General features: G+C 42.5%; 9 protein-coding genes and 5 long non-coding RNA genes across 54 annotated transcripts; 6 read left to right on the forward strand and 8 right to left on the reverse strand.

The window, feature by feature from the left end:
- Positions 1 to 384: 384 nt before the first annotated feature.
- On the reverse strand, positions 385 to 20,707 carry MKRN1 (makorin ring finger protein 1). Of its 4 annotated transcripts, none has more exons than XM_064420836.1 (9): positions 20,495 to 20,705; positions 13,392 to 13,520; positions 8,109 to 8,335; positions 5,337 to 5,477; positions 3,324 to 3,550; positions 2,631 to 2,845; positions 1,817 to 1,927; positions 1,267 to 1,381; positions 385 to 824 (listed from the first exon to the last, which is right to left on the reverse strand). In XM_064420836.1, exons 1-9 carry the CDS (start codon positions 20,662 to 20,664, stop codon positions 612 to 614), a joined length of 1,548 nt encoding a protein of 515 aa, XP_064276906.1. In that variant the 5' UTR covers positions 20,665 to 20,705; the 3' UTR covers positions 385 to 611. The 4 variants fall into 4 exon arrangements, with proteins under 4 accessions (XP_064276906.1, XP_064276905.1, XP_064276908.1 ...); XM_064420835.1 differs by having other exon boundaries at positions 1,243 to 1,381; positions 20,495 to 20,703; XM_064420838.1 differs by lacking the exon at positions 5,337 to 5,477 and having other exon boundaries at positions 20,495 to 20,707.
- Positions 20,708 to 24,691: 3,984 nt separating this feature from the next.
- Positions 24,692 to 59,689, forward strand: LOC135300880 (pseudouridine-5'-phosphate glycosidase-like). Of its 17 annotated transcripts, XM_064420847.1 has the most exons (21): positions 28,334 to 28,431; positions 29,496 to 29,599; positions 29,990 to 30,104; positions 31,398 to 31,572; positions 32,225 to 32,336; positions 33,319 to 33,425; positions 34,191 to 34,317; positions 34,863 to 34,983; positions 35,251 to 35,336; positions 36,402 to 36,526; positions 37,700 to 37,759; positions 41,609 to 41,675; positions 42,830 to 42,924; positions 44,434 to 44,562; positions 46,010 to 46,124; positions 46,884 to 47,021; positions 47,676 to 47,842; positions 48,271 to 48,359; positions 51,312 to 53,412; positions 54,344 to 54,470; positions 55,246 to 59,689. In XM_064420847.1, exons 1-19 carry the CDS (start codon positions 28,349 to 28,351, stop codon positions 51,505 to 51,507), a joined length of 2,211 nt encoding a protein of 736 aa, XP_064276917.1. In that variant the 5' UTR covers positions 28,334 to 28,348; the 3' UTR covers positions 51,508 to 53,412; positions 54,344 to 54,470; positions 55,246 to 59,689. The 17 variants fall into 17 exon arrangements, with proteins under 17 accessions (XP_064276924.1, XP_064276932.1, XP_064276918.1 ...); XM_064420854.1 differs by lacking the exon at positions 28,334 to 28,431 and adding an exon at positions 24,692 to 24,794 and having other exon boundaries at positions 29,990 to 30,139; positions 51,312 to 54,470; XM_064420862.1 differs by lacking the exon at positions 28,334 to 28,431 and adding an exon at positions 24,692 to 24,794 and having other exon boundaries at positions 29,496 to 29,580; positions 51,312 to 54,470.
- DENND2A (DENN domain containing 2A) lies at positions 57,121 to 115,322 on the reverse strand. 4 transcript variants are annotated; one of them, XM_064420845.1, is made up of 20 exons: positions 115,185 to 115,322; positions 91,669 to 91,767; positions 88,828 to 90,039; positions 87,699 to 87,826; positions 84,349 to 84,470; positions 81,807 to 82,004; positions 79,836 to 79,929; positions 78,478 to 78,522; positions 75,408 to 75,595; positions 74,603 to 74,712; positions 74,322 to 74,391; positions 73,626 to 73,703; positions 73,002 to 73,142; positions 70,569 to 70,717; positions 63,342 to 63,519; positions 62,535 to 62,576; positions 60,920 to 61,037; positions 59,507 to 59,746; positions 58,598 to 58,684; positions 57,121 to 57,836 (listed from the first exon to the last, which is right to left on the reverse strand). In XM_064420845.1, the coding sequence occupies exons 2-20, from the start codon at positions 91,737 to 91,739 to the stop codon at positions 57,805 to 57,807; spliced, it is 3,303 nt and encodes a 1,100-aa protein (XP_064276915.1). In that variant the 5' UTR covers positions 91,740 to 91,767; positions 115,185 to 115,322; the 3' UTR covers positions 57,121 to 57,804. The 4 variants fall into 4 exon arrangements, with proteins under 4 accessions (XP_064276915.1, XP_064276912.1, XP_064276913.1 ...); XM_064420842.1 differs by having other exon boundaries at positions 78,478 to 78,528; XM_064420843.1 differs by lacking the exon at positions 115,185 to 115,322 and adding an exon at positions 110,175 to 110,195 and having other exon boundaries at positions 78,478 to 78,528.
- An 861-nt stretch (positions 115,323 to 116,183) lies between these two features.
- Positions 116,184 to 124,996, forward strand: ADCK2 (aarF domain containing kinase 2). Of its 3 annotated transcripts, none has more exons than XR_010362638.1 (9): positions 116,184 to 117,119; positions 117,773 to 117,919; positions 119,460 to 119,588; positions 120,250 to 120,345; positions 122,162 to 122,443; positions 123,273 to 123,401; positions 123,517 to 123,570; positions 123,974 to 124,076; positions 124,201 to 124,337. XR_010362638.1 is itself a non-coding variant. In XM_064420878.1 (9 exons), the coding sequence occupies exons 1-9, from the start codon at positions 116,184 to 116,186 to the stop codon at positions 124,342 to 124,344; spliced, it is 1,869 nt and encodes a 622-aa protein (XP_064276948.1). In that variant the 3' UTR covers positions 124,345 to 124,996. The 3 variants fall into 3 exon arrangements, 2 of the variants coding, with proteins under 2 accessions (XP_064276948.1, XP_064276947.1); XM_064420878.1 differs by lacking the exon at positions 123,974 to 124,076 and having other exon boundaries at positions 122,162 to 122,266; positions 122,315 to 122,443; positions 124,201 to 124,996; XM_064420877.1 differs by lacking the exon at positions 123,974 to 124,076 and having other exon boundaries at positions 124,201 to 124,996.
- LOC135300890 (uncharacterized) lies at positions 117,453 to 122,274 on the reverse strand. Its single transcript, XR_010362642.1, has 2 exons — positions 121,182 to 122,274; positions 117,453 to 119,823 (listed from the first exon to the last, which is right to left on the reverse strand). It is a non-coding gene; the product is annotated as an uncharacterized LOC135300890 (long non-coding RNA).
- A 528-nt stretch (positions 124,997 to 125,524) lies between the features above and the next one.
- Positions 125,525 to 138,020, reverse strand: LOC135300883 (uncharacterized protein C11orf16 homolog). 8 transcript variants are annotated; one of them, XM_064420873.1, is made up of 11 exons: positions 137,912 to 138,020; positions 136,846 to 137,140; positions 135,770 to 135,861; positions 135,410 to 135,587; positions 134,056 to 134,284; positions 132,922 to 133,490; positions 131,888 to 132,020; positions 130,498 to 130,742; positions 128,777 to 128,937; positions 128,091 to 128,337; positions 125,525 to 127,291 (listed from the first exon to the last, which is right to left on the reverse strand). In XM_064420873.1, exons 2-11 carry the CDS (start codon positions 136,918 to 136,920, stop codon positions 127,004 to 127,006), a joined length of 2,217 nt encoding a protein of 738 aa, XP_064276943.1. In that variant the 5' UTR covers positions 136,921 to 137,140; positions 137,912 to 138,020; the 3' UTR covers positions 125,525 to 127,003. The 8 variants fall into 8 exon arrangements, with proteins under 8 accessions (XP_064276943.1, XP_064276938.1, XP_064276942.1 ...); XM_064420868.1 differs by having other exon boundaries at positions 131,879 to 132,020; XM_064420872.1 differs by having other exon boundaries at positions 131,879 to 132,020; positions 136,846 to 137,137; positions 137,912 to 137,993.
- On the forward strand, positions 137,955 to 139,067 carry NDUFB2 (NADH:ubiquinone oxidoreductase subunit B2). Its single transcript, XM_064420888.1, has 4 exons — positions 137,955 to 138,114; positions 138,202 to 138,346; positions 138,423 to 138,507; positions 138,990 to 139,067. The coding sequence occupies exons 1-3, from the start codon at positions 138,041 to 138,043 to the stop codon at positions 138,495 to 138,497; spliced, it is 294 nt and encodes a 97-aa protein (XP_064276958.1). The 5' UTR covers positions 137,955 to 138,040; the 3' UTR covers positions 138,498 to 138,507; positions 138,990 to 139,067.
- A 562-nt stretch (positions 139,068 to 139,629) lies between these two features.
- BRAF (B-Raf proto-oncogene, serine/threonine kinase) lies at positions 139,630 to 222,457 on the reverse strand. Of its 3 annotated transcripts, none has more exons than XM_064420865.1 (19): positions 222,163 to 222,457; positions 206,510 to 206,611; positions 195,334 to 195,597; positions 181,343 to 181,446; positions 180,538 to 180,640; positions 179,096 to 179,244; positions 177,923 to 178,042; positions 169,632 to 169,791; positions 168,064 to 168,100; positions 163,741 to 163,877; positions 162,934 to 163,051; positions 162,121 to 162,205; positions 160,524 to 160,700; positions 159,326 to 159,372; positions 158,641 to 158,759; positions 157,712 to 157,843; positions 154,936 to 155,070; positions 153,934 to 154,087; positions 139,630 to 148,309 (listed from the first exon to the last, which is right to left on the reverse strand). In XM_064420865.1, exons 1-19 carry the CDS (start codon positions 222,292 to 222,294, stop codon positions 148,287 to 148,289), a joined length of 2,298 nt encoding a protein of 765 aa, XP_064276935.1. In that variant the 5' UTR covers positions 222,295 to 222,457; the 3' UTR covers positions 139,630 to 148,286. The 3 variants fall into 3 exon arrangements, with proteins under 3 accessions (XP_064276935.1, XP_064276936.1, XP_064276937.1); XM_064420866.1 differs by lacking the exon at positions 222,163 to 222,457 and adding an exon at positions 221,824 to 221,941; XM_064420867.1 differs by lacking the exons at positions 206,510 to 206,611; positions 222,163 to 222,457 and adding an exon at positions 196,008 to 196,069.
- LOC135301385 (uncharacterized) lies at positions 188,009 to 189,986 on the forward strand. Its single transcript, XR_010363149.1, has 3 exons — positions 188,009 to 188,166; positions 189,494 to 189,534; positions 189,649 to 189,986. It is a non-coding gene; the product is annotated as an uncharacterized LOC135301385 (long non-coding RNA).
- On the forward strand, positions 221,436 to 225,333 carry LOC135300891 (uncharacterized). Its single transcript, XR_010362643.1, has 2 exons — positions 221,436 to 221,740; positions 223,673 to 225,333. It is a non-coding gene; the product is annotated as an uncharacterized LOC135300891 (long non-coding RNA).
- A 687-nt stretch (positions 225,334 to 226,020) lies between these two features.
- Positions 226,021 to 228,521, reverse strand: LOC135300889 (uncharacterized). Its single transcript, XR_010362641.1, has 4 exons — positions 228,435 to 228,521; positions 228,030 to 228,235; positions 226,700 to 226,816; positions 226,021 to 226,295 (listed from the first exon to the last, which is right to left on the reverse strand). It is a non-coding gene; the product is annotated as an uncharacterized LOC135300889 (long non-coding RNA).
- A 6,026-nt stretch (positions 228,522 to 234,547) lies between these two features.
- On the reverse strand, positions 234,548 to 250,289 carry MRPS33 (mitochondrial ribosomal protein S33). Of its 5 annotated transcripts, none has more exons than XM_064420885.1 (3): positions 250,091 to 250,289; positions 236,512 to 236,763; positions 234,548 to 234,886 (listed from the first exon to the last, which is right to left on the reverse strand). In XM_064420885.1, the coding sequence occupies exons 2-3, from the start codon at positions 236,724 to 236,726 to the stop codon at positions 234,781 to 234,783; spliced, it is 321 nt and encodes a 106-aa protein (XP_064276955.1). In that variant the 5' UTR covers positions 236,727 to 236,763; positions 250,091 to 250,289; the 3' UTR covers positions 234,548 to 234,780. The 5 variants fall into 5 exon arrangements, with proteins under 5 accessions (XP_064276955.1, XP_064276953.1, XP_064276956.1 ...); XM_064420883.1 differs by lacking the exon at positions 250,091 to 250,289 and adding an exon at positions 239,149 to 239,306; XM_064420886.1 differs by lacking the exon at positions 250,091 to 250,289 and adding an exon at positions 239,159 to 239,290.
- Positions 250,290 to 252,666: 2,377 nt separating this feature from the next.
- On the forward strand, positions 252,667 to 466,096 carry TMEM178B (transmembrane protein 178B). 3 transcript variants are annotated; one of them, XM_064420881.1, is made up of 5 exons: positions 252,774 to 253,186; positions 253,547 to 255,028; positions 311,126 to 311,239; positions 441,298 to 441,435; positions 459,829 to 466,096. In XM_064420881.1, exons 2-5 carry the CDS (start codon positions 254,647 to 254,649, stop codon positions 460,077 to 460,079), a joined length of 885 nt encoding a protein of 294 aa, XP_064276951.1. In that variant the 5' UTR covers positions 252,774 to 253,186; positions 253,547 to 254,646; the 3' UTR covers positions 460,080 to 466,096. The 3 variants fall into 3 exon arrangements, with proteins under 3 accessions (XP_064276952.1, XP_064276951.1, XP_064276949.1); XM_064420879.1 differs by having other exon boundaries at positions 252,774 to 255,028; XM_064420882.1 differs by lacking the exons at positions 441,298 to 441,435; positions 459,829 to 466,096 and adding an exon at positions 355,355 to 355,887 and having other exon boundaries at positions 252,667 to 255,028.
- On the reverse strand, positions 259,907 to 287,064 carry LOC135300888 (uncharacterized). 2 transcript variants are annotated; one of them, XR_010362640.1, is made up of 3 exons: positions 285,214 to 287,064; positions 270,312 to 270,423; positions 259,907 to 264,354 (listed from the first exon to the last, which is right to left on the reverse strand). It is a non-coding gene; the product is annotated as an uncharacterized LOC135300888 (long non-coding RNA). The 2 variants fall into 2 exon arrangements; XR_010362639.1 differs by lacking the exon at positions 285,214 to 287,064 and adding an exon at positions 278,336 to 278,745.
- Positions 466,097 to 481,908: the final 15,812 nt, after the last annotated feature.

Genomic DNA, 481,908 nt, shown 5'->3' on the forward strand with positions numbered 1-481,908 from the left:
TCATGCTAAACACAGTAAAAATCCAGAACGTTCACACCTGGTTCTGGTTACACAGTAGTTATAGTAATGTGCAAGTAAACAGAGACCAAAAGTCACAAATGAAGATGTGTACATGAGGGGGCTGGAACGGAACTGATTCCAGAAAGAATATTTGTATCTGGCCTGAAATCAGAAATATTGGTACAAAGACAGAATAAAGGCCATCAGCCAATTTACATCCCCACTGCATGGCCACTGCTCATTTTTGTATCTGGGCTCTTCAAAATGAGTGTGGAAGTCCTGTAAACACTTTAACCCTGGAACTGGGTGAACTCTGTTGGGTACACAGATGAAGCAACAAACCTAAGCTAACTGTCTGACAGTTAAATTCATTTTTACAAAAACTAACATTTTAAAGATTTATTTATTGTTATTTGTTGAAACAGAGGAAAAACAACACTCCTGGGGTGGGAAAGGAGGGGAAGGGAAGAGACAGACCCTGGGTAAAAGTTATTACAACAGCACCTGGAATTGATCGGCCTGCCTAGGAGAAACACAGGCACTGCCACAACACCACAGGTAATAGCTACTGCCTGAAGCCAAGACAACAGTCCACACTCCACTGACAGGTGCTATAGATCCAAATCATAATAATCTTCCAGCTCATCATGAAATAAGTCCCACTCATCCTCGGAATCCGTTAGCTCATCATCACCTCCGGCTGCCAACAGCATAAGCAACATCTCACCAAGCTCAAAGGTCACCACCTCATCCTCGTCGGTTTCAAAGGGATCACCATTCTCTCGCTCCTCAATGAATTCCCAGAACCGGTTCCTCCGCTGGGCCTGCAAATGGAACACAAGGATTTCCCCACGTGACCCAGTGGTACAAAGCAGGAGCCTTTCCAGAGGCTGACATGCCCCTGCTGTACTTTCTGACATGCAAGAAATCACATTTCTCTTTCAGGGAGATACTGACCTCCAGCAGAATTAACCCTTACACACACCCCTATTACTGCTACCCAACATTTTTACTTCAGTATGTTGTAAGAAAGTTTTTTAAATTTAGTCTTTCCATCTTGGCCTCCAGCATTCACAAACTTTAGCGCACCGCTTCCTTCAAATTCACCATTACAGAGGTCTATCAGAAGTGGAAAAAAGAAAAGTCAGTATTTCCCTATCATCTTCTCAAGGCAGAAGACATAATGCACACCCCTCTTGTACTCTCTGTCTATTGGAAGGACAATTAATCAGCAGCACTAACCCGGTATCTACTTGAGGTTCCTACTTTGGGTCTTTGCGGCTCCTCTTGGCGGCCATCAGGATATTCGTGCTTGTAAAAACAGTTCCCTCCAAATGGACAGCTCCCACGGCCTTCATCAAAATACCTGCATGGCTTGTTGCTGGAAAGGAAAATATCGCAACCCTTACTGACAGCACACCCCAATCAGACTTCAGAACTGCGTTTACCTGCAGTCCACAAGGATCTCAGGTACCAGGAGCAGAAGGCATTTTGTGAGTGAAAGACCTACATACAGAAATGATTTATTACACTATGTGTGGACTGATGCATGCAGAGGTACACTAATGGTGTGCAGTGCACGAGCCTGGTCTGCCTTATGGCTACACTATCAGTGCTTTGTGTAGAGAAGGGGAAGACTGAGGTGAAAGAACACAGGAATAGCTTTGGGACCGTGTGCAAGCATCTGTGGGCAGACGGGCAAAGACGTGGTGCTGGAAAGGAGGTGTGAAAAGGGGCTTTACATTAACACCCTTCTTCTCCATGTGTGCCTTTATCTCTGCAGTCTCAATTTGATAAAAGGCTGCATTGCTCATACCTCATTGCCTCCTTGTATTTCTGAATGAGTTTCTGCTTCTCTTCCTTCTCCTCCACCCAGTACTCACTTGGAATGACAAAGTTAGACGTGATCCGGCATTCTGGGCAGGACCTGGGAAATGAACAGACTGTGCTGCAAAATTCCACATTACAGGGTGCTCTCTCCCCTATATAACAAGCCATGGCACATATCCATCTTTAAAGAGGTACTGTACTCACATACTTGCTGTACAACCTTTTCAATCTAGACTCTCTTATAAGTGAAGATAACCTAAATTCTCTTCAAGAACTCAATGGCAATGGCAGCTGATCAGCTTGTCTCAGAAAAGCTTGAAAAAACACTTCACACAGACTCCTTTTTCTTTAGAATTAAATAAATTTATTTTGGTATTTTTCCTGTATTTATTTGATTGGAACTTTGTATTTTCTAGAACAGCCTTAAACGGAGAAATATTTTGCCAACTGAGTAATGCTCTAAGGCAGCAATGAATTAAGCAGCATACATTCTGAACTGGTTAATCTGTTTCCAGATTCCTGCCTGGGTGTCCAAGACATAAACAGTAACCATTGGACAACATGCTACTAAATAAACAACAGTTATTTACTACCATTGAGTTTTGCAAACTTAACCCCGTATTAACCAAATCAGAGTGTAAATGTTATCCCTAACAATTATTTCACTCCTAAACTGAAAGTTAGTATGCATTAAATGCAGCCTCTGTGCAGTCTGCATCTGGAAGTCTGTTGCAAGTTGTCACAAGTTACTAAGTTCTTCCACAGTAACAAAGCACAATCGAAATGGGAAAGTGCCTCACTTTATAATCTTGCTCTCAAATTGTTTAGCACTCCTCCACTTGCGGATGCACTTGAGACAGTAAGTGTGGCTGCAGTTGGAGAGGATCCCAAAGCGGCGCTCGCTAGGATTAGCCTTCTCATACACCACCTCCATGCAGATCCCGCACACCATGTCTTTACTACGCTGGACGGCAAAGGAAAGCTCCATGTCCTTCTCGTGAGCTTCAATGCAAGACTGAAAAGGAGACACAAAGAAAACAACAACAGAGATGACTGTCATCTGGTGAGGTCTAAGCAGGTTTTTTAACTCAATTTGCTTCTTTGCATAATGCATGAACTGTGATTAAGCCGAAAAAAATCTTCATCCTCAAAAAAAATTTAAGTACTGGAGAACAATCAATTCAGAGTTCAAATTCCTTCCTTCAGACACTGCTTTTAAAACTGAAAAGGCAATCCAAAAGACCATCCACTTTGACTAGGCAAAGAACAAAGCTCCAGTATCTTTAAGCAGACTGCTTTCCCAACACAGATAAGGAAATCCAGCTGCTTTTGAGTATAGCCCTGGCAGGAAACAGTCTAGTTTACAGCCGGAATTTCATTCACTGCCTGACCTGCACACACCTTCAAATAAAAGGGAATTAGTAACAAGTGATTGAGGGAAGCTAGGAAGCAATAACTTACAGCTATTAAACAGCAGACAGTTGTTTGCTTACCTTTATGTGCTGAGATCTCTGAGCAGCATCAATGGGATGCAAGACCTGCAGGCCACACATATCACACACGTCCCCATGGATATACACACAGTTTTCTCCATAACGACATTCTCCTAATGCAGCATAGGGGCACAGCTCCTTCTTCATCTCCACATCTGCCTGCTGCTTCTCGTATTCTTCTTCAATCACCATTTCCTGCAAGGGTGCTTCAGCACAGAAAGGAGCAGCTGGGAATAAAATTAAGAACAGTAAGCAGCACATTCAGATTTTGAGCACTGCGAGTAAGAACACTCAGAGTTACCCAAACAGAATAACAGAAACAACCTAGGTTCATTTCAGTCCAAGTTCACACACTCTCAATCTGAACTAAATTATTTTCCCCACTCAATTAATTTCAAGACAAATTTTTTCATTCTTCAACCCAGGACAAGATTAAAGCTATCAAAGTTTCAGTGGTCAGGGAAGATCCATTTACAGGCTAAGTCCACCTAGAAAAACTGCAGTAGTCATCAGCAGCTTAATACAGACTCTGCTTCAGCAACCATTAAATAAGGCCACAAATCTCTCACTCCTTTTAGAATAAATTTCACTTTACTTAAAATTTTCACATCAGCTAAAGTTAACAGTTTTTCCCCAGAAATTACACAGCTGAAATAATAAAGGTGTATCCAGCACAAAAAAATGCTAGTATGGCAACACCACATTAGCAATTCCTTATGTGCAGGCTAATTAGCACACTGTTCTTTAGCCTCAACAAACTTTCATTTCTGGACTCCCATGCATCTCTAGGATTGATAGAAAAGTGGTGTCCACATCTCCCAAACTAACTCCACCCTACATATTTGCAAAAAAACCCTGTCCTAAACAGGTATTTGGTCAATTAGCCAGACACACGAAACTGAAATTCAGGCTATTACCACTGCATTCTAAGATGGCTATCAGTTTTGTAAAATCCTAACTAAATTCCCTCACCTAAACTTAAACTGAACTGAAATCTGTATCTTTGCTCTTCCCCCTTTAGAAAGCTACTGCTGAACACTCCTCCCTGTACCTCAAACACATGCTTGCCTGCCTCACCACAAGTCAGCCTTGTGAGATTGTTATATAAGTAGGATGATGAATGGATTGGAAGACAAAAGCAGTCAGTGAGAAACTGAAGGTGTAATAAACATAAAGCACTACTATATCCAGAGTAAACACCAGGAAGAACAGCAGCTGGAGCTCATTTACATAAGCAGAAACTGTTACAAGAGTAGCAAGTGAACTATGCTTTAAGAAAGTGTAACTTTTAGAAGATGTTCAAGCACTACATTTGGAGAAGCAAGCAGAAACTACCAAAGGCATACTTTGATCAGTTAAAGTGAAGGACAGACTCCTCAAAATGAATCAGAGGCGGCAAACTTGCACAGTTTTCATCCCCATGGAGCAAAGACATAACAACAGGCATGTATCATTCTGTTAGTTTAAGAAAAAGAAAAAGCATGTCCCTGCAACTTAAGTTTTGAGGAATAAACAAATACTGAAGTTCAGTGTAGAAAAATATTAGCTCTCAAGATCAAGTCTCCTTCTTGAACCATCTCAGACTGTAGTAATCACTCAATGATCCTGGAGAAGTCTGTTTGTTAGAAACATACTTTTCAAAGCAAGAGAATCACTGAGTAACAAGTCATCTAGCAACCTGTTCATTTTCAGTCCGAGATTTCCCAAGTTATGTTCATTAGTTCTTCTTCTCCATGAGTTTTAGCGAACTAGCACCAAGAAAAGTGACAAGAAACCATGTACTAGGCTCTACATTCCTTCCTGAGTAGCTCAGCAGAACATAAATGTATGTACAAATATGTATGTACAAATATGTACTTACTTACTGAAATCCCACTTGCCCCCCATTTGAAATCCATGGTCTCCACTTCCATAAGAAATAACAAAAATCACAACTACCATTCAGTTTTTAGTCCCTCAACTGTCGCACTTGCCATTGTTTGTTCAAGTTAATGTTGTCACAGATTTTTTTACCTAGCTGAGGGCCATGAAGATGGTTAGAGGGATGGAACACCTCCCCTATGAGGAAAGGCTCAGAGAGTTCGGGTTGTTCGGCCTGGAGAAGAGAAGGCTCCGGGGTGACCTTACTGCAGCCTTCCAGGACCTGAAGGGGGCCTACAAGAAAGATGGAGAGGTACTTTTTACAAAGGCATGAAGTAATAAGACAAGGGGTAATGGTTTCAATCTAAAATTCAACCTGAAAAAGAGTGGGTTTAGATTAGACATTAAGAAGAAACTCTTTACTGTGAGGCTGGAACAGCATGTGCATTTTCTGTATCTTCTGCACTGTAACAGCTACAGTTTTACTTCCTCTTTGAAACCACAATTAGAAAAATTCAGAAGACTTCACTGCCTCAGCAGTTACAAATCCAACATCCCTCAGAGTAACATTTGTTCTCTGTGATTGATTGCTGTTTCCAAATCTCTGCTTACCAGTAGGTGGACTCAATCCCCACCTTCTCATTGCCCATCTCCCAGTCAATAGGGTTAAATTCATATTAGTGGAAAAACCGGTTTGTTAACTTTAATCCACACACCACCTTGCTTGCACTTAGAACACAATTCGTAACAGTAAACACATTAATCTTTCAGTAACAGGAAACAGACACCCAATTTACTGCTTCTTGTATTTCTGCCTTTCTACTCCTCAATTACTGCAGAACAAGTACGGAAATGTGGCACATCTGTACAGCTAACAAGTGAATATCTGAAGAATCATCACTATTTTCTCTGCTAGGTCCTGAAGTCATCTTCAAGATACCAGGTTTAGTTCCGAATCAGAGAATCGTGGTAAAAGGTGAGCATTACAGTCCCAGCTATGCATGGTTAAACTGCCTCCCTTGAATCTTTATCATTTTTAAGAAAATTTTAAACACACAGGCTTCTAGGGAACCTTGAGAAATAGATTTCATTTTGAAGTTTCCAAGTATCTGTACATTTCTCCAGCAATTTGACAACAATAATCTGCTTTAAGGCACACACTACAGAACACACTGCACACATTTTTATTTCTGTAGCTTAATAAAGACAGTTGCTTCAGAAAAGTGAAGTTTTTTTAATAAAGTCACCATGGGAATTAGCATCATGTAGCACTGTTCAGAACAGAAACAGATGAGTATGTTTACCTCAAGTTTCAAAAGCTATAAAACACTTGCAACAAGATTCACAGAAGAGAATGCTTTTTAACTTAATCTTGCACAAGTTTGCATGAAAAGTATGCTTAACCCCTAGAAAAAAAAAATTGCTTTTAGTAATTAACTAAGTCACTACATTGTTAACTAAGTTAACAGTATAGTGACTTAGACTTCAGGAGGAAGCACCAGCTCTTCTGTAATGACTGTGTGTATTTAAAAAATCTCTGGCTGTCCAAACTAGCAATGAATTGATTCCAGTGGAGGGCCAGACAGTCATTAATGGGGCTGACTCCCAAGAAGAGAGACTGACTCTTCTCAGATGTGCAAATGACAAGAGACAGAAGACAAGCTGAGGCAGGGAAAAATCCAATTACATACTAGGAAAGAGGCTTTCTTTGTGAAAGAAGCTGAACACCACAAAGAATACCCAGAGGTTATAAGCCCTTTGAACATCTATGAGGATGGAGATCCAACTAAACAAAGCTCCTGGTAACCTTTAAGCAGAAAATTAACTATATGAAATCCAGAGGTTCCTTTCAATCTAAATATTATATTCTGATTAAAATATTTTTTAAAAATATTTTTAAATATTCTGTCTCAACAGGCACAGAAGCTCTATATTTCACGACAGTAAGGTGGCGGTCAAGTTTTCACACTCAAGTTCACAGATCTGTTACGCAATTCCATAATCAAACTTCTCAACAACATTAGCAAACAGTTTGTGTCACTTGACCATTCCTCTTCACCCTCCTCAAACTGGATGGCAGGAGGCTCCAAGCAGCACCCTGTAACACTGAGACGGTCATTCTCTTTCCAAATGTGAGAATCTAAGCAGTGCCGTGGAGACAAAGCAGTATAATCTGAACACTCTGTATCTTCAAATTCTTCTAGATGCAAGGTGTCCATTTTGAATTCAAACATTTAAGTACTGATAGCGTCCTCATGCCTTAGAGAGACAAGTATAGAAATTATCTTAAAGTGAACACCTTCAGCCTACTTTTCCCTTTAATTTGAAGACTGTTACATTTTGGCAGGAAAAACGGATGAGAAGTATGCTACTCAAATAGTGTGGTCCCATTTGATGAGTTTCTTCAGTCTCATTCTCATTGTGAGCTGTCACAGTATTAGAAGTTGAGTTTCAGAAAGCTAGGCAGAAAATATAATTTTCAGCCTCTGGCCATGGGAGTCACAAAAGCAAGCATTAGGCTTCAATTCCTTCTACAGGACTCCATATCTTCACCAAAAAACCTCTGAAAGACTGCAAAACCACCCCAACACAAAATACAAAGGCAGATTATCTCTCCAGAGTAGTAATATCAATTTTATCACCAGTAATTTCCTCTTCCATCCCATATGCAAACTAAACTTCAAAGGACATTCTGAAGTCATTCAGAAACATAGCAAGAGAAAGCCAGTCATGCAGAGACTGACCTGAAATATACCTGGTTTCAGAATGAAACAGTCAGTCTGACTACTCACATTGGAAAACCCAAGCTCACTTGAACTAATCAATAAGTATGAATAGCTGTACTCAAATGCATGAAAATAAATGCACTACACAGAAACTGTTGAGCCATGATGGAAATTCACTGTTATCTCATTATCAGCTTACCACGTCCACAGTACGGCTGCCCAGGGACAAACTCCACTGCATTCACCCAGTCTTCAGCCCCTACTGCTGCTACTGCCAGATCTGTATTTTCATCTTCTATCTCAGCAATAAATTCTTCAACTGTTTCAGGGAGCGATGCAAACTCTGAGGACACTGATGGATAGATTTCTGCCTCTGGGTTAACATCAGTCACTTCCTCCTGTATTAGTGGCTTGGTATGTTCATACCTAAAAAGTTAAAACACATCATGTCAACTTTCCACAAAAAAGTACCTCCAGACAGCAGCCCCATGTACTGAAAACAAACTAAAGATGTGAACATGCTGTTTGGAAGGAAGACCCAGAAATGGCTAGAATAAGAAAGTCACTGATGACCCTTTAGAGAAAAATGTTTCCACTTGTGCAATCTGTCAGCCATTGTTCAAGAAAATACAAGGTACTCCAAGATTTTGGAGAAAAAAGCGCACAATTCTTACACAATCTTCAAATATGTCCCAAAGAGGTCAGTTACCTATTACACGTGTAGTATTGCTGAATGAGAAAAATGAGTTTGTCCAGCTTTATGTATATGAGCCAGTTTATCCAGCTCAGGACAGACACTGCTGTCTCCAACTACCTCACAGGAACAGGAGCCACAGGAACGATCAGCCAGAGTCTTCTAACAGGTGCAGTAATAGGATGACAGTCAGTAGACACCAGTCCAAACTGGGAAGTTACAGTTATGAAAATTAGGAAAAAAAATTTGCTCTAAGAGTACTTAAACATTAGAATGGCTGCACAATCTTCATGCTTGCAGAAGCTGGACAATGCACTGGGCAACCTGGCCTCAGCTGGCACAGATTCAGATATTGCCCACCAACAAAAATTATTCTTTTCCTCTGTCTCAGCATCTTACCTCATGCAGATTTTACACTGTATTTGAGTGCTTATTCCTATTTCAGCTTATTGTGGAAAATGATAATCAGAACCCTTTTAACCCTACCATCCACAATAAACAGGAAGGCACCATTTCCTTGAAAAATCTGTCTTCCAGCAACTAGGGAACTACATGGGGAAAATAAATGACAGATACACTATTGTAGTCTTAGATATTTGCTGACTAATTTCAAGGACAACAGGAAGGAATTTTCTGAGATCATACAGAAGTTTGAAGTGACTGTGATTCACTTAGCTTGTGTCAGATTAAAAACAAAGAAGTGTCACAATTGTTGCATATTGAAGATGTGCTCCTAACCAAACGTCAGCTTGGAAATCCTACTCCTACAAAATACAAATTTAAAATTCTAGCCTTCAGATTTCTACATCTGTGGCCTCCAAAGAGTGTGCATACTAGGTGCCCAAAGCAACCCAATGGGGTGCAGGAAGAAAATACTAGAACTTAGTGGTTTTTTTCCATCTTTAAAATACAATAAATTACTACTATTACTATTAAGATACATGTTGATGGCAGTGTTCCCACAGTCCATATGTCAGAGAGCCCACATGTGGTACGTGTGAGGTGCCCTGAAGGAGGTGTTCCATCACCCAGTGGGTTGACAGTAGCACCCCCTTGTCTGCTCACTTTCAGCACAATGTGACATATTGAACTTTGCTAGTGCCCCTTAATGGATCAACAGATTATCTGATCTTGTTTTACCTAAACCAGCCCTAAGTGAACAAGTGTCTTGAAAAGATCAACTGTGAGCTGAGGACAGCACTGATAATGCCAGCAAAAGCCAACAAGAAAATGTCAGAGCTAACAGTTCTACTACCAGCTCCTCATCAGCCACACTATGAGGTGTGAGAATGCCAACCTAATCAGCTCTTGAACTCAGGGGGAGGGGACCCACAGAAGAGATCAAGATTACCAAGAAGGCAATCTGAAATATGGATTTACACTGACTATTATTAATGAAGAACCATGCCCTCAGTGTATGCTGTACCTTGAGATATTAGCTACTGAAAGGATGAAGCCATCTCAATTAGCAAGGCATTGAAAATCAGAACATCCGGAATACAAAGACAAACCTCCACAATTTTTTTCCAAGATGTTTCAAGTGATGTGCTACTGAATCCAGTACTTTGCAGAACTTTACAGTAAGGGTTTCAAAACCTCTTTTGAGGCTTGTTATATAACAATGAAAGACAAAAAGCCATATACCACTGGACCACTTTGTCTTCCTACTATGGTAAAAATGACTGAAATAACTCATGGAAAACAATATGGTGACAAAGTAAAATGCATTCCTTTGTCAGCAAATACTGTTGGGAAACGCATAGAAAACACTGCTAGAGTATGAAGAAACAAGCAGTAGAATAAATTGTGCAGAGTGAGAAGTTTGTATGGCAGAAGGAAAAGTACATATGTTTTTCACATCTCAGCTTATGACACTTGCTAGATTCTCTTTCAATATGAACTACTTTTTGTGAGACACCAAAGAAAAGATGTACCAGTAGAGAAACATTCTCAACAAATTACTTCTTTAACAAAGGCAAAAAGATTCACTGGACGAGATATCTTCTCAATTACTTTATTGAGTATACAATTACTTTAATAAAAACAATGCTTTATGGAAAAAAACTGTGCAAGTAAAACCACTGAAGCAGCAGCCACTCTGACCACAATAAGAGATTGCAGGGTAAGGATACAGGGATAGCACCCCACCAGAAATTCATCACTGCATCATTCACAGGCAAGATATTGTAGCAATGATGGATCCAGAAGCAGACAAGTGACACTAGAAAATGTCATCAATATAGACCTTTAAATAGTCAAATGCTCACTGCAGTTATGAGATGGAGAGCTACCATTAAAATCTTCTGTACTACACAGATGTTTGCTGATTATCTCATGGCAAAGCACTTAAAAATTGTCATGGATGAGTTATGCATGTTTATTTCACAAAGACAAGAGCTGCAAATTTGCTACCCTTTTCTGTGATGACAAGTCAGTGCCAGCAGTATGCTGCTGAGATATTAAAAAAAAACAAAACAAACCAACAAACCCAAATCAACCAAACCCAACCACATTCCAACTGTCTCTCCAAGACAAAGTCATTCTACGAACAGATAATGGCTTTTTGAAGGAAGTTTGTTGTTGTAGTGTGTGTTGTATGCTTTAGCACTGTTAAGTTGTAAATTGGTTTGTTCCATGTAACGCCCTTGTTTGTAGTGGTTCTGCCCTGGTTATCTCTTCCCTCGTTCGCCCTGCCAGTCCAGTTTTCTCCTCCCTGTTCCCCTTGGCAACCTATGTATCTGTTCCTTAGTCCCTCCCGGGTGCCCTGCCCATCACTAGGCGACCCATCCTTTCCAGGGCGTCGAGTGATTAGCTCAGGGGCCAGGGCTCCTCCCCAGGCTTTTCCCTATTGGTTATTCTGCTGTATCAGTCACCCTCACCCCCCTCCCACCTTTTCTCCGATTAGTTGAAGACCAGACTCCACCTCTGTATCCTCCCCTCCATAAAAGTGGGTGTCAGGCTCCCATTCGGGGCCTTCAACTGTCAATGCCCTTGGAGCCAGCAAACCCGGAATTCGCTACAGCTGGAGTCAGTCTCTATCTCCTGCTGGGTAGCAGCCCTTTCCTCACTGACCCTCATCCCTTAGGCGCCCTCCTGACCGCAGCAAGGAACGGGAGAGTGCTCCAGTGCTGCTGGTGGTGCTGGCCACAGCTAGCAGGGACGTCCCGAAGCAGCAACTGCTTTTTCCTTTGAGGCCAGCCGCCGCTGTAATTTGTGGTATGGAGACAACACTTTGAAAACAAAGTACTTCCATCATTATGTGATTTTATTGCCAAAAACTTACCCAAGTGTGTCAACTACCAACAACCCTTTCATATCTTGCACACTTGAAAAACTTGGCAAGTGGTTTCTCTAACATGTTTAAAAATCTTTCAAAATCAGAATTCCAGTGTATGTTAGACCCATTTGCTAAAAATATAAAAATGCAACACCTTCCAGTTAATCTGCGCTAACGGCTGATTGACACAAGGGAAGGTAGAAACTTGCCAGCTAAATTTATTACACCTTAGTCATGCACCCAACAATACACTTCCTTTTGGATGTGCAAATCTTTGTGAAAGATCTTTTTCAGCTACGACTGCCATTAAAACCAAGGACTGAAATAGACTGAACTTCAAACGAGAGCTTTGAATAACCGTATCACAAAATGCTACACTGAGATTTTAAATAGTAAAAAAGCCCACTGAATCAACATTACTGTCAGTAAAAAAATACTACTACAAATCAGGCTTTTAGTGACAATAAAAATTGCTTTGGACTGTTGATAAAATATTTCTTAAATATTTTTAATTTCACTTTTAATACACCGTTTTAAAAATTCAGGTTCTGGGTTATGTTTTATAATGTACATAACATCAGTACAGTAGTAGATCTAGATACATATATATAAATTATAAATAAATGTGTATGTCAGTGGGAGCTCAAAAATATTGAGCTGATGGGGTGCATGATCCAAAATTGGAAGACCACTGATCTATAGAATCAAAAAAACAACACTGGCAGATAGGAGACTACAGAGAAGCATTCTCTGTTATCTTTCCTACACATAGTAACCCTTTATGAAACATGAAAGCAAAGCTAACTATGAGCTACCATATAAAATAATGATGCAAATGTTTAATCGCTAATTACAGCTGCAGTAAGACAATGTTAAAACTTCTGGTAAGTTTTAATAAAATTAATTACGAAACATTCCTAAGCCCTTGTAAAGCTTTGCTCCACTAGAAAAGTATCTGCTTTTCTTCTTCACAATTTCTTTTTTATTGTAATTTCAGGGGTATAGATCAATTCATAGTACATTTTCATAAAGCTGTTTTGTACAGGCAACATCTTAGAACTTATAAGACAAACTCTAGTTACCTGCCCAAAATGGTAGTTCCAGTGTCAGTGTACAATTCCTCAAGAAACAACACAAAATAAATTCTTCCCTGTTCAGGCTTTTATGATCACTTAAAGAGTGTAACTCATTTTCATCCTTTCAGCTAGCTTGAATGCAATCTCAGATTTCAATTAATCTAATAATGTTATTGTTAAAAAATAAAAAAACTCCCTATACTGACAACTATCACTTTCATGAAAACCAGTTATCACCTTGCCTTTGCTCATTTTTTTGCATAGCAAACACCGGTATTTAGCAAGACATAAGAGTCAGTGAAAAGCTATTTTTAAAAATATCTGAATTTGCAACGGAAAAGGAAAGCACTAAGATTTACTGTCTTTCCCTGAGCTCTCTATTCAAGGATTCAGAGTGCAAAGCTTTCTGCAGGATTGCATGGGGCATTTCTTTACCTGCAATGATCTCCATAAGCACAGCATCCTCGCTGGTAATACCTGCACACCATGGCAGACTGACTGGTGGAGAGATCATGGGAGTAGCGGCAGTTGTCTCCTTCCTTGCAGACTCCATGCATGAAGTATCTGTGAGAGAAGATAATGGTGTTAAGGAGAAGTACTGAAACTGCAAAAATATTTTGATGACCTTATTATTCTACAAATCAAGGTATGCTGTATTAACAACAGCACTAAAGACTCATGGGACCCTGCCCCAGTATAACCATAAAAATAAGAACATTTGAGGAAAGATGAAGCCTCAGCTACTCCAGTGAACTGTGCTGCACATTTAGGGAATTGCTCTTACGAAAGCCTGGAGAAAAAACACAAACCTGTAAAAGCAGAGTTATCCTGGGCTGTGACACTAAGAGGAAAGAGTCTTGGACCACGTAGATTGGCAAAAAGTTTTACTTGGAGCCCCTGTGTCCGGACACAAGCAAAAACCTTACAGAAACCCAGCAATGGATTTAAGACTCAAATCCAGACACACCCTAAATCACCCAAGGTTTTAAATCTATTCTGGATTCATAAATAATTCAATCAAATGTGATTTCCTCTCCAAGAACAAAAAACATGTTTGTGATGGATAATTACATCTGACAGAACACACGCATTAGTTCCTGCGATAGGAGCCAAATAAATCAAAGAACCCTGCTTCAATATTGTGCTGCTCGTCTTGAAAACTTGGACAGTTTTAAAGCTTTTGAGGACAGTTTGATCAATTTTAGCATGTCAAGTAGCACCTTCAATTCAGCATCTTCAATTCAGTTATTCAAGAGAACTGTAGAGAGGTTTCCAAGAATTTTTCAATTTTAACGTAGAAGAACAAGCCTCTCGAAATTCAATGCACCGTAACTGTTCAGATTCAGTATGTTCAAAACTACAACTGAAAAGTTCAAGTACACCTTTCCCAATCCACATGAAAGTATTCGCCAAGGAAAAAAGGAAAAATGAAAAAAAAACACCTGGGTAAAAACTGAGTCCATAAATGTTTACCAACACTTCAGGTTAGAAAGAAGCCGCACTGCCTCCAGATAACAAGCTGCAAACTCTGAACCCACTGGAAATAGGAAGAGCTAGTAAACAAGAACATTTGTGAGGATTTAGGTCTCATACAAAACACTACCACTGAGAAGCAGAGAATACCAGTCTAAGCCCACGCTGCTGCTGAATGGGGCAGTCCTGCCCCTCCTCCTGTTGCACACTTCAGCACTTTGCAGAGCCAGCAGAACCAGGCCCTCCAAGCAGCTGAGTGCAGCCTCCCAAGCCAGCACAAGAGACAGGGATCATCTTTCAGCAGCCACAACTAAGATTAGGACAGCTCTTCCAGAACAGTACACTCAAGCTGATATTCCTAACTAGGAAAGGTGATAAGATGTTGAACTGCATACACTTCTACACAAATATTTAGTTTACTGTATTTTTAAGAAGTCAGATAAAGCCAGTGAACAATGCACTAAATGACATAAATAGAGCTACATCTGCAATCCAGTTTTAGGGAAATACTAAAATCTGAGGCTGAGTGTTTAGAGAGCTGATAATCCTCCATATGCAATAGCAGTGGTGTATTCAACAGACCAAGAATAAAAAGAAAATCTCAACTAGCTTAATAGAATGCAATCTGACACTTGCCATCAGGCTGCAATTCACACTCCAAGCCACCTGTCTGTACCCTGTAGACAAATTAACCAGGTAAGAAAAGTGATCCTACATAAAAAACAAGCAGTAGAAGACCCAGATGAGGTCTTCAGCATCAGGTGGAGGCACAAACAGCTAAGCCAGCAGGAATAGAGTGTTACAAAAACAGAACAAGGCCCATCCCTGCTATACAACCAGCAATCTCCACTGTGAACAAAAAACACACAAAACCCCCCTAAAAGTCACGCTCACCCACCCAACAGCAAAAACCACCAATGAAGACCCAAGTCAAAAGGAAAAAACCAACACACAACCAAAAAAACCCACCCGTACTTAACACCCCCTCTTCCCCAAACAAACAAAAAAAGCCCCCCAAACAAAACCAAAAACAAACCTAACCACCCATGAAGTCATAGAACTAGAATATAACTGGAATTTCTGGCTTGACTGCTTTTAAGAAATGGGACACACACTGAAAGGGTAAAAAAAATATTTCAGATTGCTTAAGGTTTGTTCTTTAACAAGTGTTACATCCACCTTTTGCACATTTCCACACAGCACCGCTTCCCCAGGTGCTGGGGCAGCAACTCCACAGCCACTGGCTGGCACAGACCAGGAAATGGCTGCAATGGAACCTGACATTCCTTTTGCTGCCTCCATGGTTATTTTTAATCTGGATCAGATCACTGCCCAACCACTCTGCTCCTTGAGCCAGCCAAGTGTTGAGACACCACTACAGCTGAAATAAATGACTGACAGAAAGGCTCCTGCCTGAAGTGAGGACATCTGATAGAAACTATTCGTCCAACATGACTTATGATAAGCCCCAAAATTAGACTCTCCCTGCGTGATAGGGAAAATGAAGCTCCAAACCCCTTTCCTTCCTTCCCAGTTTACATCAGAAAATCCTCAGCAAATCCAGATTCTATGTAATTCTGAAAGTTGTCACAATTAATTATATTGAAGTGGTAGGGTATAAAGGGCAAAAAATAAACATGAAACACTCCAAGCTCTAATTTATACATCACTCTTAAAGGCCTTCAATCCTATGCAGCAAACTCAGCATTATTTGAACAAGAAGGCTGGAGTGGGAGGGGAAAAAAATATATTTCTCTTAGGATTATTACACCCCAACTTCTTCCACATCCCTCTCCCTCACCAAGAGGCAAGATTTTTACTTAAGGCCACAAAGAATGTAACACTTTACATATCACATTGCAGTGTTTGGCTAAAACACTTTGGCCAAGTCAAAAAAATGAGGAGAGTGCATTATTTTTAGGGTAAGACAATGAAATTTATCTTGGAGAGCATCTTTACTTACACAGAATATTCAATTTAACCCTACTCAACAGCAATACCAGCCTCTTCATTCTGGTTATAGGGAAAAAGCACCCTTAAAACTGAGAAATGTATGAGTTATCTGCCTTACAGACATGTAGAAGGACATATGAAATTTACATTTGGTCCAAGTAATCAGAGAACACATGTAATTTCATCTGAAAAGATAAAACTAGATCAAGACAAGTATATAATTGGATTTTCTCTGAGGGTCTGTGATGCTGTCATCGAAAAAAGCACTTGCTGTGGCAGTGCTCACTGTCCTTCCAATTCAAATATACAAGTATAATTTGGTTAAGCTGCTTGAGGAGCCAGATTAGAGAAGTCATCACAGTCCAAGCCCAGATGATTTCTCCAGTTCAGTTCACTGCATGATTGCAGAAAACATGAGTGACACCAACACACAGAACAACCAGACAAAATGAATAACTGCCTGCACTGGCATTTTATCACTGCAAAAGGTTCAACACATGTCTAGTTATGAATGCCTTGATCTAAAGAGTATATCCTGATTTTCACAGGTATTTCTCAATAGGCAAAACTTCTTTCTACAGCTGCAGAAACTTGCAATGCATTTCCTTATTCAGATGTATTCTGTTCTTTACTTCAGGTTTCTGCTTTCAGGTAATGCTAATTTCTTTTGTCAAACTACTGGTTCAGCTAAATTAGAATGTAACAGCCAACATCAAACCTCCTTCAAAACCCAAGACACTGCTATGACTGGCAGATGGGGAAGCTCAGGATAACATCTATCTGCAGCCATTAGCTTCTTCAGGTGCCATACAGAGACTGAGAATTCCCGTGAAGAAGGCAGCAGGAAAGAGGCTAAGCATGCTGCTCTAGCACAGCTCCTGGGTGTTCAGCCACATTACCTGCCAATGAAATTCTGCTGGAGTTAGTAAAAGGAGGAAAAAAAGAAAAAGTTGATCTTTACAACACTTAGTTCATTGTCCCTTCTCCATAACCTCCTTCAGAAGTTACCAGGGGATGCAGACCAGAGCAGCCATGAAAGGGGCAGTCCAGGGAGGCTGTCAGGAGGTTTGTGTCCTGCATGGAGTTAAGGAGGCCTGACTTTACTGATGCACATTCTTCACATGAAAAGAAAAAAACACCTCACCCAGGTTTTCAGGAAGAACAGCTAAGGTACAAAGACATAGACAGATCTCAAAGTACAGCACTTAGCTGCTATGGGTTTTATTTACATTCAGTTCTAAAACAAACAAGAAATGCAATTTGTTTACATCAACTTGATGACTTTTAACATCGCATGACATCTGGAAAACACGAGCACGGAACAAACTGTGTCAAGCCTTTGGAAAAAAAAGATTGGCTAGAGCACTGCTCAATAAACCCATGTAGCCATCTGAACTGGAAGGACTGAGGAACTTGGTAAGGACATCCATTCTTTTTTTATTTCAATAAGAAAAAGATCATAATAATAAACAAGTTCTGAATTAGCTTTGTTCCCCTGCCATTTATTCCAGATTAAAATACTATAAATTTTTACAAAAGACAAGCCTTGAAAACTGCTAAACCACAAAAGTAAAAAAAAAAAACAAACCAAAACCTTTTTCGTTGTCTCTTAGGGAACATAATTTCCCATATTTCACCCTGAGACTTCTAAACTTCAGCTGCAAGAAAAACAGAAGGGTAGCATCAGCAAAACTGTATGCATAGGAGAAACCAAAGTCCTTCTTAGTAATTGTGTCTCTCACTGAGATATTAATCATTCATCCCAAGGATATCACACTGGTAATATTAAAACTCATTAACCAACCTATTTATCATATCAGATATTCAAAGGAACAGTAAGAACCTATGGTACCAATTTTAAGCCTTCCAGTTTCCATAAAACAGCAGCATTTCTGCACCAGCCATCATGTGCTAGCTCCTTATACTGAAGGGACTGTCTCCCAGAAGTTTTTCAGGCAGCATTTACTGTCACCCCTATGATGATTCAACTAAAAATCCCTGTGAACAAAAAAAAAATTGCACAGTGTTACTCAAACAGAAACTGCTCTACCTCCTACACTAAAAACCTGCATTTTGAAATTTAACTTCTTCATCTCACTGTTAAATCCTCCAGCTCACTCATAAAGGTAATCCAAAATTTAATAGTAAGAAACATATCTTCCTAAATATGAATATATCCTATCACAACCGAACACAGAAATCCAAAACTTTTATCATACGTTCTTAGAAGGGCAAGTAGAAATTGCTAATTTCACTTTAAAGCCCAAGTAAAGCTATTCTCCCTCCAACTTGAATGGTCCCATAAAAATTAATAAAGCAAGCAATGGGATAACTAGCAGGATTAGGCAAAGAGAACAAAGAATGGAGATGTTCATTAGATCCAAGGCCAAGATCCCATTGTTTAATCTCAAATTAAAGCACATTAACCATTACAAAAGAGTAGCTTTAGCTTCTCACTCAGCCTGAGTGTTTAAATATAAACATATTCCCTCGACTCTCTGCACAGCAGGACACTGATGAACTTGACTGCTTCTGTGCTACGCAGTCGCTGTCTTCAATAAATCGATCCTGCGTCTATGCCTATTCCATTGCTGTCTCACAAATCCAATCTGCCTAATTGAGCTCTTCGATCTTCAGAAATTATGAGGCAAACTTAAATAGAGGGAGCACTGACCTTGCGTCTCACTTAAAGCTGAGCTAAGCACGGTTCCCGGTCATTTCCTCATTACCGGCATCAAACATTAACCCGGGGATTCGCAGGCAAAACGCTCTGCCCGCAGCAGCCCCGAGAGCGCTGCTGAACGGAGCTTCCCGAAGGGAGCAGTTAGCTGGGCACCAGCCAAAACTGGTGTGCAGCAGCAGCGAGCAGGGACGCTTCAAACACCGCGGGGCACGCCAAACACACAGGGGCAGCGAGCTCCCTGCGAAGGCCGAGCAGCGGCTCCTCACGCTGCTGCTGCAATCTGCCGGTGAAACAAATGGGGAAAAGCAAGCAGAAAGAAGAGATACAAAAGAACCCAATCACGACCTGGAGCCTCTTCTCTCCTAACAAAAGGATGTTCCTTTTTGCTTCCCAGTGACTTAAAATTTATTTGTCCACAAACATGTTAAATGTAATTTATTAAATAAATAAATTTTAAAAGATCAGAAGACGCTCATCGATTTTAATCTTGGATTACCACTTGCTTTTATATTAACTAATATATGTCTACGTTCACAAAACTGTTTTAACTTCCTTTTTGCCTGCCAACCGACCAGCACTGTAGGTTTAAAAATAGTCCATCTGGCAAGCTTAAAAACACGCAGGACGGCTTGCATAACCCCAAAGAGAAGATTTATCAGAAATATAGTTTAAAGGAAAACACGGATAGGAAATGACGCAGCACACAGAACCTCTATGTGACACGGGCAGGGCCACTTCGCACATTCTGCAACATGTCACAACCCATTCCTGTTTTCGGCTTTAATATAACTTTCTCTACATCAATCAAGAGCTAATCACCAGTTTTAAATTTCGACTGAAACGCACAACAATTTAAATTACGTCGCGTTTCCTGCTTTGTCGCGCTTTGCGGAACGCGGCTGCAGGACTTCCTTTCACACGGCGTTCTTCGCGCTGAGCACTGCGGGCCTGCTCCCGCACAATAACGAGCGGCCGCGGCTCCCGGTGCGGCGGCGGGACCGCTCCCGGCGCCCGGCCCGGCGCGGCCGCCGCGGGCGCTAGGCCGCAGGGAGCACCCTCGCACGAGGCCGCGGCTGGAGGCAGGCCGCGGCCCGCACCGCCCCCACCGGCGGGCCCGGCTGCCGGCGCCGCGGCCGCGCCACCTCCGCCGGCAGCGCCGCCCGGGGCCGGTCCCGCCCGGGGCCGTTCGCCACCCGCGGGCACGCGCGCGGGGCGGGGCCGGCGCGCGCCGCGGGCGGGCGGGCGCGCGCGGCGCGTACGTGACCGTGGGGGGAGGGGCGGGGGGGCGGCGGCGGCGGTGAGGGAAAAGGCCCCGGGGCAGGGGGGGCAGTGCGGGGAGAAGGGAAGGGAAAGGAAAAGAAGGACAAGGAAGGGCGGCCGCGCCCGCCCGCTTCCCTCCCCCTCCCCACCCGCCGCGGACGGCGCGTACCTGCAGGTGACCTGCTTGGTCCAACCGCCTCCCCCAGGCCCCGCGGATGGCGGCGGCACGGCCGCGAAGTCGAAGGCGACGGCCGCCGCTCCCGCTGCCGCCGCGGGTGACCCCAGGGCCGCGCCCGCCGCGCCCGCCGTTGTCTCCAGCGCCGCCACCGCCTCCGCCATTACTGTTTATCCCGCAAAGCGGCGGCAGCGCCGGAACTTCCGGGAGCGGATCCTTCCGGCCGCGCGGGGCGGGGCGCGGCCGCGGCACCGCCCTCCCGGCCGAGCGGCGGCTCCCGTTGGCCGAGCGGGACGGGCGCGCGCGGACGCGCCGGGGGCGGGGCGGGGGCGGGGCCGCGCCGGTGCTGCCCTCGCGCGGCCGCAGGGACCGCGCGGCCCGTGCGCGTCCCCGCGGCGCCGCCGGGAGCGCGCCCGGCGCAGCCCCGCGCCCGGGCATGGAGCCCGGCTCGCCCCGGCGGGATCAGCCGGCGGCGGGAAAGGGCCTTTTCCAGGAGGGAACGGCACGGAACGGCGACGTGGCGCCGGCGGGGGGCGGGGAGCGGATCGGGACAGTGGCGCCGCAAAGGCCCAGCCCAAAATTTGGCACTGAGCCACCCGGTGCTGCAGTAACGGGGCGAGAAACATCGCGTCCTTCTGCTGTAGTATCTCCTTCATTGGAGATACTCCAGAATATGCCGTGTGACCTAGGACGGCCCTGCTTGAACAGGGAGGTTGGGCCGGGTGATTGTCCCGGCAACCCGACCTATTCTGTGATTCTGTAATAAATCCTGGTTGTGAAACCACTGTTTGCCTGATCCACATGGTGCCCTTGGCTTCCCTCTGCCAAGAGCCTTAAACCAAGCACTAAACACATTCCAAAAAGATAGTGACAAGCTGGGGCGCAGGGGCAAGGTGAAGGGAGAACCATGTCACTGCAGTGTTAGTGATATTTTGCCTCTCTTCTTGAAAATATGTTAATAAAGCAAACATATCCAGGCTATCAGTTGCTCCAGAAAATACTGAAATGAAGCCTTTACTCTAAACATGGGCACTAGGACAGTACCCAAAGATGCTGGACTTTAGGAAGAACACAAGAGAGAAGAGGTAGATCTGTTCTCAGGTTTCCTTGAAACAATTACTTTAGTGACCTTAAACTACCTAAGGAATAAGTCAATGGGAATGCTTGCTGGCATTTTCTGGAATATGCAGAATCCAGACCTGGGCAAACAGAGCTTTGAATTAAAAGGAGGTGAAATATACATATCAATTTTAACAAGCTTCAAAACAAGGCACAAGTATGTGTAAAACACAAAAAAGGCTAGTTCTTGGAATGAACTATGAACTCCAACAATCTTGGAATGAATAACTTCTTTGAATGATTGTTTAAGACCAACTTTCATCCAGAACAAGGAGCACCAAGTAAAGACCTTGATCCAGGCTCTCTATGCAGCAGACTCCCTCATGATATTATCAGCACAGTGATCAATGCCAAATAGCTCACAAATTCAGTTCAACAAATCCCTGTTATTAGAAAGCCTGGATGTTCAATGGAAAACTGTCCCATGAGAATTGGGAATACCTTTTTCATATTTAAAAGAAGAAACTTAGTTACTACACCTGATTCCATCACAGAGCATTTTTCATGCAATGTTCAGCACTGAAATAAAAGTTCAAAAAGTGCACCAGGTGTGTATGTTCAGTCTTGCATTCTGTTAGAAACAGCTGGAGGAAAAAATACTACATATTAGAAAAAAAATCAAATACTTTTAAGCCATTAAGATAATCTGGGAAGGTATTTTGGATCCGTTAGAATGACAATGAAAATCTGCTGGTGAAAGTAGAAGGATGTCAAGACAGTTAGAGGTTAAGTCACAAAAGAGCGACTTTGTCAGACCTTCTTATTGGTGAGATTGTTGCCCTGACACGACAGACAGTTCCAGGCACCATAGTTCTCACTAAGGTAAAATAAGCGAATGGTTAAATGTCTTCTGTATGATTCTGCATGTCCCTAGGAGGTCTCCTGGATATTGGCAGCCTAGAAACAAGCTTCAAAAACAGAGAAACACAAATGAGCAAATCCCAGCCTAACAACTGTAAATAGACTCTTAGAAACCAGGTGCACAGGGAAAGGAAAATAGTGTCCCATGGTGGACATGACAGAGTGACAAAAGTAATGTGGAGTTTCCCATTTCCTTTACGTCTCCAGCAGTGACACCCCTGAGAGAGGAAAGGTTTCAGGGGAGATGTAAACTCTAGGAATCACTCAGAAAGAAAAATGCCAGGGTGGCCATAGGGCCCAGCTCCCAATGAGCAGTGGGAATTTGCCATGGCAATTTCTTTCTTCCCAGCCGCTCCCATTTTACTCAGGAACCTGTTTAATATTAACTTCTACTTCTGAGGCCCGGAGGGGGAGGTAGCAGCAGCCAGCTGTGGGTCAGGGGCAGGCAGACAGGACTGGAAAGGCAGCTAACACTGCAGCAGGCAGGGACTGAGTTAAACACTGCCCCACACTTTCACACAAACCTGTCTCCAGCTCTTCTCCAGGGCTTTCCCTCCTGCCAGTCCCCTACTCGCTGTTTCCAAACCCCATCATCGCTATTGTCAACCATATCTCACACTGCAGAAGCCTGCTGGGAGCAATTCCAGAGCTGAGATAGGCACAAGACTGCAGCAGTGCCCTCAGAGGCTTGTTTGACCTGCCCCATTTTGTCTCAGAGACTCACAGGTTCATGTTGGAAAGCTGAGCTAAAAATCCAACAGGCTGATTTTCTACTGGATTTAAGGAAAAAAAAGGACAAATCAAGCAGAATATCCTTACCTCTGATTTACCTAATATGACAGGCTGGACTTGGGTGTCCACTGCATAAGATCACCTTGAGGTGATGTTGAGAATTGGAAACTGAGTGGCCAGTTTGGTTACTAAGCCATCTTGCCTGAGAGTATGTCAAAAACATGACGGTCCAGATAGATTCCTATAATACTGCAGTCTTGCCAAACATATTTAATTGAAAATAAAATTATGTCATTGTAATTTGTGTGTATTTTTTAGATGTTATTTTACCTACACATTTTCTTTCCAATACATCTGGCCACCCATCTTCCCAGGAAAAACATATTGTTCACAAAATCTTCCACATCCATTTATGGTATCTGAGGATGCAATCTATCATTCCTGCAATTAAATTCCCTCCAGACTGGGTAGCAGAAGTCAGAGGCAGATTGTCTTTGTAAGTCAGCAAGTTCTGTTTGAAGTTTCCTTGGATGTGTTTGGTTGAAGAGACTGGAAGGATGTAGAAAGTAAGACGCAATTTGTTACTGCTGGGTTAAACAGAAGTTGTGAAAAATTTGTTTTGAAGGGGACAAGTGTCAAGTGCAAATACTGCTTTAACAACCTACGTTTTACAATTTCCAGATTAATGGATTGCAGTAAAATCAGTTCCCTGACACTGATTACTTTAGCAATACATTAATAATTACTTAGTTTTATGTTGTGCATGGAAGCTGCACAGAATCATGTCTGTGTTTTAACTTGTAAATCAGTTCCTTCATGGTCGTCTAAATCTCAGCTCCGGTATTTTCTGCAGAATATAAAACTGAAACATGTACAATAGTATTGCATTAGATATCAAAGTATAATTTTTTTTTAGGAGGGGACAAACATTAATTTCACAGTCCTTGTTCAAAGCTGCCCTGGAACTACTAGAATGGATTGTCATTATAGGAGGAAACTATGGTAGTTTTTCCTGCGAACTCAACTCATGTTCTGGGTGTAGCCAGATATCTGCATCGTATAAAATGTGGCCACAGCTGTCTTTAGACCTATGGCTTTCCTTGCTGGAGAGGCCAAGAGCTGGGCAGAGCTCTCACTCTGGGAAGAAAGGGCTTTAACAGCTGCATTAGGCAAAGTTGTGGGGGAGGCATGAATGTGATTCCTCTGCTTTTTAGGAATAAGCACAATGGGGCTCAGTCTGCAAAGGCATTGTTTTATTGAGCAAGGAATTCACCGATTTTAAAAAAATCAAAGAGGAAAGGAATCTGAAAAATGAGAAAAGTCTTTTAAAGAGCAAGGGGAAAATCTGGCTCTGCGTGAACAAAAATAATCACTGAAGCTTTCCTGGCCCTGCCATGAAGTGGCCCCCTGCACCCTGGGCAGGGAGCAGTTGTGGAGCTCAGCTGTGCCTGTGGTTAATAATAAATAGATTCCCTTGGCCAGGAGTTCTGGCCAGCGCACCCCCTCCTCTGCCTCCTCCCAGGGCTCCCCAGGCACCGCTCCAGTACCCACCCAGCCTCCTTCCACGAGACAGACACCAGAGGTAAGAGACACCAGGCCATTGCTCCATGAGCTCAGATACGCAGCGTGGGTCACAGGGGAGGCGGGAGGAGAGCAGGTCCGTGCTCCAGCTGCCTGAAACGTGCACTAGGAATGCGCAAAGTTTGGTTACAAGGCAAAAGGTTGTATGGGTCTTGCAGCAAAACTTGCCAAGCTTCAAAACTCTTTGAGGCAGCTCAGGCTGGATGTTGGCCAAGCTTCCTGTGAATATCAGCGCAGCCCTGTTGGGTTTCAGGTGGTGACCAGCTGGTTTATATCCACTGCCAGTACAGCTTAGGCACTCCTTGGTGTTGTGCTTCTGAGTTTCGCGAGTTGTTAAAATTCAGAGCACAACTCGAGCAGCTCAACCGATCCCTGGCATAACCCTGTTGGCTTAATGAATTTATTCTGAAGCTGACTTTGCCCCAGAGAGTGAGCGGTGTGTAGGCACACATACAGCCATACCAGAACATTTGCATGAACCCATGATAGCTCAAGCTGCTGAGCTTAGCACGAGAAGGATTTGGAAAGTGGAAAATCTTAGTGTTTCAGTGGGGCGTGTATTATGTCTAGTTGATCCAGTCCCACATTTCTTAAATAGCACAGCCCAAGCTGTCCTGTATACTTGAAATCTTTAGATTTGGGCAAATATACTCTCCCTGGGTATAAGAATTTTCCATATAGCTAAAGTGCCACACACTGTACTGAGAGCAGAGCCATGTTCTGCTAACTGTAACATGAACACAGTACTGTTTTTTAATTAATTTGCCATCTGAATTAACAATAGGCACAAAGGACTGAAGAAGGGAATCCTTTCCTCGTAGTGAAGGGGTGAGGAACAGGGAGACTGGAGGGATATGGCCAAAAGCCCAGGGAAAGTATGTGAAGCAGCCAGGCATTGAGTGAAACTGCCTTGAGGCCCCGACCAGACCACTCTCTTAACATTTACAGCTCTCTCCCTCTCTTTCTCTGTTTGGGAATGAATTTAATTAGAGTGAAAAGGAGTTGCTAAGAGACCAGAGGAGTTCTGGAGTTTGTTGCTGGGGCTGAATTGCCACTCTGCTTCCAAGGCACTGTGCTAAAAAGGATGATGTAACATGAGCCTGCATAAAGCACTCCCAGCTCTAGGGAAAGCTGCTCTCTCCTCCTCGCAGCTCCAGTCTGGTTTGTCAGTTCTCAGCTCCTTTTTGAGCTCCTTATTTCCTCCTAGACACTGGCAAAAAACAGGTTCCTGTCCCTATAGCACTACTCTGCCTTGTAGATTGCTCCTTTGTTGCAGTTGGTTTGAGGGAAGAGGGCTCCCCGGGGTGTCCCCGGAGGGTCCCCTAGGCTGTGAGTTGGCTGGCAGCAGCAGCAGGCAAGGAGACCCCACACGGCTTCTGAGGGTGCTGATTAAATGAGTTTATTGGGGGTCCCACCCCCGGGAACAGCACGGTTACTGAGGGAAAAGGGGGGAAGGGGAAGGAGGGGGAGCCGAGGGGAGGGAAAGGACAAGAGAAGAGAAGGGCCAAGAGAGGGTCTGGTTTACCTCGCACGGTTTAAGAGGGAGATTGAAAGTGTGCGCGGAATCAGACTTGTGCCAATGGGATTACAGATACAGGATGGTTCAGGGCAGGACCGCAGGCTTGGAATAAACCGTACATTTTGGAGGGGTGAGACTGAGCATACCATTTAAATAAAATGTAACAACACACATCACCCTTTTTTCATTAGAAAGAAAAGATAAAGAGAAATATGACAATTAACAATTTAAAAAATGAAACAGTTATTATACAGTTTGGTAGCATACAAATTGTATACAAATACCATTGCAGTGAGGATTATGTTTTAAATAGTCCATTTGATTTGATGTTTGCTTTAGGTGGTAGGCAGCAAAGATAAAATGAGCATTTAATTGTAATAAATGGGTAATGTGGGTCCATGTTGCAGATTTTAAGCAAATTTAAAGCATGGGCAAGTGCTTAAGGGCTTCAGCCTTTAGCACTAAGGTCATATGAGAATTTTGGGATTGGCCTTTTCAGCGTGACTGGCCCAATGGTGTCTAACCTTTTCCAACCGGCTTTTCGGACCACCACAGCCCCCAGCTTATGCTGAGGTGCCAATTTTGTTCCCTCTCTCAGGGCTTTCACTTTCCAACTGGTTTAACCCAGAAGACACCCGGTTTTAGGTCATTAAAAGAAAAACAAAAAGAAAAAAAAAGAAATTTGGCTTCAGCTACTACCTATACTTAGGGAGCATTCACCACAAAAACCATCAAAATACTTTCCCAGACACCATTTTAGGTTATCAGTCACCCTCAGAACCCACTGAGGACAGCATAGACCCAACAGCGATTTTGATTCAGCAGTCTAATACTGTCTCAACCCTTGCTATTAAAGAAACAATCAAAAACTGCTTCTTGTTGGATCTACTCTTGTGACCTGACAGGCCCCTGCTTTCTAAAACTGAAAACAGGACAATCTGCAATATGAGCACACACAAACTAGAAAAGCGTAATTGTAAAAACTACTTCATGGGGATAGGAAGGAGTGGAGAGAGGACAGGTATTGGATAAGAATGATAAAAACGTTAGAGGCTTTTAGGATAAAAGTTCTAGCTTCTAGTTTCAGCTAGAACAAGTGGATGGGGATTGGGAACTGGAGGGATTTCGGGGAGCCAGGGACTCTGCGAAGGAAAAACCTTTTTGGGGTACCCTGTGCCTTCAAGCGGTTTGCTCCTGGTGAACTACCCAGAATAAGGAAAAAAGGGGTATGGATTGCAGAGAAGGATATTATCCTGCTCTTGGAATAACAGGGAAAAGAGATCATAAGGTAGAATTTTCAATTCAGTGAAATGTTGAAGCTTAGCCATGTGGCTGCAGTGCTGGGTTTAGAAGGATGGAGTGTGTTATAAATTTTAAAATGCAAATTAGCCAATTTTAATAAAAATATGAAAAATAAAATTTATTTTGTGACCGTAAAAACAGTCTCGACAGCCACCACCAAAACGGACAGTGTATCACCCCCGGCTGGTGATACGGGTGAATGTGAGGAAAGGACCCACTGGTGCCTGACCTCCCCGTCCACACCAACTGCTTCGAGGCAGCAGTTCTTATACAGTTTATTTGGCCTGCGGCAGAAAGTCTTTGTTTCCTTCTGAGTTCTTCATATTCAAGGTGGTTTCTTTCTCTGGCTTGGGCTGCACAAAGCCTCCGTCCGGGAATAGGATGATCCACTTCCCTAGTTCCCGGAATCTGGCATTCATATTCAAGGGGTTGATGGTCCTGGTCTCTTCAGATAGGCATCTTGTCTGGGCCATCAGCACCTGGCGTCTTTGGGCATAGGTGCTGTTGAACGCTCATCCCTGGTGCAGCTGGAGTCCCCTTCGGATGCAAATGTCGTGATGTCTTTGTGGTTGCCTAGATTTCCCAACCTGAAGGAAAAGGGATTCTCCCCCCCCCCCCGCCCAGTTTATTTCATACACATATATTTTTATACAACATTTATTTCCACGAATTACTAACTATATTCCTAACAGAGTGGATTCCCGAGGGTTTGTTAAGAGGAAGGTGGGTTAGGGATGGAGTTAGGGAGAAGGAGCAGCGAGAGGAGAGAAAGACCGAGGAAGGAGGTCACAGAACTGAGGAAAACAGTTTTGGGGAGGTGCGGGGCTCGGACAAAGCTGAAAACTGCATTTTGGTGGTCTGGTGGCTCCCCCGCAGAAACGGGTGTGCTTGGGTTCCTTCTTTCGCCGCTGCTGTGGTCCAGGGCGCATCGGCTGCTGGGGCCCGGCCATCCACACGGCTCTGCGGCCCGCCCTGCCCCGGCCACCTCCGGGCCGGGAGCGGGGGCTCGGCCCGGCCGCGGCGGAATGGCGGCGCGGTGTCTCGCGGGCCTCTGCGCCGGGGTGGAGGGGCCGAGGGCGGCGGGGAAGCGGGGTTCTGCGGGGTTCTGCGGGGTTCTGCGGGGTTCTGCGCTGTGCCGCAGCCGTCGTGTGTCGTCTCAGGGCTGTCGGTGCTCTTGCCGAGCGTTGGCTGCTATTTGTAGCAGTTCGTTTTGGGGGTGTCCCCAGAGGGCCCCCCAGGCTGTGAGTTCACTGGCAGCAGCAGCAGGCAAGGAGACTCCACACGGCTTCTGAGGGTGCTGATTAGAAGAGGGTTTATTGGGGGTCCCATCCCCGGGAGTATGGTGGTTACTGAGGGAGAAGGGGAAAGGGGGAGAGGCAGAGGGCCTAGGGGAGGGAAGGGCCAAGAGGGGAGGAGAAGGGCCAAGAGAGGGTCTGGTTTCTTGCTAAACCTGGCACAGCAGCCACATCACTAAGTCTCAACATTTCATTGGAATAAACCACGCTCCTTGTAACCTTTCACATTGGAGGTGGCAGTGGCTGGGTCTGTCATCTATCATGAGCAGGTTACTTTGGAATTGAAAAGGTTTTCTGCTTCAGAATTCTCCCTAGTTTGTTACTCCTCATCCCTTCCTCTGCTCCACCACGCTTTCAGCCCAGCATTAATGGGCCAGGTGACCCCTTCCAACTCCATTTCTGCAGCTTAACATTTTGTTTTGCCACTCTGGCTCATGCTTGAAACACCAGGAGATTCTAAGCCACCTCTTAAGCAAAGGGCTGTCTACCTTCCAAGGTCAAGGCAAGAACTGATATGTTTAGCTTCTTACAGTCACATCATTGCTAAATTACATCTTTCCTTTTCACCTGACCCCTGTTACCTCAGGACCATCCATACACACAAGATGATTAGGAAGATAACTCTCAGCCTGGGAAGACACGTGTCCTCCATGGCATGTGGGGCCACGCAGGTGAGAAGACTTCTGCATGGTGAGTAGTGCACTGAGTTCCTGTGGTGTCCTTGGTGCTTCCACTCTTCTAAAACATATTTCCATCTTTAGGTGTGATTGCAGGGCTCAGTTTGTTCACAATAATGTTCAAGTGGAATAACAATACAACTGCAGAAATGGTGGCAGAGGATCCTTCAGTGATGGTGATGAGGATTATAATTCACATTAACAGTAGAGATGTTTTGCACACATTTCACTTACATAAAACACAGCTCTAGTCTTCTTGAAGTTATTTGTAAATTCACCCCAAAGAACAGCTGAAGAGGGGGATAAATTTGTTGTGATGACGACAATTTGCTTTTTATAAAACAGCTCAGTAGTTACTGCAAATACTCACACAAATAACTCACTCTTCTGTGTTTATCCCCAGGTGGTTATGTCAGGATTCATCCCTCTGTACAGGAAGCTCTGGTGGAGGGGAGGCCCGTCGTAGCCTTGGAAAGCACCATCATTACACATGGCATGGCCTATCCTCTGAATTTGAGGTGGTGGATGTTGATGTTCCTCATTCGGTGAAGTTGTAAGAATGAAGCACATAACTTACTGGATTGGTATCAGTATTCTTGGTCAAGCCAGAGCCGTTGCAAGAACAAATGGAAATGTCAGGTTGTTAGGCATGCAGGCTGTGACCTCAAGTGTAAAACAATTGTATTTGGACTTTTAAGGTCAGATACAGGGAGCTTAGTTATCTCCTTATCCAACACCTTAAATTTCTGGCTTCCTTTAAAATAGAGCAGCAGATAGTGTCACCACTTTCTTTAAAAGAGAGCTATCAACTTTTTCGACTGCATAGTTTGAAGACATTGAAAACACTCTGCAGTTTCTTTTCCTGTATCTTTTGTAATGCAAAAAGGATTGAAACATAATAATGAAATCTGTTCCTTAGCCCACTCAGAGCAACTACTGTGAGAGCTCCTGGTCCCTTCTCACTGTCTTCTGTACCCTGCATGGAATCCCCCACCTCTACTCTTTGTTTATCAATTTTCAGTAGACTTGTGTTTCATTGAGTTACAGTGCCAGAAATTGTTCCACTCTCCCCTCCATCCTTGCTTCCAGAAAGCACAGAAGGGTTTTGGTATTGATTTTCCATCTTGCTTTTTACCTGGCCATTATTCTGTCTGACATTCTCTCTTAAAATGAAGCTCTGAAAACTCGATTTTTGGGAAGAGGTAGTTTCAATAGTTAAAGATTGCCAAGCATATGTCCAGATAGCTCAGAAAGGGAGAAGAAGCTGCTCCTAAAAAGGATAGTGTATGAACGACCAAGTACAAAATCTGCTAAACTTAAGCTTAGTCTGCAGCCCTGAAGTACCCTAAGGCAGCAGATTTTTGGCACTGTTTTTAACTCTGCATCTCACTGACTGTATTATGAAAAATATATCCTGTTCATTTTACGAGGACTTGAACTACCTGGGGTTTCTGTGAAGGTCTATTATGTCAGAGAAATAACAGGTAAAAGAAAAAGAAAAGTCCTATTTTGAGAAGATCCATATTTTCAGTAGTATATTGTACAACCAGATTTGCTTGTAAACCAAATGGTTTTTCTCAGAAATGAAGCACAGAGCTTGGATATTGCCATCCTTGAAAATGGGAGCTCTTTGCTTCTGCAAGTTCAAGGGCAAAGATTTCTGCCATGAGGCAGATACAAGAAGAACAGGATGTAGCTGAAACCACAAGAACTGTAGAATTGTGAATGATGGCCATCAAACATGACAGTTTTCTTGCCTGATTGTTTCCGTCCATAATTTTGTGATTATTGTCTTGTTTGTCTTATTTCAGCATGGCCAGAGAGGTGGAAGAAATTGTAAGAATAAATGGAGCAGTGCCAGCCACTGTAGGTATTTTAAGGGGCCAAATCCATGTGGGACTCACAGATGAGGAACTCGAGTTCTTGGCAAGCAGTAAGAATGCAGTTAAAGTGTCTCGCAGAGATTTTCCTTTCGTCCTCAGCCAGGTATGGTGTGCAAACTTTCTAGTCTAGTCTGTCCTAGTAAAGTATTGCTGCTTTTCTAGCAACAGTATAGTGCTGTCCAGCTTCATGCCAGGTGGCTTTTAATCTTCTCAAAAATATAATGGAAAGTGGTATCCTATGGTGAGCACAAAAGTGGCCCTAACTAGACTCATAATACAGGAGGATAAGGGAATGACATACATTAAATAGGGCTTCTGAAAAGTCATTCTGGTTGTGCTGGCAAGCCATGGGCACTTGGCTAAGAATATTCTTATTGGCATGATAGGACATTCTCTCATTGCATGTAAACTATGTGACACTTAGGCCATCCCAGGCTTAAAGTGGCAGCTAAAGGTGCCTCTAGCTGCCTGTGGAACACCCTGGAGAGCAAAGGCCTCTGCTATGAGGGCAAGAACAGCTTATATAGCAGGGACGACAGATGATTCACAGAATCACAGAATAGTCTGAGTTGGAAGGGACCCACAAGGATTATAGAGTCCAGCTTCTAAGTGAATTCCTCTGCCTTTTGGCTAAAAGAGTATTTGTGTTAGAATTTCACTGCTCAGCTGCTCACAGTGCAGTGTGGCAGACCACAGCTGTAGCTGCTCCTCCATGTCACCCTGGGTGCTGACTGTGGCTGGTTGTTCCCTGCCAGGGCTTGTCCGGTGGCACGACCGTGTCTGGAACAATGATCACGGCACACAAAGCAGGAATTCCTGTGTTTGTGACAGGTGGCATAGGAGGTGTCCATCGGGATGGGGAGAACAGTAAGAACATCAATGCATTCTACTTTTCACTCTGTTGCTACAGTTTCATTCAATTCCTTCTTTTCCTTTTTTCCCAACCTGTCCTACAGTAACTGTCTGTTCAGAAGAATAAAGTTAACATTCTTCTTGATCAAACTAGGGTTGCTTTCTCCCTTATGTCCCCTTTCTAAAAGTTTCCAAATATTCCTCTTGAGCCCTGGACAGTTGTTAAGGGAGTGGAAGTTTCTCTTTATCCCCTGCTTATACGGGGTTATATTGATGTTGTTTGGTGCAACAGGAGCTGACTGCACTTCTGCCTCTTTGTAATGTCTGGATAACCTGATACTGGCTGCCAAGCACAGTGTTGTTATCAGCTCTCTCAGCTGAAGAGAAGAGCCTTGCCACAGAACAGTGTGCTCTGTGTTAGAGGTGTGTTGTCCTCTCTGGAAGATGGCTTGGTCTTGGCTGCACAGTTTGTGGCTTTTAGGTGCTTTCTCTCTTCTCAGCCATATATATTTCCATCACAACCTAAGTGCAGTGCCCTGTTGTATGCCATCCCTTTCAGATGTGATACAAATTCCAGACCAGGGAGTTTCCTGAAGTTCTCCTGTGGTACTTTCTTTTTTTTGCAAGCATTGTCATTTCCAAACTCAAAATCTACTTCAATGGTATTGCATCTCCTTGAACCTCATCCTTGCTCTACAACACCTTTTTCTTTCTTTCTTTCCTACCAAATTTTTGCATGCTCTTTGTCAATGTGATCAAAGAGCCAAGAGATAAGACTGCACCTCTGCCCTTAGCCATTTGACTTCTTTTTGTCAATACCTCTTTCAATCTCAACACCTAAAGTCATGATCTAAACCTTTAATATTTGCTTGTGGATCGAAGCAGTTTTAAAGCCAGGCAGTGGCATCCTGGGCCTATGTAGCTTTTTAGGAGGTCAGAGCTCACCAGCTTGGAGTACAACGCAATCACCAACTCAGTGCTCCTTGTCCCTTGGCAGCTCTGGATGTGAGTGCTGACTTGACAGAGCTAGGACGAACACCGGTGGCTGTTGTATCTGCAGGAGCCAAGTCTATCCTTGATATTGGCAGGACACTGGAATATCTGGTAGGTAGCATGAGCTGTGGTGTCAAAGCAGATAATGTTCTTTGTGCACAGAGCGCCCAGCGGCTTTGGGATGGGTCCTAAGCCAAAGATTTTCAGAAATTGCTACTGAGAGGATGTGAAGCCATATTTACAGTTCTGTAGTCCTGGGGCTGTACAAGCACTTGGCTGCTCCCTAATATAAAGCTATCCATGTCCAGGGGCTGTTCCAGCAGCTGCTCCAACTGATGTCAAAGGTAGTGCTATCCATGTCCTTTTTCTTTGGCGTTAGATTTGCTTTTCCAGGATGATGCTCCCAGAAACCGATGGATCAGGAAAGCTAGATCTGTCGAACACTAAAATAAAATCAGAATTAAAAAGGGAATCAGTTGATTTTCAGCAGTCACCTTTTAAAGTCTGAGATGTTGGCTCAGGGCCAGCACTTTAGATGACAGCTAACACTGATATTTCTCAATCGCAAGCAGAACTCATTTTTATCCTGTCAGTTCATGGCATGTCTTCAGATCCCAGGCTGTTATCTTGGACTCATGATGGTGCCAATGACAGCTGCATGGCTTTGGATCAGCCCCATCACCCACAAAGGATGCCCATACCTCCTCTGCCTCAGTGAGCCAGATCTGATCTAGCCACTTACCATGTCTGGCTCTTGGTGAGAGGATAGAACAGAATGGGATGTACAAAAATAACCACAACTTGTGCCAAAGGAAGGCAGTATCTTTTTAGTTTCCCTCCATTAATCACCTGCTTGTCTCACCTCCACTGCTGCAGGAGACTCAGGGTGTGTGCGTGGCTGCCTTTGGAGAATCAAGAGAGTTCCCAGCCTTCTTCTCACGCCAGAGTGGCTTCCAAGCACCATACCATGTCCGGGATGAAGAGGAGGCAGCTAAACTCATTGGTGTGTTTCAGATGGCAAAGGCCCATGTAAAGTCCTGGGAAGGAGGGACACAAGAATTACTCTGGATGAGGCACTTTCTTCAAATCTGCAGAAAAATTTGCTCTGAAAAACTGTTGCCATCCCACCTCCCCCATTCCTGCATCAAAAGTGCTTTGAAAATACAGCAGCAGAGAAGTCCAGTCTTTACAGCAAGTGAAACTGCAAGCCAGCTGCAGCCAGCTTGGCATGCTCATTCATGTTTTATTCCATCTGGTGAAGTGAAGGCAGCAATAATATGTGGACAAAAACAGCTTCTGGGGCCTTAGAATCAGTTTTTAAAAAAGAGAAGAAAAAGCCTTTGCCCCTTTTACTGTGCAGACAGACTCAAAATAATTAGGCAGATGTAAATTGGTTGGGTAGCTGGAAAAGATCCTAATCTTGGGTCAGCTAAGAACTGGAGCTTGAGCTCTGAGGCTTCCTACACCTTGTGCCCACTCTCCTCTGTCCTTTTCCTTCAGCACCTGACTTCTCCAAGGAGTGCTAACAATATTCCCATCCTCTCCCAGACAGTGCTCTGGGGCTGGGCCTGAGCAGCGGGGTGCTGATAGCAGTGCCCTGTCCCCAGGAGCGAGCTGCCGAGGGCCAGGCCATCGAAAAGGCCATCCAGCAAGCTCTCAGCCAAGCCAGGTGAGAAGCAACCTAAGCCTTTGCCTTTGCTCAGCCCATGGTCTTGGGGGAGTAAACAAATCCAGGGACACTGCTGCAGGAGCTGTAGCACAGCTTAACCTTGGGAATGGGTGAGCCCAGAACTCATTTTCAACTTTATCTAACCTAAAGCTTGTTTACAGGACTTGTTATGGTATGTGGTTATGGCGATAAAGTATCTGCTGGCAACAGTGCTTCTCCTCTGATGCCATTTCAGCTCATCTGTGAGTATTTTCTTTATACTTGCAGGTCCAAAGGAATCACAGGCAAAGAAGTGACCCCGTTTTTGTTACAGAAGCTCACAGAATTAACTGATGGGAAATCGTTGGACTCTAGTATCCTCTTACTAAATGGGAGGGGCTGGGGGGAAAGAAAGTACTCCAGTGTATTTTCTATCTCTTCTGATAATGCCTGGTAGGAAACACTGCCACTTTATTGATGGTCTAGCAAGGAGCAAACAGATGAGAGTTTAGCACCTGCATCCTGATTTTTCAGGCACATCCTTACTGCCTTCATCCCCTTTTACATTAAAAACTGGAGGGCAGCACAGATGGCAGCTAGTCCAGAACCCAAAAAAATCCTTCATATCTGCCCCTGGGGCTTGCCTGCTCTGTGATGGAATCTCTAGATGCTGTTGTCTGTGCTGGGGTTGGACACTGCTAGGTCCCTGGGCTTCCCAGAGCACTGTGCTGTACATCACACTGCCTTATCCAGCCTTCCCTGGGGGTGCAGAGAAGGAGAGATTTGGAGGACAAACACCCCTGGGTGAGCAGGAATCCTACGGCACAGCCAGGAGAAAGCAGAGGTACTGGCTGGGATGGCAGTGTAGGATCTGGGAGAGCCAGATTCACATCCAGGCTCTGCTGCCATCCCTGTAGAAGACCTGACCAATCAGGGCAGAATGGCAAAGGCATTTTTGGATGTAAAAGCTATATGCAGCCACAAAGTAGGGCTTTCAAAGACTCTGATACTCTGCTCCCAGTGCAATTTGCTAAAAAAAATTGCTTATAGTTACTTGGCAAAATCTCTGTAGGTATCTCTCTCTGGAAAAGCTGACTAAGATCCTCTAAGGTTTTTAGGCTCTCTGCTGTAATTTAAGTACTTCACCTTCTCTTTTCTCTGTGAAGTCTTTGCTTTTATTCCCCACCCATCAAAGTCAGGCTTCCTCTCTGTGGTGAAGGAAGGTGAATTAAAAAAAAAAAAAGAAAAGAAAAATCTGAGTTTTCATTCAGCATTGTAACCCACTATACTTGTCCCCAAAGGATTATGTTATGGGGGATCAAACCTATCAACTCCCAGCATGTATTTCCTGCTTTCTCCCTCCAAACAGTTTCTACATAAGTTTCTAACAGGTCAGACTTGCTGGTATTTTTAATTTTCCTCAAAGAAATGCTCAACAGACCTTGCACTGATCCAGAACAATGCCAGAGTGGGCAGCTGCATTGCAGTGGCCCTCAGCAAACTGCAGAAAGCCAGAAGGAAGGGGAGCCAGCCTGGGCGAAAGGACATGACTGCACCCCAACCAGTGAGTCCTCTGCTGGCCTCCATATGATGCCAGTCTGCTGACAGCACAAGATAAATTTATATCTGTTCCCAAAAGTAAAAGATGACTCAGCCAGAGACCAATCATTCTCCTTCATGCTGTCAGACATTCTCCCTTTAGTTTCCCTTGTTATTCTTGAAAGATAAGTGTCTTCTCCTCCTCCCCTTATCCACATTTACAAGGAATAAACACTGACAGTGGCCTAATCTCATTAAGTCTTAGACCATCAAGGCCATTAAAACTTTAATAACGTTTTCACCTTTTACTGAGCCCTTATGATGTACAGCTTCTCTCTATCGCTCTTTAGTACCAGGCAACTTGTGACTACAGGAATAGACCTGGAAGAGGGTGGGGAGAGATATTTTGAGCTGAGCTGCTGAGCCATAAATATCTCTTTTTGTTGGCCTCCTGCTCATGACTGACAAAATCATAAGAGTTATAGCACATCCCAAACAAGATCTACTATAACTCTAATACTCTATTCACTGTCTTGGATTTTGTCTGTGACATGTAATTTGCAGGAAATCTCTTTTAGGTGGTCTTTAGAGGTTTTCTAAAACCCATTTGCAATAAGGTTTATCAGCATAAAAGAGAGCAGTGACTCCAGAGGCAATAGCCCAGCATTTGATGAGAAAAAACATCTGTATGTCCCCAAAGAATCCAGAAACTTCCTGTTTGTGGAGCTAAACTGCTTATTCTGGCTTTGTAGGACAATAAAATAAGTGATCTGTAAAGTGTCACTGGGTATGGCAATTTCTCCTGGGAGCTTGCAAGAAATTACTGCATTTTCCTGCCCACTTTTTCCCATTTTCTTCGCTTTTTTACACACCAGTGCTTGAATGTTTCTGAGGCCTGGTATATCACACAGAGAAACCATCAGCATCCCTGTGTGTCAACTGCAACATCCCACCTGACACACTGGGCCTGGCTGTCAGCAGGCATAATTCAGAAAGCAACAAAGAGAAGAGACTTTGATTCTTTCTGATTGGGATTGTACAAACCTGCATGTAACTATTCAAAAGAAGCACTGGCCCTTACACTGTAAATGAGAGAGCTTTCAAGAGGATGGGAAAAGTGACCAGGCAAAGCAAAGAAGATTTGGAAACTTCCTGAAGTACTTCCAGCCACTTTTTACCTCTTTCTTTCCTGTTAAAGGTGGTGATTGGCGGTATCAACGTGGACTTTATAGCCAAGGCACAGAATGCTGAGATCCTGGTACTGTACCTGTAGCAGTTTTTTCAGCACCAATGTATTTCCAGCTGCTTTTACAGGAGTGCCAAGCCAAAGGGGTTAGGGGGAAGGTGTTATCCCTGGATGATATCCACATGTGTGCATGCACACACTTGGGAATGCTGCACACTTGATGTGTTGTTTAGATGGATAATGGAGTGATGTATACTGACCTACTCTGTCCCCAAAGTGAAAATCACCATCCCTGAAACTGAAGAGAGGGACAAAGCATTGTATCATTCATACATCCTCCCCATAGTGGGGAAACCCCAGGTAACCTATGTGTCTGAGACTGTCTTAACTATGGGAAGCAGCACAAATAGGAGCAAGAATCTCTGTGCAGAGTACTCATGAAGGATTTGAGCCTCTTACACACACAAGAAAAAAACCAACAAAAAAAGGAAAAAAACCACCCCAAAAATGGCTTTAAAAATTAGAACATTTTAAATGTTACCAGACTCCCTTTGTCTCAGTTTGGGTTGAACAAGAAGCAAACAAGAAGGTAAAGTGGACCAAACCTGGGAGCCCCCATGCAGATGACAGCTGTTTGCATGGCCTGTACAATTTTTGTCGAGCTGTACGGAGTACTGCAGATTGAGGTGGTGAAGCTTGCTCAAAAATTCTTTGGTGTCTCAAATTACTCTGTGATGATAGCCAAGGCAGGAAGCTTCTGCCATCAGATGGGACAGCCTGTGAAGACCTCAGTCAGATAGGGAAAATGTGCTGGGGAAGCTGTCTGTAAGGAATTTGGCTATTAAATGAAGCAGGGGCCAAACAATGTTACAATGGTCAAGGGTGAAATATCCTGTCATATCAGTTATGAAAGCTTGCAAAAGCAAAAGTTCAGCTGCTTCAGCTGTGATGTAACCAATACCATACAAGACCTACACTCAGCCATCAGGACAAGGAGCTGAGCTGTCTCCAAGGAAAGACAGGCATTCCCTGGCATGTCAGACATGAGTGCAGATTTCTGGACCACCTATAGCATGGTGAGGGGGCCAAGGACCAGTGTAGGTCCTGTGGGAACAGCTGACAAGGGGAAAAGGGGGCTTTCAATGTTGCATTAAAAGGTGAGGTGTTAGCCGCCCTTCTGACTTCAGTGAGCCCTCGAGCTCATGGTGCATGGTGGCTGGTACCCATGTGCTAAGCCTCAGGAGGATTTGCAAACTGCCAGACAGAAAGCTCCTGCCGACAGCTGCTGTGGTTAGGCACACAGGAAAGGCCCCTCTCAATATCACTGTTTTGGCTTTTTAAAGACACATTTTTTTCAAAGGACTCCACACCCAGCAGATCCCACCTTTATGCCTGCTGGATTTGTTGCAGAGCATTGGGTAGCACTCTCTCCTCATGCTATCTCAGCAGGAAAGCAGCTGTGTTCTGACCTGGTTGTAATTCCCACATGGCTTTCAAGGCTACCCAGAAGCTAAATGCTTAATATGTAACTATCTGACCTGCTGAGAAGGATGAACAATTTTGCTCAGAGAAAGTTGCTGGGAAAACCATTATGGTTATCATTCTCTCAGGATACCCAGAAGCTGAGCAGAGTCTCATTTTCACATTAAGAATTCAAACCTCTTAGGACATGGGAGAAGATTCCAGAGACTTCCTCAATTCTCTGATACTTTGCCAGAAAGCATCAGCCCAGCCTCATTTCAGATTATTTTTAGCAAGCCCATTTTCACCTAAATTCTTTAATCTGGGCCAGCCCTACCCAAACCCATGAAGAGATATTTGGATACCACTCCAAGTTACAACTGAGTTGGCAAGGTGTGAAGAGAGCCACTCATTTATTTTTCTTTAAGAGCCAGCTGCTGGTTTCTCTCTCACTGTACACACCTGGTACTTTAAAGAGAGATTTAGCATCTTCATTTTTTTTAGCCCCTGTGGGGTTCTACAACAGGAGAGGTCACCCATAACTGGATCCCTGAGCAGGAAGGAGGCTGCTACATCTGCTCTTAGGGCAAGGTTTGGCATAAAAAAGTCACCCAGAAGCTCTGCCTCTGGGCTATATGGGGAACTAAGAGAGAGGATCAGCATGCCAGGCAGAAAAATGAGCCAATGAGTATTTTCACCATTCCTGCAGGCATCAGTTTTAAAACACAGATAATGGAATTACATAAACCACAGCTTGTGCTTATTGCTGATGGTAGCTAGCACCCTCTTTAAAGACTGAAATGGACCAATTTTCAAAGCCATGTTGTTTGACTCGCCTAAAAAACCACCCTTGCTTTGTATTTTGGGGTGTTGGGGTTTGGTTTTTTTCCCCTTGGCTGCCTATATTACAGAGAGTGAGCTTCAGAATTAAAATAGCCAAACTCACTTTGCTTTTGAAATCTGCAACTCTCAGCAGGATACAGTTGCAGGTGGAAATATCCTCATTCCCAACAGTACCAGTGGCAATTCCCAGGGAGCGCAAGCAAAGGCAAGGGAGGGGCATTTGACAAGGAATGACATTTGCATTTGATGAGGAGTCACAAGCAGTGCAAAGATGAACAAGGGCCATCGGTCGGTTGCTTATATAGAGGCAGTTCTGCTCAGGTGGCCTAAACAGTTTAGGGCTTGGAGAATTGCCAAGTAAAGGTATCAAAAATTAGCACCAGGTGTTACAGACTACAGAACTGGGGAGAGTCAGAGCTAAGAAAAAGAGCCTGAAGGTCAGATGAGAGAAACAGAACATCATATTTAGATGGGAGAGCAGCTCTCACAGGGCTGAATGCAGGAGAAAGCATTGTGTGCAAGGAACAGATGCACGCAGCTTCACACAGGGGAAGAAGAATCCTTGAGGAGCTTCAGAATGAATTTTGAGAATGCCCAAGCACAGGGATTGTTGGGAGCAGAATATTCCTTATGGTGAGATGGCAAGACATGTTCTTGGTTAGAATAGATAGTGATGTTTACAAGCAAGGAAAATGTTATGTGCAGGGGTGTTCTTGTGCACCTAGGTTGGTGTAGGGCAGAGGGACTGGGCCAGGAGCTTCTGCGTACAGGCATTAGGACTGCCAGTGGCAAGTTGATTTCAGAGGTGGAAAATAGTTTTCAGGATTTTACGAAACAAGAGGTCTAAAACCTATCTGACTATTTGATAGTCAGATGAAGCCCAAATTGATCTGAGTACTGACATAATTCTTCTGGCAGAAGAATGAGAATGAGATGGGTGAGCAACTGCCTGTGTTCTGACAATTAGTCTGTGACAGAAAGGCAGATGGACAGATGAGTGGAAGGCAGAGGCAAGAGAAAAGAATTTGGTAGCTGTACATGTGGAAAAGAAGGGTATTTTTAATGAGGGAGATGTTTGGGAAACAATGGGTCAGTGAAAAACTCTTCAGTCTCTGAAACAGATCTTTCCATGAATAAAGTACAGAGACAGTACAGGCAAAGATAACAAATCTCATTTTACCTTTAAAGAGGGAAATAAATAAATAAATAAATAACTCACACAAACTACTTAAGGTGGGAGCTAAGTGGCCTGGAAGGCAGAGCCCCAGCGACTTTGGAGGTGCGGTTGTTGTGGGCAGGTGAATTCAGAGGGCTGCTCACACTGACTGAAACACTCATTAGCCATTCTAGGAGGTCTTAGCAAGTAAGACCAAACTAGCAATTCATGGGGAGATCAAATGGGTCTCCCCTCCTTGAAAGCAGGCCTTTGTCATCAAACAGAAGTCCATAGATGGCTCTAGAAGTTTGTATTGCCCTCAGTCTGTGAGCTGGATTCCCTGTGCTCCCTCTGACTGCTGATCTATGTTTCAACAATATCACCTTCAGATGATAATGGAGACGTAGCAACTATGCCAAGCAGCCCTCCCAGTTTTGCCAATGAACTGTTCTTTCTTCCAGGGCGGTGGGCAAACAAATGCTGGAAGAGTGAGACGAACCTTTGGCGGTGTTGGAAGGAACTTGGCAGGTGCCTGGTGCTTGGGTTTGCCTGCTGGTGCATGCCAGCTGTGAGCTGTCCTTTACTATTCCTTCAACAGCAGGAGAGGGTGAATGTTGACAAGATTTGGACACATTAGGCAATATACTAGTGGGCAGACTGCCTAGAAAAGGCAGAGCCCTTTCCAAGACATAAGAGTGGAGGGAGTTGAGATCAGGAAAAGGAAGGTCCACAAATATGAAGTTAACTAGCACATGGTGCAGTAACCCTGAATCAAAGTAAATAAGCATCAGTATCTCCAACTACTACTGAGCAGCCTCAGATTTAATTCATGCTAGGATATAGACACAGTAGAAGTATGCTTACAGCGAGAACATGAAAGGAATAATCACAGTTCCAAACTGATGTTTCACAGTCCCACATACCATAGCAAAAGGAACTGGGGTACAGGAGTTGCTGTAGAAGAAGAAAGGCTACAGTCCTATCCATGGGAAACAAGCACATAGTACCTGTGTCTCCATCACAAGCAGCAGCAGACCAGTATTCTTGTACTGAAGTTAACAGGGACAGAATACAAAAAGATTTTAGGATTATTCCAGCTTTTAGACATTTCCCAATCTCCTATCACATATCTACTGTCACTTCAGATCACTAATGAGGAAGCTTGAGTGGAAAAAATCCCCCAAAATACCCATGCCACCTACGGAGGTACAATGTGTGGTAACCTGAAAGGAGAGGAGGAAGGGTTTCCCATGAACACATTCAGATTCAGTGGTTCTAGTAAGATATCATGGAGGGAACAGCAGTGTGGGAGGGCCAGCACCAGAAAATGCTGTGCTCAGAAGCAGCGTGGGGAAAACCCACATGCCTGGGATGGTAAAGGACATGATGCCAGAAAAGAGCAGAGTTTGCTTCCCCCTCTTTTCCTCTACTCCCAGATATTCCAAATCCTAAATTTCAGGGTGCTGGTTCAGCTCTCTGTAGGACTTCATTCAGCCCTAAGCAGTCATTTACTGCAGCTATAGCTCAATTTCATCCTGAACATCCTTCTAGGCAAGTACTGATGAGCATTAAGTTTTTCAGGAGAGGGCTTTCCTAGAGACACCCATGCTGCACCAGCTGTCACTGTGCTCACAGTACTCTGGTGGATTTGTTAACAGCTTTTGTTTCCATTTGCTCTTTAGACTGTTTAAGCCGTCTTGGACAAGCTCCTCTCCTTTTATCAGCCGTGGGGAAGGATGAGCATTTAGAGTCTGTCCTGCACTACTGCCATCACATGGTACGTGTCACAGAAGTAGCACCTCAGAAACTTGGAAGAGATGACTCACACAGAGGGAAAATTCTTCCCAACCCTAGCAGACATCAGAGCCACCTTCCATCAGGCTAAGAGTAGGAATAATTCAATGCTTCTTTAGCTGCAGACAATTAGAAGGCAAGGCTAGGTGTGTTTTAGAGTCTGAACCATGGGCTCTGAATTCAGCACCAGAAAGTAGTGCTTGGAGGAGGTAGAGGTAAATCAGGAGCAACCACATACAGTTCTAGTGAAGGCTAAGCATAGCGAGAAATATGCAAACCTTGAACCTGAGGACACACAAAGCATTGCCAAAACCAGCCTGGTTTAGTTAAAGCCCAAGACAGAGAAAATGTGACACTGGAATTGCAGGTTGGACACTTCCCCAGCTCAGAGGATGGGATCTTTGACAGAGCTGCATGCACCACTTACCTGTGCATAGAGGAGTCCTTGACTTTAGCAGCAGCTTGTCCACAGGTCAGGGAGCTGGAGCAGCAGGAGCTCCCCAGGACAGCAAGGCAGAGTATCATCACCCCAGCAGGCAGCAAAAAAAGCCAGGAGGGCAGCTCTAACCTAGGCCATCGGGCAACTCCATGGAGAAAAGGCAGGACTAAAGGCAAGGCAGGGTGTGAGTGCAGCCCCCAGGTGAGACTGGTCAGGGTCACTGACTATTATTAGTGCCCTCATGACCCTGGGATCCAAACAGAGCCCATGGGGCCTTGGTTCTGGCTGCCTGAGCGACTTGGCAAATGAAGAAATGAGAATATAAACTCTATTTTGGCTTCACCATGGCTGGTCTATAATCTCTTCTCTGCACAGCAGTTTGTGCCATCCAAGTGAGCAGTGGTGGACTTGCTGGTCAGCCGCCAAGCAATCCTTCCTTTCCTGTAATAAAATACATTCCCACCAGTGCTGGAGAGGAACCTTTCCCTAAAAACTCCAGCTTCACTGTCAGTTTCTGAGATAGATACATTTCTCCATCCACATGTTCTTTCCAAGATATGCCCTGTGTTCTCTAAGCAGATCATTGCCAGGAGCCACAAGGAAGGACACCCCACAGCTCTCTGCCCCACTGCTGTAGAAATGGCTCCAGGGTGTGCTCAGAATCAGGCTGGGCAGTCAGTGATACAAGTCACTGCTGTCTGCAGAGTGCCACTAAGAGATGCCATCCCACACAAGCTGTGAGAATAGGTGAATGGAGCAGGCAGGGCTGCAGACCACTCTTCTCTTACAGGAGACACAACCTGTGGAACTGCATGGCAGAGACCTGTCACTAATTTACTAAAGGATTGCTTTAACCTGCAGCATTTGTTGCATTGCAAATATTAACAAATAGCCATGTGCCAGTATTGTCTAGACTGAGATACCCCTGCCAGGCTGCTTATCCCAAGGGAGAGCAGTGAGCTGGGCTGGAGACCAGGTGGGCACTGAAAGAGTGAGCTGAGCATGGCAGGGAAGAGGAATGTGCTCAGTGTGTAACTGTCCTCCCTGTTTCAGGACATGAGCGCCGTCCTTCAGCTGGAGGGGAAGAGCACAGCCACTTACTGTGCCGTGATCACGAGTGCTGGGGAGCTCAGCATGGGCTTGGGAGACATGGACATCCACCACCAGATAACAGAGCAATATGTATGCATTCCCTCAGAGTTATGAGTTTTTTCTTATGAGAAGGAGCGTGGGCCTGTGAGAAAATGCCACTGGTGATATTTGTACCAGGAGGGAATGGGTGTGCAGAGGGCATGGGAGATGCTGAGGTTAACCCCGGACACGGACACTGGCACAGCAGCCACCAGAGCCCTCTATTACTGCTGACCCAGATGGAATTTCTATCTGTTTCTGGTTTACAAATATCACTACTACCATCATCCATGATATGTAGGCCAGAATCCTCTTCATTAACTTGTCCAAGCTAACTTACAATTTTGCATCTTAAGGCCAGCAAGAAATCAACCTGATTATAACCGTAACCCTAACCCATATTTCTTCCTTTAGGGAAAAGCAGAAAAAAAATGGACAGAACACTGGTTAAAGCAAATTTTCCTGTTCCATCCCCTCCCTGCCATCCCTGTTGTTTCTACACACTGAGTTGTATCAACAGAAACTGTTGCTCAGCACATCCAAACATTCAAAAACATCAGGGAAGCATAATGGCAGCAGTGATTAAAGAGTGATTCAGTGAAAGCCCCATCACTGCGCCCTCCTTCTTTTATTGACAGAACAAAAGCTTGTGCTTCATGACTGACAGCAACATGGAAGTTAAGTGCAATTTACTCACCAGTGGCATCTTCATGAGGTGGAGCTTTCCTAGGGAAAAATCTGGTTATTACTCCCACTTCCATCCTCACCCTGCCTCCCCAAAGCCTTGGCACAGAAAACCATTACATGAGGGATTAATTCTCCTGAGCTTTACAAAGCAGCTGTGATCAGTGGAAATTCTGAATCAGTCTTGTGCTGCAAAGTGCATTTTGGCAGCCCCTCTTCCCACCAGGACTGGCAGAGACACGGGGGGGATGCTGCTCGAGTGCCCATAGCACTGGCCTGGCATCCCAGCAAGTGGCTGTGCAACCTCAGTGAGCCAAAGGAGAGAACAGCAGCTCTGTTCTCCACTGCTCCACTGCACCCCATCCATGTGGGATTCAGGGGGACCCAGGAGTCAAACACTCTGCTGAACAACCTGTCCTAGGAGACACTGTGCAGAGAGGACATCCAAATGGCACGCAGAGAGCAAAGGTGCAGTCAAGCCAGGCATGGCCCAGGGAATCCTTCAGTGGCATTAAACAGCAGCATTCCATTTCCCTGTAGTGGTCCAGTCAGGACCAGCAATTACCTTTCTCTGCTGGTAGGGCTCTGCCAGTTTAGTCCAGCCCTTAATGATCAGGAGCAGGGAAAGCAGAAGGGGAGGAGATGAGGCAAATGGAAAAATCCATTTTCCTTAGGGAATCATTCTTTTGGGTTCATGGCTGCACCTAAAGGCTGGGATGCAAGTCAAAATGCTACATGAAGTCTGACTAGCAATGATTTTTTCCCTCTGCAATGACTCAGGCTGTCTTTCCTGTGTGTCCTGGATTTTAACTAGGTGTCCCAGTTCAAGGAGAACCTGTGTCAGGCCCCACTTGTTTGCATTGATGGAAATTTGCCTCTCTCCACTATTCAGTACGTCTGCCAACTAGCTAGAGAGCACCAGCTAGCAGGTAAGGAGAACTTGCCCTGACAGCATGTGTGCCAAGACAGTCCAGGCATATCCCTGCTGCTTGCTGGAGATAACCACTTACTGTTTGACATGCTGGGTTATTCAGCACCTCTTTCTGTACTCTGCCACTCTGCTTCAGATGTGAAAACCATTTCCGTTTTCTTTGCAGTTTTCCTCTTTCTGCAGCTCAGCCACATTTCTTGAGGCATAGTTGGTAAAGCCCTTGAGCATTGCCAGAAGGCCAGGGAATGCTGCTCTCTGAGCCTTTTAATTTCAGTGCAAGTGGCAATTTGAGCACTTCTGCCAGTTTGAGCAGCAATATAGTTTGCTTCTCAGAAACAGCACTAAAACATCTTCTGAGAGGAATTGTGTTCCATTCCCATAAAATAAATGCCCCCCTCCACTGGTATGCGGGGACCTTTCACAAGGCTTCCTAAACTTTTAGAGTTACACCTTTCTTTTTAAAAGCAGATCCCAAAGAAGGACACAGTGATCTAAAAACCTGGCAGAGATTCCAAAACCAGATAACTGGAGGAACAAAATTGGGGTCTGATTATATCATCCAGATCCAGAAGCAGCTGTCTCATTGCTGGACACTGAGAAGGAAACCTTGGGAGAGGTTTGAGAGACTGTGTCATAATTTAAAGATGTAACTCTTGTTATGCAGATTATACTAAGTGTCTGTACTACATCCTGCTCTGACACAGAGAAGAACCACTAATTAATTAATTAACTAACCAATTGCATTGTTGTTTTGAAGTGTGCTATGAGCCAACAGATGAGAACAAGGCCTCTAAGCCATTCCTCTCAGACAGCTGGAAAGCACTCACATACATTTCCCCCAACCTGCAAGAGCTGAGAGCAATAAATCGGACCCTCGGGAACCCTCTGCCAGCAGGTATTGAATACTCAGAAGGGTCAGTCAGACTTTTAGATAACCTAGATCCTGGAGAAGAGCATTTTCTGCTTCAGCCTCTAATACAGGCAAATTAGGTTATAACATAAGTGCTCATGGTATCTTGCATTTTAGTGCCATCTCTGTCTGGGCTGTGTGGACTGATGACCCATCAGAGACCACAGTAGGCCTGGCATGGATCCTTGCCCAAAGTCAGAAGTCCCATTTGCCTCACTTCATCACCTAAACAGGAGTAATATCTGGTTTGTCAACTTGTCCCTGAAGCATGGTGCTCAGAGGGCACCCGTCCCAGAAGTACCAGCATTTGCAGAAATAACACACCCCACCAAATGCAGATGGAAATCCATCAGCATTGAAATAAGGAAGCCATGCTTCAAGTCAGCTTTTTGATCTCTATAGACACATGCTTAGTCCCTTGAGAACTGAGTTCCTCAGCATAGAAGTACAGTGTGGAAGTCTAACTCTGGAGAATTCCATGTTTCCCCTAATATAAAGAAAAAAAATGTTACCAACCACATTTCAGAAGTGCCTATAAATAGCAGTAGAAGTGCCCATAAATAGGCTGTCAGCCCACAGACAGGCTGGTTGAGGACCTTTTCAGATGGAGCACATTTTTTCCCTCCCCTCTCTCTGAAGAGCTGCCGTCCAGGTTGGAAGAGGTTGTCCAGGCTGCAGTGGCCCTGGCCTGCCCTTTGCTGGCCCATCTGCACTGTGTGGTGGTGACCCTCGGTGCTCACGGCGTCCTCCTGTGCGGCAAGAGCCTGGGAGGGAGCATCTCCCTTTATCCAGGAGCTCACAAACAGGTAAGGGCATGGAAAACTAACTCTGAGCTCTCAGTTGCTTCTTTCTTGGACCATATGGCACTGTTGCTATTTCTGGTGTCATGGCAGCAGTCCTGGGAAACATGGCATCACTGCTGGAAAATGTATGTGTTTTGGGGGGGTGGAATACACAGCTCTGAAAGAAAATCGAGTTGTCTGTCCGTGTACTGCTGGCTCCTAGCAGCAGTGTTTAGAGTCAGCTAGAATTAAATGTGCTATGTGAATATTCATGAGTGCGAGCTTCATTTGCAGGAAGCTTCATTTAAATGATCAAAGTGTGAAAAAAGATTATTGCCTTTTTTTCAGCCTTTTCTTTTTTTGCCATCTCTGCAGATCTGGCATCAGGCGCATCAGGCCTTACCAGCTTGGGCAATTCCCACTAACTTCCCTTCCCTCCCCTCCCTCCACAGGCCGCTGCTGCCAGGCTCTGTGCTGCCCACTACCCTGCCATCCCCATCAGCAGGGAGGAGATAGTCAACGTCTCAGGAGCTGGTGACAGGTATATCCTCGCTGCTTTGTCCTCTCCAGCTGCATGTGAAAGGCCCATAATCGGATTCATTTGAAATTCTACTGGAAAAGCAACTGCTGCTTGAGGAAGAGACATTAAGGATTAGACCAGGGCTGGTTACAGTGATTCCTTGCAAAGCCTGCTAAAATTGTCCCCCGGAGCATCTTGGAAGCCAGGCTTGCCATTATTAGTTTTGCTTTTCTTCAAGATCCAAGCCTTTACTCGCAATCTAAGAATTCTGAATTACTCTGGGCTGAGCTGCTAAAAGCAAAGTAAACCACCTTACATCAAAGCTGTCTTACTAACTAACTGCCTTACTTCCACACTTCTCCAATGGAAGTGTAACTGCCACTCAAGAGCTAAAATGGCCCTGTAAAAGCATTTCATCAGGTTCTGCATTTGCCTCTGGCAATTTTGAAGCCCTTGCTTCAAAAGAGTCTGCTGTATAATTTGCCTGACTGTTCACACAATGCCATACATAGAAGTGGGAAATGACAGCTATTATTCCTAGCCCCAGTGATCAATTCTCAGTCTGTCAGAGTAATATTTTATTATGCTCCTTGTTAACTTGACAAACTATATGTAGCAGTCAGGTTGTTATTTCTTCTTGCTTCACATGTTGCAATAGTTGATTCTGTCCTTTCATTGCCTTGGGCTAGACCAAAAGTCTGTATGTGGCAGATATTTCCTTTTCCCTTTCTACTCTTACCTAGCAATAACTCAACACAGCAACACTTTTTTCTCTGATCAGTGTCCAGAATGAAAGGGTTTTTGTGGTTTGGGTTTTTTTTAAACATAGACAGTCCTCAATATTTTACTTAAAATCAGTCAATAACTTCTTGCCAAGCTGGTGCCACTTAACACCAGGACGTGCTGTTTGTGTCCCAGATCACCTCTGAGGGGAGCTGACTCAGCTGCAAGCTGGCCTTCTCCAGAGAAGACCACATGGTTGTTTGGAGCAATAGGTGTAATAACAGCAGAGGAATGGGGGCTGGAGGAGTGTCATGGGGTCAGCCTGACCTAAGGGAAGCTCAGCTTCGCTCATTACCTTGGGCAGGTGTCCTCAGCCAGCCCCTGCAGGGACACAGCCTCTCCTCTGCACCATCTGCTCAAAACACAAGTATTCCATACTGCAGGACAAGGCTCTTTCTAGAGGCTAATGTAATGAAACCTTCTTCTTAAGGGTTCCTTTTCCATTTTAAAATTCAAGGGAAGACTGAAGGGGAGATAAAATGCACCACTGCCAACCACCTCCACTGAGTTACACTAGGGAACAAGGAAGATTGTTTTTCCTTCCAAACCTATCTGAAAGCTTGGGGCCCATTACTGCTCCCATTCCTGAAGTAACACTGGTCTGGAAATTCCTCTCCAGAGTCCCCAAGGCCATGTGGGGGAATTTTTATAGCCCCCTTGTTCATCCAGGGTTTTTCTTCCTAATAACCCCAACTGCTCCCCTGAACTCTGAAAATCCCTGCTCTACAGAGTAAGAGTGCCAAAACAGACTGGAAATGCCAGGACACTGCAATGCCATACAAGCCATCTCCACTGGTTACGTGTGCCAAGCCCAGCTTCGTGGCACTTTGAAAGGACTGTTGTAGAAACACAGAATGGTTTGGGTTGGAAGGGACCTTTAGTGGTCATCTAGTTTGAACCCTTCTGCAATGAGCAGGGACAGCTGCAGGTTGATCAGGTTGCTTGGAGCCTCATCCAACCAGGGATGGGGCATCCAACACCTCTCTGTTCATGTTTCACCATTCTCATTGTAAAGAGTTTTTTCCTAATATCTAAAATGTAACACTTTCTCAGCTTAGACCTCATGAACCGTCACACTTTAGAAGCACTGGTCAGGGGATAATGCAACCCAGAAACAGTGACCCAGGGCATTTCATGCCTCTCCTCCACCCTATGGCTCTTCTGCAGCTCCAGAGATCTGCCCATGAGCTGAGCATGTGTGCAGTGTCTGTTTGCTCCTTGCCCCCAGCTGCCATGACAACCTAACACCACATGCCCATACGTGACATTGCTAGGGGATGCTCCCTCAAATATTTACTCTCAACTCCTGGAGCTGTTGAGAGATTGAACACTTTGTGGAAGTCATAGTCTTCTGTGCCTTTGTTATAGATAAGAAGATGTTGATGTAATTAGGTGGAGTGCAAAATAAGGGCTCTTTTTACCTTGCCCATAGATTTAATTATTAATCTTCCCTGCCATCGCATTTTCCTGTCCTTGTTTCTTCCTCTAAAATATGATTGTCTTGTCAGTTCTCTTTCCCTTTTCTGTCCTCTCTTAGCTTCTGAACATTTTTACAGTAGTTGCTGTGAATAGAGTAGTTGCTCCCAATCTATCCCAAACACTGCACTAACATCACTTTTACTGGGAAGTCTCAAATGAAAAACCATAGCAAATGTTTCCCAAAAATCTGGCTTTTCAATGTAATTTCAGCTTTGGATTTCTTTTTCCAGCTGTGCCTGTTGTCCCTCTCATGTAGATACAGAAACTTTGTCTCTTACCCCATCCAACCCTTTGGGAAAAGGAGGCACCAATATAATGAGGACATCATAAGGCACCAACAAAGAGCAGATTAGTGACAAAATAACTAGAGAGCAGGGGAAAATTAGATTCTTCCCTTTTTAGGCTATTTTCTTTTCTCCTGTCTCACCTGGAAAACTGAGGAGAATAGAAAACATGGTACAAGAGGAAGTACCTCAACTTCTCAGATGAGAAGAGCAAAAAATGCAAATAAATGACACTATTTGGTACTCTAAAATAGATACAGAAAAAGCAAAACCCATTCATTGTAACCTCAGCGTTCCTGTGTGACGTATTCTGCTGCTGTAAGTGCTGGTTGGGATCCATATGAAAGCTCTCACAAATGAACAGCCACATTCTTGGGTTCAAAGCTCTTCTCTCCTTGTTCAAAACCATCTTTCTTTCCCTTCACAGCTTAATGGCAGGAATCCTTGCGGGGGTGCTTGCTAAACACGACACAGGCACTTGCGTCCGGATGGGTCTGCTGGCTGCCAGCTTGTCTCTCCGTTCCTATGAGCCCATTTCCCCAGAAATCAGCACTTCCAGTGTCAACCAAGAGCAAGTCAAGAGCAGGAGCTGGCCAGAGGCGAAGATATGGAAGATGGACTAGAACACTGTGGCTTTCTCATCTATCACCTCATTGCACTTGCAGCAATCCTGTTTTCAGGAACTGGACTGTGTTTTGAGCTTCGAGAACATTTATCTGCTTTGGTCCTGAGTAAACCCTCAAGAAAAGAGGCCCCTACCCAGGGAACTTCTGCGGAATGGAAAGCTGATTTCTGGTCTTTCAGACCTCCTGGTTTACTGACCTCCAGGCCTTCCAGATTTTCTATTGAGGGAATTTTCTCTTCATTCACCTTGTGTCACTGTTGTCTATTGTCACGGTAACTCCTCTGTCTTTGACTCCTGGATCTTCAGGACCATGTGTCTTCAGCTGAGCCCAGCAGCAACATCTGCTCTTGATGCTTATTCTTTCCTATCCAAGAGTTCCCATGGATCACAACCTGTGGCAGGGTGTAGCTGGCAGGAACATGACACTGTAGGATAACCTTATCCATTTTCCCAAGCCAGCCAGCACACACCATACCTTCTTGCTCTGAAGTCCAATGCCCCTGGAGAAAGTAGGCAAGACAAAATAAAGAAAAGTGTCCAGGGACCAGCTGGTGGCCTTTAAAAGATGACAGTCCCTTGTTCTATGTGCCTTCCTTTTTGGCTTGGGGCTTCCTTCCTCCTTCTTTAGTCCTGAGTATCAAGTCTGAAGCAAAAGAGATCAGAGGGAACCAAGGCATCTCCCATGGAAGCCATGAGGAAGAGTCACTTTCTCTAAGCCTGTAATGTGCACAGGATGCAACTGCGGGTGCCAACAGATTAGTGAACACTGAAACTCATTAAAACTGATTTCTAGCAAAGGTGGGTCTTGGTGCTGGCTGGTTCCTAAACGTGACTGATAGTAAATCTGGAGAACAGACCACCTTCCGTTTCATCCAGAGACCATGGTCAGACCCCTTGGCTGAGGAGCAGCTCGCTGGTGCCTGACTCAGCACTGAGGTCAACCAAAGCTTGATCAGGGCGGCTCTAACACCACTCTCCTGGGTAGGCTCTGCTGTTTAACCAGTGAGCTCCCACTGGAATGGATGGAGGCATTAACTGGGTGCCTTTCCTCCACCTGGGGCTACTTCCACCAGGCTCACAGCAACTCCTTCCCATTGAGCCCACCACCTTTCCATCAGACACACAAACATTTACCATCAGCTCTCCTTTACTAAAACCTTGTTTGCAACTGCGGTTCAGCTGATTCTGTGCTTAGATGCCATGCACCCATGTGTGTACCCCAAGCAGGGACAGGATGGCTGTGGCAGAAGGGTGCTGGGATGTTTGGGAACACAAGGGAGGGGGATTGGGGCCCACGTAAGCAGCTGGGTTTGCTTGCAGGCTGGGAGGTGGGACACAGCAGGGGCGGGGGAAAAGGGCTGTGCCCCCGAGGTATGTCTCTGCACTATAAAAATTACTTTGGCTGGATCCAGAGTCAGGGGAAAAAAGCACCTTCCACCTCTGCTACTGACTCCCAACAGCCTTGTCCAGGTGGGAGGACCCTGAGCAGAGGCAGGACCTGAGGATGAATGTCCAGGCACTGGCAGTCACCACGCTCCTCCTGATGCTGCTCTGCTCAGTCCCAGCACTGTCTGGGATACTGGGGAGCCAGGCTGGCAACCTGGAGAGGCAGGCAGAGGCTGGGTTCCCTGAAGAAGCCCCTTGGCCACCTGGAGATGGAGGGGACAAGCTGCCTGGGCAGGGCTCAGAGAGGACCCACCCTCTGGCCAATGCATGGAAAGTGATGAGAGAGGCACACCCCATCTCCAGTTCCCTCAGCAAGGCCACGGCCAAAGCTCTCCTGGGCAGTGGGGAGCAGGTTGCCCCCGGCAAGCCCTGGAGGCTCCCACTGCAGCCCTCCCACAGCAGGATCACAAGGCTGAGCCACCACCTGAAGGACCACGGGAAGTTCAACAGCGACGTGGTAAGCACAGCGAGGGAGAGGGCTTGTGCTGAGGGGTTGCAGGGTGAGCGGGATACCAGTCAGGATCAGACAGGACAGCAGGAGCAGGACATGCTGAGCATGCCATGATCCTGTAAACACCAGGTAGAAAAGATGTTTTCGAGGCCATTCCTCTTAAGATGCATGTATGGTGTCAGTCACAATGTGGCCTCTCAACACAGTGTGGGTCTGGGTGCTGAGAAGGGAGTGGGGCAGGGACACCCCCAGATCCCCAGCTGGTACAGAGGAGCTTAGAAGCAGAAGAAGGCTTAGAGCAGGGCTGATGGCTGTGAGCAGCTCAGGAGGAGAGTGCAGGTCTGGCTGCAGTTGTTCCCATGTGCTGCCCTCAGAGCTGCAGGGACAGTCCTGCTCCAGCCCCAGCCGGGTTCAGGAACAGGAGGGAAACACTCCCCTCAGTGCTAACAAAGCTCTCCAAGCTCTGCAATGCAGACACCTTGCCCTGATGGGCACAGCTCCTCTCAGCACTGCCCTGAGAGAGGCACAGCCTTTCTCTGCCCATGCGAAATCTGCTCCACAGGCTCAGCACAGCATCCCACAAATAACCAACTTCTCCTTTATCAAACCCAAACCACACTTTGGTGGCACATAAGTAGACCTTGCCTTAACCACAAAGTGCTGGGTGACGCCATGCCAGATGCCACTCAGCTGGGGTGGGTGCCACCACTGCAAAAGAGCAGAGGCACTGGAGGGGTGTGTTGTGGCTGTGGTGGTCAACTTAGAGTTGTTCCAGCAAAGGCAGTAATGAATTGCCCCTGGAAGCACTTCCTTGCGCCTCAGCTTCTCCAGCTCCTTGCAGTGAAGCTGCTGCAACTGCAGAACGATGATGCAGCTGTGACTGGGCTGGTCCTGGCTGCCACGGGCATTGCAGACACCACTTCCCTTCTCCCTGCAGCACTCCTGCCACAGCATCCAGTCGCGGCCCTGCCAGAAGCCCTCTGACTGTGGTGGCTGCCTGGGGCTCTACACCTGCAAACTGCCTGCTGGCACCTGCAACCTGAAATCTGTCTCCAGGCAGAGAGGTGAGTGCTAAGTCTCCTGGCAACTGGCACCCTACATGCGGCAAAGTGCAAACACACCCCCTTGGCTGCAACACTCCAAGCCCAAGTCTGCCCCATGCAGGGCTGGGTCTGGTCTCTTGACTGCCCAGGGCTGTCTGTCTTGCCAGCAGTAGCTACAGAATCAACAACTGCATGGTGGATGGGACATTCCTAAGTTTCAGGGAGGACTGGGATTTCACAGGTGTCCTGAGCTGTTGCAGGACACCAACAGCCTGTGCTGGAAAACCAAAGAAGGGTACAGAGCTTGGGATTTAGCTTAGGAGTCAGCAAGTGCAGTCCCGCACATCACGGGCCCTGCAGAGCTGCTCACATTGGTGTGTGAGAGCTGTTTAATTAGGCAGGAACTGTTAGGGAGCAGAGATCACAGCTTTTAATGTTTAACCAGTGTCCTCATTCTCAAGCACCCTTTGGTAAATCCATACTGCCCCCAGATTGGCTTCTTGCCCCAGCACGTTTGCCTACACCCATGTACACGTGGTCATGGAGTAGCAGCTCATCCAAGGCTACTAAACACAGAGACCCAGCTCTGGTGCAGGAAACCCCTGGCACGCTGAGTAGGCAAGTTTAATGTTTGTGTACAGTACAGTGTGTGTGGGTGTGTATAGCATTTAGGGTATCCCCAGTGTATGTGCTCTGTTCATGGTCTTTGGTCACCTGCTGCTGGCAGCCTCCTTAGCAGGACACACAGACCCATGGTCACACCCAGCACAGATGGTCTTATGGCTTTTCCTTACAGGTGGCTTCCTCCAAAGCATACAGAGCCCTTAGGTGGAGAGTCAAGCTCATCTCGGAGCAGCACAAACTAAAGTTGAAGAGGTTGTCCTGCAGCTGGAGATCAACACTTCCTTTCCAAGTTTAATTTCAAATCCTTAATGACACAATTGTAAATGTTTCTTTCATTGTACTTCTCTTGCTACTGCTTTTTAACACTCCTTTGGATTTTGTACACTATGTAGGCTTGATTCCCACTTTCCTGAGAGCAGCCAATAAATGCACTGAGTGGTCATGGAGCTCTGTGCTGGCAGAGCCCCCTTGGAGCTCCCCAATGAGGCAAACAGGGCTATTTCACAACCCTTTTTCATTTGAGCCATTAGGATATTGCAGTAAAAGCTGCCAGGATCTCAGCATGGTCACACACCAATTCAAGCTGAGCTAAGCGTTGGGCAACCTGGGATCCCTCCCTGCTCCTTATACAGTTCCTGCCAAGGAAGGCCACGTCCCAGGCCGTTGAAAACATCACTTAAGGAGAGGAATGTGGAGTCCTCAGGAGCAGGCTTGGCAGTGTGGAACCATGCAGGAGACCTGCTTCTGAAGGCTGGAGCTGAGCCACAGATCAGCTTTATTTAGCATCCCACAGAGCTTTGCAGGCATCCTGGCCACCTTTACACACATGGGGGTGACCCCAGCTTTAGAAAGCTTCATAATATTTCTATTAGAAACCCTTCTAAAATGAGAACCAAAGCACAGCATTTGATTCACCTTGAACCCCACTGCAGTTCCCTTCAATGAGCCACCACCAGCTCCTGTGAAGTGACACCAATTTTGTTCAGTACACCCAAGGGACAGCACCCCCCTCCACCTGGTCACCTCTGAGGGAGGGTGGGGGTGGGGAGTAAATGCTGCTGGCTTCTCTGAGCCCCTCCATTGTTGCTTCCTCTGTCCCTGCACAGAAGTTTGTGCCTCCTGCCTGGTGTGACACCATGGCTGTCCAGCATTTTCTGTGCTCACCACAGAACCACAGGGAGGCTGAGGTGGGAAGGGAGCTGACCTGTGCAGGTCACCTGCTCAAGCAGGGCCACCTAGAGTCATTTGTCCAGCCACCTGGCTGCATGGCTTCAAAAGCTTCACAGAGCAGCACTGGACCCACTGCTCTGCTCTGGTGTGGAGGAATGGAGATGAGGTCTTCTGAACCCCACTGCTGGTCAGAAATGTCTTCTCACCTGGAATGGCCCATGGACCACAGGCATAGTTTTTAAAACCTCTGGGAGTCCGATGCAGCCCAGCATAGCACAGCTGCAGCAAAGGTACCCATATGCAGCTTTCACCCTGCAACCCCACAGCAGCTGGGAAAGAGACTCTCCTCCCAAAAGCAGACTCAAGGATCCTCCAGGTGCTTTTGCCCTCACAAGCAGTGCAAGAGTAAGAGCCTCCACACCAGCTGGAAGAAAGCCTTCACCCTGCCTCAACCTCCCCTCAACTGCCCTGACACCTCCTCCCCGAAGGAGGTCACCACAGACAGAGGAGAGCTGAGCAGGAGGCCCCACTTCCTCTCCAGGCAGGAGCACAGAAGGCAGCAGCAGACACTCTGCCCTTGCCTGTTCCCTACTGTGCTTCCCAGCAGCAACACCCACGACAGCAGAGAGCCCATCTGACCTTTGGGAAGCAGGCCTCCCAGACAAGATCCTGCAGGTGAGCTCCACCTTGGGCACTCCCAGCAAACTGCCAGGTGAGGCATTGAGCCACCCATCCTCTGAGTCTCACAGGGAAGCTGAGGGCCTGGCCAAGTCAAGAGTCCAGCTGCTTGATGTCCTCTCTGGCTTATGCTTGGCACTAGGTGGGACAGTGGGAGCACACAGCTCATCCCTTTTCACGAAAACACCATGGATCCACATGCCTTTTACTCAACTCGCTTTTAATTATACTGCATGAGGAAAGGCCCTTCCTTGTGCCAAGACTCCCTGGTACAGCCACCCAGGGAGCTGGCTGGCCCATGAAGTCCTCAGTAGGTTTAGTGGTTCCCCCTCACCCTTTTCCCTTGCTTGGAAGCTCCTCCTGGTCAGTCCACATCATCCCTGCAGCCCTCAGTGTCCTTGCTTTGCAGAGACCTACTTTCACACATCTCTGCTCTTCCCCTCCATGCCTTCTTTCCCTGCTCAGTCCCATGGGAATCCTGCTTCGGCCTCTGGCAGCACCAGGCAGAGAGGAGGCAGGGCAAGAGTCATTGGTTAATAACTGTTCTAACCTCAATATAAATAGAAAAATACAACCAAATAAAGAATTGACTAGCTAAGAGATCCAATCCGCCGGGATGCCTGCAACGTTCTAGTGCAGAGTTCAGAGAGAGTGCTTGGTCCAGTGCTTGCTACTGTAGAGATCCAGAAGCCTGTCCCGGCAGCCCCAGCCATCCCATCTTCCTGCAGCACATCGGCTCTGTGCAGCGCGTCCTGGCCGTGGCCAGCATGCCCAAGGCTGCTGTTCCTGGGAGCAGGCTCAGTGGGAATGGTTGATGAGTCTGATTTATTGCCGCTAAGTGGTAAAGCCATTCTCTTCTGTGGAATGAGGATGTGCTTCGCTCTTATTTTTTGTGGAGGAATTTCATTTTGCTGCCTGAAGAGACAGAGATAAGAAAATGGACTCCCCACAGCAACAGGCAAAACAAGTGTCATTTCCCACCATCTTTGTCCTGTGCAGTGTACTGGCCCTGCTGCTGTCTCTGGCTGCTTGTCCACAGCCAGCTGCTCTGCCTACTCCCTGGGAGCAGTGCTGCAGGCTGAGACCTTGCAAGCTCCCAGGCACACCCTCCAGAGCCCATTTGTCCAGGGCACACCAGCCCCTCAGGCACCGCTGCTCTTAAATGGCCAAGAACAGACAAGAGGACCAGGGATGTGATCTTAACACCTGATCAAACTCAGCCACGGTGTCCAATGACTTTTCAAAGACTTCCAACCTCAGTCTGGAGCTCTTGGCTAGTTCCCCTTATAGCGGAAAATAGATTGAATCTTAGAATACACCTGGGCAGTTCCCCCTGCTGATCCCCAAGGGCAAACCTGAAGGCAATGAAAACTGTCAATCCCCTCATCAGGACCTGCATCCACCATCCCCAAGTCACTGGCTGCTCCATTCCCTCCTCAGACCCACCTGTCTCCTTTAGAAGACACAGATACAGCTCATGGCCCAGCCTTTGGTCCTCCACCAGCCTCCAGACAGTGATTGACCAGAGCCAGAGCCAGCACAGGGATACATGGCCAGACACTGGATGCCAACATAGTCACTAGCCCTGTCACCCTTGGGCAGCTTCTGTGCTGCCCAACCTGAAGGCAACAAGAAGCCCAGCCCTTGGGAAGCCAAGGCTTTTGCTGGTTCCTTACCTAGGCCTTTGAGGAACCTATTGACTCCACTCTGCTCCCCACTAGGAAGTGTTTCCAGGTACTCCTGAGCCCGTACCTCAAACAGACCTGCAGAAAGACAGAAATCAACAGCTTTTATTCTGTGTCTCTATAAATCCAAGTAGGAATGCCCACCTGAAAATGTACTGTCGCAGCTTACCCACACATCATTGCTCAGGAGAGAGAACAACTCACCCCACCTCCTCCATCAGCTGAGGCCAGATTTGGCACAGAAGCTTTGGTCTGCCCCCTCCCTCCCCACTGCAAGGCTGACTGAGCTGCTGTACCTCACTCAGGGTACAGAATGTACCTCCCTTGATTCTCCTACGAACACAGCTAAACCCAGGGAGTGACATCATCTGGGGAATCATCACGCAGAATTTACCTCTTTTACTCAGCCACCTATTCAAGCATTCCCTGCTTAGTAATGCTCATCAGGAAGCTGCTAAGCCAGCACCAGTAGCAGCAGGGATAAGAAATTTCAGCTGCCAGTAGAGCCCTTGGGACTGTGGGATAACAGGAGTGAAACTGCAACAGCAGCTCTGGGAAGGAGATGAGCATCCAAGCTTTCTACTAGACAAAAGAACCATGACCAATCATTTTTCCTCTAGACACATGAAGAAGACATGAGGGACTGCGAGAATAAATGTCATTCCAGCAGTGGAATTCAATGTGGAATGGAAGAGACACACGTGGAGGATACTGCAAGAGTGAAAGATGCCTGCAATCCCAACCCCATCAAGGAACCAGCAGATTCCCTTCTGCTGCTCCTGTACAGACACTGCAGCCTCCAGCCGCGGAACTGGGGATGGAGGTGGTGGGAGCATCTCCCTGCTCTCGTAGGAGTAACAGCAGCTTCCAGCACAGCAGAGCCCAGTTGGAGCCCCTCACCTCTGACCCCCTGCTTCCGCAGCTCCCGCTCCTGAATGAAGCCCCCGAACATCTGTGTCTCCATGAAGACCTCCAGGAAGCGTCGGAGGCTCTTGGAAGAGACGGATTTGCGGAAAGCCTCACGCTGCAGGGTCCGCTCCTCTCGCTCCGTGGGGGTCAGGAAGAGGGAATAGTGGCCCACAATCTCCACAAAGAAACGGACAAAGGCCTCAGACACCACCTCGTTCAAAGGACTGGTTTCTAAAGAAAAAATAAAGAGGCAGTGCTCAGGACAGTGCTGTAAGAATGTGCTAGGAAAATCTATAGGTAAAAATTCCCCGTTTTTTTTTCAGATGCAGCCTGAGAAGAAAAAGCTGCTCAAGAGAGAGAGCATCCTAGGAAGCGCTTGTCATAGAAGTAGACCAAATTGCTACTACTTTGAAAGACACCAAGCTTTATTTTGGTGCTCACTTTTCTCTGGTGGGATGGGGGAGAGAATCAGAAAAGTAAAAGTGACAAAACTTATGGGTTAAGATAAAGAGAGTTTAATAGATGAATATAAAACTGTGCATGCAAGCAAAAGCAAAATAATTGTTTTATTCAGCAGCTCCCATGGGCAGGCAGGTGTTCAGCCCTGCCCAAGAAAGCAGGGCTCCAGTACACACACATTGGGAAGACAAAATATCCTATTTCCAAATGTCTCCCCACTTCCTTCTTCTTCCTGCAGCTTTATATGCTGAGCATGACTCCATGTGGAACCCATTGTTTTTTTGGGGTCAGCTGGCTCTGTCCCCTCCCCACTCCTTGTGCACCCTTAGCCCACTCACTGGTGGGGTGGGATGGGAGGCAGAAAGGTGTTAGCTCAGTATGAGCTCTGCTCAGCAACAGCTAAAACATCCCTGTATTATCAACACCAGTTCTAGCACAAATCAAAAACACAGCCCCATACCAGCTATGGAGAAAATTAACTCTGTCCTAGCCAAAACCAGCACATTCTCCAGGCTGCTCTGCACCAAGGAGATGCCCATACTGTTTCCCAAGAATGCTGTCCCAGCCCAGTCACCATAAGCCACAAAGTCATCGCTGAGTTTGCAGCTCTGCAGGTGACCGTCCCCTGGAGGAGCCTGCATCACTCATGGCCAGCAGCAGAGTGGAATGAAAGGCTATGAAACCCCTCTGAAACGGAGTACAGGTGCTCACGGTAATTGTAAGGGGAGCATGGCCAGAGCTGGGAAGAGATAAGTACTGTTGCTCTTCACACAGAGAACTGCCCCCATGCGCTGGAATACTTCATACAGCTTAACCAAAATCCCGATCTACCTCCAATACCTGTGGTGTGAAATTCAGTACAAGCCTAGTTCTCCTCTAGGAAGTGACAGACAAGAAAGGGGAAGGAAAAGACACGGTTTTAAGCTGAATGGCACTGTGCTTTACCCTGCTTGCCATTGACAGGGCCCTCCTCCTTGTCACTGGCCAGCTCATTCCTCTGCTCCAAAATGTGCTCTAGGGCGGCCTGCAGCTTGCGGGGCAGGATGGAGTCCTCATCTTCCATCTGTAAGACAGAGCCACTTCCTCAGGGACTGGGGCTGGGACAAAAACATCTCCTACCTGTCCCCAGCACAGCAGGGGGGAGCACTAGAAATGAACCATGAGGAGAGGGAAAAGGCTTAACTGTAATAGGTTTGGCACGTTCCCAGCACCACTCAGCACAGTTCTATCAAGAAGCACAAGAGGAAGGAGAAAGGGGGTGTTTTTTCCTAAATATTCCCCTGTTCTGGAGGAATTTTACATGTCTGACCCGAGAGGCTACTGGGCAGGGCTCATCCGTGGCCTCACCATCTGCCCAGGAGCACTGGCCGGCTGCAAAGAGGAGGTGTGTGAACAATGCTGGCACGTGGCCAGGTGAGCAGAGCCTCTGCTCAGCCATCAAGCTTCTTACACAGGCATAAGGAATTCCCAGGGAGCATCAGAGCCAAGGAACTGCCAGTGACTGTGCAGAGCTCCTACCAGCCCTGGCTGAGCCGGCTGATTCAGCTGAAGCCTTCAGAAGAGAAGTGCAAGGTAAAGCATTACCCCAGAGCTAAGGCAGCTGGCAAGTCAGGACTGTGGGAGGGCTTGGCCTTCGCCCACAGCTGCTCCCTGCAGCAGGAGGAGCACTCATCCCATCTTAGTCACGGGCTGAGCCTCAGCAGAGACCCATGCTGCCAGCGCTGCTCAGCCATCTGCCAAAAAGCTCTTGGCAAAAAAGAGCCTCCCGGGCCAGGAGTATGTTTGCTCATTTATCCTCTTCCCTTCCTCCTCCCCTTCCCACTCCTCCTCTCCACAACAAAGGGAAGTGAAAATCAGCAGGCAATATTGCTTGCAGAGCAACACACAGGCTCCCATGTACCCTCCTGCCTCTGACCCATCCAGTGCAAGGACTGGATTGAGGAACCACAAGCTCCTGAGGCAGTAAGAATTTCAAAAAACCATCAAGGCTCCCCTCCCACTTAGGGCAGAGTATGTGATGGGAGATGAACTGACAGACACAGGCTGGAAGAACCCACACTGCTTCCCAGCAGACAGTGCTGAGCCAAAGCTTTCCAGCCCTGTCCTCTGCCTTACAGGATGGCACTTGAGGACCTATAGTGCCCAAGTGCCACCATTTCCCCCTCAAAAAAGAAAAAAACAAAACAAAACAAAACAAAAAAAAACCCCAAAAACCCACCACAACAACAACAACAACAACAAAAACCACAAAAACCCCCCAAAACAAAACAAAAAACCACAAAACAAAATAAAAACAAACAAACAAAACAACAAAAAACAAAAAACAAACCAAAACAAAAAAAAGGCAATTCCCAATGATTTAGTCCTCCACAGCTGTGGTTTGGGATGCTGATGTTACATATATACACAGCAACCCCTATAACACTGCCCACTGCAAGCCCTGCCTCAGTTTTTGAGTGGGGAAAAAGTGATCCATCCAGCCAGGCAGGTCAGCAAACACAGATGGAGGTAAATTATAGAGGAAAAAGGGGAGAAAAGGATGTGAATTAGCTCGGCTCACCTGTCTCAGAAACCGATTATTTACAAGGTCAACGACGAGGACCTAAGAATGAAAGAGCAAGAATCAAAAGGGGAAGTAATTATTTCCACCATCAGAGTTTATCTTAATCTGGAACTGCTCTGGAGGAAACACTTTCCTGCCCTCCTACCCTCCACTGCAGCTGGAGGAGGCACCCAGCATGACCCAGGAGCACAGCCCATGTTGTGGCTTTCTAGGGATGCCACTGCAAACCACAGCTCAGCTTGTTCAGCAGGAGGCTGTGCTCCAGGCCTGGCCCTCTGCTCCTTTACCATCCAGCAGGGTCAGAGCTTCATCCTTTCTCCCAATGTGCTGCACTGCTGTCCCCTGGGAGGCAGGCAGGGAAATCCCTCCCTCAGCATGTTCAGCATTGCTGTGCTCACCCTTGTGCCTCAGGAATCCAATTTTTGATTGTTTATTGCTATTGTGAGGCTCCTGTGTTAGCCCGAGGGGCAGCTGTCCTGGCCAGGCTGTAGCAATCACACTTAAGAGTGACAGGATTTGCATGCAGCCTCTAGACAGCACCATGCAGAAACCAGAATAAACTGCAATAAAACCATCTCCACAGCAGCCCCACAGTGGGAGATTCCAGTCCCCTGCCCTCCCAAGCTGTGGTCAAGGCAGAGCACAGACCTTTGTCTGCCTGGGGAACACCTACCTCTGCCTTTACCCACGCTCACAGCAGCCAGAGGATGAGAGCTCTGCTCCCTGGCACTGCCAGCTGACACAAAACAGCTCAGCCCACAGGGAGCAGCCTGGAGTACAGCACGGTGTGGATGCAGGACTCACCTCCTCCACGGGCAGCTCCTTCAGGCGGGGCAGGGAGCTGGAGAGGAGGCCGATCAGGAACGGGGTGGGCGAGCACACGATGTCGATCATGGACGGCGGCAGCACGGGGATGTAGGTGTGCTGCCAGGTGAAGGGGTACAGTAGGGCCACCGTGGCATGGCAACACTTGGAGAGAGTGCTGGAAGACAAAACACAACAAAGGGCAACGGCTGGTCAGTCAGGGAATGAGAGGTGCTTCCTAGAAATCAACTGCTCCCTGATTGATCTAATTACTAGGGGCTTTCCCACATTTCTGACCCCATTTTTCAGCTTCAGAAGCAATGATTTCTGAAAGATGACCCCAGTCCACGCTCTTATGACAAGAGATGGGTTCCACTGAATCAGAGATCTGCTGCTCCAGTGTCCTGATAGAAAATATCAGACAAACACTCCATCTTCTAGGCCACTGCCTCCCAGAGAAATGAGTTCATTCTCCCACAGCTCTCTGGTAGGAGTCAGGCAGGATATCCAGTTAGCCACTGCAGGGCATCAGTTATTCATCTCTTCTGGGTCTGGAAGCATTTTTATATGTCAAGAGAGGGGGAAGGCTAGCTGCTATAAATCCTGTATATATAACATCATTTGGTTTTACCAGCATCCAGGAAAGGAGAGGAAGGAGAGGAAGGAGGCTGGTGCAGCATGCAGGAGTCACATGGATTGAGAAGCACGCCCAGCTGGCTCCCATTAGACTCCATGGGAGAATTTATATTCAGCAAGCTGGGTTTATTGCTGGCTTGAGAGGGAAGGAGTTTGATGGGTGTGGACTTGAGCTTGCTCTGAAAAGTGAAGCCTGCTTTCCCTCCCCTCCCCACTCCGTTAAGTTTGGTGGATGTGCATCCCTGTGCTGTGTCACTAGGGCACGCTGAGCAGAGTGGCGTGGCTGGGGGACAGCTGGCTGGCTTCCATCCCGCAAGCTCAGGTTAGCAGAACAAAACTGCAGTTGCTGGGACAACAGTGTGACTGTAAGTAATCAGGCAACAACATTGTTAAACACATGACACTTTTTGGAAATGAGGAGATCCCAGGGGAGAGGCTGGAATCTGCTTAACCTGAAAATCTGGGACTGCAATAGGTAGGGAACTGGCACTTGGGAAAGATGTGTGTTCTGAGAAAGTCTCTTCACAAAATGGGGACAGTTTCCTCTCCCTTCACTCCCAGAGGATTGTCTTTTTTAAGGGGATACTCTGTAAAAACAGAGGAAGACCGTCCAAAGGCTCTGTTACAGACTGGTAGCTTTAAATGGGAAAAAAACTTCAGTTCCACATCGTTGTTTGGGAAGGTGTGAGTGTATCCCCCTCCCTGCACTGACTCTCCAGGCTGCCTCTCTGTTGCTGCTCTCCAGCTGTGCCTGCCATCATCAGCTGGGCCACACCTTGCTATGTCTATCAAAAATGCAAGGGAGATAATGAATCTGAGAGAAGCAAAATTAAAATAATGAGAAAATATGGAGCTAGCAAGAAACAGAAACATTAAAAAAAAAAAAAACCACCCAGAAAAAATGTGGGAATAATATCAAAGTAGATGATTTTTGTTGTATCTTTCATACAAGCTAATCTTGAAAGGAACTGCAACAAAAGTGAATGTGTCATCTTAGAAGTGCACTCCAAGCTAATGAAATCCTTTAAAAACCATCTCCTTCAAAGCTGTGCTACTCATACATTTCAGGTTACGTTAGCAGATACAAAAGCAGGGGCTTTTCTTCCTCTCCATTACTGCAGAGCATATTTTCCACTCCTCGATTTCTGACTGATAATAGACCTGGTAGTAGCAGCAGCAGCATAGTGAAAGCTGAAAGAACTGCACCTTTCATCACTTGTGCACAGCAGTGGGGCATTATCACCACCCACTGTTCCTCTTTGAGCAGAGGGTGAATGTTGAAGTGTTAGAAGTTTTACATTTGTCACCAATCCTCTATTTTGAAGGTGTATCCAGTTTTGTGCCTAAACATGGGACCTGAATTTATAGACAGCATGCAAAAAACCCATGGAAAACATCTCTGAGTCCAGGTAGTTCCACAGAGGAACAGTGAGCAGCTGAACTATGTGGTTATTTATGGCATGGTGAGATATTATGGCAAGCTGTCTCCTACTATATTTATGGTGGCTTGTTCTTCCCTCAGCCCAGCTCTCGAGCCCCAGCGAGTACACATGGTACATGAGAGATCGAGTGGGAGGAGAGATGGCCGAGCTCCAGCAAGTGCAAGTCAAAGGCAGAGCTGTGTTAAGTCTGAAATTGTACACACCAGGCAGTGGGAAGTAAAGATAACTTCCCCTTCCACCCTTCCATCTGTGCATGATTCAACGCCTCCACGGTGAAACCCAGTGATCTCTGCTCCCAAACATTTCTCACTGTGGAAGACCTTTCCAGGGAACAATACTGGTAGGGTTGAGGTCTGTGAGCCTCCTTTGTAAGCAGAGCAGTTCGGGGATGGACACAAGAGGAGGTATCACTGAAGTACCTTTTCCACACGTCAGACTTGCTCTGCAGGCAGTCTCAGGGAGCTGCAGGTTGCCAGGAGCCCAGGAGAACTGTGGCCATCTAGTGACTCAAGCCTAAGATCTCTGTTTCTCTTGCATTTGGCACTGCAACAAGCACTAAGGGACTGCTGATTCACATCAGGCTGATGAGCCTTGCAAAAGAATCCAGCTTGATAAATCCCTTTTATGCCATCTGTGTGACTCTTCAGCCAGCAGCCACGTGACTGCAGTGTGCTCTGGGAAGTGTCAGGAGCCACCCTCAGGCCACACAGGTTCAGTCCAGCTGTTCAAATGGGACACAGGCACCACTTTCTAAGGCCTTTGGTTTCATGAGTAAACTTTAAAATGCTGCAGGTCTTTGAAGAACGCTTTCAAGATGCTGAGCACATTTTCAGAGTCCATTCAGCCTTCTGCAGGGAACACGGTTGAGCTGCATGTTGCTCACAGTTGAGACTGAGATGTCAAGGTTAGTACAGAGGCTAAAAGGTACTGAGTACACAAGAACCCTCAGACCCCTCCCTAAAGGGCTGATTTGGGTAGGGACTGACACACAGATCTCTCTGGGTAAGCATTCCCCTGGTCAGAACAATGATACTGCAGCAACCTGTGACACTTGTCTGCTTGAACAGTAGGACTTCCCACCACCCTGTGCACAAACCCACCACACAGCACCCTGTGAAGCTGCTGCTTCTTGGTAGCCACCTTGAACACAGGTAGCCAATACAGACATATAGTAACCCTTCTTCCTCTCCTGGGAAAATTGCTCCAAGACTAGCTTGATTTGCTCTAAAAGACACCTTGACAAGTTGCAACAGCTTCTATGGAGAGACACTGGCTGTTCAGCCTGGTTGCTTTCCACTCCAAAGGCAAGCATATGTGATAAAAAGCTTCCAAAGCTGACTCCCTCTTTGGGTTTAGGATCTGCATGATTTCTGAAAAACACTATTGAATCAAACATCCTGCTGTAGTTTAATGCCAGGAAGTCCTGTGGTCCCTGCACTAACCAAAATGCTCAAAATATGCTGGCATTTGGCAATTTAAGACTATTTGAATATGTATCTTTAATTTTTTTTTTTTTATAAGCTCTGCCACGGTAGGATTTGTTTTACAAACACCTTCAGATTTCTGACACTGTGTCACATCTGGAGCTACTTATGATGGATTACAGTTCTGGTTTATAACATTTAGCAGGCACAGGAGCTTCCAAGCATTGTCCCATGACTTCACACAGCACTGCTGCAAATCCCACCAGGAGGATGCCAAGTTTCACCAGCTCTCTGGGGACCCTCACTGACTCCCACCAACGTGGCAGGTTTGTGCAGGTGAAGAAATGAGTATTAAGATGATCCGAAGAGACAACACTATTATCAAACTTCAACCTTGGGTTTCTTCTTCTCCCTAATCACAGGGCAAAAAGGGAAAAACCTGCGAGGCTGATATTCGCAGTCCCAGATTTGTTTTCGTAGCACATGGTAGAGAGTTCTTCCTGATGATTAATTACTTTTTGCTGGGAATGACCACATTTAAAGTGTCTACTCTAATTCTTTCAGATCTGCCTTTGATAACAATGACCACTTTGTGTTGTTGATACAGCTGTGGTTTCTGGCAGAGACAGAGGCAATTGCTTGAGTTGGTCAGACCCACAACAAGCTTTTGAGATCTGGAAAAAGGAGGCTTTGATTTTAAGCCTGTGCAAGCTTTTCTTCTTAAAAAGCCTTCTGAATCACAAGATCTCTTGCTCAGGCCATTAAAAACTGCCCAGCTTGAGGTACCTTGTGACATCAGGTGATTTTAGCTGAAAGATGCCTTCTAAAAGGTTGTTTGGCAGTGCCTGGAGCTGCATGCCAGGCAACATCCCTTTGAAACAAAAGCAGCTCTCATGTTGCAGTGTCTAACCCACACCACTGTCTCCACTGCCCCAGGACTAAAGTTAACATTGCAGGAATGAACAAAAGCTGGGGGAAGACTACACAGACCAATACAGTTTTAACAAAGTCATTTTCCTGGGTTGTGAGGCAGTGTATACTCCAGTATCCATAGCAACAGAGAAAAAACCCACCCAAAAACTAATAAACCAAATTCTTTCCTTTTCCGCTGCCAAGCTGTGGATTGACAGGTATTTAAACACTCAATGCTCATTCTAAAGATGGAAAAGACAAAGTATTTCACTTGCTGTACACTTGTTAGATGCATTTTTTGGCTCAGTTTGAAAACATTTTACAGTTCATGCAGTATTTGGCAGGAGACCTTTCAGCTTTCTTTTCCCACTGATTGATTTCATAACAATTAAAGGATATAAACAAATTGTACACATCATTTCTCTGTCCCTCACACCCAGACACACCTTTTCAAACATGGACAGGTAGTTATTCATAGTACCCACACGAAGAACCGCAAAGATTAATGATAAATGTAATTTATTGTACATCTTTCACTGTGTCACCTGCACTCTTCCCATTAATCCATCTCAGCTGGATTATTTCTAGCATTCCTAACCTCTGAGCAGTTTCCAACAGCTGCTTTTATAGTTTTTTTCCTTCTCTTCAGCTATTTCCAAAAAGTATTTCTTATCTTTCCTCTCAAATTGGCATTTTCACTCCTAGAGTGAATGCTACTTAATACTCATTGAGTTCAATGTGTTCCTGTCCTAGGAAAAATATCATTTGGACAGAAGATCCTGTATCTACAATAGCATCAGCCTTCAACACATGGAAGGTCCACTTATGAGTAGAAGAGACTGTTCCCCTTAGGAAAGGCTCACAATGCCAGTCCATTCAAGTCACTGAACTGGATTAAAATACAGCAGTTACTTAATTTTGAGGGATATTTTCTTTGTTTTCTTCATTTCACATCTTTAGTCCTTTGGGATAACTTCCAAGCTTTTGCTCCACAAAAATAAGCCAGAGAAAGTTCCTATTTTGTAAAAGGAAAAGAAAAAGGCTTTCCTGAAATTGCTCAGAGCAAGGTCTTCTCAGAAACATCAAATATTAAAAGTCTCATAGAGAGCTGGCAAATCTATGGTAAATATTTGAATCTGAGCCCTGTGGTCTAACAGACCCTGGATCTTTTAAACATGACAATTCCTTTTTCACAGGGAAAAAAAAAAAGCTGTTTATGAGATATTTAGAGATTGTAGAAACTATGATTCTATAGCTCTCTCCCACTCTCTTTACAGGCCTGTGCAGCTGGATTAACTCCTAAGGACCCTACATATCCTGACAAAAGGTACAGGGGTGGGAAATGAACACTAAAACCTATCAAGGTGCTTTCAATTACAGATATCACACCTCATGCTCAGAATACACAGCGCTGTGCTGTCATGTAAAGATGTGATAGGAAAATATTTGTTAAACAAATGTTCATTCTAAAGTGATATCTCAACCCCACCATCAAAAAGTTCCCTGCCATTTCCTGATACCACTCAGCTCTCATGTAGAGATTACAATGTCAATCTGTGTCCTTAAAAATTTTTCTCAGAATGTAAAATTTATCCTACAGAAGAAGAGAAAAATATTTGAGAGCCTGTCATCATAGATTATGTCATAAATCATATATGTTACATAGACATTTAGTGTTTGGATTAATTCTCTCACTTTCAATACAAATCTAAATGCCCTGCATGAAATGTGTGGTTTAAGTATCCAGAATACCAAGTTTCTACACGCACAACATATCAGTATTTAAAAAGAGGCAAATTTTCCCCTTTCTGAACCAAGACATCTGCAAGCAGACAGTGCTACAGCTTCCCTCTCCCCAACCTTTCTATCCCTGTGATGAGACTGCCCGAGCTCTGCCCACAGAGAGCCCCAGATCCATGTAGAATGAATTTTTCCACTTCATTTTCCTCTAGAAGGGGCCTCTCCATTCTCTGCCCCAGTGCTCAGTCCCAGAGCTGCAGGCTGCTGCCTGGAAGTTGTGAAAACAGACAGCTTAGGGGCATTGTACACTCCTGAAACCTGAGCATGCTCCTCAGTGTCATTACTCATCCAGGCAGCTTTTCTTTCCCCAGCCTTGGCGAACTTTCCTCCCCGAATCCTCAAGTGCTTCAAGGGCTGGAGAGCTGCCAGCCACCAGCTGCACAAGATCTTAAAGAAACCTGGACCCATTTTCATGATTTAGGAGAGCAAACAAATACATTTAAAAAAAATCAAATTGAGCAGATTCAAAATAGAAGGGAGAAGTCCTCTGTCTCATTTCCCCATCTCATTTCCCCTCCCTCATTTCCCCATTTTGCCGCATCCTTGACTTTCATCCCCATAGGAAAAAAGAAGCCTTTAGAAACCAATATGAAAATACAAGCAGAAAAATAAGGAAGATTTTGTAACATCAGAGAAAAACTCAGAAGGGACTGTGATCTCTGCACAAGGCTTGATCCCTGCAAACCCAAGCACAGCTCAGGAGGGAACAGTACAGCACAGTGGAGCAAAAGGAGGGGTTTTGCTTCCTTAGCACCAGGGATCTGCTCTGAAATTATCTGGAGGAAGTGAATTTGGTTCCCCTTGGGGACGAGAAGCAGCACTTTTTGCAAGCTGCAAAATGAAATTATGGTTCATGGCCTAAGTTCCCAGTTCCTGGGAAAAACAGCCCTATTCACATCGTTACAAGGTTGAAAAGGGCAGAGAAGAAAATAATAAAGCAGAGATCTGCCACTGCAGCCTTCCCAGCCTCCCTTCCTTGCCAGCATTTTCTTTAGGGGAATGCAAGAGGGTACCTGAGCTTATCTGCAATAAAGATCACCCTCCTTTCCAGCAGCAAGGAGGCAAAGACTCTGCTCAGGTGCCGCACGCTGAGGGAGGTGAACAAGGACTCGAAGTCAACGTGCTCCAGCCTGGAGTCGAGGGGCCGCCGCAGCTCGATGACCTGTTGGGGACACAAAGAGCACAGGTGAGCTCCTGGTGCCTACCCAGAGTGTGCCAAGCAAGGACCCAGCAGGTATTTTCACAGCTAGCAGCCCTCACTGACTGCTGGGAGCAGCACACAGCAGTAAGTCCTCAAACACAGTTCTTCCAAAGGCCTCCCATAAATCCTTCCAGATGAAGATGATCCAGAGTCCACTCCAGTAGGCACAGCATGAGATCAACCACAAGTTCTTCCCACTGGACTGAGGACAGTGAGCTCTTCATAAGGAGAAAAACTAGTTTGTGTCCAGCTGGGAGTGGTTTTCAGGCTTTCTGGTATTCAGGCAGCATAATGTCATGGAGCCTTTCAAATCTGCACTCTGACTTTTACCATTATGATTTATTTATTTTTTACTGCAAGAATCTGGATGCCTAACCTCCTGACCATAAACTTTTTATATCAGTTACAGACAAGAGCAGCCCGTGGGTATTTTTCTTTGTTCATATCTACTTAAATAATACCTGTCATAGCACCTTAGCACTTCATACTCCTTATCTTAGACAGATGCTATCTAAATTGTTTTTGAAAGCCTCCAACACCACACATTTCATAAATCCCACAAGAAAATTACTCTAGTTCTGAACTACCCTCACCAACACCAAGCCTGCAGCTGAAACATGTCAGTGGCAAATTACTTCAATTACTTGTTGTCTTACTCTCAGTATACACTGAGAGCAACTGGTCACATTCCTCTCTGCAGGAAACTTCTTGAGTATTGAAAGGTTATCATGTGTCTCGCTTTGTCTTTTGTTTTCTATATTAAGTAAACAATTTTCTCAAGCTTTGCCTATATTTTCTAGACCACTTAGTATACAGAACTACCCTTCTGTGGCTTTCTCCTAGTGGGTGCATGTTTTGGAAAACAATACTCTAAAGAAAATTCCATCAACACTGGAAAGCAGAAAATTTGCTTTCCTTTATTATTCATCCTTTCACAATGAAGGATTTTGTCTAAATAATACCATACTGTTACTTTTGCTCACTTTATGGCCCACTGTATCATCAGATCCTTCTCTGAAGTACTGTTGCTCACTCAGTTACTTTCATGTTGTATTAGACTACTCCTTTCTTCCTCCCAGCATTTTGGTCTCGTCCATATTGATTTTCTCACCAGATGTTCCATTTACAGAATCATGGAATCATTTAGACTGGAAAAGATCTCTAAGATCATTGAGTCCAGCTGATCAACACCATGACAACTAGACCACAGTGCCACATCCAGTCATTTCCTGAACACTTGAACATGTTTCTTGAATTCAGGGCACTGGGGCACTTTGACTTTTAAACCCTTACTCTCCAAAGTGCCTGCCCCCATCCCAATGCTGTACTGTGTAAATGTGGAGTTTATGCCATCAATCAGATAATTAATGAACAGAATCCCAGACACAAACCAGCCACAACATTCTTACAGCACACCACAGGGCCTTTCCTCCTCCAGCACACATTTTTAACCAGCTTTGCATGTTCTCTGCAGTAATGTCATTTACTTGGGACTGTTTCCAGTTGGGTTGAGGAGAATGTCATCATGTAGCGCTCTGCTGAAAGCCTGCAGACACAACTTTATCAACTTGCTCTCCTTCCTCCCTCTCACATTCAAGGCATACCAGGCCCTGCACCAAGTATGGCCAAAACTACCTTTAATTTGTCTCCCTCTATCCCCCCACAGTCCTTCAATGCCATGCCCTAAAGCTCTGCACTCTTAAACCCCCACTGTTGCCCTCACACCACATCGTGTGAGATGCAACACAGATCCTCACCTCCACACTGTGAAAATGCCATTCTCAAAGGCTGCAACATTAGCCTGGTGTAGTTTCAAGATTTTTTTTACCTGATCCACACAAACAGAGGTTCTGTATTAAGGGTGCTGGAGGACATTGTTCAAACCTGTCATTAGGAAGTTAAGTGTGGTGTCCTTGAGCAGATCCAAGGTCATATGCTGGGCAGCACAGGACCTGCTGCCTGTGCCTCCTGGCCTCAAGGCCAATGTCCCGTTTCCTTTTGCTATATTAGGCTGTGTGCTTACATTCATTTTTACCACAGGATTTCCATTTTGATTCTGAGTCACTGAAGTCTCCATACCATCCCCTCTGGTCCCCTGTTTTACTCCCCAGCTTCCCCCCACAGCTGACAGATCATCTGTTCTTGTGACGTGCTATGTTCAGTGCTATGCCATGGTCCCAACTTTCACTTGCTAGTCCTGCACCATTTGCTGGCCTGTCTCACTCTCTCTAGGAAGTGTCTTTACCTCTGTTCCTGAGCCTGGCAAGAAGTTCTTGACTGTAATCGTCCTGCCCAGAGCTGGGAAAGGTGCCTCCATGACACTCCTCATGAGAGGCTGCACCAGGGCTGGGGAAATACCCCGTCTCTTCTCAACCTCATCCAAGATCTGAAATAAAGGCAGGAAGACATAAAACCATGCAAATCAGAAGGGAGATAACACCAGGAATGAAGTGCACCAGTATCTATGTCCTCTTAATCCAGTATTGACATGGTGTATCAAAAGAAAGAAGGCAAAAGGTGCAACTGAAGACCCTTGAGTTCTTTTATCAGGAGAAAACACAGCTCCAGTGAGGTCACTGTAAAGCTGAAAATTTGCAAACTCCCCACTACACTCAAGAGTCAGGACCCCACCTTTTAACCTCTCTTGCATTCTGGAAGTTGTGCTGAAGGAAGAAGGCAAGAGCTGACTATCTAGTTTTCCTATTACCTGTGCTTTTGCTAGTTTCTGGAATTAGCACGTAGTTGCCTCACAAGATCTTTCAGATCCTTTCTTCAGCTATCGGCTTCCCTGATCCCCATTCATTCACGTGCTGGCTTCACTCTTAGGTCCCTCTTCACCCACAAACTCCCTCTCTTTCTCCCCCCTCACCTTAGAGAAGAGATTGAAGCATCCAAGGCGACTCACAATGCAATAAACTTCTGGGAGACGCTTCCCTTTTCCACTGGGCTTTCAAGACAAACACAAACACACACACAAAAACCCAAGGAAACGTCAGAGTTGTAACTACTGCAAAAACAGAGTGACTTGTCTCTTAGTTGTGCATCTCACTGGCTGGCTCAGAAACTGGCAGGCATTTAACAGTATGGTGATGATGACAACCTGGCTCAAACCCTGGTACACCAGAAACAGGGAGAAGAAATGGGCACATCCACAATGTGGTTCCAGCTTACCTAAATCAAGTGACAAATGCAGAGCAGACTGATCTACAGAGACAACTCTGAACCTACTGGACCAGCACAGGTTTAGACAACTGTTTAATAGGTACCCAAACCTAAAGAGGATAAACCCTGTCTTCAGCTTCAGGGGTGAAACAACAGTTCATGGCCATGGCAAAGTGCTGGTGAAGGAAAATGCAAGAGAGTTATGTCTGGAGTGGAGGATGGGACATGGAGAGGGACTTAAGCGCTGAACAGAAGAGAGTAAACCTGCTCTGTTGCCACTCTTTTCATTCCACACTGAAAGAGAAGAGCAGCAGCCTTCCACTTTCCAGAATGGGTGCCAGTAACACCAACCCCACATAAAGCTGCACCACTAGGAAAAGGAAAAAAACTCAGGGATAATTACCAGCAGTCTCCTACAATACCCAAATCTCCTGCTTCCATCTTCTCCCGTCAGGACAAATGAGAATGTCTCACTGCAGAAAGAGAAACCAGAATGACAAGATACCCATCAGCCTCATTGCCAGTCCCAGACATACAAATCCAATAAACATCCAGTATATCTGAATTTCCTATACACCCCTCTCAGAGTTCTGCCCAATCTTCTACCATAACAGCTCTTGTATTTAATTAGTTTGATATAGAAATCTGTTTCTCATGAGTCAGGATACAAAGTACAGTACTTACCTGGCAAATTGATGGATGGGGGCCCAGTCCTTTGCATCAGGGAAGCAAAACTGGGGAATAGCTTTCAACTGATCTTCTGCCTCACGCATGAATTTGAATGAGCGCTCAAGCTAGCAGAATAGAGAGAAGGAATGTTTCCAATTAGTCATGTGGGGATGGAATGACTTCAAATATTTTTCCTGTGACAAATGAAGAGGTGATGACAGAGGCTAAGCTTCTGGCTGGAAGATATTAAAATTTCTGTGATTCTGGCTCACCTAATCTTTAGATATCTCAAGGTAACTCTGTGCCCCCAATTCCACCAAGGCCCGTCTTTGCAGCACCTGTCTCTGCTATATTGTGCCTCTAATCTGGGACACACCTTCCAGCAAGGGGAAAGAGAACTGAAGTCAGAGGGGAACTCTGATCACATCCCATTTACAAACACTCTGTAACAATGGCTCTGTGTTTCTCCCATTCCTCCTTCCCCATTTTGAGCTAGGCTATGACTGACAGCTGTTCCTTCCCTTTCAGAACATGTATCTTCTCCCAGCCATCAGGTATCTTTAAAGAGGAAAGAGGGAGAAAGGGAATAGCTACATAAAAATCATAGCCAAGGGCAGCAAATATCTAAATCGGCTGCTCTTTCAGGAGTGAGCAATAACATGACAATTCTCAGGCAGTGACTGAAGCCCTCCCACTATCTTCAGTCTCTCCTAATGCTGACACGGCAGAGGGTCACTGACACAACACGTGGTCAACAGAGAAGCTGCAGCTCCTCCAGCTGTCCAAGTGCCCCACACAATCCAAGACAGGTCAGGCAGACCTTCAGTGGGAACTGCTGGGTGACCTCAGGGATGTAGGCAGCCCCAGCCTGCTTCTTGTGCAGTGACACCACCACGAAGTACTCGAAGAGCTGCCTCTCCTGGTACTCGATCAGGTCCCGCTCCAAGGTCTGGTACCGCGGCGTTTGCTTCAGCCGCGACTTCACGTGCACCAGGCGCTGGCTGTGAGCTGCAAAAACATGGAGAGAGTCTGGCTTAGTCTGGCTCTGCACAGAGCATCAACAGTGCTCTGCAGAGACTGAGGGATAAACCTGAAATCACCTCACTGCAGTGGCTTTCTCGGTGGCTGACTAAGAGGTGGGAAGCATTTGGAAGCTGCACTGTAAATATTGAGAGAGATGGGCCATAATCTCGTGCCATCACCCTGAAGAGCTTTGGCAGCAGAAGCATTTCATGGATAGCTTTTACAGCCCAAGCTGAGATCCATGTAGGACATGATGAAACAGATGATGTCCAGCCATTCATCCTAGCATTCATTTTTGCACTTTTCAAAGCCAGCACAGTGAGGTGATTAATCCCCTTTGTTCAGGAGACTGTGGGCAGCAAACCCCCCAGTTTTACAAGACCAGCACCTGAGTCAGGCCAGGGCTGTGCTGTCTGAGTAATGCTGGGGACTCCCAGCTCCAGAACACAGGCTGAGCTGTAGGCCAACAACAGAAAACATGAGAAAAGAGGTGCCAGTGAAAAATGCTGGCTCATGCCTGTTCTTCCTGTGCCTAAAACTAATCTCTCAGTGCCATGCTTCTACAAGTTCACCAAGACAATGGGAAAACAAGCAAGCTGTAACTGCAACACACACATGAGCTATGGGACAATAAACATTCCAGCATGGAAAGTAATGAAAAGTTGCCTGCTGAGAAGAGACCAGATGAGATTCCCTGAGACCACCCCCCTGCTTCGTTTTACAGTTGCATCCCAAATTAAATCTCCATGATGTCTCCCTTATCCCTGCTACAAAAGAAAGAAAGAATTAACTACAAGAAGACACTACAGCACATTATCACAGCTTTGCTTTTTGGGAAGGTGGGTGGCAATGCAACTTTTTGATGGAAACAACCACCACAAAGACACTACAGGAGCTCCAACACATAAGATATCTGCTTGGGAGACAGGACTTCCTGAGAAATGGTATATACTTGTTGATCTTTTGTCTGGTAAAGCTGTACCACTCACGGACTATTCCAGACAATGTAATTTAAGGCAATCTTGAGGTGCCTCTCAAATCAGAAAGTGTAACAAACCCTGGGCAGTTAAGGCCCTGGAAAGATGGCTTAGAGTCCTTTTTCTTGTTACCTACTATGTTATTTGCTCTAGGGCTGTAAAGCTTTCAGAAGTGCTTTCTGTTTCACCAGGGACTTCAAAAGGAGCAGTGTCACAGCAATGCAGAGTGCTTCTGAAAAGCTTGCTCAAGATCTGCACTGTTTATATTCTAAAGACACCAGAATTTTACCACTGTCATCATGGCAGTTTGTCTTCCAAGATTTTTCCTTTCCAAGGGTCAGCACTTCCAGCTCTGCCATCCAATCTTATGATTTACTGTCTCAGATGATGTATAGTGACTTGCATGCAGAGGTACCTGGCTGGTGTGGTTGATGTGTTACACAAAATGTACCCAAATGTACCCAAATACAAGAGACTTGCTAAATCATCTCACTTTCCTATTTAAAAATAGGGAAGTCAACAGTTCAACAAGGCATAAAGCAGAATACAATTGTAGTTAGAGCAAACAGCAAGTGCCAGAGCTCCTGTTCACACTTATGCAGACTTGCATAGTCACTCAGACCAAGGTCTGGATCTGGATATTGTCCAGAGACAAGTGCTGTTGGATTTGAGGTGACTTCATATGATCTCCCTCATCCTCTCTCCAGGGAGTTCTCAGCTGCAGTTACAGAGAAACACAGGATGATGCACATGATTCACTATGGCAACCAGCAGCAGACAAGAGTTCAAGTCTTCCTGGCCACATTTACACTGCCTTTCTCAGCTAAACCTGAACATGGTCTCTATTTTCACAACATTTCAGGAGGGTTGTGAATGTATTTTTTGCACTAGCCTGGTGCAAATCCTCTTTCCTGTCTCTGGCCTAGCCTTAGAACCTGTCAAAAGTAAGGCACTGGCAGCAATTTTCAGCTTGCTCTTGCTAACACAGTAATACAGATAAAAGATTCAATGCAGATGAAAGCAAGAGCATGCAGTAGTTCTTGAGTGGGAAGCTGTGCTGACAAGAGGGAACTCAGTCTGAGCTTTCACTTCTAAAAATCTGGAAGAGGGTGAGAATGAGCACTCCCACTCACAATGCACGGTGGCTGACACAGTTCATGCCTGTCTTTTCAGCTTGGAACTGAACTGACCTGCTATCCAGATCTGATGTGCATGTGAGTCAGGAAACTTTGGAATGTGAGGAAGTTTCCATCTTGCATTCTAACTCTGCCAGGATTTTAAATATGCTGTACAAATTCCCAAAAGACAGCAATGTCCCTAGAATGTGCAGGGGCTAATTACCAGTACAAAGTTTCAGGAGAGTATTTTGGAGACCACTACATCAAATAATCCTACAAGAGTGAGAAAGAAATGCAGTGCTCTATCCCAACCCAGCAGTGCAGGAGAGTTTAAGCAGCAATAAATCACATAGTGCAACTCTGTTTTCTTAGCTAGCCAGTCTGGCTGGTGGCTTTTCTCCCACAGTAAGCATGTGGTGAGGTGTCTGGACATCCAGTGCCATGCAACACTGCTTCTGCCAGTCTGGTCACACATTTCTGACTGGGCACTTAGAGAAATCTCACTGTATTTCCTCAGTGGCCAATACTCCTCCTGGGAAAGTCAGTCAACAAGGAGCTTTGAAGGAAGCTGGAAGAGATGTTTGTTTTGGGCTCCTGTAGCCCTCTGCCCATGGATTTTCTCCCGCAGCATTGAGATCTCCATCTTCTCACTGTGTTCCATTCAGAAACAAAGTCCTTCTCCAAAGGTAGAACACAGAGAAGAGATCTTGTCCTAGGAGCTCAGAGCAGAATTTATCGGGAGCCATTTACTCTCTCCACACATTTGCCTTACCTTTCAGCTTCTCTTCAGTGTCACTGTCTGATTCACTGTTTTCATCTGTAACTAGGAAAAAAAAAAAAAGAAAGAAAGGGGAAGATGAATTAAGTAAAGTCTATTTATGGCTGTGCATTTCTTATCACTGGCATGAGAAAGCTGGGACTGGCAACTTCAGGGGGAAGCAGTTTAGGTCCCAAGAGCCTTGTTCTTTTCAAGGGTGCACATAGCCACAGATATTCAGCTTACCCTGGTATCTTCCCATTCATCCAGGGATAAAACACCCAAAGCAACAACAAAATCAATTTTGCACAGCCAGAAGAGTTGCATAAAGAATAAAATGCCCGAACAGTATTTTATCCAAGTCTGTACAAACACAATACCAAGGTAAAATACTCATTAATATGCAGTAGTTTCTGGGACATGGGATAAAACCAAGAAAAGAAAGAAACAAACAAAAAAATTGTCAGACTGAATCAGATTCAAGGTCTATATGGTCCAATGATCTATTTCTCTGAATGATGCTATAGGGAGGAGTATAAAAAGTCTGGGATTCTTCCCCTGAAAGTTCATATACACACACTCATCCACCCTGTGGCTGTCTATGCTTTATGAAATAGGATAAACAGTAACAAATAATTGTAGGAAACAAATAGAGGTGGTCACCTTCTGCTGGATATTAAAGTGTTTTGGAAAAATATCCTCTGTTGGAAAGACACAATCTTAATTTTATCGAGATGAGATGCTTAAAAATAATTGCTCTGAAGTGTCTGAATGCTTTAGACAAGTTGTTAATGGACAGTGGGAGGCTGAAAGTCTCAATCCTGCTATGATGGAGATGGTCCTACAGTCAGTTGCAGAAACCCTGATTCCCAACTGAGGCTATTTGTTTATTGGGATGGTGAAAGAACCAGGGCTGTTCCAAAATCTCCTGTCTTCCATTGGACAGTTCACTGAAGTGACACATTCCCACAACATATTTTGATCTCAACAAATCAAAGTTTTTGGACAGAACATTCCTCTGCATAGCTTCCAGCATGTTCCAGAAATAAACATCAAAAAGAGGGGACATGTTTGGGGTCACCTATAAGGTTATCATCCAAAGCCATGGACTGAAAATGAAGCAAGAAAAACAGAAAACTTCCATTATAACCAAAGTCCTTGGGGAGGACAGAGGAATAGACCTCATCTTACCAAAAAAAACGAGTGGAAACCCAAACTCAACCTTAGTCTGGACTGGAAGAAGTGCTAGAGAATAGCACATACTAGTAGAACATAAGTAGCACATTAGTAGAACATAAACCACTAAGGCAGTCTAAAGTCGAGGGCAGGTCCTCAGAAAGTCTTAGAGGAATGATGATTTGAAGCTCCTTTACCTTTCCCTGAATTGCTCTCAGTAGACTGTGACAGTCTCTTGACACGTTTCTTTCCCCTCCGGGCCTCGTAAATGGCATTGATTTTCAACACCAGCTGCTCAGCAAACACACAAACAAACAAGGTTAATTTCTTCCCCAGGCAAGAAACTGAGTTAGAATCTTTTGCAAAGTGCTCTTTATCCCAGCCTTGGCCACACTGAAACCCTTCCCTTGGTGCTGCAGGAGGCACCATTCCCAGGAACTATGCTGTAGTGCCCGTGCTCACTCTGGTACAGCAGAGCCCAGGGTAACAAACCCTGATGAAAGGCCACACCTTAATGCACTTCCACACTGTGCAGCTGTATTAGCTACACAGAGTCCACCACTCGGCAACCTGTCCTGGTCTGCAGGTTTGGAAGCAGAAAACTGGCTGGAGGATGACTGAAGAAATTGAGAAGGGTGGAGGCCAGTGATACTGAAATATTTTATACCAGTGGTTTCCTTTGCAAATCCTGTAATCCCTGTGCTCCAAGATGGCCAAGAGAGATGACATTTCAGTGCTGGGCAGTGCTGGGCTTAGTGGCTCACTCAGTGCCTCTGGTCTCCCTGTCCATTCCTGAAGGGGAGTGGAATTGCAGCAGAGCCGTGCCAGGCTTCCTGCCTGAGCAGACCTGCATCCTTCTCAAGGTCCCAGGCAGGAGCAGTGGAACACAGCCACAGTATTCAGACTTATTCCATAAATAACTAGAATAAATTCAGATTCCAGATTTACATCCACACATGTCTTGTGAGCTCAAGGTAAGACAGGCCCAACTACTTGGTCAGGCAACTCTGAACACAAATATTTAAGTGGGAGGCAGGATGCTCTGATTTGGAAGTGCAGCCTTCACCCAGATGCCCAACTGAAGCCTCAGGTGATGCTGCCCTTGACAAGCAAACCTCAGTTCTGACCTGGCCTTGCAAGACTGCTCAGTGGCACTGTGGGGTAAATAAACACTTGGAATCCTCTCTTCAACTGACATAAAGGTTACGTGTGAACACACTGACAGAGCTCAAGCTCATGCACAGATGTGAAGACATTCTGGGAAAGAAACCTTAAACATTTGCAGTCTTTGTCTCATTTCTGAAAGGCTGAGACACAGAGAGAGGGCATTCAAAAATCTGATATGCAAACATGAACACAGATCTGACAACCAGGAAACAAAGAAGATACACAAACACATCCCTTTTTCCCCAAATGCAAACTGTAGGTTTGGAAAAAAATCACCACAGACTGTCCCTGGTAGCTTCTGCTTGTCCTGCAAAGACTGGGATAAGCAACTGTGTTTTTATAACTGTGTTTTTGAAACATTCAATAGATAGACTGCTGCCAAACCTCATTTGGATTGAATACACATCCTGTCAGATCCGAAAGAAAATAAAATTTAAATGGAGTAATGCTGTATCCAAGTAAGAAACAGGAAATGTTGCTGCAGAAAATGCTCATAACTGCAGACAAGTCCTTTTGTCACCCAATTGTCATCATGTTCATTGCTCACCTACAGTCACACCTTACATTATAAACAGCCAGGGCATTAATCAGAACAAGCAAAGAACAGATTTCCAGGAGGAAACAAACACACAACACAGACAATTTCTGACTGTCCCATCCAGGAAGCACAGAAGGAAGTATGATGGGGTACATCTTCTGCGAAATATGAACTGCTTCTTTCCTCTCTGACATACTTCAATTTCTATCCCAAAATTACAACGCTTTTTTTTTTTTTGTATTATGAAATCTCAGAGGGAAAAATAACTTCTTTGAAAGGTGCAGACATGTTTGTGTGTCTTCTTCTTCAGGCAGAAAGGGGGTTAAGCACATGTCAAGTCAACAGCCAGGACAGCAGCTACCTTGCAGGGATGCCACACACTGGAAACTAAAGAAAACCTGGTCTCATACTCCCATTCCTGCCTGGAAGAAGCCAAACAAAAAAGACAAAGCCCTAGATTTACCTTGGGAATCTTCCTTCTCCTCTTGCCATTCTGAGAGTCTCCCAAGGAGAAGAAGGTGTCATCTGGACTGCTGGGGGTTGAGGGAGGGCTGACTTTGGATGGTGACCCAGTCCCATCCCGGCTCAGTTTCCGGATGTCTGGCAGTTTGAAACTCCGCCGCTCTGAGTTTTGCCGGAAAAACATGGGCTTGGAAAGCAACTGGAAATGAAGGAGAAGGAATGAATGACCACAGAAGCTCTGTGTCTTTACTCCATTGTTTACACTGTCGTATCAGTAAATCCAGCAGGGCAGCCACAGCATTCAGTTGTCAAAGCAGCCTGAGAGTGCCCACGGGTTTCTGCACATGCAAGAAACCCATGCAGCTGCCAGGCTACATCTTGGCCAGCAATTTAACCAGCCCATTTTCATTCCAGAACAGAACACAAGCTCAGGGGTTGGCCAAGAAGGTCTTGCTCCAGTGTGGAAAAAAATCTCCCAGGATTTGGGTAATCCAGAGGCTGGGACTGTAAACAAGACAAGACTAACCAGCCAACCACAGGCATTTGGGATAAGGAGCAGCTAGCCAGGAGGGACAGAGAAGCAGTGAGAGTAGGCAAAAAGAACTGTCAGTATGGCTGCCTTTGACAGGAGCCAGAATCAGGTATTTCAAAGGGTACAAGAGATGCTGTTAGACAATTATGGAGACTGCGTTCCTCCTAAACTCATTAGCAAGTTTGGTGGGAGTACAACAGAAGATGTTTAAGTAGCAAAGTGAAGTTCCTACAGTCTCTGACCAAAAATAGCATCAGAGAAGTAGAAAGCTAAGCTCTAGATAAAGAGGGGCAAACTATTTCTCACCAGAAAGATGCTCAATAAGAACAGTTTTTATCTTCTCCTACAGAATTTCCCAGTAGTTCTGACAAGATAAATTGCACCTTTTGTGGGAAGAGTATCTGCACTGCCAGAGGATGTATCTGGCACTATGAAGTGTGGGGGAGAGTTATCCAGCCTATCTCTGAACAATTCACCATGACTGTAGCTGAGGCAGCACCACCCCCTGCCTCCACCAGCAGACATGCTCAGCAGTTATTGGTCACACCAATGAATCCATTCAGGTTAGCTCAGGTGTCTCTGGATTTGGCAGAAGATGCTCAGGTCACAAAAACGTTTGCCACCTACAGAAGAAGTCATGTAAAAATGAGGCTGTAAGGAGGCTTTGCACTGAAGAATCCCATTCTGCACCAGGGATATGAGCTGCTACATCTATAGTAGTCCTGAAAGTCTGTCCAGACCCATTCCCCAACACTGCAGCCTGGCCAGGAGGATGAATGCTGCAGCTGCAAACCCATGAGCTGCCAAGAGAGCTGCAGCATTTCTTTTCTGACTGATGCAAATCAGGGCTTTCAGACACCAAAGCACAGTAGAGTTAAATAATGATTCCTGTTCAGCTCTCCTGCTGGGAACAGTATCTCTGGTGAAAGGCATTCCTGTGCAGCACTGCAGCCCCCTTTCCACAGCACACGTGGGAAATCTGGGTGCACGGGTGCCTGCAAATCTCTCTGAAGGAGATCAGCCTCATCCCAACACTCATACACATGGCCCCTTGCTGCTCTAGACCTAACTAGCAACAAGGAGAATGGATTGAGAACCACAGAAGAATTTTCACTGCATTATCCAAAGACACCTTAGTTGCTGATTAAGCTGGTTGGAAAAGAGCAGCATGTCAAGGAACGCTGCACATAAAACTTCTGAAAATGTTGGATAACGGCTCTAATAATAGCTGTTACTTGGAAAGCCAAAGCACCCTTTGGCCAGGAAAGCTGTGTTTAGATCCCTGCTATCCACTCTGAACCTATTTATTGCCAAGATGACTTTGGCTGTCATGTTGTCCCTGCTGTCCTAGCTTGGATTATCTAAACAGGCAACATGAATCAACCAAAGCAGCCTGGGAGGCTGAGAGAGCAGGGCTGCCCTTGGTAAACCCTGAGCTCTGAGCAAGAGGTGCCAATCAAAGCTTTACCTCTTCTTTTGGTTCCATGGACAAGGAGGAAAAAGGCCCCAAGCTGTGAGCTGGGCTATGGTGGGGACACCCTCCTAGCACTAGCTCTCCACCCAGGGGACTGGCACTGCCTTACTTACCAGCAAATGGTCTCATGGAAAGAGCAAAAAAAGGCTCCTGAGGGGTGGGGGGTGCGCTGCAGAGGCACCTGGGCACCAGCATGGGCAGACTGCGCTGCCCAAGACACTGAGACAAGGCTACTGCAGGCCTTGATTACCCAAATACTTCCATGCCCTCTTTGAGGGGAGGAAGGTCTTCCCACACCACCAGGGAAGGCAATCCTGAAGTGAAAAAAAAGTGAAAGCAAACAAATAATTTATGTAATGGAATGCTGATTTGTTTTTTACCCCATTGAAGGGCAGAAAATCCCCTCTTATCACAATGTATTCTGTGGCAAAAGACATAAAGGAAAAATCCCTAACAGTGTCCACTTTTTCCACACAGCACCTGGATTTCACTCAAAAACTTTCTGGAGCAGAAGTGGTGCCACTAGAATCAAAGTACCTTTGTGGGAGTCCCAGGTACGGAAGAGGTGGGGGATGCTGGGAAGGTCAGGACACATTTCTTCCCCAAACAGCGGCTGTTGGTCTCGATGTCTTCATAAGGGTTTTCCTTTGAGGGTGGATCTGCAGCAAAAAGCCAAAAGCAAAAGATTCTAAGTGCAGAAAATCTCTGAGGTTTGCCATAAAAATCCTTTTAGGGATCTGCCAGTCTTCTTCCACCTCCCACATCAGACATAAAGACCTGTTCTCAAGCATTCCTGAAATTGCTTCATTCTCTCCATAGCCCTAGAAGTCCAGCTGCTTGCTGGACAGTGTCCAAACCCTGACACAGACAAATGCAGCCATAGAAACATATCATAGATACTACAGATGGAAAAGACCCTGTGAGCCCTCAAGTTCATTTTCCTGCGTCCAGAAGAGCTGTGATGTTCTCATGAACATTAGTTCATAACTACATTTCCTTCTTTCTAGTCCTCTGCTTGGAGTTGTTCAATGAAATTGTGAGCTGAAGCCTGGCATGAAGGTCTTCTCTCTGTTTAAGCCCCACATTTAGGGGCATGACATCTGGTCACCACTTACTTGGGGTTGAAGTGATGCCCTGCTCTTGGGGTGACTGCAGAAAGATTTAATCCACACTCTGAACATGAATATCTATCACACAATCCAGGATTTCAAACACGTCTACCAATGACGGAGACCTCAATCTCACATGCTGTACTTTAGAAAGGAGGAAGGATTAAGCCATTCAAAGTCAGGATGCTCCTCCCCTGGAGAAGGATGGGAGTGAGGGCATGTGGCACACAAGGCACACTCTGAAGCAGATGTAGGTTCCTTTCTTCCCAGTAATTCTGGAGATGAGGCACACAACTAATTTGAGTTTTAAACACCCAAAATCATATGTAATGAACTTCTTATATCCCACTCTTCAGCAGTACTAGGGAATATAAACCTAAGTGTGTTCACAAAGAGCACAACTCTGACAAAGCAGGTTGTGACATCTCCACCCAAGCATCTAAGAAACCACTGACAAAGGCCCAGCCCAAGCACCTGCACAGGCAAATGATATGTTATGAGCCTTTTCTCTGCTCTCATACCACGCCATATCCCAGTGGACAGCTGGGACCTGAAGCAACTGCCTTTCTCTTACTGGCACATAATGCTTGGCTGAGAGTGAAGCCTGGAAGCCAGGGGTGCTGCATGCCCCTGCAGCAGGATCAGTAATGGCTGTGGGATCTCTCTGACTCGTGCACTCCCACCTGCTGCCCATCTGGGGCAGGAGTGCAGCTCAACTCTTCAGACAAGGACAGAAACCCAAATCTTTCCCAGCACTGTCCTCTCCAGTAGCTGGTGACATCCAGCGCTCCAGCAGGGAATCCAAATTCACCATGGAGAAGGCAAGTGGGTGTGACACTAGGAAAGCAAGGCTGCACTAACACTTGGTCAGCAAACATTCTCCTGTCCCTGAAACTGGCTCTACTTTCTAATTTCAATGGCCTCTTTCAGTATTGAAAATGTACTTCAGCTGTCATGCAACTGGGAAGATTGGAGAAAAAAAGAACAAGCTTGGATCCTTCTGCTTGTCCCATCCTCAAACTGTTAAACAAGTCAAATTAGCTTCAGCCTAGAAGAAGGAACACAATTTCCCTCTTTTTTACAAATCAACACTGTCATCCATCGGCCAGCTTCCAGTATTCCAGATAAGCAATGGTGAACAGGGGAAAAGAGAGTGCATGAAGGAAATCTGTGTGACTTGCTAGGAATTGGAACCATTATCCCATCAGCAGCTGAACCCCCACTAAGTCACACATATGAGTGTGTGCTTGCACATGCTGATGGGCACGTGTGATTGTCTGTGGGCCAGCAGCAGTGTCCTGCAGCTGAAGTCTTGCTTCCCCCTCCACTGGTGAGGTTTTCACATGATTGTCTTATGGATTAAACTTGTCTGTGGTCTCGTGAAAAACAAAACTGCAGCTCTTTATTTTGAGTTATCCCTGTCCACCCCTCTTCCCAAGCTTCCATGGTAACACCACCAGGATGCAGGAACCAATTAAAGATCACGGACTCCAGGCAAAGCCTTAACATGCAGCAAGAAAACAAAAAACAAACATGCTCCATTAGCTGACAATTACCTATAACTTTGTTTTCTTCTAATCTTTGCAAGTAAAAGCTGGACGGGAGAGGAACTTCAGGCTGATATTTGAGTTCCCTGCACACTTGGGACATGGGGTTGTGCTTGTGTTTGAATAGATGGATTTGCCTTCACAGCCACTCTGTAATGCTATCCATGTTATTCCAGCTGACAAGGTGACCCTTACTCAGTGGTTTCTGAGACCTCCCATCATGCCCCAACACAAAAACCCCACAGCAGCTGCCTAGACACTCCCTGTTCCTTTGGCCCCCCAAGAGAAGAGAAGAAAAAAAGCAAACACAAGGCTCTTAGCTCCACAAATGAGGCCGACAGCTTAAAAAATGTCAGAAAGGATGGATTAGAATTGCCTTGTCTGCCATTAGCCCCAAAGGAACATGATTCCTTTCAGAGTCCTTTCTCATTAAGTATTATCAGATTTTATTCATACCAAAATAATAATGCCTGGCCTGCTCCTGAGAAAGTGCAGCTCCTCCTGTGCTGAACAACCACAGAGCACCTTTGTAGGATTACAGCAGCCTGGCAAGAGCTGATGCAGCTATTCCCTTCCTTATCTGCTGACCTCTGCAAAGAGATTTATACAGCACCAGCCTACAGCTACTAAAATTCATTAAGGCTTTTTCAAGGGGGACACTTCTATGTCCTGTCAAAGACCACATAAGTCACAATATTAAAAATCACTACATAAAAATGGAGAGGGTTAGAGGAAATAGTCTTTAAAATGGCATTGATCTGACACTGAAGTTAGAGAACTAAATAAAACTCAATTTCAAAGAGTGTGGGACCCAGTTTCTTAATTGCAATGGTACCTGAAGCCATACACAGTCCTATTCCTGAGCTGTGGAACTGACTTCAAGGCTATGCTTTCAGACTCTGCATTATCTCAGCAGTGACAAAATCACCACAATGGACAGATCTGAGCCGTGAGAACTAATCTACAGGACAAAAGGAAGGCAGAGAAGATACGCCAGCAGAAAATAAAAGCTGCTTTCCATATGCCTCAGGTTTATCTTTGAAGCTGATGAGCTTTGAAGTACCCCATCCATTTTTCTTATTATTTGCCAATAATATACGCAAAATGTGTCCTGGTTTACCTTTGGATAATAAACTCACTTTATTCAGCACCTCTGCTGGACACCTGCTGACCATGAGTCCCTGCTACTCAGGACTAGCAGCCAGCTCCCTCCCCCCAGCAGGGTTCCTACCCAGGATGTCTTCATAGACGTTCTCCTCAGATAAAGTGCGTGTGAGGGCCAGCTTGGTCTGCGCGTACCAATCCACCCGGCCGTGCTCGGATGACGACTGCAGCAAGTCTTCAAACTCATACGATTTCCTGCACGGGGAGAGGGGCAGAGAGGAGAGCGATGCAGTTAACCAGCATTTATAACCAAACTATAGCTAATTCCCTTCTCCAAAGTGCGACACAGCTGGCAAAATAAATCACTGAGAATGTTTCGCTGCCTCGTGCCATATAAAGCACGAAAAAGCAATACTGAGATTGGCTGTTTTTATCAGCCACACCAATAAAGGCATTTGGGGGTGCCATAGGTAATCTGGGTTGTTATGGCAATAGCACACTGTGAAGATGCAAGTGTGAAATGGCACATCCTGGAACACTGCACAGAACCTTAGGACATCAGAGGTCCCATTTACAGCAGAGATCCCACCCCCAAAAAGTGTAAGAGAGCCCCAAAATCAGCTCTCTGAGCAGCAGAGAAAAACTTGCTTGCAGAATGGTAGGATGGGTAAAACTGTGCCCTCCATGAGCAAACCTAGCAACTTTTGATTTCTTTTCTGCAACAGAGCCAGGAACTTTTAAGAGACAATTTATCCAGAGGGCACTAGAAAAGCTGTATATTTTACGTTCTCCACCCCAAAAATGTGTGACAATCATGTGGGAGGGGATAAAAGGCAAGCAAGCACTCCACAAGAATATATACACATCAGATTCACTGAGGTTTACTGTGGACAGTGAAAATGCTGCAGTAGAGACTAGAGATTATCATTCCAAACACTGTTCCAGACCAGCTGTGGTAATTTTGTAATTAAGTAGAGTTTCTCCTAAGAAAACCAAAACAAAACCCCAAATCCCTCAATTTTGGGTTTGAAGGTTAAGCCATGTAATATAGTGACCTTAAATCTGCCATGATTTATCCCTCCACAGTTACCCTGTGGAGTAGTGCTGGCCACTCATACATTCTCGGAGACACGACTGAGTGCTGATTATGCTGGAGATTCTGAGCAAAAAGGGAAGATTTGTCTCTCTCAGAGAAAGATGGGAAGGTGGGACTCCACCATGAAGACCAACAGCTCCATGAAACACAGCCCCAGTACCTGTGGTCAGCGTTGTTCTTGTGCTTCCCGCTCCAGAGCCTCCTGCTGACAGCTGATGGGGGAGGAGAGGAGGGCAGAGGAGGGGGAGGAATGGATGGCAGAGGGGGTAAGTTTCTTTTACTCCTAACTGCTGGCACCCAGTCCTCTTCCCCCTCATGTTTGAAAGTCCGCCGAGGCTTGGGCAGTGGGTTGATGAAGGGCTTCTTCTCTGGCACCCCCGGCTCTGTGTACACATTCTCCACCGTGCAGTGCTTAGGTTTCACATGAGAAGTTCTTATCTCTTCTAGAGTCCCAAAAATCGGCTCACTGATTTCAGAGTCCACTCCAAGAAGCCTTTTGTTGAGCTCAGCCCCGCATATGCCCTCATGGCCCTCAGGAGCAGTGTGCCCTTGTGCTGCCTTCTCCTGCAAGCACTGTGGGGAATAGTAAGTACCAGGCAACTGTGGCTGCAGCTCTGCTGAGCCATCTTTCAAAGCCTGCTCTAGCTTCTTGACCTGACTAAGCACTGAAAGATTCTCCTTCTGGACCTCCCACTTCCCACCTTTCACTTCCTTGCATTTTCCAGGGCTGAACTCCATTTCCTCATCCTTCTGTGCTTCCTCTTTTCGCTCTGCTGCTTGCCCTGTGCCTTTCTGAGCTCCTGCTTTCCGCTCATTCTCTCTGCCTGCCCCTTTGCATTCCAGTTCCCAGCTCATAAGTCTCTTGGTCTCTGTTTTCCGAGTCACCAGTGCTTCCCCACTCATCTTCTCAGTTACACAAGGCATCTTGTGCTCCTCTTTAACTCCTGCCTCCTCCTCCCTGTGAGGAGCAGACTGTGTTTCCTTTTTCCCTTCCCATTCTGAAATTTTGTCCTTGATACTGAAGGACTTATTCCTCAAGCCAATTTTTCCAGGTGACCGTGTATTCTGCGTGCCTCCTATCTGTCTCCTGATGATTTTACTGTTTTCTTTGACATTCAGATCCACAGATGGGTCACTGATGATCATTTTAGGACTAAGCATGTTCTGCTGAAAGCAGTCGAGCCTTGGATCCAGCATCAAGTTCTCCAAGGCTCCCAGTGGGTTCTTCACCACAGATGAAACTGGTTCAGCTTCAGGTGTTGAACCCAGGGCAACGGAGGAATCTTCAGAACATTTCTCACTCAAAAATCCACACAGAGGTTTTTCTAATTCCGTCACAGCTGCTGTATTGTTTTTATCTGCAAGCTTGATCCTGCATATCAAAGGCAAAAATGAAAGATATATTCACTGCCATTGCTCATCCTTGGTTTAGTTCATCAGCTCCTCAAGCTTTACCCATAAAGGTGATGGCAGAGGATGCTCAAACCAAGCACTTGATATGGGCTTAAAGGGAAGGATGCTCAGGGAAAGGCCCTTCTAGCCAGAACATACTGCCCTTCTCTCATTAAAATGAAGATGAGGTTGGAAATGGAGCCTTTCTCTATGGAAGAAGTAAGCTGCAGGTTAGAGAGGTATTTTTTGGTACTTCAGACATGCTGATACCAATGAGAGCTTCATCAATGTGCATGAATGTGTGTGTGTACAGAAGTGCAGCAGAGCTTTGGACATCATCAGGCATTAAGAAAAAGAACGCAAAATGAACCACCTGCAAACAACAGCAAAATTACTGCTGTTACACAGAGGAGAAAGCATATGGTACAGCTGACATTCCTGCAGTGCCTGCTCAGAGGATCTCTCTCAGTCCATCATAATATTCCCCAAATGCATATTGATGCCCAAAGACTGCACTTTTATTATTCCATTCTATGGGCTCTACTGTCCCAGTCCACACATGCACTTAGCTCCCCCCAGGCACTCAGGCACACTCCCACAGCACCCAGCAACCAGATTCAACATTCTCAGATTAAACATCTTCACTGTTTGGGTCCAAAGTGCAACAAAAATTCCAAATACACTTAGTCTAGAGATTTACAAGTATGTGATTCCACAGTATCAATATTTTGTCAATATCCTGCTGAACAGGCAGTTATTCCAACACAAAGTGTTTCTGAACTGAAGCACTTTGCTACATCTTTGAGGTTTGCCTGGGCTTGGGAAAGAGCACCAAGACAACAAAAGGTAATTACTGGGATGCAAACCCATAAAAATAGTCCCATTTAATCACAATCCCTACATTAAGATTCAACTTGGGAAATCGCCCCATTAACTTAAATGTGTCAATTGTGCCTCTTCCAGAACTTAGCAGTCTTGTAAGAGCATCCCTGGGGATACCCTGTGTGCTGTGAGGCCTGGAGCTTTGTCCTGCAGCTAAGCAGTGCTGGCAGCCACTGCAGATTTGGTTGTGGTGCAAACTGAGTCTGGGACAGGTTTCTGAGAGGAACCAGATCTGGGCCACACCTGCTCTTCCTCAGCCTCACAGATACTTAACTCCTGGCTGGGCAGTGACACTGCTTTGGTTAAGAGCTGCTGCTGTGAACACGACCAGCTTTCCCCAGTCGGGCATCACAGTGCCGTGGTGGCTGGACCTCAGAGCAGAAGCCACCCTGCAATGGGTGGGGACAGTGGGGCTCCTCTGAGGAGTCTCCAGGCTTAAAGAAGTCTTTAAGCAGGGCAGGGCAAACATTGACAGAGATATCATCAGCACAAGTGGTCTTGCTTTGGGGCAGACCTTTTCCAGCACTGCGAGTCGGGAATCTTAGAAGTCTGACTGGGTGATTTAACACATAGAATCACAAGATGGGACCTATGGGGTGTGTTTCAATGTGGGAGGAGAGAGGGACACTGCCCAGCAGAGAGAAGGTTTCCTTCCTTTGGTTTTCTTTGTGTTGGGGATAATAAAGACAAGCAAAGCCACTGGCACTGGAACATGGAAAGCTCTCACCTCTCACCAGACTTGCAGACAGCACCCCCAAACTTGCTGCTCACATCGGCCGCCTTGCTTGCTGTCATCATGTCAGCACACAGCAGGGCAGCAGGTCACCTGCAGACAGACACAAGGAAGAAGCATTGCTCTCTGCTCAGCATCCTTCTCTTTTCCTTCTACACACACACACATACACACGTTTCTCCTTGAAATCCAGGAGAGGAGCTGAAGCAAGACATGACAGCTGTCTGAGGACAGCCCAGGCTTCCTCCCCTGCAAAACAGGAACAGGGGTGACAGCAACACCCCTCAGAAGCCCAGTGAGGAGTTGACAGTTTTTGAGGACAAAAATTGTCTTTGGCTCAGCATCAATTGCTGCACCTTGAATTAAATATGGAGAACATTTCAAGAAGGATTTTACTGCTGTCAAAATCTCATCAGATTTAGATTTTTTTCCCCTTGCAGAAGACTGAACCAAAAACAATTTTATAACAACCCGTGTTAAGGCCACAAGCCTGAAGTCCCTGCTGAACATACAACACTGTTACAACATTTGAAGCTTGGGATAAACAACTTAGCCTGAAGAAAAACTTGGGAAAACATTTTAGCCTGAAGAGACACTGCACTGCAGTCTTTTCTCTGGTGGGCCATGTTAGCCTGCTACTGATCTCATTTCAGAGGACAACTCCGTGTGGGGATAAGATAAATCATTCACAAAAATGAGTCATTCTGTTTGCCTCATGATTTCTAGCACTCTTGGAATGACTGTCCCTCTCTTTGAGTGCCACTGCTACCCAGTCAATGCAACAGACTCCATCTCCATTTTATTGTGCTGCAATGCTCTTTTTGATAAATAGAAAATGGAAGAATTACTCTGTTACTCTGCAGCATCATCTCTGCTCAATCATCAGGGTGGTCTGCCTGCTCTAAAGCATTGCAATGACAACAGGCTCACCATCTTGTAGGCAATACTTGGAAAAGTCTCTCAGATATCTTCACCAGTTGCTCTGCCAGAGGCTGCCCTGCCATGCCTGGCATTTGACAAGATCAAATGCCTCTTGTCATTAAAAAAACATATAGCCCACCACACCAGAAAGAGGAAAGAATAAAAGGATCTCTTGTTTCCACTGTTTAAGTTTTTGGGCAGAGAAAGGAAAAAGTGAGGTGGGGGAGGGGGGTGGCAGGGAAATCAGTTTTGTTTGTTCACAGTTTTCTCTCCCTCCTTTTATTCCATACTGGCAATGTTCCTGAGGCGAGGAGTGAACTCTGGGTCAACTCAATGTGTACACACTCGGGGCAGCTCATTGCTAACCATTTAACAGACTCTCTCTTCCAGACAATAAACCCCCTTGGCTTCTCTCCCTCATTAGTAACTGGAACAAGCACCCACTTCACTTCTAGACACAGAGCAGCCTTGCAATACTGTCAAGAAAATTTACCAGCCCAAGGACCAAAATCTATTCATCCATCCGTTAACTGTTATGGATTGAAAATAATGAAAAACTAACCACGCTTGTGGCCTTGGCCAAAGAATGACTCACCCAGGCAGCCAAAGCAGATTCCTGCAAAACTACAACAGAGTCTGCTCTGCACTTGGTTTACAACATCCCTAGAGCAGGAACAGTCTCTTCACTCAGCACTCACTTGGTGCCTTGCAGCTCCTCATCACTGCCTTTAGCAGTGAGAAATACATTTTTTGTGTCCACACAGACAATCCCCATGGCTCTGCTGAAACATTGCATGTTCACTGGGGATGCACTCCTCTGTCTTCATGAGATCACCCAGTTTCCCCGTCAGGAAACTCCATCTCCCAGCCTTTTCCAACAGGCTGCAAGCAAACCCTGTTTGAAAACGCACATCTGGGTACCACAGATGTGTGCTGGTGCTCGGCACAGTCAGCTCCCTGGCAGGCCTCCTGTGGGACAGGCCAAAAGCAGATGATACAGACTAAGAGGTGCACTTGTTTCTTCCTCTGTGGTGGATGGCACAGACTCCACAGCCCTGATTTGCAGAAGTGAGCCACAAAGCAGCTGCAGAGTGCTGCAAGAGTCTCCCGGGAAAGGAGCACCACTGTGAGCAGCAGATGAGCATGACTTGGAACCAAGGGCAGAGGGACGCCTGTCCCTTCCAGACACAAGTGTGGCTAGAGTAACCAAAGCAACACACTCACACTAGGCAGATGAAAGGGTGATCAAGGAGCTCCCAAAGCTGTGACAACAGCCAGGTACCTACTGACACCCCCAGTGACAACACACACTGCTTAGGGAGTGAAGTCATCCCTAAGAGATACATGGGCAGCTGTGCCTTCTCTCTGAGCAGCAGGGCACACATGGTGCTCTCAGCATCACCCAGAGGATCACTGCAGCACGTTAGCTGGTTCTGCTCAAAAGAGTAAATATTTATCCAAACATGTCAGAAGACAATGAGGGGAAAAAGAGGCACCTCTGGAATAAAACAGCAGAAAATAATAAGGTACCTCTCAATAAGTCCAACAATCAAATAATTTCCTGGGGCCAAGCACAATCCCAGATGAGCTTCAGAGGTGATATGATCATCTGATCCAAGAAGATCACTAGAAATAACTCTCAGGCCTGACCCACAGGCATTGCCAACACCCGAGCAGAGGAATTGTGATGGCAATGATGGAAAATTGCCTCCAGCAGACAGAGAATATCTACTTTTGTTTTCCAAGTTTTGGCTCCACAAGACACCCAGAGCTAACACAACAGCTCATTGTGAAGGGCAAAGGGAACTCTTGCCCCTCCTGACTGCCCACATCTCTCCTACAATCAACTACACGCTGCCCTATGTGTTGGCTCAGGCCCTCTGGAGCATCTCTGTGACCTGCTAGAGCTCACTGAGAGTTTCTGACAAAGCAGCACATGGAAGGGGCCCAACACAAACCCAATATGCTACAAGGGAGGTAATGAGGTTGTGTGCACAGGAGAGCAGAGGGGAGAGAGCACAAAAGAGCATGCATAAGGCTGGGGAAGGGAGACCTGCCAGAGGCTGAGAAGTGTTATCTGAAATCTTTGCTTTCCTGCCTCAGGAGCAACGTGACCAGGGCCCTACAAACTGCCTAGAAGAAACAAGCAGGGCTGAGTTCCATTAGCAGGAGACCCAAGAAGGACATACACACACCCATCAAGCTGGTACTTCTTGACAGATTGCTGCTTTCTCTAAAAACCACACAAGAACTTTCTACCAGCAATGGCAGGCACAGCACTGCAGAACCAGAGCCTGAGGCCACTGCATCTGGCATGTCCATCCTGGAGCAGGACATCAAGGCCATGAAAGGGGAGAGAAGATACTGAGCTCCGTTTGGAGAACCTTGTCACTGCAATTTATTCCCTGCCATTGTTTGGGGGAACAAAGCAGTCATCTGATAGTGTTTCAAAATTAAACTGGGAAAGGAAGGACAGGGGAGGAGGCAGGAGGAAAGAGGGAGGGGAGGGAGCTCTCAAACCTGTTGGCTGGGCCCTGGGAAGGATATGAAGTCTCCCAGCAGATACCTCTCGGCGTATCTCCCACATGCACCCGGCCTCACAATTCCCAGGGCCATGTGATAGGGGCTTCCTGCTACCAAGTGAAGGGAGACCTACCCCGACCTCTCTCTTCCAAACACAGTTCCTGCCTGCTTTGTGTTCGCACAGAGGCGTTTGTTTACTGATCTATCATTGGCATGCAGGAAACAGCCTTGACATGAGCTGTAATCATCTGTCTCCAGCAATAGCTGTTTGGCTTTCTTCTAATTTAAGTTTTCCTCCCGCCCCCCTTCCCCAGTGCCCTCTTCCCCACTTCCGATGCAAACGCTTTTGGAGTACACACATCTGGTTCAGGGCACGGGATACTATGCGATGTTTCCAGAGCAACCAGTGAATAAAAAAGAGGCACACTCCCACCCTCAAAGGGCAGAGAAGGCTTCCAGAGGAACACTTCCAGGGAGAGGAAGACACCAGCTTTGCCCACTGCACCTGGTGCAGCCACCAGACGACGACAAAAGCCGGGGGAGCACAAAGGCACTGCAGTCCCTACTACTGGAAATGCACACAGCCAGCACACAGGTCACACACGGCGAGCCTTGTCTCTGAGAAGGTCAGGCAGTGACAGCAGCAAACCTCCCAGGCCTCCCTTCTTTGCAGTTTTGTTCATGGGGAATAAACCAAGGATAGCTCCAAGGTGGTTTTGGGTATTACCCCTGCTGCATGCTGGAGGCCATATCTCATGGTTTTCTTTGCTCTGTTTACTCTGCTCCTCCCAAAAATTTCAGCCATGTCCATGTATGCTGCTGATGCATATGAACAGCACATATGCTGGTACATATGAACAGCTAGGCTCCACAGCAACAAGAACAACCTGCAGCTGGTCCAACTCTCCTCCATGAAGAAAAAAAGACATGTGTTTCTCCTTGGTGCTCACAACTTGAGTCGTTTTGAGCAGCCAAAGCCTACAAGTCACATCTTCCTGCTCCAGTGCTTTACACAACAAAGGGTGCAGCACAAAGACAGCAACAAGGAGGCAACAATATATAACATATATACACATATAAAGAACAGGAAGGATGCCAAGAAGACAAAACACTAACAGGAAAAACATGAGTAAGGGGAAACCAACAGTTAAAGCCTTCAAGGCTCCCTCCCCCAGCCCTTGCTCTGTTTGGAGCCTGTTTTCCTCTGGGGGAAGAAGCAGGCATGAGGATGCGTGCCTGTGCTCACACACACAGCCACAGCACAGGCCCAGCCATGCACAGCCCCAGCACCAGGCAGTGTGCACATCCCCAGCATGAACACGCTGCCTTCCTGAGGCCACTGGCAGAGTGTAACCTCAGGGAGCAAGCCCCTGCTCAGCAGGGAGGACACGAGCCAAGCAGGGATGCAGCCAGAGCTGAGACGGGCACCAGGACCCAGGAGAGGTGAAACAAGATGCCTACAGTAGAGGAATCCCTGACTGGAGGTGCCCAACACCAACCCAGCAGCAAGGCATGGTTTTCCTCAAACTTGAGCTCCACAACACGTGCCAATGAGCCTTCCCTAGCTGGCAGCTCGAACTGCTTCTCCTCAGACAACTTACACAAAGTCCACTTCTTTCCTCTCCTGGTCAGTCCTGCAGATGGACCACCTCCACAGCAGCAGGGCTTCTTACAAAGGATCAATCAGCTCACTCATGAAGAAAAACCTTTTTTACCAAGAGGTTGACCAAGACTAGAGAGATGGTGGAGGCCCTGCCCTTGGAGATACCCAGTACCCAACTGGACAATGTCCCAAACAAGCTGCTCTACATGACCACACTCATAGCATGGGGCTGTACTTGCCACCTCCAGAGGTGCCTTCCCACCTCAGCTACTCTGCCATCCGGTGCTGGGCACAGTCAGCTTAGGGCAAGGTGACCTCTTTGCAGACACTGATTGTCCTGGCTGCATGAATCTCGTGAAGACTGAGGACACCAACAGCAGAATTGCTCAGTTTGTCACACTCGTAATGAGATCCTAATTGTAGATAATTCTAGATAATCAGGGCCAAGTCACTTGTTAAAGAGAAAAAAGCAGGATAAACTTACGCAAAATATATTGATAAAGGACCAATGACTGGGAAGTGACATGCTTCTACAGTATCTTTTAGAGCCAGATCCCACACAGCCTCCTATTCCCCTCACCCCTCTTCATCCTAACTTTTCCCTTTGATCTATCATATCTTACACCACAGGGCTTACAAGGGGGTCAGGAGAATCCCATGTGTCAAAACAAACTGTATTTTCAAAAACCCCCAATGAAACTGACGTACCACAACCTCTGCCTTTGTGCAACACCCCACGTCAGGGGAACAAGGCTGCAATGCCAGGAATGCAGGAACTGGCCGTGTCCAGCAAAGCTGTGCTGGGTGTTAGGACATGTCTTTAATTTTATGATATAATTTGGTCTCGTGACCTTCTCCCTCTCTAAGCACACAGAACAAACTCTGCCTGCTTATATGCCTTTAACCTGACTGAAAGGATTACCATGGTTCAGGGGCCTGCCCTGCTCCTCCCCTGGCTGCCAGCAAGGTGGTCCCATCCCTGCCCTTGGTAAAAGACATGCCTCATCACATCTGATGGTTGCCACTGACTAAGGATGTGCCTACTTTTTTCCTCCCTTCTTGCTTTTGCTTTGTATAAGCTCCCATGCTTGTAAAGCCCTCTCAAGCTAGGATGGGCTCACAAGCTGCGTGGTTCAATGCCCTAAACCAGCAAAGAAATAAAAGGGGGGAAGCACAAAGTTTTCTGCTCAGATAGCAACATCAGTCACCTGTCTGGGAAAACCTAATGAGCACTAAAACACATGGAAGGAATCATAGAATGATTTGAGCTGGAAGGGGCCTTGAAAATCATTGAATTCCAATCCCCCTTGCCAGGGCTGGCAACAAGACTCTGCTTGTAAAGAAGTTAACCCTCAGCAATGAGAAGAGGGAGCCAGCAGGACCTGCTGTGAGCAGTATCAGGGGGTTACCCCAGGTCTCAACTTCATCCTGAGACTATCCTTATTCTGCAGTAAAGCAGATGGACCCTTGAGAAACTACTCTCACCTCTTATCCATCATTCCCTCCACCAAACATTTGCTGAAAGTTGTAGGTCAAACTCCACAGGGATATCCCCAGCACCCACCTGCCTGACACTGGGAGCTGGAAGGACAGGACATCTGGTAACAAGGTAGCTCTAAAAACCTCTGCTGACCATGTGCCAGCCGAAACTTTCTTCCCACAGAGCCCTGGAAAAGTTAGGGTAGAGATCACTCAGGAATGGGAAAGGACAAATTCCTGATCCAAACAGCACTTCTGTTTCAAAGCAGAAGATAAGTTTTCACAAAAGAAAAGCCTGAGTTTCTTTTCAAACACAGGGGAAGCAGCAACAATTTTCTCCCCAGGCTCCACACTAAAACAGCTGAACCATTTTGGCTGAAGCCTTTCAAAAGTAATTCAGCCAGAGGCAATGCTCAGCATGGAAAAGTGCAGACTGAAACAAAAATAAAATCTTGACCTGAAGACAGTAATCAAAAACAGGGTCTCACAATATGAATTGTCTTCTGTTAAAGGTGGGGCTCGTTGCACCCACTATTATTAAGCTTGTCCCACATTTCCCATTGTTTTATTTTCTCTTTGTTCCTCCTTCTAAACACACAACAAACAGAAAAAAAAAAACCAACTCAGAGGGTATTCAACATTTCTTCAGTTTCCTTCAAGCAGACACACCCTCAGCTGAAAAACACAGCATTTTCAGGGTTAGTGGTGGGATGTTTCATGACCTTGTCAAAAAACCCAGAAACACTCTTTTTCTAACTCACTGCCCCAGTCACAGATTTAGTGCTGCATGCATAGAAGATAAACACTGCTTTTCATCCTGGTGGCAAGGATGGTTTGTATGACTGCTTAGAGACATGATGAGTCTTAACTCCTGCAGGTAGGTTAACAAATAGTAAGAAAAAATTCGCATGGAAAGGAAGAGAATGATTCAGTATTTTCCAATCTGGCAGCTAAAACGACTGCAATGCTTAATGGAATTATGTGTTTCAGGCTATGCTTTCTACAAGGAAGTAATGAAGAAAAGATTGAAAATAACCTGTAATTCCAGATGAGGAGACCAAGACCCTGGGAAGTGAGGACACCCCTTCTGGGACAGTTCCTGGCATTACTAGATCATCTCCCTGTGTTTAAGGTCTCATGTGAGCATTTGTGTGTACACAGTGGGGTTACTCATCCCCTTTGAAGAGGTGATAATATTTGCTTTTGCTTTGCAGACTAATAAATGAAAATTCAGTTACTTGAAGTCAAGGCTGAAGAAGACACTGGTGGTGTGTCCTTGCCTGCAGATTACATCAGTGGAGATGGTGATCAATACCTGGTATGATTGGCTTTGGAAGTACTCACAGAGATGACGACTGTGGTCAGTACAGAATAAAACAAAAGAAATATGGACCAGATTCACACAAGCACACATCTGACAGCAGCACACAGACAGACAGGATTAAATCAGATGCAGCGGAACTGGCTTCAGGTCCCAACAAAGTCAAAAAGAAACTGGCAAATACTCATTTCTACCAGTGCAGCTAATTATTGTAGGTGCTTTTTCCTCCTTTAATTGGAGTGCTGTGTTACAAACATACCAGTCCTGCTACACAAGTAAATCACTTCCAGTGTAAAAGAACTGGAAAGAATTCAGGGTTAGTATGCTTATAAGAAACCCAAACATTTGACAGCATAGGAAACAACCTGTCACTAAAAAATAGTGTTCAGCTCATGAACCACACTGGAATTAATTTTTGATGTGGTGAGATAATCTCTGCTATTCTAACATAAATGGGACCCAAAGAGGTCCCTTCGAGGAGAAGCTCTGCAAAGTGTTTCCTGGCAGGAAGACAAATTGTCTCACACTCAGAAAGGAAATGAGAGCATTAAAAAGAAGAACCTCAACTTCTTCCAAAATAAGTTATCATCAGGGAGACAAATGGAGCCTCAGCAAATCTCTCCTTCGGTGGCCTTCACCCTGCAGGATGCTGACTCGTCCCTCCTGATGTGGATTTAGCACACAGCTTCCTGAAGTGTCCATCACCACAGCTTTGGGGCACCATCTGCATGCTCCATGAGACCTTCCTGTACCCACCCCAAGTCCATGACCTCCCACTACAGTCTGTCTCCATCAAGCATCACCTTCTGAGCTCAAGCAAAGAGTCACCCACAGATTGCTTTGGGTTCAGGAGATCCCGCTTCCCTCTGTCTCCTACAAGCTCCTCTTTGCTCCTACCCTCACTCTCCCACCTATCTTGGCCATCACAAAGGCAGAACCTGTTTATGGCAGACCTTATTCTTTATGGAAACCTTCCAGCCACAGCACAGCACATCATCCCCTCGCCCAGCCTTCCTGAGCAGAGAGCAGGGCCAGGCAGCACGTGAGCTGCCCAAGATTTGGCCATCACAAGGAGGAAGCTCACACAGCTCCAAGGAGGAATAAACCTCTGCAAAGAGGGCCTGCATTTATTTATTTTTCCAGAAAGAAAGCCGCTCTCGGGGGGTGTGTGCGTGCGTGTGTGCGTGTGTTTGTGTTGGGACAATGGGAAAAAGGACAGTGGAGCGGAGCTGCCAGGAAACAGTCGGCCATCTGCCCGTGCAGAGAGCAGTTTTCCCTTTCCTTTTGTCCTGAGAGGAATGGAGCTGAGAGCCGCCATCCGCCCGTGCTGGGAGGAAATCTGAGCGACTTTGCCTTGCCACGGAGAGGAAGCGTGGGGGAGGGAGCCGGCCGGTCCCTGTGGTTAGGCGGTCATTGCACTCACGGCCAATAAAAGCGGGAGAAAAGCCCTAGCAAAACCCCAAATCCCAGGGAAAAGTCGCTCTTCCTCCTCCACCCTTTCACGTGCGGTTTGATACCTTCTCCCCGGCAGGGGATCCCGGGCACAGGAGGGGGCTCGGGGGCGGTGGAAACCAGCACAAGGGTTTCCCAGTACGGGCAGCCCGGACAAGAAAGCGGCACAGAGAGAAAATCAACCCAGGTCACTGTGTTGCTTGTCCACCCACACTCTCTCCGTAACCAGGAATTTGGCAACCTGAGCACAAAACAATGCCAGGAACGACCCTTTGCTCTTCCAAGGTTCCCCAGCCCCAGCAGAAGCCCAGCAAAGGGCAGAGCACAAGGAGGAGCGTGCTGCAGGTCCACACATTCTGCCCCAGGGGCTCCAGTACAGCTTCTGATCGTAAAACTTTGTAAGAGGGGGCAAAACCTGATCTCCTGGTACTGACAGGCAAAAATGCTGGTAAAACATCATGATGACTTGGTGGCACATTCTTCTGCCACTTTCTGTGGTACAAAAGCCCCAGGAAAGAAAGAAATAAAATAGAGAAGGGCAAAATTTTCATAAGTGATGACATGACTTTGAAGTTTAAGACCCATTTTCACAACCGAGGATCAGATTTTTTTTTTAACAAACATTTCTACTAGACTTGCACTTACACTTGCAATTCCATCTCCTTATTTTAACTCCCAAATAAGTCCCACCTTTGACTGAATCAGCTCCACATTGTGTTCATGTGGCTCTCAGGGACATGGTGTGGTGGCCGACTTGGCAGCTTTAGGTTAATGGTTGGATTCCATGATCTTGGAGGTCTCTGCCAATCTAAATGATTCTGTGACTGTAGAAGTAGCTAACATGTTCAAAGAACTGTAAACACACATTCCTTTTTTGCTGACTGCAATAGGAGACAGGTCTAGGTATGGCTGGGAAAATCAAGAGCACATTTTCCTGCACCTTTGTGCACCTACACAAACTCTGCTGCTCATCACGTGCCAGGTCCAGCTCCACAGAGCTGGCAGAGCTTGCTAATGTGGGAGATGTCTCAGATAACAGATCACAGCCCTGGAAAGGGAACTTGCAGAAGAAATAATTACGCTCCATATGTCTAAAGAGCTTTTTCACATCTGGCAGCTTGGAGGACAGACTGACACAGTGATGCTGTAAACCTAAGCATGTTCAGGTCAGATCTGAACTGACACCTGTGTCCCATCCCTTTCAGAGACATGACACAGGTTTCCACATTCTGTTGTGACCTTTTTTTTTTTCCTCATAAAAACAAAACCATTCACAGTGTGTGACCTGAAGCAAATTGCTTGGCTGTTTTTCTCTTGGTGGGATGAGAGACAAGATGAGAGGGAATATACAGACTTGATATAAAGAAAAATCTTTTTTTTACTATAGGGATAAAAAAGTTCTTTTCACCATGAGGAAAACAGACCTCTGGAGCAGCCCTGCTGTCTCCATTACTGAAGGTTTTCAAGACCCAACCAAAGCCCTCAGCAATCTGACCTCAGTCCTGAACCTATTTAAGAAGGAGGCTGGAGTACAGTCCTCCTGTAATCCCTCCAAATCTGGATTATCCTCTGATAACAGATAATGAATTACCGTAAAAGTGAGTAATCACTCTCATTTTCTCTACAGAAAATAACAACAAAAATATCTTTCAAATCATGATTACTAGACATTTTCCTCCCCAAGTGATACCTTTTTACCTTCCTCTAAATGATCAGCAAGGAAGCAGTAAAAAATAGCTGCCAAAACAAGATATATAATTATGCTATGCCTAACACATTTCTACTGTCTTTTGTCCCTAGTCATTCTGCAGTGCCTAACAAACTTCAACAGCTCCATGGAAGCCATGAATCCACCAATAAATCCACCAATGAATCCATCAATGAACCCACCTTGTCAAATACTGCTGAGTGCTGTAAACTTTCACTATCAGAAAAGGAAAATATTTTCTTCCCAAGTTCATTCCACTTTCAGAGATCAGGGTACAATTTTTTGAAAAGCTTAAACTTATTTCATGACTAAATAAAAAACTAACCAACCAACCAATTACTGAAGAAAAGTGAGAAATACTGAAAGCATTTATTTGGGAGATTTTTTTTTTCCTTTGCTGAAGTGTTATTTTGGGCTTCTTGCAGCAGAAAACCTAGAAACTGGAGAGTTATCAAACAGGCACATATTGTTCACTACTCTTTTCCAAGAGATGTGCTAAAGCCAATACATACATAAAGGACTTCAATTTCCATTGTTTACTTTCTTTCACATTCACCTCACTGCTGGATAATGGAGCAAAAGCAGAGCACGCATGTACAATTGTCTGCATCAGCCCTTATCTCAAAACTGAAGCAGAGCTATTTGTACATAAGCTTCCAACCCAGAGAATGTGCATCCAAGTTTTGTATTCCAGGGTAACCACTAGGGCATACTCCACCCAAGATGTTTGGATGTTGTGCTGGACTGGGCCCTGATACTGTTTATCGTGCACAGGAAAAGCTCATTACTACAAAGCACTGACTGCATTTCACAAGGGCACATTTTACAGGACCCAGAACAAAATATCAAAGTAGGAATCTTCTGGAGTTAAACCCTTTGCAGAAGCCCTGTCCCCTGAACTATTCAATAAACATCATCCCCTTTCATCTTAAATGCTCATAAAGATGCCATTTCCAGTCCAATGCAAGGGGAAATCCCAGCTGCACTGAAGGTGACTGCAGTGATTATGGTGTGGCTTCCATTTCACCCTCCACCTCATTTCTGCTCAGCCCCAACACAGAGGTACCTACAGAAACACAAGCAGAGCCGCCCTCTGCTCAAGTCCATAAAACCTTTTTGGATGGCATGGGCTAAGTCTTACAGGTTCTCATGTGATGGTTAAAGAATAGAAAGGTTTCCTGCAGGGCAAGAGATGAGGTCTCCTCCAGTAAAAGGCCAGCACTAGAGTGATCCACCTGGTATAACACCCTGATGATTTGCAAGTTCCTCTGTGAAATTCCCATCCCCACTATCCCAAAAGCATCAGCTTTGCACACTCAGCTTTGAAGATCTGGCTCAGGGAAGAGGTCTGTCTGTAAATGGCTTTTTCTCCTCTGTAGAAGACGGGGATTGCAGCAAATGCACATTTTCCATAGATTAAATACTCTATGAACAGGTCAGTTAGACCACAGAAGGCTTTGGGTTGGAAGGAACCTTAAGGATCATCTGGTTCCAGTCCCCCAGCCATGGACAGGGACAACTTTCACTAGATCAGGCTGCTTGAAGCCCCGTCCAGACTAGCCTTGAACATTTCCAGGGATGGGGCATCCACAACATCCAGAGGCAGGGCATCCTCTTGCAGTGTCTCACCAGCCTCACAATAAGGAATTTCCTCCTAACATGTAATCTACATCTCCCCTCTTTTGGATCATATTTTTTTTGATATTCCTCACCAGAACCATGTTCTTTATACAAAGGTAGAAGCTGTCCAATGCTGCTTCAGTTATCTGCAGTTGAATACAATGGATATTTGATAACAACTCTATTTTCTTTACCGAAAAGAGAATGCCTGCAGACTTAACTGGAAAACTAAACCTAAACTTGATCTTTTAGGGGGAAATTCCCCGAACATTTTCTTCTATTAGAAGAGGAACATGAAGAATTGCTTAAGTAATGCTATACTTGATTTGCTTCTTGGTTGGTAAGAAAAATGTTTGACATTCAAGTAGGCATTCTTCTTCCCATCTCTTCAGTAATAACTCAAATGTTCAGACTGCATAGCATCTACTTAATAAAAATCTCCTAAGTGGGTTCACTGCATTCATATTAAAATGATAAGTAAGACACAGGAGAAATTTCAGCCCTGAAAATAGGTTAGCAAGAAGTTATCTTTGCTTATATGCCTTCCCAAGCAAAAAAATATTAGAAATGCACAGTGTGTGCAAATATAATTATAATTTAAACTAAGAATACTCCCAAGAGGTGATTTGTGCTCTAAAAGTACTCTCTCCTCCTGAAGTAGCATCTCACAAACTCTGAACCGCAGTGTAAAAGTGCCTGTTTCTCTTGCCTGATCAGAAATGCTCCAGAAAATAACTTATCTGGTCAAGATGCACTCACATACTTGAAATGCAGCTGCATGGTCTCAGCAATTCAATTTGCATGAATCACAAACAGATTTAAGTGCTGCTGGATGAGTAAATTACTTATGGTTTCTGACTAACTTAAATAATTTTTGCCAAGTTTGATCTAAATTCAGTATGCCCCCAAAAACCCCAAACCCAACAGAGAGAAACTTTCAAGAAAACAGCTGAGGTAATCTGAAGGAAGCTTACAAGAGTCAGGTTCTTTACTGTGAAATGACATTACTTACCAAAATTTAGCTAAATTGAGGGGGTGTGTGTTAAACCCTCCCTTTACAAGGAGCTGAAATACTATTTAGGCTTTCTCTCCTTCCTATTTATTTTACTGAAGGGAAAAAATGAGGGAAGAAAATAGATGGGGCTACCCTGCCACCTTTCTCCAAGTAGTTAGTTATAATTTTCTTTCATTCAATCCTGAAACTGAAAAACCAATACCACAAAATTTCTTCCAAAGCATAAAAAAACTCCTAACCTCACTTTGAGGTCATTGTTCAGCTTCAGTTACTGGAGCAATGAAGTGGCATCACCTTGTTCTCCTGGGTGACCTCATCCACACACCTCTCACTGTGCTTCATCACTGCATCACCAAGTCATGCTGGCTTTGTGAAACTGCTGCTTAAGAAAAGGTGCATTTTACGTTGTTCTGCTTAATTCTGCATTCAAGCATTTCACAGCAAATCACACCAAAAATCTCCTACATTAAAAATATCCCACTGTTTACATGTTTAAGAAAAAAAAAAGTTACATGTGCAACAGAGACAGTGAACAGCTGATCTGCTGAAGTGTGCCAGGAAAAAAGAATGGGTTGGTGATTACCTGTTTCCAGGGAGAGAGGGAGAGAGAAAGAGAGAGAGAGAAAGAGAGAGAGAAAGCAAGAGAGATGAAGAGAGGAAGAGAAGAAGAGGGAAAGATGGAGGGAGAAGGAGGGAGAAGGAGGGAGAAGGAGGGAGAAGGAGGGAGAAGGAGGGAGAAGGAGGGAGAAGGAGGGAGAAGGAGGGAGAAGGAGGGAGAAGGAGGGAGAAGGAGGGAGAAGGAGGGAGAAGGAGGGAGAAGGAGGGAGAAGGAGGGAGAAGGAGGGAGAAGGAGGGAGAAGGAGGGAGAAGGAGGGAGAAGGAGGGAGAAGGAGGGAGAAGGAGGGAGAAGGAGAGAAAGAAAGAGAGAAAGAAAGAGAGAAAGAAAGAGAGAGAAAGAAAGAGAGAAAGAAAAGAAAGAGAGAAAGAAAGAGAGAAAGAGAGAGAGAAAAGAAGAAAGAGAGAGAAAGAGAGAGAAAGAGAGAGAAAGAGAGAGAAAGAGAGAGAAAGAGAGAGAAAGAGAGGAGAAAGAGAGAGAAAGAGAGAGAAAGAGAGAGAAAGAGAGAGAGAAGAGAGAGAAAGAAGAGAGAGAAGAGAGAGAAAGAGGAGAGAAAGAGAGAGAAAGAGAGAGAAAGAGGAGAGAAAGAGAGAGAAAGAGAGAGAAAGAGAGAGAGAGAGAGAAAGAGAGAAAGAGAAAGAGAGAGAGAGAAAGAAACTGAGTGAGAAAGAACTGAGTGAGAAAGAAACTGAGTGAGAAAGAAACTGAGTGAGAAAGAAACTGAGTGAGAAAGAAACTGAGTGAGAAAGAAACTGAGTGAGAAAGAAACTGAGTGAGAAAGAAACTGAGTGAGAAAGAAACAGAGAAAGAGAAGTGAGTAAAAGAAGTGAGAAAGAGGCAGAGAGAGAAAGAAGAAAACAAACTCAATGGTCAGACTTGATTTTTCAAGATGCAGATCTCGATCAGGAGCCTGAGGTAAAAATAAAACACCTGTCATTGCTCTCTGCAGCTCCTGAGGAGGGGAGATGCAGAGGGAGATGCTCAGCCCTTCTCCCTGCTACCCAGTGATAGTACACATGGGAATGGTTCAAAACTGCAGCAGGGGAGGTTCAGACAGGACATTTGGAGGCATTTCTTTACCAAGAGGGTGGCCAAACATTGGAACAGATTTCCTAGAGGTGGACAGTGTTCCTTCCATGTCTGTCAGTGTGTAAAAGGCATTTGGTCAATGGCCTTAACAACATACTTTAACTTTTGCCCTGAAGTGGTCAGGCACCTTGGCAAGATGATCCCTGTGGGTCCCTTCCAAACTCAGTCTAGTCTTGTTTATTCTATTAATAATAAAATAACAGTAATGATAATAAAATTAATAATGATGATAAAATTCTAATGAAACACTGCCATATGAAATTCATAAGCATAGCAAGAGGGACTGGGTTAGACAGCTGGGAGCACTGGCTTGAAGGATAGAAAAAAGACAGAATTTGTATTCCTGCAGTGGTTGCTGGTCAGCTGAAGTCCTTCACTGCTCTAAAATGCCAAGTTTCTGTTTCTGATAATGTTTCCAGATTGCTTTGGATGAGAAAAATGATTTTACCCCATGCAAACAAACATTAAGCAATTTAACTGAAGCAATATATTACATGTCAGAATAACTTATTAAAAAACCCCAAACAACCAAAAAACCACCTAATCAAATTCTGACAACATTTTATGCAATTTGTGCCTTTTAGAAGTGATCCTAATTTTCCTTGAAACATACCCAAAATTGTCTTTGACTAGTGGAGGAATTTATGAATTTAAACAGGGGAAAACCCTTGCTTTCCACTGAATTTGAGTAAGCGAAATCATTCTATAAGGAAAGTTTTCTACTGTGCAAACAAGAGGATACTGATGGGGCAAAGTTTAGCACAGACTATGCAGCAATAGCTGTCAGTATCCCTCACCACCACAAGTACAGGACTGTTATGTGAGAGGTGACACCGTGGCAAAGCCTCTACGTGGAGTCACTCACAGCAATCTCAGGGGACAGAGACAGAAATCTGATGCAAAAACAGTTACCATGTGTTGGCTCCCAGAAGGGAAACCTCTCAGGCTTCTCTCAGAGTTGACAAAGCTGAGAAACAAAAGCCAGATAGATCAGGGCTTTCTGACATCATCTGGAAAAAGCTCAATATCTTACACATTTCTTTACAGTAACAAATTGTCTCGTAGAATTTGACTAGGGATTGCTGTACATGCAGCCTAGCATGTCAAGTCAGGGAAAACCAGATTCTCAGTTACTTAATCCCAAACTCCCCGAATTAAAGGAAAAAGCTCTCGTGGACCAGTAGATTGTGGAGGATGCTTCAGGGTCTGGTTTTGGCCAGATGTTGACTTTTGAAGATCTACATGTGCTGATGCAGAGACTTTCTTCTCAGTTTTAGTAAGGGGCATTTATTTCCCTTTGCTAGTAAGCTACTCTGAGCTCTGGATAACCCAAGACTCAAACTCTTACCCAAAAGCCTTGGAAGCCTTTGGGATCACAGCATCCTTTGCAGCTGAAGCACATTTTATTTTTGTATGTAGAAAACACACATCTTCTGCAGGGGCTTAATGTTTTTAAAGAGAAATCTCCAATAGTCTGAAAAGTCTCTGGAAGCTCTTTCCTTTTTAATTTAGAAAGGTGGCTTTTGGCTGACACTGGCAAGCAAACTCATATATATGAAGTGCCCTCTCAGTGTCCCGTGAAATTTGCCATTTCCCTCCATGACAATCAGCACTATCTATCACGAGAACGTAATCCCCTGGGACAGGAGACCCGAGCCCTGTGCTGCTCTCCTCTGCAAACAGATGTGTGCACGTTCCCAGCTCGGAAAGTCACGGCCGTCTTTTGGCAGAGAGCTACAGCAGCTGCACATCTGCAGAGGGGAAAAGCTTTCAGCAAAAACTAGAGGGGGATCTCATCCTCCCCCCAGCCTGCCGAGCAAGCTCAGCATTTGTTCCTCTCCAGATGACACCCCGATGGGTTGATTTAATCATTCACACATGCATGCCTATCCACAATGCTTCCAAAATACCAGGCCTGTGACTGCATCTCACCTGAACTGCTCACATTAACTGGGCTTATCAGCAAGCACTTGGCAAGAGGCCTTGCAGGGTAAGAAGAGAAATTCCACGTTCAAGGGCGCTGCTAATATAAAATGATTCTACAGAATACCGTGGGTGAGTGAGAGACCATTTGTGATGAGGAGAACACGCTTGATTTTAAGTCTATGCTCAAAGCATATCCCTGTCTTCAAGCAGACTGTGTGAAGCCCAGTTCCAAACTTCCCAGAGCAGGAATGATGTACTGCCCTGGGAGCCAAAGCACTCGGATGGGTGGATTGAAGCATGCGCCTTGACCTACATGTCTGCCTAAACGATTTGCCAGACTGGGGGCACAGCACAGAACATTTAATTGTAGCAGGATCACAGAAACACTTCACCACTTTTATTCCCAAAGGGAAATCTAATTAAAACACAGAGCATCTAGCCATTTAAAGTTATTCTGCTTACAAAGAAACAGCAAGTCTTGCTCCCTGAAACAGACTCTCCAATGGGTTGCCAGAGTCCCCAGGAAGTTTCTGGAAACACAACTTAGGTGCCTGAACTTGGCCAGGAGCCATCTGCTCTCTGGGATCTGTAGGATCAGGAGTCTCAAGGTCTGGCAGGGTCTCATCCAGAACTCTTTCAACCACTTCCAAGTGAGGTGGCACCTTTCCCCACTCAAGCTGCCCCTAACCATCATCAGCTCTTGACATTTTAAGCATCTGGGCCAGATTTTCAAATGAGCTCAGAGGAAAGCTTTTGTGAGTGCTTCTCCAAGACCAGCTTTTCTGCCAGGCTCAGTCTCCTGCACAGATATCCTACCAAGGCAAAGCCTTTCCAAGCAAGGTCAGCACCCCACATGCTGAATTGTTCAGCCAATCTGATTACTTACCATGATGCCTGATGAGGAGATGGGCATTGGAAATTACAGCTGCCAACACCTCCTGGCAGAATCTATCTTAACACTAGGCTCCATTCAGATCAACAGCTCTCTGCTGTACATATTCTAGAGGAATGAGAGCAGTGGAACAAACCTCCATCTGCATTTACAATGCTGTTTTACAGAGGAGGCAAGACTGGGCACAGTTAAAGGATGTCACACTTGAAAACAAAGCAGTGCTCCTACAATGGCTCACATGGCAGCACCTGCCTTATTAGTGGCACAGCACCAGTAGCAGCAAGTCTCAGAGTCCCCTTCAGGCATCACACATGGCTGAACCACAGCTGGCTTACCTGTCTAGCTTCCTTCCTTTTGCCTTTTACTCGGATCTTCCATCACACATCCCAAAATGGTCCAGGCCCCTTACTCATGCTTCTAGATGAGATCTTGTCAGCACTGCACGTGGAGCCAACTGCATGAAGAACCCAAGGGATGGCCAGGGCCATCTGTTACAGACTTTTTTCTCTGTGAGTTGGTGTTTTTCTTTTAATTCCCTCTGCTTCTGGGCCCCTCTTCAGTTCTCGCTCCTCCCACCTCCCTCTGTCTGCTCATGAGGACAGAGTTTCCATCCTGGCCCTGGGCCAGCACATGTATGGGCAAAGGCAGAGCTCAGGAAAAGCTATCTTCTGCTCCCTTTCAGCACGTAAACACTGCCAGTTCCCAGCCCAGGAGCACAGGGCTGAGCCAGAGCTCTGCCTGCAGTGCAGGGGGACTGAGCACCAGCAAGTCCTGCATGGGCTGGACACAGCAGCTTGGCTGCAGTGCAAACATCTCCCCTCCCAGCCCTCCTGCTCCAGTGAGCAGCCCTAGCCTTTACCCCAGCCAGGTATTGCTTGTTAGAAGGCAGACACAGACACATCTCACATTCAGCAAAGGTCATGTGTAACAAACAGCACATGCAGGTAACAGTCAAGCCAAATTCTTGTTTGTGCCAGCCATTAAAAACAAGGAAACCAGAAGATCCCAAGCAAACCTGACTGGCAGTGCCCCAACACTGGGATAACAATCTTGCCCCAGAAAGGCCTCGGAGATGTGCTAGCTCCTAACAAGTTTAGTCAGTAAAAGCTGACCTTAAATCACCGCTAACTCTTGCATCTATTTTGCTAAATCCTTGAAAGTAACAGTGTGCCAGCTGCAGCTGGTTTCCCTAACCTGGGGAGGGGAAAAAGCACTGAAGCAAAGAATGAAGATTATACCAGCACTCACAGCATTCATTCCAGCAGGACATTACTCTTTCAAGCCTCTGCCCTTCCAACCGTGCCTGACTTCCTTCAGCTTTACCATGGGATAGTACTGTTTCCAAAAAAAGACAGAAATTATGTCCTCAATACATGTTATCTGCATTAAAGAAAGGAGTCACAGTGTTTCAAACTCCTTGCAAGGAAGATTTCCCATGAACCCCCATTTGGGGTTTTTGTTGCACACACAGAGCATACCACATGTGCCCAGCAAATGTTTAGGCAATGTATTTATGAGCAGCACAAACTCAGAGGGTTTCAGCACAGGATCACCCCAGCCATCACGCCAGGATTATCCCAAGAGCACAGCCCCTGTGAGCAGCTCCAAGATGACAGACTGGAACCACATCATGGGTTCAGAGCTGCTCAGAGCTGTCTCAGCACAGCAGAGACTGGACCATCATGATGGCAGAGCCCCCAAGGTGTCTTGCTGCCATGAGTTCCCAGCTCACTGAAAGACATAAACTGGCGAAGACTCACATGGCAGGTAAGAATCCACTGCTTTCATCAGGAAAGGCCTGGGGAATTATGACTTTCACCTCCTCAGTCCCATGTCCACAGACACAGAGCACCTTGACCCAATTGGGTGGTGAACCATGTAAAGGCTGGGAGAGATCTTGAACAGGATCAGCCTATAGGACCTTAAGTATTTATTTTTGTAAGACAGTGCTGATGCCTTTTAGTGCTTTATTTCAACCTTGAACTGACCCTCAGCCTGCTCTGTGCTAAGCTTCCACCAAAGGACACAGACCTCAGTTGAAATCCCAGGACGCAGAGGTCAGAGATTCCAGGGACTCTAGACTGTCTTAGGCACACACTTCACGGTCACCCAAGAGCCCCGCAGAAACCACATTTCAATGTAGCACAGCCATTTCAACAACATTTCAAAAGCACAGCCTTCATGAAGCTGGGAGTTCAGTCATATGGTCATCTTCACTAAAACTTGGGCTGAAGCCACCCCCAAACACCATTAACGTCCTCACATTTCAGCCTTTGCTTCAGTTTCCAGGAGCTGATAAAGCATCTCCAGGGTGAAGACCAGAAAAAAAAAAATCCCATAAGCAAGATCAATGTGGTATTGCCCTTTCCTTAGTATGTGCCCTTACTGCACTTCACAGCTACAGTCGAGCTACAGTCAAGAAAATACTGTTTCTTTTCCTGCTTCCTGCTGTAAAACAGTGCTCACAGATACCTCAGACACAATGTTATTTGAGCTGTATCTAAGCAAAGCCAGGATCACTCATTTACTGTCAGGACTTGAATGAAACAAGAAATTTCTTTCCAGCTCCATCCCACTCCCTCCTTCCCTCGGGAGAGTCTTCTCAGCCTGAAAGGAACTGCTATGCAAGTGCATTAAAAGTCCTATTTCAGCATTTCTTTCATAGTAGAGGCCTCTTCCAGCCAGCTCTTGGGATCCTGCCAACAGACATATCAGCCACTAGTACTTAAATCCTTCCGCTAAAAAACACTTCCCTAAAGAGCTTGCACCCCAGTTCTGAAGGCCTAAGATCACCACAGTGAACCAGCTTCATCAAGGGTTTCAGACTGGTTCTTCCCCACTCTCATGGGTTTACTGGTGCACTACACAGCCTTTTCTCCCCTTGGTCTGGCCTCTGCTTAGGAAGGAGCAGCTTCCACACAGTTCCAGTCAGGAAATAAATGTCAGGTGTTACAAAAGGAAGGGAGGACCAGCTGCTTTGAATGATGCATGCAGGGGATCCAAAAGAACATGGCACTTATCAGACACCTCTGAAATGCCCGGCATCTCTCCATCCTTAAGACTGGCTCTGCCCTTGTGATGATTTCATCGGCAAATTTCTTAAACTTGGGGAAAGATTGAGCTTGCTTCTGTGCTCCCAAAGTGCTCAGCAAAACAGAGATTTTAAGTCCTGTCTGTGTGAATTAGTTGTCACAGCTGATATTAAGAATAACTTCTTGGAAAAGGTACTCCTGGATTAAGATCATCTCTGAAAAACACAGCTTACGGGGTCTTTGTTTATTATCTCCTTGTCAAAATGAACATTTCTAACATGTAAATACAACAGGCATGGGGGAAAGACAAGTCTATTGTAAGTGTCTGACAAAGGATCTAAATGCTCTTCTTGTTTCTGGAGAACAGAAAGCACACACAGAAATTGTCTTTGCAGACAAAATGTCCTAAAAGCTTTCCCAAGGCAGCGAGCTGGGGGCAGCACTGAAAGCAGCACTTTGGGACACTCCACATGCACTTGTGCTCCACAAGGAATGCTGCACTTTGGATCCTGATGAACAGGGAGTATCTTCTGCGTGGACTGCTAGGATATGGACGTGCCAAAAGCCAACCCAGGCTTCAGCACACAACCTTCTCACCCACGCAGGCAGAGTGGTCCCAGCAGAGCCATAAATCTTTACTCTGCTTTTTGCATCCCTGGCCACTCCAGCGTCCTTTGTTTTCAGTGCTTTCTCTTCCATTTCTCAAAAAGGCGCCTTATTACCCTGGGAAATCCTGTGGCTTTCGCCTCATTTCCATACTTAGCATTTTCAGTTGCTTCCAAGCCTGACCCAGCATAGTAGTTATCCATTTTCACAGGCTGAAACACTGCCTGGATTATTTTAAAAACCCAAACAACAACCAAACAAAACCCCTCAAATCCAAAATGCACCAAACCCCACAAACACTACCCCAATGTCAACAATTCAGAGCACAACACAAGGGAGGAGGAAATGCATTCCTTTCCTCTGCCAGGATGCAACAACAACTCCCTTTTTGGTGGTTCAGAAAACAGGGCCAGTACACGTTATTGGACCTCACTACCACACACCAAGAACCAGCGGTCAGTAAGGTGGCAGCCAACACAGAAAACAGCTTTTTAATCCACCACCAACCAGCAGCTCCCCTCACAGTAGCAAATAAAAGCCTCATGGAAATCCCTTTGGTCATCTTTATCCTCCCAGCTGAGCTCCAGGCTGGAGATGCTCTTCTCCAAAAGCAACAAACTTAAACAACTACTGAAATGGCAAGAGCAAAGGTGGCTGGGAATAACTCAGGGTCAGGAACAACTTGCTGACCTGTCTTGGAAACAAGATGTGTTCTTGTAAAGAGCAGAATTAGGGGCCCATGCTCAGCACTTAGTCCCTGCACCTGTGAGGAGGCTCCAGTGCCGATCCAAGCCATCACAAAGCCTCAATCCTCCATGTCCATCACTTTTCCAGCACCAAGCATCAAGAGAGATGCTTATTAGACACTCAAAAAGCCAAAACCTCTAAAAGTGTCCCAAATACACCTGGCATGGTTTTACCTCCCAGTTTGCATTTGACACCTTGGGACCACAGCAGCAGCCAGCTGTAACTTCTTCCTTGTTCCCTTCTACCAACTCCCTGTCCATCAGCGCCCATCATCCTTGGGTACAACAGCGGGAAGGCAAGAAAGTGTTTTTCTCCCCAGGATAGGTGAATACTCCCACCCATCCGCACCGGCAGTCAGAAGTGCCACCCTGATAAACCACAGGCTGCACACAACTGCAGGCGCTCCTTCCAGCCGAAGGCAAACCGAGAGGAAAGCAGGCTATCCCACCCAGAGCAGAGAGAGAAAAGTGCGGGGCTAATACCGCACGGGGATTCAGGGTTTTGCCGAACCGAGAACTCTAAATGTTTGCTCCGCCAGGGCCCGGGCTTTCCCCAAAGATTGTGCTTAGCGTTTCCTCCTGTTTTGTGCTGGAGCCCGAGGCAGGGCTGAGTTCACTCAGGGGCCCCTTGCTGGGCGGCGGGGCTGCCGCTGCTCCTCCGCCCCACCGCTCCCGAGCCGCTCGGGTCGGCTTTTCAGCGGCTGCCCGGGTCCCCTCGGCCCCGAGCCCCCCGGCCGAGCCCCCCGCGCCCGGCGGGAGCAGCAGCCGCCCCGTCCCGGCGGGAAAGCGGCGGCGCCCGGGAGCGCGGGGGGATTCGGCTGGCGGGCCCCGCTTTCCCTCTCTGCAGCCGCGATGAAGAAAAGCCAGATGGGGCGCGGAAGGGAAGAGGGAATTAGGGATTTTTTTGGAGGGGCACCTCTGCCCGCTCTGCCGCGTTAGTGTCCCCCCGGCGCCTCCCTACCTTCCTCGGCGGCGGCGGCGGAGCGGGGGGGCCGTGTCCCGGCATGACGGCGGCGGCGCCGGGCTGGCGGCTGCGGACCCGCGGCTGGGGGCTCCCGCCCGCCCCCCGCCGCCACCGGCCCCGGCCCCGGCCCCGGCCGCCCTCCGGCGGGAGCGCCGCCCCGTCCCGTCCCGTCCCGCCCCGCCCCGCCGCCGCGCCCGCCCCTCGCTGCGGGCACGGAGCGTCCTGTGCCGCCCGCCCGGGGGCAGGGGCTGCCGGTGTCCGGGCCAGCAGGGCAAACGGGAGCTGAGGGAAAAGCCGCCGTTCTGGTTGCAGAAGGAAAGATTTCCGGGCAAACGTAGAAAGTCCTGACTTGCTATCAACCCGGTACCTGGCACCGGCAGTGGCTTCCCGAGGCTGATGGGGTCACAGACCCAGCGCGGGAGAGCACCTGGCCAGGAATGCCTCAAACCTGAAACACGATTTCTGTCCCTTGGTCTGAGACTGGGTATTGGGGAAAGGTGCTTCACCCAGGGGGTGGTCAGACACTGGAACAGGATGCCCAGGGCAGTGGGCACAGCACCAAGCCCGACAGAGCTCCGGAAGCGCTGGGACAACGCGCTCACGGTGTGACTCTTGCGGGGTCCTGTGCAGGGCCGGGAGGGGACTCCACGATCCCGATGGGGCCCTTCCAGCTCAGGACATTCAGTGCTGCTACGATTCAGAACTGATGGAGGGGTGAAGGTCCCGGAACCAAGCGCGGTCCCTTCCCGCCCGTCCCCGTCCCGTACAGCCCGATCCCGAGGGGCGCTCCCGGTGCGGAGGGAACAGCTCGGGCACGCGCCTCCCTCACGGCACTCGGCTTCCCGCCAGGCTCTCGCGACTGGCCCTTTAAGGGGCGGGGCGCCGCCGCGCTCCGGGGCGCTGATTGGCCGGGCGCGCCCCCCCTCCCGCCTCCTGCCCCCGGCGGGGCGGGCACGGGCGGCGGGAGCGCGCGCGGCGGCGGCGGGAGCGCGCGCGATGGTGGCCGGCGGGGCCGCGCGGCTGCTCCCGCTCCCGCTGCTCGCGCGCGCCGCCGCGGCCAGGGCCAGGGCCAGGCCGGCGCTGCCCGGGCGGGCGGGCGCGGGGCGCTGCGGGCTGCGCGCCGGCCCCTGGGGCGCCCTGGCCTTGGCCGTGCCCGCCGCCGTGCCCGCCGGGACCGGCTGGAAGGAGAGGCCGGGGCAGCGCGGCCCGGCGTGGGCGGCGGAGCGCGGGGCCGCGCGGCCGCCGCGGGGGCTGCTGCGGCGCTTGGGGCTGGTGCTGCGGCTCGGTGTTCGCGCCTGCGGGCTCCTGCTGCGCTTCGGGCCGCTGCTGCTGCTCTACCCGCTGGGCCGCCTGTGGCCCGGCATGGGCGCCCGCTGGCTGCGGCTGCTGCGCAGGGCGGCCGAGGCCGCCGGCCCCACGTGTGTCAAGCTGGGCCAGTGGGCCAGCACCCGCAGGGACCTCTTCTCGGAGGCCTTCTGTGATGAGTTTTCCAAGCTGCACGTCGAGGTGAGCCCGCACCCGTGGGGCCACACCGACGAGCTCTTGAGGAAGGCCTTCGGGGAGGACTGGATGGGCATCCTCAAGTTCCCGAGCCGGGAGCCGGTGGGCTCGGGCTGCGTTGCCCAGGTGTATAAAGCCTATGCTGACCTCGCTGCCATCGGCGGCTCCCGGGCGAAGGAGCTGGAGCAGCGCTCGGAGCTCAGGTCTGCCTTTGAAGCGTGGGAAGTGTCAGGCTTTAGAGGCCTCCTCGGGTGGCTGAGAAGGAGGAAGAGCAAGGAGATACGGGATGAGAGGAGCAGGGAGGAACTGAGTTCTGCAGACTGCTCCCAGGGAAGTTCCGGGAGTAGGATGTCCCTAATGGAACAGAGGGCCAAGCCACCCCCGAGCGCAAATCCGTCATCAGCCAGACACCTCGTGCCTGTAGCCATTAAAGTAAGTCATGTGCCGAAATGGCAGAGGTATGAAAATGGGGTGTGCTGGACGAGGTCCGTCAAATTTTAGCTCCCATGGAGAGAGGTAGCTGGCCAGGGCCAGGTGGAACAAGAAGGGGTGCTGTCTCTCCAGGTGTCCTTTCTCAGGGCTTTTGTTCCAGCCAGCCACAATCCCCAGCTTTTACCAAACTGAGAGCTCAAGATTTGATGTGGCATGTAGGTACTAGGAATGCCTCCAAGGGCCCAATTTACATTAAAAGAATTAGTATTAAGGTTGCTTGCACCTTCCAGACAGCAAACCTCCTTCTCTGCTTGCATGAAGAAATTTGGAACATAGAAGTGCGTTCCAGCAAAGTTTATTTAAAGAAACCTCATATTTGAGCAGCTTCAAATACTAACAAGGGATGGAGCAAGACTGAAAGTAGTGCAAAATGTCTTTGGGTGAAACTGTAGTCTCCAGCACTGATACACTGAATTTGACAATGATAAAATGTTTCTCAATGGCAAAATGGGAATTCTTCTGAGGGCTAGCCAAAGAAGCTGGTTGCCTCCCATCCTAATAAGCTGGGTTCTGTATATTTGAAATGTATTACTTGAGGTCATTGCAATGGAGTGTCTGGGGGGTTGATGCTGCCACTGCTCGTTCTTGTGCAGGTCCTGCACCCTGGGCTGGTCCACCAAGTCCAGATGGATCTGTTTCTCATGAAGATGGGCAGCCGCATCATTGGGCTTCTCCCTGGGTTCAAGTGGCTCAGTTTGACAGAAATAGTGGAGGAGTTTGAGAAGCTTATGATGCAGCAGGTATGTGCCAGGCCATGGTCCCCAGCTAAACAAAACTGCCCTTTATCTTGCTCTGGCTGGCTCTAACTCTGTTCACACCACTACATTTAAAATGGGTAGATAAAGGCTAGCTTGTTCTTTACTTCTGTTCTTTAGTCTAATCAAATCACATAACATTACTGTAGGAAAGCTTATACGCTCACAAAGTAGCAAAGCAATGAAAAAACAGTCTTTATTAGATCTAAAATTATTTTTTGGACTTTGAAAATAATGTTTAGACTTTGAATGTGTTTTCTAGTGGGCAGCCTGAACAGCTAGCTAGCCATAGTCAGAGTCCTTTTTGCAGCATTGTGGAAGGTGAACACTGGTGAGACTCCTCTCTTTAGGAAAGAATCTCTCCAAGCAAGTACTCAGGCATGTGGGCTTTTTCTATAATTCTATATATATGTTTGCAGTCTGTACTCACTAGTCATGTTTGTTAGAACTTACATATATATATATATATATATATGCATAAATAATGTTTTCACAGAAGTTAATAACACATTCTACTCTGTATTATCATCAGACTCACAGTGTCAGTAAAATTTTGCAAACATCTGAAAACATCTTGATTTACTAATGTCTTCTAAAGACACAGTCCTGGAATATTGCTACTATCAAACTTACAAAGATCTCACTGCAGGCTTAATTAGGCTTATGTTTCTATAAAATGAGCCATTATCTGCTAATTTCATTTTTGTGTCTAGATTGCAGAGTCTGAAGTCTGCAACAAGCTTTTGAAAACCTTAATTATTCTCTACAATTCCAAAACCTCTGCAAAGTAAATCCATGCTGGGAGCTGTTACTATGGTCAGATGTGACTTGAGGTCATTCGTGCCAGTTTGGCAGAGCTTGGGTGGATTTGCAGAAGACTGAGAGTTAGGAGAACGTCTGATAGGCTCATTGTAGCCTTTTCCCTTTGAATGAACAAGGAAGTATTCCTGGGATATTCCCCCACTGCCAGACAAATGAGGTGAGGCAAGGTTATCCTGCCTCCTTGAGCAGTAGCAGACAGCAGGAGAGATGCCCTTGTGTCAAGACACTGGATCACTGAAGAACCAGGGCCTGGACTTGCCATAGTGGATTATTTTGTATGAATTACATTAAATTTCTTCCTGCTACAGCTGCCTCTCTGTGAAGTGAGGCTGTGGCTGCAGTTCTTCTATCCTGTCTGCCTGCCTTGCTGTTTGGACAGCAAGCTTCCATTCAGGATAGGATTCAGTTTAGGATCTTATTGTATTTTTGAATGTAACATGGTCCTGGTCTATTTTGAGACACCATGCCTCTAGTAAGGCACCCATATTTCAAAGACTGGGACCTGGCTGTGCACCATCCATTGTCCAGTCTGCTCCTCTTCCATCAGGGAGGCTATGAGCGTGTAAAAAGCACCACCCTTTGTTTCCATTCTGGCTTTCTGACTAGTTTTGTTGGTATTGAGTATTGCAGCTCACACAGGATCCTGAAGATCTAATCCTAGGTGATTCTGATTTCCAACCTGCTTTTCCATTTGTCCCTTGAGATTGACTTACGCTATGAAGCCAGAAATCTGGAGCGCTTCCGACAGAATTTCCTAGATGTCGATTTTGTGAAGTTTCCAACTCCCCTTTGGCCCTTGGTAACGGCAGATGTTCTAGTGGAAACATTTGAGGTAAGAATTGCAGGGTGTGGGTGCGATGGTAGCAGTGAGAAAGTCCCAGGGAGACCATGGCAAGGAGGTGTTTCTTTTTGAGAAGGAGGAACCAAAGGCAGAAGAATGCTTTTTTTCCTTTTTGCTTAAGGAGATTGATGTCCTTCCTTAGTGTCTCTTCCACTCTTTTGGTTTGAAAGCAGTGCATCCCTGAAGACAGGTAGCAGACAACTCTGTACAGAAGTGAGCACTTGGCCTGAAAGCAAGCAGACCAGCAGTGGGTGCAGCCACCCTGTGCTTGCCTGTGCTTTGCAAACCAACACCATGCTTCACCTCTCCTCTGTGCTGGGTCAAAGCAAGGAGCTCAGCAATCTCACACTTTCTGATCCTTGCCTCACTTCCCTTGAGGATGTTTGAGTCACAGACCAAAGCTACTCTCAGGCTTAGTTTTCCTGCATGTGACCCTGGCAAGGGTGTTTCTGTCCCTGGAATACTATCTGTCTTTCCAAGGAAAAAACCCTTGGTTCTCTCACGTTTTCCGTCACATTTGGTACAGGCTCTTTCTGCCAAGTCCTTTGTAGGGTATTATCATCACCTTCCCCCAACTTGTGGCACCCAGGAAAAGGCGTGTTTGAAGGTGGGATGCAGGGGGTATTTGACTCCAGCTCTGGCTCTGTTTCAGGAGAGTGAGCCCATTTCACGCTACCTGCACGTGGGGATTGGCACGGAGCTGCGGCAGAGACTGGCCAGGATGGGCATGGACATGCTGCTAAAGATGGTAGGTGCTTGGCTGGGGCTGCAAGAGAAGGTTGTTTTCCTGCAGAAACTATTCAGTTTGGATAATAAGACAATGAGGCTGAAGAGGGAACCCATTTGCTTCCTACCTGTACCTGGTCTGGGTAAAGCCTGGGCTGGACTCGGCCCTGCTGAGGCTCTGACAAGGAGCTCAGCCACTGCAGAGGGACCATCTGCCTGCACACAGTAGGACTGGCCTGTGCACCTTGGTCAGCCTTTGCTTAGGACACCCACCAATCCATTCAATGAATATTCACCTATTACCCAAGTACCTTAAAGTGCAACGTTATTAGCAAATGTCATGTGCTGTGCAGAGATTGTGGATGTGACTCAGAGAGAAAACAATGAACTGATTTCTTAATTTATCCAGTCCTCTAAAACTGCCTTTTTGTTAGGGAGAACTAAATCTCGAGTAAAGACAACAAACCTGGCCAGGTTCAGCTTCTGGCTATCTAGTTCTTCTGTGGCTGAAATAATCCCAAAAAGTCTGGAAAGGAGTGTTGAGAGGGTGGTACAAGTGTCTTGTGAGGGGCTGTGAGAACCAGCAGGGAAGAGTTGCAAAAGCTCCTGACAGTTCTGAGTGTGTGGGCAGTGCGTGTCAGATGAAATGCTGCTGCTAACTGCAGTATTGTGCTAGGGCAATAGTGAACCTCTACTTCTGGCTCCAGGTAGTATGACAGGCTCTGAAATAGCTTTTACCACTCAGAAAACAATGCTGGAACCAGAATAGCTTTATGCTACAATTGGTTTCAAATTTTAGGAGTAGAAAAGAATTAAAGGGCAAAGAAACAACTTTATGTCTGTAAGTAAAACAAATACCTCTTTCTTGAGTACTCTGTAGTTGATGCCCAGGAACCTCCATTGCAAGGGCTGTAATAGAACTAGAAGAAGTGCAGAGGAAGGCAGATAGGATGATTATTCATGTGGAATGGCTTCCATACCAGAATGGTGAAATAATTTGGACTCTTAACTCTGGAAAGCAGAAAGATGAGTAGCTTATGACAAAGATTATGCAGTCATGAGTGCACGAGAATGAATATGGATCTGTTGTGTAGGGTTTCTCAATAAGGAGGACATAAAATTAGCAGAAGTAATTTTTTTCGGGCAACACCAAAACCATATTTTTTCACACAGCTCTAATTATTTACATGGCAGTTGAAAAAATTCATAGGAGAAATCCATTAAATGCAAAGATAATCTCTTTGGGGCAGGAAGTCCTACAGTCCCAGGTTACCAGGAGGGTAGTGGCAGGGGGGTGGGGGGCTGGAAGTACTGTTTGGTTCTTGTCCTCTTGCCAGTCCTTTTTGGTGCTAACTACTAGCAGAGTCAGAGAAGGGCTACACAGATTTATTTCCTCTTCTCTTGTTTTCCTTACTTTTCAATAGAGTTATTATGTGGGTTGGTGTCCTGCACTAGACAAACGTAACCAGTCACAGTAACCTTTGTCACTGAATGGCAAACAGCCTATTCTTACTGCATTACTCTTTGCTAAGGCCCACCACTGTGCCCCATTTTAGAGCTGATTGCCAAAGGGCACTGCCATTCCCTGCTGGGACTCCTGGCTGTCCTACCTGACCTCTAGCAAACACTGGGTTGCTTCACACAGCTCTGCTGACTTCCTGAGTACCCGAGCTGGTCTCCAGCAGAAGCCACCTGCTGTGGTGCTGCCCAGGGTGATGCCCCATCACTGGTAATGACAGAGAACAGACCACAAACAACCCTCTGCCGTTTGCCTGGGGGCTTTTGGTGTCACCAGGTTTGATTGGAACGAGCTGCTCTCACACTTACCTGTCCTCCAGATCTTCGTTGACAACTTTGTCCATGCCGACCTGCACCCCGGGAACATCCTAGTTCAAGGCACGGCGCGGCCGGGCAGCACCCGCCCGGAGCTGTGTGACAGCCAGGTGCCAGAGCTGTGTGACAGCCAGGTGCCAGAGCTGTGTGACAGCCAGGTGCCAGCGGTGCAGCCAGCCCCGCGGCAGCTGCGCCTGGTGCTGCTGGACGCAGGGATCGTGGCAGAGCTGCAGAGCGCCGACATGCAGAACTTCCGCGCCGTGTTCACAGCTGTGGTCCAGGGACAGGTGAGGCCCCTCTCCGGCATGGGGCTGGCTGGGGAAGGGAGATGGCTGCGGAACCCGATGGCCAAAGTGAGAGTTTTCTATTTCCCCTTGAAATGCCAAGAGGGGTAAGGAGCCTTGCTAGCTTATCCCCAAACACAGGGATAAGTTGTTCAGCTGTAGCAAGGAGGCTGCCAGAGTGGAGCAATTTCTGGGCCCCTGGAACTAGAAGGTGCTAAATGGGAAGTATTGGCTGCCCCTTCCTGGTTAGGAGTACTTCTGCTGCAAGTTAGGACTGCCTGGGCACCACTGTTGCAGAATCTGTCAGGTTTTGCTACAGAAGAGGAGGGAATGGGTTAACATCTTGATCTGCCCCACATGTTCCCTCTGCAGCCTTGCTGCTGGAAGGCCCATAGGCCTTCCTCCATTTTGCTGTTGTGCCAGCATCTATAGAGGGGAAGGAAAACAGGTGTGTGTGGAGGGGTCTGCCTCTGCTAGGCTCCTCCATGTGAGGGGAACTACATTATCCTCCTCCCCCTTGAAACTCACTGTCAGATGGACTAGAGAACCCAGTGCTGGAGTCTCCTGTTCATTCTGGGAACAAGCATTGTGCTCCTACTTGCCTGTTGCTGTCTCTCAGCTGCAGGGTGAAGGGCTCACTAACACAGCTCAAGAGGGACACATTTTGCCTTGGTCTGCTGAAGCATGCCAAAGAATCCATGCCAATCCTGTATCCAGGCCCATCCTGTGCTGCCAGGGGCACTTCTCAGCTACTAAAAGCAAGAACTGCAAGCATCTGATTGCAAGTCACCAGTGATCAGGTTCTGTTTGTGCTGTTCAACTTGTTTCTCAGGGGGAGAGGGTGGCAGAGCTGATCCTCCACCACGCCCGTGCCAACCAGTGCCAGGACATCGAGCGCTTCAAGGCTGAGATGGCAGAGCTTGTGACCAAGGTCCGGGGGAACACCATTGCCTTGGGCAAGGCAAGTGCACCGTGTCACTGTCCCACTTACCTGCAATTCAGTGCAACTTGGCACTGAAAACTGAAACAAAAAGATTTTTTTGGTCAGCTGTTAAAATTCTCCTTGTGTATTCCAGCTTCAGGTGGGAAATCTCCTTTCGAGTGTCTTCAAACTATTGATGACCCATAAGGTGAGGTCCTGTCCCTGTCTGCTTTTAATAGCTGCAAGTTCATCTGGGGAGGGAGTACTGGGAACATGAGGGGCTAACAAGGAGGGGGACTGACTTCTGAAACAAACTGCTAGGAGAGGAACTGCAGGAATGCATCCAAGTGTTGCAGGCATGCTGTTTCTCAGGTCTTACACACACTCTGCCAAGCCTAATTCTGTTTTGGGTTTGGGTTTTTTTGAGGGGGTAGGGTTTGTTTTGTTTTGGGTTTGGTTTTTTTTTGTGTCTTAATACTTCATTTAATGGTTGATATTGTCTACTAAAAGGAGTACTTTTTGTAACACATAGTTTTTGCTGCCTTTTTTATAGTCCCTTAGACTATAGATACCTCCTTATAACTGATTATTTGGGGGACAAATTTCCACAGATGCAAGCAACTTTGGAAATCAAAAGACCTGTGGTGGCTTGAACTGGGGTTGTCAGCCACAAGGCTGCACAGTCCAACTAGTGGAGTTGCATTATAGTTTCAGGTGTGCAAATGCTCTCCCCAGCCTCTTCCCTTCCCTCCCAGCTTAGGCAGAGCTGGTGCCTTGGTTGAAGGGGTACAGAAGAAAGTAATATCCACTGAGTCCATTCAGTCTGTTGTGGTTCTAGGTGAAGCTCGAGAGCAATTTTGCTTCCATCATCTTTGCCATCATGGTTCTGGAAGGACTGGGACGTTCACTGGACCCTGAACTGGACATCCTGGAGGCAGCTAAGCCACTGCTCATCAAAACTGCAGCTTCTGCCCTCAAATAGACTCTTGTGGCTGCTGCCCTCTCGCTGTGGGGGGTTACCTGTGCTGCCTGTGAGCTGACACAGAGGAAGCTGCAGGTGAGGAGTCACAGGTACCCCAGGGATGTGGTGTGCAGTAGTTGCACTAATGCTGCCTTCAGTCATTTCAGCCAAGCACCAGGCATGGGATGATCAGAAGGTCTATTCCAGAAAGCAGGAAGAATTTGCACCATTGGACATTTCCCACTCATTGCACAGTTCCGAGAGCTAACGTGCTCTGGTATTTTTTAAAAACATCTTCAGAAAGATGTTAATTGATCAAGTCTGTTTTAAAATATATCAGGTTAAATATTTAATTTACTGACTTACCTGCACTATGGTATGAGAAATTATGTTCTAGCATCACCTAAGCAATACATTCAGGCTGAAAAAAGACAATAAATGTGTTTGTCTTTTGTACTTTTAACTTCTACTTTTATTGTAGAAGTGTCATAACATCCTGCATCTAGTGGTCTGCTCTTAGTCATTCTGGATGACAAAACCAGACCATTGAAATATTTTTTCAAACTTCTGTACTCTAGTACATTATGATAGGAGTTTGGATTATAAACAGCATAATAAAATACTTACCTAGGCAGAAAAACTTAATTCCATAATAAAAAACAACTTCTGGGAATATTTGTCCTGGTCTTAATTTTTCTGTTTCTGAAACTTAAGAGGTTTCTTTTCTTCTTCTTCTTTGTGTGATTTTCTCTACTACCCTCCTTGGTGCTCCCCTGGTTCCACTGTACTCAAAACCTTAACTGATATGCAGATACTTAGAGTTTTTTTCCCAGCAGGTTTCAAACCAGAGTCCAAGCCTTTTCCTGATGAATCAAAACCACACTGCAAATGTTTAAAATAAAATAAAGCTAGCAGAAGAGCTGGATTACACGTGGCATTTACAGTCAATTATTTTAATAGCGGTATTAAAATGATTTTATGGCTGCATTTTAATACAGAAATAGTCTATGAATGATTGGAAATAATGTGGTACTGAATATATTCCCAGACCTACCCTGTGTGAAATAGCAGTAGAGCAGGGTCTCTGCAGTGGTCTGTTCTCAGTGGTTAAGCAATGAAGAGAAAGTGCATAAGCAGACAATCTCCTGTTTGATGGTGATTATAAAGCAATGATTAATAGCATATAAATGAAGTCTCAAAATAAGTTTAGATTCAGCTCAGTATATTTAATGTACTTTCCTTTAATCATTGCATATTCCATTTCCAAGTGCGTAAGAATAAAAGCAGGAGTAGAGTTTAGCACCTTGTAAGTTTGAGGCTTGTTTCTTTAAGTCTAGTTAGAGTCAGAAGCAGGCAGAGCATCGTCCTAACCAGCACAAGAGTTTATGTAAGAAAACTCAAACAAGAAGAGAAGCAACCCCTGCAAACATTACCCTGAAGAAAAGCTCCATGTGCCCCCAGCACCCATGTTCCCTCAGCAGGGTGTGTGCCAGGTCTGGGCACAACCATCCATGTTCTTGCTGAGCAAATTCCAGCCAACTTTTCCAGACACTCAACTGAGTGGAAACTGTTCCAAATGATGGGATTTCATGTCTAAAATGCAAAACGGTACCTCACACGTAGTTTCCATAAGCTGAGGCAAGTTACAGTTTTTTCAGACCTTAACTCTGACATTTTGTTTGTTAAAGCCTTCACCTTCTATTTAAGTTCATCTTTCCTTTTCCCCTTTTTTTTTCTTTAAGCAAAAATCTCAGGATGGGTCATGCACTTACATTACGGATCCTGAAGTTTAAAAATGCCCATTTTAGCTATTGAGGGCTCAGTAGTTTGTAAACAGCTGGATGAGAGACTTAACTTTGTCTTTTTAGGGAAAAGCTGAAGGCATAGCCTCTCTATTATCCCTGGAGGAATGCATTCTGACACTTACTGCTTGGAAACTGCTGGCCATTCAGATTTGGCAGGATTTCAAAGGAGCTCCCTTTTACAAGTTTTCTTAATTTTACTTTTTTCTTTGTGTGTTTTTTTTTTAAGAAACTGCTATTATCACTGTTGCTGTATTCTAGAAGGAGGCATAAATTTTTATAATGTGCCAGAAAATGTGTATCATGTTTCCAAGTGTATACAGAATGTCAGGCCAAATTGAAATTTTGTATCTAGTTTGTCTCTAGGCATTACTTGAAACAAGGTATCACATATATTGTATTCATTTTAGCATAATTCTGCGTAAAATAAAGATATTTCCATATAGCCCTGGCTGTTTCAGCAAATAAATTGTGCCACATCCATTCTCCTTTCCTCAATACCTGACTGAAATTTCTGGCTACCCAGAACTGATCAGTGCATTTCCTGTGGCACATCCACAGGGAATTTTGTACCTCAGATGATAAGAGGAAGAGGGAGCACTTCAGGATGTGACATGCTTAACCTCCTCCTCCTCTCCTTTGGCACCTCCACTCACCACAGTGCAATGCACTAAAAACCCCTCCTTTCTGATGCAGAAAAGTGCCTCTAGATGTGCCCTGCTGCTCCCTCTCAGGGGAGGGGGAAGCCAGTGACCCCAGGAAGAAAGGCAGGTGAAGGACAGAGCAGTGGAACTGCACTCTGGCTGCAGTGACAGGGAGATTAGAGACCTCTCCAGGAATCCAAATGCCACCTGTCACGACTGCTGTGGCACACTGACTCACAGCTGACAGGACACAGCAGGTCTGTGAACTGCTCCAGGCCCTGCTGACCCACTGTGCAGCTTCCTTAGGTGAGCATGGATGCCTGGAGCAGCAGGAGCTTCTGTTCCCTGAAGTACTGCTGCAGGGCACGGAGTTTCTGGCCTTTTTCCATCTTCAGATGAGAACTCTCTCCTCTGGAACACTCTCACTTTGGCAGCCTGGTGCTGCTTTTGCTGTTTGTCCTGCTCCTGGGATTCTTGTTCCAGCACTTCCTGCCATGACTGCATTCTGCTCCTCAGCAACTCCTACATAAAGACATTCAAAACTTTGGATGTCTTTACAGTCAGCCTTCATGCCAAATTTCATCTTCACTTTTCATCTCTGTCCAGCTCTGGGGCCCCCAGCATGGACATGGATCCGCTGGAGTGAGTCCAGAGGAGGATCACACAGATGTTCAGAGGGCTGGAGCACCTCTGCTATGAGACCTGGGGTTGTTCAGCCTGGAGAAGGGAAGGCTCTGTGGAGATTTTAGAGCACCTTCCATTGCCTAAAGGGGCTACAAGAGATGGAGAGGGACTTTTTACAAGGGTGTGGAGTGATGGGACACGGGAGAATGGCTTTAAACTGAAAAGAGTAGGTTTAGATTAGATATTAGGAATAGATTCTTTCCGGTGGGAGTGGAGAGGCACTGGCACAGGTTGCCCAGAGAAGCTGTGGATGCCCCATCCCTGGCAGGTTGGACAGGGGCCTCTGAGCAGTCTGGTCTAGTGGAATGTGTCCCTGCCCATGGCAGGGGAGTCGGGACTAGATGAACACAATCCAAATCATCCTACATTACTAAGATTCTCACTAGTCAGAAATAGATATAATCTATGGAAATTCGTTTCTTGCACGCAGAAAGACTTCTTTTGGTGAGAGATGAGGAATTTTACTTTCCACTTTTCATATTTATACACATGTCAAAAAAAGGTTACCCTTTTTATCTCTAAATGATACAGTTATACGGGATGTAAAACAGGTGAAATATACAAATACTCCAGATATTTGTATATGTACTTCCACTGCTGGAAACATGGCAGAAAAAAAATCTAGAACTGCCCTTACCAGCCTTTCTTTCTCTTGTTCACAGCTCCTTTTGTTGCTTTCTGTCTGCAACTCCTCTCTCTGCAAATGCCGTGTCTTTAAGAACTGAAGCCTCTGCTTTGCCTTCCTCTCCTCCCGCTGAAAGTAGGATTCCTTCCTGCTCCTCTCAGCCCCAGCAGCCTGGAGCAGTGCCATGTGCTGCAAAGCTCTCTCTTTGTGTTCCAGCTGTTTCTCCAGCCCTTGCAATATTCTCTGACGCAATCGCCGCCTGTTTCCAAAACAAAATTTCTCAAATTTCTCATAAAGAAAGAGCAATAAAAAATAAAGACAGTGCATAAGACACAAAGCAGATATTTTGGCAATCTGTGTTCAGTTAACGTTCCAGGACTTTTTGTTAAGTTATGAGGATTAAACCTATGTCCAGAACAGAGGTAGCAAAAGCTCCAAACAGGCTGGTGCCTGATGTCAGCGGTTTTGGTCTGAGAACAGGACTGAAGGGAATTTGCCCTTGGAGAAAATGCTGTGCACCCACTCCCTCCCACCTCCAGCACCAATTTTATTCCCACTAGGGAACCACTATGACACCTCTGCAGAGCCCAGAAAAAAGCACAAGATGGGATGTGCAGCGACTGAAGGAGAGCAGCAGGGAGCAGATGTTGCCGACCTTCCAACATTTAGCACCAAAAGCAGCCAGTTCCCAGCATCACCTCTGGCTGTCCCTGTGCAGCTGGTGTCGGGTGCCATCTGCCTCTTGCTGCTGCTCCCTCTTCAGCTGCCTCTGTTCTTGCCACTTTTTGTGCTCAATCTTGGCTCTGCTGAAGTCCAGCTCCTTCCACTTCTTCTGAGACACACCACTAAGGGATGATTTCTAGGAGAAAAAAAGCAAACTGAACCCTTAATCCCAACAGTATATTTTTCTAATGCACACTGTAAGCACACAAAACCAGAACAGCCCAGTTTTAATGTCACTCCTGAGGCCTAGAAGCTACAAAGGCTCACAAATATTCTAGTGTTGATTCCCATCCATGAAAATACTGAGGATGATACTAAAACCTGTAGAAAACATTAGGCTTAATCAACAGAGAGGTGCCTGAACACCCAGTCTTCAGAATTCTCCATAGGTCAGTAAGCTGTGCTGTTCTGGTGTTGAGCCAATGCTTAAAACTCCCCAGTTTTTGGGTCAGCTTCTGGACTGGATAGAAAATCCACGTTCTGACCATAAAACAGATTTTATTAGCAAGAGAAACACCTGCCCCATCTGGCCAAACCCAAAACATTCCCGAGTTCTCTGCAGGTATTCCAACTCTTCACCTTTTGCTGTCTGAGATTTCTACCCATGCTCCAGCAGTCTTTGTGCTTTCTTCAGCACTAGCTTCATTTCAATGCTGTAGTGCTGCTGATTTGTATTTTTAAATGCCTGTGCCATGTACAGAGATGAAGGAGCACCTACAAGGCCTCTTCACAGCCATAGTGAAATTTTATTTGTTTTTGTACTTCTTACAGTGGCCTTTATGAGGCAAGTGCAAGTAAACACCACCAAACCTTTAGACTGTATTCCAGTTTACATTGCTAGAGCTGTGTGGAGCTGGAACAGAGTTCCCCCAGAATATTTTCCTCTGTCAAATGCATCCTCCTTCCTCCTATTCCCAAGAGCAGTTAGCAGGCTCCTGCTATCAGCTGCTCCTCTGCAAACAGAATGTCTCCTTCCAGTGCTTTCCTGGGGACAACTCGAATACCAAAAGCTGGAAAACACTACAGGACTTTTCAAATCATGTTCCTGCCAGTCTTACACAGCATTGTGACTGGTTTCTCTTAACACATTGATCTGTATGGCTTCCCAGGGGCTGTAAACAGCTTTGCTCTCCAGTGCATTGCTATTCTTAGCAAAAAAATGTACCTTGTGGGTGTGTTTAATGACACACACAAGGAGAGATCAAAGAAAGAATCAAAGGTGTTTGGTAGGTGGGAGGTGAACAAATGATGTTTTCCAGCAGGGAAAGTACCAGCCTAAGGATCAGGAGACTCCTAGTTCCACCCCTGCCCTAACATGCACTCTTTGCTGTGGGCTTCAGATGACTGCCTAAACTTTCTCTTTTTGGCTTTCAGTACCTGTAAAAGAGGAATTTTTTTTTGTTTGTTTGTTTTTTGCTATCTAGTAGAGCTGGCTGAGAAGCTTATTTAGAAGAGATTAGATCTAACATACAAAAACATTCTGTCAAAAGTGCTGAGAAAAATACCACAAGTGCCCTGTTCTACACAACGTGGGCTCCCAAGTGGAGTCCTTAAGTTTCTATTTATGCATAACCATTATTCTACACAGGCATAATTTCTGTTGCAGCAAAAACCTTTGTGAAAGATCAAAGGAGAGAACATTCTCACATGACATAAACAGATCTCCTCATCCTAAGAACTAAACTTAAATACTCACTGTGATGCTTTTGTCTTTTAGAAGGTTTGGGAGATGTGTGGATCTGCCAGCCTGCAGGTGGGTAGTACTGTGGGGTCTCTGCACACGAAGGGCTGATCTGATGGTCAGGCTGTCTTTCTCCAGTGATTGATTCACCTGGGCAAAGAAGCTCTGGCACCTGAAAGGAACCAAAGCACTGCTTCCCAGGGAAGGGCTCCTCTGGGAATGCTGGACTGGAGCTTCTGCCACTCTGGACTCAAAAAGGCCTTTCAAATAAATTAGGGCAAGGACATATGAGAATATAGGAAGCTTATAAAAACAAAGCAAATTAAAAGAACAAAAGCTCTGCTCACATGAAATATATTCAAGCAAGGATTTTATAACACTTTCCTATGAGGAAGTGGGACAGTTTTTAGCCTCCACAAAAGAGGTTCCAGCTTTTCAGAAACAAGTTTGCCATTGCATTTAGGCTAGAGTTTGGCCTGGGAAACTGAGTTTTGCCTGGCACTTCTTACAGCTACTCAGGCTAAAGGATTGTTTACATGGTATCTCACAGACTGGCACGAACTGCTCTGAGTAAAAATGATAAATCTTTTGATAGGGCAATGCCTGAGCTCCCCATCCTGCTGAGAGACAGGAAACATTAATGTGGGCACAACCCTGTTAACACAGCATTTGGCTAACTGAGAACAGGAGCAGAGTTTGCTCACACCTTTCTGCTAAGGATAGGGCAGACCTGAGTGGCAGCTGTGGCATGGAATGATGCTGGAACACCAGCTGGGAGGAAATGTGCACTCCTATTTGACTTTCCATTCTCCCTCTTCCAGCAGTGTCACAAAGAAATAACAAAGAAAGCTACAGGTTTTCAGAAGTCTCTCTTAGATGTCTGCAATTGCCACAAAGCTGAGAACAGCAACAAATTGATCAAAATCATGATCCAGCCCCTTTTAGCTGTTCAGGGAACAAAATTCTACTCAGTGACATTATAAAGCAGTGATTTCCAGCACAGATAAGAGTATTGTTTTGCAGAAAAGTCCTGGTTAAATCTTGTTGCTATACACAGTCACTGTTAATGTTAAATATTAATTTTTGAAGTAAAGAAATTTTTATTTATACTGAGCTCTACAATATAGGTTAAAAACCCCCAAAGGCTGCTACTGCAGTAGATGAGCTGTAAAAGCCAAAAAATCTCAAGTACCATCTGAAAATTCTTTCACTTTGAGAGAAGATTAATAACTTCCCAAGCCATAGCACCATTAATACCTATATATAAAGATGGCATTATGGCATTTTCTTGTAAAGCACCAAGAATTATGGTGGCAGATCTTATACATGATGCCACCCTGCACTGATATTATGTGCTAAGTCTTATATTTGGGTAAAAGAGTTATAGTTCCAATACCATGCTCACGTTCAAAATTAGCTTCAGTTTCAGCATCCTGCTGTCTGCTCTCTGCTTCTTCCTTGTGATCTGTCTCCATTAACCAGCTGTCTGTGTTGACAGCAGCATCAACCACAGCATGAGCCATCTCCCTCTGAGGGCCCTAGAAATAACAAGAAATGCAACCATAATCCAGACATGATAAGGAAAAGAATAGGTTTATTTAATGAGTTTACAGCATAAGATCTTAAATTGTAACTGAAGTTCAAGAGAGAATGGAAAAAACCAAATTCTGGGAGAGTTCTTTACTAAAGAAACAACCCATAGGTAATTTCTGATAACTTCCTGAGTTTCCCTATGTCTCCAAATGACACAAAGTACTTTTGCCTGAAAGGGTCCAAACTGGTACAAAAGAGATCAGGCCAGAGGAGCTCTGACTGAAAGACAGCCCTGCTTCTGGCATGTGCCAGAATTCGGATTTTAACCCTTTAACAGCAATGGAGATAAGTGTGGCAGTAGCTGGTGCACATGAACCTCCTCCTTGCTGATCCTCACCCAGTGCCCTGCTCACAAGCACCAAATCAGCTGCTGAGGACTACGTAAGTCTCTTGTGGTCCTTGACTGGGAGAGGGGACACCTCTAACAGGGTGGAGAAGTATGTTAAAATAATCATGCAAAATTCTGCCTTGGTATGGAACAATATCTACTGTAATCCTTATCCAGTGCAAATTCTTCTGACACTTTTTCCTTTTTTTTGCCATCACCTCCTTTATTCATAATGTAGAGGGACTGGGCTATGCAACACTTCTCATATTGTGCATCCATGGAAGAGGTTCTAGAAACCTGCTCCAGCCAGGGACAATGACAGATTACTGACAATATCCTTACCCCAGTCAAAGAAAGGCAGTGCAAAGTCTCCACATTCTTTAGCAGGAAGGCATAAGGAGCAGCCCTTCAACGTCTAGCTTGGTACCAAGGGTAGTAAATTTGCAGTAACAAAGCTGATATATACACAAATAGCAGACCACTTATTAACAGAAGAGCCAGGGTGAACTACTTTTTACCTTCTCAGTTTCTATAACCTCATGGTCCTCTTCCAAACAAGACCTAACATCTTCTGGAACGTTTTCTGTCTCTAATCTCTTCTCTTCCTTATTCTCTTCCTCTCTGGAAACGCTTTCTGGAGAAGCAATCCTCAATTCAGACAGTTCCTGTTCTATTTTCTTGCTGAGCTTTTCTTCAGTCAGGCTTGCTCTTGGGATGAAGGCATTTTCCTGCTGCACTTTGCACTCTGCAGGCCGTGTGGGCTCCCAGGCTCCCAGGCAGCACTGGGGAAGCAAGGTACACCTGCAGCTGCACGTGGCACAGGGATGAGTGGAATACAGAGCCTCTGGGCAGCAATCCAGGCCCAGGTGACCCTGTCTGTAGTGTCCTGAGGCTCTATAACCTGGTGCCACAAGGTATGGGTAATCCAAGCTTGAATCTACCACCATCTGCCTGGCTGCTAAAGGCATCTGCAGCTCCAGGATGATGCGTTCACTTAGGGGCAGAGGAATCCGCAGAGCTTGGGCAGAAGAGACCTCCTTAGTCTGCCCATTCCAGAAATTCACAAGCACTCCCCTTTCATTGTGTGCTGTGCATATTGGGGGAAAAAAAAAGGCAAATAATGTAATATGAATGTCAGTCGGTGTGATTTATCTCATAGAGAGCAGGAGGTAAAAGTAATGACTTGTGTTTCAGACAATTCTGTAACAACTTCCATTATTTTATTCTTTAGAGGTTTAAAATTTTACTTTCTCCTGAAATTCCTGCAAGGAGACAGCAGATGTAAAAAAATCTCACTTGCCACAGCAGGTGGGATTTTACCCTGAAATAGCTGGTAAGCAGACTAACAGATAATCAGGTGATCCTCAGGAAGATCAGGAACGGTTTTTGACTTGTGCTGGGAGAATGATATCCCCAGCCCCTAACGTTTTAGGAAGTTTTCACCCACAGAACAAAGCAAAGGCAAATTCTGTGAGCTGCATTAATTCTGACCCTGAAAAGGTGGCTTAGTGCCAACAATAAAAACACGATGAAGAGAACCCAAGCAGCAGGAGGTGAATTCTCTGTGCTGGAGCCTGTTCTCTTCCCTGCAGTGACCAGCTCCTGTGGCAAGTGCAGTGCTGTTAAGAAAACCAAAGACCCAAAAAAGGTACCTAAAGGTTCCTCTGTGCTCTCCACAACCCTTAGCACAGTGCCAGGGCCAAAACGTTTGGCTGGAGCCTCCCATGGTGCCAAGACCTTGTCCCCTGGAGCAAGAGGCTGTCGCCGGGCGTCTTCATAGTGCAGAATGTCATAGAGAGGTGTTTCCTGCCAGCCAGGCTTGACCTTGCCCTTCAGAGCACGACTTTGGTCAAACTCAACTAAAAAGCCTTCCCTGGAGCCCTGCAAGAGTAAAACATGTGGTTTGCAAGGCAATTTGCAAGGTCCAGTTAACAGCAAAGTTTAAAGGCTAAGAGGGAAGTGGCAGAAATCCCAGAAAGTGGAATGTGATCTGGGAATGCAGCTTTTCTCTTCTACCAGGGTTTCACTGTACTGTGTCATACCCCTTTAAAAGAAAATAAAAAGCTGGGGCTTAAGGGGCTGACAGGCTTTTTCCTCCTTTCACTATGGAATTAGATATTTGTAAGAATACAATCAGCAGGCTAAGGCAGAACTCTACCAGGAAAACCTCCCACAAGAAAAAGAGCTGCAAAAATAAACTGTATTATGCAGTTCACCACAATCAGAAGGATAAAAAACATTCCTTCAGCAATCAGAGGGGTAACAAAGCAATAAAAAGTCACAACAGTCATAAATTTAAATACTTTAACTGAAACCTTCAGCAGCAAGTGAGGGCAAGATCTACTGCCAGAATCTCAGCCTTCTCTACAGATCTCTGAGTGCACTTACACAAATAATACTGTCAGCTCCTACTCCAGCTGATGTCACTTGTGCCTACAGCTGTACCAATCTGTTCTACCCCACACTGAAGCTTACAGACATCCTCACCTATACCAGCAAATTTATTTAACTAACCTGCAAAATGAACTGGATTTTAAAAGAAAACCTGCAGGGGGGATTTTCTGTCTGGCATCCAAAATCATTTCACAATTCCCAGAAATACAGATGGAGAAGAATAAGGAAAGCTCTCAGTTCAGTAAAGAGGAAGTGGACCCTGGAGACAAACATTTTGGATTACTAGCTGCTGTTTAGCTAACTAACTCTGCTGCTAGGCTGGGCAAAAGTAGACAACAGGGATAAGGAACCTGTTTTGTCTGTCTCTGAATAAAAACTCATTTTAACTACAAAAACAGATGGGTCTGCAGGCTGTTCTTACTTGCAGGACTCCTCACAGCAAGCAGCCAGACAGCACCAGGTAACAGATGAAAACAGGGTGTGGGGAGGCAACAGTGGCTAGGAAATGCACTGTAACACTGGAGAGCCACCCCACAGCAAGGGCTTGGGACTGGTGAGTATGGGAAGAACAGAGAAAAAGCTCTTACAGCCATGTTCCCAATAAATAGTTACCTTCACCTCCTGGACAATGTGGCCCAGGTAGTAGTAGCCATCAGTTTCTCTCCTTGCCAACACACGAGCCCCCCTCAGGACATGGGAAGCCTCCAGGGATGAACCAATGAAATTTCTTTTGGCTGAGAGTATCAAGGGCAAGCAGAAGGGACCTGGATTCCAGGCACAAACACGACAGCTGTGGAAAACAAAAATACAAGAGGTAATGGAAAGCCCGGCAACAGATAATCTGCAACTTGCTGCAGTGCAAACCAACTAAATCAACATGGGACAAAACCCCCACCCTGCAATAACTGTCTTTGTTTCCCAGCTTTTTCTTCTCTGCTTTTCCAGTGACCCACCTAAAGATTATGAGCTTACTGTGTTACTGGACATCTTGGCAGCACAGAGCTACAGGAATCTTTATTGGCTGTGTGGCAGCACTGGACATGTGAGATGGATGTGGAGCTCACCTGGAAGGAGGAGACGGAAGCAGAAAATGAGCATGATTTTTGAACATTTAAATCCTTAAACAGGAATATTGTCTACAAAGTTGAAATTTACTTTCAGTTTATTACTTCTCTCCATAATTCTTCCACCATATCTTGTAGTACTATGCTGCTTATCTGTAAATTCATCACAAATGGTTTTGATTTTGAGAAATACATTTTGGAGAGAAGAAACATGAAAAAAAACCAAAATGTAAGAACTATATGATAAACCCCCCTTGCACCTGGTTTCTATTCAGCTGCTAGGTGTGTAGCAGGGGTGGGCAGTCAGTGGCCACATGTGCACTGCTGCTGCTGCTGCTTACACAGCTTCCGAGCTCCCCTGGCAAGCAAAGCTGAAAGGTCAATGAAAGGACCTGAAGTCAAGGAAGAGTGAAGAAAGTGGGGGTTCAGTCTAGTGGGACAAAGTTGCTTCTGCAGGTCAAAGCCAGCAGTGGAGACATCCAGCCTGAGCAAGATGGAAAACGTGGGATGCTTGAGAACAAGGACACAGGGAACAGAATGCCAGGGACTGCAAGAAGGCAGAAAGACAAAATATGAGGCAGTTGGAAAGCAGAGCTGGCAATAAAACTATGAACTTTGTATCAAAGAATTCAGCTTTTATGGAAAAACATAAACTCGGTATGGAGCACATTGCAGGGGTTGCAACACATTGCACATGGTAAGTAAAAACTGGTTGAAAAGTTTGCTGCTATTCCCCATAAACTGCTGCTGAAAATGGCTCAGATGAGCAGGGAAACGAAAATTTCTTAACTACAACTATCCACTGCTGCTTCAGCCAAGGATGTTAGATTTTTGTGGTCTTAACAAATGGAGAAGGTATTATTGCTTATTTAAAATACCTTCAGGAGGGCCATAGAAACTCATCTCCAGTTCTTTGTGGAGTGTTATCCAATAAAGATTCAGGAGGAACTACAAGTGTGGATTAATCTGACATTGGCATCATACCTCGTCAGGAGGAGTAGGGGAGTGTTGGATTCCTTGAAAGGACCCTCCTGGCAGTCTGGGTACTTTCTCCATCATTTTTTGCTTGCTTCCTTTGTGATCACCTCCATGTCCCAGAAGGCATACCAATATACATTACTGGATGCAACTGGCTGTCCACAAGAAGCTGGCAGAATTCCTCCAACCCTTGCTCTGGCATATACCGGTGAACAGATCCACCCCCCGGCAGGCTGGGTTTTCCATCCTCCTCAAAGTGTCGGGACTGAAACCAGGCTGCAGCCTGGCTCCAGGAACACTGCTGAGCGAGCAACAAACAGGGAAAACGGGAGTGAAAAAACAAAACTCTCTCAGATGCTCAGGTAGGAATTCTCTACTGGCTATTTCTATGCCGAGGCGTCGCCCCTGCGTTCTCGCTCCGGCTGCCGGCCCAGAGAGCGGGAAGAGGCTCCGCACCAGCTGCTTCCTCCGCGACAGCCCGGCCCGAGGGCGAGCCCCGCATCCCGGCCCGAGGGCGAGCCCCGCATCCCGGCCCCAGTGCGAGCCCCGCATCCCGGCCCCAGTGCGAGCTCCGCATCCCGGCCCGAGGGCGAGCCCCGCATCCCGGCCCCAGTGCGAGCCCCGCATCCCGGCCCCGCTAGGGCGGGAGGCGCCGCCGGGACACCGCCCGTGCCCCGCTGCTCCGCAACCGGACTGCTTGGGCTGGACTGCCGGGCTGCCCGGGCTTGGACAGAGGGACGCGCTGCTGCTTCCGCCCTTTCCTCAAACACCACCAGCGGGAGCCGCCTTCTCCCCCCGCCCCTCCAAAAAGCAGCGGCTGGGCTGGGGAGCTCGCCCCGCTCTGCGCCCCGCGTGGGCGATGCCAACTTTTGGCAGAACTCACGGAGAGCCCGCCCCTGGTGCCGCCCCGGCGCTCCCGAGCGCTGTGGGGAGTGAGGGGCAGATGTCCGGGGGCAGTGCGCGCTGTCCCCGAGCCAAGACACTGCCGTGCCCCGAGCCGTCCCCGTGCCCCGGACTGCCTCCCTTTCCCGGGATACTCTGAGCCGCGCGCTCTCTCCGTTTCCCGGGATACCTCGGTGCCGCGGGCTGTTTCCCTTTCCCGGGATACTCCGAGCCCCGGGCTGTCTCCGCCCCGGAAGGCGGCGGCCGCGCCAATCGCCGGGGCTGTTGCTGGGCGGTGCGGGTGACATTGGGCACGGCCATGGTGGTGGCGGCGCTGGGCCGGGCGGCGGGCCGGCTGCTGCGGGCCGGGGCCGCCGTGCCCGGGCGGCGGCGGTGAGCGGGGCGGGCCGGGCCGCGGGGCTGGCGGGCGGGCCGGGGCCGGCGGGGCCCGGAGTGAGGCGCGGCCGTGCTGTGTTGCAGCGCGGGCGGCGGGGTGCACATCCCGCCGCGGTACCGGCAGTTCCCGGAGCTGACGCGGGCGCAGGTGATCCGAGGCGAGCTGCTCAGCGGCTTCATGTGGTTCTGGATCCTCTGGCAGTTCTGGCACAACTCGGACATGGTGCTGGTGAGGCCGGCGCGGCGGCCGAGGGCGGGGGGTGCGGGCCGGGCCCCGGCCGCGCTCTGACGGGCCTCTCTCCCAGGGACACTTCCCGTATCCCGACGCTTCGGCCTGGACGGACGAGGAGCTCGGCATCCCTCCGGACGATGAGGAATAGCAGCACACCGGTACGGCTCCCGTCGCCTCTCCCCGCTCGGCCCTGCGGGGCTGGTACCGCAGCCTCTGCGGCACAGGAGGCAGTGTCTGCACTGCTCAGTGCCTTCACACACGGCTGCCCGAGACCAGATAGCCCAGTTTTAGCAATATAAGCCCGCACTGTAACAACCGACTTTGTTAGGAGTTGCAGCTTACTTGGTAATGGCTCTAGATTACTTTATTCATGCTGTTGTGTAGACCCAGCATCATCTAACTTCAAAGACATGCTCTGTTTCTAGACGTCTGTCCAGATGTCCCCTTAAACGTTTGAGGCTTGTATTCGTTTCCAGTTCTTTAATTACTGAGTCTTTTTTAAGCTCTTGGGTCACACATTACAGCTCTAAACCAAAGGTTCAGCTACTGCTGAAGGCAGCAGTGAGGAGGTCCTTCTGCTCTGCGTGGTGGGAAAATGATGAGCAAAAAGGTTCTCAGGCTTTTCTTCTGTTATTTTCAGGTTCCTGGAACTAACTGAGACTCCCGAAACCAAACCTTGGTCTCCTGGGTCCTTTTGTGAATAAATCTGTAAACAAAGTCTAAGGTGAACTGTATTTTTTTTTCTATTTTAAATAGAATTCTTGAAAAATTACCATGACAACTTTAAAGTTGTAGTACTTGAGTACACATGAGCTTTTGTAATGCCTGCTTGATAGAGAATGTGTTTGCCCCAAGAAATAGGGTACATGAGTGCATGGCAGTTAACAGTCTTGTCAGTAAAGGCTCTGCCAAATAACCAATGAAGAGGTGAGGGGAAATTGCCATAGAAGCAGGATAATTTACCCAGAAGAGAACCCAGACCAGTTGGTGCCAGGCTTTTCCCAGGATGAAGAAAGACACCCCTTGGGTATATAAAAGTTCAGAACAGTAAAGGTAAAAACGCCTTAGGGCTCAGCACAGCAGTCACGGAGGCAGTGATCCGGCTTAAGAAGATGAAGGGAGGGGGGTTACACTGCAGGAGTCCTTGATTTTATTTTTTTCTTCTCCCCTTTCAGAGTTATATCCTAAAGTAACCTTTTCATTCCCCTTAACCACCTGAGTTGCACCCCTCCAACTTTGTGGAGAGGAGTCATGCATGACACAATAAACAATCTCCTTCAGACTTTTCCATGCAGTCAATCTTTATTATAGCAGTATTCTCATATTCACATCAAGTACATAGAACTTTTTGCCTTTCATATAATACAGAGTTCTTTAAATAACTTTACACTGAAATAGTTTTCTTCAATCTGAATTCAGCTATCAAATTTTAATATGTTTTAAGTCTCCATGCTCTCTAACCAAACTGGACAATATTTCCCATTGTACAAATTTACATGAGAAAAACTCCAAAGTACAAATGAAGGGACAACAAAAGTAAAGGGAGAAGGAACAAACAAGAAAAATAAGTTGTATTGGCAATTACAGGGGAAACTTGAGAAGGAACAAAGGGGAGTTGCCATGACCTACCTAACAGGAAACCAAAAATAAACATTTTGTTATGAATTAAAAAATAAATACAAGTTTCGAAACAATTACTCCATTGTAGATTTTGAAAAGCAGCTATGGAAATCTATTAACACAATGGGTTGTTTTTTTTTTTTAAGTAACCAGACTGGACCTTCTACTTTGCAGTCACAAGCCCCTTGCAAACCTCTGGTGGTCAATAAAAAAAAAAAAAAGGAATACAGCTGATAGGAATGTGTTAGCACAGAGTTTAAAGTGGTGGGACATACATTTCATTGCACTAAGGAACAAACAAACAAAAGAAATCAAATCTGTATATAAATTTCCCTTTCCTCTCCTTACTATGTACTTTGCCTCTCATAAACAAGCCTCTGTATTATGAGGTAATGCCATTGTCTTGACTATATATAAAAATAATAAAGTTTAAAGGATATAGATCTGGGTATCTATAAACTTTAAATAAGCCAGTCCTCTCTTACTCCCCCAGAGGGTCCAGCCAGTGAGTACTACCCCTTCTGTCACTGCTCAATGCATGGCGCTCTCCTGGGAATCCCAGGAGACCTGTGCCCCTTTCCTGACCTAGGAAAAGCAGCCTGTGCTCAAGTAAGAAAGAGAAAGTGCAAGTAATGCACAACAGGTTACACACACCTACACCTGCTCCTGCAAAACAAGGCAGAGTCACAGAAGGCAACAGTGGCCAGCCTGCATGTGTGTGTGGGGGCAAGGAAAGGGGATCCCATCAGGCAGCTGATGGCTGATTCCTTTTTCCATTGCTCGAGAACAATGTCACTGCCCAGCCCAGGAGAGCCTTCACTGCACCCACAGGGAGGGCGGGAGGAGGGTTCCACCTGGAGAATGCAGGGCCAGGAGGAACGCTGCATTTGGAGTCAGGATGACACAGAGCAGATGGGCTGGCTCCTGCATCCCAGGTAGTGACAGATCCTGCTCTAGAGGCACAGGGCAGTACTGGAGCCCAAGAAGATTTCAAGAGTGGAAGAGAAGTAGGGGGCAGGACTTTCCCCAATCCCATCAATGAGATCAGAACAGCAATGTTAATTTGGGTTGCCAACACATGCAAGTTGGCCACTGTCAGGTTTCTGTCCGTTGAGAACTGTGGAGAGGGAGAGGAAGGGGAGGCAGGTAGGACACAAGGCTCATGAAAGAATGATGTGCTTTTTTTTTTTGGTTGACTTTTTTGTTTTTGTTTTTTTTTTCCTAAAGGTTCACAGCTTTGAATAAAAAAGCACATTTATTGCACTTACACTTTATTTTAGACAGAATTAATTTAAATTATGCCCTCACAACCCCCCACCATCCCCAAATAACCCAACACCCAAGTTTGGTCCATTTTCCCCCCTAGATCCAACATCCATGCCCAGATGATGGGCTTCATTTCTTCTCCTAATATTCCACTGAACTCTCAAACACACAGATGGATTTTCTCTTCAGCAAGGGTGAATAGACAAATGCAACACAGAATGACACTTATCAAAACAAAACCTGACCATCTTCCAAACCCAAATAAACAAAAAAAGAAAACAAACTTATTTTTGTGGTTTACTTGCTCAAAAGTAAATATCACACAAGGCTTATTCTAAAGTACAACTGCTGCAAATATGACGAACTAGACAAAATGACTGGACAGGCCACTGTTGGCTCTGGAGGAGGCTGGGTGAGCTAAACACACTGCTGCTGGATGCTGTGAAGCAAATATTAGGTAGTTTAGAAGTTCCAAAAGCAAAACCCAAAAAATCCACAACTCCCCCCCCTCCCAAAACCTAAAACCACACCTCTCCCTGCCACCCAAAAAAAAAAAAAAAAAAAAAGGAGAGACAAAATAATCATCACATGTACTTTTAGTGCAGAATTTGGGGTAGGTAGAAGGATTTCAGATAGCTCCTGGAACATAAGTAAAACATTTTTACACTTTGTTTTCTAGAAGGAACAAACCCAAATTAAAACTGGTTTGATAGCTCATAAGAACTGTGCATTTAGACAACTTTGTAAGTTACAATTATGCCAAAAGTCCTACCCCAAGGAAGAAAAGGAAAATATCTGAAAAAGCATTAATAGCCAAACCCATTATTTTGTCCTTCATGGACAAGTAGGTTAAATATGACACTGACACGTAGGTACTGCCAGAAGTCTACGTAACCAGTTTGAAAGCTGAAAAAATCAAATTCACACCTACTGGCTGTCCCTCAGCTGACAAGACACCTACATTTCCCACAGTTCATGTGCAATAACAGGATGTGAGCACTGGACAGCAACTGCAAGAGGCCCAGGGGAAGCAGTGAGGAAACCTGCTGACATTCTAGAAACAAAACTTACTGCATTTTCTGGGACAAGGAACTAATTGTATGGTCTGATACATGTGAACCTTGATTACATGAATGCTAACCACCAGTTTCTCCTCATCTAGCTCTCATTCTCCATCTACCATCTCATTCCAAGGTGATAGAAGAGTGTAGCTTCGGGCCTCTTTGGAGCTTTCTTTAACAAGATCTGTGTGTCTTTGGAAGGGAAGGAGGGCTTACTTGTTTTTAAGTTAAATGAGCCTCACTACCTGTTGATAGTGCAGATTTCCAGCAGCAGGATTACTGTAACTAAATTCGGTATCCTTCAATTCTTAGCTTTGAAATGCTAACAGGTGTTTTGGGGAATGCTCTCTGCCCTCCTTGCTCCTTTACAGGAGCTGACCAACTCCAAACTACCTACCTACAGGGATAGCTATATACAAAACTACTGCAGCAGATGTAAACCAAAGACACTGCTCTAGTTACAAAGCACCCAGCTTACATTCTGTTGTACTTCTTAAGGTTGCAAAGGCACATGATCATTTGGCAAACTACAAAAACTGTTTTTGGGGATCCCTATGTAAACCATCGAACAGAGGGTCTTGGTAGCTCTCTTTTCTAAAAAGAGAGAAGTTAAGTTTGCATCTGAATTCACTCTTAGTAGCTTCTGTGTTAGCATCCTTGAAACTCAAATGCAAACTTTTTCATTTTAACAATCTGGCTCTGCTCTTCTGATAATTTATAAGGTAAGAACCACAGTGTCATAGAATATGCTGAGTTGGAAGGGACCCACAAGGATCATCAAAGTCCAACTCCTGGCCCTGCACAGGATACCCCAAGAATCACCACATGTGCCTGAGAGCATTGTCCAAATGCTTCTTGAACTCTGTCAGGCTTGGTGCTGTGACCGCTGCCCTGTTCCAGTGTCTGACCACCTCCTGGATGACAAACCTTTTCCTGATATTCAACCTAAACATCCCCTCATGCAACTTCAGGCCATTCCCTTGGGTCCTGTCATTGGTCACCACAGAAAAGAGATCAGTGCCTGCCCCTCCTCCTCCCCTCATGAGGAAGCTGTAACTGCAGTGAGTTTCCCCTCAGTCTCCTGCAGGCTAAGCACACCAAGAGACCTCAGTTGCTCCTCATATGGCTTCCCCTCCACCATCCTCATGGCCCTCCTCTGGACACTCTCTAACAGTTCATTAGTAATAGTCTAATAGGAATAGTCTTTCTTACACTGTGGCATCCCAGCACTCGAGGTGAGGCCGAGGTCCCAGCCCAGAGCAGGACTATCTCCTCCCTTGCCCACCTGGCCATGCTGTGCCTGTGCCCCCAGGACAGGTTGGCCCTCCTGGCTGCCAGGGCACTGCTGGCTTGTGTTCAACTTGCCATCAACCAGGACTCCCAGGTCCCTTTGTGCTCTCCAGCCTCTCATCCCCCAGTCTATACACACAGCCAGGGTTATCCACCTCAGGTGCAGAATCCAGTACTTGCCCTGGCTAAACATCATATGGTGGGTATGAAGTTGGTATGAAGTAATGAAACAGTGAAGACAAGTCTTTCAAATGCATGCCAAAACAAACATCAAGTGCAAATGCACAGTAACAAGGCTGCAGTAAACAAAGTTTGTTTCATAAACTTCTACGTAAAATGCATCACAGAAAACCAGAACACTCAGCACCTTCAGAGTGATGCCCAAGAGGCCACTCATGCAGCTGCCTTTTAACTTGACTGTACTTAGAAGCTTTGCCTGTCCCACTGTGCTACTGGTGATACATTTTATCAACAGAGGACGTGTCTACAGTACTATGAAGAATTTGTGCTACAAATGCTGCACTCACAGTCAAGAAGGGAATGAATTCTAGAGGCTGCAGAAGCGTGAAATGTCTACATGCTTCTTCCCTAATTTAGTCCCTGCAGATATCAAAGCTTCAATCCGTACTTGTTTGTGAGGTATCTGGGGATCTGGCTTCCCTCAGCCTTCTGTAGAATGCTGGATACATTTACACCCACAGGCAAACACAGAAGAAAAACTATTTATGTGTGATCTCTGGGGTACTTTTCCCCCAGTCTGGGCATTTATGGAAAGACATGGTATTTATCAACAATCACAATTTCACTCATTTTATGTTACAAAGGCCAAATTCTGCCTCCAAGGAGCACATACTAACCCAAGTGATGCTAAGACACCATAGTAAAATGAAGTATTTGTTCTCAAACATTCTGCATCATTATCAGCTGCTAGAGCATTCAAGTACAAGAAAAGATGATTTTGGGTAAGCATAAAAAGCAGAAGTGGATTCATCTAATGACCTGCATGAGTTTAGGAAAAAAAAAAAGAAATGACTGGGCTAATTGTATCTGGGGCTATGTAGGGCTTAATTGACACAGCAATTACTTTCAAAGTAACCTGGCTTCTATATCCCTGCCATTTGGTTTGAGCTCCACCACAATGCTGCAGTTCTGGCAAATATGCCAGGGGAAACAATCACATACTCAGCAGGAAGGTTTAGCAGGTAACAGACCTCTGTCACCTGTATGGAAAAGGAAAGGCGGAGGGGAAGGTCTGTGCCTGGTTGAAAAAGATATGAATAGCTGGGACTGGATACTGGTACTTTTGCAAATGATTAGGAATACAAGATACTATAGAGCTAAAAGAAGCAGAATGACTCTCTAGGTGTTTGTCCCAACATGTGCACATGAAGGGTGTACTCACATTTCCATACTATGGCATGTGCCCGTGGCTGGGACACCACGAAGGAGCTTAAGGAGTTTAGGGTAACATGCATGAATGTATTGGTCATTTCAGCTTACTTCCTTCATCCCACTGCTACAGAGAGCACTCCTTTCTCATCTATTCTTGAGTCCCCATTCACTAAATAGCTACAGGGCATCTTTAAGACTGGCTCTGATGGCATGCAAGACATCCAGAAAAACTCCTAAAGTAAAAGATAAAACCAAAAATAATCCCAATTATTTACAAACTACATTTCTTTCAAAGTTTTGCATGAGCATTACCTGGGAACTCTTACAGACAAACACACATTACTACAGCTATCTGGAGGGAAACAAACAAGAAAACCAGTAGAAATGCATCCTGAAAGGACTTCTCTAAACAGCAGCCAAACAACTTGCACATTCCTCAGGGAAAAAACCAACCAAAACCAGAAACAAAAAAAGAAAAACAAAACTACAAACAAACCCCAGTAAAAAAAAAACCCAAGAGATCATGTGTTACTTATAAAGTGCTTTGCATGGACAAGGATAGCAATTTTCCTTGTGCTTTTCCTATGGGCTCAAGAAGCATATTGTAGACTAATGGGTAATGAATCTTCACCAAAGTAAGTTCTTTTTAAGCAAAGATAGAATGAAGTTCCTAACAGAGAATTTTCTGCCAGCATGACTTTATGGAAGGAAACGAGAGATTTTAACAAGCTCTGTGAAACAAATGAGTGTTGAACCACCTGTCCATACTTGCTCTGTTAACAGCTTCTTTTGAGAGAACCTTGACCTCAGTATCCCTGACATGTACAAATAGGGCCACAGCCCATAAAGGGGCTGGAGCCAATCACAGGGTGAAAGGAGAAGCAGGGACTCCTTTCCCCCTGGGAGCCTGTATCTGGTAAGTGCTCTCACCTGCCTGCTGCCACCATGGCCCCAGGCTCCCTCCACCTCTCAGGTACTGGCCTCAGATGATCACCAGGGAGCACTCCATCTGCTACCACTGCTCTGCATCAGCTTCTCCACACTGGAAAGTGGCTATTGCTACTTTTTAAATTTCTGCTAACCTCATTAAGGTAAAAACCTTACAGCATCTGAAGACCCACAGCAGACAAGAAAAAAATTTGTGCTTTTTTTTCCTTCGTTTTTAAAATGTGTCCCATACACAAAATCAATTCTGTTCATGTTTCAACATGAATCACTTCATTCTTGTAGTGACTATTAAGTCATTTACTATTGCTATCTTGCTAATGTTTGTGGAATTAATATGAATACACAGTATTTCAGTTTTAATTCCCACTTCAGATCAGTCCGGTCCCTATAGCCCCAGTAAATATTTACTGACAAACGTAACAGACTACCAGCAACACAGCAAAATTGCAGGTTATTAAAAACACCTTCTACTTCCAATGTGCTTCTCTCCCTTCATCTGGGAGCAACCTTCTGCAGGCAGGAACAGTCCCCTTTCCCTAGGGAGGGAAGGACAGCACCCTCACTCGGTATATCCACGTTTAGCATGGACACCACATTCACACACATTTAACTCCTTCATTTATTTGTCATGATTTTGTTAAAAACTCCCCACCTCCTCCCAGCAAGAACCTCTCTGCTAGAGAGGGGTCAGTTCTCCTGCCTCCTCTGGAGTGGCACAGGGCTGATATGAATCAAATTCTGGAAACTTCTGTCTGAGCTTGAGTTTCTTTCCAATGTGGTCTGCCTTGCCTTTGTACAAACAATTTACAGGTAATACCACATACCAGAGAACTCTGCAAGCAGATCACATCGCGACATATACTGCTAGAGGTAAATGATGTGCAGAATTCTACGAGTTGTTGTTTTCCCTGACTGGGTAACTTTTCAAAAAGCTACTAACCATTTGAAAACCAGGACTGGAGGACAGGAAAACAAAGCACTCTAATGGAGACACCGCCACCTTTGTCCTAGTTTGCAAAGTGTACAGAAGGGAAAGACAAGCAGAAGGGAAGAGATGACAGGGAGGAAAGCAATGAGAGGAGGAGTAGTCAGCGTGGATCCAGCAAGTACCGTTTTGTTTTGATCTAACAACTTGCCATTAGGACAAGATGCTCCACATTTACACACACACTTATCAGAGGACGTTTAGTTAACAGGATAAAAATCCTTTAAAAAAAGCTCTTGAAAGTACCAAAACATAATTTTTGGAATGTCTAATTCTAGGGGGGGATTGTATTTGAATTCAATTCAACCTGAGAACTTTTTTCCTCATTTATGAAAACATTACATATTGGTAAGGTACCTGGCATTAACCTGCACCCTCGTTTAAAATAAAACTTTTAAAGTAGGTACATACACCATTCACAGTCTGTATCAGGATTTCTACAGACTTTAGATGCTGCAGTAGCATCTTTGATAAATACATTGTATCACATGATACAAAAAAAAAAATAAAAGAGGACAATCTTGCTACATTTTTTTTAAACTTCAGTTTGTTGCTGGACCAACAAAAAAAGGATCAACCTAATCCTTCAAAAAGATGTTGTGTATGCACACACCAAGAAAATACTCGAAAAGGAAAAAGGTTAAAGATGGTGGTTGTTGTTTGTTCTTTTTAAGATGTGGTAAAGTAAATCTGAAAAAAAGGTGTGGCAGCATCCCCTTTTCCTTCAGATGAACCTCTCTGCCTTCAGAATAACATCTCCAGCTCCCACTGCCCCACACTTTTAATTTTAAAGGAATAAACCCCAGCAATACAGACAGATTGAGGTGTTTGACACCGTAATACAGCGAAAAGGGGATACTGCTTTGTCTGTAAATCAGTAAGTACACCAGGAAAAAAAAAGGATCAGAATGGAAAATGATTCTTTGAAATTAGCACTCATCAGACGTTCAGCCTCTGATGGTTACGCTGTTAGAGGGAGAAAGGCGGCCGGCAGCCCATCCAAAGCAAGTCTCCTAAGGTCAGCAGCAGCAGCAGCAGCTCCGTCCCCTCGCGCCCGAGCACCACAGGCACACCATGAGCCCTCTCCTCTCTGCTGGGAGTGATGCCAACGGCACAGGCAGCCACTGCAGATCTCCGAATGCACGTGGTGGTTTGTGTTGAAGGAGAAACACTGGCAGCAGAGGACTCTGGTTCCCAAAAAGGTACTTTTTCCCATTGTGTTGGACTGGTGGTTCCATTCTGCTCCACTTTTAAGCTTATGGATATCTTTTCTAAATTACTTTAGGTTTTGCGGAGCAGAATGGAGCTCTGATGTTAAGAAACTGTAGGAACACAAGACTTAAATAACAGAGTGGGTGCTGCCATGGTGCTGTGGCTACTTGAACGCTGCAAATTCTCCTGTAGAGGGAGGACAAGAGCTTGGTTTAAAAAGGTGATTTCAGTTACGAAAGTAGTTGAACATCAGGTTGAATATAAAAGATGTTAAAAAATGCAAACTGTTAAAATTAAAGCACAAGAGAATACATGGTGAAAGAACATTCAATATAGACCTAGCATATTTAACCAACAAAGGATTTCTTGAAAGCAAGCTGTACCCATTCTTCCCAAGAAGGTGAAAGTTCAAGCAAAGTCTAATTCATCATGCATTTGAAAATTAAATATGTCAGCTTAATTCTACTTTAAAATTCCTTATTGCACATATGTCCTCCTGAGAAGCACCAGTTTCAATAAATGCATCCAACTGCAAACCAGTTCTGCTCTGTAGTAAAACTAATTTAATAACAAAGAACTTTATGAGACATCCATTACCCTTTAAAGACTATATACAGTAAAGTGCCTGAATGGAAAACCAGTGTTATAGAGTGCTAGGATTTGGTTTAGAGACCAACATAGCAACCCACTGACAGAAATATAAGAATGGAGAGATTGTCTACTCAATCCCAGACTGGAAATTTGGTCTCACTATGAGGAAGCATAATAAATAAAGCAACTCCATGCTTCCTTCAGAATTACTGAATAAAGAATAATTATATGCAGTGCTTTCACATGTGATGATGTCCTGAAATCCTACATAATTTATTTAGTGTCACTGTGCTGTGAGACAGACTCGTAGTCCCACTTCTGAGGAGATGCAACTATGGCACAGAGTAAAATTGCTGACTGAAGTCTTTCAGGAGTTTGACAAACAACTGAATAGAAGCGGAATCTAAGATATTAATTCTCTTAATCCTATACTCTTGCAAAAAGAAAAAAATTCCCTGCCACCCACAAAGAAATTGTATTCTACAGGATTTTTAGTGAGAGGTGTCTAACTAAGCATAATCAAAAGGACTCAGAAGAGAGAAGAAACATACTTATAACTTCCCCATGTTGGATTTCATATGCATTTTGGGTTAGTTTATGCCACTTTCTTGACAGCACTTCTCAGAGCTTCCCTAATACTGAAGGAGTGATAAGCAGGCACAAGAGAGCCTTTGTTCTGTTCAACAGAAGGGTTTTGAATGCCATTACATTCAAACAACTGCTCCCTATCTGGTGTCCTTCCATCTTTTCAAGAGTGATTGTATTGTTTGCTTTGTTTTTTCTCAAGATTCTTATTCTGAATACTGGAAACAAAACAGAAACATCTCTGCAAACAAAATTACAGGCTTAAAGTGTTAATTCTGTGGAATGTCTTGCTCTACAAAGAGTAGAACCAAGAAGAGTAGTCAGCTGTCTGCACTAGGAGAAGGAAGAAAAGGCATCTAAAAGGCCTGTGAGGAACAGCTGACCCAGTTCTAAGGCAGCTTGAAGAAAGCAGGAAAAGGGCTCGGTGCCTTATGAGAAATGAGAAGGGAGTACACCTGAAGTGCAAAGTAGGAGTGGCACAGGGAGTTGTGACAGGCCTCAGGCTCTGTGTGTCTTTACAGACTGTGGTGGCAGGCTTAAGTTACAACAATAGAATAAAAGCTTCATGATGGATCTAATTGCCTAATTTACTAGTTCTACCACCAGATGAAACTCTTGCTCTAAATACTCTAAATATTGGATAATTTTTCTTGCCTTTTTTTTTGTTACATTTCACTGACTTCCCAACTCTCTTCACAGTATTTTCTAGAAACACCTCAAGTTTTGTACATATTTTCTTTTAAGAGAGGACAAAAAGTGACCAAATATTGCCTGTGAGGTCAATTATTAAGTGACATTTATGCTTAGCTACACTTACAAAACATGCTCTATTTAATTTATTTTTCAGTCTGCCTTTCTAAACTGGTGATTAAAGATAAATTTATAAAAAAGAGATTGCTCCCTCATTACTCACCTTGTCTTTCTGCCTACTTCTGGTAATAATTCAGATTTTAAGAGTCATATAGGGACTTCCAAGGAAAAAAAAAAGAACCTTTAGTTGGGAAAGAACAATAGAAAAACAGGACCAGAAGTAAAGACTTCTTTGAGACAGAATGATAGCTTTAAAAAGGTAATTTTCAGACTTTCCTGCCATTTAAACAAAACCTTAGCAACCATATTTTCTTTGACAAGCTAATGCTAAATCTCCCCTTTCAAAATTCCAGTGTTAATCTGATTTCAAATCAATAGGAGACCAAAATAGGTAACATGGTCATCTAATAAGGGGATTATGTTGGCTGAACATGTGTAAAATGAAATTGCCAGTAACAGCTTTCCCTAGGTGAGGTATGTACATGGCTATACCTATCCCCACCAAGCTATGAAGCCACATGCCTAGCAACTTCCTATCAGAAAGATCCCCAGATATTTATATTCATTGTGAGCCAGACATCTGAGGTGTATTTTATCAAGCAGAACTGCAGATATTTGCTTTGACTGGTAGCAAAGCAATTTCTTTCCAAAGGATGGATAGCATCTGAAAATATATACTTCTTACAAACCCCTTTCAAATCAACTACTACAGTCTTTTCATGCTTGTCTCATGCAGAGTAAGTGGAAACTATTTTAAATGCACACTTTCAAAAAATCTGTACTAAAAAGATGGTCAAGGTCTTTCATGTTGCCTCCAAACAATGTATTACAAGAGTTCACTCATGTTCTGAGTGAACCTGCTGCCCCCAGTTCCTGGAAGGATTTAAGATGCAGCCACCATTCTGTACTCTCACAAATTTGTAAGCTACCTGAATTCATGGGGTTACTAAGGTGTACACACGTCATCTTAACTGTACTCCTTATCCTGGGGTAGATGCCATATTTCTCAGAAGAATCATAAGGAGAACAATGGTTCCCTTCCAGGCTGTGCCAGCCTTACCTACTGAACTAGAGACTGACTGATTTATCATAGGCAAACACCAGATTCCAACACCATGTCTGGTTTATACTCACAGACACATTAAAAAAAAAAAAAGGAGGTAGTTTTCTGTTGGATCTTGTGCTGATCTTTTGTATGGATACTACCCACTGGGTAAGTAAAAATTTGGAACATGTTGAAGGTACCAAGACAGATTTTGTTTCTGTATTGATATGTAAGGAAGTAAAATAAAAAGGAATCTCACCTAGTATAAATTACTTCTCCAGAAAAACCTAGGATCCTACAGGCATGTTTTCTGAACCAACAGATAGATATCTGTTTCTAAACAATATAGCTGAGTTACACCTTTGAGAACTCTGACCCAAATCCACAAGTGTAGTTAGGCACCTTCATCCCACAGATACTCCCAAATCTCATTGAAGCATCAATTAGAACTTAGAGAAATGAGACCTCTAAATACCTCTCTGTCAGATAGAGTTAATGATCCACAAAACAGCCTCCTTTTAGGCTTCATAAAATGTTTAGTGAGAAGCTAAAATCACATTATGGCCATGGAACCCAAAATGCTCAGTAAGAACAGGTGACACAGGAAGAATGCACTGACCATACAGCAGGAAATGGGGCCGAATGTGTCTAAGGAGGGCAGCATTTCCCTCCCATAACTGCAGCTCTGATAGCACAGATGAACAGTCTTAACAACAAGAAGGATAACACTACTCCAAGGAATAAGTGGTTTGAACTGATCTGGCAGACCTGAACAAGAATAAGCCTGGGCAGGGCAATGGGGATGGTTCTGCACTCTCTGCAACTCCCTGTGTGGGATGCCCCATTTCTAGATTCTGCAGGAGACCCAGGAGCATCCTCTTGCTTTGTCCTGAATACACCCCACAGCTTTGGAAACATTGCTCATCAGTGCTAAAACAGATACATTAAATAAAGAATGAAAGAGGAAAACAACACTTCAGTCGCGTATTCACTTTAAGATAAGCCTGCCAAAATGAGGTGAAGCTACCAGGAAGATGGGAAACAGATTTTCTAAAACAGTAACAATTTTGTCCTCTGTAACTATTTCCATAGAGAGAGATTTCAACAGCTAAATTTTCTTGACAAAGAAAAGGAGAAAAGTTAGTTCTCAAACTATTCCAACAGCAGAAGCCAAAAAGACCATTATAATCCATCCAGAAAATATAAAAATTGCCTATATCTCTTCAAGCTCCCTAAATCTGCTTCCCATTTTAAAAGGCTCAGTTGCCAGACAGCAGTAAACCAAAACATTTTGGAATTCCTGATCTATTTCAAAAATGTATTGCTAGCCACAGGAAACCTTCTCCATGAGTATACAGATCAGAAGCCACTAGGAACACCCCTGGCCCTTGAAGTCATAACAAGAGCAGTGGCAGCATGTTTCCAATGCAAAGTAATCTGTGAAAATTAACAGTTCAGCAGTTTAAACCAAGTAAAACCACATAACTCATCTCAAAACATACAAGAACACTGTCTGTACATATTTTTTTCATATCTGACATTAAAGATTGATATAACCTAAACCCACTACTCTGATGCACTTGTTCTAGAGCAACGCTCTAGAGAAAACCACAGTCTCTAAAGTGAGAAGGATTTTGGTAAGGTGTCTAACTTTCTCAGTTAGATATCTATTCCAACTGATTCATTTCTGCCTAGTCAAACTAGCAGCTTTTCCATGAAAGTGAAAAAATCAATTTGTCACTGAAGTGAAGCATGTTCAGTGTATTCTTAACAATATTAAAGTAATTAACACTTTTCATCTTAACAAAATTTGTAGTACAACACTGATTTGCATGAACAAAACTGCTTTTTCAAATCTTCTTTTCCTATTATGGGTGTTAGCAGCATTTGTCCTCTTAAAGCACTTGGTCATGCTTGAGATTTAAAATGTTTTTATAAATGCTGAAATCCATACTAATTGAAGGATACAGGCACCATTACCAGTAATTGCCTTGCAGCTTGGCAAAAGCACATTCAGAATTTCTTCTGTGTTGCATTGTAACAGACCACTTGGAGATGGTGTAAACTATATCAGGTCAGAATATTTAGAGAAAAATGTAACAAAAAAACCCATTCGCCATTCTTCTGTAGGAGAAATTTTCCCTAAACAGTACTAATTTAAACTTCCACTTTCAAGATAAGAGTCACATGTTATTCAGGGCTTTCTTTGGATTCTGTGCTATATCTGCTCACTTCTGCTGACCACAATAAAGTTTTGACTGTGCTCAGCCTTGAAGCTAAGTTTATCTTTCCAAGTGTTTCCCACATGAATAGCCTAACTAAATGAAGAATCTAAAGCTTCTTGCTCAAATATAAAGACCTTAAATGAAGTAAAAAAACCCACAAAACCCCCAAAACAACAGACAACCACAGCTTGAGTAGATTCAAATCAAATGTACTCCTGAGTAACTAATTCCAATCAATAAACTAGGCAAAAATGACACCCAATGACCTTAAGAAGATTTTTGCTTGTTTTGAAGTTGCTTTTCCCACATCTCTTATGTGACATTACACTTGTTGTGCCAGCTGTTCCCAGGGCACTAGTTAGCAACACAGACTCTGTGTTGGGAACGGAACACTCAATGCCAGTGTTAGGAAGTGAGTCTTTGTTCCCTCAGTAAACCTTACGATTGGAGCTGGTAGGAACTGAGAACAAACACCTTGCACTCACAGGACACACCAGCACACAGACACACAGACACATGCTTTCACATTTTGGCTCAGTGCACTGGAAACCCACCGTATCCCCCTGCTTGGATGGGTGTTTTTGGAGAAGCACAAGCATATAGACTAAAATCCTCTGTCTGGAAGCCAGCCCGGTTCAATGAGGGCTCAGATGCACTGCGGTGAATTTTTGGCAATGACCGGGCCAGAAGCTCAATGGAGGCAAGAATCTAAAACATAGAAAATACTTGGTCAAACCTCCTGTTCCAAAGCTGTGACTCTCAAAACTAAAGGCTCAATATCAATTAACTACAGAAAAATATTTAAACACATATTAAAAGAAGGATTTTTAAAATATAGTTTACTGCACTGCACTCTTAATTTTTATATCCTAAGGAAGCTGAAAAATGACAGTTGGAGAATTTTCCCCTTTTTAAAGGCACACTGATTGCCTCTATGCACAGTGAAAACACTTGCTTTTTATTGGACTCTGTGTCTATGCCCTAGTACCTGTCATTGCTGCAAACAAACCCAGCTCTGCCAGTGTTTTCCTTAATAACATTTACCAAAAAGTCAGCAGGGGGAGCTCCTTATCCTTTGAAAATGATTTGGTTATATTCAAAACAGGAAAAAAAAAATTACATTTTTGCCTTCCTCCCCCTCAAGCTTTTTGAACCCAAACCTTCCTCAGCAGGCACGATAAAAATCAAGCTCTGTGGCAAAACTGTCTGTTTCCCGTCATGAAGCTTGGGGGAGAGCAAGGAGGGCAGTGTAAACATTTCTAAGTACATATACCAAGTACTAATTTGTGTGTCTAACTGTAACTATTACTTTCATTATCTCCCAGCTGAAACTTTCTCCAGTATGTAAATACTTTTCCAAATACACAGGTAATTTTAATACCTGCGTTTTGAAATTAAAATGAGCATTTCTAACTAAACAGAACTAACCAGGTGCTGAACCAGGTCTCTTATGAAACCCTGCCATAGCACTAATCAAAAAAAAATTGGAACTGACCAGTGAGTTTACAGCTTTTAATTGTAAAGTCTGTTGAGAGCTAAAGAGAAGCATTTCTCACCTGTGGAAAAAGGGGTCTCTCATCTCTTTTCTTCTTTAAGCATTCTGCCATTAGTCTCTTCATAGCTTTGGGACAGTTGCTCCGTACTTTGCTAAGGTCTGGAGATAGGTATCCTCGTCCCACCATGAAAATTATCTTTATTTAAGGGGAAAAAAGATGAAAGAGGAAGAAGCTGAATTGATAAAATAAACAGTCACAAAAGGTGAACATTTTGCTAGACTATTTTGGTTGCAGCAACAAGATATCTGCTCCCAGGAAACATTATCTGGTATTAAAATTGACATATTTCATAGAGCAAAGCTTGCTAACCTATTCAGTATAGAGAAAAAATTAGATCTTTCCTCCTCCTCAGAGATTTCTGTGGAACTTGAACACTAGTAAATGGTTACCATTTATAGCAATAACCATCTAAGGAACAGTTCTTCAGTGTCAAAAACTGACAAAAACAAGAACAAGCAACTCTGTGGCAGGAACAGAATGTCTAAAAATAAATATTCTGCAAAAAGAAATATTCTGTTTTATATTACAAATCAACAACAACTTCACATTGAAAGGTATTTTAAGAAACACATGGACTTTGGATATTAAAACCCTTTACCTTCTGAGAATTGACTCCGTCACATACTTTTCCAACACATAAGCTTATTCTTGACATCTGACCACCTCCCCCACTCTCACAAAAAAAAAAAGAAAAAAAAGAAAAAAAAAAGCACCTCAAAAGAAAAACTCTGTCTTCTCTGTAGAAGAGGAGACAGGTTTGGTATTTTTACAGTAATTCTTTCAACATAGGAGGCTTATATTTCCCCTAAGGATAAAAGTTCAGCATAAAACCAAGTAAACTGATAGGAAGCAGGAAAACAAAAGATAAATATTGTTAATCATCTCTTGTATATATAAAAAACCATCAAACATCATCATGTCAAGCCAAGGTCATTTGCAACGTGTTTGAGTACTGCAGTAGCGCTAACACTAAAAAGCACTTCCAAACCAGCTAATCAAAGATCCATTCATGCTGCAGCAATAATCACTGAGAATTTTCTGAGAACTCAGACAACCCAGCAGGTTAATCACACCTTCTCTCTAATGAAGTGTAACTATTTCATGTCTCGACACTGGGGCGGGGGGAACACAACAGAAAACCCTCACATCTCAAGGATGCTATACATGTTATTTATACTAACACAGTCCTAGTCTCTTTTTAACTCTGCTTCAGTCACATCTGTGTTGGCATCACAGAAGAACAGAAAACTCCCATATGGTTCCTTTAGAAATCCGCATGTGCCAAGCAGGATTTTGTAGTAGACACTTGTGTAATGCATCCCTTACCTCTGCTGCAATCAGACTTCCCATTATCTAGCAGTTGGTATTTTCTAAATAATGGCACAAGTTGCAATTATTCAAAATTCATTACTCTTTTTGTTTCAAATAGTTTCTTTACAAATAATATAGGGGCTAATCTTTCATTTTAGACTAGAGAAAAGAGAGTATCACTACAAGAACAGTCTAGAAAAATCTGTTGAAGTGAGAGAAACACTCTGAGGTATAACAATTACACTTTGTTCACTAAGAATCTTGGTTGTGTCATAGTAGCTGACGTAAATGCACCAGAGAGTGAGGAATATTTGCAACTTTTCATACAATAGACAAGGAGTGACAAAACTCAAAACATCAGATCACATACATTGGCTTCACCTGCATTTTAAAATTTGTTTCAGCATTTCATTGTAAGCACCCACATCACTGGGTTCATCTTTCAAATCTCAAAAGGTAAAAGCTAAACAAGGCCAAATACTGTTTTTAGAAGGCTGGATCCATCTGGCCAGGAATCCAGACATTAAAGGCAAAACCAAAATTATAAAAAAGAAAAAGAAAACTAAAAAGGAGTCACTCCAAATTTGATGAATTGGGATGAAGTGTTCTGGCAGATAGGGAAGCAGCCTTATAAAATGGCATTCACAGATGAGCGTTGCTATGGTTTCAATTCTCAAGTACTGACAGTGAAAAAACAAGGGATGAGGACACAGAAGCAACAAATACATCACTGCTCAGACAGAGAATAGTTTACACCGCAGATCTTGGTGCACAGACGCTATTTTCAGGTTAGACAGAAATAATGAATCAGGTATGCCTTCCCAAATGTGCCTATCCCGTGGAGATGTATTATGGCGTGTGGGATCATTAAGACTTGTGGAATATTTGTTCACAATTAAGTAATCTTCTTATAGGATCCCCAGACTCCAGGAAGTTATATTGTCCAAGAAGCAGGACTTGAGAAATGATGATATCCTGCAATTCAGTTAGATGGTGCATGCTCTCTCAAAGTTGAAATGAATATAAAACAAATAAAAATATTAATGACTGCTCTTCTGTTTTGTCAGTCCTGTAGCTGCACTATTTGTTATTCACTGCAAGTGGAGGAGTGGGGAGAATGAGAAGAATAACTGAACACACATATGGGGGATCATTCTGCCTTTGCAGAACTATTCTAAACTAGATTACTATTAAGTAATATGCTCTCTCCATAATAAGTATCCTGGCAACCAGTCAGGAAGCTGAAAATCTATATTTAAAATAAAAAGAACACAAAAAATACCTCAAGACAATTAAGTAAATTGTGGCTATGTGGCTGAGGCAGTTCTAGAAAATGCAGAAATGTCATCTCACAGCATGAGAATCAGAAACATGAAACACACAGAACATCAGAAAGTTGACCACCCAAGTCTGAACCAATCTCTGCTTTAGACCACACTTGACTGAAGTCAGTGCTTCCCCTTACCTGGTCCCTGTTGTTGATGTTGGAGTACGGCAATTGTCCAGTCATCAATTCATAGAGAACAATCCCAAATGCATACACATCCGACTGAAAACTATATGGGTTTTTATCTTGCATCCGAATAACTTCTGGTGCCTGTATCAGAAAAGGCAAGAATTAGCTTTTATTTCTCTCCACTGTGCTGCACCTCACCTACCAGGAACAAAACATGCACTCATCCAGGGTACAGGTGTAAGGTCCACTCTTGCCTTCAGATGTTAATGGGTCCTAATATAGAGTGGATGCTGACATGAATCTCAAAATGCATTGCTTCATTTCAGCTTGGTGATCCCTTTTATTCCTCTATGATACTGTAAAATTACCTTGGCCAGGCTGAGAACATATTTGGAAACTAAAATTCTAATGATACTGAAAATAATGCCAGCTAACAGAGCTTTAAGTTTTTCCAGGGAGAAAAAGAGAAAGTGGAGCTGCACAGGAGATTGCAGTATGAAGCAACTCTTCTTGAATCCTTAAAGCTTAAAAGCATCTTACTTTTTGCTGAGCTAGTTCCTCTACTCTTTGGCAGGATGTTTTGCAAGGCTTTTCTCACCTTCTCCTCAACTCTAGATTAATGATACATAATTAATTAATGATAATAATTCATTAATGACTCATTTTCCTTAACCACTACTTTCACTTCAGTATAAACCTCAAATAGAAGATGGAGACACTAAAGTTTTTCTGCTGACTACTGGAAAACACATGCTTAAAGAAGAATTGAAAAACATTCATTTACTACTTCGTATTACTGCTTGTCTTTTCCAGCTTAAGCCAACTTTTATGTTATTATGTTATGCTTATGTCAGTGTGCCAGAGGGAGAGAAGCAGGAAGTTTGGCCAAAGGTAAATAAAATTTGTTGAAACAAGCTCACCACTTCCCCCTTGCTTACCATCCATAAAATGGAACCAGACAACTGTTCAAACTGTTGGGATCCACTCCATCGTGATTTCACTGTTGCTAGACCAAAATCACCTATTTTTACTGTGAGGTCTTCATGAAGAAAAATATCTAAGGGGGGCAATGTTAAGGGAAAACAGGCAAGCAGTGCTGGCCCTGTCCTAAAAGAACAATGAACAGCTACAAATTTACAAGATGAACATGACAGTTTTAACCATTCAGCATCACTGAAGAAGGTTTCCACATGACGTAGGTTTTAAGCAGCCAGCATGGTGAATTACGGTATCTAAGGGTTATGTAAGTAATGACTGGGCCAGTGCTGAACAGACCATGGCCAGGTGGCTTTCATGAACCGCCAAGTATGAGAAAAGCTGAAAATGTTCTGTGAGCCAACTCACAAAATCTTTCATTACAGGAAGAAACCAAAAGATGTAAAAAGATCTTTGTGATACCAACTAAAACTCCCTATGTTATTGCAACTGAATCAAAAGACACAGTAAGCATCTCCTATTTTGTTATTAATGATATTACCCCTTCTCAGTGAAACTTCTGTTTGGCAAATATTCACACATTAACAGCCTTTCACATCAGTAAGTTAATTTCTGGCAGTAAAAAAAACAAAACAAAAAAGCAGGAATGCTTTCACTTTCCAAAACTGCATCTCTGGGAAAGGATACTATTACTCTTGAGGTCTCTGTGGATGATTGACTTGGCATGCAAATAACTGAAAAGCAATATCACAGATTAGGTAGGTTAGATAATACTTCATCAATCAACAACTCAAAATTCACTGTACTATTGAAACAAATACTGTTGACATTCAAACTGCACATTTATGCAGGCAGTAAAACTTCAGTTACCCATGACAGTTTCTGCAACATTCACAGGAAAAAATAAAATAAAGCTTGGACTTCCAGCTCAAATCTGATGCTACTGCTGAATAACAATTATGCTCCAAATTCCGCTTTTCAATTCTAACTCAATATTCACAGTAAAAAGAACTTTACTTATTTTTTTCATGCAATTCTCTGCTGAAATTTCTGCCTCCCAGCCTTAATGGGGACTGTCAAGACTTTGTGAGCTAGTCACAACTTTAGATAAGGTGTTTCTAAATTGCAGGAGCTAAATGTGCTTCCCAGTCTGAATGTGTACTTGGGTACATTGACTGCTTTTTAGTAGAGGAGTGGAAAAAAGATCCCCTGATTGCAGCCTGGATAAACAGATGGCAGGGAACACAGAGGAAAGTACTTGCCCCACAGCAGATACAGCCTGAATTAGTCTCCCATGGCTCTTTGTTTAGTCAATGAGATTGGCACAAAACTGCTGGAAGAGCCCCAATTTGTGTCTCTGCTTTGAATCGTGTTCACAAAACAGCTTCTGCATCTCCCCTACCTACAGATGGAACCTGGGGAGATGCACAGGCTAACAGAAGGCTAAGGCTGGTTGCCACAAACACCTCCACACCTCTTGACTGAAAATGTAATGGAATACTGAGTAGAAAAATGGCACAATGAACTGCAATCATCATAGTGGTTTTTCAGCTGAAGTGCAATTTCTTTGTTCTTACAGCAGTGTTCTGATTTTGACATACAATATTTGGCTGGTTTTGGTCAATTCTAACTCAATGGCCCTCTATGGGAGTAAGGATTATTTACAATCCTTAGAACAAAATAGGGATGTTCTCTTCAGATGTTGAAACGTGTTATTCAGAGAGCTTGGATACTTTCACCAAATGCCTTAATGACTGAGACAGGACCCTGGGCTCAGCAAAGTGAGCAGAGAGCTGGCCTTATTTGCCAATGTCAGCCAAAGTGTGAAGGAGATAAGTAAACATTGCCCCACCGCTCATTTGCAGACAAGTAATTCAATACTTACTCCATGCCTTGTGCAGTCTGTCGTGCAATATCAATTAGCTTGATCATTTCAAATTTGGTCTCAATGATGTGTAGATGGTGATACAAACTGGACCCTTCACACCATTGTGTAACAATAGCCAACTGGGGTTTTGTTGAATAACCCATGAAAAGCAAGATATTCACATGTCGTGTTTTCCTGTTTACAAAAACATAAGAATCAGGAGGAAGTCAGATCAAGAAATCAGGAAAACCCAGGCAGATCTATCACAGTCTACATATATATTTCCAAACAGAAGGTGTTGGGTCAATCTCAACTTTTCCTATGATAACCTCTTGCTAGATTAATTTAATGAATTATTCTTGAAGTTAGCCTTGCTTATCATACTAACATGGAATAACTACTTTGGGATAACTGAAAAATGTCAGAGCTCTTTTATGTTTTCTTTTATTACAAAATTAACATGGGATGCCAGCATGTGAGACTTTGTCCTTGCAGCAATGTAGACTAGGACAGTTCTGTGCTATGTGACTGTGCCTTTTTCAGGTTCAAGAATTTATCAAGTGATGCTGAGAGTAACTGCTGAAGAAACAAAAAACAAGCAGTTTCTTGCAAATCCTACCACAAAGCTAAGTAATGATGAATCCTAATGGAGAAAGCACAACTATAGGTAAATCTGCCTTGTCTGGTCAAAGGATAGAACAAGTGATTTTGTATCAAAAAGGTTGGGCTTCATTGAAGTGACTACCAGCAGAAAGCTGGACCAAGATGTTTGATTTCATTCAGTTCTATCAAAATTCTGTTAAGAAAATTAAGAGATACCCAAAATAGCACACCCCAGAAAGACTCTACTTTCACAACTATGAGCTTAGAGTTTTTGGAATTAACATTTTCCTAGGGTAAAAGGCTGACCATTCCCTTTCTCCTCATTGCTTATTTGGGATGTTTCCACAGCACAGGTTCGCAGCTCAACCCATCAGGTTTCCAGGGACAAAAACCTTCTTGCTATTTTGTTTCTTAAAACACAATTATGCTCAACACTGCTCCAGATTGTATTTTGATGTAATGTTTCTTCAAAGCATATAGTCTATCATGTCATGCTGATGGATCTTTGTTCAAGAGCTGAACTCAAAACAAATACCTCCTCTGAGATACCAGAAGCAGTAGACATGAGAAAAGGAAATTATGAAATTACTTTATAAGAATTACATTAAAAAAAAACCTCAGAGAAATTAATGTTACTGAACAGAAACTATTAAACAACAGATAATATGGGCAGGACTATAGCTGAAAACCCAACCATCAGTCATGTTCTCCTTCAATTGGAAAATGTGAATAGAGGAAAGAAAGGCCTACAGCTCACACTTAGGCTTGTCTGTGCCCTGGGGACAGTACATTGGCAAAAACTAGTTTTTGGACATATATGTATTGACAACATAGGTGTGCAAACAAACACATACAGTGGATATAAAGAAATATTTTAAAATGGTTATTTTCTCTGCCTGAAGTATCATCACGTAGGAGTGAAACCAATGTGTTCCAATGGAGATCTAAAAATTCAGTGATTAATGAAGCACAAATCTACACACATTATTTCATGCCATTAAACTATTCTTACCTGAGCACTCCTACTTCATTTTTGAAAGCCTGTAACTGTTGAGGTGTGGGTGCCGTAACATTCAACATTTTCACTGCCACATCACCTTTAAAACAGCAATTTTTAGTAAGTGCCATTGATACATATTCCTCTCTTGAGAGAATGTTGCACAGGGCAGCAGAAATTTTGGGATACACTTTTTTTAGCTTACATGAAGTAAATCATACAATTTTAAAGTAAGTCAATATTCAGAAAAATGTAGAAATACTATTCTTACTTTACTCTGAGAAGTCATAGCCAGGCCAAAGCTATTAAAAATACACATTTCAAATCCTCATTCATCAAGATGCATATTTCTGCCTTTTTAATGTTTCATCTTTACCCTAATAATTTCTCAGTTCAGAACAACATGCAAGAGTTGAGTTTCTAAGCAATATGAAGTTCTTACATTAGTTATTTAGCACACTACTTATTAATTTAAAACTCTTTATTTACTGCCCTTCACTGCAGTCTCCTCATTATGTCCACATATCTCTTGCTGTGAGACGACCAGAACTGGACCCAGCATTCCAGGTGTGGCATTACCAGTGCTGAGGAGAAGGATTGCGTCCCTTAACCTTTAACCCCTAACCCTTGCCTCCCTTAACCAGCTGGCAATGCTTAGTGCAGCCCAGGAGGTCATCTCCCTCTCTGTGGCATAGGGACACTGCTGGCTCAGTCTGGTGCCCACCAGAATCCCAGGTGTGTTTCTGGGAAGCTGCTGTCCAGCTGGGTGTGCCCTGGCAGGCACTGTGACCTCCTCAAGAACAGCTGTTAGACATCATGGACACATACCATGCCACTTTCCTTTGTAGACTGTTCCAAATGATCCAGACCCTATCCTTTGTCCAACTGTGATCTGTCCATCTGGTATCTCCCAATCATCACTTGAATCCCGTCGACCAAGAGTTTTCTTTATATATGTGCAAAAACAATAAAAAGGAAGAAAACAAGTGCATTAATGTCTCTGAAAACAGCTCCTTTGTTACAAATTTCTCACCATCAATAACGTCCTGAAAAAAATGTTCTTTTTCACATGTTGATTTTTGACTTCTAAACTTAGCCCTACACAAAACCTCAGGACACAGGTATGCCAAATTATTACCTGGCATGAAACATTTGCAACAGCTTTGTGCCAGTGTTAAAACCAGAAAACATTAAGAAAGGCTCACCAAAAAGAAAGTAGTACTTGATTTTAAATTGTTAGTCATAATACTAAACTGTGAATTTTTTAAAAAGTGGATGTTTTTATGTTTTCATGTATTGTTACATAAAAATTTGTTACACACATTTGTTACTTTCAAAGTTTATGAATCATAGTGGGAAAAGTTAAGCTGTTACATGAAGGGAAAGTAGAATTACAATATGAGTCACACTAGTAAAAGTGAGTTTAGTGAATTATTTAAATTATTTATATATCAGTCCCACAATTATTTATGGTTTTAAAGTGGGTTATCCCACTCTATTATTTATCAGTTTCAAGTCCTTGATCATTGCCATATTCATCTTCAAAATAATTTATAGAACTTGGATGAAAGAAAAGTGAGAGGAAGGTGGTTGTGTAATATTTCTACAAAAGAAAACAGCTGATCTTTCCCTTACCATTCGATTTCTGTCTTCTGAGGATGAGGATGACTTCCTTTCCCGCTGGGGTCCTGGTGATTTCTGTAACGCTTTCACATTGGTTAGTGACCCGGGCAAAGAAGCGGGAGGTGTTGCAGACAAGCCTGCAGCTGAGCCTAAATTTCAGAAACAGGATAGTTTTATCTGTAAGAATCCACCTTACAAGAATGTATTGACATTAGGTGCAAGAACTGTGTTTAAGATGCAGTATCTCTAAACATCAATGTGAATGTTAAGAGAGAACAAACATACACAGGAATATTGTCCTAGTATTACATTAGTGCTCATGTCTCAGGAAGAGACCAATCTATACCAAGATTTCAGGAAGAGACAAATCTATAGCAAACATCCATGTATAGACAGTCTCCAGTCTCTTATTCATGAATTAACAAAAGGACAGTGTCTTTTTACATAAGAAAAAATACTTTAAGATGTATTTTTAAAATGCCATCACTTTCTTTGAGAAGAACAGTAGCATTTTAGTTAGCACCATATACCTCTGATATTTCTTGTAGCTAAGCTTTTAGGAACCCAACAAATAGCTGAACTCTTGTACTTTGGAATCAAAATCGACTAAATACAAATAATTGAAATGTTTTCTGGTTGAGTCTCCAAGTGCCACCTGAAAATCATTTGGCTGTTTTAAAGCTATCTGTTAGCAGAGAACTATTATTTAAAAATAAATATTAGACTTTAGAAAGGATTAAAAAAGCACAAGTACTTTAGTTAGCTATTTGAAGCATACTCTAGGAAACATAGAAAGAACAGTATGTCGGTAGCCTGTAGGTTATCTAAACAAATCTATGCAGGAAAATGTTACTAAGAGAGCTGTTTCAGAGCCCCAGTGGCCCTCTTCAAATAGAGCACTTCACCTAGACACTGCTTTTTAAAATACATCACAATTATTCCTAACAAGGTTATGCTGACCCTTCCAATGCAAAGGATATAAAATAGGGTCAACTGTTAATTAAATTCAAGCTACTTTGCTAAACAATGTATGTCATTGAATAAGATCTCTAACATTCCACTGCCTTCTCTCACATCAGTGCTCTGGGAAGTGGTGGAAGACAATACTCCTCATATTCTCTTAGAAGCTCCCCTCTTAAGCAAAAAGTGTCTCCTAATGGCAACTAGGACTTGGTGACTTTTTAAACTGCTGCTTAAGTTCAGTCACTCAGTGCATGCTAATTTATCAGACTATATGTATCCATCACTGGACTCACAAACTAAAATCTATACGCTTGGAGCGGATACACAAAGTCACATACCAACAGATACAGATGCTGTGTAAACTGCCTCTGTAAACTGTCCCACATATTAAAGCAACAATAATGATGTATATTGTGCATCCTAACTATCTTTATAAGTAGCTGGAAGCCAGTGACCTGAAGGATGGACTTATGTTCATGCTACGGCCACAACATTGTCATTTATTTATTATACGATTCATCTGAAATCAAACATACATAGAATCAAATGTATGATGTTCCCAGAACATGAGCAACTTTCTAAAAGTTTACTGGGTTACAGATTTCTTCTGCAATAGTAAAGATCTGGGATGCATTTTCTTTGAGGTAACCAAAATCTCCTATTTAAATTTTAATACCACAATATGGGAACACTAGCACAATATTCACCCTTCACCAAAAGTGCTTCCAGCACATGGCAGAACACTGTAGTTAATCTGTTCATAATAATACCAGATGGCCTGTTTTCAAGTTATTAGAGAAGAATACTTCAGATAATGCTGGATTTAAGTCAATAGCTTGGACTCTGAAGCAGTACGTAACATATTTCATTCTGCAGCCAGTTTGCTTGTTGGGAACACCAGTCTTCTTGCAAAGACTTCTGGAAGATCTTTACAAGTTCAAAAGATGAACTGTTCTTGATATATTCTGAAACAAGAGTCTTTGAAACAGCCAAGATGGTAGCATTTGAAAACCACACTACATGCACTGAACTAACCATTTCTACATGTATTATGTAGAGACAAAGTATGAACATTTCATGCTATTACTCAGTAGTTGGTTTCTCCAGCATACGAAATCCCACAGAGTTTTTTTGGGATTTTGTGCAATACAACAGATCCATTGACAGCTCAAGGCCTAAATTACCCCCACGGCCAATGACATGAAAATCTAGAGTGTCTTATTTTACATAGTATGGGACAAAAATAATGTTTCAGTCAAATTTACTAACTAAATAAAAACTACTAAAACCATCCAGAGCCCCAATGTGGTGTCACTAGCACACTGTCAAAATGAAGTATTTGTTGAAAGCTGACATGACACATTACTTGAAAAGCTTGAGACCTAACAAGATATCAATGGAAATGTTTGTAATTCACATTTGATTTCCTACATCATTTTTCAAAACAGAGAATTTTAAATACAGAAAACTGTTATAGCACTGAACTGACTTAAACTGAACAGTCAAGGAAATTCTAAGTTAAGGACATAATTTTATATTTAAAATCACTGCAATGCAATCCAGTTTCATTGGTTTAGAAATATTAGGTTAAGGTTCACAGAAAAACCTCAACTATGAAATTCCTTGCTTTTGGAGATTTAAGTCAGACTTCATTTATAATCATTTTCAAGCGTGTAAAGGTGAAAGTGAGTATGTGTGAAAAGCACATTCAAAGCATTCCAGCCAGGCCAAGCAAAAAACAGAGGTGTTTTGATAAACTCACACACTTACATACACACGGTGTGAGGGTGAGGCACAAACAGCATCTGTGGTTTTACTTATTTTGTTTGGGTGAAAACAAGAAAGAAGAGCCCAACTACCTCTGAACACTGGGCCAGGCTCAAAATCAAACACTATTTCACTGGGGACAGAATGAAGGAGGGGACTGGGAGTCCGGGATTGGTATTTCCGAAGACAGCGCATCAGCTGGTTCAAAGGGGCTGTTAGAGAGAAAGAGACGGGCAGGCAGAGACAGAAAGACAGACACATAGAAGAAATGAAAGAAGTCATGGGAAATAACTAGGATGCTTTGACTCCTAATTATAGATTTCTTCCGTACTTCGAAGGAAAAAAAGTCAATTCCCAAGACCACTCTTTCAGGACTGGAAATAGTCAATTGTTTTCAGATGCCAAGCAGACGGTTTATGATCAAAAGTTAAAACCAACATGATCGCACAACATTTAAATGTTGGACAAAATGGGCAAAACTCTGGAGAGCCATACCTATCGACACATACAAAAACAGCTAAAACTGGCAATTTGCAATTAGTAGCTTGCAGGGCTAAAGGAAATTTCTTTCTTTAAAGTGCCTGTTGCTGGCATTATTAAAGTCAGCTCCATCAAACACAACACATCCTACCAAATACCAGATTTGCATGGGAGAAACAAAGTGAGTGAAAGTCTAGAGTACAAAACCTTTAAGATCAGGAAAGGGTGCACTATGGTAATTCAGACCCATACTTATGGCTGAAGCAAGTAATAATCAGTTGAAGACAATTGTGTTACTGATTTGGTGTTGGAAAAACTGTCATATGTCCACCCTACTTAGTATTTCTCTGTTCTCAATATGTCTGCTTTATTCTTATATTCATAGGAATAAATACAGCACATAAGAAACCGTTTTCAGGACCTTGACAACCAGTGGGAGAAGTGACTTAAGAGGCCCGTGCACAACACCTGAAGAAAAATAAACCCTCTGGCACTAATTCTGATTTAACTGTGAATTAAGGCAGTGAGTTACTGAAGGAAACATAAAAAGGCCTGGCTTTAGTGTAAGATCCTAATAATCTGCTTCCAAGAGTAGCACAGGCATGCAGTACAGCAAAGCAGCAACTTCAGCAGGGGTAGAGGGGGAGAAGAACCGGAGTATTTCAAGCTGCTTTAGGATGCAGCAGTTCCTATGGAAGGCCCATCTACCACAATGGTTTTAATTCAAAATCCCTGTTGTTTCCATGTGTGAAAAGGTAACAACAGGCATAAAAATCTTTGGGAAGTTGTAGTGTATCTGTGTGCAGCCATGTGAGTGAATAAGTGTGTGTGTGGGTGGGTGGGTGAGAGAAAGAGTAAAAAAGTAATTTTAAAACTAAAAAAAACTAGATACTACTTCAAAACTTTTTCTCCTTCCGTCTCCCCCACTCCCAGAATGACCAGCAAATGACTCAAATCTTCGTGAAACAAATACTAAGTTCATGGACAAGCAAATGTAAATTCACTTTTTTGTTCTAGTCATATTTTGCATTGTGGCTGTGTTTTGTAGAAGGAAGTAGGGTAATGGGAAGGGACAAAACAGTTGTGTAATTAAAAGTAACAGTAGTTAGTTTAAATGCTACTTACCTGCCTCTCCTCGTAAACTCTGGTCTCTAATCAAGTCCTATAAAAAAATTTAAAAGCTGTGCTTAATTTAGGTATTAACACTTACATTCTGGAATCAATTGAGACTGATAAGTTTGTGAATTCATAGTGTCATATGTTGCCCACGAAATAAAAGTGGTTTCCTACCCTGACTTACTAATAGCAATGACTCAACTACTACACTTCTCAAAATTAAGTTGCTTTAAAACAGCATCTCTTTGCAGTAAAGTGAAATGTACACTACCCAAAAGAGATGCTGACAAGAAAATATTGATTTAAAAACACAGCTATCAGTAGCAGAAATGGTTCGAATCGTCATATCAGAACCTGGGACATCAATTTTCTGTACTGAAGTACATGAGTCAAATGACTCCTGCTTTGTTTCTTCTCGTAACAATACACGTGATTTGCATAGCCAAGCACACTGCTCTTCTCAGAAATGACTAACTGCAGAAGGCTTTCTTCACTTGCAATCCTCTGTGAGCTGAAACTATCTTTTGCAACATGTCCAGACTAAAACCAAACTACACTCACGATTTTATAAACAGAAGGAGAAAATTCTAGCAGTTTGCTTCTGAATGTCCATTTTTATAATAAAGCTTTTTTTTATTCCCTTCTTGTTCCATAATTATATTTGTTTCCTTACACACCTGTGCTTTGCCAAAAGTACTAGCTATGCCGCAGCTGTACCACTGCCACATACCACATACCAATATCTACATAGCCACACTCTTAAAATTAACATTTCACTTTTCCCTCAGCTCACATGCAAAACTGATTTTGTGCCTCAGTATCCAGGCAGATTTCAAGACTGCTCACCCAACAAATGACTAATTTCTAGACAGCAGATTTAAGGATAAAATATGAACTGTGTATGTTAGCAAAGTTAGCAAAAGGCAACATCTTGAAAGGTCCTAACTGTCCTTATGCTAATACCAACCATCATTATTAGTTATATTAGTTACACCACCCAGAGATTTCAAAATTGTGGAAAAAAACCTTAATGTAGCAGTTTCTGAACATTCTAAAGGAATGCTCAGAACAACAAAAACCAGGCTCTTAAACTCTTAAGGAACTATCAGAATACGGGAACTCAGCTTAATTTAATTATTTAGTTTCCTTCAATGGCAAAATTATTACATGGAATACAAATACTAAAAAGCCTTTATCTTGCATAACAATGTGTTTAACACAGAATGGTTTGCAAGAGTGGTTACTGGCTGCAGCTAACAGCATAAGCTGTGCAACTGAAGGCAGAAAAAAAGGCAGTTTTTTGGAGCAGAATGTTTCTTTGAAAAATTAAAAGGACAGAACTGTCAAAAGGCAGTTCTGATTTCAGAGAATGGATTATATTCCTACAGCTTTCAATGGCAAAAAGAATCTATTAAAAAAAAAAAGAAAAATGAATGATCTTTGAAGATTCTGGCAGATCACTGAATATTATCTTAGAAACATAGTGTACATTGTGTACACAATGAACTCAACACATTGGCATTCACAAGGAACACATCACATCTACTATTCCTGATCTAATGGTCAGTAATACTCACATCAATATTGACTGGCTCGATTGTATTGATGTGAACGTTGGGAGCTGAAGAGGATCGGTCGCGTTGCCCAAATTGATTCCGATGGTCTTCATCTGCTGGTCGGAGGGGCTGTGGGATTGGAATGGATTTTGAAGGAGAAGGACTAGGGAGAATTGGTGGTCTGAGAAACAAAGTCAAGGAAAAAGAGGATTTAGGTCTACAAATGGCTTCAAACACTGCATAGTGGGTGTGGTAAGTCCTTTTCAACTATAATAATACATAACAAAAAAAACTGATCTAAAGCCCTGAATAAAAACAATTAATAATGAACAGTCTCTACTCCCTTATGATCAATTCCAACAACTCTGTTGCATCAACTACCTGATCACATGGCTGTGAAGTGTTCCGAGTTAAAACAATGAAAACTCTACCCTACAATGCCAAACTAGTAATAATAAATTCTGATCTGAAAAAGTCCTGCTGCCCAACATGCATTGCAGATAGCAAGATACTCTGCAGTTTCCTCACCTCTGAGTCAATGCAATACACTCATTTTAATAGTAACCAACTGAGAACTAAAAATGCTTAACATCTCATATTAATGTTACAGTCAGAAAATGTCATAAAACAAAATGTACGGATGGGATTATTTTTCACCAAAGAAAAAGTAAAAATTACATCTGGTCATTCAACCTAATTGATTAATAATTATGTATTATTGATACTAAAAACAACATGGCCAATGTATCATTGATACTAAAAATAAACACATCACCCTTTAACCTCAGCCTTTAAGAAACAATTTGAATAGCACATTTCAAGTGTTATTTACAGCGCCACAATGCAATAAGTTTGACTGAAAAGGTAAGTCTTCAGAATACACAAACAAGCTTCCTGAAGAAATGCAAATACTGTCAGTCATAAAGGTAGATAAAGCCTTTAATTATGTCATAATGAGTTGGATATTCAAAAGACAAAACAACTAAATACTTGGGTTTTTTGTTTGTAAAAAGGCAGAAAGTAACTTCTTTGGTTATCCATTAATTTTGTTAAAGTGCAATAAACTGGCCATTATCTCTTACCCTAGTCAAGGTCAGTCACTGCTAAGCCTAATGATTCAATCTAATGGATGTAAGGCAAAAGGCTAATGAAAACATTTGCCACCTCTGTCAAAGAAAACTTTATGGTAAAACATACATGGTATCTGACAACAAGGTTTTTAAGAGTTGGTTTCTTTTTCTAAGTTATAACTTTTTCTAAGTTATATAAAGGAGTGGAGTCCTCCAGCTGTTCAATGACTCATGGATTAATTATCAAGCCCACAAAGGCAACGTCCACAGGGAGAAGCCTCAGAAACAAAATCTACAGTAGCATATAGCAGCCATAGGTCCTGATGCCACCTCTTGTAAGCAATGCTCCTTGGCCTCTTCAAAAACCTTTGGGGAAACAAACATTTTCAACAGGACATCTTGGCATTTTTTCAGAAAGAGGTCTGTTTTATAGCCTACTATCCTACCTTTCATTGAAAAATTTATCCAGTTTGGCACTGATCCCAGAAATCAGTGCTATTTGTATCCTAAGTACCTGTCATCTTTTCCTTCCTGGCCAACAATCTCACAATTGAAAATGGCAAAACAAAGCACTCATGAATTAATTCAAGTAACAGTCCAGTAGGTCTTCCAGTGAAATACCAGAATGTGTTGGGGAAGTGGGGCAGGAGAGAAGAGGCAGGGGGTTTAACCCTGCATAACTTGAAAAAAAAAAAAAAAAAAGCAGCTACCTACTGTCACATGACAGGATACAAATACTGGGAAGATACTGGGAAGCAATGAATTAAAACTACCAATAGTCAAATCTCTGAGAAAGGGCCTTGAAAAACCCAGCATTTCAGTAGTTGTTCATAATTTCAGAACTATTTTTTTAAATGCAGTTGTTGTACTTTTTTTATGTACACATATGTTTTTTATGTACACATATGCTGAAGTTTTCATTCACTGCTATGCAAGTACCTACAGGTAAAGTATTGCAGATGAGGAAGTTTTGAACTCCTGAATGTGTTTGTAAGTAAATCATGTGACTAGAACACACATCAGGAGATGGGACACTGCACAGATCCTAATGCAGGATTTGACTGACATTCAAAGGCACTCCATTTTCATCTTAAGCCAAGTGTGTCAAACGCTAAACAAAAAATAGTACCAGAAGAAAAGTCCAAAAGTTGTCTAAAAGGCCACCACTGTCACTGCTGGGATAGCTAACTCCTGCTTAAACTTCCTGAGAGTTCTCAAGTAATAAGGAAATTAAGGGAAATATATCACAACACCCACCAGAACATTGCACCAGGACTGACTGTGACAAGCCATCTGAGCTCTGCCACATGACAAAGCCAGAAGCAGTCAGATATTCTGTGATCATGAGTAAGCCAAGGGAGAGAAAACCAGATTGAGGCAATATTGTTTCAATTACATCCTCCTTTGAGTGATAAATGGTCATCTGCTGCTTCTGTATTTCTGGTCACAGGTCATCATGTCCATCATGTTGATAACACAGATAGTGTGCTACATCATACCATGTTTGAAAACAACTTGAACAGCTTTTTCTACTCATTCAGTTCTTACTAGGGAAAGTCCAGATCTTTAGAAAAATAGGCTGATAAAGAATTTTTTTTTTGTCTCTAAACTATTACTTGGAGGATCTCTGGGCTTTAGACAACAAAGAATCCAGAGATGGGAACCTTATAAGCAGTTAGCCACGTGCTCCATCATGATTTTATTAATGGGTGTCCTTGAGACACTTTGAAAAAATGTAGGTTATTTCTGCTAAATGGAATTTTTTCTTGAAAAAGATAACTAGTGAAGTAAAAGAGACAAAGGGTTTGCTAGTTAAGACAGCCTACTGAGATCACAAGCTCAGAAAAATATTACCATCAGCTTCTCCCTGTGTGTGGCAAAAGCTGGATCTTGTTCTATCAAAATCACATCACCGCAAAGAACACAGTGATCCTCTGAGCTACCAAAAGGCTGTTCCTACAGTATTCCTACAATGAAATTACTTGAGAAGAGTAGAAGTGATACTGCAGCTAAAAGGTCCAGATATCATCATTTGGAAAAGGGTGACATGGTCTATTCCAGGCCAGTTCCAAAACTAGTTCTTAGGCTATGGAAGAATAGTGCTGACAAAACACACTGCAAAAAAACAACAAAAAAAAGCCCCAAAAAACAAACAAACAAAAAAACTCCAAACAAACCAAACACACACAAAAATTTAAACAGAAAACCAACCCCCACCCTGAAAAAAATAACTGGCTGAGGCTTAAAGGAACATGCAGTTTGAATATCAGGATCTGAGTTTCTGTTGCTCCTGTGGCCTTTGTGAACAGTTTACAGCCACCTTGCAAAAGGAGACCTTCTACAAATAAGCAGATAATCACTTTCTCCCAGCCTCCGAGATATGGGCATCCTTTCAACAAATGAGTCTCAGCTTCTGAGGCAACAAGCTGATACTGTCAAATCTCAATCTAATATGTTATAACCCATATTTTGGGATTAGGAATACATTGTTCCCTCCCTTTATGTCAGGCAAAACAGAAAGATGTTTTATCAGGAAACAAGAATAACTTATACCATTTTACCAAGCATAGCAAGTGCCCATGTGTTCACAGATTTACTATCCCACAAAATCGGGTCCACAAGAAAGAGTACGGTAACTCAGAAAAGTGTCTGCACATGTTTTGCTATATATAAAGAAACAATTTTATAAAACCATATACAGTATGTCTATTGGATTTGAGAACTTGCAATGATTTAAATAAGTTCAATTTACAAATGCAAAAGAAAATTTTAATACAGATTTTCCTTAATGTCCTTTACTCACTAAGGAGATGTTTCATAAGTGTTTAAGAGCTGGTCTACACAGGAAAGATTTTTCTTGAAATTTTTCTTATGATAAGTCTATTTGGGCTCCAAATTTTTGTTTGTATTTTTATTTTGCTGTACTTGAGCAAATGCTTGAAAATTCACATTCACCCAGCTTCAATTATAAGGTGTCCAACCATTCCTCCTTAAAATGACAGCATCTCTCCTAGACTGAGATTTTCTTTCTCCTCCTCACACCCTGAACAAATCCATCTCAGTTTAGCCACTGGGCTCAGTGCTGCACATCCGTAAGGCAGCACACTCATACCCATATCAAACCTAAGCTAAAATGCATATCAAGGCTTTTTTGGATTGTTTTTGTTTACAGCAGAGTGTTAACACCAGACTGGATTTGGTTGTTGTTACTGCCCTTAATGAAGAAAACAGTACACTTGCACTTCCAAGCAGTTTCTTAGGAGTGTGAAGGATCTGGGACACAGAAATTAAAAAGTTTGGTTTTCTGGCAATGTCTATGGAGTACTACAATAATTAAATCAGAACCTGTTTGGCCTCCACAATTTAAGTTTACCTGCTTGCTACTATAGCTGAGATACCACTTTCCCTATCCCTGCAGCCCAGATATACTCAATCCCAAATCAAATTGCCAATTTGGAGAAAAGGACAACAGTACCAGTTTGTAACTACAAGCCAAATATCCTTCTTGCAGCACCCTCTGAAGTCAGTCTAGAAGCATCATGGAACAGACCTGTAAGTCATTATCCCACACAAATTAGTTCAGTTTTTTATACCATGACAACTTGTTTTCATCCATGTTGGCTTGTAGGTGAAAAACAACTGCCAGGAGTATCACAATGGTGTGCACTCATTTATAATGGCCTTTGGGCCCAAATCAAAGCTGATGAGCCTAAAATTCCCCATAGCTTCACATACCAGGCGTTATCAAGAGAACCACACTGTCTGTCACTGTTAGTCCTCCAAACCAGGTCCAGTTCACTAGGCAGGTTTTTGCAAATAAAGTTTTGGAGAGCAAGAGGTTTCCCTCACTTGTTGTATGGACTGAGAGTTTTCTGATTCTGATACCAAACCTTCTCTGCAAAGCAAGAATGCATATCAACTCAACTTGTATATTGTAGGAACATTGGGAACCTATTCATGGAGAAACCTGGAAAAGGCCTGGTGCCAGAACTTTAAGGGGGCAAGTTCACTGTTTTATGAATTAAAACACAAAGCTTTTGCTCACTTACATACCACAGGACCTAAATAGCATTGTAGCATAAAATGTAATATTTTAAGACTGTATCTTTGCTTCCTTGGCTTTTCAGAAGCTTTTCTAGACATTCAAGATAGCAGAATGATCAGTGAACAGTTGGAAACAGAAAGGAAAGCAGAGGTGTTTAATCACAAGCTGGAGCCTGCTCAAAGGCAAGGACTGGCAAGCTTCCAAGAACAGTGCACCAGACATTCCCTTTTTCTTCCTCCAGCTTAGAAGGTGAAGCATATTGGGAAATGCTGTTTTTCAAAGAGCCAAGATGTTGCAAAATTGCTTAATTCTCTTTTTCATGTATCTGAGATTGAGGGAACCGGGTTCACAGGAATTCTGTACTCATATTTTAAGAGCCAAGATGGAGAAGAAATTTCATGACAGTGCAATGAACAAAACAAATAAAATGTCTGATATACAGTTTCCTTACTTCAATTTTATTACAAATGGCTCTTAGCAGGGAGACCTTAATTTTTCTTTCGATTTAACTGCAATTGTAACTAAAATGGTTGTTCTGGCACAACAGGATAATGCAAATGGAAAGAACTAAAATAGGACACAAAACCTAATTGCTGGACACAATTTTATAAGGGGTTCAGAAATGTGAAATAGGACCATATGTGCTCCCACACCTTGGGGGGACAGCCTATGGCTCACAGTTGGAAGAATGAAAGGCTCCAGGCCTGGATTGCTTTAGGATGTTGTACATGAGCGCAGTGAAACAGTTCTCCAACATGTCTAGCAGCTTTTGCATCATGTCCAAAGGTATTTGTGTCCCTTTCTCTTCCAAACTTTTCCATCTGCTCCAATTGCACATTTTCACTCTTGAACTTGTCTTACAACACAAACTTCCTTCTTTTGGGCACTTGGCCTGCTGCTGCGATCCTTTCACAAGGCTAGAGATGAAGAAGGATGTTTGCCTTCTCTTTCCTCAGGTTTACCAAACGATTAATAACATCCCTTTCTCAGTGAGCTGTTCCATGCAAGATGCTAGAACAGAGAAATTAAAAGAATAATTATTAATTTAGGAAGTGTTAATAAAGCACTAGTTCCTCATATTTTCCATCCCATTGCTCAGCTCTCAAATATCAATCCATATTCTCCTTCCAGACAAGATAAGCTCATATATCAGCCTTTCTTTTTCATTCCAGTTGAGCTGGTGTCCTAATTTGTAACAGTCCTCTTTAATAAAACCACAGATGAGTACATGTTTTTATAGAAAAGGCCAGCTTTTTAAAGTCAGCTAGATTAATATTTTCAAAATTATGTTCTTAAAAAGCAGAAAAGTATGATTAAAGAAAGGCATGAAAGATAACTGGAAAAAGGTTGCGAACAGATCTATATGCTCATCCAGTAACATCTGAGCTACTTCTGGAAAGGAAATGCTACACACACAGATGCTAGGGGAACACTGTATGACTAACATGCATATTATGTATGAACACCAGCTGATAATTATATACCATTTCCAAAATGAACAGAATTTTGCAGGCATGATGTATGCCTTTGTTTTGTTTATCAATAAAGTGGACAACAAAGCAAAAAAAGCAGAAAGGAGAAAGCTAGAAACCTCTTACATCTTCTGCAATTACATATATTTATAGATGCAACACTTGAGAAGAGCTCCTAAACAGCAACTAGCAAATGTATTTAAATGTTAACATTTTTATGTATGTGAAGTTAAAGATCTCAAGGCATTCACCAGCTTTTGTCTCAAATTTTTTCCTTCTGTTTTCACTTGGCAAAACTAAGACTGCTTGAAGTAGTGTATGTATCAAGATTATCCATACTACTGTAACCTCACAACCTGGTAAGAATAGACCTATGTGATGCAAAGGCAATTGAAAAGTAGAACAATTTAGAATGTTGAGATTAGGGCTATATAGTGTCTTTGACATCCACTAGTGTTTAACACAATTGGTATGAAGAAGTTGCTTCATGAATTAACAGCTCCAGCTCAGTTACAATTTCGGCTGTAGCATGACAAATACTTGACAGGCAGCCTTGCCCACAACCTGCTGTACTAATATCCACAGGATCTAAAGGCAACATTCACTACCTTGAAGACGTACTTTTGAATTCACTTGAATCTGCACAAAATAGAACAAGTAACAACATAATTTCCGTACTTACCAAATGAGGTTCCTTCCTGCAGAGGACTGGCAATCTGTTTTCCTGCGAGGCATTTTATTTGGTCTTCCATAAAACATTTTTGGCTGTCCAGAAAATTTATCTTCCAGTTAAAGAGTCCAGAGGTGCCTGTGCAGCTTCCAGTGTGTTTCTACTTTGGTTTAGGCACAGTTCTCACTCATCCAAGAGAGCCTCTCTGCCACATTCAGCTCAACTCCACACAGCACATGTGTCCTGGGAATGGTTTCCTGAAGGCTTCTGTATTTGGTGTTCATAATAAATATGCACCAAATTTCTTGAGCGTGACATACATCCCTGAATTACTCTTCCCTGGACATTTGTTCAAACTACCTAATGGTGGATGGTGTCACTGATCTCTTTGCTACTGGGAACATAACATAAATATGGGCTCTTATCTCTTCATGGAGAAAGGGTCCAGAATCTCTGTTGGAAATGGGGAGTTTTAGAGGTCTACTTTTACAAAACCTGGAGCTGCAGCAACAGTTGCTATTGGTATATCCCAACATGAACAGGAAGAGGACAGCTGGTCTGGAGGATACTAAAGCAGTGTATGTGGAAAAGCTACTAAAACAGTATTATGAACCTGGAACTGGCACCTGTTCATATCAGCCTTATAGTAATGCGGTTTATTCTCTAACTAACATACGTCACTTCAAAGCATATAAATTATAATTTAATAACCAACTAAAAGAATTTGTGAGGATATAATTTTGGTTTACATTAATTTTAAGTATAAAATCTTTCCAGTTTAGACCAGGTCTAAGTTAATATGTAGAAGAAATCAGTAAGAAACAGGTAATACCTCAATTCTACAGACAGTTACACACACATTTAACCTAGGCTCATTACTAACTTATAGAATTTGTGTGAATGAAAACATTCACTTCTTTGAAGTTAAGCATAGGTGGGCATATTTGCACGAGAAGCCAGATTACTACAATGCAGAGCTGCAAAGCATTACTTCGAGTTTTTCTTAGCACAGTACTGAAAAGTTATATTATTAAACAGCAGGAATAAGTTCATACCCAACAGAATCTGAGGGGGGCACTGAGGGGTATGATCCAGATGCTGGGGTGGTCTCTCCTAAGGAGGCCTCCTCCGGTGGTATGGGGTGATGTTCAAAGAACTTGGAGACAAACAGCAAACTGTGAGGCAAGAACAGAACAAAAACAACCTAACTTGTGCAAAACCCAGAAGTTTCACAATATAATACTCAAAAACTACAAAAAAGATCCCAAACACCAAAACCTCATTGATTAAATTCTAAATTTAAAAATAAAGATCACACACATTAAATCTGCAAGATATGTTAAAAGTATTATTTACTTCACAGATGATCAAAAGATCATGCCTTAAATACAAACTCTGTGGAAATTAATTTTCTAATATTTTAGATGGAATTGTAAACATCTGGTTCTTCAAGAATGCACAACTTATATCTATCAGTACATAAACTTACACCCTGAGCACAAACTCCAGAGATGCCAATGGAAACAGTTACAAATACCAAAATAAACTAAAATTAAATTAATTCTTCGTGAGAAAAATAGCATTTTAAATTATTTCTTATACAAAAATCTATTTAAAAGACTTAATAGCCTCTGCTGAAACTAATCAAATAGAACAGACCCAGTTTACACCAGATCCTAAATCTACATCAAAGACTTGTTTGAACAAATAGTTCAGTAACTCAATCCAAGAACACTGGACTGCTTGGATCATTCTCTTTTATGGTTCTTACCTAGGCATTAATCTTGCTAGCAGATTTATTTTCAATTATTGTAAAACCAACAGCAATTTCACTATAATCAACTACTGTCTCTTAACATTTTTTCAGGTTGAAGAGAATAAACCCACAGCTAAATTTTAAACAAGGCCCTAGCCATCCCACAATAAAGAACCAGTTTTGATTAATAACAACAACTGTGAACAATGAGTTGTCTGTCCGATACAGTGCTCAGCAACCCTATTCATACTTCAAAAAAAAGCACTTCATAGACCAGCAAAGAAATATGAACTGGTTGTCTGAGCTAGCACAGAAAGAGTGTGAATTAAGCAGTCTCACAAGAACAGCTAACTCCTATTTTTTTTTCAGCCACCTCTTCTGACTTCCTGAATTACAGATTTAACACAAGAAATCACTGACAGCTGTACACTTGTTACAAGGCTCAACTTGAAAATCAATTGTGATTACTTACTCAAGTTGGTCATAATTAACACACATCAGTGGCACTTCTGTGCTACAGCGCTGGTGAAATTTGTAGCCACAAGTCTGGCAGCGGAACCCCTGGAAAAGCAGCTTCCGACAGAAATCGCAGAACGCCAACGTGAAGAACGTTTTGCGTACCTACATTGGAAAAAATAGTCACAATTACCTGGAGTCCTTCTGTAAGCCCAATATAGGCTATTTGCTTTTCCCTCCCTCAAGCGTACTTAAAAGGCTCTCTTGTGATGCTGGAGCTACAGTTTTATGTATCAAACAGATTTACACGAAAGATCATCATCTCCTTTTTGAAACAGCTTTCATGCACTACAACATTCTTTCAACTGTTTCTTGGAATTAATGGTTCACTTCACTAGCAGTAAGAACGAGAGCAAAAAACCTGAAGCAAAACTTTACTATTATCATGCTAGACACAAACATTGAGAATATTTTTGGATACAACCTATAAAACCAAAAGCTGCTGAAATATTTCATATTTTAACTTTTCCAGAAGCCAAAGAATATTTCCATATAATACTCACAGGACTGGAAATACACAGGCATACATATATATAGGGCTTCAATGTATGGTTACAGATAGAGTTGTAATTTTGACTACTGAAACTCAGAAACATTCAAAATCACAGAAGGATGAGCATGCAGTCTCCCCAGATTACAGGGGGGAATTTATTTATTTAATTTTCAAATTCAGCAATACCTAGAGTAAAAAGACATTCTTAGTTCTATTATTACATGCAATAATCAGAATTTCAGTGGGATATAAAAAACGTAAGCCTACTAGAGTTCACCTAACTAGCCATAACCCAAACAGCCAGTTTGAGCTAAATAGGTTGAAACAGCTTGCACATAGAATTTTGCTATGTTTCAAGCTGAAATAGAAGGTCTTTCTTCCCAATGTGACACACATTATTTCCAGGATTTTGTATGTAGCTGGAAGCATTTAGACAGATTCTGTTTAGCAGCTTCCATTTACTTGGTGCCTTATCAGGTCAAAACATATTTGTGCACTGCATCATTGATGATGTCAGCACTGCTCTGGGAATAGTTAGTTCATTAGTTAATTGCTGCTGCAGAGCCAGCAGGGAGGCCCAGAATACATTTTATAGATACAGCAATACAAAAATAGTAGATTATTACAGCTCTGCAATGCAGTACTGATATAAACCACTTACATTTATAGATTTTTAGAGGGTGTATTCCAACAAAACGTGAAAGTTTTAAGGGTGATCAAATACTCTAGCATCACTTATTTCAAATACAATTCTATCTAATTCACTTAAGCTACTGTGATTAAAAACTTCTTTTGCAACTCCTACCACATCCCACAGATGCAAAATATTCCAAGTTGGTAATTTGAATTTGAAAGTATGAAGTTGATGTAACCCCACTCAGCATCTCACAAAACCCAGTACATACGAAATTGTGTGTTGTGAGTGGCACATTCTCCAAAACTTCCACATGCAACTCCTCTCCTGTGAGCCAGGAAATGTCTGTGTCCCAGCCAATTGGCTTCTTCTCTCTAAAGTGCAAATAAGCCTGTCATTAGCATCAGCACACAAGCCCTTACATGTCTCCTGCCAAAGTTGTGAGATCAGCAAAAAAGTTACACTGTGGGGGGTTGCTACCCAGTCTAATTGCAGGAAACTTTAGAACATGACCCTAGGCTCAGTACATAATACACAAAGCACACCTTCCCTGGCAAACTGCAGGAAGGAAATGCACTTTTTCTATCAGCTCCAGTAGTGGCCAGTTCCTTGTTTCCTACATGGCAGATGGCTTTTTGATCAAATAAAGTGTTTGTGAAAGTACCTGTTGTGTAAGAGTTCCACAGAGATAGCTAATTGTGCACATGAATATACAAATTTTTAGGGCTGAAAACTCTTTTTTTTCCTCCCAAGGGAACTCTGTCTTTCGTTAAGAATGCATTATAGCCAAATGAAATAAAACCAAGAAGTTAACACAGCCTATTTAATACTTGTTTGGTTAGCATGAGTTTAATTAAATGAGTGGTTTACCATAATTTCATATTACTGAATATTATGCCTGAGCCTTTTCCTAGGAGTTAGACATTCTTTTCAACATGTCTGCAATGTGCAAATTGCTTAGCGCAAAGTACCATAAAATTCTGAACTTTGTAAACAACCTCAGGATAGAACTGGCCATCCTGGGTAGCTCCAATAATTGATTCTAAGAGCAAAAAAGCATCCCACAGAAACCATACCCATCTTGTATTCTGTAAACAGCACAGCATTCTGGAATAAGACCTCTCATCATCAGCGCTTTTTTTAGGCTGTCTCGGACTGTCACTCCACATCTTGCTGGAACCTAGAGGTCAAATACAAAATTAGTTAAAACAACTTCCAATTTATCCCCCAAAATGGATGCAAGCATTTTGACCCTCAAGTGCTAAAACCCACTTTTTAGGTTGCTTTACAGAACTGTAGGTCAGAGTCATCCAAAACCTCTTTCGTACTGAGAAAAATTTTATTGCTGAATAGTCTATGAGAAAAAACGCTCAGCTAGAAGAGTCAGCAAGCTCTACACATCTATTAACATTCAGAACAGAATCTTCACTGAACTCCAAAAGTGAATTTCCAACTTTCTCAACTGGAAGAAATTGGAAGAACAGCACACAGATAGCTAGTAACTACATACAGCTTTAACTTCACAGGCTGGCCTGAACATAAGTGGGGAAACATGCCAAGTGAAATTAAGTGAAGGAACTAACTTGGACTGCACTCAAAAAAACATTACTATAAAATGTAAATATTTTATTTTCTATTTCTAAAACAGAAGATAAGCATGCAAACAAGTGAAACAAAACAGTCATCTGACTCAGGCAGACCATCACCCCTCACTTTAACCTATAGCTGTAACTCTACAGATACATCTTATATGAAAATATATTGCTTTCTTCTGTTTCCTGGCTTGAAAAGTTTGGATAACTAACAGGATAGGAAGAATGGAGGAGCACATTAAAACTAGCCAAATCAAGAACTCCATACTATGTATTTTCCTCACTTCTCTTCTAATTGTAGGCATATCTTATATGAGTAAGTAGATCATCTCTAGGTATACCTGTGCTTTAACAGCATATAGTGTCAAGCATAAAAAAGAATACATGATCTGGTGATTAAGTGTAGTTAAGGTATTGAATATTATGCACTAACTATTTTTAGAACTCAGTAGTGAAAATATGTAAGCCTTCAGGCACTGTACACATTGGGATATCACCTATAATCACAGACAGTACCTTGAACACAAATCAGAAGAAAAACCTACAAAATTAACAAACCTGACAAGTCTGTCTGAACACCTGAAACTCAAATCTAGCTTGCAAGTGGCTTAAGCCAGAGCACTCAGTAGCCAAAAGCAGTCTTTTAATCAGCTTCAGCTGGCTTTGGATATGAGCCTAGTTTTTGTTCCCTGCATTTAAATTTCCATGGGTATTTAGGGGCTCTATGTCCTACTTAAGCATGATAGTGCAAAGTAGCAGCCTGTTTCAAGTAGCTTTGTGAACACTACTTGAGGTTACACTAAACAGCATTTCTGGGACTCAAACATATGCACTTTCAGAAGACACAAAGGAATATTTTGCTTCATCATTTTCCTCCCATTAACATGAGAGGGCCTCTTTCGAGGATATTTGTGCATTTCGTCTGGTCAACACAAGCATTTAAAAAAAGATTATTTTTATGAATTCCTTGAAGAAACCATCCTATAGCACACTACAGTCTTGACATTCAGCCTTAGGTGACTTTGGTTTACACATTGTATTATTTTTTAATACATCTTTTTATTACTCTAAGTAACTCCTTAGAAAGGAACTCCTTTCTCCAAGGATGGAGGGTGTGACTCAAATTATTTTATACAAATGTTGAGTCTAAATTATGACTGTTGTATTGATACAGCAAAATATCTATTAAAGATTTGTCTTGACCTGCAAAGGTGATTAGAAATTATAAGTGAAGGTGTATTATAAATTCTGTATTATGTTACTTATAAATTACACAACATTGATTCTGCTTGTAGAACTCACTGCCATTCAAATAATACATTCTGTGCTATGCTAATCATAATATCTTGCTAAGAAAATAACTCTTTAATTGTCCCTATGATTTAATGCTACCATCATTCTGCTAAAGACCCCTAAAAGAACCTGTCTGTCCTCTCAGTGTCCTTCTCCGTGCCTCTAACATAAATATTTACAAATAGAGAGAGTAAAATAAATAGAGAGTAAAATATTTTTAAGAATCAGACTGAAGTCTCTGAGCATTTCAGGTGTGCTCCAACCTCCCCCACACATTAGATCTGCTCACAAGCCATTTTGATGGATGAAGCAAGTGTTTTTTGGCTCAAGGCTATTTTTCCTACAAGTATAGCTACTGCTGGATCGAGGTTGAGTCCCCACAGACAATTCAGGACTACCTTCCCAGCAACCTCAGTCACTTCGCCACTGATATCCACAGTGGCAGAAGAAACTGAAATACTGCAAAGGTGGCAGGCAGAAGATGGAGACATAAAGGGGAATGAAAAGAACAGGAAAGAGGTAGGGCATGAAGAAGAAATGGGAAAAGAGGGTCAGGACAAACTTCAAGAACTGAACATGCAGGGAAAGCATGTGCATAGTGGGAGAGGGAGTTGTGATCAACAGGTTGGTGGGAATCAAACAAGCAAGACAGAGGGAGGACAGACTAAAGAGCTGAGGCTGAGGGCAGGAAAAAATGACATGATGAACCACCTTGCAGGGAGAACTGTTTGCCAAGTACATCCTGAATAGGAAGCTTTTAAGCTGTGATTGGGAGAACAGGTGGCTTGTTTTGGACAAGGACTATCAGGGGGAAGGAGATGCCTAAGAGCAGCAATAGAACCCAGCACAGAGTAGGAGGAGGTTCTAGCTTAGGCAGAAGACTCCAACTGGGTTGAGTATTAAAAGAAACCAGGTTAGTAAAATCTTGACATGTGTGAGGGAATGGAACAGGACAAGGAGGAAAAGTCAAGCAGTAGGAAGATTACTAACATTAAAGAAGAGATAAACAGTCTTGCGGTCTTTGGAAAACATTTTCTTCCTCCAGCACTGATCCTCCATAAATGATGACAACATACTACAGTAACTCATGAAGCAAGGAAATGGTTGGAACCTGAAATCAGAAACCTCAAAGTTCCAATGCTATTAATTAATTAATTACACCGGTGTAATTTTTTTCCTTTTAATTTTTGTCAACAACAAGATTTATGAAGTTACAGGATTCCTTTTAAGAGATCAATAAAGTTGGAAATATAAACGCAAAATCTGGGAAGTGTCAGAATGAAGGTTGCCTACAGCAACAAAACTGCAATAGGACTACGAAAAATGTGCATTAAACATCCTGCTCACTAATCATTTGCTATTCCTCAGTATTATTATCCCAAGTTCCCTTCGTTAAAATCCAAGCCATATTTATGCAACTTTCAATTAGAAACATGGGTAGAACATTTGTTCTCTTCACTGCCATTTGCATCACGATCTAGCTAAAATCCAAAGAATTGCTTTTATTACTTTCAAAAACCATCATGATCCTGAATCAGCATCACATTTAGAACATTCTCTTACAGAACTCCCGAGCAGAGAAACATAAGGCCAAATTAAAAGAACTTAGGTGCTAGAATAAGTCCCTGTAGTATTGATTAATCATTTTCCCAGACGGGTACAGCATGGTCTATCACCATCTGTGCATGTAGCCCTTCAGCCCCCTCCTTCAGTCCCTACTAGCACCTGCTGTAAAGCAGAAATCTTACCCTGCAAAGCATTCCCTCTAAAACCTCTTTTTGTCCCCAGCTTTTCACCTCCAAATTATGGCAAAGTTAAACAAAAAGCTGGTTCCAACAAAGCGATTTGCAAACCAACTCAGTCTTTAGAAAAACAAAACCCCAAACCAGTTCTTTTTTCCTGACTAACAGACTCCTGCTGACTCCAAAGCAGGAGTTTTGGAACAGCTTCTTTCTCAGCCCCAGGCAGAGGGAGGGTGTGTGCCCCCCCCAGGCTGGGAGGGGAGCAGAGGGCAGGAGCCCCACACGGTTCGGCCCCCAAGTGCCTGCCAGGATCCAGCAGCTCCAGCACGGCAGGAAGGCACCAAGGAGGGTTTATCAATTCCATCAAGAGTTCTGCCAAGATTCCCACAGAGCATTTTAACTGAATCACATCAGCATTTTTTAACAAAATCAGTTCCCCAGGAGAAAATTTCTCATCTACTCCAAAATACACAGAACTCTTATGCCTGCAACCCAATACACTGAACAAAGTTGGCATTTTATTGAAACATAGAATGTTTGATATTATTTAAAATCCACTTTGTTTGCACTGATCCATTAACTCTTGATCCCTTTGTTTTATAACTAAGGGAATCCAAATGTATCACAATGGTTACCACCTAGAAACTCATGTTACTGAGCTAGGGGATGTACTTCTAAATTGTGATTGTTAAGGGCTTTCTTTGTTAAGGTTACTTATAAACATAAGATTTGTAGATCAGAAAAGGCTTAGGTTTTTATAGCAATTAGTAAGCTGATTCAGCAAGCAACTTTCAAAAGTGAAGAATATGAAAGTGTGGGCCATGTAGCACTAAGAAACAGTACAGAAGCCACTAACACAGACTGCAAGATGTCTTCAGTGTGTAGATTAATAATATACCAGAGAAGATAATTTACTTGAGCATCCTAAACTGGGTAAGTAGCAATTCAGGGCAACACCAAAACACATACTTAAGTTTGCAAATGTTAAGCCCCAAGGAAAAAAAATTGAAAATTATTCCAGATTGCAGAAATTCTCAAAGCAGTTGTTACTACCTAGACAGATTAAACAGAACTATAGCCCTTAATATCCTCATTTCTTTTATTCACCTTAACTATTTCTGGGGACAGTAAGTATTTGCAACAACATTATTGATATATATTTAGTACTGCAGCCACAAGTATTTAAGCAATGCATAATAAATCATTTATTTCTGTAAATCAGGTCATTCCCAATTCAGTAAGAAATTCAGGGCTACGTCCCTAAATAACTCTTACATCACTTTTCTAGCATCAGACTAGAAACTGGCAGAGTCTCAGTAAGCTAAAAATGCTTCCTTACACCACTCTAGTTTCCAATGTTTTAGAGCAATAAATAGACTGAGAATCACTCCCAAAAAAGCAATGCAAAGGTATTCTCTGGAAGTAGAAAGGCTAGTCAGCCCTGAATATCTGGTATTATACATCTCAAAACTAGTTAGCTGGCTTTATTTTTCCCTCAGCCTAACACTGTCATTCAGCTCATTTTGGCAAAGTGTAACATATGTACAGTATGTAAGGCATGTGTAACATAGCTTAGAGCTTCAGAGCAATTCCAAACAATCAAGCAGACTACTGGGTACAATAGTGGAAATATGCCAAGTAGAATGGATTTGAAATATCACTTTGAAGTATAATCTTTCAGGTATCTTACATACCTAAAAGATCATACTTTTTTCCTCCCCATACCTGATATCCAGGACTAAAAAATTTCAGCCATGTGTTCACAGAATTCAATGTGTTGGAAGAAAATCAGGCTAAACTACACTTTTTCCAGATAATTAGTTTGGCCTTCTAACATGGAAGGTTTTCTGGAAAAATCCAAACATTAGATCCACATTTAATTTCTCATCTTATTTATGGAGGACAAATATTTCACCAAATCAGTCAGCTACTTTTTACAGCACTAACAGATGAAATTACCCTCATTTGTGGCAAAAAGGACATAAGATGGCACTGAACATCACATCCTCCAGAAAAGAACACAGCTTTCAGAAACAGCTGTTCTGGATATCAGGACATGAAGCTCTGTCGAGCTTCCAGGAGAAAGCAGCAAGAAAATACATTCTTAATGAAGCATATTAGTGAGACAAATGAGAGGTAGTTTCATTGCATTAAATCTTGTTTCCAAGGGAAATTGAACAGAATTTACCCATTTTACAAAGCTGTTACCTTTCAATCAAATGCATTCCATTTAACTTGCAAAGACATGGGTTACTAGCATCCACTGGCACTTCCAATGCAATTAAATGTAGAACACTACAGATTGATTTATGTCAGTGCAGGAAATATTTTCTCAAGAATACAACATCACTCAACCACACTGGATGAAACCTATTGTGCCTAATGAATGGCCTCCACAGATAATTTTTCAAACTTTTGAGAGACAGTTTCAAACTGTGTTCAGAAGAGCATTGGTCATTTTAAAGGGGACAGTAGAGAGCAGATCATCCTCAAAATTTCGTTAGGTGGCAGAAACTGTGAAGGCTGACAATGACCTACTAGTAAAATAAAGTTTGGAAAATATGGCTTCAGACTTGTGAGAAATGCTCATCTAGAAAAATATCTGTAGCCACTATATGGGCATGAAACCCCAGGACCTTGTGGTTTCTGTTCAAAAGACAAAAAAGTCAGCTGGCTGTTCTCCAAACCAAAACCCACATGCATTAGAAATTTAAGGTACAAAACAGTTTAAACAAATCTTTGTAATAGAGTTTACTTTTGTAGAGTCCTGTCTCAGCTGATCACACTCCAAGTGCTTTAAAGCAGCATGGGGGCAAGAAACTACAGTAGAAGGGCTAAACTTCACATCCTTCTCTAAGCTTACAACTGATTCACATCCTTCTCTAAGCTTGCAACTGATCCTAAAACCAAATGGATACTTCCATCTTCAGGTAGTATACACATTCTCTAGAAATATTAAAACTCCCATTGGCTAGTTTGCTTAAACAACACAAGCACAAATTTAAGTATGACTTAATAGACATGGAATTAAAACATTTATTATGATCATTTTCAGGTTTGTGACTTGCATTCCATTTCACTGAGTGCCTGCCTAGCACATTATGAGGTAAAGGAAGCATGCTCCAAACAGTATTTTTTTTCCTAGCATTCACTACTTTCTACAGCCATACTTTCCATCTCATAAGGAATCACTAAACACTCCTTACTTGAGTAAAAACCAACAATCAATGTTGCACATGGCATTCCAGATGACAAGTCATCAGTTTTCTAATGGCAAGTTTTCAATATTGTTTCACTTTGCAATCTAAGACAGCGTGTCAATAAAACTGTAATAGATTAAATTATTCTCTTTTCAACACATATGCCTTTGAATTTATGTAGCATTTGAGGGTAGTTTGTGTTGAATTATCTCTGGCAGGCAGCTAAGCACCACCCAGCTGGTTGCTCACTCCCTCTTCAGTGGGAGGGGAGAAGAGAATTGGAAGAACAAAAAAACTCTCAAGGAAAGAGAAAAGACCGTTTAATAAGTGACAGAATAAATTTTCCTAGTGATACAGTAGTATCAAGGGACGTTTACTTGAAAGTAAACTACCATTTATTTTACATCACCAGACTGTTAATAACATTCATAAAATTCCAAAGTATTCGGATATATTCAGCAACCAACCATTGACACAGGCTAAAAATAAACTCAATTTCTCCTGCACGTTTGATACAACATGGGAGGTTTTAATTGCATTTTTGATTAGAAAAGCCTAATCATGTCAAACCAGGTGTGCAATTAAAAGCAAGAAACTGGTTTATTCAGCTGCCTGAACACCCCTTCTCTGAATTTTCCTTATACTTGACAGGTGAAACTGGTAGGGCAGCTCAAATGCCTACAGAAATCCAGTGCTTACTACTCAGAAAGCTTGAGGCACAAACTCACAGCATAAACTACAGCAAGCAAGATGCAAATCTGAACTTAAAATAAATGAATCAAGTACCAGATTTAAAAACAGAAGATTTGAAGGATCCCAGTTGTGCATGCATGATGAATTAATTTATGCTAAGAATTTACATAGAATAAAAATAGCTTATTCTTCTAGTCTTCATGACTGCAGAGAACATCACATGATTGCTTGCCTAATTAAAAGGTAGATGTACTAATAAACCAAGGTGTGACAAGAGCGAGACACTTAAGAACTGTCCCCATGCACAGCATTCTCAGTCCTGTTTAGTTTCTTTAACGCTTAAACATACAAATTGTCACTTTTAAAAACTCAGTCTCACATTCACATTTTGAGAACTTCCATGAACTTTCCAATATATGTTTAACTATGAGAAGCATATGAAGCATACCAACACAAAACCAAGTGAAAAAGCTTTACTGGCCCAGATTTATGCTGAGTTTTTACACAAAGCACCTCTAATTACTCTTAAACTTCAAAATAAAGCAAAACAAAGAACAACCAAAACCCACACAATAGTCTATAGTTTAACATAGAAAAAAGGTTAACTTTTTTGTTACCTGACGTATTACTTTTGGTTTAGAAGCTACCATGGAAATTTTTTGACCTTGTGATGGGTGATAACACTAATGATTTGATCCTATCTGCAGACAACTGAAGTGTTTGGAGGCCACCAAGCTTTCCCAAACAGGTACATCACCTGGTGTTTTTTGTTTCTCCTTGCTTCACTGTCCCCATTCAGACCACTATAGACAGGTATAGAATTCAAACTGACCAAATCCACTCCTTGCTCATGCTGACAGAGAGATGGCATTGGAGCTGGGAGAGGATCCTTTATAAATGCAGCTGGGGAGAGCAGAGGAGATTCCTTACCACCCTCACTCCACTAAGAAAGCGAGAAGAACCTTTCCTTTGGAACCTAGTAATGTGCAGAAGGCAGCAACAATCCACAGAGATGAAGAACAAGACCTGATGCCTTTCAAATGCCCATCACTTCTTACACTTAAACACTTTTCCTGTAACTCTCCATGCTCCATATTATCATTTAGGAGAGCTGATTAACTTTCAGTCTGTTTTTTTCCCCCACTCTAAGTACTTGCCCAGAAAGCATTTCCTGGGTAATCAAAATCATTCAGGCTGCTACTCCTCAAGTTGTATGATCTTGTTCATAAAGTACTTGAGTTAGAAGCCCTCTTGGTGCAGTCTCTTCTTTCCTAGAATCCTCTCATTCTTTTTACTAGGACTTAACTACAACACCAAAAACATCCTAATATTGTTCCTCTGCAGAGTCATAACCAGTTTTAGCTACTTGTTTTTATACCAGGCCTCATGTTAAATGCCTTTTCTCAAAAGCCCCTATTTCACTTAGAATAAAGTAGCATGTGGCAAATTTAAAAACCAACACAGAACATGATTACTCATGCTCCACATAAACACATCCAAGGAATTCTAACCACAAGACATATTTCCAGTATTCAGAGCATACATTTAATGGAAGCTGAATAGAGGGCTTCCAAACAGAAAACATTTAAACTCATAAAATTCCTGAGTGACAAATAGCTCAAATTTGGAAGACAACCCATGGAAAATATCATACATGCCTGACCTATTCTTGTGCTCTTTCATTGTGACAGAGAGATACTCCAGATATGTCCACAAAATGTTTACTCCATTACATGTTTCAGAAGGCTTTCCTCCAAGAGAGGAAACCAGCCTCACCTGATTGGCCATGGGAGAACTGTCTAAAAAGTCTTCCTACTGCCTTAAGGTCTACAGTGAGCAAGCAATCTAATTGGAGAAATCTCTAAATAATTTTAACTATTTTGTCAGCTTTCACAGAGCAAAAATCATAACTGTTCTTGCAATTGGAAATGGAGGATTTTTCCTTATCCCAAACCTACCAGTTAAAATTGATGTGCAAAAGATACTTCACCCACGTCCTCAAAAATCATTACCCCACCCCTCAAAGAAAAAAATTAGGGGAAAAAACAAAAATCATACAACTCGAAAAAATCACACAAAATGCTTAAATCTTGACCTACATGCAAATACCATATTCCTGTATTTTTATGCTAATTGCCCAAACTCCTTCAGTTAATTTTAAACTTTTTCAGTGTCCTCTTCCTCTTACATAAACCCGAAGTTATCATATTTGTCCCGTACCTCTGCATCAGTTGTCAATCACCATTCTCCTTGAATTACTGTCCCGTCTCAACAACCAGGTACATGTCTACTTCTGTTCATCTGCACAAGCACTGTCTTATGTCCCTTTTTTGACTCTGCATGCACATTCAACCATACAATTTGGAAAAAAAAAATCCTAATCCGCACCACAGCTAAGAATGCTCAAGGCTGTGTTCCCTGTTGGCTCCATGCATTCTCTCAGAAATCTCACCAGTAAATATCAATTACTTCCATTCAAGACTACCTCCCTTCCACCAAAACCAAATCTTAGCATGTAACATAATTTGTCAGACTTCTGGCAACCAGCAGGAGATCAGAGTTTTTATACTTTCCTTCCACCTCCAGAAGCTCTCCCTTAATTAGCAGATTTGTTACTAGGCACACCACAGACGTTTAGATTCCTATCCCAAACAAGCTTGAAACTAGTATTTCCCAAAATTCTGCCACTGCTTGGATAAGCCTCATCAACTTGTTCTACAAAACAGTTTTTCATCTCAGGTAGACTTGCACCATCTTCTATTTTTATGACTTCAGCATCCTTCTCTCTGGCCTAGAACAAAATGAACAAACCCACCTGCAGACTTGTCTGAGCGACATTTGTGTGGAATGCTTCTCCAAAGGATGTGTGACTTGCCAGCTGAACAAAGCCAATAAGAAAAGAAGTACACATGTTTCTCTCTCTGCATTATAGGGGATAAAATTACCCCAGTACAGAGAAGGAAAAACAATCTGTTGTTTCTTCTAGGAGGTTGTTCACAGAAAGAAACTTCTCTTCATCCCTTTCCAGGACCAGGAAAAGGAAAACAATTTTTTATTTCTGACACTACTTATTCATTGATTCTTCCCCTCCAGCTAACCAAGCCAACTGTTTGGTTTTGCTTTAAAAAAAAGTTACTTTTGAACCCTGTCCTGTAGCCAGCTGCATCAAAATGCTGACTTCAAATGGTCAGCAGCAGTAGGCTCTGACACAGACCTGTCAGGCTTTCAAACAAGTACCTTCACACCTGAGGAAAGGGTTTGTCCAACCTCTGCCTTATCATGACACACAAAGAAACTTCCCCTCAGCACCACAATTATTTACACTGAACACCATGGTCTCATTTCTTTCTACTCCACCAGTTTCCTTAAACTATATTTTGAACTGGAGTCAGCTCCAACAGATGTATTTGCTTGATCCTACACAAACAATAACACGTAGAGAACTCTCAACTAACAAGGCAGCTGCTAGTCAAAAATGTAAGATATGCAAGCAACTCCCCCCCCATTTCCTGCATTTTTAGCAGCTCTAAACAAATAGCAGAAAGCTGTTGTAGTACTTGGGGCTACTTCAGAGTGATCAAAGAAAAATAACAAGGTTGGCTCTCCATTACCTACTCAATTCCATTCATTTTAAGTCAGTTTAAGAAATGTCATGGCATTCCCAGACAAAAATAGAGTCCTTAGGATTTGACAACATTTCTCCCCTCCTGAAGTGAATTAGAAATAGAGACTGAAATTATTGTTATGATATTAACAAGATTTTCTTTCAGAAGTAGATATTAATTGAAAGCAATTTAGGTTGAGGTGGGGAGGAGATTGCTGTGACACTGCAACTTTTAACACTATCTCTCCCAGCCACCTCCTCAATTGTAGAACACATGAGCCTTGCTTTAACAGCCATATGAAATGGGAACTAGGGCAAGGGGAAGGCTCTAATGGCAGGTACCACATATTTTCACAAGGAAGCTCCTTCCTGCTTCAACCCATCACAAGCCAACCTGTATACCTTAGCACCCTGAACCAACATCCCAGCTACATAAGCAAATGGCTGTTAATGGGCACAAGTGAGACACAACCACTCTGCTTTAAAAGCCAAAGGTTATAAAGGAACACAAACATGTGCAACACTTCTCAATCCACTGAGAGAATAAAGGAAGCAGTCTCAGTGTTCACTGAAAAATGTTGGATGCTTTTTTAGGTTAGTAACCCATCATCTGACTGCTGGCTATTGAAACTGCACTGTGGATCACAGAATCTTATATTGTGGCACCCAGAACTGCACACAGTTCTCAAGGTGGGGCCACACTTGAGTAGAGGAGGAGAATCAACTCTTCCAACTAATTAGTGATGCTGTGCTTGATGCACCCTAGGATTCAGTAAGCTGCTGCAGTTCCTTCTGGATTGTGATTACTCCTGGCATTTCCTTAGTTTCCAACAGATACATGTAAGATCAATAAATACTGAAAACAAAGGAATTACATTAAGAGTCGCCATACAAGAAATTCCTGACTTTCTCAATAAAACGTTCACTGGTTCAAGTTTCAGAGAAATGAACTTCAGCTAACAAGGCCAATAACCCCTACACTCAAGAACTTCTACAAGCACCATTTCTCAACTCTAAACCAGAGATACTCTACTAGTATATATACAAAAAGAAAATAAGAAAACAAAGTTCAACTTAGTAACACAACTTGATCCAAGCTGTGTGTAAAACTGAAATAAAAAGAACCAAAGCTGGAAACTAGCTGCAAAGCCGGACCTGTAAGGCAAATAGTGTTAATCCTTCACTAGAAAGCTGGGGACAGAAGCAAGAGCCTCTCCCTGACTACACCCAAGTTAAACCACGTTTGCCTCCCATAACCCAGAAAGAGCATCTAGTTGCTACCAGCATCCTAGCATCCAGGACTGAGGAGGAGATAAAAAGGGAGAGACAAAGAAGCAGAACAAGAGTATGGCAGATGAGGGGGAAGAATAAGAGTAGAATTACACTATGTGGGTCAGAGGACAGGAGAACACATAGGAGAGACAAAATAGGTAATGCACAGACAGTGCAGGAAGCGATGTGCTGTGATCCTCTACAGCAAAGAAACAAAACCAACTTATGAGCCCCATGAGAAGGGCTGCAAATAGCCAGACAGGGTGGGACAGAACACATGAAGAAACCAGACTTCCTCCAAAATCCAGGACTTTCTCTCCAGACTTCACTCTGTGGGCAGACCTGTGTGCTTAGACTTTCCTCAACAGGCAGACAACAGAATCACCTGGCTTTACACTGCACATTCTGCACAGTGGTCACAGGCTACATTAAACTCCCACTCTCTAAGTCAAAACCCAAATATTACTTTCCATCTTCAGCAATATCTTGAACAATTAAGCAATAAAAAAAAAAAAAAAAAGTCAGGTGAAAACAACTGCCCTCCAATGTTGTTCTCACCTCAAGTCTTTTACTCAGTGAGGCAGGGAAAGGATGAAAGGAAAGTGGTAGGGAAAGGGTGAGGACATGGTCCAACACCCAGAACTACTCAGTTGATGTTTTCTTCTTTTTACCAGCAACTCGAATTCAACAGATAGTAACAATCCAGAGATAGCTGACACCTGACTTGACTGCTGTAAAATGTCCTGGTTTGACATGGACAATTCTTGTCCATTCATTTCCCACCTTCTCTGGAAACACTGCTCCCCTGCTAAATTTGGATTATGTACCACCTTGCAAAACAGAGCCTAAACTATGGCTTATCAATAATTTCATGTACGACAGTTTGGAGTGTATTGTTCTAAAGGACATATCAAGGCTCTTCAGTTGGCAGCTCTTAACGGATCAAAAAAATCCCTTCTCTAGCAGCAAAAAGTGAACTACTCTTCCATGACATCAGAAATCACTGTAATACTGATAAACACCAGGTTTCAAGCAGTTTGTGGGCAACACTTCTTGAGCCCTCTAATTGCATCTATGTCCCTCCCTTCATCAGTTCACTACACAAGATCTGAAAAGATCACCATGGTCTCCACACAAATGCTCACCACCGTGAGTAGGCAGGAAAAAATAGAAGAAAAAAAAAACCAAGAAATTCTGCATAGCCTAAGCTGCAAGAGGCTGGTTCTTGCTCTAAAGAATTCAATACTTCTAGTAACTCTGATAATACAGAAAATACTTCCTCCATCTTGTCCTGTTAAACTAATCAATAGTTTTGTATAAGACAAGAAATAGAGCTTATTGCCCCTTTATAACTATTGTAAAATGGTAAAATACTATTTATCCAATAAAACTGACTTGAGAACATCCTTATTGAGGTATCTTCATAGTTACAAAACTCCTGAAAGTTCTGTATTCTATATTATTGCTATAATGAACTTTTTTGAGTTAATCCTGTCAAAAACATTCAACAGATCAAAACAACGGAGTGCAGCAGAGCACTGTGATCATGACACTTCTGACCTCCACCCTCCACCCAGGTATATTTCAGCTCTGAAATTAACTTTTGTATACAGAGGGAGAGAGACACAGGAAATATTGAGGTTACAAGTATGTGAATAGAAACTGACTCACCACAGTCCTTTGCTTGTTGGGCAGGAAGACTCTAACAATGGGCTTCTGTGGAGACTTAGGGTTATTCCGTGACATATCAGCAGGGTTTTGATACACTGAAAGGGATGAAGGTGCTACAGAGAGGCTAGAGGAGGAAGATGATGCAACTGTGTCTGTTGAAGCTGAACTGGAGACAGAGAAATCAGTTCCATTCCCCATGGATTCCAGTAACTGCTGTTCTCTCTGCTGTAGAGCATCAAGCTTGCTGGTGTACTCTTCATAGGCCTGTGAAGGAACAGCAGCTGCTTTATTCATGCAGTAGCCTCAGACAAAACCAGAAATATAAATTCTGATGAAATGTGAAACAAAACACTTCCTAAACAAATATAAATTTCCAAAGAATATGAAGAAAGTGGTCAGGTCAAATTTTCAGCATACAATGAAAAACATCATATTAAACCTTCTGAACCGACAAGTAATATTTTAACATATTAAATGAAGAAAAGGATAGAAGAAATCCTAAGTTACTGTTTCAAAGCACTGTACTGAAGATTCTAATTCACAACCACTTAAAAAAAGACAGAAGTCTTTAACCAATGTTGTCAGCTACAATGCTGAATTACTGAGCTCCAGAATCATTCTGTTAGAATGACAGTTAAATACTTCTAATGCAATAATTAAGAGAAAGCTCAAACCTGCTTCTTATGACCTGTATCTGATTCCTCACTGTTCACTATCCTTCATCACTGGCACTATCCTTTCATAACAAAGTACAAAAAATGCTTTTCTGTTAGAAGACAACAAAGTTTGCCCATCTCAAAGCCATCCATAAACATATAAAAGTGATACTTGGAAAGTTTTTTAACATCTTTTCAGCATGTTTACACAAAACCCACTTACACAGATCAAGTTTCTTAAGCAAACAAAAACACCAATAATATTAAATTTGCCCGTTAAGTCTTTATGAAATGTAGTTAAACTAAACATTACTGCCAAGGTCTATAAAACACATATATAATCGGTATATATTTTTCTTTAAAGTTTGTTATGCACAACTTTGCAACAAGAAAATTTTGATTGATATAAAATACTAGAACCATTTCTTCAGTATATAAATTACCAGAATATCGTCAAAAACCTGAATCAGTTAAGCAACATGTGTTTCACACTACAGAAGCATGTCGGTGTTAACGGACATATTTAGACCTTGTTTAGACCTTTACAGAAAAGAATAAACAAAGATCTTCGAAACCTGACATGTAAGCAGTAGGGAATAGAATTTCCTACTTTTCTCTATAGCAAGAGCAAGATCCATACCAACATGCATAGATTCTTCAGTGATATTTTCCAGTACATTTACACAAAAGAAAAATACTTTCTAGTTCTGGGTTTTTGGTTTTTTTTAATCGCTTATTTTACTTGCTTTCCTACTTTCTTGTTTGTAACTGTTGCTAATTAAAGTTACAGGAGAACTGGACTGACCAAATAGTCTGCAGCAACTAAATGTGGAAAAAGATAAATAAAAAACAACCAACATTTAGTAGTGCAGCCACAAGTACTATGTTTTATTAGGAATTTATTTCTCCAGGTTATATGTGCAGGCTCACCTAATCCAAACTGCTCTTGCTGTGTAAACAGTGGTTCATCCCTCCCTTTTTAAGAAAGCTTCTCATCCTCCCAGGATGGAGGTGAACATCACAGTTGCAAATTCTAAATGTTATGGGTTCCACTTCTGATAAACATATGTTAGTTGCAAGAAACTGAGAATTATTTAATATTTCTTTTAAAAACTGAAGATGTCTAGCATTTCACAAATAGACCCTCAACTCTGAGACTTAAAGCCAAAACATCTTCACTCTAACCCAACTGTATTGTCAAAAGTAAATTGAAAGATTACCCAACCATAAATAATGGCATTTTTTGGCTGTACAATAACACATGTGCCTCTCCTACTTCCAGGATCAACTTTGTGTGGAAACTTGAGTAAAAGCTTCATGTGTCAAGAATTATTTTCAGTAAACAAAAATTAGGAAACATAAACTGTTACCATTTCACCAATACTGTTCTAAATACTTACTTCCCTTTCTCATGAACATTGCAAAATATTATTCAAACACAGACAACATTACATTGCTTCCGGACACTCGTGGGTTTAGTTCCTTCGCAAAATTACACACAACTTTCAAAATACTCAATCCTACAATGTTTACATTGGCAGCTTAATCTGTCACTAATGCAAACCAAAGTCAAATGATTTATCTTAAGAGAATAAACAATGAGTATGGAAGGCTGGGGACTGCAGCTGGCTTTGGGTTCTATACCACTGATTTCTGCAAAAAGCTCTGTATTTTTTCTGAGAACAAAAGCTCTCAAGTACCACACAGTTATTCGGTGTCACAGCAGAAGACCCCACAGTAAAACATAAAGGAACTAGAAATGCATTGCTACACTTTAAAAAGATTTTTCTCTTTTAAAAAAATTCTTCTTCTACAAAAGGGGCTATAGTACATGCAGAAACAGAATATCTCCAATAAATTTCATTTCACAAAGGTTAATACTTAGGGGAAACAAAGTTTCATCTGATGATTAACACAAATAGACCTTACAAAGACAACAGCATCAAATCTAGACAGAATTATTCTACAGAGTTAAATTCAAAGACAGTTACATCAGCAAAGCTGACCTATAGCAGGTATTTCCAGCTGAAAGAAAGATCATGTTGCAGCTTTGCCTATCAGCCACTAAACTGACCTGCAGCAGCACAGTCACTTTAGCAGACAAGCATCCACAGCTACACAAACCTTCAAGTCTGTCAAGGGTCACTGTGTCAACTATGAGGTTGGTTTCTGACCATGTTTTTGAAAAACAAACAAAAAAGATTAAGTCTGTAAGGAATCAATAACATGAAAAATATTAAGACGAAGATTCAAACAGATCATTAAATCAAGGATTCTAAAGGCATTTCAGAAGGAAGAGTACAGGAAATCTAGACTGCAATCCAATCAATTTCCATATTCCCATTAAGTGAGTTATGTTCTACATAAAACTTAAATCTTGCTTGATACAGAACAAGAAGAGAGAAAAAAGGGTAAGAACATATCTGCAGAAGTGATCTAGTCTTAACACATATTTAGCACAGAAATAATTTTCAAGTTCAATGAGGTTGCTCAGGGCCTTGCCAAAGCAAGCTTTGCAAGTTTTGGAAAGATGAAGAGCCCACAACCTCTGGGCAGCCAGTTCCAGAGCTCAAACCCCACACTCACGATGAAGAATTGTCTCTTCTGAAATGAACTGGATGCTCACTATCTGCAACACTGCCCCTTCCCCATTTGCTGTGCAGGTCTGGGAAGAGTCCGAGTCTCTCTTTATGTTGAAAGAGCCTGCAGATTTCTCCTGAAGCTTCTCTTCCCTGTGCTGAACACCACCCCAAAGCAGCCACACAATTAATGACTGGATGGGTGCCTCCTCATTTGCTGCTGCAGCCCAGTGTGCAGTTTGCTGCTGGTGGTATGAGCGTGGGTCACTGACAGCTCAGACTGCTCCCAACTTGGTGTGAATTTACAAAGTTTAGTTTCACAAAGTATATATTTGAAAAGTTGAACATTAGATTAAAATCTGCACAACTTGTCTATCTACATATAATCCTATGCTATCAAAAACAGAAAAGTGAATTTTAATTATATTGCATATCAGTATATTTTCACATCATATAATAGTCTCATATGTGTGAGAACACCCCTGATACTTCAACTAAGTAAAATGCAACATGGCCTGATAAGCTGCAAAGTCCAACTAAAGCATTACAAGATGGCATGTTTATATTCAATGTGCACACATGCCAAAACACAACTGCTCTCTTATTCTGCTGTATATATCTGCAGTTTTAACTGTATATACTCAGGAGCAGCAGCCTTAATGTTACTTCTTAAAAGTTTCAACCTACTGACAAAATAAAAACTGACTTCAGAATTCAACAGAATCTGAGAGATGTTACGCAGATGTGCCAAAAGAGTTCTGTTGATGAGGACAAAGGATTGTCTCAAAAATATGCACTTCTTTTTTTACATATAATTTATATTATATTTGAAATTTGTTTTCTTGGGCCATGACTAGGCTATACATTCTAGTGAAATCATCGAAGGAAATAAAAAGCAACTAACCAATTTTTCTTTTAAATTAATCTGTGAGAAACCAAGCGGCAAGATATGATTTCTTCTTCTCTCTGCCCCCTACTACATCTGGGTAGAACACCAGTCCAAACTCAAGCAGGTAACTGTTTTTGCCATGCCCTCTCTCTTCCTCAATTAAGTTTAGGCAATATACACATATTGCAAGACTCAAAAGCCTAGTAGACTACAGGTTCCTGGTCTTTGAAACTGAGATTGTGTTTCTATTTAAAAGATGTCTGACCTTTTAGGCTGTTGATCAAACGCAAATCCCACTAAGTTAAATGGGAGCTGAAGATAGACAGTAACGTACGTCAACGATTTCTTCATTTAGTAAGACTCCTAAATCTGTACTTAGTCTAACTTTAGACACTCCAGATTTGGTCCAACATATTTGAACAGCATCTGTTAGGAGCCTGGTAAAAGCCAATCTGAAATTCCCCAGAGGGCCACCAGGTTTCCCAGTGTCTATATGCAGTGTTAGCGTTTTCCTGGAATCCCACAGTCTGGAACAACCTGAGATTCATCACCAAGATCTATTTTAGACTGTATCTGCATGCTGTTGCAATAAGCATACTTCAGATCAGCAAAGATGTAATGTTCTTTAATAAACTAATTTGACCTCCTGCATGGATTCTTCAGATATACAGGAATAAGAAATTAAATACTCTCCTGATGTTCAATAGCCAAACTCTCAGTTCTGAGAACAGCAATGCCCCTGAATAAAACACATTCAGGCAAAGAGAAAGCCAAGAAAAAAATAAAAATCACAGTAGCTGGGGGCAAACATACCTCTACCCCCACAATTCTCATTTTAAATTGCTTCCAAGAGTAGGAGTAAGAAAGAGAATGATTCCTTCAAGACAGTATTAGAAAGCTGACCGAGTTCTAAAACTTATTTTGATACCACTGTAATTCTATACATTTGCATACTGCTTCATTTTGTGTGGAGTCGAAATTCAAAAAACCAAAGAAATCCCTATAGACCAGGCAGCTCAGTCTTGGACCAAAGTAACCAACAGGTCCAGAATGCAACCCCATCCCAGACAACAATTTACACACAAATGGGCCAATACTGCTTCAGCTCTTACAGGTAAGTAAGGTAGGTAATACTGTACACATGACTATGGGGCAAAAAGGACATACAAGAGTTGGGAAGTTTAAATAGGTAAGGTCTCCCTGAACAGTCATTAAGAGTCTACAAAAGCTAACAAATCTGATTAACTCATTTAAGCACGATCCCTCCCTTCTAAGTTTGAGCTGAGTGCTTTTGGCCAGCCTGGGCCTGTGCAACCCATTCCATTTTGTACACAGCATTTGTTACCAATATACAGACCTTTACTCTCCTTAATTCAGCTTATCCTTTTTAGCAGTACTTTGTTGGTAGAGAAAAAAGAAATATAAATTTTTATGCATGTTCTAAAGAATACACAACTGCATATTTTAACCATTTTTGCTAAGTGAATCCCAGGTTTTTCCAGTATCACAAGAGCAGCCTTCTTTGCAGTAAATATTTCCAATATTTACAATGCTTAGACAAACCCTTAGGAAAAGGGTTTTTCCATGGTGAGTCACAAACTATGTATTTTGGGAAACAGCACTTCAAGGACTGATATAACGCAGTAAGAAATTATGTGGGAAGACAAAAATCATTGATGTTTTCAGCTACTGAGATACAGAGTGCTTCCAAAAAGTGTGGTAAAACCTACTGAGAAGCTCCTGCAGCCTCTTTTCCAGGAGAAAATAAAAATAAAATTCGTGTGTCTATATCTACTGAGACAAGCAGTAATTTAAAATATTTGGAGCACCTCTCTTATGAAGACAGGACGAGAGAATTGGGGTTCTTCAGCTTGGAGAAGACTCCAGGGAGACCTTATAGCACCTAAAGGGGCCCTACAGTAAAACTGGAGGGGGGCTTTTTACATGGGCATGTAGTGACAGAACAAGGGGGAATGGCTTTAAATTGAAAGAGGGTGTGTTGAGATTAGATATTAGGAGGAAATTGTGAGGAATTGTTCTATTGCATGGAACAGGTTGCCCAGAGAAACTGAGGACACCCCATCCCTGTTCTAGGTCAGGCTAGATGGGGCTTTGAGCAGGTTGGTCTACTGAAAAGTTCCCAGCCCATGGCAGGGGGTTGGAACCTGATGATCTTAAGAGTCACTTCCAACCCAAACCATTCTGTGGCTTGAGAGTGATTTCCAGGAGTCTGTTTGAGCTGAGGTCACACACAGCAAATGGGAAAAGTTAAAAGCCAAGATTATATAAGAAGGAAATTTGGCGAAAAGCCATTTTTAGATTTTACTACTGTCATTGCTTACTAGGTTTATTCTTTCTTCCAGACAGAATAAACAGAAAGGCTTTTCTTACCATCACATTAGAGAATATTGACAAGATTCCCAAAGCTATTACTAATTATAATGATTAGAAGAAAATTCCATGGTTCATGACAAATGTTCTTTTCTTTCTTCTGTACATTTTGTTTCCTGCCCCTGTATCTTAGACACAGAAGTCGCTCTGCTTTGGTCTCCCTCCTGAGCCCCAGTTTTCCTGCCCAGGGAGGACCAGGGCAAGCAACTTGCTGCCCTCCAGCTTCACACTATATTTTCCACCCAGGCTTCCACGCTCTGCTCTATTCCCCCTGCTGCACACTCACCTTCATAAGACTATCACTAAGGAGTGATGGATCAAGGCAGGGAGATACCCCTAAATTTGAGTATCCCGTCTTGCAGGAATAATTAAATATATCCTGAATTCAACACAGCACAAGTCAATCACTTTCAATATTTCAAGAAAAGCATTTTCTTTCGTAGTCAGTTGATGAAACCTGAAATGATGGCTGCAACAACAGCTGTCAAATTTAAAGTTCTTTTGACGTAAAATGCATTGACACCCTCTCCTGAATTTGGGAAAAAAATTAAATCTGAGAAGGGTGAAAATTTTGTCTTCACTCTCAGATGAATACAGAAACAAAAGCTTCTATTTCTTGAGCAACAGTAACTAAGGCATAAATTCCTTTTTGTTTTTACATGAGATGTATGTTTTATATTCAATGCACAAATAATTTTATTATAACCTTTGAATGCTCCATTTTCAGATTAATTTCCTTGTTGAATTCTTCATTTTCTCACAAGCCTCTGCTCCCCCCAACCCCTCCTTTCACCTTTAATTGAAAAGGCAATGTTGTCACCAGGTTCAACCACAACTTCACTTGACAGGTCTTCAGAGGCAGCTCCAACACAGGCCAGGAGCCAGTGTACAGGGTGCTGCAATTTCTGTGAACACAAGCAGGTAGTGGGTAGTGTAGTAAATTAAAGATGTAAAGCCAGGGAGGAGTACAAAAGAACCAAACAATCTACGATACTGAAAATCTACACACTGGAAGATGGATGGATTGCTGTCAAACTTATCAGAAGAATAAAAATAGCCATGGTTTTGCAGGAAGCATTACAATAAAACTAGATGTTTACATCTAGTGAAAGGCAATATGGGTGTAAGAAAAGCATTCATTTGCAGATGCTTACCTCACATTTAGTTTTGGCTAATTTAGACTTTTGCTAAAAGAAGACAACATGCTTGCTGATAGCAACCTCAAGAGATGATCAAGAGACACAATCTACTCTCTTAAGAAGTCTTTAAGAGTCACTCACATTTTATGGAAGATGCAAAGAGGTCAGAGCAGGAGAAGAGTTTTAATCAATACAGGCTGAGGGATGAAGGGATTGAGAGCAACCCTGCAGAACAGGTACTGGTGAATGGAAAGTTAACAGGAGCTGGCACTCACTACCCAGAAAGCCAACCATATCTTGGGCTGCATCAAAAGCAGCGTGGCCAGCAGTTCAAGGGAGGTGATTCTGCCCCTCTTGTGACACCCCACTCAAGTGCTGCATCCAGCTGTGGGCTCCCAGTATAAGAGGACATAGACCTGTTGGAGAGGGTACAAAGGAAGGTGACAGAGATGATGAGAGGGCTGGAGCACCTCTCCTATGAAGACACACAGAGAGCTGGCATTGTTCAGCCTGTAATAGTTAAAGAACCTTTTGATATTTAAAGTGATCTATCAGAAAGATGGGGACAGACTTTTTAGTAGGGCCTGCTGTTACAGGACAAGGGCTGATGGTTTTTAACTCAAAGAGGGTAGATCCAGACTAGACACAAGAAAGAAAACTTTTATGATGAAGGTGGTAAACACTGGCACAGGTTGCCCAGAGAGGTGGTGGATGCCCCATCCCTGGAAACATTCAAGGCCAAGTTGGATGGGGCTCTGAGCAACCTGCAGGTGGGGTTAAACTGGAAAAACTTTAAAGACCCTTTCCAACCCAACCCATTCTATGAATCTAAAGCAACAAAGGGAAGGGTGATGCAGTTCAAGTAACATACTACCAAAATTCTTCATACAGATTCTGGGTAAAAGCAGGACTATATTACAGCCAGAAATGAGTCTTTGACAAAGCAATAAAAATAGATCAGAAGATGATGGATGGAATCTAAGTTCCATTACCTTCCCACCCAAGCTTTTTGGTGAGACTACACAGACCACATCCAGACCTACTCACAGACTGCAGGTAAGAAAGAGCTTAAGGGGAAAGAAGAGCCCTCCACAGAAGACAGCGATGACACCCACGTCCAGAACTTGAGCCCCAGACCCAATATCACATGTTAACTCTGTACATGGCAAGTTTGCCATTTCTAACACATCAGACAGACATCTTCCTATTTGTATCAAAACCACTATGTTTTCTTGGTTCTGCATTTCCTAGAGGCAAACATGCTCTTTCACACTTTACCACACTACATTCAAAACTTTTTACATATAGCTTTATTCTTCTGTACTGCAACCAGAGTTTTTCTGGCCCTTTCTCTGACAGGTGATGGAATACAGGAAGTCAAAACATGAGCTCTAGCAGTGACAGGTTACTGCTAAATAACAGATAAATTGTTGCCAAGTAATTCTGAGAATAGAAAGCAAGCCCCATCTCGACCAAGCCAAAAGGTGGGAAACGCACAGAAAGGACACACTAGACAACTGCTGCTGGACTGAAATTAACAGTCAAAGGTAAAGAGTAATTCTTGCTTCTAACTGTAGCTGGCATTCAGCAATACATTGCTTCTTTTTTTTTTTCCCTTTCACGCTCTAGTTCTACCACAGGAAGTCTACACACTAAACAAATTACAGGTTTGCAGCATTTAATCCTGTTCACCTTGATAAATGCATCTGAGGATGATCTAATCTATGCTAGTGACCACTCAAATAAGTTCCTTTCCTCTCTCATCCCATCTTCTAGCTCTTGGCTCGTGGCTGCAAAGTCTTTCCCTTCCCTAATCTTAACCACAGCTTTGCAGCTCACTGACTTCTTCATGATGAGGTTTAAACTACTACCTGGATGGTAAAGTAATCCAACAAAACCAGGGTATTTTCCGTACAGGTTAGTGACTGGTAGCTCAGTCACTGTCAGTACAGCAAGTACCCAAACAAAGGAAGCTGAGGAACTGCATAGCAAAGAGCTGGGAAGAACAAACTTTTCATTTCAACCATGGTGGGCCCTTTCCACAGGACTGCCCTATGGGATAAGAGCTGCAAAAGCACAATGTCAGCCCCTTTCACCTTCTACCCAATGGCTTGTGGCTCCCTAGTCAGAACCAGCAAGACTTATGCCAAGACGTGCTCATGATCCAGTGGAACTCACTACAGCAGAGGAACACCCTGCTCTGCCTCATGGGGCTGCCCTATCACACTGATGAGCCAGAGCTGCAGCTTCCTCTCAGTGGCACATGGATCCATTTAAGTTGCAAATCTGCTTTCAGATTCATGATTTGTGGTCACCAGCTATTTCAGACTTACTCCTCATGCTGTCATAATAATTTCCCAGTACCTATTTATGACTGAAAATGCTCTTTTCTCTATCAATGACCTACAAAACAAACACAGAGCTTCCAGTAATGTATCTTGGTTTTAGTTTCAATAAAAGCAAGTGACAAATAGCTAAATTAACAACTTCCCTACCTTAAATCCAGACTTATAGATGTATATGCACAGACTAAGTTCATTATTGTTGCAGTTTGATACACAATCTAACAAAACCCACTTGTATGTAGCAATAATAAATCCAAACATATGGAATGAACCAGTCCTTGTGGAAACAGAGGTGTGCTTCAATGTAGCAGAGTGGATAAAACAGTGATAGCACTGATTCAATACTCCTATTTCACATTAGCAATAAGTAAAGCAACTACCAAGGGCCTCATTTGACCTTAACTGTTCAGGACGTAATGTCAACATTTGTATAATCAACCTAGTGCCCTGCTCTAACATATTAAGATAAAAGCTAGAAGTACCTAAAATAATGAGATCTTTATTTTTAATTATCCAGTACCTTTAGGCAGCAATTGCAAATAAAAGGACTAGAAAAGAAATCTGGTTGACCTCCAGTTATTTCAATACTTGAGGGAAGCACAAAAAGGGCAAGTTTGAAGCAAATGATGCCCCTTCAGTTCCTAACAGAGGTAACTTTTGCATGCAGCTCTTAATGGTTCTATGTCAACGCAACTCTATAAATGTGGAGTGATGTAAAAATTTTAATCCACCACACAATTTGATCTATTTCTGTAAGAAGTCCCCTTCTACTAATGCAATTCTTTGGATTATACATGACCATTTTTCAAAGACAAAAAAGGGAAGTCAACTGCTTTAAAGGCAAAGTTAGTCTTAGAAAATGTTTCATGTATACATTGGCTTTAACACAGCATGACTTTTTTCCATTATAAACACAATCTTCTCTCCCCTGCCCCCTATGAAGGGCCTTGACACTTCTATTGCACCAACATTGTTATTATACCATGCCACTGATCTTCCCCTACTGAATCCCAGGAATGCCATACAGTTCTTTTCCATCTCTTAGAATAGAGCTCAGTTTGTAATGCACAAGGAGAACATAACCTTTTAATACAGGTATTCTCAGTTTTAACCTCAGATACTTCACATAAGATAACACAACACTAATCTAAACACATTTGTTTGAATGTAAACTTACCTCTAGATATATTGAAGGTGGGTTATGCTCTCCTCCAAATTTGTCTAGCAGTGCTTCTATATGCTCTTGTGTCAATTTAATCATCTGTTTGATGTTCCACACCTAGAACAGAAAATTAAAATTTTTAATCAAAGGAAGCCTACAGAATCTGTCCTAGAACAAAATAAGAACCCCTCAATATTTAGAAAGACAAGTCTACAATAAAATTTTTAATTATCAATAAACAAGTGCAAAAGGCTATCCTGTTCATCCAGTGTCAGTAATAGTTTGCTTCTGAAATAAACAGAAAGAACTTATATTTGGTCTTAAAATTCTGGACCCATTGAATAAACAACTTCTAAGAATGATTAACAAGAAAAGCAAACCAATCATATGAAGTATTTTCCTTGCCAGACTTTGCAAACCAATTTCTAGAGTATTACAAAATTTAGTGAAGGAGTTTTTCTATTAAACCTTAGCAATGTGTGCTAACAACACTCACAAACCCATACCTACAGCTCTATTTACATGGCAATAGGATCTCTTCATTTTAAAGAGCATCTTCTATGTCTCAACTTCCATATTCAGTCTACCCTGCAAGCTACAGACCTTGGACATGACCTAAAAAAGACATTTACCTCCTGTGCACAGAGACAACCTACAGCATTGTACTGTGAAACCACTCATGTTGCTACTCCTTCTTCACAACTGGAAAGAGATCACTTTAGGACCTGGACACCACTGCAGGTGAACAGTATCATGAATCTGAATTTATACCTAAAAAAAGTCAGCAAAGCACAAAAACAGACCTTTAAAGCAATAATGCTACACTAATGTAAGAAGCAAGTCCAAGCAAAAATCACAAATTGATAGCAGAGGATGAGGGAGGAAGAGAGGAGAATTGCTCCTTCATACATACTGTTATTCTGACTACTTATCAGAAAAAAATTATTCAATGAAACTTTTAGAGCCAGGATGGTCTAAAAAGCATCCCCAGGGTGCTTCTCCCCAAGACAGTTAAAAGATTCCTGTTACCTTTTCCAGTCGGTCTCTTTTCTACTTCATGGATTGTAATATATAATACATAGTCTCAAGATCAGGTCTCAATGTAGAAATTGTGACAACCTACCTCTGCAAAAAAACCATGCAAATAATTTCATATTCTAAAGTAGGCACCAATAATAGGATGCAATCTAAGATGGATCAAAACAAGTTTTAATATGTAAATTGAGAGGCTCACAAACAAACAAACTCTAAAATACTGAACATGCAGTTTGCACATCACCTTATTTACCCATTCTATTTCTAGATATCGAGTTATCTGCCAGCAATTTCCTGAAGTAAACTAATGATTGATTCACTTCTAGCCCAATTTTTTGAACAGACACCAGAACAAAGACTTCATCAAGATGCTGCAGTTGAGCAAAAAGTTTCCTCAGGAACAAGTAAACCAAACTACAAAGATTGAGAATGGAGGGATACCAAAGAATGTGCTACTCAAGTATTCTGTACGTAAATTCTCTTGAGGCAATGGTGGGAGTCAACTTGCATACATTTATCAGTGAACCTAGGACTGCCAACCAGCAGCAAAGAGATGGTTTTCTGTATTTGGTTAGTTTTTCCCAAGGTGACAAGAACTAGTTGTATGCTTGGTGAAAAGAACAAGCATGAATGAACACCATAAGAATTAACCTGTTCAATATAAGGCTTAGAACATTTGCTTACCATGTAATTTGTAACATGCTGTTAACCTGGACTGCATGTACTGAGAATTCCTAGCAATCTTAGCAATTATCTCAGGATTACCTCCAGAAATAGGTTCACTAGTACTTAAGGAAATGTCTATTATTTGGTTATTCTGGCAATTTTACCCAGCAAAGATTTTCCTCATCTAAATGAACAATTTACTAGACTTAACTGCCTGGCAAGGAGGAAGATGAAGAGGAAAGATTTTTGGCTGACCAAGCAAGACAGAATTGCAGGAGAATTTGAGGTTGGAAGGGAACTCTTTAGGTCATCTGATCCACGCTCCTTTTCAAGCAGGATGCCAAAGACCATGTCCAATAGTTTTTGAGTATTTCCAAGGATGGACAGTCCACAGCATCTGTGCCAGTGCTCAGTCACCTTCACAGTAAAAACGTTGCCTGATGTTCAGAAGGAACCCCCTGTATTTCATTTTTTATCCACTCCCTGTGGTCCTGTCACCAAGGACTGCTGAAGACAGCCTGGCACCATCTTCCATTTGCCCATCATCTTTGTGGCCCTTCATTGGACAGTTTAGTCAGCACAGCTCTTCCCTTCTGGGGAGCCCTAAACAGGCCACAGCACTTCAGGTGAGGCCTCACCAGTGCCAAGAAGAAGTAGCCCCTGCCACATGAGTTTCCAAATACTTTTTTTTCAATATCAATAATGAGTAATTTCCCTGCTCATACTATTTTCTATTTTCTGTCCATAACCAGAACTTTGTTTCTCTCTCCCCTTACAGTAAAGACACCAAATAACAAATGTAACACCACCAGCAATATGCATAACGGAAACATGTAATTTTGGAAATGTTGACAAGAGAATCAAATAGCCTCCAAGGGCAGAGATCTTCCTCCGAAGTTAGTATCATAGCAAGTGGAACCCAACTAATTTAGGCTGCCTAGCAAAATTGTGGCTGCTCCATACCTGACAAGGTTCAAGGCCCAGTCAGAAAGGGCTTTGAGCAACCTGGTCTAGTGGAAGGTTCCCTGTCCATGACAGAGCAGTTTAAGCAAGATGATCTTTAAGGTCCCTTCCAACTCAAACCATTCTGTGATTCTAAGATTGATTAAAAAAATTTAAACTTGCTACCAGCCTACAATATAAATATCTTCACCCGAAGAAGCTGAAATTACAGTCTAATGGAAGACAAAATTTCTCAGAGGAACCAAAATCATTGCCCTGAATTACCTAGTGTATATCTGTGCAGGAAACCAAGAGCCATTCCACAAGGGAGCCCTACAGGCAAACTTAATATGGATTCTATAATCTTAGAAAGGCTCTTCATACATTTAAAAGTAAACTGAAGGGAGAAGGAAATATATCAAAGTCAGCCATAGCAACAAATAATTACTTGTTGCTCACAGAAATGTAAAAGCTATTTTGTATGCCATATTCATCAAGTCTTCTGACAAGATGAGAACTTTCACAAATCTAGTATTGACTAGCATATTCTAGCCCAAGAACACATATTCTAGCCCAAGAACACATATGCCATAACAAATTTCCAAGCTTCACAATTTCCTTTTAAGTGGCAATTTGTACTGCTATTTACTTAGAGCAAATTTACCTTCTGGCTTTCTGCATCTGTGAATATACTAAGACAGAATTTTTTGTGGTCCAGAGCAATCCTTAAGTATCTGGCTTGAGAATGAACCCCTGTGCTGGCACTCTGCATCCTACTATGCAGGATCGATTGCTACTTCAATTCAATTGAAGGAACTCAAGACTTTTCCTCACAGGAACCCAGAACAAGTGACCTCATGTGACTCACAAAAGCCTGCTGGTGCCCAGCACAGCATCCACAGCTTTTGTCTCACAAAAACTCCACCACCCCTGTTGTCTTTTCACAGCCAGTAGAGCCAGCAACTTCAACCCATCTTTCCTCCTTGCAGACTTGCTTGTTCAGAAAACTCAGCTTAATTTGTGTCATGAGCACAGCCCAGTGAATTACATCTCTGGAGTTCAGCAGCACTCACAGATACATATGTTTCTTTAAACTGTCCAAATAAAACCCAAATGTGCAAAAATGAGTAAAGGTCTCACTGCCCATAAGTACATACATTCCAAGACAAGAGCAAAGAACTGCCTAACAACAAAGACACCAAAACCATGGCATATGGAATCCTTTTATCAATCAGTTCCGGACCAAAGAGCTTGTTCCTACATCACAAAATAAACCCAAGTTTTTAAAGATTAAAGTAATCCCTTTATCCCCTCTTTTTTCACACTTTTTTAATAAAATTAAAAGAAAACTAGAATTAAAGAAGTAAAAGAAAAGTAATAGAAGTAAAGAAGAAAACTGCCTGAAAGTTACTAAGAAAGAACAGACATATTTTTTCTTATTCTCATGAACACTCCACTATATTTATGAAACCCACACCTGTAGGAAAACATAAAACCACAATTGTCAAGTATCTTATAGAAATTGATGCCAGCCTCAGAGACAGTTGCTGGAAATGTAAATGCATTTTGAAGGAAACCTGCAATGCATCCAGTACTGCCCACATGCAAGTCTGGTCCCTTTCCAGAGGAAACAGAATGGGAATTTGAGACACTTTTAAACTGTAGTTCCATGAAAAAGTAATGAATCCTTTACAGCTTGGATAACCATATCATTTTTCCAAAAAAAGCATCAAATAAATGTTTCTGGCCCATCTTGTAGCATTAGGTTAAGGTTATTCTCTATCACAAGAGATTAGATTTGATTCTCCTTTTAGTGTTGCTGACACAAGGAAGCTGACGCAGGCTAACATAGACATAGGCAGCCAGACAACTGGAAATATTCCAGATATACTGGAATATATCAACTTGAATCTGCCTATTGTAAGTAACTGTGCATTAATTTTGCAAATAAGCACTGCCTTACAATACAATAAAGATGATGACCTATTTCAAGCCAGAGGCAAGTCAGATACAGTAGAAGCCTAAACTCATTCCGTTCAGGGAAGACTATGGCTGCACAGACCACAGAATATGTTGAGTTGGAAGGTACCCACAAGGATCATTGAGTCCAACTGCATAGGATCATCTCTAGGAGTCACACCAGGAGCCTGTTCCAGTGGCCCCCAAGGAAGGAATTAGAGCACCAAGTCTGAGAGAGCTCAAGAACCTTTGGACAATAATTTCAGGTACACGCAAGGTTAAGCCACAAAGTTATTTTTGCATCCTTCGGTGCTTGTCAAAATGTGCAGTGCCTGAGACATCACAAAGCAAACCTATCTTCGTACTTTCTGCACCTGGCATCACTACTCAAGTCTTGCAGAGCATCCAAACTCTAAGCTGTATGATTCATACTTGGTAGAAGACACTGAAAGTTCAAATCTATTCTGTAAGAAAAAACTGCATTGTTTGTCCAGGAACAGTACATCCTGCATTTGGATTATCACACTTGATAATCTATCAGAATACTGATAGAACTAACAGTGAATTAAAGAATAAACCAATCAAGAAATTAAGCATTTCATTTGGAAACCGCTTTATGAAGAGGACAAAATCATCAATACCCATCTAATACTACTCCAATCAATCCTTTCAGGCTTCTTTCTTACACCATCACTTCAATTGTTTGGTCCCCTGAGCAAGGATCCACTTTGTCAGAAAACACTATAGTTGTGTATGAGATTGTCTTTAGCTGGACTACCATACCAACTAATTTGAAAGTGAGATGCTTGGGATAGGCAAGAGGACATAGGAATGGGGTTAATAACAGGGCAGACCACAAAACCATTTGCATATGTGGGTTTGAGTTTCTATGCTGACAATCACTGTTACCCCTTTCTTGCACTTTGGTACCTCCTTCAGGTACTTCCCCCTCTCACTCAGCCCCAGTTCTCCTCTTAACTCTTACTAAGCTTGCTTCTCATTTCCTGCAGGCATGTGCTGGAACAAGCATGGACAGCAGTATGGAGAGTCCTTGCCTTCTTCCAATACACCAGGCTATAGCTCCTCTCCATTTTTCTGTGGAAGCTTCTCGCAAATTCGCTGTGTTAATTTTTCCATTTTTCCTACTCTCTTGGCTCTTCACGCGTATCACATTTTCAACAGTGCAGTTAAAGTTCGTATTAAACAAGTGTGACCAACAGCTGAAAAACTTCACTGAATTGAAAACTAGCCTGTAATGGCTTTCACATGAGAGTTTACACAAGTGACATGAAGGTCAACAACAAGCTTGTCTTTCCTAGTTCATATTGCCCAACTTTTTAAAATCTCAATGAATCATTTTTATATTTTTTATTTATAGGTCCTTTAAAATGTCTGAGATAGGCAACAATGGAACACCGTCAAAGTCTGTATGTAGGCAGTTCAAAATGAGTCAGTAAAATTTACAACCACAGACTAATAAATAAGTTACAGACAACAATATCTACAGAAGTACCTGTAGATACTGAGGAAAAGGACCCATTATCTCTTTTTCCACAAAAGCTTATGAATGTATCTTTCTAGACTCATGACAAACGGCCTTAGGGAACATGTACAAGACTACATTTAGGAAGGAAAATCCTCAAGAAGAGGTACATTTTCAGTACCACCCTGTCTGACAACTAGGATCATAACTAGGTCAATTAATACAGGAATGCGATCAGTGAGCATCTGCTGTAAGCACAGCAGTTCATTAAATATTAAAAAGGCTTCAAGATGAAAATCTATTTTTCATTTAACAGGTAGCAATTTTTATGAAGGAAAGACTAACTTGTAACTAGGAGTGCAGGTTCCAGCTGCATCTGACACTGCTCTTATTGAACAAAACCATCTCAACCAAAACCAAACACCAAGTAACTTCCACTCCTCTCCAAAAAACGAGGCAACATCTAAGTTAACACTAAAGTATCCAAGTATCATCTTTGAAGAGTTCACAGCAGAAACTATCTCCCATTTCTTTGCAAAACATCAATTGCAACTGAAAGTAATCTATGTTTTTTGCTTTCATTAGTTCTAAATACAAACTCAATTGCTCATACTCTTAAAGCCAAATAAACAGTCTTTCAGTCTGACAGGCCCTTGCCCCTTAAGTTGCCTCCTCTTTAACAAAGGAATTCAGACTTCAAATGCTCCTTATATCTTGCAAATGTTGAAAAATATTTTTTAAAATAAATCCAAAACCTGTAAAGCATAAAGCTCAGTGAAGTCTATTCTTGTAACATAACCAAGCAGTTTCTCTGTAAAAATGAAGCTACCCAAGAACCTTAGGCACTGACTGCTTTGCAGCTCACACAGCCAAGATGGTGGGTGCAATTAGCACATTGTTCTTGGCTACTTACCCCTGCACTCTTCTTTACTCTTTCTCCATAACTTAAACCTTTGGCTAAACCCTTTCAGTACACTAAACAAGTGAAAAAATTGTTCTCTCCGTCAAGGTTAGCTTTCTGCCAGTCTACTGTGCTTAAAACAGCTTGGCAAAGGACCCAGTGATCAACTCAGAAGGTGAAAAAGTCACCTTTCCTCTCTATAGCTCACACTTAAATGGATTCAGGCTACCATGAAGCAGCAACCTTCCTGTTTAGGTTTCAATTCTCTTTCATTCTCCCACTTTTTCCATCACCTGCCATCTTTACTGCTTGCTGCTAAGTAGAATTTGCCTCCAAGCGCTATAAAAAGGAAAGTTAACAAATGCTCTCTACCACAGCGAAACTGCAGTGTGTGGAAAAATAAGAGCTGCCTGTATCCTTCATTTAAATCATTAACCACCAGTTGCACAGCTAAATTTTTAATTCCATATTTTTCATGGCTTTTGTGTTGCAGTACTACTAGTCCCTCTTATTCACTTTGATACTAATTCAGTAGTCACAAGGATCACACACAGACCGAGCTCAGGAACAATTCACTGTATTTACATTCATGAATTCAACAACTTCTCTCTAGACAGTAACAGGTTCAAAAAAAAAAAAAAAGGAAATAAACTATCTAGATTTTCTAACCCACTTAAGAATGCAATTTTGATTTAGCCTGGTAACTACCACAGAATCTCAACAACACTAAATCCATGCATCAGAGACATTTAAGAAAGATTATCATGAAGACACCAGACTATTCCTCTGCACACCTAAAGCTGAAAAGTCACATTTGTGATGGAAAGCAAGCAGCCAGCCAGCTAATTACAATAATTGCCTATAAGAAGCAAACGCTCATCCAGTAGAGCTCTTACACAGCTTTGGTCATATTAATTAAAATGACAAAACAAACTCAGTTTCAGCTGAACTACAGAACTTAATTCTTCTTTCTCCTTGCCAGAGTACACAATTAATTACACTAGGCAGAAAAGATAATCAGCACCTATTTAAAAGTTCATATCATCAATCCATAAAATAATTTGTCATAAACTTTGCAATATTCCACCACTAAACTGTTTATACATAGTGACTACTGTGCACAGTTTCCTACCAACTGATTAGAAAATGTGAAAGACAGCTGGAATTGTTGGATGAGTACAAATATAGTCTGCTTGTTTAGAAATATTTGTGATCCAATAAAGAAGTTAAGGTATCCTATTTTTATCACAAACAGATCTCAAAAGCTGAAATAGAGCAAATGTACTTGTTTTTTTCTTTTTATTTTTAAAACACAAGTAATGTGCTCCTAGTCAAAGGAAATAGTCAAATAGGAACTGCCACAGAAACCACGTTCTCCTAAACAGCATTCTATCTTCTACTCAGCAGACCACCCTGCCTTAGCAACTCCAGTGCCACCTTGGAAAATGAAATAATTTAAAAGGCAGAAATGGCTCCTTGCCATACATTGTAGAATTAGGAAAATAAAAAAAAAAATTACACGAACTACTTAACCTAGAATCTGGAAAAAATTACATCAATTTTCAATGATTTACATAGGCTCAGAAATGACACAAGAGATAGCACAAACTATATTCTAGAAGAATTATAGAACACTTAAAGAAATCTTTTCTGAAAGCTACCTCAGATGATACTAAAGACTCACATTTAAATCTACATTACTTAAACCTATTACAGAGAAGTTTGACCTATCAAGTTTAATGAATGAATTTTCGAAACCAGATCAAAGACTGAGGCACCAATATACAACCATCCAGCTCCAAACATCAAGATACTACCAACTTCTTAGTTATAATGATGTGTTTCATTTCAGGTTGATTTTATAGTGCTTTTCAAACATCATTAGTGAATACCTTCTACTAGAGAGACAAAAACTAGACGCACTATTCTGACTCCAAAAATGTCTACCTTCAAAACAAACACTTTGTCTGAGATAAAGAGGAGAAAAAAAATTAAGTTACTATGTCTGTGCTCCAAGTGTCAGAAAATGTTGCCTAAACACAATGTAACTCAATTTGGAGAGGTTTATTACTTACTGCTGCATTTAACAACAAATTTACTAATAATTATACTGTTTGAGAGGCCTCATTATGTAATAAAGCAAGGCATTAGAGCTGGTATCCCCTTTCATAAGATCAAAAAAGAAAAAAAAAAATTCCTAGCCACTTAGTTATGCAACACATTTTTAAACTAAGTTCAATTTTTAAACTAAGTTCAGTCCTTCAATACAAGCCTTTTCTGCTGTCTCCCAGAAAAAAGATTTTAAAAAAATCGGTTTCACGTAGAAATTGAATTGCCCCTTCATGCTAAGCTTTGTGCAGGTATACTGGGAGAACCCACAGAACTATTTCATTTGATCAGAACCTTAGAAAAATAAAAGTGCCCTTCAGTGCGCCACACTCATATGATCTCCTGAATTTAATACTGATAGTGTGGAAAATTCATTTGATATTGAGCACTATATCTGGCACTGCACAACAAGCTCCATTTTGGACAGAAGTTCTGTTTTCTGATTTCAAATGCTCATGTTGGTTGGGGAGTGTCATGGTGGGATTATAACTGGCAGCACTTCTCCCTCAAAACTCCTGCCTGAACTGGCAGCACCTTCAGTCAAAGAGAAGGGCTATGAATTAGACTTTTGCATGTTTTACTCTTTTTTGCTAGGGTTCACATTCCTAAAATGTAATTAGAAACAGAATAAAGAAAGACACTGTTGCTGCTCCTCCAAAACTCACAAACGCTAAAAAGGTGCAACAGTTGCAGGAAGGGGCTTAAGGAGAAAAAAAAAAAAAGAAATGGCATGTAGTTCTGCATCAACCAGCCCTCTATAGCACTGGCCACAGAAGGGAGAGTCAGTTGAATGAAGACATATTTCAGTGTCTTGGAAAGAAGCTGTGCACAGGAGGGAGGATTAGGAGGATTCCATTGTACACCCCAAAAGCTCAAGAGCAACTGGAATAAAAAAGCTGAAGCAAGAGAACCCGTATATTGCATGCTGACTTCTGTATCCTGCACTAGCTGTGAGAAAGTAGCTGTGTTCACACACAGATGTGTGAACAGTTGAAAATGATGAAAACCATCTCACACTTCACAAAACGAAATACTGTACTCAGAACTCTCACATGGTTGAAGCTGTTGGAAACGTACCCTTGCTACACAAGAAGCTCACAGACACCTTCGTATCCCTGGCAGAGCTATGGCATGCAATCCTACTTCTGTGAAAGGCATGTTCAGAAGGGCTTCAGAGAGACCAAGGAAGATTGTTACAACCTGGGAGGGGGAGCTCGAGACCATAAAGTCTGAGGTGCCAGGACATAAAGCTGACAAGTCCAGCTAAGGAAGTCTCATCTGAGCACAACTTCTCATTCAAATATAAAAAATTCAGGCTCCAATTGAGTTTTATGGGTCAAAGATTATTTATAATAACCAAACAGAAAAGGGAACACACACACCATACTACCACTACTCCCCCTAACTATATTACTTTAGTGTCTCACTCCACAAGCGTTTTAGAACTCACTAGGTGCTCCTCATGTTGAGGAGATTCCACTCACTAAGTTTGCAGAAAACGACTGCAGCAAAAGCAGCGCTGATTTTCTTCACTACCAGTGAGTGGAGTCAAGTCAGGACAGGACGTGTGTGGCACCAAGCAGGCACAAGGCAGTAGGTCTGGCTGAGAGGTGTGACGTGGGCACAGCAAAGGGCAAAACCTGCAGCTCTGGGTGTCAGAGCACCATTTGACTGACTTAGCTCAAACTGCAGGGACAGGGAGCAGCAGACACCACAGGGACTACAATTATGACAGGGCATTTCTGATACATTGTACATTTCACCACCCTTCAAAAGGCAGCGGTTCAAACTGAAAATAAGACTTGCACTTGCCCAAAACTGTGTTTCAGAAAGCCCCCTCCATTAAACCTGAAACACCTTCCTTGGAAGGCTAGACTGGAAGAATTAGTAAATCCATGATCAATCAAAACCTCCTTTTGTTTCCCTTGTAAGTACAAATAAAATTTGATTTCTTTCTAAACCAAATTCTCTCCAAAATATTTCATGCATTCATATAACAATTAATTAAAGAGAACTACAGATTTGTTACAAAGTGGAATATTGCAGCCTTAAGAAAACTTGGGGGTTATCAGTTTGTGTTAAAAGATAGCTGCCATCAAAAGATATCTGCATTAAAAAAAACCCAACCAAACTAAAAACAGACCCAAAGCCCAAAATGCATTTGGTCTACAATATTTTTAACTTCATGCAACAAAAGAGCTGCCATTCCCAGCTAAACAAGTGTCAAGAAGGGTATTATTAGAACAGCTTTAAAAATAAGAGGCCATTGAGTTTAATAACTACAACAAAATATAAATGGGAATTAAGAAGAAAGCCTGTAAGACAAGGGAAAAAAAATCAGTACTAAACATTTTGTTCCCAAGCAGTTTGTGGATATCCACAGAGATAAGAAACAAGCTTCCCAAGACATCACAACTTTCCAAAAGGAGCCACCACACTATTAAGCAAGTTTTGTGTAATCAAACAAGCTACCACAGGACAGAGCTGTTAATCCTATTCCCTTTTGGGGAAAACACCTTAAGTAGAAATCTCTACTATCCTCAGTAAACCTAAGTATTTCAAAGTTGTGTTCTAATGTTCGATCCACCTTGCCAGAAATAAATCATAAAAACCCTAAGGAAAAAAAAAGATGAGAGGTTACCAAAGGAATTGACTTCTTTTACACCTGGATCAGCTTTCCTCCATCACTCCTGATATATGTTTGCCTGTTGAGGTGACAGTCTCTTAATGAACAGCTTATTTAGAAGTTCAGAAAGTCTATTTTCATGCTTCATTATTCCTAGCCATAAAGAACAACATCTCATAGTAACATGGAACCATCTCCCCTGCTACCACTTAAACTCATTACTTCTGGCAGTATTTGACAATTTCCATTTCTTTTTTCAGCTTCAGATTTCACTGAGTCTTTCTTCAAAGCTCTGACCTTCCAGACTTCATATCACTGCTAGTATTCTGCTCTAGACTCCCCTCAGCCAGACCATGTGTTTCTCAAAGCTGTGACCCAAAGTCAGATAGTATTAACCATGGCCTTTCCCATGCTATGTAAAAGAAACAACTATTTAACTTCTCTTTTGAGATATACTACTGCAGAATTTAACTTGTCCTCATGATTAAAAAGGACGTCATTCACAGACTATGAAGTTAGTTCAGTCACTGAATACTAATGCACAAAAACATAATTGAGATTGAACATAAAACGTATTCCCAAAACTACAAAAGCAATGAAGTAAAAAACCACTCATATGGTTTCAAGTTTCCAAATACGTAGCAAGTTTACTATTAAACTCTTTAGAGAAACAGACACTCTAACACCCAGCATCATAGGTTCCCTAAATGTTACTGCAACAAAATCAAACCCACTTTTACTTTACGTACCTACATTACATTAGGAGAACCCATCACTTACTTCATATTGGGAGGTTAGAGGTGCCTTTTCATTCTATCTTCATTTTATATATCTTTTCATCCACTCTCCATTTTACTCTTAAATCTGTTTCATAGGATTAAGGTTTCTAAATTTATAACTAATATTCATGCAGGATAAATTCCAGCATTGCTGCCTAGAAAACAACCATCCAGCAGCTCAGGCCCTCACTTCACAGCCTTCAAAGTAATTTTTGTCTTACAAAGAGCAGTTTCGGGTACAAAGCTCCAAGTACAGAAAATCCCATTTGAATTATTTAATATTGGTGTAAATAATCTCTAGCAACAAGAGCAGAACCTTTCCTCCCAGCTGTCACACACTCCTTACTATATCAACAACCCTGTAATGCTCTGAAAACCTTCCATCCAAACAATCTCTTGTCCTGAGAATTCACGCTGGGGAAGAAGCCAACCTCTGCGCCTGCGGACGCCAGCTCGCATCTGAGGCCTCCCAGCACCAGCAACCAAACAGGGAGTGCAAGAGGAACAGATTTCTTCAAAATGCACTTGCACTTTTAATCCTCCTGTCTCCAAGAAGTAACCATTTTCTGTATTTTTTTATGACTGCATGGACAACTACCCTAACCAACCCTGAATTTTAATATAGGGGAAAAAAGATTTAGCAATTATTACGCTATTTATTAGAAGAGTTATAATACTCATTATTAGAAGATTTTTAGTAACAGCACTTAGGCTACCAAAGCAACTTTTAAAGGTAAAAATTCACTATTTGGTTAAGAACTGGTCATGAGTTGAACAATATGGCTTAAATGTTGCTTTTCAAAGCCCCAGCCCTTGAGAATTTATAAGGGACAGTGATGTAGCTGTAACCAACACAGGGCACTCGATTACCATCTCAATACAGAACACCTCATTTACCAGAGGGCTTCAACATACAAATAAGTTGTATAAGATGACTTCAACATCTGTCAGAAATTCTTGTCTGCTCCCCTTTTAAAAGCAGAAACTGAGTGCAGGACTGAAGGTCTGCCTTCTGGAAATCAGAACTGCATTTCCCTAAAGACTGTAGGAGCTGAAACCTTTTCAGGTATTGCCTTAAATAAGTAAGGTCATGCTCCTTGACAGGCTTCCACATTAAGGTTACTTTTAAAGCCCAGGTTAACCTTGTCTTGAAACAATGAAACAAAACACTAGAACATCTACTTACATTACAGCCATGAGTCAGTTACAAGCACTTCAGTATTGCTCTGACTTACGCCACTTTGAACTTGCCACTTTAGGTTGGTTTGTTTTAGTATTAAGGACAGTTTCCATTTTAACTGCGTCAGCAATTTTTTGGGCTGGAACTTCATTAAGGTACAGGTTTGGGTGAAGTAATAGGTGTACTTATACAGTAAACAAAACATAATTACCTACAACTCAAGGAAGAACTAATTAACTACAGAACAAAACCACATCAGAAAATAAAAACTCTACAACCAGCTCTGCCTTGAGACCCATGTGTTTCAGTATTTCCAACGTAGAAGTAGTTTGCTTTCAAATAATACAAGACTATCCTAAATTCTTACACCTGTACCGACAACCCACCAGCCCTCCTGCTCAGCAGGTGCTCCCCACACTGGGCACTTATCTCTGCCTCATCCAGGATGGAAGCAGAAGCAGCCACACAATGTAATTCACCATTTGGAATCAAATCTAATGACTGACAGAGCCTCAAACATTTTTGAAGTTCAAGTGACTTACAGCAGTTTCACAAACACTCCCCTTAGTATAAAAATTGTTTTAAAAAAATAAAATTCTTGCCTCCTGCCACTTTTCTCTCCCTTCTCTCCTATACTTCAGTTTAAGCAGGTCAGCTGTATTGTGTTACTGTTTCAAGGCCACAATATAAACCAGTTATTGGATTAATTCTTTTTTTTTTTTTTAATGACAGAAATAACTGAGAAATTCAGAAGCTTTTTAGCCTCACTTTGCTGCTAAAAGTGTGCGTTTGTTAAAGCCCACTCTTCTGGTGTTTGGGTTTCTCAACCACCTGAGAGCTTCTCCTTACTCAGGAAAGTTCAGACTGGACTGGCATTACTCAAGGTGTGTAATCACCATGCTGGGTAGGTGTAAAATAGATGTGTACTGCTGAATTTTGCCTACCTTCAGAAAGCAAGCAAGTCTGGAACTCCTTGACATGAGGGAATCAACCTCACATCTTGCAAACATCCATAGGAATGGACTCTTGCCCTACTTCTCCTTTCTGGCCATCTACCCAGCATGAGCCCTAGCACTTCTCAAACTTCTCAACCCACTATAGTGCAGTATGCTATTAATAAATAAAATGGATAAATAAATTTTCCCCCCAGTCTTTGAGGAGTCGGGAATCAAACTGGACCCCCCTGAGAGCAGCTGGTCCAAGGCAGCTCATTTTCCCTGCTGGAGGCCGGAAAGGAGAGGTTTCCCAGGTGGGCTGGGCCTCTCGCAGGGCCACAAGGCTGCTCAGAGACGAGAGGTTTCGTACCAACAGCACAGACACTCCAGGGAAAGCTGAGCTGAAGCACTCTCCAGCCAGTAACGCTGAGAACAAAACAGCAGAGCTTCTGGCATCTGTATTTACCTCCAGAACAGACTCGAGGCATGGCATCTGGCAGGTTGGTCTGCCTTGGATGCCTGCAGTGCTTGAATCTGCGAGGCACCTTGTGTTGTTACCGCACAGTTTATTCCCCCTCCCGAAAACATTTCAGAAGCGTTCGCAACTCGCACTTCAGCCCCAGCAAAACAGGTAGTACCGCTCGCTCCCCGTGGGATTGGGAAGTTAAGTAATAAGCCCCAAAAACACAGGAAGTATGTAAGAAAGACACCAACCAGAGGCCTGACATCCTCACTGCCTGCACGGTGCCCTGTCCGTTAACATTTCCTAAGACGCTTTGTGCAAAAAACGTCCACAAAAGGCACGTCCGCAAAGCGAACCCAACCCAGCCTCGCCTTTAAAACGCATCCCGAATGTTTCAAAACAGGCGGGGGGAACGGACGGCAAACCCGCACCCACAGCACCTTCGCGGGACGCGGCGCCCGCGGAGGCTCCGAGCGCGGCTTCCTCGCAGCCCGGCCGGGACCCGCGCCCCGCTCCCGGCCCCGCTCCCTGCCGCCCCCGGCACGGCCGGGCCCGAGCCCCGGGGGCGGGCGCCCGCCGCGTGGCCTCACCTCCTCCGGGATGGCCGGCTCGCCGCTGCCGCCCCCCGCGTAGCCGGCGCCGAGCGCGGGCGGCTCGGGCTCCATGTCCCCGTTGAAGAGCGAGGCCCCCTCGGCGCTGCCGCCGCTGCTCAGCGCCGCCATCTTGGGCCGGAGCGGCGGGGCGAGGGCGGGGCCGGGGGCGGCCGCGTCCCCGCCACCGGGGCGGCCCCAGCCGCGACCCGTAGTGCGAGGGGCGGGCGGCGAGCGCGGTCCCGGCCCGCTCCCAGCGCCGCCGGCGCGTCACGCCCGGCCTCGTGACGTCACACAGAATCGCCGCGGCCACGGCGCATGGGCCCGCCTGACGTCACCGGGAAGCACCGTGACGTCACGGCGCGACCGCCCCGTCGCCCTGGGAACTCGGACGTGGGCTCGGGCCCCGCCCCCTCCGCGCGCCCCGCCCGCCGCCGCAGCGCCCCCTGGCGGCGCTGGGGCGCAATGGCGGCGCCGCCCCCGCCGGGAAGCGGGAACCGGGAATGCCGGGAATGCCGGGGCAGGAGGAGCCCCGCGCACAGCCGGTTGCGGGATCGTGTTGAACAGCACTGCCGGGGGGTCTGCGGGTCCTTCCCGGCGGCGGGGAAACACGGGGTGCCGGCAGAATCCAAACGAGGAACGAGCGGGATGCCGGGCACCCCTGGGCACGCAGCAGCGCTGCGGCTTTGGGGCGAATCCTCACCAACACAGCCCTGCGGCAGCGACGGGCCCGCTTCCAGCGCTGCCGTGTTCGCCTGCTGGCTGTAACTCCGGTGCTAACTGGAGCAATCGATCGCCGGGATCGATACCACGCCGTGTTTTTCCCGCTGACAGCCCTGCAGGCCTTGGCTGCCCCGGCTGTGTCCGCGCAGGGCGCTCCAAGCCGGGGAAGGGTCTGGCTCCGCAGACATCGGGACCCCTCTGATCGTCGGGAGCAGCACTGCTGACCCCAAAACCGCTCCCCGCCTTCTGCCCAGTGCCATTGTCCCCAGACTGGCCGAATGTTCCCGTCTGAAGTACAACCTTGGGCTATGTCTGATCCCTGTCTGCCACACCCATTGAAATGCTGCTTACATGCATACAGCACCTGCTAAATCAGGGGGTTTAAGCTGCTTCCTTGCAGAAAAGGTCTTAATTATAAATTTTAAAATGGCAATTGTATTTGAGTGCGTTGCAAAGAAAAGCTGATGGACCAGAACAGCAGCAGGACTTCAGAGAAAGGCTGTTCTAACACAGCCTGATTATTAAATGGTGGCAGCTAAAATACATTAGGCTGAAACCTTTAAGTGAAAGATCCTTATCTTTGTTTCACTTCAGTTGTGAACATGTAACCGCACAACCTCTGAACGTGCTGGTGAGAGAACTGAGGTTTATACTTCACCTTTCACACCGCGGGCCATCGCTGTGGGAAAGCATTTCAAACGCAGTTCAATACTGGCAGTGTTGCAACTGGTAAATAAATGCAACTTCAATTTAATATTTCAATGGATTTTAATTGATTTTATTACAGGCCACGCTTGCTAAGAGAGGAGTCTGGGGTTTCCTGTGACTGGAGCCCTGCAGTGCAGTCAACAGAAAGGCTACACAAGTATGTAAGAATCAAATGTACAGACTAAGCAGTTGGCCAAGTTTAGAAATTTCTCTCTAATAGCCACATTAATGAAGAGGATAATTATCATCAATTCCTGCTACATGGCAGGAATGTGTAATGGTAGTGGAAAATAGCTCACAAACTCTGAAAAATAACACCCATGCTGAGGACTGAACACTGGGACAAATCTCTCTGATTTCTGAAGGAAAAGGCAGCAGAGGTAATTGGAGATGGCTCTCCCAGCACATAGCCTGTTGTGGAAAAGCCAACAGAGTAATAGAGGATAACTAACAGAGTAAGTCCATTCATTTCCATGAAGTTGTTACCAAGGGATAGTTAATCTCAATGTACAGAATGTAGTCAAAGTCTTTTTTTATTCCCCAAGCAATTTATGTCCAGAGCATAACCCTAGCAGTGGAATTAGTAGACCACTATCAATCTGTAACCTGCAATACCTTTCCCGTTGCTTTTACTGGTGTTGGGTCTCTTTCTTCTGAGGTTCTGATTGTTTCCAGTAGATTTGCATTCACTTTGAATTCTGCTAGACTTTCTAATCACATTTGATGTTCCACTGAAGAGCTGCAGTTCTAATACTGAGAAGTCATGTCTAGTGCTGGAAACAGCAGAATTGCCTCCAGAAATACATGAGAAAAAACCAAACAAAAAAGCCCCAACATCTAAGAACTACTTTAAAAGATTGTTGTGTAGGAAGGAGACAAAAATCTACTACTCATACTATGCTTTCCTTTTGATTGGGAGAATCCACACCTAGTGACAAATGGAATTTTCTGCTCCTTCACATTGTGGCTACTTGGTTTCTCTGCTTGATCCATCATGATGAAAGATAAATAGTTAATAACTGTAGCTATTTCTTGCTGATATGAAATCCTATCTACTGATAATTGATATCATCATCACCACCTTTTGCAGAGACTAGCTTTCATGATCAGCATAGGTCAAAATCTAATTACAACTTAGATGTGAAACCTCAGGTTTCTGCTATCAAATCTGTGGGCCACTGGCTGGTTAACTCCTGCAATGCAGCACAGCCAGTTAATCTGGTATTGCAGCAGGTAATACAGACTTGTAAATGTAAACCTGCCACCTCCCACCAAACTCCTGGTTATGCACTGAGGTTTGAGTCTCCTCAGAATTTTTTTAATTAATTTGAATTTGGATGAGAAAAAAAATTCAGCTGCGAAAAGACCAAGACTCTCCACCTAGGTTGTCCACCACCAGAACATTTGTCTGATCTAATCAACCTGCACTTTCAGAGAGCAATGTTTTAACAGTCAGTAAGAAAATGTATATGATTACCTGAGAGCAGCTGTCTCATTGTGAGCATTTGGACACTTCATCACTTCTCAAAAAAAAACCCAACAACCAAACAACCAAAAACCAAACCAACCAACCAATCGAAAACACCAAAGAACAAACAACAAAAAAAACCCAAATCCCAAACAATCAACCCAAAAAAACCTGCAACAGCTCACCAAAACTTTATGAGATCTTTATAAGATGCTTCAAAATGTGACTATCCCAAAGAGATATTAGATGAAATTAAATCTTATTCTCCTTTATTATATACTCTCAAGAGAAGACAGTATCTCAAAAAAACTCCAGCCTTCCACTATCTTAATCAAAACAATTACAAGATTTGCACATTGGTGTGATAATTGATATGATTTTTTAAAGTGGTGTGAAAATTTGATACACCTTCCTCTCAGGATGTCTGAAATGCCCTTAAAATTTATCCAAATTTCCAAAACTGCTTAGCCTTTTCATGCACTGAAAAGACAGTATTTGTCCTGTAAATTGTAGCATTTGTGTTTGGCCCATGCACATTTGAACATCCTTGTTTAAATTCTCAGTCATAACAGCAGAAATACAGGTCTGGATAATTTGTAAAAACACAGATTCTAATGACACCAGTTGTGTTCTCTGTTACCTTGGACAGAAAAGGTGAAACAGAACAAAAATTAGGCTGTTGTCCAGAGTTCAGTCACTTTTTGATTACCAGTCAGAATAATACACACTTAAGAAAATTACTTTGCTCTCCAGGAAAAGAATGTAGGAGATATTTTTAACGATATAACCCAGATAATTTTTTTCTTTTGCAGCTCTTCAGCACCTATAGCAGTTTATTATGTCTCCCACCCTAAGATATACTATACATGTTTTAATTTTTCTAGGAATTGCTGTCTGATTAATCCATTTTGAGGTAATGGAAAAAAACAAGGCTGCTTTTTCAGTTTTTTTTTTTTTTTTTTCCTTGTCCTTTACTTTAAACTATTCCAGTACAGAGCATATGTATTGTTTCCTTTGGAACTTCCTGTGAACTAGTTCAGGACATTTATCATTCTGTGACACGGCTAAACCTGAAATGTTCATACCTTCAGTGTGAAATTAGATAATATTCAGATGGTGATTTGAACTTTGCTGCTGAACAGTCTTATCTGTGTTTTTTTCAGCTGATGGAGATTTCATAGTTCTTTTCCTCTGAGTTAAATACATGAGTAGAAGCAATGAGGATGGGTGGAGACTGCCAGTAAAACAGGAGTAGGGAAAACAAGGAAAAAAAAGTGAATCCACCAGATTCTTAACTCAGTTTTCATTCTACCATTAAAAGCAATGTTGACCTAACAAGCTTTATTTTATATAAAAATAATAGCCTGTTCTAGATTTTCTTGTCATAATCTTTAGACTATTTACATAGCTTTCATTTGATTCAAGCATAATTTATTTCAGGAATTATTTATAAAACTGCTGCTCTTCTCTCCCTAGACCCCAGCCCAAACCTTCAGAAAGTAAAAAGCAAAACGTTTTCTTCTGGAGACATATGGAAGGCAGGAAAGGTGATGGGAACTGGGACATGGGAGTGACTTTGCCTATAGGCCCCTTCCATACCCTGCACACTATTTGGTGTCACCAGAACCCAGTGCTGACCTGTTCCCTCCCACATGTGAATGCTGATTTTGGGGTCCATCATGCGAGTGCTGCCTCACAGTGCTCTGCTGCTCTCCGTGCTGCTTCCTGCCTTCACTCATTTCCCTACAGGGGAAACTGAAAAAAAAACCAATATTTATTCAAAAGCAATATAAATACCCACCTATGTGGCATTTGAGGGACCCTCAAGTGATAGCACGAGCCCTGAAACCACTATGAAGGGAATAGAAGTGGCAGCCAGCAGAAAAGGAAGGGGAGGAATGGGATACAAGATTAGATGGAGGGAGAATGCAGTCTAAGTAGACACTGGAGAAGAAGATGCAACTCTCCTAGTAAACAAGAAGCAGCTGAAAACAGGGAAACAAAGGAACAAGGAACACTGGTTTTGCTGCCTGATGTACTTTGCTAAAACTGGGACCACATCCTATCTTTGCAAAGATTGGTCCAGAGCCTCCTGTTCCCATAGCACCCCTGGTCACTGCTTTAACACATTCAGCTTGTTCAGATATCTGATTTCTGAGTCCTCTGTGTTGGACAGTGATAAGTTGATCAGCTTTAAGGACTAAACAGTGTTATATGCCTCATATTATTATTCCAGTGTGAATAATCACATTTTACAACTCAAAACTGTCCCATTTAGGCAGAAAACCCCTCACTAATGTGATTGTGTTCCAAGAAAGAGCAGGAAAGGATACCACCACAATCAAATAATTTTACTGTTCAGAAAATGACTGTTCCAATTATGTTTCAGTCTTAGGATTTTCCTTCATAATACCCAGTGTAGCTGAGCTTCCCAGGCCTGACTACCTGCTGTTATTTGATTCTCTAGCACTTCACAGACATGTTGGTGACTATCAACATCTCTGATCTAATAAAAGTTTACATACTAACTTGCACCTTTCAGTTTCTAGCCTCTTCTCAGAGCAGAAGAAGTTTGTTAGGGTTGGTATTGGCCTGAAGAAAGGATATTTCAAGAGTTTAAAGAAAACTAAATCAATAACAGGAATCAAATACAGAAACTGCAGCTTTGATGTGGGAGAGTGAGAACATGGTGACATGTCAGGTTTCTCAGGGCAATATTCCACGTTGCTGGAGTTTTAAGAGTTACTGTTCTTCAGGGAAAGGTCAGATAGCATGGATAACCTCTGTAAATGAATGAATTTATTGTAATACACATATGCATGTCTTACATGTTAAAATACCAGTGTCTTTTGCTGAGAGAGTCAGTATCACCATTTATAATCCGTCCTTGTCTATTAATCCTCACCACCACAAAGACAACACAAGCCTCACAGACATTTAGTCTCTCATGTAAAAGAAAGCTGCTCACCAAACAAGTGGAAATTAGGACAGTCTCCTAACCATGTTGCTCTATCCTCATTCCTGTGAGTATGCCCTTGGCCAAAGGCAAAATTTCTGGTGCAGTGGCCAATGGCCTCTCAATGCTTTTGATGCTGTGGATTGCTTGAAGTTTGCAATTATGCTGAAGGCTCTTGGATGTGGTTATTCCTTTTGGATATAAGGAGACTTCTTTCTCTGGAAGACACATTTGTTTTGGTAAATGAACACAAATTCTGTTACCCCCCTCTGGGGTATTCTACATAACTGTGTTGGATTTGGCTAGGGGAGGATTAATTTTCTTCACAGTGGCTGGTATGTGGCTGTGTTTTGGATTTGTGATGAACACAGGGTTGATAATGTAGAGATGGTTTTGTTATTGCTGAGCAGGGCTTACACAGAGCCAAGGCCTTTTCTGCTTTTTGTGAGGCTGGTGAGGAAGCTGAGGGTGACTGGGAAGTTGTGAGGAGACACACCCAGGACAGGTGACCCCAACTGAAGAAAGAGATGTTCCAGACCATATGACATCATGCTCAGTATATAAAGGTGGGGCAAAGAAGGAAGTAGGGGGGAGGAGGAAGGAGAAAAAGAAAGGATCACGTTTGGAGTGATGGCCTTTCTCTTCCCAAGTCACTGTTACATGTGATGGGGCCCTGCTCTCCTGGAGATGGCTGAACTCCTGCCTGCCCATGGGAAGCAGGGAATTAATTCCTTGTTTTTCTTTTCTTGTGTGTGCAACTTTTTGCTTTCTCTATTAAACTGTCTTTATTCCAGCCCACGAGTTTTCTGCCTTTTATCCTTCCAGTTCTCTCCATGATCCCACTGGGGTGGGTGTGAGTGAGCGGCTGTGTGGGGCTCAGCTGCCAGCTCGGGTGAAACCATGACAATGACTCCAGCTTAGATCTTCATTTCATCTGATTTTTAGGTGGTTTGCATTCCGAGTCAATACTTTAGTATGTGTCCTCAGAGGGCAATAATTATTAATTAACTTGAAGATGCTATCAAACAACTTGAGTTTGAAAATACAGAGACAGATCACACCATTGGCTTTATTGGTGTCAGGCAACAGAGCAGTATTTTGGCAAACATCGTAGCATATAAGCAGAAATAAGTGCACAAGAAGAAAAATAAGGAGGCTACAGGGTTATTTTCTAGTTGCCAGTAACAACCCTGACATTCTGTAGCCTAATTCTCGCTTTTCAGTTTATGCTGTTGACTCAGAAAGCATTTGTGAGGTTTAGAGCTCATGAACAATACCTACCTGCACATAATTTAAAAAAATGCAATGAATTTCCTGTTAATCAGCCAGTTCAATACTGGCTGAATGCAATACCCTGATTGCTTGTTGCTCTTCAGAAACACTCTGAGCAGTAGCTTGATGCTGCCTGTTGCACACAGGCTCCTTTGCATGCAAGTATAGAATTAGAAATGTCTCACCTTGTCCATAGTGGTGGCTGGTTGTAAATAAATCACCATCACCCAGGTGCCAGCACAGTCTCTCATGGATGAGGCTCTCCTAAAGCCACTGAAGCTCTCTTCTCTGCAAAAACCAATGCATGACACCCAGAGAGCCTTACACAACTTTGATCCACACTGAATCACAGTATGCTGAGCTGGAAGGAACCTGCAAGGATCATCGGGTCCAGCTGGGGAATATCACTGGGGAAGCACCTTTGGCATGCACAGACATGACAGTGTCTCTGGAGACATGAGGCTTCTGTCTTGAAGAGACCACTATCAGCCAAAACCTAGCACTGGATTTACCTGTTACACAGAGGTAAATCCCATTGATACCAGTTGGAGATACTCAGTATTTATGCAGTTTCTAAACTGAGGCCACTTCTGGAGATGTTTTAACTTGGAATCACATTTTAGAGATCTGGTTTTGAAAGGTGGGAGGCAAGTGACCCCACTCCCTTTTATCCAGGCAAGACTGTAGTGGAAACAGAGGAATGTGATGCATTCACAATTGCCTATCTGCAGCAACACACCACTGTGTATGGCAGTAGTATGGCTTTTAGAATTTCTGGACCTCAGGTGCTTTTTGCTCCTAAAACCATTAAAAGCCTATGTACTGAAGCAGCCCATGAGGCAAACATCAGACACACAGAAACAACAACTGAAGTGAGAGAGACCCTCTGAACTCTATGAAATATTTACAGACAGCTTTAGGAGCCCTGGGATGAAGTGAAGTACTTTCAAGCAGAGACAGAAAACCTAATGGATATAAAAATCCTTTTTTAGCTCTTGGTGAGATTTGTTTTCAGAGACCTAGCTACGATATGAGAAAATGTATTAGGTCATCCAGTCTGCCTGCTCCTGCTCCAGGAGAGAAGTGGTCTCAGTGCTATATTTTATAACATTTGGCTCAGCCCAGCTCTGCCTGACTCAGACAACATAAACCAAACCCTCTTCTTAGGAATCTTCTCAGTTTTTCTAAATATTTCACTTTGTGGAATTTGCCCCAGTATTCCACCCAGAACAATTCAACACAGCATGTATAAAGACACTTTGATGTCATGATCATCATGCTGTTGACTTCATATTTATCCCCCTAGACAACCCTAAATAACTTCCCAGCCAGTGTGGTGGTGATGGCCCTTCTAACATCTGTCTAGAGTTATGCTCCTCCCCATTTGAACACATTATTGCTGTGCTCTGCTGTGACTGAGCCTTCACAAGAAATTCTTTCAGATTTTTTCCTGTCTGTTCCTTCCTCTTTGTACTCAAAATATTATTATTATTATTAATATTACACTTGAGGAAAAGGACAAGGAAAAGAAAGAAGAAAGAAGTGAAAAGACAAACCCACCTTTTTTCATGCTACCCCAGCTGTGCAGGCACAGAAAGATCCATTCTAAATAGCTGACCTACACACATAATTCAAGTTTTGCCTCTAGGATTTATGATAAGGGTATTGTTTTCATTTCTGCTTTCTCTTACTTGCCTCATATAATCTTTTCTCCTCTTAAATTTTTATTAGAACTTTTGAGTTTTCCATTGTTTGGACACTTTAGAGAAATGATGCTGCACCTACAGGAGGCTAACCAGGAAGAGTTTCTGCTCTTACACAACTCAGTATCAAGATGATGAACAGAGAATGTCCCCTTGAAGGATTTTCTTTTCAGAATCTACTGTCAAGGGACTGTACAAGAAGTTCCACAACCAGTTACAGAGGAGATCTGAGTTTAAGGAAATTGATCTGAGAAAACCATAGCATTTGTTTTCCTTGCAAATTATCCTTTCTGCTTTAAAAGAAAGAACACAAAACACAGTTATTCTCTCATCAAAGCAGCTTTTCAAATTTGTGAAACTTTTCAAAAACATAAAATCATAAAACATTAAATTTGTGAATATTTTCAGTCTTTGTTGATTGTTTTTTTAAATTATCCTAAAATAGTCTTCAACTCAAAGTGGTAGAGGAAGATGTACACGTAAACTTCAAATTTTCAAAAATATTTATAGTTTAAGAAATAACTCTGATTTTTGTTATTTTTACTTTCTGACCAAATTAAGATTTTTTTCAGCATTTGACATTTTAAACATCTAAAGTAGAACAGCAAACAAAGTAACATACAACACCTTAAGTGTTAAAAATGTCCTCAGCTGTTGCATACAACCATCTCTGAAACAAGAGAGCTACATGTCCTACCACAGGAGCCAGACTAATCTGCCCATGACAGGGCTCTCCTGGGATGAACTCCCAGCCTCGAAGCAGCTTAACCTCATGATGTTGTTCACTAAGTGATCATTATTCTAATTTTACTCTTGGGGAAGCAAAGGCAAGCAAGACAAAGCATTTATCTAAAACCTTCAAGAAATTCAGGTGCATTTCACTCTGAGCTGTGTAAACTCAGCATGCTGTTTTAATAAGTAGAACAGATTCTTTCCACATTAGGAGAAACTTTGTTCAAGTTATTACTCTTCTGAGCAGAGCACAGGTATTTTAACACACTGGTAGCGCTGCCAGAAAGCAAGACTGAGGGTTTTTTTCTTTCCACCATTACAAAGTACAGTCACATGCAAGTGAGCTTCTGCCTGTATGCAGGGCTTGCAATAGTAAGAGGTTCTGGCAAAAGCTGCACTGCCTATAGGATATATACAGCAACTGGGTCAGCCTGTTTACAAAATAGCTTGTGATTATCACAGCAGTGCTCAGCAGCTATGAGTACATCATACCAGAGTCTAATTAAAGACAAGCATAGCTAAAGCACTGCGAAGTAAAGAAACAGTGGCATTTAATAAAGCTGCTCAGGGTTGGGAAGAGGTTAGTTTTTATTCTCAGTTAGCCCCTTAGAGGTCAGCTAACCAGGTTTATTCTGATCAAGAATTAAAACATACATTTTCTGAGGGCAGTCAGTTCATATCCTCAGGAAAAGAGCAGATTTTGTTACAAGACACTGCAGTTTCAATGGTGAAAAAAATAATTTTAAGGGGAAAACTGAAAATAAAGATCTAGTGAAACTTGGTAATTTGTACATAAAATGGACATACATAAAACACCATTATACCAATAGCTGTATAAAGCATAAGTGTTCCTATCCTTACCCTTCAGAACGTGGCCAGAACTCTCCTTCCTCCCCTAAATACACCTACTGCATTATACCAAGCGTGATGCTTCAGGATTGACTCCCAATCTCTCTAGTACCTATGATTAATGAAATGCAGTCTTCTTCAGGCCATGCCTGTTACTAAATGACAGAGCACAGGTTAGAAGCGAGGTAGGAAATTGCTTATGGAAAGGCTGTACTTTCTGGAACAAAATAGTTACGCTAATGCTCCCAGGAAGCAATGGATTATACTAACACTAGGATATGCTCCAATACTGGCTGAGTCATCATTATTTTAGGGTGAAAACTTAGGGGAAGGGAAACAACCATTTTTGAAAAGACCAAGTTCTAGCAAATAACTATTACAGAAGAAAAATAATGAAAAATTAGGTAGGGCAACCCTCTTGTACTTTTTCAGAAAGAGGTTGTTTTTTTCCCTCCATCCATTTGCTTTTGTAAATGCTGCACAGAAAAAGGTGTAAATCAATTATTCAGTCCATTTGTCTCACATCTCCTACTTCACAGGCACTGTTTCATCATGTTGCACAAGTATTTTATATATTGCTATGTTACTCATAACCAAGTGTGCCCCCACACACAAAGTTTAAGGCCATTCATACTTCCTTTACAGAACCACAATTCCCCTTTTGATGCATGCACACTTTTTGGTCCCTTGTGTGTTTATATTGTGAAAGCTTTAAGAGTTTTGCAGCACCAGAAGAGATGATTTTTCATCTTAAATAGCGGAGAAAACATTTTTATTTATCTTGGATTTAATTTTGAGCTGCTGCAGTAGCTCTGCTGAGAATGGTTCTCTCTCTTCACCAAAGCAAGCAACATAAAAACCTCACCCCTCACACTCCTAGCCAGAAAGTGTCAGGCAGCAGCAACCTTTCTACTTTGATAATTCTCTTTCCTGCCCAGTATGTGAGTCCCTGCTGCCCTTCTTCCCAAAGGTGAGTTTAAGGGAACCAGACCCTTCCCCTCAGCTGCATGCTCATGTCCCAGGAACCATGAACTTCTTGGCAGGCCCACCACAGGCTTCAGGTACTTCAGTACCAGAAGGTCACAACCCACAGACAACACATGGAACACAAAAATGGCTTAAGCACATTACAGATGAGCAAAAGTTCTAAGTTACTAATAGGATTTTAAATTAGAATAAGAGAGAAACTTACCACTGCAGTACAGAGCAGTGAATATAAAATATTAACTTCTACAGCATTTGTTTGACTGTGGTAAAAACTCCTACAACACTGCAGACTTCCTAAAATCGGCTTCTTTTAGAGCTTAGAAAAGCAGGTAACATGAAATAAAGACACAAGAACTACACAGCTCACCAGAAACACCTTTTAACACAATCAGCACCTCTTCAATTAATAACCTTGGTGAGGTAGAGCTGCTGAGCTGCTACAAATTTATGTAGATCCACCAATGATTAATATTAGCAACAAAAGGAGCTTAGTGATAAAAGCCCTAATGAATGCTAATAAAAATGTCCATTATCTTAGGTAGTGTTTCATACATGTCTTCCAGGCAATCAGAATAAGTTTACTGTAAAAAATATTTTAAATTTCATTATTGCATATAATAGTTCCATTATTATATAGATTTAGCTAATATTTCAGCCTCTTCTGTTGTAGTATCTAGAAGTTTAGGGTACAATGAGAGTGCTGTGGGCAGGCAGTGGTTTGGGAAGTATTGTCCAATGAAAAGAACAGAACAACAGAGTGTAACAGCAACTTAAAAAAATTTTAAAAAACTTTAAAAAAATAGCACTAGAGCTACCTGAAATGAAACTAATTATAACAGGTAAGATTGACAAGCAGCTGCAGAAGCAGGAATCCTTGTTTTTTTGTGGCCACATGTAAAACAGTGTTGATATTAATACAAGAATGTAAAACAGACAATGAAAAGCAAACAACTTCCACATCAAGAAAAACTGAAACAGGTACAGGTGTTTCAAGAAAAACACTGAGCACTTTTTCTTTTATTACTGTGCTGCAATATAGAGTACATTTGAAGTACAGAAATTCAAAACCAGTAAAACTTCAAAGACCCAAGTGCATTCCCAAGGTGGTGTCCACAATTTCACAGCATGTTTCTTGTGCCCCACATGCAGCCCACACGCCAAGACTTCTCCAGCCATTCCCCAGCATTTCCAGAGCAGTCAGTTACACTGTTCAAGCAGCACTACTTCTTCTTGAGAGCTCTCTTTCCTTCCCCCTTCTTTGGTTTTTCTTTCCCACGGAGCTTTTTCAATCGCCTCATCTCCTCCTTGAAGTCCTGATGCTCATCCCTAGGTGGGGAAGAAGGAATAAAGTTTACTCTTTTTCTTGGAATGTGGAGATACCAGTAGTTCTTTGAACTATATGCTAATGAAAAAAAAAAAATCAAAACTTTTCTAACCATCAAGTCCATACTGAAGCTTGCTGCAATGTATTCCATGTTACTGCCGGCAGTATCACTGAATAAGAACATGAGAGATTTCCTCTGATACTTTCAGAACTAACAGGGTGTCCTTTTCAGTAACAATGGGTGTGTGCACATATGTGTTATTCCAATTGCATTTTTTGATCCCCTTTGCTTAAATGAGCAGTAAAATGCAAAATTTAGCAAGAGACAAAAAGATTTTCCCCCTTGTTATCCAGCTCAGTAGTGCAGCCAGAGCACATTGTGTTCCTGTGTTCAGGTCATTAGCTCCTAGGGAAACAGGGCCATGCTGAGCAGTAATTACAGCACATGGCACTGCTCTCAGGTGACTTCAGGAATGAGTTATGAAGATGGCATCAATACTGGGAGAATCTTAATAAGAGAGTAAAATAGGTAGGAGGATGAAGGGGCAGGGATAATTAATCCTCAATCACTTTCTAATAAATTCTATTAATCCGTCCCTGTATTTTTTAGTCCAAAGTGATTTTCCAAAGTCATAACTGCATCCTATGTGGCCTAAGATTACTGCATTGCTATTTTTAAACACAACTTCTCTAAACAGAAACAAAAAGCTTGTGATTTATTACCGGCCCCATTAGTCTATGATTCTTCATTACACATTTTTTTTTTCTTCTACCAACTCTCTGTATACAGCTAGAAAAGGAACTTAATAGAGGAAGGAGAAGAGTAAAAAACATTAGCATCACATTGAGGCTTTCTGTGTAAACAAACAGCCAGTCTAGAACGTGTTGGCACACCTACCTAAAGCAAGAGCATCCTGGATGCAATCCTTGATGGTTAGTATTGTCACACTAGCAACAAGTAATCTGTTTTGACTATACAGGGTTTGCAGCCTCACTTTCAAAGACTTTTTTAGTGCTACCTGATTGAAATGAAAGAACTGCATTTGACTCCTCCTGATGTTCTTCAGCAGTACAATTCTCCCTGATACACACTGTGAGAGTTAATTTAGAAATGAGACAACTGGTTTGGATGAAGCAGGAATTAACAAGACTATTTAAATCACATTTGAATTTAATTTAATTTATTTTGCAGAATAAAAGGCCTTCTGGCCTAAAAGAGACTTTCTGTCTCTTCTAAATTTCACTTATTAGCTGTCGAATGACAGAAATATATGCTAAGTATGGTGTGAACATCACCTCCTTGTAGCACATTCATTTGCCATATTCAGAACTACAGACCCATCTCCTGTCTATCAGAAAGCTTTCTTTTCTTCCCCACAAAGCAAAAGCAGGAACTATTTCTTAGGTAACTGCTTGCCCACAACTAAACCTCCAGTCTTTCTCACAAAAGGTTCCAATTATGATAAAAGTTAGACAGCAGTCACTTTTACTCTTCTTGCCCTCAGTGCCAACAATCAAGTGCCTATTTCCATATGCACCATATTCAGAACTAAACACTTCCCTAGAGGAAAACAACTGCAAGGAGACTCCCAGCCACCCCTTTCCCATCGCCAAGCACAGGAAGCACCTGTAGAGCCCGAAGTAGCGGAGTTTCTTCATGAGGGCGTAGTAGGTGTTGTGAGGGGGGTACCAGTTGTGCACCTCCTCCCGCTTGGCCAGGGGCTGCTCGCTGAACAGCTTCACCACCTTCATGGATTTGGAGTCTGTGGGCCTGACCACGTCGCCGAATATCTGGGCACTCAGCCGGGCCATGCGGAGGGCGTAGCTGGAAACATTGGACATCTCCCCAGGAGCAGTGGGCACACACAGATGGACCCTGCTGCAAAAGCAAACAGAAGAGCCACAGCTCTTCACCCAACTCAAGAGCAGAACCAGCTATCCCAGAATTAGGGCAAACAAAGGAATGTATCATACACTGATCATTCATCTGACATCACACATTCCTTGCATAAAATCAGTCTCATACTTTAGCACGTAATCCTGCTGATGAAGAACATCTACATGAATTCAGGGACAACTTCCAGCCTACAGACAGCAATACCAACTATGGAAGTCCACTGCACCACAATTTACCATGGCTAGCAAGGTTTATTAGCAGAACTCACTCAGCTTGCTCAAGACAACCCTTAAACTCCATCCACAGGAACAATTACAGTGTGAGCTCTGCGAAAAATTGCACCCGTGTGATACCACCGACTGCTACACAAGCACAAGGTAAGGCACCACTTGAACATATAGAGAAAATGACCTGGGAAGCTTTTCCTCATCAAAGTTTCTCACCCTACTTAAAACACTGTTATAACCCATGTAACAATGGGCTATAAACAAATCATGTTTCTCTATATGAATCACACAAATCTTTCCCATCTCAATTCCCTTCCCTTGTTCATCTCCATCAGCTTTTTCTCCATTCTCTTTTCAGTCTCTCATATACTTATTCTTTTTGAGAGGGAAACAGTAGTTTTCCCATGCCAGATTCTTTTTTCCAAGAAAATCAATCAGCAGCTTCCCATTCTCTTTTAGTGATCTCTCATCTAAAAACCTTTGCAACAAAAAATGCTCCAAAGACAAAACCATTGATATTAGACCACCAGACAACATTTATTCTGCTAAAGTAGCATGAGAAGGGTTTTTTTTCTCCCAGCTTTCCTAACCCTCCCCATTTTAAGTCTTCTTTACTCTTTGCAGAACTGGTTGCAGTAGACAAGAATAGCAATCCCATAATCCTGTATTTGAAGTAGTATCTCGTCTGCACTTTGCCTTTTTGAATGAGTGATAACATTTGTCTGAAGACAAATTAAGCAGGTTCCTTCAAGAGCATGACACTGAGGTTAGTTTAACATTTTTGTTTTAAAAAATATTGCACAGCTGATTCCAGAACATGAGCATAACAAATTAAAGATCATGGATAAGAGTAATCATCAGGTCAGTGCTAAGTCCACTTCAGTATGATTACACAGAGTCTGTTGTTTAGTAACACAAATCTGGAGTATTCATAACCTCATGTACATACATCTGCTCATTGGAGGACCTGCTTTGACTTACTTCTGTTAGCAAAGCACTCTAAAGGAAGCGGGGGAAAAAAATCAGTCATGAAAATAATACAAGTAATTTGAGAAGAGAGAATAATGGTGAAAGTAACATAAAGGGAAGGCAAAGCATCAGAGACCTCGAGCTAAGGCAGTAGGCCTAGTGTGAGAACACAGAAGCTCTTAAATGATTGCAGGGCAGCACTTCAACATGAGCATCTATTACAGGGTGAAATAACCACTAAGTTTTACTTAATCATCTCTTTCAAAACAGCCAGTTCTAGTTCCTGCATTCGTAGACAAAGCAACAAGTTGTCCCCCAAACTCTTCATCACAGGACTCCAAAAGTGTGTGTTTATCACCGGACTCAAACACACAACTTGCTTATCTACTTACTGCAGCCTTCAAATGAAAATACCTTTAGCTCCTGAACAATGCAAAGCTGTGGTCTGAGTAACCCGATTTTCACTTCTGACTCGCTAAAAGAATTGTAACAACCCAAGCTGAGGCTGGAGACCTCCACTAATCCTTGCCCGACTAAGAACGCTTGAGAGAGAAGCAAAGCAAAGGCTGCAGACTCCCAGATCTATCCAAAGCCTGTTCAGGGCTGATTCTGTGACATGTTACGTCTGTGAGACGAAGGAGTACTTTCGTTATTGTCACTTCCAGCAATGACATGCTCAGGGCGGCTCACTCCGAGTTAGCGCACCTAAACCAAACCCAGCGCTCCGCGCTGCCGCTCCACCTGCTCCCGGCTCCCTACTCCCGCCCTGGCCTGCCCTATCCTTTACTCCCCACCCACCCGCTGATTTCGGACCGCTCCCTTCTCCCTCGGAACACGCCAGGAGAACGCTCTTTCCCCCGCGTTACTTCCGCATTTCCCAGCAGCACAGGGGGAAGACCAGGCCGCCACGGAGCTCAACCCGCGCCCGCGCGGCTCCGCCTCAGGCGGGCCGGCCCCGCTTCCCTGCGGCACGGGAGCGCCGGGACGCGCCCGACGGCTGCGGCTCCCGGAGCCCGGCACCCCGGAGCCCGGCACCCCGGAGCCCGGCACCCCGTTCGGGCCCGGCACCCCGGAGCCCGGCACCCCGTTCGGGCCCGGCACCCCGGAGCCCGGCACCCCGTTCGGGCCCGGCACCCCGTTCGGGCCCGGCACCCCGTTCGGGCCCGCTCACCCGCGCTGACCCGGCCAGGAGAGCGGCGGCGCTGCCGGAGGGAGGCGGCGCGCACGGGTGACGCGAGGGGCGGCACGGGCGGCCGAGGGAGGGATCGTCCTCCTCCCCTTTCTCCCTCTGCGGTTCGTCTTCCTTCCCCGCCCTCAGTGGGGTCGTGGGGCGTTGTGCCCGCGGTCGTGGAGCCACGGAATCGCGGAATATCCTGAGCTGGAAGTGACCCACAGGGGTCACACCACACGAGGGTCACACCCTCTTGCGTCAAGAACAAAACGTTTTCGTGGTGACTCCCTTTCTTTCGTTTGTTTCCCTCCCTATTGTAAGCAGATTTGGAGTTATATGCTTAAATCTAATAACACAGTGGGAAAAGTAGTTATCCTCATTAAAAGGATGATAAGTCTACATAGAGCCTTATTCTTTGGTTTTGCCAGGGAGGGGTGGTGTGAGATTGTCCCCACTGATGCATCCAGCCAGCAGCCTCGCTCCATAAGAACATGTGCTCAGGTTAATAAAACCAAGCTGACTTTACTCTTGGGAGAAGGCATGAGTTCACATAAAGAGCTGAAAGCTGAGTGTCTTCACTCTTGACCAGGCTGCAAACTGGGACAAATGTCAAAATCTAGTTTTACTGAAAAGAGATGAAAGGGAGAGTTTGGGAGCCACAAATGTTTGTCATTCACTGTGTTTCCAAACCCCTTTGAGAGATTGTTTGTCCAGATTCAGGGCTCCTGTGCTCATTGCCAGTCCTTGCTCTCGTTACTTTTGCTTCTGTCCTACTGCTTGTTTTCGAAGATGGTTATTCAGCTGCATAAATATATCTCCCTTGGCAAATTCACCAATTTGGTGAATCTCAGTCTTTCAGCACAAGTGTCCTCTTGGTCTCTTGCTACTGGTGAAGGTGGTGAGCTGCTCACTCACCTTCGTGCCCCAAACCTGGAGTGGGGTGTGTGCCCAGGGGACCCCCCGAGGTGTGGGCATGGGCACCTGACCCTGCTACGCTTCCCCTGGCGCCTCTTTGGCCACTGCCAATCCCACTAGAAATGAGCTTTCCCAGTGCTTGATTTATGCTAATTTTTAATCAGTGCCAGGAGGTGCTAAATCAGACTCTGTGCAAACATCTGAGTAAATGACAATTATGTGATTGCATTTATATGCCAAACGTGTAATGCCATCGAAGGAGCAAATTGGGTTTGTCTGGCTTGCCCTGTTTTCTAGAAGAGTAGATTCTGCCAAGCATTGAATAAATTGTTATTCTGTCATCCTTCCTTAATTAATTTTCTGTCATCTTTTCCATGCTTGTCACAGCAGAGCAGCCTCATGGCCTGGGCAACCCAGCCCCCTTTCTTGTCCTTTTTGAATATTGGCATGATCCTCTAATTTTCTTTATATTCCAGATCTAGTGGAAGGTGTCCCTCCCCATGGCAGGGAGGCATTGGAACTAGATGAAATTTAAGGTCCCTTCTGACCCAAGCCTTTGTATGATTCTGTGATTATTAGGAATTAACCTTCATGGAATTTCTTTAGCCAGTTATTCAAACACTGTCATATAAAAGTTCTGTAGATATTCTAATTTTAAAATGTTTGCTCTAGTAGATCTTGCCTAACATTTTCATTACCGACTAATGGATGGAAAAGTGCTTCTTTTTTCATTTTTTTTCCTGCAAGGAAAGAAAAGTGTCTCTTCCTTAATATTTCTAAGGAGGAAATAGAGGTTTTTATAATTTCTGCTACTCCTGTGCTATTTCACCATCTCTAGACATACATCAGCATTACCGCACCCCTCATTTTACTGTCTATAGTCGCACCATTTATGCTTTTTCTGTAGTCTTCATTTTTTGTATTAACAGAACATTTTCTCCCATCATTTTGCATTTCTACGTTGTTCTATACCATGCTTTTAACTTCTGAGTGTTTCCTTCACCCTGCTGCTGAGACAAAGTTGTCCTTCAGCCAAAATTGGCCATTTTGTTAATTAAGCAATCATGACTTTATGGAGTAAGATCATAAGTATTCTCATTTACATATCTATCTCTATTTTTGAATCGCAATTTTCTCGTCATTTCTCCCATCTTGATGGAGGAGGTCTCTCTGAAGCGTCTGTGTGTATATGTGAGAGAGAGGGAGGGTGGTGAGGGGAGAAAAAGGGAAAATTTCCCTGACTGGGACTGTCCTTTGTCCTTTTTATAACAACTGTCCTTGCTATAATCAAATTATGATTGCTGGCTCCTAAACAAACACCCCCTTTTTGTTCCCTGATTAAATTGTTTAAACATGAGTTCAGAAATACTTCTTCCATGCAGACTGGATTAACTTCTGTCACAGAAAAGAAGTTTTTGCAATGTGTAATGAGGCTTTTTCCTCACTCAGCTTCAAACTGAGCACACTTCTGGTTCATTGGAGGGATAAGCAGCCTGATTCTCTGCAGCCAGCCCCACTTCATTTCACCCCTTCTCAACAGGGTTAGTTGGAACAAGTTACTGTCTCTGCATCTCTAAAATAATGATGGTTGTTTCTTATGCACTCTTATCTTCTCAATCTTCGAATTTCTTTATTTATGTTAAAGGATTGGGGCAAAGTAATTTAATATTGCATTTTGGTAAATCATCCTGCCTGATTCAGTAGTTACATCAGTTCAATCTCATTCTTCCTCATCAATGACAATATTTTATTTACATGTTACCCACACTCTGAAAACTGACATATAGACCACTGGAAGATATCTTCCTCTTTCCCTCAAAATACTGTTGCTGCCTATACTTGCAGTCTCCAGCTCCAGGCTCCAAACAGACCTGTTTGGTGTGGTGGAAGCACAAATATAAAAAGGTCTACATTAGTTAAATATTTCTGCCTCTTTGCTCAGCTGTTTCTCCTGTCAACCATTACTGTTATTATTATTAAATCAAAGTAAAATGTGCACTTACAAGGGCCTATTTATGTCACTGTAGCGCTGTTGTTGCTGTGGTTATGAGAATTGCTTGCAGAGCACCCAGCCAGGGTTAGCGTGCCAGTAAGGCAGCATACAGACACTCAGGATGGAAAATCAGGGTCACATCAGTCAACAAAACAACAGCTCAACACATCTGCAAATTTGCAGAGACAGAGAATGATCTGGTTTGCAATCCATGGACCCAAAAAGTCTTGCTCACCTTATCTGGGACTCTGTGTCTCCCTGTATTCTGCCAGGGAGTGTAAACTCAACATCCCCACGGCAAGGTCTTCCCAGTCTGAATGAGACTTGGCATGCTGAGGGAATGGAAGGATGCAGCAGAGACTGACTACAGGAATGGATGGGTTTGTGATGAGCTGAATTTGATGGACATGCTGTTAGATCCTCCTAAGCTTTTTGTTGCAAGCAGAGCAAAGTGTTTGGACTTGTTAGTAATTATTAACAATAAAATTGGTGGGAGATGGGTGAGTGAAAAAGCTGAAAACCCTAGAAAGGAATTAAAGGAGAGTGACATGGGGTAGAAGACAACATGGGCATTCTCTGTACAGACACTGCTGTGGAGGAAAGAAATGAAGGGAGTGGAGTGACATTCATGGAACACGTGCAAAGCAGCCGAAAAAAAAAAAAAGAGGAAGAGACCACATGATAAAGTACAATAAAGACCTTTTTACAAATAGTTGGCAGTAATTTTGTCTGGAGTTATATTTTTTGATCAATAGGGATCTGTTTATCTAGTTAATTCATCTTGTATATGTATTTTATTTATAACTGAATGATAGCTTTAAGGCAAAATTTTGACAAAATGCAACACTTGATGCATTGTTTGTTATGAGAAGGCAAATGCATACCCAGAAAGAAAAAAAGATCATGGTGACAGTTTGCTCATCGGTGCTTGTTTATTGACATTAGAGGAAAGCAGAGTCTGAACTTGTAGCATTTGATCTTGGAAATGAGGCATTTGAGCAGTACCTGTATGACAAAGTGATCACCTTCACTCCCAAGTCTTATGCTTAGAACTACTGTGCTGTGACATGATCTCTAACATTTTCTTGCTATAAATACTGACATAAGGGAACAAAATCATCTGGGTAAGTAGAAGGACCCTCTGAGCATTTGGTAGAACTGCATTGGCTGCATGCGTGTTTAGAAATTATTTGTTATTCCTTATGTGTTCATGATTAATTGGCAAACTTCAACTGTATTTTGTTGCCCAGTGATTCGTGCTGAGCCATGGAGACATCTGAATTGCAAATCCCTCCAGAGAGGATGTGTAGTGTTAAGAGACTGACAGACTTTGGGTGGGTATTTGAAGGATATTTTGACTTTAAGGTAACTCATCAAACTAATGCCAGAGTGGAATCCACAAAGATGTCACTATTAAGTACTGCTGCTCCAGCTATCTAACACTGGGAACACTTGGGAGGGAGATGCAGTATAAGAGAAAAACAGAAATTATTCTTCAAAGCCAGTTGGCATTTTGAGTTTATTGCTTTCCCCAACAGCCAGGCTGTTGAGGCAGCCTTCCCCCCTCCTGGGGAAAGAGAGCCAGTGCCATTTGTCTCTTGTGCAGTGCCCTCGGAGCAATGCCTGGAATGATATTGGCAGTTCTGCAGGAGAACTGTAACACATCCATTTGTAATGGGAGATGAGCTGTCCAGCATAACAGGCGCTGCACAAAGCTGAACAGGCAAAGAATGCTGTGGGTCTCCACACACTTCCATGTTTGTTATTCAGACTGACTAATTTGGAATTCAACAATATGTCAGAATAAATGGTCAGTGATAGATTTCAATGAAGTACTTAAAACTGAAGAGAAGGGATATTTCTTACTGGTTAGGTGAAGGGTTTGGGAATGGGAATTGTTAAATCTTAGGTTTTTGTTGCAGCTTGATTGCTAACTCACTGAATGACCTTGAGCAAGTTAATTAACCTATCTGCCATTTCATCCCTCTGTAAACTGGGGAAAATAATGTCTGCTTCAGAAATGGGTTGTGAAGATTAATTGATTCTTAGAAAATGCTTCAGCTTCCCCTTGTGGAAAACATACTACAGAAATTTTGTTGTTCCTTTACTAACAATATGCACATATAACTTTTAAAGGCAACAGTAACAAAGACACATTTTTTGGCTAGAACAGAGGATTGCAGAGAGAAGAAGAAAAAAGGAAAAAGTATTGAAATTACAGAATCAGCAAAAGAGAAGAAATAATGGAGACATCTGGCTCACTGCTGATAAAAGCTCTTGTAGTTTCTCTTCCATCATTCATTGCAACACTCATCTGAAAGGGCATCCACCAAGGCTTTCAAATGGGCATGAAAAGCTGTTAATCTCTAATTCTGTTTGACCAAGTGTGAAAACAGAGTGAATAAAAATGTTCCAGCAATAGAATTTTCAGGAATAAATCAATCTCTTAAACATAAAATCCGAGGAGATTAGTTGGGTTTGTTTGAGTTCACATTTCTGTTTCTTCAAGCTGAACTCTTTTCAAGATACTGTTTTGGATCTAGACCTCTTGGGTTTATGAGCTGGTGGTTCCCCTGAGTTTCAGCAGACTTTGATTTTGTACATCCCTATATATGGTTTGTATAACTATGTATTTTGTATATAGTTGACCTCTGTGGTGCATTTCAATGCAGATTTCTCTCCATGTTTTCCTGGTTTAGGTCCCTTCTTGCCTTAGGATATCTTGACCAGTGCTGATCACAGGATACATTGTTAGGTCTTTGAGAGCACTCTGGATAGCCACTCTGGCTGCCTTGATTTCTAAGTCAGCAGATTTTTTCCAAGATCTGGCTGGACTCTCAGGTATCCAATCTTTTCAGTAGTGCTCTTTGTAGACCTAAACATCATTGATCCACCTTTCTCCCCCACAGAGTCTTTTGAAGGCAGAGTTATGGAAACAGATAATAGTTTTCACTTTAGTTTGGAGTTCTTTGCTGCGGCCCTGGTGGGTGACATGAGGCTGCTGTTAGTTTTGTAACCAGAGCTACTCTCAGATGCTTCAGCTTGTAAGAAGCATTCTACAGAGGCTTTTTTTTGGTTCAGTTCTTTCTCTCTGACCTTGCTAGTACCCAGGCTGAGTAAGTCACGCTCCTACACATGTTTTCTGGACATTTGTTCCCTTTTTCTTGAGAAAAATTCCTTCTTCAGATTTCATTTCTGTGAGTCCCAAATTTCAGGGTTTTTTTGTTTGTTTGTTTGTTTGTTTGTTTGGGTTTTTTTTTTTTGTTTGTGGGGTTTTTTTTGGGGTTTTTTTTGTTGGTGTTGGATTTTTTTTTTTCTTGTCCTTGGGAAATTTTGTTTCTTAGTCCTGGAAACATTACTTCTCTGGAAAAAAGTAAATTCTTGCAGGCCAGTTTCTTTATCATAGACAATCAGAGTATGGCCACTGAAGCTTGGTACTCCCCATGGTTTCTCGTTTGGTGGGTACTTACTGGAGGCCATCGCAGCAAAGGGAACTAAATGCCTGCCTTTCATGGCCCAGCAGTTCTCACTGGAACAACTTCAGAGTACGAGGTGTAATTGTGAGATCACAGTTCTGAAGCATGAGGTAGGGAAATGAACTGCACAAATAGATGAACTCTAAAGAACCAACTGCTTTATTTTGATGCAAATTTACTTGGTGATAATAAATGAAGAGAGGTAAATGCAAAATCGTTGAAGATGGCAGTGTGCTTGTGTCTAAAATAGAGAGTTTATCATCCTAGATGTCAGCTGCTTTTACAGCCGCACACAATGTATTTTATATACCTTAAAAAAAATATTTAAATGAATATACTCTGATGGGACTTCACAGCCAAATAGAATAGATGAAGACTGAATCTTACTTCTGAGTCTTGTTCCAAAATGAAGGAGTGCCTTTAGAGAATATAATTTTTCCAGGCAGGTGCTGGTTTGCTGGTTTTCTCTCCAGTTGCTTCTGTGATGTCTTCTTATGGTCTATGAATTCTGATTTTTAATTAATCATTTTTCTTCTTTTGTGACTAAAAGAAGCAATGAATTTAATTAATAGCTGAGAGCCAATCACATATGTGATACACTCACTATGAAACACCACATTGTCCATCTACAATGGCTGTGGCACTGTCTTTCACTGCATTAGCTCACAAAACACTGCTGGTAGAAACCATGTCCAAAAGTCTCACTGGGAATGAACAATGTGTTCTGAAATCTGTCAGAAGTTTAGGGAAGGTTGTACAGTGTGGCTTGCCAGGTCAAGCAAACTAACGCTACTGCAGATGCACCTTTATATTAGGCTGCCTATATGAACTATATATTGATGCAGTACAGAAAAAAAACCAGAATTAATCAGGCTTTAATATATTGAAGATCAAAGTGTTAGATGTAACTTTAAGAATAAAAGCGCTTCTTACCAAATATGCTTATTTTTGGCAGACAGAGGTCTGAGCTTTTGCTCTCAGTCAGTACTCTTTGGCTCTAATATCTCATCTCTGCCATCCTGGATTCTTCTTGCTATTTCTATAAAGTCACAAGATCTATGAATTTTAATGAAGTGATATCTCCTGTTTTCAGCTGAGCCCAATGGTCGTGATGTTGAGAGCCATCTTGCTTTCGTGGCTGGCTTTAGGCAGCAAGTGACCTTGCTGTACAACTCCTGCATTCAGAGCAATGTCACCTTCCTCATTGCAGCAGGCAATGGGTTTTTCCTGTAGCAGGATTTTGGGTAGGAGGCTGAGCTTGATGTATCCCAAAGGTAAACAGGGGGAAGCAGAGATGGGCTTGAAGGAAGCAGCAGTCCTCATAGCAAGGCTTTTGGTGAAACAAGTCTGTTGCTGTGGAAGCATGTCCAGCTCAGAGGAGAAGGAGCTGTAGAATATGAAGATGTTGACTGCAAAGCTGTCAAGACAGTAAGCAGGACACAGAGAGGCTGCAGTGATCTCAGACAGCAGCAGATTGGAGCTGAATCTCTGCTTGTGAAACCTGGGAGGGGCTAAGATCTGTTTTCTGTTATAGGGAGATGAATTTGAAAGAGCCTTGAAGGCTAAATATTGCCCTTGTGCTTTAGCTGAGTTGTCTCCCAGCAGAATTTTCTCTTTCAATAGAGGCTTAAACCTGTGCAGCTTAGGCCTTTTCTTTTTCTTTAAACCTTTCTTGTTTCTCCTCTGTTAATGGGAACACTTGAGTGTTTACCCAGGACTCAAAAGACCTGCATGGCTTTCCCAAGTATTTTACTTTAGAACTCAACATGTTAAACACGGCATGGTCTGCATTAAATCCTACCACCTGGCTGAAAACACTAAAGCTTTTGGCAATGCCTTCAGAGGTGAAGCAGTATCTCCCAAGTCCTTCTGCAGTTTAGCACAGTGGCCACAGACACTTGGGCTGTGTGGAGGGAGTGCAGAGGTTCAGGGATAATGTTTTCATTAGGCTGAGTTTGGCTACGTGGCCTTGTTTATAGCTCTGCTAAATGCCAGCTGCTTGGGCTGATATTTTCCAAGCATGATGTCCATGCTGGGCAGTCTGGGGAAAAGTTTTGTTTGAAATAGTTCATCCTTGTTTTGCCTGAGCTTATAAGCATTCCTGGAGTTGTTCTCATGAGGAGCAGTGATTATCATACATAGCCATGTCCACAGTGCAGCCTCAGGTTGTTAACAGTGATGTGGTTTTGACAGTTGACAGCTAAATAATGAAGAGTAAGTTTTAACAGGAGAAAGCAATTTTACTGGAAAGCCAACAGCCTTTCGTTTTGTTTTGTCTTTGGAAAAACATTATGCTGTGATTCTTTCTACCTGTGCACTGTCTTTTACTGGTCCCTGTGTGAGACCATTTAGTGTTGGCCATTCCCTCTGCTTTATTGAAAAATATGATATAGGACTTCTCACCTACCTGTCCTCTTGCCTTTTGCCCAGCAATTCATTTTGCTTCCTCCAAAACCAAATCTGTTCTTTTGATGGTACACTCCATTCAGCTCCTGACCCCATATCCATTCTGCCTCAGCTCCTGTGTGCTTCCCCTGTTCATCACAACTTCAGGTCAGTAAAGGAAGACTCTAAGAAAACACTAGAATAAATATTGCCCGTGGGCTGCACTTGTGACTTGTGGTCATGAGGTAAAATACATGATCACATCATGTTTTCATTCGTGGTAGATGTCAGAGGAGCCAGGACTCTGCAGTCTTGAGATGGTGGCTGTTTGGTGGACAGTTTGGAGGCTGAGTAGTGAGCCTAGCAGATGAGGACAGGCAGGGAAAATCATGGTCACAGGCATTTGAATTGAAATTGAAAAGTGGATTTTGTTTCACCCTTTGTGAAATGTGCTGTTATGAAGCTTGGTGACTCAAAAAAATGACATTCTTCCCAACTTCTGTCCATGTGGTCCCCATTTTCTGTGTGTCCAGTTTCAGTCACCCATGACAATTTGTGGAAATACTGCCCACTGTGCTTAGAGCAAAAGGGGCTGTGAGCTGTTCTCTGAGGAAGGAAGGTGCTAAGTACTCTGGAAATTTAGGTTCTAAGTTCCTTTAATAGAGTACCCAAAATACACTGACATGTTTGAAAATACTGCCTTTTATCTCTGTCCCTCAGCAGGGAGCTGTGAAGATAAGTTCCTTGATGTTTGTAAAAAACCCCCCAGCCCTCCAATACTACAATTAGAACACCACCATAGAAAAGCCCATGAGGAAATTAATCATTCTGTATGCAATGCAGGATTTGGATGCTCTGCAATAAATAGTACATGCACCACACATTGGATGATAAGGATAGGAGAAAATTTGAATAGTGTTCATTAAGTGAGGAACATTTGTCCTTTGCAGTGTAAAAAATGGGAGAGTCATGGAAACAAAAATCATATTATTAAAGATTGTATCATAGTGTGTTTGTATGCTTGTATGCAGGGCAAATTAATGCTCCATGAGTGATCTTAAATCTGGCATTCACTAACTTTCTTGACTTTGCTCTTTGCTATCCACATGCTTTTTTTTTTTTGAAAGAAAAACTAATCTCATGGGTGAGTTGCCAGTGGGGAAGGCAGAGGACATCCAGCTAAGTGCTGTTGTGTGCAGCTAGATATCAGCGTTTGCACAGCTACATGAGTGTGTAGACAGCTGTGTGCCTATTCTCTGTGCCTCTGTGTGTGTGTGTGGCTAGCCCCTGTTTATGCAGCTGGCTGACGCTTCCCTTTGAAAAACTCTTTTTCTATTAAAAAAAAAAGAAATAGAAGGGACATTGACAACTGGTTAATGTCTGGGGTTTAGATTACAAACTTTTATATGGTGTTCTGTGGTTCAGATCTTCCTTTACAGAGCCTCTGTTTGGTTCTGAGTCACCTAAACACCCCAGATCTGTTTGAATGATGGGTCGAGTGTTTGTGGGAGTTATCATAAGATGTTTTTATGGTAGCATCTTTTATGGCTGTGTTATTAGAAGGGCTGACATGCTGAGGATTCAAAGAGACCAGTATTCAAGGTGCACTGGAATGATAAAAAATATTAGTAGACATAATTTGTTATATCTATGTTTGGTTTGATTACTGTCTTGTTTGAAATCCTGTAATTAGGACAGCAAACTGCCTCCAGAGCCAGTACTGCTTCAGGTAATGTAACACTAGGATGAGTTCCTTTGACTTCAGTAGGTGATTCTTTACAAAGAATAAAGGCTGGAGCCCATGTAAATTAAACATCACCTCTGGGCAGCTGAAGATCGCCGAGAGAGCAGGGAAATACTGGGGGTCATCTCTCCCTGTTGAATAACTGAATTAAAAGTATAGATCCCTGGGAATGGGCAGCGCCTTGACTTGCTCGATCCCCTCCCCCACTAGATGGCACTGAATTCTTTTTCTTTAAACGGAAAAAAAAAAAGAGACGAACGAAGAAAAATATGGTGGAGGTCATTTTGATGTAGAAAATACCCCCAAAAACCAAACCAAAAGACCCCCTCAAAAAGCCGACGAAGAAAAACAAATTGCAATTGGTTGTGCATTTACTCAGTCCATTTACTCTGCCTTTCCCCCTGCCAGCCCCAGACCCCACCTGGGTACCTTTGTACAGGCGCTCGCTTTGTTTTTGTGTCTGGAGCTCTCTGGAGAGGCGCTGGTCGCCGGAGGATGCTCGGGAGGGCGGAGACGATGCTGGGCGGGATGGAGAGGAGAGCGGCCCTGGCTGTGGGACCCGTCCGCAGGGAGCTCTGGCACAAGGAATCGCCTCTGAACGGGCTCACCGGGCTGCGCTGCTCTGTCCCGTGCCTTCTGACATGTTTTCCTGTGCTCTCTGGCTTTCTCCGTGGATCACTGAAATCGTAACCCGCAGAAAAGAAAGCCTCAGCTTTCATTCCGTCGCTGAAACTGCATTTTCACCCCCTGATTCATTTAAGAGCCATGAATTAGCTCCCTGTGCTGAGATGTCCTTAATTCACTGTCGGGAGCGGTTTCCATGTCGTGTGCCCAAGTGTGTGTGGAGGGATTTTGTTTTTTTTTTAATTTATTTTTTAAAATGTCTTTCTCCCAGCTTACATTCGTTGGAAGATCAACAAGGATTGGTTTTTTTCCCCCTGTGGTGAGGTGGAGCTGGGATGGGAGAAAGAAAATTTAATAATTATCTGTTTGTGCTGAGAAGGGGCTGTCTGTAACAATCCTGGTTAGAGACATAGGGAAGGTTCCTAATGCCTGCAGCAAGGAATATTCTCCCCTCCTGAAAAAAGGGAATAGTGATGATGATGAAGGGGAAAAATATTTAATTCTAAGAGTTAAAGAGGGGCTAAATTCCAACAATTTCTTTTACAGTTATATGTTTAAGGTGACTTGCAGAAAGATACAGACTGCGTCTGATAAAGCTACAAATGCAAGCCAAAAAAAAAAAAAAAAAGCATAGAAACTGCCAGTAAAATGCCTTTTCAGAGAAAAAGATAAAATCTGGAACTGAATGTCAATTTCTGGCTTTCAAACCCAGGCTTAAGAATGAGAAGAGGGAACAAATCTGGCTTCTCCAGGTACAAAAGCCCTCCGGCCCCAAACTGTCTTGCTGTCTTGGAGTGTGATGGAAAAACCTGGCACCTGGACCTCTCTGGGTCCAACCAAATCTTGGCTCTGTGGACTGTAATCCTAATGTTTAACAAGAAGGAAATGTACACGTGATTCCATTATATGATTTTTCCATATATCCATTTTTCCTTTTACATATCTTTGGCCAGCATCATGAAAAAAAACCAGTTCTAGTAGCTGGGTCCTCCATTCTGCTCTTAGTCCCAGGCTTCCAGTTCTGTCTAAACTGGAGGTTTAGACAAAAACCAGTTTTGTTTTCCAATTCAATCTAAATAGAGAATAAACATAGCAGGCTCTTGTGCTTGAACAGAAAAGCCAACAATCAGCCAAAAAATATGGTTGGTAAAATTAGGCCTGTTCCCTGTTCTCATCATTCAGCTTGGGACTTGATGCTAAAAATTGACAAAGAAATACAGGTGCATTTCCATCTCTGTGTGGGTGTGATACAAGAAACCTCGATGTTCGTCATCTTCTTATAGGAGCCAACAGATTTTCGGCCACAAAACTCTAAATTTTATCTCTGAACAGACAACAAGTATGGCTGCTCCAGACCCACTGTAACATCTAATTCTTTTTATCTACTGACATGTAGTTACTTGAAAAATCCAGTTATAGAAGTGGATCCATCTGTGCTGAACTATTTAAAAAAAACCTGAGATCCTTAAATATTGCCTGTTATTATTAACAACAAAGGGAAGTTACTGCTAAAAAATTAAACTAGTCCCTTTTTCCAGTAAAACACTTAAATTTACCTAGACCTTTCCAAATACAGTGAATATTCATAGCATAACACTAAAATTTTGCAATACACCTGGTTCAGTAGATGCAGATGATTATAACCTTTATGGTTTGGATGATTGATTTTTCTTTGCCAGTTTCATAATCCTGCAGGGTGGTTAGAGAATACAGTACATTTCACACCAAAAATGGTTTAATGACACAGATACTCTTCCATAGCTGCAATCCCAGTTGATATGGACTCTGATTTTGCCAGGTAAAATGGGAGATACTTTGATTTTTTCTGTTTGGTTTGGTGCCAAAAATTGTTATGATCCAGCCGTATGGGTTAATTTTTTCCTGGTGCAGCTGTATTCCACAAAACAATCCAGGTATGTATTTCTGATACAAAAAGAGCTACCACATCTTCTCTCCCCACTGGAGCAAGTATAATTTGTGTGGCTAGGGTTACAAGCTAGCAACATCCCAGGCTCCTCTCTTGGGGCCAAGAGCAGTCACCAGCCCCAGAAAGGCTGTGTTTATTTTCAATTCAGATGACACAACTTGGGATTCAGGGGCCAAAAGCTGGTAGGATCCAGCATGGATGTAGATTTTTGCAGCATACATCTGTGGGGAGGCATTGGGCTGTGGACTTTTTGGTGCAGTAGGAGCAACTGCACTGTTTGCCTTTCATGCTGTGGAGTCAGTGAGAGTCAAATGTTGATTGGAGCTAACTTGGTTCCTCTGTCACCTGCAGGATGCTGTGGTACTCACAGGTCAGGATGTGACGGCACCCAGCCCTTTTTGGAGCAAGGGAAATGACCATGTGTATTTCTTTTTAAAACAGTGCACTTCTGAGTCTGGAGGCCTCAGCTTTCTGGATCACACAGAAGGTCTATAATCCAGGATTTCTTTCAAGCTCATTCTCTCTACTGTGTAGCAGGTTGGCATTTTTTTTTTTTGGTGCAGTGAGAAACAGCTCCACTTGTTTTAGATTTGGTTGACATAATGTAAGGGCTTGTGATCAAGAATGATCAGGATCCAGTTAAATCCAGGTTTTACATTTTCCCCTCTTAAGAGAGTAAGGCTTCGACATTTCCTGCCTGGGAAGTGGTGCAGTTTATCTTTAAGGAGGATAGAGAAATAAGAAATGAGTCTCACGTTGCATGGGTGACATCACTGGCTTTTGGCTCAGCGTTCTGTATGCTCGGTCTGTAGGCTTCGGCCAAGGCTGCAGGGCTCGGTGTTTGAACAAGGAAAGATTCCCAGGTGTACAGAAGATTGGATTTGCTATTATTTGGGTTTAAAACGGTGAAATGAGATTTCTAAAGCTTGGGGTCTCCAGCTCGCCTTCTGTTGCACTTGATCTCTACAAGATGGGTGAGTTATTCCCATTAAAGAGAAAGGGAGTGAAAATTTAAGGAGAAAAAAAAATTATGTCTGAATATATAACTACTGATGCCGGGGATACGATTCGTACGAAGCTGCTGAGCTAAAAAATCTCATCTCCGACGAGGAGATCGGGCCATATGGCAGAGAAATGGTGCAGCCCGAAAGCTGTTGACAACAGTTAGGGGCTGCTTTCCTCTCCCCGTGTAAGGTGTGTAGCTCCCCCCCACCTCCGCCCCTCCGCCCCTCCGCCCCGGTTTGTTTTGGTTCGGTTTCCCCCGACCTCCCTCCCCTCCCCGTTCCTCGGCATCCTCTCCGCCAGCCGTAGCCCTGCCTGCCTTCATCTTGCAGATGGCTAACGTGCCGCCGTGTTAGGAAAACTGTGCACAACACATCCCAGCGCCGGGGACGGAGGAAGCTTTTCAGCTGCCGGCGGAAGGGGGGGCAGCACAGCGGGTGTGTGTGTGGAAGAAGGATGCCGGGGCCGAGGGCAGCCCCCCGCGCTGCCTAGCGGGCTGCGGCTGCTCCCGCCGGAGCCTCTGCCCGGCCCGGAGCCGGGGCTGCCGGGGCGCTGCCCGGGCGCGCCGGGGAAGGAAGGCAGCGCGGCGTTCGGCTGCCTGGATGACAGCGCCCACGACAAAAGCGGGAGAGTGAATGGCAAGGCTGGCGGAGGGAAGCCGAGGTGTCTCCGGAGCCAAGATGCCAGTGGCTGTCAGCGCAGTCTGCTGAGGGAGAGAGCCGTGCGTGCCCGCCTTCCCAGAGCCAGCCGCGGAGGGGATGTTTTAACCACGATTGCAAGCGGCAGCAGCAGCGGCGGCAGCAGCAACAACAACAACAGATGCTCCCCCCCTCTCGCTCCCTCCCTTTCGACCCCGCTTTAAACCCAAGCAAGTGACCGACCGTCCAGACGATGATGCTCTTGCTGAGCCACTGACAAAGAAAAAGCAAGTCACCCATTCCTGACGTCGGGACAACTGGCTGCTTGCAAGTGGGAGATGCCAGGCTGTTGAACTTTTCTGTCCTGTGATGATGCTGTAGTGAGCTTGCTGATCTGAAAGCCATCTCTTCTGCATTTCTGAGTGGGCCAGATTGAAAGAGATTAATGGACTGATCAGCCATCAGGTCTCTGCAGGGGGATTCATCTCTTCAGCCCCTGTCCCTCGGGTGCTCGCGGTGAGGGGGTCACTGGTGAAAGGCTGTGTTTCTCCTCACCACGTCTCCTCTGCAGAGGAGAAGAGGCAGATGAGACTCCAAGACTGCCTCCAGGGCAGAACTTTGTAGTGCTCTCAGCATCCCTCTGCAGCGTGGATGTGAGCCACGGGAGTTGGGGATGTTTGAGGCAGTCTGTGCCAAGTGACACCTAGCAGTGCTCCGGTGGTTTTCGCGTGGTCTCACCCCCAACGGCTTTGCCTGTTGTGAAGATGTCCATGGTGTTTCTGTGAAGCTGAGGCATGGCTGCTGGAAGGTTACTGCTCTATGCTGGCCTCTCTTTAGCTCTGTGTGCCCTTGGCATGCTGGCTGTGGCAATCTGCTCTGACCATTGGTATGAAACTGATGCTAGGAAGCACAGAGAGAGGTGCAAGAGCATCACCACTAAGAGAAATGATCCTGGCTTCATTTATAACTCCAACAACAACCTGCCTCTCAGGGCCAGCAGGTCTAGGTTGGACCGCTGGGAAGGGAAACTCCTCTTGGCAAGAAACAGGAGGCAGATCTTTGCTATGAGCGCAGTCGACGAGTGCAACAGACAGTACAACTCCACCAATATGGGGCTCTGGAGGAAATGCCACCGACAAGGATTCGACCAGGAGCTGGAGGAGCTGATTGCCAAAGGTAAGGGCTGTTTTTCTTTCTACCAGATGAATGTGCCAAGCTCTCCTGAGATGAGCAGGGGCTGACAGAGCCATTTGGGCTCACAGATGGGAGCTGGCGTCTCTAGCCAAATACCTCTCCTTGCAATGGGTGAACTGGCCCGGCTGGGCATTGCTTCCAGAAGCACTGCCAGGGCAATTTGCCACAGGATCTCTACTCCTGAGACATGAGGTTTGGGAGCAAGAAGGCACTGAGGGTGAGAACACACATGCCCCAGAATATCTTTTTCATGTCTCTCTCTCTAGTCTGGATATAGTCTTCTCATCACCATGGTATCAGATTATTTCCACACACTAATAAGAAGCATTCATAAAGGAGATACTGGATTTTTAATTTTTTTTTCCCCGTTTGTTTGACCCTGGTAGCTTGGGCAAGGTACATAATATTTTATTGGAGGCTACACATGTCTGTGTTTCATCACTGCCTTTCTGAATGCCCCATCCATCCTGAAATACACCATTTGCAGTGCTCACATGTAGGCTTTTTCTATCCTCAAATGGAGAGTAAACAAAGAGAAATGCTAAAGAGCAGGAGGAGACCCAGCTTGCTGTTTACACTGAGCTATGCTTTGGAATATTTTCAATATCTACAAAACATTACATGAATTTATTAGAAAGGAATAATTTTCTCTTGGGGTGGAGATGCATCTGTTCGCCTGTAGCATTTTTGTGCTGTTTTTTTTTCCTACTCCTTTGGTCCTTTGTCTTAATTTTTCTCCCAGGGTAGTGATTCAAGATGATGGTCATTTTGCCCCAAATGTTTCTTTGGTATAAAGTACAGGAAGGGGCCACATGCATAAACCCCTACCTAAACCGAAGATGCATGTTTTTGCAGGATGATGAGGGTTTCAGTAAAGGATGATGGCATCTTTGCTACCCACAGCATGGTTACTCTGTACTACAAAATAACATTTCCCTCCCATGGTTCTTCTGTTGCAATCAGAAGATTCCCCATTGGTTTATTTCTATTGTAGTGAAATCATTGCTTCTCACACAGTGCCATCTTCCAAAATACTTGTCTTCCAAGAGTGTTCTCTATCCCAAACTCTTTTGATAGCCTTCATTAATTCCCTCCTCAGACATTACAAGTGGAATTATTGCTTAAAGCTACTTTTTCAGGAGGGGTGTTCTCCCATGTTTGTCCATGTACACGTTTTATGAGCGAGCACTGGATGTGAGTAGCATGGTAGAAACTTGTACCAAACCAGTCCAACCTGGATCACTGCTTGGGATCCTGCCTGTGTTTCTAGGGACCCTTCATATCTAGCTGCTATTTAACAACTCCTAGGAAATAGATTGGTGTCTTCAGCCCCATTTGTAAAGGGCAGGTGGACATGTGAAAAGCCTGTCAGCACCCAGACACCCTGCTGCTGGTTTCAGTGCCAAGGGAGTGATTCCTATTCTCCATCTAGGTGAGGATGTATGTGCTGGGCTGGCTGTGGTGAGCTGGATTGCTCTGCCACGTGTGCTCGCTGTGCTCGGGGCATAAACAAATTCAACCTTGACAGCGGGCAAACATGTCAACAGAGCTCACCTTTGCAAATGCAGTTGTGGTTATTAGAGAGGATTTTCAGCCTGAAATAAGTGAGACTCTTTCCTCTTTCTCTACCTGCCTTGTCCTGGGAGCAGGAATGTCCATTTCTCCTGCCAGAAACAGCTGAAATTGCATGGCGCAGGGTTATGTGTAATGGCAGCTCTGCTAAGTGTTACCCGTAGGGAGAATGTGACAAAGCAAGATGAGGTGGTTACATGCAGGAGAAGGTGGTGTTCGGAAGATCTTGCTGTAGTCTGCTTGTGTTCATGTGTGTGGGAATGAGTGTGTGTGAGTGTGTGGAGTAAACTAAGCACACAGCACCCAGCTGGTAGCCAGGGATTCCCTGGGCCCAGGTGCAGTGATGTCCCTGCACAGGCACTCCTGCATAGGTGTGTCTGCAGATGGCCAGGGAGCCACTTGGCAAAGTCACTGCCCCAGGGCAGGTGTGCAACTTGTGCACATAAAGGAGCTGTGTGCAAATATCTGGGTGTGTCACTCCTGGTCTGCTCTAAATGTTTTCTGATACACTTCTAACAAACTTCATTGTAGGATGAGAGAAGTGTTCAAGGAGGGAGACTTGGAGACTTGTAACATCAAACAGCAGCATTTTAGTTCATTTGATGGCCTTTCTGGTGTGAGGATCTGTCTGTGCTATAGCTCTCAGACGTGAGGAAGAGGAGAAAGAGTCACCCATAAATGCTATAGAGGTATAGCATATATATAGATATATATGCTTTGGCACCTCTAGACTGAAACACAGAAGAAGCAAATATAGTGGCAATTCAATAAAATAAAGTGTTTGACTTGCTCAGAAATAAAAATGGAGATGTTTCCTTTTTGACCCCCACTTATATGATGAAAGTGAAGTAAGTGTCACTGCTGTCCAATGTTGAGAAAAGCTGTGAGCTCAAAACAAGGCAGGTATTCCAGGCACATCCCAACAGGCTATATCATGAAGGTAAAAACTAAAAGCAGCTCTCACTTCTATGACATACTTTTTTGGGAGTTAGGAGTTGCAGGGAAGGGTGTGTGGACAGTGTATGTCATGTGCAGGTGTGAGGGGCTGCAGATATTCCCTGTGTGTAGTGTTCAAATAACCTGATTGGGGCACATATCCTTGCACACATGAAATCACTCTCTATGAGATCCAGGGCAAATACCTTATAAAAGAGGATGTGCATACAGCTTTAACTCTTATTCCTCTCTTAATGTAATGTAATGTAATGTAATGTAATGTAATTTAATGTATTGTTAATGTAATTTAATGTAATACACCTCTTCCAGAAGTGGATAAACTAATGCAGGTTCTGGCCCCAAATATGGTGTGCAATGTTATATATAATTGAATGTAAATTTTATTAAATGTTTTGATTTTTTGTTTGTTTGCTTTTAAAGCTGGACAGGACCTGTGATCCATTTAGTTTAAAAGAGATCCTACATTTTTCCCTAGGCAAAACTTCCAGTATTGAGAATGGTCTATTGAGATTTGTCTATCAAAGTATAACAAAAAATGGTCATTAAGAGCCTAACTAGCTTTGCAAATACCCTGCAGTTATTCTGCTTATGAACTCTGCTGAAATTAATACAAGCTATAGGCAATGGCTTGTGGCAGGATCAGGAGCTGTGGTACTTGGCAATATTCTGATACCAGTGATTTTAAAAACCAGTTCTGTTCCTGAATAGGTTGAGTCACTTCTATAATTCTATTTTGTATTTATTAATTTTTTACTTTCTGGGAAATAAATCAAGACATTTATGTTGGATTTTGCTAGAAAAACTGGAGATGTGTTGCTTCAGGTTTCTTATATATAGGTATAATTGATAGCAATACATATACAAAATAGCTGATCCTATTTTTATTTCTCCTATACTTTTTTTTTTGTATTTTCATAGAATCCATGTGCATATTTCAAAATAATACAAATAGGTAAATAAGCAGTGAATTAAAAGAGATTGTTACAAGTAAGAATACTCAGGGAGAGGCAGACTAGCATGAGACCAAAGACTTGAGGAGTATTCTAAAGATGCAACAAAATTAGGCAGTTCATTTCTTCTCTTTGACATCATGAAAAAAAAGTCAAATCAGAAACAACAGAAATTACAATCAGTAAATAAATTATTGGAGTTGAACACGCAAACTGAGGTCTCAGTCTTGCTAACTTTTGCTCTGCTGAATAATCTATATTTCTGCTTGGACCAAGGGAAAGCAGTCTGACACAGAGGGACCAGTGGGAAAAAAAAGAGCTAACAGAGCTGTTCCTCTGCTTCTGCTTTCACATCTGATTGAGCCTTTTAGCATCTCGGGACTAGACTTTCACTCCTGATCCTTAAAGCCTTGCAGAGTCAGGAAATGCTGGCTCTGGGGTTGTTCAGCACAATATTCTAAAACCCTTCCAATTTTCAGGTGTTTGTCCAGTCTCCTTCACAAACTGAATAGCCTTGCTGCTGGAGGCCCCTTTGAGCATTGAGCTCACCCTGTCCTATCAGATACACTGTTTGCCTGTTTACCAGGGAGTTTCTAGCAAAAGCAGCAATCCCTCACCCGAGCAACAACTCTGAGTGAGCCAACCAACTCCAGGACTAAGCAAGCAGAGGGCTGGAATGCAGGTGAGTGTCTGGGAGAAGGCAGAGTTATGTCCTGCTTTGGCAACCAGCAGCTCACAACTCCTTGTATACAACTTGTAGTGAGCCAGAAGAAAAATGGGGAGCCACAGAGTCTGCCTGCATCCTATGGCAATGCTGCTCAGATGCTTTCCTGCAGTAGTTGAGAGGAAAACAAGAAAGGAAAAAAGGGAATTACATCATTTAATTATAAAGGTACAATAAAGTAGATGAAGAAGTTGCACAATAACCAGAGTCTGTTCCATTTAGACAATTACTACTCAGAGGACCTTTCATTTTGCCTTTGGAAGGCTGCCAGTTAAACCTGACTGTATGGGGCTCTGCTGCCTGCCATTGGAATCCAATTTTTGTTTAAAAACCCCCAGAATTTACATTGACCTTATTATTTCAATCCTCCTTTTGCCCTATTTATTTTTTTCTTTGGAAGTCATAGTAAATCCTATTTTTAAAACATTTTATTGTGAGTATGCTTAGCCCATGCCACCACTGAAAAAAAAAGAAATCCAAACCCTAAGTAATGCATGTGCAGCCTACCTCCATCTGAAATAATATGCAAGATTTCTGGGATGAAAGCATTCTCTGGTTTGGTTTGTCAGATGCAGGGCATAACTGAGGAGAAAAGTCTTAACAGGACTACTCCAGCCGTCACTAGGGATTATTTATACACAAATGGAAAAAGGCTACTGAGAGAGGCTACTTGCAGCTATATCTAGCTGCAAAGAGCAAATTTTTATTTATTTTTGTAAAAATTCTTTCAATACCTTGCAATGCTCTAGATTTTACTTTTAAAGTGCAATGGTTTTGACAGGTAAATTAGGACAGCCATTTTTTTCATGTATCCTTTATACATTAAAGACTCAAATCCTTTGTTTAAAATATGTGCTTGAAATCCCAGCTGTTTTCCAAATGGACTCATTAAAAAAGGGACTTTATTGAAGTTTGGATTCTTATCCTAGAGAAGTCAATAGTAAATGTTTTATTGAATATGGTGATGCAGCAAGTTCAGGCCTTTAGTGTTTCCTTTGAGGTTAAACTTGTCCCTGGGTAGAAAGGCCAGTGCAAGGTCTGTGCTCCCTCCTGTCACAGCTGGAGTTCTGCTGGAGGCATCCACTGAAATTCAGGCAATAGACAGCACTGGAGTTGAATCTTAGGTCATCCAGGTACTCAGTATTGCAGTTTTCGATGCTGAAATTATTCTTAGTCAGTTGATGTAAGACTGAAGTCAAACAACTGAGATACAGCAAACCTATCCTCTTGTTCAGGGATTTTCTAAAATCCTTTACTGGATGAAAGCACTGGTTCATGCGTATGTGTTCCAGGAGGATTTGGCCCATCATATTTTGAATAAGCAATTTAATATTTTAATTGCATCAAATTTAAATAGCAATTCATTAAAAAGTTTATTTGCCACAAGTAATAAGAACCTGACACACTCCTCTGACACATCTGAGATAATTAGTTCGATAATATATATCTGCTAAAAATACTAAGAACATACATGTAATTTAACAGAACAGCACCTGATTTTGATTATGACTTTTTAAAGGGCAAATTGCAATCAAACTGTTGGCTTTCAAACAAATTTGCCAGTGAAGACAAATGGAAATTTTGCCTGAGTAAAAATGACAGGATCATGCCCTTCTCAAGAGAAACTGATATTTGCAGAGCTGCCTGCAGGACTGCATGCTTAATTCCTGTTCATTTAATTGAACATCCAAATCCTTTTGAGAAATCTCAGCATTTTTATCCTTTCTGCCTACTGCTAAAAATTTACAAAAGCTGTGGAGGAAAGATTTAATATGAGTGTAGTTGTGTTCTATTCACTGTAAAAATAAAAATTTGAAAGATAATTTTACTTTAATAGAGATGAAATGGTCTGGACTATTTTGTCATCTCCTGCAATAAAAATCCATATTAATATGCTTTTTCTCATTGAAAAAGTATTTCTGTGCATTTAGAAAAGCTTCAAGAAGGGACTGAGTTCATTAACTATTGCAGAACCAGTAGGGGAAATGAGTTCATTAACTATTGCAGAACCTTTATAGATAAGAAGCTTTCTTTTTTGTAGGTTTAGCAAAAAGAATGACAGTAACTCATAATGTGAGTTACTTAATGGCTCATTGCTCACAAACTGCTGCTGGAACTCTTAACTACACATTTACCTCTTTAGGACCAAAAGAAAGAAATGAGATGTTTTTTCTTAGTTTTTAAGGAGTGAATAAATAAATAATGTGGATTCTGGAATCCAAGTTCCCTTTACAGGTCATTTGGAATAGAATCCACTTAAAAGAAAAGAATATAAACTAACACATTTTCCCTACAGGAGAGAAATCAGAGAAAAAAAAAAAAAATTGAAATGTATCCATTTGCTTTCTCATTAGGCCTACATTCTTTTATAAATAAATAGTCAGAACTGCCCAGCTGAGCCAGCTGAAATCATAATCCTGTGTAGATAAGTACCAAAATAGATGAAAGAAAGGTAGTACTGCAGTTAGGGCAGGGGCTTACAAAGCCAGAAATCAGTCCAAGCTCTGCCATTGTCCTTCTTCATGACCTGAGGCAAGGGGCTAAATCTCTCATACCTCAGCTCAGTAGCAGTATAATAGGGATTTCGTTCACTATTATTAATGCCAGTTTGCATTCTACCCTCAGATTTACGAGCCTTAATCATGGATCAGAAATCATGGATCAGAGAAATGTCCCTGCCCTTTTGACATGTGGCTGCACTTTAAATATTGGCAGTGAACGCAGCCTTATGAGATAGTACAAGGAGACTACAAAGTAATTATGTTCAGTGTGAGCGGTAGTGGCTTTAGAACACCAGGAAGCAAACCACATTCCTGTGAGTGCTACAAAATGTGGCATTCCTACACAGGTACAGTTGCAAAGAAGGATAATGAATAAAAAGTGCGGATGTTTATGGGATGGTCTTCCAAAGACTGAGGGATGGCACCAGAAAAATCATGGGTCATGTCTGCTTGAAATATTAGTAAGTAGGTGATGGGGATTGACCTCTTTGGTTGGCTGTAGGAAGAAGTTGACATTTCCTTAATGAAGACAAATATATTACACTAATGAGATAGATATGGGGACAGCAGTCTACAGCTGCTAAGAGAAATGACGTGGTCAGAGTGATGTGTTAGGAAAATTATATTTCCAGCAACATCCTAAATGGATACGTGGAGGGCAAGTTCACATTTGTAAAGGTCAGAAAAAGAAATATGGTGGTAATAAAGGTAGGGGTGGTGAGAGCCTGGATAGTGAAAGGATATGCAAACCTTAGACATCCCCTGGATCTATATACATGGTGAGAGATATGAGATGAAAATGTTGCTCTGGTTCTGGATGAGAACAATGAGAAAAGTAATAGCATTGTCTGTGATGATCTAGAGGGGAATTACTGAAGAGAGCATACAGTAAAGAAGGAAGAAGACAATTAGGAACTCTGTTTTAACTACTATAAGCCGAGTTTCTTATATGTGTGTCCATGAAGAAATATTAGAGATACTGTGAGTATGGACCTAGGAAGACAAGTCTGTGTTAGAGGAGTGAGCTTGGAAATTGCTACATGGAGATCAGAGCGGAATCTATGTTTGCACTTGAAATTATCAAGGAGTGAAATACAAAAAAAGAGAAAAGCCCCATGAACCCCAGCAGATCCGGGAGAATAAAAGTGTCTTCTGGAGGGCATGCAAAAGGAGCAGATTCAAAGGTGGTGCAGTAGAAGTCAGTAACACCATGGTAGCTGAAGAGAGACACTGCTTCAAGTTTAAACAGCACAAGAGACTACTGCAGGTAGCCAGTGTGCTGCAGCAGGTGAGAACAGAGTATTCAGACTGTGCTGAAGATTACCCAGTACATAAAGTAAAATTTTAGCTGTGGTTGCAAAGGAGAGGAAGCAGCAGTGAACTAGTGGGGAGGACTCCAGGCAACGTCTGTAAATGGCATATTCACAGAGGTTGGTGAGAGAGGGAGGAGAAGAGAAGACATGGTATTTATAGGGGAAAATAAATGTTTTAAGATAAAAGAATGTTTTAAGATGAGAATATTTTGAGAGGAAAGAGATGGAATGGTATTTGTGCTATGAGAGTAAAGAGGCAGAGGGGTGTCAGAGGTCAAGGCACAGAGAGAGCAAGAGGGCAAGAGCAGCTGTAAGGAAAGGCAGGAGGTAGAGTAAGACTGGCTCAGTGGCAAATAAAAGAAAGGAAGAGAGCCACATAGGAAGTTTTTCATAAGTAGAAGAGAAGAATGGGGAAGGAGTTGTAGGAGGGCAAGAGGAAACAGAAGGCAAAGCTGGTAGAAGAGGAAGATCATGGTTTGTCATTTTCTTATGGAAGAACTGGGTGAAATCCTGTATGACAGCTGAAGTGGGGGCTGGAGGAGGCAGAAGGGTCTGAGGAATGAGCCAAATGTGGCAAAGAGGTGATTGTGACTGAGTCTGAGATTTAACTGTGCAGAGCTGGAGTAGTAAGTCTAGGAAACGAGCAGAACTAAATGGGAAACAATGCATTTATAGAGGAGAAAGTTAACCAGGTAGGAGGGTTCCCATTAGAGCTGCCCTGCTGTGTGAGACATAGCAAAGAGCAGCTGGTGTGGATCAGCTGGGATTTGGGGTACAGGGCAGGAATAGCTAGAGGAATGCAAGGCAAAAGATCTGTGAATGAGAGTGCAGCATGGATAACATCTACAGGTAGAGAAAGGCAAGGAAAGATAAAGAGGGTGATAAAAGAATAAGGGCAGGCAGAAAGTCCTTGATGCTGATGATCTGAGCTGACAGAAAGGCCAAGGAAGCTTAGTGTGAAGAGGTGGCTGGTGCTTGTTGAAAGAGTCTGGGGGATTGTCCAAGTGGTGGAGGAGAAAGTTGGGGGGAAATCATAGGGTTCAGGATGAAGCCCTGCCTTTTTGGTGACTGACTGGATCAGAGAGTTATACACTGAACAGAAGATGCGCTAAAACATACGGCTTAAAGGGCAGAGAAGTCACTACCACTGACTCTTCTACAACTTGCTCTGCCTTCCTGCTGTGAGTTTATCCTGTGTAACCTTACAGAGGTGTGAGCATGGCTCTCCCCAACAGAGCTCAGCAAATTTGTCCAGTGCTTGTATCAGCCATGTTCCAGTCTCAGCTTGAACCTAAAAGAAGATAAATAAATATCAAGTATTAATTCAGGATATTTTCCACAAAGTGGGGTGTGTATGTGTGGGTGTGTGTGTGTGTGGGTGTGTGGAGAATGGTATTTGCATATCTGGGGGCTTTTAAGGAAAAGGAGTTCCAGGATGTCCTGTGTACACAGCAGTGTGGATCCTGTTAAGATATCCCACCAGATCGAGTGAAAGACATGGGGTGTCTCATTGTAGCCCTTACTTAATTCTGAGAACTTCTGTGGGTTTTGAGTTTTAACAGCAGACATTTGAAAAAAGCTTCCTAAATGTATTTCTAGACTTTCTAATAGGATGAAACTGTCATACTAATTTTATTGGATAACAAAAGTTATTTGAAAAGGTCTTTCTGCCTCAATATGAATGTATGATTCTTGTCTCTGTCTCTATTAATCAGTGCCTATCTTTGAATATGAAAAAGAGCCTTTGTAGTGTAGATACTTTTCTTTCTGCCTAATGGTCATTTAAAGACAGAAATATTATAACAGAAACAAACACAAACAAAGAAACAGAAACTTTTTCAGATGTTACAGGTGTAGATTAGGGTCACTAGAGTGATTTTGAAGAGGTGATGATTTATGGTAGCTGATGATCCAATTATATTGCTTTGTCTTACATATTTGAGTGGCCCTGATTAAGAGAGTATCCAAATACTGTTCTTGATTTTTAAACATAAAGGAATTTGAAGACTAGAATGGCACATGTTTTGCACACAGGACAGTTGCTCAACAATGCAAAAGTTCTGCAGGACAACCATTTGCATTGGAAAGAAATTTGTAATTGTTGATCCCTAATTACAAATTTTATGTTAAATTTTATCCCCTTTCTATTTACCAGTTCCCAAGACTGTCCAGTTTTGTTCATATCATATTCTGTAATGGTTAAAGAGAAAGGGAGGAGTGTTATGGTGATCAGAGAGACAGAGGAGACAGCCAACAGGAACAGGGGAAATGGAAAAAGTCAAATAACTTAATGGGCTCAAATTGGGAAGTTGGACAATTTCCATCTCAGTCTTTTGAAAGATGTGACATTGCAAGTCCAGTAAAAAGGATTTTCAATAAATCTGTCTAATTAGGGTGGTACATTAGAAATAAAAAGTAGCAAATCTATATTTAAAAAAAGGAGCAAAATTTGTCTGGGCCACAGTGGACCTTTTAGTTTGATCATAATAATATCAAGCAGTGTTTAAAGTAAGTTCTAAAGTAGAGATTAGTTAAATGCACAGGGGAAAATGAAATAAACATGCAAGGTATGTTTTCCTATTTGAAGTGTGCCAAACTACCCTGATATATTTTGCTAGGAAGATAACTGGGGTTTAAGATAAGGAAATGCTTTAGACCTAAATTATCAGGATTTTTTCAAACGATTTTATATTCTGCCCCTAAGGAAATGGTTTGTTGCAATGTTAAGGCAATTAGTACAAAATTTACAGGGGGTTTAAGGAATTGACTGAGGGAGGGCAAAACGTGCTGAGAGGGGAAGTGTCAAGATGAAGTCAACAGTAGAATTCCTGAAGTAGGCGACAAGTAGCACCTTTGCACAGAAGTTAGTAGGGCTCATTGAAAGAACTTTGAGCTAGATTTGAATGGAGAAAGAGATAAAGCCAGGCTTGTTGATGATAAGCCTGAGGATGCCACGCCAATGTTTTAGGGACAGTGTGCTAGCAAAGTCCTTTGGTTTGCTGTTGCAGTGGAGGTAGAGGATGGAGATTCATATGGCAGTAAAGACTCAAGAGTCAGCGGTGTGTTGGAAGGAGAGACTGTGACCTTTGGAGAAAGAGGCAGGTAGCTCAGGAGGACTACAAGGATGTAATAAGGTTATGCAGAAAGGAAATTGGAAGGGCCAAAGCACAACTAGAATGATTTGATGATCTTAAAGGCCTTTTCTAACCCAAATGTTTATGTGATTCTGTGATGAATTGCCTACTATGCAAGAAAAATGAAGAGTCCTTTCCAGTACTGTGTGCTTGTGAAATATCCATAGGACTCTGAAGGATTATTTTGCTATTATTGCTAGTTCCTCTTTTTTTCTTTTTATTTTCTTTTCCTGTGAAAGACCATATTCAGCTCTGTATCAAGCAGGACCTGATGGAAGGAATGTTTGTCTCTGGGCTGCCTGACGCCAGCTACAGGTGTCTGGTGAGAGGGAAGGGACATAAGGCAAATCCAGCTGCACTATCCCAGCTGCTTTGTCTCTCACTTAGATCTGAGCCACACTTTGTTTCATTCCTGTGACACTCCACATATCCAGGAAAGACTAGAGAGGAGGACTCTGAGCACTTAATGCATACTTCACCTTTCATTGAAATGATGTTTTTAGTTGGGTCTTTGTTTCCTGGCTCCCTCATCTGCTTTCATTTCAGGTTGCCTTAGCTCAACAACAAAGGCCTGTTAGATTCTCAGCTATTTATATTCATAAGGCAGGAGAATGCAGAGCCTTCAGCTTCTTCATTAAAACAGTTTATATAAAATAAAAGAGAATTTCCGTACTATATTTAAATGTTCAGAATGGCTGGCAGCAGCGGAATTAAACTCTTCTTCGCTCATATTTAAATTATCATGAGACGTGTATTTCAGTTCACAAAATGTTCAACCCTTTGGCTGGTGATGTTGGGTGAGTTTTCTTATATTGGGATTGATTTTGGCACAGGATCCACCCCCTTATGAGGAATAAATGACCCACTGTGGACCTTGTTCACTTGTGTGTGAAGCAGCAGACTACAGTCCTCAAAGAAGTTTTTGGGAAAGGTCTTACAGAAAGCATAAAGGCTCCACAACACTAAAGGTAGGAAAACATCTAGGATAGTGTTTCAGGGCTGTAGTTCAGCTCCAGGAAATGTGGAAGCACAATGACGTCAGTATGGAGCAAGACAAGCACGGATGCTGTTCCTGTCTGGAAGTTCAGAGAACGTTGTGTGACACTCCCAGTAGCAAAGCTGCCTTCTGCATTACTGAGAATGGTTGCCCAGCCCTCTGCCTGAGCACCTGTAGAAGCAGGGCTGTATCTAAGGTGGGTTAGAGAAGGGATTTCTGTTCTCTATTTCCACTGAAGAATGACTGCACTCTGATGAATAGGCCCCATTCTGCTTTGAGTGACCTGGAAAGGGTGGTGCCAGGGACCAAGAGAGGGGAGGCTGAAGGTTGATGGCATTGCCTCTACAGTCATGCCACATATGTGGGAGCAGCTGGATGTGAGGTCCTGTGCCTGTGTGCTGAGCTGTGCTGTCAGCTATACATATGTGCCTGTGAGCTATTCTAAGCCGCTATACATCACTGAGAGTATGGAACAAGGGCAGAGGTAAGTGGTTTTCTTGGCTCATTTGTGTAGATTTAAGCCATCCTTTTTCCATTAAATAATATTTCATGTCCAAGAGGAAAGAGGAATCCTTTCTACTCGGTGTCTTGAGGGAGGAGCCTCCGATTTTCAAACGCTATTCCTTCTAACTCATTGATCCTGGTGGGAAAGGTAGTCACAGACTCTCAGGGCATCAACTTTGTGGGGATGGGAGCAGGACCAAATCTCATTGACCACTCCATTGACCAAGGTCCATGTTTATCAGTGATGAAGTGGCTGAGAATGGGTCTGTAGTGTATTGGCCTCTGGACCTGGAAAATTCCATTTGTAGAAAGCACAAGGACTGGTTTCAAACAATTTTTTAAAAAGAAGGTGTCATTGGGAAGAGTATGGCAATTTAAGTGTCTTCCAGGGAAGTAGGGAGAGGCTACTTGATTGGTTGGAAGGAGGAAAGATGTATGTCAGTGTAAAGTCTCCCTCACACTTACAGTGATGGCACTACAGAGACAGCCTCTGCTTCTCCCCCACTCTTTCCTTCTTGTCCCCTGTGCTGTTCTTTCCAGTGTCCCCTGCATTCTGTGCCACACCAGAACTTGTGGCACATCTGCCCCCTCTTGTTCATCAGTTATTATCAGCATCCAGCCTGTGACACAGCAACTAATTGTCAATGCCTTCAAATGAAGAAGCAATAGGAGCAGGAGTAGATGAACTCTTCAGCACCAAAGTCCTCTTTGCCCATGTGTGACTAAGAATACAAGTTCAAAGGGAGAGAAAGGGGAAAGAAGCAGGACTTCCTTTAGTGGAAAGCTGCCCACAATGCTGAGGTATGGGCAAATCTTCAAACTCAAGCTCTGTTTCACCTGCTGCCAGCCTTGCTTCCATCTGAGGGGTCTTGGTGTCCATTTGGTTGTGTTACCAGGGTGTAGCTTTTGGCTGGTGGCATTAGGATGACTGGAATTTCACAGCTTCTTTAAAGATTCTCTTTCTTTTGAATACAATTAATGGCATTTTGGGAGCTCCTATACCTGAAATTTGAGGTGACCTGCACTTGATTGCTATGGTTGGATGACACATTTTACCCGTCACCTAGAAAATTAAGTTGTTTGAATGATCATCTTGGGCACATGAATTAGGCACTGAAATACCTCCTCTGAGGACTAAGGCTCTTCAGGTTGCTTGGGATAATGTTTCATTGAATGTCTTTAGGATCCATGTTTTGAAATGAGATCCAACTGTTTAGCTCTCAGAAGGCACAAATTGCCCCAGTTATATCTATCCTGGTGGCAATTTACATCAGGGTAGGACTTGGTTCTAATACTTGGGGATCAAATATGAACATTTCTCCATTCATTTCAATGCTTTCTTTCCAGGGTTTTGGTCTGTGCTAAAATGCACAGGGTCAGTGCTCCTGAGTTTAAGTTTTCATTTGAGTAATTTTCACCCTCCATCAGAGCTATCGCAATCTTCAAAGCTGATATCATGGTTTAGGCATCTGGTGCACACATACTTAAACCAAAAGACACAGGCAACATTTATAAACTGGATATGAGTGGAAGAAATAGGTCAGGAGTTCTCTCTGTTGTCTTTAACAGTTTCTTTTACCATCAGGCTGTGCCTTTCCAAAGGTAATATATTAATTATTTTTCCTTTGTTTCTAAGGGCCTGGGAGAAGTGACTCCTCTGACATTTTGGTATATTGCTGTAAAAAATATGGAGAAAAAATTTCACATGAAACATATAAGAGCCAAAGTTTACCCATCACAGATGCTAATCTGGTTTCAAAGGATTTAACAAGGCCTATTGTCTACCATGCTGGGTTTTTGTTTGATATTTTTCTGTTGATACATTGTCTTTGTGGCTTTTTCATCTGCTTATTGATGTATGGCTGTATATACTGGTCCTTCAGCTGTGTTCCAGTTTTATATTAGAAGAACTACTTTGTTTTTTGTGATTCTTATGGTTCTATTTAAAGGTTTAGGAAGATAAGTCTAAAATAAATTTGTAGCTCTCATTGATTAAAGTAACTTCATTAAAGTGAACCAAGGGAAAACAGAGATGCAGTGGGTGCCTGAGCCCTCAGGCAGCCTGGAAGATTTACTTAGCAAGGTGATCACAGTCATTTCACTGGAGCATCATGTTTCAAGCTGGAAGATGAAAATTCAAATTCACTGATGAAGGGGAGGTCAGAGTAAGAATGAAACCACCAGGACTGAAAGCTTGGAGTTGTGTTCAAAAGAAAATGGTGGCAAAGTTAGGAGAAACATATGGAAAGAGAGACGAGGAAGAGTGTAAGAGAATGGAAGCACTGGTAAGGAGAGACGGCAGTGGCTGCAAGGGGAGCAGACCTTTTGTTGAGCATGAAGGCCAGGATCTGTCCTTGAAAAAATATTGAAGTGCATAAACAAGGTACATAAACACCATGTTTCCCCTTTGGCTGTTAGCAAACTGTTGGCATGTTTGTGGAATGTGTGGGAAGAGCCTGAACTCAAATGCTGCCTGTGACCCAGACTCATGATGAGATTTTTCTGACAAAAAAAGATTTTTCTGGGTCCTTACTATAGTAGAGGCAGGACAAGAGCAAACCTGTGACCAGCCTTTTTCATCTCATTCATTACCAATTCAAAGGGTAACTTCACCTGCCATTTCTGTCCTTGTGGAGCCTCCTTAGGAGCAAGTCTTCCAGCAGTGCACTTCTGATCAAGTTTTCCTCCAGAAACTGAAGCAGGAGCCAGAGTCCTTTGGAAAGCCCTGCATATAAATATCTTGTTTAGTTAGTCTAATAAAGGTATTACTAACAGTGCTGCTTGCAGGATTTATTGGGGGATTTCACTAAGACAGTGTTAGCAGTGGAATTATAGTCATTCTCTTGTAAGACCTTGTCAATGCGAGAGAAAATAACATTGATCCAATCAGAGATATTTTACAGGATCAATGTAATATTCTTTTGCATAATCACAACCAAAGGATTATGGGCCTGTGCTGGGAGTGATGAAGGATCACTTGACAGATCACAGCCTCATTTGCTCTCATCCTTTTAACTGGTGAAGTACAGGCAGTTTTTAAAAGTCTGCGTCTATGTCCCTGTATCTTAAATACATCAGGGCTTGTTTGGGTCACAGGCATTATATATTCAGTCTATTGCTTTTAAACAATATTTTTGGCTACATACATTTTTCATAGCTGAGCCATACTGAAGCATCTTGGTATGACCTTGAGACAATTCCCTCTGCAATCCAGGAAACCAATGTACACAAAATGGGAAATGAGGCCCTGAGGTGAGCAGGGAGGAGGAGAAGATAAATCAATATACAGCATGAGCCTTATAACCCAAACATCTTAAGGGATTCCGAATAAGTTTGCGTAATTGAGCTTTTGGGTAGTGCAGCAATTCCTCCAAGGGGATACGAGATTGCACATGGCAGTGAATTCAGGAGGCCTAAGAGTATCCTGTGGTATGCTGGGAATAACTTATTATCAAACAAGTCCCCCTCATTGTTTACACTATTGTCTTTGCATTTTTTCCAAGATCCCAGGTCTGCTCTATTGCTTTAATGACAGTTTTGTCATGCCTTGTGAAAGCCCTAAATCCCTCTGCTGGCTGCAGTTTCCTAGATAGTCCCTTGGCTATAGGCAGGCTTGTTCTACTGTGGAAGAGAAGTCGTGTGTTTGATAGCTTCACCAGATTTGATGGAATGGTTCCTTTGGATTTGCACGTCTATCTCAGTAAAGGATGGAAAGGGAAACTGGTGGCTGAGATGCAGAGCAACGGCTCGGCTCACTGATAATATCAGGGACCATTCAAACTCCAATCCTGTGGTTTCAGATGACTACAACTGCAGGGCTGCAAAAGTTATTTGGGGAAGAAAAGCCAGCTATTACAAGTGACATTTAAAATTAGATGGGACATAGCTCTCGTGAAATACAGCAGGCATCAGCTTGTTTCCATCAGGACTAGGACAGATGACCGAACATGTCCCTTTTTCAGTCATGGGCAGAGTCTAGCCTGAATCAGAGCACACAGTTTTGCTAGGAAGCAGTGACTAACATGAAGCATGTGTACAGAGGAGCATGTGAGAGGATGCAGGAGCCTTTGGAATTAACCTTTTAAACAAGTTCAGGCTGGGGACAAAATCTCCAGGAGTTTGTGATCTCTGCAGCTTTACCTTGCACCAAGAGGCATGTGAGGGGGAAGAGGAGAGAGGGTCACAGGTCATAGATGGGTCATAGCCTCTAGGCAGCAATAACCATGGCAAAGTCCCCTAGCTGGCCTTGCCCTGCAGGCTCATGTTTGGCAATGCAGGTGTTCCACAGCCATCACTGTGGGGTGATTTGTGGAGGAAGTCTGGTTTGACAGCTCCCCTTTGCATGGCCCATTACCTCCTGTGCCCAGTGGCATGTGGCACACAGCCCCTCCTTGTGCAGACTCTGACCCCCAGCAGTGCTACACCTGTGTGGGCTCCTGCTGCCCACGGGGAACTGCTCCTGCTTTGCTGATGGCTGTTTCCATGGGACCTGGATAACTCTGTCCTGCCTGTAAGCCCTGGGACGTTGCCATGGGTCTGGTGCTGTGGGTAGCACCAACATGGCAAAACAAACTCAGGTTGCCAGAATCATTAAGTGAGAGTAATTGTGGTGCCACTTTAATTTTTTCCTTGCTACCTCGAATAATCAGTGATCAGATTGCTTCTGCAAAATACAGTGCCAAGAAGTAATCGGTGATAGCAATCATTCACTGTATCAGCTCTGGCCACAGAGCTTCGGCCTTTGGACAGTTTTTATATCCTTGCAATTCACGGGTGCCTGTCATTTGTTCTGTCAGTGAGTCTGCAGAAAATCCATACTAAAATGAGGTTGGGGTTCAGATTTAAACCCAGAAAAGCATGAAAAATCAGAGCAAATCCATGCTGATAGACTGTATTTTGTTGTGTAAGTTCAGGATGGACCCTTATATGGGATTTTCACTCTTAACTCACACCATCCTGGTGCTGAGAGTGAAGTTAGATCATGGATATTTCTGGATTGTGCGTACTTTCATGTTAGTGGATCCATAGGCATATGATGAGCAAGCCAGTGTAATTTGCATTTTAAAGTAGTCTTAAATAAGTTCTCATGTCTGCAGCTGGGCTTTGAGAAGATTGTGTTCCCTGGAGTTAGCCCAGGGCAACGTGCTGAAGATCACACATAGCTTTTACTCTGTTCTTGCTCAAGCAAAACTGCTTTTAAGTCCAGGGGAGCTAAGTCAGCCTTGCTGAAGTTAGAAGCAAGCATGTCTTTGACTTCAGTGGGACATAGATTTTGCTCAGCATTAATTTTTGCTTGTGAAAAGTTTTCAAGAAAAAAATGGAGAAAGGCCTTATAAACCAAACCTCCCAGGGACTTACTAATAACTCCTTCTTGCATAAGTTCACTGCCATGTGAGTCCCCTGAAATATTACCTTGAGTGGAGCAGGAGGTTTGCCTAGAGAAAATTACCTGTATGCAAGGCAAGTGCCATGAAACACTTGCAGTTAACATTTTATTTGTTAGTATAATAAAAGCATGTCAACAATTCAGTGTTGCCAAATTCCATTTGCCTGTTTGGCTGGGATATGTAGTATTTTTCCTGAGGAGAGAGTAAAATTATGTTCATTTGTTTCTTTACTATGTTGCTCCTGGCAAAGAAGAAGATTTTGTGCCAGGGCCGATAAATATTTGAGTGAATTTTTTGAGGTTGTTACTCTGAACCACTGCCCAAAAAAAGTTAAAGGAAAAATAATCCAAGGCTTCATATCAATTCATATAACTAACCTTACAAATAAAAATGTTAGGTCTTTAGTTGAATAAACCAGTGCACCTCTGACATTATGATCTTTTGTAGAAGTAATTTCTTCTGTGAAAGCTGCAAATGTAAATGTTCCTTTTCAACCAGTCTCACTCACAAATGGATAACTCTGATCTTCCTTGATGCACATTGTGTTGACCAAACAATTTCCATTGTCTTAGGCTTGTTACTTTTTCATTTTTCCCAGAGGGATTTGCAATCATTACGAGTCACTTTCCATTTTGACTTGTAGCCCAAGCAATTGAACACGAGTGTGAGGCTTCGATAAAAGCTGCTCACTGCAGATAAGAGTGACCCCCATTTACAAGCAGGTAAGGTCAGGCCTTTCCATCATAAACTTTTAGGGGGGATGCTGATCTTTCAGGCTCTTACACAGGCTAGAGAAGCATACCATGATGTCCATGTCACTGAGATTTTTATACCATCCCATCACAGTAGCATCTAAATACTGACATCACAACTCTGCAAGGAAATACAGCTCAGAAACTGTCTGGAGTAGATATGCCATGTATTATTAATTACCCAGCTGAAGCATCTGTAGTAATATTTGTACTATGGGCTCTGCAGTTATATTCCCCCCATCCTTTTGAGCACTTATTTGAATATTGTTATTTATTTTAAGCTGCCTGGTGATGCCCAAGCTTGAGGAGTTTAATTGTGCTGTAGGCAGGGGAAGTTGGGCACTTGTGTGTGTGCGGTCTCTGCTGTCAGGCGGGCTTATTCAGCAAAATGGCCGATGCGGGCACAAGATGTGTAAATCAGTGACTGCTGCAAGAAGAGCACTTAATTGAAGCTTTATCAAGTGCCTGCAGAGCTGACCTCCGAGCAGCAGCTGAACCACAGCTGGGATGGGAGCAAGCCAGCAGCTTTCACTGATGACTAAGCCTGTGTGCTGGGAAAAGGATTTGCTTAGAAAATTTGCCTGCTTTACCCATGGGTGGCAGAGCACTGCATAACTTGGGATGATTTAAATCATTCTGCCTAACTCACATAAGTTGTTCCTTTCAGCACAGACTCGGAGCTTTCAGGACACTTTGATGACTCTGTAGTTGTGTACAGGGGATCTCAGCTAAAGCCAGGCTGCTGACAGTCGGGGTCAGCACGGCGCTAATGGCACAGGGGGTGTCAGGCTGTATGGTGACATGATGGCACATTCAGGCCTGTGAAGTCTTTCTATGCTGGTCTGGCATTGGAAGGGTGGGTCCAGAATGTTTTCTATCCCTTCTGCATGAGCATTTTCCTGCTCTGCATGTCTGCAGCTGTGTATGCAGAGACAGGTAAGTATCCAAGAGTTGTAGATATTTGCCTGTTGAGAAATGGATCCCACTGAGCTGCACAAGCGTACTAAACAAAATAAAGCCCTGAAGGCTGATAGCAAAAGGAAAAAGAACTGTGTAAAATTTCACAAAGCTGAAAATAATGCAGGACCAAATTAATTTGGAGATAAAATCTAAACAATCTTGACAGGTAATTGGAAACTTATTGACAACATTCTACTGCATGTCTGCAAAAAAACTGTAGTGCTATATTTGAGAAAGAAGACAGTACTGTTTAAAACTACAATAGCTTTGCTATGAGGGGAAGTAAAAATAGCAGGAAATAAAAATTGTGAATGGGCCTTTTCTCACATACAGGAAGAAGAAAGGGCAACATACTGAAATATCTGGAAATTAAAACCTTGGAACAATAACAGTCAGGTAGGAGAAGAAGTACAAGAAGGAAGGCTATGGGTAGCTGTGTTGATACAGGAAGCAAAGCTCCAAAAGCTATCAAAACCCAGACACTTCAAGTAAATTATTATTATATGCTCTGTAATAGCAAAGCATATTAATGATAGAAATGCTAACAATAGTATTTGCCTTTTTCTAAAAGGAAATGATTAAGAAAACCTGTGGAAGTCAATAATATTTTTAATAATTTTAAATTAATAATAATTTTTATTTCTCATTTGGGAAAATTCTAGATAAGATATTCTTGCCATAGGATGACAGGAAAATACTTTCTTTTCCAGCAGTAGTTTAGACGGACAGAACAGTTAATAAATTCAGTCATTTTAATTTAATTGATCTGAATAATTTGATTCCAAGCATTTTAAAAGACCTAGCTAAGGAAATGTCCAGACTTAATTAATATAAATGGAGATTTCTAGAATTTGCCGGGATACTGGTGAAAGAGCAAAGACCTAGAAGAAAGCTGATATTATTCAAAACTCTTGAAAAGTGTAAATATAAAAATGCTAGGAAAAGTAATTCAGCAGCTAATGTAATTAATGAATAAATTAATAAAGAATTAAATACAGATATGCTACCTAATGCTAATCAAAATGGATTTATAACAATAGATCTCATTAAAATAATTTTTGTTGAAAAAGGTGCTAGTGTTGATTGAATATTCCTTCTCTTTTTTTAGGCACTTGAGAGGGTACCAGATGACATTTTTATTAATAAACCAGAGAAATCAACATGATGCAAATTAAATGGATTAAAGAGCTGGGTAAATTAATGGAGTTTAAAATGAAATTTTCTATAGACTTAAAACAGGTTTCACAGGATGTTGCAGGTATCAGCTTTTTGCATTAGGCTAACTATCATTTGTATTAAAGGACTAGGGAAAAACATGACAAAGTAATCCATAAAGCAACTTATAATAGTTTGGGGAGTGCTAAATGATAATGCAAACCAGGTAGCTCTGTGGAAGTGGTTGAGGAGAGCACGCTTGGTAATGCAAGGCTTATGGAGCTCAACCAGCCAAGCTTAACAAAGAGAGGACTGAGGGATGGCTTCACCATAGGCTATAAAGCTGCATATGGAAAGAGAACCTGCTGAGAGAGGACTTTGTGTCTAGCAGACAGATCCGTCACAGGTGAAGGGCTGAGGTTAAACCAGCTGAATTCAGATGAGATATAAGGCCAGTTAGTGGTGAAGGTATTAACCCAAGGAACAGCCATCTCTTGGAGGTGCCAAATTCTCCATTGCAAACACCTTGAAAACTTAGATTGTATTTTTCAAACAGAAATGAATTCTGGACAGTCCCATGGCCTCTGTTGGGCATCTGAGTGAATGATCACAGAGCTGCCTTCTGCACTCATAATTTATAACTGAGCATTACATGGAATTTGTGGCTCTGGAAAATGAGTGCCTGACACCAAGAGTTCAGATTTTGCCTGTCAGTCAAAGGGTTCTCTGGCTTTCCTGAATGTAGAGCAAGACTAGGAGTATTTTATGTGTGTAAGTACACAAAGCCATAGATGCACCCACTTCAAAGCTTTGTGTAACTGGGTGGACTAGTGCCACAGCAATGCAGCCTAGGAATGCTCTTAATGCAGGGCCACGTTCTGCTGCTGCTCCAAGATCTAGCTGAAAGGATTTTATCAACATCATCAGCATTTTACTGTAACATAACTCAGAACTGCGTTTACCCTGGCAAGTCAGCATGGCCAGCTGTCCCACAAGAGGGGATGTGGAGGGTGATGACAGGAACAGGCAGTAAAAAAGGGAAAGAATAGAAGGGAAAGTTAGAGAGGAGGGACAGATGCAGTAAAACCATCAGCAGCACAAGAGAGGCTAGAAAACAGAGAAATGTGAAAGCTGCATTTTAAGCCATAATTTTGTGTACATAAGGAAAAGAAGGGAGAGAAGTATTGCACAAAACCAGGAAAATTTGGGAGCAAAGAGAAAGAGTATATACATAAAAGATGGGTAGAGAGAAAAGGAGAAGAAACAGAAATGTTTGTTAGTCTTTGTGACCTTCTGTTACACTTACTGAATTATTTATTCTGATATTTGCTGGTATCTTCCTGCCAGCCATTTTTTGTCACGATATAAATAAGAGCAGAACTCTGTTACTGCTATTCCTGGAGGGATTTTGATGTTGAATGGCAGCAGGCACCTTCCCCCTCCCCCTGGCATCAGGCGATTATGAATTATGCCAAGTGCCTCTAATAACTAAAGGGAAAGGACTGCTCAGCACATTTGGAATGTAAATCTCATTTTTTTCTCTTTTGTAGGTCATGAAATGCAGCCCTTTTCTAAACCCCTGTGCTCAGATCACAAGCTACTGCTGCACACAAATTCCTCAGCCTATCCTCTGTAAGGGTGACATTTTGCCCAATGCTGAACCCCTCAGCATCCTGAGGGCTTGAGATAAGATTGTTATTATTGTTGTTTTAAACACAAGCATGCTGCATCATGCCACTTTAAAAGTGCTGCATAGATGTTATACCACATGGGAAAACAGACTGTTTAAAAACCAGAGATTTGCTGTATTCCAATTAAAAGGCAAGAACTTAATTTATATTTTTTTCCATAGCCTGCAGGTACTTATGGGGTACAATTTGCAGGGAATCTGCACTTACTGGCCAAAACTTTGGAAGTGTTCACTGCCCAGTCCCTTTCAAGCAACCCATTTAAGAGAACAAGCACTTTTGGGACCCTTATTTAGTTCCTGAGCTCTTACATCTCCTGCCCTTGGCACCTTCTTTGCAGGAGGAGGTTCTGTACTACAGCTTGAGGAGCTCATGGCCTCTGGAGAAGATGCACAATTTTGCTTTGCAAGAAATGAAAGGGAGGGAAAAATCCCTTAAACATTGATGAGCTGAACTTTCTGATTTATGATTGGAGTAATTTAGTTATGATGCAGGTCATGGATGGTCAGTTTTTGTTTCCCACTTGTCCTGGATTAGGGCAAATCTGGGAGAAAATCTCCAAAGGGGTCCCCCCAGAAAGCAAACCCACATGGCCCCTTCCCCCCACTGGTTTGGGAAGGATTCCTCAGAGAGAAGTGGAAAGAACCTGTTTATTTAACAGGCAAAGCACCCCCAGCACACAAAATGAACCATACCAGATGACAACACTTGCACCAATCTGAAAAGGATGACAAATTCAGAATGTCTTTCCTGGGAGTTGTCTCTGCTCTGTTGTCGCTCCCTCCGGCGCTGGGGATGGCTGCTGCAGGCCACAAGATGCAAATTTTCGGGGTTTCCCAGGTCTCAGTCCAGAGCAGCTTTGAATGGTTCCAAAAAGGGAAAGGAAAAACAGTCCAGGGAAAAATCTGGACTGCTTAGCTAAACTAACCAACAAGCAGAAGCAAAAAGCAAAAGCAAAGCAGGAGCACAGCAGAAGCAATAGCAAAGCAAGAGCAAGAGCAAAGCAAAAAGCAAAAGCCGCACTATGTACTGCCCCATCTCTGTGTCCCGCCAGCTGTGGGGGAGCAGGCTGATAACAAAACCAAAACAAACCTTGCTCTTCAGAGCCAGTCTTGAAGGCACAGTACATAATATCCAGCATTAACAGAACACACGATTAGGGATACAAGCATCATAACCTCACCCTAGGACACCACTGTACCGGCATTGTGCAACATGCAGTTCAGACCTTGTTTCATTTTGGAAGAGTGAGCAAATTATGTAAATAGTTAAAAGGAGGGATGCAGGTAAAAGGGAAAAACGAAATTAAAATTACTTAATGCTTATTTTGCTTTTGGATAGACAGTTTCTGTCTTGGGGAGAAATTAACTTTTCTACACAACTTAAATCTCTCTTAAATTCTTAAAATAGTGCTCTGGGAGTGACATGGCACTGAGGACTTGCTGCTGGCCAGTTTCACCTTATCATATTCTCTCAGAATATTTCCAGCCCAGCAGAGTAACTTTGCTGACAGCCCTGCACGAGCTCCAAGATATTTTCTTGCTTACAAATTAAGTTTTCCCAGCAATCCACCCTGATACTTCAGTTATCATCACTGGAGAATGGATGTCCTCAGGGACTCAAAAAGGACTATGTGGTCTCTCACCCATGGGTTTTAACTTGGCCTTGCTCACATCACTAGTGACCAAAAGTCATTACCATAAGTGGCTTATGTGAAATGTATTGGTCTCAGTCAATTATAAGCAGACAGTTGTCTGCATGACTAAACCACCATCCCAAATGGTGCTTTTTTTGGGAAGTCCTAAGCACAGGCAGGGTCAGTACAGATGGACTGAAACCTCAGCAAAAGCACAAGGAGAACAGACTTTAAGTTTTGTGCTTATTCACTTTCAATAGAATGAAAATAACACAAGCTGTAAAATAGCTGTGAAAGGTATTTATTTCAGGTCTGTGTACATTAGAGAAGTGTCTGGAGTTGCTCTGACTTACATTAGGGACAGTCATACTCCCCAGAAGTTACCAAGGTGGCAGAAAGTCTTTCTGGCAGCCTTTGCCCCCACCTCTGCTGAGGCAGAGCAGAGACCATCAGCCCAGACTGTGCCCAGCACATCAGTTTTTACCCAGTGTGCCAATACAACAAGCTCAGCCTTGCTCTGCACAGAATATCACACTGTGGACAAATAGGGAGGCTGTCTGCCAGACCTTTTTGAGCCACAGAGAACCATCAGACTTGCTGTGACTACCCAGAGGCACTCAGCTTTGTTGGGTTACAGATGGGGTGAGATGCAGAGCCAGAGCCATGGCCCAGGAGGAGAGAGAACAGTTGGTCCATTTTGCTTTAAGCTACAGGCAGCAGATTTTCAATCTGGGAAAGGCTTGCAAGAACTGATCTGGAAATTCAAAATAGCGGATTTTTCTCAGAGCTGGAGCACCAAAGTAGACATTTAGTTTGAGTCAGCTGAAAGCCCCTGATTTAATAACTGAGCTATTTAATTTTGATTTTGCTTTATTTATTCATTTATCTTGGTTAACATGTGTTGACTACTGCCTGCTACTAAACCCCCACAGCTTCCTCTGTTCCACCACTCTCCTCTCCCCAAGCTGTGGCAGTTGAACAGTGCAATGTCTCTCTGCACAGCTACAGGGAAACAGCACTGGAGGCCCACTCTTTGTTGTGACCTAGTCATGTCTTCCTGGCTTTCCCTACAGTGGGGGAAAGCTTTACTCTGTGTGTGCACTCAGGCTTCTTCTGCAGCTCTGTGTAGTCCTGCAGTCGTAGTACATGAAAATTCACCTCAAAACATTAAAACTGAACTTCAGGATGAGATTTTTACCAAGGGGCCCAGCAGAAGGCCTGGTCTTTGATTAAGGACTGTGTATCTGGTTTGACTACTGTCCTGAGGAAAAAGATTGCCTCAAAGCATAAAATCTAAACAGTGAAAGAATTATTGAGATATTCCCTTTTCATTTTTTTTTTGCCAAGAAACTCAGGTGCCTTGTCTGCAATCTCACAAAAATTTGAGCTAGAGCTGGAAGTGTGTCCAAAACTCTTGACCCCTAGTCTTATGCCTCAGCTGTAAAAGCATCCTTTCTTCCTGAATAGCTGTAGTAATGATCTGCCAAGGGAATGAAGAGAAATGGAGACTCTTGTCTCCAGTATTATGATTCTGAATAAAGCCTCAGGTCAATGTGATCAGACATACAGAAAAGAGAAGGATGATGTCTCTATGACATGGTTGAATTACTGGCATTGCAGAGCTGGTCCATTTTTTTTCATAAATGGTAAACTTATCAATGTGGGGGAGAATCAAAGGGTTTTGTGAATTTTTGTCAAGCACAGTGACAAAATAATCACTATAATGTCAGAAGGCAAGGAAGGATTGAGGGAAACAAGGTAGTGAAAAAGTAAGTTTTTTCAGCATGACAGATATAATTGTGGAAATGATAACAATTTCTAATATTCTAAAAATAGACTTCCATTTTTTAGGGACTATTTCTCAAGGAAAAACTTATCCAGTTAAAAATCAAAGCATTTCATTATTGTTTTGCCAAAACACACTGGGTTGACCTAAAAGGATTTTTTTGTCTTAACTTTTCACTGAAAAGCTTCAAAAATTTTATTCTGCTTGAGTAAAAACTTTTTTTCTGATTTTTCTCATTTTCCCATCTGTTTCTAATGGATCTTTCTTTACTAAAACAGCAACTTAACTTTTGCTAGTTTGATCTTGCACACTTGAATGTGAAAAAAGGCAAAAATAAATTGAAAATTAAATGCATTAAATTTTCATAATGTGTAACTTTAGTATGAATATGTAAATATTTCATCCCTCTTTGGTTCCTTTAAAACATCCTCCAGCCCATTGACTCTAGTAATGGGCCAGGTAAACATCTTGACCTTTATCTACTCAACTTAAAATCCCTATAAATAACTTTTATTGGTTTCTTTCCTCTGCAGCTATATGTAGTGTCACAGCTAAGAATGTCATTGCCCCAAACTGACAATTATGTTTTCAATTTTTTGGTCTTTTGCTTTCTTTTTCTTCTTACATTGTTTATAAAGCAAGAATACAAATACAAGAAAAGTCAAAAGAAAGGTCTTTGTTCAAACAAAGGTAAAATTCTGCTGCAGACAGAAAAGTGACTTTGGAGAAAAAATGATATCATCAGATTCTGTATTTATTCTCTTCAGTGGCATCCAGATCAAATTTACTTGGTTTTCAAGGTGATGTTTCTAACCAGCCAGCCCTTAAACTCAAATTGGGATCTGAAAGTCAAGCTGTGTCCTTTCTGACTCATGCATAATCATCCTTAATAAAGTTTCTATAGACAGGATTTAGCTGACAAGTTGGTGTTTATCATACACAAGACAAAAGAGATTAATCCAAGCCATTCATCCTTAGCTAGGCTGACTCTTCTTCATTAGGTGGTTAATGTATGCTATCTGTAAAGCAAGACAGAACAGGATGATCCAAGGAGCAGATCTCCTAATATGGAGTTGGTTTTATGCAATGCTTTTCTCGACCACAAATGCATTTCATTTTAACAAAGTATTTCCCAGACAAATCCCGTGGTGAGCCCCTGTGATAGCAGGCCTGGGAAAAATCCCTTTTGCCTTCCTTCCCCTCACCATTGTGCTCATCTTCCAAAGCAAAATGCATGTATGGGATTAAAAAGGGGAGAGTGGGGATGATGGGACAAGGTAGGAACATCTGGGGCTCTGCTCTGCAAAGAGATCAGCTGGTCCATGGAAGAAGAAGTCAGATTTGGGGTTTCCAGACCCATAGTTCTCCTTGTTGAGCATGGTACCTCATGGAGTATGGCACATGATACTGAACATGCTCTTGAGCTCACTGACATTTGTGTATTTAATGTACATGTGTGGCAGCCTGACACCCACTGTGACAGAAACCACCAGCAGATGCAGCAAGCTACCATCTCCCATCTCTTTAGGTTGAGGTGATGATGCAGTTTGAGCTTGCTTTGAGATCTCCCCTCTTTTTATTGAGTGTTATGTCTTGTCTTAACTGTTATTTTAATCCGCTTGTCATGCACTTAGCATGCGGAGTAGTCAGGCAAGGAGCTGACTGGGTGCAGGGTAAGTGAGGTATCTCTGTGCTTGGGAGAGCTCTGGTCCTTCCCTTTAAGCACATCTACCTCATGTATGATGATGAATGTTAAAGGGAAGGCTGGATATCACCTGGCTTTTTTCATATCACCAGGGTGCTTGCAAGAAACCAGAGGAAGCGTAATCAGTTTGAAGAAGTGGTGTCCTTTAAGCAGAGAGAGAAAGAGATCATGCTTATAGGAGGCATTTCTTTGCAAGTAGCACAGTGGAGCAGAGGAGAAGTGGCCAGTTTCCATTTTCTGATCTGTGCTAGACCAGCTTAGGAAGCAACTTCACCCCCTGCACCTCAGCCATCTGACCTGTTAGTGACAATGGAGATCACTCCTTTATAAGGCATTTGAAATATGTTAGTAAGGAGTGTGCTATTAGGGAAAGGAATGTTACTATTTACTATTAGTATTACTACTTTTACTATCACAATGCTAATAGAATCACTCAGTTTCTGTCTGGACAAATATGAGATCTTTGTTGGCTTCTGGAACAGATGTGTGGCCAGGTTTTGTGTCATCAGAAATGGCTGTTTGGCTATTGTCTTCAAACACCATCTCACCTACTAGTGGCTCCGTCTGGGGCCCTGTTGTGTGTTTGAAATGCAGAGGTTGTCCCGTTGGAAGCTGCCAGGACTTCCTTTGGATCATATTTGTGTGTGACATGAAATCGTGCTCTTAATGGCTGGATGCACTCTTCCACCCAGGGGGGCAGTCTGGTGTAACAGTCTGGGGGTGTCACAATGTTTCTTCTCAGCCTCCATGCTGTCATTCCTCCTGCTCCTTTGATCCTTGCTCTTCTCTGCTCCCTTTCTTTCTGTCCCTTTCCTTAGTCCCATTTTGTTATTATTAGTCTTGTCCTTTCAAGTTGCCCTGTTATTTCTAGTCTTCATCTCCTGCCTTTTTTGCATAGACCCAGTGTCTTCCCATGCAAATTGTGTAACTCATAATGTTCCCTATCTTGGAAGAGGCAGAGGTGGCCAGCATGCAGCAATCATGGCCTCTCACAGCAGGAGCACACAGGTAACTGGTTTTTAGGGAGCCTCAATGCAGTGAGTGGGCAGCAATCAGTCCAGGCAAGAGAGGAGACTTACACCTTATCAACAAGGCTAGGATGGGCCTCTTAAAGAGGTCTGGGGGATCCTCCTCTGTGTACTTGTTCATTTGTCCCATGTATGAGTTGAGTGACTTTAACTTCCTTTCTGTTTCTTCCTTTACTTGTTCTTCCTTTACTGTTTCCTCACTGTCTTCTGAGAATCTCCTGTCCATCTGTCAGGAAGACTGTAACACATATCTTCTTGTGATTCTGTCACTGAACTTCCTTCACCATGTGAATGCAGCTACACATAATCTAAGGCTATAAGAGTGGTATATAGTGATGGATGATGCTCTGCAGTGGAGTCAGGATTGTGTGATTATGGGATTTGGTGGTCCTTTGCTGTCCCAGCAGTAATCACTGTATACACAGCGACTAAACAAGAATTCAGCCAAACAATATTTTCTTTAGGGCAAAATGTCATGGAGACTTTGAAAAATACATTGAAGCCTTCTTTTCTGATTATTATACTGTATTCTGATGCTCCTTCTATCAAGATTTTTCAGAACCCATGTCTCTTCTAATGGAAAAAACAAGATACAAAAATAATCTGGAATTTATGACTCTCAAAAAGAATCAAAAGCCTGGAGATCAGCTCAGAAACTCAGGACAGGACATTCCATATTAATCTGCAAAGCAGGAGCATTATATTGCAGTTCAAGGTGGTAATAGATTAATTCTATACACTTCTGATGCATATACATCTAAAATTATCACATCAAGCCTTGAACAAAGCTTTGATAGCAGTGTCTCAACAAACTGAGAGGAGTTAAAAGAAAAGCAACAAAAATTATCAGGATGGCTTCAGGATTGATTTAGGTTGAAAGATTAGGTGTGCTTAATGTGGGAAAGAGATGATGAAGGTGGGCACGCACTAAAAGACTACAAATATTTTGTGGGTGTTAATGCTAAGAGGAGAAGAATTAATTTGTGTCATAAGAAATCACACAGAGGGAAGTGACAAAATAGTCTAAAAACTACAAAGAACCTTCTGCTGTCAAAACATATAGTACTGTGTTGTCAGTGAAGTATCTACAGAGGTAGGTAACAGGCCCCGGAGGCAAAACTTGGGAGGCTGTGCTGTGTGGAGTCAGCCTGCTCTAGAAGAGAGGCCTGAGATAGCTTTCCTCTACCACACATTTTGTTTCTTCCAAAACAATCTTTGTGAATGATCCAATCATTCAAATGACCTCTTCTAACTCAACACATTGAATCTGTGTATTAGTTTATTACTATATGGTTATGACTTCCTTATTATGTTCCCAGTGAGTGTACAAGTTTCATGAACATTGTTAATTTGGCCCACTCTTTCAAATATATTATCTTAATATCTTGTCTAAACCCATGAAAATCTGGTGAGCTTACCCATCAGGTACCTTGCCACACTGGTAAGAAGAACAAAGGCTGTTTTTTTGTTCTTCCGTTGTGCTGATTCACAAATTTCTTTAATGCCACAGACACAGCTTCTCTTCTGAGTGTAGGCCATAGCAGGAGCCCCCACACACTCAGAGATGAGATCTGTGTTAGTGTTCATGTTGGTTTCTTCCCCAGGTAAACTTCAGACTGCTTTAATTTTGTTCATCTGCAGCACAGTGGATTGTTTACATCCAAAGATGGAGTCTCTGCATCAGACCTTTGGTCCTTGTTTACTAAATATTTCCAGAGGTCATTTTTGGCAGGCAAGACACCTGCCTGGGCACTGCCTCAGGACTGTGGGAGGGGGTGCAGAAAAAAATCCAAGACATGAGCAGAAGGATGCTCATGCCAGGGGTGTCTGGAAGAGTGAGGCAAGTAAAAGACAGAAGCACAAGTGTCATCCAAGCACTTGTGCAGGGGTGAAAATTTTGAGGACTTTTCTCATGTTCTTTTCTTGACAACTCATTTATTTCAGTGGCTGATTACTGCTGTAAGGGAAGACATGTAAGGCCCCTAGCTATTTATCTCTTCTTCCAAAAGAACATTGTAAATAATCCTAGGAAAATTTACACTGGAATTTGTTTGCCTTTTATCAGCTAGAAGTTTTCTTGAGAGAAAAGGAAACATCACACTTCACTCCAGCCCGGCCATCACAGGGCCCGATCCTGACTGGACGCCATTTGCAATAGCTGCAATCCCTCAGCGCGGTGACCTGCACTGTGATGGGGAGCTCCTCTCTGGGCATAGCTCCTCCATGTCCCTGTGGGGAAAACAAGCCCCTCATGCCACATGGTTCTGGCGGCGGGTGCATCTGCCCCTCAACAGAGGTGGTGGCAGCTGGAGGCAATCAGGGGCCCTCACGGCCCTAATTGGCTCTACCTGGGCCCCCCACCCCCATCCTGGGGCTATTTCAGCTCAGCCTGAAGGTGCTGGTTCTTTCCTAAGCTCTGCTGTGAGATGGTGGCTTACAAGTTGGGGTAAGCAGCCATGGTCTTGGCTTGCTCATTGCTGGATGGATGGACCATCATTGTGGTGATGGACCCCATTACCAGCCTTTGTGCTTCATCTTGTGGGTTCATGCCCCTTGTGAGGCTCTTCCTGCCATTTGAACCAGGTATGTGCATGGCTGGGTACCGGTAGGGCCTGGTTTTGTGCACCTGGTCTCTCCTGAGGCTGCTTGGAGCTGGTGCTGGGGTGTCCCTGTGGGTTGGGGACCAAGGTGCTGTGGCCCAAACCAGCAGGGTAGGCTTTGGTGGTCTCCTGGACTGGGTACAGCTCTTCTTGCAGGCAGACTGTGTGAGCAAAAGCAGCAGCTGGCTGAGGCCCCTTGTGTGTCCTTGAGCATAGCTCCATGGTACAGAAGTGGCATCTCCCTCAGTTGGGGGCCTTCCCTGGTCTCGGAGGTGACAGGGGACCTGCTGCTGGTTCTGCAGGTACCTTCCCCATGTCTTCCTGGCTTGTGCAGCATGATGAAACAAAGACCACATTAGTTGTGGGATGACATATCATCTTTTTCTTTCCTGGCTCTTTCCTTGGCCTGGGGAGACTTGGCTGCTGGTTTGGGAGTTTATCACCTCTTAGGAGGAGCTGTGGGGTTTTCTTCCCTGAGCCACCTAAGGTAGTGACATCCACCTGGGTAGTGCCAGTGCTAGGGGTGGGTGATGCAGGTTTGGCTTGTAGAACAGCTGTGTGTGATCCTGTGTGACAAAGCTGTGCAGGCTGGAGGTCCAGCTTCTTTGTTTTCAATCGAGGGAGGCTGTAGCTTGGGGTCTGCATGGGCCTGAGAGCTTCCCCTGAAGCTGTTGCAGCCCTGGTAGGACACAGGGGCTCCATGCTGTCCTGGTTGACTGTATGATGCTTTTATCCCAAATCGTCTTGTTCTGTTTATACTGACTAACAAGTTTTACACCGTTAAGACTCTCTTCCAGAGAGTGAAGAGGGGAGGGAAGAAGTGTTCAGTTTGTTTTCAGACTGCACTCACTCCTCTGCATTCCTGCTCCTGGACTGTGTTGTCTGTGGATGGACAGACAGCAGGACAGAGCTCTTTTTTGCTTTTAGTTAGTTTTAGCTAGCTGAGGCAAAGAAGTTCCCTGGACTGTGGTTTTTCTTTTTCTTGGACCTGTTCAAACCTGCTCTGGACTGAATACCCAGAAGAGCACCGGCAGCTCCACCTGTAGCCCACTGGGCCGGTCCTGGGCCATGGCATTCCCAGCACTGGAGGGACTGATCAGAGACTGAGTGAGCCGAGCTGCAACCCAGGGAGGGGACTGTTGGGAGTTTGTCATCTCTTTTTGGAGCAGCAAGAGGTTTAATTGTTTAATATTATTTGGGTCCTATTGTTTAATAAACAGGTTTCTTTCCGCTTTTCTCCAAGGAGATATTTTCTCCCGAACTGGCTGGGGGAGGGCCCAATTGAATCTGCTTTTTGTACAGGAGCCCCTTTGGGGATTATCTCCCAAATTTGCCCTGAACCAGGACACATGCTCATGGGTCTGAAGGGGATCAGGACGTGGTGTGACTGGGCCTGTGGAGTTGGTGAATGAGCAGTAAGGGAAAAGTGATTCATGTATGTTTGGTCTATGTTTACTTAAGAGTAAATGAAAAATAGATTTAAACAACAAAGAATTTTTCAACACTTTCCCACAAAAGGTTCAGGGGCCAAAGGGATCAGGAAAAATGAGTTCAACTGGGTTAATAGAACTCTTCCTGTTCTTTGGTGTTGTGTTTTCAGTTTGGGGTTTTTGAGTGTGTGGGTTTGGTCATTTGCAAGAGAGGATGGCAGTTGAAAACTCTCAGACTACAACCTTAAGCCACTACCCAGTGCATAGTGCTGTGTGCAGTTCGTGTGTAGTTTGCTGTCTTGCACTGACTCTGCTTACTGGAGCAGCTCCTCACAGTCCTTGTGTGCTGGCACAGAGCCTTGGACTGGCCAGCCCCAGGAGTTTGTGCTTTGCTGCAGAGTGTGTAATTATTCACCTTATGACTCAGTCAGCAGTACTGTGAGTGTCAGCATGTAATTCTTCTCTGCCCTAAAGTAATGGTCTTCGACCAATGGTCCAGCAACTATTTATATGGGTTTGTGAAAGATAATGAGAAAAGTGAGGCTATTGTCATTAGGCTTAAATTCATTATTCAGAGATCCATACCTCCATCTGAGATGCTTTATAGGTCCATGAGTTTCAGTAGGATGAAACCAGTGGCTCTGACGGCTTTCTTACCTTCTGATGGTCCCTTTCATAGTGCAGTATCACCACTTTTTTCCCCTCTAGAGTAACAAATAGGAGGAGTACTAGGTCACACTTCTGTAGAGCAAACTATTACCAGGAAGTTATAATGGTGGTAGTCTAATTGAATTGGCATTTTATGTATTATAAGTGATTATATTAAATGAATTTTATTGTGATATGCATCACATTGCCTGAGATTTTAGGGGAAAACTGCTACTTTGTGCCAGATATTGCTGAGAGGAATATTATAGATGGCAAAAGTATTATTAAGGCTGTCTTGTTCATGCAGGATTTATGTCTAAGGTCTAAATTTTAATACTCTCATTGATATTTGAATTTTATTCTGTGTGTTGTTTGGCAACAACCATTCCAAATGTGTGAAAAAAAATCAATCTAGCTCTAAGAAAACTTAAGATTTATGAAACATATGTGATTGACAAATATTGGCCTAATTTTAATTTTCTTCTTGTTATTGATCAATACCCAGATATTCAGGGTATGTTTTCAGCTGTCCTCCATGAGTTTAATTGCTATGTTATTGGACCTGAGTCTTAAAAGACAAAATACTACGAGAAGTGTTGGTAAAATACAAAAGGCTACTGCTCTGCAGTTGGCTCATAATGCAGAATTTGATGCTACTCTTTGTAGTGCTGTAGTGTTGCCTAAAAGATCATTTGCCTGGGATATACTGCTAGAGTTGGGGTTGGTGGGAACGCCATCTGTACTGTGAGTGTTTTCTTCAGAAAAAAGTCTAATAAATCCTCCTCTGAAGAACTGCAATAACTGCTTTTGGATTTCATATCTCTGTGACTCTTGTATATCCAAAAGATATGAGGCCCATGTGCCTTTTCAGCTTTATTTTGTGTGTTTACATTCATCTTAAGTGGCACAGGCACAGTGATGGCAGATTGCACAGGGGTGTTTTTATTAGGAAAGCCCAGTAATATGAATAGTTGTAAAATGTGTCTAGACAGAAGAATAGACTAAAATAGCTGTGGAACATGGGCAGGAAGGTAAGAAATACAAGTGTGTGTGTTGATGGGAGGAGTACACAGGACTGTTTCTACCTCCAGGGCAAGTCATCAGGAACACGTTACCACTGGTAAAGGAAAATCTTGTGGACAGACGGAGTCCCAGGGGTGAGAGCTGTCTGAAAAATGAGAACATAGTTGTGGAAAGAGAGTACCAGACTTTTTAGATAGGGGTTTTTGTAGTTCAAGATGGGCTCATTTTTTCGGTCTTTCTTCCCTTACATTTCAGTGACATCTTTAAAATATTTCAAGTTGTAATAATGAAATTATTTTCTAATTGTTGTATTTAAATTTTTAGTATTATTTTTAGTAATAATAAATTTTAAATAATATAATAATAATAATTTTTAGTAATAGTTCTATAAAAGTACAGTAATGGAAGTTGGCAGAAATAAAGAAAAAACCCAAACAACATGTAGGACCTGGATTATTTGGTTATGAAAAGTGATTTTTTTAAATTTAAAGTCACTGTCCTGGGATCCAGTTCACCACTGCCTTATACTCATTGTCAAGAAATATTTCACAGATGTAGTGCCAATGCCCTTATGGAAGGGCCTTACTGTTTCATGACTGGGATCTTTTAAAGCTCTTGTTGCTGTTGGGCAGAGTCCTGTCTAGGAATAGATCCTTTTAGTGAAAAATAGGAGTTGTAACCTGTGTGAGAATAGATATTAAACTGGCATGATTTTAAAGTGTGTTATAAGTGGGGCAAAGCATCAGAGTACTCCAGAACTGTTGATAGCTATTGCCTGGCAGCACAGAAATATTTCATTTTTCTATCAGAGTAGTACTGGGGGAAATCAAAGAACACTGAAAACTGGGACACTGGGATGATTGGCTTAGGAGTTAATTTTTTTTTTTCAAAGCTAAATCAGTAGGGTCAGATTTCAGAGCCTTATTCATGTTCAGTACTAGCCCCATTAAAGTCACCTTCCTTCTTCTGACTTTACACACAATTTAAAGGTTTCTAAGAGCCCTATTAATAGTATTGAAATCTGGCTTGTACCTTGGCACAAAAACTGGGGGGAAAGATCTCCTGATCATCAAATTCTCTGTGGCTCTAGTAAGAGCAAATTATGGAGAAACATACAGAAAGAAGTGATTAATAATGAACTGAAATGTAAAATTTTAGTTCAGTACAAGACAATTGAGTGTGGTGATAAACTGTGGAATTGGATTCTGAGACAAATGGTAAGCTCAGGCTGCCTGAAGCTTTTAATTTGTTTGAGGAACTGCTTTAAGCAATCTGCTGCAGTGTAGTTTCATCTATTTGGTTTTTAACTCCTGGGAGTGGAGTGCAGCATTGGGAAGAGAGCAGGGGAGCACATGGCCTGTGTAGGTGTGACCCTTGATGCAGAGTTTATGGGCACACTTTATGGTATTAGGAAGAATGAAGTAGCTTCCTGGTAAATGTCCATTTTCCAAATCTTGTATTGTTGGAGAAGATAGAATAAATTGTCATTTTCTGAAATTTAAAAAAATCATGTTTAAATTGGAAGCTTTTTTGTACTACTACTACAACAGCATACGTGGGAAAGCATTTATAGCTTGAACTTGCCTACTTCATTTGGTGTGGGCAGATAAAGTGAGTTTCAAAGCATGTTCTCAAGCAAAAGATTTGATATTTGTATCCTAAATCACATGGCACTGTATGTTTCCTGGGAGGGTGATTCCTCTAACAACCCAACTGTTAACTGGGAGTGTGCAATTAAAAATGTATGCTGTGTTTGTCAGCTCTTTAAACTGTTCAAGCTGGTTACATAAGGTGAAGAAATTCATTACATAAGTTACACCGTGAATTGCAAATTGTTTACTTAGTTGTGACAGCCATAGCTTAAGATATTTGTAGGCTGAGAGTTAGTCAGGGAAGACATTTATGAATCATTTTGAATAATGAATAAATTTCAGATTTTATTTGCAGCCTGTTAGCAGACAATTAACAAAGAAAAAAGGATAAAACTTGTCAGAGTTGTATTTATATGTCTGTCTGCTCCAGATTAGTGACTTAAGCTGGGTTGCTGAATTTGTACTGTTGACTAAATTTGGCATTTCATATCTTGCTGTCAAACTCCTGAGTCATCTAGGCTTTTGAATGTTTTTTTTCTGCATAACTGTATAATTATAGAGAGAAAATAGACTAAGTACATTAATAAGGCTTAATTAAAACATGCATATGTACAAATACTCATGTATACAAATGAAAGCATCCAAACTTCTGTGTTCTGATTGAGCATCAGACACAGCACTACTCTGCAGCACAAATTCCCTGTAAACTGTGTTTCAAGTATTTACTTCTACGTGGGTAATAAAATTCAAACAGCCTACTGATGTGTTAGAAATTTCTCTAGTTGTAAAAATTGTTGGTGTCTGAGTTTTCTTATTTCAGCTCCAACTTTCCCAATAGAATTGCTTGTTCCTGTTCTGGAACAAAAATAAGCTATATTAGTATCAAGTGGATTGCTTGTAACACAGAGTGCTGGATTCTCTGCTAGGATGATTTTTCAGGAAAAATCTTACTTGTATTGCAAAAATAATGTCAAAAAACTTATTTCAATACAGACCACCCCTTGAGTGTGTGTACTGGGGTTCTGTTAACTCCAGCCAAGTCTTATGCTTTGGGCTGTTCACTGAGAGCCTTTTGTGTCAGGTGTGGGTAGTGAGAGCCATCTGCTGCCATGGCAAAGGTTTCTGTCATCCTTTCCTGAGGTGTGGGTGACTCAACTAGCTGAGCTGTAAATCTGTGATCCCATGGCCTGTGGGAAAACGTGGGATCTGACTGTGCCCTTCCTTCTTCCCCCCAGCCCATGAGCTTTCCCTAGAGGTGCCTGAAGGTCACTTGTTCTGACAATCTGTGGTGTGGCTCAGCTGCTAAGTTAGTTGAGGATTATCAGTTCATGGATGCCTAGACTGGCCTCTGCTTCTCTCGGCCAAAGCTTTTGGGATGACTGACAAATGCAGGGGTGCTGTTGGCCAAAGTGTTTTCTTGCAAGAAAGGTAATTCTGGGGCTGGAATAGCTCACAGCAAGTTGGCTGTGTGTCAGCAGAGCAGCATGAAGTTGACCTAATATAGAATGGCCTCTAACTCTGTGATCACCTATTTGATGTAGTTTTCATGTAGTTTTGTGGTGATTAATGAATATTTATAATTCTGGAGATCTTCCAGTGGAAAACATTTTAATAAGTACACAAGAATGTTATTGAAATGCACTTCATTGCATAGCAGGAAAACATGTATTTAATTGTCTCTGTAATTGCTGGTGACTGGATGCCAGCTTGGCAGGCCAAGGGCATCAGAACCTGACCCATGTAAAGGCTTTTGGTGCTGGTGTGTGTGTGCAAGCAATACCTGCTTTGAGAGGTAGAATTGACCTCTGCTTCACTCTGAGTTCAGAGCCAATGAACCAAGTTACTCTGTGAAGGAGGCAAAAGAAATTTTGAAAAATAAAATAGTTGTTGGTTTTTTTTGGTGTTTTTTTTTTTTTTTTTTTTTTTCTTCTGGGGTTGTTCCCACCCATCTTGAATAACTTATTTTAGCAGGGTAAGTGAAAACTTCATTTCCCTTAAGATTGACATTCCCTTCTCCATTGTTTTTGCAATATTATTTTTTTTGTAGCTGTCATCATGATAGAAGCAAACCTGTAAAACAAAACAACAAAAAATTAAACTAAGGAAAGTACATGAAGCAGGAATCAGTTTCAGTTCTCCAATAGTGTGAAAGATGCAGTTTGTTACCAGGCAAAGTAATTTCAGAATAATTTTTTATGCTTCAGAAGAAAACACTAAAGTATTCCCTGCTGCACAAGGCAGCATAGCTCTGATGCTGTTCAGAGGACATTGAATGGCTGTGCTGAGCAAGTCTTATGGGTGGGTAATGGTGGCTAAAGTGGAATAGTGGAATGGAGGCTAGAGGTGGTTTATTCTTAATAAAAATGTTAGCTGAGTAGAGAGTACTTCAAATAATGTAGTGAGGTCATAGTGGCAGAACTTAGAGAGGAGAATTAAAATATTTAATTACTCTTGTGTTTTTTCCCCGTTCATGTCCATGAAATACAGATAATTTTTACTGTCTTCTTCTGACACCTCTGTGCAGGACGAGGGAGAGCTGCTGAATCAGTGCAGTCTTCTGCTATTGCAAGAAACTGCTAGGTATAATCCTAGCCCCAAACATCTTAAGATACATATGAAGAAGTAAAATTTAGGCCCTTTTTTCTTGGGTGACTCCAAAATGTGGGACTGTACCTTTGAAGCTTTTTTTAGGTTTGGCTTCAGTCTTAATCTCTGCCTTCTCATAGCTGATAGTCTGGCTCTATTGATGTGAGTCTGTTGCAGCTCTTGCCATCAGCATGAGGTTTTTTTCACTGATTTTCCACCTCATCTCAAAACTGAAAAGAGAATGTGGCCTTTGTCAGTTAACTCCCTCCCATACCTCCTGTTATATGTCTCTACAGGGTATTTTGGGATTTGGCAGGGACAGTGTCCTAGAGCCAAGTGAAGTCATGTTTGGCTACAGCTGCTGGAGTAGATTCTGCTTTGCTCCTAAAGAGCAAAGAGAAGCAGTGGCTGTACTTTAGGTCTTGAATTGTCCATTCCTTTCAGGCATAAATCTAGTGCTAATTTGGATGTTAATATTAACAAATCTCATGAATATATTTCCCATGGCTTTCACAGGTGTTTTTGCTAACATCCCACATTTGGAGTGTGTTGTAGTGAATTTGCCTGCTTTGAGATTGGGGTAGACTCCTTAGTTCAATTTGGTTATTACAGTGGGATTTGCAATTGGTACAGAGAAACTCTGGTGAGGCCAAGCCTTGAGACAGAGCCTGTGTACCTCTCCTACCCTGCCTGTGTGGAAGGCAAAACACTCAGATGATGACTGGGCACAAATCACAAAAGCCAAAATAGTTTGTTCCCCAGACATTTGCTCCAGTCTAGACTGCTGATTTGGAGTGTTTTGAGTGACCTGGCAGAATGTGTGTGAGTTTCTGGGGCAGTCAGAATTCTTTCAATATGTAATTTCACCCTTCTTGATGCTCCTTCTCTATTGTCACAACTTGCTTACTGCTTAGATGCCTCCAGCTGCAGCTCACTGGCATGGATCAACAAAGTTGGGTGGTTTATAAGCTGAGAAAAATATAAGCATCACACTTGCACACTGATATTTGACAAGGAAGAGGGCTGAGAGACTTGGTAGTGTTGCTTGGAAATGTATGAAAAAACAGGCAGCCACCTTGAACAGACATTTGTCATCTTGCCAGGGAGCCACAGGAAGAGAAACCAGCACAAGCTGCGTTCAGTCACCTGAACATCATTCAGCCATACTCAGTTGTGGGTTAGCTTTGTAATACAACATTTCAGTTGCCTGTGGTCTCTGAACCATTCTATTTAGAACTTTAATTCCCAGAAGATGGAATTTTTGTTTTGACTTTATGGTTGATGATTACGTAAATACAGAGAGTTATGCTTGGGAAAGAATACTAGTTGTGCCAGAGACTAGGTATTGGAAACAGAGTAATGTAGAGGGGGAAAACCTTAGTGGTACTGCATTTTTCTTTTTTCCTTAAACAGAATACTTTGATCTCCAGATGAAGCAACTAGCACAACAGTTCATGTTAATTGATACCACTCAATCATCAATCCATTCGGCTTCTGCAAAGAACATTAGTTCAGCAGCACTGGCAGAGCATCAATGGAAGTTAATTTTAATGGTAATTTGGAGCCTGGCTTATTTCTCTTTTAAAAGGTTTTTATACATGAAATAAATTTTTATTGCTAATTCATTTCATTATCATCTGGTTTGGGTTCATGCTAAATAGTGCAGTTCACTCTTCCTTTTCTGGAATAGGGTGAAGCTACTGTCTGTCCCTAAATACTCATGAGTTGTGATTGTTTGTAGTTCAGAGAGGTGAAATTCAGGGTTAAGGGATCAGAGGTTAAACCAATGAAAGGGTATTTTTTTTTAATATTGAAACAAGCTGCTGTTCTTCCAACCAGGTAATTCATGACACAGGAGTCTGGGCCTGCTTGCCAAGACATGTTATGGACTCTGGCAAGACAGTGCTTCCACTTTTCTTCTGTCTGATGGGAGCAGCATAGCCACAAGCCTAATGAAAGATACTGTCAGAACCTTCCATCATGCTTTTTAGTGATATGACAGAGCACTGCAGCTCATAATGACTGACTGCATCCCTGATGCAGCACAGCTGCAAGCGTACACAGCGCTGCAGGTATGAGGGTACCCACCTCCAGCAAGGCACTTGAGTGATGATCCTCGTTCTTTCTGACTCTGGGCTGAGGACCCAGCAGGCACCAGCATCCTCCAGGCAGAGATAAGTAACTGGCTATATCTAGCATAGCTTAAAAATTATTTTAAATTCTCCTCATAAATATTCTCCTAGTAGGAGTATCTGTGGTGTTATGAGTCTGCTTTTCTCCTGTTAGAAGTGAGACTGGCATCCTTCAACTACTGTGCACAATGGCCACATTGTATTTCTCAGATTCACTTTATAGGATTAGGAGTAATAGCTGAGGGGAAATCATGCTCAGCTTCATGGCCAGGTCAGCGTATTTGGAGAAATTGCAGAGCTGTCCAGTGCTGAAGTGATTCAAGTGTTGTATTATTGCCATGGGTCATGTGCAACTGTTTGAAGTAAACCTCTTTACTGTTTTTGTACTTCATGGTGTGGAATCAGGCTCCAGAATGATCAAAGCCTCAGGCTTAAGTTATCCTAATTGGGCAAAATCAGAGAAGCTGATGAGTTGAGGCTTAAAGGTTGCTACGGAGGCAATATGCAGCTTACACTACTATGTCCTACTTCCTCGTGGGACTTCAAGAGTATACATGTTTTTACTTCCTTTTGGAGTACAAAATTCTGAGTATTTTAAACAACCAGGGTTATTTCAGACTGTCTTTTTGCCCTGGTATAATATGAATAATAACATTGCAGGCTTGGCCTTAAATAACAACTCTTGTGGGTGAGGTGTACATTAGAGAGAGCATCATTAGATCATTACACTTGGTTATGTCTTTTCTTGGATTTTGAATATTAGTAGTATATCTAGCTATGATTTTTTATTGTTCCAGTACAACTCTCTACCCAGTACAAAATCAGCTTATGTGTAAGATTGCAGAAGCATTAGAAATTTTCATCAAATGGTGGATAAATTTGGTCTGGAATACTGTTAGTTTCACAATCACACAGTGCCTGGACTCATGGGAGACTGGTCCAAGACTGAAGTTCCTAGTCATTGTCACAGCACTGCTGGACTATGATAAATGTCACCAAGTCTGTAGGAAATCTAAACAGGGAAACAAGGTATTTTCTTCTGCTCCCTCCTTTTAAAGACAACCTAAGTGTTCTTAAATATCATGGTCTATGTGTCAAGAGTACTTTATATTCTTCTTTAAAGTAAGTTATCGTCATGCAATTTCAGACTAAAATGTTTTATTCCATACTTGAAAGTCTATAGAGTAACAGATGAATATTGGTATTTTTCATTTCTTAGGATAACTTGGCTACTTTCCAGTAGGAAAATTTTTTCCTGGAATGGGGAAATAATAGGTGGAATTGTTTTCTTCCATTCTCTATAATTCTAGACCACTTGTTCTCATTTTGGAAAGATGTTTATTAAATCTCAGGAAAATATTAAAGCTTTGGAACATGATGAATTTGAAGACAGGTTGGATGTGGCTTTCAGCAACTTGATCCTAGTGAAGGGTGTCCCTGCATGTAGCAAGGGGTTTAGAATTGGGTGGTCTTTAGGGTCCTTTCCAACCCAACCTATTCTATGACTCTGTATTTCCCAAGTAGTTTTTCTTTAGTCCACTATGAAGTGTCAAGATCCAGTATTGCCTTTGTTTGTGCTCCTGGCAAAGGCTTCTTTTGTGTGGATGAAGTCGAATTCCTGCACATTTGAAAGCTATTCACTTACTGTTATTCCAGGATTGGAGTATTACTTGAACTGTGTCCATGTACTAAGGATGGTTCTCCATATATCCTGCATCTGCTGTGGATACATTCAGAAAAGCTGTTTAATGCTTAAAGTGTAAAATCTACTGCATTTGCAAATGTGTTATACAAACATATATGATAATGGTGTCAATTTTAGAAACTGGGCTATTTTTTGGGGCTATTTTATTTCTCACTCCTTTTAGAGCTCTCTGCTGCCAGCTCTTTTTTTTTTTGTTTTATGCTTGTTGCCCACTTGTATAGCTACAAGCAAAAACTCTGTAACCTCTTCTGTTAACCAAGTAAACTTAGCTGCTCTTTTCTCTAGGCATGATAAGGCTGGTCAGTTGCCTGAGCAGGACACAAGTGTCATCTTTAGCTGATTCCAGTAAGGTCCAGTGGCAGACTCGGGTGTTCAGTTTGGGGTATTGACTGTGCTGCCAGTGTGTCTGACACTTGTCCCTTACTGTATTTCTACTGCAATATGAGATGGGCATTTTGCTTCTCCTTCCTAAGTCTCCTGGTCCTGGGTGTGCCTCCTGAATCTCAGCCTTGTGCATGCCACCTTAATATCTTGTTCCCTTTAAGGTAGGCTGTACTTAGAAATATTTTTGATTAAACTGATTTGCATGTACAACTCACTGAGCTTGTACTGCAGTGTCTCCCTGGTGCTGCATTTGCTTCTTACCCTGGTGGGTGGAATCTCTGGGCAATATCAGCTTGCAGCTATATCTCTTTGCTATGATTTTTGTCACAATTGCTGTAATCGAACCTGGTATAGCAGAACTCTAGGAGATAAGAATAATAAGCTACTGGCATATTTTCTTAAAGGTTTAGATGTTTTCCAATTAATGTTTTCTGTTAGGTTGGCATGTTGTCTCCATCCTTTTCATCAGTGTGGCTGATGATCCAGTGGAGGCATGTCTAGAATCATCCTGGATCTCCTTCACCTCATCCTGTACTCAGTGAACTGAAACCTCATGCCCTTTTGGGAAGGGACTAGTACATAAATTAATGCTGGACAGCAATACTGTCTTTTATTAAATAGTTTCAGATATTGTAGACAAATAGACTGTGCAAGGTAGTTGTAGAGTAGTAACTAAAATAGGGAGTGAAGCATTCATAGAATACAACATTTATAATAACACTTGGATTTAGAATTAATTGCACAGATAAAAACGTGTCTAGAAGCACATAGGATGCTGAATCATGGAGTTTTTAATTTTTAAAATCAAGCCTTGCAGTTCAAGTCTTATCTTTAGATATTATACAAAATTATCTGTATGAATAGGGGAGGTACTAAAAAAATCAGCAAAAGTCTTTCAGATTCTGTTCACTGTGATTGTACACAGCATTTGTCCCATTGGGTGTTATCAGAGGCTACTGAGACACAAGCCTTTATTAAAGTTCAGACTAGGAGTATAGAGTAAAAAACTAAATCCTGAGCTGGCAGTGTCTGAATAAATGCCTGTTTCCATAACCACTTCTCTCTAAATCTGAATTTCAGCAGTGTGGTGTTAAAGGCCTGTTCTGCACCTTCCAAGTGGTGCTTGGAAGAGAGCTCCTCTTTGCTCCCATGTATGCTGATGGATTTTTGGGATATGGTTGCCTCCTCCTCTGTCAGAACAAGGATCATAAAGCAAGTGCTTGAGTTGTAAAGGGCTGAATAACACTTCAGGCTATAAACCCCAGTGGGATTCTGCTGCTCTTTCAGGCACAGGGATGGTGGGCTGCATTGAGTGATGAAAAAGGTGTTCAGATGTGCAGTGTTCACCTTTCAGACAATGCTTATTGCTGCCATCCATGAAGTTCTATTATCTAATGCTGCTCAGTGCACTTGGAATTGTGTCTTTCCTTCTACACAACTTTCTTGACAGGCAGCAGAAATATTTAGTCCAGCTTGTCCTGGTCAGAACATTGCAGTGAGTGGGAGACCTTCATACTGTAAGCCTCTGATTTGATTTGACATTTCAGATGGGAAGGTGCAAGAAGTGGTAGATGACATTTATTGGAAGACAAGAGGATGTTACAGGCAAGGGAACATCATGTCACAATACCCTCCCAAAGCAAATTCCAATGTGTGCTGACCCAGCAGTAGATGGGATGAGAAATTCTCATCCCACACCTTAATACATTTAAATATACACCAGCTCTGGGCCTAAGCTAGGGTCACATGATTTTGTAGCAATCTAAATTTATTTGGTGTGTGAAATAATAGATGCTTTTAGACCTATGGGGGTTTTCCCTACTCTGTTCTTCTGCCCTGTTCCATAAGCTGGGCTGGCTTCTGCTATTTTTAATTTCTGCATTAAAGTACATCATATGTATATCTTAAGAGAAATACAATGAATCTTAGCTAAAGTGCTTGGATACTAAATATCTTTGAGACTTGACTAGAATAACTTAATTCCTTGTTCAAGATCATACTGGCAACAGGTCATCTCACTGCTAGTTTTCCAACAGCTGGAGCTATTGGCATACTCTGATCCTTCCAGATGTGTACTGGGAATAAGCAAAGGGAAGGCTGAGACTGGGAATAGGCAAAGGGAAGGCTGGGACTTGAGAGAAGTTGGTCCCTTCTCAGTTTTTGGTTCCCTCTATCCTCTTGCAAGGGCATTTATCCTTCCAGTATTTTTATCTGCTCTGATATGTGTTGTTTGGTACAGAGCATCTGCAACCATGTTGAGATTCTAGCCCAAAGTTGTTGACTGAAGTACATTTGAGTGCAGCAAGACCTTGATGCACCAGAAATGAATTACTGTAGCATTTGTGGAGAGGTGCTCAATGCCCAAGCCTTCTGTACACAAGGGCATATGATGGTATTGCAAAACTCATCACTGGATTAGTAAGAGCACAGTCCAGTCAATTGGAACAATATTTTTTGATCACATCCACCAACTTTTCCTATTTCAAATACTTCTTCAAGAATAATTTCCTTCTGGCAGGAGAAACCACTTATGATTTCAGACATCTGTGGAGAGATTAACAATATCTGTGATTTGTAGGCTTTAGAATGACCAAATTGTCCTTTTGCTCATATTGGATTTCACAGTACAGTTGTCTGATCTTCTTATCACCATCTTTATTTTTCTTTTCCTTCTAGTTGTCTTTCAATTTGACTATTCAAGGACATCTTTTAAATATTTACATAATGTTGAATTTCTCAAGGCCTTTACTTGATTGAAGCCCTCATCTACAATAGTAAGTCCAGTTACAATAGTGCAGCAAACAGCCTTGTGAGGGAAGGGCAGTGAGCTGTGCAGTCTTTTGTCCCTCTGAATGTGTACTCCTTTACAAAGGAAGATGGAGTATCTTTGCAATTTAGTCATGGTAGCTCACCAGTTAATAATTTGAACAAGGGCAATCTAGGGAATGACTTCACAGGGAAAAGAGCATGGCCAAACATGAAGCTGTTCCTCACTTTAGAAAGACCTTATATAAATGCCTGTATAATTTAATGGTCTCTACTCACCAGGAAAAAAATCTCAATGTTTATTTCAAAGTAGTTTCTTTGTAGCTTTTGTCATCAGGCTATATGATCCAAGTAGTTATTCAGTTGGTAGAGTTTGAGGCAAGAGACATTATGGACTTGCTGGGAGAAACTCTGCTCACTTAGGGATGATATAATCTTTTAGCTTTACTCTGCACTTACATTTAATAACTGCAGGGGATCTTTGTCTCAGAAATACTTTATGTATGAAGTGATGTCTTGAAAATATCTTTACTCCAATTACAGTACCCTAATTTTTTTTCTTGAAATAACTAGAATAGGGACAGCATAAAAAAAATTAATCTTAGAGAATCTAGAATATAAGGATGTATTTAAAAATGGTCTCTACCAAAGAAAGAATATGTTGAAAGTCTTCTGTTTACACAGTTTTGAAGTCTCAACAGAGTCCTTGATGAATGGATGTAGTCTGTCTCATCAGCACAGGATGTAGGGAGAACAGTTTATGGGAATAGCAGGATGTCTTTCTGGTCTATCCATGCTGTAATCTGCTCATAGGGGAAAAAGCCCAGCCTGGTTGCAAAGCTGATGTTGGATTTCTTCCTCACTTACTTCTTTGATAGGCTAGATTTCTGTTGGTATTTCTGCTTTTGGAACTGAGAATTCAAATGCTGTGGTTTCTCCTAGTTACCTTTAATTTAAAATGTGCAAAATGGGATCTATGCTAACAGGGGTGCACTTCCCTAATTTAAGGCGAGCCAAATCATCTTTTATATATAACATGTGAGTTAGAAAAATGCATCTTAATTTCAACTTATAAGCAAAATGCTTTTTGACTAAAAGGGAAAAAACTATCTCCTTAGTTTAATTCTATAAATCCATGCCGTATGACTCCTGCCACAAACTTTATTCTTCCTTCTCATTTCTCTTCATCGCAATTTATGTTCTAGTTAATGTTGTGAAACTCTGCCTGCCACCCCCACACTTAGTTGCAGGACAAAACCTACATGAAAATGATAAAAGATGTTGCATGGCTCATATAAGTCCTTTTTTTTTTTTAAGAGACTGCTGTGTGCAAACTTAAGATCCCCTGTAAGTGGGTTCTTCTGGGAGGTGTGTCTTGGTTAGGTCTTAGCCTTATTTCCTCAATGTTGCATGCAAGCATCTGAATGATTCTGTCATGTTGCGATTTCTGCTGTTTAAACATGAGGTTGAAGTGCTACAAGAAAGCTAAATCCTTTCTCCAGCTCAGCTATTTGTGGTGCTTGCTGTAAACTAACAGGAGATACAAAGAAGAGCTTCTGTTCCCTTCACTTTAAGAAGGGGACTGAATGTGTAGAAAGCCACATTTACATTGCAAAGCAACGTGTAAAAGAGCTTTCCAAGGCAGAGAGATAGGCGCCTCAGACTTCACTGCATGTGATCACAGATACTCAGCAGGATGAGTGATATCAGTGGATCCATCCTTATTTTCTTGGCAATCTGGCACCCTGCTTCTTAGACATCCATTTGAAATAGGTTTTGAAGCTGGTTAATGAAACACCAAGCTCCATGGGAGCATCTTACTATGAGAATCATAGGGTGTACATTGAAGAAACCTGTCCATGGAATAGCCTTTGCTGTGCTTTTTCTTTGGCTTGACAGCAGTACTGAGATATTGCTTTGTTCCATGAGCTATTGGGTCATCAGTGAGTTTTTACTGGTAATTGCTGTCTCACTGACTTTTTATTGATCATTTAATTTCTGCCTCCAAACATGTGGGAGCAAATATTTTTCAGTCCTTTTAACCTCCTTAACTTTTCATTTGTGCTCTGCTTCCCTCTCCCCTGTGGCCAGCCCAAAGCAAATAGGTGGACAAAAAGATTAATAGAAGCAAGGAGATGCCTTCCTCCTCTCAAGTGCCCTGTGGCTTGGAGGCTGTTATTAATAGCTGAAGTAAAAAAGTGTTTCATAACCCTCTTCTTGCTCCTGCATCCTTGCCAGCCCCCTTTCCTTGGTCCCTGGAGAGAAAGTGTGAGCTCATCACTTTCCAATGCAAATTCAGCTTTTGGTCTCATACTTGGATTCTTTTCTTATCATGGGTGGAATATTTATCTTCTGCCAGCTGGTGGCTTTAAGCAAGCTGCTATTTGCTGGACTATCCAGAGAGCATGTGAGGAACAGGCCTGGCAAAAGCTGCTCAAGCACTTTATTTTTTCTCTACTCTGAAAATGTCGCTGTCTGCTTAGTACACGTGCACATGTCTTCTGCACCTCTGTCTTTGCTCACACAGTGGTTGAAAAGAAAATTTAGACATTTTCATGTGGAATCAGAAATTGAAATGTAGATGTAACTACTGAAATCTGTGGAAGTTGTGCTGGTCACATAAAGCCCACACACAACAAAGCTGTTGTGTGTCTGGAGATTCATTATTTTCAGGGATGGCTTCCTTTTCATGTGTGCACTGTATCTGATTTTTTTCTATATCTCTAGAGATCTAGTGGGTCAGTACTGAAAGGGAGCTGGAAGAGCTTATCAGATGACCTGTTAAAAATGAGAATGGCACACTGTTGTCTATTACCCCATTTCTGTATGTATAGTACAGTATGGTGGATCCTTTCAATCACCCCCCCTGCTAAATTTTTACAAGACTGCTTTACCAGCTGAGCATTACCTAACAAGTTTGACTAAGCTACAGGCTCTGAGAGAGTCTTTATTTGGAAGTTAGTGAGATGAGCTGTAGAAGAAAAATGGAAGGAAAAAAGAGCATCGTGGTTCTGCTTCTCACTCTGAAAAAAAATGTTTGCTCTCTTTCCTAGTGAAAATCTTTAAGCTGTTCATTTTGTTAATGTATTTTCTGGGTATGTGCCATTTTGTGGACAAAATATTTATTTTATGTCTGATCCTTACAGTTGCTCTCTACTCAGTGGATACAGGCAAGCTTTTCCTTCAGGTAAAACAGACGATGCTGCAATTGTCTGAGTATGTTTTCCTGAAGTTCTGTGTTCATTGCATTTTTGGTGGTCAGTAAAGACATCTACATGTAAAAAGCAAGTTTAAGTAAGATTGTATATTGAAATATCCATTTAATAGCCACTGGCAGCCTAAGAGGCTGCAGACTTTCTGCATTTTATCCCACAGGGAGTCTATAGGTATGTTATGTGCTTAAAAGTGCATTTATAGTTACACTTAAGTACAGTTATGAAATTGTTTATTTTTGTATGTGGAAAATTGTTTCTGAAGCAAAAAGCATGCAAGGGGACATAACCATTTGTGAAACTTAATCTAATGCTGCTAGTGGTTTCAGTTGAAAAAAATCTATGAAATTTGGAAAAATGCTGTAAAATTTTCAGAGTAGATTTTTCAGACTTTCAGTTGAAATATAGTTTTTAAATTATTCTTTAAAGGCATCAAAATAAGTTACAGATTAATACAGTTTTGTGGCTGTACAAAACTTTTCTGGTGACCTGAAGTTTGGTCAGTTTTTTTCCCTTGTGTGATATGGTGGGGTTGAATATAAAAGAAACAATTTGTGCTTAGGACCTTATGTTCACCTTGTGTTTTCAAGGAGGGGATGTTACTTCAAACTGGCTCTGCTTTTGTACCATTAGTTGAATTTCCATTAGCACACCTTCTGATTTAACTTAATTTGTGAAGAATCAAATGGGCATCATCTCATAGCACATTGTGTTCTGAACCAAAGGACGGTAACTAGATATGATCAGGTGGTCATTTCCAAAAGTGCTCTCCTGATGCCTGTCACGTGTTCCCTTAGACACGCTCATTGTGTCTCCCAATATGTGACCCTTGGGTCTGTCTGTGAATGGGAAAGGGCACTGGATCAGATCCCTCTTTGATTTTACTCAGGTATCCAGAAGGTGAGTAGAACCTGACTGTGCACCTCTACCCATGTGCAGGGGAGGCAGCTAGGGGCTAGCAACTGAGTCTTAAACACCACAAACAGAAACTCCATCAACTAGCTCATCAACTGCAGGGAGGCATCAGCCCAATTCCTTGACAGCTCACTGCAAGCAGCAATGAGCCTCAGGAGTTGTTTTGCTTTATGTAGGACAAGTAGCAAGACCAAGCTGAACCTCCGTGCAGCATGATGCTAGAGCCAGCTAGGAAGAAACATCTCTTGTTCTAATAGTTCGGCCCATGCTGCAACTGAAAATCTATGTTGAGCTTCATTAATTAGAACATTGGCTTTTATTTATGCATATAAGTTAATGAATATTCACCAAACATGTTGATTAAGGTGGTGATTCTTGCATATTCTTCCTAGATTTTTAGTCCTTTACTTTGAGGTGTTCTATTATTCAAAATATTAATGCAACACCAAGGGAATTTCTGATTAAGTAATAGGGGTGTTCAGACATTGGAAGAGGTGCTCAAGGATGTGCACCTCCATTCTTGGAGGTATTTAAAATTGATTGGACAAGGCCCTGAGCAACATGAGCTATCTTTGGATCTGATTTTAACTCTGAAGTTGTGCTTCTTTTGAGTAGGGCATTGGGCTGGTTGACATCTAGAGAACACTTTTAACATAAATAATTCTGCAGTTAATGCAGAGGAATAATGTTCCTACATTTTTGGTATTAATCTATTTATAGAGCTGGAAAAAATTGTAATCAGTAATTTCATGTTAGTATTACTCAAGAAATAACAAAATCCTGTTAAAGGTGTTGCAATATTTTCTAATAAGTATTTGATTTCATTTAAAAAAGTCGTCTGGAGTTCATTAGCTAGTCAGCATATCTGATTGCATGATTGCAATCTCTGATTGCAGTTATGTCATAGCAGCTGGTCAAAGTAGAACTCAATTTCTCCTTCTATCCTCCTCCAAGGTTTAATTTGACCAGTTAATTCACACTGAAGCTGCAAGTCTTGCCTATATTAAGGTACCTCCAGATGAATTTTGATGACTCATAAGAAACGATTAAAGTAACTGAGGGCAGAAAATACATCCGAGGGTGATAATTCTGAAATGGCACCTGCCTGAATTGCCAGTGCTAGTTTGAAGGATGCAAAAATGCTAACACAAATAAACAATGAACTTTTCCAGGTGAAAGAAGACTTTTAAGACAATAGTAGATACATATGCCACATGGAATTGCTTTTTGTAACCCATTCTTGGTCCTGTGATTGTAGCCTCTGGAAACTGAAAATGTTTTGCTAAGAAAAACAACACACTGTGAAGTTCTTCTGCTCTACAGATTTTCTGAAGATAATGTGAAATACTTAGAGGCTAAATGGCCAATCTACATCTCTTTGTTTGCTATGGAGATAGTTACCCACTGAGGGATCAGTAACCAAACCATGGAATTAAGGCAATCTTTCATACTGATGGCAGTTTCTCATAATGAAGAGCAAATATATGTAGTGAGTGCAGTTTGCAAGCCAGAGGCTAAGATTTCTTTTGCTAGGAAATGTTTGTGTAATTCTCAAATAGATTTGTGAAAATTAGAGCTAGAACAACGGGTGCATTTTGTGGATTTTTTTTTTTGCTACAAACAGTTCATCCAGGGGTATCTGCAACACAGAAGAAGGAAAAGCTGCCTGGGGCTCAGAATATCCACACCAGTCTTTTCAGAGAAGTTCATAATATCAAAAGCTTTGACAGGAAATGTAGTAAAGCAAATACTAGTTTTACAGCTGGATCATTCTTAGAAACCAATATGCATACTGTAAGAGAAGAATGGGTACCCCCTGGATCAGATCTCTGCATGTTACAGAATGCAAGGTGACTCTTAGTCCTAGCCTGTGGAGTCTGGAATGGCTACACCACAGCTCATCCAGAGTGAGTGACCTGCTGCTCTCGCCCTGCATCTGAGATTCCTGATTGCTCTAACCCAGGGACTGCTGCAAAGAATCTTATCATGGGAGACATTTTTATCTGTATTTGGAAGTCCTCTAGCTACTGAAGGTAACTTATTCACAGGCATTGGGTTAATCTGCAGTTGAACCTTTAAGGATGGTTCCACAACCTGCAGCCCTGAGAGCTGAGGCAGGGGAGAAGTGTGAAATATTCTAGTCCTCAAGACAGAAGAGGAGTACTCAAATAACCCATGCAAGTAACTCTGTGCCGTCTTGGACTTAATCTGACGTGATATTTCTGTCACCCAACTGCTCTCACAGGTTACCAGTTTGATGAAAGATGCCAAGGACTGCTTTCTGTTACCAGCTCTCAAATGGGTTGGTCTGTATAATGCAGAATACGAAACCATACGATCACACTGACACTGTAAATTCATGAAACTTGGCAACCACCTTTGCAGAAGTCAAACTGACCAGGGCAAATGCCTCTAGGTTCTTCTGAGATCCAAAATTTAGGACAGAAATAACCAATACCTTGGTGACATTTTGAATTGCCATTCTATTTTTGAAATTAACTGTGTTAAAAACTGTTGTTTGGAGTAGTTTGAAAGAGTTTAAATGTTATATTTAGGGGAGTGGTGGGGGCACAATGGTGAGGAAGAAATACTGGTCGAAAAGTTCTGAAAAAGTTGTGTTGACCTACCAGACAAAGACAGTCTGGACACCAGCATTATGACCTTAATTGATCTCAACCCTCTTCTGTTTAGAATGGCATGTTCAGTCATTCCCTGTATTACCAAACAGTTTGAAGCCTCTGCTGGGATGGTGTTTACAGCTCTAGTGGTAGATGAGTTTCTCTAGCAGCTGAACTAACATAAGGATGTTAGTTGGTAGGCTTCTGAAAATTGAATAGAGAAACATCAGTGTTTTCAGGTGGTATTTCTCCTGTGCCCTAGGTTAAAAGTTTGTATTGTAATGGAGAGAAGGGGAAATAGTATGTGCTAAAGTGATAGTATGGAGCAATGGTAGCAGATATGGGAAGGAAACTGAGCAGCTAAGTGAGTCAGTAAGAGGAGGTGCATGTTTGATGCTGTGAATACTTAGCTGCTCAGGGTGAAGCTATTTCTAGTTTCCTTATCTCCAGTTTGTTTGTCATCCAGCCTTTGCAGGAACAGGGGGTTGCCAGCCACATCTGACAGCTGCTGAATCCCCTGAGCATCTGTGCTTGTGTTGATGGTATGGCAGAGGTTTGCTCTGCATGGTTCTAGCTGTATCCTTCTGCTGATCCTTTTCTTAGCACACTATTGGAAGATGTCAGCTACTTTTCTTTAGGATTTTCAGCAAGCATTTCCTTTTGGTCAGAGAAATATAGGATACATTGCATCTGTCCCTGGAGCAACTTTGTGGTGGTTTTTGTGTTTCTTGTGGCCAGCTATAACTCTTGCAATGGTGGCTTACAGCTAAAAAAAGCCCCACTCACTGCTTTGCTCTATAAATACCATTCCCAGTTATTGGGGCAAAGTGCAGAACAAAGCTGCAGTTGCATTTGGTTTAAGTTTGTGCTGAAGGCTGGAAATGCTCCATAAATTGTAGTTACCCTATTGAGTGCATGGAAGAGAAAGCTTGATTTTCTTCCTATTTCAAAGACTGGACTGAGCATAGCTAGTAATTCTTCTGACGGTAAGGATTTTGTAGCATTTTTCTGAGAAGGCTTTCCAGCAGAAGAGTAGTTCTGATTCTTGCTGCTCTTGATGCTTTTGCTCTCATAGGAACCTCCAGGACTTGGATCTTTGGCGTCTTGAACATTGTTCTCTTCTCTGTGAAACAACTAGGGAAACATCAGAAGTATGAAATCATCACTGCCTATAAACTCACCCTTTTCCTAATTTTTATTGCCAAGTCCAGGCAATTGAAGGCCTTTTTCTTAAGTTCAAAAGCTGACTGTCACCTCTAGTTAGGTATGTGCTGATGTAGTTGCATTGACTGAGCATAGTCATTCTCCTACACTTGTGAGAGTGGGTTTAAATAAGTGGTTCATGTTTAAATGCCAAGCAATCGCAAGCATTGTGATTTTGGGCCATTAAATTCTTGAGTTTCTCAGTAAGATACTGCCTTCCTCTGCTAAGTGGACATCATTGCTCCCTGGTAGAGCTGGAAGGCCTTCAGTGCCCTCTATGAACTGCCATGCCAAGTGCTGTACCATGCCCTATTTGCCAACCATGGTTGATAGTGGTCCCAAAACTATTTTTGTGTGCTTAAGTCCCATTAGAGCCATGGGGAAGTAAACATAAGCCCAAAATTATGGAAATGGTCAAGTGATGACCTGAATTCAGACAATAATCTCTGCTTTAGGCTTTGGTGATAAAAGTAATATTGAGCAGCTTGCTGCATTACCACCAAAAATCTTTGCAGAATTAGAAATCTGATAGACCTTCCTAGAAATTAGCCTTTTTGGTTCCAGAAAAGCCACAAATAGAACAGGAGTTTTTCTCTCTTCCTTCTGTAAGCTTTTACTTTGTATCTTGGCTCTGTGTCCCTTTCTACTATTCTATATAAATCTCTTATTTGGGCAGGTATCTGATAACTTCAAGATTAATTTCTGGCAAATAAGCATTTGTTGTTTTCTTGCTGATGCTTCTAATCTATAAAAGCAACCTAGCAAAAAGGGATAGGAAAACCTTATAAGAAGGCAAGGTTGTGATTTGGGGATTTTTTTAAAGCTCTTTGCACACTAGCTGTCTTTTTATTTAAATACTATTCTTGGTTTGAAACTTTAATTCTGGGAGTACATTTGGTGCCCAGATGGTGCAGACTCACACAGAAGCCCATCACGCTGTCAGGGCAGGCGGATACATATGTAAATATTTTGCCTTTTCCCCCTATAATATTTGGCTTTGTCTAATCTAATTGCTGTCAAAGGCAGAATGTGAAGAATACTTACAAGAAGCAAACAATGAGGACCTCAAATGTTTATACTGCCTAACTCTGGAAGATGCTGGTAGGCTGTGATGTAATTAATAACTTGTTTCATGGGTTTTCTTCATGCTGTGAATTCATGGTCTACAATCTAAGTTCATGCCAAGTAGTATCTTACAACCCTTAGTAGAAACCTGTATTTGTCGTGGTTTAAAAGCATTTTTTTACCTTGTGGAACTGTCAATATAAGGCTAATGGGTCTGCCTTTTCAATTCAGACTGGCAGTAAGAGTCCTCTACCTGCCTCCTTGTGTATAGTGCTCTTTATTATTTATATAATTCATTGCTTCATTTAATTTATTCTATTGAGTGCTCATCTTAATGTATTTTTAATACATAAAAGCATTTCCAGCATGGCTGCTTCTCTGACTAGTGATAGCTAGTAACAAACAGCACGGCCAACCACATTAAGGATACCGATGTAGTTATCAAAGGCCTGAGCCAAAATAACATAATGTTAGTGGGAAAATTACTTCCATGAGCTTTGACTCTGACAGCTTAGTGAGAAGGTCTAATAAAGCCAGTGTTAGCTGAGAATGCTGGCAAAAGCAATGTAGAAAACCAGACTGGCTTTCATCAATACAAGAACAGTTACACAGTTACAGGTATCAGATAAGATGTGAAATTTGACTAGGCTATAATTCATGGAAGGCATCAGACTACACCAGACTTTCTTCTAGGGACACAAACTATGCAGAGAGATGCCAGGAGATCAGATCCTGGAGGAGCAATTATTGTACAGGAAGGAAAGTATTTGTAAAAGGAGATGTAATGATGTGACCAGAACATATCAGAAGCAGCACATGGTGCTTTTTTCCATGGAACAGAGTGAAATCCTGAGGAAAATACAGAGGGGAAAAACTTGTCCATTTCAACTACTGATATTGCCATCTGAGCCTCATTGTTTAGAGGTGCCAATGAATTGGCAGTGTAATGTGTCCCCCTTCTGTGGGGTGGAAAGGGTTAGGAAGTTGTTTGCTATCTATATGTATAATTTCTCTGTGTTGCTTTTTATTTAAGGAAAGATCAAAGGTATTTGCTTTGCGTATTTCCCAAAGTATGAGCATTCAATCATGACCATGACTGCACAGAAAGTTAAGGCATTAATTTATATCTTCTATACATTAACTGCATGGCAGTTGCTAGCTCACAGTTCAGGGAAGAATTTGCCACACAAAGATCTCATCGTGAAAGCAGGCACTAGCAGCTACTCCAGGCCCAGTCTGGAAGGTCCCTGGAATGTGTGAAAGACAAACTTCCTGTATCATAAGTTTCGATCGGAGCTTACATGTCATGGGCCAGAGAGCGTGCTGGTTGTCACAGTGGGCAGGGACAGTAGGGATTGCTTTGCTCCTAGGCTTCACTTTTGGTTGGCCTATATCTGGCAGGACATGTTACATTCATTTAACCACACTTTTCTGCGTTTTGCCTTTCCCAGGAGCAATTGAGCGGTGCTCGTACATCAAGTACCACTACTCCTCAGCCACCATCCCCAAGAACCTTACGTACAACATCACCAAGACAATCCGCCAGGATGAGTGGCATGCCTTGCGTAAGTGTTGCTGCCGTTCTTCACCTTCTCCTTGTGTGCAGGCGGGAGGTGCTCCCTGATAAATGAGAGCAGAGGCTTTGAGTGACAGCCCACTCAGAGCCCTCATCTCACATACAGTTTGTCTTTGTAGCAGACAGATCGATTTGTTCTTAGGATCTACATCTCTGTTTCTGCTGCTGACTGGAAATTCTGCTGAGGCATGGGAATGCGGCAGTGGGGAAAAGGCATTTGTATGCAGAGATTAATACTGAGTTAAATACAAAAATGAATAACAAAATCAATGCCCTATTTTTAATTCAGTGGAATGCTCTGTACGTGAGCCCATTCTCATGCCATTACTGCTGAGTTTCCTGCTTCCAGGACAGTTCATTTCTGGTTTTTATTGTAGAATATGTCCCACCGCCAGCAGCTCCTGTGTGAGTGTGGCATCACTCTCCTCTGAAGATCTTGAAAAAGAATTGCTGCACCCTTTAAGGCACAAGGAAGGAGCTTAGCCCTCCTTCAGTGATAATTGTAGCCAGTGGTCACCAACTTGTAAAGCTTGCTGAAGTGACAAGATCTGACAGGGATGGAATTGCCTTGGGATGAATTGGCTGACCTTAAATCTTGTCTCTTTGTCATCGTGGAGATGGAAAAGGTTTTTCAGTGATAATATGCATGAAGTAGAATTTCACAAGGGAGGATACCACTGCGACTGCCCTTGTTACTACGTAGTTGTGGGGACTAATGAATATCCTGAGCAGCTCTGTTTTGGTGGAAGCAGCTAAATCTCCTTGGAGGTGGCAGTGGTTGAGGCAATACTGGTTCTGATTGAGAACCTTGAAAGGTGATAGTGAGCTTCTACTCTGTGAGTTTGAGAACTGCCAGACCTCTGGTATTCCCGTGGCTTTCAGTATGTTTCACTCCTCCCTTGTGTGGCTCTTACTTTGAGAGGGTCCTTTTAAGCTCAGAGGAGGAGAAGGTGCAATGCTATAGTTTATTTCCTGCATAGGTGAGATTCATTGATGCTTGTAGGCCTTCCTGGTACACTCCGGTCAAGAGATAAGAACATTTCCAGAGGGTCTTGCTAAATGCCTGCTGTTTTTCTTTTTTTTGTGTCTATCTGAATAAATACCTATTTTTATTGTGATATGACAAAAAAAAGGAATAATTGATATGCCTCTGCGCAGGTTATAAGCGGCTGGACTTGCAAAACACTGTGTTATGCTAATTTGTCCCTGAAATCAGAAGATCAGAAGCTTCAGTTCACTTCAGGTTTTCTCTTACCACTTGTCTTCTCTGCTGGTGTTAGTTTCATGTCGATGTAAAATGTAACAGTGATTATCTATAAGCAAAAAAAGAAGCGCACCCACCACCCAAGACATTTTCTGTTAGGGCTTATAGGGCAGTAGGAAGGGGCTTTTGTTTATGTTTTGTGTATGTGTGGTTTTGCCACTGTTGTGAGTAACAATGACTTTTCTGCAACCATCTGCTGGGAATCTCACTGTTCAAAAATTATTTTCTGAAATTAATCTTTATCCCAGCAATGGCTCAGATAAAAGGTTATACACCTGGTCATCTAAGGCTATGTGCATCCTTTGGTAGGATCAGCAAGTTCCCGAACTTTGAGTGTTGGTAGGGCATTTGTCAGTCTCCAAAGGTGCAGTCTAGACATTGCTCACATATTTATGTATCTGGTGTGGTCTGAGGCACTCTCAGGGTGTGAGGCTGCTTGTCTCTTCCCTGTAGAGGGTACACTGAGTGTACCTCATATTTCTGACCCAAATTTTCTTGCCAGTTTCAGGAGTCAGATAAGTGTAGAGAGATGTAGATAGAACTGACATTTGCATCTACCTATCTGAAGGCAGAGGAGTAGAGAAATACTTTCCTGAGGATCTCTTCTCCTGAGTAGTTGGTGCAATACAGTGCTTTGATATATGTGGTAATCCCACTGGTGGTTCTGGGTGTCACTGCATTTAAGAATGAACTGAATCTATATGACTAGTTCCAGTGTAGAAACAGTAACCTGTTTTAAAAGACAAGGCTAATACCCATCTCTCAAACTGTGGTTTGGTTGAGGGGATTTTTCTCTCTTTGCATTGCAGTAGACCAAGTAGGATAAGTCTCTTCAGAAAGTTCCTGTGATTTTAGCCCCTGCCTTAGCTGCTGATCCTGCTCTATGCCTCTGGACTAGTTTCATCCAGGACACAGCTACTTTATCTCAACACTGGTTAGTCTGATATTTCCAAGTCAACATGGCCATTATTTTCCTCTGAATATTTTCCTGTCCATATCAGTGACTGCTGTGACAAACAGCAAAAGAACCAGGGCCCAGGCCTGGCTATCTTCTTTCTCTTGCCATGGGTTATTTTTCAGATCCGTAGCATGAGATAGGGGGGAAAAAATGTATTTCCTGAAGAAACACGGGGACAAAATGGTATCTTGGAGAACTTCAGACGAACTGGAAAGGTGAAAGCAAAATATTTGGTCATCCTAGTAAACAAAAATGTAAAAATGTCTCTTGCAGGCTGAAGTCACTGTTACCATTTGCTGTATTTGTAGTTGAGTAATGTATTTATTTTTCTTGTGTATGGACAGCCAACTGTGGTGCCTGTGAAAGAAATCCATTGTTTTGCATGTACAGTGGGTTGGGAATCAGAGCAGAGAGGGCTGCCACCATGGACAGCAAACTGCCTTTTTTTGACTGGTGGAGCAGGACTGATGCTCCAGCAGTTTTTCTTAAATTGCAGGAGTGGGTGTGGGGACAATTCATTTGAGGCTGAGGACTCCATGGCACCGTTCAGCACACAAAGCAGATATTCCTGTAGCTGTTAGCTAAGCTGGAAGAACCTGAGAGAGCAGTTGGTCCTAGAGGAATGGTTGGAGCTGACTTCACCATTTTTGATTCTATCTTTTTTTCATTCTGTTTGACATTTTCAAGATGGAACCTTTGCTCCAAATTGATTGCCTATGGCAGTATGAGCTGGGGAAATAGGACTTGTCTTCACTGCAATCACTTCATCTCAACTATCTCTGGTTAAACAGGGATAGAGGGAAAGATGATTGTAGTATTGTCAGCTCTTGCCTGTCAGGAGATAAATGTTGATCTAATTAGACAAAACAAGTCTCTAAATGAACTGAGAGGGGAAGAGAGAAGCACAGGAGAGCTGCATCTGACAACTTTGAGCACAACTAACTGTCTTTATGGAAGATGTTGACATAGTGATATGACTGAGTCACTATTAGGCATTTACCTTGTCACACTTTGGCCCTGGCATTGAGTGCAAAACCTGATCCATAGTTGTGTTTTCTGAAAAATGAGACCAGCGTCATTGATGCTCTTGGAAATGGAGGTGTATTATTGCAGTAGAAAGCCAAGAAAATATGAACAGGTCTATATTTATTCACACATTGTTCCATATGTTTTATACTGTTCCTGTGGGCTCACTTTCATTATGCTACATATGTGTTCATAAAACATGGGAATGTGCTCATGGCAAGGGTTTGAGCTGTAGAATGTGGTGCAAGCATTGGGAAGGGTGAGAAGGGTTTTCAGGTGATAGAATCAGCGTGTCAACTGGATGCTTGTGCTTTAAGGAAGCTGACAATAAAAGGGAGCATATGTTGATGTTAATTCTTCTTTTTCTTGTCCCCAAACCTTCAGGAAACCATTATCTGGTATATTATGCCAAAGCAGTTGAAAGGCTATGTTTGTAATGAAAATGGTAGTGCCTCCAAAGCAACGAGGGGACGTACTATATTCAGTTAAGCATCTTCCAGGAGCCAACAAAGCTGTTCTTTAAAGCAACTGTAGTAAGGTCATTTTGCTTTCATTCCTGTTTGGCTTTGTGTGGGTGTGTTTGTTTTGTTCTATTTTTTTAGTAGGCTGTAGGCAACCAAGGCTCTATATTAATTTTATGCTGCACTCTGAGAATTAACAGTTTCGCGTAAAAGAGCCATCTTCTCTCTAAGGCAGCTGTAGAAACTACTGTGGCTTTAAAGTGCTGCAAACAAGCAAGTTGCTGATGTACGCTCTTAAATAATGATATTTGCTTTTTTCTTAGAGACCAAGTGCAAAGACTCCCCTTTTTCCTGCCTTGGTAGCTGAAAATGGGACAATTGCTGTGTGGCACTAGGAGCTTTTGGCAGAGATCCCAGTGGCCTGTGTTATAGTGCATGAAAGTCTCTGCATCAGAAGAGAGATAACAAAATTCTTCATTTTCTCCAAAAGCTCTTGTTTTTAGCTTTTTGTGTGAGGTAGATAGCTGGGTCTAGCAGCCTTTTATTTTTCCTTCCTCCCTATGTCATAAACTTGATTTTCTACATTGGATGTTACACTGCCACAAAAGAGGGGATCTGACTGTCTCTTCTTCTCCTGCTTGCCATTGCCTCCTCAGACTGTCTTCTACAGCAGCTGTGTTTTGTGTCCAGGAATGTGAAGAGTGCTGCATCTGGGCAGGAAGTGGCTGGAATTGCTATGGAAACTGATTTTTCCAGCACAGCTTAGAAATTGTGTCACCAGACTGCTTCAGAGTGAACCAGTTCATAAACAGGTAGCTGATGCTTCCTAAGTGATCTGAATTTCCTGGGCTTTTTGAAAATACTGCTTGCCTGGAACTGTGGGATCTCCTTTACCTGTCTTTTACCCCCATGTTTCTACTGCAGGCCTACAGGACATGGGCTCTGAATCTAAAGTATCAGTGAGGAGAGCTGCATTGTCGGAACAACAATCCTAATGCTTTGTATTGGAATGATAACATTCATCTGCACTCTGGAACTGCAGCACTCCTGTGTTTGTGGTGGTCTAAAAGCCAGTTGCATAAAAAATGAATTCTAAAGTCAAAAGTAATAGCCTGGCACATTCTGTGAAGAGCAAGTATTGGAGGAAATGAATAATTTCTACAGGGTGTACAGAGTAGTAATATTTTAATTAATACACCATCTATGCTGATAGTTGAGTGGATTTTATTGGTGTTAATTCTCTGAATTTTGCAGGAGCCTACAAAGCACTCAAATACTTCCTTATAACCAGTAAAACTACTGGAAAAATATCCAGCAACAATTAACACTCAGGAAAATGTCCAGACTTCTAATTTCTACAGACTTCCCAAGCCTTCTCATTCTGTGGAACATGAAGTCAAGATTTTCACAGAAGCTCAGTTGACAGCTTCACAATGCCTTGGTAACACTTAGCAGGCTTATGGACTTGGCCCCATCTGCTATTATAAGCAACAATATAAACTTAATTGTTGCATTTTTAATAAGGGCTGACCCCAGAAAATTTTGCTTCTGTTTTTTTTTTATGGATATTACTGAAAACTGTTTGAAATAAATAGGCAAGATCTCACTTTTGCTCCTTTCTTTCACTCTCTCCCTTGTATGCCTCTACAAAAAAATCCTGTTTCATTTTTAATTAGCTACCTGGGCCCCCAGATGGAAGTACACCCTGATGTATGGCCCCATCCTGCTGGTCAGTGCCATTTGGTATGATGTCACTCCTTAGTGCATTGGTTATGACTACAGACAGGGCAGCCATCCCAGAGGTTAGTCAGGCAGCAGGTGCTCACATGCCTGGAGGTCTTGTGTTGTTGGATTTTCATTGCATTCATTGTTCCCACAGCTAATGACCAGGTGGTACTAACAGACCTTCTTATTTCCCCCCTCTCTCTCTGCTGTAGGGTTTTCTTCATATCTTGCTATTTCAAGCTGAGATTTTATTTTTGGCAGTGAAGTCTAAGACCTACTTTGAAATCTGTAAGGGATTTTATTGCTTTCTGCTAAGTTTCATCTTAGGATCTGCTAATATGGCTGTGACCTTAATACCTACATTGATGAATAACTTCCCCAACTGCATACTATTTTTTATTTGCTTCTTAGAGGCAGAAGAGCAGGGATGGAGTAAGGGAGGAGGTCAGTAGACCCTCCAGACCTGAGCTGAGAGGGATGCATGAATAGCAAATATGGACAAGATTTGGGAAGGGAGAAAATGAGGGCAAGGAAATGGGTAAAACTGTGCTGAGAGTTGGAAGAGATAAGATGAGGGATTACTAAGCATTGCAATTGGGAAAAAGGTTGGAGTGGTCCTTGGAACAATTTTGGAGAGAAGGTGCAAAAATGGTCAAACTGTTGTTTGTGTTGGAGTGAAGTGGGGAACAAACAGGAAAGTATAGGACCCCCTCCAAAGTCCTGTTCAAAGTGTGCAAGTCAGAGGTCTTACTGTTCATCTACTGCTAATGCAGCTGTGAAACGCTGGCAGAGGGGAGGTCTCATCCTGCTCCCTCAGCCAGCAGGTTCTTGCCCAGCTCATGTAGTGGGGCTCACAGGTGAATCAGGATAGCCTTACTTTGCTTATGACCCTCTTGCCACTCTTCTGAATCAGTAAGAAACCCCACACTAGAATTTCTGGGTTTGCAGTTTGTTGTTTCCTTAAAGTTCACTTGAAATCAAATGAGCATTTTTAAGGTTGCAAATACAAGCATGTAAAGTTAGGATATGACCCAGTTTGGGCTACATACTTAGCCTTATCTCCTCTAAGCACACTCATTATTGAGTCTTTAATAACTGTAATCACATACTCTTGCCTTGTTTCATCTATTTGGGATATTCTGTTTCCATTCAATGATGCCTTTGGTTGGTTTATTTTTCATTGCTGAATGTATGGTTGTTGGCCTTTTTAATTGCAGATTACACAACTCCTGATCCTATGATGGAGATAACAACTTCATGGATTTTGTCATGTTTCTAGTCATTGAATTGAAGAAGGGAGTGTAAATATAGTAATATCTAATAACCATTTGTGGTTGGCTATAATTTTCATTTTAGGCCTGACAATCAAAGATAACTCGTTTGGGTTTTTTGAGTGTCCAGTTGGATATGAAGAAAGCTCAAGTTTTACATATTTCCAGAGCATAGCTCCCATTGACTTTCAGAGTAACTATAAAAGCTCTACACTGTATCAAACTTCAAATGGCCACCCAACTCACACTGGGTCTGAGTAAATGAGGAAAACACAGCTAGGGACCACATCTTAAGAAATTTCTTGGACTGACTTATCACCAAGGAGTTTGAGGGTAAGTGAAGAGCAAAGGGCTTGTGTGAGAGGGAGGAGGAGGTGTGGCCAACTGACAGATCTCTGCTCTGATTGCTCTTTGCCGAAGAGTATCTTGTTTTCTTCCTTTTAATGATGACCCTTTCAAAGGGTCCCATTCCTGTATTTCCTAGCTTTGGCATGCTTGGCTTGGTAACCTTCATGTTGATAGGTTTTGGGTTTTTTGGTTTTGTTTTGTTTGTTTATATTTGTGAGCACCAGCACTTTGATTCACTGTGGCTTAGGTGATGTTTTGCAGTGTCTTACACTATTATACAAGAGAAAATATGTTTTTGTCTTCATTGTTGAAGAGAGTCTTAAGGTATTTACAGAGCTGTTCTGAGTGCAGGAAAATTGAAAGCAAACCCCCTCCAGTCTCACTAGTGATTTTTTGCAAAGAAGTATTAGACACTTTTTGCCTGTTGCAGTGTGGAGATGTTGACAGGTAAAACATACCATTGCTAATAATTTCTAGTCATTCAGCCAGTCAAAATATAGCTTTATTAATATGCATACAGAGCTCTTTGTTTCCCTTCTCTCCCTCTTGAGAGACAGAGGGGGGGAGATGGGTGTTCTTCCGTCTCTTGGCTAATCAAGAATGATGTCTTGTGCATTCTTAGGGTGAGAAAAGAGGAAAGAACAAACAGGAGGCTCTAATGGGTTTCATCCATCTGACTTCTATAATTTTTGATTTATATACCAATTTAATGCCTGGTTTATGATGATTTATGTCCCAGTTTGCTTATACCCCAGTCTGATGCCCCACCCCACAATGTTAGTGAGATGAAATCCCAGCAGTTAAATATTTCAAGGTGATTATATGCCACATACAGAGTTACTAATGAAGAGTGAAGTGCTTCCTTACTTCAGTGCAAGAGTGGAAGATTTTGGAAATGAGTTTAGTGTGATTTGTTCACAAAGCCATGCACCATCCACAAGGAAACATAACAGCCAGCATGAGAGAGAGGGCAAGAGACTTTGAATCAAACAACCTGGCCTTGACCTGACAGAATTTGCAGGCTGAAACATGGTGGGTTTTATATGGCAATAGCTACTAGGTAGTGGTTGCCATTTTAATTACTGTTTTGCAGTGATACCCTTTGGACACTGAATTACAGAATAAAACCAAACCTCATGTACAGTCAGGACATCTTCCTGCTTTGAAACAATATAAAATGTGTCAATATTAATGTGCAGAAGCCATAATGCAGCTTTACTTCCTCAGATTGTTAGTGTTAACTGGGTCATTGTGATTTTGGTCCTGTTGTCAGAGCCAAATGTAGTTCTGGTCCATGAAGATCAGATGAAGCTGAAGGATTTGTCTAGGGGCCCATCCCAAGACTCCTTAATTGGCTGGGTGAATCACAGTTTAGCTGTTCAGTTATTCCCTACACACCTACAGGAACTGATTGCACAGTTAGTGGGGGAATAAGAAATCAGGAATATAAATCAACTGCAGGTATCTCCTGCGGGAATTCAGAGTTCAGTCTGGCAAATCTCATCTGGCTGCTCTGGATGTAGGTTATACTTAATGGAGCTTGAGTCTGCATGTCCCTCTGCATCACTGGAATTATGACAGCTAATTTGAATCTGTCTGCCACTGGTATGTGCAATTGATCAATATCTCTTTCATAAATACACACTCTCCCTCATCTCTGCCTTCACCAGCTTTGTCTTTTCTGGCTTGCCCTTTGCATCTGTGTATATTTTGTGGTTCTTTCCCCCCCAAACTTGATCCTCACCTAGATGTTCTCAGAGAAGAAAATCAATGGAGGACTATCAGTTGCTCACCTAAGAAGGGGCTTCTTTGCCATACATAACTAAGGTTATAAATAATTCAGTAGGGTCCCTGTCTTTTCTTTCCTCCCATAAGATTGGGTTTATTAAAATTTTATGGGAGAGGACATGGAGGTAGCTGAATTACTGGCTTAATCTGATACAATCTTCAGCAATGCATTAGGTCAGTACCAGCTGCTCTTTATTCATCATCACAGACACACACTAAATCAGTCTTCCTTGTAGAATCCATTTTGCATCATGTTATAATCATGTATTTGAGCATGATGTAATGTCATTCCTTATAACTTGCTCTCAAGCCTGATGGTGTTGCCAAGGGAAGAAAAGTGTTAAACTGCCAAGGCAAGGCTTTAATCCTTCTTTCACAGAGGAATTCAGTAGAGGCATGAATCCATATAGAGAAAGGTCCTAATAAGAAGGGAGCTCTAGGCTGGGGGCTAAGAGTTTGGTTTGGCTTATATTCATACAAAAATAATTCTACTGAAACAAGAACAGACATTCTAAGATGAAAATGGTGCGAGATCAACATCTGTGTACTAAATACTCAAGAGATATCAGGAAAAGAAAACAATGTTTTGGCATTTCAATAAAAATGGACAGATCCCACAATTAAACTTTTCTGTTAATGCTGCTGGTGTATAGTGCACCTTCCATCCTAGCATCTTGAAACATTCAGGAAATGGTTTTCACTCAGTATCCTTTGGGTTTAAACTGGGTGCCAAAGGAGGAATACAACCTAAGCACATCCATTTCACAGAAGGAGTTAGAGAAGTGAATTGACTTGCTAAAAGTCATGTGAAGAGTGAGTGGGAGAACCAGAAACAGAACTCAGGACTTTGGACTCCTACTGCTGGAAGTGCTAGACAATGCTGTGTCCGGTAGTGCCGGGGATTATGCAGTCTATCTCCTAGAAAAGCCTTGCAAAACCAAACATCAAGAATGTTTTTCCTAAGGACAGTAAAAGAAAAAAAAAAAAGAACGAAAGCTCACTGGTCAAAACCAGAATCCAAATGGATATATACATTTTTGCCTAGAAAATAGCAAAACCACCTTCAAAAGTTGCTAGCAGATTAGATATAACAAAGTGGGGATTCCTCAGAACCAGTTAAAACCCAGGTCCTTGGAAATGCGAGGGTGAGGAACAAAGATCAAAGGTTGTCTCTTACAGTATGTGTAGGTGCTGTGAATTTTCTGCCATGTATGTGTTGCATTCTACACCAGTGTCCTTGCTGATTTTATGACAACTGATACAGCACAAACTGGTACTTGGTTTTACCTGCAAGTAATCTTAACCATAATTTAATTTGAAAAATAATTGCATTAGTGCATTTTGAGAAACAATAATTATCAGTCCAATTACAGAGTCATAAAATCTGAAAGCAATACATGCTGAAACGATAACTGCAGGCATATTATGAAAAAATGGCCTTTCTGGTATGGCTTGGGCCGAACCTGTTATGGGTGACAAATCCTCTTTGGCTGGTAGATTGGCCACAGTCAGCTCTGCTCCTCTTCCCAAAATGGCATGGGTCAGGAAATTATTAATTGACAAGGATAGTCCTGACCATGATTACTGGCTGTGAACCATCTGCTGCCAGAGGGTGCATTAGATTTTATGTGATTTATTTCAAATAAACCTAGGCTGAACTAGTCTTTGGCTTGATTCAGGACTATCTCCATCCTTCATGAAACCCAGGGTACCAGGACCTATGTGTTGATTAGTTATCCTGTTTTTTCATTGAAGTTTAGGTCTTTACATTAAAACAGGATTTTTATTCTGTAGATAAGCCTTGGCTCTGACAACGTTTTCCTGTGGCACCATTCCTCTGTACTGACTTTAGCTGATGAAGTAGTAAAGTCCATGGTGTCATCCCTTCCACAGAGGACCAGATATTTCATGTGGAAGTAATTGAGAATGAAAAGCTTTTGTAACAAGAAACCAGTCAGAGAAATGCAAGAAAACCCCCCTTGATATAGCAATAGGATTAGTATTTCAGACTGTCTGCCCAGTTTTCCAGGAGGAATCAGTGGTTCTCTGAAAAGCTGAATTGACAGCTCTGCTAGGTGAAGCTTTTTGACAAGATAAAGGGTTGCACAGGCAGAAGCACTTTGAAAATCTGTGTGATGCATGGATGGATTAGATCATTTGATGTATCTCTTTGGCTTTCTAGTTCATAGGATTTCCTGATTAACAGTTCTGGCATTGGCTTTCAAAGGGAACCAATCCTCTATGCAAGTAAGAGCAGAGTTCCAGAGGTAAATGAATCCCCTCTTTTTGGCAGTCAGATGACAAGTGCAGGGTAAGGATATTTGTGGCTTTTATCACAACTGGGGGAGCTTCAGCATTTTACAATCCAGAGAAGAGAGGCCATTTGTCACTGGCTTGTTGAATTTATGATGAGTGTTTTGCTGTCCTTTCCTCATAGAGAGGGTGAGTTGATCTGTTACTGTACCAAAGCAGTGCTTACAGAAGGCATAGTAAATATTGTTGTAGGGCTAAGACCTGGTAGGAAGGTCTAGGAGGCTCCTAAACCTGCTGGTGCAGTCTTCAGAAGATGCTTTAGCTGAGAGAGGGACCATGGAGAGCCAATCTCCAGGCAGTGGGGATTGACCTGTAGGAATTGCACACCTGTCTGAGAAGTTGGCAGAAGGAATATCAGTCAGGGAGGACATGGATAGGATGATCATGTGGCCCCAAATTATCTGCAGAGGGCTCTGGTCCATCCAATAATCTCATTTTGGTGGGATTGAGGGGAGCTAGTTTGGGACAGAAAGCCATCTGCTTCAACAGCTCTCTTCATTTTGATGTTCATAGAAAGGGAAAAACATTTGGTGGTGGCTGTTTAGTGGTACGGTTGGCAGTTGGAAGGATACTGCTGCTTTCCAAGTCTTTTATTCCTGTGAGGTAGGCATGAGTAGAGAAAACATTATCTGGTGTAGAAGCAGGAGTCTTACAGCCTTGGGGAGTGGTGAGTGCAGAGAGGAACTCTCTGTATGCCTGGGAGGCCCTGTGTGTTTTTTGGTTTGTTTTTCCAAGAGCTGAGAATACAGCTGGATGATCTTTTAGTGGTGCCTTTAAGAATATGAATAAGGGAGCTAAGGTGATGTGTGTAAACACCTGGGGAGAAGCTAAAAGAGAGAACAGCATAATGGAAAAGCTGCTGTGGGAAATAAAAATGTGGTGCCTAAATGCTCTTCTGTGTATAGAGAGAACTTTTCTCCTCTGTTTATTATTCAGTGATGTGGATGCATTAGATTTATGTGAAAATCAAACAAATTCCTGACATTGCTGGCAGAGACAATAACCAGAAGCTGTTGCCTCTGTCACTTTCCTTTTACAGCGAAGTCTGATGGTGAATGAGACTGTCATGAGTTTGCCATTGCTCGCTTATTACTTTTTGGAATTTACTTCTGTTTGTGTTTGTGTGTGTCAAGTTCTTGGCACAACTCCGATAAGCAACGGAAAGATGGAGCTCTTCCATAGATCAATAGAGATCAATCTCTTAATTTTGACTGAATGACAAAACAAAACCAGCTATTAAAAGTGTGTTTTTACTTTTTTGTTTAACACCTGCTAGCTGATAGCTAGCAGGCAGCTCCCAAAACTAAAGTACCAAGGCTCATAGAAGAGAGCTCCTGCCTGCACTTTATTTATACTGACCCTATCAGAGATATAGGGTCTGTATGTACAGACCTGAGGATTACACAACAGGTAAATGTGCCTTGAGGCACAAGTGTGGAAAATTCCAATTGTTTGGCTTGGGCTAGGTTTATTATTCTGTTATTGACTGGTCCATGACACTGGCTGCAATGCCACAGAGCTTTGGGCATTTATATGTCTGAGGCCACAGCACCCAGGGCAGAGTTGCCCGTGATGTGAAGATGGGGCTATACTTGGTGTTAGTCAACATCCGTGGGGCTTATTGGTACCAGATCACAGGTAGCTGTCCAGTAATACATCACATCTGGTTCTCTGACTTACAGAGAAGGCTGGGAAGTGGGATGATGGTTCATTTGGGTGTCATTAGAATGTTCAATCAGCCATGTGGGATATTGTCACACCAGTGCATTTGCCCCAACAAGTCTTCCAGGAATGGTTTGAGGGCAGTCTGAGCAGGCCGTGAGTGAGATTCACTGCACTTGTTTCTGACTGCGTGCTGTGTAATGAAAATCTTGCCCACTGTTGCATTCAAGTATCAAAACAGAGGTCTTGGTGAAGTATTTTTAAAGTGTCTGTTACTACACAGAATGGTGTAATAAGAAATTAGTTGTTTTGATAGTTGTTCTGACTACTTAGAGCACCAAATTATAAAAACATTATTGTACACCCTGCTGAATATACCCATCTTATACCCACCCGAATGTGAATGTCAGCAACAAATGGCACAGGATAGTAAGTAGTGGGAAATATTGCTGCTAGTAAATATCAATAGCTGACAGTTGAATCCCTGTGGGGTTTTTTAGGAAGGAGCGGAAGACAGATATTTCAGTTGTCCTGAATTCACTGTGGTTTTGTTTCTCTTCCTACAATGCTGGCCTCATCAGTAAAAGTAAGTGAGATGTTTTAGGACATGGCTGCTCTGTTGGGCCTCTGGTGTGAAGGAACAGGCAGAAGGAACAGAACATTGCCTCCTGCAATGAGTTTTCTTTTTACTTGGGGGTGTGTGTGGAGAAAGGCTGAAAAGATGTATTGCTCATGAAAGCAAGAGACCTGAGAGCACCAGCTAAAACCCAGGCACACTGCAGGCAATTACTGGGCACATTTCCTACTTACTTCCCTGCCACTGGGCTTAATCACCTTGTACAAACTGTTGCTCTAGCAAGAGCTGATCCCTTGTTGGTACAGAGCTCTCTCTTGACTTCAGACAGCTTTGCTGCTGTGTCTCAAGTCTTCTCCTGCAGTATTGTCCTGCCATTCCCAAAATGAAGCACTCTGGCAGTTGCAGCCATGCAGTTTGGCTCCCAGGGCTGTCCTCAGGTCAGAATGTGTCTTGCTTCAGTGCCATGCTTTGCTGGAGGAGTTCGGCATTGGTAAGTAAGGTATGAGTTCTACTCATGACCCACTTCTTCACATTATCAGCTTTGGCTGGCTACTGGTTTGGTGGCAGAGAGTCTGTGTGATGCATTTATATGCTTCTCATCTTAGAGCGGTCTAGAAGCAGTTTGGCCCCTAATGCAAACATGCTGTAATTGGGCTGATGGAGATGGTTCCAAGAACTTGTTGCATCAGTAGATTTTACGGGAGAGCAAGAGCTTTGTGGAGGAGGTCTTGTTCAGTTTTGTGGAGGAAGAAATGGAGTTAGCATAGAGTCACTGATTTTGGCTTTCTGTGAGCTGAAGTCCAAGCAGTGGGCTGAAAGCACAGCCACAGTGGTGTGGAGGGGTCTTGGGCCTTTCTCCAGCCCCTGGGATGAGAAGGATGAAATTTGAGGGCCGGCTGCATCCCTATACTCTCCTTTTCCCTGATGGTGCCTCTGTGTGGGTCATTTCGGGGGTTTTACCCAACCAGAAGCCTGTGTGAGGGAGATGTACTGCTGCTGAGAGGAGACCAGAAGAGTTGCAGAAAGGGGAGGTCTGAAAGCTTCAGGAGCAGCATCACATGGAAACTGTGAAAGAGGTGGATATTTGTCACTGTAGCATGAAGTGAGATGAAATCCCAGCACCTCAGGCAAACAATAACAAGACCCGAGCTGACGGAGCCGCTCTCCTGTGAAGCCTTATCCATTGTGGCTGTCCTGCTCTGCCAAAGCTGCTCTGAGGCTGCTCAGAGATTATTGCCTTTCCTCTCTCTTTAGGGAAATTATAAGGGGTGGGCTGTGGAAAAAGTGCCAGCAAGTATAGAAGGGAAGAGAAAATAGAGAAAATTTGATGTTGAATGTATTCATCACCATCTATTTTAGGGTCAGTTACTGCCTTTTTTCTGTGTTATATGAGGTGCTATTTTTAGATTGCCAAATCCATACATGGAAATTATTCTCAAGTGTTCCAGCTTTTATCCTGTATTAAAAAATCCCAGTCTTATCTTGATTGTGTATTTACTGCATTAATTCTATGTGATTTCTTTTATCCTTTTTCTCCCTGCTCAAAAAAAATTATCCCTGCTTGCTCCCATACCTTGGCTAACATTACTGGAAATGCAGCAAGAGAGCTATTTAATGCTCTCACTTGTTGCTTTAGTGTTTTGTTGGAGTTATGGGGGAAGCACTGGTGGGTTAAATGGCTTAGCTGGCAGCCCACCCACTTCCTTGTGATTTTTCTTCAAAGAAGAGTCTGACAGAGGAAAGTTGTTCTGTTGCAGATTTGCTGAGTTCAAAGCAAGTGCCCTACAGATACAACTTTGCGATTAATCCTCAGAACTGGCACATAAAGCTTATGCTATGCCACTGCTACTAATGTTAATGGAAGTCAGGCAGCTTACTCACAGTGCACTGCTTTAAAGAGTAATAATTTACCCAGAAAAGTCCTGAGGCAATAAAAGTGATAGTAATTTATTAATTCTTTTGTAAATCCTTTTGTCTGTGGCAGTGGCATTGCTTTCCAACCATTTCCAAGTCATTATGTTTTGGTGAGCCCTGGGCCCTGAAGTGGGAAGAGAGCAGGATGCTATTTTCCCCATGTCCTTGAGCTCTTCAGCACCAAGAGCTAGTGCATTACTGTGATTCCAGGCTACATTTACAAAGAAGAGACCTCATAAACATATTTTGTACCCTCTGTTGCACATGCAGAATTAGTAGCTGTAGAGAAGTATATGACCTTTAGGCAGCCATTGAAAAACAAACAGAGAAAGCTGTGCTTCTCAGCTTTGATAGAAAGCTGTTCTGTCTGAGCATAGCTGGGCTATCAGTGAGATAGTTATTTAAAAAAGCATGGGCTTTTTCAGAGGGAAATGAATTGGGGTACCTGATTTTGAGGTATCTGACATTAAGTATGCTTGAAAGGGCTTGATGGCCAGTGGGAAGTGCTCAGCATTCCTCAGGAGACTGAGTAAGGTTGTCATCATATGGCTGTGGTTGTGTGCAGCATTACCTCCTGGTCCAGGCAGTTATCCAGCAAAGGTGTCTCTTTTGCAGATTTGGCTGTATTTGTTATTTCTGTGCTAGTTAGGGATTTCTAGTGAAGATGCTGCTTTCTCAGTGCAGGAAAGAATTTTGACTGGGAGCCAACTCATGGAGAAAAGGCTGTCTGCAAAATTAAAACATAGTACTGGATATATACTGGGTATTTTTTGCTATGTGTGGAAAGCTTTCTCCACACATAGAGTGAATACTGGTGTTCTAAAAGCAAGAGAGCTATAAATCTGAAATAAATTACCATACTGTGTTGTTTTCTAAAAGCAATTGAGCTACTTGGGAATCCTCAATGATCTCAAAAGCTACAAGAGACTCTTGAAAATTCTGTATTTTGTTCCCAGAGCAATGAACCAGCACAAAACATGATGGATGCAAACTTTCTGGACAATTTCAGTGGTGGAACTAGCTTGTGGCAAACGGCAGCATAAGTCCAGGGCCCTTCTGAATGATAAGTTTGCCTGGAGATGAGTAGTTGTAATTACAACTATATATGTGTGTTGCATTGAGTCCTTCAGGAATGTTATTTGAAATAATGATCTTGCAGCATGAGCCTGAGTATCAGTCTGGGAGAGTGGGTCATTCATTAGTTAGAATTCCCTTTCCCTCCCACCTTTCAAAAAATATTTTGAATCTTTTCTTCACCTTTCCTGCTTTTATCCTCCCCCATACTTCCCAAATTCTTGAATATTTTATTCTTTCTAACTTTAAATTATTGAGATATGCATATCCCTGTTCTTCCTCTATGTGGGATCATTTCCCAGCTGATTTTTTTGGGACTTATTTTATATATTTTTTTTGTAGCTATGAGGCTGGTGCCAGATACCTCTACATGAGAGAATTTTTAGCCATTTAAACACTGCTATGTTAGACTGAGGGTTGATTTCCTTGCGTTTGCCTGTGATGACTGAAAACAGAGAAGCAATTGAGATTCCTTTGATCTGAGTGGGATGAGAGGTGGCAAAGATGACTTGTCACTGAGCTGAATGGGCAAAGAGCTCAACATAATTCTTGGTACAAACCATTTAAACTGACAGCTGGAGCTGGGCAGACAGTGTTCAACCAGAAGCACATACTCTTCTGTATTTGCTTGCTAGTGTGTCTCACAGAGAGGTCTGAACTATTGCATCCAGCTCCAGGTTCCTCTGCACAGGAAGGACCCATTGGAGGAGTCCAGAGGGCCGCAAACATGATTAAAGACATGGAACGTCTTTTCTGCAAAGACAGGCTGAGATAGCTGGAGTTGTTCAGCCAGGAGAGGAAAAGGCTTTGGAGAGACCTTATTGCAGTCTTTCAGTACTTAAAGGGGGCTTATAAGGAAGGGGACAACATTTTAGCAGGTTCTGTTGTGGTGGCACAAGGGATAACAGTTTTAAACTACAAGAGTGTCAATTTAGACTAGATATAGATGTAAAGAAGATTTTTACAGTGAGGGTGGTAAAACACTGGCACAGATTTGCCCAGAGATGTGGTGGTGCCTCATCCTTGGAAACTTTCAAGACTGGGCTGGACAGGGCTCTGATCAACCTGATGTAGTGGAAGGGGAATTTGATTAAATGGCCTTCAAAGATAGTTTCAGCCCCAACTGTTCTATGATTATAAGAATCTGCAGTACTATGGTGGCCCATAGAGGGGCTTCTGGGGAGGCTGGGAGCAACACTTGGTGGCGACAGTTACTGCTGGAGGGTGTGACTGCTATCCAGATAGCAGCCTCCCTGGTGTCAGCTCTTAGCCAGGACTCAGTACTTTTCATTGGAAAATATAGTTTTGTCCCCTTTCCCCATTTTCAGTCCTGAAACAGTCTCTTTCAGAACGCCACAATTACTAGCAGAGGCCTGTTTCAAACTGAGTAATATAAAAATGGAACGTGATTGTACTGCAGGCAAAGCCTTGTTTATTCAGGCAACGTAGACTTTGCTGGTTTGAGTTTGTATGGATGCTTATGTGCCCAGCAAAATGTTTGACAGTGTCATCATCGAGTCACACCATTGTACAAAAATGTTTTTCTTGAGTTTCATTTCTTTGAGAGCCTGTTAGAGAAATCTGGGATAATCCAGAATTTTTAGAAAAAGATGACTGCTTATTTTCAGAACTCCCTGTAGAGCAAACACAGGAAAAACAGCTTGTCTTTCACAAGAAGATTGAAGATTGTAATTACACAAAATAGCATATACTTCCAATGAGCTGAATTTTCAAATTTATACATTTACAAGGAAATCATATTCATCTATTATAGTCTTTTCTCCAAGCTCTAGTGTGAAATGGTACTCAGTTTGTTTTTTTCTATTATTGACTTCTAATCCATAGCAATTAAAGAAACAAACAAATTCCTCTATAACTCCTTAATAGGATTTAGAAGTTACCATGCAAAAGTCACAGCAGCCAAACTATTAAATCCTCCCCTTAAAAAGTAATTTTGGATGCTTCCTATAAGAGACTATATGGTTATTAAATTCTCACACTGCTTCCGGACTTCCCTGTTCCTGTGCTTTCATTGGCTTTATCACCCCACTGCTGTTGAGTATTGGGTATTTATCCATCCGATAAGGATATTGTTCAACTGAAGGAAGTCTCTCCTTAGGGAGTCAGGGCCAGCAATTGGCTATTAGAAATAGTAATATGGCAGTTCTTTTGAACTACTGTTATGTGGATAAAACATGTCTGAACACCTCATCTTTGCTCTGTTTCCCTCCTGTCCTCTCTCCACGTCCATTTCTGCTGTAGAAGTGCAGACTACACCTTGCTAATAACACCTGCAGCATGTGGGCTGGGGCATTTTTTAGGAGATTGTCAATGCAATTTGCCCATCGTGAGCTCCTGATTTCTCTTGGAGGGAACAGGATCTATTTGGTCACTTGGGGTCAGCTGTCCTATTTGTGTGCCCTTCCCAGCTTCTTGTGCACCCTCCGCCCACTCACTGGTGAGGTGTAGTGAGGAATAAAAAAGGAGTTGTTTAAGCACTGCAGTAGCTAAAACATCTTTGTGTTATCAATGCTGTTTCCAACACAAATCCAAAAAAACAAAGCACCATAATAGCTACTATGGAGAAAATGAACTCAATCCCAGCCAAAATCAGCAGACTTTGACTTGTGGGTTTTTTTTAACAGCTGAGCTCCTGTGGCAGGTTTGTTCTTCAACAATTTGATTAGTTATCATTCAAAAAGTCTCTTGTAATTTTGCACACGATGGAATGCCAGCCCCATCCCTTGCCGTCAGGCTCAGGATCCCGTGGGCAGCAGTTGCTCTGTCCTCACTCCTGCCTGGGGCTGCTCAGGTGCTTTCTGTGCTGCTTTGGCAACTCTCAGACTCTGACTGCACAACTCTATCTTTAGAGCTGCAGAAACTCCACTACTGCAGTGTCACAACAGGGCAGCTGGTACAGTAAGCCAGGGTTTGAATTTTAATTCAGTTCAAATTATTTCTTAGTTAGGAAAACTTGTCTGAGTTCATGAACCTCCGTTTTAGAGGTGTGTTAACTGTAGAGAGCTTTTGAATTGTGCTTGCTGCAAAACCTAGCAATGAGGGGGCTATATGCATTATGGAATTACTTTTGTAATCTTTTGATGTCATTTCCTTAACCTTGTGCTAGTTTTATCACAGGGATATCTTTTGTTGCATTCTTTTTACAAAAGAGAAGAAAATAACTAGTTACTTATTATTCTAGCTGAATCACAGAATAAAATTCAGACACAGCTGTCACACAGTTATACTATCTGAGGAATATCAGCATTATGAGCTGAATGCTATTAGCATATTTATTAACAGTGCATAGAATTTATTTATTAATAGTAATGCACAGATATTTACTCATTATGTGCTTGCACTACTGTTTTGATGCAGTTAATATTGAAAAAAGCTTGTATTTTTCAGTTTACATTAAAAATATTGATGAGAAAGATTGAGTTAGTTTGCTGTTACTGTGTCATGTGTCAGCTCACACTCCCTCAGGGACAAATTTAAGGCTTCACTTTCTCAACATTCTTTAAGTATATGGCAAGGTGGATGTTGTCAGCTAGTATTGATTATTGATGTTGATTCTTGCAAATTTCAAAATCCCTGTAGTATAAACATTTGGTGTAAAATTTAAATTAACTTGCAAATGATGAATTCAGCTACAAATTTTTCACCTTCATGTTTTCAATAACAAACATGCACTCCCTAGTGAAAAACAAATAGCATGTACTGTGCTTCATAAATGTGCATCACAAGCCCAAATTATTTTCATAATCACTGTGGATGCTTTTTACTGCCAGCATTATGACATAATGGCACAAGCTTTGCAAATGCCCCTGGTTCCAGCTGTGGCTGCTCACAAATAAACCAGACTATTTTGGGCTGTAGCAGAACCCAACGGATGGGTGAATGTGCTGATGCAGTATGTCTTTGGGAAGCCCTCAGCAGCAGTGAGCCATGGATCTCTGGTTGGAAAAAAACCCCTGTGTTTCCTTCTCCAGGGACAGAAGCAGCTGCCCTCCTCCTCTGGGACTGCATCTGCTCTGTGCTAAATAGGCTGATATATTTGACTGGCAATGTGATTGCTTAGGATGGAGCACAATTCCCTTAACCATTGACCAAGAACATCTTGGTGATGTTATTCACTAAGTGTTGTGCTCTGTTCTTGTCAGGGATGTCTCTTCAGCATGGATGTGACTTTTAGAAGCTCTGTTTCCCAATTTATGACATGCCTTTAACAAGAGTCAGAACAAGACAGATTATTTATCATCTGAAGAGTGCAGGAGAAGTTTCTGTAGCTGCTCTGGCCTTGTGGTTATTGCCACCTCAAGGTCTCAACTGGCATTTTAACTTACAGAAAGAGAAGGGATGCTCTTCTTGGTTAGAAAAAACAGTGACTATTGGAGAGAGCCTGTCCCAGCAGTTTTACCTTTTTGGAATTCTGGAAAGAAATTTTTTGTCAGAGAGGTTGGGAGGATTTTGAAAGCTGTTCTAGGTCCTCTCCTGACCTCACATGTAACTTCTAATTTTTTGGGACAAGTATGCATTGGGATCCTTTAAAACACCTAAAAACACCTAAAGTCTTGCTTTCTAACCACTTGTTGCTGTTGTCTGTAGCCCTGGAGAAAGCAGGAAAATCAGAAGGGAGTTGGCCCATTTTATGTAATGTGGTATCTGGCACAAGGAGCTGGAGGGTGGAAGGAGAGAGATGGGGCAGTGCACAAACACATTTGTGCCTGCCACAGCCCTGCAGGCAGGGAAATGGAAGTTTTCTTGCCTGATCCATTATCCTGGAGGAGAAAAGGAATTGATGTGTACTAGACTTGGCACTAGGGAGCTCCTTAGCTGACTGCTGCTAATTTAATTATTGGGATTTTTATTAACCCTTTGGTAAATGAAGACAGATCTTGTTTTATATTAACATTCCATGAAGAATGCATAAGCATAAAAACCAACAGCTCGTAGCCAGGGAGTGCCCAAGGGATTAATCTTGTAGTCAGAGGTTTCTTCAGGACACTTGATTTAAACAGACTGCTTGCACAAAATATGAAGGTGTTTTATTTGGAATTAGTCAAGTGGCTGGAGATAAATTTAGAAGTATAGCTCCTTATCCACACATATCAGTTCAATTTTGGAAGTGTATGTGGGGGTTGAGTGTTCTTAAAAAACAGTCTGGCTGAGGCATTTCTGGTCTATTCAGGCAGAAATTTTTAGCTACAATTTCAGGGGTTCTGGGCACAGACTGTTGGTGCCACTCTCACAGTGACAAGAGCCTTAAAATCTCTGGATAAACCCTTCTCCAGTTCCCAGTGATCTCCTTATGCTGTAGTTGTCTACCTTTTCCTATGCCATAAATATTCAGAAGGAGAACTATTTTTTACATTTATTTTTATTCTTCAGTACTCCCTTTTCATCCTACAAGTATTTTCATAAGGTTCTCACAGGGCAGTGAGAGCAGAACCATGCTGATATCTAAGAATTTTAACTTGGGTTTTTCTCCTCATAATTCATGTACCATCTTCCAGCTTAGGGTATTGTTTTTCCCACTGAGTTTACTTAAACTATTCCATGCAGAATGAGACTGCCTCTCTTCTTGCACTTCTGCTGTAGCAGATCCTCTTGAGTCCTAAATCCCCTCTAGTTTGAGGGATGAGAGTCATACCAAGAGTATTCTTGATGTTTGGTCCTCACTGCTCTGCTCATTACAGGACTGCATTGCTGTTATTCTGTTGCTTCAAGCAAGAACTCAAAGGCACCAACTTTTTCCTTCCATGTGGTGTGATTGCCCAAGTTGAAGGGTAGACAACAAATGCTCCCCCTGCTCCAAGGACTACAGTCTTGTGTTTTCATTCCTGATATTACTTTCTCTTTGCAGTGACCCTTGCTTATTGTCTCCCTTAAATCTGTAGCACACACACTCGTATATATATATAAATGGGATTGAGGGCAAAACCATGTTGCCTGTAAGTCGTATGTATGCAAGAAGTGAAGATAAACATTTGGTTGTTAATAATGCTAACTATAAACACTGTTTTCTGCACTGTGAACTTGGGAACTCAATAAATGGATATTCTGAGAGTTGGGTGGTAACTGTAACTTTAATCACATGTTGACACATTGCACTGTTTCTCTATGCCTGCTCAAGTTGTAGTGCCCTTAATGGGTGTCTTAAGATTGACATAGAAATGCTGTTGGTAAAAACACATCTGAGTTTTACCCTGTGCTCCGAGAGGAAGGAGCAAGTGCCTCATTATGGAGAGATGGGCGCTCTCCCTGCTCTTTCTGTGAGTTTCACAACTGTTTCACACAGCTACCTATGCACCTGGCACCTTGTAGCAGTCTGCGAAGAAAGGTCAAGAGCTGAATCAATCAGGAGACTGTGCTGGTTTCAGTCTGGCAAGTAAGCTCCCTCCTGGTCACAGCTGAGATGAGTTCTTGTTCATTTTAACTGTGCTTGCAAGCTGCTGCCCCAGGAGCTCTTTCTGCTGTGTAAATAAACTGGAGACTTCAGTACAGCAAATTTTCACCCACGCTAAACTACACTACCCAACAATAGTTACTTGGCAATGTTTTTCATCATCATCCTGTACTTTTTGCAAGCATTCTCCCTGCTGGGAGAGGTTTTCTGGATTCCACTGGCTTGTGAAAGTGGAAGAGTTTTAGTAGAGAGAGAGAGGGGAGTAGGCTTGGGATAACCCCCAGCAACGGGTTCTGAAGAGGGTTCCTGTACCTTTTCTTGAAATGTAAAGAGGAGGCTTGAGCTGAATTTTTATATAATGCTGCAGCTTTAGCCCTCTCATCGGCAGATTTCAGGAGGGAGGCATGACCTTATGTAGTGTTTTTTAGCGAGCTGGGAAAAAGACCTGGTAATAAAACTGTACCACCTGAGTGGCAGGTATGAGGCACCCACCATATGTGGGTGTATTAAAAATGTTAAATGAAAAGCATATTTATTTTCCCTTCCTGTTGTTTTTAAAATCTCATAAAATACAGTTTTGCTGGTGGAAACATGCAAGTCATGCCTATGCCATGCATATTGGATTTGGTTCATGAGTACTTGGGTGCAGGATCCTGGAATGGCTGCACTTTTTGAGGCTTTTAAATTATGAGTCAGCAGTACTGGAGGAGCTACTTAAGGAATAAAAGTGTCATGTCCTGAAGGGCACCATCCATCTTTTCACTTGTTTGAAACTAGAAAGCATCTCATCTGTCTGAAAGTTTTGGGCAGTTGCTCTGGTTAGTGCTGTTGAAAAAGACATGTTCACAGAATTACTTTAAAACATGAAATGATGTGCCTCATTCAAGCCTATTCATTGTAAACTGTTTCTGGGCCTTTATGACATGAGAGATCTTTCTGGCTTTTCACCACTCTTCAAAAACTCACAGCTTACCAAGGAGGGGAGGAGAGCAGCACAGTACGGTCTTGTGCTGCTCTGTAATCCCTGCCTCACTCCCTGACAGCTTGCTGGGTACAAGTTGTCTCGCAGAAGGCAGAAAGGCCTTGGATTTTCATCATGGTAAAGATGAGGGTGTTTGTTGCTGACATGATCTTTGTAGAGAAGGTGCCTCCAGTTTTGACACCCATATTCTTTGAAGGAAGGTACCAGTTTCTGGTGTGTTATCACTTTCCTATTAATTTCTTTATTGTGAATATTTATTTTCAGATAGGCTTTTTTAAACACAGAACTGCATTCTTTGCTTCTACATTTCAATGTTTCTTGCTGTGATTTCACAGCCAAGCTAAGTTTATAATTATTGAATGTCAGTATATGTATATAAAAGAGAGCAGATAAGTGTGGAATGCTGGATGAGCAAGGTGGTAGTTTTGGTCTGAGGACTGATAGAAGTGAATATCTTCTAATGAAGGTTGTCTTTGTTGTCAACTGCAGACGATGCTACTAATGCTTAAGAATTCTTACAGAGAAACTTAGGTTCTTAGACAACCATACTATTTTTTCTGCTTTTTAAAGGTGTGTGCACCAGAAAGAGCAGTAGGGTATCTTCTTTTTCCTGTGTACACCTCTTTTGTACAAAAAACCTCAGCAACTCGGGAACTGCCAACAGCTTTGGAATTTGTGAAGGGTGGAAGACTGCTGCTTCTATGTTTGTAGGGGAAGTTGAGTCTTGAGGTAAATCAGGTCAAAAATTAATGAAAAGCCTTTACAATGTGATGGCTCTTTAAAGATTTGACATGCAAATATAGCTCATAAGAGGGAGATGTCTATAGCACAATTAAGCAGAGCAAATCTTTGCTAGCAGCTGAGCACGGAAAACTGGCACCAGTGAATCTGCACAAACTCCAGTGCATTCTTGGCTGAGATGTGTGTGTGGGAAAGTGTTTGCTTCAATGACTATTTGTGACCTATTTAATGAATAAATAGGACTTGTGCCTCTGGAGCTTGCAATCTGGCAATTTCCAGAAGCACTACATTAGCAAGGAGAAGAAAACAATTATTAATAAATACACTTCAATAGAAAAATTTTCCTGCCCCAGCTTTCTAAATTCCATATTTAAGCTGATTGTGTGTGAAATGCACCTCTAAGATTACCTTTTTTTAAACAAACCCTTATTATTCATAAAAAATGTGATACCAGGGTTTTGTTCTTCACTGCCACACGGGTTGTTAGCAGTGAGATAAGGGATGAAAGAGCTGTAAAGAGAGACTCTATAGACAGAAGCGTATCTGTGGAAAGAGCAGTCGTGTTCTCTACCTGCTTAGGTTCTCCAATTGAATTTACTTAAAATACAATCAAATTGCAAAATCCTTTAAATCAAACTTTTATTCTGGAATACAAGGTGGGTGCTTTTTGCAGGAAGATATGAAGGAAAGTTATCAGAAATAGATTAGCTCATAGTTGCTTTGATGTGCAAAGCAGAATTCAGTTTATTCATTTTTGTGTTAGTGTAGTAGAACAGAACTTGTTTGCATGAATAAATCAAGTGGGTAGTATAACATCACGTAAGAGAGAAAGCATGAACTGGAGCTGCTTGTTTAAATGAATCAAGTTATGACTGCTCCAGCTGTGAATAATAAGAGTAATTAGAGAATGTTTTTTCACTAAAACCCTAACCAAAAAAGGAGCTTGTTGGCGTCTCCCACCAATACTTTTGTAGTGTTCAGGCAAAACTCTTTTGTGTCTTGCTCTTTTATAATTACAGATTCTCAAAACCTCCCAAACTTCAGATACATACTGAAAAGTCTTCAGCTTTTTTTTTCTCCAACAAAAACTTTTTTTCCTCAAGGAAAGAGCGAATGCTTTCCACATCTTTTTGTCAAAAATCTAATTATCTATTTAAATAGATGTTTCAACACATTTTTTTTATAATTTGTGTAATGTTGAGTTAAAAGGCTCCCCACTCTAAAACATAGTAATTTTTTCACATACTTTCTAGCAAGTTGTAATAGCATGTATAAATGACCAGATGCTCTGAAGAGCTGACAGGGGATGCAGAGATTTTGTTTCAGATTTATTTTTGTACCTTTTTCTGGGGTTTTGTTCTGAGGCTGTCAAGATAATACAGCACTATCCTGAATCCAGAATGATGTGGTTATTGTATGGTGGGGTACAGTGTGGGATCCCCTGAACAACACAAATTCTATTCATGCCACATGGTACAGCCCAGTGGAAGCCCCACCTTGCACCTGGGGCAGCAGAAGTGCCTCCCTGAGGGGCTGTGCCAGCACTGAGGAGCTCCCAAACCGGGAGCTGAGCAGGTCTGTCCCCTGCTGCCTCCGCCACCTCTGTGTGATGCTCCAGTGTTTCTATTTCTGAGTTTAATGGTGAGTTTTAGCTTCTCCCTATCCCTGGCATGGATTTACCCTTAAGCCTTCTTCTCCAATTAGCCTGTTTCTAGATTGCCATATATCAGGCCTGTCTGAGCCTTTAAATCCCTCTTCTAGGTCACCTTCCTGCCTTTCCCCAGGGTAGTATAGCAAACCATACCTCCCACTGAGCTTTCCTACACATATGCTAATAAGATGCTATTAGTGCCACCTTCTTCCCCAGAGAGTAGGATGCAATAATGATTTTGGGAAATAGGTGTTTCTGGCTTCTTCCCTGGCTCTGACTTTCCTTTTCTTGTGGTTTTTACCAGCTCAATTGCTATTTCTGGGTGTCTGTAATGCTGAAATTGAAATGATAACACTTGCCTACCTGACAGGCTGGAGGCGAGAAGTGGTTGTAAGGATTAGTTACCTAAGGGCTATAGCATGCCAAATGTTATTAATAATGCAAAGCAAGAAATGTTCTGAAAGAGAAATGGAATTCTTGCTTTTTGCTTCAAAGGAGAGGTTTACCAGAACACCGCAAAGACCCTGATTTCTAGTCAGGTGGATTAGCTGATGTCCTACAGTATTACAGATGTACATGAAATAGGGGGAGAGCGGCAGGCCTTGAAGTGTCTCCCACATCTGCATCACTCTGCAGTGTTCAGCACATTACTGAATGAGAGGAGGTGACTCCTGCCCAAGAGGTGCACCTGCCGAAAGGGTCCTAGGTGTTTTCTTCATTTGCTCAGATAAATACATACATCCTTCTTTTGTGAAAGTGTCTCCTAGAAGGGCCAGTAGAAATGTGAGAGAAGAAAAGACTTGAACTTCTGTGCAGCATAGGGGTAAAGCAGAGGTAAGAGGAGAGAAGGATGGCAAAGGACAGAAAAGGAGCCAGTGACTACGTAGAGTGAGATAGAGGGGGGAAAGGACAGTGCAAAAAAGAGAAGGAAGGACAGATTCAGTAGCACAAGCTAAAAATAATCAGTGAAGGGAGTGAAAATTGGTTGCAAAAGATGGAGTGTCAAAGTGCAGGAGACAGCAAGGAAGAGTGAGTCAGGGAATAAAGAGGAGAAGAAGAAAATGTGTTTATTATCTCTTTTTATCTGACAGTACTGGAAGTGGTGTAAAACAGCAATTACCCTGCTTCATGCAAGTCTCTGCCTAAAAAGTGGTAAGGAAATGAATATGATTTCTGATGAGAGATAGTCTTCTGTCCTGCCATGGCTTGTGTGCTGGAGCAGTCTGTTCTTCTCTGCTGGTTCTTCTCTCTCACAGCTGAGCTGCTAGTATGCCCATCACCTCCCTGCTAGTATCATGCAATGTTTAGAGGGCGCCTTATCCATGCCAAAAAGGGCAGCACAGCAAGCACTGGAAGTATACCTAGGAAGCACCTAGGAGAGGGTTCTTGATTAATTGTATCTATTCATTAAAAAACCCAAATACCTACATGCTGCATATTACATCTCTGTTTAGGGAACATGTGGCAGCATAGGGGATTGGGTTCATGCCTCTGAGCTACTTCCTTCAGCACTGGCACCTGTGGACCTTGGGGGATTTCTTTGGACAAAATTTCGTTTTGCTGTGCTGCAGCCCCGTTCCATGTCACACTCATTAACACTCTGCAAGAGGTACCGTGCACTGCCACATCCCTGTTGGAGCTGTCACAGCCATCTGGTCCTTGTGTTTGCTGCTGCTGAAAGGCAGTGCAATGCCAGCAACCAACTTCACTCCTACCAAAATCACTGGTGAATTGGAAGAAGTGCAGCACACAAGCTCCAACCAGCAAATAGCAGGGAAAAAATATTTGGTAGCCTGGCAGGAGTTAGAGTAGTCCTAGGAGCTGCTCTGGGGTTATTTTCACCCAAGGAGCCACTTCTAGTGCAACTCCTTGTGTCCCTGGCCCATTCCTTATGAAGGGGATTAGAGAGGGTTGACTGCTCTGCCAACTCACTGTTTTAGCACTGGGAAGTCAGTCTCTGACTCCTTCGTTCCTCTGCCATCACTCCAGCAAACCAGTGCAGCATTCTGAATGTGGGGCCCTGTTCCTTCTTTTTCAGTTGGATAGGCTTTGACCTTTGTTGAATGGAGATAGTGATGTAGTAGAAATATGGTGTTTGCTATAGGGTCCAGCTGCTGATTCCATAATTTATTTAATTTTCAGGGATGAGGAACTTTAGCTTATGTTCAGCCCTGAGGTAACAGGTGTCAATCACTACCACCTGATAAACTGGACAGATATTGTTGCTATCAGATCCACTCGTTTTAAACCATGCTGATAACATACCTTGCTGACTATCAGGATACCAGGGAACCAGGAACATAAAAAAAAATTACCTTCCTAGAAATGAGCTGGAGGGAGAGGCAGTGTGCAGGCTTGATTTTAGCCTCAATTCCAGATTTCATCACTGATGCCTGCTGATGTGGCTGTGTGCAATCCATGTAACTGCAGCACCTCAGCTGTTTTCTGTACAATCGGGATAAATGCTGCTTCCCTGATTGATGTTATTACAAGGTACTTAAATACTATGTAAATGAAGGACCTGTAAATAATGCAGAAGTGTAGATGAACATAACTGAGGAAGGATGAGTAGAATGAAAACAAGTTCAACCTGAAGCAGAATTCCAGTCTGCTGAGTGAATATATATGGGAAAGTCCATAAACTGTAGTTATTTTCTGAGTGGAACTAGTTGATTAGACATAAATCTCTAGCACTAAATAATATGAAATATTTATCAAGTTAGTTCAGTTTAATTTTCTGACATTTGAGTTATTACTAAAGAAATCTGTGTCTATGATCATGCCTTAGTTCAAACCCTGTATCTTAACCCTGTGTTTTGATCTAGGGCTTCTGGATAGTAGGGACTGAATTCTGCTGTCAGGTAAATAAGCAGAGCTTTCTAGGATGTTGGTCAGAACTGGAGCTGAAGAGCTAAATTTGCTTTAAATAGTGAAATATCTAAGTATCTAAACAATTTGCTCTAAATTTGCTTAATATCTTTTCACAGTGGCAGACTTGGAAAAATATAATTTAAAAAGTCTGTTCTTATTTTGTTAAATAGAAATAGTATTTGGTGATAATGCACTTTTTTTTTTCTGCTGAGGGAACTCAAAAACTGAAGAATTTCAATATTCTGTAGTTTCCAGGACTGCACTAACTTCAAGTTGAAGTTGTAGCTGTGCTTATGAAATGGGTGGGTGGTGTGATGAGCCTTGTGCTGTGTGTAGGGGGAGCTCTATGGTCTCAGAGCCTGCCAGGACGTGGCAGAAAGCTGCAGCTGTTCAGTGTATTGCAGCAGAGCCCAGGTATGACCCTGTGGGAAACAAACACAGCCCATCATGTAGAGGCAGTGCATGAAGCGTGACAGTGTGAAGCATCCTCTATGAAGGCTTCCAGTGGTACTCCAAGAAGAGATCCAAGTTTTACTGCTTTCATGTTTTGCTGCAGGAACTGACATTTTATTGAAAGCTTCCTTAAGGGAAGCTTGAAAAAATCTAGCTGTGAATATGAAGGCAAAAGCAAGTGCTTAACCATAGGTAGTCCCATGTGAGCGTGATCTGAGTATAATCTATGAACAGCACCCAAGTACTCTTGATACTGTTATTTTAGGCATGATAGTTTCAGGATAGAATTCCATCAACTCTTCCAAGAAGATAGGATGTTTTTAGGAAGAGGTCACGTGTTTTCCTTGTGTGTCTGACTGCATCTTGGTGTTTCTATCAGTTGCTCTAACAAAAATCTGTGTTTTTCCATCCAAGTTCTCGTTGTTGTTCTACTGTCACAGGTACTTCAGAAAGTCTGAGGAACAGACAGCCAGGTAGTAATACTTATGTATGGACATAGCAGAAACCAAACTGGAAATACACTGGCAGTTAAGGCTTTGGAAGAACAGGGAAATAGAGCTGTGCTTATCAACTGTTCAGAGGAGGAAAAACAAAGAGGCAGCAGTGCTGGTTTATTTTTCCCCACAAGTAACACTGTCTTGAAAGAACAAAATAAGAATGAGTTTAATCTCTGTGGTAAACTGCTACCATGTTCTTCAGTCTGATTTCTTACCTAGAACAATGTAATACACACTGGTGGTAAAAAAGAAGCACTTGAGGCTGAATTTTGTATTACAGCTGGGCAGCTGGAGAGAAAAGCTCTAAAGAGCAGCTTTGTGACCCTAGTGAAATTCTGGCTTTTGGTTGTAAAGGGAACTTTGAAACACCTGTATAAATGACTGTGAAAGAGCTAATAAGTGGAGTCAGATTTTTGGCATGAAAAGTAAGATTTCACTTTGCGTTTTGGCTTTTTAATATTTTCTGATATTTGTCAACTTTCTTGAGGGATATAAATAACATTCCCATCCTTTGCCATTACGCCATGAAGTATATGTGGGGTGAAGACACATTTTATGACTGTCATTTAAAATGTTTTTCCATAATTCTTTGTTTGAAATAGGTGTAAAATTAACCTGGCTTTAACACCTTATTTGAAACACCTGCACAATGTTGGATGATATCTCCTCTGCCTTGGGAATTGGTTTGGGTGGGTTGTTTTTTTTTTTTTTTTTTTTTTTTTCAGTTAGCAGATGCTCCCTCTGCTTGTTTTGGAGCTGGAAAAGATAACACAATATAGGACCTACATAAACAGAGAAAATTACTCTTTCAGTGTTTCTTGGCAGCAGTTGTAGATTAGATGCACATGAATGTCCCCTCACAGATGTAGAGGTGATATTAAACTGAGAAGTCATGTGATACCAATTAAATACATGTGTCAGCTGGCTTCTGTTCAGTAATTTATTTTTTTCTGAGGGTATTCCAGCATCTTAAAAAAATTAAATACTGACACTAAATAAAAAATAATCAGCTTGGCAGAGTAATCCTTCCTTTCCTACCATAATTTTTTTTTTTTTTTTTTGCGAAGTAGTTAACATGGCCTAGAATGATCATCATTTTGTGCTTTATCCTTTGGACAAAATGATAGGATATGGTGAAAGGTCACTTGCAGCCATGCAAAGCTTGAGATGGGAGTTGTGTGTGGGAAGTCACTCTCTTTTTCCTGTTGGGAAAACTCTCTCCTACAGCTTTCAGAAGGTCTGAGATAAGACTTAAGATATTTTTAGATATGAGAGCTATTTTTATGTCCCCTTTTTTATTTTGTTCCCCCCCCCCCCATTTTAACAGCTCCCTCTCAGCCCTCTGTGGTTGGGGTGGTTGTAAGGCACCTGGTGCTTGTGCTGAAAAAATGAGTAATACAGTCCTAGCAGCACTTTTGAAAGCTCTTTGTATTGTTCTAAAAAGACCTTTTTTTATCGTGGAGCACATAGAGAATATGTGATAGTATAAAGTTTTGGAAGTAGGCTATGAAGTCTACTTCATATGGAACAGAGACACTGTGCAGTTCGTGATGTTGTCACTTGAAGTCTGTGATGTGCATCTTTCTATCCGTAGTGTGCTGTTTCCTGCCACTTCTCCTTCCTCTCTGCCAGCTCCCCACTGCTGCCAGACCAAACCTTGGGTGCCTGTACAGTCACCTGAATCAGGCAGCAGATTCCCCTTAATAAGGACCTAGAGACGGGGAAAAAAATCCTTATTTTTCTTCTCAGTTTCTCAGCCCAAGTTATTGGAGAGTCCCACAGCCCATGTGATGTGCAACGGGGCAGTGGTGTGAGAGCCGGGGAAGTGGTTTTGCTGTGTCAAGGCAGGGCTGCTCGTACACGTGGGTCTCTGAATTGGTGTTGTTTTGCCACCCCTGCACACAGGTTTTCACTGGGATATCTAATCAGAGGAACAAGTCAAAAGGCATAAAGACCTGCACCTGAATGTGACAGTTTTAAATTAAATGAAATGTTGCGCCCACATGATGGAACCACTTTCAGTAAAGGATTACAGCCACTTACTCCCCCTAAACCAAGACATTTACTTTCATGCCTATGAGCCAGTAGGACACAAAAAAAATCAGTTTAGCTTTCTGTGTAACCAGTGCCAGGCAGAAAAATTAAGTTAATCTTCTCCTTGAAGCTATGTCTGTTCCGCACTTTCCTTTCTGACTATTAAATATGAAGGGACATGTTTACTTGAGGTGTTTTTCAGTCTATATTCTCCAACCTTCACAAGGGGCAAAGCCACAGAGCCCTCACTCCAGCATCACGTCCTTCCTCTGTGCCTCGAGCAAAAGGCTGTTGAAGGTTGCAGAACAGGAACTCCACCCTGTAGATCTTGCACGTCTGGGTTGTTAGTGGCTAATCTGTGTCTTGTAGGTGACCAGGAGACTTGGTCCATAAATGTGAGTTGTGCTTAGGATAAACTCCTGACAAAATATGTAGATATTCCATACTGCCTGTTTTCTATTGGGAGTCATCTGAAGTATTTTTGTCTGGTAAGCGATATTGAAACAAGCTCTACCTGATTTAACTTCATTGTATTCTTGCTGTCTACAGTGTTTCTCACTAAAGCTTTGAAATAATGTCAGCATTATGTATATGTGTGTCTATTAAACCTTTGTGTATATATATATATTTGTATTTGTTAATATGGCATATGTGTATGCAAATGTTAAGTGGAGAGACAATGTGGAATAAAAGATCAGATTGTGCATCTAGAAGAGGATTTCCTCTGTATTCTGTACGTTATTGCGCTCTATAGATTTTTAAGCTATTGTTGAGAGGTGCTAGAGCCCTGAGCCTGATTTAGGCACCTTCTAAAACTGCTGTAAGCTTTGGCAATCTTTGCCACCATCCTCACCCTCCCTTTGGCTTTCTTTTTATAGCTTTGAGTAAGGAGGAGAATAACTGTAATAAAAGTCATTACAGCTTCCTCTTCTCCCTCCTCTGGCTGCAAACCTGTTGAGGCTCAGAGGCTGTATGGATATTTTTCTATCCTGTTGCTGATTGTTTGCACCCTTGAGGTACATGAGGATTTGCATCTCTTTCCAGCATAATTCCCACAAAATATAGGGAATCCTTACCCTACAAGTCTATTGTATGTGAGAGGTGGTGTAGGATTTTCTGTCTGGTAAGCTCAAGATCATGTGGAGATCCCTCAGACAGTGTGTATGGGGGTGCAGTTGAGTTCATGCATGCACTGAGGGAACTTGGTCAATTGCATTCCTCCATTCATTTTCAGATTCTTGCTCTTTCTCTTGTCTCTGCCTCTGTTATAAAAGAGACAAAAACATTAATGCTTCTTTAAAAGGTCCTTTAAAATATTAGTTTAGGATTTTCCTTTTTAAGCATACACCTGTGCCATGTGTTATTTCATGTTTATTGTCTTTTTGAGGTTTTTCAAACCTGAGTTACACAGCTTTTTTGACTGACTGTTTTAGTGGCATGTGGATATTTGACATTGAAACAATAACTATATCGGTATATTAATAAGAAAGTTAAGACTGAAGAATGTGTATGAAGGGGTGAAGAGAAAACCAATGCATCTTTACAGCCTGTTGTAGAGTCAAGTGGGCTCATGCTTCCTATCCCTAAAGCTTGCTTGGAGCCATGTTTGGGCTGAGCATGGGGCAGGGGTGGAAAGTAGCATCTACCTAGGAAAGATTATTTAGACATATGCAGGAAAAGGAGGAAATGTAGGGACAGAGTTTGTCTGGTTTTTTTTGTTTTGTGTAGAATTAATAACCAAGTCACAGCTGACCAAAGAAAACTTTATCTGCTTTTGAGACTTGGCTTTTGATGTTCACTGACCACAGGACTGGAGTTAATGTTACCTTTGCTCTCTGGTAGGGAGGTCTCCTGGCCCACAGGACGGTAGAGGCTAGAAGGGTTGGTGCTGAGCGGGCAGGTGTGTTTTCACAGCACCTTAGGGGCAGCAATGAGCTCCATTTGCTAATTGTGAGTCAGAATTCAGGTTTCTGTATGGAGGGGAAATGGAGTCTCTAAGCCATATTAATTTGGGATTTAGTACTATTCCAGTAGCTTCAAATAACAGAGCATAACCAAAGCATATGAGCACCCATTCATCCAGTGATGATCTTGAGGAGGAAAAGTAGTTCTGCAAAATCTTTGGCACCATAATTGTATCCTACATCTATTTTGGCTGGAAGAAATTTATTAAGATTTACAAGTCTGCTTCCTTTTGCTTTTGCATAGCTGTCTTTCTATGTACTGATGAGCTATTTATACACAAGGTCTTTGTTCCCTGTTTGCTGCTGGTTTATATTAGCTCCCTGGATCTTCACCATCTCAGATGAGGAGAGTGCTGGCCTTAAGAAAAAGGCTTCTCCACAGTATGTGCACAGTTCTAGGGCTTTGGATTGTGCATGTGATCCTGGGCTTTAATTAGAACTGAATAGAGATGCCTTTAATGCTGTGCCACACTGCAGCACCAGGTTTTATGGTAGGTGGGCAGTGAGAAGAGCATCGCTTGCTACCTGGGGTAAACACAGCCTGCCCTATATTGTCAGCTATTTCCACTTCATGTTGCTGCCCAGATTCGTGTCATTTGTCCTGGTCCCTGTGGGATCTCTGTGTGAAATGGGAGCTGTGTTAGCTTGGGTGCATGTCTGGTGAATTGTCTGAAGGGGAGAAATAAGATCTTTTTGAAACCAATATATTTTCTGGAGCCTCGAGCTTATGGGAAAGGCAGGGATTGTGCTACTCTTCACCCACGTTGGCATTTTGCTCACGGGTGTGGCTGCTCGGGCCCCAGCACAAATACACTGTGATGAGTCCCATTTGTTGATTATCCTGGCTTTTTACCTGCGTGAGTCATTCCAAAGCACCACGAGATGGCAGTGCACTTGCTCTGCTGCAGGCAACGCGCGAAACCTCTTCCGAAGGGAAAATCGGTGCCCTTCACCCATGGGGACTGCCTGTGTACCCCATAGCCACAGTACTGCTATTTCCCAGTCAAGTGAAAACCTGTCATCGTGCTTGTCCTGAAAGCTGGGAGTGGATCTGCCCTTGGCAGGGCTTGTTCTGCTCTGTTATTCTGCTGCGGTACAGGTAGAGAAGAGGGGAGGGTTTGCAGAGGTAAACTGAGAAGTGGCAAAACTTGCTTTGAATATTAGTTTCTTATACTGCCGGGCCACTGCCTGGCTAGAAAGGAGGTGCTCCCTCCCTTCAGTACTGTTGTCTCCAGGGCTGCCCCAGCAACTTACAGATCATGTCTTCTCAACAGATGTGCTTGCATTGTCTGCAGTCTTCTTTTGAAGGGGCTTTGTCCTCCTTTCTTTGTGTTCTTGCAACCTTTTATTGATGGCTTAAGTTGTTTTTTCCTTCTCTGCCCCTTTCTGACAGGCATTTTTAATAGCTCCTTGTTTCTTTGCTGCTTCTGGTATTAATTGATTTCACTTTACAGTCCCTTTAGCAGGAGCCATAACAAGGAGCCCCAGGGTGGCCTTTGAGATGTGTTATTTTGCATGCCAAGTACAAGGCTTCAGTGTTTGTCCTATTCCCAGGTAAAGATGACTTTGCCAGTGGAGCAAACTGGGGCCAATGCCCATTGCTGAATACAGCTTTGAAGCACCACAAGTTTAACAGCAGAGCAGGGAGATGACCAAGTGGTGCCTTGCTGCTCTGCCATGTGTGTGCTCTGCCATGCCATCTGTTAGCACTACCTAGGGCTAATCTGTTTAATTTTCAGGCCATCTAATGGTATGACCGTATTAAGTTTGGGTAAAGTAGGTCCCTTGATTTTTAGTACAGGTCAACTCATTTTTGCTGTTCTGAAACAAGTTTGAAGCCAAGAACTGGCCTCTGGGTTCCTGGGAAACAAAAAGTTGAATTTGGACTCACTAATCCCTTATGAAGATAACGAGATTTTCTCCATTTCTTGCAAGGGATGCAAAGGTTGAGGTACAAAAGTTATGTGATTAGCTCAGGGGCATCCAGAGAACTAGTACTGAAACTATGAATCCTTTTTGTCTTGTGCTCGATCCTTTAAGAGAGGTATCCCTTCAAGGGGAATACCATCCATATTACAAATGACCTGCACACACTTCACAGATGCTCATGGTAAATGCACTGACATGAAGTAGGATGGCCATACTCTTCCTTCAGTTCAGGAGATAACTCCCCCTTCTCTGTTCCTTTTTTTTTTTTTTTTTTCCCTTATCCTATGTTTCATCTCCTAATTTCTTTATGGTTCTTTTGTCTTTCAATATCTGTCTTAAGTCTTCTCTTCATCTTTGGTTTCCTTCTCCTCTTCTGCTACTTATGTTCTTCCTTCATGAAGATGGTCACCCAGTGAGCAGTAGGAAGTTCTCCCAGACTGGATCACTTTGAGACCATCTGCTTTCTCTCATTTTTTCCACCCTCTTCTCCTGTTTTGGCAATAGCAGCATGAACAGAAGTCTGAACCTTCACCAGAGGGTAGCAGTTAGGGCTTAGCCTGTCACATGTATTCATGGGGTAAAGCTGGGGGAGCGGGTTAGAGAGTGACACAAATTCAAAGTCCCAGTGAAGATAAACAACTGCTGTATTGTGGAGCTAAGGGAATTCAGTCCCATATAGTTTAGACATTTCACGCAATCTCATAAAACAAATCAGTTGTAGAGCTGGAAGGAGCAGTTAAAAGCTAATGTGACAGCATGGCTGGAGCCAGCTACTCTGTGATAAGATGGGAGTTGATCCCTAGCCCCCAGTTCTGGAATATAGCACTTGATATTTTCTCTCTACACACACAAACTTGGAAGAGCTGCTGGAAATGCTACCTATCTCCTTTTTACCCTTTCTTGCCTTTTCATTCCTCACAGCAAGCTCTGTTTGCATATTTTTTTCTCAGGCAGGGTTTGCTTCACAGCATTGGCCGGGCTCAATCAGAACAGTAAATAGCTGTTTTCCAATGGGTTCCTTGTAGTTCAGCTGCAGTTTGTTGGATTTATTCTGTTTCAGTATGTTGTCCATTTACCTCCTGTGCTGTGTAGTCCCCATTGTGGAGGTGCCTCTAGTTTGGCATTCTTCCAGAATATGTTACTTCCTGAGCCCTGTGGTTGGAATTTACCTGACAACCTCTGCTTGGCATTAGGCCCACCTAGCACCATGGGGTGCTTGGCAGAAGCAGCATTTCCCTCAAAGCCAGAATGTTATTAATCCATAGTGAACCAGGCTGTCCAGAGGTGACCTGGCTGAGATGGCAGCTGGCCTGATTTTCTTGAGAATTAGTGAGAAGCTCTTCCATCCTGCCCCGTCTCTGCTTTGCAATGCCTTCTAGGAGCTCCTCCTGGCTCTGTACTTCCAGCCCCTGCCTTGCCATACTTTATTCCAGTGACATCTTGTAGCCCTCTGTGACCAGGCTGGTCCCCTTCCTGGCAGTCTCCTCCAGCAGACCCTTTGCTCTAAGAGACCACCACGTAAGCAGAGCTGTGCTGGTTCAGGCAGACTGTCTGGGAAGCCTGGCAAGGGACAGTGGGAGTTGGGATGACAACTGTTCTGTTGTGTCTCATAGTAGCAGAAAATCACAGCACTCACCTCTGTTCCTGCTCCACTCCTGGCATGAGTGGAGCAGAATCCCTGCCCTCTGGAGGCTCTGCCTCTCCTGATCATGTCCTTTCTCTGCCCTACAGGCAAGAGAGGAGTGATTGCCAGCGCTGTCCTTCCTCCACTCATGGGCAGCCCTGCCCTTTACTCTTGTCAAGCCCTTTCTAGCAGGAGAGAGTGAAAAGAGATTGGGGGGGGGGGGGGGGGGGGAGGTTGAAGGAGGAGACATTGTGGTAGAAGTAGGTTGGAAGCAGAAGGATAAGGGATCTCAGGTTAAACAAAAAAAAGAGTGCTGTGTACCAGGGGATGGGGATGGGGGGAGAGTGCCAAGGGGAAGAGCAGAATGTATACAAATAAAGGGATTTCTTAAAACTCTTTTCTCTCTTGGCCCTTTTTTTCACCATATCCAAAGAGCTTTCATCTCATTCCTAGCCTTCTTCACCCCTCTGGTATCCACTGCTTCTCACACCCCAACCCCAAACTTTCTTGGTTGCTGCTCAAATGTATATTTTACCTACAAAGCCAAAAAGCCTTGAAGAAGCTCTGTCCTGTTGTATATCCCAACATCATTCTTTCTATTCTGTGCTGCCTGTCTGTGGTTCATCACAGAGATGTGATTTTTAGAGACTTGTACTCATGGACTTGCTTCCTCTACTAAATGCTGAGCTGTCTTTGGTGGGGAAAGCAAGGTCATTAGCATACTGCAGTTCAGAAAAGATATAGTTTATTTAAACTTGCACCTTGCAAATTCCCAAGTTTGTAATGCTAGGTAATCAAGACAGATCCAAACCAAAAAGCTTCTTTCAATTGGTTTAAGGCTTGAGAAAGTGCTTCCTGCATTGCAGACTAAATGCAGGCATTCATGAAGAAGCAATTATAAAGATTTTGGGAAGTAATAATAGCCTAAATCCTATGTTGCAGCATAGATACTACTTTTTTACTTTACTGGTCAAGTTTTGCATCAGAAAATGTATCTCTTATCTTGAGTGGTATTAGCGTTTTGGCATGTCTTGATGTTGGCAATATCATGTCCTTCCTGTGCAGTGTTGCATTTTGACTGTCCTACAAACCTTTTGGGTCTACTGTCAATAGAATATTCAAACTTGCCTGTGATAGTTCAAAGTAGTTCTGAAAAGATGAGAAATGTAACTTCTGATCTTCTTGAATGACATTGGTGCATGTCCAGAGTTCAGCCTGTGATCCTGAGATCAAGTACATGACCCAGTGGGCCAGCAGCAGGTTATAACTGATTTATACAGCTGAAGATGCAGAATCTTTAAAAATGGGTTACTCTCCTTCAAATGCTGATATTAGAAAGTAAGAAAATTAAGCAATCAGCTTTCTTCACACAGCTGAACTCACACATCCTAGCTACAGCTGCCTAATTCCCCAAACTTTTTTATAGCCTGATTGCAATCCCATTTACTAATGACTCTTAGGGTTTCCCTGGCTTTAGACTTATAATACATGTACCTTTCACACTTTCTCAAGTCATTATAACATCTTCCAGAAAATACCCAGACTTCACATGTAAGAAATCATCAGGAAAAGACCTTGTAAAATGTAAATGCATTAAAAAAATACATAGTTCATGCAACAATAGAAAACAGAACTCAAAACTGAGGTTGATAGCCCTTTACATGTCACCTTCAGGGTTCTGAGCTGTGATGAAAAATAGTTTTTCCCTCTTAATAAGAATGTGTTTATTTCATGGGTAGAATGGAGTTTATGAACTTAGATATTTATTTCCTGGGGCCTGAATTGAACCAGATCGTATTTGTTCTCCAGTTTCACACCCTTGATTTTTTTCAAAGGAAGTTACTTTTCTTCCTATCTGGAATGAAAATTATGAAAATGAGTCATCAGTTTCCACCTAAGTCTGAAGGCAGCCATGAAACCATAGCTTGTGGACATGTCAGGAGGTGTCTTGGTGATGTGCAGTTCTGAGGGCTGGTTACTAAGGTTTCATTGGTAACATCATGGGTCTCTACACTGCTGGTCAGCAGGTGCTGCTCTAAAGGGGTGAACATATAGATGCTTTTTTGTCTTTTTTTTTTTTTTCCTCTTCAATGAGGAGTGGAAGTTGCTTGTTTCAACTGGTATACCAGAATCACCTGGCACTCCAGGGAGGAGTTTTCCACGCACAGGCCAGCTTTAAATATTCCTTAATTTTGGTCCTGTTTCTGAAACTGTGCCATGTGATGCCTGACAGAACAAGGATGAAAACAGTTATAAGAGTTGCAAAATTTGTGGGTGATGCTTTGCTTTGTTGCATCTAGTACATCAATACTTAGTTCCAAGTTAGATTAGTATTTTACTTTGTGACTGATGCCTGAGAAAATATCACTGCTTGTTTGTCCCAAGATGTTAGCCATATTTTACGGATGAATAATTACTTTGTTGTCACTTAGCAATGTAAACCACTGCTTAAGTCAAAATGTCTTCCTTGTGTGATTTTACAAGCCTTTGAATATTTTATAAGGCATTTAATTTTGTTTTTGTTGATATACAAATAAAGAGAGAGATTAAAAAAAATTAAATAATGATTCAGTTTAAAAATTGAGCCTTTCAGTCTAGACTAGTAATTTCTGTAAGGGACTTTGCACCTGTAATGTCTTTGAAATTGTCACAAGAAAACCTTTCAGTGAAAAGTGTATTTTATAAAAGATCCATTAGCTCAGAATTTTTGCCTTGGTCAAAAGAAGGGATTGAGTGATAATAGCTCTCAAAAGTATCTGCCTTTTTTTACATCAGGTTCTGTTTTAGGGAATTAGGTTTTCAGATACTGGCAATTTGCTGAACATTTTGATGTTCCTTGTCTTTGAAAAGTGCCTGTTACACACTAGCAGGTGTCAAAATCTGTAGATTCTATTTATTGCCCTTTACAAAGCACTTATTACTATGATATTCGAAGACTGCATGTGGAGTAAAATAACATCAGGGATGCTTTCTTGGAGGGGCTGGTGTCACTTGTTATGCTGACATTTTGTAGTGTAAAGTGCTGTATAACGTGGGAAATGGACAGAGGTTAAAAAAAAAAAATCTTTGCAGGAAAATGTAAAATATAGCCATTTAAATCTGAGCAACCCAGGGCTGTAACTGTACCAGATGTTGCTGGGGCAATACCCATGCTGTGACTTGGAGCTGCATCCTATGGCTTAATTTCCTCTGGCCACAGTTCATGTGTCCCTGGCAGGTAGCCCCACCTGTTTTGCAGAGATGAGCATGCTAATACTGGATCCTCTTCCCCCTGTGATACTTCTCCTTGGAGTGAAAGAAGTACTGGTATTGTCTCCACCATGGAGGGACAGGGTTTGTTTTGTTTCCTGGGGGAATAGCTGCCTGGTTGGGCCATGTTCCTCCTCCTGTTGGGTGGCTGGATGCTCTGAGTGAGCACCCAGGTGGATAAACACACCGTGCAATGGGTGAGCAATGGCTCATGAGTCAGGCACCAAGGCTTGCTGTGAATGGGGTGACATCAGGCTGGGGACCTGTCACCAGTGAGGCTCTGCAGGGCTCTGTGCTCTGCCATTTGTTCTTCAGCATCTTCATTAATGACTTGGCTGCAGGACTGGAAGGGATACTGAGGAAGCTTGCAAGAAATAGGAAACTGGGAGGAGTTGTTGATTCCCTGGAGAGCAGGGAGACCCTGCAGAAAGATGTTGACAAATTAGGAGACTGGGCACTCACCAATCAGATGAAGTTCAAGAAGGAAAAATGCCAGATTCTGCTAATTCCTTAGACAAAGTACTTCCCTCTGATGGCTGCCTCATGCAAAGGCTTTATGGACTGGCAACAACTTTCCAGTAACTAAAGATGCTGCTTCTGCCCATACCACAGCATCCTGCAGCTTATTTAAGAAAAAAACTCAAAAAAATGAAATACAAAAAACCCCCAGACAAACCCTCCTCCCCCTCAACTCCCCCAAACCACCTCTATAAACAGATAAGCAAATTAAACAAGTTTAATAGCATCATATGTTAGTGGAAACTCCTGTAAGCCTTACTTTATAAATTAAAGGGGTTTGTTTTCCTTTCCCCCCCTACATAAATATTGAAGAAAACTTAATTTCTAGATGAAAACTTCCTTTTAAAACTTTATATCTATTTTTGGAATTATTTTAAGGGTTGTTGTTAAGAGTTATTAGTAAAATTAAAAATCAGCTTCCTCTAGTTCTAACACTGATTTCTGTGTACATATTTAAGTTTTTAACACAGAGAGTATCACATGTTGACCCTTCTTAAACTTGAATCTAGTGCTTGAAGTTCTTTCTAATTTAATATTCCCAAGATGAAAATAATCTTGACATTGATGTTATCTGGATGGGTAGGATATTAAATATTAGATTATCTTTTAGCTTGCCAAACTTTCTATTTTATTCCCACAGCAGAATCGTAGTCCAGTCTGCTGTAGAAATACCAGTAGTGATATAATCCCAGTACAGTGGAAGGGTCCCCCGAAATAATGTATATTTGACGTTGTTCCCTCCTTCCCGTTGAGAGCAGGTGGATGCTTAGACCCCATGATCCTGGGTGGAATTGTCTTTGATGATGAAGTGGACCTTCATTCTGTATTGAAGGCTGATGCTAATTCCTCTTCCCCATTAAGAAACTGCCACCAAAGAGCAAACTTATTTCCTTGTGTTTTGACAGAAGATGAACAATGGCATTTGCAGAAGCAATTTGGGAGAGTGTCAAAGCTGTCAGCAAAACCAGAGGTGTCTTTCACTGTGTGTGTTCATGTACAGAAGCTTTGTATTTTGAAGGTATCAGCTTTTTTCTTCCCAAGTATATCCATGTGATCTGGTAGACGTGAAAGGATGGACATGTACAGGAATGCAAATTGCTGTCACGATTCTTTTTTTTTTTTTTTTTGGTAGCTTTAGCGTTGAGAGGGATTTTCAGCATCTGAAAGCACAATTATCTTCAGGGAAAATGGCTGGGAGATAGATCCTAATCCTTTTTTGCCTTGTACCATCTCTGGTCCTGTACATCACTGCAAAAGGGACTTCACAGTGCCACCATTTTGATCTGGTGGCATTCTGCAGGGCCCAGTGAATGGCTCTGCATGGTGCCAGTCTGGTTTTCTTTTTAAATAAATTGCTTTAGTATGGTGCTGTGCAAGAAAGAGCTTCACCAGGATTGCTGGGCCATCAGTTCAGCTTGGTGTCCCTTTTGATGCATGGCACAGGACATCTTTGTTGAGAGGCCAGAGGTGATTCCTGTCCCTCTCTTTGCTGCAGGTGATGGTGGAGCTGTTTGGGTCACTCACTTGTCCTAGGGAAGTTCTCAGCAAGAGTTTGTGCACAAGGGAGGGTGGATGTGTTGTGTTTGTTTCGAGGTGTGTCTCCAAGATGAGCTGTGCTTGCTCTTGAGCTGGCATATTTGTGGCAGCAGACAGGGCTGGGGATTGTTATTGACTTAGGCTAAACACATGGAGGATGAGGGAGTAGGTCCTATTTTTTTATGGCTCTGTGAGTCAGGCTTCTTGGATGCAACTCCTAATCCCGCAACTGTCCTTTGTAACCACAGCCTTGCTTGCACAACATCTTCATGCTGACAAAAAAAGATGGCACCTTTTTTTGCTGTATTGTAATGATGATAATAAAAGTCAAAATTATTTTGAGATTGTGAGCTGAAAGCATCTCTGTAAAATAGATTGTTATTTTGATTAAATTATTTAAATTATTTTGATTAAATTATTTAAATTAATTTTTGTTTTGTTGAAAACAAAAACAAAAAATTCAATTTTTTTTTCAAATTTTCAAAACGATCTTCAAAACAATTTTCAAAGAAATAGTTTTTAATTGTACATTGTTTGAGCAATCAGTTTCTTGCAGGAATACAGGTCAAGATCACAGCTTTTTATATAATTTAAAAAAGCATTTGGTAGCAGTCTAACAGCACATACCTTAGAAAATTCAAGCACAGTAATCTCCACAGAAAATACTTCAGATTTTGCCCTTTTATCTTTCTTTTTCAATTCAGAGTTTCTTCCTGGCATACCCTGCAGATAATATTCCTGCCTGAAGACATGCCGCCCTTCTCAATACCCAAATTTTCATTTTCTCACATCAGTGGCTGTATATTAAGGAGTGGGTGGTAGAGGGAAGGATATTATTTGACAGCTAATATTGTAAATTCTGTCTAATATGGTTTGTATATGGAAACAGTAATAGCTACTGCTGCTGTGGTTTTGTTGCTGCGGGGAAAATGCAATAAATAGGACTTTCAGAGGAAGATCTGGCAATGAAGAAAAGCTTTAGGATTTCATTTGTTCCCCTTGTGCTACCACTAAATCTCCCTTCTCATGTTGCTGAAATAAAACATAGATCTAAACAGATCCTGGCATGCCATGGATGTACCACATGAAGACAAAGTACATGGATGCTTTTTCCCATTCAAATTCATCTGTAGGGTCCTTTGTGGAAAGCAATGACATGGTGTTTTATAATACCTTCCATTTCAAGTTCTCAAAGCACTCTCCAAAGACATGAGATTGCTCATCTTTATTCTTTCCTGTTGGCATTTTTGTTCTCCTTTAACAGGTGAAGGAGATGGGATGCTCCATAACCATAACTTGAAGCCAGTAGCAAAATGGAGAAGAATGTTACATTTCTACCCCTCTTTGCCAATCAGGCTGTACTTCTGCCTTGCAACCTTAGCAGTGTCTGCTACTGCGCATGATTTATTGGTTCTGTTGCTCACAGCTCCATGGTTTCCTTCTTTGCTCTTTGCTTTCACCAAGGCACTCAAGCATGTCAAAGACTGCAGAACACATATTAAGGAACAGGACTGTAAAGGAATAAGATGCAGCTTTATGGCTTATTGAAATAAAGGCTTGCATTTTTTGTGTGCCGTGGCAGTAAAAGAAGGAAACAAAATGGTGCTCTTGCTCTCCTTCCTTTCCATATGTAGGCTGTGTTTCTTGAGATCCTTGGAGGAAGCTGCTTCCTGACTTCTAAAGCTGCTTGAATACACGGTGTGGTAACAGAACAAAAATTCTGTGTTTTATTACAACACTTTTTCCAGAATCACTGAGGAATATTTGATTAGCCAGAAAGTCCTATGACATAGCCTGGAGATGTGATGAGTGTGTTCATGAGCTGGTTGGTTTGCTTCTCTCTGTCCATTGCTGCATGTCTGAAGGCAGGCAGAAAGAGGGCAATGGGCTCTCTCAGCTGGTTCAGAGTTCTTTGTGTTTATCATGTGTTTCATTTTCCACAGGGATGATGGTGTTTTTTGTGCAGTGCCAAGGTGCTTTTCAGTGAAGCATTTTTGAAGGCTCAGCTAAGGGGTGTTCCTTAAGCCTTAAAACTTTTTTGGTTCAGGCAGGGCTTAACAGGTGTTTTTCTTGACTGAGCTGGCCTATCACTGCTGGAATGAACTGCAGTATCTGCACATCTAAGGCCAATTCACATCACAGATTGGACTCTCTAGAGTTTTATGCCAGAACTTAATCTTTCTCCCCTCAATCCTGAGTGTTACCTGTCTATTGTTTAGTCTTTCCATAGTCTGTTAATATGACCAATGTCATATCCTTAGTTGTGAATCTCTGCATAATCTAAGATGTACAATTTCTCCGTCTTCTCCCCTTTCTGTAATCCAGTAATTGGGAAAATCTCACCAAATGCATTTGTTTTAGTAAACAAATCTTTCAGCACATCTGATCTCTCTAGCTGGGGTTTTCCTGATGACCATCTCTATTAGCTGGGTGATGATATGGTGCTCCTTTTGTGGCTACATGAAGCTGGGCCCTTCAGGATTTTTGAGGATTGGGAGTCAGTAAAATAAAATAAATAGAGTGATTATATGCAGTAACCTAATTTCTGCCCAAGATAATTAAACCAAATTTTATTTTTCTGACTACAGTGAAACAAAATGCAGCAAGGATTTTAAAAGTGTCTTCAGAAGCTTCAAAGGTGCTTTTTCTTCTGATGATCTCTGATTCTGATTTTCTTCTGTTGGTCCAAGGAGGCCCATTTGGTGCCTTCACTCAGAGTTTTTCTTGTAAGGACTTCTGCTTTCTATCTGCAGTGCACCATATAGACACTGGCTCCTCTCCTGACTTGCAACATTTGAACCTGGGGAATCCTTCAGTAGAGGCAGCTGTGATCTGGCCAATCCCCAGCTCTTGCTGACAGGGGGTCACTTTTACTGGTTTTTAAAATTTTCCTCTTTGGAAAGGGTTGACTGACAAATCTGAAAGATCACAACCATTGTTTGTAGTGTTGTGGCTGATCATTTTCACATGGTACCCTGTCCATCCTTGGATCATTTGCTCCTTCCCATGGCTGGATTGAAGAGTATCTAATTCAGCCTGGTGGTGCTGAGTGTGCCTGTGTAAGGCTCTACAGCTGCACCCCTTGTGCCTACTCCAAATTTTTGTCCATCCTAGTGTGTAACTTCTCTGTGTGTCACTGGTTGCAGAAGGGTTAACTAGATGTAGGCTTAGTCTATTCATACATGAGATTCAGAGGCCCAGATGGTGTGCTTAATTACTCTGGCCAGCTCTGGCACCATCCCACTCCTGAGGGAATTAAATGAGGAATGGTGTGTCAGACACTGTTCCTTTCTTTTCTCCCCAGAGCACTTTGGTATTACAAGCTCCACAGCACATTAGGCCTAGCTCAAACATCCCCGAGACAAAGTGGCTTTGGGGTGCTGGCTGGCCCTTAGGTTCCCAGCTGGGGTTTTACACACTCTGTGTGCCATCAGGCTGCTCTGGGAGTGCCTCATTACAAGTGACTCCAGGACACCATTTTCTTTGCAGGAGCAGTCAAATTCCAATCCATGAGCATGGCTGTAATGCTCACAGCTCACAGAGCCTCAAAAACATGATCAGTGCTTGCTCTGCAAGGTTTATTTTTAATCCTGTCTCCCTGTCCCTTGGTATCACATGCATGGAAACACCCTATCTTGGTGGCTTGCCTGGCAACATACCTGCCTTTGGCCAGAACTTAGAGGGCTGATCCCCATTTGCTGTCAGGAGGGAAAACTCAAACCATATTCACAGGATGTACGGTCTCTATTTTTGTTTCTTGCATGTGCGTCTCTGCAGAGCGAGGCTGAACATCAGAGAAATGCAGATGCCCCCATGGCAGGGTATGAGCCAGCTCCAGATGGTGCAACTCAGCCTTTCCCAAGGAGTTATGGCCTGGCTGCAGTGGTTGAGTCCCGAGCTGGGCTCTTGCTTGCAGTGCCAGGTCTGTTAGCAGCTGTTAGGAGGAAGCTGGCTGTTCTTCTCTTAGCAGAGCAATGACCAACACACATCTGCCTTGATGTACTTCCCACATTCACTCTTCCCATATCCACTGGGAGTTTTAAGTGACAGAAATTCTGGAGAATGAATATTTTTAGCTGGGACTGCTGCAGTTAATATTGCATTAAAGATTATCAAAGTACTTCAAATTTTGAAATCCTGTTTTCAACTGAGCCTGGGAGGCATTCTGCATTTGGCAAAGATTTGTCATACTTGCTTTCTGGTCTGAAATAAAGCTTTTTAATTTTTTCTTTCCTATCACATCCTTTCAAATAAGAACAAAGTTAGTTATTTATTCCTGGGAAAAATAAAAGAGGAGGGTATGTCTTTTAGGTGGTGATGGTTTTCTTAAGCTGCTTTTCAGTGGTAATAGCAGATGTTTGAAAGTTGTGATTTAAGGCAGTAATGCTCCTCACTGGAGAATGATGTGTGGCCTTTTTTCAAAGGAAATTGGGTTTGATTTTACCACACTATTAGCACTGAAAATCACATACTGAGCCTGTACTGTGGAGTGTTTTTCCTGGGCTTAAGTGTGCATCTCAGAAATGAGGCACTGTACGTGAGTGAATGAACTTCACTCTGCAGTCAACTGGGTGGGCCTCAAAAGACCTTTAAAAGCACAGGCTGTTTTTCATGTGGTTTGAAAAACTTAAGGTAAGAAAAGTGTGTCCCACAGTGCCTGCTATTCCACCAGTCAAAATGCCCTTGTTGCCTGGGGAAATGCACTCAGCTCTAAAAGTCAAGAGGTCATGAATCCTATTTCCAGGTCTGTACTTCACAACTCCTATTTAGTGTGTCTGGTGCTGAACAAGCTGGAGTTTGAGAGATGAGGTTGTTATGGAAATAGTTGCCACTGGGGAACAGCACAGGGCCTTGATCCAAGGGCAACTAATTTTTATTTGACCACTTTAAGGGGTTTTGAAAATCCCATGCTGAATGTGTAGTGCAGAGATTTTAGGAGGAGAATTAACACAGCCCCTGAGGATGGCTGTTCTCCACAACAGTGCCTCAACTGAGGTTACATGTGACTCTAGTCCCCAGTCTCCTCAGAAGCTGCCATTGAGGAGTCTGCACACTTCTCAAACAAAATTTGGTGAGAGCACCATTCTGGTCTTTAGCCAACTAGTTTCTATTTTTGGATACTTTATGTCCCTGTGGCTTCAAGTGTATCTCTTTAGATACTCTGCTTCTTTCTCATTAAGTGACCAGATATAGTCACTGTAAAAAAGTAAATGGAGAAACCCATATTGCATTTGAGTGTGAATGTCAGTGTTGTCTTGAGCCATGCATGCACTCATGTCTTTGGTCCATGCCTGCCCTGGAGGTCTCCTGGTTTTCTGCAAGGACACAAGAGAGGGATGCTTTTCAATGGGATTGTCTGAACTGTAGGACACAATTGCAGGGCATTGGGTGTCAGTGGAGAAGGGGGATGCGTGTCACTTCAGGCACAGGTTTCTGGCTTTGCCCTCTGCAGGCTGGTCAACTGGATATGCAGCTGGCCCCTGAGTGGGACAGACAGGGTGGCTGTGAGGGGCATGTGAAAGCCAGCAGCTTCCTTTCCTGTCTCACAGAGCCTGGGAGCCTTTTGCAGCCAGCCTGGAAGGCGATAATCATGAGAGGGATAATGGCTTGTTTTGGGTTAATAGATCTTGACAGCCTAATTTCCCCTGGTGAAAATAAAAGGGAATAAATCTTACAAATACTGTAAAATCAATAGCTTGCAGTGAAGGGGATGACAACAGAACCTTACATCTACAGCACATTTTTTTGGTGAATTGTTCATTTCACTTTCATGTGGATAGGTTCCCTGTGGCTTTGCTAGAGCCATGTAATCCTCCATTCTTCTTTCTGTCATGCCTATCTCTTCAGTGCTTTTGTTTTACTTGCCTCTAAGTAAGGAATCTTAAGCCTTGAGCTTGTTGGAGGGGAGTGCTGCCTTGCTGGGAAAGATCTACAGTGCTCTCACATCTTGGAGGCTGCGCTTCCTTCTTCTCTTTGGCATGCACAGCTAACCTGGTTACAGGTCTTTATCTGTAAATAGGTAACCTTATCCTGAACCTCCAAAGTAACACAGCCGTGGGAGCCTTTGCTCGCCGCTCTCCAGAAGACCAAAACCTCTGTAATGTTATTGACCTGAAATATTGACAGTCACCATTGGATTTTTTTGCAAGGTCAGTGTTTAGGATTTGTGCACTGAGCAGCCAGAAGCTTCTCCAGATAAATTTGCAAATCCACTAAGGATAGGCTGCAATGAGTTGGGATTGGGAGCATTACAAAAATAGAAGATCATGAAATAGGAAGCAGTAAAACAGAGCGATGGGATCCTTGCTGGTACACACTTCATCAGCCAAGGCACAAGTGTCCCTCTGCACAGAGCAAGCTTGAGGAGGACCTTAAGCTCTAACCTTGAGGAACTTTTGGCTCCATGGACTGAGCAATCCTCCCATAGTAATCTTGAGGAATAAGATTGGGATAAGGTGTTTTCTTGCTATTTGATTCCTTGTGAATGAAGATTAGTGGGATGAACGGTCTCTATTCTGAGCTCTTGTGGACCCTACTTTAAAGCCAAGGTGAAGGAACTACCTGTTTTCCAATTTTCAAATATTACAGATTATTTAGGTCACTAAAACCTGTGGAAAAAAGTTACTGTACTCTCAGAGATAGAGAATCACACAACAAGGATTTAAGAGAAGCCTGTGTGAGTGGTTAATCCAACCTCTCAATTATAGGGCTTTGGCTCTTTCCTGTCAAAGTATTTACTCTTGAGTTTTGCTTAAAGTTATGGCTTTCCTTAAAAGGAAAGAAAATTCCCACTTTCTTTTCCTTCTAAATGCAGACATTTTTGGGCAAAGTCAGGTGAACTCTTTTCCTCAGCCTGTTCCAGTTTCCCACTTCTTCACTGCTGAAGGACACTGAGAGGCAAAGAGCTTCTCTTATGTCAGGGTGCTGTCCAAGTGAGGGCACTGCCTTGATCTGAAACTCCTGCCTCTGAAACAGTCTTCCTCTGTGATGTTGAACTTGTTCTCTCTTAACTCCAGTATTTCTTCTGTCAGATGGCTTTTTCCTTCTGTTTCCCTTTTCTGTGTCTTCATCACATAGTTTTAGACGGCTCAGACTCACTGTCATCACTATGTACAGTGCCCATTCAGTGATATCCTCTACTTTGTTGGCATTTCTATTATTACATGTAGAAAAAAAGCACTGGTGGGAGAAGCCTTGTGAGGGGTTTTCCACTGACAGTTGATGTTTCCTTTGAGATTTTCTTCCTCTGCCACCTGTTCTGTGTTCTGTTATCCCTGCTCTTCCCCTGTGTATTTTCCGTTTATAGTCTTGATGATTTGATGCTATGTGTTTTCCTCTCTTGTTACCATCCAGGGGCTGTGGGGACACTTTGCATAAAGTAACTTAAACTGAAGTGTGTTTTAAAGAAGCAGAAGTATCACTCTTGGTGTTGCACCCAGAGACTAAAATTGCTTTCAGAAAGGGCTGGTCTTTTGCTGCTTCCTCCCCTTAGAACAAGACAGAATCTCTATTGCCCCTCTACATTAGGGCAATGGAGATTAGAATTCTGCTGATTTCAAGTGGTACCAAGTGAAGAGCAACATTAATGAATTTATGCACAGAAGTTAATTTAAATTATACAGGTAGTTAGTTATGTTTCCTCATAGCACTTTTTTGGTGCAAAAAAAAAATAAATCAAGAAATAGAGTCCTTAGAATTCTGCCTCTCAGTTGTGAAAGGTAAACAAAAATCAATATGCTGTAGGCAGTCTTTGTTTTCAGAAAGGAGTGAGATATCAGGCTGGGCAGAGAATCCCCTAGTGACTCCTAGTCATAGTACAAATTTTCCTCTGGTGGAGTAACTGATGAAATAATCATAATATTTAACAGTAATGATAATAGGTGGTTCACAAGTAGATTCTTTTCAGTCAGAGATTACAGTACTCCCTTCTTACAGATATGTTCTGATATAGGTGTTAGAAGATACATAAGCCCTCGACAGTAAAATACTTTGCAAATTTCCTTCAGCAAGTAATCAGTGCCAGCCATTGGAAATGGGATCATTAGTGATGTACTTCAGTGGTTACAGAGAGGGTTTGGTGCAGGAAGGATCTACTCGGTGGGAAAATGAATCTGTAGTTATGAAGGTATGAAAGCACTTTCTGTCCTTGGGAGAGATGGAGCCTCTTTTTTCTGTGCAGGCCATGGAAAATGAAAATGTTATCCTTGTGCCAGAAGATTGTTTATGTCAGTGGAAGTGGCAGAAGGAAAAATAGAGGTACACAATTGGAAGTGACCTCTTAACTTTCCACATATCTGTGAGATGTATGCAGGTGAACACTGTGTGTGCACTGCTGATGATAGTCCATGAGTTGTGTTCCAGGAATAAAGCCTCCCTGGATGTATCTGGCTTTAATTCATGGAGAGAGAACTGAACTAGGTGCTTTTGATAAAGCTGACTTGTAGGACTGAAGCTTCCCTTCTGCTTTGGGCTTCTGCACCCCAGGCACAGCAGGCTACCATGTCAGGAGGTGGCTGCTAAGCTGTAACTTGTATAAGCTATCACGAGGAACAACAGAGGTCATGACGGTGCTGCAAATGTGTGGGAAGCTGGGGCTGTGAAGGGGCAGCTTGGGGGAAAATGGAATAATATGAGTCTCACACTTGCTCTCTGAAACTTGGCAGATATGTGAAAGTCATTTGTCTTGAGTCATTCATCAGGTCAGTGACAGAGCCAGAAATAGCATCCAGGTTTTCTGATTGCTAGAGCTACCATCATATCTCCAAAACCATATTGCCTCTCAAAAGTTACTTCAAAAGTAAGAAAGGGATCTTTCACTTTCCTACCCATACAGCTCTTTGATGTGGCCAGGCAGGTGCTCTTGAATCGTGGCTGTATATTCAAAATCTGTGGCAGGTCCATTTTGAATAAGAGTTAAAAATTATTTTTTCATGTGGTGAGGATCTTTTGCTATGGCAGGCAGAGGCAGAACCGTGATACTAGAGATAAAATGAGTTATCTCTTTGCACTGCAGCTTTCAAGGTGACCTTTGTGTTAAAAAAACTACCTTGAATGTAAATCAGGAAATCTTATGTACTTGTTTATGACTTAGGAAATGCAGTTTAAACATATGCTTTTACAGACACCTAAGAGAGAACCTCTAGGAGCCTTCTGCAGGTATTGTGACTCATACACTATTCAGCATAACGATGTAAAATCATGCAGACCTCACTGGTATGGAAATCAAGCCTTGGGAGGATTAGTTAAGCAAGAACCTGAGCCTAAGTCCTCTGAATTCAATCCTCTGGGGTTTCAGTCAGACCTTGTGTGCCTTTTTCCTGCTCCTCACCCTGATCTAGTGTTCCAGGTGCAGCTGTGACCTGTGACTTGGTGTGGACCTCCAGCAATTTGTTCAGGTTGTGCGCTAACTGTACTTCTTTTCTGAGAAGTCTGCCTTCATAGAATGTTTTTTCTCTGGCATGACACTTCTCTATACAGCATCTTTCCCTTTTAGGCCTTGCATAGATTCTCAATGAAACCTGGCTGCAGGCGAGTGCTAGGTAAGGCATGAATAATCATAGTTGTAATTTAAAGGGTCTTGTAGCTTTGCCATATTGACGAGTGCAGCACTGGAAAGCAGGCACCATGAGCATGCCTCTACAGGCAAAGCAATACAGAAAGTGTTGATTTTTCTTTCAGCAATGAATATTGTGCTCAGCAACATTTTCACATCAGCTGTGGGGTGTTCAGTGTTGCCTGGTATTGACTGCGTCCATTGCAAGGTAGCAGAGACTAAGCTTAACCTGCAGGCACCCTCCTGCCATGCCACACCATATCTGGGGCTGGTAGGGGTGGGGCAAAACCTGTCCTGAACCTGTCCAGCACAGACCCTGTGCTTCCATGAAACACCGGGCATTTAAAGATTTTAAAGGCTTGAGATGATATGACTTCTATGATATTCCTAAATCCCGTCAGGTCTTAGGGGCCAGGGGGGGAGGTGGAAATGCATTTTGTATGTGTGCTATTCTATTACTATTTTATTTCCTAAAAGAAGGTAAATTTGGAATTGGGATTGCAATCAAAACAAAAACAATAAAGAAATCCTAAAATGCCAACAGAAGTTGAAAGAGTCTTTCTGGGATGGGACATCTGTTCTGGTGCTGTCATGCCTGTGCCCTCCCCTGAGTGGGATCTCATGTCTCATTGGCTTTTGCTGACTTGAAATCTGTCTTTCTATTTACATCTTAAATGAGTATTTGTCTTGATTTGGCATTTATTGACTGTTTAATATTTAAACACACTTAATAATTCCTGAAATGAAACCATTTTCATGTAAATATGGACTTCTAGTCTCAGCAAGGTCAGGCATCAGCAGTAAAAAGATAAAAAGCCCAAAGTAGAGACAGCGTTAGTATAAAAACCACAGTTCCCTGTCTCAGTAAACGTGTTGTGAACTTGTCTCTGCACTGGTAGCAGCAGGGCAAAGACTCCTCTGGGAATGCAGTGCTTCACTCAGCTCTGGTGTGAGAGGGCTGGTTACAGTCCTGACACCACCCCCTTGACTATGGCAGCGAGGAGGGCAGGCAGCAAATGGCTCACTCTCACTCTGTCCCTGGGGACGTTGGGTGCCATCACTGCCCGGGCACCAGTGGTGCCCCGTCTGCAGGGGGTGGTAGATGGTGATGATGACATGGCCTCTGGCATGGCAGCTTTTGTCACTTCACAATCTCCTCACAGATTTCACTTTCTGACCTGACATTGTTTCCTTCAACTCCATTTTCAGGAGCCAGCTCTCTGCTCTGGCTCCATTTGGGTAGAGGTTTTTCTGAAGGCAAATTCCTTGAGCCCCCCCACCCCTGGGTGTCCCTGCCACTGCAGGTGCTTCCTGCGTGAAATTTCTAGCCTCTCACCCTGCAAACCTGCTGTCCAGAGAACTGTTTTATGCAGAAGTTCCCCTTCAGTCTAGTTGGAGTAATCCTGAGAAGGTTTAAAACAAAACAACAAGCACGCAAAAAATATTCTGTAGAACAATTCTGCCTGTGCTAAGTTAGTTCTGCATCATGCAAATTTACTTAGTGGGGCATGAGAGATTCTCAAATTCAGTGTAAGTACCAGAGAACTCCTCTGTATAAATAAAGGCATGGAAATAGCTTTCCATCAGGAAGCAGCTCTGATCTGTATCGCCACAGAGTACCCTAATGCCTGGTCATCACCTTTATTTTCCACTTATGTTTTCCAATGTACTCAGTGAAATCAAGTGGTTGCGAATCTTAGGAATCAAGATGTGCAGTTTGGCCACTTTCAGGCCTTTGGGGTGCAGACAAAGAGCTCAATATAAAAATAATAGGATATGGTCTCATTCTTCATGGCCATTTGTAGTGAATTTGTTGGTGTTGCAACTGTCTGTCAGGGTAGGGCTTGAGCAGATGTCATTTCCAAACTTGTTGCTGTTTCCTTGGAGAGTAAACCCAGGCAGATGGGAATGACAGGGTTGCAGTGGTTTCCCCACTTATGTGGACCCCAGGACTTAGAGGTGTGCTGCAAAATGCACCTTCCCTTCAGTGAAGCCAAAGAACTAATTCAATTGTGGTTTTCTACCTTTTTCTATAGCTACTGGGAAGTATTTTAAGAGCAGTGTGTGTCCTTGCTCAAATCCAGTGACGAGTATTTTCCACCTGCTGAATGCTTTCACTTCATGAATCTATTGCTCCTCTTGGCTATTCGGTGGAGCCTAATAAGGCCTATCCTGAGAGCTATTTATCTATGTCCTGATGCTGGGAACACTGACAGTCAGACTGGAGAGTGTGTGCTCTGCATGCTGAGCCATGTGCTAAAACAGCACGCTGCAAAATATACATCCTGTCATCTGTGCAGGCACACAGTGAGCCTACATAAAAGGAAGGATAGGGAAAAGCCCACAGGATAATAATCAATTGTTTAGCAGCCAACACTCAAGAAACTCTGTGGCTTTTCTAAGAGCAAAGAGTGAGAAACCCTCCCTGCTCTGAGAGAAACTGCGGTTGTGATAGTAGAAATGTTATTGGTGGTTAATGTTTCAGACTATTCAGAGCAACAAGGATACTTCTATCAGTTTTGAAGTTCATATGACTAAATACAAACCTTAAAATAAATTGAAAAAACCCTTGGAGGTTTTAGAGAAGTTTAGATTATGAATTTGAAGCTAAACTTTAGAGTTTCAAATCCCTGTGCATTTGGAAGGGTTTGAAACTTGAACTGAACCTTGTAGCTTTGAAGCACCTTACACATTTGTTTTTTTTCCTGTTCCTCCTCCATTTTTCACTCCCTGTGTTCCATCAGTGATCTCCAAAGTCTAATCCTGTATCCATTGGAGGCAATCTAAATTTCTAGTGATGTCAAGTATCACTGGCTAATCTTGTTAATGATTGCTGTGGAATTTCTGTGTTTTTCCATTGTTATGAAGAACCTGTCCCGTACCCTCAGTGTCTTGTATTAAATAGGGAATAGACCAGTTGTGATGGTCTCTGTTGCATACATAGACTTTGTAAGCCTTAATATTGTTACAAGGAATAGAATTGTTATATTTGTAGCTTGTGCCATACAAAATTCTTTAACTTTAAAAAAAAAGCTGATTTCTTTATCAGTCTGATAGGTTATAACTGAGATATCTGGATAGCGACATACTTAACTTGTAGTATCACAGGTGTTGCAGTTGGCACATGTGTGTTTTTCACTCAAACCTACCAGGACTGGGGAATCTCTGGTGTGCACACTAAAGAGTGATTTGCATGCCAAATCTCTTTTGGGCATGGAAGGGCTGGACATGCAGGGAAAGAAGAAAAAAAAGGAGCAAGGCTGGATTTTAGCATTCTTTGTCACTTGTGCCGCTAGGGCTTTGTGGCTGCTTCTTTTGTGGTGGAATGTGCCAACACAACACCAATGAGTGGCACCTCTTGGTCCCACTCTCCTCTCTGGCAGATATGAGAGCCTGTGTGGAGGCCAGTGGAGCTCCCTTCCCAAGCATGGGATTCAGCCCTGGACCAGAGGCTCCCCACATGTGCCTTATTCGTGTTGTGGACTGGCACTGAGGAAGGAGACAAAGGGACTGGTAGCAACAGCTTTGGCAGCGTTAGCAAACCTAGTGGGCTGGGAGAGCTGTGAAAATCTTTACACCTTAATTAATGTGAGTTGGTTCTCTCACAGGCCTGAACTGCCTTGTGAACTGTCCCACCTGCCTTTGCTCAGTTTCCATTGGCTGAGCTGATGTGATTTCAAACCTGTTCCTCTGCATAGATTTCTGTACTGTCCCTTCCTTTGACTCCTCCGGCACATAATCACTTCCAAAAGTCCTAGGTGTTCAGGGCCAGTTCTGATCCTCACAAAATACGCCATGTAAACCCATCCTTTCCCAAGTCTTCAGCTTTATGATTGCTCCAGCTAAAGGCTTAGTACCCTGGGACATTTGAAATACTTAATGTGCTGTCTGAGGGGCTCCAAGTCAGTCATCCTTCAGCTCACACATCACCAGACATGTGACAAAATCAATAAAGTACTAAAAACATTTCTTTGCTTCAGCTTTTTCATTCTGATGGCATGCTCCTTGTATTTGGGGTTCTCTTGTAAGACCAGGATCCTGCCTGTTTTTCTGTACATGACCTCTCCTCTTACAGTGGAATATCTGTGGCATCTTCTAAGAGGGTGATGAGTAAAATTTGGCTTTAAAACTTGCTGTCCTACTTGACAGTAACATCTTGGCCAGCATGGTTGACTGATCACACTGCCTCAACAGCCTCTATTTAATTACCAGCTTATCAAAGTGAATGCTTTTTTTCCTGATCTGACTGTCATTTTGGCTTAAATTGTTTCTTCTAGCAGAAAATTATCAAGGTTTAATGGTTCTTTTTTTTTCAGTCCAGTCCTGCCAGCCTTACAATTTCATTTAAAGACAGACATCTAAGAAGAAAAGAGGCAAGCAAGCTTCTTACACAAAAGCTGTTTGGAGTTTGAAAGCAAGTCTCCAATATCAAGCAGAGTTCTGAGACAGAGGAAGCAGATATCACTGTTGCTGTTAATAAGATAAAAAACCCAATTCAGAATGGCCACAGCAGTCAGAATTAGTCTGGAGGCCTAGGGGGAGTTGCTGTATGAGATATTTTTGCTTTTTTACGGTCAACTACAATGTGGGTTATGTTAGGATCGTGACAGATTAGTATGCCTTCCAGCATTATTCTCCTATCCTATTTTTATTGGAATTTTAGTCAGTGATGGCTAATGAAATTAAGTTCTGGCCTTCTTCTTTGCAGCAGTCCAGCTGAGCATACAGTGGTTAATTTGATGGGATGCAACGGGAGAAATAAATTCCCTGAATTTTGCTGATGGCTGCCAGAGTGCCCCAAGCACCTCGAACCCAGTGTGTGGCTGGGTGCTCTGATTTCTTCAGGGACAGCTGTCTTCATTCATTGGCTGTTTTGTATCTGATGAAAGAAAGAGGTTCTCAAAGAATGCACCTCAAATAGGCCATGAGATTAGAGGCAATTTTTTTGCTTCAGGGCCTTCTTTGGGCCACAAGGATTCAAAAAATAACAGTGAGCAGGGTTAGTAGAACAGCTAACCTTTGTGCTACATTTTTAGGTGCATAAAGAAGGTCATTACCCTTAACCTTATCTCCCATTCCTAGCCAGGGTTTTTTGTTAACTCTTAGCATTTTCACTGTGCATTTGCCACAGCATTATCTTTCTCATGCTGCTTTTTCCTCAGAGCCAGTGAAATAAAAGAGAAAAAAGATGTTTTAATTCCTAGCTAGAGGGGAAAGTGTTATCTCTAAGATGAGTGTGGAGACTATAAAAATGTGAAATGAGTTAGCTTTGTAGGGGTGCTGGCTGCTCACAGATTACTCTTTTTGGTTCTGGTGCTCTCTGACACATAAAGAGCTTTACCCTAGAACTGTGTCCATCCATCTTAATGCTAAGTCATCAGAACCTGATGTTACAGGGAAGCATTTTCCTCCTTGGACTGCAGCTGTGGAAGGAACAAGCAGATAATCTCTTTTGCTGGTACCCTGCATTTTCATAATTTCTTCTCCTGTTGTGTGGTGGATTTACTATGGGCTTTACATTCCCAGACACTGAGTCCTGTGCTTTACTTCTGAATGAGGACATCAAAGGCAACAGAAATGCATATTTCTGCCTCCCACCAGCGCACCTGAATACTTACCTAGGAGATAGAAGGTGAGAAGTTGGTAGTTTGGTTCTCAGACCTGGTTTTGTTATTGTGTGGTAATGTTGGTACCACATGAGTGCACTGTTTTCTGTTTATGTGTTGCATTATTTATTTTCTGTGACATTTCAGTCTGTTGTGAAACTGCTAACTCCTTTTTCATAGTTGACCAAAAAGTCATAAAAGGGAACAACTTTCATTTTACTTTCATTTTGTGTTGAGTTGATTTGGATTGTTGCTGGTGACCCCAAATGAAAGGCTTACTGTCCCATTGCCACTGACCTGACCCATGCAGCTGCTCATTCTTATGTCACCTTTGTGGCTACATAAAGGTTCTCTGGGTGAAAGGTGATGCTGCAGAACAGTTAGAGCGAAAACACTGAAGGGGTGCTCACTTGACGTGGTGCATAACACAGGAAAGAGGCAAGTCAAAAAACACTGTAGAGACTATAAACTGAAAAAATGGGAATGAACATGAAAACCTGCAAATGGGCTTCAGGTAGTCCAGATCTTTCTGGGACTTTGAACAGATTTTTCTATGGACTTTTCTCTAGTGAATTGTAAGGAATAAGCATTAATATCAGGATAACTGCAAGTATAAAGGACTTGACAGCCACAAAGGATGTATGTTTGGAGTTCTGGAGACTGAACTTTTTCCTCTTTACCTTGTAGTATGCTTTCATACTGATTAAGTTCAGGGCAGTGTGTGTATAAAATGCCCTTAATCAGCATCCCCTATTTCTCCACTGCAGGCATTTTACACCTGCCCTTGATTTGCACTCACAGTGTGTGAGTGCAAATCACTATACAAGGCAATCAAGCCTGCATGCTTGAGAATTACTTTGGTAATTCACAGTTTATTTCAGTTGCATTCATGGAAGTGTACTGGTTTTTACTTAACACCTTAAGATCCTCTAATCAGAATGTGCAACTGCCTGGATGAATTGCCTGACTTTAACCTCCAGAGGCTGTGAGTTCACAGCCTTCTTTGGGGGTGTCTTTCAGCAAGAAAATGCCACAAAGTCTGCCTTCCCCTGTGAGAAATGAAGGACTAAATTCCCCACACACTGTTTTTCTTATCAGCCGCAAACATGCTGCATAGGACTACTGCAGTTCAGTGGCACTTAGTAGTACTGAGGAATAAAAACATGCAAAGTCAAGCCTGATTTTCCATAAATGGTGCATGCATGAAGAGAGCTTTGCTCCACATGAAGGAAAGGAATGCACTTTCAACTCTCTATCCCTTTGCTTGTAGAGCACTCATCCCCTCATACTGCTGCTCCTCTGTGCTTCTGTGCAGAACTTTTAAGCAGCTGTTGTGCTGCTTAAATGGAATGAGGGGATTTGCTGGTGTGTCTGCAGCAGTTCAGAAGGTGCTGAGCACGGTGTGCACAGTGTGCAACTCTTAGAAAGGAAGCAGTTAATTAGCCTTTTTTATGTCGATATGCTTCTCTTATAGTCATGGGTCCGTGTGGATACCCTCAGGTGGCTAATTTACATGGAATTTCTAGTGTGCATTGAGCTTTAAACAACATCCCAGGTAGCCCAGTGAAAAAGATTGTTGATGGCTTTTATACAAAAGATTGGAAATTCAGCCCCTGTTGGGACTGTGCTTTCAGCCACAGCAGAGAAATATTAATACCTGTCTTTCTTTCCCTGTTCATAAACAAATTCTTATCACTGTTTTAAACGTCTAAACAAAAGAAATGGTCCAAAACTTTTACGACATGCAAAGCCAAGATGTGATATTTATAAAAAGAGCCAAGACAGATAAAAAAATGATTTATGATACTCATAGAGCACCTTTCAGCCAGCTAGGTCACATGGCATTTATAAACTGATTGTATACACTCTGAGTGTCTATGTGTGTTGTGAGATAAATGAAAGAAGTTTAGCTTTTTCCAGAAGTAAGTAAAAGTAATGTACATTACTACAACAACAGCTTAATAAATCTGCACATTACTTTCAAGGAGACAGAGAACAACCGAACAGCAGGAAAGATAAATGTACTGTAGCTGGGTGGGTCTTGAAGCAGCACTAAAACCTTTACTTCTGTGAGCAGTGATGTGTTATGTCAGTAATGATGAATGTCTGGCACTTTGGGTGTACCCTGTACTGAGTTTTGGCACCTAGAAATCAGGAGAGCTGCACCGATTTATGCTGACCTAAGCATCTGGCCAATTCTGCATTAAGTTTATTCAGACTGAATGAATTCCTGAAAAACATAATATATCACTGTTTTGGCAGGAGTAGGAGAGTTTTATTGGAGAGGATTCCCTTGTTGTCCTTTCTGTTCTCTGTTCATAGGACAACTTCCCTAGAAATGAACCACATTACTTTAACTCTTTCCTGTGGTGTCTTGTCTCCTGATCTTAGTGTCATGATGTGATCCCAATTTAAAAGATCAGCAGTTTCTGTTGTAAGGATCCTTATCATTGAATGTTTTCACTTGAAACATGGTAAGCCTCTTTTACCAGGGATCCTCCACTCTGAATGGGGTGGTTAGAAATCCAAATATGATGAATGGACCTGCCATCACTTCTCATGTTTCAATTTTCTTCTGGCACTGGAGAAGTGCCAGCCTTTGCTCCAAGCACTTTTCTTTCACTGTGAATCAAGGATCATATATCACTGTCTGTGATAACAGCTCCTGCTGCTTTGATCCCTTGCCCTCTGCAGATCCTCCAGTTTCCTGACTCTGTGAGCTTCCTGAGAGCATGATTTTCCTTTGGAAAGGGGTCTTCAAATTGTCCTTTTTGCTTTGTCATCCCTATGTTGCTGTTTTCCAGAGTTAGGACCGTTTATAGGTACAGTCAACTGCAGGAGCTTTGACTTTTCTGTGCCATGGGCAACATGTGTGGGCTGCACTCTGTCTCTCCCTCCTCCTTTGGGTGAGATGGCAGTACAGGTAACCTCTCATCTGCCTGAAGTTGGAAGGATCAATGCCTTCAGCTCTTGCAAGACCCTTGTTCAATTTCTCCTGTAAGCCAGACACGAGGCTTTCACATGCAGCTTCACTGATGCTGGTTAGCAATGCCTGACATGCCTAGTGCTACAGCACATCCACTCTATAAGTGATTGGGACACAGCAAGGCTAGATAGTTTTTCCAAGTTCAAGGGCAAAGAGTTGCATAAAAAAGAGGAGGACCTGAGAATCTAGACTCTGTTCCTGTAACTGCTGGACTGACTTTTATTTGGAGTGATGTGAGGTAATTTAGGAAGCACCAGTGTTTGATGATTGCTTCCTGGTCAAATAATCTAGCTAAAGAATTCAGCTTACCAGAGGGCCTACCATAAAAAGCAAGGAAACATAGGTTGGGCATCATTCAGAGACTTAACTGTGGCTTTATTCAAATCCTTGGTGTTGCATTATAGCAAACAATGCAAATGCATCTATTTCTATGCAGCAACTGTATGCTGCTAGAAATTAAAATATGCAGAAGACAAGAAGAAGCTTACAAGGATCCTGTGATTATTAATACTGATATAGTCCAGAGAAACAGCTGATACATCTGCTGTTTTGTAAGGTGTTTGAAAGAACTGTCTTTTGTCTTAAGAGATATAATCCTGAAAGAATTAAAGGTGACAGATGATCAGTTGAGCTATTGATCTGTTGATTGATCAAGCTATCACATGAATACTTAATATGTCCTCATACACCAAGTGTGTGAGCTTTTGCTAAGGCATTAAGAGTGAAATAATATTATTAATAATTTTTCTCATTCTACAGCCTGTGCATGTACATGTGTATGTATCTGGTGTATTGGAGCAGGTGAAAGCATGACTTGCAATTCCACAGAAAGACAGGCAGTAATAGGGATATGGTTTGTGTTCAGCTCTAAATGTGGGCAGACCTGCACTTCTAACAAATATGTGAGTGATGGCTCTGGTGTGCAGGAGTTGCATCCTGTGAGCCTCCTGCTGCTACTCAGTGGTTGTAATTGTGTAGGTGTGGTGCTGTTATCTTGGAGATTACAATGAGGTTCCTTGAGTAACTGCTGTCAGTACTGTGAAAAAAAAAATTTAGCAGAGAACAGAGACATTGAAATGGTCTCAAACTTAATGAGGAGTCTCCAGTGTATACAATGACCTGATATAGCTACTAATAAGTAAGCAGGTTCATTTTACATGCACTGAAGCTTATTCTAATTATGAGGCTGGATAACTAAACACCACTAATTGTCACAGCCTTGCTGGTTTTGGCTGGGGTAGAGTTAATTTTCTTCCCAGTGGTTGGTATGGGACTGTGTTTTAGATTTGTGCTGCAGGGTTGATAATACAGAGACGTTTTGGGTATTGCTGAGCAGTACTTAGGCAGATCCCAGGCCTTTTCTGCTTTTTATAGGGTCACACTGGTGAGGAAGTTGGAGGCTGGGAGGAACAGGTGACCTAAACTGACTAAAGGGATATTCCATACTGCATGGCATCTTGCTAAATGTATAAAGAGGGGGGGCGAATGTTTGGAGTGATGGTGTTTGTCTTCCCAAGTCACCATTACTTGACGGAGCCCTGCTCTCCTGGAGATGGCTGAACTCCTGCCTGCCCATGGGAAGCAAAGCAAGGAACTAATTCCTTGTTTTGCTTTATTTGTGTGTGTGGCTTGTGCTTTTTCTATTAAAATGTTTTTATCTTAACCTATGTGTTCTCCAGCTTTTATCCTTCCAATTCTCTTCCCAGTCCCACTGGTGGAGGGTTTGGCTGCTGGCTGGGTTTAAACCATGGCATAAGCAAATCTTGACATCATGGATAATGGCACCAAAATAGTCAGGTATGTCTGATAAGATAGAATGTAGTCCATACAGCACCAAATGGATATAGGTACCATTCTTTCTGACTACATTATTTTGGTATTTGGTGATTTTAAGATATAGTAAATGCATGTGGGTTTGGTTCTCAGTCTTCTGCCATCAGGGAGAGGACAATGAAGGGGATGGATGGCTGGGGAAGGCAAGGGTGCCTGTTATGGCAGTGGATTGAGAAATCATGTGGGATTAACATGTTGGTAGAAGACTTGCTGTGTTAGTGGGAGGTCTCTGATATGTTTCTTTCCTTCTGCAAGCCTTTGTTCAAAGGGAACAATGCTATTTATTTTGGTTATAGGGAAGACAATACTTATTGCAGTCATCTGCATGCTGTATGGTCTTATCACTAACACCAACAGCCTGGGTAGGGGACGAATGGACCCACGCAGTCTGTGGAGATTGAAGAAAAAAATTAACCTCTCAGACTAAAGAGGAAGGACCCTGGGACAGAGAATTTCTGTAGTTATGATTGTCTAAAATACATAAGCAGGGCTAAGTTTTTTAGGGAGAGAATATCTTCTATTAGCTCAACTGGCATAGCTGGAAAGCAAAAAAAAAAAGGTTTTTCAAGCTCAAAGCCGGTCTCTCTGTTTCTTCTAACTCCATCAGTTAGCCTAAATAAAAGATATTGTCACTATATATAAACCCTGCTTCAAGGATATCCCTGTACACACCACTGCAACCTTGCAACCGTCCAGGGCAGTGAAAACCAGAAGAACAGATATACACTATGGCCATCCCTCCTCCCAGTGAGCAGCAGGTGTGGTCTTCATGCTGTGCATTGGTCCAAAGGGCACCAAGGAGCGTCCAGCACCCTGCCATGAGTCTGGGTTTGTGCCAGATTCTTTGCTGACTTGCTTTGAAGAGGGAAGCTGGTGGCTTGAGAGGTCACCAGTGTGGGCTGTGATTTCTGTGCTACCCAACTGTCTAATGGTTAATGTGAGGTTCTTCACTTCCCAAGTCATGTATCCATTATCTCTGCTGGGAGGAATCTCTGCTACAGTCCCCATGCCTGTCCAGTTAGGAGAAGTCACAGATGGTGGCTGTGGTTAGCCACTCTCTTCTGCTCTGCTCTGTGAAGCCCTTCCAGTGCTGTGACCCTCTTCATGAAGTACAAGAGCTACTGGCTCTTTCCAGATTCTGGAGCTGAAAGGTGTCAGGTCAGGTTGATAAAAGGGTTTTCCATTAAGAAGCTACATAGGGAAATGCTTCTCCTGCACTTTTGTCTGGATGTCACAGAGTTCTAAAGGAGCTAATGGGAACAGTCTCTGATAAAGTTAGGAAGTTCTCAAAGGAAATTCAGACATCTCTTTGGGGAGTACCTTTGATACATCATCTAGAAAGCTGTAATAGAAACTTTTGACCTTAGCTTTTCCACAGACAATTTCTGGATCTCCAAAAACTTTTTCTTGAATTTTGTCCTGGAGCAAACCCCTCAAAATGCATAGAATTTCAGAATAAAGATGGAAAGGGGTTCTGTCAAAACAGGGGTGGAATTTCCTTATAAACAGAGAAGTTAGAGGAGTCTGATCAGGGAAAAATCATGGGGCAGTTATTATACCACAGAGCTGTTACAGCAAATAATTTGCCTCTGTATTTAAAAGTAGTAATTAAACAAATGTACTTACTTTGGTACTTAAAATAAGCTTAGTAGATTAAACCTGAAGATTAAAATGATAGCTTTCTTTTGTCAGTATTCATATTTTTGACCACTATGCAACTTTTCTCTGTTAATGAGGTGTTAGAAGTTTTCATTTTTGCCTATATAGTAATTTTCTGCACAGTTTCAATTTTAGATTTTATGCCCCAATACAGAGATGCAATCACGAGAGCATACTGTTAGTTTATATTTAAAATTCCTCTACTGTTCTGTTTCTTTTTAAAATTAACATGTAGCCTTATGGAAACAATTCTGTTAGGCTTGAGCATTGTAAAAATCCTTCAGAAATTAAATTGTAGCAGTGTGACATCCAGTATTCCATTAATCTGGGAAATAATTTGTTTCCTAATAAACTCCAGTACTGTCAGGACACAAAACTCCAAAGTTGTACACTGCAAGTCTAAATGCAGTCTGAAGTTTCTCTGTGTATGTTGAAAATTTACAAAGCATCCATTTGAATAAATTTAACAAAGCTTTTACTTTTATTGAAGGCATTAAAAGGTTCTGCGCAGTGTTGAGATCCATACAGAAAATTGCACGAGTCCTTGAGAAGCCACCACTGCTTGCAGCTAGGTGTCAGAGGGGGCAGACTGGAATCAAGAGCCTAGAAGTGACTAATAGCCTTCAACTTTACTTGACCCCAAATATTTCCAGGCATTGGGAACAATACTTTATGAATGACCTCTAGTTTAGACCATGTGTATGTATTTCAGAATCCATTAATGACTTAAGTACATTTTGCAGTATTGCAGTATTGAGTGTAGTGTAACAGCTGTGAGCTCTGAATGCCAAATCTCTCCCAATTCATACTGAAGCAAAGGTTGTTGCTTATTCCTCTCATCTTGGCAAAAAGTTGTATGTTAGACAGATAAGTGATATAATCTGATTAGTAGGATTGCACTGGCTTTCAGGAGTGATGAATATGTGGAAAAAATATCTCTTGTGTATGAGAATAAGTGCAGAATGAAAACCTAGTTGCCTTTCTGTTGGAGTAAATTAAAAATAGCTGCACGGATATCACAGGAGTCTCATGCTTATTATCTTAATGCAAGACAAAGATAAAATTAATTGTTTCAAACACAAAAAAAAATACATTTAGCAAATACCATGTACTAGAGGAAGTTTTAAAGAAAGAAGGAACATTTTCTACTGCAAGAAGGACAATTCTGGTTCTCCCATACAGGCTTCTATGAGATTTTTCAGCGTATATATCTTGCCAATCCATTGCACATTTAACAACAGGAAGCTAAAATGGGTTGATCCATACTTAATTCTAGAATATCTATTAACTCTCTACTCTTTGCTAAAAATCTCCAGAATTAATGTGGCTTACATGTACAGGTAAGGATAAGAGGTCAAAAGCTGTTAAAATTTGTGACAAGGTATAGACATTGATAATTTGGAAACAATCAAGCCTGAAAGATTTACAAACAGAAGGTGTGAACAGTAGTGTACATGGCTGTAGATGTTTCTAGCTGCTTTAGAAGCTACCCCTGGAAAGTGCTAAAAAAATGTACCATTTTATCCCTATTCAAATTATATGCATCAGATATGCCATTTTTATCCCAAAATGGCATATCTGATGCATAACATTTTGGGTAGAGATAGGTAGAAAATTACCTATCATGAGTTTTTTTTGATGTGAAATTTAGTTTTGGCCTAAACTATCTTTTGTTCTTGTTTTCAGCATTTTCTTACAAGAATATATCTCTGTTTACAAATCATTAGCCAAATCCTAGAACATGTAGACAAGCATTTGATCCAAACCTAAATTTTTAAAATTTTATTTTCACATAGAAGTTTGCATTACTTGTAGAAGTTTTTGATAAGAAGAACATAAATTGTTTGTAGTTAGAAGCATCCATAGGAAAGAAACCCAAGCAAACAGTGTTTCAGCCTCCTGAAAGGTTGAAGAGCTTGGAGGATAAAGAAGTCAGTGAGAAGCTTTGCCTTGACCTCAGCAATGTGTCTGTCTTTTGGGAGCTTCTGAAGGCTTGGTGTATGGAGGAGCTGCCCAGGCTGTGTCAGTAGACTGTGTGCATGTGCTGCTGGGCTCTGAAAAAGATCCGTGTTTTCTCAAGCTGCCATTTCAAACCTTCTGCATCACTGACATGCCAATCTAGGCAGCAGTCTCTGCAGAAATGTGCATAAACATTCCCACTTGGACTTCATCATGGTGACCAAGACACTGAAAGACACCAAGAGAAGATGCCATGTTCTTTGTCCCCTTTGCTGTCTTCCTTTTTTGCTTTTTTTCATAGAACAGAATTGGTAGGACTAACCAACAGTGTGAGGCCAGGATATGGGGATTTTATATTGTTGCTATCAAGGGGCTTGTTTGAGAGCCTCCCAGCTCAGCACATTCTCAAATTTAAAAGTCTGGAATCAGACCCAACTAAGACTTATTTTCGAAGCTCAGGATACAGAGGCTCTTAATAGTGTTAAATGTTCTCTCTGATCCTTAGAGCTTGCAAGGACATAGCTGGGCATACAGAGCTCCTGTTACCCTCATCCTTCCTCAGGTTGTGAGGATCAAGACTGCTTGGGAGGCAGAGAAGGGATGGTTGGAGCCTTCATATCCCAAGATCTTAAACTTCAGCCCAAGAGAATGTTCTCTGTATCAATTAGGTAGTCTTGATGAATGTGTCTAAGTGTTATTCTTTAAGATTTTGCAAAACTTTGTTTTTGCAGGACCATTTCTCGATTGAGTGTGCAGCAGAGAGCAGCAGAGAGGACAAGACACTGCAGTTACTATCATAACCCTCTCTGTGTGCTGTGGTTTGAATTTAGGTACATTTCTGGATCTCGTGGTGGTACATGGAGTGTGTTTCCTGAATGCACACTTCTCTGACACTGTGGGTTCTGTGGACCTGTGCAGGAACTCAGAGTTTCATGTCTGGTTTGATGTGTTTGCAGTTTCTGCCAGCAGTCTGCGGTGAACTTGACAGTGCTGTGAATAAATCCAGCACACAGAGGGCCTGTCCACTCCTACATCCATTGCTTTCTGCCTTCCAATATGCTGATGGCTGCCTGGCATCATGCCTAGGTGAAGGGAGTCCTCCTGTAACTTGTGGCATTCAGGGACTGTACCAGATTGAGAAAGTCCAGCTGTAGAGCTGCTTGCTGGTGTTAGCCTACTGCTTCAGACAAGCAGGCTGGTATGGTTCCAGGCAACTCTAACCTGCTTGGAGTAGTAAATCATTGCTAATGATAGGCAAATGTAGTAAGGGTTGATAGGCCTTGATCCCCCTAAGTTTTTACATGCCTGTAGATGTCCAGGCCCATTCCCATCAGTTTTCTCACCAGAACTGTCACAGAGTAACAAAGGCTGACAATGAATTATCCTGCTGTTAGAAGTCAGCCATGCTGCCCAAGGGCACAGACACAAGCCATGTTGGTGAAGCCTTCCCAGACTGCCTCTGGTTTGAGGATGAAGAAAGTAATCCTGCCAACTGCTGAACATCTTTCAGGAAAGTTCAGCTCTCATCTTCTGTTCTGACTCTGAGAGGGCCCAAGTGTTTTCAGGAGGCACTCAGCAGCTTGTAGAATGAGGCACAGAAGAAAGCTGTCTGTCAATCTTTATCCTCAAGCAACAAAATAGTTTAAAAACTATACACTGTGTCTGATTTTTTTTTGTTTCTATTTGTAGATATAAATATATGTATGTTCAAATGATTTTATGAGTCTGATTGTGAGTGGTGGATGAGAAACTCTCAAATGCCTGGATTTTAATACTGTTACTTGATCAGGAGAGTGAAAGAGGTAATGAAGCCTGTTAAAAGGGAATATCTTGCCTGCTTATTTTGCTTCATAAATATTCATGAACACCCCCTCTCCTTTCTTTGCCCTTTGACTGTTTCTATTAACTGGGAACCATTAGCTGTGGATGAGGCTTGAACCTCATAAAACATTTTGTGGTCATCAGACGCATTATTGCAAGAATTTGCAGACACAGATACTCTTGACATTCACATCTGTTCCATCTAATTATTCCTAAATTGAAATTGTAAGCCTGTCTTTGTGACAATGCAATATATTTCTGTGGAGTTGATTGCATTAATAGAAGCAGTGGTTTACAGCTTCAGCCAGGGAATGAGTGACACACAGATGAATTTTCAGTTTTCCTTTACAATATTCCTAGCAATATTAAAAAAGCTTGAGAAAGCCTGTATGATGTACATGCAAGCCTATGTATCATGTAAAAACACATTCTTTTTTATATGAACGTTTTATTTAGAAGGTCAGAAGGCAGCAGTAGAGAGCTTACTCATTGATTGACTAGGGGTGAATACTCCAATAGAAAGTATTGGTAGTAGAAAGTATTCTTCTGTCAAGACTGAGTATGCGCTGTTGGGAAGGTCTAGGTTTTGAAGTAGCTCCATGCTTAGAGGGTCCCAAAGTGGTCTGCCAGACAGTGCAGTCTTAACTTCCAGCCCAGAAGCCTTCTCAGAGGAGACTGCACCAGTGTCCAGGACTCCATGATCTGAGTGGCCAGGTGGTCATGAGAAGGGTAGGGACTCATGCATAAGAATTTAAGCTATGTGGATCTTTGGTGGTAAAAGCAATAATTTGAACCACTAGATCTGTTTTTTCCCTTTTTTCCTCTCTCCCACTACCCCTGCTTTCACCCCTTTCAGTGTGGGTTTTTTTTATAGCTTCTTTTTTTTTTTTTTATTTTGGCATGTCTCTATGGCCTGATAAGTAATACCCACTGTAAAGATTGCTTTTGTAAGGTAAATGCCTGTCCAAAGGGAACCAGATGAAATCAAAAGCACATTTCACAAAGGAAAAGCCAGCTAGATGACTGGTAAATGCTAACAAATTTTGATCAGCTCTTGACTAGAGAAGAAACTCCAAATTGGAGGTGAATGTTTTCTTAAGTGTCACATTATGTTACTGTGGTCTCACTTTCTTTTCATCCATTCTTTGCTTCACCCCCAGACTGTGGGATGGACCTCCAAAATGGGACATGTCATCCCATAATGTTGAGAACAGGTGGAAACTGGTGGTTTTCTTTGTTATGGCAGATTGGTTTGGGGTTTTAAGGATGAAGGAATAAAATGACCAGCTGCTTGCCTGAAAGGAAGATGCAGTCCCTGTCTCATTAACAAAAAAATTAAAAATTTGTTTATTTATTGCAATTATTTACAGACTGCCAATTCACTGCCAGTTTTAATTTTTATTCTCTACTCACACAGCCGCCCACCCCACAAATATGTTATAGAAAGGCTGCAAATTACAGGATGTCTAATTAGAAAGCTTTGAGGGAAAGATGACAAAGAATCATTCACCATGGAGACAGAACTTGCTTGCTGGTTTATAGCCAGCTTAACAATGCCGGAGACTCTGATAAGCTATTCCTGGGGAGAGTAGGAGTTAGCCTGTGTGAAAAGCAGGGAGCTGGTATTCAGCATGTTATGGAAGAGCAAAGCTCTCTTCTTTTCTAGAGAGACCAGAGACAAGGATACATGAATACAGAGCAGTAAATACACTGACTGCATCTTAAATCTGTTTCATAAGCTGATGTAGTGCCTGATTCAGACCTCTTAATACAGCAAAACCCCCTACTCTGCTTTCAGTCACTGTTGTTAGGTCATAAGCAAAACAGATCTGTGTTTTCTCTTCAGAACTGGTCATTAGAAGTGATCTGGAGACTACAGGTCTGAACGTAGCTTATAAGAGTACCAGATTTATACAATGCACAGATTAGGAGGATTTTTGACTTCAGCTGCAAAATCCAAATATTTGTTCTTAATTTGTATTCTCTCAGCCCTGTGGAATTGGCCAGAAAAAAAGATATTTGGTTCAGGGCTATTTTTACATGTGAGATGTTTGTCACTAGCAGCAAATTTGGCATGATAGGCAGCCTCTGCATAAGGCTGTCTGGGGACAAGAATAGCAGAAAGTGCAGTAGATGAAGACTGAGGTGCACTGTCAAGAGTGATCTGTCATTACACGTAGAGAAATTGCATGGTGCATGACTGGATTGAGCATGTAACATAAGCTTCTCTCCACTCCACATATATGCTAGTCTGAAGGTCTCAGACTGTTTTTAGAAGAAGAGCTTCCAAATTCTTTCATATTCTCTGTATTTCAAGAGCTACGGAGTGACTCCTGTTCACAGCTCTGTGAGCTGTGGGCATGGATGTTGTCATCACCATAGGATGTCACGTGTGACAGCATTACACCCAGCACAGCATCACATCAGCTCTGCACATGAGGTGTCAGACCCACCACAGCACAGTGCCAGACCACTCTGCTTTCCTCAAAGGCAAGGGAGGCAGGGACACTTCTACTTCCAGTTTGGTTTAGGCCATGTTCAAGCTAATGATCAATCTAACCAACCAAGCCAAACCCCTTAATCAACCAACCAAAAAAAAAACCAAACCAAAAAAACCCCTCAAACTTTGTTGGGGATATACATGCATTATTGAGAGAGAGAGAGCGAATTTGTCAGCAAATCTGACAAAGTTCCTACTGTGAAAACATTTGGGGTCTAAATTTATACCTTTCTGCTCAAAGTACATGTCTGCTGCTTTAGAAATATGTTTTGATTTGCATTTGGAAGTGATCACCAAGCTTTAACTGAGATCAGAAGTCACTGAGGGTTAGTTCAAAGTATTCCTTTGAGAACAAGATGAAATTTGGGTTCTGTTTCTAATAAGGGATTGTGGTGGATTAGCACCAGCCGGAAATTAAACTCCAAATAAGTCACTCCTCTTCCCCCCACCTCCTTGGGCAAGAGAGGGACAAAGGCAGACTATAGGGTGAGATAACAATTTACTGAAAGACAGCAGCATTAATAAGAATTAGGAATAAGAAACACTTAGTAGCAACAGCAATATTAATAACAAAAGTATATGTAAAGAGAAGCTACTTTGACTACACCTCGATCACTTGGATCTCCTCATGAAAATGTGAGAGAAGTGGAAGGTACCTATTTCCCAAGAAAACTTTGTTAACATGTATCGTGCAGGAAAAAAAGGACATCTTCTCTTAACATAGTAAGACAAAGTTGACTTTGCTTCTGGCTTTTGATGCAGAGCCTTTTGACCCTGGTTATCAAAGGGAAGCAGTTAGCACAGGTTGCTAGGAACTTCTCAGCAGCATAAACAAAATGGGATATTTTTATTCCCATATAAGTGAATGTGAGATAATTTATATCTGTGTGCACTGCTGAGTTTTCTTAAGTTTTGGAGCTTTTGGATGTTCAGAATTCAACATCTACAAAAGTATGTGTGAGCTGTATTTGTTGAAGCTCCTACAAATGTTTTCACCTTCTCTTCCCCCTGTATTCAGCAGTCCATACCTGGTTCCCACCATGTCTTCAGAGCATGATTCACCTGAGATTATGCAATTTAGAGCAGGCACCAGGGGATAAGTGATCAAAGAACCTGACCTTGAAATTAAAGCTCCCCAGCTGGGTTGCTTGTTCAAAAGGAGACTGAAGAAGGGCTAAACCGAAGCCATATTTGCTGGTGGTAGTCTCTAGGTTTGCATCTTGGGTGGGAGGGAGGCATTGCATTTGACAAGGATGCCATGTTTGACAAATGGCAGTGTGTACATGCTGAGATGGAAGATAAAAACAAAAGGAAAATGAGGATTTAAATATAAAAAACATGTTTTCAAGTAGAACTACAGTCTAAAATTTCTGAGGAAAAAATGGTGGATTTCTTCTGTGCGATTAGGCTGGCCCATCAACGGGGGTCCTGGATATTTGAAACTACAAAGCAGTAGTGGGTGATACACAACTCTGCCAGTGCTTTTTGGTTAAGAAGTTCCTCCAGGATAAGTGGTCAAATCAATATCAACCATGATCTGCTGAGCTGATTAAGAGATGAGCTTTCTTTTCACCACCTCTTCTGCTCTTCCCTTCCTGAAAATGCTTCAGTTGTTGGCAAAGCAAAGCCTTTTCCAGCTGTGTGGGCACGATTCTGCTCCCTCCTTGGCCAAACCAAACTCACCCTAGGAGGGGTGGACACTGTCAGAGGAGAGTCTTTAGGCTGAAGTTTCTCCCTCCCTAAGCTCACCACAGATTAAAAATTTGCTGTGTTTGTCCATGTTCCTGGCTGGGTGTACAGTGTTCTCTAGAAGAAAAACACTTGAGCCAGTAATTAAACATGTCAGCTCTTTATCCAGGAGAGTATTATATTAAATTATGTACAGTAAATATTTTTGGAGGGTAGAATTCTAAAGAGAACTTATTGATTCATGGCAAAGGGCCAAGTTGCTGATGGGTTTGGCAGACGTGTTCAGCATCCAGGGCCAGCCTGGGGATGGTGTGTGCTCGGGAGATGCAGGGAGCCAGGCATATTGGCACAGAGGGAGGCAGCTCTGCACTCTGCAACTCTCCCTCCTTCTCACAAGTACACAGACAAACTGTGAGCACCCCCTGTTTCTGTACACCTGTTGAATCGATAATGGCGATTAAGGAATGCTTTATCAGCACTACTGTCTCAGCTGTTCTTCTAAATGGCAACATTAGCAGGACTACCCAGCCATAGCAGCAAGGGTGGCAGTGAGGTGAGGGCGGAGGAAAGTGTCAGCAATATGGATGGCCTTGCCAGTACTGTCAAGGACTGAGGTGATAAACAGGCAGCTAGAGATGTCATTTCAGCTCCCCAGGGAGACCAGGGTCAGACATTCATCATATCTCTTTCTGGGGGGAAATGCTTTATGTGAGACAATACATGGTGTACTTCTGTATGTTGCCTTCTGTAAAGACTGATATGTGCACTTGGCTTTTTTGATGTGTTCGGGCCCTCAGTGCTCCTCAGAAATGTTTTGCATTTCTCTGTGCAGTCAGAGCTGCCTTTGTCATCTACAATGTAAATAGGAAGTGTTCTCGAGGGAGTTATGCTATACTAGCAGAGACTGGGTTAGGTCACCTGAAGAGATTTCTTATTTGTAATGCCTTTCTTTGATTCCCTGGGGATTATTTGCACATGCATGTTTTAGCAAAGGGTGCAGGACCCTTGCATGGCATTATAGGAATGTAATGTAATGTTCCATCTGCACGTGGCTGTGGCTCACACAGCATGATGCTAACTTACAGCTATGGGATCACAACAGTGTGTTACAGGTGTGTGTGGGGGCGAATAGGCAGCAGTAAAAATGTATTACTGAATAAGCATGGTGAACACTTGCCATCATTATTTACTGCTTGTTAAAGTAAGGTGTATGTTTCAGAAGTGGGGATGCATGTTAGATATACCCAAGTCTTTGCTTGTAGATGCCCAAGTTATAGGTAAAAATTTGTGTTTGAAATTTGCATGTCTACACTGTGCTTTGTGTGTCTTTGTGTATTCTCATTTTTCAAATATAAGAATATTATGGATTTATTGAAGAAATTATGCATATAGATGTCTTTTTATTATAAAATATAGAGAAATATAAGTGTAGTTTCCTAAGGTAATTTTCTTTTCTGCTGGGAAGTTGATAATGTTTGTGATAGTTCCTCAAAGGAAGAGAAAGATCCGGTGTAGTGCAGGGTATGGCATTATGTTCTCTGCAGGGAGCCATCAGTTCATTAGTTAAAGACAGCTCTTCATTTTTCAGTATAAGGTCATTCCACATCTAAGTGATGCAAGTCCATTTCGCTCATAAAAATTTTAATTTAAAGTGTCCAGTTCCTCTCCTCCCCTGGAAAAGAGCTATCACTGGATCTTTCTGCAGCTATCATAAGAAAAAAAATCTAACCAGGGCAAGCAAAGTGTTTTATATGCTGCCCTTTTGTGGTTATCATGTGTGTCCAAAGGTGCTCTTCACCTGAAATGTTCAAGATGTGGTGCAACATCCTGCTGTTTTTTGCAATGTTTTTAAATTTTGCCATAACTAAGGTGAAGTTTCACAAAGACAATGCTTTTGAAGAGTTGGTTAGTATTGCCTGCTTGTGGTTGAAAAGAAAAAAAACCAAAACAATAGCAAACTAAGCTTGAAAGGTAATGAATGCAAATTTGTAGCATGTTTCACTTACACAAATAAATGATAGTTGATTATGCAATCAATCTAAAGTTTGGATGCCCAAGTTCCAGTCTGCAGCAGCAAAGAAACATGCATGAAAATTCTGTAGTTTGGAGCATAGCATGAAATTTTCATCTCATAATATTTGAGCTGTTGCCTTGCAGAGCATGTCCTCTTCTTCCATCTTACAGCATAATAGTGTATGTCTTACCAAGCATCTTTTCCCAAAATAATTGCTGAAATCCTTTCTGCGGTTTGATTGAACATTCTTGGATGCTGCCAAACAACCCAGATAAGATTTACATTTCCACTTTTTCACAACACAGTAGGAGAATGAGTCTTGAGGTTGTATTTAATCTGCTGACTTCATTGGAGTCATGCCAGGTTAGGTCAGCTGTGAAAATTTGGCCCCAGGTCATTAATGAGAGCTCTATCTCTGGAGCTCCAAACTTGCAGTGGTCTTCTGGACACTGCTGGCACTTCTCTAATGCAAAAAACCATAAGAAATATTTTCATTATCATGCAGTTAAACCCTCTTTAATTTGAAAGCGATTATAATCAGTGGAGAAAATCCTGTTAATTAGGCAAGTAGGTACTCCTCTTCCAGTCTCTCTCTTTCTTCACTCTCCACCTTGTTTTCTACTTTGCAAATCAGAAGAACAGACATATTATTCTTGCTGTCTAATTCTAAATTCATCTCCTGAGTCAACCGCATTCCAGTCAGTGCACCTACCCCTTCAGCAGCAGGATGATTTAAAACCTCCACATACCACTGTGATTATTTAAAAGCAAGAGGTGATGGAATTTGTGTTTGCGTGCATTCCTGTCTTTCAGTACACCCTCTCAGGATATCTCAAGTGTCTCTTACAATAAAACCTCCCAAGGTAAATTGACATCTGTTTCCATTAAAGTGTGAGGATGTCTAGGAGTGAAAGCTTTACTGACCAAACATCCAAGGCTTTTCTGTTCTGGAGGTTATTAACTGGTGTGCTGGATGTCAGTCAAAATCCACAGATGTGAAAAGCTGTACCTTGGTGTAGCTGTATTGGGAAAGAATTAGGTCCTGTCAGCTCATCACTGTCCTTCTTTGTGCTACTTTTCGTCCCACCTTGGCTTTGTTTGATATTGGTTATCTTGAGGAAACAAAGCTATGTTTTACTTTCTCTGGCAGCACCATAGTGTTCCCCCAAACCTGAAAACCCATGCTAGCTCTGGGGTTGTCTGTCTTTGACGCTGTAAAGGTAACCCTAGGGCTTCCTGCAATGGTGACCTCTGGGCTGAGGAAATATTAGCTTTTTAAAAGCTTTTTCAAAACATTCTTACAGTCTCTGCCATGAGGATTGCTTGTGAAACAGAGACCAGATGGGTAATCAAAATTAGTAGTTATGATTTTTAGGCCGTCAGGGGAGTACTGAAGGGGAGATAGATGGAAGTTTATCATGAACATAAATAGGTGCAAGTTTGGGAAGAGAGAAGGGAAGGGAGTGGGGGACGTCTGCAATAGCTCAGCATTAAGGCTGTCAACTCTTCCCCATGCCAGAAGTGGAATGACGCACAGAAGTGGAACAGGAGTAGGTCGAGTGAGTGGAGATGGAAAGGAAGCAAGGGGGAGGAAAGTGGAAACTGAGGAAGACTACATGGGACCTGTGGAAGTAGAGTAGGAGTGGTTGTGACATGTGAAAACAAGTTTGGGAGCGGGTGGAATGCATGGGAATGGAGCAAGAGTGGGAAGGGCCCACAGCCACCTAAAGACCACATTTGTACTTCGGACAGTTTTCTTCTCTTTCTGTATTGAAGAGCAGCGTCCTCTCTGAGGTACATCTGAAGGTAATGAGAGGATGGAGAGAGGCAGCTGGTGGCACCTCCCAGCCTGGAGAGAGGACAGAAGGCATTTCAGAAGCATTTAAATGCTTTGTTCTCCTGCAAGGAATGTGACCCCAGGATATGGTCAGATACCACACTTCTTGGCAGCAGAGCCTCACACGGCATCACGTGTGGTGACAGTGTTAAAAATGCTCGTCTCACAGGTTTTAGTCTCCTGCTGCACAAGGGTGGTTTCCCATCATGCAGATGAGTGACACTTTGCTGGCCTGAAGTGCTTCTGACTCTGTGCAGCAACGCCAGCTCCTCCAGCCCACCCCTGCAACGGAAGCAAGGATTGAGGGTGGGACGGCAAACAGCTTGGCATTGGAGCCAAGGCGGACCTAAACATATCTCCTGGTGCTAGCCTTGTCTAAAATTTGCCAGAGGCTGTGGTAGGGATTGAGAGGGCTGGTGAGTTTGTAAAAGACAAAGTGAGAAGGAAGGAGTAGAGAAGCAAGGATGCAGTTTAGCCACCCTCCTCTATTCCAGGACTCTTTCAGATTAAGCAAGATGTTGAACACCACTCAGCACAGGGTGATATATTTTGCATGTAGGACTAATGTTGTTCCCTTGTATTTAAATTCATGAGTGCCCTGTGGTAACAGATATGTTCAGAAAATAATAAACCATTTAACAATTTATCTTTATGTCTCTGTAGTCTTACACAAATTTTGTTGTCAAACCCAAAGAAATCAGAAAAATAATTGGGAGAATTTTTAGTTCCAGTAAAATATTCAGTGAAAATGGTTCAGTTCTGTCTGCAGACTGGTTCTGATTTTGGCTAATGCTTTCCTTCTGAGCATTGTCCAAGTAGTGTGGGACTTTTTGCTCAATGAAGGTCTCTGGTCTCTGCTGCACAACTGACTTGTCCATGGAGTAGGTTTTCCTGTGGTGCTTTTACTCTTTAACCAGGTATCTGAAACATTTTAAGCAGAAGAAATGCAGAGGGAGAGTAGAGAGTAACAAATTTCTCTTGTCAATTTAGATGATGTCAGTTGAGCTTCCTGGGTTTTCAAACAAGATATTTAAGGAACACAGCAACAAACAACAACGCAGCAATTATTAAAATGCCTCAGCAGTGCAGCCCTGCTTTTATTCATTGACCCAGTATGGAGACCTCTTGAGCAGCCCTCCCACAGCATGTCTCATGACATGTGTGTCCAACCATCTGGGCTGGAGGCCTCTATCCCAGCCTGGCTTTCTGCTGTGTCCCGAGCATCCCGACCCACATGCAATATGGCCCACCAGGCTGTCTGGAGAGACGACTGAAAAGAAAACACAGTTTTCTTTCAGTTCTTTTCTGAGGAAAAACAAGTGTGACAGGTTAGCCCCCGCCCCAGTGCCCAAAAGAGAAAAAAACAAAAGAGGCTGGCAGTGGAAGGAAGGAAGACAGCACATTTTCTTGCTCCCTTGAAAGCCGGGCTGCTTTTGACCCCTGGTTGAATTCATCTGTATTGCAGTCGGCAGGAGAACGATGCTTCTGCTGGGCTGCTGTTGCCATGGAGACCAGCAGAGACAAGAGGGGCAAAAGACTGCCGGAGACGACTTCTGAATTAAAAACACAGTATTCCTGCTCTTCGCGCTCCCATATCCCAATTCCCGCTGGTTTCTGCTCTTCATGGGCTGTGGGTGTAGTAGCTTTGATGGAAGGGGGGAAGCAGCTCTTTACTTATCTCACAGAATGGTTATTTTCATGCCTTTCACAACTCAACAAAGCAAATACAGCTCTTTTTTTTTAAATGTCTCACACTTTGTCCAAAAAAAAAAAGGGAAAGAAAAAGAAAAAAAAAAGTAAAAATAATGAAAAGACTATGTAAAATTGCTCTTCCCACCCCTAAAACTCTCCACTCCCTGGGAGACTAAAAGGGAAGTATCATCATTTATTTTGAACTATCATTTTCAGCTCCAGTGGGTGGGTGGAGGTGGGTGAGAACTGAATTTCTAATTTCTCTCCATCAAAAATGAGTGTGTGGAGCAGGAACTGACAATGTCTGTTACCTGTGTCTTCTTGTCGAATGTGTTTGGGGAAAGAAGAGGGAGGGAGGTGGAAGAGGTTCATCCTTTTCTCTAGATTTATATCTAGAAATTTTCTAGAAGTGTTCAGTTTGTTTTGGGTTGTTGAGGTTTTTTAATCATATGTATTTTTCATGTGTACTTCTATTTTGTGCTGTCAGGGTTAGGAGGAGCTAAGAGTTGCAAAAACAACACAAAAAAAGGGCAAAGTGACTTTCCAGTTTTCTGTAAAAAGGTGGGTTTTTATTTTTCCATTTAGGCTCCTCTACTGTTAGAGCTTTCTATGTTTACTCTTTTGCCATAGAATCTTCCATGTTTGCTCTTGGTGCTTGAATGCCAGTGATGGGTGCAGAGACCCAGTTACTGACTTGTGACCAGGGTCCCTTCAACTACCACACTCTGCCATCATTTCTTCAGAATGCAGCATCCCGCAGAAAATGATTTCTAGTCTCAGCCTTCAGCCCTCCTGAAGATTTGTCACCACTTTGCTGACAGCCAGGTCAGGCTCCACACACACTGCTTCAGCCAGATCCTTCCCCCATACCTGCTTCTCCTGTTTTGGTCTCCACAGTTGCACATCTGTGAGAGAATATTTCAATAGCTCATTGATAAGCACACAGCATGACTGTTGCATTAATACACATTGTTTAAAACTGTCTGTAGGTCCTAGCTCTAAAAGACCAAGGAGAGAAGAAAATGGCTGTACAAGAAGGTGAAATATAGAAGAAAAAGAAAAAAAAGACAGTCTTTGAGGAAAAAGAAGTCTTCAAAGTTTTGCTCTTTTTGCCATTCCCTCAAGTCACTCTAATTTTCGTCTTTCACCAGTTTTGATGGGACTGGCTCCAGCCCTAACAAAATTTGGGTTGAGGAAAGATTTCCTTGATCTGTTTGAAATCTTCATTTTTACATTCCCATTCAGTCTTTTCCTACCCACCCCCGGGAATCCCAGTCCCAGCCTTCTCTGAGAAGCTCTCTGTGGCAGTTGGTGGTGGAGAGATAATCAGGACTAGTGACATTTGGTGTCTAATCCTCTCCAAGGCCTTCCTTGGAGCTCCACTGTCCAGTAGCAGTAGAGAACATTTGTTATCTCCCAGGCTTGGGGACCAAGCAGGAAAGAAGTAATTTTTAAGAGACAGACATGAATTTGTTGTTGACATCTGTTCTTGTTTTAATGAGGAGAATTAGAAAGAAGGAAGACTGGTTTGTGATGGAATTAAATTTACCTTTTCTTCAGCAGGAGACCCCATTACAAGTCCTTCCAAAGACACCCATGCCTTTAGTAAAGTAAAAGGAAATTATTGATACATCAATAAAAATCCAAAGAGCAGTTAAACACTAGTCCCCTTGCCACCCTAATCTCCTGCCTTTCCTTCTGCCTAGGTTAGTCAGTAATTCCTCCTGACTGAAATGAGCAGTTTTCTTCTCTGGTGAATCACAGATATAATTTTTCTCCCTTGACTCACTCTCTTCTTTGAAATGCAGGTGTTTCTCTGGCTTCTTCACAGAGGTCCTTCTATAACTGTTTCTATGTAATAAAGGCTGACCGAGGAGCGAGATTGATGTCTGATGTGAAAATTCAATCACTGGCTTTGATGATCTATTAAATCAGCCTGTGATGTCTCCTGATCTGCCTCTTGCTGGAAAGAGCCCTTGCAGCAGTGGAATTGCTTGCTGCCTCCATTAGTTTGTAAATAACCTGTACATTTGGAGGTCAGTTTGGCATGATGGTCTCTGGCTCAGCAGGTGTCCTGCACTGTTAAGCCCATTTGAGTTTTGAAGGCTCTAAGTCAGAAAGAATAATTGATAAAAGACTTTAAAATAAAGTTTCTCTCCACTTTTTTGTCCTTCCAAATTGGAAGTGTGGCAGTGAAACAGAGAGCCTGTTCTATCCTTGCACCTTCACTTGCCTTTTTTAATGTTTCTCTTGCTCATTTTCTTTCTCTAGAATGAGGCTTTTTTTTATGCAAAAAATTGTCATCCAGAGATAGGTTACTGAGTTTTACTCAGAAATGTGAGATAAATGACTTTGGGTAGTAACTATGGAACAGATACCTTTCTGGTGCTGATGAACTTGACAGCAAGAAACGTGTTGTTCTGTGCTGTTTTTCCCCTTTCCACAAGATAAATTCCTCCTTTACTTCAGTGTCACATTTACTCCAGTCTTCCACCTCTAAGAGAAGTTTGGACTTGCAGTTGGTGAGTGTCATTTGGGGTCTGTCAGCATAGATAGAGCAGTTTGGGAAGGCTCCCATTTCACCTTGAGAGTTCAGCGGCTGAGAGAGCCTTGCCTTGCCTTTGTTGCCACATGATGCAGAGAGAGCAGGTATGAAGGTGTTTCCTGGCTTGCTGGTTATCCACGGTTTGGATGTAGGGGCAGCCTGAACCCAGAAGAGTTATTCAGTGAGGGACAATGCTGTGTGTGTGGGCCACCTCACCTCCACCAGGAGTGCAGCCACTTGGGTCTCTGAGATATTCTTGTGCATGGGGAGAGGGCAATGTTAGGAGAGTTATTCTGCATGGAAAAGTTGTGGATCCAGCTGGTTTTAGAAACTTCAGACCCACTGAGGCTCCACACACAGCCAACACTTGGAGGCATGAAGAATCTGTCTGGCATAACTCAACCTGTCTCTCATTATTTCTAATTGTAGAACATGGATTATAGTTCAATTTCCATGAGGGTTCATAGACATTGAGTGCCCTTGTCACCAGTTAGGGAGGCAAGGTTTTTCTTCTATGGCAATCATGACTGTATTTAGCTCTCATTAAATTAGCATGGCAACTAGGTAAAGTATATAATATCAACAGAGGTGATATCACTGATATGCTGCCATGTGGTAGACAGATGAAAAGCCCTATTGCCAATACATTAAATCCTCCAAGCAATTTTACTTGCAGTAACTGCTTCTGTGCTCCACTCCTGGATCTTGAGGAGAAGTTGCCATTCACATTGGATAAGGATATGTGTTTGTGAAATGTATTGGAGTTTTTTTGGCTGAGAATTAAATTAGTAAACTTATTGTGCTCAGTTCAAGTGTGAATTCAGGTTCCCAGAGGCCAGTGTCCTGATTCACAGGGCCATCTCTTTTCTGTAAATAGCTGTTGATGAAAATTCCACACTAAAATCTGTCTTCAAAGGAATATAGTTCTCAACTTGTATTGATACATTTAGCGTGTCAAGTAAATAGGTTGTATTGAATAAAAAATAGTTAGAGGCTGTTTTTTAATGGCTGTGTTGTACCATAAGAAATAACTTCCTTTCTGCTAGTGATGTTTCCTGAAAAACTACTAGAAATATGGAGACCCCCATGATATTAATCCTGAAGATCTGAAAATGGCTGTACTGCAAAAGGAAAATGGTAAACTTTTAGGATTCTCCATGTGGTTCAAAAAGCCCTTTGCCTATACAGTATCAGGTTTATTTAGTCTTTCTGAACACAACATTGATAAGATTAATTTTTAAACTACGCATTATGGATTTGCATCAGTGCATATAGGTCAGAATTTGCTCTGCTATTTCTCCCACCCCCCTGCTTTCACTAGGTTGCCAATTAGGGCTAATTATAAGGGGCTGACTCACTGCTCCATTATGGCTCAGGTTTGTGCCACTATAGCTGCCATTGGAATGAATCAGTCTGTGTGGCTGCCTCAGCCTTGCCCTTTTCCTCCTGCCTCCTACCCAGCTATTTTTTCTTCATTTTTAGATGCCACATGCCTTCCTTCACTCCTTCTACCTGAGTCACCTGCTACAGGTAGTGTGGCTCACCACAGCTCTCCACCCATGGTCTTCTCTGTTTGGCTTCTTTTTGCAAGTCCCTTTTCCCAGTTAATGCTGCCCACGACACTTTGCGGGAATTCAGAATTTCACTGCTTCATCTGAGTTGCACTTGTTTGTCATTATTTCTGTGAGGCTATCATAAAGATCATTGTTCAGGCTCTAGGAGAGAGCTGTGTAGGTGATAGGATGGAAATTACCCAGCTTGGGTCAGTCCCTACTGGGCCCCCATCAGAGGGTAAAACAGAGAAGTCTCACAGTGGGAAGATGAAAACTTTTCTTATTTCATCCTCAGTCTTTCAGCATATTTTCAAAGAACCCTGCCATGCATAGCATCCTCTCATGTTTCCTTTTGATATTCTCACTTCCCACCTCATATTTTATTCTACCTTCATATCAAGGCTGTGTGTGGTGTCAGCTCATTCTGACTGTCATCACGGTAGTTGGAGAGCTGACACCACGGGCCAGTATTTGCTGGTTTGATTGTGGATTTTAGGTTACAGAGGTATGTTAACTGTATTGTGTAGTAGGCCTGCTGCTATTCTGAGGTGTAGAACCTTAAGGAAACCTCTCAGGTGGGATCAGGGTCTCTTCAGTATGGCAAAAGAAAGGGGCAGGACATATTGCCTCTGCCTTGGCTCTTCTGGGGGCTGATTCTTAGGGTTGCAAGATGAGCATGCGAAGTGGAGCTGCTCATGGTTTCTTTAGAACAGCCAAAACAGGAAAACATTTTATTTTAGTTGTATAAACGCAGGGCAAGAGGAGAGCACAGAAAGCAGCATGAAAGTGACTTTGTATCATCCACCTACCACCATAGAAAGCATCCAGTGTTATATTCTCCTCCAGACACTCACATTAGAGTGGAAATGGCATTCAGCCTCTTGTAACGCACATCCTGTTGTGGCCTGCTTCAGCTGGACCACTGGAGGACTTGTTATTCATCTTGGATGAGGTGTAATTTATAACATCAACCCCTTCTCAGGTACTGCACAACAGGTCTTTTCAGTCTCCTTCACAACTGCAAGCCATATATTTTAATACAAAAAGAGTTGCTGGTCTCCTTCCAATTTTCCATCTTGCACAAATGTCCCCAGATGTTGAAAAACACATTATTTCCCTGTGATAGCAGTGGCATCTGCCTACTGAGGAAAAAAATAATTTTAAGAGGGCATGTAATGCATTTTTAGGTGGGGAACTATGATCAGGCAGCTCTTTGCAGACAAACAGCTGATGCTTAGCAAGATACACATGGTCTGTGGCATGCCTCTGGAGAATCTGTGTGCTGGAGTTTGCCACCCTGTACAGTAGCGTCACAGCTGGAATTCAGTGGTTTTGGGATACTCACTGAAAAGCCAGAAACAGAAGCAATATTCACTCCAGCACTGAGAAGTGGAGCACTGCAGTGCAAAGGGAGTCCCCAGGCCAGAGTTAGAAATGCAATGACTGCTATTCTTAACCACTTAAACTCAGCAAGATCCAAGGACCAGACTTCAAGGGAAATCCCTGCACTGTTGGGTCTGATTCTCTTTTGTATTGGTCTGGCCTGAAAAAGAACCAGCTGTTTTCAGCTGGATGCAGCTAAAATAGTAATGAGAAGAGTACTGAAAAATCTTGCTCTTCTAGTTGCACTGATGTATCAATGCTGACTGTATACTGAAAATTCCCTGATACTTTATTTAACCATAATTCCAGGTATGGAAAATTACAGACTCTATTAGTTTCCAATCTCAAAAGCAAACCTGCTACAGAACTAGCTCAGGTGATTTGACCAAGCTTGTTGGTCTGTCCTCCCCAGTACCTGTTGCTCAGGGATGAGCCAGTACTTAGAGCTGCACAGACCCAGCAAAACAGGAAGGGTACTTGATGGATATCCTACCCCTGGGCAGGCTTCCAGGAACAGCTGGGCGGAAAGAGTGGCCTAGAAAGGGCATTGTGGGTCTTTGGAAGGCAGTTAAGACTGGTCTCATCCAGCAGGATGAACTTCTGTGCTTAAACATTTCTTGGCTGCTCCTTCAGCAGGCAGGTGTTCTGCATGGAAAAGGAGGGTCCTCTACACAACTGATACAGCAGTGGAAACCCTGCTTTGAGCTGTGTAGGTAACAAATGGATGATGAGCACACACACAGATTCTTGGTCTGGAAGTAGGACGGTGTGTTTGAGTCATGGCTACCCCTCCTGCCTGGATCTACAGAGGCCAGACAGGGCTATCTCTGCGCATCACATCTCTGTGCTGTTGTCTGCTTTATTCACAAACCACGCAATCTACTTGCAGGTAATTAAAGGGTACCAGAAGGAGGAGGGTCTGGAACTCCTGCCCCAGTTGTATGGTGCAGTTAGGGCATTTCCATAACATTGGCTCCTTCTGTAAGAAGGGAACACTGGGTACCAGGGATCCTGACATTCATGCATGAAGGTGAGGGAGTTCCTATTCTTTACAAAAAATTAATGATGGCATGTGTAGGCATAATATAAGGCTATTCAGCAACTGAAAAATTGCTGATTTATAACTTACTCTTTTACAGTTGTGTACAAGAATAATTTCAATTTCAATTTTAGGCAGTTTACAAAGTGCAGGACCAACCACTTATATAATGTCTTTTTCCCTGAGCAAGTCACTGTAACTAACCAGATTATCATTTAGTGATAAAATGTATTTACATAACTGGAAAACCAAGGTAGCTGTAAATGTGTTAATGTTTTATGAGAGCTAGGACATGCTGGATCTTTTCAGAATTATCTGAAGGAAATCACAGATGTGGTCTTTGGAGTTGGGTCATCCTAATAAGGTACAGCAGGATGACTGCAATGAGACTTTTGAGAGCAATTTCACAATCAGACGCTTCAATCTCTGAAGACCTCAACTGAAATGATAAAAGTAATTGTTTTAATGCCCCCACAGGGTGTGATGCCGTTATGCTAATTTGCACCACAATGCCAAAGACCCTGCTTTAATAACAATAATGTCTTTGTTAGACCACTGGCTTAGTAGCTGTCTTTTAAGTTATAGTGGATGAATGAGGGTTTTGGGAGCAAGTAAAGCAAATTAGCTTGGTCAGCATATCATTGAATTGTTACCACTTCTCTTTGGGCTCACAACTGCAGAGGTGGGGGAACCTGGAAGAGGAGGAATAGTCAAAATAGAAAATTGAGTGCTACTTATATTCTTTACAAGCTCCTTTTGTCATGCTGTCAGTGACAGAAGACTGATTTATTCCCTCATCTGTTGAACTCCAGGCAATATAATCATCACCGTAGTCATGATGTGTCAATGCCATCTTTATTTTTCATCACTCGTAGCGAGGAAACCATTGTCATTGACACCAACATCTTTCTGGTTTTCTTCTGCTTCTCCCAACACATTGTGTTGGAAGGTAGAACATGGTGTCGGAGTGCCAGAGGAATTTGGGCTAGAGATCTCAGAGATTGTCCCATTCTGCTTCTAGGAGCATTGAGTCCCAGTGGCAATCAAAGCAGAGATTATGGTGACACTGGTAAAAACAGAGGCATGTTTTACTTTGTTGAGACTGCTGTAGCTTTTCTTGAATCAAATGGGAACTCTGAAAAATCTACTGTTTTGGTGTCCTCATTTTCTTCCATTGTACACTCCACAATGCATGGGTAGGTGTACCCAGTTTTTCCACTGCCCAATCTCTCCAACCACTTCTGTAGAGGATGAGCTGGCAAGTTTTTGCAACCAAATGACTAGGATAAAGATGAGTGGCTGGCTTGTAGGTACTTCCACCTCATATTTTAGGCACAAGGGATATAATCAAAAGGGAAGGACTATGGTCCATAACCACCAAGTGCAGTTCAGAGCTATCTGGAGTAGCCAGGGTTAAGATCAAGCTATAGACATATTTGGAGAAGTCCATAGCAAGTTTCTCAGCTGTCCATGTACTGTGCATGCCTCTGGAAGCCTGGGTGTCCTTTAATACTCCCTTATTACATCATGAGCTAGTTTTTGGCCTCTTTGATAGACATGTCTGGACCAAGTTTTTAAAACACAGAAAGGCATGGAGCACTGTGGTGTGGATGTTGTTTATTTAGATTTTTGGAAGTGATTTCTTTTATTTCTGGTTTGTTTCAGTCTTTTTTTGATGGATCACTTGAAATACCCTACACTAATTGATCTTAGTTCCTTTGCAAATAGACTGATGCTGGCAACACTAAAGTGCAAATTGCACAGTGAAGCATTTCTGCTGGCACTTTGAGCAGTACAACCATCCACTGAATGGCCTGGGCAGGGAGAGAGCCCATAAACTTTGGTGTTGGCATTTCCAGTTGAGAGTACAAACACACCGGCAATGTGAAGGTTGTAATGCTGACATCTGAGAGTCCCTGGAAAAAGTCCTGAATCGCATCTCTGCTGGCCAGGCAGCACCGTCTTGTGTGCAGGCAGAACAAGCCACACTCACACCTGTTCTGCCAGATGTTAGCATGTCTTGTTCTGCCCTGGAAGTTCTGCAGTCAGCCTAGGCTGTCTGCTCCCATAGTGAGCTCCCACTGGAGACAATTTCCTAAGGTCTAACCTGTGTCATGCTCAGTACAATCAATTTAAACTTGTTTCTTGACCTGTTCCTGGTGAGCAAGGATAACTGCTTATTGCTTGCCTTTCCACAATTTCCCTTCATACATCTCAAGACTGCTGTACCTCTTTTCAGCTTCCTGGAGACGAAATACCCTGAATTCCCCTCAAACTCTGACCCCCTTTGTCAGATTTTTCACATATTTGATCACCACTGCTGCTTTCCTGTGTTACCTGTCTGTGCACATGGTGGACTTTATCTCTAAGGCTGTTAGCACAGTGATTTTTAGCAGCATTATCTGATTTGAAATAAAAGATGTGAGGAAAGCAACAGCCTGACCCCTAGCATCTGTCTGCTTTTGTTGAAAGCATGAGAGTTGTTACTGTTACTTAATGAATATTAGTTTAAACCCAGATTGCATCAGTCCCTCCTTGCTCACAGTGTTAATCATCAGAACAGGAGATAAACAAGGTCTCAAGTGAATAAGCTTTTTGGCTCTGTTCATATGGACTCCTGGGAGATGATGATTTACCTTCGATATGATACTGAGAACTGGGATCTGTGAAAGATGAAATAACACGAACAACAAAAGGATGCATTTGTAATTGCATAGTTGCCTCCTATATAAATGGATTTGGGAATTTTGAGTGAGGTGGTCAGAAGTAAAGAAAGGAAATCTTAGTAGTAGGGCCACTAGGTTTATAAAATTAATTAGTTTATAAAGGGGAGTGAAGGCTTCAAAACCAGAATAAGATAGTGGGGATTTGGACCTTAACTAGGCTGTTGGTTTTTTCCTTTGTCTCCTTGGCATGTGTTTCCTGTTATTTGAGGTTGTGACTCTATAGCTTAATGCAAACAGCAGTGTTAATAAAAGATGCTCAAATGTTTCTTTGCAGAGAATAAGCCTTTGCTGGAACTTGTCTGAGAGTGACCTGTGGCTGGCTGTCCCTTGTCAGCCATATGGTACGGTTAGGAAGCGTTGTTATTTTGGAATTACCTAGGGAAAAGCTACATGAAAGCTACATGATTTAGGACAAGAGAATAGTGTTAGGGTAAAAGTTGGAGTAGGAATTCACTTAGAATTCAGGCTGCTTTAACAAAATGGTGCTTTCATACAGAAGGGTGCTGTGCCATGCTCTGTGCCTGTGTGGAAGCAGGGAGTAAGAGCTTGACTCATGGAGAGAAAGAAATAGAGGAGGTAATGGAATTGGCACTCAGTACCAGTTGTATTTCTGCTGCAACCTTCTGTTTTGCACTCAGAGGATTTTACAGTAGATAGAAATGTGGCCCACATGACACACAATAGCCACTGATGGGGAGAGAAAGAGCAGTTGAAGGGAAGAGAGAAAAGAAGAAAGACTTGTTTCTCATTGTGAAAAGTGGGAATGATAAACTTACCTTCTCAGAAAGGGATTCAGTCTGTGAAATGGTTCATTTGCAGGACAGATTTTATTCCTTACATGCATGGTTGATTTCTGCCCCCTCATTATCCTGTTTCACATGTTCCAGTTGGCATATATGTAGTGCTGGTGGTAATGTTCGCATCCCAGGAAGCTATAGGTTGTTTGGGAGGGGTACTCTGTGCTCACGCATGAAGTTTTATACAGATCAGGAAGGTCCTCCTTATCTGGTGTAAGTTCATTGCTTTTTCTCGTGGGTTCAGCTCTGGTTTGTGAGGAGGTGGGAGCTGTCAACATTCAGTTCAAAAAGCACTATGGCAGGGAGCTCTGCCATAGTGCCCACATTGTTGCTTTGACAAGTTTGCTCACATTATCTGGTGGTCTGGTAGCAAACAGAAGTGGCTTAGAGGCAGAATCCCTTGGGTGAGCATGGATAGATTCAATCTGATCAATTTTTATGAGTGTAAGTGCTAAGAGATCAATGCAGGGTACATGAGGCCAAGCTCTTCCATAATGGGAAGTCTGAAGGACCTCTGGTTTCCTGGACATGCTCACCTATGTGTTGTAGCTCTCCCCTGATTTTCACCTTCCAAGAAGAACTTTCGCTCTCATCCTGACAGATGCAAGGAAGGGCAAAGAATTATTTTAATTTTCTTTCTATTTTTTTTTTTTTATGTCTTTCCCTCCTTCTCTTCCCCAGGGTTAAAAAGAAAACTGAAGACATTTAAGAGATGGTTACTAATTAATTTGTGTAGGGTATTGTGTTCCTAAAATCCCTCCCTATTTCCTGGCTTGATTACTTATGGGGATATTTTCCATTACTTAACAGCTATGCCTTGAAGAGAGTTCACAGAAGCCTTACTCAGTTTGTTTAACCTGGAAATAAGTTGAAGTCACCCACCAGATTATTTTTGAAACAAAACAATATTTTAGAATAAAATGTTTACTAGGTCCTTTTTTTCTGGTGCTTTTTTTCTCCTCTGCAGTTTATCAATTCTTGGTACCATCTCTTCTTTCCTGACTTTTCATAGGCATGTGAGAGAGCCCCAACTACCCAGTGTTTTTATTTTCATTTGAAAGCCTCTATAAAATTGCATGTTACAATATACACTGTTGCCCTTGTGGAACTGTTTATAACCTATTTTATGGACCTTAACACCATCCAGTCCTCTTGTTCCCTTTAGATAGGTGTTGAAATTAAACTGCCTGCAAAGTGCTCTTTATTTTTGAAACTTTTTAGGGGACAGCTTATTTATTTTTGCATTTGCCTAATTTCGTTTTGCTGTTTCTTTTCCTTCACGTTTGGGTGGTGTAAAGCAATTGCTCTATTCCCCCAGGTGTCCAGCTTTCAGTGGCATCCAGGGGAAAGTGGAACAGAGGGGGACAGCAGGATAAGTCAGAGAAGAATGTATGATTCTTGTTTTGTTTGTATAACAAGGTATTGTCCGTGAAAAGTCAGTAGCCCTGTACTCACTGGGAATGATGTGCAAGCTCCTCAGTGCTTGAGACAGCTGCTATCACCCTGTTCAGTGGGTACTGAACACCATGTGGGCTCCAGCTTGAGTCACACACTGCAAGCCAAACAAAAGCTTTCTGGGTCCCAGCTATGCTAGAGATGGCTCTGTAATGAATTTTAAGCATGTGTAATGAATGGGATTGAAATTTGCTTAACTCCTTAGCTCCTGGGAATGTCTCTAATCTTGTTCTCTGCTGTCTTTTGAGCTGTTTGCATCATGTGGTCTAGAAGTGTTGCTGTTCTTGCTGCTGCCTGGGCTGGGAAATCATCCCTAGTTTATTGCAATCTAAACAGGAGGCAATACCTTCAAAGTCCTTTAAAAATGTACTCCTTTTTCTCTTTAAGTCCCCAACAAGGTATGGGAGGCTCCAGTGGTTTTTACTAGGTTTTTCTTTCCTCAAACATATCTGCAGAGAGGCTTGCAGATTTTTATTTAAAAACAGGAGGGATTTTTTCTGAATTCCAAGTTTAGAGAAGAGCATGCTTGGAGGTTGAAACAGTGGGCTAAGAGTAAGACAGTTGAAGTTTGCTCCAGACTTTGCCCATGTTTGGTTCTTAAATGCATCATTTGTCCTTTTTACAGGCACAGCTCAATGCTGCAGTATGTAACAGGAATTTAGCTGCATTGAATACTCATACTGTAGCCAGGTTTAGTGCTGCCTTGTAATTTTCTGATCTGCCAGCTAGGGATAAGAGTGCTTGCCCATTACTGGAGAAATGCTCCAGTTTACCAGCTCAAGAATTAGAAATCAGAAGCCAGCCATGCAATAAGAGAATTTACATAAGAAGCAAGATTTTTGTTCCCCCTCAAGTGGGAACTTTTTCAATTACTTTCAGATTTCTGAATCATAAGACTTAGTTTTTGCCAGCTGCTGCCCAATTATATGGCTATGGATCTTGCACATCATTTGACTTCTGAGAGTTAGGGCTTCACATAAAATAGAGTAGAACAAGTAAAGTTGAGCGACTTATGGTAAAATCAAGAGAGGTGATAACCCTGGTGTTATAGAGACAGAGTTTCATTTGTTAGTATTTGTAAAGTGTTTCTCAAGCCTTGTATGGCATGAGCTATAGAAAGCAGCATTTCTGTGCCATGTGCATCACCAAACGATGCACCACGTGTCTCTTCAAAGTGTGTGTGAAGTGAAAGCGTGGGACAGGGAAGATTTCCCCCTCCATTCACTAATGATCCCTGAGCAGGTGCTTGTCTTCTAGGCTGCACATACACTGCTTTGTTGACAGAATAACTCTGTGTTCTGCTGTGTGTTTTATTCGGTAAATGCAAGAAGACAGAAGATTTCTTTTAAAAAGGAGAAATATGTCAGAAAGAAAGTATTTTTTGCTGTTTCAAGTATTATATGCATATTTGAATCCAAGACGTGAAACATGATTTTCAGCATTGTAGCACTCCAAAGGTGCAGAATGTAACCTGGGATGTATCCCCCCAGCTTCCACTACCACCAATGAGATTTACAGAATTGAAACTGAGTGTTCCTTGACCCGTAAGATCTGAATCTTCTTTTCACTCACAGTGAGGCTATTTCCTCTAATGTTTAATGTGAAAAAACTTCCTGAGATGTCTTGGTCATTTCATGACTGAAGAATATTAGCTTCCACCTCCTGTATGTGAATTTCATGGGTGTCAGGGGGAGGCCTGTCTGTTATTTGCTGAGCAAAAGGATATGTGGAAGAGCAATGAGCAACAGGCTTCAAAAGACTTTAGGTCAGGCCTTTCTTCTAGGCTGACCATTGCTGCAGTTCAGACAGCTGTAACCCTGCTAGTTTAAAATACCAGGTGGGCTCTTAGCACAGCATCTGCCTGGACACCAGTGTGAGCTGCAGAGTCCAGCCAAGAGGCTGAGTCAACATTTTGTAGTTAACCTGCATTGAACCACTAGCTAGCTAGTAGTAGTAGCTGCTAGCATTACCTATTAGATTTACCCACACGAATATAGATATACCAGACCATTAAAGAAGGAAATTGGCCTGTGCTGATGTGCACAGGTGGCTTCTGATAATTCCTTAGATGACTGTATATTGGAATGTGGTATCAGCAGAGAAGACAAATCTCTTTTCCTCCATTCTTTTAAGTGAGGAGCTCCAGGCAGTTCCCCCTCCCCTCTCGTACTCTTCTCCTCTGTTCATTTTCGTGCCAGGTCATTTCTTGCCAAAAATCCCATCTGCTCATCAGTGGCATTCCAGAGCAGGAGGTGCTCTGGGGACTTGATGTTGATTAATAGCATCATTCATGAGCCTGTGTATGAAAGGAGGAGGAGAGGGAGATGGTGCCAACCAGAGCTGAACTAACAAGAGCTGGGAGGTTCCTCTCTAAGGTGCAGTGATCACCACATGTCCCTTCCCTAGATAATATATTTCATTATTGTTTCCTCAAATACAGTCTTCAGTCAAGTTTAAATGTTCACGTGGAAGCAAGGGAGCTTTTGCCTGGGTCAGTCAGAATTAGAGCAGCTTCCATGGAAATAATTCAGTTATTTATTATGCTAATTTTCATCCCATTTTTCCTAAATATTTGCTTAAGTATATATGGTAGAAAAAAGTCATGCAGATAGATGTGTACTCACTTGTATCCCATTTGGAGAATTCCTCTTGTCCTCCTCCACTGATTGCTTGCCTTTTGTTGTTCCTATGTATTTTTTAGGTGGGCAATGTGGGTGTAGAGCATTTTGAGGTCTTTCTCACAATCATAGAATGGTTTGGGCTGGAGGGGATCTTAAAAATCAACTAGTTCCAACACCTCACCTGTGAGCAGGGACACCTTTCACTAGACCAAGGTTTCTGAGGCCCCCAGCCAGTCTGGCCTTGAGCACTTCCAGGGATGAAGCATCCACAAATTTTTTAGACAATGCCTCACCACCCTCACAGTAAAAAATTTCTTCCTGATAATCTAATATAATCTAAATATATCCTCTTTAAGTTTAACCATAATCATGATATTGAGCAGTGGGCTCCAGGATTAGTGTTCTCTGAGATACAGCTGTACAAAGGCCAGCTTGTGCACATATCTTTTCAATTTTTCTATTTAGAAGGTCCTATTTAGCTTTTTCAGTTTTCCCTATAAAATAAATAATATTAGGTAATAGTTCTTGCCTTTCCTTAATCGTTCTGTTGAAAAGACCAAATTACCTGATTTCCAGAGGGTGAGGTTCTCTATAACAGAACAAAAGCCCTGTCAGTCTATTAGCCTGTTTCCTATTTATGCCTTTTTCCCATCTCTGCTCCACTTTCTGTGTCATCCCTTCCCTTTCTGCCTCCTCATATTCCTCCCCCTGATCTGAATGGGAGGTGGGGGGAGGTCTTGTTCAGCCGTGTCAGTACATGTGTGACAAGAGGCTTGAGAAGATGGCCCACCACCAGTAGTTTTTATTAGAAGTTTTTATTAGAAGGATAAGTATAGTGGGAAGTAGAGTCAATGGGGTTTTGGTCTACTCAACCTCTCCACTGACAACAGCTTTGAGGAACATCACCACCTTTCATCTTAAAAAGAGAGAGAAAAGGTAGAATGGTGGGGAAGTTTGCCACAAAACACTAAATTCCATAAACAAAAAACTGATTTGTCTCTTCACCCAGCAATGATCCAGGCTAAAACTATCTCTTTTTTTTCTCTTCCTGCTCATACTTGTCACAGGTGGTGCCTGGTTTGTTTATTTGTTTTTTTTTTTCAGAAATCCATATTTAATCGTGAAATCACTATTGCTTGTATTCACCACTTCCTCTGAAATACATATTAAGTTAAATACATCATAAATAGAAATATATGTATTTTAAGTTGTTTTAGGAGCAGCTGAGGGAACTCAGGTTGTTCAGCCTGGAGAAAATGAGGATCAAGGAAGACCTTTTTGGTCTCTACAACTGCCTGAAAGGAGGGTGTAGTGAGGTAAGGATTGGCCTCTTCTCCTAAGTAACAAGTGACAGGACAAGAGGAAATTGCCTCAAGTTGCACCATGGGAGGTTTAGATTGAATATTAGGAAAAATTTCTTCACTCAAAGAGTTGTCAAGCACTTGAACAGACTGTCCAGTGAAGTGGTGGAACTCCTGAGGTATTTAAAAGCTGTGTAGATGTGGCACTTAGGGACATGATCAAGTGGTGGACTTGTCAGTACTAGGTTAATGGTTGGACTTGATGATCTCAGAGGTGTTTTCTGACTAAAACTATTCTGTGATTCTATGTGTCTTTTGGCTTCTGCGCATGCTGCCTACTTGTGAGGCAAATCTTTAATGTCCCATCTTTGTTCCTTCCTTTGGGGCATTTTCCAGACACCATATTTCCTTCATACCCAGGTGCTTCCTAACAAAGAATAACATTTCCTATTTAAACTTATTAACATTGAATTAAAAGAAAGAAATGCCAGAAGAATATTCCAAATAATAACAGTAACATGTAAGGTTACATGTTAAATTAATAGATTTTATGCGGCCATGAAGCAGAGGCATCCATTACTCTCAAATAGTGGTTGGTTTGGTTTTTGTTTTGTTTTTGTTTTTTTGTGGGGTTTTTTTTGTGGTTTTTTTTTTTTTTTTTGGTGGGGTTTTTTTGTTTTTTTTTTTTTTTTTAATCTAAAGCAAATTCTTATTGTCTCCAGTGCAAATTCTTTTATAGCGGGAAAAAATGTGAGAAGATAATAGTCACAGGACGAGACTAATATACAATTACAGAAAAGTCCCAGTCTTTGAACATGAAGGCTAAGGTAGGAATAGCATACAGTCGTACACACTAACTTGTATTAGAAAATGGAAACTACATTCTCATTAGAGTAAAATCAAATTTCCAGAATTCCTTATAAAACATATAAATTCTTCAATTCCAGGTTGACCAGGGCCAACAAAGAAAATTAACTCCAGGACTGAGGGTCTGTTGTTGGGATGTCCTAATCTCAGCTCAAAAGTCACAATGTTCTCACTTGTCAGAAACCAGTGAAAAGACAGCAAGGTTACAGACTAAGCATGGGAACCAAATGAAAAGCATTCTTGGACAAAGAGTTCTATTGATTTACTAGCTCACAGACTATTTTGAAGCTGCTTTACACAAGTAAAGTAAAAAAAACTCCTACAAAAACAAGAAAAAAAAAACACAACAAAACCCCAAAATCCATTAAAAATAAAAAAAAAAAATAAAATTATTCTATTCTATAGATTCCATTTTATATCCTTTTTTGTCTGTGAAAGCCTTCTGGAAATTTCTTGCTTTTCTTTCTGAATATATATTTTTTAATTCTCAAGAAGTTTGATTCTTAACACCCCAGATACTGTGCAGCAAATACTCTGCAGACTAAAACAGCTGAAGGAGTTTTCCAAATTGAGCTCTCCTTCCAGCCATCCTCAAGCCAGGGTCTGGAGTTTTGGAGGTGGTAGGCTGCAAACATTTTGTGCATATCCAGAAGTCTTGGTTCAGTCAGCATGCAGTTATGCTGTTTGTAAGTCAGAGTGAAGATTTTTGACACCACATTACTTCTGTAGTGTATTGGGTCCCTTAATTCCAAAAAGCAAGTGAAGATCCTGGGTGCTGGCTGGGGAATAAGCCATCTATAAAACCCAGCAATTTTGCAATGGTTTGGGATGTCCTGCACATAGATAGCTTTGATTGTTCCCAAATTTTTATTAGCCTATGCTTCATGTTTATGTTTGCCTCCTGCTTTCTTAATTTAATGGAAATTTCCATCTCCTACTTTTCACCCTTTCTCCTCCATGCTCCTTCTGTACCTTGCCTTGCAGAGAAGCTTTGAACAGGAACCTGAGCAGACAGTACCACTGGCTAAGCAGCACTGCACTCCATGTTTGATGATTTAAATCCCATGTCTTTATACAGAGCAGATAAACACATGACTTGGCCAATTCCCACTAGCTGCAAAAGGCAGCACTGATTTTACCCCCCGGAAAAGGCCCGTGTGCTTCCCAGTCTTGGCAAGAGGCAGTTTGCTGTGTACATCTCCACAGAGCTGAGCTGCCGCTGCCTCAGCAGCCAGACGCAGCAGCCTGTGTGTCCACATGCACTCCCTTCCGGGGCTTGGCAGGCCATGCTGTCAGGAGATTAAATTATACTGTGGAAAAGGGTGTGAGGGAAATAGCCTAAGACAGATCTCTCAGCTGCTGACTGCTTTTCTGTGAGACGCGTTAGCGTTAATTCTCTGCTCCTTCGCTCCGCTGTTCTCCACAGTAACAGCTCTGTGCAAAATGTAATGAAGTCAGCATTTTGGGGGTGACATGGCCAGAGCAGTAGCTCTGGAGTGAAAGGCAAGTCTCTTAGGTTAGTCCTCAGCTCAGGAGAGGTGTTACGGTTCTGCCTTCTAGAAATGCTGAGCAGTGGAAATGTGGGAGAAATCAATGGGATCTCTTCAGCTTGTCTGGAACTCTGGTCCTCTGTGTACTGCTGATTTAGCAAAGGCCTTTTTTTTTTCATTGTGTCCACTAGTAAACAAGGTAGCTTTCTCATCTCTCTTGACTTTTGTCTATTTTCTACCATTCTTCTACCCTCATGCACACTTCCCTTTCTATTTTCCCCCGTTTCAGATATTTCATGTTACGTAGTCTGAAAGTTAGGCTATTATTTTTGCTAATTTTGAGGCTTTCTTGACAGTCACCCCAAGACAAATATTTATTATGGAATAATTCATTCCTTGGAACTGTTTACCCCGCTCTCTTGGTACTGATTATAGCACCATATAGCAGGGTTGGGCAAAACAGCTACTGAAGTTTAAGCCAGTCTCTGCACATCCATCTCAAAGCCTGTAGCACTCTGTGGACCCAGTTAGATTCTTGAATTAGGTTCCCAAAGATGCTGAACCCCTGCTTCCAAGAAGGTTCTGCTTTTTATTCTGGTTCCCTTATTTCTGTGGGAGATGAAATTACCAGCCTACAGAATAGCATGTGATGCTGACAGCTCTATGGGGCTGACTGGCTGGATTTCTAAATAGGTTGGCTGGCTCTTCGTATGGCCCTGAGGCTGCAGAACTACCTAGAACATTATTTTCTGGGTGCAGGGGAATGGGACAGGAGAGGGAGTAAGCAAAACTTCCAAAACAGAAAAATAAGAAAAAAGGAAAAGAAGTATAGAATGGGAAAGCCAGTGGAAAGAGGCAAGATGGAAGAAGGCAAAAAGACTAGTGAAGAAAAATCAGGAAGGTAGGAGTAAGAAAGATGAAAGTGGGATACAATGATCAGGGAAAATGATGAGGATGGCAGATGGAGGGAGTATATAAGGGAGACTGAAAGAGAGTGAGAACAGGAACCTGTCAGAGTACAAGAGAAATGCATATTAAGAGTTAATTTTCTTCCCAATAATAATCCTGTTAGGAAAAAGCAGTCATCTAACAGACAGCATGTCAGCTTGAAGTAACATGCAAAAATTAATATTACACTGCATATGATTTGTAAAACCCAACCCCTGGGGAACATACTCTGATGGAAACAAACTTTGGGTGTGTCAGAATGAGACTTTCTGTTTGATGGTAAATTGTCCTGTCTTTGCATCACGTACCTGGCACTTGTTCATGAGCTGACAAAAGCTCATGCTGGGGAGAAGTAGAGGTGAGAGGTCTTCTCTCATCATTCTTGTGTGCTGGGGAGGGAGGGAAGTGTAGGGGCAGAGGTGCAGTGAGGGAATTTGTGCAGATTAATGCTTCTAAGAGAACATCTGTAAGGGACTGGTAAGAATAGAAGAAAGTGCATGAGAGAGAATAAAAGACATGAGACGGAAAAGTATAACCACTGAGCAGGGAGGGAAACATGTCCTCTTTCCTTCCTATCTTTTAATCTGTGAATTCCCTTCTGATGTTTATTTTACTTCTCTGGCATTTCATTATGTTTGGCTTCTTCTGTACTTTTCTTTTGCCTCTGTTTCCTCATGTTCTGCTTCAGCCAAACTCCTTTTCCAAACCCTTTTTCCTTACATATCCTTCCTGCCGTTTCCCAGGCTCTCTGACACATAACCAGTGTCTCCCTTTTTCCCTTACTCCCTTTTTCTTTCACACTTCTTTCTTAGCCATTTGTGGTTTTTTGTGGAATTATACTCCTTGTCCAGAAATTAGAGGTTCTTGCTCTGGTGTTCTGCATTGCCAGTGTCCTACATGTAAGTGTCTATTTATTTATATGTACACACTGACAATGATATAAATGTGCATACATATATACATATGTGTGTGTGTATATATATGTACACACAATATTCTAAACCAGAACTAGTTAATTTGGTCATAAGACAAAGCCTGGGTGTTATTCTTACTATAGTTGACAAACTGCCTACTTTGATGCAAGGATTCAGACTCAAAGACATGATTACATTTCTCCAGTGTCTTCTCACAATATTCTTCATGCCCAGAAACAGCCCATGACATGGCAGGATGGAGTCATGGGAATGGCTTGGTTTACTTCAACACTAACACCATGAGATAGGACTCAATTCCACCTGTCTCATGCTGATGAGTGCAATAGCAGCGGATCTAGTGCAACAGGATATGGCAGTGCAAGTTGTCATGATAAACCATACCAGTCTCAGACTGCAGCCCCACCCTCCTTCTTGCCCACTCCTCTTCATACTGCTCTCTCTTTGCCCTCACAGCTGACAACAGATAACTCTGTTATCTTTGTTGTCAGGTGTGAGGGCAAACAAGACATCCTTTTAGCTTGTGTGGCAAAGGTCTGCATGTCTCAGTGTCTTATACCTTGAATTCTATGTGTCAAAACTGCATATAAATAACTTAATTTGGTTTTAAGTGATTGTATTTACTGTAAATTGACAGAGCGTGTTTCTAGGCATTTACAGTTCTATGCTCCCTCTTGGGCCACTATATTTTTGGGGGGCTTAGTACAGGTATGAAGCAAAACTATAAATACTGATTTTTTCTACTCCAGTTTTCTAAGGGAACTGTTTACATACTAACACTTAGAGTGAGTGAGAGTTAGAGTTCTTCCTCTTAATTCAGTCTGAACCTCTTTGTCCAAACTGGTTAGAGAGCCCCATGCAGGAATCACTCCTTGAACCTCAGCAGATGTGTTTGGGAAAGTTGCTCTGAGATGTACATCCACAGCTGGCCAGGATCCATTAGTTCCTTTAGATATGGCTGGCATCCTCCTGAGCTCTCTTCTGTGGAACAGATATGGTCTCCCATGGTTCATCTTTCCCACTTAACTGCATGAGGTGGCCCATAGTCTCACCTTTCCAAAGACCAGAGAGCTGTGAGGGTACAGGCTCAGTCACAGGAGTAGCAGGCCTCCTGTGCCTTCCCACTATGCTCCTTTCTTGCCCAAAACAAAACAACCAAACCCAAGTTCTATTATGATATGGCAAGGAAGCTCAGTTTACCTCAGCCCTGAGTCATGGCAGGTTACAGTGGGTCAGGATTTGCACAGAACCAGCAGATTTTTTGGAAGCCCAGAAAGAGACCAGCAGTGATTTGCAGGCAGCATTCTTGCTGAGACCAAGAATGCAGAAGCTTATAGCACAGTCAGTCCACAAAATGTGGGGAAAAAAGTTTCCATGTTCTGTATTTGAAAATGTCTTCTATTTGCATTTTCTATGTTTCTATCTTTTTGGTTCATTGAAAAGCCTCCTTTTGCAAAGCCAAAGACCTTAAGGACAGAAGATACAAGATATTGTAATGGTGGGACATTTTTATAGAACACAGGCTTTTTAATTTAATTGACTTCCATTTGTATGAAGGCCAATAATTTGTATTTGGTGAAAGCACATTTTCCAAAAAGGCATCAACTCTTGGTGTGAGAAGTTTGAGAGATGGAGAAGCTACTGCTTCTCTTGGTAGTTTGTTCCAGTAGTTAAAAACTTGCAGTGTAAATTGTGCCTCATTTCTCATTTGAAGATGTTTCACTTTCCCAGCTTGCATTTACCCATTTTTCTATAGTTCTGCTTATCCAGAGCGGCCCTTAATGTTCCTTAAGGTGCCTGCTTTCCCAGTTGCAGTGTCTTGCTTTGTAGATATCATCTGCATTCCTTGGTCCTTAACCTATTACCCTTTACTTGGCTGAATTAAAATGTATTCAGTTTGAATAGGTATAATTTAGAAGGGATCGACTTTATTTAATATTTCTGCTTTTCTACCAGTCTTTGCAAAGTTCACCTCAAGTATTTTGCATTTATTTCTACATTGGTGATGAGATGTAAAATCACGTTCTGTTTACTCATGATATATGCAGAACCTCACACCAAATCCTCCTACTGAATGATGATTCTGTTCTTTGTTGCTTTTTGAGATTCCTCAGACAGTCCTCATTTCATTGAATAGGTACTTTATTGTCAAGGTATAATGCAATTTAAATCACAGTGCTATGAGATAGTAAGTCACAAACTCTACAAAAGCTGGAATTTCTGTAGGATATTCACTTATCTTTGTCAACAGAGTTTGTAATTTAATTAGAGTATGAAACTATTGCTTTAAAAATACTTTGTCCCCATAATCCCCATTTCTTGGAATGAATTTTATTGATACTGTTTTGTGTATTTAACACTGACTCAGCATTTCTTGATCTTTCCTGAGAGTATTGTCATTCTGAGAACGCTCCCTTCTTCCCTTGCCCTTTTTGACTGTTGACTCAACATTAAGATTCCCCCAGTCCTATCAAATTCTTCAGTGTTCTACAGTGTATTAAAAATTAATGTTATGGTGCTGAGGGATGTTTGTAAGCAAGTTTTTCAAGAATTGTGGGTATTGGCGGTTTGGTCTACAGAACTTGTCCCTGGTTCCCAATAGGTTTGGAATTAATTATTGCCAACTCAGTAAACATTAAATATATACATATTTATAGTATAGTATACATATACATAATATAGTGTGTTAAACAGCCATAGTAATGGTTATGAGACATTTTGCTACCTCAGCATTAACAATGTCACCACTTTTATCTAGTATCATACTTCCACTTTCCTGCAGATTTCTTTTGTCCTCAGAGTGTTTTCCGATACCCTCAGCATTCTCCTGGAGAAGCAGGCAGTCCGTGGCTGGTCAGGTGCATCCTGTAGCGTGAAAAACTATCTGGATGACTGGGTCCAGAGAATGAGATGATGGAAAATGGAGTGACATCCTGTTAGTGGCTGGTCACCGGGCTCAGTGCTGGGGCCAGTCCTGTTTAATATCTTTATCGATGACCTGGATGAGGGAATCAAGTGGTCCCTCAGTGACCTTGCAGACGACATCAAGTTGGGTGGGAGTGTTGATCTGCTGGAGGGTAGGAAGGCTCTGCAGAGGGATCAGGACAGCCTGGATTGATGGGCAAGGCCAAAGGCAATTCAACAAGGCCAAGGGCCAGGTCCTGCCCTTGGATCACAAAAACACCCTGCAGTGCTACAGGCTGGGGGAAAGCTGGCTGGAAATCTGCCCAAAGGAAAAGGATCTGGGAATGCTGGTGACAGTGGCTGTACAAGAGCTAGTTTTATCCAGGTGGCCAAGAAGACATGTGACATCCTGGCCTGTACTCCTCCAGGAGGAGTAAGGAATACTGGGGCCAGCCTCTTCTCCCTTACAATTAGTGACAGAACAAGAGGACATAGCTTCAAATTACACCAGGGAATTTTTAGATTGGACATCAGGAAAAAGTTTTCACTGATAGGGCGGTTAGGTATTGGAACAGACTGCCCAGGGAGGTGGTGGAGTCACCAAGTCTGTGGAAGTGTTGAAGAAACAGCTGGGCTTAGTGCTGTGGTTGGTATGGTGGGGTTCAGTCAATGACCTTGGAGGTCTTTTCCAACCTTAATGATTCTATGATTTTGTTATTCTTAACTCTGTCAGCCAGGCATTTTTCCCTATGTTCTTCAGCTTCCCTCATCAGTTACGTACAGCCCATACAACTTTCATTTGTATTGACTGCCACCTGTAACTACTGCCTTACATTTTACCATATGCTGCTTTAATTTCTAATTACTACTTTATTTGCCATCAAACCAAGCATTGTTTTCTTATCCAATGTTGTAAGCTTTTCACTGTGATACCAGCATTTTGACTAGTTAGTTAACTCTTATATAAAGTACTTCCACTTTTCAGTCATGTTACCTCTCTAATCTTTGATCCCTTCTCAGTTTCACTCAATTTTTCTTCAAATACCTTCTCTTGAAGCCTTAAGACCATTTGTTGGTACCTGTGCACTTTGTATGCATGTGGGTATGGGTATGTAAGTATTGCTTACGGATGCTGAACTTTTGTTGCCCTTATTGATTGTAATCTGGTCATGATAGTTGGTTGCCAGGTAACTGTCATTTTTCAATCCAATGATTAATTTAACTTCTCATAGGAAGAAGAGAGAAATAGAATCTCTTAATTTAACTTTTCTGCACCATTTCTTGTTTTCATGCAATTCTTCCCTACAGAATGGGGTTTGCTCTTCTGAACAGTCATTATAGTCTTTTTTCCCCTCAGAGTTTCCAGACTTAGTAAGAGTTGCTCTTTCTGTAACTGACTCCCCTGATTTTTTTTCCTTCTAGTCATACCCTTCCAGTTTTTTAACTAAATTCTTTCCCTACATTGATATCATGGATTACTACAAAAAAACTATCATATTTCAATGTTCTTTTTTCCTCTTTTCTTCATACAGCTTGATATTTAATTTGTCCTGAAGATTGCCTTTGTCACATACTGAACTGTCCATGGAGTTCACAGATCATTTAGAAGTTGGTAATGTGTGCAATGAGTTCAAGTAATTCCTTCTGGTACCTTACATTTTTCAGCACTGAGTTTCATTTTTTGTCTTTGTGCTCATTCACAGGTTCACCAAGTTCAGCTGAAAGTCTCTATCAAATTCTTCACTCTTGATCAAAATAAATAAATGGCATTGTTTGGAGGTTTAATCACCTCCTCTTCTAAACATATTTATGTGAAGTACTGAACAAATACCAGAATTTTCAGATCTTTTTCCATGCAATTTTCCAAACTACTTCAAAGGCAAAGGAGAATTTTTTAAAAGATCCAAATGTATTTTGGAATGGTGTAAAATCTTTTCTAAAATTCATAGTTAGGAACCATTCTGGTGACCTGCTGTTAGCTGTCTGGGTAGTGTTGAAATCCCCTTCTCAACCACCAAAATCTTTCTTCTACTTAAGTTCCTCTGTGCAGAGATGTCCTCATTTCTCCCAACAGTTAATTTTGGAGGAGTTTTGATAATGGGATAAACAGTGTCAGGTCAACTAAGAGCACTTTCTTGTTAATAAACTGAATGGACATTCTCACAGGAGGTCAGCATAGATTGATTAGTCATTATGGACAATACAGACCAAATTAAGTTCTCAGTTGCCTGACTTCAGTAAAGCTGTATTAAGATAAGGGACTGGAATTTAGACAAAGATGCAGTTTTTATTTTTGCTTTTGGCTACCTTTAGCTAAGTGATAAGTAAGAAGCCTACATGAAAATATCCTGATTATTCATGGATTTGAGTACTCTTCCCTGCCCTGCTCTCTCCTTCTTACTGTGTCTGTGATGATTGGCTAAGTGGTGCTAAAGTGATGGATGTCATCTTCTGCTGAGAGTGGAAATTGTCATTCAGACAAGAAAGCACTTGGTTTTCATTCTTTCCTTGCTTCGATTTATGTGGGTAATCATCAGCAGGGCACTTTTTGGATCTGAAATTGGGTCTGCGGAGGACTTTCTCTGCTGAAATCTGTGATGTGTATTCAATCACTGCTATAAACAAAGGGCATCTATATAAGCTCGATATTAGCTATATTAGCTCAGTATAATGGACAATAAAAGGAGCTTCCAGAATGTTTAATTGGAGAGGAGTGGGCTGTTTATTGGAATGAAAGCCAAATGCAAATTAATGCTTCCTGGAGTATCACTATTGTTTGCTCTCCACACTGGATGGAGAAAGATAAGGAGAGGAAAGAGAGAAAAATACCCCCTGGCACATCTCTGCCAGCTTTCAGTTTCAGTCAGGCAGTAAGTCCATGCATGCATCAGTTCTGATGAGCTGATAAACAAATCTATCAAATTTGCCAAGTCTGTGGGAATCCCAGGCTGTCTAATGGTAGATGGAGGTAGGGGTTACAGCAGGATGGAATTTACTATAGCTGTGAGCTGAAATACAATAACAATACAGTAATAAATATATTGCTGCTCCAGCAGAGAGAGCAGAACTTCTGGGGCTGCATGAAATTTGGGTATAAAAGTGGCAGCAGTGGGAGACCTGGAAGATATTTAGCATAAGGCAGCAGGAGATACCTAGGGGCTTAGGATGTGTGGCAAGTGGAGGAGGTTGCAGTCTGTGAAGCACAGTAGTCCAAAACTCAGATCACTCATTGTATTTAAAATGAAAATTATACACATTTTGGATAATGTTATCATTTTATCGTGGTGTTTAGTAACTGGATGAAATAATTAGTTTCTCTGTGGACTAATAAGCTTTTTAATTTACTATTTCTTGAACATACAAGCATACACATACATGTTTTTCCAACCATTATCTTGTTGCTTCCTAAAGGAATTCATTTTGAGACAGGGATATTTTAGGTGATATTGTATCACCTTAAAATCTTGGTAAGATATGCTTTAAGTTATAAATTATCAGTGCACCCAGTCTATGTGGCAAAACCTGAACTGACAAGCTTATCTGTGTGGGAACTAAAATCACATTGTACACAGGCCAGGGTGAGGAGCTTCAGTTAGTGGATGAGGAAAAGGCAGTTGAAGTTGACTACTAGACTTTAGCTGAAGCCTTTGTTACCATTTCCCACAACATTCTCCTGGAGAAATTGGCTGCTTGCAGCTTGGTTAGGTGTATTTTTTGCAGGGTAAAAACTGTCTGTGTGATCAGGCCTAGAGAGTTGTGGTGAATGGTGTTACATCCACCTGGTGGCCAGTCACTAGTGGCGTTCCCCAGGGCTCAGTTGGGGCCAGTCCCGTGTAATACCATGATCAGTTATGTGGATGAGTGCTCTCTCAGTCAGGTGACAGCAAGATGGATGTGTGTGTTGATCTGCTGCAGGGTAGGAAGGCTTTGCAGGAAGATGTGGACAGGCTGAATCAATAGGCTGAGGCCAAAGGTAGGAGGGTCATGGGGGACCTTATTGCCCTCTACCACTGCCCAAAAGAAGCACAAAGACCAGACTCTTCTCCTGAGGAACAAGTGGTAAGACAAGAGGAAATAGTATCAAATTGTTCCAGGGGAGGTTTTAGATTGGATATAAGAAATATGTCTTTACCAAAATAGTTGACAAACATTGGAATGGGCTGCCTAGGGAAGTGGTGGAGTCACCATTCCTGGAGCTATGGAAAAGTGGCACTTAAGGATATGGTTCAGTGGTGGGCTTGATGGTGCTAGCCTAAGAGTTGGGCTCAATGATCTTAGAGGTCTTTTTCAACCTAAGCTATTCCATGATTCAAAAAGCATTTGGCACCAAATTGTTTTTGACCTTCTCTCTAAATATATATTAACTTAACACAGGCACAAACAGTGGAGGAGAGATGTGACGTGACTTTCCAATGCTCAGTAAGTCTGCCAGGAGGGATCAGCAGCAGCTCCCGTATGCGCAGAATTGCAGAGACATTTTCACTGATATGAGCAAACTCTTTTTGATTACTTGGGTGAGAAGACAGAGAAAGAGAGAAAAGGACAAAGTGACATTTCAATTAAATCAGTGTTTAAGAAAAATATTTAAGGAAGTAGATGGAAAAAGATAGGGAAAACATAAACAAAACAAACAGAAGTCCCCAGGAGCTCTGTGGCGTTAATCTAACCTTCAGCATGACTGAAAACTGCACAGGCAGGTGAGCAGCATTATTGATGTTTGAAGTAATTACTTCAGCAGGCGCTGCTATCAAAATTCATAGTGATTGATTTCCCACTAGTCAGCTTATCTGTCTGAGAACAAGTTCACTGGAAAGCAGCTTATAACCCCTTCTTAATAAGCCATGGCACATCACTAGAGAAAATGGCGTCAGGCTTGTTTTGTTTTGCATTCACTGCTATTAAAGGTTGAATCATTCAAAATTTTTAGATGCCAGGCAGTTTTCTTCTCCAGACAGCCTAGGAATACAGAGATCTGTACTTCCCAAGCAACCTGTTCTTGTCCTCCTAGGTACCATGTCAATTGAAGGAGACTTTCAAACTGAATTTCTTTTAGTAACAACAGGGGAAAGTCATTTCTGAACACGCATACCACACACATGCATGTGTGCATTTGAAAAGGTGGTTTTCAAATATGGAACATTTTCCATAGGCTTGCTGAGACCTGGTTAAACCATAACAGTCAAGGATATAATTGAGGTGCCTTAGGCCACAGCAGTAATATTGATGTGTATGCATTCGTCAGCATCAGGTTAGATCCGTGTTCCCTCAAGGTGCATATTCAGGTCTGAATCCGAGGTGAAGTCTTTAAGGTAAGGTTGGATGAAGATACAGGTGGCTCTGGGGCTGTTTTCCCTGGAAGACTTAGAAGACATGATCCATGTCATCACAGCCTCAGTAAAGAACCGTGGTATTGTGACAAGAACATAATTAAACATCTCTCATGTCCCATGAATGAAACAAGGAATTACTGTCCATGACATTGCAACAATATCCAGGCAAACGCAACCTCTGTCCCACCTCTGGACAGGGGTACATGACTTTTAGAGAAAGCCTATCAAACTGGAGTGAGAAGGGCTTTCTCTTTCCCCATCCATTTTTTTTTTAACAGCCATGGGCTGGAAAACAGCAGACAAGACTTGGATTCTAACACTAGGTCAGTATCAGTAAGAGCTTTACTTCCCTCCAGCCTCTGTTGGTTGGCAGTCATCTATTCCCATAGATCAAAGCACAGGAAAAAATGAAGTGAAGGACAAGTGCAAGAGGCTTAACTATCAGTCTCCTGGATTTGTATCAGTCTGTCAGGAGACACATCATCTGCAAGTGTTTTTCCTTTTCCTTTTGGCTGTTTCCTGTGCACAGAGAGCCAGAAAACTTCCTTGTGCAGATAGCTGTTTCCCCCTGCCATCTGGCAGGGTGTACAACACAAGAGGCAATGGTGCTATTTGTCAGGAAAAAAAAGGACTATTTGCTGGATCAGTTTTATGGAGGAAAAGAGAGGGAAGAAGAGAGTGCAGGAAAACCATTTTGTACAATTGACAGGAGAAAGAGAGGAGCTGAGTGAGATAATTTGTCAGGGCAGAGATAGGCTGCTCCTTCCAGGACCCAACAGCTGCCTGCTTAGAATCTGTGTATGAGAAAGGGAGGCAAAGGCAGGAGGAGCGTTTGGGCCTAAACTTTCACAGAGGATTCAAATGACAACTTTTTGAGTTGTGAGAAGATGAGTACAGCAGTATCCAGGAGTCCTTCTGCTGCCCATTGGTGCTGTTCAGGCAACCAGGTGGGGAGGAAAAATTCTGTAAGCTCCTTTACTAGAAAAGCCCTCAGTATGTGGCAGTCCTAGTAGGACTGGGAGCTCTGGATTATATAAACAACACATCCAAGCAGTCCCAGGTGGCCTGTGACTCTTCAGATGGTGTGACAGAGTGGCAGGCATGGCAATCCTTTCTTCTCTCTGCTCTACCCAGCAGGCTCTGGAGACATCAGAGGCTCCACAAATTTCACCATGGTCCGCAAACCAATATGCCAGTCCTGGGTTTTGGCCCACGTTACCAGTAGGCTTCTGTGCTCTTTTTATCCTTCTGTGTTTCCAGTGCACTGAGCTACAGCACAACCCAAATTTCTGCATCACCCTTCTGGCTTGTAACACTGTGCTTCTATTTCAGTGCCTGACTCCCTGGTCAGTGTGGTGATCCTCTTGGTCCATAGGAGTCTGGCAAGGATGGGGGAGCAGATGGTCACAATAACACAATGAGGTTATAGGAAAACTGTCTCTGCTGGGGGCACATTTTTCTCAGATGCACAGGGATGACTGCATCTTGTCACAGCTGAAGAAGAAGGTAGATGAGGATCCAACTGGCTTCCCTTTCAGGACCCACACCCTTTTATCCTCTCAAACCTTTAACATCTTCCCTGCGTGTTTGTATCTCTTCCCACTTGTCTCTCTGGATGGGTGCTGCAGCAGCTCAGTGCTCTGATTCCTGCAGAGTCAGGAGGTGAAGTGCAGAATGCAGACAGAATGGTTCCCCTGGGGCTGGAAAGTCTCTCTCCTTCTCTAATTGTTTCTGACGTTTCACCTGACAGATCCTGAGTGAGCACATCACCCCTGCTTCTGGGGGGTGATAAAATATTTGGATCTCTGAATGGGTAGCTGTGTTCTTTGTCAACAAGAGATCAAAGATGTCAGAACTCTCAAAAAAAAAAAAGCAACACAAAAAAGAGAGACTGAAAAGCAAAATAAATGACAGAGATGGAGAAGAAAGTGAAGTAGAAATAGGAATGATGGCCTGGAGATAGGTGGACAGATGCCTAGCAAACCAGATAGACAGACGGCTGTGGCAGAAAGACAGCATACTTCTTGCTGTTCTTGGGCTGTAATTATCAGCTATTTAGGCACTAAGCCCAGGCAAACCAGTTATTATCAGTATTCAACACCTCTGAGGTGAAGCCCAAAGCAATTAAGGCCCTTTGAGATCTCAGGACCAACTACAATAAGCACTGATTTTAAGCAGAGTGTTTGTGGGGAGGGAGGGATTAGGATTTTTCATTATATAAGAAAGGGGGGGAGGAGGAATCTCTTATTGAGCAAAACAAGTATGAATGGCAAGAGAGCTAGAACCTACACACAGAAAGTGGCTGTTGTTCACATCTTCTCTACTAACAACCCTCATTCTTAAAAGGAGAAATTGCTGTTTGAACTCATTGAGTTCTGAGAAAGCAGAAGTGCTCAGAAATACATCATGAGGAGAGCAGAAACACCATGGTCTGTGAAGGACAGGAGCACCTCACTCCTGTTTTTTTCATTTAATCTGACGTATCTGTACCACCTGAAAAGGTGACGGGACTCATACCATGGGATGGGAGGAAGGAAGGAAAGAAGGAAGGATGTGCACTTTCCTGGGTGGAAGGCTGAAGTCCACAAGCAGGACTGGCCTCTCCTTGGTGTTCATATTTTGCCATGACTAGAAAACCATCCTTCTCCTGATCGGATCCTGTAGTGATAAAAGGCACTTAGTGTGGCATTATAAGACTGTGGCCTCATAGGTTTTTCAAGGAAATACAGAAGAGTATCCTAAAGGAAGCCTTTCAAAGAAACTTTCAAATACTTTGTAGTGTGCATATTTTAGCATTAACAGCCATATATGTGCAGTTGCCACATACACACACAGAGGTAGGTGGTGGCTCAACAGCTGGTGCTGGGCCCTCCTAAGTCAGAAACCTTGGGAAAACATGAAGTCCGAGGCACAAGGAATTCTGTTTGTCAAGACAACCAGAAGTTTACATTTTCTCCTGATCCTGAGTGGCTGCTCACTGCTTTTTGGTCAGAAAATGAAGCATGAGTAACTGAGAACTTGGTGGAGTTATGTTGGGATATTTTCCTCTAGATATTAGGCATGCTTGGGGATGAACAGCAGAGCCAGCAGTTTATTACTAAGGATGCACAAATTAATAGTTTATTTTGGTGCTTCTAATTAGCCCCTCAAGCACAGCACAGAACCTGCTTGGAAAACCCAAGCTTGTAAACTGCTGTTTCACTGTGAAGCCTGTTCTATAGTGAGAATAAAGTGTTTTGAAGAATTCACATGTGTGAAATAGCTGTTAATCCTCCTTGAAACATTTTTTTTATATGCTCCTGGAAAACACCTTCCTTTATACTTTGAGCTGTATTTCTTCTATAAACTTGCTCTTCAAAAATTTCAAGTACAGGAACAGCTGGCACACAGAGTGGTAGGGGAAAGGGAAAAGAGGCAAGAGAGAAAATTCATTTCCCTGGATCCTGAAAAGATTGAGAAGTGAGAAAATCTGGTTGAGTAAAAGAGAGCTGGTTGCCACAGCTGTGGTGAAGGAGGCTCTTTCATCCCACAGCGGTGAAGCTGTGCAGAGAAGGGCCTTGCGATAGCAGATGTTGTGGGGCAAAAATCAACAAGGAAAATACTTCTTTCACCAAAGCAAATTTCAAAAGTTCTTCCAGTGGCGCAAGCAAAGCACCCATAACCGGGAGGTCCACTTCTGGTTTGTGGCAGCTCCCATTTGACTCAAGAAGCGGTAATTAAGGTGAATGAGTTCTCTGATCCACTTATTTATTTGTTTGTTCAACCTGCAGTTTTTCTTGAGGGCTCACAGTCCTGAAGCAGAGCTTTAGAGCTGATTCAGGGAACGATGCTGAGATTTGTTTTCCTTGCAGATCTAACAGCATCACTAAGGACCAAGCGAACAGTGGGGAGCAATGGAGGCACCATGTTCTTTCCATCAGGCTCGGATCAGAGCTCCTGTCTGGGCTGTGCAGCCACTTGTCAGAAACCCGCAGGCTCTTTGCTACACAAATGGTTGGAGATGCTTGAAAATTGAGTGTTTTCTCTCACTGCTTTAATCTTTATTTTATTATTTTTATTTTACCAAGTCCAATGCTTTCTTCCAGGTATTTTGAATACAGCTAGAAATTCGTAGGGTTTGATTGCTTATTTTCTCTTTTACTTTAGATCCTGGCATGGCATCACTATACTGATTGAGATTTATTAGGTTCACGCTGTTGCCTGACCAGTAATAGAGCCCAGTATGTCTTCTTGAGACTGTTCTTCCATTAAATGGAGCCCTGCCCTTCACAGAAGGTGCATATGGCTGCTTTATTTCTTCTTTTGAAGCCTCTGCTTTAGTCATTTTTGAAGAAGATGGCATGACAAGGTGACAGTTGGCTTTTTCTGGTATAACAGTTTTATTGGTTTTAGTCTGGTGATGAGAGAGCTTTTTTAAAAAATGCATATTTAAATGTTGGAGAAGACCTGTGTAAGATGTTTGGAAATGTCATGTCCCCTGGATGCCTTGGTAGACTTTCATAAACAGAGGTGAACCTTTTCTAGGTTAATTCCATGTAGCTTTGTACTGAGTCTGCTATGTGAGGAGATGGGATTTGGAAAGTTTATTGAGTGCTCTGGGAATGCTTATGTGGTACAGACCTGATAAATGAAGCTGGTAGACTGTGTGTCTTCTGTCAACTTTGTGTCTTGATTTATGGAGTTTTCAGTGTTTTGGGCTCCATAGAGCTGAAATTCCAGATCATGCAGGATTTGCCTACTTTAGGCCTGTATCCAAAACTCTTCCCATGTATACTGAAAAGCTTGATATCTTTTGGAGCGGATATTGTTATTTTTTCATTGTTCTGCAAGAAAATGGAGGGAAATGTGTTGTGTTGCATTGCTGGAAGAAAACAAACAAACAAACAAATCCCCAAAACACAAAAGAAAGAAAAGCAAGTTAGGAACGTGTCTTTATTCAGTGGGCTCAGTAATAATTTTAGGTGCTGACTCTGCTGGCAGTTTGATATAATTTTTTTCCCCAGCCTGCCCCTCTCTAGCTTTGTTTGGAAGGAGGCAATGGAGGTTCCCAGTAGCATCCCTTGGAGCTCCAGTCTGCTCCCCATCCCTCCCTAACTCCCTCCCTTCTCCCCTCTACCTCCTCCCCTCTAGCTCTGCCTCTGTGCTGCATGTTCCCTTTTCAAAAAGTAATTTCATGGCTCATGCGCTTAAGATTCCATCAGAAAGTCGAGTCTTTGATCAGGCAGACAGACGCCCTGCTGGGATTTCATTGGCAAATCACAATTCCCTTAATTAAGACTATGTGTCTTTATATCACTAAACTGATTCCAGCTGGGTCCCTGCTCGTTTTACATCCAGACTTACCTAGACTATGGGTTCTCACCCCCTGTGACTCTGGAGGAACAAAAACCATTTGAAGACTTTTCGTTACCAGTCTTTTCCCCCAGCTGCTTCTCCCCACTGTACAGCAGTCGGTGTGGGCTGGGAACTAAACCTCTCCCTCAGCCTTGTTTGCACTCTCTTCCCAATCAGGAGGTATGGTTTTGTGAGGGATTTGCTCTGTTTCTTTCCAGTGCTTGGAAACTGGCAATCAGTAGTAGAAAGTGAATTGAACTTGCCTGATGGTGTTAATTTTTTTTTTTTCCAGAAGCCATGTTTTTACTGAGAGTAAGGAAGATGCTAAAATTCAGCATAATTTTCTCCTCCTTCCCATCTTTCCTTAGCTATCCATTAAAGGTGCAGCAGGTTAAGAATACTCACTTATGGTAATCACGGGTCCTGTATGAGAGAGATTTTGGTGACATTTCTGCTGTGCTGGGCTTGCTTGTTGTGTTAGTCATGCTAAGTTGAGCATTTCTCTGGAGACAAAATAGACAGTCCTGCCTATAAGGTGCGTGGTCTGCTCTGGCCAAGGCAATAATGCTCTGGGGGATCTTCAACAGACAGTGTTTTTCCACCAGTCATCTGCATTTTCCCTTCCTCCTCTTTTAATTTCCTGTCTCCCCTGAGCAGTGCCCGGACACCTTCTCCAGGGATAGGTTCCATAGCAACCTGCTAATGTTATAGGGATGGCAGCTGGCATGGCTGCATCCAGCCTCTGACCCCAGAGCCTGTCTGGGGAGGATTGAAGGAGATTCAGGGCTGGGGCTTCTCAGTGCACTGAGCCCAGTGGTACAACTGTGTTTGCAATGTACCAGAGAGAGAAGTGTGGCTCCTCTGGAGCAAATCCCTTAGGCTTTTTCAAAATCATCAGTGGGGGCAGGAGATGGACTAAAAAACATGCTCACACCTTGAGAAATGTCCCCATAAATGTATTTACAGGTGGGTGCAGTCAGACTCTGCCCTAAGTGTGGGGAAGGGCTGTCCCTGGGTGGAGCCCTCGAGATGCCACCCCCAGGCTCTGACCATCGCTACAAGTGACAGTTCTGTGGCCAGGAAACCTGGCTGCTGGCTCAACAGTGGCACATGGGAGGCTGTTGGCTGCTTATGCAGTCGTGTTTAAAATTAACAGACAGCAAGCAGGGCAGCTTTAATGGCCAGCAAACCCTGACCTGGCAATTCTGAAGCTGAGCTGCCCTCTTAATAAATGAATCCAGAGTCTAGACTCAGAACACATTCTCTTCCACAGACTGATGCATCTTCTAATTTATCATGTGGAGTTCTTTGCTTGAAAATGCCTACTTAATGATGTGCCTGCAGAGCTTCAAACCCTGTCCTGAGAATGGAGTGACTTTGTTTGGGCTAAAGCTTGACTTTAAAGGAGCTTCATTTTAAGGGCATGGTGTATTTCCTGCTGTTACTTCCAGCAAGACAAGTTTCTGGTTCAGTCAAAAAGGCTCCTGCCTGAGCTGAACCTTATTTTGCTCTTCACATGATAATAAAAATATTCACTGAAAACATTAATAGGACTTTACACTTAGATGGGTTTTTGATTTGAGGGTTCCAAAGCTCTTTTTAATAAGAATTGCTGATTATGCTCCATAGTAAAACTAGGTTGGATCAAAAGGGGTTGAGAATCTCTGTTTTGTTTGAGACAGAACAAAGGTATCCCAAATGTACAGATAGTACATTCTGTGAGTAGAAAATGAATTTTATAAGCTTTATAAATAACTTGATAATTAATTTTTTTTAAAATTAATTAAAAATCTCATTCTATTTAGAATGTTAATATGTATGTTTATCTTTGTCTTCTCCCAGATCATCTTAATGGAACAATAGAGACATATTAAACTTATAGTTTATATATAGTTAAAATTAATTGAAATCTTGCTCATAGGGTCTTTGTAAAGAAATTAGGATGTAATTAAGCTAAGTTGTTAATGATGCCTAGATGCTGTAGTGATCAGGGTCTGTGCCAGACTTGGGTCGCTTGGATTTGCAGACAAAGGAGCCCAAGTTGTTGCTGTGTTTCCTTTGTGGCTCACTGAACGTGGCAGGACACTGGTCTGCAGGCACTTGATAGCACTGGGGATGTCCCTTCCGTGAAGGAGGGGATCCCATTGGCAGGGATATGCCAGGACTCAGAAAACCACCATGCCTTGGGGATGGCTACCTGTGGCTGGAGCACTGCCTCTGGAAGAATGGAGCCTGCACAGAGACACTGAGACTCATCTGAGCATCCTCTGCACCCCTTGTTGAGTGTTGGGCTCATATGTAGGGCCCTAGATAGAAACACTGCTCAAAGGGGAAAAGCCAAAATCACGCATGTGGTCTGGGTGTGTGACACTACAAGAACACAGTGAACATGTCCTAAAAAAGTTAAATTAGGAGGAACAATATAAAGTTAGTACTTCAGGACATCAAGCCCTTAGAAATATCATAAAGTAGGATTCTCTTGGGCTTTCTCATGCCTCTCTATAGGTGTGATTTGAAAAAAAAAAAAGAAAGCACAGTAAAAAAATTGCAAAGCAAAGCATCAAGTGCTGTTACAGTTAAGAGTATCAGTAACTTGACAATAAAAAATAGTAGAGGACAATATTTAACTGCACAAATTCCGGATATTCATAGCTGACTTCATATATAACAGAAAGCAACTGCACTGAGATAAGAAATTCAGAGATAAGGTACCCAAACTGTCTTACCTTAGCCCTGAAGAGATACCACAAAGGGAGGAATTGGAAAATCAGTGATAATACATTTTACCAACAATTTAAATCCCATCTGGGACTATAGAGACTGAAGTCATTCTTGTCCACACTGAACCATAATCATTGCATCTGTCCACTGACTTCCCTAATATTTTATTTTGACCTGATAAGGAATCTAATACCTGACTACAGCTTTTCACATGTCTTGAAAGTCACAGGGAGGGTGTTAAGATGTGTCAGCCTTGTGAGAGAGAGAAAGGAGATGGGAGGAAATTATAGGGGAATGTTAGGAAGGAAAGGGAGGGGTGTGTGTGTGTGTGTGGGTGTGTGTGTGTGTGTGTTAAGAAAGGAGAAGTGAAAGACAAGCAGAGAAGGGCAGATTGAGAAAAGGAGGGATTTGTACCAGTGATGGGAATGAGGGACAGATAGAAGGGAAGGTGGGAAGATGGCTGGAGGCGCAGGTCACCAGCTGTAGAGGGAAGGGTGTTATATTTTCTTAAAACACAGATATTGAATGGAGTTCTGGACTCTGATAAAATGCATCTCATCTTTTGGTGCATGAGCATTTGGCAGAATAGGTTATTTTAAGGTGCAGGTCATAGTTGTCTGAGACACAACTGTCTGCCTTGTGCTGTACTGCTAACTGCCAAGGGAAAAAGGGAGACAAATCCTGCCTGTAGCCTGGTGGAGTACAGTAGAAGTGAATCCTGGCCCCAGTGTGCATAGCTTCCTGAAACAGTTTGAGTTTTCTGTTTTGTTTTTTTCTTATGTCACATACATGAGCACTACACAACCAGGAAGAAAACTCTTCTTTCCCAATCAAAAGCTATTTTTTCCACCTCTCACAAGAGTGTTTACTATATCTGTCTGCTGCTCTGTACTGGATTGAGGCTTGTGTTTTGATGTGCAAACATTGCTATGCAATGCAATCTTTTCTTTCCCTTTCAGCATTTCATACTGCATGAAGAGATCAAAGAGGTTAAGTGAATTAGGGATCTCCTAACCACAGCTTTTTGGAAATGTGTGACTGCTAGCAATGCACAGTGGGCCCTTCCCTCCATTTGTTCCCCCTCCTTCACATATGTACCCACCAAAACTTCAAATGCTTTATCAGATCTAGGGAGACCCATTAGGAAGTGAGCAAATCAGCCAATACAGATGAACCAAGACACTTCTTAAAAGTGAGAAAATGTGATACAAGGATTTCAGATCCCAAATCAGTTGAGTCACTCATGTGGAGGCACAAAAATGGAACCATATGCTGGCTCAAAAACAAAGTATTTGAGATTCAGTTCTGGTTTTACCACCACTGTCAAAGCTTGGCTTCCCAGTTTAGCTTTCTCGTTCCTGCCAGGGATATTATTAGCCCTCTGCCACTGCTCAGGTGCTGCACTGATGGACAGGGCTATTGACATAAAAATACTTTCTGGCTGGAAAGGCAAAGTGAATAAAACAGCGTGGTAGCAGAGCTGCAGGTGGCTTTTAAAAGTTTTTCAGCAAAATGAACAACAGTTTATTTTGGAGCAGCCAATAGAGTTTTGGCTGAATTGAGCTGCTTTGATTGTCATAACACTTTTGAATCTTTTTTCTTTTAAATGTAAATGCAATTTTAAAAAAGGCTGTTTGAAATGAAAAGTCAGAAGCTTTATAATAAGAAAATGTCCATATGAGACCTTTTGGATTTTTTTATATGGAGCATATCAATATTTTTAAGTGATACTTAATTTTCCCTCTTTTTTGACATCTCAAAAACAATAGAAAGGCAGAATCAAGCAGGTAACTGCACAGACACGTGTCATTGCTTTTGGGGTGCTCTGTTGATAAGGAGATGTGAGGCTGTCCCTCAGAGAGGACAGCACCCAGCCAGGCCCACATGTGTCCACATGCAGTACCACAGCCCCTAGGGAGTGTGAGGAAATTGCCAGGGTAGGTTTCCAGTCAGCTTCCAACTTGTGTTAAAAACCTCTCTGATCTACATCAGAATCACAGACTTGGTCTTTAAGGTGAACTTATGAGGCAAGTCATATAGTATGATGAATTTCTGACTTTGGAGTGCTGCCACCAGATCATCATCCACTGAAAGAGACAGGACAATTGTGCCTTCCCCCCAAAAAAAGAGTCCCTGAGATGGAGGTGTTGTAATGCCATGCATCCTACATTGGTCTTTCTAACTCAGAAGCTTACTAAGGCTCTCTTCTGGAGAATAGAAATTAAATGTGTTTTATGGAGCAGGTTTTTTTCATTTATCTATCTGGTCATTTCAATATGGTTTTGAGTAATTAAACTTTATGTGGAACTCAATGAAATTGCTCTAGATTTCCACTAAGTCAAGGATCTGACTAATACAGGGATAGTTCTTTTTGTTCACAGTAAAACTAGAAACTGTCTCATGGCATGTTCTTCTAGCTCATTGCGTGGTTTTGTGAAACTGCTGTCAAACATGGTATTTATTAGGGTTGTGCACAAATACCTAATGTCGTGAACACGCTGCATACATACATTAATGTCACATTCAGGTGGCAAAACATTTATAACTGTCACCGCTTTCCCTGTCTCTCTTCTTGCCTGTCTCCAAACACATAATCAGCCCTGCTCCTCGCTGATTGATGAGGTAGGTGGGGGATGGCCACATTTGTCCTCATGTTGTTGTGCATTCTGCGGACTTCAGAGAGAGAGGTGCACAGGGACCTTTGTTTTTGGGAGTGTTGAGTGTATAACAACAATAATCCACCGTTTAGGATGATAGTTGAAAAAGGCATGGTATGAAGGAACACCACCAAGGTCTGTTGGTGGTGTTGTGGGGGAATGGTTTGTTTGGTTTAGGTAATCTTAGATAATTTGCTAGAATATATACTGGTATCCTCAGGAACGTGGGCTCTTCCATTCTGTTTGCCATGCAAATATCAGTCCCTTCAGAGACCTCAAGCCACATCTCAAGGTCTCACACCACTCTGTCAGACTGAGCCAGAGTGCTGCCCGCAGGACTCTGTGGCACTAGCAGCACTCCCTGTTCTCCTTAGCAAACATCAAGGGGTGCAGTGCTTTCCATGAAAAGGTAACAGATCCTGTGAGATCACATGCAGCTCCAAGATTGCTCAATCTCCTACCCTGTCAGTCAGTGCATGGGGGCTGTTTAGACTGGACAATTTCCATTAGCATGTCATTTCTCAGAAAATCTCCCACAGTTCCCTGTTTGGTGTGGGCTTGTGAAATTATAGCAGCAGCAGAACTGCTGATATGAGCCAAAGAAAAATCTGCTGCTAATCAGTGCTCCCACTGCTGCTGCCATCAGGGAAGCCTGTGCAAGGACAGGTCTTCCTGAAAAAGCATGAGTAGCAGCATGGGAAGTCAGGGAAGGAAATTAAGCTCTCTGGGGAGTGGGAACTGGGTGCTGGGACAGGGAGGACCTCTGCAAAACTGAAAACAAGCTGACTTTAGGAGAAAACTGTGGCTAAGCACCTACAGGCTGTTCTATGCCAGTGGTATTGCTAGAATAAGCTAAGGAGTCATTCTGTCCCACGCTATGTGTGGAAACCCTACCTGCTTGCAGTCCTGTGGTCAAATAATGACTTAGTTCCCACCTTTTTTTTTTTTTTTTTTTTAATGAGGCACCATTGTCTCACATGCCAAGTTGGATCCTACCATCTGTTTTAGGTGAAGGAATGTGTTGCCAAAATCAGTCAGAGCTATGTATACTGGCTTTGGAAGCAGCTCCATGCTGTTTCCCAAAGTCTGACACGTAAATGGCTTCAAATCAAGCTCACCATAGTTAAATCCAGAGTGCTCTTTGTCACAACTGCTGGACACTCTGCACTTCTGACCTCCATCATCCTCCCAATTCCATCAGGTGTAACCCCACACAAATGTCACGCTGGGAGCAGTCACCTGTGTCCTGCAGCTGCATCAAGCACCCATGTGTGCTCCAGCCTTGGCCACAGTCCCCTGCCTATCACCTGACATTATTTCAAAAAGGTCTTAGAGTTCACATTCCCCATGAGCATGGTTAATACACTGGTCCAGCCACTGCCCTGCAGTTATTTCTTCAACACAAAAATGCTTCAGGGAAAATGTTTTGAAAAAAGAGTCTGTCTGACATTTTCCTCAGGCTTACTGTCCTCAGTCTGTGCAAAGGCTCAGCTTTCTGAAGTTGTGTTTTCAGTGTCAGCCCACCTCCACCAGCTGGCCAGCGGATCCCACTGCCCTTGCTTTGGGAGTATTTTAAGGTTTGTTAGAGCTCCTTTGGCTCCAAATTTGGCTCTGAGTTTCTGAATATGGAAAGAGTATGCTCCATTTCAGCTGCAAGCTTCACTATGCTTGTCTAGACCCTTGTGATGCCTCTCTGACTGGCGTTCCAAGAAGACCCACATTGTCCTAAAGAAAATTCAATAAACTATTATCTTTTAGTGCTAATTTTCCATCTCTGGTTAGCCATGTACAGCAGCTGTACCATTACAACACATGACTATTTACATACACAAATACTGCAAACACACCTTCCTATTTTCCACCAAGGGCATCAGTGCACCATCATAAAAGCCATAGTCCTCTAATTTCAGGAGAAAAGTTATTTCAGTGTTGCTGAAATGGGAATCAGAAGGAAGTGGACAGATTACAGCACCACTTACTTCATCTCCTATCAGTAACTGCCTGGCAGCAGAAACTGGACCTATTCAGCTGAAAGATTGGCTCTCCTAACTAGGGTTAATTAACCACCTGAATGAACTGCTAAGTGTAACATTCTTCTTTTCTTCATCTTGTTACATGATGATTGGACCTCTTTCTGGAAGTTAATTTTCAATATATGTAATTTGAAGAACATGGTTGTGATACAGGCACCAAGTGTCTGACTCAATCTGTGAACTGTCAGTGATTTCTACAGTGTTACTTTGAAAAGTAAATTCAAAGACACCCCACAAAACAGTGTCAGGAAATAGTTGTTTCTCTACAGCTGGTCACCCCTGTGGAAATATTGAAGATTCCTTGTTAAAGCAGCTGCTGAATCCTGTGATATCTGATATTAACCAGACAGTTTGTACAGATTGAGGAACATGTCCCATTTCCCTTCTGCTAGGAAAGACTTCTAAATTTACCGTGTGAGAAGAATTTATTAGGAGGCATCTCAAGCTAGACTGGGCTTAATAGGTGCCTAAGGCTTTTTTTCCAATCACATATTTGCTGGGGTACTCCAGCTGTGGATGTGCTTTTCCTTTTTGCTGTGTGTAACATCTGTGCAGTGGGCTTTTGTTTGGCTCTTTGGTGGTTTTCTTCTCCTTCCCCCAAGCTGCTCTGGCTGCTTACCCAGCTTTTTACCAAATTGCAAATTTATTTTCCTTCTGCTTTTGGCAGGCCCATATGTGGAACTGTCAAAATGTCACTGGCGTCAGTTGTGAAAGGTTAGTGCCACATTATAGTCAGTGAGCTTATTAACACAGAAATGATTGGGTTTTGGAGAGAGGCAGGGAAGGACAAACGAGAATCCATTTTCCAGACACCTGCTTTTTCTACAAAACATTTCTTCTTGTCACATATATATTTTCAGAAAGTGGTAACCATCTGCATAGGAGAAACATCAGTTGGAGACCCATGAAGAATAAGTCTTGTTTTTGTGAGATTCCAGCAAGCTGGGAGAGGGAGATGGAGAGGCAATGGGGGCAAGTTGGCCAAATTAATTTGAGTGTTGAGTGTCAACAGGTGTTTATTTTCACCAATTCAGTGACTAAAGATGAGATCATACTGCAAAAATTTGGTCTGATGAAAACCCAGTGTCAAAGTGGGAAAAGGTTCTTCCATGATACCAGCTTGGCCCTGTAAGTTTCCAGTTTCTCTCCCCAAGTTATAGATATGCCTGTATTTAGGTGAGACCTACTGTTTTGCTTATTTACAACTTTGTGCTTTTTTTGGATTTAATCAGAATGAGTTCCAAATCACCATTGAAAAAATTCCCATATTGCAGTTTTTATCTGTCCAAGGGCTTTGTAGGGCTTCTGGGACTACCACTGCAGAGAACCTAGCTGTCAGCCTTCAATGTATTAATCTTCAAAACAGCCTGCTGAGGTGAGATTTTTCCAGTTTATGAGAACTGAGACACAGAAAGCCTGACTTTCTGTGGTTTTTGAGGAGGTGTGTGTCTGTTTTCTAGATGGTGTCCTGAAGCCAGAGAGGTGTCTAACAAACCTGCAGAAAGTTTGATTCTCCAGCTGAGAATGGGGACCTGGTGACATCCCCAGTGGAATGGGCATTGCGGTGGGAGGTGGAGCCCTGTGGTCATGGGTGCCATGTCTCCAGGACCAGGCAGGATGGACCCCTCTTGGTCCTGACCCTGGTAGCAGGCTGGACTGCCTCCTGCAGCTCTCCTGGACAAAATCTGAGCTCAGAATCAGGGGTTTGGTCAATCAAGCGACCATCCCCCACTTCTCTCTTGTGCCAAGCAGAATTTTAAAGTACTTCCAATTTCTCTTTTTAGCACGCACAAAGAAAAAAGAAAAAAATTAATAATCATCTATAAGAGAAGTTCTTTTCAGACAAATGGGAAAGCATTCAATGCTGATATATATTTTTCTCCACATTTAAATGGTATCTATTTAAATGCAGATTTTCTGGTTTCATATGTGGAGCTCGGAAGAAACGCCTTTCAATTTAAATGTTAATAGAAGAGTAAACTTCAAAATCAAAATTTCTCCATAAGGGACAGTGTTTTTTCACAGCTCTGTCTTTCTCTACTTCTTTCCTATTTCTCTTCCATCCTCCTTCCTTTCTTCCTACACCTCAGCCAGCCTCACTTGTATTAAATAGTCTTTTTAAAAACAAGAATACACCTTTCAGAGTTCCTGAATGAAAATGTTTATTGCTGGGATCTGTGGAATGAGTGTGTTTGAGCAGAGGGTTGGGGCACTGATAAAGCAGAGATACTATCCCTCTACCTCCAGCCTTCTTCATGCTGGCCATTTATTAAGCGTGCTGCTCTGAATGCTTTGTTATGCTCAGGCTTGTGCAGTGGTTGGGGCAGGGGATGAAAAGAAAGGAAAACCTTTTAGCATAATATTTTAGTTGCTCCTGATTGTGAGCAAAGCTTTGGTGCTGGGACAGGCAGCAGAGGAGGGAAGTCAAACACAGAGGGAAATAGATAAAACAAAAGTTCTGTTACCAAGTCTCTTTCTTTCTGTATTACCTCTCCTGCTCCTCCTCTGCTCCATTGCTGCATGTTTCCAACTTCATTTATCTTTGGAAGAAGCTTAGGGTAAATCTGCTTTTTACAAAAAGCACTTAACACTGTCTGATACTGGAATTCTACATATAACTATGGGTTTTGCCTCTTGTCACACTCCATTTCTCATCTTTAAGGTTTTCTTTAATTTTTCTCATCACTCTTCAACTATCCATCTGTTTTTGTGCACTCTTCTTTCCTCACTGAAAGAAAAGGTTTTTCTTCTGCTTCTTTCTGGCCCTGATGAGCCTTATTCAGCTTTGCAAGAAATGGTTCAAGAGATAATAACTGAAGATTAAATCTTAATAAAATTCCATGTGATTAGTAGATATGTTGATACTGTGATGGTGACCAGCATATAAAAAACAGACTGTAATAAGGCAGAATCTGCTCACAGCAGAAGAGCAATTCTGTAAACTAAATAAAATAACTAATATATAGAATAGCCTAGATTATTTTCATGCAAATGTTACTGTATGTTATTATTATCTGAATGCCTATGAAGAAAAAGTGGTAAACTGGCTTCCATGGCCCCCCTGGGAGACAGGAGAAAGTCTGATTTTCAGAGGAAAGCTTTGGAGTGCCCAACCCTCCCACTGATTTCAGGGAGAGCGGAGCTCACAGAGCTCTTCACTGATGCTCAGTTCCTTGCCCCAAGGCATCTCTAGGTGCCTGTGACAGCCTGGCAGCAGGGCTGTGTGGTGAAGCATTGCCTCCTGTGCACTGCACCCTGTGGAGGCACACATGGAGTATTCAGTCTTGGTGGTGTCAGACCATCACTTCTCACCAGCACTGAGAGCACTTCACTGTGGAGGGAATCACCTTTGCCCTGAATTCAGAGCCCACCACAGATTTCTTCCAGACCATTGGAGAATGCAGGGAAACTTCCATTTAGAAATGGGCTTTCCACCTGGCCTCTCCCACTACCCCCAGGGGTGGAGGTGCTGGGAGCAGGGAGATAACACCTCACATGCTCCAGGAAGTATCCCTCTGGTCAGGCTAATGCGATGCTGAAGGACTGTGTTGTCCTTCCACCCCATCAAGATCATACTGTGGTGTGGCTGTGGTAGCTCCAGGTAGAAGTCACCTCCAATAAGAGATGACCAGCATAAAGAAGTGTGTATTACCTGAGTTTTTCAAAAGTACAGGATGGAAGAAAAATGAAGAAGGCACAACTTTGATGTCATAAAGTCCCAAAGTCCTCACTGAAATTGAGCAGAAGCCTATTTCAAATGCCTCTGAATTTTTGACACCTGCATAATCCATGGAAGCTGTGTAATGAAAAGCCTCTTAGCTTGGTCACAACTGAGAAATGTTTGCTTTGTGTGGCCTCACCTAGCAGGAGCAGGAAGGATTAAAGTTATGAATATGAAGAAGAGTGGCCAAAATTGCAGGTGCCTCAGACTTCCTTTTTTCTGTGGAGAGAGGGAAAAGAGGGATGAAAGGGTTGACTGGGCAAATTGCAAGTGTACTCTGCTGGGACCAAAGCTTGGAAATATTCCTAGATGATCATATATTGCAGAGCTGAAATCAAGGATAGTAAATCTGGAGAGAGAAAGACTCTCTAAGATCAGCTCTTGAACATCACTGAAGAAATGTAAATTATCAGCTTCAGGTACTTTCTGATAAAATCTCATGGGAACCAGAGAAGGAGAGGGAACCGTGTGGAGTAGGGAATGTAGAATAGGGTGTGACAGAGTAAAGTTGAGTTGAACGATGCTTTGGCATAGGCTTAGCTACTCTGGCCCATTAGATCAGGGGTTGTAAGGGCAAAGCTTTTCTTCCTACCCTGCTGTCACTCAGAGCTGAGTAGCAACAAAACAGATACCAAAAATATGCCTTTTCTTCTCTGGCCAAATTTTCTTTTGGAGGCTAAGGAAAGTAGGATTGGAGCAAAAGGCTGAACCATTCTATGGGATGGTATTCAGAGCCATCTTTCTCCCAGAACATGTCTTGCACCTTCTACAGTGGAACTGCTTCAGATGTGTTCAATTCCTGCTGTACAAATGTCCCCTTTATGCACTGAACTCTCTGATATCCATATCATAAAGTCTCTTGAAGACAAATAGATCTTTTTACCCTCATGAGACACTTCTTCTCACCCTTTTCTGTGCTGTACTTAAACAAGCTCTCCTCTCCCTCTCCCTCTCCCTCTCCCTCTCCCTCTCCCTCTCCCTCTCCCTCTCCCTCTCCCTCTCCCTCTTCCTTCCCTCCTCTCCTGCCTCCTTACCATCTGGGGCTTTTCTTTTGCCTCTTCTCTGCTCCACATGAGGAAAAGGCAAGAATAAAATCAGAACTTGTTATTTGAGCCCCAGATAGTGCCTTCAGCCACTGCAGAATTCCTCAGGTCCATGTAATTTTCCCCAAATAGTGGAGGAATTGCTTTCAGACAGTAACACCAGTATATGACCTGGTCTGGGAGTTTCCCTTTTCTCTGGTGTTTTATGACAGTTCACCAGAGATAAGAAATTGCAGTGTCATGTGGGGTTTGCTATCTGCCAGCATAAACCTCTGAAGGTGTCAGCCTTTGTAAAAGACATGACTTCATTCCTCCCTTGATAAGTTATTCACCTAACTCTGAAATTGTGGGATTTCTGATGAAGGAAGGCAGACTGAAGTGCCAGCAGTGCATAGCTGGCACCTTCTTTTTGTGATTGTTTCTGTTTTAAATAACTGTAAGAACACTTAAGAACTTTGATGGAGGGAATCCATATAGATGGCCTGTTCTGACAAGAATAAATCAATCTCATTATGTCCACTCTCCATACACCTCATCCTCAGGGACATGTGAACTAGCACAGACCACAGCCAGCTTGCAAAGCTTCCTATCAGCTTTTCCATGTAGGCGGGTCCAGACATTGCTGGCAATCAAACAACTTATCACACAAATAACAATCTCTAGTCAACAGAAGGGAATGGGATTTTGTTGCTTAGGAGAAATTATGCATGTGTGTTATAAAGGCCATTGTACCTCCTGAGATATGAAGGCTCACTTCAGCCTTGACAGAGATGCTTTCCCTTTTTGTGAGGGCCTTCTGCTGTTCTTTCTCAGCTTTCAGAGAACTGTGCTTTAGTGTATGTTTGTGATGTGCATATTTCTGGTGCAGGCACTTACATGTAAATGTAATCTACTGTTACTTTAGTTGAAGTGGGTTGTACTCATTGAGATTGCATTAGAGTAATCTTTAAACTGAGGACTGGGTTACCACATGATCCAGTGAAAGGCACTCAGAGATTTTAACAGTCTCAGGTAGACTAATACATATTTCTTTTCTTATCTCTTCATACCTGAAGTGCAAAGAAAAGATTAAAACCCTCAGCCTCTATTTGCCAACCTCATCCAAAATACAGTTTTAAGCTCTGCAGAGAGAATAGTGAGAGCCAGAAGATGCCACTGAAAATCACCTGCATTAACACTTACTTGTTCATTGTAGCTGGGAGCTGCTGGGCTGGCATTCAATAAAAGACATGTCTGTCCAACTCTATCTTGCCCCCGCTGAAGTTTCAGGGTGAGATAAGAGAGGGATTATGTTAGAGAAAGATACCTCTGTGCTGCTGATTCTTTTTAAGAGAAGTAATTTAAACAAAGCTCAGTGAAATCTGGTAAATTGTGCTCTAGGGCTGTGTGCAGTTCTTGAACAGTTTCCAATATATACACTTGTTTGGAAAAGGAAGAAAAAGGTGTCTTTTCAAGTACAAATGTTGTCGATCCCTGGTAAAGACAAATCAGAGGGAATTTAGTACAGGAGGGAACAGACCAGAGTGACCTGCAACGAAGGATTACACCATCCCAGTCTATTTCTACTTGTGATGTTACTGTGTCCTGACATCTCTTCCTAGACGGCCACAGAAATGCATCTGTGATTTCCTTTTCAATTTTCCTATTTGTTGGGACACCTCAGGAAAGAACTTTTATATACCCAGAATGTCTTCTAAGCTGTTCTAGATATTCTTGATATAGACTTCAAGATGCTTAGTCCCTGCAGACCTTTCTCTCTTGGGAGAAGGAAGGAGGACATGTAGGATGGACTATCTGAAATACTATTTGCAGCAATATTGCTCTTTCTGAGGGTCTGATAAGAAACACTGTAGTTTGATTTGCTAGCAAACACTTGAGAACAAGCAGTTCTGAAAGCAAAAGCTGTGCTGTGTGGTTCAAGGGATGTCCAGAAATCCTGCTAATACAAATTTAGTTTATACACTCTCCACAAACTTTTCATGTAGCTGGGGACATGTTGACTATTCTTGACTTGGTTTCCCCATCTTTCAGAAGAGTCTTATACAGTCCTTCCTGTATGCACTGTGAGGAAAGCAGTCTCTAGTTTTTAGGAAATATTATTGAATTCTGTAGAAAGGAAGATAGATATCAACAGGAAGACTGAGCCCTTGCTTTAGAAAGATGACTTGCAATTTCAAGGAAGAGAACAGAATCTCAGAAGTAAAAAAGGCATATTGAAATTTTTAAAAAGCAAAGCTGAATCAGAACATGTTATGTTTGCAGCTGCTGGTGTGTGAAACTTCTTCCACTATGTGATAACCAGCATGAATTACCTTATTGCTCATAACAAATACAGATGGACAGATATCAGGGTGAAAGGAAGGGCAGGGGCATTTGCAAACTGACAGAGAGAACCTTCCATCACATGTTGCTTGGAAATAAATTACTCTTAATCAGCTTTTCTGGCTTTCTTTATCTTAAGGAAACTTATAGAATTAATATTCCCAGCAAAAAACAAAAATGCTTTAAAGAAATGCATGTTGGTTTATGAGAATCTGTCTATATTGTAAGGACATTGTCTAAAATGCTAATGTGTCTCTTTTCATCATGATTCACAAAACTTGTGCCTTTCAAATTTATCATTTCATCTTCCATCATGGGACTTAGATTACTCTATTCTTTGTCCCTTCTCCAATGTTATCAGTCAAGAAGTTTGTTGTTCCCAACCTACCTGTATTCCTTTCTTGATGATCCACGTTACTTTTGAGCCAGGATTGAGTTCCCTGCCTTCTACATGCAGCAGCATCTGTAGTGGTGCTAGATATGAAAAGTCCCCCAAAGAGAAGATAATTCAGTCATAGCTTTAAGTCAACATTAAAAAAAGAAAGGGATGAAGAAGGTGTTTCTAAAAAATGTGTGGAAAGATAATATTGTGTTTTCACCCCCAAGTGATGTTGGTATCTATGTTCACATAGTAAATAATTGAAACTTGCAGTCATACAGGCCAAGCATTAAAAATTAACTTCTGTGTTTTAGATTATGGAATAAACAATGCAATACATTTCTTATTTTCACCTTGTGGTTACGTTTCTAAAAGTTTGGTTTGCTAGATAGTGGATAAGGGGGAATTCAGTGTCCCTGCAATCTGTGCACTTTGCTACAGTGTGAGGACTTAGAATGGTCTTCCCAGGAGAGGATCAGCTGCAGGACCAGCAAAGCAATGCTCATGAATGCACTGAGATAAGTTTGTTTGCTGTTGCAGCTCCCATTTGGCTGTATAAGATCCAATAATGCATTTTGCTGGCATAGTCACTCCTTCAGTTGATTGGTGTAGTCATGCCATGACCCTGGGATCCTATTACTCAGAGAGGTTTTCAAAAAGAGAAAGAATGTAGAGAACTATTAATTTCATAGACTAAAAATAAATAAAAGCAATTTCAGAAAAATAAACCAAACCCAGAATGTGCTCAAACGTCATAAAGTGGTGTTACATGACAGCATGACCCTTTTTATTTTCACAGTATGCATTCAGGAAGGGTCTTATCAGTGCCAATCAAACTCAGACAAAGCCCCATCAATTTGTACTGATGAGCTATTGTTTATTTATATGCCATTCCTCCATCCTAAATTAGCAGAATGAATTTAGATATTGCCTCGAGTACACAATGCAAATCTTTGCTTTTCTTCTGTCCTTTCCATGTCAAGAACCACACCAACAAACAGTAATCATAAAGAACCCCATTAATAGGATTTGAGTCTGGGGAATATAGGCTTCTATTCTTCTAAATACCCAGAGGGTGATGATTCATTTACATCCATTAAGTACTTTTCCACAAAAGAATCACATAGAGTAGACTTGATCCCAGCACTGACCTCAGCTTCATGTGGGCACAGACAGGTGAGGAGTGCCAGGTGGATGCTATTGCAGGCTGTTGTTGAAACCAATTTTGCAACCCCCTTTCCCAGCACTGTCATTTCCAAGGGCTCCCCTCAAAGGATGTTATGGCAGGACAAAAGCCAAATAGTTTTAAATAGAAAAGAAAGCTTATATTTTATTTGTTTCAGATAATCCCTAGTGGACAGACTTGTGAGGAGCAGATTTGCAACTAGCCTAAGTAGTGGCAATCTTTAAGCTCACTGAACTGTGAGAACTAAGAGTTCACAAAGAAGTTCTATTTGGATTTTGCTGTGTTAGAAAGGAAATTTCAGGATCAATCAGCCTAAAAGGTTGTGGGATACAAATGTCAAAATTTGGCCTAGAAATCTTTGTCCTGCTCCTTTAAGTCTTCTGTTTAATGGCAAAATTCACAGAGATTTTAGCACGATAAACACCATTCCTGAGTCTGGCATACATGTTGTGGGGATGCTTGTGATCCACTCTGGGGCCTATGAAAACTGAGTCCATCAGCCAGTTTTATCCATTGGGGTAGATCTGAGGGGTTCTGGACATCTTTCAGCTGAATAAAGCTATTTAAGCTAAGCTCATTAGAGGCAGGTTGTTTTCATTTGGACAGGCAAATGGTGTTACTTGGAGTCAGCACTCACAAGTTAAATTGCAAGGGGTTTGCAGGGCTGACACAGAGAGCTGTGCGGCACCTTGGAGAGATGTGCTGTGCTGTTATGGAAGATGTACAGGAAACAGTAAACGTTTTATGTTTTCATTTTCAAATTGAGCCCAGGGCCTCATGGACTGAAAAAGTAGGAAGATATTTGGCCATCAGAAATGGTTACTAACACTTACTGCTTGTTTTAGAAAGTGCTTTGAGAAATTCCCAAGGAACAGAGACATTGCCTGGGGGAAGTACAAGTTTCTGCAGGAAATGCTTTTTTTTTCTTGTACTAGAGTTCCTTGAATGTACTCAAATGTGGTGGGACAGTCACAAAACCTAAGACAAAAGTACTTTTAAGATGTGTATCTTGTTAAAAGAACCTGGTTACTCATGGGCTGAAGACCCAGTTATGTTGTCAGAGAGACTCCTTGGAAAATCAGTGATAATCTACAGGAAGAATTACAGCTTCAAGGGAAAAGTTGTGTTCTGCAACTTGATCTTGCATACAAAGTGGCATAATGAGCATGGACCTGAGTAACCTGCCCTCAAGTCATTCTGTCCTAGCATACTGATAGATTTTGTGGACACTTAGCATTTTGGATATGAAGTTTTATAAACCTCTGATTATTGTAATTTATCTATTCACAGAATTTATTGAATTTGTGTTGTGGATATTGCGGGTCTTCATATCTACTGTAGGAAAAGCATAAAAAATAACAGAAACTGAGACATAGTCAAAGGCCAGCCAAGGAGAAAAGCTGCCATAGAGACTGGTGGATGATTCACAGTTTTCAAATCTTCCTTCTCTGTCATAAGCATTCTGTTTCTTGAGGGAAAAAAAAATAAAAAAAAATCATTGCTGTACAAAAACAAAGTTTCAAGAAGGAAAAAATGTTTAGAGAGTTGACTTGGCTGGAATTTTCTTTGCTCATATACTCTGGATATATCAATGCTTAAACTTTTTATGTGTGCATAAAGAGGGGACAGGGAATAATCAAATGTTAGTGAAGGTGCCCCCATCTGTTTCATTACATGAGGGTGTGAAGATGATCTTTAGCTCACATAGTCCTTGCTCTTTCAGTTGCCACGTGGTCTCAGTGCCCAGATTTCACATTCAAACAAACTGTGAAGAATTTTTTTTCCCAGAACATGCAGGAAGAGGATTCTCAGCAGTCCCATAGTCCCATCCTTTTTGCAGAAGGCAAATATGCAGCATAGCCAGGTCTTCATTTAAGTATTCCTTTCATTAAGACTTGGAAACCCTTTTCCTTTATTTATGAAATAAATGCGGGTCAGCCCCTGTCACCCACATCAGATGTACTCAGTCCCCATTTGAAGAGCAAAAACGTTTTTCTCCAGTGCCCTGCCCTCCTCCTACTCTCAGTGCACCTCGGAGCAGTCAAAAACATCCTCACCAAAAATCATCTGGCAAGGTCACCATCTGGGTACAAGAGAGGACAATGATGTGTCCTCTGTCCCAGCTGTGTATCTGGAGTGCATTTAATGATGTCTCACATCAGAGTATCTGTGTGCCTTGCTGTTCTGGAGGAACCACATTTCACTCCTACCACCACTGGATGCTATGGCCCAACTTACACGTGGGAAGCTATGGCCCAGAGGGGCTCAGTGACACAGGGAGTGACAATTGAGGTGCATGCTCTGTCATGTCTGTGCTGGCACAAAGCATAGAAACTGCTTTGCTGATCAGTTGGAGCAGGGACATCCTTTGGATGCTGGGGCGTAATGGACAGAGATGAGAAGGCAAGATGTAAACAGATGTTGTGCTAGTGCCCAGAGACTGAAGTTATTAGGCACTGCATTGCACTGAGGACATTTTACAACTTCTAGCTCCTGAGCAAGCTGTCACAAGTCACTTTAGTGCATCTGCACTGAGCTTCATTGTGTGGTAAGAGTCAGCTGCTCGCTCTCTCTCTCCCCAGCCCAAGCTAGTGACTTAATTTATGACTTGTCCTTGCTCTGAATCATCCTTACTTAAATCATCCCATGCCAACACACACTGAAGTCCTTGCAGATCAGTAGCGTTTTGAATTAAGACTGTTATGAGCCCCTGATGATGCTGATTTATCACTCTTCCCACTCATGTTGTTTTTCTGTGTTCCCCACTGCAGATCTGCGCAGGATGACAGCTGGCTTCATGGGCATGGCTGTGGCCATCATCCTCTTTGGATGGATTATCGGTGTTTTGGGGTGCTGTTGGGATCGAGGCCTTATGCAGTATGTGGCAGGGCTTCTCTTCCTCATGGGAGGTAAGGATGGTGGTGTTTGAAGAAATGCATTTTTCTTGTTGTTTTTATGTTCCCTCTTTCCACATGTCCCTCCTTTTCTAAGTCACTGAAAATATGTTTGCAGAACTTTTTACCTGATCTGGACTTAGTTTCATTCTGAGCTCCTTGTGGTGCATATCAAGGATCATGCAGTTATAGTTACATTTAACTTCCATCACAAAACTTGTCTGGAGTGTCTGTAACTCATGGTAGTAGAAAGGGTAATCTGAGTTTTTTTAGTACAGTACTCCCCTGTTGGATGTAACACTGTCACTTAGTAAGCTCAGTAATAAAAATCCAAGGATTATGCAGATGTTATTCCCACCACTATCCAATTCCACAGTGGGACACTTTGATACCTAGAAACTGTGCTGAGAGTTATAATCTATATCTATTACTCATCAGTTGTTCTTCAGTCAAATGTAACCTTTAGTTCATATTTCCCTTTCTTTTCTGTACCTATGAGGAGCATTCTCTGTTTGCCTTTTCCCACTCTACATGTACTTCCTTGTAGACTTCTCTCTGCAAGAACAATTATCAATCTAGCAGCCTTTTCTCCCACTGTTCCTGTTTGTACTTGCCTTTGTCAAATATGGATGAGAAGGACCCTTCCCTAACAAGGTCTAATCAATGCCTTGTAAGTAGTTGATGGTTTCCGTCCCTGCTGGTGTTTCTTTGCCTGAAATATTTTGTGGTTGTATTTGCTTTTTTCATGCTGCATCACATTGGAGACCCACAGTCATCCTGCAGCTGGGTGAGACATGCAGACCTTTCTCCATCTTTGTACTTCCTTACTGATGCTCTCCCAATTTACAGCAGAGGTTTGGTTTATTAATCCCCAGGTTCATGCCCTGACATTCTGTGCTTTGGAACTTTTTCTCATTCCTACTACACCAGCCCTCAAGGTCACCCAACATTTCCCATGTAATGTACCAGCCTTCCTTACTACAGATGCCATCCAAATTTCTCTTAGCAGCAAATTTCAAGGCACAGTTACTTGAAATGAAGGGTGTGAGAGTCAAGTCCCAAGCACAGTCCTGGGTGAATGTCTCAAAGTGAATACCACTACTTCTGTTCTCTCTTCTTTTCTCTGCTGCTGATTTTTGTTTAGCTGGGTTTTTACCCTCCAGGCAGATCATCACTTCAGTGCATTTTATCTCTGTTTATCTGTACTGTGGTGTGACACAGATCAGTGTGTGACATAGAGAAAGATTCTGTAGTCCCAGAAGAGGAGTTAAGTTCTGGAGTAACAAGTATTTATGTTCTAGTGGTGTTGTGCTGATGACATTAGACATCAATTCTCTCTGTGCCCACAAACACATTTGAAATCTGCTAGGACCTTGTGCAAGCACACACTGGTCTTCATGCGGATGTCCCTCAATGGTTTGTTGTGAGTGTCAAAACATTATAGGTGATGGCTTGCCAGGTGAGCTTGCTATTTCTTATTTATTTAAAAGCCTAGCTTGCACAGGGGCCATTTTGCTCCAATCTGCTCAGATATCTGTGTGGTATTTAACTTACTACAGCCCAGCATTCAGATTAAAACATTAAGAGTATACTAAATAAGTACAGAAAGCTTACATTTATTAGAAACTAGCTATGTCTTGTTTACTATTCAGAAATTATCATTATATATGGCTGGTTTCCAGTGCAGCTGCAGAGATTACCTGTTAGCTCAAGGTTATTTGTGAGTTATTTGAAAGATGACTGATAAAGTTCCAGGTGAAAAGAGATTCTGTTTTAACCATTTGTAGTGGAATGGGTCACTCACAAAGCCATCTTTTGATGTGCTCAAACAACAAACATTTCAGAGGAGATGGAGCCAAGGTCATGCAAGTGGGAACAGCCTCAGTCATCCCCATGGAACAAGCTGCTCCTTCTCAGAGAGCAGTGTCTCTGCAAAGATCTCTGGAATCGTGGGTGCTGAGATCATCCAGCTGCACAGGAGCTTTCAGTGCAATGCAGCTGCTAAATGTGTTATTTTTAATGGAATATGTAATGAGACCATGAGGTGGGTTTATCTCTAGGCTAAGCAAAACTATTTCTGGACATCCTAATCAGGTGTCAGTGCTAAAGGAGGATGTGGAAAGAATCGGAGAGGTTTACATAAGAGCTACAAAAATGTGGTTTGAAAAACAAGAAAAAGACAGCATGCCACACAAAGTCAATTGCTTGAAACTGTTTACCAGAAGGTTTATAATTGACTTGAACACAGAGTGGAAGTACCTATACAGTGGGAAGCCATCTTATAGTAGCATGCTCTTTGCATAGACAAAATAATAACCAGATCCAGCAGTCGGAACATGAAACTAATTGAAATGAGAGGCACCAGATTATTTTATCTGCCAAATTCTGCAAGATGTGTAATATTATAAATAAAGATGTGCTGGGAGGAGATCAAACTTATTTTCTGCTTCAGTGCAGACACGTGGATCAGTACTACCCAAAGGTTACCCTCTTTCTTGTTTTGAACAAGTCAGTAGCAACTGCTATACTCATTTATTTTAACAGCAAGTGGGCATAAAGTAACATCTACAAACTGAAGCAGTCAGTTAATAAAATACACACCTAGAGCCATCTAAGGTAAAAGTCAGTAGCTATCAATGTTTTCAGACAGTATCATGTGTTACACAGTCATTCATTTTACAGCCAATGAGTATTTTAATTTAAACTTTTTTATTGCTGGATGGTGTTTGAATACAAAACTCTTGCTTATGTCATGCCATAAGTGCTGTCAACATATTACTGTGCTATTTCTTAAAATGCATGGAGACAGAGTGCCTCTTAGTTTTTTTGCCTTTTTCTCAGGTCCAATAATGGGAAAACTGCTTTGGAAGGTTTCTGCCATCTGACTTCATTGCAGCTGAGAGGAGACTGTGTTCGATTGGTAGCTATAGAATCAGACTGAAATCTAACCTTCCCTTCCATTTTCAACACCATTTGTCTTGGCTGTGTTTGTAGCATTTGTTCAGTTTTTATTTCTAGACAAACAGCTCTTTTTCAACGCTTAAACATTGCCAGCTTAACATATCTATGGGCTTTGTCCCTTATTGCCCATAGTTCTTTGAACAGGAAATCTCAACAGAGCACTGAGAAGAGTGCTGTAAAAATCTAATAAGACCAGACATGGTTTGCTTGGACCTCTGGTTCTTTATTATATTTACCAAACAGTCCTCTTGCTAACCCATGTGGCAGTGCCTCATAAGGACTTTGCTTGATCTAATTTCTCAAGCAAATTGCTGAAACAAGTAGTTTACGAAATGCAGGCCATTATTTGGTTTTTAAGTCATCCGGAATCCAGGACATGTAAACTATGATTTAGAGTCTGTTTTACACTGCTGTTCTGCATGTTTTATAACAAGCTAAAAATTATTAATAATTCATCTTTTCTGTTTAGTCCAAATGTATCTGTATCAACAGCAATCAAAGATCCCTTATGGCTTCCACAGTTCTTTTCTATAATTTTTGTATTTATTGTACAATTTATACTTGGATTCCTTCTCTTGAATGATAGTGCCTGACCACAGCAGGATTTTTTTTTTCAGTCCCTCATCTTCTACAGAGCCAGATGAATACTGTAAATTATGTTTAGCACTTTTTATCTCACTTTGCATGATGGTACTGTTGCACAGCCTCCTATACCTAGAATTAGACTATTGTTACATTCCAGTATTGTCAGTATCATTTTACGCTGCAAGGTGGGAGAGTTTCCCTTTTTGATAGTTTCTTCATATGGAATTGTGCTCTTAAATTTCACTGTGATTAGTTCATTTTATTAATCTTACTTGAGACTGTTTAATTCTATTACAGAAGTGGGTCACACTCAAATTATACATGACTCCAAGCACATCCTCTTGCAGGTTCTTGTGTTTTCTCTTCATGCAAATTACTGAAAATCTCTGCACCAGTAAAAGCTCCAACCAGTAATTTTGTAATTTTATAATAATTTCTGGAACCTTAGGAGCATCTGTAACACTACTTCCAAATATCAGAGTCCTGTGGCAAATGTGATGCTTTCATGCTTATAAAGCACCTAGTCTAACAGGAATTCAGTTAAACAGCTACCTGAGGAGATGCATGTGGGATATTTTATACACTGTGTTTTGACCAAAGCAAATTTATTTGCACCAAAACTATGCCTTTGCATTTTCAAGTCTAGATGTGGCTACCTCATCAGTTCCCGGGAAGTGGTGATCACATTTCCTGGCTTTGAGCAGTTCTTTTGAAAGCATTCAAATCTTTGACTTGTTTGGGTTTATTATCATGGCAAACCTGCCAGTTCTTTTGGTTGGTGTCTTCACTCCCTCAACATCTAATTTACCCAGTATTGTCAAGGTCAAATGTCAGTTTTAGTTCCACCTCCAAAGAGCTGAGATGCTATGAACTGGCACACTGGTAACTCTACCAAGACAAATTCTATGGTCTCCAGGAATCCCTTCTTTTGGTTCTCCACCAAGTTGTTTGTGAATACTTCCTGTATCATCAGCAGCAAACAAGCTGATCCATTTAACCCTAGGTTTTTCTACCTGCTCTCCAGCACATTCATCCACAGGATTTTCTTGTTTCAGCATCTCAGATTCTGCTAGGTTTGTAGTCATGCAAACCCAATCTCACCACATCTTCTGTTACAGTACTTGCTTTATAAAATCATCTTTTAAAGGCAATCTTTGATTGCCTAATGTTTTCCCAGGTCAGCTGATTTCAGTCAGGTGTTTAGAAATATCATATGGCTTGCATTATTTCTAATTTGAGGGCAGGGCTAACTTCTTGCCTAAATACTTCAAAGCCCTTTTCCTCCTCATCAGTGCCTGCTGTGGGCAAAGTGGGGTAGCTGCCTCCTGGTGGCATGATCCAGTGTTTTGGCAGTAATTTCATCCTCCCCCTCTCTAACTTGTGCACCTCCCTGCTGAACTACTGTCTGCTGTCCCAGCTGGAAATAAAAAATGGCACTTCCAATACCATGTTCTGATACTTGCCTCAGCACACAATTATACCTGGCCAAAGCTACATCACTTGCCTTTGTAAATGTATTAAAACACTGACAAAGAATGACGTTTTATCATCCTTATCAGAGCTCTGTCCGTCAGCTGCACATCCATGTATTTTCCTTTTGTAAGTCTGTAATTTGTACTGAGAACACATTTCATTGAAATAGTTAGAGGTTTTACTGCATGCCTAACAAGGCAGCCTTTCAGGGAGAGACTTCTGCATTGTCTTATTTCATTCCAAATTTACTGCAAATGAATGTAATAAATCATCTCTGCACTTGTTTACTCTTTTACCTGTTCTCTTCACTCTTATCAGGTCTTTGCCAGTTTTGTCTTGTGACATACACTTTAGGATGACTTTATGGTTTTTTCCCTATTTGGTAACAATTTCCTCAGAGAAGCATGTAATTTTACTAGCCTTGCAAATATTCATTATTCTTTGCAAAGTCAAGTGAGTTTCTTGCTGTAACCTTGCTTAGAGCCAATTAGAAATTTTACCATTAATAATTCAGTCTCTAATTAGTCTACTTGGAAATTATTCCAGCTGTTAAATGCCCTCATATGTGATTTGGCTTCACCATGCAGATCTGTAATAAAATGATCTGGAGTCTCATATAGCAGCTCATTTCTTGCCTAGTGATATTTTTGCCTGAGGTACTGGGCTTGGAGCTTTGCTTGGGAGACTGAAACTTCCTTTTCTACTGGCACTGAAAGGCCTGGAAGTCATGCTGTACACATATAGTAGTAGTATGGAGTTCTTCTGGGATGATTTTTTTTGTTCTAGCATTTGCTTTAAAAAAAATAAGGAATTTCTTTCATCCTCTCCTCCCTTGACACCAGTGGTGATCTGCCAGTCTGAGGGTTTCAAGTGCCATTTGCCAGTTCCACTTTTGCCACTGGTCTGGGCTTCTTCTGACCCCCTCTAAGATTGCTGCAGAGACATCTGTAGCCCATCCATACTCAGAGAACCTAGGTCAGGGTTAGAAAAGCTTCAAATCTTTCCCATAGCAGAGGTGATCACCTATTCATTCCAGTGCTGGCTGCTGCAGTAAAGATAAGCAGGCAGGAAAGATGTGTAAGAGGGAATAAAAAATTAAGTTATGCAGGTTGGCATAACGTAATGTTTTATTTCAGATTTGCAAGAGAGAATGTTTTTTAAAGAAATAAATAAATAAAAACCCACATAGGTATGTTATGAGTGTGTTCTTTTTTTTTTTTAAATTTTAAACTAGAGAGAAATAGCTTTCAATAAGTAATTTCCAGCCTTCTCAGAAATATTCCTTTGCAAAATATTCCTTTCCTCAGTCCAGGGGTAAGGCAACAAAATGCTTTGTTATCCTCACAGCCAGAGGATGGACTGACCATTTAGACTGGGTCACCTTCTCATGCCCCAGCTGTGCCATGCTTCACACGGGGCTGCCACGAGGTGCCAGTGGGGTGAGGGCACACCCAGGGTTCTGTGCCAGCGCCATCAGCTGTCACAGCATGACTCGCTGTGCCCAGGAACTGATGGTCAGGCTGGGATGCCAACCCCATCAGAAAGTGGGGCTTCAAACCAGGGCTTGGGAGCCCGTGCAGCACCGCTGTCAGTGTAGCTGTGCCGCACACGTCCGTATCCTCTTTCACTCCCACCTCCACAGAGAGAGAGCCTTGTCTTCCAAACCCCCCGGCTGTGCTTCCTCCGCCCGTGCTGTGCATATGTTAGGAGATGACAACGGAGACATCTGTGGATTTGCAGCCATGGATTGTTACCAGCTGTTGAGTCATTTGAGTCTCAAATTTAACTCACTGTACTTTGAAAATAGCACGTAACAGTAGAAAATAAGAGTGTTTATTCTACGCAACTGTGGTCCTGCCATCTCAAAATAATCATTCCACTGCTGAATAATTTAACAAAAATGGAGCAATTTAATGTAGCAGGTGTAAGGCAAAGCTCTGTGACTGACATCTCCTAGGCAGTTATGAAGTATCTTCATAGTAGCTGCCAAGAGGAAGCAAAGAGAAGGATAAACAAAGGGAGAAAGTAAGACCCATTCTTTGGAATTCATTGGGAAATATGATATGTCCCACAGGACACCTAAGACTTCTATTTTTCATTAATAATCAAGGTCTCTACCCATTCTTCAAAATTTTTACTTGTAGTGACATGATCAACAACAACACTGAATATGGAAAGTATTTCATGCGATCATATATATTTTTTTAATTTATACAACTTTATTTTTTGAAAGTTCAGTTTCTTGTGCTTCTTCAAAAAAAAAAAAAAAGAATAGTTTTAGAAAGTTTATATCAATTATTTTTTTCCCTATGTAAAGGCAAGTATAAATGCACATGTGTGTGCACAAGTGTATGCAGACAGATCTTAAACAGCAGCATGTGATCTTTACAAAAACCAAGTTACTGAAATGTGAACTGTGAAGCTTGGGATAAATCCAGTTTTCACAAAGGCATAATACCTTTGGCCACTTTGAAGAGTATTTATAATTCAAAACAAGTTGGAAGACTGGAAAAAAATGAGATACCAATCATGTTTTATTCCTGTGGGAGGTTCTAAATTAATGATGACTGCAGAGGAGCTTAAAAATTTGACAAAACTCCCTACAGACCACTGGGAGAGCTTATTTATGTGGATTGACCTCCAGATGGAGACACAGGCTGGTTTGTATCAAGAACTGCCATGCATGGGTTAGGAAAGTCTTTGAGACCAGCCTCAGCACAACAAAATGATTCCCCCCTCTGCCATGCCTCCCCCACCACACACGTGAACACTCTGGCTCCTACCTGTGCTTTTGGCTAAATTTTGCAATGCATTCTAAAGTGATTTAAGGCTTTGAGTTGGAACAAGCTTGAGTTAATGTACAGCATTAATAGGCTTTAAATGTTTAAACCTCTCAAAGGCTCTCTGTTTGAAACCCTCAAACACATGACAAGGATGTTGTGGAAGGCAGAAAAGGAGCTGATGAGGGTCTTTTTGGACCTGTGAGGAGAAGCAGAGCTCAGAGCAGTCATGCAGGCTTTATGCCCATCAGGAAGTAATGTAACAAGGCCAAGAGCATTCATGTTCAGGAAATAAGAGTCAGCCTGTTTCTAAAAATGTCATTTTTTTGCTTTTAAGGATTTGTCCCTCTTTATGGGGAGTAGCTGAGGAAATTTGGGTTCTTAACTGTGGAGAAGACAGGCTCAGGGGAGACTATTCCTCTTTATAACTGCCTGACAGGAAATTGTAGCTATGAAGGGGTTGATCTCTTCTCCTAGTAACAAATCATAGAACAAGAGGAAATGGCCAGGGAAGAGGAATGTACCAGCGAAGCTTTAGATTGGGTAATAGAAAAAAAACCTCTGCAGCAAAAGTGTGCTCAAACAGGCTGCCCAGAGAAGAGGTCACCATTCCTGGAGGCATTCAAGAGTTGTGTAGATGTGGCACTTAGGAACATGGTCTAGTGGTGGATTTGGCAGTGCTGGGTTAACGGTTGGACTTGATGACCTCAGAGATCTTTTCCAACCTAAGCAATCCTATTATTCTTTTAAACATCTCTCCCTGCAGAGTTTGTGGTGTCTCTCACAGACCTGGTTCAAGGTCATGTTCCTTGGTCCCATTTTAGGCCAGGTTTCTGGAGTCTGAAGTGTGGCTTTACTTTTCCTATGTCTTTCAAAGCCAGGATCCTGACAGATACTTGTCCAGACAAGTATGTGTGGCTACAGGTTCACTGTACATACACATGTCCTGATATGGGGGTAGAACTGGAACTGCTTTTTCATCCAGACCAGAGAACCATTAGTGACGAGCCTTTAGCAACTGTTATCACTTGCCTTTTGAATGCTATCTAATTTCCTATTTTCACTCAAAAATAAATATTCAGGAAATCACCTGAATAGACATACATCCCCTTTGTCATCTTTTGGGGTAAATATATTGCCAGGATGGCCTGTTGAGCATTTCCCAGCTAGAAAAAAGTTGCTCAGCAGATGGCAGGACAAGGCTTAAAAGAGCTGGGGGTCCATGTTACATCTTAACTGCTAGTACTTCTCTCTTCTATCCTCTCTCATGCACCAACAACACATTTTGCATTTATTTATTTATGCTGGCACTCATTTTGAAAAGGAAACAGGAGACTCTGGAAACAGGAAAGCTCACTCACTTTCGCAATACAGACATCTGTGTGTCACTGCCTATCAGCAACTGAAATACTCTTTTATAATTTCATGTTATAACACTCCTCAAGGGGAATCATAACTCTCATTTACAGCTTAAGTTCAAATGCAGAATTATATCTTTTACCTCATAGAATATTATTTTCACTAGATGTTATTTTTTTTCCCAGTACCTCAGGAATATATCTGATTCTCTAGGTGAATACTGGCACACCTGGCATTGAAATGTTGAAACCTGAGGTAACATCTCCATAAGAAAAACAGGGGTGGGATATAGATATGATTTTTGCAAGTCAATAACACAACTGTACTGCAGAGTGTAGTCATTTAGAAATATTGTTCTGTGGGACTTTTTTCCCCCAGAAGGAAAGACTCAACAAGAGAATTCATTGTCAACTCCATAACATTTGATCTCCATGGAAACATTATCAGCTGACTTCAAAGTCAACCTTCAAATGTGTTGTGGGTTGGTTTTTTTTTTCCTGTGGCTCATTTCTGATGCTCCTAGATGTGCACTTGCAGGCTGTGGGGAAAGAAATACCAACACAATTTCATCAGCCTTTGTACCTGATCACAGGAGGGCATTGGCATTTAGGAGAAGGGGAGAAAAAGCTTCTTTAATGAGGTGCAGAGATCTTATAGTCTGGAGCAAAAGGCAGGGCAAGTAGTGTATGCGTACCTCTAAATTCATTGTTTTTCTGTCCTAGCTCAAATCTGTCTCCCTGAACTTTGTGTGCAGTAAATTAAGGAGTCAGCTCTGTCTGGCTTTTCAGCAGGGAGAGCTTCTTGTATTCCTCTGTGTGTTCATTTTAAGTCAGTTATACTGATTTGTAATTTTTCCCCCACCAGCATGGGAGGTACTGGCAGAAGCATCGGTACCTTCTAAAGTTATGAGAACAGACAACTTAGCGTAGTCTGTGAAGGACATGCAATCAAGTTCCTACTCAGGGATGTCAGTAGGTCTTTGGGGGGCTGACAGAAGGTAAAATAAAGTAGAAATAAAGCAGAGGAGACAGATTCTGTAGAACTACAAAAGACTTCCCCACCCACCGCCCTGGAAAACAAGTTCTGTGTGTTTTAAAATTCAGTGGTTGTCCCATATCCTTTAATAATGTCACTAGGCCTTTGATCTGTTGTTGGCTTCTAAATTCCAATGGCAAGATGCACCAAAGCCAAAGGAAGACAATGAAAACAAAACTGACATTTATTATTGGGTTGGTCTTTTTAAAAGGAAATTGTGCTGACTTGTTTGCATGCCAGGCATAAAAGTGGAAAGACTGCACATGCAACAGAAGGAAAATTAATGCTGGCATGATTTGTTAGACAGAAAGAAAACCTTACAGAGGGAATGGGGAGGAAATTTCTGTGTGTGGCAGATTTTTTTGTTAAATGCAGAGGCTGAAGCAAGATTTAAATTCACTTTCTTGGCTCCTCAGGTTGTCAGCTCAGAAAACAACATTCCCCTTGGGCAAATCATTGCTTCACTTGCTTGGTCTAACCTGCCTGGACAGAGACCAACTAGACACTGCATTTAAAAAGCAACTGGACCTGGAAAAAACTATAAATTAATAGGGCCTTCCTCATTTCTGCCCAACCTGGCTCTTCCAGGGCATACAGAGATAAGTCATGCCAATGTACTTGTATGGGCTACAGAAGATGAGCAGGTATTTCCTCTGAGACAGGAAAGGAGATTTCAGCATGATCCTTTAGGACTGTACAATGTCAGTCTAGTTTGTTGCTTACAAGCATTTATGTGGATGATGTAAACTTCATAGGGTTTCACCTACTTCACCTGCACTAAGTGGTTCTTGTTGACCGGATAAAAATGCATCTTATTCTGATTTCTGACTATTCTCTCTCAGAAACTGTATCAGCATATACAGAGAGGATTTTCTGTTCCTAACAGGTCAACTCAGGGAAAGAGTAATAGAGCCCACAGACTTTTTTAGTAAAGATCCTGAAAGTTGCACAAGCAAAGAGTCCTTTGGTCACTTGACAAAAATGAACAGATAGGCTTTTCTCCAGCACCTAAAGGGGAAAATATCCAAATCATGTAGCCATGACCATCACCCCCAGCTTGCAATGGCTTCTTTAGTACTGCCTTCAGCAAAGAGAAGGATTAAAAAGGAATGTGACTAACTATCCTTTTAGACCTGAAAGTATTCCCTCTAGAAGTATTTATAGTGGCACACAGTAAGCAATATGGAAGAAGACTGCATTGAATTTACTTGTGCTGTACCTGTTCTCCAGTCTTACTTGTCTTGAAGAATATCTATCAGTAGACTTTTCAGCAATTTAAGATTTCCTGCACAAGAAAGATTACATGAATCCTCTGAGGCTGCTTCTGAGAGATGTCCAATTTTTTGACTGAAAGAAAATGGTCTTACATACTTAGAGGTATAATGAGCTCATTACTAAAAGACTAAGATGCAACATGATGCACAGATTCCTCATACTACAGAACATGTCCTGTGACAAGGCAAACCCAACCTGACTCCACAGTTTCCCTTTAGCTCTGACAAATGCCTAGGGTGGGAAGCACCTGCCTAAGGTACAGCTTGGTACTAAACTTATATGTCATCATCTAAGGCAAATCTGAGGTGTGATGGAGTCAGTTGAGTTTGTTCAGACCTCCAGTGCCTCTTTCTGTTTAATCTTTTGGCCTCTGACTGGGTCCTGTTGTGAGCTCCACACTGCAGAGGCTGAAAGAACCTCTCAGAGGCCTCTGTATGTTTCAAGCATGGTGCTTGCCAGCACACAGATGACAATTTTTCTAACTTCGGATTAGAATTTTTCTTCATTTTGACACTGAGATCCTTTCTTTGCTTTCTGCTCCAGCAAAATCGGAATAATATCACAGTACTACAACTGGCACAATTTTTGCTGTCTCCTGTGTTGTGGCTGCAAGTTCATGACCTGTTATGTTTGCTTAATGGCTGTAGCCAACGCACTTTATTATTGCTAGGTTATTTTGGTTGGGTCATAGGAATCACCATTGCTAAAGTACTCAGAAGTTTATTCATTCAGGCTTTGATCTGAAAGCTTTCTTCTCTGTCTAGTCCATCAAACCTTTGTGCCTTTAGCTAAGTAGTGTTGCTTTTGCCTTACGTGCCAACTCACAGCTTCAGAGAGTGCTTGCTCATCGCTGTAGCTCACTGGCTGTGGCTGTGCACAGCATGGGTGTCCACTCCCTGTGCAGTCCCCTGCCCTGAGGGATACAGTCACGGAAATGTCACTATGTACAAATCTGCAGTGTGAAATATGGACTGACACTTGTGTCAGCAGAGCAAACTGGAGTTCAGCCCTCACCTGCTGTAGCATTGTTCCTATATATGAGATACTGATTTACACAAGCCTAAGCATGGTCCCCATTAAGTGTTTGGCATTGTAGCTGAGGACACATAATTCTCTGTGCCATAAGAAATTACAGCTTGTGCAGCAGCAGTCCCTAGACAGGTACACAGGGGAGGTGACACACAGCAGGAGCACAGCTCTGGCATTTGCTGGGCACCTCTGGCACCTGTGAGTGAGGAGGCCAAAGGCCAAATGCAAACCACATTCTGAGAGCAGCTATAATGCAATATCATGACAGACCCTGCAGTTTATCTGGTCCATGGTATAAGATAAAAATGCATTAAGTCCTAGCCCAGGTGGGGATGTAATCTCACAAGGACACTGCACTAAATCTCCATCACCCAGTCAGATTTATCCTTCCATCTCCGCCTTTTTCATAAGGGCAATTTTCCAGTAAACCCCTTGCTATTCTGCAGCCTATTGGTGATGCTGCAAGCTGCTTCTGCTGGAACAGTACATAATTAAGCAATAATTTATATTCTATGCATGTATGCACAGAGCAATAAAGTGTTCTCAAGAGCTGCGTGTTGCTGAGGCGTTTAATCCGTGCACAGAAGGAGTTTACTGCAAAGCTGCTCCCTCCCTCCAAAAGGCTTTTGTCATCACTGTATTGGAAGGGAATTCGGTGTATTCTTTAATAATTTCATTTGATTTGGATATAATTTAAATAGTTGATGCTACACACTCCACTTTAGGATCAGACTAATTTTATTTGTTTGTTTGATGTACCTTGAAAATAGTAAAAGCTAGTAGGGCAGAGAGAAAGTAAAGATAATGTTTCACTTGTGAGATTTTTTTTTCTCCCATAGCCCTATAATAGAAGAAAGTGATGATAATTAAGTAAACAGCACTCCTCTCAAAGACATTAGTGGCCACAAGAAGCTACTAGAAATACTTTAAAAGGCAGAGATTTACATTTTTTTTGAAAACTGCATGGTTTCAAAGGACATCTTAAAATCCATACCTTTGCAGTTTTCCTCTTATCTACCAATTTATAAGTAATACTTGACATTTCTATATGCTTTAAAAAATAACAGAAGGTGAGAAGAATCAGTTTTTGGGGTTGTTTACTTTGTACATCTGACAGCACAGTTTGTGAGTCATTTCTATCTGTTGTGGGGGGAAGGGAGAGAATGAACATCATTCTGTCAGATGCGAACGAAATTATTTCCAAATCATGAGACAAATGATATGTAGGAGGAGGGTCTCAGAGATGGGCTTGGTGCCCAGATCATTTTAATTACTGGCTTTTTGGATTTCCCATGCCTTCAGATTGGTGATGTCTCCTTCAGATTCCAGTCAGACATCTCCTCTCTAATAATAAGGATGAGGGTGTTTGGATGAAGCTCTGCCAACAGGGCCTGTTTGTGCCCTAGCACCACAAAGGTTCCCCTTCATCTGCAGTGCATCTAAGAAAGGCACCAGTTCTTGCCTCAAGACACCATGGACCTTGGGAAATCCCTCAAGCTCTATCACTCTGGAAGTTGAGCCAGGTCTGTGGGTGAAGGACGAGGCTTCTGACATGGTTCAAGGAAATACTAGCATCAGGGAAAATTCAAACAGATTTTCTATGGATGATTTGAGCCTGTTTGTGTTTAAATCTGTTCACTTGCAAGCAGTTTTGGTCTCCCCTGGAGGTGAGGTTTAAAAGCTGTGGAGGCATTGCAGACCCTCACACAGCTGGGCTGATTGGAAAGAAAGGGACATTTACAAAAAAAAGAAAAAATTAATTCCTTGCAGCAGAGGCCCATGGCACTGCTTGATATAATCATGCTTGAAAACAGCTACAGCAAAGGGTTCTGACTCATAATCCACATGGAATTAGGCTTTGACCAACACTGATGTTACCTTTCCCTGCCATCCCTCTTCAGACCATGTCTGCCCCTGCAGCAAGGATGGCAGGACCCCGATCTTATATACATACATAGCAAAAAAGTTCATCTCTGTCCTAAAAAACCTTCCAATCTAAATGAAAGGAACATTCAGCATAATTTTTAATATTATTCTGTAATATATAACAAAGACAGGCACAAGATAACCAAGAGGTATTTAATAGCTCAGGTTCTCAAACCACTGATGATCATCAGCCCATTAGCAGGACAGGCACTGTCAGAACCAGGCCAAGACGAAGGGAGGCTACCTGACAAGGAGTCAGGATGGAGGTTTGACTACATGTCAAACAGCAGTTTTTCTGACACAAACACAGCTTTACATGAAATTTCATCTCTCACTTGATTGAAGTATTTTGCAGTGACACGTGAATTACCTGTCAAAAATCCCACTGTTGCTGTGTCTCATTCATTAGGTTTCACTTAGGAGGATAATGTGTAAATCCCAGCACAAAGAACTCTGTGAGTTCTGCTCCCCCCAGCTGCTGAAGGACATGGCCTTTATCTCCATGTGCAGCTCATGTACCAGCTAGCACTTATTGACACCTGCCATTCACATTTTGTGCCAGGGTCATGGCTGGACCACCAGCCTTCAGGTCTGGTCATCTGCTTGGACCACAGCTATGGGGAGTGTTTTTCACAAAGAAATTAAAGTTAGTGTCAGTGCAGTTTCCAGGAGATCTGGGGCATTAGTGCATATGTAGGAGGATACTTCACTGACAGCAAAAACTTGGGAGGAAACTGCAGAAGGGTTCAGTTTGATTTCTGGGGAGAAAAAGGATCATAGGGTTGGGAATGCTCATTACTTTCTGCAGTCCTGCTGCCTCTGAAGCACTCTGTCTGTAGTGCAGAGTGTCATGGGCAGGAGCAACAGCCTCCCTCCTTCTGCCACCTCAACTCCATGTCTTACCTGGACTAGCAGGGGCTTCCTTTCCACAGGAAAGGTAAGCTCAGGTTCTGCATCCCTTTTACCCATGACTCCTTCACTACAATGGCCAACAACTGTGCAATTTGCAAGGATGATCTTTTGTGTTGTGACTGCCAGTTCATGAGGAAAAGCTACTGAACAGTCATGAGGTAGGAACCTTACTTGGTTTTCATCAGTAGGCTTCCTGGTGAGAGGCCAGATTAACTATAAGCAGGAACTTCCTTGCTTGGCTGAACACAAGCAACACATAGGACTCATAAAATGGCCATAAAATTTTTTCTAGATGGCATAAAATGGCATTTTTTGTGTCTGCAATCAACAGTGCTAGAGAGACAGATAAGTCTGTGTTGTACAAGACATCCTGCAGAAGCATTGGGGGGTGACAGGCTGAGGACTGTGCTCTGCACTCTGTGACATTGTGCATGGCAGTCATTATTTGTCATCATGTGTTAGCACATTCTCCAGAAAGAGGCCAGGCTTTTTTTTTAAAGGAGTCTCATACTTGTGATTTGCTTAGTTCTCTAGTATTGTTACTTGCTCCTGTTTGTTGTTCCTTTGTTAAGGGGCAGAATACCCTCGGCAAGGTGGAGTGCCAATATATTGGGCACTGCTCAAATACAAAGAGTGAGCAACACTCATTGCACTGAAGTGCTAGTAAAAAAAAAGCCAAGACAAAGCATGAAAGCACGGAGAATATTTGAAATCCAAAGTTATTTCCTTCCCTTTTGTACTTCGCAAATGCAGCTGTAGTCTGGCCACACAGATTTTCCCACCCACCTCTCTTAACAATCTTATATTTTGAGAGAGCAGAAATTATCATGTTCTTACTAGCAAAGAAAGGCCTTCCCTGTCATTTTCTAACCACAACTATTTGAAATGAGCCACAGAGCTCAGTTCAGAGCACAGTACCTCTGAGGCATCATTTTTTCCCCAATCCCACAATGTTCTAGTCATTCTGACATAGAACACAGGGAACAACCGCGTTCTTGTCAAACATCTTCATATCATTGAATAACATAAGTAACAAAGTAAAACATGGGAAGGACATTTGTTTTTTAATCATACAACCTGATTTTTGACTAATGGATTATGGGAGGGTGATCTCCCCATTTATCCTCCTCTGTGCTTTGAAGTAGTATAGGACAACTCCAGAGTCTGGGATCTCACAAGGCTTTTGCAAGAATCCAGATCACTGATTGCAGACTGCTGGGGTGCTAGTGGGAGGCAAGAAGACTGTTTTGAATGAAATAGGCATAGTACCTACTGCAGCAGTTTGCTGGTCCTCACTGGTGCCCAGTGGCACTCCCATAATATGAGTAATTGTGAATATCCTGGGCCATCTGGCAGCTGTACATGGCATTAGTGAAAGCACCTGACCTTTACAGCAGTGGCTATCTACAAGTGACATTCCAAAATACAGTGGAGAAAAAGCCATCCAAACAGGCATAGCAGTGATCAGAAGAGGAAACCATAACAGTGATCTCCCTGCAGGTCCATTATGGAGATTGGTCAGTAGATTCAAGTCTATGTGATGTTCCTGCTAAATAAAGGAAGTGGGTATAATGGAAAGTCCACACATTTTGGTGATGTGTTCCTGCAAATGCTCCCAATTCTTGAACCAAATTCCATGGGAATTCACCAAATAATCTTACCTCTGTGTTCAGAGTAGGGAGGGTCAAACTCATTTATTCAATGCAACTGCAACTCAAAAGGGCAAAGCAGCAGAGAAACAACAGCAGAAGTGTTGCAGAAGAGAAGCACAGCCAGGGGCAGGAAGGAATAGAAGGAAGCAAGGACAACCATTAAGCAGAAGACAGGAGCTTGTCATTGAAACTAGGCAGATTGTGACTGCTTTGGAAGATTATGCTGGTTTAGGGATGGGACCAGGAAGAAGAGGACATTCCTCACCAGCAGCAGTAAGTGAACAGATGTAGGACAGTAGCAGGTAGCACATGTCACATGCTACTGATCCATGCATGAACAGAGGGAGGACACACAGGACTGACTGTTTGTGTCCTGTAGGCTGCCTTCTGTGCCCAGGGCTCTCCAGGCAATTCAGAAAGGCCCACAAAGGGAGGAATTAGAGAAGAAAAATAAAGTAGCAACTTCACACTGACATGAGTCGTTATCTCTTGTGGCAGGTGTGTAGCATCTGTAGCTATCCGTTATTTGGTGTGTGGGTGGCAATTGTGACATTTCAGGAGCTCAGAGTTTAGCTTCGATGAAGCTGAAGGCCGAAGATCAAAATTAGACTCATCTGGGTGGGATAAAGTTCAGCCTCATCTGATACGTGTGTTATTCCATAACACCACCTTACAGAGTTAGGAAGTTTGTCCTTGCCATGTTCTCAGGAAGAAATAAGAAATGAAATATTGCTGCAGAGATGGAAAACAAGAACAGGATATTTTGAAGATTTCAGCAATGTGGCAGAGGGCATCTGGATTGAAACTGGAGTCATGCAGAGGGCAGAATCTGAGTTTTGTGAAGGATTTAAAGAATTTTTTAGTGATATTTAAAAGAACACTGTATAATAAAAAATTCTGTATTTTGATATAAGAAAAGCATTAAGAAAGTCTCCCACGTAAGTTCAAATGTACATTTCAACAGAGCCAGAACATGACAAGTATATTGTAATATTCTATAAAGCCTATCACTGAAAAATTGGAATGAAACAAAAAATTCAAGGTTTTTTTCCCTCCCAAAAATGTCAAAACAAGATTATTCATTCTGTATTTACTCTGTAAAGCAAAGTTTCAGAAAAATCAATGGTTCCATGGAGCATTCTGGTTCCCAAGGGAGTGCTCATAATGAAAAAATGTTCCTGTTGAAGTTTCTCCATACAGCTCTGTTCAGCAGCAGATCAATATTCAAGGCTCTGGTGGCACTCAGTTCTTTCTCCATGGAGGCTCCAGACTAAGCCACTATACAAATGTCTTCCCTTAGGCACTTCCTTACTGCTTGCACCAGCTCTTCTCGTGCAGCTTGGAAAGGGGTATGTCTATCACTCTTCTAACTTCTCTTTGTTTTTTTCCTCCCTCCTTCTCCCCTTCCCGCTCTCCTCCAGGAACCTTCTGCATCATTTCACTGTGCACATGCGTGGCTGGAATCAACTTTGAGCTCTCCCGCTACCCCCGCTACCTGTACGGACTTCCCGACGACATCAGCCATGGCTATGGCTGGTCCATGTTCTGTGCGTGGGGGGGCCTGGGCCTCACTCTGATCTCTGGCTTCTTCTGCACTCTGGCCCCTTCCGTCCAACCTGTCCCCAGGACCAACTGCCCCAAATCTAGACCTGAGAATGGGACAGTGTGCTAAAACAAATAGCAAACAAATACACACACACACAAAGACATATATATATATATATATGCCTAGGTATGTCTATACATGCATATATATGTATATATAATTATATATGTATAAAATCTCAAGTTAATGCCAGTGCCAAGGTAGAGCTGAGTCCAACATGGCACTCACATCTCCACCGGACTCTGTGTTGCTTCATTCTTTCTCACACTGATGGGAAAGCTTTTCTCTCACATGGCTCTTCCATCCAACTCTTAACTTCAGCATAATACCTTAGAGGTCAAATGAACCTACAGTTGCACCTACCTACTGCCATTTGGGAGGGGGAACAGGGGGTCCATGTGGGGAATCTGGAACCAGATTTTGTACAGGACATGGTGGGGGCAGAGGTGTGAGGCGGGGATGACACAAAAAGCGTGTCCATTGCAGCCAGAAGGGAAAATGTAAACAGCAAGGAAATGAAGCATTTGAGCCACTTCAACAACATACCTCCTCAAGGCCATTATCAGAAACCCACCCATGTTCTTTTTCTTTCTTAAAACAAAATGACAGAAGTCATGTCATTGGTTTTGGGGTTTTGTTGGGTTTTTTTCTCCTTAAAATGCAGAAAACAAAATGGACAGAATGTGTGCAGAAAAGTAGAAAAGCATTTTCTCTTTGCCTGCCAAACTTTAGAGAGAAGCAAACAAGTGAAAATAATAATAATTAATAATAATAATAAACATCTAAGAAAATAAAACCAGAAAACAATAAAAATCTCCAAGAGGACATCTCAGCAGACTTTCCAACAATGCGGTTTTAATCTTCCAGCTGCCTTACATCCAGGCTTACAACTGAGGCTGAACTGCTAATGTAAATGCAGCAGAAGGCCTTTTGAAAATGCTGTGATACATGTGTGTATAACTTTTTCTTCCCTCTTACTTTATTTATTTTTTTTAACAAAAAGAAAAATTTAAAGCATTGCAATGTGATTGTCCACCAAACCATCCATGCTGTATTTGTGGCCCAAGACTGAGGCACCGCAACGGCAGAAGCGTGAGGAAAGCCATCAGGTCTGAGAGAATGCATCTTCTCTGGTGGATTTCAGCAGGATTTTTTCTTTTTCATGGAGTTTCTGAAAGTTCAGGATGGTGGATCCAGGGGAAGACTGACCAAGGAGAAGGGAGGTGAGGGAAGGCCTGGTAGCTGTTCTTCCCAGGGATTTGATCGAATGGGATTTCATCAAGTTTCCGGTTTGGATGTTTGAGACAACTGAGCAAAAATTGTGGAGGAGGAAAAGGGAGCTAATTTCTGTAGAAGAGAAGTAAGAGATGCCTCTCATTGTGTTCATGTATGCCAAATAAGACCTTCCCACATCTTGTCTTTGGAAACTGCCCTGATTCAATGGACATCTCCTCTCTCCATCTGGGAGAACTGTGTACAGATGGATGTGAAAGGGTCAGATGCAGAGAACAGAGATCCATTTCCTATGAGCTTAAGCATTGTATGATATAACTGTGAATCTGCAAATGGAACTCTCTCTCTTTTTTTGGTCTTTATCTTTTTCCTGCTATTCCTCCTCCTATTGTCTCCTTTTTCCTTCCCTCTGCCCTTCCTGTTGTTCAGGTCATAGGTCCCAGAAGAGCAAAACAAACAGCTAAGTCTGAAGAGGTGGGTGAAGGCCATTAGAGGACAAAAAGCATTTTGGCTGTGAGGACAGTGGGTCCTTGCAGGGTACCTTACCTTGCAGTGGCTATGGGGAAGGTAGGGAAGAAGGGCCAAGGATGTATCCAAAGGGACTCTGAAGAACGATGACTGAATTGCCATGTGCAAAAGCGAGGGCACCACTGACAAATATGCAGGCAAAGGGAGACAGGGCAAAGAAAAAAGTCTCCCCAAAACCAATCCAACCCAACATGCTCTTAATTCAGGGATAGTACCAGCAATCCTTTCTTACCTGATAGCTGCATGATATCAGTCCTCACTAGTCAGTAAAAAATAATCCTCTCCATATAAAATATCTCACTAGGAGAAGGAGCCTGTGCCTGCTGCACAGAAATGCAGGCATTAATTTCCAGGTTGTGCCATTTACACAGCTGGCAGTTTGGTTTAAAAATATCCAGCTAACAAATAATTCTTACACATGTAGTTGTATTACAGTGTTCAAAGAAATGAAGGTTCTGGAGGGCATGTTGGAATAGAGTAGATTTGGGTTTCTTCCATTCTTGCTCAACTACCTAGCTTTTGTTTTCTGTTGTCTACAGATTTCCCAAACATGCCAATGCCAGCTGCTAAATCAGTTTGTTTCCACTGAAGTGCCATCCCTGTCAACTGAAGTTTCACAATTTCATTTTACACTAGATGTGACCAGAGAAATTACTTATTTATTCGAGTTTAAACCACAAGCCTTTTGAAGAAACTTCCTTTTTAAGCAGATTGGTTTATTTATTTTTTTCTGGGAAGGTTTTCAAATAGAGTGGTTTTGAAAAATTTTGAAATCATTTGACTGTGCTAGTGCCTACTTGGTTAGGAGGTTGATGAATTACCATTGAACAGAAGAAGGAAATTTAAAACAAAAATAGCCTTGGAGAGCTAAATGAAGGCTGAATGCAGAAAACCAATAACTGGAAACCAAAAAAGACCTATAAAAAATTGTTCATTTCTTCAAAGCATGAAAAATTTTGGAAAAAAACTGAACTTATTAGTAAGAAATTATGCAGCTGCTTAATTAAAACAGCTTTGAATGCAAACTTTCTTCCACCTCTGCAGTGCTGAATGTGATAGGAAAGGTGTTTCATATAAATACAGATATCTGGAGTGACACAGGTAAGCCAGAGTCACAGAGGTGCCTATCTGGAGTTTACCATCAGGCCCTGTGGCAGGCAGAGCAGTACAGCAGCTCCTGTGGTGATGTATCCTTGTGTGGTCCTTGAGTGTTCACAGGGTGTATTCTACAGATACAGTTTTGAAAGAGGTATAGCACTAAGATTTAAAGAAATGGAAGTAATTTTGCTGTTTGATGGATTTTCAAAGGTTTCCTTTTCTTCTGCAGCTGGCATAAAACCAGTTTTGCCTTGATGAAGTATTCTCTGGATGGTGTTGGTTTACAAGCTGTATATAAGCCTCTGTGTGTGGCAGTGGTGGAAGAGGGTTATGGTTATTTTTATTAACAACAGAAAAGTGTTGACCCTGAATCTTTGGGCCAGTTCTGTGATTTTCCACTCGCTCTAGCATAGTGGAAAGGCCTGTGTGGCTATGAAAAATCTTAAAATCTATGGGAATGTCTGAAGCAGCAGGTGATCATGTCACATTAATCTCCAGCTGGATCCCCAAAAGAACCATTTGTCCAAATACCAGTTCTCTCATCACTGGTTTAAGTAAGGGCAGAACCCTTTTGGGAGATTATGAATTTCCCCTCTGTGCTTCTCGAAGAACTGGCAGGAGTCCTGTGTGCTTCCATAGCCCTGAACGGGGGTCACAGCCCCACCATGCCTTCTAAGTGCTCAGACTTGTCTTTAGAGCAGGGATCATCCAGAATACATCCAGATGTAAATTTGTGAAGATTAATGTCTCCACCTCTCCTGAGCTGAAGCACACTCACAGCTACTCTGAGTTTCTGCATTTTGGGGGAGGTTTTGAAGTATCTTTCTGAACAGAGATTGAAGCTTTTTGACTAGTGTGTGGTTTCTTAGTTGGCGGAGCAGCTAATTAGAAATCTGTTATCAGTGGTCTCAGCATTAAGGGACTTGACCCTGTCCCTCAGATCTGCTCTGGCCAAGTGCCTAAGCATGTGCTTTACTTGGTGCATGTGACTAATCCCCTTAAATTTGGTTGACTATTCATATGCTTAAAGTCCAGAATGTGCTTTCTTGGAGGACATTCATCTTCCTGCAGAGTCCAGCCCATGTTCGTTTTTACCCATCCTTGCCCTCTAGATAAGGTGACACTCTGTCCTAGCCTGAGCAACCAGTATGTTCTTGGTCTCCCTTTCTGTGAGGTGGAAATGCAGGATCCATATTTGGCAGGCTCTTTGCCACACGTAGCCTTTCACGTTGCACTTCTGGGACAACACATCACCATGTTCCAGAGATCACAGAGCCACTGGAGTGCAGTGAGCACAGATACCCTAAAATGCCTATCCTAAGGATGCAGGATGAATTGGTTCAACACACAGTGATCTGCAGGCTGAGCTTTTGTGAGTAGTGACTCAGTTGTGTAGCTCTGTGACCATAACAAGTCAGCTGCAGAGTTTCTGCTGTCTGTCCCTGCTGGGACACAGTACACCTGAATGGTCTATGTGGCAGGAGCACATGTGCCCTGTATCCTATGTCCTATAGGACACCTCCTTCTTCAAGCTAAAGCTGTTTGTGAGTTAAATTTCCTAACCCATATTAGCCGTCTGTATATATCATCAATCCCTTCTTCTTTGCAAACACACAACTGATTTTTCCTTATCTAAATAGTTCAGTCCCTCCAGTTCTTTTTCTAGCTGGGATTTTTTTTTCTTCTGCCCCAGGGACAGTCACCAGTGGATCACAAACCACCAGTGACCAGAGTAATTTCTTTGAAATACTGCTTTTGAAAAATTGCCATTACTTTTTAAAATGTTATTCCAGCTGCAATAACAAATGAAAGGGGAGAAAAAGCATCCTCAGAGTTCTCTAAACAGAGGATCCTCATCCTCCCAGGAGTGAATTGTGAGAGTGCAGGTATCCTGCTTTCCTGTGCATGCAAGTCATTTGGGACCATTTTTTGCTATGGCACGTTAGCTGTGTGGTTCAATGGATGGTGAATAAAGCAAAGCTGGTGAAGGAGGGGATTGATGTGCAAGGGCTATTTCAGATTCCCAAGCATTCCTGGAAGACTGTGTCTCCATGGCTGTCCATTTATCCACCGTGCAGCGCCTCTGAATCAGGCTCATCCCTGGAGCCCCACTGATAAGCGGAGCTCAGAAGAAAATCACTGTAATCTGTCCTTAATTCTTGAGCGCCACGCTAACTGCCAGCAGCGAAATGGAGGGAAAATAATATGTTACCAAGTATAGCTAAATAAAGACATGCATTATTCGGGCTCTTTCTTCTCTGTGTCTCTACATAGGCCTAGAAAGGCTACAGGACTACTCAGGCTCATTCACACAAACTACCACCCCAGGTTTCCCACTCCTTCATGGTCCAAACCACTGTGCTCATCCAGCCAGCAAGGGAAGACTCAAGGTGAAAAACTGAGACAGCTCTGAATGATTGCCAGGTACCAATGACAGACAAAGAGTAAAAAGTGGGCATGAAATGCAAAGAGCACGTAAAGATTAGTGGCAGGTGAATTTCCAAGGACAGGAAACGAAATTCAAAAAAGCCTAAAGTTTGATTGCTAACTCCAGGCTAGATCCATAAAATCTTGATTTTGCCAGTCTAAAGTGAAAACTAAAAAACCAGGGCTTAGCTCAAAAGTCATAGTCCACTGTTTCCAGCCATAGCCAGGAATATAATGCAACTATTCCATAGTCTGTTGAGATTCATAGAAAACTCAGATGTCTTGGAAAACATTTTAGTGCTGTCTTCGTTAACACTGGACAAGAAATGTGTGCTTACACACTCACAATATCTATTTTTTGGCTTTAGAAAGTCATCAGATGCTACCTCCCCTCCCTCCCTGCCATCCCCCCAGTTCAGCTTAGGGTTTCCATCCTGTATGCCCCACTAATACCCCAATCATACAGCCTTCTTCAGAGCCACAATTATTAATTGCAACATTTTGACAAGTGCTGCTGGTGCCAGGGGCCTCTGACAAGCTTCATTTTGACATCAGTTGGAGAACTGTAGCCTGATACAGTGCTGTCAATTTAATTCCAGTAGGCTTTGCACAAGTTTAGGATTTAACTTGAGAAAGAGTCTGGACAACTGCATCAATATAGGCCACAAGAGGGAAATTAAATTCTGGTCTCCTCTAGTAAAGCACTCCAGAATCACAGATCAGTTGTCCTTCCCTTGTTCAGGGAAGACTTTCAATGAAAATATCAGTTTCAGTTAGGTTATCTCCAGGGGAAAGTGGGAGACTGAAAAAAAGGAGACCCAACAGCAGTTGCTTCAAAATTGGTAGAATTCTGTGAGGATAATCCAATGTCACCCTCAGCATCAGCAGCAGGAATTGTCATTCCCTTTTAGGACTGCAGTTTTATATTCTTCCTTCACTGATTAGTACTCCTGCACAGTGGTAAAAAATGACTTCCAAAGTTTCCTTGCATAGGGTGTGTACACATGGGCACCCTCAATCCCTTCTTTCCTTAAACACACATGTGCCCATCCCACATGATGAGGATGCCAGGAACCTGTAAAAGTGTCCTATATAGAGAGAAAATACATAGGAAAATGCAACATAATTGCTTTTTGTTTTTATACTTAACTCAGGAGTTGCAGTGCAATTCAGATGCTATCTGTGTCCCTGTTAGGTTGTGCGTGCAGATCACATGCAAAATCTCTGCTGGAGATGCATGAGGAAACACAATACAACTGGGATACATTTGGTATTTTCCATCAAAAAGTATTTGGCTATTTAAGAAAAAGATCCAATGTATTCCCTCCAAATCAGAAATGTTTATGATCCCCTAACGTAACATTCCCAGGAGGCAGCGCTATGGCAGGATGCTCCTGAGCCTGCAGAGGGCTTGTGCAGGCTGTTGGCAGCATGAAGGCTGTGGTTAAAGCTGCTGGGCACAGCAGGGGACTTCACATCCCGTGGGTCTGAGCCCTACCTGTGGCAGCAGGACACAGGAATATCTCTGTAAAGGCAGTTCCTTCAAGTGGCCTTGTTACTTGCCAGCGGGTCAGAAATCTCAGGCAGCAACAGCGATTCTGCAGTAGGTGAGATAAAGAGTAAAGCCTTCAAAAACCTGTGGGTTTTGCCCCAGTTTCAAAATTATGTAGACTCCAAGGAGTGTGAATCAGTCATGGCTTAGTCTCCTGGGGCCAGATACACAAAACAGCTTCAGCATCCAATTCCTCTTTAGACAGCACTAAAAGCTTTTGATGCCTAATATTTTTTAAAAAAACGTATAGGGTCCTAATTTGCTTAAGCTCTCATGATGCTTTATCTCAAGAAGAGTTTTCTTCTGGCCGTAAAGCATAAGGCTGTATTTTTTTTTACAAAGAGTTATTCATTACAATATAGATCATAAGAAAATGGTTTGAGTAATCAGAACAGCACAAGTGCAGCCTTAGACTATTCAGTTAGAGTGTACTGAATTATTTATAACTCCTGGGCACCAACAGCAATCACAAATATCTAATTTAAACTGTTACTATTTTTACTTGGCAATTTCCATCACTTAGAGTGTTTATATCTATGTATTTGCAGTTTGATCTTTTGCAGGACGAAATTTCCCCTACTTACACAGAAAAGCATATTTAGGAACTTTGAAGGTATTTTTCTGCAGTAACTTTAATTATTTTAAAGCATTTTGAGGATTGGTATGATAGACTTTACAACTTTCAAAACTCTGAACTGTATCTAAAATGGGCTTGAACTTTCAGTTCTTTCTCAAGTAAAATTCTCTTTGATTACAGGTCATTGGGGTCAAGGAGAAATTAGTTTCATTAGTAGATGTAAGACTGGGTCCTATTTGTGTATGTGTGATGAAGGGACTTAGGTAAGGGGGCTGCACTTCTATGTCAGCCTACTTAAGGATCTTTTGCATTAATGTAAGAAATGTCACTGCTAAGTCACTCCAACTTTCTACCTGTCTCTTTTTGTAAAAAACAACCATTATACTTGTGTGTGGCTGGAATAAAGCATTATTAAATCTAGCCCAGAGGCTGACACACATATATTTGTAAATATGTATATATTTGTATATATATATTTGTAAATTTATGAAAAATGTCCGTATCTTCATGATAGCCTGAAATAACCTGAGGGTGATGTACAGAATTTCAGGCAAAGGACTGTTTCTTTTTCACAATCCTCATGTATCTCAGATTTAAACCAAAACAAACTAAAAAGTACTATTTCCCAGGAAAATCCTCATTTTGCCATTGCACCAGTCGAGGAGGGGTACCACACTTAAGTCAGCAGCACACACATCTACACATGTACATCCAGTCAAAGGACTGGGTCACAAGGGCTTTTTTAAGGAAAAGGAATGGACTGAAAAAGCAATGGTAGAATTTCGGTTCAGCATTAGCACTCTCACTTTATTCTCTTTTTCTTTATTAAGAGGCCCTTTGTACAGATGCTGTTCTTCTCCTTAGGTGTGCGTTTGGGAGGAGCACCTTTGTGTGTGACACTGAGCCATGGAAGGCCAGGATTTTCTGACCTGCCTTTGTCCCCATCAACCTTAGACACTTCACTGAGTTCATGATGTTAATGGGCTCATCTCCCTTGGCTTCTTGTACAGGTAGTAAAGAGAGACAGTTGCTTACAGGTGGTGAACTAGCAAAACTGACATCTAAGCTTTAGGAGCTCCTTCTTGCTTCATGCAATGACCACTCACCTACCTTGAGTGATCCCACCATCTTAAAAGATCTTAAATCCTGGTGAGGTGAATCAGGTACCTAGTGCAGGAGAGCATCCTTATGGAGACCAGCTGTGTCTGTGTGCTTCAGGTGCATGGCTGGGGCTTGTCTGTAGAACACAGGTTTTAATTGTGAAAGCCTGTGGGAACAAAAGGAGATGTTCACAACAGCCTTCCCCTCCCAAACTGCAACATGACTGCAAAGGAAGGGCTTGTCCGACCCCTGAAAATGGCGTGAGGTGAGTGCCTTGTGGTGGCCTCCAGGCACAGATGACTGGGTGGTCCCAGTGCTGCAGGTCAGAGGTCTTTGGTCTGAACTCTTCACCTTTCTCTGACAGTCCTAGGCATTGCTGAAGCAGTTCAAAGAGTGAATTTACATCTTAAACATTTGAACAGCTGAGCTGTTCAAAGGTTACTTTTCTTGCTTTATTCCCAAACTGTCCTGAAAAAGTCATCCAGCTGGTAGTGATAATCAAAAACTTCTCCTCCAAGATACAGTCTGGATAGTTTCATATTCTTTTTTTCAATGTTAATAACTGCTTTACAAACAGCTTACATGCAGATTAAAGAGATTGCAATTTCATCCCTTATTGTTGGGATTACAGTTGTCCTCAGAAAAACTAAACTGAGGACTCAACAAGAGGATGAATTGTTGCTGTATAATTCAAAAAGCTGCTCTGACAAGGCTGAACGTACATCTCCATCTCATGGTGAGAGTCTCTCAGAGCCATGGAATTGCATATTGATAACCAGTCTATCTAAAAGGAACAGCAATTTAATCTAGTATTAGAATTTTGGAACTCTTGTATAGTGCCACATATTACCTGAATAAAACAAACACAGTCAGAGGAGTGGGGAAATTAAACTGATTTCTGAAAACTTTAAGGCTCAGTGAACTTTAGATCTTGTGCCAATGTATTGTCACTACTATTTGTTTCTACAGCTAAATTTAAGTCAGTGACTTGACAATCTTCACCTATCTCTAAGAACAACTTTATTTTAAAAAATACTGTTAAGGTTTTGACAAGCGGGATTATAAGGAACTGTAAAATGAAGATTCAATACTGTGTACTAGTACTTAAGGAAATACTTTAGTTAGAAAGTGAAAGATAAAGCTGAGTTCCAGGGATGAAATGTTATTTTTCAGCATGGTACTACCTTGCCCAAGCTGTAGTGTATCATCCTAACATTCTTCTCCTGTTCTCCATTTCCCTTTTTTGAGGAGTAAGGTATATATTTCTGTCTCAATCTCTTCCTTTTCCTCCCTGTGTGTGAGAATACAGACATGCTTCCTGTAGAGAAATTTTTCTCTAAATTTCATTCCATACCAGCTCTTGCATATGTAACTGTTTTGTTATTTAAGATGTCTGTGAAAAAGAAATAAAGGCTTTAAGAGTGAACTCTGGAAATTAGGAGGAGCTTGAGAATATATCAACTTTAAGGATGCAGCACCATTTTCTGCAAGATTTTTCAGAATGTTCCTAAATTCTCATCACTCTCCTGTCCTCCCTCTCTGTGAGAGATATGAGGAAGGCACTGGGACGTAGGACTCTCAAAGGTTGCTTTTAAACTGTTGACTCACTGTGTCCCACAAAGGTTTTGCAGGTTTTTCAGAGTTTTAGTGTCAAAGAAAACCCCCTTTTAAAAGGTGATAAAGTCAATACACAACACCACGAGGGAGGAGGTTCTAAGGGTGACTCCATACCAGTTTATCTTTGTTTCCCATCCTTTACGACTGTCCTGCTTGCCCAGCCATGCACATTCTCCTCCCTGCTGGGTTCACTTTGCCAAGGTGTGGCTTGCCAAGAGGGGCCTGCCTGACCTCTCACCCCCATGATGCACTTGGATAACTTTCCACTTTCTCTCAAAAAAACCCGTCTCACCTCCTAAAGAAAGCCATAACCACTCCTGTGACCCTGACACAGGGAGTGAATGCCCAGGCTCCACGAGACAGAGCAACGCCTGGCACCGGGGCAATCCTGGGGGTAAGGAAGGAGAATGGGTGGAGCTCTCTGGCATCAGAGCTCCAGTATCACCTTCTCCTGCAAGCTCCCCTGCTGCTCATGAACCTCTCGGCCAGTTCAGCACATGGGTCTCACTCTCACTCTCCCACTTGTGCCCATGGGAATTGTGTGTGAATGTGCAAAACACTCCTGTGTGAGGGCACAAGTGTTGGGTACAAGGGGCAGGGAGAAACCAGACACATTGGGCTCCCCACCATCCACTGTAGGTGCATCTCTTGAAGATATTTGCCCTTCAGGATTTCTTCTGCCCCAAGTAATATTCAGCCTAACCACACACTACCACTGGCCAAAAGTTTTTGGAGGGTTTCCCTTTCTTGACTTTCTCATTGGTCCTTTTTTCCTTATGATTTTTTTTCTTGCTCAGAAGAAATGATGCAATTCCCATAATCATCTTTTGATGATGATAACAGTTGCAGTCAACACTGTTTCTAATTGACAGTTTGGGAGGCTTAAGATAATAATTCACTTAAATGCCTGCAAATTGAAGCATGTCAGCACTTTCCTAGGACATTCCCAAGTAAAATAATATGACTGGTACAAGACATTTGTCATGTGGGTACATCTTGGCCAGCTGTTTATGTATCTCTAAGTGCAGTACACACACATCAAAGCTGGATTAAGAAAGACCTAGAATGCCACAATACTCAGGCATATTTACAGAAATGCAGCAATACATCACATTTATCTGGCATATTTTCTCTATAGAAAATTTTACAAGTATGAGTCCCATCAGACCTGTCTGAGGAGGTAGGTATTATAGCCATTTTGGAGATGGGAAGCCAAAAGCCTGGGAAAAGACCTTCTATTTAGTGGTTCGATGCCCCCTCACAAGTTCTACCAGCTGCAGGTGGAGCCTTCTCTTTTCAGCACTTTTGAAAATTCAGACTGTAGCTGGGTTTACTCAAGTCTGCAGTGGCTGTAAATGTGAAAGCCAGGATTAGGACACTCAGGATCCTGATTTCTTCAGAGCACTGCTACAGAGCTTTGATCCCACAAAGCACTTGCCTAATTTCAAGCATAAATTTCCCATTAAGAATGCTCTTGCCATGCTTAAAGCTAGGCACATGCCTACGTGCTTTGCTAGACTGGGAATTACATTGAAATATATAAAATTTCAACATGTTTTGAAATTACTAAAACTGTGTATATTTCTGATTATGGTTTGGGCATTGTAAAGGGTATTTGGACTGTGTATGCAGCTGCTCAACCAAGTGGAGTACTTTTTAGCCAATACACACAGAGTTTTATGAATTTTGGTAGTAGCATCCAGTTGTCAGAAGTAACAGAGAGTGACATGTCCTGTGAGGCTGGGACCTCTGTGCTGCTGTAAGAGGCGAAGTGGCTCCTGTGGCCATTGGTGCTAACAATACATCAACAACCACTGACTATTTTGTTAGGTTGTTCTGCTGAGATGTGAGTGTGGTGGCTAATTTCACAAGTAATGTGACATCAAGTGTATTGTACTTTTCCATTTCTTCCTGTAATCTGTTGCAGCAGAGGTGAACAGAATTTGTTTAAACATGAAACACCCCCAAATTTCTTGTTCTGTTAATCCAAGGTGCTAATCTGCAGACACACGGGTGTTTGTGTATGTGCATCAGTGTTTGCAGGACTGTGGCCCTGAAGGAACATTTCAGTGGCAGGGTTGAGATCAGGGAACTAATAGGGAGAATGAACAAACCCCTATAACTTTGAAAGCCAGGAGTTGCAGAAAGCGTCACAGGACTTCGCCGAAAAACTGGTTACATCTTACAATTTCCCTTTTGTTTTGTTTGGTTTTGGTTTTATTCAGATTGGCACAGAATACTGTATTTCCATCAATTAAAATCTTGTCTGGTAACTAACTAAACAACTTGTTCATGGAAAATTAAAAAAATAAATAAGTAAACTGTCAGTTGTGGAATGTAAACTGATTAAACAAATAAAAAAAATCATGTTGTGTGTTTTAAGAGGTCGTGTCTGCTTGTGTCAGGAGTGGGACTGGACACCTCTCACCATCCCCATCCTCACAGAAGGATGGAAGAGAAAGAGCAAAACTGGGAGGTGGGTGGTCTCTGAGTTATGTGGTACTTGAAATGCTCCTTTAAAACTAACAATAATAAAGATTAGATGGCTTCTGATCAGAATCACTGTACAGGACATTACAAACACAAGCAGGATCAGAACGTGACTGTTTATGAGGAGGTTTTCTGTCTGTCATAGAAGGGATTGATTCCTGCCAGAACCTTGATGTTAGAGTACTGCATGTACCCTAACACTATTAATCTGTTTTTGGAGACACTTAATGTGTTGAAATCTGTGATTTGATTGAAATGTATAGATAGAGACACCAGAGTAGTCTAGATCCCACCTTCCCCCAGCAAATAAACAACTAAAACTGAATATGGAACATGGAACTGAATAAGAATATGGAACTGAATATGGATTGGAGCCTGTCAGGTTTCCAGTGCTCAGCTGGAAGTCCTTCAGGAAACCTGGCAGATACAACACTGCACTAACATTAGTCCTTCCTCACTGCTCTTGTTTCCTCAGGCTGACAACAATGCCGCAGTCAATCATGCAGCAGACATACATCTTCTGTAGGGCTTGGAGCGTGCAGCCACAGTCAGGCTGCAGGTGTCCCAGGCTGAACACCCATTGTTAAGGGTATTCATAAAAGGAATAAAAAACACCTCAGATGTATAAAAAGAAATCAAAAGAAATGGACAAAAGTGCTTGCAACTGTCCTAGCAGAAGAAGAGCAAAAGAGTGGATCAATCAGGAAAGCACAAGTAGTATTTTTTTTAATTATTTAATTTTAAATTAACTAATCTAGAAATAAAATATTTTTTTAAATGATGGCAAGGTATTTTTAAACATGATTATTTAATTGGTTATGGTGTTAAATACCAAAATTTTCTGTGTTGACTCTTTTTACCTGATTGAGGCATTGTACCTATAAAGACCTGACAGCTAAAAATAAGAAGGCACCTGATGGTTCTTCCCAAGCTGACTAGTTTTCTCATGACAGACTATGGGATGTAGCAAAACAAAGAGTTTCCTGCAGTTTTCAGGATGGAGTCCCTCCTGCCCCCAAAGTGGTCCTGTCTAAAACACCAGTGGTAGTAAGGAACACAATGAAGAATCAGAAGGGAGAAGTGTAAAAGACAATTCTCTGTCAAAACCCTCATCAGTACTGGAGTAAATTCCTTGACTTCTTCCCTGGCAGTAATGGCTGAGGAAGGGAGAAATCTTGGTGATATACTAAACACAGAACTCCAAGAATGTGCTTATTTTTGTCATGTTTCAAGAGAACCCACTTGTATTGCCAGTGCTTATGACTTGTCTGCTGCTGCAAATAAAATCCGTGGGGTGAAGCAGAGAGCAAGAGCAGGGAAGACCTGGCTGGGGGTGCAGAAGCTGGCAACCCCCCAAAGCAAATGAAGGGAACAGACGTGTTACAGTGGCATATCCAGCACCACGAGGTGTCAAAACCTTTTGGATGAAGCATTTCCTCTCCTTGTGCACTCCTGCCTGCGCCCCCAAGCATCCTCATCTGCTCAGTGACAGCACTCATGTTCAGCAGCGATGCCGGTGGTCGGGGCTGCTTGGCTCTGCTCTCTGCCCTCTGCCATCAGCAGGGGAAACGTGATTCATCAGTGCTAAAAAAAGAAGTCTGCAGAGCCTGCTTTGTGGCGAGGGAGAAAGCAGATGCCCTCTCCCGTGGCAGGGACGGCATGGAAAGCCTCAGGAGTGTGGCCGCAGGGGAAGAGGGATCAGCTCAGCGCTCATACAGGGAAGGGAGGAGAAGAACATAAACAGCCAGCTGGTCCTTGAAGGTTGAGCCAGAGCCGCTGTCATGGAAGGTCTTGCATTTCAGAAAGAAAGTGGCCTGACTTCAAGAAAGATTTATACATAAAAGTCCAGGTTTGCATTAGCCACGTGATGGCTCAATTTTAATCCACCTTGCGTTGTTGCTGTGTTCAGTGCCCAACCTACCAGCCCTGCTGCTGCCAGTTCTGTGGTGCTTTCCAGGCTGCTGCTCATGTCTTGGGCTCTGGCTTTCGGGCATGAGAGGATACATGAGAGCCACGGGGTCACACAGAAGCCTGCAATGCAGCTAGATAAAGCAGACAGCAAGAGAAGGGAAAACTCATTAACTGCAGTTCACCACAGAGGAAATGAACAGAAGGATTTCAATAACCCAGTATCACACAAGCCACCCATGGCAGAGCAGAGGTTTGCTGTGCCCTTGTCTCAGTCAGGAAGGCAAGGGTTGAGGCTGTCATACACAGACACTGGCCTCTCACAATTCTGGGCACCTGGACTTGGCAGCTCAGTTTGGGAAGAGTAGCAGGAGTGCTCATCTGGACCAATAGTGGTCCAAATTCTGTTTTGAATTAGCACCATCTATTCAAGATTCCCCAGTTGTGAAGGGGAGAAACTACTGAATTAGGAAGGAAAATAATGCAAATTTTGAGTATTATGTTTAGGAGAAAGAAATCTACTTTTCAGCTTCATCTGCAACACAGTGGGGCCTCAGCAGATTGAACAGAGGGACACGCAGCAACAACTCCAGTTCTTCATAGCAGAGAAATCACCCACTGTGTCCCTGAGGAGCACTCCAAAGTTCATTTTTCCCTTTGCTTTGAGTATCTGCTAATGTTTTGTGCCCACCCAGGAATGAGGACCCCCTCATCGGAATGCAAGCACTGTGTTTCAGAGGCAGGATAATCTCACGGTGACCTTTCTTGTCAGACACACATGATAACTGCAGCAGACTGGGGCTGCATGGGGTGAGGATGCTGGTAATGAAATGCTTTCATAGCCCGACACTCATTATTCTGTTACATTATCGGGCTCTTCCCCAGGGGCTCTCTAAAGAGTCACGCCTGAGCTCCTTTCCTGCAGAGACCAAAACCAGACCACCTAACAAGCTACATTTACTAAAATTTTTGCTCCTTCCTTGCTCAGACGGAGTACGGTCTTGTTCATTTTCATGAGACAGAAGTGGAAGAACTATAGCAGCTCAGCTCTGATTTTATCAGCCTGCTAACCCAAGTCAAACAAAGCAGTGAGCCTGTGGCCAGCCGAGTGACAGAGGCTGCTGCCATCCCAGAGCTCACCATGCAGGGCCCTGACTTGCCCCAGTGTCCCCAGCGTGCCTCAAACAGTGTCCCTGCTACCCTGCATCTGCTCCTGACTTGCAAAGACAGACCACTGACTGCTTCTTTGTAAGAAACTGCACTTTTCCTTTGACTGTTTAATTCCCTGCTATTTCTTCCCATCCTAAGATAAACCCTTGGCCTTCTCAGCTCTGAAATTGAAAGCAGACCTCACCGGGAGCAGGCTGCTCAGAGTGAAGCTGGCATTGCCTGTGATAGCAAAGCCCTCTCACAGAGCTCAGCTCTGTACCAGGAAATGAGCTGGTGGCCCAAGGGCAGCCCAGCAGCAGGAGAGCTCTACTGCCAGCAGATACGGCTGGAGAGAGGTCACAGAGTCCAAGCTTTGGGCCGTCATCTCTGCCCTGCTCACTTCCCCACAGACACCCCTTTCAGTCAGAGGTGGTGGTGGGTATTTCAGGAGGTATTTAACAGGATAACTGAAGGCATTAGGCATCCTGCTTTGGCTTTTGCTTACTGTTCACAGCAATACTCAAAATGCATGCCAGAAACATAAAGGGAGAAATAATAAACCCTGCCATAAGGAGCATGTGATTTGGAAAAGCAGAGGCAGGCAGAGGGGGAGAGAAGGGAATAAAATACAAAGGCAAAATCTTCATAGCAGCAGTTGGCACTTGGAGCTGGCCATATATATTGGAAACCACTATGTCAAGAAAGCCACTTGGTACTTCAATGCCTTCTAATGACCTGTGTGACACACACGCAGGTACAGAAGGTCCTCAGTGGGTAAAATATGAAGCATGAAACAACCCCAAATATCCACCTTCACAGTGATGCAGATTTCCTTCTTTTTTGTTATGCTTTCTTACAAGCTTCCTTCAAACCCGTCAGAGCAAAGGAGGCTGAGTGAAACATGTTGCCCTGTGTATTGAACAAAGCTTCAAGTTCTCAGTTTCACATTTGGGGTGTTTCTGACAGGTTGCAGTTTCTGCTTCATTTAACCTAGCTCATTCCCTTTGGGAATTCTCTACCCACTGTATTTGCAGCAAGAAATGCCATGTGCTGAGGTTTGTAAAGAGCTTTCAGACAGAACAGGTGACTGATGAGTCCTCCCTTCCTTCCCCTCTGTCAGATAGAGATTCATGCATTACCTTGCACTTCTTGTCTCTTCCCAGCTACGGATTTTCACAAATAGAAATCTAAATATTTTTGAAACTTCTAATGCTCCATCAAACTTGTTTGAAAATAACCAGTGCATCCACAGTTTGATGGGGACAGATGGGCAGACATGAAGTGACAGAATCTTAATTTCCTTAGGAAACCAGACTAAAAACATCATGTTCAGAGCTCAGCTTTTTCCGTAAAGATGTGCAGCTTCCTGGGAGGCCCAGCCAAGTCAGGGGACGCAGGTGGCAGCAGCAGCTCTGTGTCCTGGGTGACACCTTTGCCCGTCACAGCTGTCATTGCTGTTAGTGCCAAAAGGGCTTCGCATCAGCGCTTCCTTTCATCTGGGAGGCTCTGTCCTTGTTGAGATCTCTGCTCTGGGACTAAGACCTGAAGAGGAGCCCACCAAGGAGGATGGTAGGGGAACACTCATGGTTGGAATGGAGATCCACCTTGTCTGAGTCAGGATCTGAATGCTCCCAAGGTACACCTGACAAGTCGAAACACATCTGCAGAGATGGGAAGATGCCCTGAGGGAAGCTCTATCTCAGGACAGGCAGTCAGCCAGGCTTTCCTCCCTCCTCCAGCCATAGCACCACCCAGAACAGCCTTGCAGAAAACCTTATAACCCACCTGCCAGCCTTGCTTTGCCCATGAGTAAGAAGGGATGGAGGCTAACATATGCAAGAACTCATTGTGAAATCTACTGAGGTAGCGCTGCTCAAATGTTGCCAGGTGGCATAGTCCCAGTGTGTATAAAACAGACCCTTTTTGCTGTTTTGCCAGCAACAAATTAATTTTCACCAGCCTCACAATTTCTCTGCAGAGGTAGATTCAAGCTGCACTTTTATTAGGAGCATGTTCATCTATTCCTGAACACAGTGTGCTCCTGCAGCCCAGGAGCTCGCAGGACTTGCTAATGGGAATGCAGGAGGTTGTGCACCAGGTTCACTGCCTGGTGGGGAGGGGACAGGGGTGAAGGAGGAGGGAAGCAGTGCTCTCCCTTCAGGCAGCGCCGAGGTACCTGCCACTACCTGGCCCCTGGAAGTGTTCCCAGCTGGCACAGTGGATGGCTCTTGATTGTCCTGCCACACCTTTGCTGACAAGTACTTAAATTGAGTTCTTCCCATAAAATTTAAGGAAGAAGTGAAAGGACAGAAGAATGAAAAGCAATGTATTTTTCTTTTATCACCTCTCTTTTTCTCATTTTCTCCTGAGGTGTCAGCACCTTAAATAAGAGACCTTTTACTACCTCACTGTGGTATGCATCCAGCCACAAATAGCAATGCTGGTGCAAACAGACCAAGGTCTCAGCTTGCTAGCTCTGCCCTCAAGGTTGTCACCTCTGTGCAGAGCCCTTCGTTCTCCTTCCTCTCTCATTTATCCTTTGCTGTCACATTCACTCCTGCCAGCTCAGAAAACACACGCCCTCTGCTTGCAGAGATCCAAGGAGGTTGAGGGCAAACTCAGTTCCCAAGGTCTGCAGCTCAGCTTCCATCCACCACGAGAATGTCCAAGAGGAGCAACGTTACTGATTTCCAGTTCCTCATGAGTCATTTCCAAATTTGCATACCACAGTGAGAGCTGACAATGTATTTCTCTGTCCTGGCTCCCTCCTGCAGCCCCAAGAGGGCTGGCTGGAAAGGGATCTCCTACAAATTCTGCATCCTGGGGAGCCCACATCAAACTGTATGAGGAGATCAGAAGCCACTCCCTCAGCAGCTCCAGACTGAGGAGATGGGAAGGATGAAATAGGAACCTCCTGAGTGGAATCTCCAGCCAGGTAGAGCACTTGGCTGGCAGATGGCTCCCAACATGTAGCAAACACTAAACCGGGGCACATGTCACTTTTTTCCTTAAAGTTGACTGCATTTTTGCATTTCCTGACTGAGCCCTGATAGGATTGTAGCAGAAGAAATGCTGGCAGTGTGTGATGCAGGATATGAGTTACAGGGCAGCTGGCCAGGGAGCTTATTCCCTTTGACCTCTTGTTCCTCTTTACACAGCACAAAACTTGTGTCTCTTTGAAGAGTGTAGTGGGAGCCCTTGGGACCTGCCTCATTCCTCCTAAAACTGGCTACATACATCATCTGGGATGCATTTCTCTACAGGAGCAGTGTCACAGGCAAGTCACACAATATGAATGGGAAAAGGACAAGATATTTACAGGCTGTCAAACCATCAGGGGTGGGATATTGTGCTCTAACTTTCCATTTTATTCTTTCTTTATGGATCCAGGTAAGTTTTATGTTTTTAAAAGCTCCTATTTATTATCTCTTTGCCCATTTTGCTAAAAAATATACTCGGGCATAGCTGTATTTCTATTATATTTGTAGTAGTGGTACTGAATTATTGAGGTAAATGCAAACTTGCATATTAAAACAAAAAAGGATTTTAATTACTTGGAGGAATACAAACTAGGAAGGCACTGGGCCAGCACAAAAAGGCAGTGACCAGTAACCTCTCCTGAGTCCAACCCAAATCCAGGCACCTCTCTCTGCCTTGGCCCTGTCCCACACAGCAATTTGCACATGCACATAAACATGTATCACACCATCCCCTCATTGTTTTAATGGCACATACTGTACTTCAGAGGCTGGATTTCTTCTACTGCCATTTGGCAGAGCATACCAAAGTGGCCAAAAACTCATCTGTGATGCTCAGGAAAAAAAAAATCCAGGCCAGAATGAACATAAAATAAAAGAGTAGAGTTGATAAAAACAGTGAGGTTGGCTGAGGATATTTTTGATGTACCCAGAGAAGAGGCAGTCGTGTTTCCATCAGGTGTGCAATGTACCCATAAAATGTTCCAACTATATTTTTGTGCATTTGCAGATGGAAAAAATCACTTATATTCCTCAGCAGTTATTTTACCAGTGAGACAAATGATGATCTGTTGTTGGACTAGAGAGTACGGATCACAGCTAGGGACGGGGATTGTTTTGATACATGTTCAAGTAGCTCCATGCAGGTGTAACAGACCTAAATATAAACTGGCACAGCTGATAGGCAAGAACAGCTTGCAAATCCACCCATCTGCACTTCATGAATGCATTTCCATTTACTCCCCTGAGCTGAGGATCAAGCCCCAGATCTTTTAAATACGCATGGCTCAGAACAAATATGTGGTTTTGCTTTGCTCAGTGCAACATCAGGAGTCACTACATGTCGAGAAGAAAGTGATGGCTCCCCAGTCCTATGCAAGCCCATTCAGGATGTCACCTGGAAGCATCTGACATACCCAAGGGGTGTTAGATCACTGTCACAGAGCTCACCTGGCCTGTGCAGGGGCTGGTGGTTGCCATGGGAACCCAGAAATGTTGTCTCTGCCGAGAGGTCTCCCTGCTCACAAAGGGAATCTTCTGCAACCAGTTCTGGTCCTGACTGTGCCACTTTGTGGTAACCAGGTCACATAAAATGGCCAGACTCTAGAGAACCTTGTAACTGAAATTTTTTGAGCTATTTCCACCTTTTTAGAAAACAATGAGGAAAAATCTATGAGAACAATCTGATCCAGAATTATCCATCACTCACTGTGAGATTCAAACCTAATTTGACTGCTATTACTGTATGTATTTTTATTGTTCTCCATTTGCTTAATGAATGTTTCAGTTGTAGTAATAAGATTATTGGTAATATGAAACAGATTTTCAGAATTATAAGAAGATAATGAGATGATACCTTGAGGGTGATTTCTGTTTAAGACACAGTAACTATGTCATGGAGTAAATAAACTTGGTGAGGGAAGATACCAATGACTATTAACCTAAGATACAATTATTCCCAATTTACCAGGATACACATTTCATTTACAGTGAGATAAATGGTGACTGATGCTTGGTCCAGGCTCTCCCATCCAGTCGTGAGGCTGTAGGACAGAGCCTTGCCCAGGGTGTGAATGAACAAGCAGCTATGTTTCCCCACAGCCCAGGATGTGGTGGCTGAGGTGGGACCCAGCAGACCCTTCATGAACACGTGGGGTTGGGAATGGTGAGGTCGAAGCGGTCAAACTGTGCCTGGCTTTTGAGAACTGGCCTTACATCTTGCCTAGCTCCCATTACTCCTGTGTGATGGCCACAAAAGCCTGACAGGGGTGCTTGGCCATCAAAGTTACCTTAACTTTGATGGCCAAGCCTTTGATGGCCAAACCTTAAAGCCATGCATTCCTTTCTAAATCGATGCTTAGTGACATTTAAGGATCAGTATTAGTGCAAGGAATCTGCTGCTTCTTGGATCTGCAAGGCTGACTGGGGACAAAGCATTCACATATCCATGAACCTGCAGATCCTAGGCTGCCCAGCTGTCCTGGCTGAAACAACAGGCTCACCACCGCCCCCCCTCCCTCCTTGGATCCAGGTGTGTTCACACAACTAACTGTGTGCTCCAGGTGGCAAACTCCACCGAGTACACAGCTGCTTGTGTACCCTTGTTTTAGTAAAGTGATGGGGACAACAGTGCACACACACAAACAGATGCACAGCAGCTTGTCCTCCACTATTGAGATGAACCATCTAAATCTCTTGCTTGTTTTGGTATATTTAGTGAATTTTGCCAGCTTTCTTAGTGCCTTTAATGGTCTGTGGAATATTTTCCTGGCTTTTCATTTAAATTTTTCAGTCTCTTAAGCACTATCCCAGGTCCATTTTGATCCTAACTAATGAGAGTTTCTACAGAATTTTAATAGCAATTCTGCGAATAGCATTCATTTTCTCTACAGTCTCTCTCTGTCATATTTCTGGCAATCTCAGTCTGTCTTCTGTTCAAGGTTGGGCAAAACTTTGGATAGTCTGTTTGTTGTTTTTCAAAGTCAGATCATTACACACAATGTAATTCTAAGCTGTACCTACTGCATTTTCACACAGGTAGCTGGGAGTAGCTCTAGGCCCCCAAAATGCCTGCCAGCTGTGTATTTAACTGCAAGCAGAAATTCCCAGGATGAACTGGCTTGGCAATCTCTAGTGTGACATGGCCAATTTCAGGAGACACAGTTTTCTGTGAAAAAACCCAAAATCTCTTTATTTACTAGAGCACACCAATATCACATTTCATTGGCATCTGTGGCA

Source organism: Passer domesticus, chromosome 5 (genome assembly GCF_036417665.1).
Source record: "Passer domesticus isolate bPasDom1 chromosome 5, bPasDom1.hap1, whole genome shotgun sequence".
In the NCBI taxonomy this organism is placed as follows: Eukaryota; Metazoa; Chordata; class Aves; order Passeriformes; family Passeridae; genus Passer; species Passer domesticus.

What these genes read in the sequence shown, in the direction of transcription:
- ADCK2 (XM_064420877.1), top strand. Translation starts at nt 116,184, where the DNA reads ATGGTGGCCGGCGGGGCCGCGCGGCTGCTCCCGCTCCCGCTGCTCGCG. An exon ending in CAGCTGTGGTCCAGGGACAG is followed by an intron (nt 122,444 to 123,272) that starts GTGAGGCCCCTC and finishes CTTGTTTCTCAG; the next exon opens with GGGGAGAGGGTGGCAGAGCT. An exon ending in ACACCATTGCCTTGGGCAAG is followed by an intron (nt 123,402 to 123,516) that starts GCAAGTGCACCG and finishes TGTGTATTCCAG; the next exon opens with CTTCAGGTGGGAAATCTCCT.
- LOC135300880 (XM_064420846.1), top strand. Translation starts at nt 28,349, where the DNA reads ATGGAGTTAGGGAGAAGGAGCAGCGAGAGGAGAGAAAGACCGAGGAAG. An exon ending in TGGGAAATCGTTGGACTCTA is followed by an intron (nt 35,337 to 36,401) that starts GTATCCTCTTAC and finishes AATGCTCAACAG; the next exon opens with ACCTTGCACTGATCCAGAAC. An exon ending in ACATGACTGCACCCCAACCA is followed by an intron (nt 36,527 to 37,699) that starts GTGAGTCCTCTG and finishes TTCCTGTTAAAG; the next exon opens with GTGGTGATTGGCGGTATCAA.
- BRAF (XM_064420865.1), bottom strand. Translation starts at nt 222,294, where the DNA reads ATGGCGGCGCTGAGCAGCGGCGGCAGCGCCGAGGGGGCCTCGCTCTTC. An exon ending in CAGAAGACAGAAATCGAATG is followed by an intron (nt 163,052 to 163,740) that starts GTAAGGGAAAGA and finishes ACATATATAAAG; the next exon opens with AAAACTCTTGGTCGACGGGA. An exon ending in AGAGACCCCTTTTTCCACAG is followed by an intron (nt 154,088 to 154,935) that starts GTGAGAAATGCT and finishes TCTATGTTTTAG; the next exon opens with ATTCTTGCCTCCATTGAGCT.
- TMEM178B (XM_064420879.1), top strand. Translation starts at nt 254,647, where the DNA reads ATGGCTGCTGGAAGGTTACTGCTCTATGCTGGCCTCTCTTTAGCTCTG. An exon ending in GGAGGAGCTGATTGCCAAAG is followed by an intron (nt 255,029 to 311,125) that starts GTAAGGGCTGTT and finishes TGCCTTTCCCAG; the next exon opens with GAGCAATTGAGCGGTGCTCG. An exon ending in GCTTCTCTTCCTCATGGGAG is followed by an intron (nt 441,436 to 459,828) that starts GTAAGGATGGTG and finishes GCTCTCCTCCAG; the next exon opens with GAACCTTCTGCATCATTTCA.
- DENND2A (XM_064420842.1), bottom strand. Translation starts at nt 91,739, where the DNA reads ATGATGACAGCAAGCAAGGCGGCCGATGTGAGCAGCAAGTTTGGGGGT. An exon ending in CCCAGCAGTTCCCACTGAAG is followed by an intron (nt 74,713 to 75,407) that starts GTCTGCCTGACC and finishes CTATTCTGCTAG; the next exon opens with CTTGAGCGCTCATTCAAATT. An exon ending in GGTATTGTAGGAGACTGCTG is followed by an intron (nt 73,704 to 74,321) that starts GTAATTATCCCT and finishes TTGTCTTGAAAG; the next exon opens with CCCAGTGGAAAAGGGAAGCG.
- MKRN1 (XM_064420835.1), bottom strand. Translation starts at nt 20,664, where the DNA reads ATGGCGGAGGCGGTGGCGGCGCTGGAGACAACGGCGGGCGCGGCGGGC. An exon ending in AGAGATCTCAGCACATAAAG is followed by an intron (nt 2,846 to 3,323) that starts GTAAGCAAACAA and finishes TCTCCTTTTCAG; the next exon opens with TCTTGCATTGAAGCTCACGA. An exon ending in GAACCTCAAGTAGATACCGG is followed by an intron (nt 825 to 1,242) that starts GTTAGTGCTGCT and finishes TTCCATTTGCAG; the next exon opens with GCCCAGCGGAGGAACCGGTT.
- LOC135300883 (XM_064420868.1), bottom strand. Translation starts at nt 136,920, where the DNA reads ATGATGGAGAAAGTACCCAGACTGCCAGGAGGGTCCTTTCAAGGAATC. An exon ending in ACATTGTCCAGGAGGTGAAG is followed by an intron (nt 134,285 to 135,409) that starts GTAACTATTTAT and finishes TTACTCTTGCAG; the next exon opens with GGCTCCAGGGAAGGCTTTTT. An exon ending in AGGTTATAGAAACTGAGAAG is followed by an intron (nt 132,021 to 132,921) that starts GTAAAAAGTAGT and finishes TGTTATTTCTAG; the next exon opens with GGCCCTCAGAGGGAGATGGC.
- NDUFB2 (XM_064420888.1), top strand. Translation starts at nt 138,041, where the DNA reads ATGGTGGTGGCGGCGCTGGGCCGGGCGGCGGGCCGGCTGCTGCGGGCC. An exon ending in GCCGTGCCCGGGCGGCGGCG is followed by an intron (nt 138,115 to 138,201) that starts GTGAGCGGGGCG and finishes GCTGTGTTGCAG; the next exon opens with CGCGGGCGGCGGGGTGCACA. An exon ending in ACAACTCGGACATGGTGCTG is followed by an intron (nt 138,347 to 138,422) that starts GTGAGGCCGGCG and finishes CCTCTCTCCCAG; the next exon opens with GGACACTTCCCGTATCCCGA.
- MRPS33 (XM_064420885.1), bottom strand. Translation starts at nt 236,726, where the DNA reads ATGTCCAATGTTTCCAGCTACGCCCTCCGCATGGCCCGGCTGAGTGCC. An exon ending in CGCTACTTCGGGCTCTACAG is followed by an intron (nt 234,887 to 236,511) that starts GTGCTTCCTGTG and finishes TTCCCCACCTAG; the next exon opens with GGATGAGCATCAGGACTTCA.